Source organism: Schistocerca cancellata, chromosome 5, assembly GCF_023864275.1.
Source record: "Schistocerca cancellata isolate TAMUIC-IGC-003103 chromosome 5, iqSchCanc2.1, whole genome shotgun sequence".
Taxonomy (NCBI): Eukaryota; Metazoa; Arthropoda; class Insecta; order Orthoptera; family Acrididae; genus Schistocerca; species Schistocerca cancellata.
Genome location: NC_064630.1, coordinates 506679005 through 507250841, shown reverse-complemented (window position 1 = coordinate 507250841; position 571837 = coordinate 506679005). Strand labels below are relative to the sequence as shown.

The window sequence follows — 571837 nt, the reverse complement described above, 5'->3', positions numbered from 1 at the left end:
AAACACGGTGAGCTAGTTGGGAAACGGATGCATGAGGCGGCACCACCTCCGTTACCTAATTTTCAAATATTATTTTGAATTTCTCCCCACAAAATGACAAGCTGAAATACTTAAATTTTTTTCCCTTAAATGCTTTTGCAACATTTCTTCTAGCCCTACTGGGTTTTGCAAAAGATACCGGTACTGTTCTCTTCTATACAGGGTGACTTGGCAGTTTTGCCTGCACGGGCGCACCTGTGCAGTGAAATCAGACGTGGGATAACGAAAGTAGAGATTTGTTTACCCATTTAGGAGACCGACCGAAACAAACACATCAAGACATTCGATAAATTATTTACACAGGTTTTGCATGTGCAATAAAACCTCTGTGTGTGTGTGTGTGTGTGTGTGTGTGTGTGTGTGGACTGTTCAGGTATATCAGAATGCGTAAAATAAAAAAAAGCGATGTAGCATTACCAAGTCAAAAACAATGCATCAAAGTTGGTACTGTAATGTAGCGTCGTGAGCAAGGACGTTCGGATCCAATCTCCTTCACAGTGAGTCTTGCGTGTAGAAATCAAAGATTGTAGCGGTAGTGCGATTGAACAAATGGTGGATTTATAACAAATGGAAAACGTGAAAGAAATGTAACCTTCTGCCACCAGACAGACTGTAATTTACAAACTTAAGAATATTCAAAGTAGTTATCAAAAGGTGTAGTATTACAGCGGTACAAAATTTAAATCCGTTATTTCTTTCAATTGCGAGAGTTGCGTACATCAGATCGTACAACATCAAAGTATAAAATACCAAACGTTAAAATACAGGAAGAGTTTCCAGCATTCTGTGCGCGCCAATAGCAGTAGCGGGGCCGTTTCTACCACAGGCAAGACTAGGCGGCCGCCTAGGGCGGCAATATTTTACGGGCGGCAAAGGGCAGAAAAAAATTAACTTCAAATCAAACAGCGAAAAAACTGAGCAAAAGACGACAAACAATGAAAAAGTGGAAAAATTTCAACACCGTATTGTTTTCAAAAGCATGCGGAACAGCTACTTATAAGTCTTTTCTTTGACAGAAGAGGATGCTGAAGACAGAAGAGGATGCTGAAAAACATGAATTTATTCCTCATCCAGTAAATGTTTACTAACGAAATAACACCACGGTTATACAAATTACCTAGTTTGATGCTTCGGCATCAGTACAGCATAATTTCTAAATTCAAGGAAAATTCATTCGCCCCATAAAAAATTCCAATCCTGTTTTAGTCAATTTTCTTGCAATTATTTTGGGAACTTTCTACATTGAGGATAAAAAAAAAGAAATGGAGGGCATTTGTTGTCTTCAATTAGTTTTAAAGGAATTGAAGGCAAAGCATGAAAATGGAAGACTGTCCACAGAAAATGAGGACGTCTGATGTTTAAAAGTGTAATAGGAAATCTGCATTATTACGCCTTTCGATGTTTGTGATGGTGGACGGGGAGGATATTGGAGAGAGCGATAGTACTAAAAAAGAGCCGTCGTCATCTTTCAATTCTCGTATAGGGCGGCAAAGCGCCTAGCCGTGCTATATATCGGTTATATATATCTGCACCTCTAATTTTTGACTACACTACATTCGCAGTGGAACAGTTTACCAGTATTTTGAATGTTCCACTGGAATTATGTTACAGTCAAATGTGATAAAAGCAGATATGCCATAACCGATGTATTGCACTACTATACACACAGAATTCTGGAAAACAATTATATATTTTAACTTTGTATTTTACATTTTTATTAAGACGATCCCTCAGCTGCCAGGTAAGTCGAGGGCGCTAATGCGCTGCTTCCTGGACGCCGGTAGGCGCGCCGGCCCCGGGTCGAATCCAACCGGTGGATTAACGACGAGGGCCCGGTGTGCCGGCCAGCCTGCATGTGGTTTTTAGGTGGTTTTCCACATTCCACTAGGTGACTAACGGGCTGGTCCCCACGTTACGCCTCAGTTCCACGACTCACAGACATTTGAAAAACTTTCGCACTATTTCATGGTTTACACTAGACGCAGACAGCAGGGGTACACTAATTCCGTCCCGTGGGGTACGGGGTGGCGACAGGAAGGGCATCTGGCCACCCTCTGACACTAACATTGCCAAATCCATAGTAAGACGGTCGACCCTGCGTTGAAGTGGGACAAAGGCCGAAAGCAAATAATGATGATTAAGGCAATCCCTTCTGATATAGACAGTGGTTTGAAATTGAATGCTGGCCTTCAAAACTAGTCACCAATAGAGATTATATGCAACTGTGGCAGAAAACTAAATAAATAAAAAAATAAATTGAGTTGTTGGTCTTCTATGCCAATGTATTGTTGGAACTACACAAACCCTAAAGATGCGGTTAATTTTTCATGTGATGAGATGACTTTTCTCACAAGAATATCTTTCACCTCAATTAGTGGACAACTAGCAAAAGCAGCAACAAATCTGCATCGTCATGTATTCATAAGTACAGGGTGTTTATAAATGAATATCGGGGTTTTAACGCTTTATAATATTTATTATATTAAACTTACAGTCATAAATGATATGTCAAATGAAAGAGGAACTCAAACAGTTTTACCAAGAATCTTATAAATGTTCAACCTGAGCACCATTTGTCACATGGCACACATCAAGTCTATAGCTGAGTTCTTCCCAAACATTGATAAGTATGTCTTCAGTTATTGTAGCAACAGCTGCTTCAATTCGGTTTCTTAATTCAGGGAGGTCTGCTGGTAAACGAGGCACGTACACACAATCCTCGATGAAGCCCCAAAGGAAAAAATCGCGTGGCGTTAGGAGGAGTGAACGTGGAGGCCATGCAAAGCAAGCCCTGTCATTGGGCCCCTTGCGGCCTATCCAGCGCTTGGGTACTGTGAAGTTCAACCAATGGCGTACTTCGCTATGCCAGCGAACATTTATAAGGTTCTTGGTAAAACTGTTTGAGTTGCTCTTTTATTTGACATATCATTTGTAACTGTAAGTTTAATGTAATAAATATTATAAAGCGTTAGAGCATCGATATTCATTTATAAACACCCTGTACTTATTTTGAGAACAAACTAACATAAGAACACATTTTCTTTTTACTTCAACCGCCACCTACGTCATCACTTTTTTTGGTCGGAATTTTATTGTGGATGTCTGGCCGCAGTTGTTTCAGCTTTTCAGCCAAATGGCAAGTTGCCCCAGTGGCAGACACACAAGCTTTACTGCACTTTTATGAGAATTATACGTATGAATTACAATAAACTGTTTTATGGTGACAATACACAACTAACTAAATATTAAAAAAACTGAAATAAGTAAAACAGTAAAAAAAACGTTTTTATGGCATTAATTATATTTTAAAGAGACTGTTTCTAACACCAGACACACTGCATGAGAAACGAAATATTATAAATGTCAACACGAGACTAAAATTAAATAGAACAGTAATCTCAATGTCGTTATATGCATTCAGAATTACAATGTATTGTTCTTTGTTGAAACCTTGTGTTCTTTGAAGGCTGGTAAATTGGTCACACCAAAGGAAAATTCTGAATGCCATTTCATGAAACCCTAGAAAAAACTGCAGTTCTTTTGTTCCTGTTGAACTGCTGTGGCAATTTGAAAGGTTCCGTTAATTCACAAACTTATTTCAAAAATTCTGTTTTGTTTAGTGGCAAGAGTAGTTGTTTAAATGTGTAAAATTTGTGATTAGCTCATCTTCCTATTGATTGTATATTTCCCAGTAACACGTTCTCCTAAAGAGCTCAAAGCGACCTCGAATAATTAAACGCTTTGGGAGAAACCAACACAGATTACGAAAACTCTCTTTCCAATCAGTTATGTCTCAAACCGAGGGCCAGTGCTATAATAAACGAAGACAATTTGCTTGTAAATATATTATTTAATCGTTCAGCGTGTCCCAATGAAGATGAGACACTCAGTATCTTGACGTACCTGGAGGGTTAAGTTGTCTTCAAATGGGAGAACATAACAAGTTCACTAAGAGGTCAACAAGAAATTGTCAGCTTGGTACAAAAGAAGTGGGCGATCTGGATTACTGTTATTTGTAAAGAAGGTCCTAGATCTCCATCGTCTGAAAAACTGAGCCCATTGTTAGAGTCCGGGCGTATTTTCGCAAATATTGTTTAAAGCAACATCACCATTATTCTTCAACTTGCATAACATCTTTCATTCCCAAATTGTGAGAGCAGGACAGACTGTTATAGGTTTTCATCATTTTCAGCCAAGTATTCCAACTGGCTGAGAATGGGAATCTCAGTTGCGAATGTTTGAAAGAGGATTTCCAGCTCCGGCATTCACCTGATGTCCAAGGAAAACCTCCTGTAAACTTTGGTCGGACTAGCAGATTGGAACTATTTAATTTATTTCTGAGACAACAGTGTGATGTCCACTGTCCCAGACGCAAATAAAAAGTGTGGAACCCTTATGGGATCGCTTTGTTGTTCGTCTGTCTTTCTGTCCGACTGTTAAGAACCATTTTTCTCAGGAACAGGTAGACACAACATGTTAAAATTTGTGTCTTATATTAAGGTCTATGGGCCGTTGGAAGTGCAAAAATGTTAAGCTTCTAAGTCAATTCAGTCAAAGGATACGGCCATTTACGTCATATATTTTGATATTCGAAAACTCATTCATCAAAACCTGTAGGGCACTTCCAGGGTTGATGTGCAATAATGAAATTTGAGAAGAAGCAGATTTCACAGTAGAAGTAAAAAATCTGAAAATTGTAATTATTTCACATAAAAATACCTTTTTGCGATTAGAATATACATTGCAATCATCCGTCAAAGGAGTAATAGAAGTACATTACTGCACGCAAACATAAAATATAAGCCGTAATCATGTTTTAGTAACTAAACAAAAATATTTTATGAAACCTTCTAGCCCGCCGGAGTGGCCGTGCGGTTCTAGGCGCTACAGTCTGGAGCCGAGCGACCGCTACGGTCGCAGGTTCGAATCCTGCCTCGGGCATGGATGTGTGTGATGTCCTTAGGTTTAATTAGTTGTAAGTTCTAGGCGACTGATAACCTCCGAAGTTAAGTCGCATAGTGCTCAGAGCCATTTGAACCATTTTTTGAAACCTATATCCACATATATAAAGTGGAGTCCCCTGCTCGCTTCATTTTGTATGTCCGTGCTTGTCTGAGGAACTACTACGGAGATTTTGATACGATCTGAAAATTCTCAGGACCGGTCGCTTGCCAGTACCCATGCCGAAGGAAGCCAAAAATTGTTCAGATTCTCGGTTCCAGGATGTATGAACTTCGTATATATGTAAGAGCTATGGAGCACCACTCATCCAAAACGTTATTTTTTTTTTTTTTTTTTTTTTTTTTTAATGGACTTGTAGTCCGGGGTGATAGGTTACAATACAGCATCACCGGTCTATTGCGGTCTAACTGTGTTGGTGAGCCAGTAAATTTCCACTGTGCAGTGACTGCGTCACTGCAATTCACTTTGGAGGTGTGGCGGTGGGACTCGTGGTCCCGTACCACCCTCTGACGGTGATAGTACTACATGAGTCAGGCAGAATTTATTGCCTAACATGTGCAGGTGAAGGTGTGGCGGTGGGACTTATGCCAAAACGTTATACGTTAATCTGATACTTAACATAAACGATAAACATATGAGTCTGCGAGAGACGGTAAAGCTGATTATGCAACGTTGTGCTACTTTGAGCAGTCTCATTATAGTTTTAACCCTGTAACTATACAGCGGTTCCAGCTCTATTAAGTAAGAACAGTAGTTGTAGAGGAGGGAGGGGAGCGATAGCAGCGTATAAGCCGGGAGTGGCCTATCCGTTAAATTTTACCATCTTGGCATGAATAACATCATGCAGGCAACTACAGAACAGGTAACTTCTCTTTTCTTGCACGTAAATGAGTAAACCAAATCTCTGCGTCGCTGGGGCATGGCCTCTACTAGGGCAAGCTCTTATGTAAGCTTATTGTGAACACCTCACAATATTTTCGAACTAATAAAACAAATTTGCTCCATAGAAGTGGCGGTAATGGTAAGCGATATGACAGATAAATTTTTATTGTAGTCCAAGAGCGTATCTGGCATCTGATCTAGGGGACAAGGGTCACCCATAAAAGTTTCATGGAGAGGGAAGGGGTAGAATGCAGTAAAATCTTCTTGAGTTTCCAGCCGCATCAATCCGCAGCGTGTAGTGTGTGCACAAAATAACTTGGCCTGTACCTGCGGCTAGTGAGTATGCAAACAATCATGTTAACGGGTTATGTCAATACGTTGACTAATAAAGACGTTAAGGACAATAGATCCTTACTAGAAAACTGGAAAATTGGCCAAGTGCGACTAGAACTCGCACACAGACGATTCCGTACGGGTGAGTTAGGGGGAAAAGTACGTGTTTTGACGGGAGATAGCATTAGTGATTCTGAACAAAAAAAAATTTTATGTGGATATATGCCCTATTCCGAATGGTTTCCGAGATAGAACACTTCTAATGTACATTTCTATTTATATTCAGCTCAGTTCATACATACAATACCAGGAACAAAAATGATCTGCACAAGGACTTAAAAGCACTTACTTTAGTTCAAAAAGGGTCCACTACTCAGAAACACTCATCTTCAATAATTTGCCAGCAAATATAAAAAAATTAGTTACAAATAAATATCAGTTTAAAAGGAGCCTGAAAGACTTACTAGTGGCCAACTCCTTCTACTCCATTGACGAATTTTTTAATAGAAACAAATGATGTATTGTATATATTCATACTATTACTATTGTTATTTCAGCATAAAAAAAAGGAATTGACATGTTCCACATCCACGAGGATCTCCTCAGCACGGATCTATGGAACGAAAAACTAATCTAATGTAATAGGACGTAGCTCGCTACACGGCCACGGTGGTGCATCGAGTAGGACGGAGTAATACAACGTTGCGAAAGGGGTTTCCAATTAGAAGTTATGAAATACTGGTCTACCCTACCCACGCAGCATGGAGGTGGAGTCACACGTGCCATTGGATATTCAAGAGCCATTACGTAGCATTTCGTTAATTACGATTGCGTATCGATGTCTATTCCTCCAACTACTGCGCCGTCTATGGTGAAACTAAGAAATGCTTCATACAAAACGTACGTAGATTTTGGCGTAGAATAGTAATCTGCAATAAAAAACGGGGGTCCGAAAGAACAGACACCATATCCATATAAGTACATAGTTCTGGCAACACCGACCATGACCTTCTTCTGTGCGGATGCACACATATTCCCCGAACTCTTACGGGACTTGGTAAGAATGTCTTCCACGAGTAATGAGTGTGTTGGGGTGGGACACTACCAATGTAATGTGTGGACATACAAGGTGAGAATGTGGGTCTCGCGAGAGGTATGCGGAGGTAGTCCCTTCTGTCCTCTGTTCCCCCGGTGGCTCAGATGGATAGAGCGTCTGCAATATAAGCAGGAGATCCCGTGTTCGAATCCCGGTCGGGGCACACATTTTCGCCTGTCCCCGTTGATATATATCAACGCCCCTTAGCAGATTAAGATATTAATAGAATTCTAACTGGGGATTTAGGATAAAGAGAAAATTGTGACACTAGTAATCGGCTTTGACCAGTGACATGGTGAACATGTGACTGCTATTTAATCAACGTGGAGACTTTTATGTTACATCACTGGCGATATTTTGAAAAATACACATGACACTTTTGATTACGAGAATTTAATACACCAGAAAGAATAGTTACATTGCAACTATCACGATCTAAAAGTGTGGCCAAAAGGGTTTTTGCATAAGGCGGAATTTCTCTCCTATTTTTCCTAGCAAGCACAGTTGGTAAGAGGCACTAAAACATCCAACAGATGATTATATTGATCAGTTACATAACTTATAAAGAAGAGAAACATTTCTTGGAAAGATCTTCCACAGCTGTAATGAGCGCCAAGACGCACAGTACTAACTAAAAATTTGTTTATTGTAATTAAACTTTGCTAATAGGCCTGTCGGAAAATACATAGCTCAAGTGAAGGCTGCGACAAACAAATTCGAATATATGTACTTTTCAGTAACAAATCGTATAAGAATTTAACAAGAGCAACTTCGACTATTTGTCGGAAAGAAATCAAACAAGTATCGTAAAAACAGATTAACAGCTTTACCAAGAACAGGCACGATACGCACTACGGATTAAAAATAAAGTACGTGTCGTAAATAATTCTAAGCTAGTACTGGAAAATAAACTTTATTTTCGTAACTCAAGTTTATACTGAGATCCGAGGTTACGACTCTAGGTATTTATCGGTAATAAATGGAAATGGTTGTCGCAAAGAACATAAACTATCTATCCAAAAGAACACGAACCTAGTATCGTAGAAAACAGCCCTATGGCTGTATAGACAGCACGATAAGCAGTACGAATTGACTAAATATTATAATTCCCTATGAAACAGAAGAAAGAGTATTTTGTTTCTCATACAGAGCAGAGATTAAAAGTATAATTTCATTCGAAACCATAAAGATATAAGAAGAGGAGGTGACGGTACAGTCTTTGACTGTACATTGCTTTGAAGCCGGCTCCGTCATATCAGATTCCTCAACACATTAGCAGACTACTATTTATGTTATTTTTCGTTCTTAATGTTTCTAGCAACTAACATGGCGGACGTCGGCTTCAAGTTTGTGATGTATGACAACTCCCCTTATTATACCACCACTCCCGAAGCCTAGGAAAATATAACAACAAAAAGCGCTATAAACAAACGGAATTCAAAATCGCCCAAGAAGAAGTGCCATTACCATTACGTCATTGGTCAAAGCCGACAGTCTCGCAAATTTTTTCTTGACCCCAAATTTCTTACTTCTGTGTTTCAATTAATAATAGTAATAATAATAATAATAATAATAATAATAATAATAATAATAACAATAACCAAAAGTGTAGACCCAAGAAGATGAAGAAACAATTGACTACAGCAGCAGTTTTATTCATCCTTAAATAACTTTTACAAGATATTGGAGATTTAAGAACAACAAAAATAACGTAATTCATATATATCGGCATTTAGAAGCTTACAGGTCTAGTTTGACAAGGATGGGACAGATAGTCGGTCGTTGCCTGGAAGTGGGGACCATCCTGGCATTTGCTTTAATTAATTTAATGAAACCACGGAAAACCTAAATTATGATAGCCGGATAAAGACTGGAACCTCCCCCATCCCGAATACAAGGTCATTCCGTTTAAAACAGTGCTTCCTAATGTACAATAGTTTTGCAAAGAAGTTATTTAATAATGTAAAAGTGCTGCACTTCTCACTCCCACTCAGTGGACACACTACGCACACTGTCCACACATTATTTCGTAACGTAGCACTACACATACTATCACCGAGCAATGTGGCGGAGTGGTTAGCACACTGGACTCGCATTCGGTTGGACGGCGGTTCAAACCCGCGTCCTCCCATCATGCTTTAGGTTTTCCGTGATTTCCCTAAATCACTTCAGGCAAATGCCGGATGGTTTCTTTGAAAGGGCATGGCCGAGTTCCTTACCTAATCCGATGTGACCGGTGACGTCGCTGTTTGGTCCCCTCCCCCCGAGTCAACTAACTAAAAAAAAATGGCTCTGAGCACTATGGGACTTAACAGCTGTGGTCATCAGTCCCCTAGAACTTAGAACTACTTAAACCTAACTAACCTAAGGGCATCACACACATCCATGCCCGAGGCAGGATTCGAACCTGCGACCGTAGCAGTCGCGCGGTTCCGGACTGCGCGCCTAGAACCGCGAGACCACCGCGGCCGGCTCAACCAACTAACACACTGTCAGGTGAGGTCAGGACCATAGTGACTATGTTTGGTTTACATTACGTGTACAGCAGCAGCTTCCCATTCGCTAGCCTGAAAACTGAGTCAGGATCCCTCTACACTGTTGCAAGAAGATTGCTCAGACTAATTATAAGCAGAGGCCCAATGATGCGATACGAACGATCCCCTGGAAAGTTTGTAAAGTTGCCGTATGCTGTGTCAACGAACTGACAGGACCACAAGTCAGAAGAAGTTCTCGGATACCAACATACTTCCTACTTCAGACAAATCAAATGCTGGAATACAAATGGGTTCAAATGGCTCTGAGCACTATGGGACTCAACATCTTAGGTCATAAGTCCCCTAGAACTTAGAACTAGTTAAACCTAACTAACCTAAGGACATCACACACACCCATGCCCGAGGCAGGATTCGAACCTGCGACCGTAGCAGTCCCGCGGTTCCGGACTGCAGCGCCAGAACCGCACGGCCACCGCGGCCAGCCTGCTGGAATACAATACAAGGGAAGTCACAATTGTGGAGAAAAGGGAAGTTTGGGTCACTGACATGGGCATTACAGGTGGTACCGGAATCTACGAGAAACAACTTGTAAAACTTGGCAAAGACAAATATTTAAAAATCGAACTACAGCGACTCTGACGTAAAGCAGTGAAAGTGATCCCAGTGGTTCTCGGCACACTGGGAGCAGTGTCAAAGATCTGAAGAGGCATTTGAAAACAACCAACACTGATAAAATAACCGTTTGCCAACTACAAATTATCTGTTGATATATTAGGTAGTCTAGACGCCAGAAAGTGTCACACTTGTGGTAAAATACAAGAGGTGTTCAAAAGAAAACGTGCGAAACAACGAAACTGAGGTCTTTGTTCAAAAGTATCACCAGATCCTGAGGACATCTATCTCACTGTTTCACTAGCCGAAAGATTCCCTGTTCCCAGAATTCCTATGGCTGTGACAGGAACCGGTCGTCCACCAACGTGTCGCTCAGTTCGTCGTGCGAGTAGGGATGCTTCCCTTGGAGACGCTTGTTTTAATGGACCAAACACATGGAAGTCGTAGAGTGATATGTCCGGCAAATGCTCAAGCTGTTCCCGCTTTAACTCCGCCATTAGACTTAGTGTGACTTTGGAGAGGTGTGGACGTGATTTACCGTAGAGCAGAATCACTCTCTCCGTGAGACGCCCAGGCCATTTGCTCTCGATGGATTTATGTAGGCTACGGAGATTCTCACATTCCACGTCACTGTTAATGGTTTTTCCGTGTTCGAGAAATTCGATGAGAATCGAAAAGACGGTAAGCATCGCCTTCCCCGCTGAGGGCATAGCCTTGTATTTTTTAGGGTGAGATGACGGCATACTACTTCTATTCCCTAGATGTCTCACTATATTATCTGAAAGCGGCATATGCAAGTTTTAACCGTGATGATTGCTACGACGTTTCGTATCTTTTCATTTGAACACACTATATATGAAATCCAATACAGTGAAATGATTCGCTGTGTTTACTGTTGTAATCGACAGATCTTCGTCTGCTGACGTCAAGATGCACCGATAACTTGAATCGTGAGTGTGCGTAGCACGCGTCATGTTCACCTGAGAGATACACCTGCAGAGTTGCAACTGCGGCTTTATCCAGTAGGAGTACCATTTCTTGTCAACAGGAAGGGCCGGGGGGGGGGGAGGACTGCCGTTCGCGTCGCTAGGAGGAGCCTCTTAACGCGCAGAACGACGTCCTTCGCTCAAATTAAGCCCTGTAACTACTAGCGAAGAAGCCGTGCAGCCGGGATTAATAATGGTGTTCTTATGTTCGAGGCACCGTCACGTGTCCGCAGCCTTGGAAGGTCTGCAGCAGAGCCTGCAAACGGCCTTGGCAGAGGACTCTGCGTTTGGAAGCTGCGCATTAACAGCTTCGTAAACCGAATAATACTCCTGCAAACGCGTTCGCCACTGGCTGCAACGGCGTCACTCTCTTCCAGCTGGAAGTCTGTGTTTAAAGGAGCATCCTGGACCGTAACGTATAGTTAAGTGTCGGGGCCGGTAATAGATACCGCACTGGAGGCATTGTAATGCCTGCGTGTTCACACTGTTCAAGACGGTTGTTGTTATAGTCTTCAGTCCTAAGAACGGTTTGATGCAGCTCTCCACCCCACCCTATCCTGTGCGAGCCTCTTATCTCCGAATAGCTAATGCAACCTTCATCTTTCTGAAACTGCTTACAGTGTTCATGTCTTGGTCTCCCTCTACGATTTTTACCGCCCAAACTTCCGTCCAATACTAAATTCGTGATTCCTTGATGTGTCCTATCAACCGATCAATCTTTTGGTCAAGTTGTCCCACAAATTTCTTGTCTCCCCAATTCTATTCAGTACTTCCTCAATAGCTGCGTGATCGACTCATCTGATCCTCAGCATTTTTCCGAAGCATGACATTTTGAAAGCTTCTATTCTCTTTTTGTCTGAACGGTTGATCGTCTATGTTTCAATACATGGCTATACGGAGACCAATACCTTCAGAAAAGACTTCCTAACCCTTATATCTATATTCGATGTAAACAAATTTCTCTTCTTCAGAAACACTTTTCTTGCCATTGCTAGTCTACAGTTTATATCCTCTCTACTTTGGCCATCATCAATTGTTTTGTTGCCCAAATAGCAAAACAAAAATGGTTCAAATGGCTCTGAGCACTATGGGACTTAACATCTGAGGTCATCAGTCCCCTAGAACTTAGAACTACTTAAACCTAACTAACCTAAGGACATCACACACATCCATGCCCGAGGCAGGATTCGAACCTGCGACCATAGCGAATAGCAAAACACATCTACTGCTTTAAGTGACTCGTTTCCTAATCTGATTCCTTTAGCATCATCTGATTTAATTCCACTACGCTCCATTATCCTTGTTCTACTTATGTCAATGTTCATCTTATATCCTCCTTTCAAGACACTGCCCATTCCGTTAAACTGCTCCTTCAAGACCGTTGCTGTCTCTGACATAATTACGATGTCATCAGCAAAGATCATAGTTTTTATTTCTTTTCTCTGAACTCTAATTCCTACTCCAATTGTTTCTTTGATTTCCTTTACTGCTTCTTCAATGTACACACTGAATAACATCGCGGAGAGGGTACAACCGTATCTCACCCTCTTTTCAACCACTGCCTCCCTTTCATGACCCTCGACTCTCGTAACTGCCGTCGGGTTTCTGTACAAGTTGTATACAATCTTTCGCTCCTTGTATTTTACTCCTGCTACCTTCAGAATTTCGAAGAGAGTATTCCAGTCAACATTGTCAAAAGCTTTATCTAAGCCTACAAATGCTAAAAACGTAGGTTTGCCTTGACTGAACGTATCTTCTAAGTTAAGTGGTTGGGTCAGTACCGCCTCGCGTGTTCCTGCATCTACACTCCTGGAAATTGAAATAAGAACACCGTGAATTCATTGTCCCAGGAAGGGGACACTTTATTGACACATTCCTGGGGTCAGATACATCACATGATCACACTGACAGAACCACAGGCACATAGACACAGGCAACAGAGCATGCACAATGTCGGCACTAGTACAGTGTATATCCACCTTTCGCAGCAATGCAGGCTGCTATTCTCCCATGGAGACGATCGTAGAGATGCTGGATGTAGTCCTGTGGAACGGCTTGCCATGCCATTTCCACCCGGCGCCTCAGTTGGACCAGCGTTCGTGCTGGACGTGCAGACCGCGTGAGACGACGCTTCATCCAGTCCCAAACATGCTCAATGGGGGACAGATCCTGAGATCTTGCTGGCCAGGGTAGTTGACTTACACCTTCTAGAGCACGTTGGGTGGCACGGGATACATGCGGACGTGCATTGTCCTGTTGGAACAGCAAGTTCCCTTGCCGGTCTAGGAATGGTAGAACGATGGGTTCGATGACGGTTTGGATGTACCGTGCACTATTCAGTGTCCCCTCGACGATCACCAGTGGTGTACGGCCAGTGTAGGAGATCGCTCCCCACACCATGATGCCGGGTGTTGGCCCTGTGTGCCTCGGTCGTATGCAGTCCTGATTGTGGCGCTCACCTGCACGGCGCCAAACACGCATACGACCATCATTGGCACCAAGGCAGAAGCGACTCTCATCGCTGAAGACGACACGTCTCCATTCGTCCCTCCATTCACGCCTGTCGCGACACCACTGGAGGCGGGCTGCACGATGTTGGGGCGTGAGCGGAAGACGGCCTAACGGTGTGCGGGACCGTAGCCCAGCTTCATGGAGACGGTTGCGAATGGTCCTCGCCGATACCCCAGGAGGAACAGTGTCCCTAATTTGCTGGGAAGTGGCGGTGCGGTCCCCTACGGCACTGCGTAGGATCCTACGGTCTTGGCGTGCATCCGTGCGTCGCTGTGGTCCGGTCCCAGGTCGACGGGCACGTGCACCTTCCGCCGACCACTGGCGACAACATCGATGTACTGTGGAGACCTCACGCCCCACGTGTTGAGCAATTCGGCGGTACGTCCACCCGGCCTCCCGCATGCCCACTATACGCCCTCGCTCAAAGTCCGTCAACTGCACATACGGTTCACGTCCACGCTGTCGCGGCATGCTACCAGTGTTAAAGACTGCGATGGAGCTCCGTATGCCACGGCAAACTGGCTGACACTGACGGCGGCGGTGCACAAATGCTGCGCAGCTAGCGCCATTCGACGGCCAACACCGCGGTTCCTGGTGTGTCCGCTGTGCCGTGCGTGTGATCATTGCTTGTACAGCCCTCTCGCAGTGTCCGGAGCAAGTATGGTGGGTCTGACACACCGGTGTCAATGTGTTCTTTTTTCCATTTCCAGGAGTGTATTAGGAATCCAAGCAGATCTTTCCCAATGTCAGCTTCTACCAGTTTTTAATTTATACCGTAAAGAATTTGTGTTAGTACTTTGAAACTATGACTTATTCAAGTAATACCTCGGTAATTTGACACCTGTCGCGACTGCTTTCTGTGGAACTGGAGTTACTATATTCTTCTTGGAGTGTGAGAGTATTTCGCCTGTCTTATACATCTTGCATACCAGATGGAAGAGTTCTGTCATGGATGGCTCTCCCAAGGCTACCAGTAGTTCTGACGGAATTTCATCTTCAAAAAAATGGTTGGCTCTGAGCACTATGAGACTTAACATCTGTGGTCATCAGTCCCCTAGAACTTAGAACTATTTAAACCTAACTGACCTAAGGACATCACACACATCCATGCCCGAGGCAGGATTCGAACCTGCGACCGTAGCAGTCGCGCGGCTCCGGACTGAGTGCCTAGAACCGCGAGACCACCGCGGCCGGCTTTTGAAGATATCAGCGGGTGAAAAAGTTTAGTGTCCACCGATTTTTTGTTTGACATAAGAGAAGAAAAAACGTCGTCAGGTGAATACGGGCGTTGAGGCATCAAGCCTATGGTGTTCTCCATCAGATAATTAATTGTTTCACTTGCTGTTTGATAGCAGGCATTGTCATGATACAGAATGAGGCGATGACTTCATTTTTTTTCCTGATTTCGTCTATGACTTGGACAAATAAAATGTTGTGTACCATTTAGCATTAACTGTCCTTCGATCCTCTAAAGCAATGCTCGCTACATGTCTAATGTGACCAAAGAAACTGGCGATCGTTTTCTTGAAAATGCTTCGCGTAGAAAACACGTTGTTTGGTTTTGGTTTTCTGGGTATACCCGGAGGCAGAAAATGCATCATACCATTTAGTGATTGACAAACGACATCGTCAAATCCCCATATTGGTTAATCCTTACCTTTTGGATGCTATAATACCATTAGGAGATTTTCGTGTATCTCACTGCTTTCCTATATTAAAAATATGGTTCGGATTGTTGTTATTCTGAGCATTATGACATTCAAATAGCATTTAGGTCAATGTTCTCACAAAATATTTGTTATTTGTATGTAATTAAAGCTTAAAAATCGTTAAATACTATGATTTGGTCACGTGATCGAAAACGCTCTGTTATTGGCTGAAGCTGTAGTGACGTCACAGACTAGGAGTAAGATGAAGCTATACGTGTGTAATAGGAGTGTTAGCTGAAGTTGCTAGGTTTTTACGAACTTTTTCTGCAAACAGTTTAGCTAATTATTGATGGAAAATGCAATTAAAACTTTTAAGTAATTTAAAGAATTTTGTGAACGCTGATAGTGGAAAACTTCCTAAAGTTGATGCGTTTATGCTCCATCCATTTAGGGTGGCGATATGTCCAACGACGGACATTCTTTTCCGTGATCCCTGCAACATCATTCATCTCGCTCAAAAGTAAGGAATTGTAGAACTCTCGCAAAAGGCTCCATATCTTGTAATTAGCTTGTCGACGTAGATTACAATAAAACTATTCTTGGCATACCTTAGTGCTGATTTGCTCTTTACAAGGCTCTCAGCACGGATATCGCTCTGAGCAGGCGCTCTTTGTTGCAGTGGATAGTGCAACTGATTGCAGGTAAAGAGCACACGGGTTCGAATCCTAGAAGGGTCATTATCTTTAAAAGATTTAAGCGAAATACGAAAATAGTGTCAGCAAGAATTCATTGTTCAGTGGTTTCGATGGCGAGATCTACTATATATACAGCAAGCTTCACATTAACCTTAGTCTGAGAAATGGACAACTGAGGATAAATGCGTTTATTTTGCGTACAAATAGTTCACTCTTTTGGAAAGCATTGCTAGTAGTGAAGATATCACCATATGCCCACAGTCAACGAGGTGTAGGATGATGAGGTTTTGTATACGCAGAGATGAAACTTCAGAAGTTTAAACAATAAGGATCTTAAGTGGACAGTACAAAGATAAAAAACCATTGTTTATAATAAAGTAGGTGGTCACATTAACTAGATAACATATTTTTGAACGTGACGTGTGTAAACAGTGATTACAAACATAAGTTAAAGTAAACTTATTTGTAAAATGACTCACAATTCTCTCATGTTGAAACCAAATCAAAACTACAAAACTTCACCACAACGATCAAAAACAAGGTATATTTTGCTTTCCTTGCCGTTTACATGCGCTTAAATTCTTTCAGGATGTATTCGAACCAGCGGTCTATGGATATCATCTCTCAAAATTCGAACGTCTACCTCTCAGATAACTGAGCTACCGAATAATCTAAGAGTTCGATTTCGTTGAATGACGCTATCCTTCCTGGTGAGAGTGGGAAAGCTTATCTCCGAGATAAATTAATGTTAACTTCAGAGTGAAGACTTTTTAATTACGTTAGGGAACTTGGGCATCGACGTGGTGACATTTTGCCGGTACAGTGCAACCACATTTTACGCATCTTCACATTATTTGGAACACTTAAAAACAATTTTTCAGGAGTTTTTATAGATGCATTTGTACAGTGTGGTACTACACACCATTTGTAACCCATTTTCCGAAACGTAAATTCCAAAACAAGACACCACTGTGAATTATCTTTATGGCAGAAGGAGCAGCGAGCTAGCCAATGACTCACAGGCGTCACAGGACTGGAATGGAGCGTTTTAGTGGGCTTTCCAATTATTTGAATTTTATTTCCATTTCTATAACAGAATACTAAAATTCAAGGGAAAAAGAGCTTAAAATGACATAATTAATCATTTAAAAAGATTTCGAGAAAACAGTAAATACCCTATTGCCGTCCAACTGAGAACACGGATTGAAATGTGCAAAGACTTTATGCCCCGGTATCGACGTGTCCTCTGTTTACCATCCTTGCCAGCTGTGCGTTGAGATTGGGTTGCAGTATCACACATTCACCCATCTCTCGCCAAAATTTACAGTTTTGTGTTTTCCGTCGGTACCTGTATGAATATAAATTTGTGACCAATTTGTATAACTTTCGGGGAGGGCACCCCCCACCCCCTCTCCTCCCCCTTCCCCTTAGAGTATACAACCTGCCAAAGCTCGTGCATAACCACCTATGACAAGATAACACACAGCAACAAGCGACAAACGTCGGCAAGCCCCTGCATATCAACAACGTTGACTGGAAATACCAGCTGCTACTAAAACCGACCAAAAGGCTACAGCAGGGAAACCGACGAGCTCGCCCACTGACGCACAAACAAATCGCCAACATCACCCTACACTGTGCATCTGGTGTATGACCTATCAGACACAAAACGATGATGAACCTAACTTTTGCAGGTTTGCTGACGCTAACCGAGAGATCAACACCGGCATCCAGCAGCAGCCTCCGAGTAACAGCACCGCACAACGTCAAAGGTATCGACATGCATGATACCCACTACTAACAAAGCCTAGCACTGCATGACATGTCGCAGACATCCGCTACTGCTCTTACCACCCGACCTAACTATCGCAGAGGTCTTTTCCCCTTGGCTCTTGCCTTGGCACTTTTTTTTCCTCTGCCCTTCAAACCGCTACCCTTCGTTCGACTTTCGACCCAATCTATCTTCAGATGAGCGCTTATTAATGGTTAACCTTAACCAGACGTACGCAAACATCGCAGTACCCACATCCTGCAAGACCTCACTTTAATGAAAACTAACCCTTATGCAGAGAGGGCAGTAGACGTTTTGAGTTGCCTATCATGCCGGTGTGGGCATGGAGGGGCTCCACCTCTAATAAAAAGTGCTCTTCAGAGCCTCTATACAAGAATACGTTCCTAATGATGCTCTACGCAGTACGGGGGGACTCGTCTCAAACGGCGATCTGGTGCCACTTCTGTGTCCCGTGTTGGGACTTGGGAGCCCCACTGTCGACATCCCTTTCTCTGCTGACTCGTCAAGGGGAGCAGCAACAATGGTCGCCGCGTTGAGAGCCCTCGGTGCTCCATACGTCGTCACACTTTCCGTGTGGATACTTTTCTTGCTGCAAACAAACTCAGTTCCTGAATCAAAGTATGTGACACAGCTATACAGTCTTGCACGACTGATGAACAAAGTTTGATCTCTCGGGCGTTAGTCTCGAGGGACTTCTGAGATCTTGCATGGCACTGAGCACGGCCCTCCTGAACCCGAGGACTCCATACTCGTGTGACAGTCATGGGATCTCGAACAACACAAGCAGCAGTTTGACGGAACGATAAACCACAGTCTCGATAGCCACGGTATTGATGCATTCGACTTCCAACGTGTGCTCGTAGATCTCTCCCCTTCTTACATGAGGCCTAAAACGATCGTCTCACGAATAACTATCACTCAAATGCGTTTTCTGGTTGAGAAACCCGTTGTGTAATCTCTCTCTCTCATATATATACTAGACTGGCGTCTGCTGCTTCACTCTCGTAAGACTATGGTCTGCACAGACTTTTTTTTTCGTTTTTTTTATCGAATTTTTATGTAGTTCACAAATTGCAAAACCGTCTGAACTTTTCACGCTAATTAAGGCCATAGAAGCATGGTCTTTTCCGAATGTACTTCTGACCAAAATGCGATTCTGGTAGCCGGAGTCGTAGGTTTTTATCATGGCTTTTGCGTTCTTGTGGCGATATTTTCATACAAACCTTCATCCCCTAACAAATATTTCTTTTTGCATAATCGACAAGTGAAATTCCAATTTTCATACATTTAGCTTTAATATTTTTGTAATATAATGAATTATTTGCTTAATAATTTTCATCCCCTATTTCACCAACTTAGGGGTTGAATTTTCAGAAACAGTAAAAACACCTATTTTTTAAATTTCTAACAGAGAAGCCAAAAAGAAATTTTCATCGTTTTAGCTATGAAAATGCTTTCAGAATGAAATAATTTCATAAAAATTTTCATTCACTACGCCTTAGCGGGTTGAATTTCCAAAAATAGTGAAACACTATTTTTCTGTTTCCAACCGAGAAGTCACACCCAATTTTCTTAAAAAATGGCTCAAATGGCTCTGAGCACTATGTGACTTAACATCTGAGGTCTTCAGTCCCCTGGAACTTAGAATTACTTAAACCTAACTAACCTAAGGAAATGACACACATCCATGCCCGAGGCAGGATTCGAACCTGCGACAGTAGCGGTCGCGCGGTCCCAGACTGAAGCGCCTAGAACCGCTCGGCCACATCGGCCGGCCCAATTTTCTTAGATGTAGCTTTAATTTACAAAAATGCTGAAACTATTATTTTTTTAATTTCTGATTGACAAACCAAATACCAATTTAGGTAGTTGGCTTAATAGTGACATATTTACAAAAAGCCTTTCATCCCCTGTTTCATCCCTTTAGGAGCTGAATTTCGAAAAACCCCTCTTAAACAGTGCCTGCAGCATAAGATCTACGCCCTCTGCAGATTTCAAGTTTCTATCCATATTGGTTTCAGCTGGGTGATAATGAGTCAGTGAGTGAGTGTGATAATGAGTGAGCAGGGGCATTGCCATATATATATATATATATATATATATATATATACATATACACAGTCCGGTCACATTAATGTGACCACCACCTATGTTCGACGTCAACGAACAACAACCACTCACAAACGGTAGATGGCTGCATTATGTAAGTCCATCAGAGGGTTACGAAAAACAGTGCAATCGTTGTAATGTGAAAACGGAATGAATTATGTGACACACAAAAGGGCATGATCATTGTCTTTTGGGACAAGGGTGGAAGCATTTCAGAAATGTCTAAGTTTGTAAACTGTTTGCACGTTGTTGTGATTAAAGTATACTGTGCATGACAAAATGGCATTATCCAAAACCAGCGCCATCGAAACTGCAGTGCACAATGGGCCGTAGATGACAGGGTTGAACGATGGCTGCAGAGATGTGTACAAGTGAATAGATTTGCAATTTGTTCAAAATGTTCAAATGTTTGTGAAATCTTATGGGACTTAACTGCTAAGGTCATCAGTCCCTAAGCTTACACACTACTTAACCTAAATTATCCTAAGGACAAACACACACACCCATGCCCAAGGGAGGACTCGAACCTCCGCCAGGACCAGCCGCACAGTCCGTGACTACAACGCCATAGACCGCTCGGCTAATCCCATGCGGCTGATTTACAGTTTTTGAGCCCAGTTGAAATAAGGGACAACCAACAGTGTCTCCTCAACGACCATTCCACAAGCATTGCTGCTTATGGGCCTCTGCAGCAGGTGCCTGGTTCATGCACCAATGCTGACTACTATTCATCAGTGACAAAGGCTAGAATTTGCATGCCATACCACAACTGGACATCCACTGAGCAGTGGCAGTCGGATAATGTGGGGAGGAGGAAGTTTAGGGAGAAGCACAGAGTGAATGAGGAGAGGAGATGGTCAGAGAGAGATGGGGAAGAGGAGTATATGGACAGAGAGGGGAGGGATAGCATATATGTATACCAGATATTTTCTCCCAAACTCCTTGATCGATTTCAACAAAATTTGGCATAAAAATAGCAAACTTCACAAGCACCAGCACTGTAGGGTTTATAACCTCTTAGCTTAGCTCCAATAGAACTGCAGATAGCGGCAAATGTGTTTTACAACCCCTGCTGTGTAGGCTGCCCTGCACTACAGCTTTGTTGTGTGGGAATAGTATTGTCCTGCCTTATCAGCCCGTTTTGTGGGGCAGCCTACTCGTCAGGGGCAAAAAAGAGTTTTCCAGTCCCTGATGTGTAAGCTGCACGGCACAAGTGTGCTGTGTTTGAGGAGTGTTGTACTGATTTATTGATATGTTTTACAGGGGCTAAACGTTTGGATGGACACAGTTGGGGGAAAGTTGTGATAGAGACAGCAAAGGGGGGGGGCAGAGGAGGGGATGAACACAGAGAGGGCAGGAGGAGACAGGTGGAGAGAGAGAGAGAGAGAGAGAGAGAGAGAGAGAGAGAGAGAGAGAGAGAGAGAGAGGCAGTGATGAGGTGGAAAGTGAAAAGGGGAGAAGGAGATTGATGCAGGGAGAGGGGGAGGATGAGATGGACGGAAAGTGGGCAGATGGAAAAGGAAGAGAGTGGTTGCAGATGGAGAGACAGTAAGAATAGGGACAGATAGAGATGGGACGATGAGGTGGACAGAGAGACAGGGATGGAAGAGGTGGACACAGAGAGGGGGGGGAGGAGGATATGTGTGTTATAATATGAATATGCGAGTGAAGCCACAAGGAAAAGGCTAGAATATATAATGTAGATGATCTTACTCCTATCCTCCTTGTGCGGCTGCACTGAAATGCTGCTCATATGCATATCCAAGTATGTTGTACACTTCATGTCAATCTAACGTTCGTTGCATGCTGCCATCATGACACTGCTGTTTTAATGGACAGCAGTGTAAATTCATGTGGAAAACGGCAGCCATGGTCGACCTGTGTCACGCCGGTAGTCGGCCACATACATCAGAAAGTCGCTGCCAGATGGCGCCATAAGCGACAGAGAGGCCTTTGTAACGCTCGTACGTGAAGTGAAAATGAATGTCTGGAAGCATTGCACGGCTACTGCTGTGGCAGGTAACAAAGTTCTCAAGCGTCTATTGTGTTCTGCGGCGCGCACTGGGGTTGTTACAGAGTGCGTTTCGCAATAGCACGAGCTTGTTGAGCTTCTCACGGGCAGTTAGAACAGTGCTGTCGTTTGAGTAGGTGGACGAAAACGAAACTCGGCGACCTGTCCAGCGAATGATGTCGGCCTAAACCAAATACCATCGAAACAAAGCACCCGCGATCCAATGCCTAGGGACTCCCTAGCTGTTTTCGTGTCATTTAGAAACATTTTCTTGTCTCCATGCACTATCTACACAATAAGAGATTTGTATGACCACCATAATGCAAAATACGTTTTTTGCCTTAGCAGACCTAGTAAGAATCCGTCATTATAACAGGGATATCATCCTAAAAAGGCCTCCTACTCGAAGTGATAAGAGAAATAAAGTGTAACAACTTCATTTATGAAGTTTAACAGTAAGTGTACGATCAAATATTTGAATAATTTTCTTACACGTCGCCAAAATGGCACATGATGAATTTCAGAATGCGGCATTCCATTTACAGCATGAGCACTTATTGTAACGTCACACTGCGCTATCTACTAACGTGGTAAGAAACTTGATGCCGAATAATCAGTTTCCATTGCAAAATGAGTTCAGGTATCTTAATTTTAGAAGGCCGTTAGGAACGTATCGGTTGTAGGTGTTTTAATATGTTTACCAAGAGGAAAATAGCTTTCGCAGTAATGTAGGCTATAAACGGCCACGTGGCCTACTGATAAAAATTCGTTAAATTATTGCCGCATACGCTATCAAATGTATTTGCGACTTGCATTAGCATCGTTCACCGCAGTGAAGGACTGGACATCTTCTACGAACAATAAGAGCTTTTACTGTTTCCACTGGAGATTTACGTTCCATGTCTCTTTATTACACGAGAATTATTCGTCCTGATCATACAACAAATTTGATTGCTTACCGGTTTCATTTCCAGGTGCGAGGGTCGCATACAAATACCAATAAAATATGTTGTCTAATGAAGACGGATTATTACTCTACAATACTCGTAGATTCCAGTACGATCACGGATTTGGAGCGACATCGTGTCATATTCTAGAGAGAGGCACCTGACTTTGTCACCTCATATAACTTTTTACTCAGCGATATGTGTACTCCTTCTCGATGTTGACGAACGGCGACAAAGTTCTCAAGAAAAATGGTTCCCCTGAGCACTATGGGACTTAACATCTGCGGTCATCAGTCCCCTAGAACTTAGAACTACTTAAACCTAACTAACCTACGGACATCACACACATCCATGCCCGAGGCAGGATTCGAACCTGCGACCGTAGCGGTCCAGACTGAAGCGCCTAGACCGCACGGCCACACCGGCCGGCAAAGGTCTCAAGAAGCAAAGACCAGCGCACTTTCGGAACTTTATTAACCACCAGTGGATTTTAATCATTTCGTCCGCCAGAACTACGTGTCTGAGAGATCCAAAATTAGTGATGTAACTCTTTCGTAGGTTTGATTAGGAATTAGGGAGCAGTTATGCACTTAACATTGAGATTTTTGTCTTGTATAGGCCACCTGGACGTTTAGGCCACTGTCCACGGAAACTATCGCAACCGAGGCAAGCGACAGTGTAATGAGGTTTACACTACTTTCGAACGGAGTATACAGTGTGCAATACAGATCTGGTTCGCGCGTAGTCCAAATGACCACGACAACAGCACAAGATAGTGGCACAACCAAGTCACTACAAGTTGGTTGTGCTACCATTGCCTCAGTGGCTTGGTGTCATTATTTCTCGTAATTTTTGTCAGATGTGTGATCATAATTCCCATTACATATTCTTCAACTGATGTTTTTACATTTGAAAATGACGACGTAGTTCGTTGAAACCGGTAATGTAACCCTTTCTTTTTAAAGAAAAAATTTTATATACTGTGACTTTGGCTTCACTATTGTAGTGTCAAATAAACTTTTAAATTATATTTTAACCACACTCCTTATGACAATCATGTCAGAATATAGGAACATATTGATAAACCGAATATTGAACAACACTAATCATTGATTGCTGCATCGAATAGGTTCGTAATATTCCACTTTAAAAAGAAAAGTTTTTGTTCCCGTTTAGCACAGTTCCCGATGAATTGCATATACATCTACATCAATACTCCGCAAGCCACATGACGGTACGTGGCGGAGGGTACTTCTTGACCATTGATTCCCCCTTCCCTGTTCCATTCGCAATTGGCACGTAGGAAGAATTACTGTCCGTAACCCTCCACATTAGTTTTAATTTCTCCATTTTCTCGTTGTGGTCATTTTGCAAGACGTACCGGTACGTGGGAGCAAGTAATATCTTCACGACTCTTCCCGCTACGCACTGCATCGGAATTTCAATATTTGCTACATGGCGAAAACAAAACTGCAAATATCTGAAGAAAATGGGCTTGCAGATTCTTAGAGACACTCTCTATAAATCCCTATAAATCTCTATAAATCCCTTAAACTGACAGAATTATCATTTTAGAGCAAGTAGGTAGAAATTTATTCATAATCTGTACCCGGGCTGTGCGGTTGGTAAGCCGAAGCAAATCTTATAACAGTCGTGCTTACACGACGAAGGGACTTCAAAAAGTAAGTTAATGCAGCATTATGGCAAGCCAAGTAACTTTTAATGAATGCTGCACTACAGCTAAAAGTCACACAGATACATGACACTTTTCAACATAGTCACGACGTCTCAATAAGCAACGCTCAGAACGTTCTGCCCAACGTTCAATTCCTCGACTATAGACACATGTTCCTTGTACACAAAACCATTCGAAAACAGCTGTGCGAACGTCCTCATCGTTGGAAAATCTTTTTCTTCCCGATGTTCGTATTGTTTGCCAAAAATACTACCTGGACGTTATCCGCTGCGGTCGATGTCGATGTCCTTCCTTCCCGATCACCATCATTCAAGTCTGTGCGGGCTTGGTCAAATTGTTGGAGCCATTTCGTTACGGTTGGACGCAATATTGCATTCGATCTATAAAACACCTGAATTTTCTGGTGAATCTGTGTGCAATTTTGACGTTTTGCCCACAAAAGTTGCATTGTGCCTGGTACGTTTCCAACTGCCGCACCGCTTCACTCATACACTGCCGCGCCGTTTCACTCATACATCGCGACGCACCTGTTACGCGTACCGCACCAGAACTGAAACCTGGAGCATCTACTCTCTCCTGACAACCCGCCACTTTTTTTGCGCAGTAGTGTTAGCGTGGGACGACATGTGTAACTTACTTTCTGTGGTCCCTGCGTATTTTATCTAGCAACACGTCACTTGTTTTGTAATACAAAAACAAAGGACCAGCACTCTCTGTTTCCAAAGGGAGAAGATACTTCGGCGTAGCGAAGGCTGTGTTACAGGCTGACACATGAGTCTCTTTCGGTGCAAAATGCGGAAAGAGGAAAAACAAACACTCAGATGACAGCCTTATTCGCTGCAGGACGACGTGGGCGGGACACGCTGGTAAGCAGAAGAGAACACAGGCAGGGACTGAAGGGTATGCGAGTTAACGTACGAGTATTTGTACAACTACGGAGCGAAGCACAATGCAAGATAACGTCTGGGCTGTCTACGAACGCCACAGACGCCTTCCGTTTTTTCGCTACATCCACATTATTCACGACTTATCTTTAGAGCTGAGAAGAGAATGAAGTCAAATACAGACACCAAATGGAGGGAGGGTTACATTTATGTTACGAGCAATGTAGAAGTGTTGGCGCAACTTTCAACAGCGACATGTGTGGCAAGCGCGCGCGCGCGCGCACACGCACACACACCCACACCCACACCCACACACCCACACACCCACACACACACACACACACACACATACACATACACACATTATATATATATATATATATGGAACACACTGCTACGGTACTTATCGTAACGATCGTAACGCATTATTAATAGCAGCAAAGAGGGGAACGTTTGGGTCATTGTTATGATCATATCTATCTGCCGCATTTATTAAGGCTATATGCATGCATGGGCCCTGTTCTGCTTAATGGAATTGAAAGTCGCTGGTACAGCAACGACTGAACTTATTTAAATTGCTCCTTGTGATACTACTATAGAGACGTATTTTTCGCTATGCAGAAAAAGCAAAAGACGTACTGGAAGCTCCTGACATTACTGCCTAAGTACAGTTACGTAACTCTTTACTTCATTCGATACGGATCCAAAATACGCAAAAGAAATAATACTGCCAAGGTTTGAATATAACCTTGCCAACAGTCTGCTATCGTGGAGATGGTACGTGCATCTGGTTTATTCACGAGACAGTTACACAATTGAAAAGCAAATTGAGTAAATATGAAAGAAAAACCAATTATAATATATAACCAATTATATTGGCTATGGATTTTTGTTTCATCTGTGTATGAAATTTTTTGATACGAGTAAATGTATGGAATTCTAATGTTTAATAAAGACCTTTTTCATAATTTTTCAGCTCATACAGGGTGAACCTGAACTGCGACAAAATTTCGAAGGTTGTTCAGGAACATTTTATGAGTATTTTCGTCGATGCGGCCCGTGGCCTTCTGTGGCTTGTTGCAGAATGATGATGTAGTTACTCCTACGCTTGTCCGTCCTCTGCTAGGGTACCGCTGTGCGGTATTGGATTCTTGTCAAATGCGACTGACGCAGGACATCGAAAAAGTCCAAAGAAGGGCAGCTCCTTTTGTATTATCACGAAATAGGGGGGAGAGTGCCACGGATACGAGAAGCTAGTTCGGGTGGCAATCATTAACACAAAGGCATTTCTCGCTGAGGCGAGATCTTTCCACGGATTTCCAATCTCCAATGTTGTCCTACGAATGCGAAAATATTTTGTTGACACCCACTTATATAGGGAAAAATCATCGTTCTAATAAAATAAGAGAAATCAGAGCTTGTACGGAAAGATTTAAGTGTTGGTTTTTCCCGCGGTCTGTCCGAGAATGAATGGTTTGGAAATTAGAATGAAAGTGGTTCGATGAACCCTCTGCAAAGCACTTAAGTGTGATTCGCAGAGTAGTCATGTAAATGTATATGATTTATTAGGTCTGCTAATCCATTGTCATTCAGTAAAAATACCTTCAGTACAGTGAAAAATCCTGTAAAATGCAATCACCAAAACGTACAGCGCAAAACACAGAGTAATTCAAATGAAACACGTACAGTGCGAAGTGATTGCCGTCGTTGGGGGACAGTTCCCTATAGCACCGTTGTGCCACTCTTCCACTGCAATCAGTGAGCCCATATGCAAGGTGTATACAGGTCCACTCTTCATTAGCAAACCTACCCATAGTACTGCCGTGTATCACTGTGAACATACAGCTAACGCTACTGGAAAAAAGGGCCGAGAAAGAAGCCAGCAATGCTGAATGAAAGCTTGAGGACAAAGGGTAAAGTGTGCATTGTTGTTGCAAACAGCAAGTATCGTGAGAGAATTGAACAAGTCTGTTTACAAACAAGACAATGGTCCATAGCGCCACCATTTGCTCTTTTGTACAGATGTAATCAGCGCCATACAGATACAAAAAATATTCAAATTAAATACAGTTGCTTTGTAACAAGGCGTCGGAGGTCACGGATTCCTTACGCCAAAAATACGCTGAGAATGTCCCGGAGCAATCTCCGAAATTTTGTCTGTAGAGTTCTTGTTCACCATTTATAGTGAAATTAAAAGATTAGTGGTTACATAAAATTGTATCGTGTGTTTTTTCAACGCAGCGGCAACCATTATGTGACTACTAGGATACCATTTCATAAATATAATGATGATGTTTCATTGCTAGACTGGTGTCTACGCGACCAGTTTAGCTTTCCCGGCGTTCAAATTCTATAGTACTGCGAAGCTGATAGAATGACGCTACAAAGAAGTCTGGACAACGAAGAAACGACATTCCGTCAAAGAAGTTCAGTGTTTGACATTATAAAGTTTTGTTTCACAACATATGAACATTTGTTCACTAAATACTGCCCTTAATTATGACGCACATGTTTCTTAATTTCACATTACTTAACTCGTAAGTTGACCTCGTAAAATATTTTTACTTGCTTTAAGGTCCTAATGTAAGATTTTTATTTTTCCTACTGTAGCATATGAAGACCATTCTGGGTCGCAAAAGATTATGATTGTGTCATAAATGTGGTTGTGTATGATACACAAAACGTTGTAAGCCTGGACAAGTCTACTTGGAAAATATCAATGAATGGGGTACCTACAGTATTCCTGTGCAGCAAACTTCGGAATCTAACTTGGCTCCCAAGCACAGGTTGGCCCCTGTGACAGACCATGCGATCCAAACTGACGTCCAGACCTGTCTTGTCTGGGAGTGAGGGTGAGTGCTTTCGGATCTGCCGTTCGCCTGCATGCAAATATTCCCGAACTGTCTCATAGGGTCATCTTTCGCGCTGTTTGCTACTATGTGACCCGTCAGACCCGAAAGATATTTATAAGAGAGGCCGACAGAGAAAGGGAAGAAATATAAAGTACGCATAATTTAGGAGAAGAGAGGAAAAATAAATAATTTCAAAAACGATAGTGCAAAAATCTTCTACTATCTCAGGTTGTTTTAAGAGCAATAATTATTTAGTGGAAAGCACCAGAAGTTAATTAAAAATTCGAGAAGCTATTTTTAATGCTGTTAATTTGAGGGGTAGACCAGTTCAAATCCGCTTTTATCTTTCTTAGTAGAAACGAGAATTAGTAAGGCAAGTGGACGAAATATACATTGATTTATGCTGCCTTTATAGACTAACAGAGCGGAAAGCTTCTCTTTAAAATAATACCCGCAAACATTTCAGCAAACATCACAACACCTGAAAAAAACAGCATATTATTTTAGATAGTGGGGAGTATCTTAAAACAGAACTATAGTACTGTAACTCACCCATTCAAAACGCGCAGTTTTTTGATAAAGTGATTCTCATAAAATTCCAGTAACTTCAAACCACGTGTAACAGAAACATATTTTCTACGCAATTCTCTGTAGCAGGGTCGGTATATTAACCAACAAAGTGACAGGATGTGTCACGTGGTCGTCCACGCTTTAAAAGACACCCTACAACACGATTCCATTTCATATCTTGCAGAAGCCCAAGTACGTTATTCAAGACAGTATCAACTGCGCTCTCTAGCTGATTCCCTAGCCTTGTCACACCAATCTTTAACTTTGCCCGTTTTATGTGACCATTGGAATGGGTACAAAGTTCGTGCAACTGACTTTAATGAGTAGCTGGCCGGTTCGGAACCTAGTACTGCCTCGGTTTCTCGTGAATCATTACAGGCGAATGTTATAACGCTTCCCTAGTAAGTATCATTTCATACTCTGGCCGGAACCACCTTCCCCTGTTCCAAGAAGAGGACTATAAAAGACAAAACAAAGTTTTATCGATTTCATAGTCACTTTAATATTGCAGTAATAAATTGTACTAGATACGGGATGGTTTCATCAGCCAAGACAAAGCTTCTCATTTTTAAAAGGCTCTGTGTATGGAAAGCAAAGGTGTACGCGGTGATCGTTACGAAAACCACCTCATAAATACTACCTTCGTTGTCAGAAACACTTGCTTATCCCGCTGGATATTTCTAATTTACAATCTCTTATGTAGGACGTCCTTTACTTCAAAAACAGTTTTTCCCCCCACAGTCTACGTGCATCTAAAGTGATTTGTTGCTCCAGTGATGTTCAAATGGTTCAAATGGCTCTGAGCACTATGGGACTCAACATCTTAGGTCATAAGTCCCCTAGAACTTAGAACTACTTAAACCTAACTAACCCAAGGACTTCACACACACCCATGCCCGAGGCAGGATTCGAACCTGCGACCGTAGCAGTCCCGCAGTTCCGGACTGCAGCGCCAGAACCGCACGGCCACCGCGGCCGGCGATGTTCTATTTACGGTGATAACATCTTATCAGTCAAATGAGAAGCAATTATGTCCTTGCGTGTGCTATTGGGAGATAAGGATGGTTATGAAGAGAAGAGCTTACCTTCCTTCATTGACTTAGAAAAAGCTTTTGAATATGAGAACTGGGAGCTAGTCTTTAGAACAATGAAAAAAAAAAAAGACTTGACTAGGACAGAAGAATGATTAATCAACTGTTTCAGAACCAAAGCACAAAAATAAGTATCAGAAACACAGAAGATGAGGCCAAGTTTAGAAAAGAAGTTAGACAAACATGACTCCTAACCTAATATTTATTTAATGTGTTGGTTTAGGAACAGTTCAGATCAAGAGTAAGCAGACAAGAGGAATAAAAGCCAATAGTGAAAGGCAGCTACATTGTATTAGATTTGCTGATGACGTCGTGATAGTTGCAGACTCCGAAAAAGGAATGAAAAGAGTGTTGCAAGACGTATCACACACACGTAAACAACATAAATTAAAAGTGAACAAATGGAAAACAAAAGAGATGGTAGTATGGCAAAAATGTGGGAAAAGTTAAAAGCAATAAAAAGCTTCATGACATCAGAACCGAAGAGGTGAAACAATTTTGTTCTCTCAGTAGTATAATCTCAGATAACAAACAGATGCTTAATGGAAGTCAAGAGAAGGAGAGCATTGGCGAAGCAGGCATTTACGACGAAGGAAAACATTTAACTGACGAACACACGAATAAGGCCAGAAAATCCTTTGCAAAATCATTCGTATGGAGTACATTGTTCTATGTAAGTGAAAGTTGTACTCTGGATAAAATGGAGAAGAACTGACTTGAAGCTGCTGGAATGTAGATTTCGCGGAAAATGAGAAAAACTGAAAGAAAAACCAACCTGGAAGCCATGAGGGAAGTCAACGGAGAGAGAAGATTATTAAAGGAAATGGAAAGGAAGAAGAAAAAATTTATTGGGCAAGTCATCAGACGCAACATCTCCATTATTAAAATTCTTGAAGGAAAAGAAAGGAAGAAGACGGGCTAGGATGAAGTATTTGGAAGGCATCTGGAAGTGAACAGGATGTTGTCACTACATGGAACTGAAACGAACAGTCTATGACGGAAGCTAGTGGTTACATCGACCAGGCATTAGCCTTTAGAATATGTATGTAGACAAAATTACGATTCTCGTTGTTAATGTGACTTATTTCCCGCCGCAGGGACATGTGGCTGGATAGATTTCTCTTAATGCGTGAAACTTAGTGTGATTTCAAATTATAGATGATGTTCGTTATTTTATTAAATACTGCGTAGAATTGAAGTTCTTTCCTGTGCACGCTTCTAGTCGTAGATTACTTTCAGTTACTTGCGTTCCTCTCTCTGTCCATACAGAATTTAACGCTGTTCATTAACGAGTTTGAAGTGCTTCTGACAGCAAAACATAACAAGTGGCAACTGTTTACAGGATTATGTCTTTTAGGTATCCAAATGTCGGGAAGGCGTATCATTCGATCGACCCACCTAATTTTTCACATTCTTCTATAGCATCACACTTCAAAAGCTACCTTTCTCTTCTTGTCTAAACGGCTTATCGCCCACGTTTCACTTTCGTGCACTCCATACAAATGCCTTCAGAAAATCCTAACACTTAAGTTGATTTTGGATATTAACAATTTCTCTCTGTCAGAAATGGTTTTCTTGATACTGCCGGTCTGAATTTTATACAGGGTGATTCAAAAAGAAAGAACAGGTTTCGGTTGTTTATTACAGTTGATCTATGAGAGAAACAAATTGCGCATGTCACTCAATAGAGGAAGGATCAAAGTTTTATTTTCCCAGAGACACTATACCATACACGCAACATGAGCACCATGCATCGCTCGAGGAACATCGAAACAGTAGTCCGTTTCATTCCATACACGAATCAACATGTCCCTGTTTACTGAAGCGATAGCTTCAACAATTCGGTTTTGCAGCCCTCGAAGAGTAACTGCCACAATGAGATGAAGACTCTGTCTTTTATGTACCCCACTGGGAAAAAGACGCAAAGTGTGAGATCTGGCGACCTGGGAGACAAAACACAATAAACAAGATCTTCTCGTACAACTCTTCCAAACCAGCGTTGTGATATGGTGTTGTCGAGACAACGCCGAAACTCAAGGTGAAAGTGGGGCGGGGCGCCGGTATGCACAAAAATGAAATCATTGGAATCTTCGTGAAGTTGAGGAAACAACCAGTTTAGCAGCAGGTCCAGGTACGACATTCCTGTCATAGCTTCCTCCGCAAAAAAGAAAGGTCCATAAACTTTGTGAACAGAAACGGCACAAAACACGTTCATTGTCGATGAGTCTCTTTCATGTTCGACAAGGACGTCAGGATTTTGTGACCCCCAAAATCTTACATTGCTGCGGTTTACTTTACCCGATAGATGAAAAGTCTATTCGTCCGAAAAGATAAGCCGTTCGGAAAAAGTGTCCTCTGCCATATCTTGGAGAACAGTGGAAATCTCTTCTGAACAGCACGTTGCAAGGCATCCCAGACATGATCAATAATGTACGTGTCTGGGGAGTTTGGTGGCCAGCGGAAGTGTTTCAACTCAGAAGAGTATTCCTGGAGCCAGTCTGCAGCAATCCTGGGCGTGTGGGATATCGCATTGTCCTGTAGGAATTGCCCAAGTCCGTAGGAAAGCACAATGGACATGAATGGATGCAAGTGATCAGACAGGATGCTTACGTACGTATCACCTGCCTGCGACGTAACTAGACGAATCAGGGGTCCCATATCACTCCAACTGCAGACGCCCCACATCATTACAGAGCCTCCACCAGCTTGAACAGTCCGCTGCCGACATGAAAGTTCCACGGATTCAAGAGGTTGGCTCCATACCTGTACACGTCCATCCGCTCGATACAATTTGCAACGAGACTCGTCCGACCAGGCAATACGTTTCCAATCATCAACAGTCCAATGTCGGTGTTGACAGGTCGACGCGAGGCGTAAAGCTTTGTGTCGTGCAGTCATCAAGAGTACACGAGTGGGTCTTCGCCTCCCGATGATGTTTCGTTGAATGGTTCGCACGCTGACTCTTGTTTATGGCCCAGCATTGAAATCTGCAGCAATCTGCGGAAGGATTGCAGTTCTGTCACGTTGAACGATTGTCTTCAATCGTCGTTGGCCCTTTTCTTACAGGATCTTTTTCCGGCCACAACGATTTCGGAGATATGATGTTTCACCGCATTCCTGATATTCACGGTACACTCGTGAAATGGTCGTACAGAAAAGTCCCCACTTCATCGCTACCTCGGAGGTGCTGTATCCCATCACTCGTGCGCCGATTGTAACACCACGTGCAACGTCACTTAAATATTGACAACCTGCCATTGTAGCAGCAGTAACCGATCTAACAACTGCGCCAGACACTTGTTGTCTTATATAGGCGTTCCGATCGCAGCGCCGTATTCTGCCTGTTTACATATCTCCATATCTGCATACGCATGCCAATATCAGTTTCTTCAGTGTATATATCGTGAGTGCAATGCGTGCAGCGACTCGTGCTGAAATGCGAGTAGACGGTGTAACATTAGCATTGGAAGTAATTAATTATATACGTCTCCATGTTTACTGAGTTAATTTTATTTTGCTGTGGAATTAAGCTGTTATGCCTAATACCACTGTAAACTGATCTGTGGATATGTAAACAGCTAACTAACTAACTAACAAAGTTATTATGAGGATCGTTTCCGTACGTTTTAAACTGCAAAGAAATGCAGTATCGGAAGGGAGCATTAGAGAGAGCTATATCGTCCTGTGAACGACTAGGTCATTAGCCCCGGAGCACGAACTCCGTTTGGGGAAGGAAATCGGCTGTGTAGATTTCAAAGGAACCGTCCTGAAAACGACCTAAAGAGATTTTTAAAAAATCTAAATTTGGATATCAGGCCGGCCGAGGAGGCCGAGCAGTTCTAGGCGCTACAGTCTGGAACCAGGTGACCGCTACGTTTTTTTTTTTTTTTCTTTTTTGACATTAGGACAGGGATTTGAACCGAATATATCCATTGCGTCATCCCCAGCGCTATCGGCGTTGCAAACACATGGAATCTCAGGGATCTGTCCATTAGAAGACTTGGCGAAATTCGCAGACCGGAAATAAGATCCCTGGTCTTTCTGGATTTCGTGTAAACGATATGCTCATTTGTCTTTTAATCAAACATCGCTGCTCCGCACTTCCGCAGCAGTCTCCCGGGAACTGCTTTCAGGAAACGCTGCAGGAACTGAAACCAAGTGTTTCTAGTTACTGCTCTGATAAAATATTTACAGAGATCCGTCTGCTGCGAGACGTTTCCGACAGCTCCGCCCTATCAAACTTTATGCTGAATAAATTAACAGCAGTTTCCACAACGCGGTAGCTGGGCAGGCGCTGCGGCTCACCATTTCCGCTCTCTCTGGCACAGAACTAAGTTGCACCTCCATAATCGTATACAAACTGAACATGGATACTGCAATATACCCGTCAAAGCCGCAGCACGTCTGACAAATATAATATTTGTCACCTTCGGTAGCATCTTCGTTTGCTAAACCAGGTAATAGCGTTAGCCGAAAATACACCATAGCGCGCCTCTTTCATCTAGGGTTAATATAAGCCAGCTCGAAATGAGTCCAATCGAACTTTGTGATTTTGTTAACAATGAGAGAGAACGCTACCAGTTTGAAAGTAATGCTTCTGAAACCAGCTGTAGAGTCTGCGTTAAACAACGACCGTCATAAACACATTACATTCAGGAATAATTCTCCTGACATTTCAAAGTAGCGTATGCTGTTCGATGTTTATTGTAGTTGTTGTCTTCAAGCCTATTTTAACAAATCTACTTTGATCAATTTCTCCCTGGTGATTTTCAAAACATGAGAATTTTTACAAAAAGGAATGCTTTCTTACTGTTTACCAACACACACACACACACACACACACACACACATATATATATATATATATATATATATATATATATATATATATATATATACTAGCCGATTACTGGCTTCTTAGACCAACATGAGCGACAACTGGTTCTCACAACGGCATGTGAAGTAACTTGGAACGAACAAAGATATTAGGTAATGCAGAAGTTACGACATTTGACTATTTGAATTTGATTTTAAACAAATATTTCGTACAAAACAAACTAATACACTTAATAAATAGAGTTGATTTTACAATTATAATCATCTAGTTTCCTCATTAGATGCAATCAAGTCCGTTTGTAACAAACTGGTATATAAATGATGATCTGTTCGCACAGTGGACAATTACTTGCAGATCAGTCAGTTAGAACTGTGGCATAAGTGAAACTTAATTTAACAGAACGTAAAAAATTGTACTTTTAAAGCTAAACCACCGTCGCCCTGCTTCATTGATCAACGTATAATGTTTCACCGTGCTCACACGAAACATATACGTACTGTACCAGTTTGTTCCGAAGGATTGATTATATCTGTCTGTAGAAGACTATCATAGCTATGATATTGCTGTTATAAAATACACAGCTGTATTTTCGGGATTTTAACTGTTTTCGCAACAGTATCTGAAATTTTTGCCGTCGTCATTTGGGACAGCGGAATATTCTTTGTCGTTACTGACTGGTCACTATTATTACGGATAGGAACACATATCCTATCAGATACAGGAATAAACTTTGGGAAACAGCTATTTCACCCTCCGGTAATCTATAATTATTATGGTAATTATGATCAAAGCAGTATGGCAAACGAAGCGCACAATATGTGTAGTGTACACTTGGTGTGTCTTCTTCTACTGATAGAATCGCATGCTGTTTAATTATCACAACAGCTTTTAACAGTAGTCATTGTTATCACATTAGTTACTTTGTTACAAATTAATAAAGACATAGCAAATTACTATCGCTCTTTCATCCAGCAAACGCTAGAAAGAGGAATACATTACACGTATTTGTTTATGTACTACGGAAACTGTATGTACTCACAGTACGTCCTTAGGAAGAACCATATCAAATACTCACGCTCAAAGAAAGAATTTAATGTCTTTTGTAAGGGCGAAAACTAAATTTACGGCATTTAACGCCCTAACATTGTTAAAATACAATCGTAAATAAGCTGTAAGCTATAAATTAAACTTCGAGAGATTCAACTAGTAAGCCGTAAGCTGCATATATTTTAAGAACTTGGGAAACATTGGCTGGTTCTATAACTTAGTCCTAAATGACGGGAGACACACAAAATAGGAAAATTTTAAAAAAATTCTTTATACATTTGTAGAACATTATCAAAAATAAGACTTAATGATCCGTTTAGCCGCTAAACCTTGAAAAAAATGGGAATTTTCTTATAGTGACATCGTATAAATGGGTAACATCTTGAAATAGTGACAAATTTCAAAACGGCAACAGGCGTAGCTCTACACAGACATACTAGCTGTGCTCATGCGAAATTTCATCCCAGTCCGTTGTAGTTTATGCTTGAGTACAACGTGGACACACACACACACACACACACATTTTTATACGTAAATATAGGCTGGAGATTGGAAAAAAATGTACAAAGAGCCAAATATGTTCTGTTAAAAAGTTTTTGTTAGTGTGTCACTATACGTCACTGGCTGATCTACGTGGTTTCAGGTACTGTCGATATCTTATTTGTTGGTTCGAGTAATTTCTCGTGCTGTTTCTTCTTGTCTCTCCAATAGTGACACAGTTACATAATAGTACTGAGTGACTCTGCACGCGTGTTACCCACATCCAAAAGATGCCGGAACCACCACCCAAATGATTTAATCATTGATTTCTGAATGTCGATATACATTACGCAGATATGAACGGCAATTCAGAAAGACTGAAGCAGCAGAGAAACTGTGAAGACGTATAAAGAATGAAGAATAACGACTGAAGAAAGAAGGAATCTGGAAATAATGGGACGTATCTCTTCGGTAAGACAGCAACACCTTTTGTTTTTCATTAGTTTTCTTTTTGAAGCTTGGAACATAATATTTGCTTCCCCAACCTAAAATTCACCGACTCAAAATCTGAGGTCCTAAATCAATAACATAAAGTCGCAATACGAACGAAATTCTGACGGCAGTTCAGAACCTTTTATAATTAAAATTTAGGAGACAAGAATTGTCACATCCCGTACGGCGAATTTTTATACTTTTTATCCTACTGGATGAGCCGTGGGAAAAACAGGATAAGTGTGCCGTGCTTGAAAACAATGCCACCCTAACAATATACTCCCTCACTTCACAGTGGAATGCAGGATAGCGTTCCTATTTCAGTGGTCCGATATAACAGTGCGTTCCTCAATAACGTGTCCGCTAATGGCAGCAACATCGACTCGCTCTAACCGGACAACAATACAGTAACATGTCTGGTGACGTGACTATGTCCGCAGGAATGCGAAAGGAAGTTGCTGGCCACGCCACGTTTGTATAGCGATTTGTGCACTCGCCACGACGCGTTTTGTCTGCGAAGAAAATCGTAACACGAGTATTTTGATCGGTCACTGGAGATTGTATTGACTTCTTCGAGGTAATCCTACTCTGTGCTCGCTGGAATTTGACTCTGAAGTGTGCCGAAACTCAAAGAGTTTTAAAAAAAGAAAAAGAAAAAGCCTGGTCATTAAAGATAAAGAACCGTCTCTGTCGGAAAAGATTGAGAGCCCAAATCTTAATGATGGAATTGGCTTTGTATTCACCGAATGTGGTTTGGAAAACCTCTGTCGTCTTTTAGGCTATAATACACTACTGGCCATTAAAATTGCTACACCACTAAGATGGCGTGCTACAGAAGCGAAATTTAACGGACGGGAAGAAGATGCTGTGATATGCAAATGATTAGCTTTTCAGAGCATTCACACAAGGTTGGCGCCGGTGGCGACACCTACAACGTGCTGACATGAGGAAAGTTTCCAACCGATTTCTCATACACAAACAGCAATTGACCGGCATTGCCTGGTGAAACGTTGTGATGCCTCGTGTAAGGAGGAGAAATGCGTACCACACGCTTCCGACTTTGATATAGGTCGGATTGTAGCCTATCGCGATTGCGGTTTATTGTATCGCGACATTACTGCTCGCGTTGGTCGAGATCCAATGACTGTTAGCAGAATATGGAATCGTATCACTAGCAGTTGAGATGACGGGCATCTTATCCGCATAGCTGTAACGGATCGTGCAGCCACGTCTCGATCCCTGAGTCAACAGATAGGGACGTTTGCAAGACAACAACCGTCTGCACGAACAGTTCGACGACGTTTGCAGCAACATGGACTATCAGCTCGGAGACCATGGCTGCGGTTACGCTTGACGCTGCATCACAGACAGGAGCGCCTGCAATGATGTACTCGACGAACCTGGGTGCACGAATGGCAAGACGTCATTTTTTCGGATAAATCCAGGTTCTTTTTACAGCATCATGACGGTAGCATCCGTCTTTGGCGATATCGCGGTGAACGCACATTGGAAGCGTGTATTCGTCATTGCCATGCCGGCGTATCACCCGACGTGATGGTATGGGGTGCCATTGGTTACACGTCTCGGCCACCTCTTGTTTGCATTGGCGGCACTTTGAACAGTGGACGTTACATTTCAGATGTGTTACGACCCGTGGCTCTACCCTTCATTCGATCCCTACGAAACCCTACATTTCAGCAGGATAATGCACGACCGCATGTTGCAGGTCCTGTACGGGCCTTTCTGGATACAGAAAATGTTAGACTGCTGCCCTGGCCAGCACATTCTCCGTATCTCTCACCAACTGAAAACGTCTGGTCAATGGTGGCCGAGCAACAGGCTCGTCACAATACGCCAGTCACTACTCTTGATGAACTGTGGTATCGTGTTTAAGCTGCATGGGCAGCTGTGCCTGTACACGCCATCCAAGCTCTGTTTGACTCAATGCCCAGACGTATCAAGGCCGTTATTACGGCCAGAGGTGGTTGTTCTGGGTACTGATTTTTCAGGATCTATGCACCCAAATTGCGTGAAAATGTAATCACATGTCTGTGTAGTATAATATATTTGTCCAATGAATACCTGTTTATCATCTGCATTTCTTCTTGGTGTAGCAATTTTAATGGTCAGTAATGTAGAATAACATCGTATGACGTTGTTGGTAGGGAGACCTGGAAATGCAGATTCGTCCACCTAACTGGAGTGGTTTTCCTGTTCTTTGTGAACAATGGCGCCTTTATTTCGCGAAGTGTGAGAGTTGTGTAAGTGTAGGCGACTGTAGTGAGTGTGTGTAGTGTAGTTTCATGTTCTGTGTTCGATGATGATGAGAGAAGGGAGAGAGTGAAACCCGGTACTGATTCAAAGCATACTCTTTCTCGAAAAGTACCAAGGAGTTGTTGGGCTTAAGTTGCCCACCCGGTGGACGGATCGTCATCAACAGAGTTACATGCCCTCTCTTCATGAGAAACTGCGGACCGGTTTGAAATTTTATCTATGAAACTTGCGCAAATATTGGTGATCAGGAACGTTTCGCAATCACGCCTCCTCCCATTTGTCGTAAGTCATAACGAAAGTAGCCGACAGCAGCGGTTACCCCTTCAGTGTACTGGCCACACCCGACGTTGCGTAACTTCGGTGATGTGACGAGAACCGATGTATTCAACGAGGTAAGGTAATTGGCGATACTGAGGCCATGCATTGGTGATATTTACATTTTCTTTCGCAACTATTCTTGCAGTTTTGGCTGATAGTCTTCCAGGAAGAAACCAGCTTTCATTATTTTCTTTGATGCAGACACAAATGACATTTATTTTATTCTACTTTCGCGTATTTCCACATACATGCATTAGTGTGTAGAAAATTAATATGTGCAGTGCAAGGTAAAGCTGGTCACCTTTGGTTCGTCACCACTTACAGGTTCTAATGGCAGTACCTTGTACATCGGTAGTATTTATGAGCTCGCAGCAAGAGAGAAAGGAAGGCAAAAATTCTATCAGGAATAACTCCAAAGTATTTCGGCGCTTCGTTGTGGCAAAAAGAAGAATTCTAAAGCCACACTCTTATACGTATCAGAAATTAAAAACTTTCATATCCATAATAATGAACAATCGTGATATTATGTTAAATGAGCTGTGTTTGTGAATAACTATTATTACACGTATGAAAGTTTTCTAGTTTCTGATAGTCAGCCAAATTCTGTAAATGAGAGTACTCATTTGGCTGCAAACTGACTGTGAAATTGAAAGCACATTTGACAGCTACTTTGAGACTGCAAAAATGTGTGTGTGTGTGTGTGTGTGTGTGTGTGTGTATTGCTCCAGAAGGTATCACACAGCGCGTGGTCGAAGGTATTTCGTACAAAGAGTAGCGATTTTCTGTCTCGTGACCGAGACAGAAACATGGCAAATTGCGAGCAGGACCCGCGCTCTGAGGATTCCATGCAAACTTAAATATGTACATACATAGTTGATCCATCCCGGTAATCGACAATCTCGACCATTTTTGCCTGTTATCGATATCGTACTGGCAACATATCGATCCCAGGAATTCCACGATTTTCGAGAATGTTTTAATTTTAAGTTAAATTTTTTGTGTAATTTCGCATTTGCTATTGTAATTTTTCATTTAATTTATTAATTCTGGAGTTACACTAACATGCTATACTGATAATCAAGACCAACTGTTTAAAGTTTTTAAAATTGTGTATCGAATAATGTTAAAGTTAGCTGAATCAACTTTAATGATCAGTGAGCATAATTTTTTGCGATCCTGTGCGCTAAGGCATCATTTACGTTTTTAAACTATAATAATGAAATTAATGTAATTATGCTAGAAATATAATAATAGGTATAGAAGTAGATGTAGAGGGATTCTAAACTCTGATACTTCACTTCAAACCACAGGGAACTTCGAAATTTAATCCAGGGACTAAAATTCCATCGGGTCTAGAAGTAGTAATTTTAGTAACACAGGTTCCCCCTCCCCCCTAAAATAGTCTCCGAAACGTAAAACATTGGTACCTTTAAGGTGAAAGTTATTACTTATTTACAAGACTAGAGCGTCTTCATTGTTGTCTTCATTCATAATCAGGTGACATTGTGGTCAAGCGCGGTCTTTGTAGTTAGTATGAAAATCGAATTAAATTAAAATGATTGCTTAAGTACTAAATCTGAATCAAATTTGTAGGTGATGACTGGAAAATGAATAATAGTACCGCATTCCATATCGAAGTTGGAAGAAAGGTTGTCAGTAAGCGTGTTAGCCTTTGTAGTGCCTTGGTTTATTAAGGGTAGCACGCCTCTGGAGGAGAAATACAGTAAAACTACATTTGGGGTTTGATTTGAACATCTATGTCGATATCGCCTACATCAGTCAGACGAGAAATGTAATCGTTGCCATTATTCTCGTACTTCGGCGGTGCCTATGCATTCTATAGCAGCACTGCCTAGACGTTGTGGCGACCTGTAAACCGCAATCAACCGGACCTCGAACATTTCAAAATGCACACACGAATACCATTTGCAGCGAACGGGTTATTTAAGCAATACCTTTTACAATTCATACGATCCATATGTCTCAGCATCTGTTAGACTGTGACGTACATACGCAATATATACCGATCCTGAATTTGTATTAACTACTGCCGGACCGGCTACTCTGCTTACCTCACCAAAACAATCAAGTTTAAAAGTGTTGCTACACCACCCGCAGGTTTCAACTGACAGTCCGGCATTGGAGGAAAGAATGGTAGGATATGTGATGATGCTTGGCGAAGGGGCATAGACTTAGTATGTGACATAAATTTCAGATTGATACGTCTACCCATTCCTGGGAAAAAGCTGTCTTAACAATTGGACAGACAGAAAGACGGCGCAACAAGACAAAAAAGTGATACTATAAGGGTTCCGTTTTTACGGATTTAGATAGATAACCCTAAAAACGACTGTCTATATACTCCTACACGCGGCTAGTCTCACTCCACTCATCGACAGCAGAGCTAGCCCATAGTACTTCTCGAATACCGGTTCTCTAAATTTACACCATAATGCTTTCACGAGAACAACGGTACCTTTCTTCCGACGATTCTCATTTAGGGCATATAGTTTGTCCAATGGGGTATTTTTTTTTTTTTTTTTACAGACGCTTACAGCAAATTAACGTATTAGCAATTACATTACAACACACTGATCGCAGATCTGCATGTATTATTTCGTATGAACATGAAATATCGTAAATCGGAGCGAATTTACGGATCTTCTGATACTCCGAAAAATGACTGTGGCGATGTGATATCATTTCGTACTTTTGTGTTCAGCAGGGACGGGTACGCATCAAAGAGAGTTAGGTCACAGTCATCTGACATTTTCAGTATAAATAACAACACAAAGAACTCTCGGTGTGTACAGTACATCTGAATTAACCAAATTTTACCAGATGCAGATACATGCTGATCACTGAATGTCAAAACTTTGTACACAGGAACGTATTTAAATGTTAACGCTTCGGAGAGTTTCCAGAGATGCATAGAGGGGTAATAATTTATTCTAACCAGCTGAAGCTGATTTTTCCGTACCGCCCAGAGTAAAAGCAGAAGCCTACTTGCCGAAGATTTATATCACAGATGGGGTGTTTCTTCGATCCTCCGGTTCTTACTCCAAGCTCTGAAAATAACTTGCAATTTTATTCAGCAGGCTTGTTTTGTGTGCTCTGACGTTTATGATTTGACGTTTCTCTGCTCACAGTCAATCAATTTATCAATTGGTCACAGGAGTTTAACTATGCTTTACATACCTATTCTGCAACGCCCGTATTTTAGCAGGTCTCTAACCGCAGATGCAATCGCCTTGCGATAGTATCTGCGTATAAGTTATTTTAGGTATTATGCACTGGTAATCAAGGAGAAATAAGATGCATTGCGATCAAATGTCATTTTTGATTGATTCTCTTAGTTCAAAGAGTTAATTAAATGTAAAAGAAACACAAAAGACTCAGCAGTAAACAAGCAACGGGGAAAGAAAAGAACAATGTTTTCTGGTTAGTACAGTTATTCAATTTACGGTGTATACAATAAAAGCATCACTGGAATTTAATACCCAATCTCCGTCACCAAACTTTACCCACACGTCTCCAATGAATACATTATTGATCAAAAGTATCCGGACAGCTCTATCTAATGCGGAAGTGACCACTGGATGACGCGAGAGGCGGGTTCGCCAGTAAAGGAGGAGGCTGAGAGTATTGACAGCGGAGAAGCAGGAACAGAAGAATGGGTCGGTCAGGAGATTTCAAACGTGGACTGATCACTAGATATCACCTGAGTAGCAGATCCATCAGTGACATCTCAACCGTACTAAAGCTGCACGAGTCGACTGATGACGATGTGGCTGTGAAGCGGAAACGCGAAGGAATAACCACAGTCAAACCAAGACCACACAGGCCTCACGTAGTGACGGACTGGAATCGTCGAGCACTGCGAAGGGCGGTTGTAAAAAATCGCATCGGAAGTCAACGGAATCACTCTTGACTTCCAGAGTGCTGCCAGCGGTGCAGCCAGTACAATGACTGTTGGCAGGAAGTTAAAAAAAGAATGGGGTATAATGGTCGAGCGACTCTCCCCGGATGTGAGTCCAGCGTGCTGACCACTGCGCCACCTCTCTTGGTGGGTACTGCAGAGGAACAGTTCTGAGACGAAGATTTGTTCTTTCAGCATGAATGTGCATCCCATAATGAACCAGCATCTGTGCGGCAATGGTTTGTGGATCATAACATTCGCGAAACGGACTGGCCTGCCCAGAGTCCCGGCCTGCGTCCTGTGGAAAACCTTCGGGATGGATTAGAACGCCGACTTGCCTCCAGACCCCGATGACCAACATCACTACCTAACATGGTTTCTGCTCTTGAGGAAAAATGGGTTGTCACTCGTGCACAGACATTCAGACACTTCGCTGATAGTGTCCCCAGCAGAATTGAAGCCGTCGTAAGGGTGATTGGTGGACGCACCACATTTTAATGTCCTGTAACATGTGTCTGGATAATTTTGACAAATAGGGTATATGAAGGAAGGTAGGTTAAACGTCCCATCGACAACGGGCCTTAGAAATGGAGCACAAGCTCTGAGTGTCCTGAAATATGAGGGAGGAAAACGAGTACTGTGACATAATGCTCTTTAATATTAGCGTTGAAATTTCTGGCAAATATATGCGACTAGTGTGCTACAGCTGAAAGCGAAGGTGGCCGGAGTCGGCTATTGTGGATTTAGCACAGGCAAGTGGGACTCTCACGCTAGCCTCCATCACTGTCACAGTTTCCGACTGTCTACTTATTTCCACAAAAGTTGTTGACTTAAAGATGAGTACATATACATGTATAAAATAGTTTTCCTTTGCCCCTTAAAAATGGCTAGAAGTTAACATGTAACTCTATTGACAACAATCACAACTGACCATGCATTTGTGTCGTCCGAAGAATTGGTAGTGTCTTGCTTGACACAGTCCGTTGTTTAAATATCTAGACGTAACGGTGAAAAACGATATGAAATAGGACGACTTCGGTTTATTGGGAGAGTTTTGGGAAAGTATGGGTCATCTGTAAAGGAGACCGCATATAGGACGCTAGTGTGACCTTTCTTGAGTACTTCTCGCGTGTTTGGGATCCGTATCAGGTCGGATTAAAGGAAGCTATTCAAAGTCAGGCAGCTAGAATTGGTCCCCGTGGGTTCGAACAACACTCAAGTATCACAGAGATGCTTCGGGAATCACGGAGACACTTAGGGAATTCAAATGGGAATTCCTGGAGAGAAGGCAACGTTCTTTTTGACGGACACTATTGAGAAAATTTAGAGAACCAGCATCTGAAGCTGACTGCACTGTGGTCCTACTTCCGCCAACACACATTTCGCTCAATGACACGTAGATAAGATACGAGGAATTAAGGCTCACACGGAGACACACAGACCGTTTTTCCTTCACTCCATCTGCGAGTGGAACAAGAAAGGAAATAATCAGTAGTGGTACAGGGTACCATCCGTCATGCACCATACGGTGGCTTGCGGAGTGTGCATGTAGACGTAGATGTAGAATCGTGTTGACTCACCACAGCAGACAAAGACTATCGTAGAGCAAAGCAATGCTCGAAGTTTTTTCGGACTGCCATGTCGTGGTGCCAACAGATCATGCCCGTAAGAGGCAAACCATCACACGAGCATACTACTGAATTCTCCTGACGACTTTACCGGAAGCTCTCAAGAAGCATCGTCGCAGGGAACTATCCAAGGGAGAGTTTCTGCTCCACGATAATGCCTCAGCTCATTCTACACTGGACGCAGCGAAACATGCTGCTTCTTTGAGCAGTCACATTTTGCCTCCTGCCTTTATTCGTCTGACGTGGCATCCAGTGACTTCGTCGTCTTTCCTCGGATTAAAAAAACAGCTGCGAGGATGTTTTTATAACATGAATACGAAGTGACTTTCGAGGTGGGAACGTTTCTTGAACAGCAAAAAAAACAGTATTTTACAATCAAGGTCTCTGTTATGTTATCCACGGTTGGGAAAAATGTGTTGCATTAAAGTGTAGAGAAGGTCTAACACCAGGAGCAAGTTTCGTGTTCGCAAATTGATTTTTTGAAGTTATGAAACTTCATGCCCAGCCGTCGAATATAAATAAAAACGATATCATAATAGTGGCCTATCAGGAGTGATCATTGAAACTCCCTTTATGATAAACGCACGTGACAAAGTGATACTTTTATGCGTTTGAACACATGTCTAAGCTATTCGAGTCGTTACGTGTGTATGAGTGAATGGCTAATTTTCATTCTAACTTTCATGCCGTAGAGAGAGCTTCACTGCTCCGAACCAGCGTTATATTGTGCGTGGAGTTTAATTGATCGTATTTTATTGTTGCAGCTAAACTTTTCTGTCCGTAATTAAATCCGGAGGCTATTTACCTTCGATTTGCATATTGAGACCGCAGCAAGTGCAGTGGACGATTGCATACCTATTAACTCCAGGCGCTTCATTAACAGATCAGGTCTACCATTACGATGGCATTACGATAAATACCCTGCTTGACAATTCCTAACGAACATAGACATTGTCGGACAGGCATAGTCACAGATAATGAAGGACGATGTGAAATACAGATCCTACATAATAGAGGTTCAAATGATTCTGAGCACTATGGTCCTTAACATCTGAGGTTATCAGTCTCCTAGAACTTGGAACTACTTAGACCTAACTAACCTAACAACATAACACACATCCATGCCCGAGGCAGGATTCGAACCTGCGACCGTTGCGGTCGCGCGGTTCCAGACTGAAGCGCCTAGAACCGCACGGCCACAGCGTCCGGTCATAATAGAGGTGGAAGGTATATTTATAACGAAAAATGATAGATATTTCACCACATGCGAAAGCAAGATGACAGTCATAAATAGCGTTCATGTTCGACACAGGTCTGATACCCAACCTAAATGTCAATATCTAACTCTTAGTAAGGAATATACCCTACTCGGGCACTAATGCACAGTTTGTACCTGTTATTCATGCTGGTTACCAGACTGTTACGGAGTCCGTCGGGGGTATTGCCCCACTTCTCTATCAAGGTGGTTTTCAGTTCTTGCACGGTTCGATGAGGGGGGACACGTGCCGAAAGTATCCTAAGTATGCGGTATAGGGAGTACACAAGCCATTCCGCACATACGATATCTTCACTTTCCAGTGCGTCCGACACCTCAGTGGTGCTGTGTGGGTGGGCATTTTGTCCTTCAAAAAAATCCTGAATTTACCGTAACCCTAAACAGCAGATCATGGCTCAGAATAATCGCTGTGCAGTACCAGTGTGCTGTAACGGTACTTGCGCCAATATATGCAGCGCTGTTCGGCCATTGCACATAATGCCTGCTCCTGCTCGCACCATAACGCCTAAGACATACCAATGTCGTTGATGTTTGTAACGTGTGCCCCTCTCTCCCTATACTAACTGGTGGCCAGAATAACTTGCCACAGTTAAGCGGAACTCGTCGAAGAACATCAGTCTGGACCACTTTTCCTGGCCCCAAACAACATTCTCCCCACACAAAATAATTCTTTCTCGACGAAGGTGTGGTTGAAGCGGGATGCATTTCACAGGTTTCGCGAGCATACAAAAATGGTTCAAATGGCTCTGAGCACTATGGGGCTTAACTTCTAAGGTCATCAGTCCCCTAAAACTTAGAACTACTTAAACCTAACTAACCTAAGGACATCACACACATCCATGCCCGAGGCAGGATTCGAACCTGCGACCGTTGCGGTCGCGCGGTTCCAGACTGTAGCGCCTAGAACCGCTCGGCCACCTCGGCCGGCGCGAGCATACATACCAGCTTGATTTAATCGCCTCGAAAGGGTTCTGGCAGATACTCGTGTACCGGTAACTGTTGAAAGATTTGCAGCGACCTGCCTACAAGTAAGATGTCTGTTCCTTTTCGCCTCTACGGTTCCGTATTTATCCATCAGACACCATTGGAACAGCGGAAAGTCCCATGGGACTGGAAGACCGCCCAGGTCATAGCAATCTATAAAAAGGGTAGAAAATCGGATGCACATAATTACTGGCCAATTTCACTGGCATCGATTTGTTGTAGAATCATGGAACATATTTTGTATTCAGACATAATGACCTTTCTAGACTCTGAGAAGCTCATCTGCAGAAACCAGCACGGTTTTAGGAAACAGCGGTCATGCGAGACACAGCTGGCCCTCTTTGTGCATTATATACAACAGGCTATAGATACCGGCTCCCAGGTTGATACCCTATTTCTCGACTTTCGAAAGCCGTTCGACTCAGTTCCACACTGTCGCTTGCTCCAAAAAATGCGCGCTTACGTCCTATCCGATGGCATATGCGGTTGGATAGATAGTTTTCTAACAGACAGAGAGCAGTATGTCGTCCTGAACGGGTGACTTCAACAGAAACAAGCGTTAACTTCAGGTGTGCCCCAGGGCAGTGTAATAGGACCGCTGATTTTTACGATTTACATAAACGATCTGGTTGATGGTATTGACAGCGGCATTCGACTGTTTGCCGATGCTGTAGTCGATAGGAAAGTAGTATCACACGAAAGTTGTGAACAAATAATGAGGATTTGCAGAAAATAAATGTGTGATGTAATGACTGGCAGTTATCCCACAGTATTAGTTAAGTGTAACCTACTGTGTATAACAAGGCGAAAGTCCCCATTAATGTACGAGTACAAAATAAATGCCCAGTCTTTGGAAGCGGTAACATCGGACAAGTATCTGGGTGTGACTGTTCGAAATGATCTCAAATGGAATGATCAGATTACACAAGTAACGGGCAAGGCGAACTGTAGATTGCGGTTTATTAGTAGAATCCTGAAGCGATGCAGTCCTTCAACAAAGTAAATAGCTTACAATACGTTAGTTCGTCCAGTCTTAGAGTACTGTTCGTCTGTATCGGACCCTTACCAGTTTGGTCTGATTCAAGAGATTGATAAGGTCCAAAGAAGAGTGGCCAGATTCGTGACTGGTACATTTAGCCATCGCGAGAGCGTTACAAATCTCATAGAAAGTTTGAAGTGGGACACACTTGCAGAAAGACGGCGCGCTAAGCGGAAGGGGCTGCTCACTAAATTGCGAAATCCGATCTTCGCCGAGGATATAGAGCATATATTATTACCACCAACTTCCAAATCGCGCAATGATCACCGTTCAAAGATAAGAGAAATTAGAGCTCGTACTGAGGCGTTCAGACAGTCGTTTTTCCCTCGCGCGATCCGTGAGTGGAACAGACGGAGGGAAATATGACTTTGGCGCGAATTGTGCCCTCTGCCACACACCACTTGGTGGCTAGCGGCGTAAATAAGTAGATATGTAGATGTATTTATCCTCTTCCGGTAGGGTGTCTACGACCAGCGGCATGCTTTTCCATGGCGTTTCCACATTCGCGGCATTTTTTAATGGGAAAATGACACTTTTGGACACACCCTTTGCTGTGGCCACGGTAGTGAAACTTTGGCTTTGAGCCGTGCAACTGCTCGTCCATGATCGTAAGCACTCAAATGATAATCAAAATATCCACGGGTATGCTGCCGGTCTATAGTGTCCAACGGGCACAATATTTCGGCGATCAAACATGTCGCCATCATCAGGTGAACTGACGGACTGAGCGCCCAACCACTGCAGCACAACCTGTTGAGATGGATGAAGTCACGAGGGAGGAGGTAGGCACTGCATTTATTCCATACACAGGCGCACTCTCGGGGAAAATCGCCCGCATTCTGAAGAAACACCGGGTCGGAACTGTGTTTTGTCCTCCAAATAAAACTCGTGCACTAGTGGGGAGCGCCAAAGATGACCTCGGTTTGAGGAAGGCCGGCGTGTACCAGATTCCGTGTCAATGTGGCAAGTCGTATATTGGTCAGACGATGCGTACCGTCGAGGATCGATGCCGTGAACACCAGAGGCACACTCGACTGATGTATCCGAGCAAGTCGGCGGTCGCTGAACATTGTTTGTCGGAAAATCACGCCATGGAGTATGACCGCACGAGGATTCTGGTACAGACGTCGAGATACTGGGACAGCGTTGTTAGAGAGGCCATCGAAATTCGCACCAATGACGACCTCATAAACCGGGACTGTGGCTATAATCTTAGCAAGGCTTGGGAACCAGCGATCGGGTTAATCAAGAGTAAATCGAGCAGACGTATAGTTGTGACGACCACGGCGGACAGAGCCATCACACCGACGTCATCTCAGACGCCGTCGCAATCTGTTCCACCGCGCGACCGTGGCGCTGGGCGCGGACGGCGGAGGGAGCGCGCCGCGGGCGGAGGGTATTTAAATCGGCCGCCGCCGCGACCGAACCCAGTTCCCTCTGAGCAGCCATAGCGTACGGATCTCCGTGCCGGCACGTTCACAGGAGCTCAGTCCGTCAGTTCACCTGATGATGGCGACATGTTTGATCGCCGAAATATTGTGCCCGTTGGACACTATAGACCGGCAGCATACCCGTGGATATTTTGATTATCAAATACGCCGGGAGAAACTCAAGAATCACATCACTCAAATGATGTCTTGAAGAAACGCTGCTGAACCACATGGACTGTGGACTACTCGATTCCGCAACAACCTTAGTCAAGTAATGTGTGCTGTCGAATGCGTACAGAGCGTTCGTGCACAGGCTTGCTGCAGTTAACACGTCCCACCCTCTACATTTCTGTTTACTGCCATTGGTCAGATGTTCCATAGCAGTTGTCAGTTGTTCCGTAACAATTGGCAGTTGTCCTTAGTAATTTTCAAGCAGCGTAGAACTTTGTCCACTGCAGTTTATGACAGTATAGGCACGTGAAGTGGCTAAGAAGGTTCACTGCGGGCCTAGACATATTATTATGTAAGTGTGTAAATAAAATATCCCTTCGTAGTAGTATGCAAACTAGTGAAAGGGTTAGTTCTTTTCTACCTTCACGGATCTGAACGGTCCAGAGAAAACCTACAGTCCTATGTTAAAAGAAGAGAATTCCACAATTTATGGTAACGCATTTTCTGCCTTTTTTGCGGAATTCAGCGCACAGAAGTACACTACTAATAAAGTTAAACGACGGGAACTATAATTTTCGCTTCGTTTTTCATTGAGATAATTACTGTTATATCGAGAAACATTTTTTTATTACATAGCTGATCAGTTGTGACCACGCGTGGCACAACACTGCTTTGATTACAAAGGAATGTTGACGCATTTAATAATAAAATTATTTTCCATACGTCAGTGAGTAATAAAGCAATTACGAACAGGCCAGAATCGTTTCATGTTCCGTGTATTCCATTTCAATTCTGCGGACATTCGAACGCAACAAGTCAATTTGGAAATAAGTCGTCTAAAACTTTAGCAATTAAATTCCAGCGAAACTTAGTTACAGCTGGAAATAAATTTCACTCATTATATGCAAATAAACCGCCTGTGGTGCGATATCCAATTAATTACGAGGAACCTTGGAGCCACTTCGTTATTAGACAGTAAGCAATTTAATTTCCATGCTGTGACGCAACGAACAGCGTTAAGACTGGAGCAGAAAGGGTATTTCAGAATATCCAGGAATAATGTCACGTCAGCAATCGTTAATACCTTACACAAAGCGTTTTTCGTCTGCATAATCCTCTAAAGAGTTTCTTATCTTTTTTTCAGATATGCTAATAAATATGAAGTACTGTTACGCGCAAAGATTACTCATTTTTACCGTTATTCTGTACTGTAAGTGCGTGCGGCTACATAATACAGTTCATTAAAAATATTGTAATTTATATAACAGTAATAATTATGGAATTCTCCGGTAAATAGTATATACATCAACGTCTAGCATCAGCTTCCTAATTTCAGCCTTGTACGCTGCATTTGATCTTGAAGAAAAAATCTAAGGTGAAAGAAAGGAAAGAAACGAGTAACTAACGTCATCCATGATAAACGATGCTTCCAAGTAGGACAAAGGTTTTTGTTACTCCTCCACGCCCCCGGGTTGAGATGAATACGACGTGGACCACGATAATCGGAGAGAAATGCTAGATATTACTGGGTTAACAACATTGCTTTATTACGGCAGTCACAATTAACGTTCACAACCATAGGTCCGGGAGGCTGACCCATTTGCGGTATACAAGTGGTTGTCATCAATTTAGCGTCACGGAAGACGAGATGCTGGTTAGGCAGACTTATCAAGAGGAGGGTGAAACTGACATATGGACTTCTGGTAACACGATATTGGTTTGCTGCCTGCTACTGTATCCGTTTTCCGTACTTTCTCGCATTTAATGGAGAACTCTACGTTAGCAGGTTTTCACAGTATTGGTATTCAACTTCCTTACATCCTGCCACGGAATGAGTACGTAATTCTACTTTCAGTGGTGTTGCTTCTTGACACTGAGTGCAAAGCATTTCACAGTGTCTTGCAGAGTATGGCTGTAGACGTACATGTAGATAAGCAGGTCCTATGCTTTGCAGTCTTGGTGACAAGAACACTCTTCCTTGCAAATGCTAAAAATGCAGCGGTAGTTACGCACATGTCTTCACGTGGTATTAACAGGTACTGCAAATAGTACATTTTAGCAGAAGACAAAGAAAATTTCGGTGGCCTCCATTAAATGCGGTAGTACTAAAAACGATAGTAAAAATAACGTAGAATACAAGCAATATATTTACAGTGCATTTAAATCTGGCAGTTCACACACGGATTCGTAAGCAGTAACAAGTAGACATGAGCCCACAGAATACCATATGACGCAATCAGTTTCTATTTCGTCTGAAACAAAAACAAACATGGAATCATTTAGTCCACCCAATATCATGGATGAGAGCAGAAATCAAGTAGAATACGAGCAACATATTTACGTCGCAACTCAAAGAGTTGCAATACACACAAGATGGTCGTACTCAAACATAATATCCACTTGATAACAGCTACGCGGTCGAAATTGCAATACTGGGTTTTACTGCCAGACTAACAGACCCATCTAATGAAAAATGTTATCATGTAGTACTCGTATTTCGAAAAGCAATAATACGGATTTCCGCACGATATTTCTCGTAATCCAAGTTCACTGCCACCCCACTTGGAGCGGTACTGTCGTTTCTGTTTCCGTGTTTTAATACGAGCCCGGCACTTTTGATATTTTGGTGTTCTATGTAGTCATCACCCGTGTCCACTCACTAAGAATTTCATCGTAACTTCCGTGAGATCACGATGGCGGTTTTTTTTCTCTGTAAGTTGGTCAACGTCGCTGCTGACCTTTATGTTCGATTTGCATATCACAAGGTGGGCAGCTCAGGAGGGTATGTGCGTCAAATTTGCGGTGGTAACAACTGAAACGTTCGTTTAATCCGTCTACGGGATGTTTCCGTGACTCGCGCGAAGTCCCTATCGCGGGTGCAGCGTTCTTAGTGACGTGCAGCGCCCGTGGTAAATTACGCGACGTGTTGCTCCGTTGATTTACTCTACATCTGTGACACATGGTAGATAAAGCAGAACAGATAGGTAAGAAAGTATCAACAGAATAGCAGAGTACACAACAAAAGAGGAACTTCAATGTACTCGTGAGAAAAGAACTGCAGGACACACACACACACACACACACACACACACACACACACACACACACAAGCACGCACGCACGCCACTTCACAGAAATTGCTTTAGCGGTGGAGGGACACATGGCCGTCTAGCTTCACTTCCAAACCATCTACAGCGCTCCATAACGACCAGTGCGCTCTTTCAAGGGGGCGATTAATGTTCTGACCAGTGATTTTATCTTGCACTAGATTAGCCATGTGTTACCTTAGGCTGGGAAACTTCATACTGCTTTTACGTGGTCAGCGGTGATATGCTCAGAGGGGAGAACTACAGGGCTGGACAAAAATGTGGCAACACCGTAAGAAATGCATGCCTGGACATAAATGCAGATGTCAGTCAAGCCTGCAGGCTGTGCTCTTCTACTTGACCACGAACGGCAGCTGTGAAATGTCCTCAGTGCGTTATAAGTGTCAGTCCGGACATTGTTCCGCGTACCTGTGACTGCGTTACGTCGGAGCTAAGTGAATTCGAACGTGCGCGAATGTTTGATGCTCGTATGGTGGGTGCTTCCGTAGCTAATGCAGCCGAGTGTCTGGTGTTTCAAGAGGCACCGTATCAAAAATTTATACCGCTTACAGTGAAAGCGGCTAAAGTCACAACGCGGACGAAAATGGGTGTCGAATGAACGTGACGCACGCTGAAGTGGATGGTGACGAAAAAATAAGGAGACGACAGCTGCAAAAGTCTCTACAGAACTGAATGTTGCACTCGCGGACCCTGTCAGCACCAAAACAACACGGAGGGAGCTCCGGAAGCAGGGTATAGCTGAAAGAGCTGGCGCTACAAAACAACTCATCAGTCACGCAAACGCCCGTAACAAGGTAACTTGGTGGCGAAGAAATAAAAACTAGACTATGTAGCAATGGATGAAACTCGTTTGTGCGGGTGAGTTTCACACTGTTTTTGACCCCTAGTCTAGTTTACGTCCAAAGAGTGAACCACGGCGGCGGTTCGGTGGAGATTTGGGTAGGCATATCGTGGTATTCCATGGCCACCAGGGGTGTTCCGCAAAGTCGCTTTGGCTAGTCGGGTCCATCCCATGGAACAATGTTGGTTCCTCATTGGTGATGCTGTGTTCCAAGGCAGCAACGTCCCTGTTCACACAGGCCACATCGTCAAAGACTGTTTTGTGAGCACGAGGATGAAATGTAATATCTCCCCTGGCCACCACATTCACCAGATCTACATACTGTCGAGTCTTTGTAGTCTACTTTTGAGAGGACGCGTGATCGCTATCCCTTTCCACCATCGTTACCCGAACTTGCCACTATTTTACATCTGCATCTACATTTACACTCCGCAAGCCACTTCGAGGTATGTGGCGGAGGGCACTTTGTGTCCACTGTCACTACCTCGTTTTCCTGTTCCGCTAGCGAATGGTTCGCGGGAAGGACGATTGCTGGTAAGCTTCTGTGTGTGCGCTCGAATCTCTCTAATTTTACCTCCATAGTCTTTTCGCGACGTATGCGTATCAGAAACCAATACACTGGCTGACTCTTTTAGGAACTTTAATATCAAACCACAACGTGATGCAGAACGCCTCCTTTTCAGTTTCCGCCAATAGAGTTGATGTGTCATCTCCGCGACGCTTTCGTACTTACTAAATGAACCTGTAACGAAGCGCTCTGTTCTTCTTTGGATCTTTTCTACACTATGTGATCAAAAGTATCCAGACACCTGGCTGGAAATGACTTAAAAGTTCGTAGCACCCTCCGTCGGTAATGCCGGAAATCAAGACGGTGTTCGCCCACCCTTAGCCATGATGAGAGCTTCCACTCTCGCAGGCATACGTTCAGTCAGGTGCTGGAAGGGTTTTTGGGGAATGGCATGCCATTCTTCACCGACTGCTGCACTGACGAGAGGTATCGATGTCGGCCGGTGAGGCCTGGCACGAAGTCTGCGTTCCAAAACACCCTGAAAGTGTTATATAGGATTCAGGTCAGGACTATGTGCAGGCCAGTCCATTACAGGGATTCTACTGTCATGTAACCACTCCGCCACAGGCCATGCATTATGAACAGGTGCTCGATCGTGTTGAAAGATGCAATCGCCATCCCCGAATTTCTTTTCTATAGTGGGAAGCAAGAATGTGCTTAAAACATCAATGTAGGGCTGTGTTGCGATAGTTCCACACAAAACAATAAGGGGTGCAAGCCCCCTCCATGAAAAACACGACCACACGATAACACCACCGCCTCCGAATTTTACTGTTGGCACAACACACGATGGCAGATGACGTTCACAGGGCATTCACCATATCCACACACTGCCATCGGATCGCCACATTGTGAACCGTGATTCGTCACCCCACACAACGTTTTTCCATTGTTCAATCGTCCAATGCTTACGCTCCTTACACCAAGCGAGGCGTCGTTTAGCACTTACCGGGCTGATTTGTGGCTTAGGAGCAGCCGCTCAACCACGAAATCCAATTTTTCTCACCTCCCGCCTAACTATCATAGTACTTGCAGTGGATCCTGATGCAGTTTGGAATTCCTGTGTGATGGTCTGGATAGATGTCTGCCTATTACACATTACGATCCTCTTCAAGTGTTGGCGGTCTCTGTCAGTCAACAGACGAGGTCGGCCTGTAAGCTTTTGTGTTGTACGTGTCCCTTCACGTTTCCACTTCACTATCATATCGGAAACAGAGGATCTAGGGATGTTTAGGAGTGTGAAAATCTCGCGTACAGACGTATGACGCAAGTGAAACTCAATCACCTGACCACGTTCGAAGTCCTTGAGTTCCGCGGAGCGCCCCATTCTGCTCTCTCACGATGTCTAATGACTATTGAGGTCACTGATATGGAGTACCTGGCAGTATGTGGCAGTACAATGCACCTAACATGAAAAACGTATGTTTTTGGGAGTGTCCGGATACTTTTGATCACATAAATACACTATCATTCTTGTCTGCCACAGATCCCATACTAACGCGAAATATTCAAGTACTAGTCGAACGGCCATCTGGATTTCCTGCGATTACTTGTATGCGGCTGTTCCACTTTAAGTCGCTGTGCACGCCTACAACTAGGTATTTATGGAAGTAACTGCTTCTAATGATAGTTCTGCAATCATGTAATCATAAAATAATGGGTCTTTCTTTGTATGTACACCCTGTACGTTGGATTTGTTTATGTTGAGGGTCATTTGCCACTCTCTGCACCAGGCGTTGTTCCCCTGCAGGAAGAATGGTTTAAGATTTTCTTGTAAACCATAAACGACCTGAATTTATCCGTTCCGAGACGGAAGAAAGCTGTCTTAAATGCCAACGGTTTTCTAAACCGTATTGGGAATGGTAATGTGTTCTGTTTTTGGTGTTTCTACTGAAATGAAGAGAGTAATTTCGCAGATTCCCACTGCAGTTGAGTAGTAATCATATCGTGCTGCATATTGGACCTCTTTTTTGTGCCATTATCCACCAGGAAAAGTAATGTAATACTTTTTTCACAATATGCATTTAATACAAACATTTCCTAGAGCTTAAACCACTGAGTCTGAAATTATGTTGGATTTCACAATTATTACGAGAGCTATACGCACATTTAATAATAACCAAAGAATCATGACAATGACGCTTCCTCTGTTTTTGTATGATGAGTCGCAGTTCGGGGGTCTCAGCTGTGGCAATTTTGTGCTCGAAATGTCAGCTCAAACTGACCGTGTCTGTTCCAGCCATATGCGAATTACGTGCTGTGACTGGCTAAGGAAACAACTTAATGGACTACTTTCTAACGGACGTTGAAACTCTGTCGGTTCACAACACAACAGGTAAAAAGCGATATTGATTGGATTACAGCACATGTACTTACAACCGAAGAGGAAATTTAATACCAGCTTCACGTCCTTTTAATTATGGTAGCCCTTCTTCAGAAGAGAGAGGCGTACTTCACCACAGTTTATTTTTTTCTTCGAGATAAACAAGTGACATATTACTGCCCCCCACATATTTCTCGTGAAATGATCGTCGCAGTAAAACCAGAGAGTTTCCAACTCTTACGCAAGCTTACTGTGATTGTTCTTTCCGTGCATAGTTTCCGATTGAAGCATAGATGTAGAGGTAGTGCGGACGCCTCCTTGTGAGATGTTACAAAACTGTGTCGGAATATCAAAAAACGAACGGTGTTATTTTCTTTGCCAAAGGAAACTTGCTTTTTTATGACAATGCTTCTCCTCACACGGTGTTGTGCAGCTCTACGGGAAGAAAGTGGCTTTGAGTTGATCCGAAGAGATACGTAGATGGAAATATTTTTTCAGGCAACGAAATTAAAATTGATGGCATTTAAGTGATACGAAAATTGTTCGGAACGCTCGTGCAGCGCTGGAATAATAACTTTGGCAAAATTTAAGAACTTTGGTAATCGTTTTCGTGAAGCGTACACTGTATGTTTTACACTGTAAATTTTTCAGACAAATGTCTTAGTTCGGGATATCCATGCTGTTGCATGCAGTGCGAGATCTGCGAATTCTAATCTAAATTCTGATCTGTTGTAGTTATTTAGTTGAATCGACAAAAAATTTCTCCCGATGTCACAACGTGTCTCAATGTGGCACAAACGCTTATTAAGGAATTTTGGAGTATCAAGCAAAGTTTTGTGACTGGATGGAGAATTTCTTGGTAATGACGACAAAGTATGTTATCTTGGTTGGAGAGTCTTCGACAAATGTAGAAATAACTTCAGGCGTGGCCAGGAAAATTTGTCGGGACCCCAGCTACTCATATAGTATACAGGATGTTCCAAAATGACCTCTACAACGTTGATCACATGTATTTCAGCAATGGGGGTTAGGTTTACAACGGAGAGCAGCGCGCTTCGTTACAGGATCATTTAGTAATCGCGAAAGCGTTACGGAGATGACAGATAAACTCCAGTGGAAGACTCTGCAGGAGAGACGCTCAGTAGCTCGGTACGGGCTTTTGTTAAAGTTTCGAGAACATACCTTCACCGAAGAGTCAAGAAGTATATTGCTCCCTCCTACGTATATCTCGCGAAGAGACCATGAGGATAAAATCAGAGAGATTAGAGCCCACACAGAAGCATACCGACAATCCTTCTTTCCACGAACAATACGAGACTGGAATAGAAGGGAGAACCGATAGAGGCACTCAGGGTATCCTCCGCCACACACCGTCAGGTGGCTTGCGGAGTATGGACGTAGATGTAGATGTGTGGAATTGTTTGTAGCGCAAAAACCTGACGACCGGAACTTCTGGACACGTTACAGAAGCACACCACCATGACGTCCGACCGTGATCTACAAGGTTCAAGGAATCCGAAAGTGTCATGGAGAGGAAGAGATCTGGGTGCCTGCACACGAGTAATGCAACGTGGAACGGCTGCAACAGGTGTTTCTTCTGAGCCGAACCAACTCCGTCTGTCAGACGTCTCGACAGCTGCAGCTATCACCAACCACGCTGTACAGGGTGCTACATAAGAAACTGAAGTTTCATGCCTACGAGGTGCAGCTGCTGCAAGATGACAGGCGAAAGTGTAAAGCATTTACAATTGAGATTCTGAGTCGCATTGACGCCGACCCAGACCATCTGAGAAAGGTGTTGTTCACAAAAGAATCTTGATTTTATGTGTCTGGGAAGATAAACCGACACAATCTGAGGATCTGGGGCTCTGAGAACCCCCATTTTAGCATGGAAATTGTTCAAAGGTAAACGTGTGGTGCTGTGTGCTTCTTCGCCGTTTGGTAGAACCGTTTTTATTTCCAGAGGTGTCAATAAGCTCGACTGTTCATCTGAACATGTTGAAGCAGTTAGCTTTTCCACAGGTCGAAGAACTGCGACCTGACCTCATACTTCAGCAAGATGGTGCCCCTCCTTAATGGGCCTCGATCGTTAGAAAGGCTTTAGAAGACACAGTATCAGGTCACTCGATTGGCAGAGAAGGACCCATTTCGTAGCCTCCGATGTCTGCAAATATAACCCGATTAGATTTTTTTCTTTGGGGCTCTGTGAAGGATTCTATCTATCGGACCGCGATGCGCAACCTACAGGATCTGCGAGCTCGCATCAGAGCAGTAGTTGCACACTTTCATGCTAGACCATACATGGGAGGAAATGGAATATTGCAGAGATATTCTGCGTGCTATAGGTGGTGCACACGTTGAATTCTTTTAAACGGCTGCAAAAACATTAGGCGAGTGTAAACCTTATACCGCAAACCGCGTCTTTCTACCTACCTCCGTTTCTGAAGTACACGTGATCAAAGATGTAAAGATAATTTTTGAACTCCCTGTACTAATGACATGGCGGACAATAACAACAGTAACCTCAGACTTTTCGCAGACGATGAGGTTATCTATAACGTAGTCCTCTCTGAAAAAAACTGTACAAATATTCAGTCAGACCTTGTTAAGATTTGGAAGTGGTGAAAGGATTGGCAATTGGCTTGAAATGTTCAGAAATGTAAAATTGTACACTTCACAAAACGAGAAAAATGTTGTATCCTATTACCAAAATGTCAATGTGTCACAAATGGAATCAGGGAATCAGTGTGGGAGAAGTTGTTGGGGTATGACCAAACAGGCTCTGTAATAAGTAAAAAAAAGTGGTAGACTTCCGTTCATTGGTAGGATACTGGAAAAATTCAGCTAGGCAACAAAAGAGACTGCTTACAGAATACTTGCGCGACCCATCCTAGAATGTTGCTGAAGTGTGTGAGATTCGTACAAGATGGGACTATCAGGGGAGATACTGAATGTCTTCCAAAAAGAGCAGCACGCATGGTCACAGGTATGTTTGATCCTCGATAGAGAGTCGTGGTGATGGTGAAAGACCTGAATTAACAGGCGCTTGAAGATGGATGTCAACTATCACGCGAAAGCCCAATTTCAAGAACTGGCTGTCAGTGAGGAATCTAGGAATGTGCTACAGTCTCCTACGTAGCGCTACCGCAGTGATCGCAAATACAGGATCGGACTGATCAAAATTTGCAAAAAGGCTTGTAAGCAATCTTTCATGATGCGCTCCATTCGCTAATGAAACGGGAAGAAGCCTCAACAAGTGATACAATGAGAAGTACCTTCTGTTGCTATGCGCTTCACAATAGTTTGAAGAGTACAGATGTAGACGCACATCTAGATGTACACGAATGTTCTTTCTGTATGACGCTGCCATTGCTGAGTTATACATTAACGACATTTTTTTAAAAAATGTCTTTGATTCTCTACCCTAGAGAGCAGATCGGTCTGTTCGATATCCGGCCAATTGCAGAGTCCAGTTTTTTTTACAGCCAAATACCAGGTGAGATAGCAGGGAGGCAACGGCGATGCCAATTGTGAATATTTGGGAGGGGTTTTCCAGTTTCGGCATCTACGTCACAAACACGGGAGACCTGAGAATCTTGGTTTTATCTAAGGGATCGGAGTTATTTTTCATTTAATCCTGGAACTACACGTCCCATACAAAAGCACAGTTTTAGTCTGTGGGAGCAAGACAGCAAAGTCGATCATTTGGATCTACCTACATATATGCAACTCTACAGGTCCATTTTGACTGAGGTGTTTAAACTTTATGAACAACTAATAAAAACTTCAATAATATTTGTTATTACGGCCTTGTTGTAGTGGTAACATCGCTTCCCGTCAGATCACCGAAGTTAAGAGCTGTCGGGCTGGGCTAGCACTTGGATGGGTGACCATCCGGGCTGGCGAGCACTCTAGGGAAGCGGCGTGCATTCAGCCCTTGCGAGGCAAACTGAGGACCTCCTTGATTCCGAAGTAGCGGCTCCGGTCTCGTAAACTGACAAACGGCTGGGAGAGCGGTGTGCTGACCACATTCCCCTCCGTATGCGCATCCAGTGACGCCTATGGGCTGAGGATGACACGGCGGCCGATCGGTACCGTTGGGCTTTCTTAACCTGTTCGGGCAGGGTTTACTACACGAGTACGATGTGCTGAAATATCTCGCTGCATTAGTATTTTCATCTTCATACTGAGCAGAAACATTACAGCTTCACCTTGAAAATATGTACATACGTAGCTTTCAAACCGTCTATTTGCTACAACCGTCAACATCCTGGCAAGACTCTCTCCACAACCACTCACCTACAGCTGAAGGTGCCGCTTTAAATCTAATGGCCTGTGACGTCATGCCTATAAGGTCTAACAAGCCCTACGTCAGAATAACGACGTGTCTTATGGAGTGAATTAATTCTCATGAAATATTAGGCTATTTTGATGATGAGTTATATACGCTGAATAGGCAAACAAACTGGTATACCTGCCTAATATCGTGTAGGGCCCCCGTGAGCACGCAGCAGTGCCGCAACACGACGTGGCATGGACTCGACCAATGTCGGAAGTAGTGCTGGAGGGAACTGACACCATGACTCGTGCAGAGCTTGTGGTGTCACCGCCAGACACCACGCTTGCTAGTTGGTAGCCTTTAAATCGGCCGCGGTCCGTTAGTTACGCCGGACCCGCGTGTCGCCACTATCAGTGATTGCAGACCGAGCGCCGCCACACGGCAGGTCTAGAGACACTTCCTAGCACTCGCCACAGTTGTTCAACCGACTTTGCTAGCGATGGTTCACTGACAAAATACGCTCTCATTTGCCGAGACGATAGTTAGCATAGCCTTCAGCTACGTCATTTGCTACGACCCAGCAAGGCGCCATTACCAGTTACTATTGATGCTGTAAAACATGTACCCTCAAGAGCGATGTTCACCATTTATGGATTAAAGTTAAGTATTCCACAGCTACGTCCTTTTTTGCTAGTCTAATTTCCTTGACCTGTTCCAGACCTCACGTCAGCCTGCGTGAGCTAAAACGCGTGCCTTTCGGCTTCCTCTCAAAACCGGGTTGGCTCTCTTGCCAATCCACAACAGGGCTGTCCACAAATCTGTAAAGAGTCCGACGGAGTGCACATTTCTTCTGAACAACACGTTGCAAGGCATCCCAGATATGCTCAATAATCTTCATGTCTGGGGAGTTCGGTGGCCAGCGGAAGTGTGTTTCTGGAGCCACTCTGTAGCAATTTTGGACGTGTTGCGTGTCGCATTGTCCTGCTGGAATTGTCGAAGTCAGTCGGAATGCAAAATGGACATGAATGGTTGCAGGTGATCAGACAGGATGCTTATGTACGTATCACCCGTCTGAGTCATATCTAGACGTATCACGGGTCCCATATTACTCCAAATGCACACGCCCCACACCATTACAGAGCGTCCACCAGCTTGAACAGTCCCCTGCTGAATGCAGGGTCCATGGATTCATAAGATTGTCTACATACCCGTACACGCTCATCCACTCGACACAATTTGAAACGGGACTCGTCCGACCAAGCAACATGTTTCCAGTCATCAACAGGCGAGGCGTACAGCTTTGCGTCGTGCAGTCGTCGTGCGTTGACGAGTGAACCTTTGGCTCCGGAAGCTCATATCGATGACGTTTCTTTGAACGGTTCGCACGTTGACACTTGCTGATGGCCCAGCATTGAAACATTTAGCAATTTGAGGAAAGGTTCCACTTCTGTCATGTTGAACGATTCTCATCAGTCGTCGTTGGTTCCGTTCTTCCAGGATCTATTTCCGGCCCGCAGCAATGTCAGAGATTTGAAATTTTACCGGATTCCTGATATTCACAGTACACACGTGAACTGATCTAACGGGAAAATCCCCACATCATCGCTATCTCGGAGATGCAGTATCCCATTGCTCGAGCGCCGACTATAACACCATGCTCAGACTCACTTCAGTCTTCATAACCTGCAATTGTAGCAGTAGTAATCGATCTAAAACCTGCGCGACACTTGTCGTTTTATATAGACGTTGCTAACCGCAGCGTTGTATTCTGCCTGTTTACATATCTCTGTATTTGAATACGCATGCCTATACTCGTTTCTTTGGCGCTTTAGTGTAGATTGTGCGATGCATCAAATTAACATTGGGAGTACAATCGTGATAACCATATATCGATTGAACCGGGATGAAAGGAGAGTGGAAGGGTTAAAAACATTCAAGGAAAAAATAATCACTAGAAGAATGCAAATCAGAAATCAAAGACAATGTTATTGTGATTTAAGTTATAACAAACGAATACCAATTACAACATCGTCTTTTTCACTAAAAATAGTAATCGGAATCCAAGTGTTTTGAGCTCGTGCCTCGAATGAAATACCTGAACTGCTTTAGAGGGCTTTTCTATAAAAGGTGGCAAAATTAAGGTGAAAATTTCTCTCGTATCTGGCTCTGATGAAACAGTCTCTTACAAACCACTTATGTCATTGTAAAAAAGGGGTGGTTCTGACTTCGAATACATGTGAGTAGAGCTGAGAATAATTTCTAAAAGACAAACCGAATTCCAAAACTTGGGGCCACACGATGACAGCTTACAGAAAATATATGTAACAAGTACGATGTACAAAGGGTCGCATAATTTTAAGCAGTTTTATGTAATGAGCAAAAGTCTCTGTATTGTTAAATCAGAACTATCTTTCATATGTTATTACGTAGAATTTTGGTTTATAGTTTAGGAAGCAGATTTCACCTGATGCTGTCGATTTGAAACAGATCGACTGGTCCCAGTCGATTATGAACTTCTGAAAGACCGGCGAGTTTAGCAGAATTATATCGCAGTGTTCGGCATAATACATCCTACTAAATTTGTGTAGAAAAACCACTGTAATAATTTGTTTCAAATATAATTGTTTTATTTATCCAGAAAATTAAGCCTTCAAGTATCAAAAACTGTACCATTACATATAAAATAGTCCCCCTCAGCGACAGTTTGTATACCGAAATGATTATTTATTCCAGTCGCTGTTCCAGATACTGCCGTATTAGTTGCAGTCCGACGATTTGTTGATTATCGGCGAGCGATAATGACGGCCAGTGCATCTCATTACGGCGGTACGGCAGTCGATGGGCAGATCGAGATTCGGCTGCAGTGGGCTGGCAAACATATGTCATCTGGCTCTGAAACTCAATTATACACTCGTCCTGCGCGATGATTGCATATTAATGCCCCAGCCCTGCCCGTTTAATGGGGCCAGACGCGGACCAAAACAAAGGGGAGGCCTGACGGATTACGCCACCACAAATTGTTTTGCGAGACTCGATTCGTCTTTCTGTTTCCAAACTAACTTGATATCGAAAGTGTAGATGAGGAAAGGAAACAATTATTTGTCCTGTCGGTAGCGAAACACCCGCTGGGTGAATAATTGTCGAGTTTGCATAAATAGGACATTTGACTGCTGTTCTATGTTAGAGGTAAAGGCCTTTCGATGAAGCAAGAGTTCTCGTGTAGGTAGAACTCAGAAGTGATCTTCCCACAAGTAAAGTCGGCTTTATTCCCCGCCAAAAGTTTGTTTTGTGAGTGAAATATCCTCCAGTTAGAAACGACATTCTTTTATGACCAGAATGCGTTTTATTAAAAGTAAGAACTCTCCATGAATAAGCTTTTTGAGCCGAAATAAAGTGTGAGCGTGTCTCTGTATTTAATACAAAGTTGAAATATTTACAAGTTATTAAAACAAATTAAGGGTGAAAGTAATGGATGTATTTACGTACACAGGAATCATGGCTTTCTTCATGTTTAATTTAAAACAGTAATAATGAAATGGTAGAACGCAAAACAATAAGCGTATATTTTAAACATGATGTCACTAAAATTGGAAGGACCTACTCTACCGATTTTTGAAGAGGAAAAGGTTGGTCATTGAGGAGAATAGGAGGGCAGTGGCGTAAGAATGAAGGACTGGGCGTAGTGTCGACGGGGTAATAGTGGCTGTTATAAGACAAGAAGGGAAGAGTCGAAAGTGGAATCTGTAAGGCTGTAATCCGAAGTGGCGAAAGAAGATAGGGAACGAAGAAGGGAAGGGGAAAGGCGAAGGTAAATATAGGGAGGAGAGAAAAAGGGAGCACTGATGAGATGAAATGGGTGTGGTGGATTTAACGTTGGCAGGACGGGTGAATATCAGGGCGGGGATCATGGCCTGGGATGCGGAGACGGTTGAAATTTCTGTGGGAGATGACATGGAGGGTGTGCAGCTGTAGGGTTGGTGGCGTGTGTCGGTAGAATCGCGGCAGCGTACTAGGATTGGAAATTAGAGGAGGAACAATAGGATTATTGGAGTCAAGTTGGCGGATAGTGTGGATTGTTCAGAGGCGTTCTGTGTGAATGAGGAGAGGTGGGAACTTGATGAGATGGTAAAGGATCGATGAAGGGGAAGAAAAATGCATGCGGTTTCCGTGTTAGCTGCCAGTCGATGGTTAGCTGAATATATTTTAGTCTGTAAAGTTACCTGGATAGATTGGATAGGTTGGTCGTAAATGGTAAGGTAGAAGTCATGGAGGCGGAAGGTGCAGGTGGTTCGTCCTATAATAACTGTCTAGGTATTGGAACGACTGATCTTTAGGTGTCATTGGTTACACCAGGAGGTAAACTGATCGAAGTGGATTTGGAGGAGTCAGTGGGATTTCTGCAGTGTGGGATAGAGGGTGAGGAAAGTGGTGTCATCAGCATACTGAAGGAGATGAACTCGTTGAGCTGGTTTTGGGCATATCGGTAGTGTAGAGGAGATAAAGGAGAGGAGAAAGAGAACAGAGACTTGGGATATTCCTGCAGTGAGATGGAAGGTATGGGAATTGATATTGTTAATAGCGACAAAGGATGAGCGATTAGATACGAAGGATGCAGTAAGATGGACATAGTTAATTGGAAATGCCTGTGTCTCGCGTTTGAAAAGGAGACTGGAACGCCTTATACCGTCTCTCTAGGTCGAGAGAGACAAATTAGCGGGTTTACGGGTGTTGAGCTGGTGGGACAGGAAATGGGTAAGGTGAAGGAATCGGTCATCAGAGGAGGAGATGGGACAGATGCCACACTGGAGAATAGGAAGGATGTGGCGTTGGTTCAGGTGATGATGGATGCGTGGGGAAAGGATGGATTCGAAGACCTTGTTAAACACTCATGTAAGGCAGATGGGACATTAGGAGGAGGTATCAGAAGAGGAACTACGCAGTTTGAGGAAAAGTAGGATTCCAGAGATGCTCCACAGTTCAGTATAGTAGCCTGTGGATAGGATAGTGGCATAAAGGGTTGCAAGGGCGATCCGAAAGGAGAGGGGGCTTCTTTGAGGTGTCTATAGTTACCGTGGTTGCGACCTGTGAAAGTACTGAGTTTTCAGTGAAGTATTTGTTGTATGTCACGTGCTGTGTTTGGTGTATTTAATTCTGTTTGGTATATATTTTCCAAGTAACAAAAGCTGGGAACCAGGGGTGTGACAGTGGTGTTTGCGCGTACATGGATTGTAGAGAATAAGGAGTAATGGAAGTGAGGATCGTTAGGGTTAGAGGATGTGTCGGAGAGACAGGATACAAAGTTGTCAGCTTTGCTCGGTTTGTCAGGTATTATATGCTTAAAAACCAAATGAAAACAATCTCGATCGCGTAGTTTTTTTGTTAGCAACAGTTTTCGGCCCTTTCCTCAGACCATGTTCAGGCCATAATGGCGGTGATAAGCCTGAAGATGACCCGAGGAAAGGGCTGAAACCGGTTGCTCACACGTAAAAAAACTGAAAAGGCGATCGAGACTGCTTTTATTTGATTTTTAGCATTTTATACCGATTGCTATGCTCAGATTACGGAATGATTTCTTAAAAAAATTTTATTGTATGCTTGTTGCGGAGGAGCACGTAGTGAGGGAATTAATAACTGCAAGTAAGTCAGTGGAATGCTTTCCAGTACTTCAAAGACTTAATGTTGACTGTAGCGCTGAGTCTGGTGCCAGTTCTGAAGTTTCTTAGCATTTAGTACATTCTTGATGTGTGTCTGTATTTACCTTTGATGTGTAAATGCATGCGTCACGAGCCCATAGGAAGGAACGGTACATGCGATAGGATTCCCAGAGAAAGAGTAGGGTCTGTGGGGGAACAATAGGGTGATGAAAACATATGACTTTGGCAGGGATGTGGGGAGATATTGCATCGCCGGCCAATGTGGCCGAGCGGTTCTAGGCGCTTCAGTGTGGAACCACGCGACCGCTACGGTCGCAGGTTCGAATCCTGCCTGGGGCATGGATGTGTGTGATGTCCTTAGGTTAGTTAGGTTTAAGTAGTTCTAAGTTCTAGGGGACTGATGACCTCAGCAGTTAAGTCCCATAGTGCTCAGAGCCATTTGAACCATTTTATTCAGATATGGCATCTGACAAGGTCTGCTGCAGGAAGGCCGTGGCATTGGGATATCGTCAGGTTACTGGAAGGTTATGAGGTGGCTTCCACTCTGGGTATCTGTGGATTACTAGAAGGGATTCCAGTTGCTGCGGAAGTAGTCTCGGTTAAGTTTCGGATGGAGATTGGGATGGGGTGCACAGGGATGACGTAATGTATCGGAGATGGTAAGGAGACTATGAAAGTTGTCACTTCCAATTGGATTCAGGACTTCTGCAAAGAGGCACCAAAGGAGGTTGGGAGATGTTAGGATGACATCTGGACTGGTGTTGCTTTCAGTACAGACGTGCTGTGGGATGAGGACGTCACCTTGCAGAGAGTCCATAAACTGACACCACCACTGGAAATATGCAGGGGACCTACTATGGCTGATGTTAGTGGCAACAATGTAGGTGGAAAAGATATAGTCAAAGTGGGTGAGAAACTTAAATGGGATGGTATGATTAGGTTGGATGTAGATGGTGATACACGTTACAATTAAGGTGTTGAAAAAGAGGGAGAGGATAATATGTTTCATGGAAGTATTATGCAAGGGTTGCGGTTGAAATGGGACGTTCTTGTGGTAGCTGATCACAATACAACCTCTAGCGAGAGGGAGGGGATTATGTGTACAGTGAAGGATATAGAGAGACATTCGAATGATGTGACGAAGTTGGGGTTATGTTTCATTAAAGAATGGACAGGGAATGGATGCTGCAGCAGAGGATGCTGTATTGCTATTACGCCATGATGATAGGATATGGAATGGGTTCTGTGTGTGAGAGGTGGAGAGCGTTTAAACGAGGGTGTTGACAGGGATGGATATGTAGATGACTTGGTCACAGGAATAGGTTCAGAAATGGCTCTGAGCACTATGGGACTTAACTTCTGAGGTCTTCAGTCCCCTAGAACTTAGAACTACTTAAACCTAACTAACCTAAGGACATCACACACATCCATGCCCGAGGCACGATTCGAACCTGCGACCGTAGCGGTCGGGCGGTTCCAGACTGTAGCGCCTAGAACCGCTCGGCCAGGAATAGGTGGCTTGGGACTGAGGTGGAATACAGAGCGGGTAGCAAGGGAAATTTGTTACAGGGTATGTGGCCTTTGTATAGCAGTGGTTCCCAACCTGGTGGTTCAAGTGGCTCTGAGCACTATGGGGCTTAACGTCTATGGTCATCAGTCCCCTAGAACTTAGAACTACTTAAACCTAACGAACCTAAGGACATCACACAACTCCCAGTCATCACGAGGCAGAGAAAATCCCTGACCCCGCTGGGAATCGAACCCGGGAACCCGGGCGCGGGCCAACCTGGTGGTATATTGCCATCTGTCAGCAGATGGTATCACTTTGGCATCAAGGGAACAAGCTGCAGGGAATTAAATCTCTCCCTGCAGCTTGGCCGATCTCCTCTCAGCCCTCTCGCCGAGAGGGTTGCGTATTGGGAACTGTCTTTTCAGCCATCGCCATTTGTTAAGTGGTGATCTCCCATCACTGTGTGCCCACTGTCATCATCAACCTTTGACGGTTCGCTTACGTTCTAATTTATGTTTGCCGATCGAGTTATCGGCCATTTTAGCGAAAGACGTGCGGGCTGTCGACAGCGTTTTACTTTTAATCCGTCGCAGCAATATGGCGAAAGACATTTAATCTTTAGTTCAGGACCTCCGTTGGCTCTCTGGCGTATTTTATGGCATTTTCTCCATGAGAGTCACAGTTTTAATAGCTGCCTTTCCTTCTGTCGATTAGGCTTCAGGTGTAGTCGCATTTAACTCTTTCCGTCTTCGTGTTCATTGGTTCTGACATGGATGCGTATGGCCTAAATTATTCTTGTGTCCCAAAAGGAAACAAAACAAAACAAATCTGGAAGTAATTACAAAAAGTTTTCGATTGCGTTTCCGTCACGAAACCAAGTTATTTTTAAAATATCAGTGCTATTATCATTATTTCACAAGACTTTATCAGTGATTCCTTAAATTACCAGTAATTACATTGTTTTTAAATACTAGCATTAATGCCTGACAACGTTGTAGCAGTTACAACTTGTGAAATGAATGCATAAACATTATCTTCCTCACATATGCGTAATACAGTGAACCATGTATTTATGACAGTAACACTGAGACATACACTTCTCCTATACTGAGTTGACAGAAGTCGTAGGATACCTCCTAATATCGTGTCGGACATGGTTTTGCCTGCCGCAGTGCAGCAGCTCTGCGTGGCATGAACTCAACAAGTCGTTGCAAGCCCCCCAGCAATACTGAGCCATGCTCCCTCTACCGCCGCCCATAACTGCGAAGTGTTGCCAATGCAGGAGTTTGTAGACGAAATAAACTCTCCATTATGTCCCATAAATGTTCGATGGGTTTCATATTGGGCAATATGGCTGCCCAAACCACTTTCTCGAATTGTCCATAATGTTCTCAAACCAATCGTGAATAACTGTGGCCCAGTAACAAGGCGTATTGTCATCATTAAGAATTCCATCGCTGTTTGGAAATATATTGTACATAAATGGCTGCAAATTGTCTCTAAGTAGGCGTACATAACCATTTCCAGTCAATGACCGGTTCAGTTGGAACAGACTACTCAGTCTTCTCCATGTAAACACAGCCCACACCATTACGGAGTCATCAACAGCTTGCACAGTGCCTTGTTGACAACCTGGGTCCATGGCTAAGTGGAGTCTGTGTAGCACTCGAATCCTACCTTCAGCTCTTACCAACTGAATTCGGGACTCAACTGACCAGGCCACGGTTTTCGAGTCGGTTAGGGTCCAACCAATATGGTCACGAGCCCAGGAGAGGCGCTGCAGGCGATGTCGTGCTGTTACCGAAGGCACTCGCGTCGGTCCTCAACTGCCTTAGCCTATTAACGCCAAATTTCTCCGCACTGCCCTAGCGGATACGTTCTTCGTACGTTCCACAATGATTAGTGTGGTTATTTCATCCAGTGTTGCTTGTCTGTTACCACTGACAACTGTAAGCAAACGCCTCTGCTCTCGGTCGTTACGTGAAGGCCGTTGCTACTGCGTTGTCAATGGTGTGAGGTAATGCCTGAAATTTGGTATTCTCGGCCCACTTTTGATACTGTGTATCGCGGAATATTGAATTCCTTAACGATTTCGGAAGTGGAATGTCCCATGCGTCTAGCTCCAACAACCATTCCGCGTTCGAAGTCTGTTAATGCCCGTAGTGTAGCCATAATGACGGAGAAAACCTTTTCACATGACTCACCTGACGACAAATGACAGCCCCGCCAGTGCAGAGTCCTGGCGTACGCGACACTGCCGCCATCTGTATATGTGATATCGCCACCCCATGACTCTTAACACCTCAAATATATCATGAAACTGCTTCTCTGACCTGTAGGTAGGTCCAGCAATGGATGACAAATTGCTTCCTCATTCACTGCATAACAGCCAGAGGAACTAATTAGCAGCACAACACAACGATAACTATACCATGGCTTTTACATTACTGTATGACCCACACATTAGCTTCATTTTTTTCATCAAAGTAGCTATCAACGAGCAGCTGCACAAAAATTTTTATTTCACTTCGCCGATTTCAACATATTAATCTATTATTTTATTTCATACAGGCTAAAGCCATACGTCTATCCCCATGAACTATGGACCTTGCCGTTGGTGGGGAGGCTTGCGTGCCTCAGCGATACAGATGGCCGTACCGTAGGTGCAACCACAACGGAAGGGTATCTGTGGAGAGGCCAGACAAACGTGTGGTTCCCGAAGAGGTGCAGCAGCCTTTTCAGTAGTTGCAGGGGCAACAGTCTGGATGATTCACTGATCTGGCCTTGCATCACTAACCAAAACGGCCTTGCTGTGCTGGTACTGCGAACGGCTGAAAGCAAGGGGAAACTACAGCCGTAATTTTTCCCGAGGGCATGCCGCTTTACTGTATGGTTCAATGATGATGGCGTCCTCTTGGGTAAAATATTCCGGAGGTAAAATAGTCCCCCATTCGGATCTCCGGGCTGGGACTACTCAAGAGGATGTCGTTATCACGAGAAAGAAAACTGGCGTTCTACGGATCGGAGCGTGGAATGTCAGATCCCTTAATCGGGCAGGTAGGTTAGAAAATTTAAAAAGAGAAATAGATAGGTTGAAGTTAGATATAGTGGGAATTAGTGAAGTTCGGTGGCAGGAGGAACAAGACTTTTGGTCAGGTGAATACAGGGTTATAAATACAAAATCAAATAGGGGTAATGCAGGAGTAGGTTTAATAATGAATAAAAAAATTGGAGTGCGGGTAAGCTACTACCAACAGCATAGTGAACGCATTATTGTAGCCAAGATAGACACGAAGCCCATGCCTACTACAGTAGTACAAGTTTATATGCCAAGTAGCTCTGCAGATGATGATGAAATGTATGATGAGATAAAAGAAATTATTCAGGCAGTCAAGGGAGACGAAAATTTAATAGTCATGGATGACTAGAATTCGAGAGTAGGAAAAGGGAGAGAAGGAAACAGTAGGTGAATATGGATTGGGGGAGAGAAATGAAAGAGGAAGCTGTCTGGTAGAATTTTGCACAGAGCATAACTTAATTATAGCTAAAACTTGGTTCAAGAATCATAAAAGAAGGTTGTATACGCGGAAGAATCCTGGAGATACTAGAAGGTATCAGATAGATTATATAATGGTAAGACAGAGATTTAGGAACTAGGTTTTAAATTGTAAGACATTTCCAGGGGCAGATGTGGACTCTGACCACAATCTATTGGTTATGTACTGTAGATTAAAACTGAAGAAACTGCAAAAAGGTGGGAATTTAAGGAGATGGGACCTGGATAAACTGAAAGAACCAGAGGTTGTACACAGTTTCAGGGAGAGCATAAGGGAACAATTGACAGGAGTGGGGGAAAGAAATACAGTAGAAGAAGAATGGGTAGCTCTGAGGGATGAAGTAGTGAAGGCAGCAGAGGATCAAGTAGGTAAAAAGACGAGGGCCAGTAGAAATCCTTGAGTAACAGAAGAAATATTGAATTTAATTGATGAGAGGAGAAAATATAAAAACGCAGTAAATGAAGCAGGCAAAAGGGAATACAAACGTCTCAAAAATGAGATCGACAGGAAGTGCAAAATGGCTAAGCAGGGATGGCTAGAGGACAAATGTAAGGATGTAGAGGCTTATCTCACGAGGGGTAAGATAGATACTGCCTACAGGAAAATTAAAGAGACTTTTGGAGAAAAGAGAACCACCTGTATGAATATCAAGAGCTCAGATGGAAACCCAATTCTAAGCAAAGAAGGGAAAGCAGAAAGGTGGAAGGAGTATATAAAGGGTCTATATAAGGGCGATGTACTTGAGGACAATATTATGGAAATGGAAGAGGATGTAGAAGAAGATGAAATGGGAGATACGATACTGCGTGAACAGTTTGACAGAGCACTGAAAGACCTGACTCGAAACAAGGCCCCGGGAATAGACAAGATTCCATTGGAACTACTGACGGCCTTGGGAGAGCCAGTCCTGACAAAACTCTACCATCTGGTAAGCAAGATGTATGAGACAGGCGAAATACCCTCAGACATCAAGAAGAATATAATAATTCCAATCCCCAAGATTGGAGAGGTGTCAAAATTACGGAACTATCAGTTTAAGTAGTCACAGCTGCAAAATACTAACGCGTATTCTTTACAGACGAATGGAAAAACTGGTAGAAGCCGACCTCGACGAAGATCAGTTTGGATTCCGCAGAAATGTTGGAACACGTGAGGCAATACTGACCCCACGACTTATCTTAGAAAATAGATTAAGAAGAGACAAACCTACATTTCTAGCATTTGTAGACTTAGAGAAAGCTTTTGACAATGTTGACTGGAATACTCTCTTTCAAATTCTGAAGGTGGCAGAGGTAAAATACAGGGAACGAAAGGCTACTTACAATTTGTACAGAAACCAAATGGCAGTTATAAGAGTCGAGGGGCATGAAAGGGAAGCAGCGGTTGGGAAGGGAGTGAGACAGCCTCTCCTCGATGTGATTCAATCTGTATATTGAGCAAGCAGTGAAGGAAACAAAAGAAAAATTCGGAGTGGGTATTAAAGTCCATGGAGAAGAAATAAAAACTTGAGGTTCGCCGATGACATTGTAATTCTGTCAGAGACAGCAAAGGACTTGGAAGAGCAGTTGAACGGAATGGACAGTGTCTTGAAATGAGGATATAAGATGAACATCAACAAGAGCAAAACGAGGATAATGGAATGTAGTCAAATTAAGTCGGGTGATGTTGAGGGAATTAGATTAGGAAATGAGACACTTAAAGTAGTAAAGGAGTTTTGCTATTTGGGGAGCAAAATAACTGATGATGGTCGAAGTAGAGAGGATATAAAATGTAGACTGGCAATGGCAAGGAAAGCGTTTCTGAAGAAGAGAAATTTGTTAACATCGAGTATAGATTTAAGTGTCAGGAGGTCGTTTCTGAAAGAATTTGTATGGAGTGTAGCCATGTATGGAAGTGAAACATGGACGATAAATAGTTTAGACAAGAAGAGAAAGAAGCTTTCGAAATGTGGTGCTGCAGGAGAATGCTGAAGATTAGATGGTTAGATCACATAACTAAAGAGGAGGTATTGAATACAATTGGGAGAAGAGGAGTTTGTGGCACAACTTGACAAGAAGAAGGGACCGGTTGGTAGGACATGTTCTGAGGCATCAAGGGATCACACATTTAGCATTGGAGGGCAGCGTGGAGGGTAAAAATCGTAAACGGAGACCAAGAGATGAATACACTAAGCAGATGCAGAAGGATGTAGGTTGCAGTAAGTACTGGGAGATGAAGAAGCTTGCACAGGATAGAGTAGCGTGGAGAGCTGCATCAAACCAGTCTCAGGACTGAAGACAACAACAACAAAGCCACACGTAAACTTACATCAAATACGGATTGAACGATAAAGACATCCTGGAAAGACTTAATAACAAAGTATGTACCTTTTGCACATGTCACAAGTTATTATGCTTTAACGAAGATATGTGTGATTCTACTGTTGGTCAACTATCGTATATTAGTTGTTACAAATTTTTTAAATATTTTTCTGATGATCAACTGTTGTGTATATGTTTTTAAAAAGCTTCTGCTGTTTTTTACTTGTTCTCTGTAGGACATCTTTATCTTTCGATTCTTATTTGACTTTGGTTTAGATGTATCAAACTTCTGAAGATGACAGATTAATCTGTTGAATCTGTTAAAATTTTTGTGCCACTGACGACTCCTTTTTATTTTGGTGAAAAGGATTACTGTCACAGCTGCTGAACACAGCTAGTACAAAACATAAAATTATTTAGTCGCAGTGGTTAGACAGAAAACATTGACAGCCTGAATTATTTCAATTTCCGTCGGTTCAGAAGCAAGAAGTCCAGCATACAGCTATTTAAAAAGATAGACGGCACACATTTTATTTTGGTCGATTTGAAATGAGGATGCAGGGTATGCTTGAAACAATTGCCGCTAAGGAGTGGAGGGGTGCAGAGGAAGCTCACTGGCCTAACCTCAGTGTGAATAGTTAGCTTTCGTTTCTAGAAGGATCTGTGGGTAGCACTCGCGATGTGCTGAGAATCGCTTCATCATACTACACATAAAAAACGTTGTTGGAAATAAGCATTTCCAGTTGTCTCAATGACTCATTTGTCAGTGGTTCAATGAAACACCGACAAAAATAAATGTCATTTATCTTTTGTCATTTTAAAAATAGAAGTGTTGAAATAAAAATTGTTTTCATTTTAGAGTTTGGACAGGTGGTACTTTTAATGATGGTGAGGGGAGCGGGAGATTGGGGGGCGGGGGATTTTAGCTCATATATGGTTAGATTAATGGCAATGGTCTCAGTAAGGTTGGAAACCACTGTTGTCAGGGGCAGATATTTTGGAAGGCGATGGTGAGAAATCTAATGATATGTTGATATATTCGGCAATGGGAGGTGGCCAGAGGGATTTACAGATACGGCTAGGATTACCAATAGGTCGGACTGACCAATAGGATAGACTGGGATGAATGGAACGGTACATTACGGGACAATTTACTTATGATTCTCTTCCGACCTACAGATTACGCAGCCTGTCATTTTCTTTTAAGAAAAAAAAATGGCTAGGAAAGAAGCAGAAGACCTGACCTTTTGCAGAAGTGGTATATCTACTGAACGACGTGAAGTCTTCCTCACTTCACTTACAGAACGATTCTACTGCCTCTAACATACATTTTGCTTAAGGACCACGAACATAACATACGAAAAATAAAGGTTCATATGGAGGCATATAGGCTGTCGTTCTCCCCTCGCTCTATTTGTGAGTGGAACAGGAAAGGAAATTGTTAGTAGTGGTATGGGACACCTTTCGCCATGCGCCGTACGGTAGATAGCGTATTATCTACGTAGATGTGCAGTCAAATCAGTGAATGTGGAACGTAGGAAACTTGAATAGAATGCAATACCTACATTATATAACGTACAAAATAAGCTACCACAACTGTAGCTGAAGGGACACCGCACAGGGGTGATGATAAAACGTCAAAAACAATAAAACTGTTTCCCAACACAGAAGAAACAAATTCTGCATTTTTTGCTGCCTCTGGGTCACAAACAGAAAGAATGTTCAACACATTCGCTTTTGAAGCAGAAGTAATTACCTTCACAAATACAGGGTGTTTCAAAAATGACCGGTATATTTGAAACGGCAATAAAAATTAAACGAGCAGCGATAGAAATACACCGTTTGTTGCAATATGCTTGGGACAACAGTACATTTTCAGGCGGACAAACTTTCGAAATTACAGTAGTTACAATTTTCAACAACAGATGGCGCTGCAAGTGATGTGAAAGTTATAGAAGACAACGCAGTCTGTGGGTGCGCCATTCTGTACGTCGTCTTTCTGCTGTAAGCGTGTGCTGTTCACAACGTGCAAGTGTGCTGTGGACAACATGGTTTATTCCTTAGAACAGAGGATTTTTCTGGTGTTGGAATTCCACCGCCTAGAACACAGTGTTGTTGCAACAAGACGAAGAGTTCAACGGAGGTTTAATGTAACCAAAGGACCGAAAAGCGATACAATAAAGGATCTGTTTGAAAAATTTCAACGGACTGGGAACGTGACGGATGAACGTGCTGGAAAGGTAGGGCGACCGCGTACGGCAACCACAGAGGGCAACGCGCAGCTAGTGCAGCAGGTGATCCAACAGCGGCCTCGGGTTTCCGTTCGCCGTGTTGCAGCTGCGGTCCAAATGACGCCAACGTCCACGTATCGTCTCATGCGCCAGAGTTTACACCTCTATCCATACAAAATTCAAACGCGGCAACCCCTCAGCGCCGCTACCATTGCTGAACGAGAGACATTCGCTAACGATATAGTGCACAGGATTGATGACGGCGATATGCATGTGGGCAGCATTTGGTTTACTGACGAAGCTTATTTTTACCTGGACGGCTTCGTCAATAAACAGAACTGGCGCATATGGGGAACCAAAAAGCCCCATGTTGCAGTCCCATCGTCCCTGCATCCTCAAAAAGTACTGGTCTGGACCGCCATTTCTTCCAAAGGAATCATTGGCCCCTTTTTCAGTTCCGAAACGATTACTGCATCACGCTATCTGGACATTCTTCGTGAATTTGTGGCGGTACAAACTGCCTTAGACGACACTGCGAACACCTCGTGGTTTATGCAAGATGGTGCCCGGCCACATCGCACGGCCGACGTCTTTAATTTCCTGAATGAATATTTCGATGATCGTGTGATTGCTTTGGGCTATCCGAAACATACAGGAGGCGGCGTGGATTGGCCTCCCTATTCGCCAGACATGAACCCCTGTGACTTCTTTCTGTGGGGACACTTGAAAGACCAAGTGTACCGCCAGAATCCAGAAACAATTGAACAGCTGAAGCAGTGCATCTCATCTGCATGTGAAGCCATTCCGCCAGACACGTTGTCAAAGGTTTCGGGTAATTTCATTCAGAGACTACGCCATATTATTGCTACGCATGGTGGATATGTGGAAAATATCGTACTATAGAGTTTCCCAGACCGCAGCGCCATCTGTTGTTGAAAATTGTAACTACTGTAATTTCGAAAGTTTGTCTGCCTGAAAATGTACTGTTGTCCCAAGCATATTGCAACAAACGGTGTATTTCTATCGCCGCTCGTTCAGTTTTTATTACCGTTTCAAATATACCGGTCATTTTTGAAACACCCTGTATATTCGTGTATTAGAAAGACGGGTGAAAGGTAAATATGTGCGAATCATTAGACCGCATAAAAATTGCTGTGTGGAATATAGCTCTTATCATTACAAGAACAGACAACAACAGAAATAAATGCTTCTCATGCATGAAATGTATGCTTATATCGTGTTGCTTCCAGTAGAGTAAGCCGCAGTTATAAATATGTTCGAAAGTATTTCTTCCTGAGTAAGTTATAGCTTATACCACTGAACCAGTGAGATTCGGCTGTTATATTTCTTTCGCGATATTTCATGTCTCTTGATGATTTACTAAATCTTGGAAAACAGGAGTATAACTATTTCGTTAATTAAACAGAAAAAATAATTAAAATCAAACGATGTTACTTCTGCCTTTCCCGCCGTTAGGTGCGTTAATGTTACAACTGTCAGACGATAACAACTTTCACAGAAATGAGTGTCGCAATTGTATAAGTTAGACTGTAGTAATACTATGACGTTAATAATAAAATATAGTTCGAGTGTTTCTTTCACGTGGGGATTTTGGAAAAGTAAGTTACACATATCGTCCCACACTGACACCATTGTGCAACAAGAATGGCGTATTTTCAGGTGAGAGAGTGCATGTTCCGGGCTACCTGCAGACAGTTTTGCTGCGCTATAGATAACTGGTGCATCACAGTGTGCGAGTAAAATGACGCGGCAACTGGAAATGCACTTCGAATTTGAAGCACGCGGAATAGTATGATTCTTGTGGGCAAAACGTATGAACGGTTCCCGGATGCACCGTGGAATTCTGGCAGTATATGGACCACATGCAATGTCGCATACAACCGCAGTGAAATGATGCCAATAGTGTGACAAATGTACCACAGACTTGGGTGATACTGATCGGAAAGTTCCAATCCTGCACAATTCGATTTGCTCTTTCCGACAAACTGAATGAGCATATGGGAGCAGGGGAGCGAGGAGATTTTCCAACGATAAAGACGTTCACACAGCAGCCCTCAAATGGCTACGTGACCAAGGTGTGAATTTCTATCGTGGAGGAACTGAACTGTTACCTGTACGTGCCGACTATTGTCTACAAAGACTTTGTGACAATGCTTAAAAACCGTGTCATGTGTATCTCTGTCACAATGAAGTGTAATCTACATCTACCTGATTACTCTGCTATTCACAATAAAGTGCCTGGCAGAGGGTTCAATGAACAACTTTCAAACTGTCTAGCTACCGTTCGACTCTCGAACGGCTCGCGGGAAAACGATCACTAAAATTTTTCTGTGCTATTCCTGACTTATTTTATCGTGATGATCATTTCTGCCTATGTATGTTTTCGAAATCGGAGGAGAAAACTTGTGATTGAAATTTCATGAGAAGATCCCGTCGCAACGAAAAACGCCTTTGTTTTAATGATTGCCACTCCAATTCACGTATCATGTCTGTGCACTACCTCCCCTATTTCACGGTAATAGAAAACGAGCTGCCCTTCTTTGAACAGCCCGCATCTCGTGGTCGTGCGGTAGCGTTCTCGCTTCCCACGCCCGGGTTCCCGGGTTCGATTCCCGGCGGGGTCAGGGATTTTCTCTGCCTCGTGATGGCTGGGTGTTGTGTGCTGTCCTTAGGTTAGTTAGGTTTAAGTAGTTCTAGGGGACTGATGACCATAGATGTTAAGTCCCATAGTGCTCAGAGCCAGCCTTCTTTGAACTTTTTCGATGTCATCCGTCAGTCCCACCTGATGCGGATACCACACCGCACAGCAGTACTCCAGGATAGGGCGGACAAGTGTGGTGTAAGCAGTCTCTTTAGTAGACCTATTGCACCTTCTAAGTCTTCTGCCAATGAACAGAGTCTTTGATTTCCACTACCCACAACATAATCTATGTGATCCTTCGAATTTAGGTTATTTGTAATTGTAATCCATAAGTATTTAGTTGAATTTACAGCCTTAAGATCTGTGCGACTTATCGCGTAATCGAAATTTAGCGGATTTCTTTTAGCACTCAAGTGGATAACTTCACACTTTTCTTTATTCAGGGTCAATTGCCACTTTTCGCACCATACATATATCTTATATAAATCATTTTGCAATTCGTTTTGGTCATCTGATGACTTAACAGGACGGTAAATAACAGCATCATCTGCAAACAATCTAAGAGGGCTACTCACATTGTCTTCTATGTTGTTAATATAGATCAGGAACAATATAGGGCCTATAACACTTCCTTGGGGAACGCCGGATATTACTTCTGTTTTACTCGATGACTTTCCGTCTGTTACTATGGACTGCGACCTTTCAGACAGGAAATCACGAATCCAGTCGCACAACTGTGGCAATATTCCATAGGCATGCAGTTCAGTTACAAGACGCTTGTGTGGAACGGTGTCGAAAGCCTTCTGGAAATCTAAAAACATGGAATTAATTTGACATACACAAGTATAAAGAGCTAGTTGTGTTTCACAAGAATGATATTTTCTGAATCCGTGATGATTATGTGTCAATAAATCGTTTTCTGCGAGGTTATTCATAATGTTCGAACACAGTATATGTTGAAAAACCCTACTGTAAATCGACGTTAGTGATATGGGCCTGTAATTCAGCGTATTACTCCTATCTCCATTTTTGGGTATTGGTGTGACCTGAGCAATTTTCCAGTCTTTAGGTATAGATTTTTCTATGAGCGAATGGTAGTATATAATTGCTAAATATGGAGCTACTGTATCAGCATACTCTGAAAGGAAAATGACTGGTATACAATCTGGACCGGAGCCCTTGCCTTTATTAAGTGATTTAAGCTGCTTTGCTACACCGAGGATATCTGCTTCTATGTTTCTCATCTTCGCAGTTGTTCTTGATTGGAATTCAGGAATAGTTACTTCGTCTTCTGTGGTGAAAGAGTTTCGGAAAACCGTATTTAATAACTCTGCTTTAGTGGCACTGTCATCAGTGACTTATTTACTATAATTTACTTGCCTTGACATTATAATGTGTAACTTACTTTTTGAAGTCCTATCGTATAATCGTATCCGCTGACAGAAAATCATATAGCATCATAGCCGCAAATCTCACAATTGGTCAAAATATAATGCCCATAATTGTGGCCGAAATTTCTTGACTTTGCAGCCATGATTTGCATTTCCTTGCCTGCGCTGCGCTTGGGTAATGCCAGGTGGGAATAAAATTTACAGAATTATGTGATTGCGCTGCCATCTTCTGCAGAATATGAACGGAATTAACCTCCAGTCGTTTATCTTGTTTCCTTTTGCGATGTGAACTTCTATTTACGTTTGTATACGATGTTTTGCCTGTAAAATGGTTAGAGAAAAAAGTGTAACAACTGGCACAGGTGTAAAATAAGGACACCCCTCCTCGAGAGAGTATGGAAGATGCTGAAGACTAGCGGCCAGTAGTGTAAACAGTACCGCTGTTGATAGAAGACAGCAGTGAACAAGTGGAAACTTTCTTTTAAGTAGTGTGAATGCAGCGTCGATTATTGGTGTTTGTTCTGGACAGCAAACTTTTGGCAGGTATGTGGAGTCATTTTCTTTTCATGTCGTTATGGTCAGTTTAAAGAAACAGGTCTTTAATCACCAATTTCTTTATTTTACGTATGATAATGCCCATGTTACTGTGGGGTAGGAGTAAGTAAGTAAGTATAGGCCCTTCTAGATACCGCAGTTATCCCTCGGGACTTCAAATGCAGTTTTCTATTCTAAACATTAAAAATAGAACATTCAATCGTGGGTGCAAAACGACAAGTCGACAAGTGCCAGCCACACCACTGGAACGTCAGTCAAGGATCAACTGACTAATTCGCTTGACATAAAGTGCTGTCAAGAAGGAGTCTTCGAGTTTTTCCACGGTTGGAGGCCGGTTACAGCACAGAGCTGGGAACACGTAAGGCCTTCAGAGAAAGCACATTCAACCCACGAACCGACCCGATTCTTTACCAAATTCCCGTGGCCCTCCGCTTGCGATCTGATATCAACGATGGGGATACACCATACTCGAATGATGCAATTTACTTCTTTTTGGTGAAAAATTCTCTCAAGACACTCGCCTAGAAGTGTGTTTTAAGTGCATCATGTGCCAAATGTGGGCACACGTAGATTGTATCGAGACTGAAAGACCCATTCACGTTCGCGATAATTTTTTTTATTTTACGTTCATTTAAAATGTTTAAATACACTACTTACTCTTTGCAGGTTAGCCGTTTTGTATTATTTTATCCAGTTTTTGTGTTTTTTTTGTGAGTGTGCCCATATTTCCCAATTTTATTGCTATTTTACTAGCTTTTCGTGAATCTTCATATTCGATTACAAATAATTGACATTAATCATCATTTTGCACCGTGTCATTTATTAAACTTGACATAGTAGTTAACGTAGCTCCAACGTTAGGCGGGTGATGGAGCCCCTTAGGGAAATAGCGAGAAGGTCGGGGAAGAAGGCCAGTGTTCACTCTGTCTGCTTGCCAGGGGGCCTCATCCGAGATGTGGAGGAGGCCCTACCGGCGGCGATAGAGAGCACTGGGTGCACCCGACTGCAAATTGTTGCTCATGTCGGCACCAATGACTCCTGCCGTCTGGGTTCAGAGGTCATCCTCAGTTCGTACAGGCGGTTGGCGGAATTGGTGAAGGCGGAAAGCCTCGCTCGCGGGGTGCAATCAGAGCTAACTATTTGTAGTATCGTTCCCAGAACCGATCGCGGTCCTCTGGTTTGGAGCCGAGTGGAAGGCTTAAACCAGAGGCTCAGACGATTCTGCGGAGATCTGGGGTGCAAATTTCTCGACCTCCGCTATCGGGTGGAGAAATGTAGGGTCGCCCTGAATAGGTCAGGCGTGCACTACACGCCGGAAGCGGCTACAAGGGTAGCGGAGTACGTGTGGAGTGCACATGGGGGTTTTTTAGGTTAGAGAATCCCCTCCCTAGGCCCGACAAGACGCCTCCTGAGACGCGGCAAGATAGGAGTAGGCAAAATGCAACAGGGAATAACAATATTAATGTGCTAATAGTAAACTGCAGGAGCGTCTATAGAAAGGTCCCAGAACTGCTCTCAGTAATAAACGATCACAACGCCCATATAGTACTAGGGACAGAAAGTTGGCTGAAACCAGACGTAAACAGTAACGAAATCCTAAACTCAGATTGGAATGTATACCGCAGAGACAGGCTGAACAGTGAAGGGGGAGGCGTGTTTATAGCGGTAAGAAATGCAATAGTATGGAAGGAAATTGACGGAGATCCGAAATGTGAAATGATTTGGGTGAAGGTCGCGGTTAAAGCAGGCTCAGACATGGTAATTGGATGTCTCTATAGGCCCCCTGGCTCAGCAGCTGTTGTGGCTGAGCACCTGAAGGATAATTTGGAAAATATTTCGAGTAGATTTCCCCACCATGTTATAGTTCTGGGTGGAGATTTTAATTTGCCGGATATAGACTGGGAGACTCAGACGTTCATAACGGGTGGCAGGGACAAAGAATCCAGTGAAATTTTTTTAAGTGCTTTATCTGAAAACTACCTTGAGCAGTTAAACAGAGAACCGACTCGTGGCGATAACATATTAGACCTTCTGGTGACAAACAGACCCGAACTATTTGAAAAAGTTAACGCAGAACAGGGAATCAGCGATCATAAAGCGGTTACGGCATCGATGATTTCAGCCGTAAATAGGAATATTAAAAAGGGTAGGAAGATTTTTCTGTTTAGAAAAAGTGACAAAAAGCAGATTTCAGAGTACCTGTTGGCTCAACACAAAAGTTTTGTCTCAAGTACTGATAGTGTTGAGGATCAGTGGACAAAGTTCAAAACCATCGTACAATATGCGTTAGATGAGTATGTGCCAAGCAAGATCGTAAGAGATGGAAAAGAGCCACCGTGGTTCAACAACCGAGTTAGAAAACTGCTGCGGAAGCAAAGGGAACTTCACAGCAAACATAAACATAGCCAAAGCCTTGCAGACAAACAAAAATTACGCGAAGCGAAATGTAGTGTGAAGAGAGCTATGCGAGAGGCGTTCAATGAATTCGAAAGTAAAGTTCTATGTACTGACTTGGCAGAAAATCCTAAGAAATTTTGGTCTTATGTCAAAGCGGTAGGTGGATCAAAACAAAATGTCCAGACACTCTGTGACCAAAATGGTACTGAAACAGAGGATGACAGACTAAAGGCCGAAATACTAAATGTCTTTTTCCAAAGTTGTTTCACAGAGGAAGATTGCACTGTAGTTCCTTCTCTAGATTGTCGCACAGATGACAAAATGGTAGATATCGAAATAGACGACAGAGGGATAGAGAAACAATTAAAATCGCTCAAAAGAGGAAAGGCCTCTGGACCTGATGGGATACCAGTTCAATTTTACACAGAGTACGCGAAGGAACTTGCCCCCCTTCTTGCAGCGGTGTACCGTAGGTCTCTAGAAGAGCGTAGCGTTCCAAAGGATTGGAAAAGGGCACAGGTCATCCCCGTTTTCAAGAAGGGACGTCGAACAGATGTGCAGAACTATAGACCTATATCTCTAACGTCGATCAGTTGTAGAATTTTGGAACACGTATTGTGTTCGAGTATAATGACTTTTCTGGAGACTAGAAATCTACTCTGTAGGAATCAGCATGGGTTTCGAAAAGTACGGTCATGTGAAACCCAGCTCGCGCTATTCGTCCACGAGACTCAGAGGGCCATAGACACGGGTTCACAGGTAGATGCCGTGTTTCTTGACTTCCGCAAGGCGTTCGATACAGTTCCCCACAGTCGTTTATTGAACAAAGTGAGAGCATATGGACTATCGGACCGATTGTGTGATTGGATTGAGGAGTTCCTAGATAACAGGACGCAGCATGTTGTTCTCAATGGAGAGAAGTCTTCCGAAGTAAGAGTAATTTCAGGTGTGCCGCAGGGGAGTGTCATAGGACCGTTGCTATTCACAATATACATAAATGACCTGGTGGATGACATCGGAAGTTCACTGAGGCTTTTTGTAGATGATGCTGTGGTGTATCGAGAGGTTGTAACAATGGAAAATTGTACTGAAATGCAGGAGGATCTGCAGCGAATTGACGCATGGTGCAGGGAATGGCAACTGAATCTCAATGTAGACAAGTGTAATGTGCTGCGAATACATAGAAAGATAGATCCTTTATCATTTAGCTACAAAATAGCAGGTCAGCAACTGGAAGCAGTTAATACCATAAATTATCTGGGAGTACGCATTAGGAGTGATTTAAAATGGAATGATCATATAATGTTGATTGTCGGTAAAGCAGATGCCAGACTGAGATTCATTGGAAGAATCCTAAGGAAATGCAATCCGAAAACAAAGGAAGTAGGTTACAGTACGCTTGTTTGCCCACTGCTTGAATACTGCTCAGCAGTGTGGGATCCGTACCAGATAGGGTTGATACAAGACATAGAGAAGATCCAACGGAGAGCAGCGCGCTTCGTTACAGGATCATTTAGTAATCGCGAAAGCGTTACGGAAATGATAGATAAACTCCAGTGGAAGACTCTGCAGGAGAGACGCTCAGTAGCTCGGTACGGGCTTTTGTCAAAGTTTCGAGAACATACCTTCACCGAAGAGTCAAGCAGTATATTGCTCCCTCCTACGTATATCTCGCGAAGAGACCATGAGGATAAAATCAGAGAGATTAGAGCCCACACAGAGGCATACCGACAATCCTTCTTTCCACGAACAATACGAGACTGGAATAGAAGGGAGAACCGATAGAGGTACTGAAGGTACCCTCCGCCACACACCGTCAGGTGGCTTGCGGAGTATGGATGTAGATGTAGATGTAGGTCAAAAATCCAGAATTTTCAAAAAAAAAAAAGATCCTTAAGTAAAAAACCAAAAGAGGGGCCCATATTTACCCCTGGTCCTGTAATTATGTGCTATTTCAGTGTGTGAGTCTACTTCTCTTTAAACACAACGTATATCCACGGATGTACTTTTGAGCAGGTCAGAACATTGTTGTACGTTACGTTTCTCAGAAAACAATTTGCAACTTTCGCCATTAATAACTTCGCAGCTGATGGGTTGTAAAACGTGATAAGAAGAGAAACTGTGTTGGTAGCTGGTGTTCTCATTCTTGTACATAGTCATATATCTTGAACTCGAGTGTCTGTATTCTGAATGATGTTATCACCGAACTTGGAGTATTTTTATCGACATAACGTTCCGCCGGCCGAATGTACGAGCGGACGCCATAATAAAAATAAAGTGGTACTTTTAAAAATCTCTCGGCCTAGGATAAACGACTCTATACAGATTCTGCATCACGCACAGAGTGCTGAAGCCATTACCACGGTTGCGCTCTCGCGGATATCCGAGTGCTTTCCCGCGTAACAAATTTCGCACCTTAATAGCTCGTAAAGTATAAGCTGCTCGCTAGAAGAATAGAATTATACGGGCAGCACTCTTTTACGAGCTGCGCGCTTGTTAACACACTCACCGGGGCGCGAAAACTGTCGCCATAAAGTGGCAGGAGTCTGAACAGAGTTGTGACGTCAGCAACGCGGTGCGGAGACTCGAGTGCGCCCCCACGGAGGACAAACGCCCTGGCGCTCCATCGCCGATGGCAGCTCTCCGCTCAGATTTTAATCCTAAAGCTGGGGTGTGGGATGAGGCCCTGCGCTTATAACTATTGTCATCATTATTTCACCTCATTAATGCACCGATGGGCCGAGAATTGAGGGGTAAAGCACGTAAAGTGCTTTACCTGAAACAGACGATTCAAAGGTATATTAATGCACAGCAATTTGTTTAAATTCACAGAAGACGAAAACACGCTTCGACTACCGCCGTAGTCTAGGGGCAGCGTCGCTGCCTCATACGGTCGAGGGTTCGAGTCCTGCCTCGGTTTGTATATACAGGGTGTTACAAAAAGGTACGGCCAAACTTTCAGGAAACATTCCTCACACACAAATAAAGCAAAGATGTTATGTGGACATGTGTCCGGAAACGCTTAATTTCCATGTTAGAGCTCATTTTATTACGTCTCATCAAATCACATTAATCATGGAATGGAAACACACAGCAACAGAACGTACCAGCGTGACTTCAAACACTTGGTTCAAATGGCTTTGAGTACTTTTGGACTTAACTTTTGTGGTCATCAGTCCCCTAGACTTAGAACTACCTAAACCTAACTAACCTAAGGACATCACACACATCCATGCCCGAGGCAGGATTCGAACCTGCGACCGTAGCAGTCGCGCGGTTCCAGGCTGGCAAAATGTACGAGGGTCTTCAATAAGTAAAGCAAGAATTTTTTTCTCGAGCAATTTCGGTTGAAAAAATTTAGAACATTTTGTGGGGCATCGTGGAATATTCCCGATGAAAATGAAATGAAATGTTGTGTGGCTAGGGCCTCCCGTCGGGTAGACCGTTCGCCTGGTGCAGGTCTTTCGAGTTGACGCCACTTCGGCGACCTGCGCGTCGATGGGGATGAAATAATGATGATTAGGACAACACAACACCCAGTCCCTGAGCGGAGAAAATCTCCGATCCAGCCTGGAATCGAACCCGGGCCCTTAGGATTGACAGTCTGTCACGCTGGTAGCGGAGGTGCGTTCCAAGCACAGAGCTGTCATTTAGTTTCTTTTGGCGAAAAAGCAGAGCATAGCAGATATTCACAGGTGGTAGCAAGTCTACAGAAATCTGAACAAGAGCACAGTGAGTCGTCGGATGAGGCATCTGTCATCAACACCCAAACCTGTCCGGCCTCCCGTGTGGCAGTCGGTCGCTTACAGCTGTGACCCCTGCAATGTTGGCACGTTTGGACACACTCATTCGAGGTGGTCGACGGATCACAACGGAACACCTCGCTGCCGGCCGGAGTGGCCGAGCGGTTCTAGGCGCTACAGTCTGGAGTCGCGCGACCGCTACGGTCGCAGGTTCGAATCCTGCCTCGGGCATGGATGTGTGTGATGTCCTTAGGTTAGTTAGGTTTAAGTAATTCTAAGTTCTAGGGGACTGATGACCTCAGATGTTTAAGTCCCATAGTGCTCAGAGCCATTTGAACCATTTGAACCTTTTAAGATTACTTTTACAACAAATGTTGTTATGTACATTTCCCAAATGTGGAATATGACCTCCCTGAATGCACGACAAACATTAAGACGATACCCAAACTCTTCCCATACTTTTTGCGAGCATGTCTGGTGTTGCCGCATCCAGTACTGTTGCTGTGCTGCGTCGCGCAACACCCCAGGTTGTTGGGAGGGGAGGCACATAGTGGGAGTCTTTCACAAACCCTCACAAAAAAATCTCATATCTCGAGACCAAGTGACCGATCTTGCGGTGGACCCATCGCTGAAGCATTTCAGTGTTAACAAATGCTCTAACGTGTAGATGCTAGTAAATTTCTACCTACCGTGGGTGATAGTGTGGTGGTGCTTCTCCCGTTGAAAAATGAAAGTTTCAGCTCGTTTTTGCAGTCTTGGGAAAAGTCACAACACCAACATCTCCAGGTACGGGATTCCAGAAGCTTTACCGCAAAGGAGCCGTAAATCTGTTCTCCGGAAACGGCACAAAACACACAGCTTTGGAGAACCTGTCTCTTGCTTTACTATCATATATATGGTCTGTGTTACCACATTCTTGTGTATCGATTCACTTTTCTACATAAATGTAACGTAGCCTCATTACCGACCACCAAATATGAACGGAAATTGTTATTTTACGTTTCCGCTTCCAGCAAAACTCCTTAACAGTCTGTACTTTACTAGAAGTTCCTCGCAGATTAAAATTGTGAACTTGAACCCGGGGCCTTCATCTTTTTCAGGAAAGCGTTGTACCGACTGAGCTGTCCAAACAGGACTCACGATCCGCCCCATTACCTTTACTTTTACCAGTACCTCATACCCTGCCTTCCAAACTTCACGTAACATCTCCTGCATGCGGGAATAGGAGGAGACGAGGTATTGACAGAAGTAAAGCTTTGAGGGCAGACCGTGAGTCGTGCTTGGGTAGCTCAGTCGGTAGAGAAAATTCCCACAAAAGGTAGAGGTCCTAGGTTCCAATACAGGCAGGGCACACAGTTTTAAACTGCCAGGAGCTTTCAAATCAGTTCACATTTCGCAGCAGAGTGAAAATTCATTCTATACGTCAATCTTTCAACAAAGATAAAAAGCATCCGTATCTTTGTTAAAAGAATAAGAACTGCAGCTGCTGAACTACGGCTATGAACAAAATCTATAAGTTATTGTTTGTCACTGCCATGAAGATAGTATTGAATCCAGTACGGTTTGAGAAACAAACGCTGTCACAAAACACGTCAGACAGATAAATCAGAAATAGCTAACTCTCGGCTGACAGGACGAGTTCCAAAAAGTGATAAGGTGCACTCACCGAAAAATAGCCACTCATTCGTAGACCATCTGGTAAGTGTTTATGCTGCTTACAAAACTCGAATGAAATCCCCACCAACCTTTGTGCTGTTATATCCATAAATGGTGCATTGTGAGTAATAAACCGGTACCTGGCAACAAAGATTAACAATGTGATTCCTCAAGATGATGATGTAGAACTTACAGGCCTTCTGGTACTAGTGTTAAGATATAATTACTTTACCTTCAACGGACAAATTTACAGGTATACCTGTGACCTTGTCTTCGATGCCAGTAGATCAGGAACCATAGCAAAAATATTTCTAAATTACTTGGATCTCAAATTATTCAATCACAATCCTCCTTGCCTACAGGAAGCTATTTTCTATATGATATATATAAAGGACACATTTCTATTCATTAATAGGGAAAACAAAGATCATGACCAATGTAGTCTTCAAACTATCAATAACCTCCAGGAGAATATTTGCTTCACTTGTAAGTACGAACTAGAAAAAAAAAAAAACAGTAACATGATTAATAGGTCCTTAAAATTTACGGGCATCCCACAATCATTGATATAAATGGACGTTCTACCTCCTGCCATGCAAACACAAAATAGCAGCGAACAGCTCCAATGATCAATAAGTTATTTAAAATACCACTGACTGAAGAGAATCATCATGAGAAAGTGGATATAATTAAACACGCAGCTGCAGCTAATGGTTATGCAACCACACTAACAGACAGTTTGTCTGAGGAAATATGCTGAGGTGTCAAAAGTTCTGGAACAGCTACGTGAACATACACATGTGGCGGTAGTCTCGCGTACACACGATACTATGAGCGTTGCATTGGCGGAACTGTCATTTGTTCTCACGTGGTTCACGTGTCAAGGTTTCCGACGGGAATTGACACACTTTGAACGCGGAATGGTAGTTGTAGCTAGATGCATGGGACATTCCACATCGGAAATCGTTAGGGAATTCAACATTCCGCGATCAAAAGTGTCAAGAATGTGCCAAGAATACCAAATTTCAGTCATTACTTCTCACCGCAGACAACGCCGTGTCGGACGCCTTTCACTTAAAGACCGAGAACAACGGTGACATCGTAGAGTTGGCAGTAACAGACAAGCACCACTACGTGAAATAACCGCAGAAAACAATGTGGGACGTACGACGAACGCATTATTTGCGTCGAAATTTGTCGTTGACGGGCTAAGGCAGCAGACGACCGATGCGAGTGCCTTTGGTATCAGCACCTCTCCTGGACTCTTGGCCATATCGGTTGGCCTCTAGACGACTGGAAAACCGTGACCTGGTCAAATGCGCCCCGATTTCAATCGGTAAGAAGTGGTGGTAAGGTTCTAGTGTGGCACGGACCCTACGAAGCCATGGACCAAAGTTGTTAACGTGGCACTGTGCAAGCTGCTGGTCGCTCCATAATTTTTTGGACTGTGTTTACGTGGAATGGACGGGTCCTCTGGTCCAACTGAACCGATCATTGACTGGAACTGGTTATGTTCGGCTACCTGGAGATCATCTGCAGCCATTTATGGACTTTGTTTTCCCAAATATGTAACCGGGCCACGATTGTTTGCGACTGGTCTGAAGAACATTCTGGATAATTACAGCGGACGATTTGGCCACCCAGATCGCCCGACGTTAATTCCATCGAAAATGTATGGGGCACAATCGAGAGATCAGTTTGTGCTGAAAATCTTGCATTGGTAACACTTTCGCAATAATGGACGGCTATAATACTTCTGCAGGGGACTTCCAGCGACGTGCTGAGTCCATGCCACGTCGAGTTGGTGCACTACACAGAGCAAAAGGAGGTTCGACACCATAGTAGGAGGTATCCCATGACTTTTGTCACCTGCATGTAAAAAAGAAAACAAATTAGGCATATAGTAAAAAGAACGAAAATATGCGCACTGGATATATCCCATATTTAGGTATTACTTCACAAGAAATTGCCAATGTAAAAAAAAAAAAAAAAACCGAAAAACAAAAAAAGCTCTGACTCTCAACCAACAACTACTGTGTTACAGACTTCTCGATAAACTAAAAGCTAATGATTACAAATTCCAAAGCTCCACAAATGCCGCATATACAGAATTACCTGGTGTGAATGTTCTGCATAATATGTAGGTGAAACTGACCGCAACTTTCCCTCTCGGATTAAGGAACATATTCATATTCATGCATTCGTAAATGACACACCAGGCAAATCTGCAATAGCCACACATCTCAGATACAGGTCACAACTGTGAGAACGTAAGTTAAGTCCTCAAAATGCTGCACACTTTTAATAAATGCCACAGAATGAACCCTTATGAAGAACTTGTGATCGTCAGACAGTGAAACTACTGACTCCTCTAGTGCGCCTCGCGCGGACGAGGGCGAAAGATGTCGACTCAAACAGCTAGTGTGTTTTATAACAAGAGTGGACATCGATCCACAATATAGTGATCATCTCTCACACCTCACGCATAATTTGGCGTCTTAATTGCTTGGTGGTGCCTGCAAGTGTTCAGGAGTTCATGGTTTCTTTACAATATTTTATGAGTATAGCTTGCATCATGATTCTCCTGCCAATAGCTTTGAACTTTCATGATATTAAATACAGGTTGTTTGACAAGGATTCCTTTCACAACACTCTATCTTCTGCGTGAGTGAAGATAGATACTTAGATTAGATATAATTTGCATCGAACCTAAGAAAGTTTACCTTACCACTAACTGCCGCTTCAAGAGGTTGCCGATAAGAGCCCCCTGGTACAACTAACTAGGTAGCTCGCGCACGTTACTCCGTTTACGGCCGAGATGGCGATAGCACAGCAACAACGAGCGTTTTGTGTTCTCCGTTTCCACAAGTTATTCTATTCTATTACAGCCGTGGGACACTAGCAGTCTGAGGTCATCGGCCGTTTATACAAGGGGAAATCCACAGACCGCCTCCATGTGCTCGTTTAAGACGAAGACCGCATTCAAAAGAGTTTTGCACATAACCCAGCGCAGAGTTGAACGATCCTGATGTGTAGGTCTGGTGTGTTTTGGAGTGACGTTTGTATTTAAATCCATATGGGACACAACCGCTAAATTCATGATAGTGATAAAAAATAATGTATAGAATTCTGAGAATTCATTCTGGGCGTGGAGACGGAAAACAATAATTTCCTTTCGCATCTAGTATTCGACGATAAGGCTGCGTTCCGTTTATGTGTCAAAGTGAAATTTCACACAGTAATATGCGGAACACAGCAGCTGCGTACCATAGCCGAATATGATACGGACTCTCCAAAGCTTCGTGTGTTTCGTGCCGTGTCCGAAGAAAAGATTTACGGTCCTTTCTTACAACTGAAAGGCGTAGTGCATAAAATGAAACTTAGTGGCTAAGGAAGTTTTTTTTTCATTTTATTGAAGGCTGCTGTGATCAGAATGAAGTATCCAGTAACGCGCCATCATACGAGGTGTGACTGGAAAGTTTTATGAATGGATCCGCTACTGCTTACTGGTTTGGCGGGCAGTTACTCGGAGGGTGGGGAGTAAGCCATTGTCTTGTCCTTGAACGCCCTCTGACGGGAAACTGCGTTTCCTTTATTCAGTTCGTTTTGGCAGCTTGTTGCCGGATTCTGTCTGCGTGAAAATAGACGAAAAACGGAGCAACGAGTTTGTGTGAAATTTTGTTTTAAAACCGGGAAATCAGCTTCTGAGACTTACGAACTATTAAAAACAGCTTATGGGGATAACTGTATGAGCCAGTGAAATGTTTTTGTCTGCTTCAACAGATTTAAAAATGGCCGCGAATCATTTGAAGAAGAACGACGGTCCGGTGTCCTTCCACCTCAGAAACGAACGACAATGTGACAGTTCGCGAGTTCGTGCGCTCTGATCGTAGACTTACAATTAGGGAGATGGCTGATGAATTTAATTTCAGTTTCTATGCAGTTCAGTCAATTTTAACTGAAGATCTGAACATGAGTGGAGTATCCGCAAAATTCATTCCAAAAGTGTTTTCAAGTGACCAGAGACAATACCGACTTGAAGTGTGCCAAGACCTGATTAATCGGACTAAAAATTACCCAGATATGCTAAATACGGTAATTACAGGTAACGAATCGTGGGTATAAGGATATGATCGTGAAACCAAAGTGCAGTCTTCGCAGTCGGAGACCCAAGGTTCACCACGACCGAAAAAAGCACGGCAAAGTCAGTCGAATGTGAAGACAATGTTGGTGATTTTTTTCGATTCTATCGGTATTGTGCATCATAAATTTACTCCTGGAGGCAACACGACTAACCATGAATACTACAAATGTGTCCTTGAGCGTTTGCGCGAAAATATGTGCAAGAAAAGGCCTGCATTGTGGAAAGACAGGAGTTGGGTGCTACACCATGACAATGCTCCGGTTCATCGTGCCTTCTCCATCGTTGAATTTTTGACCAATTTCAAAATTCCTGTGCTTCCACAACCGCCATATTCTCCTTATCTGGCTCTTGCGGACTTCTACCTGTTTCCTAAACTGAAATTTTCATTGAAAGGGAAGCGATTTGACTCGATTGAAGACGTCCAGGCAAATACGGAGACCGTCCTTAACACACTTCAGGAAAAAAAGTTTCCAGGAATGTTTCCGAAAGAGAAAACACCGTTGCAGTCGGTGTGTTCAGTCAGAAGGGGGTTATTTTGAAGGAGTTGCATCACAGTAGCATGTAAATACCACCACTGTACAGTTACAATCCCATTCTTAAAACTTTTCAATCACGCTTCGTATATACGCTGATGTATAAACTTAATGCTGAAAATAATTTTCGCATGATGTGTCACTGTCAAGTAACATAACTCGATGGAACTTGGACCGTACATTGAAATAATTGCTGCAGTATATTGCAGAAGGTAAATGAAATAAAAACGCAATGAAACGGACAGAAGACAACAATTACACTGAAGTCACCGCGATCTATGATGGTCTCCTGCTCATTACAAACGGCGGGACTTGTTCTTAATGGGGGTGTGTGACCACCACAGATGACACTGCATGATCTGTAACAAACTCCCCCGCCACAAGATTGGTTCTTGTAGCACGTTCAAAAATGGTTCAAATGGCTCTGAGCACTATGGGACTCAACTTCTGAGGTCATCAGACCCCTAGAACTTAGAACTACTTAAACCTAACTAACCTAAGGACATCACACACATCCATGCCCGAGGCAGGATTCGAACCTGCGACCGTAGCGGTCACGCGGTTCCAGACTGAAGCGCCTAGAACCGCACGGCCACACCGGCCGGCTCTTGTAGCACGCCATTCCACTCTTAAACCAGCACGGTTGACGACCGATGGTACATGCGCATATATTGCAAAACGTCCCCTCAACGGATCCCATATGTGATCGATGGGATTTAAGTTGAGGGACAGGCAACGCCATTCGCCGAGTATCCTTTCGTTCCAAGAGCTCTTCCACCTGCGCCGTTCCACGCGGTCGCCATTGTCATCGATAAAAATGAAGTCACGGCCCAATGCACCCCTGAAATGATGCACATGGGGAAGTAGTACTGTGGCACAATAACGCTGATCGGTGAGTGTACCGTGTTAAAAAATCTGAGGGTCAGTAAGCCTTTGCCTGTTCTACATTGTTCCTTGATGCGTTGTGCATTGTGTGTTTCCACCATCGCCATACGACGGTGGTGTGGGGAAGCATAATGTTACGTGGACGTAATGACTTCCAAATCTTCGAACGCGATACAGTCACCGCCAAACTTTATTGTGACTGTACTCTTTCCCTATGTGCGTTCAGTCAGCGGTGCATTCGCCCCTAACTTCATTTCTACAGATGACAATGTGCGACTGCATCGAACAGTGCAGGTGGAGGGAGGAACTCTGGTACGAGAGTATATTCGGCGAATGGACTGACTTTCCCTTCCCCCGACTCAAATATCACGTTTGGGATGCGTTGGGAAGACGTATTACATACAGCACGTCCACATGCACCAACGACCTTCCAACAGCTGCAACCGCACTGGTAGAGGAATAAAATGCCCCTCCACAGTAACTCCTTACCGATCCAGTGGCCAGCATGGCATCATTTTGCAGAGCATACATTGCCGTCTGTAATCATCACACGCCCTATAAAGAACCAGGTCCGGCCTTTTTTAATGTCCTGTGGACTATTACAAACCGCCATGACTTCAGTATAATTATTGTTTTTGAATGAAAGTACCATTTCAGTTAGTCTTATTGACTATTTCTTTCAGTTACCTTATGTACTAGACTGTAGCAGTTCTTTTCGTATATTGTCCAAGTTTCAACGACGTGATTAATTACATAACTTTATTTATTCACGGTGATAATTAAAACTTTATGACTATCCCTGCACCTTGCCGATGTTTCGCTAGAGCTGAAGGTAATTTCTTTGTAGTGGAGGCAATATCAGCTGGCACGTAACGATAGCAGCTCTCCACATAAGCAAGTCATAGCGATAAGGTACGCTGTCAAGAGTCACTTGCTATTGCTCGGGGCGTCTGCCGAGAGCCAGGAACTGTTCGCTCCTGTCGTGACGTTTGCTGCGAATACGTGAGCGAGAACTCCAGTAGCTCAAGTGTTCCACTTCGAACAATTTGCTACCGTCTTTCGTCTACAATTAGGACTCCCCTTTGTCTGCGGCGAGAGAATACGCAGCTTATCTTAGCGCACACGGTGTCTCAGTGCCTCCTCTGTAATTACACCGGGGTGCGCTCCTCGACGTTCCACACATTTAACTAGCTCACCCAAAATTCCCTCCCCCCCCCCCCCTCTCTTTCTGTCTCTCTCTCTCTCTCTCTCTCTCTCTCTCTCTCTCTGTCTCTATGCTAATTGGAAATGCAGGTTATTTCCTCTTCCGCAATGACTGACTGTGTGGGACAGTTTAAAATAAAGCTAAGAAGTTAAGAGAACTGTATCAACAGTACCCTGTCAAGTGTGATAAAACTTAGTCTTCTTGTAAGAAGTAGAGGTAGGAATGCTAATGTCACATTTCGGGATAAAGGCTACGAGCACTCACACATTCTGTGCAGACATAGGGGAAGGTGGGGTAGTATCGGCCACGTAAGCTTTACGTAGTTATAATCTTTTCCGAAGATTGTATCAGAGCATTCTCCTCTCTCAACCACACCATAATAGAAGACACAAGGGAGCTCAAGACATTAGCTGCCAGTGGTCATTGATTGATATCAATGGGGCAAGTTAAAAATTTGTACCGGATCTGTATTCGAACCCGCGTATCCTGCTTACTAGGCAAATGCGCTGACCACTACGCAATTCGGACACAATGGTCACAACAACAGCACGAGCTGCCCTCGCATGTCTCCCGTCAGACCCAAATTCTCAGCTGATACCACACACACTACTGATGTAGTGCCCCTGGTCATTAGCCTCATTCCTCGCGACACCTCACCGATCCCCGTAAGAGTTCGATCTAGGTGTGCATCTGTACTGAAGGGATCATTGCCCTAATCGACGTAATTATTTGTGTGGTATCTGTTCTTTCAGATATATCAGAAAGAACAGACACAACATATAATACCAAGACACGTTAATTAATATATTTATTAATTTCATTGACATAACAATAAAAGTTCGTTCATTTTTCAATATTTTTTTTATGCTTTAGATGCTGTTCCGGTGTGCTGTATTGGACATGGAACTGTGATGTCTAAAAAAGCCCATTTTATTCCGGAAATGGTTTAATTGGTTCGTACATTGTTATAAACTTGAACTTGGACACCAGCTCACCTGGTTTCTCGAAGAACCTGTAAACCTGTTCTTTGTTGAAACCTGCTGATCGCTGAAAACTCGTGGGTTCAGGTGTCCTCGGCTTAAGCCTTCATGTCTTTGTTTCCAGTTGATCTGAATATTTGTGCACTGGATTTAAGAGCTCATATTTACTCACAGCCATCAGCTTGCTAGCTAAATTTTAATTTTGATCATACAGTATCATTTCCTGTTCATCACTGAATTTTCTCGGAAAAATGTATTATTTCCTGAAACAGATTTCATGGTGACCTCATTTCTTTCCCGCAAAGCTTTAAATCCGTCACCTAATGTACTACACTCGAGTGATTATTTCTGATTCACTTCTCCAATTGCCATTCCAAGAACTCTGGCGTTTTCTACGGCTCCCTTCACGTGATTTTCATCCAATTTATGTCGCGACTTCTGCACATTTGTTTTTGAAAGAAAAAATAACCGTACAAATTAAAATGTTTATTGTACAATCCGTAATTGCTTTATCGGATACGACACAAACATACCACTGTGGTAGTTCAACATTCTCATTATTATTACTTAGGCTAAACATTGTCACAGACTACAGTATACAGAATAGTATCGATTGTACAGGGTGGCGCACGAAATGTGTTACTATTTTGTTTTTGAATATAAACTTTATTGTCAATACAATCTGAAAGGAACATATACTACAATGAAGAGCCGTCCATAGAGATTTGTTCTAACTCATCACATGCTCAATATGTCCACCATTTCGTTTCCTAACTTCCTTCAAACGAACACTGAAGTTAGTGATTACCCTACGGCACATGTCTTCCGTAATTTCACTGCAAGCTTGAAGAATAAGTCTTCTGAGCTCCATTAAATCACGTGGACGTTTCGGGAAAAATTTTTCCTTTAGGTGTCCCCAAAGAAAAAAGTCACATGGGGGGCCAATTTTGTCCGTAATTGAAGCGACCTGGAAACCTGAGTGAAATGATCCGCATGTCGAAATGCTCGTGTAAAAACTCCAACACAGTGTCTGCAGTATGCGGCCTTGCTCCATCTTGCATGAACCACTGCGTGTTGAAGGGCAAGGCAGTAACAAGAAGCTGTGGAATGAAGCTATTGTTAAGCATGCTCAAATAACGCTTGCTGTTCACAGTTTCTTCAAAGAAAAAGGGTCCAATAAGTCCTTGACTGGAAATTGCTGCCCACGCTGTAATCCTCGGAGCATAATGTTGTCGTTCATGAAGCACTTGTGGGTTTTCAGTGGCCCAAAAGCGTACATTTTGTTTGTTAACCACACCGTCTAAATGAAAAGGCGCCTCGTCTGCAAACCAAACGTTGTTGAGAGTTTCTTCCCTATCCTCCGCCCACTCTCTGCTGCTTGTGTTCTTCAGTGAGCTTCTGTGCACAGGTCATCTTGTATGGGTACATATGGAGGTCACTTTTAAGAATGCGTCTGGATATTCTCAGTTGCACTGCTGCCTTTCTACACGATTTCCCGGGAATTCTCTCTACAGCAACTCGTACCGCTTCAATATTCTCCGGCGAACAAACAGGCTTAGGGCGAGGTCGCTTTGCTTCCAATACTGTTCCTTCCTGTACAAATTTATCGTACAACCTGTGGATAGTCTTTTTGCAAAGGACCCATCGTGTGTTAAACTGCTGTCGAAAACGCCTCTGATTCACAACAAGGCTTTTGTTTCATGAAAAAGTAACACAATTGCCGATCGTTGCTGTGTCGTCAGTCTTCCAGCGACAGTATCGTGAATTACACGTCATTTCGTAACTCATTTGTTTTTCCAAGCTCTGCTGGTACTGCTGTAGAGATCCCAGCGGGATATCTAATGTGCGTCGTAAATTGTGAAAGAAACAATTGGTAACACATTTCGTGCGCCACCCTGTATCTAAAGGTAAAATAAAAGTGTAATCTTACTTGCTTGCAAACAAAACACAATACTCGAAATTTAAAATCGTGCACCAAGAAGCTCACTAGAACTTGCTGCCACTCCGAAATGCCTTATTGTTTTGATTCGAAATCGCGTGAGTGGTGTTGCTGACACTGCATTGGCACGACAGGTGGTGTCACTACAGGTCTTGTCCGATACAGTCCGTAGTCCGATACTATCCAGGCTTGCCCTAAGTATCCAGCAACTGCAGGCGTGAGACAGCTCTCAAGAAATATACGAATCATTACCCAACTAATCTTGTACGAAGTAGTGTCTATACTTATCGGAAAGAAAGTGATTACGATTCCAAGTGAACCATGACGATCCTGCGCTACGAGAAACAGCACATCTCGAAAGCTATGGTAGAAAATATTACTAGTGTTTTGACAGAAAAGCGGTTTGAGATCTAATGCAGTATTCTCTCTAAATTTTATAACTCGAAATTATGAGACTGATACTCCATGTCACGCATCAGCTACCTACCCATCTGTAACAGCAAACGGCAAAAACGATCATCCGATACCACTTGCTTATCTAACAGCTTTAAGGGGCAACAAAAATTTGATTTTCAGTATTTCGTATAGTTAGTGGCCTAATTTAAAAACTTCAAATGCTGTCGTAAACCACTTACTATGACGTATACTTGAGTTAAAGTTTTCACACACGAAGTCAAGTATTACCGTTAGAAACGGAGTATATGTAACGGCGTGCAAATTACTCAGACTATATTCATCTAATATTTGAGAATGAGCACTTAGCATTTGCGACAAACATCGCACACAATTTCAAACCTTTTCAAACGTTTTGTCGCTGACAGCCCCCACAAAGTAATGTATTTTTACTGCAGCTGAACTCCAGAACAGCCATGAAGTTTTATTTTATTACTTATTTACTACTAAGTCTATACGCAACTCGTTTTGCAGACAGTATCCGTATATACCACTGAATGTGCCTGCAAAATTATATCATTATTCGACATACAGTTTTAGATTTGACTTTTTCTTTGGTCTATGGATGAATAATCCGAAACTAATAAAACCAACAAAATTAGGGTTTTGGTTCTTCAACTATAAAGGTTGTACATGCTTAACGTCAACTACACTACTGGCCATTAAAATTGCTACAACAGGAAGAAATGCAGATGATAAACGGGTATTCACTGGACAAATATATTAAACTAGAACTGACATGTGATTACATTTTCACGCAATTCGGGTACATAGATCCTGAGAAATCCACCTCTGGCCGTAATAACGGCCTTGATACGCCTGGGCATTGAGTCAAACAGAGCTTGGATGGCGTGTACAGGTACAGCTGCCCATGCAGCTTCAACACGATACCACAGTTCATCAAGAGTAGTGACTGGCATATTGTGACGAGCCAGTTGCTCTGCCACCATTGACCAGACGTTTTCAATTGGTGAGAAATCTGGAGAATGTGCTGGTCAGGGCAGCAGTCGAACATTTTCTGTATCCAGAAAGGCCCATACAGAACCTGCAACATGCGGTCGTGCATTATCCTGCTGAAATGTAGGGTTTCGCGGGGATCGAATGAAGGGTAGAGCCACGGGTCGTAACACATCTGAAATGTAGCGTCCACTGTTCAAAGTGCCGTCAATGCGAAAAAGAGGTGACCGAGACGTGTAACCAGTGGCACCCCATACCATCACGCCGGGTGATACGCCAGTATGGCAATGACGAATACACGCTTCCAACGTGCGTTCACCGCGACGTCGCCAAACACGGATGCGACCATCATGATGCTGTAAACAGAACCTGAATTCATCCGAAAAAATGACGTTTTGCCATTCGTGCTCCCAGGTTCATCTTTGATTACACCATCGCAGGCGCTCCTGTCTGTGATGCAATGTCAAGGGTAACCGCAGCCATGGTCTCCGAGCTGATAGTCCATGCTGCTGCAAACATCGTCGAACTGTTCGTGCAGATGGTTGTTGTCTTCGAAACGTCCCCATCTGTAGCCTCAGGGATCGAGACGTGGCTGCACGGTCCGTTACAGCCATGCGAATAACATGCCTTTCATCTCGACTGCTAATGATACGAGGCCGTTGGGATCCAGCACGGCGTTCCGTATTACCCTGCTGAACCCACCGATTCCATATTCTGCTAACAGTCATTGGATCTCTACCAACGCGAGCAGCAATGTCGCGATACGATAAATCGCAATCGCGATAGGCTAGAATCCGACCTTTATCAAAGTTGGAAACGTGATGGTACGCATTTCTTCTCCTTACACGAGGCATCACAACAACGTTTCACCAGGCAACGCCGGTCAACTGCTGTTTGTGTATGGGAAATCGGTTGGAAACTTTCCTCATGTCAGTACGTTGTAAGTGTCGCCACGGGCGCCAACCTTGTGTGAACGCTCTGAAAAGCTAATCATTTGCATATCACAGCATCTTCTTCCTGGCGGTTAAATTTCGCGTCTGTAGCACGTTATCTTCGTGGTGTAGCAATTTTAATGGCCAGTAGTGCATTTAACATATTAACTCATTTGTAAAGCAATCAGACGTTTGAAGCTATTTTATGAACGAAGGTAAGATTCTTTAAACAATCGCTGGTTCGGAGATTACTGATAGTACATGAAGTATGAAGTGCCCTCCGTCTCGTACTGTACAGTAGTTTGAGGAGTATGTATATAGATGCAGATAAAATGCGTTTGTTATAGAGCTCTGGCAATGCCTGGCAATATTTTCAGAGGATGAAAGCAGTCCGTGAGCACTCTTAGCATGGGCGGAAATGTGGTCTCAGGAAAAGTGGCGCTCGCTTGGAGGAGAAATAATGGACCGGCAGAAAAGAGTAGGGGGGTGAGGGGGTTGGGGGGGGGGCGTTAGGAGGCTCCATTAACGGGTGACAGCCACCAGGAGGGGGGGGGGGGGGACGTCATCCAATCAGCTGCACTTGAGGAACGCGCTGCCGCTGGCGAGTTCCCTCCGGCGGCCAGCCGCCTCTTTCGCCGCCCTCCCCATTGACGCCAAGGAAACTGCCCTATATTTGTATAAGGCGCTATACACGTAAAAATTTGCGGTACTAGGCACAGACAAGAACACTGCATCAACATTGGACCAAAAAACAAATCTCTTCTATTCTTTGTACGGCAAATATCTAATGAAGTATGCGTGCAGGGCCTCATAATATGTTATGTGAAAACTCTTACGAATTTTCATATAAAATAAACATTATTATCCTACATCTTTATTCTTAATGGCTGCGTGTTTATTTCTCAACACAGTCGCCTTGACGAAAAACACAGCCGAGGGGTTAGCCGAGCGGTCTAGGGCGCTGCAGTCATGCACTGTGCGGCTGGTCCCGGCGGAGGTTCGAGTCCTCCCTTGGGCGTGGGTGTTTGTGTTTGTCCTGAGGATAATTTAGGTTAAGCAGTGTGTAAGCTTAGGGACTGATGACCTTAGTAAGAACCTCACCTCTGCTTCCAGTGCATCACAATCGAAGTGAAGTTCTCTAAGCTATTTTTCAAGTTTTGGAAGCAGATGAAAATGGTATGGGACCAAGTCGGGCTGTATGTGGACCAATCGATGACAGTAAACCGGAAGCGTGGGATTGTTGCAGGTGTCACAGCGGTCATGTGTGATCTGGATTTCTCACCCCGAAGGAGAAGGAGCTCCACGTGGGGACGAACTCTCCGAATTCGAAACTCAATTGCAGCTTGTTGTTATAAATATGTAATGTGTTAATAAAGAGTTTTTTTGAAAAAGCTTTCAGAATTTTTACATAAAAAATTCGAGGCATTACATTTCAGTACGCCCTCGTATTAACATACTTTTCCTTTCAGTTATTATTGTTTTAAAAGTTCAGATGCATACTTCAACGTAAGAGAGAAAGGGAAACATGTGTATTAGAGATGGGTCGTTCGCGAACCAATGGGTCCATAGGAACGGTTCACCAAGATGAACGGAACGAGCGAGGATCGAATTCTAAGGAACGGTCTCTCATAGTTCACTTCGGTCGCGTATTTCTACTTATAGTTCCCGGGAACGGAAAACGGTCGCTCTCGTCCCCGCAACGGCACGACGGCCGGCCTCGTTCCAGCCTCGGTCCCGTTCCCGTCTGTTTCGTTCTCGGTCTCGCTCGGCCGGACTCGTCCTTCTTCGCGTGGCCACGCGTCGCAGTTCCACTGCACACTGCTCATAGTTAGTTCAGTATCGAGATGTTCGTTTCGCTCGCTGCGCATGCCCATTCTAGATCAGTTTCAAACCTTTTTTGAACTCGGAACTTCTGGTTCTTTTCGTATTCTATTCAGCGTCCTTGACCGGTAATTAAAACGTATTTTATAATTACGTAAATTACATAAAAATTACGTGCTATGTTTTTTACATATATTTTTTCAGGTAACAAAATGGCATATCAGCTTACTTCACTATTTCGATAAATAGCAGAAGAAATGCTTGTAAAAAGGAAAGATTTTTTTTTTTTTGTTATTACACATGCGAAAGAAGTCGACACGGCACACACGAGTGGCCATTTTCCGTCTTTTTTTGTTCCAAGGTAAAAGGGCATGTTTTCATTGTTATGGAAGGCAGACCGACTTACAACCGAATGAAGTCCGCGCTCCATAGTCGAGCGTCTGGTGTCATATTTTGTAAAGAGAATATGATAACTGCTGCAATATTATTTCAGTGGTACAGGGAGGCGCACGAAAAATCGGCCCCGAGTACTAGACTGCTCATTGTTGCCACCAATCATCATCTACTGTTTCTAAGTTGTTGTTCGCATTAGCTTTTTTGTTATTTCTTTAATGCCTAATTAATACCTTTTTAATCTATTCTGCTCGTAGCGGTCAACAAATCGTGCATAACTGGCGAGCAGTCTGTACACGGGGCCGGTTTTTCGAGCGCCACCTTATAATATTTCACTGAGATCAGTCACATATCGCTACAGTTGGCTAAACGAGAGGTTTTGCAGAATCACGAAAATTTCAAGTTTGTAAGAATTCTGTTATGAATAAAAACTCTGTACTCCAGGGGGAAGGCAAGTTCCCCCTCCTGGCGCCTTCCATCTTCAGTCACCTACGCTACTAATTTTTCGTAATAACCACATACCAAGCACAAATGAACGGTGAACGAGTAAAATTGAACGGTTCCCAAACAAGAGCGATCACCAGAGAACTAGTTCCCAAGGATGAACGAGTTTGCCGATCTCTAATGTGTATGCCATGTCTCTGTAAGCAGGGAACAAAACCCCTCTTGTCACTTTCACACGAGCCCTGCACGAGATATACGTCCAGAAACTATTCTCTAAATTTATACCACAGGCTTTTGCGCGATAAATGCATATTTCTTGCAACCATTCGCATTAAATTCTCTATAGACAGAACCATTAAAAAATAAAGGCAAAAATTGTAAGTGCTATGTTTGTATTATTTAAAGATCATAATAAGCTTAAGTTGGCAAGAAATACACATTAGTCATGTTTATATAATATACTTTGTACTGTTACATATTTATTAAAGAATGCATTTAAAGTTGGAGATGAATTAAATGGTGGCTTCTGAATAATTGCTGATAATTTTTTCTATATAAGACAATACACGAAAGTTCGTTACCTTTGGCTGTCTAGCCTTTATTATTTGCCCTAGAGCCAAGCAAGCTCCTCTCTTGTTTCAATTAGATCAGGTTTGATGGACAATATCCCGCCACTTGGAAGGAGGCAATATTAACTTATGGAAACCACGCAAGGATCGTACCAACCCAACACTAACCGGAATGTAGCCCTTAACAGTCAGGTGCTGATAACGCTGCATCACATCAGTATGCAGCGTCTCTATGTCCGTCACAGCATCACTCAACATGTGACGCTGTCATCAATCCTTATATACCGTATCAGGCCTGGTAACAATATTAAACACGTTCGCACTCTGGTGGCCGTTCTACCTGTCACAGAGAATTGTAACTGTATGCACTTACATAGTTGCCGATGGTGTGCGCGTGTATGAAGTTACATTGACAATCGCCCATGGCTTCTGCATGCTTCAAACTTTTTGTCAAGCAGCGCATATGCACTGATAAACAGCACATATGCGTCACGAAACTGGAGAACAACAGACAGATATAGTAGAAGTTGTGTTGTGGAACGAAGTCAAACTAAGATAACTTTTTGGAGGTAGTTGGAAGAAGAATAACAGAGAATTTCAAAAGAAGTGTGGGAAACAACCAGGAGCTATTGGGAAACTGTAAGAAATGAGTGATTACGGAGCACTCTCGTTGCTATAAGGTAGCAGTTTTGTGCGCTTATACTAATGTGATCGAATTTAAAACTGGCGCCAGTTTATGTTATATGTTACGGAAGAATCAAATAAGAATTATCTGCATAGGTGTGCGATCATTTCCTACTCAGAATTCACTGATTCACAAAAAAGTATTGAACACATTTATTTTTTTAAAAATCCGTAGAAATGTCGCGTTTCAATACTCATCTTCAGATTCCGTTTTATAAACAAATGACACGGAACTGTCACGGTTGATATTAAATACGTAGCTATCTCGTTCCTTTGTTTGTATCAAAGAATATGGAACGTGTCACGTCTAAAAAATTACCTGCCTGGATAGCCAAGTGTGTTAGAACGCCGCTTTCGGGATTCGGGTAGGCGCGCCGGCCGCGGGCGGCTTAACGACGAGGGCTGGTATGCTGACCAGCGCAGATGTGGTTTTTCGGTGGTTTCCCCTCATCTCACTAGGTGAATACTGTACTGGCAGTCACGATTCGCTTCAGTTACACAATTCGCAAATTATTTATAAAAACATCTTGTTAAGGCAGTTATCAGCTTGTAAATTCATTATAAAATACATGACACACAAATTAGGACCTTATTTATATTTTATTCCGACCGGTTGCGGTCGTAAACCATGTTCAGAGTCGTTGAAAAACTAATCTGCAACCAACATTAGATATCAAAACTAAAATTCTCGTTCATTTCGAAATTAGAAGTATGATATCTGTATGAAGAGCAATTAACTGAAGATAATCTTTAGTTAGTTTAATTTTTCAACGACCGATTTTTCAATGACCGAAACCGGCCGGAATAAAATCTAAATAAAGTCCTCGTTTGTGTGTCCTGCATTTTATACAGAATGTAGAAAAAGTTGGCACACTTTCACATGGATAACACTAGACGCAGACAGTCGGGGCCAATGTATTCCCTCGTGGATGGGGTAGCAACAGGAAGGGCATCCAGCCACCGCTTACCATTAGCTATGCCTAAATTGCTCCAAAGCATGCTGACCCGGCATAGATGCCAGACAAAGGCAAAAGTGAAAGATATCTAAAAACAAGAGAAAGGTGTGAGCAAGAGTTCTGGGAGAGTCACTAAGCGCTGAAATACAAAATATTCTCGTCTTACCGTGACAGAAACGGTGACTGTGTCTGACAATTCAGTGCTGAATAAAATCCGCCTTCAGTTGCAGATTCTAATTAATGCGCAATTCAGTCCAGATCTTATGGATGATCTTTGGCTGCTGCTTACAGTCTTAACACATCCTTACATCACTTTTTGTTAACGAAAATATTACTAAGCTACATTTTTCACGTGGTCCTAGAACGAACCACAAACATATTTTACTGTACATCGAAAAATCGTAAACTGATTTATTTCGCTTCCATATATGCGAGAAATTCTATAAAAAGATCTAGATCTAATATTATTCTGAGGCACAGTTGTTTCTTTTGCTCAGCAAAAAAGCCCCGTTTTAGATTGGATACTATAATACAATGTCTTACTAAATCCGTTCGGTTAAGTATAAGGTTTTGCTTTGTGTTCATTTTCCCTCCGCAGAGAACGCTCTTTGAATATATACACGAGGATGGCGGGGCTTGCTTAGAGTAAAGAAAGATTTCTATATACAGCGGGCGCCGTCTCGGAAACTCGAGCAATATCAGATTTGCGACAGCTGCATTGAGATCGCAGCCACGGGCCTCTTGTATTCCGGTCAGCTGCCACGTAGAAAAAAAGTAGTGGAGAGACTACGACGACACAAAGAAAAGCTTTGCAAACTGAAAGAGTTTGTTGGAAATTTTTCGCTATCACGCGTCTCAGATCATGTTCTTTTTACGCTAATAGCAGCAACTACCGGTAAAAGTAAAGACGTGTCAGTATAGGGAGATACCACGGCTGGCGTGGAAGCTCAGTGCGTTCGGTCAGGCATCTGGGCTTCCTCTGCAATAAAAAATAAACCAGTAAAGTTTAAACAATAAAACTTCGAAAAAACGTCGTCCACTCAGAGCCGACATGAGGAAGAAAGAGACAAACTAAAAATATATGAAAGAGTACTCAGTGCCACCGACTCTCATGCGGAGGACTCGGTTACTATTCCCGGTATTTCCAGTGATTTTTCCTCGGTGGGAGGACAGGAACGTGGGTATTGCCAGTGATGTTTCACTGGTGTGTGGAATGGAATGTGGGTACTGCCAGTGATTTTTTTATTGGTGGGAGGACTAGAATGCGGATTACTGGCAGTTATTTTTTCTTGGTGGGAGGACTGGAACGTGGGTACTGCCAGTAATTTTTCCTTGATGGGAGGACTGGAACGTGGATACCGCTAGTGCTATTTCCTTGATGGCAGGGATGGTGGGAAACTGGAATGTGGGTACTGCCAGTGACTTTTTCTTGATGGGAGGACTGGAACGTGGCACCGCCAAAATATTTCGTTGATGGGAGGATTGAAACGTCAGAATTGCCAGTGATGTTTCGTTGGTGGGAAACTGGAATGTGGGTACTGCCAGTGACTTTTTCTTGATGGGAGGACTGGAACGTGGCACCGCCAAAATATTTCGTTGATGGGAGGATTGAAACGTCAGAATTGCCAGTGATGTTTCGTTGGTGGGAAACTGGAATGTGGGTACTGCCAGTGACTTTATCTTGATGGGAGGACTGGAATGTGGTACCGCCAGTGATATTTCATTGATGGGAGGATTGGAATGTGGGTACCACCAGTGATTTTTCGTTGGTGGGAGACTGGAATGAGGGTACTGCCAGCGATTTTTCCTTGATGAGAGGACTAGAACGTGGGTGCTACCGGTGATATTTCCTTGATGAGAGGGCTGAAACATGGGTACTGGCTCTGAGTATCTATGGGACTTAACATCTGTGGTCATCAGTCCCCTAGAACTTAGAACTACTTAAACCTAACTAACCTAAGGACATCAAACACATCCATGCCCGAGGCAGGATTCGAACCCGCGACTGTATCGGTCACGCGGTTCCAGACTGAAGCGCCTAGAACCGCACGGCCACACCGGCTGGCAAACGTGGGTACTGCCAGTGAATTTTCATTGGTGGGAAACTGGAATGTGGGTACTGCCAGTGATTTTTTTTCTTGATGGGAGGACTGGAACGTGGATATTGCCAGTGATTTTTCATTGGTGAGAGGATAGGAATGTCGGTACTGCCAATGATTTTTCGTTGGCGGGAGACTGGAATAATGGTACTGCCAGTGATTTTTCCTCAATGAGAGGACTAGAACGTGGGTACTGCCGGTGATATTTCCATGATGGGAAGACTGGAACGTGGGTACCGCCAGAGATTTCTCATTGGTGGGAGACTGGAATGTGGGTAATGGCAGTGATTTTTTCTTGATGGGAGGACTGGAATGTTGGTAATCCAGTGACATTTCCTTGATGGCAGGGTTGGAATATGGGTACTGCCAGTGATTTTTCATTGGTGGGAAACTGGAATGTGGGTATTGCGAGTGATTTTTTTCTTTATGGGTGGACTGGAACGTGATACTGCCAGTGATATTTCCTTGATGGGAGGATTGGAATCTGCATACTGCCAGTGATTTTTTGTGGGTGGGAGATTGGAATAATGGTACTGCCAATGATTTTTCTTTGATGAGAGGACTAGAACGTGGGTACTGCCGGTGAAATTTCCTTGATGGGAGGACTGGGACATGGGTACTGTCAGTGATTTATCATTGGGGGGAGACTGGAATGTGGGTACTGCCAGTGATTTTTCATTGGTGGGGGGACTGGAACGTGGGTACTGCTGATGATATTTCCTTGATGGGAGGACTGGAACGTGGGTACTGCCAGTGAATTTTTATTGGTGGGAGACTGGAAAGTGGGTAATGCCAGTGATTTTTTCTTGATGGGAGGACTGCAACGTGGTACTGCCAGTGATGTTTCCTTGATGGCAGGGTTGGAATGTCGGTATTGCCAGTGATTTTTCATTGGTGGGAAACTGGAATGTGGGTAGTGCCAGCGATTCTTTTCTTGATGGAAGGACTGGAATGTGGTACTGCCAGTGATATTTCATTGATGTGAGGATTGGAATGTGGGTACTGCCAGTGATTTTTCGATGGTGGGAGACTGGAATGATGGTACTGCCAGTGATTTTTCCTTGATGAGAGGACTAGAACGTGGGTAATGCCGGTGATGTTTCCTTGATGGGAGGACTCGAATGTGGGTATAGCCAGTGATTTTTCATTGGTGGGAGACTGGAATGTGGGTACTGCCAGTGAATTTTCCTTGATGGGCGGACTATAACGTGGTTACTGCCGATGATATTTCCTTAATGGGACGACTGCAACGTGGAAGCTGCCAGTGATGTTTCCTTGGTGGGAGTACTGGAGATGGGTGAGCAGCGGCTCCAAGGTCTGAGTGTCGACAACAGTCAGGAGAGAGGTCTGCTGACCTCACGTCTTTCCATATCGCATGACTGGTGATGAAACATGGATCCATCGTTACGAGCCGGAGAGTATGGAATGGAAACATCCAAATTCACCGTGCAAGAAAATGATGCTTACGGTTTTTTGGGACGCACAAGGTCCAGTACTGGAACATTATGGGGAAAGGGGCACAACAATGAACAGTTTACTTTACAGTGAAATGATTACAGCCAGGCTAAAGCCTGCAATTCGAAGCGAACGCCGAGGATTACTGTCAAAAGGTGTTGTGTGGTTGCACGACAATGCCCGTCCGCATACTGCTGCCCACACTACTGAAACGCTCCAGAAACTCAGATTTGAATTACTGGATCATCCTCCATATAGTCCCGAACTTGTCCCTTCTGGCTATCACTTGGTTGGTCCACTCAAACAGGCATTAAGGGGCCGTCGATTTGCCTCGAACGAAGCAGTGAAAGAAGCGGTGCATTCCTGGCTCACAGCTCAACCGAGAACCTTCATTTATGAGGGCATCAGGAAGCTTGTACAACGATGGACCAAGTGCGTTGAAACGCAAGGAGACTGTCGAAAAATGATGTTCTTGTAAGTTTCCTGTTTGATTACCATAAAATTTTATAACTACTTTGCGGATAATAATTGCCTTAACCTCGTAGTTGTCTTAAGCGGTTGTGTCATGAGCATGTTCTCCGAAGGACGAATGAGTGAAATTTGTTGACGACTTTTGCGTCTGACAAGCCAAAAGACGAGAATTATGTTTAAAAAATTCTAAACCATCGAATGGATGACGCGGTGGTGCACCACAACACAACGTACATACAGAAGGCATCCTTGTAAGACTCCACTGCATAAACAAGACAGTCCAACAATCTGGGGTACGAGAACTGAGTGTAATTACTCCACGGTGTCGTACTCTAGCACTGTACCGCATCTAGCACTGAAACGCATCTGAACGGGGTCCAGTCGCAGGCACAGGAGAAAGCAGACGGTCGACGCGTTAGTGCGGGAACATTAGGAAAGCTAGCAGTCTGCGTGCTGATTCGCTTTGCTGTACAGTGCAGCTGCACGCGTCTACAGATGCACACAAGAGAGTGCTGGCTAGCCCGCCAGTCTGCGCAGCAGTACTACAGCACCATCAACGTGTCGCACGCATTTTACAGAACGTACTAGGTAAAAAATGATTCTTTCGGTACTTACAGCATTGTATGTCTGATCCACGGTGAACTTATAGTTTTTCGTCATAGTTATTGTGACACTTCCAGAGAATATAATTCGAAAAATTTAAAATAAATAATAGGGGTCGTTATGATTTGCGTTTGATACATGTTAGCTAGTACATCGATGGATATGAAACGTAGCTAACAAGCTGAATTTTTCTTTAGACTTTTGGTGTACACTCCTGGAAATTGAAATAAGAACACCGTGAATTCATTGTCCCAGGAAGAGGAAACTTTATTGACACATTCCTGGGGTCAGATACATCACATGATCACACTGACAGAACCACAGGCACATAGACACAGGCAACAGAGCATGCACAATGTCGGCACTAGTACAGTGTATATCCACCTTTCGCAGCAATGCAGGCTGCTATTCTCCCATGGAGACGATCGTAGAGATGCTGGATGTAGTCCTGTGGAACGGCTTGCCATGCCATTTCCACCTGGCGCCTCAGTTGGACCAGCGTTCGTGCTGGACGTGCAGACCGCGTGAGACGACGCTTCATCCAGTCCCAAACATGCTCAATGGGGGACAGATCCGGAGATCTTGCTGGCCAGGGTAGTTGACTTACACCAGAGCACGTTGGGTGGCACGGGATACATGCGGACGTGCATTGTCCTGTTGGAACAGCAAGTTCCCTTGCCGGTCTAGGAATGGTAGAACGATGGGTTCGATGACGGTTTGGATGTACCGTGCACTATTCAGTGTCCCCTCGACGATCACCAGTGGTGTACGGCCAGTGTAGGAGATCGCTCCCCACACCATGATGCCGGGTGTTGGCCCTGTGTGCCTCGGTCGTATGCAGTCCTGATTGTGGCGCTCACCTGCACGGCGCCAAACACGCATACGACCATCATTGGCACCAAGGCAGAAGCGACTCTCATCGCTGAAGACGACACGTCTCCATTCGTCCCTCCATTCACGCCTGTCGCGACACCACTGGAGGCGGGCTGCACGATGTTGGGGCGTGAGCGGAAGACGGCCTAACGGTGTGCGGGACCGTAGCCCAGCTTCATGGAGACGGTTGCGAATGGTCCTCGCCGATACCCCAGGAGCAACAGTGTCCCTAATTTGCTGGGAAGTGGCGGTGCGGTCCCCTACGGCACTGCGTAGGATCCTACGGTCTTGGCGTGCATCCGTGCGTCGCTGCGGTCCGGTCTCAGGTCGACGGGCACGTGCACCTTCCGCCGACCACTGGCGACAACATCGATGTACTGTGGAGACCTCACGCCCCACGCGTTGAGCAATTCGGCGGTACGTCCACCCGGCCTCCTGCATGCCCACTATACGCCCTCACTCAAAGTCCGTCAACTGCACATACGGTTCACGTCCACGCTGTCGCGGCATGCTACCAGTGTTAAAGACTGCGATGGAGCTCCGTATGCCACGGCAAACTGGCTGACACTGACGGCGGCGGTGCACAAATGCTGCGCAGCTAGCGCCATTCGACGGCCAACACCGCGGTTCCTGGTGTGTCCGCTGTGCCGTGCGTGTGATCATTGCTTGTACAGCCCTCTCGCAGTGTCCGGAGCAAGTATGGTGGGTCTGACACACCGGTGTCAATGTGTTCTTTTTTCCATTTCCAGGAGTGTATATTTGTCTCAAACAAGAGAAAACGGAATTTTATGTATCGCATTCACTTCCGTTCGTGAGTGAAACGATACGATTTTAGTGAATTATTCGAAACATCCATCGTATTTCATAAACTATTGAAGATATGGAAACGAATTTTTGCCAAATGGTTGGTTCAAATGGCTCTGAGCACTATGGGCCTTAACCTCTGAGGTCATCAGTACCCTACAACTTAGAACTACTTAAACCTAACTAACCGAAGGACATCACACACATCCATGCCCGAGGTAGGATTCGAACCTGCGACCGTAGCGGTCGCGTGGTTCCAGACTATAGCGCCTAGAACCGCTCGGCCACCCCGGCCGGCGCTTTTGCAAAATGGTAGCACACGAAGAGAAGAGTACTTTGGCACATGGTTAATATGCGAAACTTTCACATATGTCGCAAGAGTGGCCGGCCGTTGTGGCTGAGCGGTTCTGGGCGCTTCAGTCCGGAACCGCGCGACCGCTACGGTCGCAGGTTCGAATCCTGCCTCGGGCATGGATGTGTGTGATGTCCTTCGGTTAGTTAGGTTTAAGTAGTTCTAAGTTGTAGTGGACTGATGACCTCAGATGTTAAGTCCCATAGTGCTCAGAGCCATTTTTTTGTCGCAAGAGAAGTAACTACAGATATTTTCAATGAAATATTTTTTAACGGCTATCGAGAGCTGATGAAGTAAGAAACTGTCTGGGTGAGCAATAACATATGTGAAGACATGACACATTTATTTTTACACCAGCAAATAGCTATTTCCTACGCTAGTGACTTGTCCTGCCATCAGTTGCTTGTTTACTAATAGACTTTGATCAAGATTTTGTCGCAATTACAATTGCAATAGTTATGTAAACTCTATTATGTTTCGGTGAAACAAGCGAAATTACATGGCAATAAAAGAAATCCACCTCAGAACCCAACACTGATGACATTTCTCTGAAAGAAGAACGCTTAAAACGGCGAACGAAGATAAATCACGTATTATGTTGGTATTTGTGTGGAATCCTGTAACCTAGGTGTTTAAGAGCAGCTGGAACAAAAACCTAGCAAATGATTTCCACCCTACACTTCAACGATCTGATTTGTCCTTCAAATCCAGGGAACTATTTACCTCATGATACTCCAACCGAAACTGCACCAGAACGGAACGGATACTGTCTTGAAAGGTAGATATAAGCTGAACATTAACAAAAGCAAAGGAAGGGTAATAGAATGTAGTCCAATTAAATCAGGCAGTGCTGAGGGAACTATACTAGGAAATTGGTCGCTGAACTACCAGATGGGTTTCGCTATTTCGACTGTAAAGTAACTTATGATGGCCTAAATATAGGGGATATAAAATGTAGAATGGCAATGGCAATAAAAACGTTTCTGATGAAAAAAATGTTAATTTTAGTTTTATGAAGTCTTTACTGAAGAAGTGTGGAGTGTAGCCTTATACGGAAGTGAAACTGGGCCGATAGTCAGTTAAGACAAGAAGAGAATAGAAGCTTTTGTAATGTGATACTACAGAAAAACAGATAGATCGCACAACTAATGAGGAGTTACTGAATAGAAGTAAGAAAAGTAATTTGTGGCGTAACCTGACTAACCTAAGGGATCGATTGTAGCATACATTCTGAGAAACCAGCGAATCGTCAATTTAGTAGTGGAAGGAAGTGGGACGAGGAGAAGTAAAAATTGCAGAGCAAGACAAAGAGAGGAGTGCACTAAGCAAGTTCAGTGGATGTGGACTACATTAGTTATTCGAATATGAAGAGGCTTGTACATGATAGGCTAGCATGGAGAGGTACCGCAAACAAGTCTCTCGACTGAACACCACAGGAACAACAACAACACATTGTCTGCGGCCTTCTCCAGTTTGTTTTGGCTCATCGAGCGGGTGCTACTTCAGTCTGTGCCTGGAGTGCAGACATGTACCTCCAGACAAACAAAAAGTGACTTTATTTCGTCGAGGTTGTGATGGTTCTCTATTTACGTGACCATTAAGGCACTCCAACCCCAGTTCTCGATACCAGTAATATCGTACTACTTTTCTGCGAAGTAACAGGCATATTTTTGTGACAATATTCACAATTGGTTTTATTAATGTATAGGTACTCCGATGTATCAATATATTACAGTGATATGGTTCTTGTGTGTATTCATTTCTGTGAGACTGTCATAATCTTTGACTTACTTGTAACCGTTTTGGGCGCGAATGCGCACAGAGCAGTCTTTGTTTCACTTTGCAAAAGTTAAGTTGTTATTTCGCTTTGTAAAAGAACAGTCAAGTCTTGTGTTTGGTTAAAGTGGAAATTAAATATATGAAGATTGATACAAAACTGTTTTCTTGATTATGTGACAATTAAGAAGAAGTATATGTGAATTTACAAGAAGTTGAATAAAAATGTGAATCGTTAACAGCAAGTCAAAAATTATTTCTACCGTACCATTGTTCTGATCTGGGATTGTTTTATCATTAAGAATTTCCTGAAAAACGCATTTGTTAGGTCTTCAAATATTGCTAAAATACAGATCTGGACCTTCTAGCAGTCAAAAGTGGAATCACCCTAGAATCAACAAGATGAGCCGTAACAACTTCGACGAAATCTACGTGGGAATCCATTCAAGATAAGTGCCAAAATTAATCACTTTTTTACAGTGACTTCATTATTTCCATTCTGTCGATACCATCCACAGTTAATAACTTTGTTGTTGCCCGATAAAGCGAACATATACTGCGTGAGCAACATTATTAATCTGATTTCTAACCTACTTTGCAAGTGGTGGTATTGTTAGAAGGTGATAATGAAAACTTTATGGCTACCCCTAGCCGATGCAGAAGGTGGTTGACTGGCGAGAAAATCAGACCGAAAACGCAGTTTAGATGTAGATTCAGCGGTGAGATTAGGGAGGAACATGTCGGCATTGCGATCCACAGCCTGGGTGCCGACATTCTCCTCGGAAAAGTGAATGTGGCGAGGGGCTGGAGGTAGTGTTAAGGAAAGGGTTGGGGGGGGGGGGGGGGGGAGGGCGTTGTGAGCCGGGGCAAGCCGGCAAGGAGCTGGGAGCTGGGCGCTGGGCCCTGGAGAGGCCGGGCGCGGCCGGTATGTGAATTACGGGCCCGGCTCTGAAATACGAGCCGCATTCCCTGCCCCGCGCGGATCCCATCGGCTTCCGGATCATTACTGCCCCTCCGTCCTCCTGACGTCACGATCCTTCGCCGGACGTTCTTAGCCGGAGCCGATTCCGCTGGTAGCACCCGCCGTCTCGCGTAACGAGGTACAACGCACGACTGCAAAATCGTCACTCCAGTGACTAAAAAAAGCCGCCACGGCAACAGTGTGCCAGATTCTTCTAGCAGATTTGTGACGAAGGGAACACGGATGGAGGAAACAAAGACCAGTGGTCGATACGTCACTAAATACTGTATGTCAAGACGTTTCCAACCACACAATCTTCTTTCCTCATTTTCACCATGAAATCCAAGTTAGTTCAAAATGGTTCAAATGGCTCTGAGCACTATGGGACTTAACATCTGAGGCCATCAGTCCCTTAGAACTTACAACTACTTAAACCTAACTAACCTAAGGACATCACACACATCCATGCCCGAGGCAGGATTCGAACCTGCGACCGTAGCGGTCGCGCGGTTTCAGACTGAAGCGCCTAGAACCGCTCGGCCACTGCGGCCGGCTCTAAGTTAGTAAACGAGTAAAACTGTGCATGCTCGCAAGTTGCAGGTTGTCTGTCTAACGGCTTCCGACGGAAACAAAACTGTGAGTTTCAATGTTTCATATTATCTTTGCTGGAGTTTAAAACTTTTAAATGCCGTTGTAATCGACTCATTAAGAGGTAAATTCGTATGTCAAAGGTCTGACACAATAAATCATGTATTCAAGCTACGAACTGTGTGTAGGTATTTTGGCCAGTGTTAGCTCACACCTTGCAAATTACCCATACAAAATTCACAGAGTATTTGAGAATTACAGCACTCCGTAACTTCCAACGAACTTTATATATAATATGAACCAAGTTGAAACTCTTTCTCGCTGACACCCTCTCCGCCTTCTCCTCTCACAAAATAATGAAAGGAAGAAAAAGTTTATCGCTTGTTGCATTTTCGCTGTTCATGCAGTAAAACTTCAGCTTCCGAAACGACGTTTTTAACTTACTACTTCTTTACTGCCAACTCCATTCGCAACACATTATTCAAACAGTATGCACATAAACCACTGAATGTTCCTGCAGCAATGTATCATTGTACGGTACATAGTTCAGGAGGTATGACGCCATAAACACTGAGATTCTTGAAAAACGAGGTTCTTTTAAAACGGCGCACAGATGTTCGATTGTTTAAAGATTTCGGGGTGGGGGATGTTATTGGTTATTAGAATTCCTTCTCGAAGTTTGGCGAAGAAAGCTACCGTAAAATTATTTTTTGATGTTAGGTAACAATACAATCTAAACTGCAAAAGATCATTAGAAAAGTACAGAAGATGAATGACTATAAGGATGTTTACAGTAAGATTCCACAACCATGACTTTTTCGCCAACAATACTCAGTAAAATAAGCACAATATTATGGCCTCCAAGATGACTTTATCTCTTCCCCTGAGAGTCAAGCTCAAGAGATAGATCTAGACAAATAATCCCTCCACACGGAAAGAGTTACATGTGAAGACTGCTGCCATCCCTCAGACAGAGTTACAGTGCGAGTCTCACAGCTTCATACATTCCTCACACCACTGCATCAACATCAACGGTGGCCATTTCCAAAACCTTCTCCCAAGTTCAGTTCTTCTGTTGATTAACTATCATAACTATTCTTCGTCAGATGTCTAACACTGCGTCATCTGCAAACCACCTGACGTAGGACGAACTTTCACAGGACAACCAACATCCGTTCCCCAAGTAACCAAGAATAAACTTGAACCCCAGTAGCAATTCCGACCGGTATTGCATAATGGAATCGCTCTCGGGACGACTGACCACCCCCGGGTTTTTCATTTTCGTTTAAACAAAGTCCGAGCACGTGATCAGGAACTGACGAATTCGTCGTCCGTCGGACGTTGAACAAGAGCACTTCCTTCATTTCCCGGTGGTAGCGCTTCGAGGTCTTATTAAAGATTTTATCATAGAGTTCTGGTAAAAAATAACTACATTAGTGGGCATTAAACTTGCAACAACATGAAGGCTGTGTGCAACAAACGTCAAATCGGGATAAAGTTGTACTATATACTTGTATATGCAAATGATTAGCACTTCATAATAACCGCGTAAATTACGAACGACTAATGTCTTCTATGCACAGGAAGTAAATGATAAAGCTAAAATCGTCCTTGAACGTTAAATCCTTGTTCTTGCATTTACAAAATGCAATATAGACATTTGTGTGAACTTTACCTCAAAATACTATGAATTTTAACGCCACGAAATTAATAATAAATCGTTTTGTTGATATGATAGTGGTCTACCTACCAAACTACTGTGCTTGTAAGGGTTAAACTTAGATGTAATTGTAAACGGACTTGGTTTTGCCTAACTTTTCAAAAGTCTCTTTTCTTTTGTCACCCTCAAGAGAAAGTTTAAATGAATAACGTTAGCGCGATAACCGACTAAGCGGGTTGCGTAAGAGAGCGAGAGGATACTGAAAACCTCCGTCGCGTCCATGCGCTGTAGGTTAGGAGGCTTTGTAGGCCAATCTGAGGTCCTTTGTCGGCTTGATAGTGTCCCGTATCCGTGTAAAACAGTTCGTTTCCACTTCGCCTACATCACTGTGATACGTTCTAAACAGCTATCGTTTACACCTTGTATAAGAAAATACTTCACAGTGGTTCCTGTTTCAGGAATTGCATTTGAATGTGGTTTGCTTCTGAGAAGTTAGTGTTATACTCCGTGTGAGGAGGAGAAGCATCTACTATCACGTGTAGGAACTCGACAGCTGCAGCATCTTAGGTTGTAGAGGCTGTAGTTCATTTATCCTTAATATTGCTCCTCACATTATTCGGGAACCAACGACTGTTGTGCGAATATGGAAGTGATGGGTTCAGGACGATTATACTCCACGCCATTCAGGATCTCAGCGGTCCCACGTAACTAGCGCCCGAGAGGACAGACTGTTCGCTCACGAGTGCAGAATTGTGCAGCCGTGATGTCACGTGCCTTGGGTCTAGAAATGGGCTTGTTTGCAGCAACATAGGTCTACTAAAGGACAGAGCGACGATGTCTGGAGGATCATAGACTGCCAGCACAGCGTGCATTATTACGGAAACCTGGTTGTGGTAGCAAAGGTTGTCATGTCGACATGGGTGCGCCCAGTGATAACACTCGGCCCAGCACTGGCATCAAACCTGTGTATAGCATCACGATGGATGTATCTCTGTGTAGGGCTTCCGAGAAGGGCGAACGTTGGCAGGTTGTACTGGTCATGATGGTGTGGGATGCGGTTGGGTACAAAAGAGGATTATGTTTGGTTCGCATAGCTGATAAAGTGGAAAGCAGGATTACACTACTTAAGTGTTAAAGCCGGTGGTTATGGCCTATATTCTAAGTTTCTGTAACTATTTTTGAACAATAAAATGCAATACTGCATGTTATCTGTGCTGTTCTGACCTACCTCGGTACAGTTTGCCATGGCCTGCAAGTTCTCCTGATCCTCCACGCAACTAGCGCCCAAGCGGGCAGAGACTGTTCGCTCACACATGCAGGGTTGTGCAGCCATGGTGTCACGCGCGGACTGCTGTAGAGTAGCACACTGCCACTCGCCAAATACTACGACCGGTGAACTCTGGTTTAGAGTTGAAGCAGCAGGGTATGACGTATCCAAAACTATTCCAAGCTTCCTTCGACTCGGTATTCAGTTAGAGCAATTGTTGCGCTCAGAGATGTTAGCTCTCTATAATAAATTTCGCACACTGTAAACCCGAAAACAAGTTACAGATTCTATCATGTATTGTTCCTAACAAACTATATACATACCAGACGTAAAATTCGTCTATTTGCTATCGTTTCTGGTAGTTTTTATCGTAGTCTTCAACTGGAAGACTGGATTGATGCAGCTCTCCATGCTAGTCCATCCAGAGGTAGCTACAAAAAGCAAATCCATTTTAACCTGGCTACTGTATACAAGCTTTGATCTTCCACATTTCAAAAGCTTCTTTCTCTTCTTGTCTGAACTGCTTTTGTTTCTGTACAAGGCCGCATTTCAAAAAAATATCTTCAGAAAAACTTGCCAGCACTTAAATTTGTATTCGATGGTAGCTAATTCCTCTTTTTCACAAGTGTTTTCGTTGCAATTGCCAGTCTACACGCAGAACTACTTAGCAACCTTGTGGACAGCAGAGCATGCATTGCCGTTCGTGGTGATCACACATCCCACTAAGAACCACGTCGCGCCTTTTGTAACGTCCAGGGGATCATCATAAATCACGATGACTTAAATGTAATTATTGACTTTGAATAAAAGCGCACTGTCTATTCGTCTCATTGCATATTTCTTTCAGTTACCTTTTGTACTATACTGCAGCAGTTCTTTCGAGGTTCATTACTTGGCAGTGACATATCATCACAGCTCGATGGAACTTGGACTATAGATTGAAAGAAATGCTGCAGTATAGTACAAAAGGTAACTGAAAGAAATATGGAATGGGACGAATAGACATTGCACTTTTATTCAAAGTCAATAATTACATTTAAGTCACCGTGATTTATGATGATCCCCTGGACGTTAAAAAAGGCGGGACATGGTTCTTAATGGGTTGTGTGATCACTACGGACGGCAATGCATGCTCTGCTGTCCACAAGGTTGCTAAGTAGTTTTTGCGGTAAGGACTTCCATTCCTCTACCAGCACTGCTGACACCTAAGGTATCGTCGTTGGTGCATGTGGACGTGCTGTAGTACGTATCTCCAAAGTATCCCACAAGTCCTCCATGCGATTTACGCCGGAAAACGGGCAGGGCAGTCTATTCGCCGAATATCCTGTCGTTTCTAGAATTGCTCCACCAGTACTGTTTGATGCGGCCGCGCATTGTCATCCATAAAAACGAATTCAGGTCCAAATGAAAACCTGTAAGTGTACCGTGTTCGAAGATTTGCACATCAGTGCGCCCGTGAAACATTAATTTATACCTCCCAACACCATAACACTTGGCCCACCGAAACGATCGTTTTCGACGATGCCGAAAGTACCTGAAATTGCGAGAGGTGCAAATACGTAATGCACGCAAGAACATTATCAAACATGATCTTTTTGATGATCCAGGTATCAAGATTTGGGGAAGCATAATGTGACAATGGGCGTTCTGATCTCCAAATTTCCGAACACAGCACAAAAAAATTGTTCAAATGGCTCTGAGCACTATGGGACTTAACTTCTCAGGTCATCAGTCCCCTAGAACTTAGAACTAATTAAACCTAACTAACCTGAGGACACCACACACATCCATGCCCGAGGCAGGATTCGAACCTGCGACCGTAGCGGTCGCTCGGTTCCAGACCGTAGCGCCTAGAACCGCACGGCCACTCCGGCCGGCAACACAGCACGCTTACCTGTCTACGTCATTGTGTTATTCTGACACTGTACTCCTTCCCCACTTGCGTCTTTTCAGGGGTGCATACGACCCTGACTTCTTCAATGCAACCACATCGAACAGTGGAGGTGGAGCTGCTCTTGGGACGAGATTATATTCGGTGAATGGAAACGCCTGTCCGTTCTCCCGACTTAAATCCCATCGAGCAAGTGCGGAAAAAGTGAGAAGACGTATTGCAGCCCGTCCACGTGTACCAACGACTATTCGCCAGTTGTCAACCGCGCTTCTGGAAGAATGGACGGCCCTACCACAAGAACGCAATACCAACATTGTGGCCAGCATGGGAGCACATTGGAGAGCATGCACTACCGTCTCTGGTCATCGGGTAGCGTATTAAGAATCACGTCCCACCTTTTCTAATGTCCACGGGACCATCGTGAATAGCGATGACTTAGATGTCATTACTGTCTTTGAATGAAAGTGTCGTTTCTGTTCGTCTCATTGGATATTTCTTTCTGTTACGTTCTGTACTGTACTTTTACTATTCTGTGCTTTTGCTGTTCTTTCTAAGTATGGTCCAAGTTTTATCGACCTATGTTAGTTGGCAGTGACGTATCATGCACCTTTGCACACCGGTGTATTATATTCTCTTTACTTTGAGAGTGGCCAGTTATTTTGCTGCCCAAATATCAAAACTCATCCACTGCTTTTAGTGTCTCATTTCCCAATCCAATGTCATCAGCAACACTTGATTTATTTCGACTACATTCCACAACCGTTATTTGACGTTCATCTTACAGCCTCAACAATGTTGTTTTTGTTGTGGTCTTCAGTCCTGAGACTGGTTTGATGCAGATCTATGTGCTTCTTCATCTCCCAGTACCTACTGCAATCTTCATCCTTCTGAATCTGCCTAGTGTATTCATCTCTCGGTCTCCCTCTACCATTTTTACCCTCCACGCTGCCCTCCAGTACTAAATTGGTGATCCCTTGGTGCCTCAGAAAATGTCCTACCAACCGATCCCTTCTTCTGGTCAAGTTGTGCCACAAACTCCTCTTCTCCCAATCCTATTCAATACCTCCTCATTAGTTATGTGATCTACCCATATAATCTTCAGCATTCTTCTGTAGCACCACATTACGAAAGCTTCTATTCTCTTCTTGTCCAACCTATTTATTGTCCATGTTTCACTTCCATACATGGCTACACTCAGTGGTTAGACACTGGACTCGCTTTCGGGAGGACGACGGTTCAATCCCGCGTCCGGCCATCCTGATTTAGGTTTTCCGTGATTTCCCTAAATCGCTCCAGGCAAATGACGGGATGGTTCCTTTCAAAGGGCACGGCCGACATCCTTCCCTAATCCGATGAGACCGATGACCTCGCTGTCTGGTCTCCTTCCCCAAAACAATCAACCAACCATGGCTACACTCCATACAAATACTTTCAGAAACGACTTATTGCCACTTAAGTCTACACTCGATGTTAACAAATTTCTCTTCTTCAGAAACGCTTTCCTTGCCATAGCCAGTCTACATTTTATATCCTCTCTACTTCGACCATCATCAGTTATTTTTCTCCCCAAATAGGAAAACTCCTTTACTACTTTAAGTGTCTCATTTCATAATCTAATTCCCTCTGCATCACCGTACTTAATGTCCGTCCCCGGTAGCTTAGTGGTCAGCGCGACGGACTGTGAGTCCTAAGGGATGCCTGCACGGTAGCTCAGCGTGTTCGGTCAGAGTGTTAGCTGCCCTCTGTAATAAAAAAACTGAGTTAATGGATCAACAACGAACTTAAACGGATGTCTTGTGACGTCCGCCCCGAGCTGATGCAATGAACAAAAGTGAAAAAAATGAGATTTAACACAAAAAAAGGCCCGGGTTCGATTCCCGGCAGGGTCGGAGATTTTCTCCGCTCAGGGACTGGGTGTTGTGTTGTTCTAAGCATCATCATTTCATCCCCATCGACGAGCAAGTCGCCGAAGTGGCGTCAAACCGAAAGACTTGCACCAGGCGGGCGGTCTACCCGACGGGAGGCCCTCGTCACACGCCATTATTATTATTACCCTACTTAATTAGACTCCATTCCATTATCCTCGTTTTGCGTTTGTTGATGTTCATCTTATATCCTCTTTTCAAGACACTGTCCATTCCGTTCAACTGCTCTTGCAAGTCTTTTGCTGTCTCTGACAGAATTACAATGTCATCGGCGAACCTCAAAATTTTATTTCTTCTCCGTGGATTTTAACAGCTGCTCAAAAATTTTTTTTTCCTTTGCTGCTTGCTCAGTATACAGATTGAATAACATCGAGGAGAGGCTACAACCCTCTCTCGCTCCCTTCCCAACCACTGCTTCCCTTTGATGCCCCTCGATTCTTATAACTGCCATCTGGTTTCTGTACAAATCGTAAATATCGTTTCGCTCACTGCCTCAACAATAACATAAAAAAAACCGCGCGGTCTGGGGGCCTTGCCATGGTTCGCGCGACTTCCCCCGTAGGAGGTTCGAGTCCTCCCTCGACCATGTGTGTGTGCGTTGTCTTTAGCGGAGTCAGTTTAAGTTGGTTAAGTAGTGTGTAAGCTTAGCGACCGATGATCTTAGCAGTTTGGTCCCATAGAAACTTACCACCTTTTTTGAAGAGGACATCCGTTCTGTTCAGCTACTCTTCCAAGTTCTTCGCCATTTCTGACAGGTGCATAAAATGCAGAGTATTCATCCCTCGACAGTATTCCGCTTTGACGTTCACAGTTGTTTTACGGATATACGGTGCTTACGGCCAGTCTACTTACAAAGAAATAAAAAAACGGGGATAGGGAGAATGGCGTGACGGAGGATGAGAAGTTTGTGTGCACAGAAGAAGCGCGCGGCCGGCGGCAGCAGCTGGCCCCGTCCCGGCGTCCTCGGCTCTTGTTTGCCTTTGCGGCGGCCAGCGGCCGGCGACGAACAAACAGACGGCGCCCCGGGCTGCGTCACGCCTCCGCAAAAACAAGGCGGCGCCGCGCCGCACCGCCTGCGCGCGAAAGCCTTTCCTTCTCGCTGGCTGCCAGCTCTCGCACCTGCAGCCTCAGCTACCGCCTGTCCGCACCCAACTACACTACGCTGTTCGCTACGGTTCATAGAAAGCAACACTGCCGGAACAGGTCGGTGGGAACTTCACATCTGCCTGTCGTTTGTTTTGAGATGGCTTTGGTACGAGCCGCCACTAATAACATAGACCGCTGATAAAAAATCAGTACTCCTGGAAAAAAGGCTTCGGTTTTGATCAGACGACGTGAAGTGCCACCTGCCGGATAGTACATGCAATGATAATGGTTTCAACGTCGTCCGCCAACAGATAGCGTAGTGGTACAGCTACCAGAACCCGACCTGTGTCTACTCTTTAATAGGGAATGCCCACAGCTAGAATGCTCACTGTAGTTCAAACGTGTGTAGCAAGCACGCCACAGGAACGCACTCTTATTTCCTACAGCCAACCGATCGATTTTGAAGGGGATCACGTTGTGGCCTTCCGAGTTGCAGGATAGCCCTTTCGGAGAATTCTCAAACAAGTTGGACGTGATGTGTCAGTTGTGTAACGATGGCGGTATCAGTAGTCACGTAAACATTCTCACACACGCAGAGTAGGTTCTGGACGTCACCGCAACATAGACGCCCGCCAGGTCATCGTATTGTAAGGGCAGCAGTGGCAGATCGAACAGCTCCCCGTGAGCTCAGACATATCGTTGCGAACCGGTTATTATCAGTCGGGCGACGGGCAAGCACACCACTAGACCATCTTCCACTCACGCCAAAGCATCGACGTGCACGGCTCGACTGGTGATGTCAGAGGATCTCTTGGAAGATGGAATAGCGCGCCCTGGTCTTCAGCGACGAAAGCAGATTCTGCCTGCACGCAAGTAATAGTCGTTTGCGCGTAGGTCTGATGAGCGCTGTCCGTAGAATGCATTCGTCCAAGATTCACTGGCCCCAACCCTGACCTTATGGTCTGGGATGCGATATACTAGAATTCTTGTCCACTTTTGGTGTTTCTGGAGGGAATGCTAACCAGCGCTCGGTAAGTGCAAAATGTTGTTAGACACGTTCTTTTGCTGTCCAAGCATCAGGAAGGTGATGTGTTGTTCCAACAGGATAAATAATAAAGGTTCGCAGGAGAGCTTCTGTAAAGTTTGGAAAGTAGGAGACGAGGTACTGGCAGAAGTAAAGCTGTGAGGACGGGGCGTGAGTTTTGCTTGGGTAGCTCAGACGGTAGAGCACTTGCCCGCGAAAGGCAAAGGTCCCAAGTTCGAGTCTCCGTCCGGCACACAGTTTTAATCTGCCAGGAAGTTTCAGGATAATGCTCGTCTACACATTGCCAATGAAACTTAACATGCTCTGCAAGACATGTAGCAATTTTCCCTGCCAGCATGATCTGCGGACTTGCCTCCAGTCGAGGGCATATGAGTTGTGATGTGTGGTGTGATGGGACGAGATGTGACGCGCGAGACTCGTCGACCAACAACTCTTACAGAACTACGTGAACAGGTCGAGCAGGTGTGGCATAACGTATCCCAGGAGAGTATTCGCTGTCTGTACGATCGACTGCATGCCAGAGTCAGCTCCCGCACTGCCGTCCGTGGAGGGTACACCCTGTACTAATATGGCGGATGTGAAGCCGTCATCCAACTGTTATTCAGGCAATACTGAGGAAATTCATCCCAGCTGTCAATAGCCTGATTATTACCATAACACGTTTCGGGACAACATTATGCCATTTGCAAGTGCTGGAAACAAGGAAACCGGATAAAACGATCCTCCATATGACGACAGGCATTTCTCAAAAATTTTATGACAGACTGGAGTATCGTTGGTGCTGAGCATTAGGCTTTAAGCTAATATCATCGTTGGTATGTGGTGGCAGCGGCTTTCAGTTTGCAATTGTACCTCTGGAATGGTGGATGCACCGGCCTGTGATGTTTTGTGTTTTAAGTAAATTTTGCACGTGTGAAGCTTGTTTTTAAGTTGTGACAAGGCCTAGCTGCACAAAAAAATTTTTAAGGCGGGTTATAACTCAGGGTGTCTGTAATCCTTGTATGTATATCGGTATTAGGAAAATTGTTTTGTTCGGTTTCATTGTTTTTAGCACTTGAAAATGGGATAATATTGTCCCGAAACATGTTGTGCCAATAGTCACACTATTGACAATTCAATATTCAGTAATTAAAATTTCCGGGCTAAGAGGCCGTGGTCCAAAAGTAGAAATACTTCTCCCTGACGTTTCGTCGCCAGCTGCTGCCCGCAGGCTGCTAGGCCGTAGAGGTCCCGTTTATATAGAGCGCGTAGAGGGCGCCACCACTCGTCACGTGTTGTCAACAGTAAAACTATCTCTGGCTGGCGTCATTACTCTCGATCGAAGGTAATCGATTGTCACATCTTTGGTACAAAGTCGATCGCCATATCTTATCTAACTTCAAGCCTTCTTCTTTCCTGTTAAAATTATTGTGGTGGTTGAAAATCTCTACAGCCTTTCTATACATACGTGCATAATAATGCGATGTCTTAGCTAGCACGCTCGTCTCATTAAATTTTATTTCATGGTCACCCGTTTCAAAAACATGTTCCGCTACAGCCGATTTGTCCGTGTGTCCCAGTCGACAGTTCCTTTTGTGTTCAGTTAGGCGTGTATTGATACTTCTTTTTGTGGCTCCAATGTAAACCTTCCCATAACTACACGGAATTTTATACACACCAGGAGTAGCTAAAGGATGTCGTGCATCTTTCGCCGATCTTAAGCATTCACTAATCTTCTTGGTGGGTCTGAAGATTGTTTCAACTCTGAACTTGGCCAGCACTTTCCCGATACGGTTCGTAATATTGTGGATGAATGGAAGCTTTCCCCACCGATGGTTGTTGTTGTTGCACGTTTTCGGACATTTTTCTTCTGGGATGGAGTGCTCGATCTATCTCCTTGCCAGCGTACCCATTTTTCTGGAAAGCGGTTCGCAAGTGGTTTAGTTCCTCTTGCAAATAAGCTGGCTCACAGATTTTATTAGCTCTGTCCACCAATGTCTTCATAATACCTCTCTTCTGCCTGGGATGATGGTTCGAATCCTTATGAAGATAACGATCGGTATGCGTATCTTTTCTGTAGACTTTGTGACCCAGAGTCCCATCTGCTCGTTTAATTACTGAGACGTCCAAAAAATTAATCTGTCCATTACTCTCTGTCTCCATAGTGAATTGTATTTTTGAATTGATGCTATTCAAATGCTTCAAAAAACGGTTCAGTTCTTCTTCACCGTGATTCCATATGACAAAAGTGTCGTCCACATACCGATACCACTTCAAAGGCCTTTTTCTGGCTGACTGCAGTGCTTGCTGTTCAAAAAATTCCACAAAAATACTAGCAACGGCTGGACTTAGAGGGCTACCCATTGCCACTCCATTAATTTGTTCATAGAACTCATTATTGTACTGAAAATAAGTCGTGGAAAGGCAATGTCTAAACAAAGCTACTATATCAGTAGGAAATATGTCAGATATGCAAGCAAGAGCCTCGTTGACAGGAATCATGGTGAACAGAGACACCACATCAAAGCTGACAAGAATATCACTGGGGCTGACGGTAATCTCCTTCAATTTTTCGATGAAGTGCATAGAGTTTTTAATATGATGATCAGTTTTTCCAATAAACGGTTGTAACAAGGTGGCAAGATGTCTAGCCAGCTCTTGAGTAGGGGATCCAATAGCACTTACTATCGGTCTCAGTGGGACATTAGGTAGCCCATATAATCTAGGAGGATAAGCTTCCGTTTTGCAAAGATCTTTTTTATCCTCTGAAGGAATAGAAGACTTTTTTATTAATTGATTGGTAACTGTCAACACTTTCGTCGTAGGATCCTTTTTCAACTTTTTATAAGTGGTAAGATCCAAAAGGTCACTGATCTTCTTGTGGTAGTCTTCACTCTTCATCACCACGGTAGCATTTCCCTTGTCAGCAGAAAGGACAATAATACTCTTGTCCGCATTAATCTCCCATAATGCTTTCTTTTCTCCTTGAGACAGATTACTGCTAGGTGGCTTAGCTTTACGCAGTATCCTGGCTGTTTCCATCCTAACTTCATCATCGGTCCTTGAAAGCCTACACGCTGTGATTATCCTCAATATTACTGATGTCGCTGCTTCTGCTTGGATCGATACCTGGTACCTCAGAAGAGATTGTGTTATTGATCTGTAAATGTAATCATTTCACGTACTCCGTCTGCACTGTTGCAACAATAAATCCTGAGTAAACTGGAAACCTCTAAAAGGGGTAGTAATGTTTTTCGATCACTATAAAATCCAAACTCGACGATTTCCATGGACATATTTATCTTGTGGTCGTAGGTTGTCCAGGCTTGCACGTCCTCGGTTCATAATTGAAGTGAACTCAGCTTTACAAAAAAAAAAAAAAAAAAAAAAAAAAACTTCGACTGATGTTTGTTTGTTACTGTGCAATACGCAAACAATAACACGAGTACGAAAGACTGAAGTATCTCGCTGCATTAGTGATTCCACCTCCACCCCAGGAATGAAAAAAAAACGAGTGCCATGTTGAAAACTAATGGATATCCGCAGCAGTCAAAGTTTCTACCTGCTATATCTCTCGTCATCCTGTTAACATTTTCCTCAAAACTGATTACCTACAGATGAAGTTGCTGCTTTTATTCTAGTGTCTGGTGACGTACCCAATGCGTCAAATAAGCTCTACGTCAGAATTACGACGTGCCTTTTGAGTCAAGTTTCGTGTAATTTTAACCTCTGCTGATGGCCAGTTATACAAATATTTCAGTTCATCAAAATGACAAGGGGATTCTGTCAACTTGCCCGAGCTGTTCGCACAGAAATAGTATTTATAATATATTCACTGAACTGGTTTGAAGGAAGCGCATGTAATGGGGGAGAATAAGAATTGTAGAGGGAGAGTAAGGGTTGAATACAGCAAGCAGATTCAATCTGCTGTAGGCTGCAGTAGTTTTACAGATGAAGTGACTTGCACGGCTTAAGCTAGGTTGATAAGTTGCACGAAACCTGTCTTTGGACTGCAGACTACTACAACGACACCAGCAACAACTACTGTACTTTAACCTTGGTGAATACACAAAAGGAGTTAATAATATACTGTATAAAGGAGCACAAAAACATAATTCGGCGCAGTACAGAGATTGTGACGAATTCCACTACATTTTCTTTTTCTTACGTTCCCCAATAACGGAAGCCAAGCGATAATTACCATCTGCTGAACAATTTAGTCTTTTTAACTTATTAAAGTCGTGTGTTTCGCTCAAATGCATAATGTGGTATACCGTTCCGTCATAATTTTTTTGTTGTTGCACACTTTAGCACAATGGACTCTCTGTTTTTTTGCGCGATTTCTCGCTAACTAAACTTCTAAACTTGTTGCAAGGTTGCTGACGCTTTTATAGGGAATCTGGTATTTATTTTTCGTCCGTTGAGGAAGGAATGTATGAATACAAACGTGTCGACTTTTCCCTTGAGGTTGCTTGTGGGTCGTAGGTCCCAAAACTGCATCCAAAGATGAAAACACCAAGGCTGCGTGGACTGTGATATAGGATGGGTCAGCAATTTAAGCTATACAGTGTGATTCCGTGACGATGTCACAAATTTTGAGCGATGATGGGGAAGTGTAGACGTAGCAGTTTTAAGTAAGGGACCCTGGTCCGGAAGCGACTGAGCCGAAAGTTATAAGCGAAGTAGCTGGTAATACCCCTACTAGTAGAATGCACACATGCCCTTAGCAGTTAAGTTATGCATTTTAGAGTCTACGTTTACTAGACTTTTTTTGTTTTGGTCCGTACTACATAGTCTGAAAGCTACCTGCCTTACAATCTTAGCAACAACGGTAGTGGTACATGTGTTACACTGTCAGGGTTATCAGAACGACATTCGCTTATAGCTTTCGACTCAGTCGTTTCCGGACCAGGTTTCCTTCGCTCAAACTAATACTCGTACATTTACCATTCTCAATCATCTCTGAAAGTTTGTAATATCATCATGGAATCACCCAGTATAACGCGTTTCACACCTCATTAATACCGACAGAATTAGTAACGTACATTTTATGTGATAAAAAAAAGTCAGAAGGGTTTGTGCAAGACGACTGTCGCCTTTATTGAACCGACTACAAGCAAATAACGAAACGCATTTCTTATCACTGTATATATTGCTTGAAGAAGAAGCAAACATATTTAGAACACTTTTTTTCTTACTGACATAACTTTTCCTTACTGACATAACAAGCAGCACTTTTTCCTAACCTTGTTTGTAACTAAACACAAGCTCTCGATTAGACATATTCAGTGGTACATCGATTTCGTAGTCTAGCAAGAAAATAAAACATGTCTCGACCATATTGGTTTTCGATTGTTCTTGAATTGAATTAAGCTTCACACACACACACACACACACACACACACACACACACACACACACACGGTAATTTATGCCACTCTCAACGGTAAAATTCTTCAAAGAGACAGGTTTTTTTTGCCAGTATTATTACCCTTCGGTCGATCTGAATGAAGAACAGTGGAAGAAATACTGCTCCTATAGATAATACGTAATGGAAGTGGGCTACTACATAATATGTAACATGTAATACAATGTCAAAGGATGCATTTGCTAATACTAATCCTTTTAATCCATCAATTGTGAATAGGAAAATGAATCCTAGAGCTCATAATAACGGTGGGTTAAACTTGAATTTAGTTCCATATAACGTGGCCAATACGGATATCAGCGTAGTTGGGGAAAGCACTCTCTTGAATGGATTGCGGTCTTGCAGGACGCGTATCTGAATATTTCTGACGTCTGCATCATTTGCAATACTGCAATTAGGCAAAAAGTGTCATCGGTCTGTACGTAACTAGGGACTTCTTACCTTTTTTCTAAGGCTTGCGTCTCTAACTATAACTGTATTTGAATCAGAGAACTATCAGATAAGCACATGATAGCGGTGCTTCATTGGATGATCTCCTCATAACCGGCTTGATTATTACCTTCCCATATCCTAATATTTTGAGAGTTTCTCTTGTAGTTTTGTCCCTTCAGACAGTAACAGAAGATTACCACCAACTCACTGAAGTAAAATTTCGAAGACCTTTTTACTCTAAATATCCTGCAGAAAGCTGACAACCATTTGCAATTCAGTTCCCGAAGCTCATAATCTGTCATCTAGTACAGTGTCTACGACGTCAAAATAGACAACTTTTAGTACCCAAAAGTGCTCAGTATCTTCCTGAAAATTCGAGCAACTTTCAATGTCCTGCTAAGAAAAATACCTGTCACGTTTGCAGTATTTGTCTCTGTGGCAAAGAGTGGCATATTAATACAGATAAGCAGTGCGTCACTTCTCATAGTAAATATGCATGTTCTGTCGAACACTGATCTCTACAGAGAAATAGACAAAAGGTGTGACTGACTGACTGACTCATCATCGCCCCACAAACCGATAAGGATAAAAACTTCAAATTTGCAGGTGTGGATCTTAAACTGTAGGTATTGATTGAGACGGGATTTTTCTAAATTCCAACCCTAAGGGGGCGAAATAGGGGATGAAAGTTTTTTAAAATCGCCAATTAGGTAATTTTGACTGTACCTACCAAAGTTGGTATTTGTTTTCTTCGTCAGAAATAAAGAAACGTGTTTCAGCGTTTTTGGAACTTCAACAATAAAGGGGTAAAAATAGAGACTGAAAGTTTTTTTGAAAACAAATAAATACTAATGAACTACCAAAGGATTTTTAAGGCTATGACAGTTGGTATTTAATTTCTCGGTTGGAAGTAAAAAAAAAAAAAAACACCTTGTTTAAGTGTTTCTCTAAATTCATTCCCTAAGGGGCTATATCAAACAATTTTAATGCTAAATTTACGAAAATCGGTATTTCACTTCTCGTTTAGATATAATGAATATTTGTTAGAGGATGAAAGTTGCTAGAGAACAAAAAAGGCATGATTAACAAAAACTATGGACTTCAGCTGCCAGAGTCGCTTTTTGGTCAGAAGTACTCTCGGAAAAGACCATGCATGTATGGACTTAATTAGCGTGAGAACCTTAGAAGATGTTGCAATTTGTGAACAACATAAAAATACGATTAAATAAAAACAAAGCAAAATCTCTGCAGGCCATACAGTCTAGGCGGGCGCTAAGCAAGTTTTTTTATAATCAGTAGAGATACGTCTGACTAAACCAAATCAATTTTGTTCAAGAGGTGACTGCGGTGTTTGGGACACACAATTTTTACAAATTACACGAACATAAAGGAGTAGTTAATAATGTACCTATTTATAATGGTGGTGTCTTACACGACAATGGAATGAACAGTGAAGTTTGAGTGGAACTACGGCACAATTAATCTTATGATCAGCCTACCAGCCTACCAATGCTCGGATCGCACTCGAAGTTTGAAACGATACAGCAGAACTGACACAGTTTTTGCACTAGTTTTGAAACTCGATTTAGTTTTTCTCCACAACTTTAGAACATCCGTGGTCCGCCATGATCATGTGGGGCCTAGAAACGAAAGTATTTATTTATGTGTTTTGGTGACACTTTCTGATGACGACGTTTAGTTGGGTGTAAAATGTTACATTCGTCCAATCGTTATTAATTTCCAATTCATTTTATAACATATTCGGTAGGTAACGAGAAGCAGCTGTTACGTATTTATAGAAGGTAACCGTGAACACGAACCTTTATGACTTGTCTTTTATTAAAACAAAAAATGGTTCAAATGGCTCTGAGCACTATGGGACTCAACATCTTAGGTCATAAGTCCCCTAGAACTTAGAACTACTTAAACCTAACTAACCTAAGGACATCACACACACCCATGCCCGAGGCAGGATTCGAACCTGCGACCGCAGCAGTCCCGCGATTCCGGACTGCAGCGCCAGAACCGCTAGACCACCGCGGCCGGCTTTATTAAAACAGTGTTGATCTACATCTAACATCTTCACCGTGTTTAAAGGAGGAAATTTCTGAGTGAGTCGTATACTTCAATACACAAGTTAAATTCCTTGCATTGACATCCGCTGTAAGACAAAGGAATGGTTGCCGGAGAAAACCCCTGAGAAGGAAAGGACAAATACTGAGAATAGCAGGTGGAGCGAGTACAATAACACAAACAAACGCCGCTTCCATTGGAAATCGATATCAAGGAAAGAGACTCAGAATATTATACCTTCCACACACCGGTCACGTTTGCAGGAAACCTGGATGAATATTCCTAGAAAATATTGTTTCCAGTGTGTGTAGACCTCTCTAGTGAAACTAAAAGCTCTACTACCTTGTCTGAAACATAATCTGTGACTCATAAACACGGGTTTATAGCGCATACCGTGGGAACGTGGTACGTCGTATGTTGTACAGAAGAACTTTTGTATGAATGTGTAATAAACTCAAGCTTTACGCTCGATTCAAGCAGCCACGTAAATCAACTTTCACCGAATATTGCATCATCTGTAATCTTGAAATGAATACGAAACTATCAGCATCGTGATGGTGGCGCTGAGCTTCTGGAACAAGGTAATAAAGAGCGTAAGCGAGATTAGATTGTCAGAAAATTAAATTAACAGGGACAAAGGTTTTAGCTTAAGTAAAGCGCGGCATCTTGCGCCAATTTGCTTATATTACTTCAGGATCAGAAAACATCTCAAAGCCCTCTCTCTAACACGAAAAGTGTATCTTGAGACGCTTTTTTTAATAGGTGTATTGTCTTACGACATTTCCTTACTTACTGACTTTTACTGTTTAGAATAACCTGTGAGACTTATTCTTTTAGGGCGCTTAGGCGATGTGCGTTCACAGTTTGGTTGCAGTCCAAAACCGAACGTACGAAAACGGTGCTCTACAACTCAAGAAGACAACTAGGGAAGGTATCGAAATACCATGGAAGGAAAGTGACTACATTAAATCGGTTATAAGAGCAGAAACATGGAAATCATTAATATCACTGAGAAAGCCCGAAAGATCGAAGTATAACCCATGTGAGCACATCCAGTATATTACTTTCAACGGTAGTCAGATGTCTGTGTTATATTATTTGCATATCGTTACAAGATTTATATTAATTCGAATTAACCCTTTCGCCTCTAGCCGTCACATCTGATATTAGTTTCGGATGATCCGAATTCCATCTAGCGATTTATGTTGCAAATCCACAAGATCTCCAGTCACTCTGATTACACCCTCAAGCCCATTTCTTGAGATACAGGTGGACTATACTGTACTGTAGCTTGACTCATCCTGGAACGTGTTTTCTTGGAAGTTTAACAACAATCTTTTTCGTAACGCACAACCCCTCTTTTGTAACTCCTCCACTAGAGTTGGAGGGGTTTCTCTTTCAGGCTCGTATTTACTTAATGAAACCACGACGAAACGTATTGCTCTTCTTGAATTTTCTTTATGCCCTCTGATCATCATGTTTCGTAAATGTTCCAGACAGCCGAGAAGTACACAACAATCGAACGAAAGATTTGGACGCGACCTTTTTTGTGCGTGATTTTTATGTTTGTAGGAGTCTTGAAACGGATTTCAATCTGGCGTCAAATTTACCTATAACTAATACTATGTGGTCGTTTCACTTCAAGTTGCTCCGGATTGATACTGGGTTTTTCCTGCGATTTATCATGAGTAGTGTAATCGAAGAATAATATGCCTACTTATTAGCAATACCTTACGTGTGTCTGTGGCGAAGCCGTCGAACTTCTACAAGTCTTGCTGCAGTTCGTTACAATTGTCGGGCGTTGTCACTTCACACTACGCAATAGCACCATTCGCAAACAGCGTGATGGAAGCGCCAACAAGACGTTGAATCTAACCTTTCTTTTTCCCTTCCCCATAATTTCAAACCACTGTCCGTAGGTGTTTAACAGACTGGCGTTTTACCTGACATGTACTCTTGTGTCTAGTTACGCTGAACTCTTAGAAAGAAAATTCCACTGATGAAACGTGGTAGTACCGCAGTACGACTGGCAAACGCATAAGGTTGTTGTTTTGTCTGGAAATATGTTTCATTTGTATTCAAATGTGATGCATATACGAATGATATATATACGAGGGCTGTTCAGAAAGTAAGCTCCGATTGATCGCGAAATGGAAACGACTATGATAATCCGATAAAGCTTTGCACAGATGTGTTGGACAGTGTCTCTAGTATGACCCTAGATAGCATCACGTCACTCCTCTCATTTCTGAGCTCACAGTGATCGCGGAAAGTTGTCTAGAGAATAGTGTCTCCCGCCAAGTACGAGGACCTGGTGAGAAATTTCGCCTGAAGCTATACAGCCAACATTACATAACTGTCGTGCAGCTTCTTCTACAAGGCAATATTCTCAGCCGCATTCTGAAGGGGCAATGAAGATGCTCCTGCATCGTTTTCAATTGGAAATGTTTGACTACCCACAATACAGCCCGTAATTGACTCCCCCTGCGTTTCATTTCTGCTCACATGAACCGCTGGCTGTGAAGACAACATTTTGGCACAGAAAACGAGCTGTAGGCCAGCGTAGAGAATTGGCGGAAAGCACTGGCGGCTGTCTTTTATGATGAGGGTATTGGAAAGTTGCTACAACGCTACGACAAATGTCTTAGAACGGCAACTACGTAGAGAAGTAGCTGGATGGTGTAGCTAACTGTTAAAAATAAAACATTTCTAATTTTCACTGTGGTTCCCATTTCGCGATCAATCGGAGCTTACTTTCTGAACAGCCCTCGTATATTTTTAATGAAGACAATCGAAACAGCTGCCGCAATTGAGATTCGGCAGCGAACCGTTGTTTTGAATGTTCGAAAATGTAAACATGAAACATTTAGTGTCACATCGGCTTGAAATGTTATCGCCAAAGTCTTCGCATCTGTACAAGGCGATTATTATATGAAAGTGCGCACTAGAACGTTGAAATACCACTTGTGTTAATTCTATTAGAATGTGTGTTGTTTGTTTTGTTCTTCATTTTTTAAAGTTTCATTTATCTCCAGAAATTATCCACAGTTACTTTCCGGAAAATCTTCGCTTATTTATTCCGGAGACCTTTACAAAGTGCAGTGCACTTCGTGTTACTGTATCTTTCTCCACAATCTGGAGTGAGGTAAATATGACAGTGCCTATCCCTGTCAATCTAATTTCTCCTATTTTCGCCATGCGGTACTTAAGCCAAATGTATACAGAAGCAGTAGTTTTCTAATTATAATATTTGAAATACTAATTAAGAAAATGTATCGGACAGCGTATCGTTGTTATAGTGTTTGCCATATCGTATAGTTCAGAGGAGAAATGGGTGCCGAGTTTGTTCTGCTCACATCGCCGCGACTCGGCAAACATCGAAAAGTTTTACACGACGACACTGTTCGAGAACCATTGCGCAAATTTTCAATTTTGATGCACTAAGTGGCGGAGAATGTTACCAACTCTCCTCTATGCTGTATCCCTTGCCGAAACAGCCACCAACCATACAGCTACGTACCGCAGGTTGCCTCCGCTCCGGCCCGCTGAAGACACTTTCTCTGGAGGTGAGACGAAAACAATCCGCAGCAAAACACAAATACACCGGGTGTTTACAGCCGAACCTCCAGCACCCGCCATGATACCATGCAGCACTGAGGCAACCCACAAGCCGACGATTGGCAGAAGGATACACATTAGACTATGGCAAAAAATATGTTTCATAACTTTAATATCAAATTGCTGTAAGAATGGCAACTTTGTTGGTAACATACTGACTGAAGATACGTTTCTTCATAAAGCCTTCTGATAGTTCTGATAACCGTGGTGTAGATGTACAACGTCCCCCCGCAAACCGTTATGAAATCGTTTCAGCCGCTCTATACTCATTTCCTCATTTCGTTCGTATTCTCCATAAACTGGCATTAACTTTTTAATTAGTAACAATTACTGCAGACGTATAAATGATTTATAACTTCGTAGAAAGTTGTTTTGAGGACGCATCTGTTTAAACTACCTTTCGTTTCAACTACATTCGGTAAACATTGCACTCCATGGTACTCCATCGTACTTAAATATACCACATTAACTGTGTATAATACAACCTCGTAGTTCCAAATACTTTGTAGGTAAGAATTAAGGCGTTCCTTTGTTAAACAGTCAGTTTTTGTAGTGCTTTGTGGATATGCTGAGTGAGTGGTATATTTTAACATGTGCGAGTAGATTAAAATGCTTAACACTGGCCGGTTGGAGTGGTCGAGCGGTTCTAGGCGCTACAGTCTGGAACAGCGCGACCGCTATGGTCGTAGGTTCGAATCCTGCCTCGGGCATGGATGTGTGTAATGTCCTTAGGTTAGTTAGGTTTAAGTAGTTCTAAGTTCTAGGGGACTGATGACCTCAGAAATTAAGTCCCACAGTGCTCAGAGCCAGAGCTTAACACTGAACGAAGTCATTTTAGGAGCTCACAACATAAGTGGTTCAATGTTAAGGATTTTAATTTATACCTTGAAGTATACCACTCACTAAGAACTTCCAAGCTGAAATTTCATCGTTTAACTCCCATGAACATGTTAGATGTAGGGCACAATTATTGTTCTGGGCACGGAACTACTCTGTGGGTATTGAAGACGGCTCGTGGCATGCTGAAAGGTGTTGGTGTGAATGAACTTCCCGAACACGCTGTGTTCGTCAGCAATGAATTTTTATAGTTAACGTATTCTTTTCGTTGGTATTAGATTTCTGTGAGATTCTTTTTAGGGCCTCTCAGATGTTTCCATCGTCTAAGACCGAGCACATTTCTATGAAAAGTGATCTTCAGCGAGTACATATAAATTTGCATAGAGTTACTTAGTTTTTCTTTCTATATGTGTACCAATCTTCCAAACGCTAGTAAAGCCGTACTCAGCCCCATCGTTCGTAACAACACCACAGTGGTTTACTTAGCCTGTTGCTATTGGAGAAGCTATTCCCTTGCCTTCCTCTGGCCATACAATAACTTGTTGCGGACTCACATTCACAAGTTGTGTTTTTTTGATACTAGAAAATTATTGCTAGAGGTGAAAAAAACGAGAAGTGGCAAAAAGTCAAAGGTACTGCTGGAATTACAACCTAGGGCTTTTGCATTTGTAATCTGTCACCTGACCACTTTTTCTCGCTGAACCACCGAGCCAGAGAGCGTCGGTTGAGGAGTGAAAACTGTGTCGGATTCGTGATTGCCCATCTGAGAACGGTAACTAGTCAACTCGCCGAAATCCTCACCGTCTGGACGAAGCCACTCGGATGAATATCCGAGAAGAGTTCAAAACGCGTCAGAATCGCAGTGGTCCAAACTGGAAATTTACATGGAGGTTGCACCGTAACGGTTGAACAAGTCCGTCGAACACTAAATGAGAGTCACGCCGTACTCCCCATCCTGCCTCCGGAATCACCCCAAATTTGAGCACGAGTGCTCCGTCGCGGCGGAAACGCTTGCGGCAAACAAAAGAGACGCCGCGTCCGCCGTAATGAGGGGAACTGCAAACACAGCAGCGCGCCGCCCTTTCGCGACGGTCGGCTTGCCGACAAGGCCGACCATTAATTATCGCGGCGCCCGCGGGGAGAACTTGTGTGCTCTCCGGCAATGCTGAGGGAACAGCCCCCGCCTGTTTAGATCAGCTTCTCGCTTGTTTTGCGGCAGATAAATGGCGACGACGCCTACTTTTAGTGTCCCTAGCCACTCTGTGAAAAATGTCCAGATACTGCTGAAATTCGCGTTAAGAGACGGTGAATATACACACATAATACAGACGTCGTTACTTGCCACTGTAACACATTTCCTGGCCGCGCGTGTGCGCTCGTCAATTCACTATTGTGTACCCCCAAACTCAGGATCCAGGGGAAAAAAGAATTCTCCCGCCTGGAGGTGACGGGCTGCTCTTTTCCTGCTGTTGTTATGGTCTTCAGTCCACAGACTGGTTTGATGCAGCTCTCCATGCAACTCTATCCTATGCAAGCTTCTTCATCTCCCAGTACCGAGTGCAACCTACATCCTTCTGAATCTGTTTAGTGTATTCATCTCTTGGTCTCCGATTTTTACCATCCGCGCTGCCCTCCAATACTAAATTGGCGATGCCTCAGAACATGTCCTACCAACCGATCGCTTCTTCTAGTCAAGTTGTGCCACAAATTTCTCTTCTCCCCAATTCTATTCAATACCTCCTCATTAGTTATGTGATCTACCCATCTAATCTTCAGCATTCTTCTGTAGCACAACATTTCGAAAGCTGCTGTTCTCTTTTCGTCTAAACTATTTATCGTCCACGTTTCACTTCCATACATAGCTGCACTTCATACAAATACTTTCAGAAACGACTTCCTGACACTTAAATCTATACTCGATGTTAACAAATTTCTCTTCTTCAGAAACGCCTTCCTTGCCATTGCCAGTCTACATTTTATATCCTCTCTATTTCGACCATCATCAGTTATTTTTCTCCCCAAATAGCAAAACTCCTTTACTACTTTACGTGTCTCATTTCCTAATCTAATTCCCTCAGCATCACCCGACTTAATTCGACTACATTCCATTATACTCGTTTCGCTTTTGTTGATGTTCATCTTATATTCTCCAAAATGGTTCAAATGGCTCTGAGCACTATGGGACTCAACTGCTGTGGTCATAAGTCCCCTAGAACTTAGAACTACTTAAACCTAACTAACGTAAGGACAGCACACAACACCCAGCCATCACGAGGCAGAGAAAATCCCTGACCCCGCCGGGAATCGAACCCGGGAACCCGGGCGTGGGAAGCGAGAACGCTACCGCACGACCACGTTATATCCTCCTTTCAAGACACTGTCCATTCCGTTCCACTGCTCTTCTAAGTCCTTTGCTGTCTCGGACAGAATTAGAATGTCATCGGCGAACCTCAAAGTCTTTATTTCTTCTCCATGGATTTTAATTCCTACTCCGAATTTTTCTTTTGTTTCCTTTACTGCTTGCTCAATATACAGATTGAATAACATCGGGGATAGGCTACAGCCCTGTCTCACTCCCTTCCCAACCACTGCTTCCCTTTCATGCCACTCGACTTTTATAACTGCCATTTGGTTTCTGTACAAATTGTAAATAGTCTTCCGCTTCCTGTATTTTACCCCTGCCACCTTTAGAATTTGAAAGAGATTATTCCAGTCCACATTGTCAAAAGCTTTCTCTAAGTCTACAAATGCTAGAAATGTAGGTTTACCTTTCCTTAATCTATTCTCTAAGATAAGTCATAGGGTCACTATTGCCTCACATGTTCCAACATTTCTACGGAATCCAAACTGATCTTCCCAGAGGTCGGCTTCTACCAGTTTTACCATTCGTCTGTAAATAATTCGTGTTAGTATTTTGCAGCCGTCGCTTATTAAACTGATAGTTCGGTAATTTTCACATCTGTCAACACCTGCTTTCCTTGGGATTGGAATTATTATATTCTTTTTGATGTCTGAGGGTATTTCGCCTGTCTCATACATCTTGCTCACCAGATGGTAGAGTTTGTCAGGACTGGCTCTCCCAAGTCTATCAGTAGTTTTAATGGAATGCTGTCTACACCCGGGGCCTTGTTTCGACTTAGGTCTTTCAGTGCTCTGTTAAACTCTTCACGCAGTATCATATCTCCCATTTCATCTTCATCTACCTCCTCTTCCATTAATACTCCTTCCACTTTTCTGCTTTCCCTTCTTTGCTTAGAACTGGGTTTCCATCTGAGCTCTTGAAATTCATGCAAGTGGTTCTCTTTTCTCCAAAAGTCTCTTTAATTTTCCTGTAGGCAGTATTTATCTTACCACTAGTGATATACGCCTCTACATCCTTAACATTTGTCCTCTAGCCATCCCTGCTTAGCTATTTTGCACTTCCTGTCGATCTCATTTTTGAGACGTTTGCATTCCTTTTTGCCTGCTTCATTTACTGCATTTTTGTATTTTCTCCTGTCATCAATTAATTTCATTATCTCTTCTGTTATCGAAGGATTTCTATTAGCCCTCGTCTTTTTACGTACTTGATCATCTGCTGCCTTCACTTTTTCCTCTCTCAAAGCTACCCACTCTTCTGCTACTGTATTTCTTTTCCCCATTCTTGTCAATCGTTCCCTAATGCTCTCCCTGAAACTCTCTACAACCTCTGGTTCTTTCAGTTTATCCAGGTCCCATCTCCTCAAATTCCCAACTTTTTGTAGTTTCTTTAGTTTTTATTTATAGCTCTTTCCCTAATCCTCCTAAATGGGTTGTGGTCGGAGTTTACATAACTGGCTAGATGTTTTCCGATTTCCCCGTTTTGCGGTACCCGTTGCAGAAAAATTTCTGAAGTCCTGTCATGATTTTGATGATGTTTGGTTTGTGGGGCGCTCAACTGCGCGGACATCAGCGCCCATACAATGTCCCAATTTTTACACAGTCCAATTTTTCTTTTCACAGTCCACAGTCACGGATGATGATTACGATGATGATGATGATGATGAAGGCAACTTGAACACCCAGTCTCCGTCAGAGAAAATCCCGAACCCGACCGGGAATCGAACCCGGGACCCCGTGATTCAGAGGCAGCAATGCTAATCACTAGACCACGAGCTGCAGACGTCCTGACACGAAGCAGCGAAGTAGAGGGAGCAGGAAACGGATATTCTAAAAAAAATACGACCTTCGCTTAACACAGGATACTTTTCAGTTCCCGTTCCTGAAAGCTAGCTCGTGTGTGTGTGTGTGTGTGTGTGTGTGTGTGTGTGTGTGTGTGTGTGTGTCTGCTTTTTGTTTTTGTGGTCTGACTGGCTGTAGAACTCATTCCAAACCCCGAAAAAGGTGCCCCCTGACAGGCCGAACATACCTGCCGCCTACAACAAATCTGACATTATTCGTTAGTCCGCAGGGAGAACTGACAAAGCACAGAAAGTTGACAAAAGGCAAGACAGAAGGGAAAGATGCCCCATTAAAAACAGTAACAGGAAGACTGACTTTCCCGAATGCATGTGCAAACGACAGAACGATACACCATTTTCCCAATTATACGACCGCATTTCCATAACCTAAGATCTAAGTGAAATAACGATACTGGTGAGTGCGCACTTTAATTTTATACATACAAATTAGTAATCTGTCACAATTATGAAAGATTATAACTACTGTAGTTTCTTTAAACATTTTGTTGACACAGGTACTTCTAAAAATTTGGGAGAAATGCTTTTCAGATGATGTATTTATTTGAACTGCAGTTTCTTGGAGGTTATGCTGAACGTCGCACTAACCAATGATGTAAACAAATGATGAGTAGAGATGTCAAACGTTCTAAATGCCAAATCTCACATTTGTCTGTAGAATCAAAATACAATGTCTCTCTTTTTGTATATAACTTGTTTGTCTCCAAAAAACTGAGACGTTATTCTGATACAATAGAATTATCTTGCTTACGTCCTAATCGCAAATAAATAATGAGGGAAATTATAAAATAAATAATTTATTAACAGCGTTCTAGATGCCGTAACAGGTAACTGCTTTGTTCTAAGTGCCAATAAAACTGTTTTTGAATCACGTGCCGGCCGAAATGGCTGTCCGGTTCTAGGCGCTACAGTCTGGAGCCGCGTGACCGCTACGGTCGTAGGTTCGAATCCTGCCTCGGGCATGGATGTGTGTTATGTCCTTAGGTTAGTTAGGTTTAAGTAGTTCTAAGTTCTATGGGACTGATGACCACAGCAGTTAAGTCCCATAGTGCTCAGAGCCATTTGAACCATTTTTGAATCACGTGCCTTTAGTACTGAGAAACCACGCTTTGTTTGTCATAATGCAGGTAGAAAATTACATTGCAAATGTTTCAACTAGTAGAACTGTAACCAACAAGAACCATTTGTCATACATTTTAAATTTTGCAGGAGAGGATAACAGAATTAAATTCAAGAGAAAAACTCTCAGTATTGACTTCTGCTTCTTACTTAACTCATTCTTGGGATCTGATCTTACAAGGTTTTCTGTAGAATTTCCTGTGCTGTTCAGGAACAAATGGCAAGATCGTCAACAGGTCTTTCTGTTTTGCAACTTTTAAACATGGCTGGTCTTTCAGATGAGGTACGGCTAGTCCTACATCTAGCAGAGTCTTTATTGTTTTGGATACATTGACATTTTTCCCTTCTTCTATTCCAGATTAGGGAATTTTAACAGTCATTTTGGATGGATAAGTATGAGACATATCGATGATATTGCATTTGGAGATCTTAAAGCGTCCGCGTCCGCGTCCGCGTCCGCAGCTCGTGGTCGTGCGGTAGCGTTCTCGCTTCCCGCGCCCGGGTTCCCGTGTTCGATTCCCGGCGGGGTCGGGGATTTTCTCTGCCTCGTGATGACTGGGTGTTGTGTGATGTCCTTAGGTTAGTTAGTTTTAAGTAGTTCTAAGTTCCAGGGGACTTATGACCATAGATGTTAAGTTCCATAGTGCTCAGAGCCATTTGAACCATTTTGAAAGCGTCTGCGTTAGTAACAATGTTTCAGCAGCGCCTTAAAAATCAAAGAAGAAAGTTTCATATACTGGAATTACAATGAGTGGCTTCGTAGCTTTAGCCGACGCAACTCCTTTGTGCTCGGCACAAAGACCATACACCTACTAGTACTGAATTTTTGAAATATTTACTCTTTTATTTCACATTTGTATGAAGTCTAGGGACATGCAGCAGAGTACCGAGAAAGCAACAGCCCTGAAAACTAGTTCTTGAAGAAAAAAAAAAATTATATAAAATCTTTTATTACAATGATGATTATCTTCGTCTTTTTCGTGTGCCTTTGTACCGCACCAGCGCATAATCGGCACTGTTATTTACGAATATGGCTTGGTTAGTTTACAGGGTGGCCGGTTGCCCTTCTTGTGACCGCAGCGTTATTCCCTGGACGGAGTGTGTGTACTCCAACTGTCTGCACGTAGTGGTATTCATGTAAGCGAGAGAAAGTTTTGGAAATGTTTGCGAATCGTGTAACTGAGGCGAGTCTCGGGCTCCAACCCGGTATTCACCTGGTCGGATGTGGAAAACCGCCCAAAAACCACATCCAAGCTGGCCAGCAGAACGACCTTTGTCTTTAATTCTCTGGACTGAATCGATCCGAGGCCAGTGTATCACGCCGTAACGGAAGCGGCGCCTGAACACGCACGGCTATCCGATCGGGTCAATACAACGATGATGATAATAATAATAATGTTATTATTTCTAAAATATTAGACATTTCATCTCGTTAAAAGTGAGGGTGCCGGCAAGTTTTAACCTGTGGGAGGGCAGTAAGAAACGATGATCGCCGCACCCCTCACCCCCCCCCTCCCCCCTTCGGCCCCGGGCAGAATCGAACCAACTCTACAACTGCACCCGTTTGAAACGTATCACAAACCCGCATCCGTTATTCTGACGATAGTTATTGCAATACATGAAGGGCTTATTTCAATAGTGGTACAAGTCCATTACCTCCACTTTTCTGTCTATAATGCTTCTGAAACTAATGAGCCAAACAAACAGAAAGATAGGTTCATCTCTAGCAACAAGCCATATGCTTGAATATTTCTGGTATCTCAACTGCAGATTTTTCAGCGCTCATTTAACTTTAGGACTCCGTATCTCAATATGAACAAAAATGAACTTGTACCACTATTGCAATAAGCCCTTTACATGTAACTCTATTTAGTACAGAAGTCTCGGCAATGACGAATTTTCTGGTTTCTTGCTTCATTATTATTTGCATGGAGCGCCTACCGATATCAGGGGCCGCCGTAACGGACTCACGTCTCGTTTGTAGCTAGGTGATGTGTTATAGTGTGGTGGGTTTGTTCTGCAGTTGCTCTTCTCCTTTGTGCCCTGGAACGCGACGTGTCCCACACAGCGTGCAGTACGCGGCTACCGATGAGGGGCGCCCGCCGCTGTAGTTGTCTCAACTGCTGACACTTGGCCGATCGATGGCGGGTGGATGCCTTGTTTGGCGAAGGCTCGCGCCTCCCTGGCGCTGGAAACAGCGGCTGACGTGCAACGGATCACCCGCTCCGTTGTGTCGCCCGTCGGCCCATTGCCCACCGCACAAACAGAGGTTGATACGGTAGTGTCACTCACAACAACAGGCGAGTGACGCGACTGATGCTCCAAAAGTATCACCGGATTCTTCCTGTCTGTTACAGCATTTCAGTCATGCTCAGTATCACTGATGATCGGCATCCACTGACGTAAAACTCCTTCAGCTTCGATGAACGTGTTGCCGAGCGAGGTAGCGCACTGGATGCGCGTTCCTGAGGACAAAGGTTCAAATCCGCCTCGGACCAACCCGATTTACATTCTCCGCGATTTTCCTAAATCGGTCCAGGCGAATTCCGGAAACATTCCACTGAAATGGCGCGGCCGCTTTCCTTCTCCTTCCTTGAAACATTCCGAGCTTGTGCTCCGTCTCTAGTGACCTCGTTGCCGACGGGACGTTAAACCTGCAATTAGGCTGTTTAGGTTTTTATGTTGGTAACGCCACGTAGCGCTCTGTATGAAAATCACTGACTGTGCTGTGTGCAATCTGCGGCTGGTTGACATTGTGACCGTCAGAAAAAGGAAATTTGTAAAACTGGATGTCATGAACTAGTGTATATATATATATATTATGCCTTATGAACACTATTAAGGTAAATACATTGTTTGTTCTCTATCACAATCTTTCATTTGCAAAGTATGCCTATCAGTAGTTAGTGCCATCAGTAGTTAGAATCTTTTATTTAGCTGGCAGTATTGGCGCTGGCTGTATTGCAGTAGTTCGAGTAACGAAGATTTTTGTGAGGTAAGTGAGTCAGGGAATATTTTGAAGGGTTGCTCAATGTAGGTGAAAATGCGATCAGTAATGTTTCAGATTTCGAGGTAGAATGGGATAGGAATGATGATGGAAATAGGATCACATTTGAGGAAGTGGTAAAAATGGTCAATAGATTGCAGTGCAATAAAGCGGCTGGGGTGGATGAAATTAAGTCGGAACTCATCAAATACAGTGGAATGTCAGGTCTTAAATGGCTACACAGGATAATTGAAATGGCCTGGGAGTCGGGACAGGTTCCATCAGACTGGACAAAAGCAGTAATCACACCAATCTTTAAACATGGAAACAGAAAAGATTGTAACAACTACAGAGGTATCTCTTTAATCAGCGTTGTGGGCAAAATCTTCTCAGGTATTGTTGAAAGGAAAGTGCAAGTATTAGTTGAGGACCAATTAGATGAAAATCAGTGTGGGTTTAGGCCTCTTAGAGGTTGTCAGGACCAGATCTTTAGCTTACGGCAAATAATGGAGAAGTGTTATGAGTGGAACAGGGAATTGTATCTATGCTTTATAGATTTAGAAAAGGCATATAACCGGGTTCCTAGGAGGAAGTTATTGTCTGTTCTACAAGATTATGGAATAGGAGGCAAACTTTTGCAAGCAATTAAAGGTCTTTACATGGATAGTCAGGCAGCAGTTAGAGTTGACGGTAAATTGAGTTCATGGTTCAGAGTAGTTTCAGGGGTAAGACAAGGCTGCAACCTGTCTCCACTGTTGTTCATATTATTTATGGATCATATGTTGAAAACAATAGACTGGCTGGGTGAGATTAAGATATGTGAACACAAAATAAGCAGTCTTGCATATGCGGATGACTTAGTTGTGATGGCAGATTCGATTGAAAGTTTGCAAAGTAATATTTCAGAGCTAGATCAGAGATTTAAGGACTATGGTATGAAGATTAGCATCTCCAAAACGAAAGTAATGTCAGTGGGAAAGAAATATAAACGGATTGAGTGCCAAATAGGAGGAACAAAGTTAGAACAGGTGGACGGTTTCAAGTACTTAGGATGCATATTCTCACAGGATGGCAACATAGTGAAAGAACTGGAAGCGAGGTGTAGCAAAGCTAATGCAGTGAGCGCTCAGCTACGATCTACTCTCTTCTGCAAGAAGGAAGTCAGTACCAAGACTAAGTTATCTGTGCACCGTTCAATCTTTCGACCAACTTTGTTGTATGGGAGCGAAAGCTGGGTGGATTCAGGTTACCTTATCAACAAGATTGAGGTTACGGATATGAAAGTAGCTAGGATGATTGCAGGTACTAGTAGATGGGAACAATGGCAGGAGGGTGTCCACAATGAGGAAATCAAAGAAAAACTGGGAATGAACTCTATAGATGTAGCAGTCAGGGCGAACAGGCTTAGATGGTGGGGTCATGTTACACGCATGGGAGAAGCAAGGTTACCCAAGAGACTCATGGATTCAGCAGTAGAGGGTAGGAGGAGTCGGGGCAGACCGAGGAGAAGGTACCTGGATTCGGTTAAGAATGATTTTGAAGTAATAGGTTTAACATCAGAAGAGGCACCAATGTTAGCACTGAATAGGGGATCATGGAGGAACTGTATAAGGGGGGCTATGCTCCAGACTGAACGCTGAAAGGCATAATCAGTCTTAAATGATGATGATGATGATGATGATGAGTGAGTCATGAAAGGTATAAATTATTGTTAGTCAGGGTCATTATTTTGTAGGGATTATTGAAAGTCAGACTGCGTTGCGCTGAAAATATTGTGTGTCAGTTTAGTGATGATCAGAATAAGTAAAGAGAGAAATGTCTGAGTACGTTCAGTTTTGCTCAGCTGTTTCAAAATCAAATAACGTAAGATGTTTATCAGCACAGTCATTTATAATTTTCCAAAGAGGATGTTTCAAACTCTAATTTCTTACTTCCTTCGATAATCATGTCGTTGTGCCCTGTGAAAACTGTACTGAATAGTGTTAGAAACTGCCTGTCTTGTTATTTGGAGAGTGAATAAAATATTTAGATAACTCAGACTGCATGCTGCCTATGAACGGAATTTTTTTACAGAGGTTCTTCGAGCTGTAAAGTGAGAAGGAAAAGAAGGAGACGGGCAAGAATAAGCAGTGACTGCGCTACTACGAAGCAGCTAGAAGGTCCAGAGCGAAGTCTTCGGGTCGAGAAGTATCAGAATAGAACCACAAATACCAGCAATACTGTGTTCGTGTCTCAAATGTGTGTCCGTGTTCCAAAGCCCCAAATAAATGACCGTTTTTGGATTGATTTCTATCAAAACTAAAGGATCACTGTTTAGAAACCACGTAATTATCCCTCGTTGCAACGAGTAAGTTTGAACTTTGGCTCGGAAGTGTCTACAATCTGTAATGGTGCAAAATAGTGGCACTCTGCGATGTCACCCTGTGGCTCGGCGACTCTTCACACAGCGAGCTGTCGACACTTGAGAAAAAGAGGCCACATCTCAGAAGTTCATGCGAGCTGTAAGGTGGCTTAAAGATGTTACATCGGCACCAAGTTTCACCACAATCCTGTCACGTGTCACAGGATGGGAAGAGCGCCACACGCCCTCTTACCCACATTTCACTCATTCCTTCGAGGCCTCTAAAACGGAGGTTATCTACAGTTGAAATCACGCGGTTTTCGTATGGGTGGTCGAGGAAAATGTTTCACACACCTGCGCTCAGAATCGACACGAAAAGGTCTTTGGGGGTGGTGTGAAAAGGCGTCAATGAAGCCACCCCTTCCCTTGGTGCATGGTTTTCCCACTCATTTCGCTGTCGAAAATGACAGTTCGCAGTGCGATGGGTAACAGACCGATGTCCTTGACAAATATGGCCACTGCTGCTACCCTCTGGGCGTTTCAGCCGCGGAGCGTTGCGCGCGCGAGGTTGTTTACGTCTTGTGTTTCTAGCAAGTAACTATGCTGTAGACACAACTTGGGTCACTGATAAAGGAAGTCAATCATCAAAATCAGCTTCGATACTGGATTCGCGTGACCCAAGGCTTTCGAAATCGAACGCCTCGTACGTGGAGAGATCAGAATAGATCCGCAGGGCCTGATAGCTTTCTACATCTCTATTACGAGTAATGTGGTTTACCTTAATGTGATAGAATTGTACGTGACCGTAAGAAATGGTTCAAATGGCTCTAAGCACTATGGAACTAAACATCTGAGGTCATCAGTCCCCTAGAACTTAGAACCACGCTACAATATCAAACAAATGATTGTCGATTTCATCACAAAAATGACATGATCCTTTTTTTTTCGATGTAGCATTTAAAAAGAAAATCGCATTGTAGACTGGGACTACGATCGGCGACGACTTATATTTTCACTTTCTAGTGGCACTATTTTCAGGTATTTGAGTTTTCGAAAAAAATGGTTCAAGTGGCTCTAAGCATTATGGGACTTAACATCTGAGGTCATCAGTCCCCTACAACTTAGAACTACTTAAACCTAACTAGCCTAAGTACATCACACACATCCACGTCCGAGGCAGGATTCGAACCTGCGACCGTAGCAGCAGCACGGTTCCGGACTGAAGCGCCTAGAACCGCTCGACCACAGCGGCCGGCAGTTTTCGAGTATTGCAGAAAATTCAGTTATTTTCTAAGATAAACATTTGTAGTATTCAATTCGAGCTCGTTCCAAAATGTTGGCGGATCACACCAGTTTTTGAAATTCAGTATTTTAATTTCATTTTGTCCCCGAATAATGAACTAACCACCACTACACACTTTTCATTGATAAAATTTAAGCTCAGGACTGATGTAGGGAAGCAGCATACTCACGCCTTATAAAATTCACATCAGTCTTTCCATTGTGTGCCAGCCTAGTCCGCTGTAAGTAGCTCTGACGTTATAAATATTGCGCAATACTTTAAAATGAAGTAAATAACCTGAAACGTTTCTAGCATATCAGGAGTAATACAAAATCAATATGTGTTGGGTATCAGTTCAATAACTTTTACCATTTTCGAAATTCGGATGTTTTTCTGTAAAAATCATTGGCGCAACAGAAAAGAGCTCGAAACTTAAAAATTTATATTTAGATTCCTTTTGCATAATAATGTAGTAGAAAAACAGTATTCTGGATCTCACAAATTAAAATTTTAGTTGAAATTCATGATTTTCTGGTTTTTGACTTAGAAATTAAGTAAGTAAGATAGATTAAGGAAGCGAATAAATAAAGCTAGGATGTTTAAATTTCAGTCGAAGGGAGATCCGCTATAATCATAAAAATGTGAGAAGTTTCAACAGAATAACTATAAAACTATAGCTATAGCGTATCTCCAAAGAGCAAGTTCAGAGCTCGTCTACTGCGTGTAGTGTAATTAAATTAATTATCTCGCCCAAAATATTTGACTTAGCCACATCAAACTTTTATTATGATTACTTACTTGTGTGCTGATTGCACAATTAAATTGAGAGCTTCATCGGCCATCAGCAAAAGATGCAATGATTTATTCGATAACTTAAAGTGGTGCACTACTAGCCCAGCGGCTAGTCGGGAGAGCAGATTTGATCAGGCGTTCCCTTAGCCGTCCGCACCGCGGCTTTATATGTAAGAACGCTGCACGAGAAAAATAAAGGCCCCAGTTCTCTCCAGACTCTGATTAGCGCACCACCTGTGCCGGGAGTCGCGTCACGTCGGTATCGTTGATATAAACAGATGCAGTAATAAGTTACTCGGGATACGCGTAACCATGAAATCGTTTTCGAGTGAAGTGTTAATTTTGGGATGACGTTAATGATCTGTCTTTAGTTTGCGTATGTCGTATTTTCACGTGCCGCCGCAGGACAGACATTCTACCATTATTAGCGTGGCGTTTGATGAACATTATCATTAAATTATGGCGAGCATTCACTTAAACATTGAATTTGAACAGTTATAGTTGCATCAGCGCATTAGACTCTGAACTGCTCTGGTAGTTGGATTGTGTGGATTCTTTTTGGTCTGTGACTTTCAGAATATAGTGAACATTTTAGAGAGAATGGTTTTTGATTATGAATCCCAGACAATCTCCTAATTCCTCAGAGCTATAAGCTGTAGCTATAAATGTATTTCTCAGATGAAGTGGGCTCTAGGAATTCTAATTACAGGCTTCACGTTTTGCTAATCACTTTCTGGTTGCCAATATTGTAGTTAGAGAGCCAGTGTTGAGAACGGAAAACAACAGCATAAATACAAAACATATAAATTCTATTATTCCACCCGCCACGCCACACTGAGGAGGCTAAGATATCAAAATTTGTTGTAAAATAGGCTTTATTTCATTACCTCGAGAAGAAACATCTGGAGAAACAAACATGCTTTATTTTCAAAATGAACCTCATCCTATGCCGAGTTTGTCGAAATCCTTAATGCCGGTATGCGAATTGGAGAAGGGCAGCGCCTTTGATGGTGAAATGGAAGCGAACAAAGGACGGGCGCCTCAGTGAAGAGGCGTCGTGACGCCGAGGCCCCGCTCCTGGCCGCCGCCGGCGGTCGGCAGTTCTCGTGAACGCTCGGCCGCGTCTCTGGGAGGGACGCGACGCCACGCCGACGCCAGTCGACGCTCGACGGGGGGTCGTGCGCTGCCTCTCTGCGTGCCGCGGTGCGACGCCGGTGAGTAGCGCGCTAGCGCAGCTGCCTGCCCGCCGATCCGGTGGGCGGCTCCACCCACAATCACTCGCTACAGTTCCGCCTCCCGGACGAAACGAGCCAACCGCACCCACGTCCGCGTTTCACGGTGTGGTCCTCACAGTAGATACGACAGCAGATTGCTCACTTGTGATTCTACAATTTTACCCCTATTTTGTCTACTTTTAGTGTTCAGTGACGCGTCACTACCGAAGGAGCACTAGCTTGTACTGGATAAGGATGGAGCGTGTTTTAAGGTGTAGCTTAAATGGATCGCTCCGGTGCCCGGCTCAGACGAATTACGACAAGCACGAAAAACTTGCCCTTTCGCTGAAACGGCATATGAACAGCACCTTCTGCGTCGAAGCTCCCATAAGTATTGAAAAAGACGATGGATATCTGAACCACTTCGTACTTGAATGTTACAAATATGCGTCACATCGAAATAAACGGTGGGAAAACCTCGCAAAATTTTCCTGCCCTTATGAGTAAGAAAAGTCCCGAAATTGTCGGTGTAATACGAAGTTAGTGTAAGAAAAGGGTGAGATAGCATGCTTCAAAAACTGATGTTCGGAAATTCGTACATGTATAAATAACTATATACTTTCCATAAAACTTTCTCAATTAATCTTACGAAAACCATTCATAAATGGCTGTACTGTTTCCACCAAAAGGCTAGTGAAAACAAAAAAAGGAAGCACTGACGTCACAGAAAAATAAAATCACAGTATTAGACAACTGAAACACCGCTACGACAAATGACAATCATAAACGCCATGTTGTTTATATTCTGGGGCTTCCTACTGTAAATAAACGCTTGTTGTCGTTACAGTTGTTCGAGACCCTAAGTATAGCTGAAAAAGTTTTCATATACTACGATTACGTTTTTTCCCGATGTCAGCTCATTTTTTTTAAAAATTTCATTGGCTTTTTGCTGAAACAGTACTTTTTTATGAGAGTGCTTGTTTTAAAATGTTAGTTAACAGGGTTCAAAAGTACTGTTATTTTCTACATTTACAACCATCATATACTTGATGGGCAAAGCACCGTCGATGAAATCTCAAGAGCGGGCTGGTGTGACCGAGCGGTTCTAGGCGCTTCAGCCTGGAACCGCGCGACCGCTGCGGGCGCAGCTTCGAAACCTTCCTCGGGCATGGATGTGTGTGATGTCCATAGGTTAGTTAGGTTTAAGTAGTTCTAAGTTCTAGGCGACTGAAGACCTCAGATGTTAAGTCCCATGGTGCTCAGAGCCATTTGAAATCTCAAGGCAGGTAGAACCTGGCTACAGTGCTACCGGAAATGGATGGTAACCTGCGCAAAAGAGAGGATGGACTCTGAGCAACTTGTGGATCTCCTCGTCTGTTAAAATAGAACTGAAGTACTACTTCCTCGCTCGCGGTATGTATTCAGAGTCATCAATCTTCTCACTAACTACACACAGAAACTTTGCAGTCACGCTTAAAGAAGTAAGGCACCTTGAAAATTAGCTCACGCTGTACCCCGTGATTCTGGAGACATACCATGGCTTTTAATTTCAATTTTATTTAGGGTCAGAAATAGAAATATGCGCATTATCAACAAATAAATATTAAGTCCCGAACATGATCACCACGGTGACTAAAGTATCTGTCGTGGTGGTATATTAGTTGTTTAATACTGCGTTTTCGTTTACAACCAGTGACAGTTTTTTTTAGTGTAATGGGCTTTTAGCTGGAAATAATAGACACATTTACGAGCGGTTCTCCTAATAGTAAGGAAGAGAATTAAATCTGAAGTACATCGTTATTTCATACACGCATAAATTAACAAACAAGAGTATTTGACGCGTCAGTGGTTTCTTTCAGATTCCTACATGGAACACGTTGTTATACTTTTAATTTCTATATGTGTTGACTTATTAGCGCTTTAATGTATGTTGGCATCCACATTTTCACGAGGTGTTCTCACAGATTATTTTCGTGTGGAGCGTATTTAGTGCATCCCAAAGTGTCGCGGTTCAAATCTCCGCCGTCTTCTGAATGTTCGCTGTGTACTCCGATCCTAAGACGTGCACAGTGAAATACGTGTCCCCAACCTTATTAGGGTAACTGACGTCACATTAGATTCTTCTAATTGTACCCCTGTTTTTCATGTGTGGAACGCTGGAATTTAGCGTACGTAAATTTCTTTTCCAGCTGCGGTGTTTGCCATTGCTGGTATACCAATTTTGTTCAAATGTGTGTGAAATTTTACGGGACTTACCTGCTAAGGTCATCAGTTCCTAAGCTTTCACACTTCTTAACCTAAATTATCCTAAGGACAAACACACACACCCATGCCCGAGGAAGGATTCGAACCTCCGCCGGGACCAGCCGCACAGTCCATGACTGCAGCGCCTCAGACCGCTCGGCTAATCCCTCGCGGTATACCAATTTTCTTGAAACGTTGAGAACGCTGAAATACTGAGGTTGTATAAGAAGTGGTTTCCGTTCCTTAATGCTGTATTCTGCAAGGCCATCTTCTTCTACATGCTGTCTGATACCTGAGTGTGCCTGTAGCCACATTAAATGAACATTTTTATTTTCTTTCTTGGTTAGTACTAATAATTCCATCATGCCATCTCACACTGGCACATTATTTTTAACTGATGTTGGTCCCTACGGCTAAATAATACTTTCAGATATTTTGCTTCTTTATATTTTCAAGGTATTGTCAGTGCTTACATGAGAAGCGATCGCGATTAATTACCGCTGAGAAAGATTCAAGAATACAAAGAAGGGAAACGGTCAAAAAGGAAATGTTTAGAAGATGCAGAGACGAACGTCACCGAAAAAAATTAAGTAGCTTTTAGCGACTAAATTCCAAGCAGTAGACGAAGATAACGGTATTTCCAGTACCACCTGCCAAGAATGTTGTCGCTTATTTGTTGAGTCACGCAATGACACTGCGTCTCTGTTCTCGTATGAAGGCCGCCTCCTCTTAACCAGTGCCTCCTCTTTCCAAAAAGGCAGGTATCAATCATTGCCAAGTTCGAAATGTAAAGTATGTGCATAAACGGATCCCCCCTCCGATCTTTCACGAAGTTACTTTGTTACAGCAATATGCAATCTCTGATTACCTCGCAGTGGGTCGACACCAGAAGACTGCATGCCTGACGGCTTGTTTTGAATGGCACTTTGCTATTTTCGAAATTTTCTAGAACAATTCATTCGATTAACTTACCTTTGCTCCATTAAATCCTGAATATCTATGGAGGAATGGCAGCCTCTTCTTTCTCAAAAGCCAAAACCTAAGAAGGTAGTGATACTGGAGCGTGGGGTCGATGTTCTTATTCATTCCAAATATGTTCCTTTGTGCTTAGACTGGGACTGTAGGCAGGTCAGTCTGTTTCAGAAATGTTATTTCCCACAGTCCAGTGCTTCACAAATGTTGCTTTGTGACACTGTGTATTATCATTCTGATAGAAACAACCATCGACTCCGAACGTTCCTCTACTGCACGCAGTACATAATGCTGTAAGATTTGTTCATACCCTTCCATATTTAGTTTTTTTTAAAGTGTAATAACTGCAACAAGATCTAAGATTGAAACTTTCTGGCAGATTAAAACTGTGTGCCCGACCGAGACTCGAACTCGGGGCCTTTGTCTTTCGCGGGCAAGTGCTCTACCATCTGAGCTACCGAAGCACGACTCACGTCCGGTACTCACAGCTTTACTTCTGCCAGTATCTCGTCTCCTACCTTCAAAAATTTACAGAAGCTCTCCTGCGAACCTTGCAGAAATAGCACTCCTTAAAGAAAGGATACTGCGGAGACATGGCTTAGCCACAGCCTGGGGGATGTTTCCAGAATGAGATTTTCACTCTGCAGCGGAGTGTGCGCTGATATGAAACTTCCTGGCAGATTAAAACTGTCGAGTCTCGGTCGGGAACACAGTTTTAATCTGCCAGGAAGTTTCATATCAGCGCACACTCCGCTGCAGAGTGAAAATCTCATTCTGGGAAGATCTAAGATTGTTGCACATTGCCACAGGGTTCTGATGGAGCTAGGGGGAAGCAATAGGGTGTGCCTAGTGTGGATCCCTGGCCACTCAGGGATCTGTGGCAATGAACAAGCTGATAGATTGGCTAGGATGAGGGCAACAACTCCATTTATTGGACCGGAACCTGTCTTGACAATCACCAAGACTATGATCAAATTAGAACTACGGAACTGGCTTAGGAAACAGCACGTAGGATATTGAACCAAGGTCCATAAACAAAAACATGGTAAGGTAATGATGCCCAAGCCATGTTTTAAAAGAAGCTCTGTAATCCTGGGATTGAACAGGAAAGAGATGAAACTCATGACTGGACTGATGACCGGCCATGGGAACTTCAAAAAACACCTGCACACAATGGGTATAATGGAAGAGGACCCTAAACGTAGGATCTGTGATGACGGTGAAGAAACTGCATCGCACCTAATCTTTGAATGCATGACGTTGGAGAGTAAAAGATACAGAATCTTCGGGACAACTAGACCTGAAGAAATTGTGCCTAACAAAAAACTGGTAGAGGGACTCCTTGCACTATTTAAGGGCACTGGTTGGCTTTACTAGATATAGAGGGAGCGATATCGCACAACAAACCAAGTTTCGGTGCGGGCAGCGGCGGGTTAGACCTAAGCTGTTTTAGCTCTCCTGTTAAAATCAAATCAAATCAAGTGTAATAAAGGGATCACGCTATAATCACGAAAAACACTTCCATGCTGTAACACCACCTCCTCCTTACTTCACTGTTGGCACTACACATGGCATATAATGCTCACCGGGCATTCGCCAAACCCAAACCCTTACATCGGACTGCCACAGGGTATAGTGTGATCCTTTACAGCACCTCAAGCGTCGCTTACCACTGAGTATAGAAATGTATGGCTTATTAGGATTCGCTCAACCACTGGTTCCCATCCTTGACCACAGTCATTGTGGTAGCTGGACTGCTGGTACGAGTTGAGAAAAGTGATTCCTTTCGCTGGTTTCATTCGATTTTTACAACCGCCCTCCGCAATGCTCGATGGGCCGTGGTCGTCAGTACACGGGGCCTGGATGGTCTTGGGTTAGCTGTGACTGTTCCTTCGCGTTAACGCTTCGCATTCACGTCACCAACAGCCGACCTCGGCAGCTTCAGTGCCCCTGATGGATCTGTTGCTCAGGTGGCAGCCAATGACTGGTCCGTTCGAAGTCAGAGCTCTCCTGTCCGAGCCATTCCCCTGTTAGTACTTCTCTATTGACAACACCACGCGAGCGAATTAAAGGTGACATATTCGACATATACGGTGGGTAATAGGTAATAGGGGTAACCATAAAGGCGGAGACATCGCAAACATTCCACCAACAATTACAAACTGCATTACGTCGGATTGGATGTTTATCGACAGTATACAGGCGTACGGTATGCTTGTGAATTATTTGGAGAAAAACTAAAATTAATTTACGTGAAACCATATTTTTTTTGACTGACGTGAGCGCCAGAAACCGTTTCGCCACCTAACTGAGCGTAACTTTTCATATAAAAGTTGGGACTGACCCTTATATTTTTATGACCTCGGGTTTAATTCAATCCGCCACCTCCATGATAACATATTTTTCCTTTTTTTTCTTTTCTAAAATGTTATGGGACTTAACTGCCATGGTCATCAGTCCCTAAGCCTACACACTATGTAACCTAAATTATCCTAAGGACAAACACACACACCCATGCCCGAGGGAGGACTCGAAACTCCGCCGGGACCAGCCGCACAGTCTAAGACTCGAGCGCCTCAGACAGCTCGGCTAAATGATAACATCAGTTGAACGTGAAACAAAGAGTTGATTCGTAGATAAAACTGCGAGAATAATAGTCAGATCTAGACACAGTTGTTGCAATGTAAGTGGACCTATTAAAGGAGCCGGCCGATGTGGCCGAGCGGCTCTAGGCGCTTCGGTCTGGAACCGCGCGACCCCTACGGTCGCAGGTTCGAATGCTGCCTCGGGCATGGATGTGTGTGATGTCCTTAGGTTAGTTAGGTTTAAGTAGTTCTACGTTCTAGGGGACTGATGACCTTAGATGTTACATCCCATAGTGCTCAGAGCCATTTGAACCTATTAAAGGAACTGAATTTTGGGCGGTCTGTCCTACACAGGAGACATGTCGAATTAAAAGGACTTTCCTACAAAAATAAATCGAGATGTTTCACTTTATGATGGTACCTCAGTCGTTTCTATAAACTATATGATAAATATGGTAACGTTTATCAACAAAAGTTTCGTCTTTGTGTGGCAGCCACTGATTTTTACTTACTTCTAGTTAAAAGTATTACGGCAGCTAAATTCTGTCTGCAGTAACTATAATTTGACTTTTCTACACTGAAGTTCGGTTCGATTCGGCGTTATATATCCATCATCAGCGAATGCTGTTCATTATATGCGTGTTCACCTACTCCCGATTTTCACCTTCGTTTTCCATGAAAAGTGTATTTGCGAGGAAAACCGTATTTCACTAAAATGCTGATAAAGTTTGCTGATGTTTCTAATCACTAGCCTCGTGAATAGCGAAAATGAAAAACAGAAGCGGCAGAGACCCGTCTCTCTTAATAATGGAGCTCTAAATCCAAAATGTCACAGACGAATAAAATTATGTCTGGAGAGAGAGAGAGAGAGAGAGAGTGTTATTGAAATATTTCAGTATTCATTATTTCTTTTAACTCTATAATTTTTTATACATCTGTTCGCTAGATAGAGGTAAAATTGTAGTTATTTATAATAATGGCACTCTTCCCATAGAAAAGATGCATGAAAAGTGATGAAACAAGATAAAGAACAGGTTAACCAAATTGTTTCTAAACTTGCTAAACGATCCCCTAGAACTTAGAACTACTTAAACCTAACTAACCTAAGGACATCACAGACATCCATGGCCGAGGCAGGATTCGAACCTGCGACCGTAGCGGTCACGCGGTTCCAGACTGAAGCGTCTAGAACCGCTCGGCCACTCCAGCCGGCGCTGTAAGAAGGTTCTGAGCGCAGTAGCTGATCACAGCAGCTGCACCTGTAGAAGCCGAAGGACTCGGCCGGCAGCGACAGCATTCTCTGCGCAGCCTACTGCAGGCAGCATACGGCGAAGTGTTCATCGCATGTACGTAACCATAAACGAAAGCATACGTATCCTACTGAAGCGAAGTTTACAAAATGGCTCTGAGCACTATGGGACTCAACTGCTGAGGTCATTAGTCCCCTAGAACTTAGAACTAGTTAAACCTAACTAACCTAAGGACATCACAAACATCCATGCCCGAGGCAGGATTCGAACCTGCGACCGTAGCGGTCTTGCGGTTCCAGACGGCAGCGCCTTTAACCGCACGGCCACTTCGGCCGGCAGCGAAGTTTACACAAAAACATTACATGTAACTGAGTTTTAAATGGTTTTCATTTATTGACGTTTTCAATGAAGACAGACTCTACACATATTATTGAAAAATAAAGCTGGTAGCGATCGGAAATGTCAGGTCTGGGGACGTACACCGCCTTCCGATTTCTATCGAAGCGGCTGCTACCGGCAGCAGCGGCGCCAGAAGTCTTTTTAGAGTGAACAGCTGATTATAATTGCGGCAGTGGGCGTGCCACGAACCCGAACAACCACTAGGTAGGTACTTGGGTGCACACGGAGCGGCGAGTCGGAACCGGTGCAGAAGTCCCGCGCAGAAGCAGGGCCGCGCGGCGAGCAGACTCGCTGCTAATAAATATCCCGCTCTCTCTCACCGTTTTCAATTTATATTCATAGCGAAGATAAATGCGTCACTTTCGAAATGGGACTACTCCAGCGGTATATGAAGTTAGGCGACGAGTGGCGCGGAGGTGGAGCGACAATTTCTACGGCGTCGGCGTCGGCGTCAGCTGTGCGGCGGTAACTTGTTGCGGCGACGTCCTTGGGCGTCCGCCGGCGCCCCGTCACTCCAGACTCTGCCTCTGCCTCTGCCTGTGCCTCCAATATGCGCGGCAATATGTGCCAGCTTTCCCTCCCGGGTCGAAGCAGTCCTATCGAGCACCTCCCCTCGAAAGGAAGGGACATCGGAAACTGGGAGCAGCTGGTAGATATGCATGCACGGCAGATGAACATTGCTTGCGTATTTAAATATCGACAAGCACGTAGTAGGCCAACGGGGCTTTATTGTTCCAGTGCTATTTATGACGAATGCAAGGCAAGACTGACCCTATAACTTACCTTAGACAATACACTGAAGAAAGAAAAATCCACATTTATAGCACTTGTAAATATAGAGGATGAAATGCACGGAGTCAAAAGTTATCTCCAGTAGAAACCAGACTGAACTTACTAGAGGCAGGATGGCAGTAGTCAAAAAATCTTATGGGACTTAACTGCTAAGGTGATCAGAGCTTACACACTACTTAACCTAAATTATCCTAAGGACGAACACACACACATCCACGCCCGAGGGAGGACTCGAACCTCCGCCGGGACCAGCCGCACAGTCCATGACTGCAGTGCCTAAGACCGCTCGGCTAACTCCGCGCGGCTGGCAGTAGTCGACAAGGGAGTAAGATATGAGTTGTAACCCATCCCCATGCTGTTCGATCTGTAATGCAGCAAACAGTAAACAGTAAAGGAAACGAAGGAAAATCTTCGAAAGTAAATTACAGACAAGGCAGGAGAACCGAAAACTTAAAGGTTTGCTGGTGATGGTGATTTGGAAAATCAATTGAGCGCAAGAATGGATAGTATCTTCAAAGGAGGTTGCAAGGTGACTGCCAATAAACGTGGAACTAAGGTAATGGAATGTAGTCTAACAAATCAGACGATGCTGTGGAAATGAGATTAGTAAATGAGCTAGCAACAGTAGTAGACGAATTTTGCTATTTGGGTGCTAAAATAACTTACGATGGTAGAAATAAGGAGATGTAAAATGCAGGCTTGCGATACGAAGAAAATCTTTCTCGAAAAATGGAAGTACGTTGTCATTAGTACATATTATAAAGTGAAGTTCGATGTCCCTTTTTTCTGTCTGTATCTGAAGCCTAATTTCAGCAACTACTGTAGGGATTTTGATGCGGTTTCCGCCAATAGACAGACAGATTCACGAAGAAGATTTCTTTATGTAATTTATAAATATTTCGCGCAAATTGGCTGAATTATGACGATGAATGTCGATTAAATCATGCACTCTGAGAATTTTCCTGGCGTGAGCTACTTGAATCTTTTAATGTCAAGAACTGCATTATGCAATATAAAGCTGCAACGGAGACTATCGGTTCAGTCTGGGATCAAACTATCGTTGGCCCCAAAGACCATGTCAGCTATGCATTACTGTAATTGTAAGAATTTATCGGAAGTACATTGTTCCATCATTGATATGTACGTGTGGTATACATTGAAATGTACATTTGACAGCAGTTATTACAGTTACGATAATGCGTAGCTGACGTGGTTTTTGGACCCGATGATGGTCTGATCCTAGACCGAAATCGATAGTCATTAATGAAATACACCGTTATTGCTGCATATTTCATAATGCAATTCTTAACGATCATTAAAACTGTACAACACCCATCCTCACAAAATATTTCCGAATCGTTTAAGTTAACTAGGATCTTGAGTTAATATTCAGTTACTTCACGGTGGTCTCCGAATTTCAAACATAACTATACGCAGTTGTCCGTAAGCAAAATTACTGCTACGCCAGACAGGCCGTACATACTTCGTGCTACCCGTGCAAAACCGGGGCTCGTCACTAGACAAACGCAGTTAAGTTTTACGAAGTCTTTTTCTGAAAATATTCTTTTCAAGTGTAGTCTTATATGCAAGTGACACATGGACAATTAACACCTCAGACAAGAGGTAAAATGTTTTGAATCGCAGTTCTAAGGAAGAATGCCAAAAATCATAAAGACATAACGATTAAATAATGAAGTGGTGCTGGACTGAACTGGAGAGAGAAAAGGTTAACTCTACGACTTGAGTAAAAGAAGGGATAGCATAATAGGATACGTATTGAGACATCAAAGAACTGTCAGTCTGGTAATGGAGGGCATTGTCGAGGGGGAAAATTGTACACAATGCCTTGATTACAGCAAGCAGGTTCACAAAGAAGAAGTGTGAGTTGTTACGCAGAGAAACTGCCTTCCATGATACAGACTAGCTTGGACAGATGCATCACACCAGTTTCTCGACTGATGAATGTGACAACGACACAGAAGGTCAAAGGTTTGTGTTCCTCTGCCATAGCATTACCATGGTTCATGACAATAAGAGTTGCTTCTAAATCTGTATGAAGAATGTGACTACTTGTAGAGAATACTGTTTTCTTTGTAGGCCATGTGTGATATTACTGCAGGAAGTCAACTGTTTTCCCGCCCAGAGTAATGGGGGAGGTAAAAAAACAGCACAGAATTATGATGCTGCTGCTGCTGCCACTTTAATTGGCGTCAAAAACACTTTTTAAATAATTAAATGTAGCAATTTCAAACAATGGAAATTCCAGACTGGACTTATCAAAAATATTATAAAAAGGACAGGTTGCTATTAAAGTAAAGATATCACACTGAATCGCAGACAGGCACAACGAAAAAACTGTTCTACAGCGAGCTTTTGGCTAAAGTCTTTTTCAGAATGGAAACAAACGCACACATTTTGAGGCCGGAGATAATGATCATCTGCGCGTGATGTGTGTGTGTGTGTGTGTGTGTGTGTGTGTGTGTGTGGGTACGTATGTTTTCCTTTGGCAGAATGCTCGATGTGTAACAGTCTTTTCGCTGCGCCTGTCTGCCATCTTTACGGCGGGCAACAATCTATTCTTGTCATAAATGTAGCAGTTTATCACTGTCCAATTTCGACAACGTGGTCATTGTCAATTATACTGACAATGATGATGTGATAGAATCTGACTAATGGCTACGAATAAAATATTTTATTCGAGTAACAGACACCCTCAGCAGAACCGTGTCATTCGTCAATCAATATTTGATGGCTTTGGACGCAAACATATGGAAAACCATATTAGAAACACGTTTAATTATTAATGGAAAGTCGGAAGATAAAACTGAAAATGAGGTAATGTCAGAAAGACGCACCTAAGTAAACATTATCATACCCGACCGAGTTGTAGGGATAGTTCCATGCTCACTAAAAGTGAAGGTGGATATAGGAAATAATTGCGCGGAACCTTTCAGCGAACCGTCATGTGACGCAAAAGAAACAAACGCAAGCTATGTCCGTAATCTTTTTAGCAACGTAGCAGTCACTGTAGGATCATCAACTCATGAAGCACGTGGCAAGTATTGTAGCAAAGTGTTTTCCTCGGATGTGAACGCGACACTGCTGCCTCTCTTGCCAAGGTCTCCTCTGGCATGAAGATAACACGCGGTGCTGATTGTGCATGTTTTGTGCATTTAAGAACGCACAGAAAAACAGAGGACGTTCTCACTAGGTATACGTAAAAATGCAGCGCGCGAGAAACTAAGTTATCTCAGCGAGCCTCGTGAGTAATTAATTCCATTTTCGTTCGTGTTTGAATGGAGCTTCCCGTTAATTAATTATTGCGGTCTTCGTGGAATCGTTTACATTCAATTTTGATCAATTAAGGCGATATTCGAGGAAAGTAATTAACGGTAATTAGGCTCTGTTCCGCTGAAGGTTCATCTCTGCTGATGTGACCCCCCTCAGAGATAGCGACCCCATTCTTCCACGTAGTAAAAAGAAATGCAAGGGTTAAAAAAATTGGCAGACAACAATAATCATACGAAACAATAACAGATAGATTAATTCTTTAGTGGATAAGTAAGTTTTTGTTAATTTGCGACCGTTCAGTAATAAAAATCACAAAAGATGCGCAAAATGCCTTTCATCTTGAGGAAAACATCCAGTTACCCTAATTCCTGCGCGCATGCACTTGCTTGAGACAGACGCCTTCAATAAATTTAGCGCGGATACTTCGGTCGGACAACACACTTCTCAAGAATATCGCCAACGAAAGATAAGGTTCAGGGATCGTATTCCGGCCCGGCACATAATTTTAATCTGCCAGGAAGCTTTGACAACACACGTTTCGCTGCAGAGAGAATTGAAAAGACCCCACGGTTGTACCGCAGCCACTCCTCCGGAACATTATTTCCTAAAAGAATGTTTTCCAGTGGGGAGCCCAAAACAATTTTTGTGAATGTTGATGTCCACGATGGCAGCATTGGACAGTTGCCGCGTGGCGTTGAAAATTCATAATGGAGGATATAATTTCGAAGGCGTGAATTGTAGAATACCATGTAATTTTAATCAGACACACGAGTTCGTAATGCTTTGATTTTGATGCTCCAACAACAGCCTTGTTTTCAGACTGAGCTATACGAACGGAGCGAGGTGGCGTATTGGTCAGCATACTGAATTCACATTCGGGAGGCCTACGGTTCAAAGCCGTGTTCGGCCATCCGTATTCCCTAAGTCATTCCAAGCAAATGCCGGTATGGTTCCTTTGAAAGGGCTCGGCCGATTTCCTTCCCCATCCTCGATACAGTCCGAGCTTGTGCTCTGTCTCTAATGATTTCGGTATCGACGGGACATTAAACCATTACTTTCCTTCCTTTATAAATTATAAGAATTTTGCTCCGCCCGATAATCGAATGATAAAATCACCTTATAGCTCAAATATTTTCGTACTCAGTGGATCATGTGCCATTAAGGTCTGAAAATATAGCTTGTTTTACGGAATAATTCCTGAAAAAAATTGGGCCTAAATATAATTTTACGTATCTTGTAGTAACAACCTTAGAGTCTAGAAGGCATTAAACATGATGTTTTTCTGAAGAAGGGTGGCCGAGTTAACGAAATTACGGCTAAAGAAAATGTGTTTAACATCTACATCCGCATATATATTCTGGAAGCCACCGTACGCTGCGTACCACTGCTATCCATTTTCTTTCCTGTCCCATTCGCAAATACAGTGAGGGGAAGACTTTACATGCCTCCGTATGAGCCCTAATTTCTCGTATCTTATCTACGTGCTTTTCACGCGAAGTGTATTTGGCGGCAGTAGAACAGTTGTGCAGTCAGCTTCAAATACCTGTTCTCTACATTTTCTCCATAGCGTTCCTCGAAAAGACCTTCACATTCCCTTCAGGGATACCTATTTGAGTTGCCGTAGTGTCTCTGACTTGCGTGTTGTTCGAACCTGCTGGTAACAAATCTAGCAGACCGCCTGACTTCCTTTAATCCGACTTCGTACGAATCCGAAGCGCTCAAGCAGTACTTCAGAATAAGTCGCACCATCGTCCTACATGGGGTCTCCTTTAAAGATGAACCACACTTTGCTAAAATTTTCGGAATAAACCGAAGTCGACCATTCGCTTCCCCTACCACAGGCGTCAAATGGTAGTTCCATTTCATACCGGTTTGCGACGTTACGCACAGATATGTAAACGACGCGACTGTGTGAAGGAGGACGCTCCTAATGCTGTATCCGAACATTACGGATTTGTTTTTCGTAGTCATCCGCATTATCTAACATTTTCCTAAATTTGGAGCCAGCTATCATTCATCACACCAACTAGAAATTTTGGCTAAGTCATTTTGTATCGTGATACAGTTACTCAACTTCGACACCTTCCCGTATACCACAGCATCATCAGCAAATAACCGCAGGTTGCTGCCCACCACGTCCGCCAGATCATTTATGTATACAGAAAATAATAGCGGTCCTATCACACTTCGTTGGGGCACTCCTGACGAAACCCTTGTCTCTGATGAACACTCACCGTCGAGGACAACAAACTGGGTTCTGTTACTTAAGAAGTCTTCGAGTCATTGATGTATGTGTGAACATATTACATGTGCTCGTGCCTTAACAGTCTGCAATGGGGCGCCGCGAGAAATGCATTCCGAGAATCTAGAACTATGGGATCTGCCTGTTACCCTTGATCCTTATTTCGTAATGTATCATGTGGTAAAAGTCGAAGCGAACTCACCAACATACATCACAAAAACACCTTTTTTTTTTGCAGATGACAAAATATATGAGCACTTGATGAGGGTCCTGCAAAGCCTAAACTCGTACGCACGACGGTAGTGACTGCAATAGATACAAAAACTTGTTTGGACCTAATTTTTATTCAGGAATCATTTCTAAGACTGTTATATCATCAGACCTTAATAAAATACAATCCACTGATGATGGCACAAATACGCCGAAACATGTTTGAGCAGAAAGGACATTTTGTTAGAGGCAATCAAAACCCCATAATTCAGAAAGCTGACCTAGCGTTCCATCTCTAATGATGAAATGAATGTGACGCTGTCTGAAACTTGCCTTCATTCCTTTATCTGTAATGCATACTGAATGGCAAACGAATGACACAGTTCGAAGCGGCCTCGTTGCCATGCTTAAGTGGAGTGTACGTCATACAAGCACGGGGGCTGCAACAGACCAAATGGGAGCGGTGGGCGCTTAGGAGGGAGGTGGAGGTTGTTTTATGCACGCGACCGCCGTACAAGCTCGCGGAACAAGGGAAGCGGCCATAAAGCAGCGGAGAATGCAACAGGTAGCGCCGGAGCGCTTATCTGGCGTTCACGGGCCGGCGCGCTGCGCGACTGAACACCCGCCATCAGCAGTCGTTCAGCAGCCATACCTCCTCACACACGCACAACACGCCCCGCACGCTGTGCAGCTACAGTAGTAACGTTTAATTGGCAAAAGAGATATCACTACGTCAACGTATGACATCTTTTGTATGCAGTTCGTGCATCACTTCTTTTACCCATCGTTTCGTCGCTGTTCTATGGCCAACCAATGAATGATGGAGTGCAGTGCGGTGTGTGTCCATGATACAATGTCTGACAAAAAAAAAAAGAAGGTTCCAGAAAGGGAGGAGAAAACGAATCTTACCGTGTTGAGAGGCTATGTGAAGTTATTTCAATGATTACAATACCGAGTCAAATTTACGAACAACTTGGCAGCATAAGCCCACTTATCAGTATGACTCGTATCCCCTCTGGCCTGCTCGCATGCGCTGATTCGGTTGAGGAGGGTGTTATAAAGCCCGAAGCCAGCTGGGCTACGGGGTCATTGATATCTGAAATGCCGGCACTAGGACGGAGTTGATGTCCGACCCAGTTCCATACATGTCGTATCGGAAGCAGATCTGGGGATCTTGCTACCCAACGGACTACACAACCACACAGACAGTTCATAGAGACACGCGCCACGTGGGGACGACAATTATCCGGTTGGCAAATGGCACCTCGATGCTGTCAGATGAGAGGTACCACATGAGGACGCAGGATGTGAGTGTCGTAGCGTTGTGTCGTCAGAGCTCCCTCAGCCACTACCAGTCGTGACCTTAGGTCATAACCGATGGTTCCCCACACCACGACGCAGGGAATAACACCTCTGTGCCTCTACAAAAGATTGAAAGGATTGGATATCTCTGCAAGTCGCCGCCATAGTCGCCGACGGTGGTGGTCTGGGGTAACGCAGAGCTGCGATTCACAGTTGAACACAGTGCGGCGTCTTTCATCAGCAGTCCGTGCTTCCCTGTCACGGCACCACTCCAAACGCAGCAGTTTCTTTAGTGGTGGTTGCGACAGTCTCGGCATAGGCGGGTAAATCCCAAGTCCGGCTACTGATAGTCTCCAACCAATGCTGCAGGACGCCACAAAATGTTGCAGGGAGTGTATTACATGTTCTCGGAAGGCAGGAGCAGGTGCGAAGGGATTACGATGTGCTTGGCGAACAATACGGCGATCCTCCCTTGTGGTGGTCGACCGGAAACTTGCCGACGATTACGTCTGCCGTCATGTTCACACGGTGTCCAACAATGGTCCACTGTTACATCCGTATGCCCCACAAATCTGGATGTTGCACGATTCGACCAGGCGACACAGCCGAGTGAGGTGGCGCAGTGGTTAGCACACTGGACTCGCATTCGGGAGGACGACGGTTCAATCCCCTCGTCCGGCCATCCTGATTTAGGTTTTCCGTGATTTCCCTAAATCCCTCAAGGTAAAAACCGGGATGGTCCCTTTGAAAGGGCACGGCCGACTTCCTTCCCCGTCCTTCTTTAACCCGATGAGACCGATGACGTCGCTGTCTGGTCTCCTCCCGCAGAACAACCCAACCCAAACCAGACTTTGCTCTCTCCGTGCTCCTCGCCCCTCCGACAGCAGACACCTGCTGGTTCGGCCACTGTATTGCCTCCTGGATCTGTGCCACTGTTCTGGCCCTCGCTGGAAGGAGCCTCCGTATGAGGCACGGGACGCGGCATCCTCGGCGGACAGAGACTGGGACGCTACGAAATGTGCAAGGCCCCGCGACTCGACTGCCTAGCGTGCAGCGCCGGCTGGCGCGGCGGAGTCGGGTGTACGCGGTGGGCACGCTGCCAGCGGACCCACGTTCCGTGCCGTTAGCTCTTGCGCAAGGCGACGCTTCCGTCACACAGTGAGCGTAAAAGGACGGCCGGCGCTGAGTGGGCGGCAGCAGCAACGCGCTCCTGGCCAACCTTGGCTTGCCCCGGTGTACCCGCCCACCTCCGATATTTCCCCGGTTGCACCGAGACAAGCCGCTAGTCTGCAATCCTACGTACTAATGAGTCTCCGCGCCGTTGCTATTGGGAGTACTTGAATCGAAAGGTATCGAATGATGTCGAGCACTACTGACTCCTTTCTGGTCACCGCGAACACCGCTCCCTCCCCCAATTTACATCTGCATCTAGATACATACTCCACAAATCACCATATGGTGCGTCCACGTGAGTACCTTGTATCACTGCTGGTCATATCCTTTACAGTTCCACTTACAAATAAAGCGGGGGAACAACGACTCTCTTCCTGTCTCCTTAGGAGCTCTAATGTTTCTAATCTTATCTTCGTGGTCCTTACGCGAAATGTACGCTGCCGGCAGCAGAATCGATCTGCAGTCAGCTTCAAATGACCGTTTCCTACGTTTTCTGAACAGTGTTCCTCGAAAAGAACGTCGCCTTCCCTAGAGGGATTTCCGTTCGAGTTCCCGAAGCATCCCCATCATACTTTCGTGTTGTTCGAACCTACTGGCAAAAAGTTTAGCAGCCTGCCTCCGAATTGCTTCGATATCTTCCTTTAATCCGACCTAGTGCTGATCTCGAACGTTCGAACGATACTGAACACTACGGTCGCAGGTTCGAATCCTGCCTCGGGCATGGATGTGTGTGATGTCCTTAGGTTAGTTAGGTTTAATTAGTTCTAAGTTCTAGGCGACTGATGACCTCAGAAGTTAAGTCGCATAGTGCTCAGAGCCATTTGAACCAACACTGAACAATGGGTCGTACAAGTGTCCCATACGCGGTCTCCTTTAGAGATGAACCACACTTTGCTAAAATTCTCCGAATAAACGGAAGTCAACCATTCGCCTTTCCTGCTACGCTCCTTACATGCTCATTCCATTTCATATTGCTTTGCAACGTTCACCTGGATATTTAATCGACGTGATCATGTCAAGCAGTACACTAGTAATTCTGTATTTGAAAATTATGGGTTTGTTTTTCCTACTCATCTTCATTAACTTACATTTTGCTACATTTAGTGATAGCTGCCACTCATCACACCAAAATTGTGTCTAAGTCGTCCTGTATACTCCTACAGTAACTCAGCGACTACATCATATCATACACATAGCATCATCAGCAAAACAACCGCAGACGGGCGCTTACCCTGCCCGGCAGATCATTTATGTACGAGGGTTGTCCAGAAAGTAATTTCCGATCGGTCGCGAAATGGAAACCACTGGGAAAATCCGTTAAAGCTTTGCACAGATGTGTTGGGCAGTGTCTCTCGTATGCCCGTCGATCGTGTCGCGTCGTTCTTTTCAGTTTTGAGTGAACAGTGAGCACGTAAAGATGCGTAGGGAATAGCGTCTCCCGCCAAGTTAGAGGGCCTGGTTAGAGATTTCGCCTGTGTCGTGCAGCCCATATAACACAGCTGTCGAACAGTTCCTTCTTCATGCCAGTTCTCGGCCGCACACTGCAGAGGCAATGAAGACGCTCCTGCAGCGTTTCCGATGATCACCCACAATACAGTCCGTAATTGGCTCCCCTTGACTCTCATCTTTGCTCACAAGAACCGCTGGCAATAAAGACAAAATTTCTCCACAGACAACGAGCTGCAGACCAGTGCAGATAACTGGCCGAAAGCACAGGCGGTTGCTTTCTATGATGAGGATATTGGAAAGTTGATAAAACACTACGACAGCACGCGAAGCTGGAGCGGCGACTATGTAGAGAAGTAGGTGGAAGGTGTACCTAACTGTTGCAAATAAAACGTTTCTGGTTTTCTCTGTGGTTTCCATTTCGCGACCGATCGGAACTTACTTTCTGGACAACCATCGTATATATAAAAAAAAAAAAAAATAACAGAGGTCTTGTCACACTTCCCTGAATACTCTTGTCTCGGATGAACACTCATTCTCGAGGACAACATACTGGGTTTTGTTATAAAAGACATGTCCATTTCACAGTTTTTCGCAAACTATAGGCGTAGTTAAAACTTTAATACATAGTGCCCTGTATTGTCCGATTCTGACAAACTACAAGACGAACTGCTACAAGAGAAAAAGGTGCCTAGTAAAATGGGTGTACAAAATGTAAAATTAAAATAACTGTACAAGTGGCAACACCAGATCAACCATAGGAAGAGGAACAAACGTGCGAAATGTTTCTTCAAAAATTGTCAGAATAATGAAGTAGCATAAAGTGGATGTCATCTTCCATCCACACAGCTCTTCTGTGGTCAGTGAAAGATGATCTGCTATTATGAAAGGCTGGTATTTATGAAATTCATTGTCAGTGTGGTGAATGCTACATCCCACAAGCAACACACACTGTACAAAAACGGTGTATCGAACACCAGCGACATACCTGCCTTCTACAGTCCAACAAATCTGCAGTATTTCCGCTGAACATTCTATGGATTATAGAGAAGTCAAGACACTGGTCACAACCTAATCCTATAGCGATTCAGTGGTCAAAACAGCTGTAGAAATACCATTGGCAACAACCTGCTCAATCCAGATGAGGGCTTCCAGCTGGGCAAATCATGGAAATCATTCACTTCGAATCTGTGCTTTCAGACGAATTATTCGTCTGATGAAGAAACATCACTAATTTGACGCCATATATTAAGGAGAAAAAAGGTCACTTACAATTTATCAGTCCCAGCAATCTAACCCGCTCGATAATTTGGGCCATAATTCTGATAGTACGCTGTTATGACCTCAATGTACAGTTTTCAAATCTGCAAGCGCACCGGCTATCACTCGATCCACCCCAATGCCCGAGCGCAAGTATACAGTTGAGTGAATAAGACGTTTGTGAAATACTGTTCTGACATTGGTGACATTCTTTATTCGTTGCGTGAATGTGCGGGGTTTACTAACTTGTAAATGGTGCGAGCGATCTCTTTTCTTAGAACATTTTTATGTTCCAATTCACAAATGCACAGTAAATGAATGAAATGAATTACTGTGTGTCATTAAACAGTAGCATATTGCTACTTAAATATTAACATCGCTGTTGTGCATTATTTTCGTTGAATTTTAAAGCTGGCATTGTTGGAGTGAACTACATTTCCAGGAGATGATCTGTTCTTCGACGCGGCTGGCATGATTAAATTATACATCGAAAATCATTAACTTCGTTTCATACCAGTTGTACAGTTGCTTAGGTTTATTTATTTTGGTTTTCAGGCGTACTTGTACCTATATATTCTATATTCTGAACCTATAAGCGCACGAGGCTGACATATTACTCGTATTACTTACCTATTTTTGGCGCACAATAGCAATATTTCAAAACACATGTGCATATGTGTCGGACTCCCCCCTCCTCTCCCTTCGCCTTCAGTATACTGCGAACAGGAGTTCCTCATTATCACTCTACCGCACAGTGCTCGTAATTTGCACTCGAGCATTTAGGCGTCTGTAATGGGGCGAGGAGAATGGCAAACAACTGATGCGCGCCAGGTTTAAAAGCTGTGCTCTCAAGTCACAAATGTATACTACCAGAATTATGGGTTATATCTTGCAACTGTATTTTTTCTTCTTAAAATATGAAGTCAAGCTGGTGACGTTCTCTTGTGGCTCTGTCCTACCTGGTAATCCAACACATGCCACCCGTTTTAATAGTTAACCTCATAATTCGTAAACACTGTGGATTAGGCGAACCGGCGCTTGCTATGTGTTATTCTTAGACGCATAATATTCTTATCTACAATCCGCGCTTTTTTGCTGACTTTCTTATCTCTGACGTAAGCGCATTTACTCCACAGTACATCATATGTGAAGTGGTTTAAATTTATTTACCGACTCGTCTTGAAGATGTCTGTGCGGTTAGCAGCCGAAATATTGGAAAATGAAATATTGTTGTCCCGTATGCATGCTCGAAACACGATGGAATATTCTGTCCGCCGCCCGGGAAATCTTCGATAACTATATATTAATTCACTGATGATGTTCAAACTCTCAGGGATGATGCAGAACCGGAAACGAACGAGTTGAAAGTCATACGCGAAAATCGTTCTGATACCTCTGACAGTAGAATATACAGTATGTACCGGTACTGTTGTTGCTGGAAGATACATCAGAGAATTGAACAGTAACAAGAAGAGAGGAGAGCAGAATCCAACCCATAGGAATTACATTACTGAGATGTATGTTAGACAAAACGAGGAGGCAGGGAGGGAAGAGGGGGAAATTAGGTAGGAAGGTAGGTAGGTAGGTGTAGAGAGAGAGAGAGAGAGAGAGAGAGAGAGAGAGAGAGAGAGAGAGAGAGAGAGAAATGAAAACTTAAGGAACAGAACTGGAGTAGAAATGCTGAATGACACAATTGAGAAAAACAGGTTAAAATCATTTGGACATGTAAAGAGAATGGAAGATGGAAGAACACCAAACCGAGTTGAGGGTAAGAGAAACACCTAGACCAAAATGGATTGAATCGAAAGGACCATATTAAGAAGAAGGAACCTGAAATGGAACAAAACAGTTATAGAACAAAAATAATGGAAATACAGGGGAAAGTGGAGAAGTACCATAAATGTCCCAACTCGGCCTGAGGCTGGATAGAGCGAAAACGAAAAAGAAGAAAATGATGATGATAATGATGACTGTTGTTCCGAAGACTGTAGGGTAGACAACTTTCAGAGGTGGTAGCTTGGACAGAAAATAAGAAAAAATGTCTAGTAAACATGGGGTCTAAAATGTATATCTTAAGAGCTATGAGCATTTGTTCATCTTCTCTTCCGCGAAATAAGTATCTTCTGCTTAACAAGTAACGTTTTGAGCCATACTACCTCTTGCCAAAATACGGAAACCAAAGAGCTTGCAGTAGAAGAAATGTTTCATAGTAGCGAACATAGCTCTTAAGGCATGCATTTTAGAGCCCACGTTTACTAGTCATTTGCTTCTTATTTTGGTCCTTACTACCACCTCTGAAAGTTTCCTACCCTACAATCGTGGCAAAAACAGTACCCATATATGTATTCCACCGTCAGAGGTTTCAGAACAATTACCGTCAATAACTTTGGACTCGGTCCTTTCCGGACCATGATCCCTCAGATTGATACATTTGCTCTCCTTCAACATTTCTGAAATTTTGTAACTTCGTTACGAAGTCGTCCTGTATAGAATTATGTTCTTGAAGAAAGGCTGAATCTGTTAGTCGTCTTTGAAACGTTTTATGGGAGTACTTGGGATTTTTCTAGGCGTTGAATGTATTTGCCGCGACTGTACTCAGTAGCGAACACGGGCGCGCGGATGAGCAGCGAGCTGCCGGCGCAGCGGCGGGACTGAGCCGCGCTATCGGCAGCGGAGGCGGAGGCACCTGCCCGCCTGTTACACGCCTCGCCGCGCGCCCGGAAACTCGCCGCGGGCACAATGGAGCCGCCGCAGAGTCGCCCCCGTATCGCCGCTGGCCGTGTCTCAAAACACGCGCCAGCTCCCGAGAGGCTGCCCTACACAAATGGAATAGAACGGTGAACAGTGGTAGATGAACGTCCCTCTTCTGAAAGTACTTTACGAAAAAATATTCGCTATTGTTTAAATGCTAACATTTTACGTTACCCTTTACCCTGATAGTTACTGAAACAACAAACATACTGGTACCAGTGACAGTTTACTTTACTTCCACTCACGTTTCAGAGGTTTGAACCTCCATCAGCAGGTGGTTTGTACACTGAGGTGACAAAAAATCTAGCGATAGCTACATGCACATATACAGATGGCGGTAGTATCGCGTACACAAAGTATAAAGGGGAAGAGAATTGGCGGAGCTGCCATTTGTACTAGGGTGATCCATGTGACAAGGTTTCCGACGTTATTATTGACCCACGACGGGAATTAACAAACTTTAAACGCAGAGTGGTAGGTGGAGTTAGATGCACGGGGCATTCGCTTTGGGAATCGTTCGGGAATTCAGTATTCTGAGGTCTACAGTGTCAGGAGTGTATCGAGGATACCAAATTTCAGGCATTACCTCTCAACACAACGCCGTGGCCGACGGGCTTCACTTAACGAGCGGCGTAGAGTTATTAGTGCTAACAGACAAGCAACACTGTGCGAAATAACTGCAGAAATCAATATAGGACGTACGACGAACGTATTCGTTAGGACAGTGTGGCGAAATTTAGCGTTAATGGGCTATGGTAACAAATGACTGACGCGAGTGCTTTTGCTAACAGCACGACATCGCCTGCAGCTCCTCTCCAGGGGTCGGGACCACATCGGTTGTATGCTGGACTATTGGAAAACCGTGACCTGATCGGAGGAGCCCCGATTTCAGCTGGTAAGAGCTAATGGTAAGGTTCGAGTGTGCCGCAAACTCCCCGAACCCATGGGCCCAGGTTGTTAACAGGGCACTGTGCAAGCTGGTAATGGCTCTACAGTGGTGTGCGCTGTGTTTACATAGAATGGGCTGGATCTTCTGGTCAAATTAATCCGATCATTGACTATAGCCGGTCGGTGTGGCCGAGCGGTTCTAGGCGCTTCAGTCTGGAACCGCGTGACCGCTACGGTCGCAGGTTCGAATCCTGCCTTGGGCATGGATGTGTGTGATGTCCTTAGGTTAGTTAGGTTTAAATAGTTCTAAGTTCTAGGGGACTGATGACCTCAGATGTTAAGTCCCATAGTGCTCAGAGCCATTTGAACCATTGACCAAAAGTGGTTATATTCGGCTACTTGGAGATCTTTTGCAGGCATTCATGGATTTCATGTTCCCAAAAAACGATGGAATTTTTACGGATGACAATGCGCCTTGTCGTTGTTCGCGACTGGTTTCAAGAGCATCACGGACAGTTCGAGCGAATCAATTGGCCACCCAGATCGCTTGACACGAGTTCCATCGAACAATTGTGGGACATAATCGAGTGGTCAGTTCGTGCACAAAATCTTGCAACGATAACACTTTCGCAATTATGGACGGCCATACAAGCAGCTTGACTCAGTATTTTTGCAGGGGACTTAGAACGACTTGTTGAGTCAATGTCACGTCGAGATGCTGCACTACGAAGGGCAAAAGGAGGTCCGACACGATATTAAGAGATTAGTCATGACTTTTGTCACCCCACTGTATGAATTAAAAAGATATGTACGAGAAAACTAACGGTCATGTACTAAAACAGTTTATTATTTTTGTCTTCCACTAGACACTTTCACCCAGAGTCGTAAACACAAGAGTTAATTCATAACTCCATTTGATGGATGTTTCAACCTTTGAAACGCGTACTGGAAGTAAAATAAATTGTGACTGGTACCAGTAAGTTATGTTTATTCAGTCTGTTTCAATTCACTATAGTCCATATCAATCTTCAAATTGCCGCAAATATGTAACATACAGAGATACGTTACTGCTATCGTCTTCAGTCCGAAGACCGACTTGGTGCAGCTTTCCACAGCAATCTGTCAAGTCACTCCATCTTTGCTTTACTGCTGTATCCTACCTCAATTTCAACCAGCTTAAAGGCCGGCCGCAGTGGCCGAGCGGTTCTAGGCACTTCAGTCTGGAACCGCGCGACCGCTATGGTCGCAGGTTCGAATCCTGCCTCGGGCATGGATGTGTGTGATGTCCTTAGGTTATTTAGGTTTAAGTAGTTCTAAGTTCTAGGCGACTGATGACCTCAGATGTTAAGACCCATAGTGATCAGAGCCATATGAACAATTTTTTTTTCAATTTGCTTAATGTTTGCAAACATTGATCTGCCTCTACAATTTTTGCCCACAAAGCTTCTGTCTATTATTCAACTAACTAATCCTTGACGCCTCGGGATGTGTCCTATCACCCCGTCTTTTAGTCAAAAGATAAAGATCTTTTCAGTTCGGTTCAGTATCTGCTGTGCTGAGAAGAATGCTGAAGATTAGATAGGCAGATCGAGTCACAAACGAGGATGTACTAAATCAAATTGGAGAAAAAATAAATGTGGCAACTTGATTAAAAGAAAGGATTGGTTGATACGGCATATCGTGAAACATCGAGGAATCGTCAATTTCGTTATGGAGGGGAGTGTGGGAAGTAAAAATTCTATAGGGAAATCATGGGATAAATACAGTAACCAGGTTCAAACATGAAGGTTCTAGCAGCTACTTGGATATGAAGAGGCTTGCACAGGATAGAGAAGTAGGGGGAGCTGCATCAAAACTGTCTCCAGACCTTCAGGCAATAACAGTTGTTGCAGTTTCCCACTCTAGTCTACCCTGTGCAAGCTTCTTCATCCCTACGTTAAGTATAGCAGCCGACATCCATCTGAACCTGCTTATTGTATTCATGTCTACGTCTCTTCCTACAGTTTTTGGCTCCTTTCCCCCCACACTTCCCATCATTAGCAAACTGGCTATTCCTTGATTTCTCAGGATCTATCCTATCAACCGACCCATTCTTTCAGTGAAATTGTGCCATAAATTGGTTTTTTCCCCTAATTCGATTTAGTAACACTTAGATAGTAATTCGATCTATCCATCTAATATTCAGCATTCCTCTACCGGGACACACTTCAAAAGCTTCTCTTCTCTTCGTGTCTGAATAGCTAATCTTCCACGTTTTACTTCCGTACAAGACTAAATTTCAGACACATGCCTTCAGAAAAGAATTTCTGACGTTTAATTTCATATTAAATGTTAATAAAACGCATTACTTATTGTAGCCAGTCTGAATTTCATATCCTCTCTGCGTCGGTCATCATCAGTTATTTTGCTGTCCGAATAGCAAAACTCTTCTACTATTTTAGTGCCTCATTTCCTAATCTAATTCCATCAGCGTCACTTGATTTACTCAGACTACATTCCATTAGCCTTATTTTACTTTTGTTGTTGTTCATCTTATAATCTTTTTTCAATACACTATCAACTTCTGTTGAACTGCGTTTCCAAGTCCATCGCCGTCTCTGAAAGAATTACAGTGTCATCGGCAAACGTCAGAGTTTTTATTTCTGACTCGCTAAGCTATAACTGGCTTTCCTATTTTCTCCTTTTTTTCCCTTAGAGCTTCCTCAATGTACATAACATGAGAGGGAAGGCTACATCCCTGTCTCACTCCCTTCTCAATTACTGTTTTCCTTTCATGTCCGTCTACTCTTACAAGTGCAGTCTGACTTCTTTAAGTGTTATAAATGACTTTTCGCTCCCTGTATTTTGTCCCTCATACCTTTAAAATTTCAGACAGTGTAGCCCAATCAGTATTACCTAAAGCTTTCACTAAAACTTCAAATTTTATAAATGTAGGTTTGCCTTTCTTCAACATTTCTTCTAAGGTAAGTCATTGTGTGAGTATTACCCCTGGTAGCTAAGTGGTCAGCGCGACGGAATGTCATACCTAACGGCCCGGGTTTGATTCCCGGCTGGGTCGGAGATGCTATCCGCTCAGGGACTGGCTGTTGTGTTGTGTTGTTCTTATCATCATCATTTCATTCCCATCGACACACAAGTCGTCAAAGTGGCGTCAACTCGAAAGATTTGCACCAGGCGAACGGTCTACCCGACGGGAGGCCCTAGTCACACGTAATTTCCATTTACCTAGTGTGTTCGTATATTTCTACGGAACCCAAATCGCTCTTCACCGAGGTCGACTTCTAAGAGTGTTTCTTCCATTTTTCTGTCTAATTCGTATCCATATTTAGCAGCCATGACTTATGGAAGTGATGGTTCGGTAGTAGTCACAACAGTCTTGGAAAGTGGAATTATTACATTCTTCTTGAAGTCCTACGGTATTTAACCTGTGACACATCTTGAATACCAGATGGAATGGTTTTATCACGGCTTTCTCTCCCAAGGACCTCAATAACTTTGAGAGAAGTTGTTTACTACAGCAGTCTTGTTTCCAGTTATGTCTTTCAGTACTGTGTCAAATTCTTCTTGCAGTATCATATGTCCTAACTCATCATTAACTACGGTCTCTTCTGTTTCTATAATAATATTGTACTCAACTTTGCTCCCTTTATATAGAACCTCCATCTATTCCTTCCACCTTACAGCTTTCGCTTCTTTGCTTAGTCCTGGTTTGCCATCTGAGCTGTTAATATTCATACACCCGCTTCTCTTTTCTCTAACTAAATGACTCTAATTTTCCTATAGGCAGCATCTAGTCTTGCATGCTTTGCAGACTTGCATTTCTCCTCTAGCCATTCGGGGTTAGTAATTTTTCATTTCCTGTCAATCTCATTTTTAGGGGTCTTTATTCGCTTTTGCCTCCTTCATTTGCTACATACTTCGTAAATTAAATTCAATATCTCATGTGTTATCCGAGGATTTCCACTATGCCTTATCTTCTTACCGATTTGATCCTCTGCTGTTTTCACTATAGCATCTCTCGTAGATTCCCATTCGTATACTCCTGTATTTTCTTTCCGCCGTTTCAGTCCAACGTTGCCTAGTACTCCCTCTGGGACACTAAACGACTTATTCATGTTCTTTAACATGCATTCAACGACAGTGTCTCTCGCAGCATGACGTAATGTTGACGTAGCCGTCTATAGGTGATAAATGGTCACAACAGGCGCCACGACAGTCAGTTTTTACTAACGATTACGAAGGAGAATATGTCATAAGATCGAGATTTTATGCAGATTTGACGCGACGAGCAAACAGAGAATGTAATATACAAGGATGTCGTCGCGAGAAACTTCTACATCTACATCTACATGGATACTCTGCAAATCACATTTAAGTGCCTGGCAGAGGGTTCATCGAACCACCTTCACAATTCTCTATTATTCCAATCTCGTATAGCGCGCGGAAAGAACGAACACCTACATCTTTCCGTACGAGCTCTTATTGCCCTTATTTTATCGTGGTGATCGTTTTTCCCTATGTAGGTCGGTGTCAACAAAATATTTTCGCATTCGGAGGAGAAAGTTGGTGATTGGAATTTCGTGGGAAGATTCTGTCGCAACGAAAAACGCCTTTCTTTTAATGATTCCAGCCCAAATCCTGCATCATTTCTGTGACACGCTCTCCCATATTTCGCGATAATACAAAAAGTGCTGCCTTTGTTTAAATTTTTTCGATTTACTCCGTCAGTCCTATCTCGTAAGGATCCTACACCGCGCAGCAGTATTCTAAAACATTACGGACAGGCGTAGTGTAGGCAGTCTCCTTAGTAGGTCCGTTACATTTTCTAAGTGTACTGCCAATAAAACGCAGTCTTTGGTTAGCCTTCCCACAACATTTTCTATGTGTTCCTTCCAATTTAAGTTGTTCGTAATTGTAACTCCTACGTATGTAGTTGAATTTACGGCTTTTAGATTAGACTGATTCATCGTGTAACCGCAGTTTAACGAGTTCCTTTTAGCACTCATGTGGATGACCTCATACTTTTCGTTATTTAGGGTCAACTGCCACTTTTCGCACGATTCAGATATTGTTTCTAAATCGTTTTGCAATTTTTTTTGATCTTCTGATGGCTTATTAGTCGATAAACGGCAGCGTCATCTGGAAAAAAACGAAGACGGCTGATCAGATTGTCTCCCAAATCGTTTATATAGATAAGGAACAGCAAAGGGCCTATAACACTACCTTGGGGAATGCCTGAAATCACTTCTGTTTTACTCGATGACTTTCCGTCAGTTACTACGAACTGTGACCCCTCCGACAGGAAATCACAAATCCAGTCACATAAGTGAGACTATATTCCATAAGCACGCAATTTCACTACGAGCCGCTTGTGTGGTACAGTGTCAAAAGCCTTCCGGAAATCCATGAATACGGAATCGATCTGAAATCCCTTGTCAATAGCACTAAGCACTTCACGTGAATAAAGAGCTAGTTGTGTTTCACAGGAACGATGTTTTCTAAACCCATGTTGACTGTGTGTCAATGGACCGTTTCCTTCGAGGTAATTCATAATGTTCGAACACAATATATGTCCTAAAATCCTGCTGCATATCGACGTTAACGATATGGGCCTGTAATTTAGTGGATTACTCCTACTACCTTTTTTGAATATTGGTATGACCTGTGCAACTTTCCAGTCTTTGGGTACGGATCTTTCGTAGAGCAAACGGTTGTATATAATTGTTAAGTATGGAGCTAATGCATCAGCATATTCGGAAAGGAACCTAATTGGTATACAGTCTGCACCACAAGACTTGAAAGTGATTTGAATTGCTTCATTATCCCGAGGATATTTACTTCTACATTACTCATGTTGGTAGCTGTTCTCGATTCGAATTCTGAAATATTTACTTCGTCTTCTTTTGTGAAGGCACTTCGATCCAGCAATATAGTTGTTTGAAACTTCATTACTCTCTGTCTGTCTTTGTCCGTGTCTCAGTTCATTACGAAAAGTCACTATGTTAGCCACAGTAAAGAAAAGAACCGTCAGAAGTAGTTGCATGTGTTCGGTTCAGCCTAGCAGCTCATCCGCCAAGTTTTGCACTCCCGGCATTCAGTACACACTCCACATGTCAACCCGGCGAGCCCTCCGTAGTGAACGTCTACTTGTATGAGCATGTCACGGTTAAGTGCGTGACAGCAAGTGTTCCCTCAATAAACAGCATCTCATATATCCCCAGCGACAAGACATCTCTTGTGACGATGGACGCGTTCGTTCCGAAGGCGGAACTACTTGCAGGAAAAAATTCACATAACATAATAAAATGCAGGGTATAATTTTAGAAACAGATACTGCGTTTACCGTTTTTAAAGCAGCTTTTGATGAAATGAACGGAAATAACTATGGAGCATAACGAACGCCTTAGGACTTTCACAATGTCTGAATCGAGTTTTAAGCAGAATCTCTTGATCTTCTACCATGATTCTTAACACAGGAAAGAAATTAAAAACGACACATTGAGAAGAGCAAGGGTGCAATATATCTCCTACTTCTGTAAACATATAGACTATACTGTGAAAAAAGTAATTAAGAGGTAAACACTGCAATATCCACACATCAAAAAAAGTTTTGCATCACATAGCTTCCGAGAGTTCCGAAAAGTCTACAGAAAATTGTAAGAGAGATCAAAATAAATTTCCGCCATTTTTATTGCTCATGAAACCAAACATTGCATGTTGTACCACCATACAGCGAGACCTTCAGAGGCGGTGGTCCAGATTGCTGTACACACGGCCCCTCTAACACCCAGTAGAATGTCCTCTTACAATGTCCACAGTCATCGTCTATCTTCAGGAGTTCTGGGAACCGGGGTGATGCATGCTTGTATTCGTCATGGCATACTGTCCACTAGTTCATCAAGGGACTGTTGTTTCATATTGTCCCTTTCCTCAACGGCGATTGGGCGTACATCCCTCAAAGCGCCACTCCAGTCGAGCGATGTCGTTATCCTGAAGGAAGTCATTCACATGAGTTCGAGAATTGTCATCCATTAAGAATAATGCCTCGCCAATATGCTGCCGATATGGTTGCACTATCGGTCGGAGGATGGCATTCACGAATCGTACAGCCTTTACGGCTCCTTCCATGACCACCAGCGGCGTACGTCAGACCCACATAATGCCACCGCAAAACAGCAGGAAACCTCCACCTTGCCGCACTCGCTGGAAAATGCGTCTAAGGCGTTCAGCGTGACCGGGTTGCCTCCAAACACGTCTCCGACGATTGTCTGGTTGAAGGCATATGCGACACTCATCGGTGAAGAGAACGTGATGCCAATCCTGAACGGTCCATTCTGCATGTTGTTGGGCCCATTTGTGCCGCGCTGCATGGTGTCGTGGTTGCAAAGATGGACCTCGTCATGGACGCCAGGAGTGAATTTGCGCACCATGAAGCTTATTGCCACAGTTTTAGTCGTAACAAGTTGTCCTGTGGCTGCACGAAAAGCATTATTCAACATGGTTGCGTTGCTGTCTGGGTTACTCTGAGCCGTAATCCGTAGGTAGCGGTCAAATGGTTCAAATGGCTCTGAGCACTATGGGACTTAACATCTCTGGTCATCAGTCCCCTATAACTTAGAACTACTTAAACCTAACTAAACTAAGGACAGCACACAACACCCAGCCATCACGAGGCAGAGAAAATCCCTGACCCCGCCGGGAATCGAACCCGGGAACCCGGGCGTGGGAAGCGAGAATGCTACAGCACGGTAGCGGTCATCCACAACAGTAGTAGCCCTTGGGTGGCCTCAGCGAGGCATGTCATCGACAGTTCCTCTCTCTCTGTATCTCCTCCATGTCTGAACAAAATCACTTTGGTTCACCCCGAGACGCCTGGACACTTCCCTTGTTGATAGCACTTCCTGGCACAAAGCAACAACGCGGACGCGATCGAACCACGGTATAGACCGTCTAAGCATGGATGAACTACAGAAGACACGAGCCTTGTACCTCCTTGCTGGTGGAATGACTGGAACTGATGGGCTGTCGGATCCCGTCCGTCTAATGGGCCCTCCTCATGCATGGTTGTTTACATCTTTGGGCGGGATTAGTAACATCTCTGAACAGTCAAAGGGACTGTCTCTGCCATACAATGTCCACAGTCATCGTCTATCTTCAGGAGTTCTGGGAACCGGGGTGATGCAAAACATTTTTTGATGTGTGTAAATACATTGACTAAGAAACGAAGCATTCAAAGAGGAGGGGGAAACAAAACCAATCTTTGCCGGTTGAGAGGGTATGTGATGTTATTTCAGTAATTATAAAATTGTTTCAAATTTACAATGAACTTTGCAGCAAGAGCTCACTTTTTGCTATCAAATGGTTCGAATGTCTCTGAGGACTATGGGACTTAACATCTGAGGTCATCAGTCCCCTACAACTTAGAACTACACTACTGGCCATTAAAATTGCTACACCTAGAAGAAATGCAGATGTTAAACGGGTATTCATTGGACAAATATACTAGAACTGACATGTGATTACATTTTCACGCAATTTGGGTGCATAGATCCTGAGAAATCAGTAACCAGAACAACCACATCTGGCCGTAATAACGGCTTTGATACGCCTGGGCATTGAGTCAAACAAAGCTTGGATGGCGTGTACAGGTACAGCTGCCCATGCAGCTTCAACACGATACCACAGTTCATCAAGAGTAGTGAATGGCGTATTGTGACGCACCAGTTGCTCGGCCACCATTGACCAGACGTTTTCAATTGGTGAGAGATATGGAGAATGTGCTGGCTAGGGCAACAGTCGAACATTTTCTGTATCCAGAAAGGCCCGTACAGGACCTGCAACATGCGGTCGTGCATTATCCTGCTGAAATGCAGGGTTTCGCGGGGATCGAATGAAGGGTAGACCCACGGGTGCTAATACACCTGAAATGCAACGTCCACTGTTCGAAGTGCCATCAATGCGAACAAGAGGTGACCGAGACGTGTAACCAATGGCACCCCATACCATCACGCCGTGTGATACGCCAGTATGGCGATGACGAATATACGCTTCCAATGTGCGTTCACCGCGATGTCGCCAAAGACGGATGCGACCGTCATGATGCTGTAAACAGAACCTGGATTCATCCGAAAAAAATGACGTTTTGCCATTCGTGCACCCAGGTTTGTCGTTGAGTAGACCATCGCAGGCGCTCCTGTCTGTGATGCAGCGTCAAGGGTAAACGCAGCCATGGTCTCCGAGCTGATAGTCCATGCTGCTGCAAAAGTCGTCGAACTGTTCGTGCAGATGGTTGTTGTCTTGCAAACGTCCCCATCTGTTGACTCAAGGATCGAGAGGTGGCTGCATGATCCGTTACATCCATGCGGATAAGATGCCTGTCATCTCGACTGCTAGTGATACGAGGCCGTTGGGATCCAGCACGGCGTTCCGTATTACGCTCCTGAACCCTCCGATCCCATATTCTGCTAACAGTCATTGGATCTCGACCAACGCGAGCAGCAATGTTGCGATACGATAAACCGCAATCGCTATAGGCTACAATCCGACCTTTATCAAAGTCGGAAATGTGATGGTACGCGTTTCTCCTCCTTACACGAGGCATCACAACAACGTTTCACCAAGCAACGCCGGTCAACTGCTGTTTGTGTATGAGAAATCGGTTGGAAACTTCCCTCATGTCAGCACGTTGTAGGTGTCGCCACCGGCCCCAACCTTGTGTGAATGCTCTGAAAAGCTAATCATTTGCATATCACAGCATCTTCTTCCTGTCGGTTAAATTTCGCGTCTGTAGCGCGTCATCTTCGGGGTGTAGTAATTTTAATGGCCAGTAGTGTACTTAAACCTAACTAACCTAAGGAAATCACACATATCCACGCCCGAGGCAGGATTCGAACTTGCGACCGTAGCGGTCGTTTTGATATCAACTTGTACCCTATCTGACCTTGATGCGTGCACTGATTCGGTTGGGAAGGGTGTCATAAAGTCGTTTTATCCTCCCCTGAGGTAAGCTGGCCTACAACTGGTTAACTGGTCCTTGATATCCTTGATACTGGTACGGGGATAGAGCTGACGTCGACGCTGGTCCCACCCATGTTCAATTGGAAATATATCACCACAGGTGTACATGCACGTGACGCAGACAGCTCTTACAGACGGGCACCGTGTGTGGACGAGTGTTATCCTGTTGAAGAATGACACCACGATACTGTGGCATGAGAGGTAACACATGACGACGCAGGATGTCCGTGACGTACCGTTGTGTCGTCAGACTTCCCTTAACCACTGTCAGCCGTGACCTGGAACTATACCTGGTAGCTCCTCAACCCATGACGCCACGAATAACACCGCCGTGCTGCTACAAAACATTTCAAGAATGTTATCTCTCGCCACGTCAACGCCATACTCGCCAACGATGGTGATCCGGGGCAGTGGGGAACCGCGATTCATCGCTGCACGCAGTGCGAAGCTATTTATCAGAAGTCTATGCTTCCCGGTCACGTCACCACTCCAAAAGCAGCTCTTTGTGTTGTGGTGTTAAAGTCAGTCTGCGGATGGAACGTTAATGCGAGCCCCAGAGCTATGGTGTGAGATGACATACAGAACTGCAGGGAGTCCATTACTTGTTCTCGGATGTCAGGCGTAGATGTGAAGTCTGGTGCACAACACAGCGATCCTTCCCTGTGGTAGTCAGACGTGGGTGACCGGAAACTTGACGATGAATGTGTCTGCTCTCACGTTGCTATGCAGTACAACATCGGGCCAGTATCACATCTGAATGCCGCACAAAATCTGGATATTGTTCGATTCGACCATCCAGCCAAATGGAGACCCACAATGAAGACACTTTCAAACTCTGTCAGGTGCTGATAACGCTGTCTCACAGGGATATGCGGCATCTCCGCGGCCTTCACAGTGATAACATCTGACACTGTTCACGCCTCTTACGCACTCTAACTGGCCAGGTAACAACACTAAACATGAGCAACACAAATGCACTCTGGTGACTGTCTTACCTGTTACAGAAAATTACAACTCTAACCATTTACACGCCCGTCGATGATGTGTAAGTAAAGGAAGTTACATTAAACCCAGCTATGAGTTCTGGCTGCTTCAATTTCTTTTGTCAGGCAGTGTGAATGGGTATATAATAGTAAGTATTATTTTCTGTGCTGAAGATATCATTATCAGACAAAAGAAGAGCACGACCTCCAACGGTTCATGTACAAATTAAAATGAACTACAAAAGAATTCGTCCTACAAATAATAGTTCCGAACTCCACAGTAGCGGCTTTGCAAGGTAAATATTGTATCTGATAACAGAGAGTTGTCTGTAACATTCCTCTTGAAAATACGTCACACTTCCGTTACTTGACGTGAGAAACGACGACAGAGGTGTAGAAATGAAGATACAACGCTCTGAACGTTTATGTAGGACAACAAGATGAACGAGAAATAACGAAAGGAGTAAAGATTCAAGAAAAAAATTGCGTTGTCGGTTCTGACATACGGAAATAAGTCGCGGGTCCGGTTACCAAGGGAGTTGAACAATGTGGAAACGATGTAAATGCGACAAGAAAAGTCAAAGAATGCTTTATACTATATACGCTAAATAATCAAGAGATACAAACAGAATTAAATGTTACTGCAATCAGAAATAAAACAAAATAAATCTGCAAGAAATGGAAAATAATATCAACAGAATTGACAAGAGGAGATTACGTAAGCTAATGTAAGGGTGATGTAAGACGCCTTCCGAAAAGAAATGGGCAGCTCCATGGATGAAGCCAGAAAATGCGCATTGCTTTTACCGCGAAGTGACGAAGAGGAAGAAGAAAATCAGTTCACCCACAGAAGCATTAGTGTTACAAACAACGTCTTTAAATTTTAAAGTGAGCTAAACGTACGGAAATCGTCTCTATGGCATTCATAGTTGTTAATGGTGTTTTCCCTCGAAACACTGAAGCAAAATTACAATCGAATGTTTGAAACTTCCTGGCAGATTAAAACTGTGTGCCCGACCGAGACTCGAACTCGGGACCTTTGCCTTTCGCGGGCAAGTGCTCTACCATCTGAGCTACCGAAGCACGACTCACGCCCGGCCCTCACAGCTTTACTTCTGCCAGTATCTCGTCACCTACCTTCCAAACTTTACAGAAGCTCTCTTGCGAACGTTGCAGAAATAGCACTCCTGAAAGAAAGGATACTGCGGAGACATGGCTTAGCCACAGCCTGGGAGATGTTTCCAAAATGAGATTTTCACTCTGCAGCGGAGTGTGCGCCGATATGAAACTTCCTGGCTGTGGCTAAGCCATGTCTCCGCAGTATCCTTTCTTTCAGGAGTGCTAGTTCTGCAAGGTTCGCAGGAGAGCTTCTGTAAAGTTTGGAAGGTAGGAGACGAGATACTGGCAGAAGTAAAGCTGTGAGGAGGGGGCGTGAGTCGTGCTTCTGTAGCTCAGATGGTAGAGCACTTGCCCGCGAAAGGCAAAGGTCCCGAGTTCGAGTCTCGGTAGGGCACACAGTTGTAATCTGCCAGGAAGTTTCACATCAGCGTACACTCCGCTGCAGAGTGAAAATCTCATTCTAGAATCGAATGTTTAATTATTCATTTGGTGCAAGTAGTACGATACCTTGGCTGAGAAAAGGAGCGCTCATTTATAAAGGAACTATTACTAGCCATGTAAGAACGTTGTTGTATATTTAATGACAAAACAGCAAATAAACTAAGTTGTGATGCAGACGTTTGTACAAAAAACGTTCTAGATGACCCTTTTTGCTACCAAAACCCAAAGGTGTTCGGTGTAAGGAGACATAAATAATGTCCGTTGCACAACAGGCGAAAACCAATAAACTCAGCAAATTATGAAATAGTCAACGGACGTCAAAACTAGCGAAAACGTAATGTTTAAGAAAAGATATCGCGCTTAAGTTTCGTAGAGTTTATACAATGAAACATTATTCACGACTAGTGGGACTGAAATCTCATTATGGCATTCGTATCTTTCTTATGTTGTTCGTGTTTTTCCCTAATCACTTCAAGCGAATGCTATGATTATTCCTTAAACAGTTAACGGCTGCTTTAACGTGCATTCATTTCCAAAAAAGCTAATGACCATGAAGTCAGCGTTAGGTAAAATTTCATCCTCCTTGCCATCCTCTACCTTTGTATGTAATAAATCATATCATGTGTCGATACGGGACCGACAACGAAAGAGCCCAGCTTACGAACTGATGTTTATCTACGAAAGGTACCTTATTTGTCCTTGACAGTGCACCGCTCTGATTACAAAAATGGCTCTAAGCACTGTGGGACTTAATAGCTGAGGTTATCAGTTCCCTAAACTTAGAACTACTTAAACTTAACGACATCACACACATCTATGTCCGAGGCAGGATTCGAACCTGCGACCTTAGCAGCAGCACGGTTCCGGACTGAAGCGCCTAGAACCGCTCGGCTACCGCATCGGGCGCTCTGATTACAGTAAAATTGTCAGCGATAAAGCAGTTTTCTTGTTTTCACAAACATGCACTAGTAATATATCTCTTTTATGACCTAAAACATTCATGTTTAAAAATGTGTCCTGCATTCTTACAATGTTTGGTATTGGTAAAGACTGAAAAAAAAGATATATGCTCAGAAACAAACACTTGCTGAGATTTCATCGTCTTCTGTCCGAAGAGGTGTTCGATGCAGCTCTCCACCGTAGTATATCCCGTGCAAATCTCTTCATTTCACCCTAACTACTGCAGCCTTCATTTATTATTTTGAACCTGCCTACTGTAGTCTAGGTCTTGTCTGTCTCTACAACTTTTGCCCAATACTTATTTCCATTGCCAAATTGACGATTCTATGAAGCATCAGGATTTGTCCTTTCGATCGATCTCTTATTTTAGTCAGATGGTGTCACAAATTTCTTTTTTCACTATGTCGGTTCAGTATTTCGCCATTTGTTATTCGATCTATCCCACTAATCATTAGCATTCTTCTATAGCAATTCATTTCAAAAGCTTCTATTCCCTTCTTGTTTGAACATTTTATGTCCACGGACAAGGCTATACTCCATACAAATCCCTGCAAAAAAAGATTTCCTAACACTTTAATTTATATTAGATGTTAACAAATCTTTCTTTTTCAGACACGCCAGTTCTGATACTGCCAATCTGCATTTTATATCGTCTCTGCTTCGGCCATCGTCTGCTATTTTCCAGCCCAAACAGCAAACCTCATTTACCGATTTTAGTGTCGCGTTACTTATCTAATTCTTTCAGTAGCGCCTGATTTAATTCGACTACATTCCATAACGCTGTTTTACTCTATTTGTATTTAATATAATTTCTTTACAACACACGATCCATTCCGTTCAACTACTGTTCCAAGTATTTTGTGGTCTCTGAAAGGATTAGAATGTCATCGACAATTCCCTTTCCAAATTCCTTCTCGGTGTCCTTCACTCCTTGCTCACTGTACAAATTGAATAACATCGGGGGTAGGGTACAACACTGTCTCACTCCTTTCTCAACCTGACACTTCCATTTCATGTCAGTATTCTTTTATAACTGCAGTCTGGTTCGTGTACAAGTTGTGGATAAATTTATCTCCCTGTATTTTCTCCCGCTTGCTTACAGAACTTCAAAGAGTGTATTCCAGTCAACATTGTCAAAAGCTTTCTCTAAATGCACAAATGCTATAAAAGTAGTAAATGTAAATTTTGCTTTTCTGCAGGTCTGCCAAAACAAGTCACACGATCATTATTGTTTCGCATGTTCCCATATTTTTCCGAAACCAAACTGATCTTCCCTATTGTCGTCCTGTATCAGTTTTTTCCATTCTCATGTAATTATCCCTTCTCATTATTTTGCAACAACTATTCATTAAACTGATAATGAGATAACGGTCCCACTAATCAGCACCTGCCTTATTTGGAATAGAAATTATTAGATTGTTCTTGAACTCTGAGGGTATTTCGTCTGTCTCATATCTCGCATACTAGGTGAAAGGTTTTGTCATGATTGGCTCTCCCAAGGATTTCAATAATTTTGAGCGAATACTGTCTACTCCAAGGGCTTTGTTTTCATTCAGGTTTGCAGTGCTCTGCCAAATTCTTCTCGCTGTATCATGCCTCCTATCTCAGTTTCACGTAATACCTCTTCTCTTTTTATAATATAGCATTCAAGTTCATTTCCCTTATAGAGTTCCTCTGTATATTGCTTCCACCTTTGAGTCTCCCCTACTTTGCTTATTATGAGCATACCACGTGAGTTTTTAATATTCATTCAGGGGCTTCTCTGCTTCTGTTTTGTCCAAAGGGCCTCTCTAATTTACCTGTAGGTGGCATCAATATTTCCTATAGCCATAATCGAACCTATATCTTTGCAGTTCTCGTCAAGTCATTGTTGCTTTTCCATTTTGCGCCTCATGTGTAATTACTATTTTAGACGTCTGTATTGACATTTGTCTGCTTCATTTGCTGTAATTTTTCTTTCGTCACATTCAGTATCTCGTGTGTTATCCAAGAGTTCTTACTGGACTTATCTCAAATTTGTCAGAAAAATCAAAATACAGCTTATGGCTTTTTGTAAATAACTTATTTATATACAAAAAAACTGAGAAGTTATTACGAATAAATAATTTATTAAGGGCGTTCTCGGTACCACACCAGGGAATTGACTGGTTCTAAGAGACAATTAGATAGTTTTTGTATCACGTGCCATTAATACTGAGGCACTACGTTTTATTTGTGATAATGCAGGTACAGAATTACAATAGTGATGTTTTAACAAGTACAGCTGTACTCATCAAAAACCATTTCTGACATATGTTAAATTTTGTAGAAGAGATTAACAGAATTAAACTCAAGAGAAAATTTCTCTACATTGATTCCTGTTTCCCATTCTTGGGATCAGATGTTGCAAAGTTTTCTGTGGAATTCCCTGTGCTGTTCAGAAACAAATGCCAGCATCGTCAACAGGTCTGTTTGGCAACAGATAAACACGGCTGGTCTTTCAGATGAAGTACGGCATGGTATACATCAGCCATGGTCTTTCTTCTTTTGAATGCTTCGGCATTTTTTCTTTCTCCTATTTCAGAGTAAGAAATTTTAATAGCTACGGATGACGGATGAGTATGAGACACTTTGACCATACTGCATTTGCAGATCTTATACGTTTGCATTGACAAAAATGTTCCAATAGCATCTTTAAAATCGAAGAGGTCAGTCGGATACATTGAAATTACATGGAATGAGCTCACTCAACAATTTTAAGACCATGGACCATCAAGTAATGAATATTTGAAACATTTTCTCCATGCTTTGGCACTTGCAGCAAGTTTAGCGACATACATCAGAGTATTGGGAACACAGTAGCACAAAAAACGCGTTTAGCGATAAAACGGCACTTAGAATGCTTGTCATTTCCGCTCTTCATTTCATCTCTCAACTCTCATTTGTCTTCTGTCGTATTCCTTTGACCCATTTCAGTCAGTCTTTTCCTAAGGCGACCTTTGAAGTTCTTAACAACTCCTAGTTCTTTCAATTAATCCGCGCTGTATTTGTTGACATACAGGTTATTTACCTTATGTTCAGAACGGCCATTCTGAGTGGTATATGATGGCTTCGTGTTAATATCCATTGCTCATTTCATATTGATTGTGTTTGTCCTTGTATTTAGTCCAACTATCTCTTACGTCAGCTATTCGGTACGTATTGTTTTGAGATTGTGCTGAGGTCAGAATAACGTTAGTGATTCCATAGACAGTGATAAACGTGAATAGTGAAATGGAGTCTTACTACTCGAAGAAACATGGTCTTCTGGTACGGTTAATGCAAGATGGCGTACCACCCTATTTTCTACGTCTCGAGCATCAGTACCTAATGCAAATGTTTAACGAGTATGAACTGGTCGAAGAGGGCCAGTAAGGCATCTCCTTTACCTGACTATAGTCCTTTATACGAGGTGCGACAATAAAGTAATGAGACTGATGTGAAAAAAAAAATGTTGCTTACCGTTTTAGCCAAGTTGAGTGTTGTCTCCTTCAAAGCAGTTCCCTTCTGATTGCACACACTTTTTCCAGCGCTTCTGTCATTGATGGTAACATTTCTGGAACTCATCTTCTGTAATATCCTCCAAGACCCTCGTCACAGCTTTTTGGACACCATGTGTTGTTTGAAAATGGTGTTCCTTGACAGCCGTTTTGACTCTTGGAAATAGAAAAAAGTCGCACAGAGCGATGTCTGGTGAATAAGGTGGCTCGGGTAGTACTGAAATTTGTTTTGAGGTTAAAAATTGCTGTACTGACAGAGCAGTATGGGATGGTGCATTATCGTGATGCAGAATCCAGTTATCAGCAATGTTGGCACGGACACGAAGAACTCTTTTACGAAGTCTTTCTAAAATTTCTTTGTAGTAATATTGGTTAGCTGTTTGTCCAGGAGGCACACACTCTTTATGAAGAATTCCCTTGGAATCAAAGAAGCACACAAGCATATATTTCACTTTTGGCTATGAAATGCGAGTTTTTTTTTTCTGGGTGATCCCTTTGAGCACCATTGCGAACATTGGCGTTTTGTCTCTGGATTGTACTGAAAAAACCAACTTTCATCACCAGTGATAACACGGCTCAACAATTCTGGATTGATTTCCGTTTGCTCCAACAGATCGGCTGCCACATATTTCCGTGTTTCTCGCTGTTGTGGTGTGAGATTTTTGGGGACCATTTTTGCACAAATCTTTCTCATACCAAGATCTTCAGTTATTATTAGACGAACCGTTTCTCGATTGATGTTCAGTTCTTCTGCAATCATTTTCACGGATAGTCTTCGAACAGATCATACGAGTTCATGCACCCTGGCCAAGTTGAGATCCGTCCGTGAGGTTGATGGTCGTCCACTGCGGTCTTCATCTTCAACATTCGCTCTGCCTTCACTAAACATTTTATGCCAACGAAAAACTTGAGCTCTTGACATTACCTCCTCTCCAATAGCCTTCTGAAGCCTACTGTGGCCGCGCGGGATTAGCCGAGCGGTCTGAGGGCGCTGCAGTCATGGACTATGCGGCTGGTCCCGGCGGAGGTTCGAATCCTCCCTCGGGCATGGGTGTATGTGTTTGTCCTTAGGATAACTTAGGTTAAGTAGTGTGTAAGCTTAGGGACTGATGACCTTAGAGTTAAGTCCCATAAGATTTCACACACATTTGAATATTTTTTGAAGCCTACTGTAAGCTGTCGTCCCTTTTTCACCCAATTTAACGCAAAAAGAAATGGCATACCTGGCGCAATATTATGCGGTTCCATTTCCGTGACGAGAGACACAAACACGTGTTAACGTATTACAGCACAACTCACGACTGAGCACTTGCATCAATGTGCCGCTTGGACTAGAAGCAGCTTATAGACCAAGTTCAAAGATAATGTGCCTACGCAAGCCTGCAGGGTTGCCGCATCTTGCAAAGAAAATCAGTCTCATTACTTTATTGTCGCACCTTGTATTTCTTGCTTTGGTGGTATAAAAGGCACTGGTACATTCACATCCATCAACAATGTGCACACATTAAGTAGAGTCGTGTTCTATGTGACTGAATCAACGATCAGCCAAGTGCATTCGCACGAGTTTGTGTTTCTTTGAGTAGGACTGAAGGATGAGTAACAAATTGTGGAAACCACATCGAGCAACTCCTGCAGTGTCAACGGACAGATGGCTATCACAACAATTAGATTTTTCTAGACATGTTTGACATGACTTTTTCTTCTAGTTTTGCCGGCCGCGGTGGCCGAGCGGTTCTAGGCGCTACAGTCCGGAACCGTGCGACTGCTACGGTGGCAGGTTCGAATCCTGCCTCGGGCATGGATGTGTGTGATGTCCTTAGGTTGGTTAGGTTTAAGTAGTTCTAAGTTCTAGGGGACTGATGACCTCAGATGTTAAGTTCCATAGTGCTCAGAGCCATTTGAACCATCTTCTAGTTTTGACCAGTACTATCACCTAAAAGAATAAGCGAGACTTTTTTTAAAAAACGCATTGTGTAAGCCCATAAGGGGTGACCAAACAGCATTCATTCGAAGGCCAAACAGACCAGACTCGGTATGCCAATCGGGCAAAATTGTCGTGAATATTGATGCAATCATCCCACCAACGAATCCGGTTGAAAATACCCGTTTAGTAAAACACTGTGTCCTGCTGTGTGAAGAAATCCGTAACTGCCTGCTGCATTTCCTAGTCCGACATGAGTCGTAGACTATTCAAGGCCTTTTTTTAAGTGGCGGAAGGCAAAGTAATCACATGGGGAGAGATCAGAACTATAGGGCGGATGCTCGAGTGTCTACCACTTGACGTAACCTCTGCGTTACGACATCTGCGATTTGGGGACATTCATTATCATGAAGCAGCAGCACCCCTCCTCGCAGTTTTCATACCACAACGATGGTTTTCGACAGACATGTTGTCCCACACACATTCCTCATTCTCTACATATTCCTCATCCTCCGATGGATGTCTGCCGGTGTTTGTCCTTTGGCAGCCAGGAAAGAATAAACAGCACGTTGGTCCTAAAAAGTGGCTCAAATGGCTCTGAGCACTATGGGACATAACATCTGAGGTTCAAGATGGTTCAAATGGCTCTCAGCACTATCGGACTTAACATCTGAGGCCATCAGTCCGCTAGAACTTAGAACTACTTAAACCTAACTAACTTAAGGACATCACACACATACATGCCCGAGGCAGGATTCGAACCTGCGACCGTAGCGGTCGCGCGGTTCCAGACTAAAGCTCCTAGAACCGCTCGGCTACAGCGGCCGGCACGTTGATCCTGTATGAACTCATTTCGTAATAATGTCGCCATCGTTCAAGTTTCCAGATTTACAGCACATAGGGCGGGAACACACGAATGCTACACTGATCCCTTGCCTACATATCGGTGCTTATATACCTACATCGGAGTCGCGCCAAGCTCCACGTACGCTGCAAGAACGCTCTCAAACGGAAACTTTTTGATCGCCCCCTTATAATGTGGATGGTTACATCGGCTCTCTTACACCGATTCTTGGTGACTGACTGATTTAGCACCTGGTAATCATGATTAACGGAGCAATACTTGTCAGGATGTCGTTTTGCCACGCTTGTAATTGTTCACCGACATCATTTACGAATACTCGTCTACTGTCTCAGTCATATCGTCTTCATATTACATTAGATAAAAGGGAAGAAAGCTAAGGTGACAGATGAATCAGCAACTACGAAGATAGCACACTAACTAATATAAGAGCACTATGGCGTTTCGGGACGAATGTCAGTCGTCTTCAGCGAAATAACAACAACGAAGAAAATGCGTTTCATTTTGGTTCACCGGTTATTCTTTCTTCCAGGCTCGTATTTCGTGTTTCGTTCTGCTTTCAAGTGCTCTCTGGAATGCGGTACATTATTAACCACTATACATTTTTAAACCTGGTGCGCCGGAGTGCACTGGCGCACTTCGCCTGAGGCCAAGTTAGATCATCTCGGTTCGGGTGTCGTAGAAAACTGAAAGAAGCAAGGGAAAGAAAGTGAAGGAAAAGGAAAGGATAGGAACTGTGTTGTTGAGTGCCACAGCAATGTTGGCTATTCTGTAATTTTTAACACGGTTACTAAAGATCGATGAAACGTTGCCTCGCGGCGGTTTCCAAATCTCTGTAAAGGCATGTGTCGCTCCAAGAGAGTGATAGAAAATCAGGCACGCTATCACAGCCCATTCATTAGCGGAGCCTTTTGACGAAGTCATCAAGCTTTAGGCAGAACTCGGGACGGTACAGGGGAGCTGGTTTTTCACAGAGCAGACTGCAGACGGTTGGCGCTGCAATTTCTTAAAAGCAAGCTCCGCCGCGTGCCGCATCTCCATCAGGCTATGCCGCCGACGGCGCCTTCTGCCAAATTAAACGGGCCACTCTGGCCACACTGCGGGCTGAAGGGCCGCGACGTGCGCAGTCAGAAGCGGAACGCCTCGCAGCCCTACAAGTTTGAGTTCAAGTTAAATTTTGCGGCAATCGACACTTTACCTTCAGCTTAAAACGAAGCTACATTTTATTTCTGAAACATGTGCTCCTCCCTGCATCAAGGTTGGAGTAACTTACAGGAACACAAGTTAACTAAATAAATATTTTCTCCACCCAGTTAAGCTATAGCGTACATTTATTTTTTGCATCCAATAAAGCTGTACCGTACATTTATTTCTTTTATACTTAAAGTATTTTGAACAACATCTTCAGTCACTAATATTTTTGTTTTGTCACGCAATACTAATGCATTTCAGGACCTATGGCAACATTTTCAGACTATATCGGGCGATGTACGTTAATTTTCGTGCTTTCGAGCGAGATGTTTCAGAATTCCTGTTGTTAGAAGGTTATATACTAAATTTTGGAAATATCCAGAAAGAAATCCAATAAGACTGAAAATAACTGCGAAAACATTCGAAACTTACCAACTACACTTAAGAGAACATTCCTGGGTGTTATGACGTTATTTGATACTGACGATTCTTGTTTGCGATTTACAGATTTAACACATAACCTACTAATAATAGGTCGCAGTGTTCTGAAGCATTATCTCGCTCAAGAACAAGAAAATTAACGCAAAACTTCCGAGCTACGTCTGGAGATGGACTCACGGGGCGTGAAACGATAGTGTAGTGTAACAAAACAAATGCTGGTGACTGACGGCGTTGTTCAATAAACTTTAAGTGTGTTCCGTAGCTGCTATATATGATTAATTTCTTTCTATTTATTTATTTCTCTTTTGCTAAGTTACGCTAGTTTCAGCTGCCGAATTAGTAGTTTTTTTTTAGACAGTGTAAGCATTTCAGTTTCAGGGAAAATTCTACGTTGTATATGGAAGTAGGCAAGATGGCATGCAGTGCTTGTACCGGCAGCTGAGTTCAGAACGGAACTCCAGAACGAATGATCTGATAATCTGGACTAAATTCCACCACGCGATGACGACCATTAAATGCCACTGAGCGAGGTGGTGTGCTCAGTGGTGAAGACACTGAACTATTGTTCGAGGTAGCCCTTGTTGAGATCACCCACCTCGTCAACCTGAAGCACATCATCAGTATCCTAGCACCTTAAGAATTCTGTATATCAGCTGCGGATTTAGAATGCGATACTAAACATATTAATGATATTTTCAACTTTTATCGCGACTTACGTCGCAAGTTCAGAATTAGGTGTAGGCTATTTCTGGCATTAACAGATATTTCACAAATAGAGATTCAAATCTGGAAGGAAATACATATCAGAAGAAAGACATGTAATTACACTATTTTTTATTAACATGGTGTTACTATTAAACAGATTTATTTCGTTTATTCCTTTATTGTATTTACTGAAAACGACGAATACTTGTAATAGCATCACGCTATAGTTATTCTACACTCTGCAGCAATCTTAAAGGGCTACTTTTTTAAAACACCGTCATTTTCTCCCGTTGAGGCATAGAAGTTTGAAATTTGGGTCGAATATGCCTACACCCTTCGTCTGTAATGGTGCAAAAGCAATGCGCCCTACAACGTCACCCTCGGGCTAGAAAAAAATTTTTTTTGAATAGTCCCTAGTGGTTCCTCCATGTATACCAGAGGAAAAGAAGGTGGTCACTCTACACCCCAAAGTGGTGAGATCACTTTCAATGGGGTTGCCGCCCCACGATGTCCTTACAGATGGGGTGAATCGTCTGGGTGTACCAGCAGCGTCAAAGGCTGTCAAAAACGTCGTTGTGTTACACATTGCATTGGGAACTGTCATTTTCGTCCGCGAAATGTGTGAATATGAACGTCCAAAGGGAAGCGGCGGTTTCATTCACGACCTTTACGACACCTCCTGAGGCTTTTTCGAGTCGATTCCGGGCAGCGGTATGTCCAAAATGCTTTCCTAGGTCACCCATAAGAAAACAGCGTGACTTCACCTATGGGCGTCGCGTTTCTGTCCCCGTCGCAGAGGCGCCAAGAGAAAAGCTGACGTGTGGGTAAGGGGAGGTCGACAACCTTGCCACAATGAGACACGTCCTCATTGGCGTCGGGCAAAGCCGTAGTGATATCTGGTGCCAACGTGACACCATTAATTCAGCTTACACCTGACATTAACTTCTGAGCTCTGGCGTTTCTTTTTATGCACGTGTCGATACTTTGCTGTCTGAAGCATCAACAAGACCGAGATGACGTCGCAGAGCACCACGCTTTTGCACTGTTTCAGGGGAAGACTGTAGACACTTTCGAACCAAATTTCCAACTTCTGCATAGCAATGTCAGAAAATGACAGCGTTCCAAAAAGTGGTCGTTTAATTTTGTTGCGCAGTGTATAAAGAGGTTTGCCACTGTACAATTGATTTCACTCTGCAAATAACATTAACATACACTGAGATAATAGAACATGGGAAATGATCTTTATTATTCTCAAATGAATCTAACTTCGCCTGAGATACGAGCGTATTTTAGCTGCAAAACTCATTGAAAGTCTGCACAAGGAAAAAAAGAAAAACGTTCCATAGATAGTGGAAGAATTTCCAGAAGCACGTGAAATTGTTCGTCTTTGATGACTTTCTTATCACATAAAAGCTCTCGAAAAATAGAAAAGTCACATATGTAGATGTAAATCACCGGCATGTAGCCATAAATAATTATATGCGATGTGTGCTGCTGCAGTACAAAGTCACGATTACATCGTAGCTTTCGTCATAGACGTGATGCTGCAACAAGAAAGTAATTACGTTAGCTGCGGAGTTGGGAAACATTGCCACTGGTTCCGCAGCTCTTTCATCAGCAGTGACCAAGCAGTGAGGCAGATCCTGGAGAGCCTGCGAAGCCGCCAAAGAGAAGCCCTAGCCGCGCTAATGGGATTTCTCAGACAAGCTGCCCAGAGCGGACTTTTAAGCCCGCTCGTGCAGTGGTCGCAACATAAAAGTGCGGCAGCCGAATGACGCAGGCTGGCCCAGAATCCGTCAACCGCTCTCGAGGACAGAATACAGGAGTATTTATCGTCGCCAAGAAAACAATTCGTGTTTCGGAACGTCTCTCCTTATTGAAGCGTTTCTTCTAGGTTGTTGAGCCGTACCATGTTCCTCTTTCAGCTTCTTCTCATATAATCGTTGTTTATACCTTACTTCTGGGGATTTCTTCAGGATCTCCTGGTGTCCCCGATTATCTGAATACCGTCAAAGATCAGTGTCGCGTTCACTTATAAAGCCACACCGTCAGGTGGCTTGCGGAGTATGGATGTAGATGTAGATGTAGATAAAAGGGCGTTTATCTACGCTTTTTCTTAAGAAGTGAGGTTATTGGGTGAAATTTTTCGGGCTGCTGTTGGTGGGCTGTCGTCATTGGATAGGTAGCAAAACAAACAGAGGAAGAGAGTGGGAATGTTTACGTAAATATTATTGTTGTGCCGGACAAGTGTCTGAGATTTCTGAGAACGAGAATAATTTCAATAGAGATGAGGACTATAGGTTTCCAATTTTGTGGCTTCCCGCCATCCATGAATTAAATACCCAGTCAGCTACGACGCGCGAGGAGTACAGACAAATACAAGGAAGCTAGCTCTGCGGCTCGACAATAACATTTTGTCTTGCTCTGCTATTTCTATGCCTATACGGCGACAATGGTCCACTAGTACTAGTTGGAAAAATTTCACCCAATAACCCCACTTCTTCAGAAAAAGTATAGGAAAACGCCATTTTATAAGTGAACGCGACACTGATCTTTGACACTGTTCAGCTAATGCTCACACCAGAAGATCCTGATGATGATTCCAACAGAGGGTTTGGAACGTCCACTCTGTGAGGAGTAACTGAAGAAGAAGAGAATATCGCCAAGAAACCTAGAAGATTTTAACTCCCATGACAACGGCTATGAAAACCTGCAGACTTACATGACGTTCCTCATACTGCAATGACAAGGGTATTGGAATCAAAATGTAGTATCGAAAATTTTACTTAGCGAGGTGGCGCTAAGCTTAACACACTGAAATTGTGTCCAGAGGAAGCGTGATTTAAATCGTATCACCGGGCATCCAGGAGAACTCGCCATCCGTCTCTGTCTTTGGCCATTTGCCTCAATTCTGCCCAGGTCTTGCCAACTCTTTTTGCTTCCCCTTCCACTGTCCTCTTCCATGTGTCCCTTGGTCTTCCTCTCTTCCTTGTTCCCTGGTGATTCCATTCCAATGCTTTTTTCTCGATGGCTCCATCTGGTTTTCTCAAGGTGTGCCCCAACCAGCCCCACTTTCTCTCTCGTATCTGGTCTTCTATAGGTATCTGGTTTGTTATTCGCCAGAGCTCCTCATTACATATTTTTTCTGGCCACCAGATATTCATGATGCGTCGAAGACATCTATTTATGAAGCTTTGTAACTGGGTTGTTATCTTTTTATCCATTTTCCAGCTTTCACTGGCGTACAGAAGGACGGCCTTCACATTTGTATTAAAAATACGGATTTTTGTTTTGTATGTGATATTTCTATTTTTCCATATTGGATACAATTGTATGAAGGCAGCATTTGCCTTTTTAATGCGGTTTTTCACGTCATCTCCAGCTCCGCCATCTTCCGCCACTATACTACCCAGATACAGGAATGAGTTGACAGTCTCCACTCGCTGCTCACCTATTAACAGGGTCATCTCCATGTTACCTGAATTTACTCTCATTTCCTTTGTTTTGCCTGTATTTATCTTGAGGCCAGCAGTCTCTGCTTCTTCTTTCAGCAAGCTTAATTTAGCTTGCATATCAGTCAGCCTTGGAGCTAATAAAACTATGTCGTCTGCAAAATCCAAATCCTCCAGACGTTCGTGGATCCCCCACTGGATTCCTCGTCTCCTGCCTGCTGTGACTCTTCTCATAACAGAGTCTAGAATGAGTAGAAAAAGTGTTGGTGACAAAATGCAACCCTGCCGGACTCCAGTTGTTATTTTTATGGGCTCTGTCATATTTCCCTTGTGGAGTATGCAGCATTCATAGCCATCATATAGATCTTTTATGATGTTTAAGATCTTCTGTGGTATGCCATACTTCCGCAACACCTGCCAGTGCACTTTATGTTTCACGGAATCGAAGGCCTTTTGAAAATCAATGAATGCCAGGTACATGGTTGCTTGGAATTCTTTGCTTTGCTATAAGATGATCCTAAGAGTGTTAATAAGATCAACACAGCTGCGTTGTGCCCTAAAACCGGCCTGTTATTTACGCAGTCGCTTTTCAATTCTTTAATTCTGTTTAAAATAATTCTGGTGAGGACCTTACTGGGCACTGACAACAATGTAATACCACGCCAGTTGTTACAGTCTGACAAATTTCCCTTTTTTGGGAGCTTTACCACCAAGCCATTTTTCCACTCCTTTGGAGATTTCTCTTCAAGCCATATATGCTTCAGCAAAGGATGGAGCATTTTAACAGTACTTTCAGTATCGGCTTTTAAGAGCTCCGGTGCTATGTTGTCTAGGCCTGGAGCCTTTGTATTTTTTAGTGTTTTCAAGGCAATCCTAATTTCGTCCATTGTGGGGCACTGCAAATTTAACTAACTGGGCCCCCTCTAAAGTTTTCCACCCTCCGGCACGCAAACCTCGATTCGGAAGTACGGTGGTCCAAATTCTGTCCAACCATCTACATAGACGATGGTCCCAAATCACTTAAGGCAAGCCGGCCGCGGTGGTCTAGTGGTTCTAGGCGCGCAGTCCGGAACCGCGGGACTGCTACGGTCGCAGGTTCGAATCCTGCCTCGGGCATGGATGTGTGTGATGTCCTTAGGTTAGTTAGGTTTAATTAGTTCTAAGTTCTAGGGGACTGATGACCACAGAAGTTAAGTCCCATAGTGCTCAGAGCCATTTGAACCATTTGAACTTAAGGCAAATGCTGCGACGGTTCCTCTGAAAAGGCTACAGCTGATTTCCTGCCGTATCCTCGTCTAACACGATCTTGATCTGCACGTGTAATGACCTCGGCATGGACGCGACGTTAAACTGAAACCTCTGTTTCAAATCCTCGGCCGATGAAAGTAAGGATGATTAGGGGAAAAGCATAACCGATGTTATTGGAAACGAAACAGAAGCTCTGACTGGGCAAAGACAAGTATCGGCTGGTGCCGGATTAACTACCAAAGGATGCCACACCCAGCCTGTATGTGGCTTTTAGACGGTGCCTCAATCTTCGGTCGGGCGAAGGCCAGACGGATTCCCCACTTACGTTTTGGAAACACAGCACACTGACCACTAATGTAGGAAATATGACGATACCGAGTTTACACGGTTCTGTAATAGCATGAAATAACATTCCTCCCCTTTATATTGAGAAATTATGACGCCAGGAATATTGCGCGCCCGCAGGAAAAAGCAGTACATAATATGAATAAAGAGACAGCATCAAGTACACCTCTACAATAGTGGAATAATACAACAGGATAAAATAAATATAAAATCACCATTAACAGCCAAGGAAGAAGATCGTAGCAACAGCGGCGCGAAGCCTCATTCGACTAGCTATTATACACTTCATTGGCAAGAGCACTATCGGAGGTGACGAGAAAAGTAAATATTATCTGCGGTCTTGCTTATAGCTATCAGTGAATGTACTTTCTGCTAGATGTGATGCCTTACTGTAAAGCGCTAAGCCGTCTTTTAAACTTACTTCTCGCTCTCTTTTATCCCCCCATCCCTATTATTCAGAGAAGTGAGTCAAATCTCGCGCACCGCTCCAGTCACTGTTTATCTCGAAACGACACGGTTTATCTTCCTACATGCGATGTCATCACGTAAAAGAGACTGTGATCGTGGCCGTCGTTTTCCACGGAGGAGAGTGCACGTTACATTAATATACTGAATTCAGATTGAAATTCCAAGTGAAGGCATTACGATCCTAAACTTGTCCCTGCTTTGCATGCAGGACTCGAAATGAAGAGTGAATCACATTAACATCTTCCTCAACGCTTGAAGTTCGCAGAATCAAATTAACATGTAGGCGAAAAACAGAAGGTGGGATTATTAGATTATAGAAACTGATTACATCGCCGAGATCTGTCAAAGAAAGCTTAGAGACTGCTTGCTTTTGCTAAGGAAGTATTTGTCATAGCGAATTAGTGCGCGACTGTTTTTCATCCTTGACCTGTGGAAAGTTTCCGCTTGTTCCATCAGCTCGGTAGCAGTGATGTGCGGACTCAACTAAGTCCACTTTAAACACGACCATGACATACCTCGTAAATAGGGGAAATCGGAGCAAGTTTATCACTTTAATTAAATTATTTTTGGGGATAGTTCGATTTTATTCGACGTACCAGTCTTAATGATCGCTTCTTATTGTATTGTACCTAGTTGCACAACTTTTTTTATTCCATCACTTATTTTGCCAATTTTTTAAAGCTAATGCGAAAGTGTCATCTTGCCCTAGTACGGGGGCAATATGACAGACTACGGGGCAAGAGGACAATACTCATAAAAGTTGAATACAGTTTTATTCTAAACAGAATACTGATTGATTAATGAAACTATTATTGCGTTGAAAATTAATATAACTACAGATTAGCATTCACTGTAAAAAAAAATTAGAGACAAATTTTCCTCCTTCGAAGTTTGAGCTACTCTCAACCCACCACGCGTAGCGACTGCAATACTCCGTCCAATCATCTTGTGGAAGGTCAACGAAGGTCTCATCATTCGCAGGACTTTATTTGCAAATTTTTCTTTGTTGTTTTAAATATTGTTGCTCCACCCAGTGTTCTTACTTATCAATTAATAATGTGTAACAGGTGAGACGATGGCGGATCGTCGTTCTAAAATCTGGGGAGGCCAGGAAAGATACTAGAAAATCCCTTTTCCTTCCCTTTTAATGTACGCACATGTAGCGTTCCTGACCACTACTAGCACCGAGATGATGACGACTACTACTATTACTACTACTACTATTGCTGGGAGGGGGGGGCGGGGGGGCGGGCGAACCGCACAGTAACCCTGGGTTCGGTGTGGGGCGGCGGTGAGGTGGGTGGACTGCTGTGGCCTGTTGTGGGGTTGTGAACCACTGAGGGGCTACGGCGGGACGAAGCCTCTCCGTCATTTCTAGGTCTCCGGTTCAATACACACACCCTCACACACACACACCAACCACATCACACGACATTTCAAGCCCGTTTTGGGCGTTTGTGTGATCATGGGTCCTTTGAGACAGACGAACGCACAGGGAGGCGGCAGAGTGAGGCGCACACCAGTTTTGGAGGATCGGGTTCTACAGGATACTGAGACGAATCCTAGTACAAGCTCCAGGCAAATGGCCTGCCAACATGGAATAGGCCAAAGGACGATTAATTGTACCGTGCATGACAACCGCTACTATCCCTATCACCTGCAACGAGTGGAAGGATTATCAGCAGCTAATTTCCCTCTATGGGAACGTTTTGTCGATGGTTTTTGCACCAGACTTTCACAATTATGGGGTTACGGTCAACTGTCCTTTTCATCAAGGAAGTAACTTTTACCAAAAGTGGCGTCATTAATCTGCGTAGTTGTCAACTGTGGGCAACAGACAATCCTCGGGAAGTGGTTGAGGCGTCTCATCAGCATTGGTTCAGCACCAATGTGAGGGCAGGAATTCTTGCTTACCACATATTTGGACCGGTTATTATTCCACAACGCCTCGATGGATGAACGTACCTGCACTTCCTGCGGAGTATTCTACCTGGCTGCTTGAGAAGTGCCTTTGGCAATACGACAGGTCAAGTAGTCTATGCATGACGGAGCACCGCCCCACTTCTGCATTACAGTTCGCCGACACCTCGATATCATCTTCCCCAGGCTTTGGATAGGATTCGGAGGCCCTATAGCATGTCCTGCCTGATCACCGGACTTAAATCCCCTGGATCTTTCCCTCGGGGGGCATCTGAAAAGCGTTGTGTATGCTGAACTGGTTCCTGATGTGCTGACCCTTTAACAGCGTGTTCAAAACACCTGTGATGCTATTCGGAGCTCGCCAGAACGTGTGAAGGAGTGCGGAATCCATGATGCGACTTTTGAACGCGCGCAATACATCCCATGGAGGACACTTTGAACATTGTTCTGACGTCGATGGGATGCAGCTCTGTACTGTGTTCCGGGACGATTTGTTGTCGTCGCACGCACACCGTCCATCTCCAGACACATGTTCATGTTCATATGACCGTTTTTCCACCATTTCTCATGAATCCGTACCTACAGTTTGTCGGTTTGATTAATGTTCACCCTGTATATTCACAAATCTCCTCATTTATACTTCAATCAGTTCGTTCGGTATCGTTTTTGAAAGTCCCCGCAAATAGCCCGTTTTCTTCCAGTGCACTTTCAAATCTTAGTTTCTGTTCAGCACAAAATTAGAAATAGCTCTGAAATTTCAGGGCTTCAGGGAAACTTCTGTGTAGTCATTATTTTTGAAAGCTAGCTCTTGCTTACACAAAATATTTGTAAAAAAAATTCTGACATCAGTTAGAAATTGCATGATGTCTCTGTTAGCCTTCATTCATTGATGTGTCCGATTTCCATTTGTTTATGATGTTTATTAAGTAGTTCTGAAGCACTAAACACTTCGGTTGGATAGTTATCTACACGAATAAAACTACTAAGATGATCTTTCGAAGAACCATGCCGTACTAAACGTCTGAAAAGATTCTTCAGACCAGCAGACCATACATTCTTGTGCTTAAGAGCAAACATGGCCAGCAAGATGGTTCAAATGGCTCTGAGCACTATGGGACTTAACATCTGAGGTCATCAGTCCCATAGAACTTAGAACTACTTAAACCTAACTAACCTAAGGACATCACACACACCCATGCCCGAGGCAGGATTCGAACCTACGACTGTAGCAGCCGCGTGGTTCCGGATTGAAGCGCCTAGAACCGCTCGGCCACCGCGGCCGGCTGGCCAGAAGGATATTTATCTTTTTTTGTAGGACTAGCACATAACCACTTGTGCTGCTCATAACATGAACTTTGGAATGCACGTGTTTTGAATTTGTATTTCTCAATTAGGAGTAGCGTCGGTGTTGGACATCCTTTCTTCAAAATTCAATGTCGTTTAGTTTCACATCTCCTTGCAAAGGAAACTCCTGAAAAAAAGAGATGACGTCCTTATTTTGAAGTGTTACATCAGCGCTGGTACATGTCTTGGTTTCATCCGTAATCACTCCACACGGGACAACTAACGTAGCAGAAACCTGGAGCGGCTACACTACACCTACAGGCCTTTGAATCATGTAGCGCACAATTGTTTCGGTGATCGATCTGTCGTGGTTTTCTTTTCGGGACAATCTAACACTGTATGGTTCACACCTTCTCCGTCCCCGCATATACAATGTAGGATATTAATCTATTCCAGTCGATGTTGATACTTTTAACGAACCTGATTCTATTATATAGGTGCTATGTTTGCATAAAATTCTCTTTATCACCCTTTTCTTGGTCTACCAATGAGTTATCGCAATCGCAGGGTGTATTCCTCTACAATTCTACCTTGGATCATTAGTAACACCCTTGACTCGTACTGAGGTAAACGCCGGGATCGTCAGTTTGTACTGGCGTGGTCGATTTCCTTCCCCATCCTAATCTAATCCGAGCTTGAGCTCCGTCTCTGTCGACCTCGTTCTCGACGCAATGTTAAACTCTTATTTTTCTTTTTCTACCTTTGTTGTTAATTCTTCTGCTCCATTCTTCGTCCCACTCCACTTGTATCGTTATTCTAAGTCAATGTTGGAAATCACTGTGCGGTAGGGTGCACGCATTCGCAGACGGCATGGTAGTTCATTGCATGCACCGCGCGACAGAGGAGCTGCACTTTAACAGCTCAAGCCTGCTCACAAGCAGAACTTCTAAGCTACAGACAGCGGAGCTGCAAGCGGTCGTATTAACTGGTTGTGCCAGTGCGACCAGTAACTCTACAGGTCGACAGCAAACGGCGAAGAGCCCAGCTCAGCAGGCAACAGCACACTAAGTCAGCTGCCCCTTCGGAAGAAAGGGATAGCGCAGGGCTGAGAACGGGAGTGTATTTCTTTCGAGGTACTAAGTTATTCTGCGTGAGCTTTACCTTTGGATAGCAGGGTTTGCTGAATTTACACCATGTTTAGCTATACTGCAGGAAAAAAAATACAGCACCCTCAAGGATAACATAATTTCATTGACAAGTATGGTTACAGGTATTTTGTGACTGTAGAAGCATGCAACAACAAATTCAGGCCAGATGAAACACACATGTCACAGTAAAGTGTGGTCAAACAGTCGTGTCAATACGCAGTGTAGCTACCTCTGGCTGCAACGCAGGCTTGTATTCTCGCATGCAACGACGGACTGTCCCAGGCAACTTGCACCTTTTGTTGCAATTCGGCAATGGTTCTTGCAGCCCCTGGAGAACGTGGAAGTTCCCACTTGATCATGTCCCATACGTGTTCAGTTGCTGGGAGATCTGGTGATTTTGCTGGTCAGGGCAGTTTTTCTAGACCAAGAACATCAAGTTGCGTCGCAATAGTGATATGTCGACGTGCATTGTCCTGCTGAAAATGCACTTCACCTTCCTGTCGAAGAAATAGATATAGTACGGGGATAACAGCCAGTAATGTCGCGGGCACTCGTTACTCTACCCTGCAGAAAATGTCCCCCCCCCCCCCCCACTAACACAAACCAGGTCTACTCGATGCACACGTACGTTCATCACTCGCCTACAGACAGAACCTACTCTCATCACTGAATACAACAGGGCGCCATTGTATTCTCACACTCTAGTCAATTCTTTTGCGACACCAGAGTAGCCACGCGTCGCGGTGTCATGGTGTCAATGGTAGCTTGGCCAAAGGCACAACTGGCTTTAAACCCGCTCCAAAGATACAGTTTCCAACGGCCCTTCATGGCGCAGCAGGTGCAACATGTGCCCAGATACTGACCCTGACCGCATCTATCGCACATTGCGTCGATCTTGACGGGCGTCTCTACTACGCGGAGGTCCAGAACCGGGTCTACGGGCGTGGGAATGTTCCACAGATCTCTGCTGAAATCAGCGACAGACCGCCGATCGTTGTACCCAACATGAACAGTAGTCTGTCGATATGGCCATCCAACTTCCATAGGCACACGATGTGACTCCATTCAAATGGCTGAAGTTGTTCAAAAGGAGCACGTACCCGTCGGCGGAGAATGACTGTATCCTAGAATGAATGCTGCAAACACTGTTCACTTCTAAGATCAGCACAGTTACTGCTCGCGCAGTCAAAATACAAGGGACACAGATAGGCCTCTTGAGCACCATCTGATGGCCGACGACTGTGGCAAATGAATCACTAACACCAAAAACCCACAGTTTGCACTGAACACAGTCCTTGAGTGTGCTGCATTGTTTTACCATCAGTGCAGTTGGTTAGCCGGTTCGTTGCCACAGATGCCACTGTGGTCTCTGACCAGATTTACGTGACTTCTTTGTGCTGATTATACTGATTTGTTGCATAATTTCATAGACGATAGGCTTGTTATTCGCTGTGGTAAATGGTTTTTAGTACGCATTATTGCTCCAAGGAAGTCTGTTAAGCCGGCCGGTGTGGCCGAGCAGGTCTAGGCGCTTCAGTCTGGAATCACGCGACCGCTACCGTCGCAGGTTCAAATCCTGCCTCGGGCATGGTTGTGTGTGATATCCTTAGGTTAGTTAGGTTTAAGTAGTTCTAAGTTCTAGGGGACTGATGACCTCAGATGTTAAGTCCCATAGTGCTCCGAGCCATTTGAACCATTTGAAAGTCTGTTAAAATAATGACTATCCAAAAATTTCTTATCATTCTGTACCTCGCCGCCTCACAAAGTTGTCCGAGACAAAAAGAATGAAGAGAGCCCAAGGTAGGTGTGTGTGTGTGTGTGTGTGTGTGTGTGTGTGTGTGTGTGTACGGTTTTTCACTCACGAGATAGCTACCGATCTTTGAGGCTTCTTTACGCTCGGAAACTTTGAGGCAATCTTGCGTGGCCAGGCGTCACTGCGAAAGAGAAAAAGGGGAGCTAAAGTGGCGGACATTCTTGGCGAGACTGGGCCGTTCCTTCATATTGGAGAAGAAACCGCGCGCCGCTAAGCCGCCACTGAGTCGCCTGAAATCACTCGCCGAGACGGTGACGGCAGCTGTTCTAATGGCGCCCTCGCAAGGTGCTCCACGTTTCCGACTGATAGCGCACATTAAACCCATGATTTCCAGAAAAATACGTTGAAATCGGCGTGACAGGAATAGCGCGAACACATTTACTCCTTTGAAATTTCCCCATTACGGTGAAAATGACTGTGTCAGCTCTTATTCAAACAAATGTACGTATAAATGCCCCCTTCAGTCACAAAACAGGTTCCTACGCGAGCGAGGTGCCGCACTGGTTAACAACTAGCCTCTCATTGAGAAGGGCGGGGCTCAAATTCACGCCCGATTCAAAAAATGGTTCAGATGGCTCTAAGCACTGGGACTTAACATCTGAGGTCATCAGTCCCCTAGACTTAGAACTACTTAAACCTAACTAACCTAAGGACATCACACACATCCATGCCCAAGCAGGATTAGAACCTGCGACCGTAGCAGCCGCGTGGTTCCGGACTGAATTCGTGTCCGGCTGTCCCGCGATTTCCCAGAATACGATGACTGCTCAAAAGTATCAGGATACTATTAGTAAACATTGCAATCGGTGTGTACTTCGACTGTGTAATGATTTCAACTCTTCTAGCAACACTTTGTATGAGGTGTCGGTCGGCCGCGGTGGCCGAGCGGTTCTAGGCGCTTCATTCCGGAACCACGCGGCTGCTGCGGTCGCAGGTTCGAATCCTGCCTCGGGCATGGATGTGTGTGATGTTCGTAGGTTAGATAGGTTTAAGTAGTTGTAAGTTCTAGAGGACTGATGACCTCAGAAGTTGAGTCCCATAGTGCTCAGAGCCAGCCCATAGTGCTTAGAGCCATTTGAACCATTTCATGAGGTGTCCAAATATCTGTGGAGGAATGGCAGAACAGTCTTCCTCAAAACGAGGAACCACAGACGGTAGTAATGTTGGACGTTGTGGTCTGGAGCGTAGTCGACGTTCTGACTCATTCCAAGGGCGATCCATTCGGTTCAGGTCGGGGCTCTGGCAGGTCAGTCCGTTTCAGGAATGTTATCGTGCACTAGCCTTTGCCTTACAGATTCTGATTTATGACAGGGTGCACTGACGTGCTGATATAGTCATCGTCTACGAACTGTTCCTCTACCTTACTCGGTACACAGTGCCGAAAAAATCTGTTCACATCTATCCGCATTTAGCGTTGTCATAAGCGTAATAATGGAACCACACCCTAACCACGATAAACACCCCCATATCGTAACACCACTTCCTCCGTGCTTCACTGTTGGTTGTACATATGATAATACCCCCAGGCCTTTGCCACGGAGTATAGCGTGATTCATCACTCCGAATCACTAGTTTCCAGTCATCCACAACCCAGTGACGTTGGTCTTCACACAATCTCAACCGTCGCCCAGCGTGAACTGCAGAAGTGTGTGGCCGTGCACAGTACCCCAGTCTCTTTAACTCCCTCCGTCGTCCTTGGTAGCACTTTGGAACTCTTCAGTGATTCCTTCATGCGATTTTTTACAACTACCCACCGCTATACTCGACTGTCACTGTTCGTCAGTACATGAGGTCTGGCTGGTCTTGGGTTTATCTGTGGTTGTTCCTTCGCATCTGCACTTCGCAGTCACATCACAGATGAGCAGCTTTTGAAAGTTTGAAAGGCTCCTGATGGATACGTTACCCAGGCGGCATCCAGTGACCAGTACACATCCACAGTCACTGAGCTCGCCTGGGCGACCCATTCTGCTGTTTCTGCCTCTCTACTGACAACACAGGACTCCCCGTCTCCTTTTATACTGCCAGTACCATCTACCAGTCAGTTCCGCATTGCACAGATGTGGCCATATACAGGGTTATTACAAATGATTGAAGCGATTTCACAGCTCTACAATAACTTCATTATTTGACATATTTTCACAATACTTTGCACACACAAACAAAAACTCAAAAAGTTTTTTTAGGCATTCACAAATGTTCGATATGTGCCCCTTTCATGATTCGGCAGACATCAAGCCGATAATCAAGTTCCTCCCACACTCGGCGCAGCATGTCCCCATCAATGAGTTCGAAAGCATCGTTGATGCGAGCTCGCAGTTCTGGGACGTTTCTTGGTAGAGGAGGTTTAAACACTGAATCTTTCACATAACCCCACAGAAAGAAATCGCATAGGGTTAAGTCGGGAGAGCGTGGAGGCCATGACATGAATTGCTGATCATGATCTCCACCACGACCGATCCATCGGTTTTCCAATCTCCTGTTTAAGAAATGCCGAACATCATGATCGAAGTGCGGTGGAGCACCATCCTGTTGAAAGATGAAATCGGCGCTGTCGGTCTCCAGTTGTGGCATGAGCCAATTTTCCAGCATGTCCAGATACACGTGTCCTGTAACGTTTTTTTCGCAGAAGAAAAAGGGGTCAACCGTTTCTTCGCTCACTGCAGGCCAACCCGTTGATTTCCCCTTACAGAGGCATCCAGAAGCTTTAAACTGCGCATACCATCGCCGAATGGAGTTAGCAGTTGATGGATCTTTGTTGAACTTCGTCCTGAAGTGTCGTTGCACTGCTATGACTGACTGATGTGAGTGCATTTCAAGCACGACATACGCTTTCTCGACTCCTGTCACCATTTTGTCTTACTGCGCTCTCGAGCGTTCTGGCGGCAGAAACCTGAAGTGCGGCTTCAGCCGAACAAAACTTTATGAGTTTTTCTACGTATCTGTAGTGTGTCGTGACCATATGGCAATGAATAGAGCTACAGTGAATTTATGAAATCGCTTGAATCATTTGTAATAGCCCTGTACTTTTGACGAGTCAGTGTAGCCTGAGGCAAATGACAGGAGAGTTCATTCGAAAACGATGAGGGTGATTTCCCTTCACCCATCTGATCTTGTGCTCCATTTCTAATGATATCGTCGCCGACGGGAGATTTAATCTGAATCTTTCTTCCTTAGTTGTCATGTATTTGAAATTTCATTCTCCAAAATATCTGAGAATAATAGTTGCTCATTTGTCTTACTTTACATTCTCGTGACAAACAATGGTGTTGTAGTCCGTACCTACAGCTACATACACGGTGTTTCAGATAAGCTATTTTTCCCTGTAACTGACAAAAAAAATCGAAAGGAATATTTGTTTAGATAGGAAAACGTAAAATACTTCGCTCTTGCGGTAGAATTGTGGATATAGTTGATTCAGTTATTTTGCAGAGAGTTACAGATACGTTTTCTGTTTCTTTTCTTTTTTTTTTTTACAAGTACTTTACAGTTTTCTGTCATGCAGCTGATGTATTTAAATCAACTGTATACAAATCAATTCAAATCAAATTTCTATCACTTTTTCTTACGGAGCTAGAAACATTCAAAGTTTTAGGGGTGATTGCAACATGCTTTACGTAACTGTCTATGTTCAGATGGAATTTATAGCAGCGAAGCGAAGTTGCCGAGAATTCTTCCGGGTTGTATGGCCGTGGTCCATGGAACTCTTCTATCCCTGACATTTCGTCCAAAGCTATGTTGGACATCTCAAGACTCAGCACAACCAGGAGCTCCTCCGAAGATGTCCAACGTAGCTTTGGACGAAACGTCAGGGATAGAAGAGTTCCATGGACCACGGCCATACAACCCGGAAGAATTCTCGACAGCTGAAACAACCGGTCGTGAAAGCCTTCATTGTATGAGCGAAGCGAAGTGTACAAATTAGTTCCCCTTTTCTCCGAAGGCGCAGCTCAACGCACACTTCGTTATTTTCCTATTTCTTTTTTGATACCGGTATATATTTTAAGTAAATTTTTCCCTCAAACACCATAATGCTGAGTTATACTAACACATATGAAACACTATGTTAAAATCTTACGTGTTTCATCCATGTATACCAAATCATGCCCACCATTTGATCTTTTCTTGTATTTAGACATCTGACTAAAAGAAAATAGCAAATAGATAAACAAATAAATAAAAATATAAAACTCCATAAGGACACGAGTTTCCCTGATTTCCTCGTTTCTATCATTTCACAGGACTTATGTGGGAGGAAGTAATATGTTGCCCGTCTCTTTTTGGACAGTACGTTCTGAGAATTTCAATAGCTAAATTCTCCGTAACTGACACGAATCTCATGTAGCGCCTGTCACTGAAGAACGGTAGGCACCTCCCTAACGCTCTTACGTTACGAAACGAACCGGTGACGAAAGGTGCCGCCCTTATTTGGATCTTTTCCCTCTGTTCGATTAATCCTACCCATTAAGCGTCGCACACTGACACGGAACACTCAGGCATCGATCGAACAAGCGTTTTGTAAGCCACTTCTTTCGGTGATGAATCCGTTTATATCTACATCTTTATGCAAATGACCCTAAGTGCCTGCCAGAGGGTTCTCGAACTACCTCCATACTAATTCACTATTATTCCAGTCCTGAACAGCGCGCAGGAAAATCGAACACCTATATCATTCCGTGAGAGCTCTGATTTCCCTTATTTTACTACGACGATCGTTTCTGCATATGTAGGTCTGTGTCAAGAAAATATTTGCACATTAGGAGGACAAAGCTGGTGACTGAAATTTCGTAAAAAGATCCCGCCACAACGAAAAACGCCTTTGCTTTAATCATGTCCACCCCAAACCCTGCATCACGTCTGCCACACTCTCTCTCCTATTTTTCAATAGCACAAAACATGCTGCGCTTCTTTAAACTTTCTCCATGTACTTCGTTAATCTTATCTGGTAAGGATCCCACAGGGTGCAGCAGTAATCTAAAAGAGGACGGACAAGCGTTTCTTAATGTGGTTCCCATGTACGTCAATCTAGCCTCTGCTTTTCTTAAAACTATAGTACAATTTTTATGTGGTTATTACTCTCTAGACTACTTCAGTTACTTCTAAGTGTTTTACGGTTGCTACCGTTGCTAACTAACAAGTAGGCGTCTTGTAACGATGTCCCCCGTCCACCCTCTCCAAAATTCCTGTGAGTCAAGAGTTCGCAGTGTGAGGATCTTTGGATTGTGTGTCGAGTTAGTTAACTGTTGCAAACACAATTATGGAGTGACCAGTTACATCGAAAGTCGAGGCATAACGCGTGGATAGTCGGTAGTTACAAATGTTTTATCTCAATCGTTTGACACAGAAACAAGAGTTAGTGTGATTTTTTGTTTTCGTACATGCGGGGTCGCGTAACTTATGTGAAACGGTAAAGTTTAGTGCACACGAGAAGCAATAAGTATCCAACGACCAGTAATCATTGAAAGTATTAAAATATGGAATGTAATAATACTGGAACAGACGAAGTTTATTGGAAAGTGACTTTAACATTGTCCAGTTCTTGTTATTTCGCTTAGTACAGATGTAGTGCTCCAGAAAATATTCCCAAATTACACAAAATGGCGACAATGCAGCATAGGGTATTGCACTGACTGGCTTTTAATAACGTGTAATAACAGTAACCATTTATTAAAATGTGAACAGTCATTCACATTAACTGTGTTTACTGAAACAGTATACTAATTTGCCTTTAAATTGTGGCTCATAACTTCCCAGCACATGTACGCGCAGATCTAGTGCGCATTTGCCAGTTTATTGCAGTGAGCGACCACAGTGACTGGAAAAAACAACATGAACGATTTTTGTGCGCAAATACCGCAGGCAGGTGTAATGAGGCACCAATCTGTACGTCTTCATCACGATAATCACCCGTGAGGCGAACTGCCACTCTTTTGTGAACTAATGAACTGACATCACGCTAAAACATTGATAAACTGTGTGTGAAACGCGCCGAGTGACAGCCGGTCCGCTTACAAACAATAATTAACATATGACTGCATGCTTTCACGGTGATATACTGTAAATTGTGACAAAAGTTTTTCTAGATTCCAACCACGTCAAGCAGTCAAATGTCCACGAGCTTCCAGCGAGTGCTCCTTGTGACTGTCCTGTGGTTGCTGCTACCGCCCTTACACAGTCTCGCTCCAGTCTGTGACGTCACTGGTGCTCACTGTAGCGCCATAAATGGTAACGTTTTGATAGAGCACCCATTCAACCTTCCAAAGGCCCTGTACTAAGCCGTTTTGTTTTGTTAGGAAAGCGGCTAGAACAGTCGATAAATTTTGCAAGCTGTTTCACCGAAGACATGTCAGTAAAACGCCCCCGTGGAGAATACGAAGAAGATTGCGTTTTTGCTGTCCTGTGGCCCGGTAGCAAGCAATTCAGCCGACTTCTACATAAACATAAAATCTAATCAGTCTTCAGGTCTCCAGCAAAAATTTGGCAACTCTCAGGAGGTCTGTGAAAGATATTGTACACCTCAGAAAGCCAAGAATATACAAAATACTGTAGCGTATGAACGGTTTTATCTGTGACAGACTGTGCATACGACTGAACAACGCGGTAAAGGACACGAGAGATGTTTGGGCCTACGGTATCCTAGAAGTGAACGGTAGCAGAACATGCCCCAGAAGATGGACACCGAGTTACACTCTATGGGACATCTACTACTGAACGAATAAATGTTTTCTGGGACATGGTTATAAAAGTAACAATGGAGATACAAATTTCTGACGACACCCTCCATAAAGGCTGCAGCTAAGAACAACTTGGCATCCGACCATCTGACGTGGGTCCGGCGTGTGCGGAACGGAAACTTCACCAATAATGTAATGAGCACCAGTGACGTCAGGTAAGACAGCACGACTGTACAGGGCAGAATGGTAAATATTCAACGATAAAGAGAGATGATAATTTGAAGCGAACAACTTCATATGGACATATGCCTTACTCCGAATGGTTCTCGAGACGGAACTGATTTAATGTACATCGTTATTTATTTTCTGAAATTACTCAATGCATACTCTTCATTAGTTTAGATACGTGGCGTTTTAGCCGGCGCATGTACAAACACAGTTAACCGATGCCTGTCTCTGATGCACTCTTCACCTCTCGCACTACTTCTCTCACAACGCACCGTGGACAACTGCGCGTTGAACGGGCCAGTTTAGTGGCTGAAAGACATTCCGAGCAAAGAGGTTGCAAGCAACGAGGAAGGTTAGGCTAGAATGAAAATGCCAAAGAGGTCGTGTGGGTAAGACACGTATTTGCGCGCCGCTAGCCCAAAAACAAATGTACGTTTAAAATGTTCTACCCCGAAAACCACACGGAGTAAGGCACATGTCCAACCTTTCAATGAGCGTTCTTACTACGTCCCTCACTACTGACCATTCTTCATGAGACACCTTGCAAAAGGAAAGCAACAGCAAACACACGACAGTCACCACTCAATAGCGCCCGAAGAGCACTTTGCCGAAATCTTGTGGACATTTAAGCACTTAACACAGCTGGATGCTCGAGAAAATCTTAACAGTAATGGATCCCTCCGCCGGTTTCCGTCCAAAACGTTACAAGGATCTACGTTGTCACTCCCTGCACTAACTGTCGATACTGTGATGGTCTTGCGGCATTTTGCCACAGCCTTCCGGCGTTCCAGTTTTCCTACAAACATCTGCATTGCCAACCGGAGCGCATTTTTTCTAACTTTCCCGCGTTCAAAGTGTGCGATATTCGGTTCAGCAACGGTTGCGACTGGTTTTCTCAGGAAGCGAGCTAGGTTTGATGTCGGGATGGAATCGGAAAGAACTTTGAGGGCAGCGTCCACGGCGCTCCGGTGGAGTGCAAAGGTATCGGCGCGGCAAAGCCGGGGAGGCTTCCGCAAAGAGCGGGACTCGGCCATTCGCGTCACGTCCGGCACGGGATAAAGATGGCCGGCCACGTAGGGGTCCCGCCCCACACAGGGTCGAGGCCGGCCGAGGGCCGTAAGAGCCGCGGGCCGGCGCGCGCCCCGCTGCTCAAAGCCCATCCCAGGCCGCCACCGCCGCGGAACCGACGCCCCGTTCCTCACAAACAACACTTTACACCGACAGTCTTCGTGAACATTTCTTCTTACCCTCACTGTAAAGGCGATTTCGGGAATGTCATAGGACCACTACGATTTTCAGTTTGTATTAATGATCTAGTAGTGCAAGGGTTTCCAGACTTTTTGTTACTACGTACCACCTGACATTTTTAAAAAATTTGGGCGTACCATTATAGCTTGTTCTCATCGTAACGAAACCTGAGGTGGAGGATGGGGTTCGGAAGGTCGAATGACGACTGCTACAGAGGTGAGGAACCGTGCGAGGGGATGAATGTGCCGCGCAGGATTAACCGAGCGGTGATGCCGGCATGGTAGCTCAGCGTGTTCGGTCAGAGAGCTGACTGGCCTCTGTAATAAAAAAAAACTGAGTGAAAAGATCAACAACGAGCTTCAACGGAAGTCATGTGACGTCCGCTACGACGAAATACAACGAACTATAACGAACAAAATGAAAAAAAAAGGCGGTCTAAGGCGCTGCAGCCATGGACTGTGCGGCTGATCCCGGCGGAGGTTCGAGTCCTCCCCCGGACATGGTTGTGTGTGTTTGTCCTTAGGATGATTTAGGTTAAATAGTGTGTAAGCTTAGGGACTGATGACCTTAGCAGTTAAGTCCCATAAGATTTCACACACATTTGAACAACATATTTGGGATTAATTTTCGCCTTCTTGCTCAGTACTAACAACGCACATACGGTTTTTGCGTGGTGCCAATCAGCTATTATGTATGGCAGAAATGTGACACACATATAGTAGGGTTCCGTGGAAGTACTTCTACACGGAGCTGTTCATCTTCATACTTATTTGCAGAAAATAATATGAAATCAAATTAAGCTCGTTCTGACAAAAATATTCAATGATTAATGGAGGAATTACATTTAAAGATTTAAAATATTTACTGTACTTTAACAGTAGCTTCCATCATACTCGCGATTAGGTCTTGTGTTAGACTTTTTAATTCCATACTTGAAGATAGGAACTTGCTGGTTTAAAAATAGTTTCTTGGTTAATTTAAAACACAATCACGTATAAGTCACACTATCAAGTTACACTTCACATCAAAATTTACAGTAATGAATAATCAGCTTGTTGTAATACGCACAGTTCAGTTCCAGACCTAAATTTCTTCACATCACGACAGCATTTAAGTAACACCCAACAAAGCAACAATAACAACAATAAACCCTTCACTGCGTGATGACTACTGCAGTGCCACACATCGGTACATCAGATAAGTTGACGGCAAATGAAAAGCGGCACGAAAACTTTCGAATTACCACCGACAAGACCAAACTTCAAAACAAGATGAATTATTCCTCGCAAAGGCGCCAACGATTAATGAAAGAAGGGGTAGGGACCGTAAAGTCCGACTTTTTTGCCTCCTGCGTACACTCAGATCCAAAAATTCTGCGGTAAATCCATTTCATTTAACATTATACACATGCTACTTTTATCAATCAGTATCGTTTTACTTTTAAAATAAAATAACATTAGAGAATAGCCGGCCGGGGTGGCCTAGCGGTTCTAGGCGCTACAGTCTGGAACCACGCGACCGCTGCGGTCGCAAGTTCCAATCCTGTCTCGGGCATGGATGTGTGTGATGTCCTTAGGTTAGTTAGGTTTAAGTAGTTCTAAGGTCTAGGGCACTGATGACCTCAGATGTTAAGTCCCATAGTGCTCAGAGCCATTTGAGCCATAAGAGAATAATTTTACTTATATCAGTACGTGTTTTGTATCCTTGCATGTGTACCGCCTGAAATGTCCTTGCGTACTACTAATGGCAGGCGTACCACCGTTTAGGAACCCCTGACCTAGTGCATAGCCTTGGACGATCCGGGAACCTGACTGTGGAGGCTGCCGCTATCTATAGGAAGGTTGCAACTCAAGAAGACTGTAGTAGAATGCCGGATGACCTGCAGGGGACCTGCCATTGCTGCAGGAACTGGCAATTGACTCTGAACGTAAATAAGTGTAAGTTGCGGCGCGTAAATAGGCGAAGAAATCTGCTACTGTACAGTTATATTATTGGCGACAAATCGTTGGCAACAATACAGTAGTGGCCATTCGCACTACATACAACGGAAAGAGCACATAAAACATACTGTAGGAAGAGTAAATGCCAGAGTGCGATTCCTCGGCGGAGCCTTAAGAAATTTTAATTCGCGAACGAAAAAAGTGGCTTAAAAAACACTCGTTCGACCGATTCGTGTCTCACGCGTCATTTACGTGGCGCGAAAGCATTACTGATGCTTCACCAACTCCAATGGCAGACGCTACAATAGTGTCGTCGTGCGTCAGGGAGAGGTTTACCGTTGAAATTTCAAGAGCGCCCTTACCGAATGAGTCGGGAACTACCACAAACGATTCATTCGTTTTCAAAGCTCTATATTTTCCAAACTATCACGTGTACAAATATGATTAATGGATGAGTACAACCGTAAACTGACCGAGTTCGCACTTTGTTCACCAGTTGTATTTAACGAGAGCAGTGTCTTGACAAAATGGCGGCAAACGAAGAAAAGAGATTTTATGTGTCAGAATATGCGATATGTTTATCTACTACAACATTGCAGCGTGCTTTCAGAGCGAAGTATGGTAAAGAACCGCCGTGTAAACAGAGCATTGTGCATTGGTATCGACAATTTAGGGACACTGATTGTCTCTGTAAACTGAAAAGCTCTGGTCAACCAAGTGTGCCATAATCAACCGTGGAGAGGCTGAGAGAAAATTCCGTATGCATTCCAAAAAAATCAAAGTTCCACTACAGCCACGAACTTTGAATACCGTCGAAAACTGTGTGCAAGATGTTTCGACGGTGGTTACATTTCAAACAGTACCGACTGTAGCTCATGCAACAATTAAAACCGAATGGTTATGACTGTCGCCTTCTACTTTGCATCACAAAGCAAGGAGCAAATTCCGCATCCAAGCTGATATTCTGCCACGAATCACTCTTCCATTCGACTGCAAAGGTTAGTCTCCGCAGTGTGTGTGTCTGTGGGGGGGGGGGGGGGGGGGGGGGGGGGAGGGGGGGGGGCACTGAATATCCTCCAGAAATTGTGGCAAAGCTTTAGGAGGCGTTTCTCTTCTGTGAGAAAGCAGATGGCTATCTCTTACATTTATATGTTGCAGTTGTGGTTGGTTCCACAACTAACTGCTGATTCCAAGAATTTCATCTTCCAAGGAGACGGGGCATCCCCTCATTGAAGCATTGACGTCCGTCACAACCTAAACTACGAACTTTCACATCGCTGGTGAAGATAATGTGGTTCTGTTCCCTTCGCCCCCAGGTTATGCGAAATCGCCCCCATGTCGCCTGACCCAATGCATTGTAACTTTTTCCTGTGGACGTACATTAAGGACCGTGCCTGCGTATCCCCGCTGCCAGGAACACTGGAACAGCTCAGAGAACGCAATCAAAAAAATGGTTCAAATGGCTCTGAGCATTATGGGACTTAACTTCTATGGTCATCAGTCCCCTAGAACTTAGAACTATTTAAACCTAACTAACCTAAGGACATCACACACATCCATGCCCGAGGCAGGATTCGAACCTGCGACCGTAGCAGTCCCGCGGTTCCGGACTGCGCGCCTAGAACCACTAGACCACCGCGGCCGGCAGAAAGCAATCAATGCTGCCGTGACGACCAGTGGCAGGATGTTGCTACATAAGGTACGGAACGAATCTGACTGCCGCTTGGGCACCTGTCGTGTGGCCAGAGGGGCACTCAGTGAACATTTGTAGAGTGCAAAATGCAAACTTTGTGAGTGTACGGTTCTATTCATGCATTAATAATATTTCTTACACGCAGTAATTTGGAAAATATAAAGCTTTGAAAACGAAGGAATCATTCATGATAGCCCCGTATTACTTCCTCCCACACACGTCGGGCGAAATCATTACGATCTCATAGAGAGTTTGACTGACAATCATTCTTCCCACGCGCTATTCGTGAATCGAACAGGAGGGATGGATGGGACAACGTGGTACCAGACGTACCCTTCGTCAGTCACCGTAAGTTAACTTGCAGGGTACAGCTGTAGATATAGATGAATGTTGGTCAATGTCTACAGAAGACAATGTGGGAATTGCGGGTTCACCTTGATGCGAAACACCTCGTGGCATAAATACGGCTACATGTAGGGTGAGGCAACTAAGACAGGCCACTACAGAGATATCTAGAATGAATAAAAACATCGAGGTGCGGTTTTCACCAAGTTATAGCGGACAATTTATGAATTTCCTGGCTCGCAAGAAATTTTTATCGTTTATAGGCGCCGAATTACGACACCAAAGTTTTTTTTTTTGTGGAGCTATATATTTTTCTGTGGCAGTTGAAAGAAGCTTCTAAGAGAACTTCAGCGACATGACATGTATGGGACTTGAACAAACAGTATCAAGATAGCAGCACCGCATATCACTGTCCTGTCGTCAAGATAAAAGATTCCACAAACGTCTGCCCTGTTATACCAAATGTAAGCAAACACGTAACTCAGGTATGGTTCTTGTGTTTACCCGTGCGCTTTTTGAAGTCCATTAGTCTGTGTTCCGCTGTTGTAGCAGTCAGGTAATTTACTCGTAAGGCTACTGAGGTATTCATAATAGAGGGGACAGTCGAAAAAGTGACTATTGTATATGGTGAATAACGCCATACTATTAGAGCAGCAGTGAGGTTTACGCGGAGGAGTATCCAGATCGTGCCAACCGCTCACGAACTGTCTTTGTAAACATTACACAAAAGAAGTTCTAGCAACTGGTAGTGTAGAAAATAAAATACGCCAAGGAAAAAGAAGAGCAAATGTTGAAAGAAATAAAATTAACATCTTAGCAGCAGTAACACACAATGCAAATGTCACTGAACAGGCACCTCAGACGTACGAGACCGATCAACCACCAAACGAACGTTCCGCGAACACTACATTTCATCGCATTTCATCCTCTTCACATTTCGCTGCATCTACAGCTTCATGGCAATGGCTTCCAAAATTGATTACGTGTCCCCAAATGCTGTCAACGAAAAGTGCAATGTGATGCGGCATATCTATGCAAAATTTTGTTTATGGAAGAGCATCGTTTACGAATCATGGGCAAGTCAGCATTCGAAATATGCACTAATTGTCAATTGAAAATCCGCGCGGATTCGAAGAAGTGGATAAAATCAACGGTCTTGGTCTATCAACGTTTGGTGCGCGTTTTTCGAGACCTGCATCGTTGGTCCTGTTGTACTGCTGGGAATGTAAATGCAATTAAGTATCTGGAGTCCATAAAATACGCTGCTGCCGCAATTACTGGAAGACAGCCCACGGGACATCAAGCAATCAGTGTGATACCAACATGACGGATGTCCCTCCCATTCTGCACAGTTAATGACAGATCCTCTTAAGAGGACATTCGGAGAGCATTGGAACTGTCGTTCAGGAAACGCAAAATGGTCTGCGCTCTCCCCAGACTTCACGCTTCTATGTTTTTATTTGTGGAGAAAATTAGAACAAGAGGTCTATTAGGAAACAACGACGATTCCCGAAGGCTTGGAATCCCATACAAAACGGGCCTGTGCTGCCGTCAACTCCAAATTAAATTCAACATGCAGTATTGTTCCTCCATAATCTCTCTATATTGTGTAGCAATGCTCAAGATCAACATTTGGAACACTTCATATGGCAGTCATAATAATAAACACACGAATCACATCTGAGTGACGTGTCTGCTTACATCTGGTATAACAGGTCAGACGGTTGTGGAACCACTCCTCCTGACGGCGGGACAGCGGTTTGTGGCGCTGTTACCTTGATGCTCTTTGAAGCTTCTTTCATTTGCCACAGAAGAAAGCATATAGTTCCACCAGAATAAAAAGCATAGTCCGTGTTGCAAATCGGCAACTTATAAACGATAAAAATTACTTGCGAACGTCAGTAAATTCACCGTACTGTCCGCTTTAACTTCGCGAAGACTATATCTCGATATACTGGGTGCCTCGGCTGCCCCTACCTACGGCCTTTATGCAACCCTCAATGCCTTCAAATACCACATGCGAGATTTTCATATTCTCTCGCTCACTCTACGCAAACCGTTAGTCTTACAGTAAAAACGAACAGGACCTTTTTGCAGGAAATTTAATAAATTTTCGCTACAGGCCATGGTTTTCGAATTATTCAAGAAAAACATATAAATGTGATCTTCAAGCGCGTTTTTCTTGATTAATTCTAAAACTGTGGCCTCCAGCGAAAATGTATCGCAGCATAAAATTTAACTACATTAAATTTTGCTATGAAGTGCCCTCTTCGTTTTTTCTGTAGGACTAATAGTTTGCACGTAATGAATGAGAGAATATGAAAATCTCACATGTGGTTTTTGAAGATGTTGCACGCTGCATAACACCTATCGGAAAGGGCAGCTGAATGACTCGGTGTTTATTCATTCTGGATATATTTTGGGTGGCGTGTTTTATCTGCCTCATCCAGTTTATATTGTGGTAATAATGCCATATACCGCATCAGTAATTTAATTTGTGTTCAAATCATGTACAGTCGACTTCAAAACTATATCTAGTCTTCCAATTCAAGAATTTATGTCAACCTTTTTTTTCATAGTAATGACCTACAAAGCATGCAGCCTCAATTGGCACAGAAATGAATGATACATTCCAGCCATAAAAATCTTTGATGTAAAAAAGAAAAAAATAAGAGGGGGCGAAAGGGAGATTGAAAACAGTTACATAAAAATCATTGTATGTGTGGAAAATAAACTGTAGTTCAGAAATATTTTTCGCTGAGAAAAAGTACTGTAATTCTAAAAGGAGCTCGCAATTATGATTCACGTAACTAACTAGCAGCAGTCAGAAGAAGCAGTTACGTGGGAGACATCGTGGTTCTTGTTGACAGTGCACAGTTAGGTAAAGTATGTCACCTTAGCATGACGACAATCGTTGGAGCTACTTGATGACAATCGTCAACTGCAGCAGTCAATCTTGAAGGTAGTAAGGTGTTTCTACAGAGTGCCTGATTGTTGTAGGTTCAAACGACAGCGGCGAGTACAGGGAAATGAAACAAGCAAATACTATTAGTAAAGATGATATTCCTTCTTGTGAAAGCATGCGTGTGTGGTATATGCATGATGAAGACCATCACACTTTCATGTGACTATTGGGGAATACATAGCACTTATCGTCAACAACTGTATCGGTCGTGGCTCGCCATTACCATGGTCTTCCATATTCCCCAACTTGAACCCGTTGGTTTTATTGTGTTGGGATAGTTAAAAGCCATGGTGTATTCCAGCCCTGTTGATAGTGTCGATGAACTCTGGGAACGCATTTTGGACGGCTGTCAACCTGCCTGGGATTTTTGAACAAGTAGGGGCATCGGTGAGGAAACACGCTGAAGCCGTTTGGAAAACATGTTGTAATATGTTTGTCCTCATCTACATAGCTGCAGTTTGGATCCTCGGGGACGCTGTTATAAGATGTCCATGTACTAAGTCTTAATACGTCGTATCGGGTGAACCATTCGTTTCCGGACCTATATTTATCAGGATCAATTGCTTGTTTCTTTGTCTTTTAAGGCCCCTTTCTTTTATATGTATAATACTAAAACGCCCTTTAGCATTACGATCCTCTGTTGCTCGGTTCAAACTAAAACTTTTCGCTCATTTTGCGACGAGTGTGCTTCGTTTAGGCGAAGCAGCTCCACGAAATCTTTATACTGCTATTATTTTACGCATGAATTAGTTCGTTTTATGTTCGTCCTACTTTTTTATTTTGTTTTTCAATACAGAAAAGTAGCGACAGCTATGTAAATATTGGTTTGCGTGAAAAATGGTACTTAACTTTTCTCTTCCTTTCAGTATCATCTGTAAGTCATTTGAATTTGCCGTTCGCACTGAAACCCACCTTGTATAGGTTTATTGCCAGACACAAAACGTGCCTTAAAAACAGGATACCACTAGCGTCTTTCCAGAACAAGTGCATCGCACACGGAAATTACCCACAGCATTGGGTCTGTCTTACAATACTCTCCACAGGGAAATATCTATCCACTGCAGCAGGAAGTCAAATCATCAATGTCTGTAACATCATCGTTATGAACAGACGCTCGTGCTACTTCAGACACTCGAGTGAGGCAAGTTTGGTGCTTGACGACGAGGCTACATAGTCTTTAAATCGACTGTGCATAAAAATGAATTGTATGATACAACTTTACGGAGCTATTGCCATTATTATTTACACTCTCTTGACAAAAGAAATGTTACGCATCTAGAAGGAGAAAGAAGACGAACGAAATATCACGTGTTGAGAGGTGACGGGATTTCACGTCAATAAGAGTATGCAAGTGTAAGGATGATGGCATGTGCTGATGGCAGTGCAGCATCGCACGAAGGTGAAACAAAATGGTGACTGGTGCCAAATTTGTGAAAAGTGTAGGAAGTCCGAAAATGTTCCATTTTGAAGAGGGAAGGCGAAAATTAATGAGTTCACATAGGAGTTGTCTGAATGTTACAAATTGGTGGAAGATTTTCGAACCGAGATTCCGTCTCTTATTTTGCTACTTCTGTACTGATAATGCCTCTGAAAAACATTTCTGTCTGGAGGGGCATAATGTTTCTAAGCTAAACGGCTGAACACATATTTTAGTTACAACAAGAAATGTGTCTGGAAAGCTCTGAAGTGTTTTTGTCACTTGACAGGCAGTGCCGCCATGTCGAGAATCAGAATGCTTACCGCTCGGTTCCTACCCTCTGATTTATCTTCTCATGGCAGACGTTCTGTGCACGTCCTGGAAAAAATGAAATGTAATTCTGTTAAGAATAGTGACACCTGAATAATCTACAATGGTACGGACAAACCTCGTGCTCATTACACGGGCGTCCGTTTAAGGCTGGCCATGTTGTCGTATTCGCTCCCGCATTAACATTTCAGAGCATATGTAAATTTGCTAAAACTCGCACTGAAGCTATCCACATCGCATAAATGCAAATCAGTCGTTCATTTGCTGGCTTGTTGAAATTCATTGCCTTTGGTGCTATTGTTGACGAGCTCTCGCGCAAAATAAAAAGTGCACCTCACGGCAGAAAAACAAGAACAACAAAATATCGCAGTTAAAAATGGCGTCCGTGGAATAGCCTGCTTATTTCATTCTCCAAGCGTTCATCTCTGGAGACGTGAGTTTTTGCTACAAAGTATTTGACAGCGAATCGGTCTAAATCCCTCCATTTTCAAATTCTTTTTTATTTTATTGATGCACTGTTGACCGCGGTTCTCGAAGTGCAGCTGCTTTTGTTGCGAATTTTGTAAGGTGTACCGCTAACGAAAATGGTACGACGTAATCAGCCGTACCCCTTACGCACCGCTGGTTCTCTGGAACATTCGCAGCTGGGCGCGCCTTTTTCGGCAGTGCCCAAGCGCTGCCGGTCACGTGACTTTATGCATGCCACAGACAGTCATGCTCAGGTTTCGAGTGGAATGGTCGTATGCAGTCGAGTCGCATCGAAGATATATTAACAGTTTACAGATGTTGATAAAATATGATACATATGATTTATGCGTGAAGGGTGCGCATAATTACACATGTATTCGGTAGAAAAGCTAGTATCGTAAGTGGGTGACCTCGAACACTCAAAGCCGCACGAAAACGGTCTTAGAATATACATATCTCATTCCAAAGACAGTGGTACGAGTCATTCGTACGCAAAACTGCGCATCTTACTACGAGAGATATTTGAACGATCGCAAGATCCAAGAGAGGAACTTTGTACTAGGACCAAAAAGACACAAATTTCAATAAGGTGACTTATCGTCACACTTCCCTCTGCTTAATTACTCTATCTGAACAACAAACGCTTTATACTGACCTGACTGAGTTGCACAGCAATTCATTGTTCGAATTGCAGGTGAGGGATTATAGTGAGAGGATAAGGAAAAGTGGGACAGAACAACATGCACATCTGACTAAAGCCACTTTTTCACATTCAACAACACTTCTGCATTCAAGCTGTCCGACATCAAAGACGTATTAATTACATTTTCAAACGATGTGAAAGATACATGAATATCATAATACACCTTTTGCCAAGCGTAATGTACCATCGGTATGTATTTCGATGCAGAAAGTTGACTGTACAACATAGAGTGCAGTCTGACGGAGAAATGACGATAGTATGACTTCATTTGAGGCATGCAGCATGTCGCAACTTCCCTCTAATATTCTGGCAAAATTAATGGGATTAATTCAAAAAATCGTTCAAATGGCTCTAAGCACTATGGGACTTAACATCTGAAGTCATCAGTCCCCTACACTTAGAACTACTTAAACCTAACTAACCTAAGAACATCACACACATCCATGTCCGAGGCAGGATTCGAACCTGCGACCGTAGCAGCAGCGCGGTTCCGGACTGAAGCGCCTAGAACCGCTCGGCCGGAATTAATTCGCCTTACGGTACCGCTGTACACTCCTTACACTCTAATTCAGAAACCAACACTTCAAAAGACCGTCTCCTACTGCATCTATACTAGTCACATAATTAGAGCAAGTACTTGTCAGTGCAGGTACAATACACTGTGGAATCGCGCTAGCAGACAACAACCGTATTTCACATGCGATTGGCTCGTACCACCGTCTTTGGATGAGCGATTTACATTCTACGCACATTTTCGTGCGGTTCTGAACGTTCGAGGTCACGTACTTCACTTGTTACTAGCATCCGTTGCCGGGCTACATTATTACTTGAACAGCTATTAAGCGCCGCCATTGTGGGCACAGACGGGTCATTCGGGACCGATCCACCGCCATGTCATCGTCTGCCAACTGCGTCATTTGGGTGCGAATGGAGGGGTGGTCTCCCAGTCGTTGTTGAGTTAGCAGACATAGTGCCATTACAGTTCGGTCAAGAAGCTCCTCTGTTGGCATTACGAGCCTGCGTGCATCCCGGCCCAGTCCAGGAAAACCCCTGGTTGTACCGGGGATTGAAACCTCTGCGTGGCAGTTAGACACATTGGCCACTTAGCTACGGAGAAAGATAACAGTTATTAAGGCTACTTTGAATTTGTGTAGTGTGATACTTCAATCTGGAAAAGCAATAAAGTAATGGCAAACTTCCGTGTGAAATGGGAACTAAATTTGAGTGCAAATATGATCACAGTTGGGTGTAACCATCGCTGCTGGGTTGGGTTAGGTTGTTTTGGGGAAAGAAACGGCGAGGTGATCGGTGTCATCGGATTAGGGAAGGACGGAGAAGGAAGTCGGCCGTGCCCTTTCAAAGGAACCATCGTGGAATTTGCCTGGAGGGATTTAGGGAAATCACGGGAAACCTAATTCAGGATGGCCGGACGCGGGACTGAACCGTCGTCCTCCAAAATGCGAATCCAGTGAGCTGATCACTGCGCCACCTCGCTCCCTACCATCGCTGTGAAGTGTGTTACAAATTGAGTAAACAAACTAAATGATCCAAAATGATTCCTTGACGATGTTAAAAACTTTCAGGCTTGATGGGGAAGGGTAAATTTATTAATTTGAGATAAGGGACCCCAGACCAGAAACGATTGGGTCGAAAGTTACTAATGAAAATCGTTCTGATACCTCTGATAGTGGCCTTTCTACTGCAAGCTTCGTTGCTTTCCGTATTTTGCAAGGAGGTAGTATGGATCAAAATTAGAAAAACTTGTCTAGTAAATGTGGGCTCTCAATAGCATACGTTAAGAGCTATGAGCACTTTTTATCTTCAGTACTGTGAAACATCTACTGAACAAATAGTCATAGCTCTTGAGATATGCACTTTAGAGCCCATGTTTACTGGAACATTTCTTCTTGTTTCTTCCATACTACCTCCTCCCAAAATATGGCAAGCAAAGAGCTTGCAGTGGAAGGGGTCTACTCTCAGAGGTCTCCGAACTACTTTCACTTATAACTTTCGACTCGGTCGTTTCTGCACCAGGGTCCCTTACCTCAAACAGATACATTTACCATTCTCCGTCATAGCTGAAAGTTTGCAGCATTATCACAGAATCGTCTTGCGTAAGAACCATTATTCTTCTTACGTAAATTGAAGAACTGGTTACTTTAATGTTCATAAACAAAAGGAAAACGTTTTAGTTTTAGGCAACACAGTCAGGCTTCGTACGAAGTGTGTTCTCACTGTTAGCCATGCGTGTCCCATGTATGATTTCCGCAAAGAAAGTTGTTTCAGTTAGGAATGAGCAAAATGTAGTGGGAGTTTCCGAAGTTGTACGAAGTTAAAAGGAGTGAAGAGACTTCTCAGATGCTCTGTATATTCCGGACTTCCGTATCGAGGATGGTATTTCATACCCTCACTTTCATCGCTCGATACTGGGTGTAACGCCGCCTCGAAGCAGCGCGAGGGGATGCTGAAAGCTAGCGGGCTCAGGGCTCAGAGCGCGCGCCCACAGATTCGGCTAGGCGGCCGGTACGCGTGAGTCCAGGTACAAAAGGCCAGCAGCGTCGCGGATGTTGATCGGGAGTGCTATTAAAAAACTACTGTGTACACCAACTTGATGAGTAATGAGTAATGAAACAAAGCAGTAGGCTTTTGCCAGAAATATTGACCCTTAGACAATGTGTCTAATAGTGTATTTTAAATACGACAGTATGCCATCTCAGGCACTGTATAACATTAAAACACTTGATAATGGCACTTTAAAGCCGAAATCATGATCGTGTAAATGCAACACTGCAAATAAAAAAAACAGTCTAATGGCGGTACTGACTTAAAAGAAATATATTAAGACTGTGGCCCCACAGTATGAAAAAAATTATTAAATGGCGTCAAATACGTAGTCTTCCCTTCAACATCGCAGCGCGCCAGCAATCGTTGGTTAATATATTAAAAAACTAAAAGCACGCCTCGATTGCGAAAAAAGCACCTAGTGTTAACCCAGGTTTCGGCGTAGATAACTACACCTTCTTCAGAACAATAATAAAACCCACAAGTGCCTGAGAAGACCTTTGTCAATGATTAAAAGAACACCATAGCTACACATTTATAAACGAAAAAGATACAGAGTTGGACTTTTTCCCCTTGAATTGCGCCGAAACCTGGGTTAACACTAGGTGCTTTTTTCGCAATCGAGGCGGGTTGTTAGTTTTTTAACATAGTTTTGCACCAGGTAGCCCAGACGGTCTCTCGGTCAACAGTGCCTTGCGATCATTTCGTTTTTCACAGCACCACTTGACGGTGACGCCGCCTTCTGTTCCGTCCCGTCGACGTGCAGTGTGAACCTGCTTTGACACGAGAGACACAGTTCCAGCTTGTTCAAAAAGGCAATCGTCAGAAGGGAGCGGAAGAGCTGGGGGTAGTTTGCGAGGCCCTGCGCGGCGCGGCGCAGAGGTGCGTGCGTGCGCCCCAGCCGCCGCGCCGCCACCCCGCCAGCGGGCAGGCGAGGCCGGGCGGCCAGCAGCGAGCGATCGATCGATATCGGCGGCGGCGCGGCGCTGCGATCTGGACGCGCTCTCGGCCTCGCCGGCCAAACGACGCCGCCTGTTGCGCTGGCCAACCTGTGGCCGCGGAAAGCGACCTGCGGGCCTCCGCCCTCGTATCCGTGTCCACCACTGGCGGAGCCGAGGGAGGCGGCAGGGGAGGCTCGTCCTAACGTGTGATCCGGGCAAAGCGAAATTGCCGACAAGCGAAGTGCAGGGCTGAACTTCAGCTCTATCCCAATGAAGTCGTGTCCAAATTACTGTGTGGAATTGGTCGGCGCAGTATGCCGCTGTGGTTAAGCCGAATCTTCTTGTTATGGTCTACAGTCCAAGGCCTGATATACCGGGTGATCAAAAAGTCAGTATAAATTTGAAAACTGAATAAATCACGGAATAATGTAGATAGAGAGGTACAAACTGACAAATATGCTTGGAATGTCCGACAGATGGCGCTTCATCTGATCAGAATAGCAATAGTTAGCATAACAAAGTAAGACAAAGCAAAGATGATTTTCTTTACAGGAAATGCTCAATATGTCCACCATCATTCCTCTACAATAGCTGTAGTCGAGGAATAATGTTGTGAACAGCACTGTAAAGCATGTTCGGAGTTATGGTGAGGCATTGGCGTCGGATGTTGTCTTTCGGCATCCCTAGAGATGTCGGTCGATTACGATACACTTGCGACTTCAGGTAACCCCAAAGCCAATAATCGCACGGACTGAGGTCTGGGGACCTGGGAGGCCCAGCATGACGAAAGTGGTAGCTGAGCACACGATAGGATCGTAACGCTGAACTAGCACATTCCCCATTCTGATAATACAGCTTCACTAAAAGCGCCTTTTCAGGTAACGTCAACAAGCTGCGACTGCTGGCGCATCTGATTCTCTCTCTCATTACAGCTCCTTTTCTACGCGATTGTCATGCGCAGTCACTGACGTTTTGCTGTCCAGCGAAATCTGCCGGACAATTTGTGAACTTTTTTTTGGCTTTTTTTTTGTTCTAATAAAACCCCATGTCATTCCAAGCAGGTGTGTCAATTTTTACCTCTCTGGCCGGCCGGTGTGGCCAAGCGGTTCTAGACGCTACAGTTTGGAACCGCGCGACCGCTACGGTCGCAGGTTCGAATCCTGCCTCGGGCATGGATGTGTGTGTTGTCCTTAGGTTAGTTAGGTTTAAGTAGTTCTAAGATCTAGGGGAGTTAAGTCCCATAGAGCTCAGAGCCATTTTTTACCTCTCTATCTACACTATTCCGTGGTTTATTAAGTTTTCAAATTTATACTGACTTTTTGATCACCCGGTATTTGTCGATGACAGTATTACTGCACTTGGGTGTGAAGGAGCTTCGGTCGACTTATTGCGAGCTTTTATCGTGATATTTCACGAGGACATGCTGAACCAGTTGATATGCACAACTGTCCTGAAGTCATTTACAGTCCAATGCATTTTTTCTTAATCACCTCTGTACTGGCCGGCCGCGGTGGTCTAGCGGTTCTAGGCGCTCAGTCCGGAACCGCGCGACTGTTACGGTCGCAGGTTCGAATCCTGCCTTGGGCATGGATGTGTGTGATGTCCTTAGGTTAGTTAGGTTTAAGTAGTTCTAAGTTCTAGGGGACTGATGACCACAGATGTTAAGTCCCATAGTGCTCAGAGCCATTTGAACCATTTGAACCTCTGTACTTGTTTACTTTAACGTCACCATGTGTTTCCGATAACAAAAAAAAAGGCTCTAAGCACTATGGGACTCAACATTTGTTGTCATCAGTCCCCTAGAACTTAGAACTACTTAAACCTAACTAACCTAAGAACATCACACACATCCATGCCCGAGGCAGGATTCGAACCTGCGACCGTAGCGGTCACGCGTTTCCAGACTGACGCGCCTAGAACCGCACAGCCACACCGGCCGGCGTTTCCGATAACAGCCACGGGGAAGGGAAGTCCAGTAATATCGTGGTCGGAAGTATAGCTCTCAACGCTGGTCCCTCCTGTGAGTTCTCTGAATAAGCATCCTACATCAATTTGAACCTGCTTACCGAATTAATGTCTAGGACTTCCTCTGTAATTTTTATGCCCTCAATTAGCAAACTGACGACACTGGTTTCTCAAGATATGTGCTATTAATCGATCCCTTCCTTTAGTCAAGTTCTGCCATAAATTCCCTTTTCCTTAATTCGACGCAGTACCTCCCCATTAGCCATTCGATCTAACCATATAATATTTAGGATTATTGAGCAATGCACACTTAAGCGTTTGGCAGAAGGTTCACATAACCACTTTAAGATTATTTCTCAACCGTTCCACTCTAGAATAGCACGTGAGAAAAAGAAACACCTGAACCTTTCTATGCGAGATTATCTTACTTCGTCACAATGGTCATTTCTCCCTATGGGTGGGACTCAAAAGTAATGTATTTCGGCATTCGGAGGAGAGAGAAAAACGAGCTGCTCTTCTTCTTTTTTTACTTTTTCGATCTCTGTAAATCTTATCTGTCGAGGATCTGTTACCTCGCAGCAATACTCCAGAACAAACAAGCGCAGATGGGCAGCGTCTTCAGGATAATTCCATGAAAAGTGAAAGCTTTGTTGTGTCTGTAACGCGTCTTGTTCCTTCCTTTAGTGGCACACCAACCAAGCTCGCATCAAAGCTTCGCTGTACATTGTTCATATTCAGGTCTCCCTCTTTTTATTTTGATGTTTATACTTTAATGTCAGCTGAACAAAACATGCGCCCGTTACCATGAAATGACACTTCAGAAGATCTGTTGCAGTTTACAAGCGTTCTGCCAATAAGACGCTGTCTTGGTTCGGTTTCTCCATACCATTTGTAAAGGATGGTTCAAATTTAAGTTCTTGATAATTATTTAGATGAATGAACAACCTTAAATTTGTTACATTTGTATGATATAACGTCTAATCGCAATGCAACGGGGTTTTCATTATTACTTATGTGGAACACTTAACACTGTAACTAGCTTAGGGTCAATTGCCGCTTTTCGCACCATGCTGATATCTTGTCAGAATCATTTTGTAATTCATTATAGTATTATGACGACTTGAGTATACAGTAAACGATGGCGTCACCTGCGAACAGTCGCCGGCCGGGGTGGCCGAGCGGTTCTAGGTGCTACAGTCTGGAACCGCGCAACCGCTACCTTCGCAGGTTCGAATCCTGCCTCGGGAATGGATGTGTGTGATGTCCTTAGGTTAGTTAGGTTTAAGTAGTTCTAAGTTCTAGGGGACTGATGACCAAAGCAGTTAAGTCCCATAGTGCTCAGAGCCATTTGAACCATTTTGCAAACAGTCTAAGAGAACTGCTAAGATTTCCACACCTGCATTGTCTTCTAAATAAACATCAAAAACAGCAGAGGGCTTACAACGCTGCCCCTGGGAGGAAGGTGGACAGAAGTACGGTTTCATTGGACGTTTGCCTGTGGCTTAACTGTAGGCAGAGTGCAGCCTTCCTTTGTCGCGGCACCAGGTGGGGGCGGATGGCGTGCCCATCGGCCCCGCCGCCTTTTACTCCCGGGGAAATCCCCGATACTCATTTCAGCGCAGGCTGGGTGCAGCTGGAGTCCTGGCGGAAGGACTGTAACGAGGAAAAATTCCCGGGACTATCCGGGGTTGAAGCTGAACTTTCATCTCATTCACTATATGAGTTTCCATTAATTACTACAAACTGTGACATTCCTGACGGAAAATCAACACAAGAATTCCGAAGAACGACGGTTCAAATCCCCGTAGAGTCATTCATATCCGATGTTGTTCGAGTACATAACCGGCAATCAGTCACTGGAGTCACAAGGGAAACACAGAGCCAACGGGTCACCAGTTCTGTCACCTTTCGCACGGTCGTAGTACTTGCTTCGACGTAAAGAGAGTTGCTCGAGTACGATGTGCTTCTCAAGCATTTTGGAGAACTCTAGGTCCGAAGTTATAATTGCCTGTTGAATGCCATACACGAGCTCGGTCATCGCACAGCGGTGTCGACGCCAGACTTCATGTCTGCACGATGCTGCGTTCCAGTCCCCTCTTTTGTTTTTTCTCTTATCTTCCACCGACCACTCGTTTGATTTTTCAGTTGATGTCGAAGATCCTGGTAACTGCTCCATTTCAATATGCAGTAAACTTATCTTTGCAGATTTCAGTTAAAAACGAGCGGCCTCAGGGTTATGAACTGTTGACTAACAACTCTATTACTTCGGGTATGCAAAAAAAAGTGATCTGCAAACACAGTGAATAGGAAAGCAGACCATTCCATGAGAAAAGGATACAACCGCTTTCTACTGATGCTGCAGAGGATAAACAAATAAATGAACAAATCGATAAATAAGTCTTCATTTCAACACAATTCCTTGTTATATCTCGAGTATACCTCACCTCGAATGTACTACTATCATCACCATTGTTATTTTTCCTTTCCGTAGAAACACGATTCGTCGTAGCAATACAAATATTTGATGAAGCATAAAAAAAGTAAATGACGACAGTAGGTCGTTTGCAGACTTCTTAGCCTGGCGCCTTGCCGGTTGTGCTAAAACAGATGCTCGACGGCTGGCGTTCTAGTGTGGTATTCAACAGGCTCGTACAATTCTGAATCTCGTTTTCTCGAAAACGCTGAGAAACGTATAATACAAGAGCAACAAATCGGAGATCCGTTGAGTGTATGTTCCTATTGTTAAGTCACAACTTTTAAGCACCAAGGAGTTTATGAACGCAGCTATTCACATACGTCTAACTATGGGGAAGGCATAAGCCAAAAACACCACAAACATATTGACACACACACACACACATAAAATTTTAATTTTTGTTTGGGACAATGGTAAACATTGTCAGAAATAAGTTAGAATACTTCCAATCCCCTGGTTCCGACCAAGGTTTTCAGGAGGTTTTTCTTGATTATCAGGTGAATGCTGGAACTGAAAGTCGTTCTGACCCCGCCGGGAATCGAACCCGGGAACCCGGGCGCGGGAAGCGAGAACGCTACCGCACGACCACGAGCTGCGGACTCATCAGCCTATTACAGCACTATGCTTCTATATGCATTCTTAAGAGTGGACACCTGGCTGAACGTCCTGCGCGGTTTGTAACTCCCAAGTAGTTCGCCTTCAATCTCGATGGTGCGAACCTTTCTGATCACTGTGGCGGGCCATTTTTCATTCGGTGCGCATGATGAAAGTTAATCGTTTGTTTTGAACATTTTCTGAATGTCGACAATGTCCATTTTGTGAAGAGATCACATAGAAGGTTGATTTCTGCACCTGCCGGACAGTCACTTTCTGTCGCCCTCCAGAGGCACACCATGTATGATTAGCAGCTGACATTCTTCCTGCCATAAGAGTTAACAAAAAAGTTTGAAATGTGTTTTACTCAAGACTGAATTTGCGACCTCGCAGTCAACGAGTTCCCAATTTGTTTACATGCTACATTATTCTCCGAAGTTCGTCTTTGAAATTTGGAAAATGATATGAAAAAATACAAACGCTTGTACTAAAATATGGGGGGGGGGGTGAGGGCAAGGGAGGACGTGATAAGTTCCATGAACCTATGCCACCCCCATCCCCTATGGATACGCTCTTTGAGAAAAGTGGCCCTGTATTACGCGTATAGTGGTGCAGCAACTTCCGATCACAAATCAAAATCGGCGTCGGAAATAGGCGTGCCGCTCGGTAGATTGCAGCTGGTTTATTGAGGGAGCCTACACGGAGAATAGGCGGGTCGGTGGCGACCGTGCGGTGGACAGGCGCTGAGCAATGGCAGCGGAGTGTGCATATTCATGAGCCGGCCTCAGCAGGAAGCTGGCGCCGGAAAACTGCGGCCCAGAGCCGCTACCCGCGGGCCGCCCCCAAAACGCCCTCGCTGCGTTCCGGGCCCGGTTTTATTGATGTAGCAATCTGCACCGCAAGTGGCAGCAGCCCGCTCGCGCTGCAGTCGGCCGCATAACTGACACACCACACCGCGCTACTACTCCACTGCCGCCGCTGTGAAATCTGGCCTCCGAGCGCTCTCCCATTAGCCGCGTGCTGCATATCAGTCCTCGTCCGTTCGCTGCTTCTGCGACCGAACTCTCGAAAATGAATTGTTCCGTCATATTCCTCCATTCCCTATTTCTTCAAAACATTTAGAATTCTCATACATCTACACACTGCAAACCACCTAACAGTGTGTGGCGGAGGGTACTCCGTCTACCAATATAACTTTTCCCTTTCTCTGTTTCACTCGCGAATGGTTCGCGAGAAGAATGATTGCTCGTAAACTTCTGTGTGGTCTCGCATCTCTCTAATTTTACCTTCGCGGTATTTTAACGAGATACACACTATTGGCCATTAAAATTGCTACACCAAGAAGAAATGCAGATGATAAACGGGTATTCATTACTAGAACCGACATGTGATTACATTTTCAGGCAGTTTGGGTGCATAGATCCTGAGAAATCAGTACCCAGAACAACCACTTCTGGCCGTAATAACGGCCTTGATACGCCTGGGTATTGCGTCAAACAGAGCTTGGATGGCGTGTACAGGTGCAGCTGCCCATGCAGCTTCAACACGATACCACAGTTCATCAGGAGTAGTGACTGGCGTATAGTGACGAGCCAGTTGCTCGGCCACCATTGACCAGACCTTTTCACTTGGTGAGAGATCTGGAGAATGTGTTGGCCAGGGCAGCAGTCGAACATTTTCTGTATCCAGAAAGGACTTGCAACATGCGGTCGTGCATTATCCTGCTGAAATGCAGGGTTTCGCGGGGATCGAATGAAGGGTAGAGCCACGGGTGCTAATACACCTGAAATGCAACGTCCACTGTTCAAAGTGCCATCAATGCGAACAAGAGGTGACCGAGACGTGTAACCAATGGCACCCCATACCATCACGCCGGGTGATACGCCAGTATGGCTATGACGAATATACGCTTCCAATGTGCGTTCACCGCGATGTCGCCAAACACGGATGCGACCATCATGATGCTGTAAACAGAAGCTTGATTCATCCGAAAAAATGACGTTTTGCCATTGGTGCACCCAGGTTCGTCGTTGAGTACACCATCGCAGGCGCTCCTGTCTGTGATGCAGCATCAAGGGTAACCGCAGCCGTGGTCTCCGAGCTGATAGTCCATGCTTTTGCAAATGTCGTCGAACTGTTCGTGCAGATGGTTGTCTTGCAAACGTCCCTATCTGTTGACTCAGGGATCGCGACGTGGCTGCATGATTCGTTACAGCCATGCGGATAAGATGCCTGTCATCTCGACTGCTAGTGATACGAGGCCGTTGGAATCCAGCACGGCGTTCCGTATTACCCTCCCGAACCCACCAATTCCATATTCTGCTAAGTCATTGGATCTCGACCAACGCGAGCAGCAATGTCGCTATACGATAAACCGCAATCGCCATAGGCTACAAACCGACCTTTATCAAAGTCGGAAACGTGATGGTACGCATTTCTCCTCCTTACACGAGGCATCACAACAACGTTTCACCAGGCAACGCCGGTCAACTGCTGTTTGTGTATGTCAGGAGGTTGTAGGTGTCGCCACCGGCGCCAACCTTGAGTGAATGCTCTGAAAAGCTAATCATTTGCATATCACAGCATCTTCTCCCTGTCTGTTAAATTTCACGTCTGTAGCACATCATGTTCGTGGTGTAGCAATTTTAATGGCCAGTAGTGTACGTAGGAGGAAGCTATATTTCGGTTGACTCTTCGAGAAATCTCTCTCGGAAATTTAATAGTAAACCAACCCGTAATGCAGAGTGCCACTTTCGTAGCACCTGTCATTGTATATGAATGAGCATCACCGTGACGCCTTCACGCTTATTAGATGAACCCTTAACGAAATGCGGTGCTCTTCTCTGCATCTTCTCGAATGCCTCCATCAATTCTATTTGGTGCAGATCCCAGCATGAGGGGCAAGATTCAATAATTGGTCGAACGAGAGCTTTGTAAGGTACCTCCTTTGTGGATGCGTTACACTTCCTGAGGATTCTTCCAAACAAACTGATTCTGCCATCTGCTTTCGAATAACATCCTTCGTGTGAAATACAAGTAGCTCTTTATTCACATGAAGTGCTGAGTGCTATTGACAAGGGATTTCAAATGGTTTCCGTATTTCTGAATTTCCGGAAGGTTTTTGACACTGTACCACACAAGCGGCTTGTAGTGAAATTGCGTTCCTATGGAGTATCGTCCCAGTTACGTGACTGGATTTGTGATTTCCTGTCAGAGAGGTCACAGATCGTAGTAATTGACAGAAACTCATCGAGTAAAACAGAAGTGATTTCTGGCGTTCCCCAAGATAGTGTTATAGGCCCTTTGCTTTTCCTTGTCTATATAAACGAGTTGGGAGACAATCTGAGCAGCCGTCTTCGGTTGTTTGCAGATGACGCTGTCATTTGTCGTCTAATAAAGTCATCAGAAGATCAAAACAAACTGCAAAACGATTTAGAAGAAATATCTGAATGGTGTGGAAAGTGGCAATTGACCCTAAATAACGAAAAGTGTGAGGTCATCCACATGAGTGCTAAAAGGAATTCGTTTAACTTCGGTTACACGATAAATCAGTCTAATCTAAAAGCCATAAATTCAACTAAATACCTAGGAATTACAATGACGAACAACACATAGAAAATGTTGTGGGGAAGGCTAACCAAAGACTGCGTTTTATTGGAAGGACACTTGGAAAATGTAACAGATCTACTAAGGAGAGTGCCTACACTACGCTTGTCCGTCCTCTTTTAGAATACTGCTGCGCAGTGTGGGATCCTTACCAGATAGGACTGACGGAGTACAACGAAAAACTTCAAAGAAGGGCAGCACGTTTTGTATGATGGCGAAATATGGGAGATAGTGCCACAAACATGATACTTTAACTGGAGTGCCAATCATTAAAACAAAGGAGTTTTTCGTTGCGACGGGATCTTCTCATGAAATTTTAATCACCAGTTTTCTCCTCCGATTGCGAAAACATTCTGTTGGCACCCACCTACATAGGGAGAAATGATCATCACGACAAAATAAGAGAAATCAGGACTTGCACGGAAAAATTTAAGTGCTCGTTTTTCCCGCGTGCCGTTCGACAGTGGAACGGTAGAGAGACAGCTTGAGGGTGGTTCATTGAATCCTCTGTCAGGCACTTTATTGTTAGTAGCAAAGTAAACACATAGATGTATATGTAGAACGACCTCCAACTATCTGAACACTGTAAACTCACCGGCCAACGTTATTGTGACACTGTACTCCTTCCCCATGCACGTCTTTTCAGGGACGAATTCGGCACTGACTTCATTTTTATGGATGACATTGTGCAACCACATCAAACTCCACAAGTGGAGGAGCTCTTGGAATGAGAGAATATTCGGCCAATGGACCGGGTTGGCCGTTCGCCACGTGAGAAATGCGTTGGGGAGGACTGTTGTAGGACGTCCACATTCACCCACGACCATCCACCATCCACCATTTGTCAACTGCGTTGGTGGAAGAGCGTAACGCGCTATCACAACTCCCCCTAATCATTATGGCCAGCATTGGAGTGCGCTGCAGATCATGTCTTACTCTCGGTAGTGATCACACACCCTTGCAAGAAGTATGTCCCACCTTCTGTGTTGCCCGGAGGACCATCATAAATCGCGATGACTTCAGTTAAATTATTGTCTTTGTATAAAAGTGTCATTTCTGTTCGTCTCGTTGCATATTTCTTTTAGTTGCCTTCTCTACTGAACTCTACTGTATTGTAGCAGTTCTTAATACGTAGAGACCAAGCTTCATCGACCTACTATGTTACTTGGCAGTGGCACATGAAGAGAAAATATCTTTCGCTCTTTAAGTTTTGCACTCTAGCAGATTTTTCCTCAGAAAAAGCGGCGGTGAAGCTGCCGTGCGGTGACGTCACGCAGCCCCTGCGAACGATTCCCTTATGGAGCCTTCAAGCACAGCTAACGTCGTTATTGTGTTGCCTGCCTGCAGTTCCCGTGGGGCCTCTAACCTGACTTCAGCGGGCATCGCAACACAGGAGAGCAGAGACCAAGCTGACAGTGGAGAGGGCTCCCATTATGCGTTTCGGTAAGCAACTCGGGCGCAATGCCTTACTTGCTCTCGCTGTAGAGACAGCACTTACCGGCCTAGAATAACTGGTAAGTAAATTGTACATTCTTGATTGCCACAACAGAAGATACCATCCCGCGTGATACTTGTGTTATATATACATTACTCTTTTATGAATGCGGAAACGAAAAAAATATTCAAATGTCTGTGAAATCTTATGAAACTTAACTGCTAAGATCATCAGTCCCTAAGCTTACACACTACTTAACCTAAATTATCCTAAGGACAAACACGCACACCCATGCCCGAAGGAGGACTCGAACCTCCACCGGGACCTGCCCCACAGTCCGTGACTGCAGCGCCCTGGACCGCTCGGCAATGCGGAAATGAAACGGAGGCCAATGTCAACCACCTTCTCTTTCGCTGTCTCTTGTTGAGACTTCAAAAAGAAGAGCTAATATGATTTTAGTGTTTATGATATGCCAAACAGAGATTTATTACTTTCTTACTAGTGTAAAAATTGTACTGAAATACTCTGTTCTAGTAGTTTATCAGTCCAGCATCGTAAGATGTTGAAATTTCAGAAGGATATTCAATAGCAAAGGACACTTAAATTTTAATTAAAATCAACTTTATTAATGTGATTACAATAGCATAAACAGAGATAAGTTGTGGGAGAAAAATGAGAAGTTTGGTTTACCCGAGAAGATTACAAATCTCGTAAAAGTTAAGGTGAATCGTAATTTTTTGAAAATTGTGGTAAGGTCTTATGGGACCAAACTGCTGAGGTCATCGGTCCCTAAGCTTAGGCACTACTTAAACTAAGTTGCGCTAAGGACAACACACACACACACACACACACACACACACACACACACACACACACACACACACACACACACACAGCGGTGGCCGTGTGGTTCTAGGCGCGTCAATCCGGAACCGCGTGACTGTTACGGTCGCAGGTTCGAATCCTGCCTCGGGCATGGATGTGTGTGATGTCCTTAGGTTAGTTAGGTTTAAGTAGTTCTAACTTCTAGGGGACTGATGACCTCAGATGTTAAGTCCCATAGTGCCCAGAGCCATTTTTGAACACACACACACACACACACACACACACACATGCCCGAGGGAGAACTCGAACCTCCAACGGGGAGAGCCGCACGGACCGTGACAAAACGCTCTAAATCGCGCGGCTACCCCGCACGGCACACGGAATGGTTCGAAAGAGATAGTGAAAATAGAATAACGTTCCACAGTTTTCTACTTAAAAACAGGAGTCAGGCAAGGAGATGGAATATCACAGCTCTGCTTCAATATTATGAAAGGCGTTCAATAAGCAATGCAACACATTTTTTTTCTGAAGTAGGTATGTTCTATTAAGGTTTCGAATACGCTATATTATTCCCCACTATTTTGGCTACAAAATCCTGTTTTTTCTTTCATAATCCCGGTAAAATGCGACGGCCTTGTGCCGCCATAGTGGGAGGGCCTGTAAGCCCATATGGTACCACTCACTGGTTGACATCGAAACCAAATCTTGCTGCGCCAGTAACCTCCCCATCACCAACGTACTGCTTCCCGCGGAGTGCATCCTTCATTGGACCATGGATCAGGGACTCCAGGATTCGATCTTCGGCGGGATCGGGTCTTTTCTCCGGCCGGTGACTGGGTGTTTGTGTTGTCCTCCTCATTTCACCACCATTCGGGGATGTGGCGAGACTGGATAGTGAAAAGATTGGGAATTTGTTCGGGCGCTGATAACCACGCCATTGAGCGCCACCCTCCGGAACCATACATAATAATCATCATTTTCGTCATTGGGCCAAACGAACAGAAGTCGAAAGCTGCGAGATCCGGGCTGTAGGATGGATCAGGAAGAACAGTCCAATAAAGTTTTGTGAGCTCCTCTCGGATGCACAGACTTGTGTGAGGCCTGGCGTTGTCATAGAGAAGGAGAATTTCGTTTGCATTTTTGTGGCGAAGATCACGCTGAAGTCGTTTCTTCAATTTGCTGAGGGTAGCATAATACACTTCTGAGTTAATCGTTGCACCAGGAGGGAGGACATGAAACAGAATAGCCCCTTCACACTGCCAGAAGACTGTCGCCATGCCCTTGCCGGCTGAGGGAGCGTCTTTTAACTTTTTCTTCGGAGGAGAGATGATGTGGTGGTACTCCATGGATTGACGTCTTGTCTCCGGTTCGAAGTGGCGAACCCATATTTCATTGTCGGTGACAATGTTCGAAAAGAAAAGTCGTTACGATCAACCTCGAAACACGCAAGCAGTTCCCCACAGGTGATACTTCGTTGCTCTTAGGGTCTTATGTCGGGCGACAAGGAACCCAATACGCACACATCTGTGTACCCCGACCGCTGGACGAGTGTGCCAGCACTAATAGCAGAGACGTCCAGTTGTGCACCGAGGTGTTTGATTGTAATCCGTCAATCAAATCGAATAACTGTGTCCGCGCGTTCCAACATGGCAGGAGTCGCAGCTGTGTGCGGAGGCTCAGCACGCCGGAGATCGCCCAGGTCTGTGCGATGGCGACTCACCGTGCTTTTGTTCACTGCCAGGTCTCTGTAGACATTCTGCAAGGGCCTATTAATATCTGCGATGTTATAGTTTTCCACCAGAAGGAACTCAGTGACAGCTCTCTGCTTGGAACGCACCTCCGTTAAAAGTGTCGTTTTGAAGGTTATGTATAGCGACGCCACGTACCGGAATTTCGTGAAACTATAGGGATTGAAGCGGGAATATTCCACAAAGTTCCACAACAAAATTCCGCATTTTTTCAACCGAAACTGGCCGCGAAAAAAAAATGTGTTGCATTACTTATTGGACCCCATCATATAATTGCAGGTAGCATTGGATTTAGCAAACGAAGCAGAAGAGGAATTAGCACAGGTATAGAAACGAATGTAGTTGCCCTTGCAGATGATTTAACATTAATCGCTAAAAACCTAGATGACCCTAAAAAACTGGCAAGAAAGCTACTTAAAATGTCGAGAAAACAAAATTCACGAGGGTAAAAAGAAATTACGAGAAAAAAACGCAGGAAACACTACAGATGGACAACCACGTGATTAAGAAGTGGATGAGTTTAAAAATCTGGGGGTTGTGGTAAACAACAGAAATGATGAAGAAATGATTACGAGCGAGGATCAAAGCGACATCCAGGTCGTCAATCACTCAAAAAATTGTCATCAAAAATTTTTTCAAAGGGAACAAAAATAAAGGAATGTAAAACAGTAATCAGAGCAATGGTAGTATAAGGAGAAAAGCAAAGTATACACAGACGAAGATAAAGGTTTTCGAAAGTAAAATCCTACGTAATATGTTTGGACCAATCTGTCAGGGAGGAGAAAGCCGAAGAAAAAGTTTATAGAAGAATATAATAAACCAAATGTTGTAAGGGAAGCAGGACAAGCAGGCTGAGATGGGCAGACTACGTCTGTAGAAGAGAGGAGGGATCAAGATTGAGAGAAGTGTTAGAGAAGAAACTTGAAGGACGAAGACCTACAAACAGACCTAAAGTTATCTGGAGAGACCCAATGGCCAAGGATTTTCAGATACTTGGAGCAAGGGCAGAAGACGCCAAGGATAAAACGCTAGTTGAGGAGTCCAAAAACCGACTGCTGTTTGCGAGGACAGGTGAGTAATTAAGTAATGCAACTGCAGTAACCTGTAATGTTTATTATGCACTCTTTACTACCATCTAAACACGAGGTGGCTGTACGGTTCTTTAATTTTGACTGTCCTTTTGTCAACTCTTTACTAACTTGTTAAGTAGAATAACTTGTTACTGTAGGTGTGCAGCTTACGTAAATATATGCACAGAAAATGGTTGCAAGGTCAAGGGATGTAAACACAGTGAAGAAACAATAAAACTAAATCAGCTGAAATGTTGAAGCACGCGAATGAGCTGCGAGAGTTGACTGCTGTCGAAGTGCAGTTGAAATGCGCGATAAAGCCAAACTAATGTCGGAAATCCCGTCGCGTATGCGCTGCCTTTGTTCTGAAAATGGAAGCATACGCTCAGTAGGGCACCGATTTTGTTCGTCATTCGCAAGGTTATAATACATAATTAGATGTAGCTAATGTTAGTCTAATATGGTTCGCTGTTGAAGCGTTTTCGAGAAATAGGGGTTCAAAGTTTTATGAATCTGTTGAATACTAGACGAGAGCGGACATCGAGCAGTGGCTTTAGCGCAACCAGCTAAGGCGCTGAACTACAGATCAGTCCATATTTCGTTCGAGTCACGCCATTTTCTTCTTCCTAATTTTCCATTAAACCCTTGTGTAGCTACAATATTTCAGATTTCTCCGGAAAGGGAATAATAATCATAATCCACTGGAACTTATGACAAAATTACTACCTTCCGTTGGTAAGGAACTGACGGCACCACAAGGCAGGAGAAAGTTGTCGGAACCGAACACAAGAAACTACTGAGCCACTTCTGATTTCAGACAGATTGTATTTTGGAACACGATACACCAGAAATAACAATTGTGGAGAAAAACAAAAGATGAATGATGGACATTGTCACTTCAGTTTGTAGCAGAACCAGCAAGAGAGAAATTGGAAAATCTTGCCAGTCGAACTACAGCAACTCTGGTGTAAACAGGTACAAATGTTATATTGGTTCCCGGAGGAATGTCAAAAGATCCTAGTGGAAATTTGATAACCACTGGCACTGATAAAACATCCACCTGCCAAAAACAAAATATCACATCACTGGGATCTGCACGTCTCATTCGCCAGTACATTACGCTCTCATAGAAGCTTGTGAAGTGTCCGACTAGTGATAAAGTGCGGAATCCAGCATAATGATCTCGTTCTCTGTGTTTGCTGCTGTAATTCTAATAATGATTATCATTGTGGTACATTCGTGAAATAATTATCATTTATTTATCGATGCATTCAAGTGCATATCGCACTGGACTCGTACTTGGTTATAGACACACATGCTTTGAATAATGTATATTGTCTCTGAGGTATTCACGTAAATGTATCGATCATTTCATCATGTATCAATCATTTCATCATGATTCACTATTATATCTCTGTCAATCCACAGGTACTCTACAGGCATCGCCCAACGTGACATGGGGCTATGCACTTCCCCAGTGCCACTTTCACGTCCTTTCCCTTCTACTACTCTGTTGATACGAATGTTACTGGCCCTTACACTCCATACTTGGCAGCAACAGCGTTGAGCGAAAGCTCTAATTCAGTGCCCTTCCTAATGCAGATAGCAACAACAACGTTTTATATAGCTAGCAAGAACAGTGTTTTATCTCACTTTAACGCACGCTAAGGGTGAAGACTTTTCTCTTGGGAGTGAGGAGCAGTGTTCCAGCAATTTTTCTCATATCCCATCTCAACGTAGCCTGTATGAATCCAATGACGTTGCTATTCTCAGGAGCTAGTATCATGCTTGCTGTATAAGCCAAGATGCGCCTCCTTGCGACTAATGTCCACTGCGGCACTTTATAACAGCCTCTAGACGGTGTATAAAGCCACCTCTTCATCCTGTGAACTAAAACTCCTACCCTGAGAGTGCTGCCCTGCAGTTTTCAGTTGACGAGTATCTGTTTACCCCGTGTAACATAACTGCTACTTTCTACGGCAGTGACCTGTGTCGTGTCTCTGGTTTCCTGTCTTCGAGTGTCCTCACTGGCTTCCTACAGCATCAAGCTTAACAATACATTAGTCAATAAGTCCGTAATATATGACTTCAAGAAGAATATAATAATTCCAACCCCAAAGAAAGCAGGTATTTACAGATGTGAAAATTACCGAACTATCAAATGTTCAAATGGCTCTGAGCACTATGGGACTTAACAACTGTGGTCATCAGTCCCCTAGAACATAGAACTACTTAAACCTAACCAACCTAAGGACATCACACACATCTATGCCCGAGGCAAGATTCGAACCTGCGACCGTAGCGGTCACGCGGTTCCAGACTGAAGCGCCTAGAACCACTCGGCCACTCCGGCCGGCCCGAACTATCAGTCTAATAAGCCACGGCTGCAAAATACTAATACGAATTCTTTACAGTCGAATGGAAAAACTGGTAGAGGCTGACCTCGGGGATAATGAGTTTGGATTCCGTAGAAATGTTGGAACACGTGAGGTAGTACTGACCCTACGACTTATCTTATAAAATACATTAAGGAAAGGCAAACCTATGTATCTAGCATTTGCAGACTCAGAGAAAACTGGTAGAGGCTGACCTCGGGGATGATGAGTTTGGATTCCGTAGAAATGTTGGAACACGTGAGGTAGTACTGACCCTACGACTTATCTTATAAAATACATTAAGGGAAGGCAAACCTATGTATCTAGCATTTGTAGACTCAGAGAAAGCTTTTGACAATGTTGACAGGAATACTCTCTTTCAAATTCTGAAGGTGGCAGGGGTAAAATACAGGGAGCGAAACGCTATTTAAAAATTGTACACAAACCAGATGGCAGTTATAAGAGTCGAGAGGCACGAAAGGGAAGCAGTGGTTGGGAACCGAGTGAGACAGGATTGTAGCCTCTCCCCGATGTTATTCAGTCTGCATATCGAGCAAGCAGGAAAGGAAACAAAAGAAAAATTTGGAGTAGATATTAAAATCCGTGGAGAAGAAATAAAAACTTTAAGGTTCGCCGATGACATTGTAATTCTGTCAGCAAAGGACTTGGAAGAGCAGTTGTACGGAGGGTATAAGATGAACATCAACAAAAGCAAAACGAGGATATTGGAATATAGGCGAATTAAGTCGGGTGATACTAAGGGAATTAGATTAGGAAATGAGACACTTAAAGTAGTAAAGCAGTTTTGCTATTTGGGGAGCAAAATATCTGATGATGGTCGAAGTAAAGAGGATATAAAATGTAGACTGGCAATGGCAAGGAAAGCGTTTCTGATGAAGAGAAATTTGTTAAAATCGAGTATAGATTTAAGTGTCAGGGAGTCGTTTCTGAAACTGTATGTATGGAGTGTAGCCATGTATGGAAGTGAAACATGGACGGTAAATAGTTTGGACAAGAAGAGAATAGAAGCTTTCGAAATGTGGTGCTACAGAAGAATGCTGAAGATTAGATGGGTAGATCACATAACTAATGAGGAAGTATTGAATAGGATTGGGGAGAAGAGAAGTTTGTGGCACAACTTGACCAGAAGAAGGGATCGGCTGGTAGGACATGTTCTGGGGCATCAAGCGATCACCAATTTAGTATTGGAGGGCAGCGTGGAGGGTAAAAATCGTAGGGGGAGACCAAGAGATGAATACACTAAGCAGATTCAGAAGGATGTAGGTTGCAGTAGGTACTGGGAGATGAAGAAGCTTGCACAGGGTAGAGTAGCATGGAGAGCTGCATCAAAGCAGTCTCAGGACTGAAGACCACAACAACAACAACAACAACATATGACGCCTTCCCCTATAGAAAAAAAATTGTTGACAATCACTTAGCATGACTTTTACATACACATATAAAAATGAACATAAAACATTTGTTACATATTCCACAATGAATATCACTATTACTACCGTTCCTCTCCAGAGAAACATGACATGTTGCTGCGATACAAAAGCTTGACGAAAGATTTTTTAAAAAAAGAATAAAAGGAAAAGTTGCGGGACTTGAGTACAGTATGCGTAGCTTAGTAGTCTGCCGGCTTACCGGCTGTTGCTCGTGGCTATTGTCTCGTATGGTACTCAAAAGGCTCACTACTTAACTTGCGAAATATAGAAAAAAACGGTGACCCATTGGATGTGCGGTTCGCTTGTCTGCAGACAAAGTCGCACGCTTAGCTCTCCTGCAAGCTGCGGGACCGTGACGAGTGTAGCTGTCGCCACCCACGCCTCCCGCTGGCCTGACAAGCGCCGCCTAGTGGGCCCCGTGCGGCAGGGGCGGCTGGGACGCCGTGGCGTGTACAGACCGCCGGCGGCAGATCACAGCCCGCGGCACGGCAGCCGCAGCCGCAGCCGCCACTCGACAGCTAATCAATGTCGCCGCCTTACCACGGGACGACAGCACTGTCGTCTGCCCCGCCGTGACGTCACCTTTTGTGGCACGCCGACGCCAGTTGCCAGCCTACACCCGCACCAGGGTGGCCATCCCGCAAACGATAAGAATGAGACCACCGAAACGGCACAAAAAAAAAAAATTCAACAGCTGAACGGAACGTAGGTGCGTCATCACTCGCGGAAACAGAAAATGCTGACGACAGAGAGATAGATGATTTCAATGAAGCACGATGAATCAGAAAGATACGAAACGATCTACCGTGCCCGAGCAAAACTGGCGTCTCTGAATTCCTTACAGCTAGAGACGTTTCAGTAACACATTTGCTACGATATTTGGCAGGCTTATCAATACCAGTGCCTAAAACTGTACTGATACCACAATAACATCGGAACAGAAAACTCGGCACCTATAATACTGCAACAGATTTATGTTTATTTCTAAGCTTTGCTTGAACACAGAATGACTTATTTACAATACAAGCTGGGCAGAAGTTACACTATGTTTTCATCAAACAACCTAAGTATGAAAACAAATACAGACGAAAGTAATAAATGAGAAATGATACCACCGAAAACAAAATACAGGCTTCGGCATAATTTCATGCCACACATACGCGTCATTACTACAGTGAATCATGACAACTTTTTTTGACACAGCAGAACTCACTTACAATATCCTTTTTTAAACATACAAAAGCGCCCTTTTTGAATACTAGACAAAATATGGAAATTTAGCTACGTTTGCATCAACCACCTCCAGTTGCTGTTGTGGTCTTCAGTCCAGAGACTGGTTTGTTGCAACTCTCTATGCTACTCTATCCTGTGCAAGCTTCATCATCTCCCAGTACCTACTGCAACCTACATCCTTCTGAATATGTTTAGTGTATTCATCTCTTGGTCTCCCTCTACTATTTTTACCTTCCGCGCTGCCCTCCAATACTAAACTGGAGATCCCTTGATGCCTCAGAATATGTCCTACCAACCGATCCCTTCTTCAAGTTGTGCCACAAATTTCTCTTCTCCAATTTTGTTCAATACCTCCTCATTTGTATGTGATCTACCCATATAATCTTCAGCATTCTTCTGTAGCACCACATTTCGAAAGCTTCTATTCTCTTTTTGTCTAAACTATTTATCGTCCACGTTTCACTTCCATACGTGGCTACACTCCATACAAATACTTTCAGAAACGACTTCCTGACACTTAAATCAGTACTCTATGTTCACAAATTTCTCTGCTTCAGAAACGCTGTCCTTTCCATTGCCAGTCTACATTTTATATCCTCTCTACTTCGACCATCATCAGTTATTTTGCTCCCCAAATAGCACAACTCCTTTACTACTCGGCGAACCTCAAAGTTTTTATTTCTTCTCCATGGATTTTTATTCCTACTCCAAATTTTTCTTTTGTTTCCTTTACTGCTTGCTCAATATACAGATTGGATAACATCGGGGATAGGCTACAACCCTATCTCACTCCTTTCCCCAAACACTGCTTCATTTTCATGCCACCTCCAGTATAAAATCAGTATTCGAATCACTTTCCCGTGGTAGAAGGTTCATACTTAATATAACTGCAAAATTTTGCTGAAATCTAACGCGTTTATGATACAGTATGATAGAAAAGTCGCGACTACGAAAATAAACGTGCCTATAAACAGGAGTAGCGCTGCATTCGTCCGACAGCCACCGTAATATAGCGCTTCAAGTGCTATTGACAACAAACGAAGACCTCAGTATACCAGTTACACGTCACACCACGTCTCTATTATTGCCCACTTCTTTGCTTGGAAAATATGTCGTTTTCCCAAGAGCAACGACTTTTCACTGCTCGACAGTGTTTTGCCAGTTGTTCGTATGTACACCGTGTAGACGCATTTCGTGGGGAATTTCCAGACGCCGCAGAACCGAGCAATCCAACAAGAACGGATTAAACTCCTTTCCGGGAATGCGGGTTAGCTGCTGACAAGGAAGAAAACCACGCGACCTGCTGTTTTGATGGACGCTAAACAGGTTGAGGTGCGGTATGTGATGCAGCGTTCGCCTTCAGAAAGTTTGAGGAGTCAGTCTGACCAACCACAGCTTTCGTATAACATTGCTCAGAAAGCAATGCATGTCATGTTCGCAGAGTGCAAGAATTGAAGGCAACGGGAAAGCAAAGCGTCAACTGTACTGTACTTAGTTGTTGATGTCCAAGGAAACGCACGAATGGACGGTGTTTTCTTCACTGATACATCAAGGTTTCACCTTTTGGTTACGTGAACATTCAAATCACATAAACTGAAAATCCAGATGTCTTTCATGAAAACACCTTGCACTGTCAGAAAATTGGAGCTTGGTGTGCCGTATCGCGTCGTCAGTTAATCAGCTCTGCTGTGTACCAAGACATCATTACACTGGTTATTTCGCTTCTTGAGGCTGAAGTGCGCAACATTTGGATTCGAGGGGCACGAAAGGGAAGCAGTGGTTGGGAACCGAGTGAGACAGGATTGTAGCCTCTCCCCGATGTTATTCAATTTGTATATTGAGCAAGCAGGAAAGGAAACAAAAGAAAAATTTGGAGTAGGTATTAAAATCCGTGGAGAAGAAATAAAAACTTTAAGGTTCGCCGATGACATTGTAATTCTGTCAGCAAAGGACTTGGAAGAGCAGTTGTACGGAGGGTATAAGATGAACATCAACAAAAGCAAAACGAGGATATTGGAATATAGGCGAATTAAGTCGGGTGATACTAAGGGAATTAGGAAATGAGACACTTAAAGTAGTAAAGGAGTTTTGCTATTTGGGGAGCAAAATAAATGATGATGGTCGAAGTAGAGAGGATATAAAATGTAGACTGGCAATGGCAAGGAAAGCGTTTCTGAAAAAGAGAAATTTGTTAACATCGAGTATAGATTTAAGTGTCAGGAAGTCGTTTCTGAAACTGTATGTATGGAGTGGAGCCATGTATGGAAATGAAATGTGGACAATAAATAGTTTGGACAAGAAGAGAATAGAAGCTTTCGAAATGTGGTGCTACAGAAGAATGCTGAGGATTAGATGGGTAGATCACATAACTAATGAGGAGGTACTGAACAGAATTGGGGAGGAGTTTGTGGCACAACTTGACTAGAAGAAGGTATCGGTTGGTAGGACATGTTCTGAGGCATCAAGGGATCACCAATTTAGGATTGGAGGGCAGCGTAGTATGTAATTTTTATTACGGCATTTTTATTTCCTTTTTACTACACACATACTGCTTACATTTTAATTCTCATTGAAATAGCAGCGAAAGACTACAATCTTCCTCAATATCATGCGACACTTACGGCAGCGGTAGCCTGTTTCAAGTATCGATACTTACTCATGTCACTAACGTCGGCATGCCCTAGTAACAGTAAATGGCACATCATGTACGGTCAGAATTTTGATGGCAAACGCAGTTATAATCTCTCGAACTTTTTTTTTAATTATTTTGTACAATCTCCATTCAAACAAAAACTGCCTTTTCAGTACTGCTCTTTATTTTCCTTTACATTATTTCATAAAAGTAATTTTATTGGAAGTTCCGTCCCTCGTGAACAGCTGCCGGTGTGTGTCAGTGATTTTTCGGCTGTAAGTATTGCTGTGAAACACGACATTCTGGCGCAAACGCCGCGCGGAGTAGCCGTGCGGTTTGAGGCACCATGTCATGGATTGCGCGGCCCCTCCCGCCGGAGGTTCGAGTCCTTCCTCGGGCATGGGTGTGTGTGTTGTTCTTAGCATAAGTTAGTTTGAGTAATGTGTGAGTATAGGGACCGATGACCTCGGCAGTTTGGTCCCTTAGGAATTCACACACATTTGAACATTTGGTGCAAACAGTTGTCTTGGGTTGTGGAAATGTTTCCAGGAGAGGAAAAAAAATCCATACCACATGTTACAGAGAAGATACGACAATTCTAAAACAGTGGCAGAGGAATGCGTAAAATAACAATGAAATTTCAACCGATGGTGGAAATAAATGTAATAAATCAAAAAGCGTGTGCCACAAACATTCACCTGTAAACAGTTTTTCTCAACTTCAACATCATAGGAATACGCGAGGAAAGATGGCCACACGAATAAACAGAAGAAGGTATAAGTGAATTCTGCCGTCGAGTTAAGACTAAACAGAGGAATCAACAGGGGATAGGGGAAAAGACATAACGACAAAGTCTGCAGTGATATACCTACCGCACCAGTCAGTTTTTGAGTTTCAAAGTGGTTGCGAAGCGACTCATAAAATATTGTAAAATTCACAAAGTGGCACGCGCGATCTTATTCGCATATTCGGCATTGAAATCAGCACTGACTCATTTTCACCACAGAATAAGTACAGTTAGATAATACATCATCATTCGTTGAAAAACATCCATTTCAAAACAGAGCACAGATTAGAATGAACGAACTCCTCCTTAATGGTATTGTTCACAATTTTTTAAAGAGATCGTATAACATTCGATTCTTCATATAAACTCCGCAAGTCCCTGCACAGTGGATGGCATAGTGTGTTACGTATCCCAGTTTTGACGACTTTCTGTCATGCCCGTTCGCGTTTCGAGTTAGGAAAATATGCCTCTGCAAACACCCTAACATCTCTTATATTAAATGTTAATAAAAAGAAGTGTAGCTGTATTTCAGGCACTTTTATTACGACGCAACTGGTTTCATTGTAAATAGCATCTTCATGTGACCACAAGTTCACCAACAGTTTTCCTAACTAGTTCCCACAAAGACTGTTGGTGCACTTTCGATTATATAAAAACGCTTACTTAGAACGAAACCAGTTGTGCCATAATAAATCTATTTGGAATACAGACGTTGTGATTTTTTTTATAAACATTCCATTATTCAGCTGCGGAGCACAAAATGGTCAAGAGTATCTCTTATCTTGTTTCCATTTTCTATACCCGTTCTCTAAATTTACTTAAGAAGATTTCGCAGAAATAATGTTGCATTTCAAGCAAACACGAAAACTTAAATTTCATTCTTATCTTTGTCAGTCGTTCACTGAGTTACACCGCCTATTACTATTGCAGAGGCGCGTATCTGAACTACTTGTATGTCTACTGTCGTGCCTATTTGATAAGGACCCCAAAAAGTGCAGCAGTACTCTAGAACTGGTGGCATAAGCGGCTTATCTGTGGTTTCTTTTAAAAATGTACCGTACTGTCTCTGAACCCCTTCAACAAATCTCGGTCTTCTTTTCGCCTTCCACAACACTGACTTTACGTGATCGTCACATTTCATGTCACTTCTCAACATTATCTCTATTTATTTATATGTTAAAACGTACCAAGCTTGTAATCAAAATACTAATCGCCAATTAATTTAATTCTTCCATTCGTTCCATATTCGTCCTATGTAATGTAGTTTCGTTGAATTATCCCTTAATATTTAAAAGATGTGACAAACACTAGAAGTTTAACACTAAACTTGTTATGTAGAGCTACCGGTTCTTACTCTTCGTTATGTACACTATCAAGAGTTTGTCCACAATTCAAGAGAGCTGCCATTCATTACATCAAGGAAAAAGCTGTATTTCCCTGGAAAAGAGTAAAGGATGAAAAACTCAGTTTAACAGTAGAAATGAAGAGCAAAGAGAAGTCTGAGAGAAACAGATTACTATAATTATTCTTTATGGAAAAATTATCGAAGATAAATAGAGAGTGACGGTCTTCAGATTATATTTATACATACAGGTTTTGATGTAACGCCTACAAACTAGTTTATGGAAGTTGTTCTGGAGTTCCAAAAAACTGAAATTAAGTAATAGGGGTGGATTTTTAAAATTAAATTAGACGATTCTGGTATTGGTGACCAGCGTGGATGCTATCATTGAGTATTAAGAACATAATTCAACTGGTTTTAAATGATAATATCTATATTAAGGTTCTGTTCAAGTGTTGATTTAGAACGATCCATTTGAGATTTAAAGTGATGAGATATATTTGGAGGCAGATAAGTATAGCACATTTTTTGAATAAAATAGAGTTTTACGCCCTGTCGAATCGATAGGCATATCTTGCCCAGGGCACTTTTCCTCGCCGTTTAGTTAAAATAACAAGCTCCAGACCCTAATGATTCACCCTAAACAGAAAGAAGCACAACAAGCGAATCCCACGTGTCTCAATCTCTTTAGATTTGCAGAATGGCGCCGTTAACGGTACTGAAGTTGCCACGCTTCAGCGATAAAGTTCTTGAACCGTTCGCAGTTTAACAGGCAGACAAAATGGAATAGGACAGACATTTTACTTCCTCGGAAACGACAGACAGCCGACGCTCTGGTAAACTGAGACAAAGGCATTTCTTCATCTCCTAGGGCGGATGCCTGCAATAACGCCGAGATCGAACAGGAAAGAGGAGGACCGTTTGAATTACAGCCTTTACAGAGCGATAACGGAGATAAAACCAAAAACCCTGACGGTAGTTGTAGACGGAATGAGGCACACCCCTGCGGGCGCCTGATCGAATGAAATAAAACGTAGTAGGAGCCGTAAAAGTTGGCTGATGAAGATCGCGCCCTCCGTAGAAACCATATAAAGTCACCACCGTAAAAATATACTCGACTCACTGGCGACTGAGAAAGGATTTGCCAGCACGGATAGCAGGATTTTTAGAGCAGGGTATTCTGTAGCTACTGTGTCGCCAACAAGGGCGTCGGATGTCATACGTCTGCAACTATACAATTTCGCTTTCATGAAAAGTGCTGCTGTTTCAGATTTGTTCGCTCTACAGATTAGACATAGTTGTGTCAAATAACGTTCTCAACAACCAAAGACAGCAGAATACTGAGTGCCGTATTTTGTTTTAGGTGGTGCGGCGGCGCGGTTCCTTCCGTCGCTTTACGACGAACCTGCACCTACCTGTAAACATTGTCTCAGCATATCGTCAGTAGGGAAGCCGAGCGAAACCTACTGTACTTCGACGAGAACCAGGCTACAATTACAGTTACTAATCTACGTTTCGGGAGTAAGTTTTCTCACGAAATGAACGGTTGGAAATTTTGTCCTTAATTGATATATTCTGAAACTTAGGTGAACAAGTATCACTGCCAAGCCCGTGCTAGTCTTAACACAGTCATTCACAATCCCTTTCACTCACGTTAGCAAGTTTATGGTGTTGCATTTCCCGAAAACGTAATAGCTACAAAAATACGGATTGTTTTTGATTGAGAATGCTCGACAAATATTAAGTCTGTCGGTACCTAACGCAGTCACAGTTTTTAGCCACCGACCTGCTCAGTACGCCACGCGGAATTTATGTCTTTTCTCGTCACAAAATTCACTTAAAAATTACGAAATTTCTACACACCCATCGGATTAATTATGCCGTCACTTTACAACACTTTTGATGTATGAAACACTGCTAGATCCGGCAACTTATCATTTCCATCGAAACTACTACTACACACGTCCGAAATGTTTCATGGCGAGGCTCCGCCTTCTCTCTAGAATACTCTTTAAGTCTTCGCTACCAGCAGAGAAAGGCGCGCGAAGAATATTGCTTTGCCATTGGTCAGTTTACGCAACAGCCAATAGCAAAACAACCTTCTCCCGCGTCAGTCCGCACTTTTCATCAATAACCAATCGCAAAATAGTAAACGTAACGGCTGCACTTTTTTACCGACGTAATTATCTAATATGCTGAAGTTTTGTTTATACATAAAGTTATTTATTATTGTTATTTATACCTGAATTAACTTTCCCTTTACTATAAATTTACTTTACAAATCTATTCTACAAAAATCCCCTTTGTCCATATCCATACTACTTCGAAATGTTCCCACACTAAATACCACTACATAACTCGTTAAACAATTATCTTCATATTAACCTTAAACCACACTCAAGCATCATCCATACCGCTAAAACACATTTATAACATTTTACATACACAAAAAGATATAATAACACTTTATGAAAATACTAGAACAGTTTATGAAAAACATTCTATTACTTGTGTGCACTCTAGTGGGCACAATCTAAACTAAATCACAGTCCCCTATCCCATACTGTCCTCTATCGGCTGATACATAAACTACGTGCGCGTCCAGTCTCGCGTCACCAACTGTCACTCACTATCCAGCTCTAAGAAACATCTCCCACTTAACTGCCTCCAAGGCAGGATCGGTATACGGCGCTACGCCTCAGTGGTGCAACCTCGAACATACACTACTGATTGGAAAAAAGTGAAACATCAAGACCGAGAAATGAGTTCACAACGAAATTTATTCTGCTGTATAGGGACATGACACTCTACAAATGTTATCATGGCCTGTACATGTACTGTAACTGGAAATTCAGTAAGGAGTAGCACCACTACGTGCTGTAGAGCCTCTAGAGGTCTTGGCATGGAAGAGCGCCTGAATATGCTGCTGGGAATGCTCTGTCACGCGGTTTGTTGGTGCGTCCACTAAGCATCGACTGTGGCTGCTGGCCTGCCGACCATATCCCGGACATGTTTGAATGGGTGACATTTCAGGCGAAGGGGCAAGTCGTTGTTCTACGAAGAAGTCTTGCACATTTCTCGCCACATGCGACCGGGCGCTACCTTGCTGAAATATGGCTTGTGGAACGGCCTGCAGAAGGGGCAATGCCTCGGGGCATCGGACCTCTCCGATGTAGCAGTAGCTTTTCGAGTTTCCGTCAAGGCGTAGGAAGCGAGATCGCGTGTTATAGGCAATGGCGCCCTAATCAATCACATTTAGCGTTTGTCCGCCATGACGCTCACATTGCAGTTTGCCCGACTTCGTTCACCACGGCGGCGTCGAACGCGTAAGCGGTTATCATCGTAGTACATGTTGAAGCGGGACTCGTCCGAAAACACTGTAGTTTGCCGCTCAGCATGCCAGTGTCGGCGTTCACCTGCCCACTGCAGTCTGCAGCGTTGGTGGTTTCTGGTTAATGGAAGCCGACGCAGTAGCATGTGTGTCACTAGTGCAGCCCGTAGAAGTTTAACCGACTCGTTTAAAAATATTTACTTCACTTGCTCCCCCAGAGGTCCAACCGTCGACGCAGACACGTCCACACCTGTTGCAGTGCTCCAACGTCGCGCCAACACTGTAGACAGACGAAGCTTTTCTGTCCCTTAGGGCCAAGTGGTCACGATGGCGGTTAATCGCGGTGTGGTCGTTCAGTACCCTGTGGGCGCTGTGTACGACCTCCTTCCCTCCACTGGTTCCACATACGCCTCACTGTGGAAGCAGCGTGCCCTGTTCGAGTCGTAGTGTCACGGAACGACAGACTCGTGTCCCGGAGGTTAATCATTCTGCCCCGTTCGAATGCACTTACAGGCCGATATTCCGCCCTGTGATGTCGACGAGGCGTAGTGGCACTTGGTTACACGTTTCTACTTCGTATGAGGGCTCCGCACCGACTGAGCGTTGAGTAACACTGACCTGTCCGGTCACAAAAAGAGGTCGCTGTTGGGCCTACATGCACCCTACCGTTCTACCATTTAAATCACTTGTTATGGTTCCACTGCTCTACACGTCCTCTTATCGTGATGTGTTGTAGAGCACTGTTTGCAAACAGCAGTGTACGATCAAAGGAAGAGCGTGTCATTCTTTGCTGGTGAGATTAGGGGTTGGAAAAGAGGGGAGAGGAGGAGACGAAGATTACTACTAAGAGAGGTGAAATAGCAGAAGGGATTATGGAAAATGTGTGTTACTACCGGTTCAAAATGGTTCAAATCGCTCTGAGCACTATGGGACTTAACTTATGAGGTCATCAGTCCCCTAGAACGTAGAACTACTTAAACCTAACTAACCTAACGACATCACACACATCCATGCCCGAGGCAGGATTCGAACCTGCGACCGTAGCAGTCACGCGGTTCCGGACTGAAGCGCCTAGAACCGCTCGGCCACACCGGCCGGCTTACTACCGGTATTTGGTTACGGAATTAAGTTATAAAGTAAAATCAAAAACCTTGACTCTCGATTTTCTGCGTTTCCCGAGACGAGAGTGAGACGGAAATTACACATCATCTTTTCCTCTCTGCAGGAGTAATTCTGAACCTGTTCAATTTTAATCTCACCACATGTCTCGCCCAATGACGAAGACAAGAAAGTCAGAGAAATTAGAGCTCATATCGCAGTATGTCGATAACTGTTCTCCCACAGGCATGAATACATCGTCAACTTGGTAATGGACGGAACAGTAAGGGGCGAAAACTGCAGAGAGACTTAGGCTCAAATACAATAAACAGGTTGAAATCGACGTAGGTTGCAGTAGTTATGCAGAGGCCTGCACAGAACATAGCAGCGTGGAAAGCTGCTTCAAACCAGACTTCGATAGAAGATGACGACAACAAGAACAACATTATACCAATTTTTTTCTCTTCCTTATTTTCGTTGGCACTGATAAAAGAATATGTTGTCGTTCAACTTCCGTGAATGTAACAGGAACGAAGCAAAATGGAAGTAGTAGCAAAAGTACCCTCAGCCACACGCTGTAAAATGGTTCAAATGGCTCTGAGCACAATGGGACTTAACATCGGAGGTTATCAGTCCCCTAGAACTTAGAACTACTTAAACCTAGAAATTCTTCCAGTCCATGTGTGGCATAACAGCAAACCAGTGCTTAACAGTATTGGTTAAAAACAGTCTTGATTGCAATTTCAGTTTTTTTTTATTTTTCAACGACGCGTTTCGCCTTATTTAGGCATCTTCAGGTTATCTTTTCTAGGTGGACGCGAGAGGCACCAAGATCTGCATAACATTTTTCAACTACGCGTTTCGCCTTATTTAGACATCTTCAGGTTATCTTTTCTAGATGGACGCGAGAGGCACCAAGATCTGCATAACGCGTTATGCAGATCTTGGTGCCTCTCGCGTCCACCTAGAAAAGATAACCTGAAGATGCCTAAATAAGGCGAAACGCGTCGTTGAAAAATAAAAAAAACTGAAATTGCAACCAAGACTATTTTTAACCAATACTATACTTAACCCTAACTAACCTAAGGACATCACAAGCATCCATGCCCGAGGCAGGATTCGAACCTGCAACCGTAGCAGTCGCGCGGTTCCGGACTGAAGCGCCTAGAACTGCTCGGCCACCGCGGCCGGCCACACACGCTGTAAAATACCTTGCGGAGTGTAGATGTAGATGTTATTCGAATTTATCATTCAGCTACTCCAACAAACCACCTTGCTGAGCATCTTCTAAGCATACGCGTACATCAACGGAACTGAAGGCAGATGACATTACAGCACTAGTTACTGCCCACCAATTGACTGATTCGGTTACGTACAGCAACGCAGTGCCTGAAATTCCCCGGCACGGGCGCAGCTGAGCGGCTGAAACGCGACACAAATACACAGGGACTGGTCAGCCCATCAGAGGCCTGTGTGCTTAATTGTGTGAGGGCGGCCGCAAATGGAAGGGCGCGTGCTCGCCCGTACACGCGCCTATCTGCAACGCGCCAGCGGCGGTCTGCTTCAAAGTCAGCCAGCTGCTACGGCAATCAGCGAATACGTCACGTACCAGCGAATACCACTCCTCTCTTATTTCCCTTTTCCCATCGCGCGACTAACATAACAGAATCCGCGGCACATTGGAGCAGGACTGAATAATGAAGTTACGGACACAGAAAGGGAAAATCTGTATTGAAAAACCCCGTGATGGCCGTCATTCTACACGGAAACAGAAAATTTCTTCTTCGATAAAATGTTCCTTTATCAGTACCAACGAAAAATGGGGAGAGGAAATACAAAACCGGGATATTGTTGTTGTTGTTGTCATCATCATCATCTATTGAAGACTGGTTTGATGCAGTTTCCCATGCTGCTCTGTCCTGTACAGGCCTCTACATACCTGCATAACTACTGCAACCTACCGTTTTACTGTTTACGAGCCTTGATCTCTCTACAATTTTCGCCCATACTGTTCCATCCGTTACCAAGATGACGATGTCTTTATGACTGTGGACAAGTCCTATCAGTCAATCCCTTCTTTTAATCAAGTTGTGCCATAAATGTCTTTTTTCCTCAACTCTATTCAGTATCTTTTCTTTAGCTATTCGATCTACCCATCTAATCTTCACCAGAGCACCTATTCAAAATTATACCTACTGTCTCTTCTATAGAAGCCCACAAAGTTTATAAAAGAGAGGGAGAGAGAGAGAGAGAGAGAGAGAGAGAGAGATAAATGCATGTTTTCAATAATACAGTGCAAGATATATGAAAATAAAATTGTTGGCATTCGTATCTACACACAACAGAATACAACACAAAGCGGTAGAAAAGTGTTTAATTTATTCAAGTACTCATTTTACAATGCAATACATCGCACATTAACGGTAAATGTACATCACTGTTCAAATGTTCAAATGTGTGTGAAATCTTATGGGACTGAACTGCTAAGGTCATCAGTCCCTAAGCTTACACACTACTTAACCTAAATTATCCTAAGGACACACACACACACACACACACACACACACACACACACACCCATGCCCGAGGGAGGACTCGAACCTCCGCCGGGACCAGCCGCAGAGTCCATGACTGCAGCGCCTCAGACCGCTCGGCTAATCCCGCGCGGCGTACATCACTGTGCAAGTATTACTCCTAGTTGTTATAGCTGGTAATTAAGAAACCATGTTGCAGATTTACAAAGAAATTACGCAGTCGTCTGTAGTCTTGTGTGAAAATTGCCATTACAAAAGAGCGACAGTAATGAGATACGAAGATAAAGTTCATTTCACGCAAACCTACTCTAAACCTGCGACGAATCCAAACTCGACAGCGATTCTTTGAGGAGCTTCGCGTATTATCGCAACTGCTGCGTTTGCATGTCCTGTCCGGCAGGTGTATCTACTATCTGTGTTTCAATGCGGCAGCGCCTTAACTTGTTGCAGGAGATTAGCGACCGCAAATCAAATAAAAATGTTGTTCTCAATTGCTTTAACTTTATATTGGGCACATATAACTTTACTGTACTATATTTAATACGAGTGTGCTTTGAAAAGTTCTCGGAATCACCACCAGAGGTCAGCGCTAGCGCAACGAGTTGTTCACGTGATATTCATTGGACTGTTGCCTGTTAACACGTGCCACGTTAGTGCTCTTGGAAGAGAGCTGTGGCGGTGACGTGGCTCTGTTGTTTCCGCGTAGCGATTTGTGAAGATGGAAACAAACGAGATTCGAGCAGAGATTCAGTACTTCGTAAAGAAAGGTATGAAAACAAAGGACATTCATGCCGATTTCCAGAATACACTGGAGGACTCGGCTCCTTCATATTCAACTGTTGCCTAGTGGACAAATGAATTTGGCTCAAATGGCTCTGAGCACTATGGGATACAACTGCTGTGGTCATCAGTCCCCTAGAACTTAGAACTAATTAAACGTAACTAACCTAAGGACATCACACACATCCATGCCCGAGGCAGGATTCGAACCTGCGACCGTAGCAGCAGCGACAAATGAATTTAAATTTGGTCGGGAGTGCTTAGATGATGACCCGCGCAGTGGTCGGCCGAGATGTGTCACTACTCCAGAAATCATTGCAAAAGTACACAAAATGGTCATGAACGATGGCCGATTGAAACTGCGTGAACTGCTCACGCTTGCCAGATGTCATCTGAAAGGGTATATCACATTTTAAAAGAAGAATTAGAAATGAAAAAATTATCTACAAGATAGGTGCCGCGATTCTTTACGCTGGAGCAAACACGCTTGAGAATAGACATGGCAAAATTACACGAAATAAGGTATGAATTATTGCCACACCCGCCTTATTCACCTGATAGGGCTCCGTCAGACTTCCAACTCATCCCAAAACTAAAAATTTTTCTTGGTGGACGAATATTCACTTCAAACGAAGAACTGATAGCCGGAGTTGACAGCTATTTTGCAGGCCCCGAGGAAACCCATTTTCGAGATGGGATCAAGGCACTGGAACATCGTTGGACCAAGTGCATTTAATCTACAAGGAGACTACATTGAAAAATAAAAACAGTTTCAGTGATGTAAATACTTTCTTTCTATTCCGTTCCGAGAACTTTTCAAAGCGCCCTCATACTACATAGACGTTATACAAAGTTCATAAAATCTAAAAGCAACGCACTGCCCATTTTCTTTGTGGATGGTGAAGTAACTTCGAGCTTTGCTCGTTTACGTATAATTTTCATAGCTAAAACTTTTTTGGCGAATGTGTAATTCAAGGAGGTGTCTTTAGACACTGATTTCATTGAGAAAGGAATTTCTTTTTGTTTCATATTGGCTTTGAAGCAAACCATTCTTGTCTATCAGACGATGCTGATTTTGACTGTGTTTGTTTCAGATCACTCGACTTCTATTTGCCTCGTCCCTGTAAAGGAAGTACAAGCCTGGAAGTGGGACTACCGTTACGGAAAGCGAGGCGGTCGTGCTCCAACTTGTACGGAAGAGACTGACCAACAAGAAGCTGCCAAAACTACCTCTTCACTTACGACTTCGTTTCGCTTTCTAGAACTGAAGTTAAGAATACCAACCAGCACTTTATAGTGTTAAAACTACGACGACTGTTGACAAGTCACAGCTCACCCTAATGTTCTCTGTCGCAGGTAAAGTTCTCGAGCGGAGCAGGACTTCTCTGACATACGAGATGCTGGTTGGCTCTCGCCACTATTCTTCGTCTCCGCCTGTGCCAGAATGTAATTGCTTCAGGTACTGCAGTGTCAGCCCACTATATTCTTTACTCAACCTACAATTTTTAAATGAAAGTTTTTTTTTATTTGCCTTCCAGAACATTATGCAAGTTCTTAGAAGTAGGTGGTAGAGAAATGTCGACAGAAGTGGATCTCGGTTCAGATACGTGTCTGAAATTTCTACTTGTTTCGTAAAAATAATTGTTTTATTTGAAATAGTCGAATTCTGGCAAGAGTATTCGAATAAAACACCGATTAATCAGTAACAGGCGCAGTTGCGCTCTACCAAAACTACGGTTTGGGAGCCGATGACTTCTCTTTGTTTTTAGTTTATTTGTTTGTTTGTTTTCCACATAATTATAACCGCGCACCGTTAGTCTACTGTGTATTTTATAATTTTAAATTGAACTGTGGAAGTAAAAAAATTGCCGATCGCGTAACTTCTGTGCTTTTATGTAACGAAAATAATTACCTTTGACCCAATTACAGCTTACATGCATAAACACAAAACGTCTATATAATTATTGTTGCTGTCTTGTAGTCAATAGCACGTTGTCATCACGATCAAAGGCTAGAACTTCCTGCTATAATTAATAAGTGCGAAAGTTGTTTAACAACAGCAGAAACATGTTTTATATAAGCTCCACGAAGTATTCAAGCGATGTTTGAGATGTTTCTGTTTTGCTCTTTTTTTAAAAAAATTTACCTTTTTTGTCTAGCGTTGTATGATAAATCTGTATTGTTTCTTGTTTTTTTATGTTTTTACTATAATATTCTCCTGCTTTACGTCTCTTATCAACCATTTTCGAATAAAACCTGAATTAAATACTGTAAGTTTCAATTTTGCTACAAATACTTTATTTTTAATAACAAGCAGGAGAATAACTACGCAGAATAAAAATTTTCCGTACGTTATGCGGCCCTTTATACATCCATACCCCGGTTCTAGATTGTTCATCGCATCGCATACGCAAACAAAGCGATCGAAATGAGGTAAGCCCGATATGTATGCAGCACACCTAACAACGAACAGGTAACGCAGTTACGATCTTAAGCGGCCAAAGCTACTAGGAATAGCACAGTATGCTTGCTTACTTACTACAGTCTACGGTAGCCTACTCTAGCAACAGGTGATAAGAATCAAAACGGTTCGGTGCTCAAACAGTGTCATTAAATATTTAGTATTTCAAACACAATTTGTGTAACTATTATGAAATAATTTTACTTGAGGACAAGTCCCTTCATCAAATAAGTCCATACTCACACAAGCATATACAAAAGTACATTGTCACGCATCTCCTCTTATTTAGAATAACCATAATGGAAGAGCCACAGCGATTGCTTACGGCTGAATTATTTTATTAAATCAGTCGCTCTGCACTTCCATTAATATACAAATGTTTCGGCAATGTGTGGGAGTTAAACTTTTCAAGCCGAACAGGGAAATAGATGAATTCCTTAAATATGTAAAAGATGTATGTCACTCAGTGACGATAGCTGGTGCTTATAAAAATCCATTCAACTTTGGTCAAGAATGTACTGGAAGTCGTAACACCCATTTAGTCACGCAAAAGAAGTACTGTCGCTTTCAACGGATCAGTAAGATGGTCGTAGAGGAACTTGCTTCAGAGCGTAGAGATAATGAAGTAACATATCTCGAGACAGGAGTTTTAGTCAAGAAAATTCATTATCATGCGCGCTTGTATAGGGAGACAAAAGAAATTAATAAGCCCCATAATAGAACGAGTTAGTAAATTAAAATATCTCTGAAAAATCATACAGCAGAACGGACTAGAAAAATTTGCAATGCATGTAACATTTAATAATATGAAAAGGGACAGCGCTTAACTAGAAATATCAATCGCAACAAACGCTTACACAGGAAAGTAAAACTAAAGCACTATGCCGCAGAGAGAGTATCAGAATGTTTACATATTTGCGAATGCTGAATGATACTTGAAAGACGGATTGTCAGAAAAACAGTGGGTGCATTACAAACTAAAGACGGTTTGAAAATGAGAAGGAAATTTACCAAAATATGCAGAAAAATCTTTGGACAGCTCTACTAAATGAATGAATGCAGACTAAAGTAACAAATATTCCCGTACTTGTTGAAAAAGATATCAACAACGACATGGATTACAGAAATAAGATAAGATTTACAAAGAAACAACATGAAAGAAACGGTAATAACACATAGAAACTTTTTTATTAATAAAATGCTAAATTTAGAAGGTTTCCAAGACACAATAAATTAGACTTTAGAACCAACATGGCCAGAAGAAAGGAAAAGACAACATGGAGAAGATAGAAAAGCATTAGGAAAGACAGGAAGCAAAAACACCATAATAATTTTAAATGAAAAGAAAATAGATTTACATTAAATATAATAAGCATGACGACTTCGCACATAAAGTATTATTCTAACGACCGATGGAAGTATTCGACATCATATGACTATAGTTGTGGTAACCTCTACGCACCTGGTAAGGTCTCTCTAAATTCGAGTCATCTTCATCTTTCTAGTTTCTTGCCAGTTTTTCATTTCTGAGTATTCCCCCCCTCCCAAATAGCGATGAAACGTAGGACAATAGTTTTATGAACCGATCAGGACTCTCAGTGCGAGATATTTGACAGAAGTGTGATGTAAAGTGTTAGGAAAAATGTATCAACAGAGAGTTTTGACGTCACAGCTAGCTGTTCAGGACGAATTTGAATGCATTCCTGAATTTATTTGTGAGTGTGACACCCAACGGCCCGAAGACACGGCTCGCAGCCTCTCTTGAGAAGAAGATCGTTAGCGCTCGATGCTCTGAGAGGAGAGAAACGCTAAGAACGACTTTGGACTGGGCGAGCGCTGATTCTTGGGATTCCTAAGTAAAACAGGTTCCTCGACGCGATTCCTCCGTAATTGAAATTCGCGTGACTGGCACGTGTCCGTTAGCACGAATTTAAGAAGGGAACCGACCGTGCAGCAGCATATCCCAGCATAGCAAATAAAACGTAGCTGCGTGGCGAACTGTCTCGAAAGGTATTGTTCCCCCTTACGCTTTACTCTGTATTTCGAAACGCGAAATGTAGGCTTCTAGTGATTGGCGAGGATACTGTACTTATCCACGTATACCTTACTTTAAATGGTAGTAGTTTACAAGGGCGCGCCTTTTTGCGAGATGCACATGAATGTTTTATTTTGTCTGTACACCCAGACACGTTTCACCTTTTTAACAAGGTTTCTTCAGTGGGTGGCCTGGAATATTACAAGATTTTTCGTTTTAACATACTGTTTTTTTTTTAAAGTAGTCCATGGAAATATTTTATAATAAACTAAAACTGTACTTGCAGTTAAATGTCTAATTCATTATTCGAAAACCATTCATGAGGGAAACTGCATGATTTTCAAATAATGAATGCCATATGATAACATACGATTAAAGGTCTTTGCACTTCTAAACTGAAGTGAATAGCCTCAAAACGAGATGTGTAATCGCTACGCTGTTTCTAGGAAATGAAAACACCACATGCAGTGTGCTACGGCACAAATCTATACATCCAGATATAGTTCTTCGTGTTCATTTCTTAAACAGATCGATTTCTATTTTTACTGCAAAACCGGTGGCGACGTATGATTTTGATCACTGTGGGGCTTTTAACAGGGCTCTAGTGCAGAAAGTTCACGAGCTTCTACGATTACACTCTGTGAGCGTTTTGTCTGCCCAGTAAGGACAACCACGATCGCAAAACTTGTGGCTTTTGTAACAGAATATGTCGTTCAGAGTGATTACTATTAGACGGGGTATGCGAGCTGGGAGTCTTCCATGCGATGACCATTGGACGTTGCGTAGCTTTTGAGACGAAAAGTGCACATAGGTTGCTCTAATTGTCGTTTTATGCCCATTCATAACCATGTGTTTTTGTAAACTATAACCATAAACTGTTAAATAAGTGCTTGACTTCACCTACAAATGAGAAAGACGTTACTTCTGGCTTCACTTCACATAACCGTAATGACTGAAGCTCGCCTTTATGTCTTCCGTCACGGACTTAATTGTAGGTTTGAAATCTTAACACAGCGGAGACAGGGGCGCCCGCCATCTACATACGGTGTTTCAAAGTCCTTAGGGGGCGATAGATGGCGTCATAGAGAACACCTTTTGTGAGAGACAAAATATTCGCCGTCGCTTCCCAGCGTCCTCAGTATTCGCCTGGCCTGGGACGACGAGATTTCACCGAAATGACAAGGTCTATCAACCAGGTGTGCTACCATACTACCTAACCCAGGAAATTGATAAAGTGAGTTTCAAGAAGAAAACCACAGAAGTGTGTGTCACCAAGCGGAGAAAGATATTTAGAAGGCAATCAGGAACTTGACAGTATTGCGCGGCCTACCATCTTTCGCGAAGTGCAGATGAACAGATGATAGGCAACACATACTGCAAAGTTCCTACGCCCTGCCGCCTCCAGACGGCATAAACAGTTGAAGTGTCTGAGAACATTTTGTCTCTAACTAAAGATCTTTCCCCTGATGGGATCTCTCCCCCTACACGTTTGTAGCAAAGACATTGAAACACCCTGTATGTAACTATGCGTCATATTTGACAAATCCAGCGGCACGGAGGAACATTTGTTCACGCAGGCAAAGAACGCTCTGTCCAATGAGCTGGGCAATCATCGTGCTCTCATAGTGTGTTCCTCCTTTTTAGGAATGAAATGTTTTGCAGGCACCGGTGTAACCTTACATAGCACACATACACTATATGATCAAAATATCCGGAAACCTACTAATAGACATGAAAATGGGGTGTGTCCACCCTTCACCGTTGTGACAGCTTTAACTCTGCTGGGGATACTTTCAGTGAGTTATATGAATGTCTGTAGAGGAATGGCAGCCTAGTCTTCCTCAAGAGCCAAAAGAAGATGCTGGACGCTGGGATCTGGATGGTAGTTGACATTCCAACTCATCCTGAAGATGTGCTGTTGGAGTCAGCTGGTGACACTAGGTGGGCCATTCCATTTCAGGAATGTTATTGTCCACAAACCATTGCCTCGCAGATGCTTCTCTATGACGGGTGAACTGTCGTGCTGATACAACCATCACCTCCGAACTGTTCCTCTGCTGTATGCACAACTCAATGCTGCAAAATGTGTTCATATGTTTCCGCACTTAGTGTTTTCTTAAGCGCATTGAGGGGTTCACAATCCAATAATGAAAAACACCTCTCTGCCATAACATTACCTCTTCTGTACTTGACCGAGTGAGGTGGCGCAGTGGTTGGCACACTGGACTCGCATTCGGGAGGACGACGATTCAATCCCGCGTCCGGCCATCCTTATTTCGGTTTTCCTTGATTTCTCTAAATCGCTCCAGGCAAATGTCGGAATGGTTCCTTTGAAAGGGCACGGCCGACTTCCTTCCCCGTCCTTCCCTAATCCGATGAGACCGATGAATCGCCGTTTGGTCTCTTTCCCCAAAACAACCTAACCCAACCAGTCTCTCCCTCTCTCTCTCTCTCTCTCTCTCTCTCTCTCTCTCTCTCTCTCTCTTTCCCTCCCTCTCTATCGGATTACCACAGAGTCTACACCACCTCATGCGTTACATAAAAAGCATTCACTACAGAAATGTATGGCTTATGAGGAGCTGCTCAACCACTGTATCCCACTGTTTTTAACTCCCTCCGCACAGTCGTCGTGCTCACTGGACTAGCAGCACTTTGATACTCGCAAGTGATTCCCATCACTAATTCACTAATTTCACGCGATTTTTTGTAACACCCTCCACAACGTTCGACGCTCCCTGTCCGTCACAGTTTAACTGTGGTTGGTCCTTCGCATTTCCACTTTACATTCATTTGTACAGCTTTAAAAGGGTTGAAATGTCCCTAATGAATTTTTTACTCAGGTGAGATCGAACGACTAGTCCACGTTTGAAGTCACTGAGTTCTTTCGTTTCTGGACGACGGGACTTCAGATCCTGGTCCGACCACGCGAAGTTAGGTTTCCCGTTAATCGCTTAACGTGAATGCCGAGATGGTTTCTTTGGAATGGGCACGGGCATTTCCTTCCCTATTTGTGGTTCATCTCTAAATGCCCCAGTCAACTCCACTCTCAGATTCTTAACAGAAATAGGGAACGTTTTACTTAAGGAATGAACACGTTTTGCTATTAAAGATGTTTGCCATCATTGTTGAAATCACTGTAAAGGTTACATTTGTGACGTAAGGGAGAGAAGTACAACCCGTGAAAATAGCACAGCAGTTGCATCCCTCGTGGGGGATATATTTTCGGTTTTCCTTCTATGCGATTTAGTCGCTATAAGGGTGAACTTGAACGACTCGTACAAACTTCAGGAGGTGATTACTTCCAGGAATTGGAACAAAGTAGTTCTTATGAGTATAAGTCCAGAAATCCATATTTTCCTCCACAGCTGGCACTGTGCCATTAACATTCCCCCGGAATACGTACTGTATTCTGTCTTGTTGTAGACTGATATGCTGTGTGTGGCTCTATGGGTACTACAACTCAAAGTATGGGGCCCGCCCCCAGTTGGTCCTTATATTTCTACTGATGCTTCCTTCACCTCTAATGATTGATTTGTTAATACGAAAAATGAAAAGTTTGGAGTCCATGTTAAATTGTTAAGAATGGTGTTACAGAATAAGTAAACCAATTTTAAGATCGGAGGAAAGCTACGGCTTTTGATATGCTACCTGTTAGCAACGTCACTAATAAAGCACTGCAGCTTTGAAATCAATCTTCGGATTATGGATAGCTTTACTTCATAACTGGAATGATTGATGTTTAGAGCTATTAATTTTTAAAAAGAAATACTAAATGGTATTCGGCTGCAGTCGAGCAAATAGAATGGCCGAAAGACTGTCCAGATGCATTGAGAAAAGTACCTTAGAGACAGAATAACAGCCGAATTACCAAACATTTGTAAGTGCTTGTCAGGTTTAGTGAAAGGGTGTGCGCAGAAATACCGGTTGTGAAGCAGCGCCAAGAGTCTGCCCGTGTTACATAACGGAGCAGCACACAGTGGCAGTCCGCGTACACCGGACAGGCGCCGCCAGCCTAGCAAACGTGTGCTGGGCGCAGCAGGTGGCCGACGCACTAGGACTAGACGGTAGGAAGTGCAGCGCGTGCACGCTCGATGCTCTCCATGTTTTCTTAAACGATTTTAAAGAAACTATTCAGTTAAGAAAAATGATTCTTTCACATCTCGTAGCTTTCATTCGTCAGCTTCTTGGTGAACTGCCCATTATTTCGTTAACAGGCCTAGTTTTCGTAACATTTCGGGGTTAAATAACCAGCTACACGAAAATCGAATAGACTGCACTGAAAAATAGGTATTGCTATGAGTTTGGACTTGGTGTATTTTAACCTATAAATTACTGCATATGAAAAGTGGCTAACATATTGAAATTTTCTTTAAACTTCGGAAGATATCTATAACAAGCATTCTCTCTAATCTCGTGGGAATTTATTGTATGTAGGGTGCTCACTTCCACTCGTACATGCCCAACAATATATCAAAAATGAAATGCTCATAAAACCCCCGGTGTCTCATAAATGGTTCGTGACGTCGAAATGAGTTATTAATATATGAGTGCGCACTAGAGGAGAATATTTTACCATATGGTTAACATGTGGTACATCCTTATCTACAGAAATATGTGAGTAACCACAGACTTCATCAATGCAATAATGTATTTTTTAAAGACAGTTGATGAAACTGGAATTAGTCTTGGGTTGCAACATGTAAGTGAAGAAATCAGTTTTACAAAGAGAATGAGCTGTGTAACAACCTACTGACCTGACTCGTCCTGAGTTTCTCGTTTAATAATACACTGTTTCAGCATTCTGTCGCAATTGCAACTGCATTAGCGCCTTAGTGAGGATAAATTGTGCAACCTCTGTTGTGTTTTGTAAAAAGAAGCAAATTTTAATATGGCAACAAAAAACATGTATTATTTAAAAATTGACTTTCATGATGCTCCTCTATAGAAAGAAAGGATAAGAATTCTTAGGAAAATAAATCATTCCATGAGTTGTAACACTGTAGCCCTGTGTATTTTTAATAATGAGCAGCTGGGGTTGAGAAGTGTCAAATGATTTTATTTCTATACGACAGTGATCTGAGAAATATGAAAACAGTTCCCGTCACAAGGAGCATCTTTTTGTTCCTATCCCCATCCATAGTGAATCCCCAACCTTTTTTACCTGAAATATCTTCTGATATATTAATGGAGAAATCTATATACATATTGATGAGTAATGGCAAGCAGCTCACAGACTGAATCAACCGTTTTTTAACGAAAAGAACTACTGGCTTCAAGATAGTAATTCTTGTGGAGACAAAATTACTGTTTCGTAGCTTTGAAGCTGCGATCACTGACGACTTGCAGAATCTTGTCAACTATTCATCAAGTTCAAAACAGATTATCACTACTTTCAGAAAACACAAAAAGATGTTTGTGCTGAATAAGTTTAGTCAGTTATTCTTTACATGAATGGGAACGAAAAGACAATATGCTAATTGGTATGAATTTTTCTTTCTTATTTCTGAGACCATTGAGGTGTTGAAAAAAAGTACATTTGTCAAGTTTTAATCCCAGCTATTCATTATTAAAGATACAATGGGTTACAGAATTCCGCTGCTATTGTTATAGAAGGAGAAATTTATTGTTGCCTCATTTGTTAACCTTTTTTTTCTTTCAGGGAAGGGTTATCAGTGACACATATCGTGTAACACCTACATTTATCTCGGCGCCAATTTCAATTTTGCTTCTTTTGGCAAACTGGGGTTTACACAGCTTCACCTCGTTAATGCAGCTGCAGTTGTGACAGAATTCATAACAGTGTATTGTTAAACAAATGTTTATGAGACAGGCCAATAATTTACTAGAAAGCTCATTATTGGTATAAAAATAAAACTGTAATTTCCTCAGTTATGCTATTTACATTTCACCAACTATCAATGGCCCTTAAAAAAGTACATTATTCCACTGATAAAATGTGTGGTTACCTGCATATCGTGGTAGACTAAGCTCCACGTGTAAACCATATTGTAAAATACTGTTCTCTTTGTGTACTATCATTTGACAGAAATTCATTTCGATATTTCGAACCGTTTATGTGATTCAGTGAATCTTATTAATAGGTCACTGTCGCTGTATTGTTTGTGGCACAGGAGAAGTTTTCTTGACTCTGGAAAAACTATACATCTCTTCGCAAGTTTAAGAAAAATTTAAAAAATAAATCTCTTCCCAGTTCAAATAAAAATTCAATAGGCTGCCTATATTTCACAGGCAGAAATGTATGAACCTAATATGACGGAACGTAAACTCATACCGATCCCAATTTTTCATTGCAAATTATTCAAATTTCGTGTGATGGGCCGCTTAATTACCAAATATAAAATCATGTGAAAAAGCTTGCAGAGCAGCTGGAGGCGGGTGAGTATTAGTCATACAGGCACTGCTGGACCTTCACTAGCGAGCTCATCATCGTTCTCTCCGTGCACCTCCAGGCGCACGAGGGGGAAGGGAATCAGCACGCAGACTACTGGCTTTCGTTGTATTCTCACTCTTACACGAGAAGCTATGGCGGTTGCAGCACAAGGAATAACAGCTGTTTGGACATACGCTAGACCCGGAGAGATTGGTTCTACACAAACTCTGAAACTGAGCTGCATACATTTGGTGATTCGGTTGGTGTTATCTGGAATACCTTCCGTAGTGCAGGCATGCAGCCTCTCAACTGTTCCTACTGTGTCAGTCGAGAAAAATATCAACTCGGCTAGTTCTTGGTATGAATACCGCACCAACGCACCTGCGTTTTACTGCTATCGCTCCAACATCAGTGTACTTAATGGGAAAGCACGAAGTGTATTATGAGGGAATGGCATTGTGTATTCCATTCTGATGATAAAGTGATGCAGCCTTATGTAAGAATGTTTCATTTTTGTTGCAGGTGTGATCCTTGAAGGAGAAAGAGGTTACACATCACAGAAGAGGGTACACCTTCATAAAAAAAAGGATGGTAAGCATTCACCAATCAAGTTCACCATCAAGCGGCTATAGGAAAAGTTCTAGAACACAGGAAATATGGCAGATGCAGGAAAAGTGCTCAGTCAAATGTGCTAAACACCAGAAAAATTGATCTCACGCATGCTGCACATTCTCTGAGTCCTATGATGATGTGTGACATCTTTCAAATCAGTCTGGTCTTTATGGTGTTAATCTACAAACGACGTTGGCAGAAATGTTGAATGCGTCCGTACATAATTCGAGCTGTTTAATAAGTTGTTTCGTGTTATAACTTGCATGTTATGAAAGTATTCCATTTGCTTCATTGAAAAGTGATCAAAAACGCGTTGTTATTGGTACGATTTCTCATAATTAAATGTTAGTTAATGACATATAGGTGGTTAAAGTCTCCAGGACATCGTAACGTCTCCTAAAATATTCCAGAACGTTTTTATTAATTTAATAGCAGTATGTGCCGTAATACCCAATGTTATCTGTGTATATAAGAGTGCTTTCTCTCTCTCTCTCTCTCTCTCTCTCTCTCTCTCTCTCTCTCACACACACACACACACACACACACACACACACAAACACAAACACAAACACACGAGTGACTGTGGCTCTGAGCACTATGGGACTTAACATGTATGGTCATCAGTCCCCTAGAACTTAGAACTACTTAAACTTAACTAATCTAAGGACATCACACAACACCCAGCCATCACGCGGCAGAGAAAATCCGTGACCACGCCGGGAATCGAACCCGGGAACCCGGGCGTGGGAAGCGAGAACGCTACCGCACGACCACGAGCTGCGGGCGAGTGAGTGTGTTCGATTTTGTTAACTTGCCAGGTAACATGGGCCAATGAACTACTAGATTGCATTCTACGCCACAGCCCAATTGGATTTCAACTGAGCATTTTTTATAAATTCATCCGTAAAAATTTCAAATTTTTGGGAGACATAAATTCTTGATTAATATTGTGTGTAATTGTCGGCGGACATCCAAACACACACACACACACACACACACATTTACAAGAAGTCTAGAAAATTAAAAAAAATACTGCAGTAAACAAATGAAATAAAAGATTTTTTTGCTTTATCTAGAGAGGAAGTGCATTACAGTCCTGTACTTTCTTGTTTCAAGTCTTGTATTCCACATATTCTAAAAAGTCCTGCTACTGAATAGAAACGGTAGTCTAATAAGAGTGGTGTTACAGTTTTGCCAAAAACTGAGAATGATTAAATAATTTTTATTTATGTTGAAGATTATTCTAAATTTGTATCGCACTATTTGTAATATTAAAAAAAAAGTCCTTACTGACTGGAATGAAACTTTTCAGTTTGCCTTGAATCATCATGCTCATGGGTACTTTAGTTTTTATTTATGTGTACTGCAGACAGAACAACGTGGCTAGCATTGAACAAGGGAAAAAGTGTGCGTTTTAATAGATCTAACGTAGTAGTATTACGCGTCCATTTTCCTAAACAAACTGTATGATTTGCGCGCCAGATACGACCGAGAACCATCCCCAGAGAGCTCTGCGGGCGCAAATCACGATGAGGCCCACGTTCCGTGTAGTAACGAACTCGTTTCTATGCGTGCAACAACCGCGATGGAAACCATGTTCGGCAGCTTCAAGATGAGAAACACGTCACGTGCGAGGACGGCTTTAGCATGCAGTTTCAGTGGAGCGGGCAAAGCAGCATGACAGTCGGATCAGAGCAGGGCAGAGCTTGCGAAACCGAACCGTAGTACTGCATGGGTATGATAATAGCGGCACTGGAAGCAGAGCGGTACAATACTGACGGATCAAGTTTTTTTCCCCCGCAGAGCTGCGACCAGTGTTCGAGTAACTCCAGCTGCGTTCGGGCAGCTCCGGCAGAATTCGCCTGTTGCTACAGATACTTTAGCATTGTGTGGAGACTTTGATATGGCCGTTTAAAGTACGGAGGGGGGTTCGTCGTTTTTAACTATGATTGCGTAGGGTATCGGTAGTGACCGGACCTATGCTACCTCGTTTTCTGTGCTGTTAACCTCAATAAGCAATTGGGGCAGCCATTACTGAATGAATATGTTCTCCTCTTTGCTTTGCGATGTACGTTATTTTGGAACGAATTACCCTTCTCCATGCAATTTAAGTGATACGAGTACCGAGTACGACTTCCACAGCCAGGCGCCTATGCAGGGCTCGGTTCTGGGTTGGGGTTGGGTGTTCACAATTTGTTTATTGTCTCTCTGTCAACTTGTACTACTCCTCTCCCCTCCCACAAATATAACTAGCCGCCACCGCCACTTTTAACGTGCCAGCGGTATATGCCAATAATACTAACAAATAAGGTATGGGAAATGTTTTAATATATTAATAATAGTTTAAGTGCTATAAAATATTTAAAAGTAATAATAATAATCTGTTTACATCAGTGAATAATTCATTGCTTTAACATAAAGTCCAAGAAACTGCAGTTCAGCGAAATAACAATTTTTTGAAATTTGGAAATTTGTGGTTAGTTTCTATGGGACCAAACTGCTGAGGTCATCGGTCCCTAGGCTTACACACTACTTAATCTAACTTAAACTAACTTACGCTAAGGATAACACACACACACACACACACACACACACACACACACACACACGCATGTCCGAGGGAGGACTCGAACCTCCGACGGGAGGGGACCAGCGCGAACCGTGGAAAGGCGCCCTAGACCACGCGGCTACTTCTCGTGGCCACAGGTTTTGAAAAGCATACTTCTGAAAATTTGAGAAGTTTACGTGTCAGTTTTAATTTAAGATCTATAATACCATCAAACTATTACAACTTTGACAGCGTCATATTTTACGCGATATCAAATCGAAGTGTGCAGCCACAATTATTGGTATTTCACTAAGCACTACGGTTGTGAACACTTGTGTGCAGACTATAGTTATACGTGTTAAATGCAATGGACAAATAATTAGTCACCTCCAGGAGACATGACGCTAATACCGTGTGAAATCACCACTAGCCTTGATAATGGCCTCAATTCGGCGAGAAAAAGAGGCCACACGTGTATGCAGGTTTGCCATATCCAGCTGAAGATACTCATCGAGGATTAGATACGGCAGACATAATAAATCTTGGGGATGCTGACTGCTACTTTTCCCCCTTTCCCACTTAGTCGAAGGCAATTTCTATGGGACTGACAGACGATTTAGCGCGGCCTGTCTAACTGCTATAGAAAGCGTGAATGTTCGTCAAACCAAGAGCGTACGCATGCTGCTCTGTGAACACGGCAGTTGTCATCTTGCAAAGTGGGAGTGTCCACTGCTTACACATTATCATAATGTACAAGAAGTGCAGGATACGAAGAACATCTATAAACTATTGCAGAACTGCTGGCCGCCTGAAGTACACTGTCCAGACAATGCACGTTAAGGTAGATTTACATCTGGAATTTGTACGGGCACAAGTATGCGCGACATATATACGCATCTCCGGGACATATATCGCGACTTGTAGGAGCGCGCTACTTGCAAGTCATACACGTATGACTGTGCATTCACATCTTGGATCAGAGCGTCCGGCGGCACAAAGCTGTTTGGAATTCGCGATAGATTTCCAAGACTTTACATTTTTATGTGTTGGGGCGCTTGCCCTTTCGGCTGAAGAAAGGAAAACTCACAAAACGCAGCGAATACAGCAACGGACTCCACATAACACTCAGGATCAAATAGGCATTCTGAAACAAACATGGCGGCATTGTGCCAAGGATAGTACTGTGCATGCACAAGCTCCGCTTCTTGTCGAGCATATCGCGATAAACCTATACTCAAAATGATGCAACTTGTGTACGCGGGAAGCTTCGGATACAAGTTGCGTGAACTTTTGTGTCAGATGATGTATCGCGACATGTCAGACTGACACGACGCTCATACAAGTTGCGATACATGTATTCTAGTGTAAACGTACCTTTAGACCTACATTAGGCTGTCGGTGCGTCTGGTGTGTCGCGTCATTAGAAAAGACGCCAAATAGCGATTCGCAGGACCACACTACACGCCTCAACTCAGCTACTGTACAGTTTCTCGACCGCTACGGTCGCAGGTTCGAATCCTGCCTCGGGCATGGATGTGTGTGATGTCCTTAGGTTAGTTAGGTTTACGTAGTTCTAAGTTCTAGGGGACTGATGACCTTAGATGTTAAGTCCCATAGCGCTCAGAGCCATTTTTTGTACAGTTTCTGTGTTGTTTGACAGTTACTTGTGCCGTAATGAACAATGAATGGCCTTTTGCTTTGTACCCGACTCCAGATATACAGGGTTATTACAAATGATTGAAGCGATTTCACAGCTCTACAATAACTTTATTATTTGAGATATTTTCACAATGCTTTGCACACACATACAAAAACTCAAAAAGTTTTCTTAGGCATTCACAAATGTTCGATATGTGCCCCTTTAGTGATTCGGCAGACATCAAGCCGATAATCAAGTTCCTCCCACACTCGGCGCAGAATGTCCCCATCAATGAGTTCGAAAGCATCGTTGATGCGAGCTCGCAGTTCTGGCACGTTTCTTGGTAGAGGAGGTTTAAACACTGAATCTTTCACATAACCCCACAGAAAGAAATCGCATGGGGTTAAGTCGGGAGAGCGTGGAGGCCATGACATGAATTGCTGATCATGATATCCACCACGACCGATCCATCGGTTTTTCAATCTCCTGTTTAAGAAATGCCAAACATCATGATGGAAGTGCGGTGGAGCACCATCCTGTTGAAAGATGAAGTCGGCGCTGTCGGTCTCCAGTTGTGGCAGGAGCCAATTTTCCAACATGTCCAGATACACGTGTCCTGTAACGTTTTTTTCGCAGAAGAAAAAGAGGCCGTAAACTTTAAACCGTGAGATTGCACAAAACACGTTAACTTTTGGTGAATTGCGAATTTGCTGCACGAATGCGTGAGGATTCTCTACCGCCCAGATTCGCACATTGTGTCCGTTCACTTCACCATTAAGAAAAAATGTTGCTTTATCACTGAAAACAAGTTTCGCACTGAACGCATCCTCTTCCATTGCAACCGCGCCGAAAATTCAAAGCGTTTGACTTCGTCATCGGGTGTCAGGGCTTGTAGCAATTGTAAACGGTAGGGCTTCTGCTTTAGCCTTTTCCGTAAGATTTTCCAAACCGTCGGCTGTGGTACGTTTATCTCCCTGCTTGCTTTATTCGTCGACTTCCGCGGGCTACGCTTGAAACTTGCCCGCACGCGTTCAACCGTTTCTTCGCTCACTGCAGGCCGATCCGTTGATTTCCCCTTACAGAGTCATCCAGAAGCTTTAAACTGCGCATACCATCGCCGAATGGAGTTAGCAGCTGGTGGATCTTTGTTGAACTTCGTCCTGAAGTGTCGTTGCACTGTTATGACTGACTGATGTGAGTGCATTTCAAGCACGACATACGCTTTCTCGGCTCCTGTCGACATTTTGCCTCACTGCGCTCTCGAGCGTTCTGGCGGCAGAAACCTGAAGTGCGGCTTCAGCCGAACAAAACTTTATGAGTTTTTCTATGTATCTGTAGTGTGTCGTGACCATATGTCAATGAATGGAGCTACAGTGAATTTATGAAATCGCTTCAATCATTTGTAATAGCCCTGTACTTTGCACACAGCTCCCTTCGCAATGTTCGCTCGGAAACTGATTGATATTTATGGTCGTGCATTTAAGTACGGCAGCAATTGCCGTCCGGTTCCAATCCAATAGCCACTGATAAGCCGTATCGCTCCTATCTGGTTCCTACCACTTCTTACCACCACTGTTATTACACCACGTTATATGTCTACGAGTGGTACACCTTTCCTTGAGGATACGTTGGACAGTCAGCGATGAAGCGCCACCAAATTGTACAACTTCATTCATCCTGTGGTCCAAATACGACAGCCCCTTTCTGCCAAGTGTCCACATCTACTCTTCTCACTGTCCACAAGCACGCTACTTTATTGCCATGACTTGTGGCACCGATGGATGGTCACATGACCACATCGTAGCGGCTCTACACTATGTACAACGTTACAAAGTGAAAAAGTTAAGTATGATTTGCTTGGCGAGTTTACACAATTGTACGCGAAGCGACGTTGCAGTGGTACGCACGCTCCATTACAATCTGGGCCCGACAATGCCTGGCCTTCCAAAGTGAAATTCAGCAGGGCAGCGCCAGCCTCAGAGGACGCTGTCCGTCCGCCCCCTGGGCGTTCTCTCGACTGGACGCAATTGGAGAGGCGGAGGCGGAGGCGACGCCCCCGACGCTTCGCGCCGCCGCGAGCTAATGGCTCTCGGCCAGCGATTCGCCTCCCCCTCGCCGCTGCCGAACGGCAGCCCGCAGCGCTTCATTAGCGAACCGAGACCGCGGCCCGACTGCCCGGAAAGCGCTACCGCTACGGGAATTAATTAGCTTCAATTAGATGAACCACCCTCCGTCCCCACCCTGTGCACTCTGTCAGACAAAAGAACCGCTCTCTCGTTCACTGCCGCCTACCCTGTTTCCATTTTTCTTCAAAGTTGGACACTCGACTCCGCTCATATCGGAAGTTAAATGGACGTAAAGAGGAGGAGCGAGTGGGGAACCTGGGTGCGCTCGGCAGCAGCAGTAGAAAAGTTGCTGTGCAAACTTCAGATATTGTGAACGTGCGCTGCCTCTGTACAACTTTTCAAACGCTTATAACGGAGGAAAAGCGTACCTTTGAAGCACAGTTCAATAACACCATGCTTGAACGAATTTCAGAAGTGTCTGTGTGTACGTTTACTTGGTTTTGGGAGTCCTTTCCACCAAGTCTATCTCTATAATATTTGATCCTTCGTAAAATTTCGTAAAACATTTGAAGAGTGTGGATAGCATCTCAGCGACAGAAATCAACTATAGCTTTCATGCTCATCGGAATAATTTTGCTGCAAATTACTTCACACAGCAGTTAATGTGAGAACAGCAGTCAAGCGATTACAGATTGCACACAATAACTTGTCGGTTGACTTTGTGGCGCTCCAGAATATTTACGCTCGTTGCCAACCTCAGCTACATAAAGTATTGTGTGCCAAAGCAATAAGCATCGTCTATGAATGGTTGTCTTGTTCTACTTAATGACGATGGTATTTACAAAAGTGAGCGAAGAGGCGTTACCTAGTATCCTACCGTCTCCCCGTCATCTTTCCTGTCACTTCTATGTCGCATTAACCCATTACATGTTCGTTTATTTTATAAGTTATAATATGACTGCCTTGGGAGAAGCAGGCGGAGCTTGTCCAACAGCCCATGCACTACGAGCCGATCTAAAGTGTCCTTTCCCAGCGTCCTCCGCTCGGGGGCCATGTTCGAGCGTGCAATCTGGACAGAACTCTCCACTGGCTAAGTCAGCCGCTCGCAGTCTTTGCATTGTACTCACAGAGAACAAGATACTTGGTTAATGTTCTTTCCTAAGGGCACAGACAAAGATTCAGCTCGAAATGAAACCATTTCAGGTTACACGGTATTAGAGTAAATATTATCACGCAGCTATTTGGACTGAGAAATTGGACGTGAATCTAATCAAGACTTTGAATATTACCGCCTTGAGTTTATGGTAAAATACTTTATTTATACAACCAATTTCAGCCATCTGACGATCATCAAGTCCCTATATCCAAATAAAATAATACATAACTAACATTACAGACTTAAACTGTCGCGAACCTAACTGATGTAAGTATTTACACCAACACACATGTAACAGAATGGCACATACTGACATAAAAGTATTCACAGTATCATGCTAGGCGAAATATAAAATCACTGTCGTCAAATGATAAAACTGTGAACAATATATTGAAAATAAATGTATTCCATAACACAGTGAGATGATCCATTGGGAAAACCACGTAACATAAAGACGTAAATAGTCCACACTTGTACAGAGTTACCTGTCATCATATCATACTATAAATTATGTCCTCAATCTATAAAAACTGTACTATTAAGTGTACACACTGACGTTAAAACTGTAGTCAGCGTTAACGCTGTGAACAGATTCATACCATGCACAGATGGCTCAACAGGTGATCGCTGTTCACTGGTAGAGCCAAAGATGGTCATAAAATTCTACATGCATCGATAGCGACTATCATCTTACTATTATTTCGCTGTGTGTCGTCTGCTACGATAAGTACATGTGACAGTCCTAAGAGGTGTTCTATATGTTGCAACCAACAGCAATTTGCACGTGTTACAATTTCAGTGGCGGTGGCAGAAAAATTTACCTCAGTTAACAGATTCGTGGCATCAAATGAAAAAAAAACGTTTACTGTTACAGGTCACTATTTGTTTGTATTTAAAACGCGTTTCGAAGGTTTAAACCTCCATCATCAGGTGTATTTACATGTGTTAGTATGATACACGTGCGTGTTGTGTTACGATTTTGGGGTACCTTGTGGTCATAGGCTAATTTCTCTGTCGTAACACATCACATGTGAACTGTCATATTCTATAAGCAAAGATGGTGCCTGGAAACTATAGGTATTACCTAGTGGCTGTTAGCAGTTTACAAAATATGACAGTTTCCATGTGATGTGTTAAGACAGAGAGAGGTGACTGTGACCACTGGAGACAGCTCCACAAGGTACCCCAAAATTGCAATACAATATGCTCATATTTCATACTAACACATGTAAACCTACCTGATGATGGAGATTTAAACCTTCCAAAACATGTTGTGGATATGTGTAAACAGTGACTGGTAACAGTAAACTTGTTTCATTCGATATCAATAACAGTCATCGCAAAACCTAACCTAAATTTTCGTATTTACATATTCTTGACACTTTAAGTATCTGATGTTACTAATGAATTTTATTTGAGACATACGAACCTGTTGAAGGTCAGACGACTAAAATTAGTTGTATAAATAAAGTATTTTACCAATAGCTCAAGGTGGTAATATGACACTTTTCAAATACGTAAGAGGTGTGGGGCACAACCTCCTGAACACTAATCAAGACACTGAAACAAAACTATCCCGATATGAACATATTTGTGGTACTATCGGTTCAAGTTCAAGAAGAAAAACATGCAAGGTACGAAATTAAAGTGCGACGTAACTAAGAGCCTTCCACTCTTTTTTAATGGTGACGAAAGCAAATTGAAGAACAGAAAGCCGGCCGAAGTGGCCAAGCGGTTCTAGGCGCTTCAGTCTGGAACCGCGCGACCGCTACGGTCGCAGGTTCGAATCCTGCCTCGGGCATGGATGTGTGTGATGTCCTTAGGTTAGTTAGGTTTAAGTGGTTCTAAGTTCTAGGGGACTGATGACCTCAGATGTTAAGTCCCATAGTGCTCAGAGCCATTTGAACCATATTTGAAGAAAAGTAACGTAAGTCGAATACAGGTCGTCGAAGTGAAATTTCTAAGTAGAACAAGAGGTTGCTCTAGTCGATTACAGATTATCGAAATCAATTTTTTGCGATAAAAATGTTGCTATAGAACAGAATGTCAAGAACTATGAGTCGAGGCAGTCCAGCAAAAAATACACAAGTAACGGACGGTCGTGTAGTATCTGATACCTAAGCGCTTCGAAATTATAATATTTTCTGAAGGCTGCATTGGAATAATCTCGAAGTCATAAGAATATAAGTTCGTTGATTTTTTAATATTTTTCCACCGTTTGTATTTCGGTCGTTTAAATTTTTATAGGGTTGTATCGGACATGAAATTGTAATGTGTAAAATATTTTTATCACCAAAAAATTTTAATTGTTTCGTGAATGGCTATAAACTTGAACTTGTCCACAAGCTCACCTGGTTTCTCAAAGCTGTCAACTCGTTCTTTGCTGCTCGCTCCAGCTCGTGGATTCACATGACCGCGGCCTTAAATCTTCACGTCCTCGCACAAAATCGAACTACAAATCTTCACCGACTTTCATTTTTCTCCTATTGAATCGTCGCATTATTTTCAATTGCTCTGTATATTTGTATACTGGATTTAAGAAGTCCTCTTCATTAAAAAGACATACGCTGGCTGTTTTATTTTTTAACATGACCATACAGTGCTATTCTTGTTCGTTACTGAATATTCTCGCAGAGACTGTTATTTTTTAAAACAGGTTTCATGACCACCTCTTTGCTTTCCCGTCAAGCTTTAAGTATATCACCTAAAGATGTTCTTGGAAATGAACATTTCTGACTCACCTCCCTGATTGTCATTTAAAGAAGTCTGACTTTTCCTACGACTTCCTTTATATTATTTTCATCCCATTTACGTCTTGACTTCTCATCTCTGCCTGTGAAACGAAATAAGCGTAATTCTTTTTTGTCCAATAGAACCCGAATCTAGTGCGATGATAGTTTAACATTACCGTCGTTATTACTTGGTCTGTTGTCACGGACTGATGGACGGTGCCTGGAGTGCGAAGCCGCAACTGTGAGATTTCTGTACGATTAGTAGGATCTGTGTGCACTGCACATCACAGTTAGTAGCGAAAACTAACATGGATGGATGTGTACGAAGGAAAGGAGACGGAGGGAGTGTTGGCAAGGGGAGAGGGGGGGAGCGGACGCTTGCGTGTGAAAATGTTCTCGAACCGGCCCTGCATGGGATCCTGTATAGAGACAGTCCCAGCCGTATCTAGAGATACAATAAAAATGTAATACTGCTTACAAACAGTACAGGACACTCTTCGAGTTAAGTAAGCGCACCGAGAAACTCTGTAGGAACAGATAACTTGTTGCTACTCCGGAAAGCACTGCTATTTTAATTCAAACTGGCTTCAGTAGTCTTGTTCCTCCATAGTTCGCACTGCAATCGTGCGTCGAGTACTCACACTAGCACTAGCATTTAGAAACAACTCTTGTCGGACACAATCCGCTGTCCGATATTACCTGCTCTTTGCCCGCCTCAACAACTAGTTGTTCTTGTTGTGGTCTTCAGTACAGAGACTGGTTTGATGCAGCTCTCCATGCTACTCTATCCTGTGGAAGCTTCTTCATCTCTCAGTACCTACTGCAACCTACATCTTTCTGGATCTGCTTAGTATATTCATCTGTTGGTCTCCCTCTACGATTTTTACCCTCCACGGTGCCCTCCAGTACTAAATTGGTGATCCCTTGATGCCTCAGAACATGTCCTACCAATCGATCCCTTCTTCTAGTCAAGTTGTGCCACAAATTTCTCTTCTCCCCAATTCCATACAGTACCTCCTCATTAGTTATGTGATCTAGCCATCTAATATGAACCCAAGGAAAGGCTTCTGTAATCAGTTTTCTCGTACAATACACGGGAAGAATCTAAAGACGTAAGAGCAGATGGAAGGAAATTCTGTAGATGATATAGTTTTAAAAGCCTAATGCGAGAAGTGAATAAATAAGAAGAAGAAGAAGGGAAATGCAACGCTCACGAAACAATTGTGTAAGTCACCACACCGAACGAAACGCAATTTTATCTGTTTCTTTCAGACTGAAGTGTTTCAGTATGATTGCTCTATCACCTGTGTGTCCTGTGTTCAGTATGAGGTATATTATTACAGAATTAGTACAGAGATAAATACAAAGATATGTAAGTTAACAAGCTAAAACAGCCATATTTGGTTTACAACGCCATCGACGATCACTCACTGCAGTAAGTAACAAACGACCGTTATCAAGGAGTCGAATATATCTGTCCGGAAACGTTTTACGTTGAAACACCTCATAAATCTAGTCGTGGCAAAGGCAGATGCTATTTTGCGATTCGTGAAAAAAAATGCTAAGAATGTGTGATTCCCCCACGAAGGACGTCGCTAACAAACCAATATTCGAGCAAACCTTTAGTATTCCTAGATACTTTGTGGCCTTTACCAATTTGAGTTAATGGAGTACATGCAGCACAGTAGATGGAGAGCTGCAGCCCTCGTCAAGAGTTCGCATAGCCATCGTGAGAGTGTCGCAGAGATGCACAAAAGACTGCAGGCGCAGACTTTACAACAAACACTATGTGGGCCACGGAGAGTCTTACAAAATTTCTAGAGCGCACGTCAACATACGTATTACGTCCTACAACAGGCATTCCATGTAACGACCGAAATTCGGATTTACACAGAGGATTACCGACAAGCTTACTTGCAGTATACGATCAGCAAATTCGTTTGGAAGGTGGAGCGGTGGGGGGGAGGGGGGGGGGGAGCGGCGTGTGGTCGATTGCCTAGTACAGCTGTAGCTCGACGTATATTCCGAAGATGGTACTAACTCACGGCTAGGTATGAGATTGAACTAAACTATTTGTTTAATAAATTGAGATTGGCTTCACTTCACAGATACAAGTAGTGGAAGCTATAAATTTCTTCAGAGTGAAATTCTGTATTCTGGGTTGACGATGACCTGTCTTTCAAAGCCAAAGTTCCACTTTCTGGGTTCACACATTCAATGCGGCTCTCTACCATGGCCTGGAGAAGCAGCTGCTGTTTAGAAAGGTCAGACTGAAATATAAATGGAAAAAGACATGTGGATCTCAATGTAAGACAAACTATAGAGCTATTAAATATCTGTGTTACACTGTTTGTCAAAGTTGTATTTACTGGTAGATGTGAAACAATGTGGAGAAGCCAAAATTAAATCTGTGAATGCTGAGAATGGAGATTTCACTCCCAAATTCATGTAGCTCAGCAATGAACAAAAATACAAACAATTGAAGGACTTTTATTAATAGAAAATACACGAACTTTTTTTAATCCTCCGTCTATGTTTCTTTTTCTCTCAGTATTAAACAATACACAAGTTCTTGCTTTCTGTTCTAGTATAGCGGCTATGGCTTTTGTACTTAATATCTGTCAGCTTCCTTACATGTTAATTTTAAATTGCAGTTAGTTTCGGAGTAGCGCGTCATACAAACTGACAATACCACAAAAATCGCTACATGTATTTCTACTATGATACTTCTTATCAGACCTAAATAGAGATATATCACCGAATTCGTCTCATATAGATCTATTGCAGCCGAAGAAATACGATAATATCAGTTTTTAAAAAAGTTTGTACCTCTGTTTCGATGATTAATGGAACTGCGGAAAATTGTTTACAGATAGCACGGTTACTAATCGTCTAGGGGAAATAAGATTACTTATATCTTTAATGAGTCAAAGTTATTTAAGATGAAAAAGGTTATGCACCACGTACCACATGCAAAAGGATGCAGTGGCTGAATGACAGATAACAACATTCAGCCTAGAAATATATAGTTGGAACATCTCTTACAAGACACAGGTACCGAGTAAGAAAGCGTTTATCAAAATGAAACCAGTAAGGTGATGAAACGGATAAACATATGTGGTTTCAGGCAGTGGTGTGGAGCAACGTCTGTCCACTGGAGTTCCATCATGGCCGATGCACTGTACGACAACTACATGAGCTTCACAAAGTCTCCAGAAGATGTCTATGAGAAATGAATGTATACTATCGGACTTTTGAAGCAAAAAAAATATAGTTTTCAACTTACAACTTCATAACAATTTTGAGAATATTGTTTGCAAATAACACAAAACTTCCTCTCTTACAAACTTCATAACGAAAATGAAAACACTACCTTACAAAACGCACTCTATGTCTCTTGCACTGTCAAATTTTCATGCGTAATGTATAGAAGGCAATGTTACGCACCCAATATGTAACAATATCTACATACAAAACACACACACACACACACACACACAAATACCGCTACGTACATAACATTTCAATTTTTATTTGGGACAATGGCAACATTGTTACAGAAATAATTTAAAATAATTTCAGTTCCTCGATTCTGACGCAGGTTTTAGGGAGGCTTCCCTCGGTCGTCAGCCAACTGCCGGAACTGGAAGTCCTCTCTTAAACATTATCCGTTAGGATTCCGTCTGCCTCTCTTCCCAGCCTCCTGTTATATTTGGCTGAAAAGGACATGTCCTAAAACAATCCGCCCTGTTAGTGTATATACATACTGCCTGAACAAAATGCAACTCTCTCAAGGATTGTTTCAGCGGCACCAGGGTATAATACGCGCATACTAAAGGTTTGTGCTGTTACTGATTCATTTGTCATATTCATCGGCGATTAGATGACGCACAGGAGGTTAATCTGATGTGTCCTGTTTTAGCTCTGCAGGCAGTAACTGTGCTGAGTTGGGAAGTGAAGTGTTTGAAACATTCATTCAAGAATATACCCATGCTCCACCGAAGAGTACGTCATACTGAACAGTTTAAGCCATTTGAACGGAGTCGCATTGTAGCGTGCGGGAAGCTCGATAGGTGTATCAACGGATTGCTGCACATTCTGGGCACAATGAATCGGTGGTGTGTCGCTGCTTTCGACATTCTTCTGTGGAACGTTACCACACCTTAGACCAGGTTCTGGACGTCCAAGTGATACAGACGCACATCAAGATCGACGCATTGTGCGATCAAGGGTTTCCGACCGAACGTCATCCAGGGACAAAATCTGGGCACACGCCGCACTTGCTGTGTCGTCAGAGACGACACGAAACTGTCTACTTGCCGCAGGATTAAGATCACGTGTGCCTCTGGCCACGCTATCACTGCTACTACGACAGCGCGACGCATGGCTACTCTTGTGCCGTGAAAGAGTTGACTGGAGAGTGGAATGGCGCTCTGTCGTCTTCAGTGACGAGAGTGCATCATGTCTTTATGCGACTGATGGACGTTCTCTTGTACAGAGTAAATCTGGTGTGCGACCTATTCCAGAGTACATTTGTTCACGACACATGGGTCATATCTTAGGCACCATGCTGTGGGGGGGATCATCAGTTACAAATCGCTGTCACATTTCGTGTTTTTGCAGCGTAAGGTAACCAGTATATGCTACATTGCATGGGGTGTTATCCCCGTGCTACCGCCATTTGTTTGACAATAGGTGACGTGCTGTTTCAGCAGGACAGTGCACGTCTACATTCGGCTGCTGTGACGCAACGTCCTCCTCGTGGCGTACATCTACTGCACTGGCCTGCAAGAGCATACACACCCATTTTGTCACCAGAAGAGGGGCACCCTGTACTGTGACGTGTGTTTCATTTGATTTGAATGTACTATCATATACTCCTGCAACATGAGCGACCTGTCACCTCACTTGTCAATAAAATAACCTCGTCCTTGAAGATGTTGCATTTTCTCCCAGAAATGTATGTATGATAGGGCTACACTTGTTGAGCAAGTCATCGGTTTTACTTCGTCAAGTATGTGAACAAAACACTTTCTTTAGTATTTCATACTTTTGTATGAGATATATTGTCGCAGAATTAAATTAAAAGTGCACTTGGAGAGGAAATAAGAACAACTGCAACATTAACAATATGACTGGAAATACACTGCAAAACACAAGTAAAGGTTCACTTTTTCGAAACGCCGCAACTGTCCCCCACTGTGACGTAAAAGTTTGAATTTTTGGTCAAGGGTGCCTACAACTTCCCTCTTGAATGATAAATACGCATGGTGGCGTGTGACGTCACCCTCGGGCTCGGCGACCCTTCAGACAGCAAGGTGTTAACACATCCGAAAAAAAAGGAGAGAACTCAGAGGTTCTCGTGTGGTATAAGGTGGGTTAACGATGTCACATGGACACCAAATTTCACAACTCTGCCCAACGCCGCTGTGGACGTGCCACACAATGGTAAGGTCGTCACACACCCTATTCTTTTGACGCTTCTGCGATGCAGGTCGGAGCCACAACTCTCAGCGTTGAAATTACGCTGTTTTCTTGTGGGTGGCCGAGGACAACACTGCAGACCCCCCGCCACTCAGAATGAGGAGGTGGTATAAAGGGCCTCTATGGAACCATCCCCTTTGATTGGGCATTGATTTCAACACATTTTGCGGTCGAAAACGACAGTTCGCAAGGTGATGAGCAACAGAACGACGTTCTTGACAACTTTCGACGCTGCTGATACACCCATGGGCAACTCAAGGATTCTCTAAGGACGTCGTGAGCCAGCAACCACATGAATTTGATAGCACGATGTTGGAGTGCAGGGCGACTACAGTTTTTGCTCTGGTGTACAAGACAGTACCACTAGGGACCGTTCGACGAAATATGAACGCGATCTGAAGAAGGAAAGGATGCTGATGCTTTTTCGGCCCTCCTGTTGTGAAATTATCACGGAGGGGTGCGACATTGGCAAACGCGTGAATAAAATGGCAAATGGTCCCTGTAAGACCTCCAGTTCGGCAACATCCTCCGTGCTACCTGGCCACCTTTGATGATCACTTTAAAAATGAACCTGTATAGAGAAAAACTGCGACGGGATGCTACGGACTTTCAGACAGGCAACCCATTGACACCCCTCTCCAGATGCATACTAGCAGGCGCTAGAATATCAACGTAGCCTGTCTGCAAACGCCTTCGACTCCGGCACAGTTTGTCTGTGTGAAGGTACATTTTTAAAGTGCTCAACAAAGGTGGACGGATAGGACCTATGGTGTTGCCGAACTCGGAAGTCTTAGAGGGATCCTTTGCCGTTTTATTCATGCATGTGTCAATGTCGTACGCCTACGTGATCACGTTATAGAAGGGGGCGAAACAGGAGGGCTGATAAGCATAAGTTCCCTTTGCTGCTTCGAATCGTGTTCATATTTCTTCGAATGGTTTTGAACAGTCCCTAGTGGTTGCACGCCGTAATAAAACTAATCTAAACTACTCCTGCACATGCCATGAAGAACCAAAGGTATCTACTGGCCGCCGTGTCGTCCTCAGCCCACAGGCGTCACTGGATGCGGATATGGAGCGGCATGTGGGCAGCACACCGCTCAGATTCCGAGACTGGAGCCGCTACTTCTCAATCAAGTAGCTCCTCAGTTTACCTCACAAGGGCTGAGTGCACCCCACTTGCCAACAGCGCTCGGCAGACCGAATGGTCATCCATCCAAGTGCTAGCTCAGCCCTACAGCGCTTAACTTCGGTGATCTGACGGAAACCGGTGTTACCACTGCGGGAAGGCCGTTGGCTGCCCCCGGTACACCCAGAGTAAAAACTGCGGTCGCACTGCACTTCAAACGTCTGCAGCCACGTTCAGTGGTGTTGCTGGCCCACGATCTCCTTAGAGAGGTGTTTAGTCGTCCACGAGGGTATCAGCAGTGTCAAAAGTTGTCAAGAATGTCGTCATGTTGCTCGTCAGACTGTGAACTACCGTTTTCGACCGCGAAATGTGTGTGAATCAACGCCCCAAGAAAAGGGGACCTCTATGCCACCTTCTAAGGCCTATTCGTGTCTGGAATGTTTTCATTGGCCACCTACAAGAAAACCGCGTGACATGCTGGGCGTCGCGGTTCTGATCTCCATCGCAGGGGCGTTAAAAGAAGGGACGAAATGTGGATAAAAGGGGGATATCACGACCTTCCCATAGAGTAATACGTCCACGGTGGCGCTGGGTAGAATTATGGCGATATTTGGTGCCGATTCGACATTATTAATCCACTTTAAACCTCACATGAACAACAGCCTTTTTTCGCATGTGTCAGCACCTTGCTATTTGAAGCGTCGCCAAGTCCGAGGGTGACATTGATTAGGTCACGCCTTTGTCCGATTACAGAGGAAGGTTGTAGGCACCTTTAAGCCACGTTTCAAACTTCTACGTCGCAAAGGGGGACAATTACAGCGTGTCGCAAAAGTGATGTTTTAGTTGTGTTTTTCACTGTAGTTTCGATGCCCCAGTTCTGATCAAGGTTTCAGTAGGTTTCCCTTGGTTGTCAGACAAATACCGAAAACCCCCCCATACTGTGAAAATATATATATAAAAAAATCACCATATGAGGGGCTTTCCAGTATTTGTCTGGCAACCAAGGGAAACCTATTGAGACCTTGATAAGAACTTGGGCACTGGAACTCTATATATATCCTTCCAACCACAGCCTACCACGTTCCCGGCCGGAGTGACCGAGCGGTTCTAGGCGCTACAGTCCGGAACCGCGCCACCGCTACGGTCGCAGGTTCGAATCCTGCCTCGGGCATGGATGTGTGTGATGTCCTTAGGTTAGTAAGGTTTAAGTAGTTCTAAGTTCTAGGGGACTGATGACCTGAGAAGTTAAGTCCCATAGTGCTCAGAGCCATTTGAACCTACCACGTTCCCTCTCAACCACATCCTAACGTACCCTATAGTTTTACCCCCGTTCCACCAGCTACCCCTCCCCTCCTACGCAATAAATATTAGATGCCTTCTGCATCTTCTTATCAGGATCGCGCACATCAATGTTTATAATACATAACCAGCACCACCGTTACATCGCAACAGCACTGGTTCCACCTTCTCTATCTATTCTTACTCGTAATTTATGTAGAGCATCCATTTATATCGCTAATCCAAAAAATTGTCACTTATGTATAGCTTTTAAAATCAAAATCATCATATTATTTATTTCATAGTATACGGCAATGTAAAGCCTGTAGCGTTTAAGCCGGATAGCGGTTTCATCCGCTTGCAGCCTGCCCTTGGGAAACTGAAATAACAACAAAGAAAAAATTCCAGTAATTACAGGATTCCGGATACACCCAATGAGACTATTTTTTTGTCTTTCTGTTACTAAAACACAGCTGGTAAGATTGAAACCATGTAAGTCAAGAGGTAAACAGTGCGGTAACTTTTATGCCCAACACCGGTTGGTACAGCGGAAACATCTCATTGAAGCGACGGTATGCACAGGCGTTTTTTAATTCCACACTGCAGCACAGGTATAGAGCTAGTAGTATGTAGGTGAATATCCTCTACACTAGCCGACTGCGTCCTTGCAAGAATATATAAAGGTAGTGTTACCACTAACTCACTACTCGAGCAATGAAGAGAAAAAAAATCTGAACTATGTTGCTGTTATCACTTTTGTTTGAACTTTAACTCTTTAGTATCTATCATTACGTACCTAACTTTCCTCCCGATTGGTTAAATATCTGCAGAAAAAACAAAATGGGATTTGTGGGTCCGTCTTGATGAACACTGTTTGCTCTCCCCAAACTAGTTTCGGAAAATTTTTGCTAACGTCAGTGGATTTTATTTTAATATGTATGAAATACAGAATGATTACATAGCGAAACAGGTGAATTTTTAACTGTTGTTTTGAGTTCTCAGCCGGTGATACCATACTTTCTACTTTTTACATTTCCCACAATCGCTACGTGAGAAGTCAGTTTTGAGTTTCTCATTCAGAAAGCCAACTGCAACATGAGCCTCTGCCAATAATCAAATTTAAATTATGACTTAACATAACATCTGTCTTTTAAAATTGTGGAAATAGAGCTGTAATGGAAAGATTCGACGAATGTCAAGAGAGAGTACCATGCGTGATAATATATTATCCTCTGTTATCCTAAGTTAACGTATTCCACTAGGTAACCATTCCACAGATAGAGGCCCAACTACACCGACAAAATTTAAGAAGTTCTTCAGGAATAATTATTTTTTAATTATTTCAGTATAGTGAAATTCTGGTCTTCGGTGCCTCGTTACCGAGTAATTGCATTTCATTAGATTTCTTACCCCCATTTATCTTTCTGTCTGGATTACACTAAAAATATCTGGACAGCACTGCAAATGTCGGTATGCGATGTGTGCCTCATTTGAAAACAAACTTGTTCCATTCAGTCGCGGTATTTGCTGTTGACAACAGTAATACCCACTTTACTCTTCGCATGCAGGCTTGCATTCAGTACTTCTCTGTTCTGACTCGGGCTTGTGTGTCCGGCAATGTTAGTTTCGCGTTAAAAGTGATACACAGTAATATGGGCAGGTTTACTGATGAAGAGATGGTCGATACTCGTCTTGCGTATGGATTCGTTGAATGAAATGGAAGAGTGGCACAACGCCGCCATCCTGGACTGTTGCCGCAGTGAAGACAATCACGTCATAGTTCGTGCGCGTCTGAGGGTTTTTCAATTACTCTGTATTTTGTGTTGTATGTAGCGTTGCGCTCTACCGAAACCACGCTTGGAGGTGACGACTTTTTTTTTACTTAATTAAAACCGCACGCCATTCAGTTTGTCCAATGTGTGTTCTATATCCTTAGGACACATAAATTACATTTCAGCAGTAATAAAAATTTGTTGATCACGTAACTTCTACGCTTTAACCAAAGCAATTACTTTTGGTGCAAGTAGCGTTTACACGAACAAACGTGAAGAACTCATTATTATTGTTACTATTAACTACTATTATTATTATTATTATTATTATTATTATTATTACTATTGTACCCAATAGAACGTTCTTCAGCAGGATCAAAGGCAAGAGTTTATTTTGTTATTGATACGTGCGAAAGCTGTTCATGAATGATAGAAGTATGTTTCATATAAGCTCGACGAAGTACTTAGGCAATGTTTTATACGTTTTTGTTTCACGTTACAAATCAACAATTTTCGAATAAAACCTGGATTAAATAATGACAATTTCAATTTTGTTATAATTATTGTTTATTTTTAAATAACTGACAGGGGGATAAATATGTAGGATAAAAATGTTTCGCAGGTTACGCGTCCTTTATACTACAAAGACACTGGTCGCATACACAAAGTGAACGGAATGAGGTAATGCCCGACAGGTATGCAACACACCTAACGTGCAGGTAAAGCGGTTACGATATAAACTACCAAAACTGCTACGATAACTACCGTAGACTATGCTTGCTTGTGATAGTCTACAGTAGCCTACAGCTGATTAGGAACTCTAGTTGTACATTTTGGTGAGTGCTATTGCAGAATTTTTCACTGTTATGCAGTTGTTTTCACAACAACAAAGGTAACTGGGAGTAATAAATCAAATAAAAGATAATTGTTCTGTTTAAGGAGCCACTGGAGACCACGGATCACTAGTGGCAAAATAGAAGACATCCGCTAACAACTTCCTGTGTGTGTTAATCCAGTATGCTTATAGGATAAAAGAAAGACTACTGATGTTGCCGACCATATGCCGAAACTAATCTGAGAAGATAAAAATGTCTTCATATCAAGACGTGCAGAACCTATACTGTCTGTAGTTTCTTTTACGAGTCTACGTTGTGTGATTACTAGTTTATAGTCGACTAGAGTCTAATTTTTCACTGTTGGCAGTGTTTCAGAAAGCTTGCGTTTGTAATATTGCGCATTAGCGTTGCACGCAGAAACATATTATAGCACGGTTTGTTTTTCACTTGCAAGGTACACTTTTGGTCGGTGCTGGCGATCCGGCACACGGCGGACGCCGAACACTTGGACGACGACGACGACGTCTTCTGCCCGCTGCGACGGCTTCGGCGAGGAACAAGACCTGCTAGTGGGTGACTAGAAGCGATCACGTACCGACTCGCCGGCCGCCGCTACCCCGGTCGTCGGCGCCGGCGCCGCTGCCGGAGCCTCCTCCTCGTGCTCGAGGTCGGAGGCGGCGGGCGACAGCGACCCGGAGCTGCTGAACATGGAGTTGTCGTCGAGCGTGGGCGTCGCCTGGCTCAGACCCTCCAGCTCCTGCAACACACGGCCGGCGCGCGTCAGGCGGCTGCTGGCGCGGCAGGGGGCGGAGCTGCGCCTTGCGGGATTCCAGAGAGTTTTCCCGTGTGAAAAGCACATGGCGTTGGCCATTTTCTGTTGCGCTACATTCATATTAGTATGTTCCCGAATCATATCGGTAGTGTTATGCACTTTTCAGACGGGTAATCATGGGAAAATAGCTACATAATCTGGAAGTAGCTGTGTGACTAAGTAGACTGAATGTACACTACTGGCCATTAAAATTGCTACACCACGAAGATGACGTGCTACGGACGCGACAGGAAGAAGATGCTGTGATATGCAAAGGATTAGCTTTTCAGAGCATTCACACAAGGTTGGCGCCGGTGGCGACACCTACAACGTGCTGACATGAGGGAAGTTTCCAACCGATTTCTCATACACAAACAGCAGTTGACCGGCGTTGCCTGGTGAAACGTTGTTGTGATGCCTCGTGTAAGGAGGAGAAATGCGTACCATCACGTTTCCGACTTTGAAAAAGGTCGGATTGTAGCCTATCGCGATTGCGGTTGCGGTTTATCGTATCGCGACATTGCTGCTCGCGTTGGTCGAGATCCAATAACTGTTAGCAGAATATGGAATCTCTGGGTTCAGGAGGGTAATACGGAACGCCGTGCTGGATCCCAACGGTCTCGTATCACTAGCAGTCGAGATGACAGGCATCTTATTCGCATGGCTGTAACGGATCGTGCAGCCACGTCTCGATCCCTGAGTCAACAGATGGGGACGTTTGCAAGATAACAACCATCTGCACGAACAGTTCGACGACGTTTGCAGCAGTATGGACTATCAGCTCGGAGACCATCGCTGCCGTTACCCTTGACGCTGCATCACAGACAGGGGCGCCTGCGATGGTGTACTCGACGACGAACCTGGGTGCACGAATGGCAAAACGTCATTTTTTCGGATGAGTCCAGGTTCTGTTTACAGCATCATGAAGGTCTCATCCGTGTTTGGCGATATCGTGGTGAACGCACATTGGAAGCGTGTATTCGTCATCGCCATACTGGCGTATCACCCGGCGTGATGGTACGGGGTGCCATTGGTCACACGCCTCGGTCACCTCTTGTTCGCATTGACGGCACTTTGAACAGTAGACGTTACATTCCAGATGTGTTACGACCCGTCGCTCTACCCTTCATTCGATCCCTGCGAAACCCTACATTTCAGCAGGATAATGCACGACCGCATGTTGCAGGTACTGTCCGGGCCTTTCTCGATACAGAAAATGTTCGACTACTGCCCTGGCCAGAACATTCTCCAGATCTCTCACCAACTGAACACGTCTGGTCAATGGTGGCCGAGCAACTGGCTCGTCACAATATGCCAGTCACTACTCTTGATGAACTGTGGTATCGTGTTGAAGCTGCATGGGCAGCTGTACCTGTACACGCCATCTAAGCTGTTTGACTCAATGCCCAGGCGTATCAAGGCCGTTATTAAGGCCAGAGGTGGTTGTTGTGGGTACTGATTTCTCAGGATCTATGCACCCAAAGTGCGTGAAAATGTAATCGCATGTCAGTTCTAGTATAATATATTTGTCCAATGAATACCCGTTTATCATCTGCATTTCTTCTTGGTGTAGCAATTTTAATGGCCAGTAGTGTAAAACATTGTCTTCTTTCAAGTGAATCACTGGCAACCTTAGCGGCCCAAAGTACAGACACAAAGTTTTCAGAAAAATAGATGTTTGTGGAAATTGAAATTGTAGGCAAACCACATGTCTCATAGGTCAGACTTATTTTTTAACCACATCTCAAAGATCCTATTTTCCGTATAAAAATAATGAACCCATTTTATGTTACGAAATTTCAATTAAAACTTTGGATTGTTATTATTAATGTTAATTCGCAAAATTTTTTATATATGTAGTGTGTGTGTGTGTGTGTGTGTGTGTGTGTGTGTGTGTGTGTGTGTGTGTATATGTGTGTGTGTTAGCGGTAAAAGTATTTCTTTGGCTACTGTGTGGTTTGTAATTAATGTAAAACTACAATCGGAATATAAAGAACAGACACTAAAGACGCCACACACACAACTATGACCTATCCCAACACTTCAAGGTCTTCGTTATCATCATTTTCAGTAAGGACACTATCTGGCTTTGGATTCAGATAATATTATGTCAGGCAAGAAATCTAGAAGTTTTGCTAACTCCGTGTGTTCAAGTTTTTTCTACTAGTTTTGTTCAGTCTTTGTATTTCCTTCCACATACAGTTTTGGGCACTTGATTTTGCAGGGCATCTAAACAAAGTGGGGAAACTCCACTGCAGAATATGTTACTGTAAACAACAGTTCATGGCAAGTTTTGAAAATTCCATGTAAAATTTCTGTAACGCGCATTGTTATCACATATATCAACATTCGGATGTTAGTAAGGTCGGCAACACTCTTAAAGCTTCTCAAACCTTCAGCGTGCATTTTACAGACTGGAGTGCTGAAATCATGGGACGTGAGGTTGTCGTGGAGCCTTCCTTGAAGAGTTTCCAGCTTTTATGAAGAAACGGGAGTCAGTATAGCCATGGAGCGTTCCTACAGCAGTCCAAATTTGTGCTTTTCGTCCATATGGAAGTGAATATCGGAGAAATCGCTGAGACGGCTTTTCGCAAAAGTCCATACATACAGTGTAGGGGTTCAGCACTGATAAAGCCTAACATGGAAAGGTGTCAGACGCTTGCACACACACTACAGTCTCAATACCGATGGCAGTGTACTTTAGGCACTTATGGTTCTCAGCGCATCAATTAGTTCGTACCCCCGGCAAGGTTTAGCGTCTAACTGAATTTTGCCTGAAGAAAGTAACAAAATTGTATTCCGTATGTATAATGCCGTATGATAATTAATACTCAATCAAGGATCAAACAAATAAAACACAAGTTTTTGTAGATTCTCTATTACACTAAAAAATAATCAGTCACTGACACGCTTGGTGCTATTTATTTCTAACAATCTTTTTTTATATCCAGATTGGTGCAGGCCAAGGTACATTCTAAGTTGTACTCAGATTCTGCCTTTCATTTCATAGATACCATCTTCGAAGATCTACTTTCACACATGCAAACTGTGTGCTAATGGATATGTATTTTTGTTATAATAACGATCACTTTCCATCAACATTACACTAAAAATTTGTCACTTCTATTTTAGAACATTCTACTTCACTGTATTATCTCTGTGGAGTCCAAGAAATTTTAAATTGGATCTAATTTCACGACTTATAATTATTACTTCATTTACTGAAAATGGTAACGGAACCCATATATTTACTCGTCGGTTTTAGAAATCAGGAATATACTGGGTAACTGTACTGTTACGGAATATCTTCGTGCTCGGAAACGACTCCAAACATACCAGATTATGCCAAACTTGCTACAGAATCGGAGATTTTTCGTTGACTTACAAGGTCAACAAAGTAAATGGCGAATACAGAAAACTGGATTGCCCAAGGAAGCGTGCCGGTTTAATTACTGTTCAATATTCACGCTAACGACCCACCGCCCCACAACACAAGAAGACAATTTTGCACCTAGCTTGTCAGTGTGCAGGCTTCGAAGAGGGAGAGCTCACCCATCAAAACCTCAACTTTTTACTTTCCAGCTCGAGTATATAGAGGCTTCCAGAAAATTACAAGGCTCCTGGAATGGAACCCTCTTGGAACATTCTCTCATCCTAAAGTACTTCGGGGTAACGCCAGATCGCTCCCTCACTTTTACAATACATTGCTCTAAAAGTCAGTCCCAGAAACAACATCCTCAGGAAGCTCATATGTACGAACTGAGGTGCCAAACCACAAGTTTTTAGAACAAAAGCTTTGTTTCTGTGCTACTCTGCTGGAGAATATACATCCCCTGCACGGTATACGTCAACCCACGTCAAGCCTGCAGACCTTGCCTTGAACGAAGCTTGCAAGCTTATCACCGGATGCCTAAAACACATCGCTGCTAATAAAATACTGTCCTGCTAGTATTACACCTGTAAGTATTCGTGAAGACGTCGCTGCTGATGAAGAACGACTGGAGGTTGAGAACTTTGCCCATTGTTTGCCCCATGCTGAAATTAAGGAAGTTTCCTCTAGACATGAATGCGTTCCGAAGCACCTCCAGATAATGCAAGACTTTCATTGTGGAAATCTAGGCACCAAAATTGCTTGGACTCGCGTGAAGATCTTCCAGCTGGTTACAATGACGAACGGGGTGTCTGGAGGTCCCTTAATCGAATAAGAACTGTTGTCGACAGGGCAAAGTCATTGCTTAAGTCATGAGGCTTCACATCAGAGGACAGAAAGTACGACAGTCTGACATATGTGACGAAGCCCTCTGTGTCCATTTTCATGATTAGAAAAAGATGTATTGCTTGCCGATGGCAATGTTGTAGGTTCTGTTCCGTTTTGGATAAATGTTAACGCAATGTAAATTTGTTTAATTCATTTGTCTTGTGAATTATGACTGTTGTATAATCATGTATTTTCTTAATTTATATATTTAGCATGTTTAGTAAGAGACTTATACTGCTGATGACTACGGCTGAATGGACGGCGAAAGAGATAAACAGAAGAATAAAATTGGAGAGTACTTTTGGTAAACCCAATAGAATTATTACAAGGAAGCTCCCGAGGTGCCACACGCAGAAAGTATACAATAGTTGCGTACCACCAAATATTGATTCGCGGCAGTAACACACATTTTATATGTGGAAAGCGTTCGCAAACTGCTGAAGGTTACTCAGGGAAATCAGACGCGTGTTGGAAATAATCAGGGGACACGGAGGGAGGGAGCGAGGGGGAGGGGGAGGGGGATAGAGAGAGAGAGAGAGAGAGAGAGAGAGAGAGAGAGAGAGAGAATACATAACAGGGAAAGGGCTGGGAAGGAAGGCGTCACTATGATCATAATAGAAATTAAATGGAGATGGGCAGCACATGTAGACAGACAACCGGATTATTGATGCAACTAGAAAACCTCATTACTGGGTTCCAACAGACGAGAAAAGACCGAGGCGACAACCTGGGTTGGTCAGACGACATTAGCAAAATTGCAGGAGCAGCATGGATGCATATCGGTAAAATCTTAAAGCATGGAAAAATCTAAACGTTACCTCTGTCGCGCAGTCAATGTAAAATGACTCATAATGAAGACAATGGTAATTAACAAATATTATAACCTAATAAATTAATAAAAAGAGATATTCTTTAAACTTAAGTGACTCTCTTGGCTGAACCATAAACCTATCGATTTTGTTTTAACCTGCAGGGGGGTAATATCCCCAGGTTGGGAAATCATTTCCCTAACTCATCACGCCACCTCCAACATTCATGTACGTATCCCAGCAGATGTGGAGCAGCAGATTTCTGAGGCAGACAAACTGGACAACTATAGTTCTCCAGCACAAAAGAAAAAGAGATCCAGTTGCCTAGTACTGGGCAACCCGCGAACCGAGAAATTCTCAATTTCAGCGTGTTTCCGCTGTTTTCGAGAGCTGACGTTGAGTGTTCCGATACCACATCCTAGAACAAGTCCTTGAAGCACTTCGTTTACAAAATGGGTGCGAGAGCTGCAACTGCCTCCTCTCTATAAAAATATAATTGGTTAACTGAACATAATAATTATAAACTGGTTCAAATGGCTCTGAGCACTATGGGACTTACCATCTGAGGTCATCAGCCCCTACACTTAGAACTACTTAAACCTATCTAACCTAAGGACATCACACACATCCATGCCCGAGGCAGGATTCGAACCTGCGACCGTTGCAGCAGCGCGGTTCCAGACTGAAGCGCCTACAACCGCTCGGCCACAGTGGCCGGCAATTATAAACTGCCCGAACAACCAGTCACCTCAGTAAAATGTCCCCCGTTTGTACTTTCTTCATACTAAGGGGATAGCGACAGAACATTGATTTCAGTCAAAAGTAATGTTGCAAGTAAGTGTGGAAAAGCTCCTACAGACCTCTTGGTGCGGGAAAAAGGACGCCAATTCTGGACGTTAGCGTAGAGATACCAAGACTTTCGGACCCGCCTCGAGCTCACTGACGCATTCCTGTACGGTGGCGCTTGACTCAGAGGTACGCTAGTTCTAATCCTGATGTGACAGTATCTGGTAGACCTCGCACCAATGTCTCATAAATTGAGGGCATGGAACACTGCTGACGGTGATCCGTCCGTCGGATGGGAATGCTTAGCTCGGCGACTCCCTTGGTGCTATTCGAGAAGAGTATGGAATGAAGACAAATGCAGGAAAGACAAAAGCGATGAGAAGAAGTACGATGGAAATGCCAGTTAACACAATAACAACAAAAGTTTTGCATTACCCCGGTTCCCAGAACTCCTGAAGATAGACGTTGACTGTGGATACTGTGTCACAGACACAGTCCCTTTGACTGTGTAGAGATGTCACTAAACCCGCCCAAAGATGTAAATAACCATGCATGAGCAGTACCTATTAGACGGAGGGGTTCCGACAGCCGATCAGTCCCAGTCGTTCCACCAGGAAGGAGGTACACGGCTCGTGTTGTCTGTAGTTCAACCATGCCTAGACGTTCAATACCGCGGTTCTATCGCGTCCGCATTGTTACTTTGTGCCAGGAAGGGCTCTCAACAAGGGAAGTGTCCAGGCGACTCGGACATAGATGTTGTTCGGACATGGAGAAGATACAAAGTGACAGGAACTGTCGACGACATCCTTCGCTCAGGCCGCCCAAAGGCTACTACTGCAGTGGATGACCGCTACCTAATGATTATGGCTCGGGTGTACTCTTAACAACGCCACCATGTTGAATAATACTTTTCGTACAGCCACAGGAAGTTGTGTTAAGAATCAAGCCGTGCGCAATAGGCTGCATGATGCGCAACCTCACTTCCGACGTCGATGGCGAGGTCCATCTTTGCAACCACGGCACCGTGCAGTGCGTACAGATAGGCCCAACAACATGCCAAATGGACCGCTCAGGATTTGCATCACGTTCTCTTTACCGATGAGTGTCGCATATGCCTTCAACCATATAATCGTCCGAAACGTGTCTGGAGGCAACCGGGCAGGTTGAACGCCTTAGACACACTGTCCAGCGAGTGCGGCAAGGTGGAGTTTCCCTGATGTTTCGGGATGGCATTATGAGGAGCCGAAGTACGCCACTGGTGATCATGGAAGACGCCGTAACGACTTTACGATACGTGAATGCCATTCTCCGACCGATAGTGCAACCACATCGGCAGCATATTGGCGAGGCATTCGTCTTCATGGTCGACAATTCGCGCCCCCATCGTTGACATCTTGTGAATGACTTCCTTCAGGATAACGACATCGCTCGACTAGAGCGGCCAGCATGTTCTCCAGACATGAACCCTATTGAACACGCCTGGGATGGATTGAAAAGGGCTGTTTATGGACGACGTGTCCCACTAACCACTCTGAGGGATCTACGCCGAATCGCCGTTGAGCAGTATGACAATCTGGATCTACAGTGCCTTTATGAACTTGTGGATAGTATGCCACGACGAATACAGGCATGCAAGAGGACGTGCTACTGGGTATTAGAGGTACCGACGTGTACAGCAGTCTGGACCACTACCTCTGAAGGCCTCGCTGTATGGTGGTACAACATGCAATGTGAGGTTCTCATCAGCAGTAAAAAGGGCGGAAATGATTTTTATTTTAATCTCTATTCCAATTTTCTGTACAGGTTCCGAAACTCTCGGAACCGAGGTGATGCAAAACTTTTTTTAATGTGTGTATATTCTTAGACGGAAAGAAGGTAGAACAACTAAAATCTTTTGTGTACATGGGAAGTTCAAAGGCGTGGAAGGGAAGCTGTACATAAGAAATAAGGAGGACGATATCTATTAGAAAGAGAATAGCTAGAAGAATTCTAGTGGAGACGAGGAAAAGATTTCCTAAACGTAATGTATGGAAGCAGCGCGTGGTCTGCAGGACCTGTGATCGCTGGATATCTATCTATCTATCTATCTATCTATCTATCTATCTATCTATCTATGGGTTGTAGTGTTATACAGCACACAATCATAGACAGTTAAACAGAAAGAAGAAAGATATTTAGAAAGTATTGAAATATGGCTACGGAGTAACTTACTTAAGATAAAGTGGACTGAAAGACCTAAGAATGTGAAAGGAAATAAGGGAAGAAAAAAGATTGTTAGAAGTGACGATAAAGAGGAAAAAATCTTAGCAGGAACATAAACTGCGTAAGAATTGTTTGCAACAAGAAATTACAGAGGGAAAAGTGAGAGGAATGGGAAGATGAGCTAGGAAGATAGAAGACATTAGTAATGGACGAACATACAAAGAAATGAAGGAAGATGCTCAGAACAGGAAAAGATGGAGAGCCTACCGTTGAAAACAGTCGCAAGAAAGATATACTGAAGAAGAAGAAGAAGAAGGCCTTGTGGCTCAAATGGTTCAAATGGCTCTGAGCACTATGGGACTCAACATCTTAGGTCATAAGTCCCCTAGAACTTAGAACTAAAAAAATGGCTCTGAGCACTATGGGACTCAACTGCTGTGGTCATCAGTCCCCTAGAACTTAGAACTACTTAAACCTAACTAACCTAAGGACATCACACACACCCATGCCCGAGGCAGGATTTGAACCTGCGACCGTAGCAGCAGCGCGGCTCCGGACTGGAGCGCCTTTAACCGCACGGCCACCGCGGCCGGCGAACTTAGAACTACTTAAACCTAAAGAACCTAAGGACATCACACACACCCATGCCCGAGGCACGATTCGAACCTGCGACCGCAGCAGTCCCGCGGTTCCGGACTGCAGCGCCAGAACCGCACGGCCACCGCGGCCGGCGAAGGCCTTGTGCTCACACCGGGTTTCACAGTCTTTTTTCTTTCATCATCATACAACATGAACATAACACTACATTATATATGCATTCATCATCATGGGCCACACTCCATAAATACACCATAAACACAAGTCTCACATATCCGCCAGGAAAGGAGACAATGTGCGCTGTGCTTTAAGACAGGCTGCTGAACCCACCTCGTAAGATTTCCCAGCCAACAATGCCATATGACATTTTCATTTCTACCCGTTTTTCCAACAGCTGTAAACGTTTCAGACCCACTGGCTACAATGGTGTACATTAATATTTACTGTCTCTTAGCTGCAAAAGAAACATTTTTCCACAATGAAAACGTCATTACACATTTGTGACTTCCGTCTCTACTTCATGCAGAAGGGACGCCACCTGTCCAGTATCACTACAAGTGAATGTAGCAGTGTGTTGCTGCTTGTGACTTTCAGAATATACGGAAGTTGTTGGTTAATTATATTCCATTGTATAACTGAAGGATATTATTGTTCTTTTGAATGTTAATTATTGAATGATCAGGTGATTTATTACAATAGAGAATATTTCAAAATCAATCGTTTTTGCCCCTAAGATGAAGGTGAGTGTACAACGTATATTTTGAAAATGATGCATATATTTCTATAAATCTTGCTTCTAAAACCGTTAAAAAATCACTTAAGAGCATTACAACATCAATAAAATTTTTCCTGCGTCCAGAAAAAATTCAGGTGTGAAGGAGGCAATAAACGCAAAAATTGTGTTTTTACGGAATAGTTTCCTTAAAACTTCTCGAGAGAGACTGCAAAGTAAGGAAAACACGCTAATCCAAAAACATTCTCTTTCATTTTATGCACAAATAAAGTGTTATCCGAAAAACTAACTTTAGAGTTGGATGTAGCATTACTTCAGTAAAGAAATATTTGCCTTTAGTAGCGTAGCGATGACACGAAAGCTCACTCTATGGTCGCAGGCACGCTAGATATATACACATCCGAGAACTGAGAACATTGCGAGTATATTCGGCTGGTGACTGTAGCATGCAATGCCCAAGGAACCTAAGTGCTACTCGTTACAGTTATCGAATCGCAGATCACTCTTCCTCGCTCTCTAAAACAAAATTCTCATTCCGCGAAGTTCTCGATTCTATCCATAACTACTGCGACCTAAAAAAAAAATGAAAGTTTTTACACGCGTCACACATTTTGTTGAAGCAGTTCCCGCGGACAGTAGAGGCCCTCCTCTTCTTGGTGAGGACAATAACTCGCTGGAACCAACTATGTGAACCTAGTGGCCAAAATAAATGTATAATGTTATACGCATAACTTCTTGCGTTTCACTACATCTAACTCTGCATCTGGGAAAAGTAAATAATGACGAGGTCATAATATGATAGCATTCAAACCTACCTCTGTTTGTCTTAGTGATTCGTCTGGAGCCAAACACGAATTTTGGACAAGGGACATTACGACGACACAGCTACAAAATTTAATTTGAAAAGGTAGCCTGCCTACTATAATCACAAATAACACACACGGCTCAGATAAATGGCTGTCCGCATTTCATCCCTGTCACAGTCTCACGACACCATACCGGGTTAAGTTTCAAAGTTAAGGAAATCAGAATTTCAGTTGGCCGTTTCCGACATCGTCCAGGAGTGTAACCAGCAACCTGTACGGCGTCCTTCTGCAGAGGCTCTTCACCGAATGACAATCTTCAGTAAATGTACATTCTGTTGAATAAAGGGCTTCAGTAAACAGTAATTCAGTCACCTCACATTCCGTTCCGTTTCTGGCGTTGATAACTGTAACAGCTGTCATGAGTACATCACTTTCGTCTTGCACTTGTTTTACTCTCCCTGTCTCGAAAATCAAAAATTCTCTTCTGTTTCTGCGATACTTTTTCATTACCAGTCTTCGCTTCTTTTTTTTTTTCTACGCAGATCTCTACTATGACACTGTCGCTACCCTGTGGTTCAAGACGGACAGGACAGCGTGCTTGGGGGGTACATAAAACTACGCGGTAATATCTGGTTATTGCCTTAGCAAATAAACTGCACGGTGAACGAATTGGAACGTACCACATTAACCAGAGCTAATGTCTTTAGATACCCCAGGCATCACAAGACACGCATTCTTGAGGAGTACTACAGATTAGCCGCACTACGTATGACAAGCAAGCAACCTAATTACTATTTAAAAGACATCCAATTACAGCACTCCCATCAAATGCAATGGAAGGCTGTGCGACCTCCGTGACAGTTGTGTCGTAACATGGTAGGAGACGCAATGCTATAGTCTATATTCAGGCGCTGTAGAATCAATAGCACATAACACAATCCTTTGTTATTATTCATTACGCGTTTCAAGAGCGCTGGCCTTTACCTTCATACATTTTTTATGAACGAAAGTCCGTTGAATTTCTGTATTTCGGATTTTTAAAAAATGGTTCAAATGGCTTAGGTCATAAGTCCCCTAGAACTTAGAACTACTTAAACCTAACTAACCTAAGGACATCACACACACACATGCCCGAGGCAGGATTCGAACCTGCGATCGTAGCAGTCCCGCGGTTCCGGACTGCAGCGCCAGAACCGCTAGACCACCGCGGCCAGCTCGGATTTTTATTTTCGGTACGTACTCCGGAGCGAAAGCTCTATTTTTAGGGATTCAAAGATTCACTTGGGACTTGTCATCGTGATCTGATGCATCAGTAAGCGGAAAAACGTAAGCCTGTTACTAAAAATACAACAGCGCTATAAAATATCCGCATAATTCAAGAACTTGCTTCACTTGCATTGAAAATTAAAACCCGATAACCTGAAATAAAGACAGTCGAGAAACTTTTATTTACAAATAATCCATCTCTCACTATCTGTGTGTGTCACGCGAAACCATTATGGATTCCTTAAAACCTCATCTCCATGTTGTTATTTTGCAGCCGGCCGTTGCGGCCGAGAGGTTCTAGGCACTTCAGTCTGGAACAGCGCGACCGCTACGGTCGCAGGTTTGAATCCTGCCTCGGGCATGGATGTGTGTGATGTCCTTAGGTTAGTTAGGTTTAAGTAGTTCTAAGTTCTAGGGGACTGATGACCTTAGCAGTTAAGTTCCATAGTGCTCAGAGCCATTTGAACCGTTTTGAAAAGTGCGTCAGTGAACTGGAGACTAGTGGCTGTCATTTAATATGAGCAGTCGCGGGTTTCGAAGACCAAATACACATTGGGTGTCATTTATCTTTCTAAAAACAGTAAGAAAACGAAAAGTCAAGTGGGTCCATTGTCTTAGTATCAGACATTTCAAAGAACGCAGTTTGGAGTGTAGCCTTGTAATAACCAGTACCGGCAAGAAGAGAGAAGAAGATTTTCAAATGTGGTGCTACAGAAGATAGCTAGATGGACAGATCGAGTAATTAATGACTTCCTACGGAATTGAATTAGAAATAAAAAATCATCATGGCTCAATTTCGCTAAAAGAAGAGGTAAGTTGATAGTATACATCCAGAGGCGTCAAAGAATAGGAATTTGGTGATGGTGCGAAGCGTGGAGCGTAAAAGTTTTAAAGGGAGACCAAGACCCAAATAAAGTAAGAAGGTGCAAATAGATAAAGGTTGCAGTTGCAATGCAGATACGGATAGATATGCACAGGATAGACTAGCGTGGAGAGCTGCGTCAGACGAGTCTTTGGACAATTAACAACGAACAAAAATCCTTTCTGGAAGTGCCTCCATCATGATTGAGACAATACTCGACCAACAGCCGTCTTGAACAGGGCTAGTCAAACACCTTCAGAAACCTAATCGCCGCGTGTGCAATCTTCGTTGTATGATCAAATGAGTGCTTCTTGTAGTCATTTAGCTTCGACGCGAATTGTTGTATGGGAACACGTGGGCCAACGTAACATGCAAGTTCCACGGGCTGCCGAAGCAACGGCCTGCAGCCGATGCGCGTTCCGGAGTCAAATTACCAACAGCCTTCGACAACGATACCAGGTTGTTTTCATGGGCCACTCCGATAGCCTACAGGCGACACCGCGATCACCGCTAGGGGGTGGGGGGCGGGTGTGTCCATCGGTAGCTGCGAGGTCAGCGCGGCGGATTGCCTAGCGATGGGCCCTGGTTCGATTCCCGGCCGAGTCGGAGATTTTCTCCTCTTGGGGGCTTGATGTTTTGTTATCTTTACGTTCGAATCGTGATAACAGACTTTCAGCTGTTGAGCTGGCAGAATGGGCACCTTCCGAAAGCCAATAAAAGGCGCGGCGTACATTGCACTACTTGATTCCGTTGTTCCCGTGCCAGCAAGTATGATGTGCCATATCCGTCTGCCCGCGCAGCACTTTGGCTGCCGCACGGCATCGGCAAGCCAGGTCCAACCGGCGCCTCAACCACTACTACTTCCATCAGTCAGCAAACAGCCCCTTCCCCCCCCCCCCTCCCTCCCCCCCCCCCCCACACACTATTACTTGGCCTCAGTGGACCCAGGCGCAATGACTTTGTATCCGACGGTATAGAGAGCTTAGCGCATGGGACTAAGGGAGAGCCGTTCCCTTGTTGCCCTTCTGCACTTTCAGTATGTTCCGATTTCACTCAACAGTGTTATAGGTCCGTACTGGACGCATAACTTGCCATAAATTCAGGAGACAATTAATATAATTTCTAGAAAATATTAACGTTCTGTCATCAGAAAACTAGCAACATCAGCCGTTTTCAAGTAAAGCAAGACTTTTATGTTCGTTACAATACAGTTGTTCTTGTTTGTCATGTATCTGATAACGTTGTTTTGCTTGTGTAGCCCACGTAAGGCCACAACATAAACAGATAGGCGACACGATTTTCACACGCTCTGTTTACTTCCTCGGTCACTGATATCCTCAGCATCACTCTTCACATAACAAACACGTATCATTCCGTACCGCAATACCAGATTGGATACGTCCAGCATCTTGTCTGTACCTTTGCGTAGCATTAAATCTTTCTCCATTACCTTCTCCATTTCAGCCATACGACTGTGGAACAAGTTACTGTGTAACCTGTGCCTTATTCGAAAGCAATCTGCACTCAAGAGGAATTCAAAGCCTTATCTGTTATCATCGACGTAGCTAATGTCTAGGCATATTCCACCTGTTTTCTTTCTGTCCAACAGGGAACAATGATCTCTGTCACAATGTAATCTAATTGTACTTTTTTCATCTTCTTCTGTTTCAGTTCTCTTCGTTCTCTCACATCTACTAATTCTACAGTATTATTTCTCGCTTTCTCTGACCTTTCAATTCCTTGACCCTTTTTGATTCATTTTATACTGTAGCGACACTTTCTTTTAGACCTGGTTATTCATATTTAAAAAAAAAATTGTTCAAATGGCTCTGAGCACTATGGGACTTAACTTTTGAGGTAATCAGTCCCCTAGAACTTAGAACTACTTAAACCTAACTAACCTAAGGACATCACACACATCCACGCCCGAGGCAGGATTCGAACCTGCGACCGTAGCGGTCGCGCGGTTCCAGACTGTAGCTCCTAGAACCGTTCGGCCACCCCGGCCGGCATTCATATTCGACAAGAATAAAATGTGGAAGTTACTTAAATCGATGTTACTTAAAACGATAAGACTGCTATTTCTTAAATTCCGTATCTTCATAAGTATATACATTGACATTATTATTATTATTATTATTATTAATGTATATTGCTCATGTGCTGCACAAACTGTAATGCTGATTTACTAAGGGTATGTGGTTAGACGTAGGAGAGGGCCTAAAGACCTTAATCTTACCAGGTGCATTAAGAACATAAATACAATGGACTGTGGCCATATTCAGATACAAGCAAGGGCAGACACTGCCAACTGAGTCCCTTCACTACGGCAGTCAGCCAAACTCCATTCCCCAGGAATTCGTCGTGTACAGCTGTCCCGGTCCGCGACGCTGTCTCTTGCGTTAGAGCTACTGGCAACGGGCGGACGCATATGGGTTGTGCGCCATTCGTCGGTCATCTAGTAACGAGATAAGGGCCGGCGCTAACGCCGTTACTGGGATTAGCCCCGTTCGCGGCGGGTCGATACCCAGCCGTCGGCTTTGCTTCTGGCGGACCAGGTACCCAGCTAAGTACTGCGTGTTGCGCGCCGACACGTGCTTCGATTGCTGCGCTAGCTCAGGCCTGAGTGTTCCCTGAATACTCTCTAGCTACCTCTGGCTTAATTTAATCCCATTCATTTCCCTCGTGTCGGCTACAGGAAAACAAGGAGATACGCCCAAATACACTGATGATCCGAAATATTACGACCACTGCTCCACCACTGTTAATGTGAATTTTTGTTTATCCTAATGTCATGGCATATTTTGTTCTGAGTGCACGCAACATATTTTTTGTTTTTCTCGTCACGAATGTCTTAGAACATTACAAATAATATACTATAATGGGAATTAAATAAAGTTAGCTTAAATAAGAGTAAGGTACTGGATGGGAGGTCAATTAAAATTGTCCTTTTCTGTCTATTTGTATGTAAATGCGTTAGCCGTGGAGAGTGGAGAGAAGCTTTTGCGAGTCGATAGAAGCTTACTCTCTGAATAATGTCGCGAAACAAACGAAGGCAAAATGATTATGGACAGACAGCGCCAACAGGGAGCAGCGCTTGACACAGGGTAAATTATAATTTGTAAGGGGACATTTCGAACTGTTCACAAAACAACCAACTGCTCACGGAAGACATACGGAAAGGGCTGTTTATGAAAAAACTGAATGTATGGTAATCGTAATTAGTTCTTTAGTCTGGCTTTGTCATCGGCTTCCAACGGACATTTAGAAATATGTATATGGACAAGAAAATATGAACCATTAATGCTGAAACATTAAGAAATTCTTTGTCGGTATGACTGAAGTGTAATCAGAAAAAGGAACTTTATGGATCGTAGTTGAAAACAATGTAGTCTTCTGTTTTTAGAATTATTAATGAATGTGTAAAGACGAATAATACTGAAATTATATGACTGGTCTTTCTTAAGAAAAAGACTGAAAATCAGTGGTTTTAGGTATCAAGGCAAGTGATGTCCAATGCAGTTCCGTAAGTATTAATTACCAACATTACAAAGAATCTGACATACATTTCCTTCAGGTCAATCTGACGTAGAACTGTTTTGGCTGTGAGAAATTTTTAACGAGTTCGATCATATTACACCTTCGTGGTTGGTGGATTCGCAGTCTTTTCCTGTAATATTCAGCTTACGTATTACAGTGTTGACAACTGAGTCACAACCAACAGTCATTTTATGAAATGTCTCTTAGGTGAACTTTATTGGCATCTTGATAACTAGTGCACCCGCTAATATGTACAACATACGCGCTGTTGATTTTGTTTATCTGTGTATTGACGAGTATCGCCAAACTTTGTTACTATCTTCCTTGGCGGTTATGGTCGGGATTACGAGATAACAGCAAGGACTGTTACGAGCTTATTACGTTTCAGTTGAGACGCGATGTTGGGGCATCATCTCCCCTGTAATCCAACGTGCCAGAGTAAACCAAAATCATTGGTGCTGTACGCAATAAGCATTCTTCTTCACATAAGAACTATAGTTCTCCGACAGTGTCATTATTTGACGAGATAGTGCTAAAATTATGTTTCTTCACCACAATATGCATTTCGTTCGTCTAGCAGAAACCTCATCAGTGGTTGCGGTTTCTTCGTTTATCGCTTACGTCTAAGTGATTTTGTTTATACGAAAAACATTGAATGTTCATGGCGACGAAGTAATGTATTTCATTAGCTTCATGGACAGAATGCAAATCAGTGAAGCACTCACACGGTTCATCTTTCATTCCAGATTATAAGGAATAATTTGATGAGAAAAAAGTTTTGAATAACATATGCATTAGACATCTTTACCTTCCGTTACAAAGTTCAGATCATTGTGTCTGGGTCGCCCTGCTATTAAACGATGTCCAGAGTCACACGAAAAGGGAAAAAAAATCCTCGAAACGTCTGACGATACTCACGAGCGAATAATGTGCTATTATTGGCACTCTTACAGTTAAAGACTCCTATCTGAACGAACTACGGATAACTGCCAAAAAATCTATCGCATAAATAGTATGGATTTTTGCACACCTATTTAAAGCACTGTGCTTATCTTGCACGCATGCTATGATAGCATATTACCGCTACTGCAGAATTCAAATTCCTGATGACCAAGCTGTTCCACCTCGACAGATACTGATTTGCTTAAACGTTCCTCGTGCTCTTTCAAAGGTACACCTATCCTAAATAATTTCTTGTGATGCAAACAAACAAGTTAGCAATTAACTTCTATTACAAACAGCTTGTGAAAACTTACAGTTGGCATGTCTTTAGATATTGGGATTCTCAAAAGATGTAGTGCAAATATCAACATAATTAATGCACTGTACATTTTCTGCGAAAGTCGCGGCTTGCCGAACTATTAACCGTCCACTTCGTTCTGTCGCATAAAATGAACTGTCTTAGGAATAATCAAAACGACTCCCACAAATCCGTTGTCACTGTGTAGGCACGGATGTTTGGGAGGCAGTTAACGAGAGAATCTCAGCGAGATGTTCAGTACAGCAGGCGCATGTCGTACGAATTCGTTCTCGTCTGAAACGAGTAGTTTACTCGCGTGCCTTGTTCCCCGCACGCAGTTCTTGCTAGTTTTCGAATTCCTCCAGTTTCTTATTCTAATCTAGCCTAGTGGGTAGCGTCAAGAAATATCAAACACATTTTGTCCCTCGCCATGTTTCCTTCCACGCACGCAGTTCGTGTACGACTCGGACCGAGTCGGCATTATTCGGAAGCCTCCCGTCCCTTACTATCAAATGTGTTTCATTAGTCCTGTGAATTGCCCGCCCCCGGTAGCTGGCTGGTCTCACATCCCACTAGGTGCATACCGGACGTCAGTGTCGCCTTGCGCGTCGAGCGACCAGGTCGTAGTTAACGTCCGGCTGTGCCGCAGCGCCACTTATGTCGAATATACTGAGTCTTGTTGATTTATCGGCCAGAGTCACATCGTAGTTGGGGGTTAGTTGTCGTTTTCTCTTGGCGGCGGTGTTTTCTGCCAGCGCCATGGTGTCTGTCGAGTCTCCTAAGACTGTTCCTCGTCGAGCTACTGTTCGCCTGCACGGTAGCTCAGCGTGTTCGGTCAGAGAGTTAGTTGCCCTCTGTAATAAAAAAAAACTGAGTCAATCGCTCAATGATGAACCTGAACAAGCGTCATGGGAAGACCACCCAGAACAAATACAACGACCAATTACGAACAAAATTATATGAGTAGCACCGTGGTGTAGTGGTTATGATAATTAACTGTTGCCGGCAGCCGGCCGGGGTGGCCGAGCGGTTCTAGGCGCTACAGTCTGGAACTGCGCACTACGGTCGCAGGTTCGAATCCTGCCTCGGGCATGGATGTGTGCGATGTCCTTAGGTTAGTTAGGTTTAAGTAGTTCTAAGTTCTAGGGGACTGATGACCTTAGATGTTGAGTCCCATAGTGCTCAGAGCCATTTTATTTTATTTTATTTATTTATTTATTTATTTATTTATTTGCCGACACGGTAGCCCAGCGGGTTCGGTCAGAGGGTTAGTTGCCCTCGGTAATTAAAAAACTGAGTTAATGCATCAACAACGAACTTAAACGGGTGTCTTACGACACCCTCCCCGAGCAGATGCAACGAACTTACGACATCCACCGCGAGCAGATGCAACGAACGAAAACGAACTAAATGAAATTTTTTAAAAAAGTGATCAGCACGACAGACTGTCAATTCTAAGGGCCCGAGTTCGATTCCCGGCTGGGTCGCAGATTTTCTCCTCTCAGGGACTGGGTGTTGTATTGTCCTAGTCATCATCATTTCATCCCCATCGACGCGCAAGTCGGCGAAGTGGCTTCAAATCGAAAGACTTGCACCCGGCGAACGTTCTACCCGACGGGAGGCCCTAGTCACACGACATTTACATTTTAGTCCTGCGGACTCAAACGCCAAGCGCCCTGCAGACGGCGCTAGTGTCTTGTGCGGGAACTCTATGTCTCCAAACCACCAACGTTTCTTACTAAGTGTTCGAACCGTAAAATTAAATTATGATCCGAGCTCAATGAAGAGATTAGTTCTGTCTTATACCGATTCATCATCCCTGTTACTGGTATATGAGTTCGCATGAACGTTAATTTACAAGGTTTTCTTAATATGTTATGTAACCATCTTAACACAGCGGAAAAAAGTCAGCGGTGTAACTTTTTTCAAATCGGAGCCAGGAGATAAACCAAATTATAATTTTCTGTTGTTAATCACATTTAGTCAGACAGTATGCGCAACAAATTAGAAACCTCACATTTTTGCATTATGTCATTCTGTAAGGAACCTAACGAGTAATGAAAACTTCGGAATGGATGTGTCAGTCCACAATGCCGAATACATAATGGCACAAAGTTTAGTCGTTTTTTCTACAGCCCTAGTGTTCATGAGTCGAAATGCAAGCTGGGCTGTCGACGTCGTCTCCAGGTCGGCAGGTGCCCACGAGAGCTCGACGCTGCAATCGATCGATCGCTCTCTTGAGAGGGACCCGCCTGCGCAGCCAGCATTTTTCTCTGTATTGGAAGGCGTCGTAGGAAGGCGGCGACGTCCAAAGACCAGACCGCAGAGTTCCCATGAATTACGAGTTGCTGTCCCCCTTTGTTCCTCGATTTTCCGTATTGGAAAGCCCATACGATTCAGCAAAAAGTTAAAGCACACGGAACGCTTTCTGTATTTGAATGCTGGGACATATTTGTCTTAAAGAGGTTTTGAATGAAGTTCATGCTTCACCCGTCAAAGGTCTGACAACATCTTTGGGCATAATTACCTCCTAACTATATTTCTCCTGAAAGTGCAATTGGAAATGCAGGCTATTTTACAGCTCTGTAAAAGCATAAACATAGAGAACAAGTTTCACTACACTTACCAAGATGCTATGAAAATTTCGAATATTACGCAATATCTGCCAACAGGGCAATCATAAATGCGATAAATGTCGACACTTCTTTGCGGTCGATTCCAACAAAGACTGCCGGCCGGGGTGGCCGCGCGGTTCTAGGCGCTACAGTCTGGAACCGCGCGACCGCTACGGTCGCAGGTTCGAATCCTGCCTCGGGCATGGATGTGTGTGATGTCCTAAGGTTAGTTAGGCTTAAGTAGTTCTAAGCTCTAGGGGACTGATGACATTAGAAGTTAAGTCCCATAGTGCTCAGAGCCATTTTTTTCCAACAAAGACTCTTAAGGATCAAATTAATACACTCATATAAATACGTAATAAATTCTTTTCTTGAATTACTTGTGTGTCGTCCTGTTTAGTCCACAAATAAGCTCATAATTTAATCTGAAAATGTTCAGTGAGACAATGTACGGAAAAGACTGATAAATATACACAGTGCTTCAGATAAGCAGTTTTTCCTCTGTAAACTACAATACAGAAAGTGAAAGGAATATTTATTGAGCTATATAAACGTAAGTTATGCCACTCTTTCTGCAGACCTCAGACACGGCCGACCGATTCGGCTCTTATTTGGTAGCTCGCTTGCAGAAAACAACCTCTGAAGTTCATGACGCGCAACCGACTTAAAATTGACGGGATCGATAGACAATTGTACACTGAGCATTTTTCCATCAGCTTACACTGAGGTGACAAAAGTCATGGGATCCCTCCTAATAACGTGCCGGACCTCCTTTTGCGGGATACAGCGTAGCAACTCGGCGTGGTATGGACTCAACAAGTCGTTGGAAGTCACCCGCAGAAACATTAAAGTCATGTTGCCTCTATAGCCGCCCACAATTGCGAAAGTATTGCCGATGCAGGATTTTGAGCACAAACTGACCTCTCGAATATGTCGAAGGATTCATGTCGGGCGATCTGGGCGGCCAAATGATTCGCTCTGTGCATAATATTCTTCAAACCAACAATGAACAATTGAGGCCCGGTGACATGTTTGGAAACATGAAGTCCATGAATGGCTAAAGATGGTTTCCATGTAGCTGAACATCACCATTTCCAGCAGTGATCGGTTCTGTTCGACATCTACATCCATACTTCGCAAGCCACCTCCCGGTGTGTGGCGGAGGGTACCTTGAGTACCTCTATCGGCTCTCCCTTCTATTCCAGTCTCGTATTGTTCGTGGAAAGAAGGATTGTCGGTATGCTTCCGTGTGGGCTCTAATCTCTCTGATTTTATCCTCATGGTCTCTTCGCGAGATATACGTAGGAGGGAGCAATATACTGCTTGACTCTTCGGTGAAGGAATGTTCTCGAAACTTTAACAAAAGCCCGTACCGAGCTACTGAGCGCCTCTCCTGCAGAGTCTTCCACTGGAGTTTATCTATCATCTCCGTAACGCTTTCGCAATTACTAAATGATCCTGTAACGAAACGCGCTGCTCTCCGTTGGATCTGCTCTATCTCTTGTATCAACCCTGTCTGGTACGGATCCCACACTGCTGAGCAGTATTCAAGCAGTGGGCGAACAAGCGTACTGTAACCTACTTCCTTTGTTTTCGGATTGCATTTCCTTAGGAAATGAATCTCAGTCTGGCATCTGCTTTACCGACGATCAACTTTATATGATCATTCCATTTTAAATCACTCCTAATGCGTACTCCCAGATAATTTATGGAATTAACTGCTTCCAGTTGCTGACCTGCTATTTTGTAGCTAAATGATAATGGATCTATCTTTCTATGTATTAACAGCACATTACACTTGTCTACATTGAGATTCAATTGCCATTCCCTGCACCATGCGTCAATTCGGTGCAGATCCTCCTGCATTTCAGTACAATTTTCCATTGTTACAACCTCTCGATACACCACAGCATCATCAGCAAAAAGCCTCAGTGAACTTCCGATGTCATCCACAAGGTCATTTATGTATATTGTGAATAGCAACGGTCCAATGGCACTCCCCTGCGGCACACCTGAAATCACTCTTACTTCGGAAGACTTCTCTCCATTGAGAATGACATGCTGCGTTCTGTTATCTAGGAACTCTTAATCACACAATTGGTCTGATAGTCCACATGCTCTTAGTTTGTTCATTAAACGACTGTGGGGAACTGTATCGAACGCCTTGCGGAAGTCAAGAAACACGGCATCTACCTGTGAACCCGTGTCTATGGCCCTCCGAGTCCAGTTCAGTCCACGTAAACACAGTCCACACCATTATGGAGCCGCTCCCAGCTTGCACAGTGGCTTGTTGACAACTTGGGCCCTTGGCTTCGTGGCGTCTGCGCCACACTCGGACCCAACCAGCAGGTCTTAACAACTGAAATCGGGACTCATCTCACGAGGTCGTCTAGGGTCGAACCGATATGGTCACGAGCCCAGGAGAGGTGCTGCAGGCGATGTCGGCCTGTTAGCAAAGGCATTCCCGTCCGTCTGCTGCCATAACCCACCAAAGCGATACCTTGCGAAACCGGTAAATGCGTCAGAATCGGATCGAATCCGCACAACTGTGACATCAGTCGGTCTGGTAAATCGGTCAGACCGGAAGTGGTGAGTAGGTGGTTTCCTACGATCTTTTAGGCACATACTTTTCTGGTACCCAATTTCCGCCTCATAAATGCGGCGCGCAGTTAAAACATAATAACAAACGGAATAAATATCAGCAATATAACAAACACAGACCATCAAAGCCCGCATTGCAAAATAAAACTTAAACAAGAAACTTCCTGGCAGATTAAAACTGTGTGACGGACCGAGACTCGAACTCGGGGCCTTTGCCTTTCGTGGGCAAGTGCTCGACCAACTGAGCAACCCAAGCACGACTCACGCCCCGTCCTCACAGCTTTACTTCTGCCAGTAACTCGTCTCTTACCTTCCAAACCTCCTGCAGGAGAGCTTCTGTAAAGTTTGGAAGGTAAGAGACGAGGTACTGGCAGAAGTAAAGCTGTGAGGACGGGGCGTGAGTCGTGGTTGGGTAGCTCAGTTGGTCGAGCACTTGCCCGCGAAAGGCAAAGTCCCGAGTTCGAGTCTCGGTCCGGCACACAGTTTTAATCTGCCAGGAAGTTTCATATCAGCGCACACCCCGCTGTAGAGTGAAAATTGCATTCTTAAAACTTAAACAATTCACAGATGGGTGGTACACACGAACCCCTTCCGTTTAGACTGACTACCAAGGAACCGAAAGACGGAATTATAGTTGTAACATCAAATAAAGAAAATGCAAGAGGATAGAGTCCATCACACTCTTGACGTCAAAGTAATAACGCGAGTGGTCAAACTGAGGATGGACTCTCTTTTGGGTAAAATGCCTTGGTATGTATCAGTACTCTGTCATATTTGGGTGAAACGTTATAACTGCAGCATCTACGCTCAAAAATGTCATTTGCACAGCTGCAGAAAGTAAAATAAAAAATAGCTTACTCTACGTTGACTTTCAAGAAGTTTTAGATCGCATAAACCAGGAATACTTACTACATACGCTCCGAAAAATGGGTAACGGAAATCGTTTGACGAACTTCGTAAGCAAACTTATCAGGGACGCTAGCTACCAGGTATTACTCAATGAACACTTTAACCGGCCGAAGTGGCCGTGCGGTTCTAGGCGCTGCAGTCTGGAACCGCGAGACCGCTACGGTCGCAGGTTCGAATCCTGCCTCGGGCATGGATGTGTGTGATGTCCTTAGGTTAGTTAGGTTTAACTAGTTGTAAGTTCCAGGGGACTAATGACCTCAGAAGTTGAGTCCCGTAGCGCTCAGAGCCATCTGAACACTAGCAAAAATATTTCTATTGGTCAATCTGTGACAGGGTGCCCGCTGTCAATGGCGATACACGCTATCGTCGTCGTTCTATTATTGTGTAACGTAACATCACAGATACAAGATCTAACGCTCCGTAACATCAAAATTACTCGCATAACGTACGCAGTTGAGATCTGTACAACTGCTTCATCGCGCGAAAATCTCACGAAGTTGGCACATATTCTCAGAGACTTCGTAACAACGACAGGTGCCAAACACAATACAATGAAAACGGAATCAGCATTACTGGCAGCATGCAGTGGTGCAAAACTGGCACATCGCATAACTGGCTTGGCCTTTACCTCAATGCAATTCCAGCTTAGATGATAACCTACAGCTGGAGAGAAATACCGTTATGAAAATTCACTATGACAGTAACATGGACGTACTTCAAAATGTGAAGACGATAGACATATCAACAGCAAGTAAATTATGGTATATTTCGCAGATATTGCCTATCCCAGACCCACTGTGAAACAATGTCCAGCGAGCCTGTGTTTAAAACACAATTCGACACACTCACTGAACGATTTGCAGAAGGAGGTCTTAGCGGTGCGAGTGTGAGACATAAGCGTCGAGCACTGTTAATTAATCCCGTAGAGAAGAAATTGATAACGCAAACTGCAAGTCTAATCCAAAAGGTAGTACTCAAACATAGGCCGGGAAGTACTACGCTACCGATAAATCTACCAGAAATTAACATTTTATATCAGCAGTTCAGGCAATATTACTATGAGTCCAGTTATATAAACAGCAAAACGGACAAACCGAAATTACTTACCAACAGAGATATTTGTTGCATCCTGACATGAAGAGCATGCTGTAACCGAATAGAAATAAAATAGCCTCTGGAGAAATGTACGAAATGTTTACCTCACGTCGGCCATGAAATCTAGATGCTACATCACTGTCAATGACCAACTGCCGACGAATGGAAAACTCTGGGAAATACACTTTAGTCAAATCGACATTTTATGTGGAAATGTTGATACATTTTGCCGGCCGTATTGGCCGAGCGGTTCTAGTCGCTTCAGTCTTGAACCGTGCGACCGCTAAGGTCGCAGGTTCGAATCCTGCCTCGGGCATGGATGTGTGTGATGTCCTTAGGTTAGTTAGGTTTAAGTAGTTCTAAGTTCTAGGGGACTGATGACCTCAGATGTTAAATTCTATAGTGCTCAGAGCCATCTGAACCTTTTTTTTTTTTGTTGATACATTAATCCATAGATTTACTTGTGGACTGCGACTATTTATCATACGTTGAAAACAAATACTGAAAAATCACGAGCTAACGTAAAATATACGGAAAGGCTTGGAAACTTGTTAAAAATAATAACCACGGCATAACTACAAGACGAAGTTGAAAATGACTATCAGACTGTTGGTGGTGGTGACGCTTTAGGTCTAGCCTTCAAAACAAAGAAATCCTAATTACTATGACAAAAAATCCTTAAACTTGATAATAGGCCAAATAATAAAATTATCTTTTGGGTACTATTTGATGTGCATTTATCTGTATTATGTTGAAAAACTGCTCAAATGGATGTTGGGTCCAACACACGAACAGATAAACAGGCTTGCACAGAATAGACTAGCGTGGAGAACTGCATCAAACCAGTCTTCGGACCGATGAGCAACACAACAGTGAAACGACAACAGCAACAACAACAACGGCTTAGGACACCTTGTTGCTTACTGTCCACAAAATACGTCCGATACAATAACTAAATAAATAACCTGACACACATACTAAAAGCACCCGCCACTTCCTTTGCCATCGAAGTAGGCCTGAATCCAATGTGAATCAGACATAATCGCAATAGCCACTACAAACTGCCACATTTCCGTATTATGGCTAGAGTAGCGTTACGTGCTGCAAATATCCGTAACCTTCTGTTTGTTTGTGACGTTACAATTCAATATTACCGGTCGACTTGTTTTGTAAATATTTTTTTTCATGAATGGACTTGTAGTCCGGGGTGATAGGTTACAATACAGCATCACCGGTCTGTTGCGGTCTAACTGTGTTGATGAGCCAGTAAATTTCCACTGTGCAGTGACTGCGTCACTGCAATTCACTTTGGGGTTTTTTTTTTTTTTTTTTTTTTTTTTAAATGGACTTGTAGTCCGGGGTGATAGGTTACAATACAGCATCACCGGTCTAAGTACTACATGAGTCAGGCAGAATTTATTGCCTAACATATGCAGGTGAAGGTGTGGCGGTGGGACTTATAGTCCAGTACCGTGGGTGATTGGGAGGACTTGTAGTCCGAGGTGATAGGTTACAATACAGCATCACCGGTCAGTTGCGGTCTAACTGTGTTGGTGGGCCAGTAAATTTCCACTGTGCAGTGACTTGTCACTGCAATTCACTTTGGAGGTGTGGCGGTGGGACTTGTAGTCCCGTACCACCCTCTTACGGTGGTAGTACTGCATGAGTCAGGCAGAATTTATTGCCTAACCTGGGGTGCGGGTGATTGGGTGTGGCGGCGGACTATTAATATGACATTGAATGTAAAATACCTGCGCGAGAAATAAATATTCTGTTGAATTTAAGCATCTCCGTGCGAACTCGATAACAAAGATATACAGACTGTATTCCGCTACGGCAAAGAGATAATTATTCCATGTTGGACATTGGAAGGAAGATGTCGGATTGAGAGGAGATTGTTGAAAGCCGCCATTACGGCAGTAATCTATGTTTTACCGTATTGAAGAAAATAAATGTTTATAAAAGCACAAAAGGTATATCAGGTGTGTAGAGTTCATAACCCTTAATCATTTCAAAAGAAATATTCAGTGATTGTAAAAACGAAAGTCGTTCGGAAGTGTTGTGTGGTTTGATGGTGCGAACCTGCAGTTTTACACTGTTTTGGGATTCGTCGGGAATATTTCTCCGAAGACCTATACAATTTCACAAAATGAAGTTGGACGCCACATTCCATACACATGACACAGAATAGCACTTGGCTGTGCCGATCGATTTCCGTAGAGCGAAAAATTATCTTTAGCGATTTCAGGTGGAGATGTTCCAGCAACGAGACTCAACGAGATCTGCTGCTGCGAAAGGCATATGGTATTACCGTATACGGAAAACAGTACGCAATATAGACTTCATAACCACCGCAAACATAATTAAAAAGACTCAAATAAAAGGAGCAAACAGTAAAAAGAAATCGCTAAACCAAACCATAAATAAAATCACATCAATAAAACGCTCATTAAATAATAATAGAGAGAATAAAAATAAGAACTTTAAACTAGCCGAAGGTAAATGAACATGCAGGCAAGTTATTCTCCGGTGGTTATTCCGTCTACAGAATAAGGTTCAGGTAATTACTCTCCGACGAAAAGGTGGAGCGCGGATTGTAACTTGAGTGGAGAGGAACGGATAATGGGTCACGCTGAATGGTCCGAATGTATAGCGTAGCATATGTGCGACCGTGTTCTGGCATCGTTCCGAGAGTATTTTGACAGCTTTATTGCGATCGATTTGTGGCTCTGTCCACCGCGCCGACAGCTGTCCATCGCCGTCATTCATTGCGTTAGTGCTTTATTCGGCCGTTTCTTTCGCTGGAGCGACACTTGATCGAACCGTGGCGAGTTGGGAGCCCAGCAAATAAATTCATAGTACAAGAGTATCTCAATTGAAGTTGGAATGAGGACACGCTGTAACAATGGCTGAGCAAATTAAAAACGGCGTGCATGTCAAAACAAAAATGTCCTCTGGTTATCTTATCTCTTTGTCTGATCTTTAATTTAGAGTTATATGTTGCATCTCGTTGAAGCCATTCCAGAAAGTCTGAAAGCCCTGATTAAATGAAGGGATAGAACACCGGGATTGGTTAGAAATTTTTGAATGTTTGTACAAGTGAGCTATGGAGAATCTGCCCACCCCTGAATATAATCTGACAAACAAAGCGACTTCTCTGACTAAGCAAATACTTATCCCGTCTGTTTTTGTCTCTGAACTGTTTCCATACGCAGGGACAGGGTCCCTCAAAATGGATCAACTCAGAGGTAGTCGACCAGCAGATTAATATAGACGTGTTTGACAGTCCTCAAATGAGAAAAACTGTTTTAAAATATAACCACGTAATCACATTCAAATTAGCTGCGGTGTGAAAAAAAGTTACAATCTGACGGCTTTAATTTTTTAATTTTTTGATTAATTACTTCAGTATCGCGGGCTTTTGCAATTTGTTCTTCAGTTTCTCTCACTCAGTCCCAAGAAGTGTTTTGCGGTACTCTAAGCTTTGCTGAACTCCTGTTTTGGAACCGTTGCTCCGCACGAGCAATGATGGGAAATACCGAGTTCTGCACACTATAATTTTCCTGACCATCTTATTTGCGTGTAAATTACAAGTCGCACAGTTTACACGTATGCTCTCATACTTTATCAGTGGTCAATTTAGCATACATAGAAATCTCAAGGATTCACTGTTTACTAACAAACGGAACAAACTCCACGCTGATTTGATTTTGTTCACGAGAGACCAAGGACACTGTCATCTGCGTTACATACATTTTTGTGTGTGGGTGAAATCTTATGGGACTTAACTGCTAAGGTCATCAGTCCCTAAGCTTACACACTACTTAACCTAAATTATCCTAAGGACAAACACACACACCCATGCCCGAGGGAGGACTCGAACCTCAGCTGGAACCTACATTTTTCAACAAAAGAGCATACAAAGGAGTGCCTGTAATTTAGAGTCACAGCCATTTATTCTTTATTACAGGTCAGCAATTAAATTTAGCAAACGTCAATACTAGCAATGGTCTACGAGTTATGTTCTGAAATTATGAACGACACAAACTCGTTTAAAATTAAATATCGAAAAGTCCTACATCGATCCAGCGCTAGCTGTAATACATTACTTGTTCTCATCGGGACTGTGTTTCGTTTCTCGGAAGCGGCTTGAAAACACAATTGTTCATCGAGTACAACTTTACGTACTTAGATAACATAACAACGAAACGTTTTCGCTTTTTTGTCACGCTGACATCGCGCGATTGTGAAACTACATATTAAGCATAAAAACACGAAATTTCAGTGTCTAAATTACAATAAGATTATACGCGAGTTTATAATTAACACTCTCTCAACTAAAATAAATCATTAAAAAACTTAGGAATCATGCAACTGTTTTACTTACAATGTAATTTGTTACGAAGTTCATTGTCCATACGGACCCACAACTCCTATCAGAATCCTCGTGTAAAGATTTTCAGAAACAAATACGACAAGTTGACTTCGATTAAATTTTTAAAGGCGAGTGGTTGATATTATTTCTGAAAATCTTAATTCATCGCAGTCGCAGTGTTCTAAATCCATAATGGATAAAAGTTTTACTCTTGTATAACTTTCTCTGAGCTATCAAATCTCTTCCTACCTAAGTAATTACCCTCATTTTCAGCAGGGATTACTGGCTCTAAAACTGCCGCGTAATGAACAGCCTATCACAGCAGACGTGGTCGGACGTCAATGTAACTTCGTACATGTACACACCATCGGTAAGTATGTAAGTGATTAGATGAGCAATTCCGCGTATGTAAGGTGCGTTAACAGAGTCAGATGTTGAGTGATCACTTAAAGGACACGGAGATGCTGTGCACTCGTATAAGACAATGTTATCAGCACTTGACAGACTCTGAAAGCGCCGTCACGGATGGTCGAATCGTACAATATCCAGATTTGTGGTGCAATGGGATGTGCCAGTATAGTCCTATGCTGGACTGCATAGGAACGTGAGTGCAGGCATACTCGCCGTCGTCATGGTTTCGGTAGACTAGGCTTGGAAAGCACTAGGGACGGTCGCCTTATTGTTCACCATAGGGGTTTTGCCGAGACTAATATTCCTCATTCTTTTCTTGGAAACTACAACTGGTACGGAATACATAATAACACAGGTAAATAGAGAAAGATTTCACCTACATACTGGCATATTTTGCAAAAGTTTTTGCCTAAATGAACAAGAGTCTATGTGCCACGCTTGTAAAAACCTGAACCAGCTGAGGCAAGCCACTGTCTTATCTATTTGACGAAAACATATGAGAGTGGGAAATGTTGGCCACGTAATCCATCTAACATGGGACCAAACAGATGGAAGTCTGACGGTCTTAAATGAGGATTATACGATTGATGTGGTAGAACAGTCCAGCTAATTTTAGCAACAGGTTCCATGGTCACAGAGCTGTTGTGGGGCCTTACATTATCGTGTTTTACACACAAGTTCGTCTTTTTCTCTGAGAGTTTTCTGGAAATTCAGACTTACAGCGTAGTCAGCGTCGTCTTGCAGTGTTATGGTTCAAATGGCTCTGAGCACTATGGGACTTAGAATTACTTAAACCTAAGTAACCTAAGGACATCACACACATCCATGCCCGAGGCAGGATTCGAACCTGCGACCGTAGCGGTCACGCGGTTCCAGACTGAAGCGCCTAGAACCGCACGGCCACACCGGCCGGCGGTGCAGTGTTATGATTTAACAGTTGCTTTAGCCTCCAAGACGTCCAAAAGAACCAAACCCTGCCTATGTTAGAATACTCTACACATTACTTTGTTTGCAGATGGCTGCGTCTGGAACTTTCAAAATGTTGGGGAATTCGCATGTCACCGCTCTATCGACTGTCTTTTGGATTTTGGCTCGTAGCGGTGTTATAACGTCTAATCTCCTGTAATGATGCTGTTCAGAAAATGTTCATCTTACGCCATGTATATGTCACGACAAACTTTCACGCAACGTTCAGTCTCTCTCTTTCTTTCATTTTCTTTTAGGGGCCCGTCTCGCGCACGTTTTATGATAACCAAGGCTGTGTATTAACCTTGTCTAGGGCATTACAGACGACATTCAACTGTGCACATAATTCATTGATCGTAATTTCCCCATCACCACGAATGAACTGATTGAGACTTTGTTCATCACGAAGGATGGCAGCTCAGCAGCGTCGACTGAGACGTGGCTACTCGTGGACACCTTTGCACTACTGAAACGGAGTCGCCACCGCCTCACATTAATCATGTCTATTTTATCGTCTCCGTGCACCTTTAGCAAGCGTAGAAGGATTTGAACCGACCCAATTTCTCCAAGCAGATGACTATTTCAGTGACACATCTCCCTGGTATACGCTCCTCGATGTCACATGCAATATAGGAACGCTCGCCTACTGCCACTATCTGTCTCAGTGAAACGAAACCAACGGGACATTGGAAGGAAGGCTCAAAAATGTCTACTGCACCTGCATAATCTGGCCCTTACATTCGAAGTCAACACAAAAAACGGAAGCATTAGTTTCGGAATGACCCACACACCATAGCCTGACGTCCAGGCTTCCCATCAATGGTTATCTAAGCCACATGAAGCACCTCTCTAGCCTTGTGGTTCTAAATTGGGCGCCGCGAAAATATTCCAGTATTAGTCATGTCATGCAATAGTAATGGATACATAATGGACGAATAAAACTAACTTGTCTTACCTAAGGTTCACCCTCCGCCACAAGCAATAGACGGTAAACCTTTCACAATGCCAGCCACTCGTGCTGGCGAAAAGTGAGGGAAACCCTTACACGAACGTAGGCGATCCGGCGCTAAGGTACGTCTCACGCAATTCTTATCGGCGTAACAACGAATACGTGTATAATGGAAGCGCCAGTCGCATTCCTTCGTTTAGCTTCCCTGCAGTGTGGTATATCGGCTGAGGGAACTGACAAAGAATGTGCAGGATGTGATCTCCAAAGTAAGGCAAAGACTCAACGGATTATTTCGTAAGTTCAAATTACGGCAAGAAATGTACACACTTCCTTAAGAGTTAACAACACTGGAGCTTTCGCTGCAGAGACGCAACATCCATAACTTGAAATTAATTGAGAAGTTTGCAGCTACTACAAAAAAATTACGACTACGGAAAGGGTAAATTAATGAAGGAGGTATATCGATATTTGTTTTCTCGTCGCACTAACTTTTAATCTTGATGAAGTTGATTTGTATTGCAGTATTAAACCTTTTTTTAAGTCATCAATCACAGCTTATCAATTTGTTCGAAACAATATTTTCAATAATATAAAATCAACAAACTAGAACAAAGTCCATTTGGAGTCAAACCTCCACCTGCACTCTCGACTGAAAAAGGAGAGGAAAATCTTAATTGAGATTCTTTCTGCAGTACATTAAAGGAAAAATTTAGCAACATGGAAGTAGCTTTTTGGATATCAGTAAAAGACGAAATCCGATTACAGTGAAGCCCAACGAATTTTAATTCGATTTAGAACAACCTATCTGTGTCAAGCTGGCTTTTCGGTGAGCGAAAAGTAACGTGAAACATGGAACGGTGATAGCAGTATTCCCATTTTGATTCCCAGATTTGACAAAAATGTGTAGTCAACGAAGAGTACATTAACTATATCAACGAAAAAATCTGTTTAATATTTTGTTCAAGAACTGAAATTACGTCTTTTATTTCTTTATTACATCTTCAGTCTAAACTAATCGCATCAGTTGTGTTAAATACTTCAATGTTGTGAGATAGGACCCACGGAAATATTCTGAGATGTTAATGGCATTGGGAACCAGAAAAGAGAACTACTGGCAGTTCACTCCGACGCAAACGGATGATACAGCTGAAATCCGTTTTATTACATACATGACCCGACGGGAGCAAGGAAGGCGAGGGTGGAAGTCCGTGTTGTGGGTCTATTCAGCAGAGGGCAATATCAGTCTCCGCTCGCAACAGAATCACCGGGTCACGAGCGGCTCAATCCGAAACGTGAGATGAATTGAGCTTTGTCTGCACGCTCCTCACGGCCCGCGCTCCGCCGTCGCCTCCAGATTATTAACTGCGCGAAACACTCTCTGCGACCGGTTCGCCGTTGCTCACAGACAATGGAAGCTGGATACAGAGAAGCAGGTTAGACGCTAAGGCGTCCAGGTTAATGCCGTGTCGCTTGATTTCCGGAGGGTGTTCGGTACAGTTCTGCACTGTCGCCTAACGATCAGCGCGTGGAATATTAGACCAGCTGTGTGACTGGTTTGAAGAGTTTCTGACATACAGAACACAGCAGGTCATTCTCAACGGACGGAAATCTTCAGACGTAAAAGTAATTTCGGGCATGCCCCGAGGGAGTGTTATAGGACCCATTACTCTTCGCCATACACGGTGATCAGAAACAGTCTGAAACCTTTGTCGGGGTGCTGCAGAGTAAAATGTGCCGAGAAATAGTTATCAAGAAAAAAATTTGTACGATGCCGTGTCAGAGTTAATTAGCATTGAATTTAGCCAGTCAGGCCATCACGCGCGCAAATTCAAGCGGCCCGCCTGAGACGGTGTCGCAAACGTTTTCTTCGGTTGGTTTCCTGAAACCGAACAATACAGCTGTACAAAAATTGGACATAGGGCAGTATTAAGGATCGAATCCGATCCAAAGGCTGAACAGTCTCGTGCGCTATCAATTACGCTACGAGAACAATTAATTGTATCTGGCGGGCCGCTTGAATTGAAGTTTAGCCATGCAGGGAAATTAAGCGTTGACAAACAGTACGGACGAGAAGAGAATAGAAGATACGAAAAGTGGTGCTACAGAAGAACGCTGAAGACCGGCTGGGTAGACTGAATAAGAGACGACGACGTGCTGAATTTAACTGACGAGAGAAGAGCTACAGGGCATAACTTGACTAAAAGGAGGAACAGGTTGACAGGGTACATCTTGAGGTACAAGGAATCAGTAACTTGGTAACGGATGGAGTTGCGAGGATGCAGACATGAGAAGGACTCGACGGCTTGAATACATAGCCGATTCAAATGGCTGTAGGTTGCTGTAGTTATGAAGAGAGAAAAGGAGCTCGCAAAAGGTCGACTACATCGCAGAGAGCTGCATCAAACCGCATTATCAGACTGAAGGCATATACTACCATCGGATCCAGTTTCCCGTTTAGTTTAATGGTTTTTGGAGGATATATCTTGGCTAAATGGCTTAGTGCGTTATTCCTAGTTTTCTTAGAAAAACAGTCGAATGGCCGTAAGTAGTCCTCTTCATTGTGGATTTCCTGAAAGATAAATTTGAAAATCGGACTCAATTTGTGCTACAGCACCTATTAAAATTTTAAAACTTACAATACTAGAGGCCGTTTCAGATTAATTAAAAGTAGCCGCTGTTAATAAGAAAAATCTTTATGTCACGTACAACAGAGGGAGTAGTATAATTTTTGTTTCTGTCCTGTTTCTCGTATTTCTCTTTTAAATGTTTCAGTTTACATAAAATACGCTTCGTCGATACGATAAAAAAAAACCTCTGAAATGGATACACTGCAAATGGAGCGACAACGGACCAGATTATAACGCAAAAAAGTGTGATGTGCGCTTCAAATGATACCAGAAAATAATAATAATAGTAACAGTAATAATAACAATAATAATAATAATAATATAACAAGAGAGGATATTATCAAAACAAACATTTTAATTGAAAACGCGATGTACCTCGCCAACTGAGCTGGTTGTCTGATGCCCCGTGAAAGCTGATATGTATATTTTCTCAGATCTTGTTGCTGCAACAAATTGTATTTCTATGTACCTTACGCAAAGAGTGAATAATTTTACAGTTCACTGAGAATCGTCTGAGGTAGTTAGCCCTCACAGGCAAGAAGACGAGTAATACTGCACTAGGTTCGTTTCAAACCACACCAGCTTGTGGCGATTCGGCGTCAGCCAGGAACCGTAACACGCTCACGTACGACTGTACTGGAGGTGGGTTGACGTTATTAAGCAACAGCAGCAATTTTCTTCGACCTCCAGACAATGAAAACTGTATTCTTTCCGGTCATCGGAGAGGCTATTTCTGAACGGCTATTTTACAATTTTTTTAATAAAAGAAATCTCATCTGTCTGGACAATAATTTTGCGAACCTAGAAGAAACCTTGACGAAATACGGTATTCCGCAGATCCAGAATCCATGGAAATATTTATACTTTTTGAGTAGATCATAACATGCACTTTCAGTTCTGTAAGTTTTCTTCCACGTTTGTAAAAATTCACCTATGAAATCAAGCTGCCTTGGAATACTCATATTAAGACTTCAGCCAAATTTCAGAAATTTCTATTATACTGTTCACTTCTGTAAGTAGAAGACCCAATGCCTTAAAATATATACATTGTGCGACGGAAGCGGTTAAAAAAAGTGAGGGAGTGAAGCACGGTGTGTGGAATTCTATGGACACTGATTATGAAAAGACTTGGTTTACGAGCCGGGTTGGTGTTGTAAATGCTTGCAAGTATATTCCTTCAGACGTTCACACGGTGTAAAAGCGCTGGTAAGCAAAAATATGAAAGCCTAGATAGCAGCAGCAGCAGCAGAAAGTAAGAAGTCACAGTGTCACCAAGGGTTACAAAAAATGGTTCAAATGGCTCTGAGCACTATGGGACTCAATTTCTGAAGTCATTAGTCCCCTAGAGCTTAGAACTAGTAAAACCTAACTAACCTAAGGACATCACACACATCCATGCCCGAGGCAGGATTCGAACCTGCGACCGTAGCGGTCTCGTGGGTCCAGACTGCAGCGCCTAGAACCGCACGGCCACTTCGGCCAACTCAAAGATTACAGCTATGTGTAATTAATATTGGTACTAATACGCTCCAGCATGAAACAAAGTGGAAATAGCTCTGAGCACTATGGGACTTAACATCTGTGGTCATCAGTCCCCTAGAACTTAGAACTAATTAAACCTAACTAACCTAAGCACATCACACACATCCATGCCCGAGGCAGGATTCGAACCTGCGACCGTAGCAGTCGCGCGGTTCCGGGCGAGCGCCTAGAACCGCTAGACCACCGCGGCCGGCACAAAGTGGAAATAAGGAGTTGTTGTAGAGACTGATGTTGAGGGACGTAGTCAGAGAATTGTTGTAGAGGACTTGTGACATAAACCGCTAATAACCGTAAGTGGTGCGTGCCGTTTCCGGTCAGTGAATAGTACTTTGAGATCTATAACTGTTTCACTGTATTAGTTTTCAGACAGTCATCTACCCATCTTTATTCGATAAATGTTAGTTTAAGGCCAAGTTTGTTAATGGTTCAAATGGCTCTGAGCACTATGGGGCTTAACACCTGAGGTCATCAGTCCCCTAGAACATAGAACTACTTAAATCTAACTAACCTAAGGACATCACACACATCCATGCTCGAGGCAGGATTCGAACCTGCGACCGTAGCGATCGCGCGGTTCCAGACTGAAGCGCCTAGAACCGCTCGGCCACACCGGCCGACAAGTTTGTTAATGAATTACTTCATTATTTACGAAAACCTTTACTTAGAACACTCATTGCTCTTACAGAAATTCAAAATTTTGCTGTTCTGAAACGGAGAAACGCGATGTCATATGACTACAATAGCAATGAGTCACAGCTTAAATCAATCAATTCATTTAGATACCTGGTTGTAACCATTTCCAGGCATGGAAAATACAATGATGACATAGGCTCAGTCGCAGGTAAAGCAGGTGGCGCTTTTCAGTTCATTGGTTGTCTACAAAGGGCATTACACACAAAACACTCTCGTCACCATACTAGAATATTGCTTAGGTGTGTGTGACATTTACGGAACAGGACCAGCAGGGGATTTTGAACGTTTGATCAAAGATTTGTTTCACCGAAGGGAAAAACGTCTCGGAGATAGTACAAATCCTCAACTTGCATAAAAAGACATACAGCAGGTGAAGAGTGACTTTATTGATCACAAAGTATGCATGACGCGTTTCGGAATTATTTCCATCCTTAGAAATCCTGATGCAAAGGTAACTCAATGACAAGAGCGCTATGAAATGACAGACTACTTACGTAATACAGATAGTCTGTCACCTCGTGTTACGTGCAAAACTGGTAACGCTATTGTCTTTGAACTACCTTTGCAGCTGGCTTTCTGAACGTGGAAATAATTTCGAAATGCGTAATACTTACTATGTGATCAATAAAGTCATTCTTCATCTGCTGCATCATTTTTTATGCGAGCTATTCAGATGAACTACAGATCTACGCATATTTACTAGAGTGGTCGCTAGCCTCATAGGTGACTTAATGTCACACCTATATTATCATTTAACTTTCGCGCACGAAGACATTTCAGCGGTCATTCTTCCCGCGCTCCATACGTGATTTGAAGAGGGAGAAGCCCTAACACGTAATACAGAGGTAAGAACCCACTGCCACAGCAAGGAACACTCTGATTTAGAGTGCAAGGCAGCACCCTGAGTCGTCAGCAGTCCCGCACGGGTGTCACGATAATCTCGCGATTGGTGGAAACCGCTGCCAGTCGAGAACGTGAAACAGGACGACGTGGCGTTTGACGCGAAATTACCTTAAAGAAAGCACGCTGGCTCAGTGACGCGAAGGCTGAATAAAGTTCAGCTTTAGCAGCGACAAGCGGGAAGACGAAAGGCGGCGCAGCGACCCCTGCGCGTTGCAGGGAGTAAAGCCCTGAATAAGTCATCCAATTCCATCAGTGAGAAATAAAGGGGCCGCGCCGAAGCATCAGACAAAGGGACGCCGCTGGCTGGGGCACTTTTTTTCTTTTTTTTCTGCCGCAGGCGCGGTGGTCGCGGCGAGGGAACTGTCGGCTCTTTAATTATGGATGCAAGCACATCGATCCGAACCGTGCCGGACGCTGGAAAGCCTCTTAAAGACGAGGAAGCTCGTTAAACACTAATGGCGATCTTTCATAAAGTAAAGGAACCGAAGGCTGCTGCGTCCGCAGTGCACAGTCGCTTGCCCCTCCCTCGGGTGGCGCCGCTCGTGCGTTAATAACCCATCCAACGGGCCGTGTAGCACGCTCCCCTTGCTAATCACGTATTCCTGAGGCACGTGCGTAGGAACACGCGAGCTATGCTGGCGCCAGTAAAACTGCAGTCACAGGGGTCTGTTTACTGGCTATTACGATGAATCTTTTATTTTCTTTGAGTAATCGGACGTCCCGTGGGAAACGTCTGTCCACGTGCGGATCCAAGGGGGTGGGAAATGTCATGATCCTTCAAAAAAAAAAAGTTACCAAAAGCTTTGGAGCCGGCCGGTGTGGCCGTGCGCTTCTAGGCGCTTCAGTTTGGAACCGCGTGACCGCTACGGTCGCAGGTTCGAATCCTGCCTCGGGCATGGATGTGTGTGATGTCCTTAGGTTAGTTATGTTTAAGTAGTTCTACGCTCTAGGGGACTGATGACCTCAGAAGTTAAGTCCCATAGTGCTCAGAGCCATTTGAACCATTTAAAGGCTTTGGAAAATCAAGGATAGAATGTAGCAATATTAAGAAACAGAAGTTGCTATTCACCGTAAAGCACAGACAGGCACAAGGACAGACTGTCAGAAAGTGAGCTTTCGGCCAACAAGGCCTCCGTCGGAAATAGACAACATAAGCGTGTGTGTGTATGTGTGTGTGTGTGTGTGTGTGTGTGTGTGTGTGTGTGTTATTTCCGACGAAGAGGTTGTTGGCCGAAGGCTCACTTTCTGACACTCGTTTTGTTGTGCCTATCTGCGACTCAGCATCTCCGCTATATGGTGAGTGCAACTACCCTTTTATAATATTGTTACTAAAAGCTTTAATTTTTGACATGTATCGATTTTCATATTTCACAGATAACTTTCAGAGTAACATGAAAACATATTCTCAAATCTGGCAAGATAACTTTAACACAGGATACTTTTCAGTTGCTTGCGATATGCCATATTGACACGAGGGGTTGGGTTGGGTTGGGTTGTTTTGGGGAGGAGACCAGACAGCGAGGTCATCGGTCTCATCGGGTTAGGGAAGGTCGGGGAAGGAAGTCGGCCGTGCCCTTTCAAAGGAACCATCCCGGCATTTGCCTAAAGCGATGTAGTGAAATCACGGAAAATCTACATCGGGATTGCCAGACGCGGGATTGAACAGTCGGTCCTCCCGAATGCGAGTCCAGTGTCGAGTCACTGCACCACCTCGCTCGGTTATTCACACCAATCGGCCTGAGTTTGGCCGGTAACATTTCAGCCAACTGACAGCAAATTATACAATTCGTGACTCAATTGGCACAACTGGAAAATCACGTTAAGTAAAAGAGGACAGAAAGGGAAGGCCGGCCGAAAAAGACAGACATCCCAAAAGTAGGCGCAAACGACGGAGAGAAACATTTCCTTCACTTACGTATTCGTGTAGCCACAGTTTGCAGACCAGTGTTTACAACAGTAGTGCTTACTGAAATACTAATGACTTTGAGTGCACACTTACATTTCACTAGCGACGCGCCCCGGCTGCCGGCTTCGCACGGGCAGCGCTAATTATCTATGGCTGCGCAACTTGTGTGACATAATGGTCACGTCATTTACAGGACATAGCACAGAGTTATCGTCAAAATTCAGATAACAACGTTAGGTAACTTTTATGCTTTTCATATGTTTTCCGCCATCGTAAATATTTCACTTTTTACTGTACTGGGACAAAGATGCATGAGTAGTGGATAAGATCCTTGACTCCGTGTTTCATGTAATCGGCTGTGTGCTTAGTCGCTAGTTAGTAGTACGGCGCTGGGAAATTCTTATGAGAGGCATAGTAGCGAGCAGTTGAGTTTTAGACAAGGAGAGCTGATATTTGTCAATCAGGGAGAAATTATCTGGAATACTTTATTATGGATGCGAAAAATTTTTATACAGTTATTTTCTTGAGTGTATGGACGGAGAAGATTTTTGTAGAAATATTTCAAGGTAACCAACGCACGCGCAACAATGAAATATTAGTTTGTCAGAACCATGGAAATCATTAATTCATTATTAGTCTTAATTTGATCTTTTTGTTTTCATTATGTCACAAACAACGCAATTGGTTTAAATGTCTGTAATTTTTCTAATTAGTGTATTTCGTAACTGTTAGAGCCTATTTAGGTTGTACAGTCTTTTCTAACCATATTCAGAGTTTAATTTTTCAGGAACGACTTTCTTTGAAGTGTAACTTTCCGCCATCATTCGTATGAAAGTTTTAAATATTTTGTTGTGTATGCACTGCACCTTACGGCACACGCAGCTACAGATTGATAGCCGCTGCATTTGCTGATTTCAACCTCTTGCTGAGCAAGAGGTAAGTTACTTTTCTCTGAAGGACGATATCACTTTACTTTCTTGTGAGTAAACAGTACGCCACCAGAATTTTCAGGTGTTGTGCTAAGTAAGATTTATTTACAGTATACAATGTAGGTTGTGTTAAACAGTTATTTTCTTCCGAGCTCAGCAGTATTTTATTTTGTGAATAATTTCAAGTCAGACATAGCACTTCATCTTAAATAACTTTCATAACGTACTTCAGAACTAAGTTTCCGTTAAATGGTTTTCACTGAGTACACAGTTTCTTTTGCGATTTAATTAGGTTCATTTTCATTACTTCAGATTTACCATTTCACTAAGATTCAAGTTTTATTGCACGAAACCGTTCACAAGCGCAATAGAGGGCCAACCAACACTCAAAATTGCTCAACATTTGAATACGGTATCTTAAGGACACATTACACGAATAGCAAGCTTTTTTTAAAAAAAAATATTCAGTATTTCATACATAGATAAATTACGTAGAAAGTTTACAAACTGAATATCATAACTTTCATATAACGCTTTAAGGGGTGCACGCCAGGAAAGTTGTCACGATACACGAATGTTATCTGTTCCACATTTAAGTGGCGTTTGGAGTGACATCTCGTGGCGATGATGAGAGCTGTGGGCTACTGCGTCACCCAGTCCACCTGACCGCAGTGTCAGTATGGCGAGGTCAGCCCAGCCGCAACTCAATAGCAAAAAAACTCTAGCTTAATATCTGATATATCATGCATCGGGAGTCGTTTAGGAAATCGGCGGTAGCTCCGGCCAGCCTGGTGCTGAAACCAGGACGCTTTACACTTATTTCCTGTCCGCACAAACCTCCATCGCGAATGAAAACTGTTTCAAAATATCTACAGTAGTTCCTCTGATTAGCCTTCAGACACAAAACTCGATGTGGGATTTGAATTTGCAGCTTGTATGAATGATTCAAATATATCGTTTTCACAACAGTGGGGGGCTTTAATTCATCATAGTTTAGCCATTTTGACGACATATTTATAATTTATATACACAAACCCTCCTTGAGAATCGGTCTATCTAATAGTGAAAAGTATCAAAATTGCTACAGTTTTTCCTGAGCCCTAACACACAAACTGTGGCAGGGGGTCCTAATTTATATCAGTGTACAGACATATAAGTACATATTGTGTAAATTATGACGTTACCAAAGTTTTGAAAGTTATTGTTGTTAAGTTAACTGTGTGCGCATGTACTCGTGAAATATTTGGACATTGGCTTTTCAAAGGCTATGTATTTCCTTATTAACGTTTTCTTGGATTTCATGCTAAAGCAATGTATTATTGACCAATGTAAACCAATTATTATTATCATTACATTAAAAATTTTATATACTTTATGGCCATTAAATATTTTATTATTATTATATTAAACCTTTTTCAATAGGTTCGACTGTTATTATGTTAGCCTCTCAATCTATCACAGCTGTGGCATGTGAAAGTGGGAGTGACGGCAATTCATATTTGGTGTGGGGAGGCGGGGTAATGGCAGACAGAAAGTAACTAACTGTGATTCCGCCCCGTCCAAGTTCAGAACTCAAAACCCTCAGTGTGTCATTTTAACAACGCTTTATGCAATGTTCGTGGTGACTTGTGCAATGTTCCCGCTTCGGCTCTCAGGCACTGCACAGCACCCGGGGGTCCGCCTCGGCAGCCGCGGGGTCAGCATGGCTCAATGCTAACTGAAGATGCCTGGGTTCGATTCCGAGCCGTACTGGCGATTTTCTCTGCTCGGGGGTTAGGTGGTGGTGTCCTCATCCTCATTTTAACAACACCGTCGCGCAAGTCACCTAAATGGCCTCCCATAACACGACTTGCAGCTGGCGGCGAGCCGCCACACGACAGAGAGAGAGAGAGAGAGAGAGAGAGAGAGAGAGAGAGAGAGTACCAGAGTACTCCGGAAGTTTGTAGGCAGGGCCAGGCCATGCACATGACACGGCTGCGCGCTCCCTGCCGGGAGGACGAATCTTGGACACTAAATAGTCACTGTAGTCCTAAAAACAAGAATGAAGTCTTAATAGTGAAGCTGTCAACAAGCAGAAGGCTGGTTTGAACACAGTGCTTCACTAGTCTTTGCCATATTGGATATGGTGTGCCGTTGCCTTCCTCCAGCCTCGGAACTGACTTACCCAGCCAGCTATAGGGAACATATACAGCTTAACGTCGACTCCGAACCACGATACAACTAAGCATTTTCCATCTTAACATTGTCGGAGATGAACTAAATGGTTACGGACACTCAAAAATCCTGGAACTGATCAGGAATCTTAACTGTGACGTATGGATTTGTAGTCTAGCACTTTCCCACTTTATTTCCGAGCCCCCCTTGAAATCCTACCAGATTAGGATCGTGTAACGGTTTTTTTCATTTCTTTCTGTTTGTTAAAAAAATCATTTTCTACTTGGTACCACATGGGCAGTCGAATATCAAAATACTAGCTGGTAGAGAGTCAGATTTAAAAGTAACTTCAGCTGCGTCCCAGAGAAACGTGTTTGGGACCTTTTCTGATAAAGTTGTCTATTAATGTTTCGCCATAAATATTAATAGTAACATCAGACTTTTCGCAAATGATGGAGTTACGTGTAACGGAGTACTGTTTGAACAAGAGCTGCACAAGTATTGAATCGAATCTTGATAAGAGTTCGGAAATGTAAAATTGCCCACTTCACAAAACGAAAAAAATGTAGTATCCAACGACTAGAACATAAATGAGTCACAACTGGAATCGGTCAATTCATACAAATACCTGGATCTGACACTTTGTAGGGATATGAAACGCAACGATCATACAGGCTCATTCGCAGCTAAAGCAAGTGGGAGACGTCTGTTCAGGGTTTAAAAAAATGAGGAAATACAATCAGCGTACCAAGGAGATTGACTCGTGCGACACATCCTAGAATATTGCTCAGGTGTGTGGGATCCGTACCAATTAAGACTAACGGATATTGTCACGGAGACGCTGAATAAACTGAGATGGCGGACGCTTGAAGACAGATGCAAACTATAACAAGAAAGCTTACCTACAAAGTTTCAAGAACCAGCCTTAAACGATGACTGTAGGAATACACTGCAACCCACTACGTATCGTTCCCGTAGAGACCGTAAGGCCAAGATTAGACTGATTACAACGCGCTCAGAGATGTTTAACACGCACTGTTTCCGCTCTCCATACAAGAATAGAACGGGAAGAAGCCGTTATAACTGGTGTACTGGGAAGCCCCTCTGCCACGCATTTCACAGCGGTCTGCAGAGTATGGATGTAGATGTAGGTCATCCATCGTTTCGTGAGATACATATGTCTCACTGGAAATTTCTAATCTATATCGTTTCCTCATTGTTTAGTACTTTATCTACGTATGTGTACAAGAAGATTAATATCTCAGAACATAACGGAATGGAAAAGTAATATCTTCCGTTTTGAATCCTTGTACAGGAATCTAAAGGCATCTGCTCACTTCTAAAAATTTTCAGGACGGTCTACAGAATTCTGTTCGACTAAATTTTGAGAAAAATGTCATAGGCGTGTGGCCGAGGGAGCCAGAAAACTGTGCAATTCACACTAACTTCCTTCCAGATAGAGCTCACCACGCCACTCTTAGCTGAACAGAATCGACAGATGTGAAGGTAACTTCAGGAGTACACCAAGGAAGTGATAGGACCGCTAGTGTTTACAATACGCATTAATGATGTAGTGGAAAACGTCGGTATTTCCATGAGACTGTCCACAGATAATGTGGGTGTCTACAAGAAGACAGCAAAGTCAGAAGATTGCAGTCAACAGTGAGAATGCTTGCAGAGAATTGATGATTGGTGCACGGAATTCCAATTGACACTGTGTAATGAACTGCGTGTAGTTGAAGATATCTACTACTGTACGACTAACACTATTGGTAACAGATCACTGTAAACAGAAACTACGGTAAAATACCTTGGAGTATCTGTGCGGGCCGACCTTAAATGGAATGACCACGTAAACTGCAGTGGAAGTAGATGGCAGGAATCTTAAGGGGCCGGCCGGGGTGGCCGAGCGGTTCTAGGAGCTACAGTCTGGAACCGCGCGACCGCTACGGTCGCAGGCTCGAATCCTGCCTCGGGCATGAATGTGTGTGATGTCCTTGGGTTAGTTAGGTTTAAGTTCTTCTAAGTCTAGGGGACTGGTGACCTTAGATGTTAAGACTCACAGTGCTCAGAGCCATTTGAACCATATGAACAGCCAAAACGCAGACATCTATAACCACGGTCTCAATCAAGTCGTACATCGTCAGTAAATACGTGTCGCATTAAAAGGTGAATATGTAGACAAAAACTTACACCATTACCAGATTTCATGATCATGATAATTAAAATCTCATGGCAAACCCTCGTATAAGAAATATATACCACAATGTATTTACTGTAATTTAATACGTGTTAGCATCACTCGATAGTACGTTGCCGATAACAGGTGTTGGTGAACATTTGTTGTCTTCAATGACTTGGAGAAAGGACAGCACCGCAACACGCCATACTGTGGACAGGTTGGGCACCTTCTCATATTACTCTTAAAATTATTTTGTTAGGGAATTAAGTTATAAATTAACATAAAACACCTTGCCTCCCATTATGTCCCAGAGACGAGAGTGAGAGGGGAATTACTTATCATTCCCTTTGTACAGGTCTTCTTTTGGGCCAGGTTAGTTTTAGTGTAACGCCTTTCAAACTGTAATTTTTGGTGGCCAGTAATATGACGGTAACCTTTAGAAAGGATCTATGGTAATGAAGAAGGGCGCAAAGACTGGAGGGTTGCCTTTTCTGGAACGTAGTTTACAACCTAACAGACTTGCAGAGTCCTCCAGAAATCGCTTGTGAGACGGACATGGCTTTTTATAGGAACGGCGTTCTAGGGTTGCAATAGAAAATAATGCACACACTGCAGTTTATTTTCTTGCTGGAACTGATTTTTTAAACAGTACCCAACAGGCTCACTTAGGCTCTCTTTTGTCGGTGTGCTGAAGCAGTCAGCACCTAGTGTTCGCATCGCCAGTGCCCATCGCAGAAGAACTTGTGGTAGACAACATGTTCGCGAAAGTATGGCTCTGAAACCCCACACACTTGTAGGAGCAGTGAGACTTTTCTAAGTCGAATACGATGTTGCTATTCGCGAGACGTAAATCATCTACATGATTCAGGTTAGCGGAAGACGCCAAACCCTACACGCCGAAGAATACGCCATAATGCTCACTGCATGAAATGTATTGGCAATTGCGAATATGGACAACCATCATCTGGATAATGGAATGACGACAGTCAAAATTTTTGCCGGACCTGGACTCGAACCCGGACTTCCCGCTTATCGCAAGCGGTCGCCTTTATCATTAGGCTATCCATCCGCGACTTACGGCCAGATCTGAATTTCCGTATGTCATCAGACAAGTGTCGACGACCTGCACTCCTACATTATGTATATTCCTTTACAGGGGAAACATTTTAATTGAAAGGCGCTTACCCGGTCTAAATACGATATTTCAGTTCCTGTTTCGTTCAAAAGTACGATGTAGTATTCCTTCGGACATGCATGCATGCACATTTACAGCATTTACAGCTTATCGCAAGCGTTAGACACTTGACTGACGACGTGGAAGTTTGGATGTGGCCGTGTGTCGTGGTGTAGACGCGGTGTGCCGTGTGTAGACCACTGGTAAAGGAGGCCGCTCGTGATAAGCGGGAAATCAGCGTTCGAATACCGCTCCGGCACAAGTTTTGATTGTAGTCATTCCATTATGCAGCCAATAGTTGTCCATTACTCGCAACTGCGAATACATGTATGCATGCATGTCCGAAGGAATATTGCATCGTACTTCTCAACAATATAAGTGCTGCAATATCCAATCATGTTCACTGTTGCTCTTTATTGTTTATATTTCTCTCTCTCTATCGCCTGAACATTATAGTAGTTTCCTTGATATAATGTACACTACTGGCCATTAAAATTGCTACACCAAGAAGAAATGCAGATGATAAACGGGTATTCATTGGACAAATATATTATACTAGAACTGACATGTGATTACGTTATCACGCAATTTGGGTGCGTAGAAATCAGTACCCAGAACAACCACCTCTAGCCGTAATAACGGCCTTGATACGCCTGAGCATTGAGTCAAACAGAGCTTGGATGGCGTTTACAGGTACAGCTGGCCATGCAGCTTCAACACGATACCACAGTTCATCAAGAGTAGTGACTGGCGTATTGTGACGAGTCAGTTGCTCGGCCACCATTGACCAGACGTTTTCAATTGGTGAGAGATCTGGAGAATGTGCTGGCCAGGGCAGCAGTCGAACATTTTCTGTATCCAGAAATGCCCGTACAGGACCTGCAACATGCGGTCGTGCATTACCCTGCTGAAACCTAGGGTATCGCAGGGATCGAATGAAGGGTAGAGCCACGGGTCGCAACACATCTGAAATAAAATGTAACGCCCACTGTTCAAAGTGCCGTCAATGCGAACAAGAGGTGGCCGAGACGCGTAACCACTGGCACCCCATACCATCACGCCGGGTGATACGCCAGTATGGCGATGACGAATACACGCTTCCAATGTGCGTTCACCGCGATGTCGTCAAACACGGATGCAACCGTTGTGATACTGTAAACAGAACATGGATTCATCCGAAAAAATGACGTTTTGCCATTGTGCACCCAGGTTCCTCGTTGAATACACCATCGCAGGCGCTCCTTTCTGTGTTGCAGCGTCAAGGGTAACCGCAGCCATGGTCTCCGAGCTAATACTCCATGCTGCTGCAAACGTCGTCGAACTGTTCGTGCAGATGGTTGTTGTCTTGCAAACGTCCCCATCTGTTGACTCAGGGATCGAGACGTGGCTGCACGATCCATTACAGCCATGCGGATAAGATGTCTGTCATCTCGACTGCGGCGAGGCCGTTGGGATCCAGCACGGCGTTCCGTATTACCCTCCTGAACCCACCGATTCCATATTCTGCTAACGGTCGTTGGAGCTCGACCAACGCGAGAAGCAATGTCGCGATACGATAAACCGCAATCGCGATAGGCTACAATCCGAACTTTATCAAAGTCGGAAACGTGATGGTACGCATTTCTCCTCCTTACACGAGGCATCACAACAACGTTTCACCAGGCCACGCCGGTCAACTGCTGTTTGTGTATGAGAAATCGGTTGGAGACTTTCCTCATGTCAGCACGTTGTAGGTGTCGCCACCGGCGCCAAGCTTGTGTAGATGCTCTGAAAAGCTAATCATTTGCATATCACAGCATCTTCTTCCTGTCGGTTAAAACGTGTGTGAAATCTTATGGGACTTAACTGCTAAGGTCATCAGTCCCTAAGATTACACACTATTTAAATTATCCTATGGCCAAACACACACACCCATGCCCGAGGGAGGACTCGAACCTCCGCCGCGAGCAGCCGCACAGTGCATGACTGCAGCGCATAGAGCGCTCGGCTTATCCCGCGCGGCCCTGTCGGTTAAATTTCGCTTCTATAGCACGTCATCTTCGTGGTGTAGCACTTTTAATGGTCAGTAGTGTAACTTTTAATTCACGCCTGATCACATGTGAAACCTGATATTGTGCATTAGTGCACTATGTCCTAACGTTTTAAGAGTTTTATATGTGTTTTTTTTTTTCTTTTCGTAAATCTTAAATGCAGGATACATTTCAATTTGTGCTCCACCCATCGTTATGACTGTGATACGGCGTTTCCTACCTACCTAGTTCCCGACGGAAATCTTTTATAAATCGATGTTCGAACAGGCTGCTTAATTTTCACCTGTAAGCAGGACTGAGGCAGGTGCTTTAAGCCGACACGGTACGGCATCATCGTATTGCGGTTCCACTTCGGTCAGGTAGTTATCATTTGCGTTCTTGTGAAGAGGCTGCCACTTTCGTCGGATGTTAGATTTCGCCTTTCTTACCGACAGACTGAAAGACGTAAGTCGAATCAAGGCCCCGGGAGTATACAACATTCCATTAGAACTATTGACAGCCTTGGGAGAGCCAGTCCTGACAAAACTCTGCCATCTGGTGAGCAAGATGTATGAGACAGGCGAAATACCCTCAGACTTCAAGAAGAATATAATAATTCCAATCCCAAAGAAAGCAGGTGTTGACAGATGTGAAAATTACAGAACTATCAGTTTATTCAGTTAGAGGTGCAAAATAATAACGCGAATTCTTTACAGAGGAATGGAAAAACTAGTAGAAGCCGACCTCGGGGAAGATCAGTTTGGATTCCGTAGAAATGTAGGAACACGTGAGGAATTCTGACTCTACGACTTATCTTAGAAGAAAGATTAAGGAAAGGCAAACCTACGTTTCTAGCATTTGTAGACTTAGAGAAAGCTTTTGACAATGTTGACTGGAATACTATCTTTCAAATTGTGAAGGTGGCAGGAGTAGAACACAGGGAGCGAAAGGCTGTTTACAATTTGTACAGAAACCAGATGGCAGTTATAAGAGTCGAGGGAAATGAAAGGGAAGCAGTGGTTGGGAAGGGAGTGAGACAGGGTTGTAACCTCTCCCCGATGTTATTCAATCTGTATATTGAACAAGCAGTAAAGGAAACAAAACAAAAGTTTGGAGTAGGTATTAAAATCCATGGAGAAGAAATAAAAGCTTTGAGGTTCGCCGATGACATTGTAATTCTGTCAGAGACAGCAAACGACTTGGAAGAGCAGTTGAACGGAATGGACAGTGTCTTGAAAGGAGGGTATAATATGACCATCAACAAAAGCAAAACGAGGATAATGGAATGTAGTCAAATTAAGTCGGGTGATACTAAGGGAATTAGATTAGGAAATGAGACACTTAAAGCAGTAAAAGAGTTTTGCTATTTGGGGAGCAAAATAACTGATGATGGTCGAAGTAGAGAGGATATAAAATGTAGACTGGCAATGGCAAGGAAAGCATTTCTGAAGAAGAGAAATTTCTTAACATCGAGTATAGATCAGGAAGTCGTTTCTGAAAGTATTTGTATGGAGTGTATCCATGTATGGAAGTGAAACGTGGACGATAAATAGTTTAGACAAGAAGAGCTTACGAAATGTGGTGTTACAGAAGAATGCTGAAGATTAGATGGGTAGATCACATAACTAATTAGGAGGTATTGAGTAGAATTGGGGAGAAGAGGAGTCTGTGGCACAACTTGACTAGAAGAAGGGATCGGTTGGTATGACATGTTCTGAGGCATCAAGGGATCACCAATTTAGTACTGGAGGGCAGCGTGGAGGGTAAAAATCGTAAAGGGAGACCAAGAGATGAATACACTAAGCAGATTCAGAAGGATGTAGGTTGCAGTAGGTACTGGGAGATGAATAAGCTTGCACAGGATAGAGTAGCATGGAGAGCTGCATCAAACCAGTCTCTGGACTGAAGACCACAACAACAACAAGCGACAGCGACGATTGGAGGGTTTAATTATTCCGTACCCCGGAGACTGGACGGATGTTGAGAAGACGCGGCGCAACAGTGCGGCTTAGGGCGATGTGAAAATAGAAGCAGGCGCGGGGTAACGAGGTGGGAGTGGCGGCAAGCGTGCGCTGGCGATGCGAGCGCGGGCGGCAGATGCGGCGCGCTAATGCCGCGCGCGCAGTGACAGGGGGCAGCCGGGCGGAAAGCGCGCTCAGCCGGCGGCGCGCGCCTAAAAATTGCGGAGGCCGGTCAGTGCGGAATTCTCATCTCGGACAGCGTCCGGCGAACAATAACTCGGCGCCGTGATTAATGGCCTTCCCGGAAAACCTATTCAGCCCAAGTTAAATATACATTTCACGATTCCCTCTCACACCGCCGGCGTAATTGCATCCAGAGCCCTAGTCCTCAAACCCTCACCAGGTCGTACGCGAAAAATATTTAGCTGTTTCTCTTTCAGTGTTCGTCGACGAAAACGGCACTAATTTGACTCAGATAAATAACATCTCTTTGAAGAGTAGCGGACTTAAAACGCGAGAGAAAATTAAGTTCTTATTTGCTTTTTACAGCTATACGACAGAGTCCTAAAGAAGCTGGAGCGGCGGAATTCCCTTTCTTTCGTAAGCAGTGCTTAATTTTCAATTTTATAGAGTAACAAGCGAACTCGTTAATACTTCGCAATTGCTAAATATGATGGGAATTGTATACACGTCCTAAACTCCTTCCCACCATTCTCTCTGTACACCTCCGCTTCTCCCCCCCCCCTGCTTTCCCATCTCCTCTTCCTGCCCCCCCTCTGTTGTTATTTCAAACGAAACTTTGATTGTCAATTGAAGTCGCCTTTGAGACTACAGTTGTAATGTAGAAAAATTTGAAGCAAACTGCTCAAGAACTTTTCAAGATTTTTCCTAACAAAATGGTTCAAATGCCTCTGACCACTATGGGACTTAACATCTGAGGTCATCAGTCCCCTAGAACTTAGAACTACTTAAACCTAAGTAACCTAAGGATTCGAACCTGCGACCGTAGCGGTAGCGCAGCTCCAGACTGAAGCGCCTAGAACCGCTCGGCCACAACGGCCGGCTTTTCCTAACAACTAAAAACCTTTCCTCATTATATACTATGGATATATTTATATATTATAAATACGTAGCCTATCTCCGTCGATATGTTTAATAATTAGAGCATGGTGTTGGATCTGAAGTAGACCTGTCACGCACTTTTCCAGAGTTTGGTAACAACGTTAAACAACAACTTGTCTCTACAAGGATCAACCCAGTTCCTAGAACTCCTAAAGATAGATGTTGACTGAGGATATTGCATCACAGAGACAGTCCCTTGGACTGTTCAGAGATGGCTGGCCGCTGTGGCCGAGCGATTCTAGGTGCTTCGGTCCGGAACTGCGATGCTGCTACGGTCGCAGGTTCGAATCCTGCCTCGAGCATGGCTGTGTGTGATGTCCTTAGGTTAGTTCGGTTTAAGTAGTTCTAAGTTCTAGGGGACTGATGACCTCCGATGTTAAGTCCCATAGTGCTCAGAGCCATTTGAACTACACTCTTGAAAATTGAAATAAGAACACCGTGAATTCATTGTCCCAGGAAGGGGAAACTTTATTGACACATTCCTGGGGTTAGATACATCACATGATCACACTGACAGAACCACAGGCACATAGACACAGGCAACAGAGCATGCACAATGTCGGCACTAGTACAGTGTATATCCACCTTTCGCAGCAATGCAGGCTGCTATTCTCCCATGGAGACGATCGTAGAGATGCTGGATGTAGTCCTGTGTTCCATGCCATTTCCACCTGGCGCCTCAGTTGGACCAGCGTTCGTGCTGGACGTGCAGACCGCGTGAGACGACGCTTCATCCAGTCCCAAACATGCTCAATGGGGGACAGATCCGGAGATCTTGCTGGCCAGGGTAGTTGACTTACACCTTCTAGAGCACGTTGGGTGGCACGGGATACATGCGGACGTGCATTGTCCTGTTGGAACAGCAAGTTCCCTTGCCGGTCTAGGAATGGTAGAACGATGGGTTCGATGACGGTTTGGATGTACCGTGCACTATTCAGTGTCCCCTCGACGATCACCAGTGGTGTACGGCCAGTGTAGGACATCGCTCCCCACACCATGATGCCGGGTGTTGGCCCTGTGTGCCTCGGTCGTATGCAGTCCTGATTGTGGCGCTCACCTGCACGGCGCCAAACACGCATACGACCATCATTGGCACCAAGGCAGAAGCGACTCTCATCGCTGAAGACGACACGTCTCCATTCGTCCCTCCATTCACGCCTGTCGCGACACCACTGGAGGCGGGCTGCACGATGTTGGGGCGTGAGCGGAAGACGGCCTAACGGTGTGCGGGACCGTAGCCCAGCTTCATGGAGGCGGTTGCGAATGGTCATCGCCGATACCCCAGGAGCAACAGTGTCCCTAATTTGCTGGGAAGTGGCGGTGCGGTCCCCTACGGCACTGCGTAGGATCCTACGGTCTTGGCGTGCATCCGTGCGTCGCTGCGGTCCGGTCCCAGGTCGACGGGCACGTGCACCTTCCGCCGACCACTGGCGACAACATCGATGTACTGTGGAGACCTCACGCCCCACGTGTTGAGCAATTCGGCGGTACGTCCACCCGGCCTCCCGCATGCCCACTATACGCCCTCGCTCAAAGTCCGTCAACTGCACATACGGTTCACGTCCACGCTGTCGCGGCATGCTACCAGTGTTAAAGACTGCGATGGAGCTCCGTATGCCACGGCAAACTGGCTGACACTGACGGCGGCGGTGCACAAATGCTGCGCAGCTAGCGCCATTCGACGGCCAACACCGCGGTTCCTGGTGTGTCCGCTGTGCCGTGCGTGTGATCATTGCTTGTACAACCCTCTCGCAGTGTCCGGAGCAAGTATGGTGGGTCTGACACACCGGTGTCAATGTTTTCTTTTTTCCATTTCCAGGAGTGTATTTGTTCAGAGATGTCACTAAACCCGCCCAAAGGCGTAAACAAACATGCATGAGCAGCGCCTAGAAGACGGAGGGGGTCCCACAGAGCATCAGTTCCAGTCATTCCACCAGGAAGGAGGTACACGCCTCGTGTTGTCTGTAGTTCAATCATGCTTGGACAGTCAATACCGTAGTTCGATCCCGTCGGCATTGTTACTTTGTGTCAGGAAGGGCTCTCAACAAGGGAAGTGTCCAGGCGTGTCCGGATGAACAAAAGCGATGTTGTTCGGAGATGGAGGAGACACAGACAGACAGGAACTGTCAATGACATGCCTCGCTCAGGCCGCCCAAGGACTACTACTGCAGTGGACGACCGCTATCTAGGGATTATGGCTCGGAGGAGCCCTGACAGCAACGCCACCGTGATGAATAATGCTTGTCGTGCAGCCATACGACGTCGTGTTACGACTTAAACTGTGCGCAATAGGCTGCATGATGTGCAACTTCATTCCCGACGTCCATGGCGAGGTCCATCTTTGCAACCACGTCACCATGCAGCGCGGTACAGATGGGCCCAAGAACATGCCGAATGGACTGCTCTTCACCGATGAGTGTGGCATATGCCTTCAACCAGGCAATCGTCGCAGACGTGTTTGGAGGCAATCCGGTCAGGCTGAACGCCTTAGACACACTGTCCAGCGAGTGCAGCATGGTGGAGGTTCCCTGAAGTTTTGTGGTGGCATTATATGAGGCCGATGTAAGCCGCTGGTGGTCATGGAAGGCGCCTTAACGGCTGTACGATAAGTGATGCCATCTTCCGACCGATAGTGCAACCATATCGGCAGTATATTGGCGATGCATTCGTCTTCATGGACGACAAATCGCGCCCCCATCGTGCATGTCGTGTGAATGACTTCCTTCAGGATAACGACATCGCTCGACTAGAGTGGCCAGCATGTTATCCAGACATGAACCCTATCGAACATGCCTGGGATAGATTAAAAAGGACTGTATATGGGCGACGTGACCCACCAACCACTCTAAGGGATCTACGACGAATCGCCGTTGAGGAGTGGGACAATCTGGACAAACAGTGCCTTGATGAACTTGTGGATTATATGCCACGACAAATACAGGCATTCATCAATGCAGGAGGACGGGCTACTGGGTATTAGAGGTACCGGTGCGTACAGCAATCTGGACCACCACCTCTGAAGGTCTCGCTGTATGGTGGTACAACATGCAATGGGTGGTTTTCATGAGCAATAAAAAGGGCGGAAATGATGTTTATGTTGATTTCTATTACAATTTTCTGTACAGTTCCAGAACTCTCGGAACCGAGGGGATGCAAAATGTTTTTTGATGTGTGTTGTAGCACAGAAACACTCTGATTTTCAAAACAAATAAGTTTAATGTATGATGGCAACGTACAATGGCAATAAAGCATTTAAGCAGCAACTTTAGTATCACGTAATAATATGGCATAACTTTATAGTTTTGACGAGTTCCACTGAAGAATGGACTGTCAACTGTCTTCTGTACGAAGAGGTAATATTAGAGGGACGAGTCATCAGTTACTCTGTGACGTACTGACTTGGGACCCACCAGCGTCCTTTACATTTGCCTAGCTTTTTCTGAAACGCTGAAGGCATATTTTACGTCGGATAATTAAATAAGACCAAAGATGACTCCGTTTGAAATCTGAATCACTGCTCTAACTCGAATACAAGTTCTTGCACGACTTATCATATGGGGGTCAGCACATTGTTCACTGTCGTCGTTGTATGATCTCAAGGAAACGCAGAACCACCTGGACGTAACTTACCTTTGGTATAGTAAGTACCAAGTCTATTTAAATGGGGATAGTCATAACATACTTCAACGTGGTTCTTTTGTGATCAGTGAAAGTCGGCTGACTTTGGGCTGCTACGGAATGTTTACGCTCGTTTCATCTCACCTACTCAACAACAAAGAGCGCCTTAGCAATACGAATCAAGGCTTTTTTTTATGAACTATAAGATTTAGCAGCAGCCATTAGGTTGCAGGTCGATCGCAAGCCTTCTCTCCCAGCACCCTCTGTTGAAGGGACATTTGAAACTGCGTTCAGTACGTGCGACACTGTTCCCAGTATCAAAGAGAAACATTCGGACTGAAATGTTAGTAGTAGACTTGTGGAACGTGTTACATGGTCTTTTAGACGTACTACACAGAAGCGATATGAAAAACGACGATCAAATGAACTAAACGGAAGCGAAGGCAAATGAAAACTTAGTTCGATAGTTGAGTTCTGGGAAAGCGTAGAGCATCTACAAAAGAAACAGCACGCAAAGTGTAACTGCGGCCAGAGAGCGCATGAAAGCAGACATCAAACGAATTCACAGACATGCTGCTAGGATACTCTTAGGTCAGGTCGACCACACAAGAGTCTTAACAAATATGGGAATATTTGAAAAAGGCGACGTTGTTCCCACAAAAAGCGGTTGGGTGCATTTTGAGAACCGGCATTCACGGAAAACTGTGACAATACTGCTGCCTCCGTCGTGTATATCGCAAAGGGATCATGGGGACTAGGTAAGAGGGTTTAGAGTCCATACCGAGGAGCGTCGTGAGTCATTTGTCCCTCGTTCCATACGGGAAAGGAATAAGACAGAAAATCAATAATATAGGTACAAATACATTCTCCCATGTACTTTACAGTAATTGGCGAAGTATACACGTATAACATTAAGCGACTAATCCAGGACACATAGCAGTTACAGGTTGCCTATTGAAGGGCTTCCAGGGGGAACAAAAGTGTGGCTTTCAATATCCCATGCAGCTACTGACCGAATATAAAATTTAAAATGCTGACATAACTTACTCGTTAAGACATGTAATCTCGTCTTAATAGTTTAAAACGTTAAGGTAAGTATGAGAGTTAGGAACTGCGTTTATAGCTTGAAGCAGCGTAACTCAATGCGTGCAAATTACCCATATGGTGTTCATACAGTATTTGAGAATCAGAGCATTTAGCGACTTCCAACAAACTTTACACATAATTTCAAACGTTTACGAAACTTTTTCTCACTTATAAGCTTCACATCGAATACTTAACATTTTAACTCATTTTAATCAGATTTCTGGAGCTGTTTTAGACATGGGGGTTCGATTCTTAAAATGTTCGCTAAGAAGAGTTTACTGGTGTATATCTAGATGAGTTTTCCCGAGGAATTTCACAGTGGAATAAGGGCCTTATGTGAATGTAAGTGCAACTGACCTGCACTCTTCTTTATTTTGATTAAGTGTAGTTTCTATGCTGCATAATATTTACCGGTCTGTCCACTGGAGGCAACAGCAAGCCGCTGGACTCAGAAGAAGTCCGATTAATGATGGGGCAGGTGTGTGTGATAATGTGCAAAACTGAGAAAGGGAAGGAGTAGATGGGAAAGCCTGCTACTCCGTCTGGAAACGGAGGCGCAATATCGCAAGACGCAACAACTCACACAGAGAACCCGTTTCCTACAACGTGCTTCTTGATACTATGAAGCAACACTTGTTGGAGTGGACAATGATTCTGCTGTTTACACGCAGACCCGGATGTACTACTCGCAAGTTCCTTTCCAAATCCAAGGTATTCGATCCACGTAATATCTAATTTTATGACTTAAAAAAAGACTATGTGTATTTTCTTAGAAAACGGAAGGACGAAGAGAGTTACGATCTAGGCTCAGTTAATCAGGAAAATCTAAAAAGCATGGTGCAGATGAACCCGAAAGTGACGCGCCACAGCACTCAAAACCTCTTTTTCCCCGATTGTGACTTGGTGATCGCTACAGAAAGAATTCAAATTCAAAGACAGGAAGATAGGGTTGGACGCAGAGAACGGTAGTAATTTCAGTTTGCAATTAGTTACTGCAGTTTGTAAATGAAGGAAATCGAAGTGTGACATCGTTTCCATGGATGTGTGACGCAAGTATGTTCAAAGTATCGACACGAAGTTAAAGTAAATGCATAGTTTTTCTTTCTTTCAAGGATCCTAGTCCAGCAAGACATACATGAGTTACTGCGAAATTTGGAAATTTGGAGAAAGATATTTTTACGTACACGTTAGCTTTCACGTTCCGTGTGACACTTTTGATTCTTTGATATACTGGCGCAACAGAAGGTTAATTCATTCTAGAAAATGATAACACTCGATCATATACGACTTGCCTCGTGGACGAAAATATCGAGCTAGTGGAGTGTTCGGCCTGATTCACAAGCTCAATCCCGTAAGTATGTTTAGATGCATGTTACTGTTCGCAGTATTTATCCCATACTATTGTCGCTCTCGAAAAGGAAAAGCAGACTGTTCTTCCATTGGAACCAAATTCGTGTGACCAATTTGTCAGCCAATGACGATCGCGTCTGGCCGACTAACCCCAAGAAAAGTAAATGCGTATGCTGCAAACAACTAACAGATTGAGCCCACAGAAATGATATTGTTGGACGTAGTCGGTCCAATAAGGCTTCTGTTCTTGATTTGTGTGTGTTTGAAATCCTATGGGACTTAACTGCTAAGGTCATCAGTCCCAAAACTTACACACTACTTAACCTAAATTATCCTAAGGACAAACACACAAACCCATTCCCGAGGGAGGACTCGAACCTCCGCCGGAACCAGCCGCACAGTCTATGACTGCAGCGCCTTAGACCGCTCGGCTAATCCCGCGCGGCCTGTTCTTGATTTGTTCCATGTCTAATAACCTATTATGTATCTCGAGAAGCTCATAAGAGAAGCAATAATACCACAAAGACGTGCAAAGAAAACTTGATCTAAAGTTCCATAAGAGATGAGTGTGATAGGCAAATGATGACGATAACCTCAACTTCGCATATAACATAAAAATTTATTTTCGAATGCTAGACGCAGTTTAATAAGTGACTAGTTCACTCAAATTGACTTATTCCGTGTTTCCAGCTTTGACCATGTGGTATGATTATTTTCAGTTATGACAATTCCGCAATCGTGTATAGAACAGCTGTAAGGATGTATTGAAGTATTTATGTTTCCCATGTTGCCTTGTTCATTCTGCATTTTGATAAAGTTTCTTTCGATTCAATATGAATTCTTCAGCTATGATCTGCATCTCCATGATCTCTCTGAATTTAAGTGTTTGATGAAGGGTAGTCAGAACCACTGCCTGACTATTTCTCTAACATTCCACACACGAACAGCACTTGGAAAAATGAAGCTCTGATTTCTCTTACAAGGCAACATTAACAACTCGACCCCGTATTTTACGGAGAAGAAAGCACACTTGCAAGATATCTACCCCAGCAACGAAGCACGCGAGAAAATTTGACCCGTTTTCTCATCGTACGCAGTCATGCCCTTCTGAAAGTACAACTTTTAAACACGCGAGCGCATCGCTTGTTTGTCACTCGCTCCACCCCAATATTCCCGCTTCATGCCCGGGCGCTAAGTACTGAAGTACTGTACAGTGGAGTGGGCAAAAGGTCTCTATTTATAATGTCGGTGAACCCGCAAGCGATAGTGCGGAACCTCCGGGAGCGCTACGGAATATCGGCCAAATTGCAACGTTCAAACGTCAAAGATCGATTGTTCCTGAAAGTCATAAAGTGTAAGCATCATTATACGGCCCGCCCGGCTAGCATCGCGGTCTTACGCACTGCTTCCCAAGCGGGAAGGCGTGCCGGTCCCCGGCATGAATCCGCCCGGCGGATTAGTGTCGAGGTCCGGTGTGCCGGGCAGCCTGTGGATGGTCTTTAAGGCGATTTTCCATCTGCCTCGGCGAATGCGGGCTGGTTCCCCTTATTCCGCCTCAGTTACACTACGTCGGCGATTGCTGCGCAAACATTGTCTCCACGTACGCGTACACCACAATTACTCTACCAGCGTTACACTCGGTCAGATATGAGACGTTCCTGGGGAGGGGGGGGGGTCCACTGGGGGGGGCCCAACCGCACAATAACCCTGGGTTCGGTGTGGGGTAGTTGGACTGCTGTGGCCTGTTGTGGGGTTGTGAACCACTGAGGGCTACGGCGGGACGAAGCCTCTCTGGCGTTTCTAGGTCCCCGGTACGATACAAAATCATTATGTGACTACTCGAGTAACTTTTACACGAGGCAAACGAAAGCTTATCGATCTTGTTTTGTGTTATTATTTATACTTTTCTATTTAATTTGCAGAAACAGACAACTTCATGAAGGAATACATGTTAGATACAGAAAAAAATAATGGACTGACGTCCGCTGCTTATTTACATATAGTCACATTCGTCGAACATCGTCACTGGTACAACGCGACAGGGATGTGAATACGAGGAAGTAAGTGATGAGGAACCCTGTCTATAACAAAGGTGTATATGAAACGAGCTAAGAGATTTTGGAAAAATGGAAACAAGGGGGATCTTTCAGGGCTGTCAGAAGGAACTTTATATTATTGAAACAAAAAATAGATCTGTACATCTGCAATAGATACCTTGGAAATAACGGTACCCATTAACAATAGCTTTCCCAGGTCAACACAATCTGTGTATATAAAATTAATAATGCATTCAGGAAAAAGATGACGATTAACGCTGTTAATATACAGCAGTGGAGCGTTCAAGCTGCAATGGAAGTCCGACTAAATACGTTTAATTCATCTGCGGGTGGGTATGCGCTTTCAAGAAGTAACATGCTACTGCGTCGCGAAAATTAACCCATGTTACTACAAGTATGAATTTGGGTTATAGGACAGCCATACTTACTGCCTATGAAGAATTTGTGGCTGACGCCAAAGCTGTTATCGAAACGATGGGTAGAACAGAATGTGTACAACATTGAACAGAGCGGTTTTGATTTAGAAATCACGTCCCGTCGATCTCCTGCCAAAAACGGGACGAAAGACGTCAACACAGTCGTGCAATCTGTCAGTAACACGACGCACAGCCAAACAATAATGCCAAAGGTGCCTGTAGATGGACACTTGCTGTCACGTCTGTTTGTAGTTTTGAGAAAGCCCACCGGGACGTTTGGTCCGCGAGTCAAAGTTTCATGCGGACAGTACTATACCAGTCGCCTAATCTTCTGGAAAAGTCAACTAGGAACATTTACGGCTGTGGCGACAGAAGTTGTTATCTATAATCGTTGAAGATGACAGCAGAACACTTGGATTCATTTTCCGGTCATAAAACCTTGTCAATATATGAAGAGAACGGAGAAGAAGACACTGCAGTTTCTATATTGACGATCCGGGTGGAACAAGATACTTCCGGCCGCTGTGGCCGAGCGGTTCTAGGCGCTTCAGTCCGGAACCGCGCTGCTGCTATGGTAGCAGGTTCGAATCCTGCCTCGGACATGGATGTATGTGATGTCCTTAGGTTAGTTAGGTTTAAGTAGTTCTAAGTCTACGGGACTAATGACCTCAGATGTTAAGTCCCTTAGTGCTCAGAGCTATTTGAAACAGTTTTTGAACAAGATACTGTCAATCGCTTGATGTATTTGGATTTCCCACATTGAAGTGTTGTATCCGCAGGTTTACCAAGTCGACACCACTTCCGGGCGTCGGTGTGAATTTCGGCCAGCGTAATAACGTCCTTCAAACGCAGTCTCTTTTTACAGGCAGTTATGTCTATCAGTATTTCGGCCAGTCTTCCAGCAAGCTTGGTATCGCAACGGCTACACCTGTGACCGGTCAGATAACTTTGAACATCCAGTGAAATACTGTTTTGACGTTGGCAACGTGCTTTGTTCATTTTGTCAAAGGGCGCGGTTTGTAACATGCGGATGGTGCCAGAGATCTCTTTGTTTTAAACAGTTTTATTTTGCGATTCACAAATGCAGTGTAAACGAATAAAACAAATGAATGAGTAATTAAAGTAGTCGCGTAGCGCTTTTAATTGTTAACATCGCTGTTGTGCCTTGTTTTCTCTGGACTGTCAAGATGACACTGTTAAAGTGAAATACAGTTGTAGAAGTTGCGCTATTCTCCAATAGAAGCGCGTCGGTTGTCACTCTACTGTATAATACTGCTCGCACAAGCATTAAGCGAGTGCATTGGGATGGACCGAGCGACCAAACAACCGAAGCGCGTGTTTAAAAGCTGTATTTTCAGGAAGATCCCCCTTGTCCTAACTACGTACTTAAAGAAAATTGGCCCAAATTTTCACGCTGGATCGAATGCTGGGGTTAATATCTTGCACTTGTACTTTTTTTCTTCTTAAAATACGAGGTCGACTTGACGATGTTCCCTTGTTAGACTACTTGATCACGATGGTCACTTCCCCTTACGAAGGTGTCAGCCAACAAAATATATTCGCATTCTTAGGGGAAAATTGCTGACTGAAATTCCGTGTAAAGATCTTGCCGCAACGAAAACGCGTTTGGTTTAGTAATTGCCACCCCAACCCGCGTATCATATTCGTAACACACTATATAGTGATAATACAAAACGTTACAGCCTACTTTGTACTCACTGTCTTTCATCAACCCTACTGCAGTGTAGCAGTACTCCACAAGAGGACCGAAAAGTGTAGTGTAGGCAGTCTCCTTAGTAGATGTTGCACCTTCTAAGTCATTTGTAAATAAATGCAGTTTTTGGCTAGCCTTCTTCATAACATTTTCTATGTGACTGTACCAATTTAAACTGTTTGTAGTTCTAAACCCTAGCTAACCAGTTGAATTAACATAATTAATTGTGATCTGCGGATGAGTTTACTAGAGAATAAATGACGGCATCATGTGCAAAACAATCTAAGTTTGTCTCCTAACTCGTTTATATATATAAAGTACAACACAGAAACCTGTAACTCTTCCTTGGGGAACCACTGATATAACATCGGTTTCACTGGATTACTTCCGTCAGCTAATTGCGATTTTTCTGATGGGAAATGACGAATCCAATCGCACAGCTGCGACAATATTCCATAGACTCGCAATTTGATTAGATACCGCTTGTGAGAAACGGTGTAAAAAGCCTTCTGGAAATCTACAAATATGGAATCAAATTTAGGTCCCCTGTCGACGATAATTAATTATGTTCTTTGACCCATGGACTGCAGTGTAAAGAGAACGCTAAAATTCTTATATTGGTTAGTTTCTCAGCCACTGTGTTTTTTCCTGTGAGAATAGAAGCTTTTGAAATGTGGTGTTACAGAAGAATGCTGAAGATTAAATGGGTAGATCACGTAACTAATGAGGAGGTGTTGAATAGGATTGGAGAGAAGAGAAGTTTGTGGCACAACTTAACTAGAAGAAGGGATCGGTTGGTAGGACATGTTCTGAGGCATCAAGGGATCACCAATTTAGTATTGGAGGGCAGCGTGGAGGGTAAAAATCGTAGAGGGAGACCAAGAGACGAATACACTAAACAGATTCAGAAGGATGTAGGTTGCAGTAGGTACTGGGAGATGAAGAGGCTTGCACAGGATAGAGTAGCATGGAGAGCTGCATCAAACCAGTCTCAGGACTGAAGACCACAACAACAACATCATGGAAGTGGCGAAATTGGGCTGAGCAAAGACTGGGAATTTGTACGGGCGCTGATAAGCGCGAAGTTGAGCGCCCCTCAAACCAAACATCATAATCATCATAGTAGGGCACGTTTAAATGGTTTTACATCAGAGCTGCTGCTGGCGTCTTAAATGTCTTCGGGGCTGAGCTGGCGATAATACGGCGAGCACTACTACTACCTGGATTGACACGGTGTGACACTGCAGACTGTTAAAGTAGGTCTGAGCACACGGAATAGGCTCTGTGATACGTGGACGGCTCCAAGACTTTTTAAATAACAGTACCCAGTATGCTGCCCTGGACGGCACGTGTTCATCGCAGACGAAAGTCTCGTCAGGAGTGCCCCTGGGAAGTGTAATAGGACCGTTTTTGTTCTCTACATACATAACTCATACGACGGATAGGACGAGCAGCAATCCGTGACTGCTGAAGACGTTGCTATGAAAGAAATCGCATACGTGACACTAGTTGGCTCCATTCCTGAGTACTGCTCCAATGGTTGACATTCCCAACAGGTCGAATTAAAGGAAGACACTGAGGCAATTCAGAGGCATGCTGTCAGATTTGTTACTGACACATTCGATCAACTCACTAGTATGACAGAATGACTCTGTGACTCATAAGAATCTCTGGATGGAAAGTGACGTTCTTTTCGCGAAACAGTATTGATAAAGTTTAAGAGGATCAGCTTTTGAAACCAACTGCAGAACGAGCAAGTCCCACCACCACACATTTCGCGTAAGAATCGCGAAGATAAGATAAAACGAATCAGAGCGTGCACGGAAGCATACAGACATTTGTTTTACCCTCACTATATGTTCGAGTGGAATAGGAAAGGGAATGACTAGCAATGGTATGTTGTACCTTGCACAGCAGGGTAACTTTGGAGTATGTATGGAGATGACGTTTTGAACTTGTAGGAAAACAACGGTACTCTCGCAACAGCTTTTAGAGCCAGTTTGTGGCAATCGAAGAAGAGGAATAGGGCTCACCTGTCCTCAGGAAAGATCCACGAGCATTTTTTACTCTGATGACGAGTGCCCTGTTTTATTACTGAGAAATCTAGTTACCATCTTATACGAAAGCACCACTTTTCATTCATACTTCTAATATCTACAGCCGAGCAGTTAGCCAGGCAACTGTTTCCTCAGTCTCTTCCTTGACTAATACCAACGTAGAATTTGTCAATGCTCTAACATTTTACTTCACTTATTTGACATTATCACGAACATCAATCGATTGCTGAAGAGGCAGAATTATGACGAAGGAGTGCAGTCTTCTGCAAAGCCTTCGCCCCCCTCTCCCCCCTTCCCCATTCTTGCAAAAGGTTCCACAGAAAATTCAAAGTCAATTTTTCTTGACCATTTTTTTCAATGGAAAAACTAAAAGACAATTCACCTACGCTTTTCTGCTAATTCGAAACAAACCCGTTATATGCCTGTAATGATACGACAGTCGCAATTTGTAAGTGCAACAACCACCCAGGGAGAGAGACAAAAAGTATTCCCTTAAACAGTGCATCAAACAAGATGACAACAAATGTTAAGGCATAAAAGCCTTCTCTGAGCTTTCCCAGAACAGTAGAATACTTGTAATGAATCGCAGGGACAGTTACGTTTTACAATTAATGCTTGCTGTGAAAATGTCGGAACTTTCAAGCAGTATTAAGAAGTAAGGGAGCAATGAAACAATATGTGCATTTTAATATTATAAGCGAATAGTCATTTCAACATAATTATATAGACCTGCAAAGAAACCGTAACTTCTATCAATGCCTCCCCTGCCTCCTTGCTACATGCATTTTTCATCATAGGGACCGTTCTGAGATGCGTACAAGTGCTTACTCAGAAAGCTCCCAGACGAGTCAACTCTTGTTGTGAATCTAGGAGGCATAACCGAAAGTGACGTCATGATTAAACTTGCTGACATTTGTACATGCACATTGAGGTTATCTCCAAGCATGGCCTTTTACATCGAGTTTACATATATGCATGCGCACTTTCCCAAACAAGTCAAGACTTGTTGACATCTGCACATGCACATTCATGAAGTTACAGTTCAATAGGGACTATATTTCGATAAATAATACAGATAATTTTTGGTTTCTTTAAATCAGATTATGACACATAAACAATCAGCTTCTGGTTTTATAATAAAGTTTTAAGATCCATAGATGACATACATTGTCAGGTTATGGTACGTAGACTGTCAGCTTCTGAAGTTACAATACTATTTGAGATCCAGTAGCTCACACCCACTGGTGCAAATACTATCGCCACACATTTATGATAATGCTAACCACCATGATCAGGGTAATGGGAGTCACAATGTCAAATGATCACCATTGCCTCAATAGTATCCACACTGCAATTATAATGTTACTGTTACTATTTAGTGTAACAATTTGTGATGTATGGGATAATCTGTTACAATTCTGCTGTAACAAGGCAATGTATGGAGTATTTTGTTGTAATTTTGTTGTAACTTGATGAGATATGGGGGAATTTGTTACAATGTTGCTGTAACACAGTTATATATGAAACACTTCCTTACAATTGTTATAACGTAGTGATTATGGGGCATTTTGTTACAATATGGCTGTAATATAGCAATTTATGGAGCATTGTGTTGCAGTTTCACTGAAATAAACTGATGTATAGGGCAACTTGTTACAATTTTGCTGTATGGTGCTGCATGCGGAGCAAAGTGTCATTTAGTCTCCACTGTGTAATAGCATAAAATGACGAACACGTTGTACCGCAAGATGAAGTTAATACCATAGCATGAAATTGCTATAATGTTTGGCTGACTTTGGAAAGTAGTTGAAAGCTTAGCGGCCCTAATTTACTATCTAAACAAATGTGTATTACTACTGTTTAGTATGTTATTTCATCGAAGTATGATGTACTTTCCACTGTGTGAAACCAAGAGACGACAAACACTTTGTACGCAAGATGAAGTTAATACCTTATCAAATGGGACACTATAATTTTTGGCTGAAAATGATATTGGCTGTAACGAAATCAAGATGCCTTTTTGATAAAAAAATACAATTTAGAAGTGTTGCAATGATCCAACTATTCTCGTTGACAAGTGTACTTTAACCTATAAGTTAGACCAGTAGTAGTGTCAATGTATGTTTTTCACTGTTACAGAACAAATCTTTATGTATTTTGATAAATAATACACACAACTTTGATTCCTTTACAGTTTGGTACAGGGATCAACTAAGGCAGCCGACTAAGATGTAAGCTACGTGAGTAGTGCCAATAAGCGACTTGTGTGTATTTTAATAAGTAATACAGACAATTTAGATTTGAAAATATTTAATTTGATGGTCCATTGTGCATTGTAAAGTGTGGTACAGATACATAACTTAAGTTGTTGACAAACGTAGCGTAAGCTGTAAGTTTTATCAGTAGGCCTATTATGCGAGTCATATGTATTATTTTTAAGTCGACAGTCATGTTTTAGGCGTCAAGAGGAGGTCACACATTAATTGCACTCTTCCAGTAGCTGACACATTATTCTAACTGAACACGGGGTTTTACAGACCAATTTAGATTAAAAAAATGGTTCAAATGGCTCTGAGCACTATGGGACTTAACTTCTGAGGTCATCAGTCCCCTAGAATTTAGAACTACTTAAATCTAACTAACCTAAGGACATCACACACATCCATGCCCGAGGCAGGATTCGAACCCGCCACCGTAGCGGTCGCGCGGTTCCAGACTGTAGCGCCTAGAACCGCTCGGCCACCCCGGCCGGCAACAATTTAGACAGAGCCATCACATTGACATAACCATTTTGTTTGTGCTTGTGTACTTCTGATACGTAATACACCTTTTTGTACTATTAAAGACATAGTCTTATTTAGGCCAAGGCAGTACTATTAACTGCTTGCTAAACATGTTATATTAGCCACTTGTATTTTGTACTGTTACATGTAAACAATACACGTAAGTCAGACATGGAAATAGCACTGTGGCAATTTGATGGTCCACAGTCATGGTTTAAGCATCATATTAATTGCTCTCTTCCAGTAGCTGACAATTGTAGAACAGCAATTCATACTACCTATTCGTTGGTTCTTGCCATTTTAGCATAGATGTTTTGTACAGTTCTGTGCTTGGTTAGGTTCGTTTCGGTACATAGCCTCATCTGGGACTAAAATAAATTGTTAAGTGCCTGCTTAGCACATTATTTTTTGCCAGATGTGTTTTATAACAATTTAGGCATGATAATAGCATCGTGCCAATCACTTTGAGAACCCACAGTCATGCTCTAAGCGTTGTATAATAACTGCACCATTTCAGTAGTTAAAAGTTATAGAACAGTACTTCAGACTGCCTTTTTGTTTATTTGTTTGGCTGTTGATCTGGGGGAAGGGACCAAACAGTGAGGTCATCAGTCATATCTGATTTGGGGAGGACAGGGAAGGAAGTCGGCCGTGCCCTTTGGAAGGAACCATCCGCGCATTTTCCTTAAGCGATTTAGGGAAATCAGCGAAAATCTAAATCAGGATGGCCTGATATGAGTTTGAACTGTCGTCCTACCGAATAAGAGTCCAGTGTGCTAACCACTGCGCCACCTCGCTCGGTGCCTTTATGTTTACGTGTTTGTCTGCTTAGCACAGTATTTCAGCCAATATGTGTTTTGCACAGTTACAAGCTTGGTTAGTTCGTTTTTGGGCATAGCCTCATTTAGGCCTAAAACGGAATGTCAAATATTACTGCATTGCCCGCTTCATATATTTTGTAAAGTTATAGTACAATTTATACATGGAAACAGCATTAGGGTTCTTAATTCGAGGGTTCAGTTTCTTAGACGTCAATTTTGAGGGAAAGTTATTTTGTGATACGGAGCTATTTAATTGTGCCTTGCACCAAGAGTGCAGCCTTTTTCTTATGAACATAGCAGCCATTTACACAAAATTCACCGTTGAACAGAAGTGAACTAGTGCCACCACCTTGGATTTCTGAATTTCTCACCACCGCTACCTTGGATTTTTGAGTTTCCAACAGTGCCATCTAGGTTTGTATGAGCGCAGTGCCGGAACTGCAGTACCACTTGAACTTTTTGTCAGAAGCCTTGTAGCCACTGCAATTCAGAGGAAAGTAAGAGTAAACCACCTCCAATAATGGTACTGTGGTGCTCACACCAACTTTCTGATTGAGGGCAGCTTTATTTTTCAGTTACTAGGACCCTTACCAAGCTTGACAGCGCAGTGGTTAGTAGAATGGAATCGCGGTCGGGAGGACATCAGTTCAAATTCCCATTCGGTCATCGAGATTTAGGCTTTCCGTTATTTCCGTAAATCCATTAAAGAAAAAAGTCTGGAAGATTCCTTTCACGAGGACACAGCCTGAAATAATCTGGGCTTGTGCACCGTCTCTCTCGAACTCGATGTCAACAGGACGTTAAACCCTCCTCATCTTACTTCCTTCCTTCCTTCCTTCCTTCCTTCCTAGAACCCTTATTAGTTGGTTTCGTTATTACCAAAGTAAAATAAAGCATTAACTTCAGGTGCTTCCGCCATTTGCAGTAGCCTTGGCATTCTACGAGATATCAAGAAAAGCTACATCCAAAGGTTGCTTCAGCACAATCCAGACTAAAATCTCCTTGCCATATACCAGCTGAAACTTTCGGCTGACAGGGTATTTCACTCAGTACTGCATACAACAGTACAGCTTATAACAACATGGTACAAAAAAAAAAAAAAAACTTACGCTTTTCTCATAGCCCCTTTCACTTCCTAGAGCCGAACGATGTGTGTGTTTCATTGTAGCGTACAAACATAATTTACTTTGTACATCTAATGTAAAATTTTAAAACACGCGGTTTTTTATAGTGTCTCTTTTTGTCGGTGATGTCTTATATGTGACTATGAGCTAAAAAAAACCTTTTATATCACAGAAAAATATTTACAATTACAAAATGGTGGTTCTACAAACTCGGGATGCATATATTACAATAAAAACTAAATGCTGATGTCTTAAGTTTCTTGTTGACACTCTCCCGCCAAGCCATAGCGCGGCAAACTTTCGAATTATTTTGTCCCTCGAGGGACGATGAGAAATGCGCGTAGTGTCCGCCAAGCAAATTAATTACCAACTGCGTGCGAACACAAAATTTCATAACGTCCAGGGAAAGGGGTTATGAAAGGACGCGTTCTGTTATGAAACTTGGAGCTACCTGTGGCGTCCATCCAGCGGTTAATTAAATTTACTTTACGGGGAAGCTACGCGGCATCTGTACCTAAGAGCCGAGTACAACGTGCGATAGCCGTATCATCATTTTTTATATTTTTTAGTTATTTAAGCAGCTAGCCTGTTCAGCGCTACGTTCCCATAAAGAGAATAACGACGAGAGTGCTGTACATTAATCTAAATCCTTAGTGCTCGGCAAAAGATCCAGTCTGCCGTTGACTGGAATTACCGACGCAGTTAGAAACATTTTGAGAAAAACTGACCAAACAGACTTCATATAGGAGAAAACAATTCAGCTTTAGGCTATGTGATGCGGGCCGCCGTAATGCGTCCCACAAAACAGGACGGATTACATCATACAGCTGTCATAGCAAAAAAGTTGCACAAGGCGTTCCCGTAACTGTACAGCATAAGGTTCCTAAATTACAATCCTTCCACTGTAATACCAAAAATATACGGTGCTTCAATAGAAATACTGAATATTTTGGTAGGTGATAGTATACACTAATTCGAATAAAACATTTGTGCCTGTGTTTTCTTTGTAGACTTTCCTTTTCAACTATGTATACAAGTACGAAACGCAGCCGAAATCGAAGTTAATTAGGTTGAAGCTGAAATTAAAATAAAAAGGAACAATCCTTTTAAAGTACTTGCTGTGTGGAATGTTTTACTCGAATTAGTCTATATTATCAACCCCTGAAATATTTACTACTACTCCGGAAACACATTGTGTACCCATAAGTGTTATTTTGGAAGTAAAAACGCAATTAAGATGTTTTGTGACAGTTGAAGGCAGTGTGATTTTTTTTTTTTTTGTGTGCAACATGCCACGATTCTCCTAATTTCTGCTGTGGCACTGTAGTGTCTACCCATAGTGTCTATCCCTTTCTGTCTTAGTGATCATCACTATACGCCTACAGGAAAGTTTCTGACGTGTTGCCGATTCTGTAGTTTCTTTTAGGAATAAATTAACCCATTTCATCAGAGCTAACAACAACATAGACAATAGACAGTACTCGGAATACATTTTATGTTTTATTTCTTGTCTACTGAAAACATGTTTTTTATAGGCCTAAAGTATGTCATAATAAACATAATTATGATGGTGCCCTACATAACCGCTTATTCAATTTCTCAAGTATAACAACGTTATACTGAAGTCACCAATTTTCTACCCTACATCCCTAACAACTAGTACGAAACATAGCAGAAATCGAAATTTATTAAGTTCAAATTCTAATGAAAATAAAAGAAAACTACGTTACTGAGGCAAGAAAATGAAAAGAAAATCCTTCTTCGACTAACGTTAACTTCTATGAACACCTACTGTTGCCTTCCGTATGCATGTCTACAGTATTGCCGTGTGGGAATATTGTGTACAGATCTACAGGTACAAGTGCAGCTCCTACAGCTATCATCCTGCACAAAGATAGATATATTATTACAAGACCAATGGCTTTCAGTTAGCATGAGTCTCGCCAAATCTCGAGCCACTGTGCGTTACATGCTTAATCGTATACACTTATACCATACAATTGTTACATATTTGCTATCGGGCTGTACTGCGACACATCAGCCTCGGTATCTTCGTAAAACCACAGTGTAAATTTTGTAACTAACATTTCTGGGTTCGTCAACTCGAATCCTTGAATCTTCCATCGACACCGTGACGTCACAGATAAAAGCTTCAGACCAACGATCAAAACAGGAAGATTACGTTATCAATCCATTTCATAACTCCACTACACGTTTGCGTGTCATGACTGGTATGAGCTGAAATTCACTAACGTGCAGTCACATTCTACATCGGACAGCATTACATATCATTAATATCATAACATTTTCCATTACTTACCACGGACTTCAATCAGATGATAACAAGCGTTATTATCAGAATAGAAAGTTTTTTAGCTAGTGTTGCTGTAATTCATCAACCACTTGGTCTCCACTACTTGTAAATTTCGAGACTTCTCCATGCTTTGCAGTCTTAATCTGTTAGTATCTACGGCTACAAAGTCTTTCGAGACAGAGTCTTTGGATAAGAAGTTTATCGTTTTCTTATCTTCTGCAGTCTAAGGGGCTATCTGGCTGTATTTCCCACCCATCTCCATATCGTTTTCATTACAGTCTTAACTACTGTATTTTCCCGTATAGTTTTATCTGTGTTCTTGTTCTTTATAGGAATTCCCATCATTCGTCTCGCGTCAGTTTTTGGATGGTTTTCGAATTAAAACCCATGCTTCACTGGTATTACACGCTGAATGTACACTTTTTGTTTGAGAGGCAATGAAAGCTTAGTTTTGAAAATCTTATTTCGTTTACCAAAAGCGTACCAGGCCCGTTTTGCCGGCCGCGGTGGTCTAGCGGTTCTGGCGCTGCAGTCCGGAACCGCGGGACTGCTACGGTCGCAGGTTCGAATCCTACCTCGGGCATGGGTGTGTGTGATGTCCTTAGGTTAGTTAGGTTTAAGTAGTTCTAAGTTCTAGGGGACTTATGACCTAAGATGTTGAGTCCCATAGTGCTCAGAGCCATTTGAACCATTTTGAACCAGGCCCGTTTTAATCTTCCGTTTATTTAAAAAAAATTCTAGGTAGTAGTGTTGCTGGGATCAGAAGGAATGAAAGAGGGTTAGGGTTCACCGTTCTGTCGACGTTGAAGTCATTAAGAGACACAGCACAACTTTGGATTTGAGAAGAATGAGGATAGAAATCTGCAGCGCTCTTTCCAAATGAACGACCCCAGATTTTATGAAACAATATCACATGACGTTTGCTGGAGACTGGTGATCTTAATATGTAAATAAATTGAAGAATTCAGTCTAAATCACATTATGATTTTCTGAAACAGACCGCCAGTTCAGACTTTCCAGCCAGCATCAAACGACGACTACTCTGAAAGTAAGTTCCTATACGGTGCGAAATGGAAACCACAGTGAAAATTCTATGAATCATTGCACAAATGTTTTGGGAGGCGTCTCTAGTATGCTTCTTCATGACAATTCTCGGCGGCACTCTTTAGGGGAAATGAAGACGTTCCTACAGCGTTTTCGATGGGATTGATCACCCACAATACAGCCTGTAATTGAGTACTCTTGAGTTTTATTTTTGCTCACACGAACCGTGGGCTACGAATGCAACATTTTGGCAAATCCAACGGGCTGCAGACCAGCGTAGAGAATCGGCCGAAACCACAGCCGGATGGCTGACTTCTATGACGAGGGTATTGGATAGTTGGTACAACAATACGACAGATGTCTAAGTCGGAGGGCCAGCTATGTAGAGAAGTAGCTGAAAAGTGTAGCTAACTATTGCAAATAAAAAAATTTTGATTTTCACAGTGGTTTCCATTCCGCGACCGATTGGACCTTACTTTCTGAATAGCCTTCGCGTATTGAAAACATCAACAACGCACATGTAGTGTTGTACTAGATTACGACTACGTGTCTTGTGCATGGATGATATTTTAAAGGTAAAATCCTGGCTGCAGTGCCGAAAGTGGTGATCTGTTTACACAAATCAAAATATGAACAGGACTGTGAATTCTTTAATTCGTCGGGCCATTAGCCATAAGCGATTCAGGGAAACCACAGAAAGCATAAATCTGCATTGCTTACCACATATAGGTAAACTGATGTCTTATATAGACAAATTACCGTATGTTAATGTGTGCCACTCAGGACATGGATGCATTTGAATTTCTTTTCATGAAGTCGCTTAACTCAGTAAGTATTGGGCAGGTGCCAGCATCTGATGAGTAGCAGGTTGTTGGGTCAGAGATAAAATGCAAGGGGCAGTGCAGAGAAGTAACTGTCATTAGCCTCAGGTCACAGATAATTACTTACAAAACTACAAAACGGAGAAAAAAGGAATTTTCAGCACCTTAGCAAGTCATTAGAATGTTCATGTCACACTTCAAGGAGGAAAGTCCTACGACATCCGAGGGGTACAAAAGGGCCTACCACGAATTAAAAGGGAAAGAGTGGTCTCAGTAAGCTGCGCAGATAGCTGAGTGCGTTAGCAGGCAGCTTCCAGGATTCAAGAAGGCATGCCGGCCCCGGATCGAACCCGCCCGGCGGATTAACAACGAGAGCCGGTGTGCCGGCCAGTGTGAACGCTGTTTTAGGCGGTTTACCACGCCCCAGTAGGCGAATACTGGGTTAGCACCCATGCCAGGCCTCAGTTCCACGATTCGCAAATATTTCGAAAACGTTTCACGCTTTCAGATGGATACCACTAGACGCAAACAAAACAAAGGGGGTACATAATTTCCGTTGGGGGGGGGGGGGGGGCGATAGGAAAGGCATCCGTCTACTGTCTACCACTAACACTGCCAACATTAGATTAACACGCCGATCACGTGAAGGTTCGGGACAAGGCCAGGAAAAAAGAAAAAAAGAATGGTGTCAGTACTGAATACAATTACTGTGATTATTAATCGTCCGTAGTATGACCTCAGACAGTCGAGCTCAATTGCAGACGAAGAAAACAGTAGTCTATGGACTTAGGCGCATTATGGAGCGTGCACAGACGTCGGTCTACCCACCACACAGCCGCGACAGCCACGGGTGACTGACGGGCATCAGTAGAGGTCACGAGACATTAAGGTACGCTGGCTGGGTACTGGACGAGCTTCTATAGTAGGTGCTGGAGGGTTTTATGCTCCAAATAGTGACTCCTGTATTATTTCGTATGGTAACCAAAACAAAGTGCAATGCAGCGTATTTGTTTCTGATGATTAGAACATATGGTAAAAGCTGAGCGCCTCTCCAGCTCTTTGTGATTTTCGTTTCAGTAAATATTGTGTGCTGCATACAGGTGCATAATTAATATCTGCCAAATTCCCATAATTCCAAACTAGCGCTCTTGTCTTTACCGTCATACTTTGTAAAAATACTGCTGTCGTAATCAGAAGTAATTACTCCCTGTCATCTTCGTCTGATATCCTACAGCGTGATATAAACCCCCTCCTTCCAAGCCATTGATGTCAACTGTGAGGCCTATCAACGTCTGTCCTCTACACGGAGGACCAGGGCAGGTAAAAAAAATACCTTCTCCATATTCAGGTAAGTACAACCATAACATCTTTGCGACACAACGAGCCGGACGGAGATTCGAAACGCCGTCCTCCACAACGCAAGTCCAGTGTTCCACTTCGCCCGGAATTCGAGGCCGCTGAGAGCATCTATACAAAAAAGATATCTGCTTTACAGTGGCGCCCCTCTGAAAAGCTCTGCGCGCTAAAAACTGCTTCCAGTGAGTCCGACGCAAATTGCACCACACGCAGTGCAGAGGCTAGCAGCGTTGCGCCGCCACCCACGCCGGTAGCTGGACGTGGGTGTGTAATTAGCGGGCAATTAGCCATCAGCAGCGGCACTCCGGGCTTGCTCGTCCACCGCTGGCTTCAAAGCGCCCTGTCGCCGCTTCCCGTATCTGTTACGTCTGTCTGACACAACTACTGTCACGTGCGCTGTCCCGCGACGCAGTAGCACTTCTGCGGAGTGGACTTGAGGAGAATAACACGAATGCAGTGGTGTCCCAGTGGTGGCTGAACGACATAAGGTATCCGAAAGAGGCATCAATTTATACGGTTCAATACTTAGGACACTGGGAGAGGGATAACACGTAGTATCGTGATGCAAGACGGTCGTATCGGAACAGTAACGTATACATACAGACTGAAGCGATGAATGAAAATTTGAACCAAGGCTGGGATCCGAACTCGGGTCTTCGGCTCACTAGGCAGATGCAGTAATCACTACGTCACCCTGGCACATTAGCTTTTCATAACTGCATGGACTATGCTAGCACGTATCCATCCTCAGTTCAATCCAAATTCCATTCATCCCTCAGGCATTGTTGAGGCTTTCCAGCTGTGTTGGAATATTACCTCAGTATCGAATGAAACAGTGGTATCCTGCCTGAAACACAGCCATAAGTGCTTTAATCGCATCAATTAGGGGGAATACGAAGTGGGTCGAAGAGTGAGTGGGAAATTGGATTGAGGAGGTAGGCATGCGAGGGTAGCCCGTGCAGTCATTGTGCCAAGACGGCGTAGTGGTTAGTGCATCTGTCTAGTGAGCAGGAAACCCAGGTTCGAATCCCGCCCTTGGCACAAATTTTTATTCATCACTTCAGTCTGCATATATACAGCACAGATGTTTGAGACTTATAGAGGTCTCTGGAATCATATAGTTACATTTGGTACAATAACGGAGTCAATATGAGATCGTTGTTTCTCGTAACGACATCCTTGTATAAAAAAATTAAACCTAATTATCAGCAGGCTGGGATGGCCGAGCGGTTCTAGGCGCTACAGTCTGGAAGCGCGCGACCGCTACGGTCGCAGGTTCGAATCCTGCCTCGGGCATGGATGTGTGTGATGTCCTTAGGTTAGTTAGGTTTAAGTTGTTCTAAGTTCTAGGGGACTGATGACCTCCGATGTTAAGTCCCATAGTGCTCAGAGCCATTTGAACCAACCTAATTATCACGTCAAAGTTGTGTAAAATCTCGAACTTCGGACGAAATTTTCCATAGTCTTAGTCAGGAAGAGTTGGCTGTTGTTGCGGAGGTCGTATGTAGTCCATAAACGTCTTTTCTTTGGTCGGCATACGTTATCATAATGTCATGCCACCGAGGCTCTGGAGCAGTTAGTCGATAATCAGATGAATAGCATGCATCCGACCATCCGGTTCATCCCCGAGACAGAGAGAGAAGGAAAGGTGCCAATTTTGTGTGTTTAGATTGAACGAAAATGAGATGGGAGGGTGGGCTGCTCTCTATATCGCAAGCCGATGCACACTGATTTATATGTCAGCGCACAGAGTTTTCACCACCCCTTAAACAAGAGACCTATTTTAAATTCATTTTTGAGTCAGACGGAACAGTTTATGGCAAGGAACATCTGGATTCCGAGATTAATCATTTAAAGTACGTGTTTCGAAAGAATGGTTATGGGGTTCAGGGAATAAGTATTATTTCTCGATATCTTGAGCCCGGTTACAGTCAGTCTTGGTCTAAGGGAACTTAGAATTTATGATTCCTCACAGGTTGGGAAGCAGATACATTGGTCAGTCTATCCTGTCGTCATTAGCCACTGTTCATAACACCAAAGAGCATGAAAAACCGAGAACTTGTGAAATCAGTAGTTGCTGAAAACGGTCTCACAAATAAACACAGAACAATGTTTGACAAAACAAAAATCTTGGTCACGGGTGTTCATACTGGGATTCTGTTATTAAAGAAGCAGTAGAAGTAAGAACGTGCGAGAACAGTTTCTATGGGGACAGCAGCTATAATCTTAGTAGTGTGTGGATGTGAAGTAAACACAAATAGATGCTCTGAATTGTTTAAGTTCATACGAGAGCGCTGGCACCAACAGTGCAGGCTTGGACACTGTGGCTACAGACTTCACCACAGCAACAGCCACAACAGTCAGTTGTTCGTGAAGAACACGACTGAGTATTTATAGAAATCACGAGATTTTACCAAAATTTTACGCGACAAGTAAACAGAATGTTATATAGCACAACGGACTCGCTCTCTTCAGCAAAGTTACAATTATGTGCTTCACTTTTACGCAGTGATATCTCCGAGGGAAGATCATAAAGCTTTAATGGTCACCTCTAAATAATACAGTAACATGATTAATTTTTTGTTTGTTTCCACGTGTATCTCCACAGTCCACGTACATACTGAAACTGCCGCACTACAGTCTCCTAGTAGGCCGCTAGAGTAACCAAAACAAAACGGAGCAGCTCACTAATAACGTCGAGTACCATGCGGTAATTCGTTTTTCGCGTTTAAATGGGAATAACACTTGCACAATCCACATCGAATTGATGGAAATGTGCAGCACCAATTCATCATCAAATGGTACAGTGCTCAGGTGGCATAGACACTTCCAGTGTCGCCAAACATGCCGTAATGACGAAAAACAAAGTGGCAGACTATCCCTCTATGAAGAACGAAGTGACAGACTATCTCCCTGTGAAGAACGAGAAATCGCAAGAAAAGTTGAGACCCTGGTGCTCGGAGATCGTTGTATCAAAATCAAGGTAATAGTCGGAAAATTGAATATCAGTCATGGATAAGTTTTCAACACCTTGTAAGGCACTACGAAAGGTCGTGTCCCACTGAACCTGCGACAGATAGCTCACATTCAAGAAGCCCATGGAACCGAGGCAGTAGTTGAGATGTTCCAGTTGTGATAGGCAGATCCACATGACTTCTTTAGCCGCCTAATCACCATAGACGAGAGCTAGGTGTATCAATATGACCCTGAGACAAATATGTGAAGTAATCACTGGAAACATGTGGAGCCACCACCGCCAAAGAAAGGTGAAGAATCAACCATCATCGGCCGAGGTGATGATGGGCCTGCCGTGGTGTCGAGTTACGCTCTCAAGGAGGGAACTGTCACAGGTACGTGCTACTGAAGTCTCCCGACGAGGGTACGGGAGAATGTCAAGAAGATCCGTCGTAGGTAGATGCCAACACGAAGTGTTTTTGTCACACAACAACGCACCAGCTCCTTCTGTATGTCCAGTTCGCACTTGAATGTGATAGTCGCTCCATGTTGGACTGCATGGGAACGTGGGGGCAGGCATACTCGTCGTCAAGGATCCAATACAAAGGAGGAACGCAGTACTGTGTAGGAAGCATATCGTAGCCCCTTCACACCTGCACGTGCCACACAAGAACTACAGGACTCCCTGAAACACACTGTTCATTCCGCACTATTGGTCGGATCCCAGTAACAGCCTGAATACGGAACTACCGTCCCATGTGTACCCTGCCGTTAACACCCTAACACAAACTTCTGCGTTTGGAGTGGTACCAGAATCTGTAAGAATCGCTGTTGAATGACGTCACACTGAGTTCAGCTATGAATCGCTGTTCTACCCTACCCCTGATTACGATCGTCAGCGGGTCTGGCGGCAACCTGGGGTGAGGTCCCAGTCTTCCAATGTTCTGGAGAGGCACATCTGCGTCACTCCGGGATTCATGATGAGAGGAGCCATCATTTACAGTTCAGGCCGCAACTGGCAGTGACTGAGGGAACTCAAAGACACAACGGCACATCGGAGACATCCTGCGTCCTCATGTGTTACCTATCATGCGACAGTCTCACGGTGCCATGTTTCAACAGGACAATGATTGTCTACAAGTGTCATCTATCTGTATGGACTGTTTGCGTGATATTGAGATACTTTGTAGCCAGTGAGATCCCAAGATCTGCCCCGACAGAATACGTTTGGGGCTGGATCGGATGTCCACTCCATTCCTGTTCCAGTACACATGATATCAAGGACCACTTACAACAATTGTTGGCCAGTTTGGCTCAGAATAGAATACCTTCCCAAATGAATTAGTGCACGCACTCAGGTCCGAGGGGATGCAACGTCATGTTGATAAGTGGCCTCAAACTAGTGATTTCTTTGTAAATTTGACATGATTTTGTAACCGCTGAAGTAACACCACGTACTCTCTCAACTCTCAGTTTCACTTCGTTTCTTCTTTCCCTCCTGCGTCCTTAACTGTTTTGCCAGGCGGTGTTTTTGGTGTTCTTTCTACTTTTACTGTGTGTATCCTGCAGGAAATTGCAATAAATGTCTTGTTGGCAGAAATACCAAGTACCCTGTCTCATTTTCAGTGCGTCTTTCTTTGACACTGAGTGGCAGCGTAAATGGTGGTAAGCAATGCATCACTTCAGATACCAAATATTTCGCTTTAGATTGAGAAGTGGTCTCGCACATTTAAATTAGTTTATACTCCATAATAAGTATCTGTTAGTTTCATTCGTGATTTTTATCATCTCTAGAGGTATGTCTGAGAAAACTAAGTCAAATTTATTCAGAAGGCATCTGCATGTTTACAACATATCATTCTATGAATGACAGGTACTTAAAGATTTGGATAACATTTCTGCTGAATTGAAAGACGTTGTTTTGCAGAACAGAGCATGTATTTGTCAAGCATAAATGGCCACGCGGGATTAGCCGAGCGGTCTTAGGCGCTACAGTCATGGACTGTGCGGCTGGTCCCGGCGGAGGTTCGAGTCCTCCCTCGGGCATCGGTGCGTGTGTGTTTGTCCTTAGGATAATTTAGGATATGTAGTGTGCAAGCACAGGGACTGATGACCTTAGCAGTTAAGTCCCATAAGATTTCACACACATTTGAACATTTTTTGAAGCATAAATGAAATAAAGCAGAATCAACATTGTGATCAGCCTGTCAGTCTCCGGATCCCACTAGATTTTTGAAATAATCTGCAGGGCTGTGGGTGTTTAGCTGTATTAGTTTCGAAACAGTTCAATTTTCCTGTTCCAGGAATCTGCAACATCTTATTTATAGACTCAGGTGGCCACAGACCTGAAAATAATTTTCTTTTGTGTCCCCTGATAGCCGCCATTTTGTAGTTAGGCAAGAGACAAAATACGAGGACATTTAACCAACACGCTATGACAGCAGCATTCGACATCCGATTTAGGTAGCGAACAATGGTCTATGATTCGGCACACTAGGGACTCAGAAGTCAACTCACGGATATTGCTTCCTGTAAGTCAGCTGACTCCATCAGAATTTCGCGCCCTCAATGTACAGTGAATGAAAGTGTAATGTTATGCCACTTTCGCTCTTCAGTCGTCGTAAAAACGCTAAAATGACAAACATAGATAAGGGTAGAAGGAGACTTTCACTCTGCAGCGGAGTGTGTGCTGATTAGAAGTTCCTGGCAGATTAAAACTGTGTGCCGGACCGAGACTCGAACTCGGGACCTTTGCCTTTCGCGGGCAAGTGCTCTACCAACTGAGCTACCGAAGCACGACTCACGCCCGGTCTCACAGCTTTACTTCTGCCAGTATCTCGTCTCCTACCTTCCAAACTTGACAGAAGCTCTCCTGCGAACCTTGCAGAACTAACACTCCTGAAAGAAAGGATATTGCAGAGACTTGGCTTAGCCACAACCTGGGGGATGTTTCCAGAATGAGATTTTCACTCTGCAGCGGAGTGTGTGCTGATGTGAAACAAACGTGGCAGATTAAAACTGCGCGCCGGACCGAGACTCGAACTCGGGACCTTTGCCTTTCGCTTGGGTAGCTCAGTTTGTAGAGCACTTGCCCGCGAAAGGCAAAGGTCCCGAGTTCGAGTCTCGGTCCGGCACACAGTTTTAATCTGCCAGGAAGTTTCATAGATAAGTGTAGCCAAGCTGAAAACCAACTAAAATCGATCAACAGCGGGATGGGAAATGTGCTTAATGGGACACATGATGGATTTTATACGGACTGTGCTACACAGTTTCTTATCCATCTGGCAGAACTGTGTCGTAGATCGCCGGAGGGACTGGATTAAGGCGAAGGTCATTCCCTTTTCCGGTATGAGTCGTGTAACAATAATGCATGACAACAGGTGTATATCGCTGAACTCAATCTGTGACGGAATGATGGTACACAATTAACACTCGCGTGTTATAATATTTTGGAGCTCAAAGATCATAACTGTCAGAATAATCATGGATTCCGGAAGCAGCCATTGCGTGACAAACAGCTTGTTTCGTTCGTACACGAGACCCAGAAGGTAATGCACAATGACACCTTTAATGATACCGTGTTGCTTGATTTCTGGGAGGTATTCGAAACAATTAGACACCGTCTGCTATTGGACAAAGCAAGAGCTTACGTGTTAAGGGGCAAGCTTTATGAATGCATTGGTAGTTTCCCAGAAAATGCGACACAGTGTGCCGCTTTTAATAGGAACAACGGTCGGACGTGAAAGTAGATTCAGGCGTATCCTAAGGGATTGATGTTCACGATATATACGGTATAAATGGTTGCTGGTCAGTGTAGGATCCTTACCAGAATGTCCAAACGTGTGTGAATTGCTGATGTCATCAGTCCCTGGACTTCCACACTACTTAAACTAACTTATGCTAAGAACAACGCACATACCCATGCCCAAGGGAGGACACGAACCTCCGGCGGGAGAGATCGCGCTATCGTCGACATTGCGCCCTAGACCGCGCGGCAGTATCCTTTTCAAATAGGACTAACAGAGGAAATAAAACAAAATATTCAAAGAGGAACAGCACGTTTCATAACAGAGTCGCTTAGTAATTGTGATATCGTCGCGGAAAATGCTCTGGCAACTCCAGAGGCAGACGGTGTAGGAGAGACAGTAAGATCAGAAATATTGTACTACATACAGAATATTACCGGCAGTCGTTCTTTCCGTGAACTGTTCGCAAATGATTACTATACGCACACTTTAAGGGTACTCCCGGCGAAGTGGCTGATGACGGAAGTCGAAATATGTTGACCAGTAGTGAATGATCTAACGGTCACTACCAACTTCAGCTAGCAGATAAACGTTGGCGGCGACAAGAAACCAAACATTATCGATCGATGTCACTCGATTTGTATTGACTCAGCTACTCCCAGCAACCACCTCACCGTGTCGTCTTCTAGTGCACGTAAAGCATTAACGCCCTACTGGCGGGAGAATCAATTGGTAAATATGTCAGTCTTTGCCATGCAGTGCAAGGTGGCTAGCAGAGTACAAATATAAATATAGAATTATCTGCAAGAGAGCAAATGGCAGTGACAACGCTCTCCATTCTGTCTAGGAAGTTTTCATGAAGTTAAGGGACAAATTATTTATCCGGCAATTCAGGTACCGAGAACGCGGTACAAAAGTTTACAAAAGGAACAAATAATATTAATAATAATAATAGTAATTATTATTATTAAGATTATGACGAACTAGCAGGCTATTAGTTCCAACTCGTGGAACAATAACCACGTGTAAGCGCGCAGCAGCAGAATTCTGCCTGGAGGGCTTATTGTTTGGGCGCGGGATGGGGCCCGCAAGTTGCGACGGGAGCAGTGGCGTTATTACAAGCGGGCGGGAAGCGGCGATAACTGCCGGGTGCGGCCGGTACGTGCTCAAGCCGCTCTGCCGGGAATGAAAACGGCCGTTCACCGCCGAGCTCTCTAACGAGTTATAAAGGCACGGGGGCTCTCTAAAACACTTGCCTGCAACCGCAGCGGTCGAGGAAAAGTTGCTCAACACAAAAAACTCTTTCTGCGGGTGTGAAAGAAATAGAGTGCCAAATGCGTCAGAGTGTCAAATGAACACACGCACTTTCAAATGACAAAATGTGTTAAACATTAATACATGTCCCTAAGTATGGAAAACGTGTCGTGAAGATGAGCGATAATATTATATCAAACTAGAAGCCACTGGATGGAGCACAATATCCCTTTATTTTATTTTCATTGCTCTGGTCATGTTAATGTTTTTATAGTGTAACCCATCAAAATGGATATAGCTGCGTTAAGAGTCAAAGCACTCAACAAATCATGCTAAGGTAAAGTGCGCACAAAGTAACTTCGCCTTACTTGTGCAGACGGTGTGGTAGTATAGGTGACAGCAGTAGTGGTGGGGGCCCCGTTGTGAACGGACACCTTAAGATACAAGAGGTGCAGTTCGATAGCTGAAGTCTATGCATAACGGCATGTCTCACATAACTTGTAAACTACAGCTAGCGAGTCTGCAAACGATCACTTTCACAGGTTACGTTAGTGTGACCAATAGACAAATATAGACGTTCAAAGTCAACACTTTATCACTTTCTCCCAGAACTCTGAAGACTCACTGTGAGACTACTACGAACACGGCTTGACATTAATATTCAACGACCATAGTGAGAACCACAGTGTTCCAAAGTTATTTATACATTTTATTATTCAGTATTCGTAACTGCCGTCTGCTTCACGTCTGCTGTGCGGCGAGCTACGTTAATTTAAGTATTAACTGTATTTTTCTTACTTGTCACCTTCTTCTTCCGTGTGTTTTTGCTTTTAGGAAGCTTTAATTGTCGAGTGCTAGTAATAATGTTCCATAGATTTCGTGTTTGTTTTGAATACAGTCAGAGAGAGTCCCTTTGTCAACCATAGTGCCAGTAGTGCTAGTGTTTGTTTTCAATACAGTCCAGAGACAGGTAGTGCTATTTTAATTGTTTTCTACAAGAAGTGTCTAGCAACCACAGTTTAGTCAACAATCAGCCGCCTTTAATGAATTAGCAGTCTAGTTAAAAGTTGATTAACTCTCTACAGTAAATTGATTTCTTAGGATGGATAGGATGTGTGACTGCTGTGTACGGACGCAGGAGGAGCTGTTCGCGAACAGCTGAACGTGTTGATGGCCGCGGTCAGCCGTCTTCAGGCTGCTGCCTCGGAGTGTAGCGGCAGTGAGGAGTCTGGTGCGTCGCATGGTACACCCCAGGTGTTACATGCTTCACCCACTGTCCCTGCTGTCGGGACATCTTCGCGGGTACCGGGCGCGGTTGGGCCACCCTCTCCCCAAGGGGAGTGGCGGGTTCAGCGGCGTTCGCGGCGCACAAGGCGGAGGGTCAATGTGGAGGCTGGCCGTGTGGCATCGCCCGCTCTGCCTGTGACTGGACATGTGGCCGCTCCTTCATCAAGGTCCGAGCAGGCACACGGGGGCGAGGGGTTTATTAGTTATTGGGAGCTCCAACGTTAGGCGGGTGATGGAGCCCCTTAGGGAAATAGCGGAAAGGTCGGGGAAGAAGGCCAGTGTTCACTCTGTCTGCTTGCCGGCGGGTCTCATCCGAGATGTGAAGGAGGCCCTGTCGGCGGCGATAGAGAGCACTGGGTGCACCCGACTGCAAATTGTTGCTCATGGCGGCACCAATGACTCCTGCCGTCTGGGTTCAGAGGTCATCCTCAGTTCGCACAGGCGGTTGGCGGAATTGGTGAAGGCGGAAAGCCTCGCTCGCGGGTGGAATCGGAGCTAACTATTTGTAGTATCGTTCCCAGAACCGATCGCGGTCCTCTGGTTTGGAGCCGAGTAGAAGGCTTAAACTAGAGGCTCAGACGATTCTGTGGAGATCTGGGGTGCAAATTTCTCGACCTCCGCTATCGGGTGGAGAAATGTAGGGTCCCCCTGAATAGGTCAGGCGTGCACTACACGCCGGAAGCGGCTACAAGGGTAGCGGAGTACGTGTGGAGTGCACATGTGGGTTTTTTAGGTTAGAGAATTCCCTTCCTAGGCCCGACAAGACGCCTCCCGAGACGCGGCAAGGTAGGACTAGGCAAAATGCAACAGGGAATAACAATATTAATGTGCTAATAGTAAACTGCAGGAGCGTCTATAGAAAAGTCCCACAACTGCTCTCATTAATAAACGGTCACAATGCCCATATAGTACTAGGGACAGAAAGTTGGCTGAAACCAGACGTAAACAATAATGAAATCCTAAACTCAGATTGGAATGTATACCGCAGAGACAGGCTGGACAGTGAAGGGGGAGGCGTGTTTATAGCGATAAGAAGTGCAATAGTATCGAAGGAAATTGACGGACATCCAAAACGTGAAATAATTTGGGTGAAGGTCACGGTTAAAGCAGGCTCGGACATGGTAACTGGATGTCTCTATAGGCCCCCTGGCTCAGCAGCTGCTGTGGCTGAGCACCTCAAGGATAATTTGGAAAATATTTCGAGTAGATTTCCCCACCATGTTATAGTTCAGGGTGGAGATTTTAATTTGCCGGATATAGACTGGGAGACTCAAACGTTCATAACGGGTGGCAGGGACAACGAATCCAGTGAAATTTTGTTAAGTGCTTTATCTGAAAACTACCTTGAGCAGTTAAACAGAGAACCGACTCGTGGCGATAGCATATTAGACCTTCTGCTGACAAACAGACCCGAACTATTTGAAACAGTTAACGCAGAACAGGGAATCAGCGATCATAAAGCGGTTACTGCATCGATGGTTTCAGCCGTAAATAGAAATATTAAAAAAGGTAGGAAGATTTTTCTGTTTAGCAAAAGTGACAAAAAGTAGATTACAGAGTACCTGACGGCTCAACACAAAAGTTTTGTCTCAAGTACAGATAGTGTTGAGGATCAGTGGACAAAGTTCAAAACCATCGTACAATATGCGTCAGATGAGTATGTGCCAAGCAAGATCGTAAGAGATGGAAAAGAGCCACCGTGGTACAACATCCGAGTTACAAAACTGCTGCGGAAGCAAAGGGAACTTCACAGCAAACATAAACATAGCCAAAGCCTTACAGACAAACAAAAATTACGCGAAGCGAAATGTAGTGTGAGGAGGGCTATGCGAGAGGCGTTCAATGAATTCGAAAGTAAAGTTCTATGTACTGACTAGGCATAAAATCCTAAGAAATTTTGGTCTTATGTCAAAGCGGTACGTGGATCAAAACAAAACGTCCAGACACTCTGTGACCAAAATGGTACTGCAACAGAGGATGACAAACTAAAGGCCGAAATACTAAATGTTTTTTTTCAAAGCTGTTTCACAGAGGAAGACTGCACTGTAGTTCCTTCTCTAGATTGTCGTACAGATGACAAAATGGTAGATATCGAAATAGAAGACAGAGGGATAGAGAAACAATTAAAATCGCTCAAAAGAGGAAAGCCTGCTGGACCTGATGGGATACCAGTTCGATTTTACACAGAGTACGCGAAGGAACTTGCCCCCCTTCTTGCAGCGGTGTACCGTAGGTCTCTAGAAGAGCGTAGCGTTCCGAAGGATTGGAAAAGGGCACAGGTCATCCCCGTTTTCAAGAAGGGACGTCGAACAGATGAGCAGAACAATAGACCTATATCTCTAACGTCGATCAGTTGTAGAATTTTGGAACACGTATTATGTTCGAGGATAATGACTTTTCTGGAGACTAGAAATCTACTCTGTAGGAATCAGCATGGGTTTCGAAAAAGACGGTCGTGTGAAACCGAGCTCGCGCTATTCGTCCACGAGACTTAGACGGCCATAGACACGGGTTCTCAGGTAGATGCCGTGTTTCTTGACTTCCGCAAGGCGTTCGATACAGTTCCCCACAGTCGTTTAATGAACAAACTAAGAGCATATGGACTATCAGCCCATTTGTGTGGTTGGATTGGAGAGTTCCTAGATAACAGAACGCAGCATGTCATTCTCAATAGAGAGAAGTCTTCCGAAGTAAGAGTGATTTCAGGTGTGCCGCAGGGCAGTGTCATAGGACCGTTGCTATTCACAATATACATATGTGACCTTGTGGATGACATCGAAAGTTCACTGAGGCTTTTTGCAGATGATGCTGTGGTGTATCGAGAGGTTGTAACAATGGAAAATTGTACTGAAATGCAGGAGGATATGCACCGAATTGACGCATGGTGCAGGGAATGGCAATTGAATCTCAATGTAGACAAGTGTAATGTGCTGCGAATACATAGAAAGATGGATCCCTTATCATTTAGCTACAAAATAGCAGGTCAGCAACTGGAAGCAGTTAATTCCATAAATTATCTGGGAGTACGCATTAGGAGTGATTTAAAATGGAATGATCATATAAAGTTGATTGTTGGTAAAGCAGATGCCAGACTGAGATTCATTGGGAGAATCCTAAGGAAATGCAATCCTAAAACAAAGGAAGTAGGTTACAGTACGCTTGTTCGCTCACTGCTTGAATACTGCTCAGCAGTGTGGGATCCGTACCAGATAGGGTTGATAGAAGAGATAGAGAAGATCCAACGGAGAGCAGCGCGCTTCGTTACAGGATCATTTAGTAATCGCGAAAGCATTACGGAGATGATAGATAAACACCAGTGGAAGACTGCAGGAGAGACGCTCAGTAGCTCGGTACGGGCTTTTGTTAAAGTTTCGAGAACATACCTTCACCGAAGAGTCAAGCAGTATATTGCTCCCTCCTACGTATATCTCGCGAAGAGACCATGAGGATAAAATCAGAGAGATTAGAGCCCACACAGAAGCATACCGACAATCCTCCTTTCCACGAACAATACGACACTGGAATAGAAGGGAGAACCGATAGAGGTACTCAAGGTACCCTCCGCCACACGCCGTCAGGTGGCTCGCGGAGTATGGATGTAGATGTAGATTGTGAATAAAAGTATTGATGTTTTATTCATTTATTAAAACTCTGAAGTGTTACAGTTTGCCCAGCTACCTCGTACTAACCACAGATACAACGCTACCAACTGGATCGAGAGCAGGGTAGGACCAACTCCGATCCATGTGTGTGACAATCAATATTACATTCAATAGACTGCAAATTGAGCTTTCGCAAACAGTTTCCAGAAGCTTCATAAAATCAGTAAGAACTGTACTGCAGCTAACGACTATTACTTTGAAGGCGAATAGAAATATTTTGTTTGTATGTTCTTGGAGCAGGGTTCAAATCCTTGCACAGCCAGCCATATTAAAGTTTTTCGTGGTTTCCGTAAATCGCGTTAAAAGAATAGAACGATGATGCTTATAAAATGGAAACGTTCGATTTTATTTCTCTTTCCAACCCCAATCTGGACCTTTGCGCCATCTCTTACTCTGATCTCTGCTCCGTAAATGGTTTATGATCTTTGTTATAGATTATAGTTCACCGAAATTTTTAAACAGACAGATATCAACTCAGTATTTAGCGACAATACACGTGTAATGGAAGTCTTAGAAACCCAGTCCGAAAATATTATATTCAGCAATCCCACCAAACAGTGAATGTACCTACAGAGATATAATTGCACCGTCGAAGTTCTCCAGATGCAGTGTGCTGGCGACGTCTTTGTTACTTATCTTTTGCGGATTGTAGCAAGGCTACTACTAACGAATCCATTTTTTATCAACTGCCCTGTGTGGTCCATGTGTTCCAACAGCAAAGGGCAAAAAGCCAGACTGTTATCCCTACTGCCAAGTAGCCAATTCACCTGGACGGCGTAACACGTCCACGCCAAAATGCAGTTTCATAAAACCTCGGTAATTACGCGATCACGGGAGTTTTTACAATTCGCGTATCTGCAGTTTAGCGAGTTCTTTGTCTGACAAATTTGCTCTCTATGATTAACTATTTTTTGTCATCGAAATAAACGTGAAATGCAAGTTACCGCGTCGCGCGTTATTTAACCACTCTCTACCGACGGTAAGAGTCGATTATCACACTAATAACTACGGAACTTTCAATATCGACTTTCGCCACGGAATTGGCCACTTTCTGCAACTAGGAGTTTAAATTAAACGCGATTCCGCTTTCCAATTTCAGTTTACATCCCCCAATTAATTCAGTAATTCCTGCTCGCATTTAACGCAACGCATCCCACGCCCGCGCCGTTCTCCAGCTTACAGTGCCCTGTTCTACTCGAAGATAGATGGTTCATCTGTGCCAAAATAAAGCAAACTTCACAATAGGCACTCACTCGTCAACATTAATGAAGAATAAATACACAATTCCATGAATAGGTAAAGTTACGTACGGGAAGTGAAGAGGAAAAATTATGGAAAGATGAGCAAAAATGTAAACTTAAAACTTCAAGGGTAGTCAGAAATCGATGAAATGTGAATACAAATGGATATAGATCCTTGCTGCTTACATTATTTGATTTCACAGCTGAAAATAAGACCTGTGAGAGCAAAAATATTGATGCTAGCCCTTGTTATCCACATACCGTGTCCGAGAAACGTTAATTATTCGCGTCTAGATTTTCTCTCTTTGTGTGTCTATGATAAGAGAACCACTAACATTAAAGTGATATATGGGTAAGGAGGCAGGACATTGATGTAGTCCGCGCAGAGTGAGATACAGAACACCTGGAGGTGTCAAATGGTTCAAATGACTGAGCACTATGGGACTTAACATCTGAGGTCATCAGTCCCCTAGAACCTAGAACTACTGAAACCTAACTAACGTAAGGACATCACACACATCCATGCCCGACGCAGGATTCGAACCTGCGACCGTAGCGGTCGCGCGGTTCCCGACTGAAGCGCCTAGAACCGCTCGGACACACTGGCCGGCCCTGGACGTGTCGCCAGTGTGCTGCCCGTCTCTGTCACATCCGCTGCCTGCCCCAGTAACTGGCAACGCTAAAATAAGCGTCAAATTCTGCTCCTAGCCCTCTCTCTAAAAATATAAACGCTCGGAAAACGATTCCTGTCTGTTTCTAAGAAAATACTTGTCTTGTTTCGTTTTCACCATCCGCAATGGACAGCCACATCGACGAAACTTCCTTATTGCACTTAAACCTACATGAATGTCAAAGCAAAACGTGAACAGCGCATGGCGTGGTACATCCATGGTTAATGCTGCACCTCGTCCCCATTACTCACCGTTTTACCTGTGCATCACTCCACCTTATATCGGTGATGATTTTGCGACGGACTCAGTCATGATGGAGTATTCATTCCGAAATTCGCCCCGTTAGCCAACTTTAGTGTGTCTCTATAATATTATCACTGCCTCATTTAACTGCAGATATTGTGCGGAAACTCTTTCAGCTTCATACATACAAAGAAGTAACTTTCACGATTCAAATTTTACACGACTGTATTACTCGTGGTCTTGCGGTAGCGTTCTCGCTTCCCGCGCACGGGGTCCCGGGTTCGATTCCCGGCAGAGTCAGGGATTTTCTCTGCCTCGAGATGACTGGGAGTTGTTGTGTCGTCTTCATCATCATCATTCATCCCCAATTACGGTCGTAGGAAGGCAACGGCAAACCACCTCCACTAGGACCTTGCCTAGTATAGCGTTGCGGGTCTGCAGTATCGTCCCCTACGCTCCTCGGAGTATGGGACCTCATCATCATCATCATTACTACAACAATATTTCTCATTTCCAGCAGATAATTCTATCACCGGCAGGTGCGAAACCAAAAGTGCGAAAGCATTGTACCAAGAATCTCCATTCATCTGAGGACGACTAAGATCCGCAGGAAACTGATAGCAAACAAAAACGGATAACATAAAGTGACCGGTTGCTGTCTGAATACCATTAAACCACCCAAATAACGGTTTGCGAGGTATCACAGACATTAATGGGGGACAGCCATGTTCCCATTACAAAGTAAAGCTGCGTAATACGACTACCCAACAATGAACGATAACCTAGGCTACGTTCCTTATGTAAGGCGTCATCAACCTAGGATAGCTGTCTTCAGTATAGCACACCTGCGGGAATACGTTTGTTGTTCGCTATGAGGACCACTCTCCGCTATATTGACTGCATCTTGTTCTGTCGAGCTCTCAGCGTGTTATGACTTTTCCGTTCTACGATGGGCGTTCAATAAGTAATGGAAAACTTTTTTTCTCACAGCAGGTCGATTTTATTCAGGGTTCCAGTACACCATATTATTCCTCACTCTTTTGGCACGAAACCTCTCCGTTCAAATACCACGGCCTTAAGCCCCTTACCTGGAGTCTGTATGCCCGCATGGTACCACTATACTGGTCGACGCCGGAGCCAACGTCTTGCTACATCAATAACCTCCCCGCCATCCACGTACTTCTTCCCGTGGAATACATCTGTCACTGGGCCAAACAGATGGAACACGGGAGGTGCGAGATCCGGGCTGTAGGGTGGATGAGGAAGACCAAACCATCCGATGAAGTTTTGTGAGCTCCTCTTGGGTGCGCAGACTTCTATGAGGTCCTGCAGTGTAATGGAGAAAGAGAAGTTTTTGCATTTTCGTGACGACGAACACTCACTCAAGTGGTTTCTTCCTGACGGTAGCACAATACACTTTGGAATTGATCGTTCCACCATGAGGGAGCACATCACACAGAGTAACCCCTTCAGAGTCCCAAAGACCGTCGCCATAACTTTAGCGACTGACGTTGCGGCTTTCAACTTTTTCTTCGGAGGAGAAATGGTACGGCGCCATTCCATGGATTGCCGTTTTGCTTCCTGTTCGAAGTAATGGACCCATGTTTCTCACCAGTGAGGCGGCCAGGAATCCATCGGGCACACAGCTTTGACTACTCCAAGTGGTGGGCGAGTATGCTAGCACTACCAACAGAGAGGTACAACTGTACAGCACTGTGTTTGTTTTCAATCCGTCCATCACCTCAGGTCAGTGTGTCCTCAAGTTCCAACGTTACTGAGGTCACAGCTGTGTACGGCCGGCCGCTCGACCTCGTTCCGATGACAGATGCCTCGCTCAACATCTCACCGTGCTTTTGTTCTCTGCCAGGTCTTCGCAGACATTCCGCAAACGCCTGTGAATACCTCCGATGTTCTGGCTTTTAGAGAAAAAAAAACCTTCAGTGACGTCTCTCTGCTTGGAACACACTTCAGTTACCAGACGCCGCGCGGGATTAGCCGAGCGGTCTGGGCGCTGCAGTCATGGACTGTGTGGCTGGTCCCGGCGGAGGTTCGAGTCCTCCCTCGGGCATGGGTGTGTGTGTTTGTCCTTAGGATAATTTAGGTGAAGTAGTGTGTAAGCTTAGGGACTGATGACCTAAGCAGTTAAGTCCCATAAGATTTCACACTCATTTGAACATCTTTTTGTTACCAGACGCCATTTTGTAGGCGATGTACAGCGCCACCACCTAAAGCCATCGGCACACGGACCGTGCTGTCGAATGTCAACGTTGAGCGTGCCAAGTTCAACGTGCTGCTGAACGCTCAGAAACGATGTGACTTGTGCATACGGCCTGTGGGCCCCAACGTAGTACACGGGATCGCAACGCACTCCGGCGGCAGTTGCGGGACGTTTCTGGTTCGTAAATCACACTGTTTACTAAACGGGCGCGCGTAAAATTCCCACGTCAGCTCTATTAAAACGCACATGTCCTCCATTGTCCACGAAAAGGAAAGTACCATGTCCAATCTATAAGAATACAAGCTTATAAAAGCTCCATCACAAACAGTGTGATACAAATTTGCAATACTTCTCCACGTAAGATAAACATTATTTCATCATCCCCACAATTTAGTAAAACCCCAAGGTCAGTCTTACTTGATCACTGTTCCTGCCCAGTAGCAGAATCTTTGCAACACGTGAATTACGAAGCGTAAAAGAAAAAGGAGCAAAATAGCTTTACACAAGTAGCGCAAGGTGTCCTGTAGATCAAGCCAATCGAACACCCAAAGAAAGGTGAACTTATATTTACATAACATCAAAAATTATAGTATATACTTATATTAAACTAATAATAAAGTAACAGAACCTAATAAAAACGCAAATGTTGGGAAAAAAGAATTATGTACTGGCGAGTCGCGAACCACCGCCCAGACTTTAAAATTCCACTAGATCAGTAACGCTACTCACCACGCTACACCAACTTCATAAAGTTGGTTGCCATTCCTAGGATCTTAGTTTTAATCATAGCTAGTTACTAATTGAAATTTAATTATAACAAATTGTACCAAGAACAATGCGTTTTGGGTGCCTTCTCAGTGTGTCGCTGCCTTCAAATGGCATACTTTCATAATACGCAAGTTACAATAATTCATTTGCCACGAATATGCTGTTTCTCATTATTTTATTGCAACGGATCACACAGTTCACAACGGGTTTTCCAGTGATTCTCAATTTGCTGGTGCTCAGAAACGGCATATAGGCTTGAAATGAATGCCAATATGGCGCCTCACAATTTTGTGCTGAAGGGAGATGGCGTGTAAGTGACGTAGGTGGCGTTGTGCCATCTCATTGGTCAACACTCAGGCGCACGCTCAGAATATCTGACATGCTAGATATTGCTCTGCACATTCGAAAGACTCCCTAACGAGCTACTCCACCCTATGACGTCAGAAACTCGGCACGCTCAGCGCTCAACGTTCGGATGCACGATCTGTGTGCCGACGGCTTAACAGAACTTCATGAAACTATAGGGACTGAAGCGGGAATATTCCACGATGTCCCACAACAGATTCTGTATCTTTTTATCCGAAATATCGGAAGAAAAAATGAGGTGCAGTACTTTTTGAATGCCCCTCGCATTTTCTTCACGAAGGAAACGTTCGACTGCTTTTTGTTATTCATACGAGTAGTCGTTGGACTCAGACTACGTTAACGATGCAGAACGACAGAGCTTTGATTAGAGAACGCAATTAGTGAAAACATATTCTGGTTTAATTTCAGTTTACTCAATGGCTAACTGTTTCATGCAATGTTATTGCAACTGGCTTAACGGATGCTGTGTTTGTTTATCCCCTCCGGTCACTTTGTTTGAACAGTGCGAAGTAGACGAACCGCTGCTCGTTTGAGTGTTGGGAGATGCGCTGTGATAAACTTCGTCTCTACTGACGTCAATGCGAAATTCGCTTGTTTTTACAAACACTCGTCTTTCTTGTGGTTACAAGGCCTGGAACGTTGTTGAAATCTTTGATCTGCCCGCACTGGCTTGTTATCCTACCACTGCTAGTTTTGTCTAGCAGTAGCGTAGCGGTCGCCATTCACACTTATTCTAACTACGTAGAGTACTTCCGTCCATGTATCTCACATATTAACGGTAAATGTTTTAGATACATAAATTTAAAGATAATCACAGACACATAAATTTAAAGCAATTCAACCACATCTATTGGGAATTCACGTAATATTTTCAGCCCCATTTCTCGTTATACGCCCAACATAATAAGTCCTATTCTGTAACATGGTAGGCCGGAGTGGCCGAGCGGTTCTAGGCGCTATAGTCTGGAACCGCGCGACCGCTGCGGTCGCAGGCTTGAATCCTGCTTCGGGCATGGATGTGTGTGATGTCCTTAGGTTAGTTAGGTTTAAGTAGTTTTAAGTTCTAGGGGACTGATGACCTCAGAAGTTAAGTCCCATAGTGCTCAGAGCCGTTTGTAACATGTTATATGATCTGTTTGCCTCAAAGTAGGCTACAACCCGTTATTTACCTCTCCTACACTGCTAAATCCTGTTTAAACATGTGAGGTGTATTAATCCAGTCATAATCTGAATTACTGAACACAATCCTAAGAAGGATCAAAAATTTCGTGGAAATGGAATATTTCTAGGTGTCGATAAGTCCATTAAGGAGTTATCTTCCTCTTCTTTATTATTAAAGTTTTCTTCAGGCATGCTTTTAAGTGACCACCCAATAGTTTTAACCGTATATTCAGACATGTACGACAGCTTATCTTGAGAATGATAAGCCACCAAACGCGTAGATCGACAGGGGTGTAAATCCGCATTCGTTTGATTAGGAGGGGTCATATGTGATATAGAGGATAGTAGCTTCGATAGCGCAAAAAACCTTTAGTCACAGCTAAAATGTCTCCATGCTGGGAGTTAGTACTGCTCTGCTATATGGGAAACCTGCTGGAAATTTCCCACTTCCTGACTTCTTTTTTTTTCTTTCCTTCTTCATTTTTAAACGGGTCGTCGAGACATCCGACTTGTTTGATGCGCTCCGCCACAACTTCCTCGCCTGTACCAACCTTTCCATGTCAAAGCAGCACTTGAACCTACGGTTCTCAATTATTTGTTTGATGTATTCCTACAATTTTTGCCCTCTAGGGCTCCTTCAATACAGGGATTTGATCTTCCATCATACCTCGTCTTCTAGTTAGTATTTTCCTCATATTATTTTCCTCGCCGATTCTGCGTGGAATCTCGTAATTTCTTATAATTCCGCTAAATTTTCATCATTCATCTATAACAATACAACGCAAATAGTTCGAGTCGCTTCTTTTTCGGTTTTCCCATATATTGAAACTCAATGACCGTTTAATGCATTATTGTGGACTTTTTGACAGGAAAAGCCCAATATAGTGCTTTAAACTACTGTATTACTGCAGCTTCAATCGTAGCACGATGCTTCACACCTACAGAGTACATTTTGTTTGCCAGAGGTAAGATTTTTGTTTTGTTTTGTATTAATTCCTCGTTCTTCAGAGTATTGGTTCGGTGTACAATCCGGTTATGTCTCTGTTTCCAAGAAATTCCTGGTAACGGTGTTACCCACAAGAAGGAAGGACAATTAGAGACTGATGTTCTGTCAGATTATATGTTATCAGAAACGAAATCCTATTTAAGCTAGAAAGGTTGAAGCAGGTAGGCGGGCGTGATCTTCCTGAAGCTATCAGGTCGGAACAAGCCTGAAGCTATTTATGATAGTATTATATAATTAACTGAAATGACGATCGTACACAGTATTCCAGGCACTGTAAGAAGGAAAACATTCAAGACATGTTGCATCTACGTCCACACTACACAAGATGCCTGATATGGCTCATCATGGAAATTCTGTTCCCATAATTTTACGAGTCTACGTCTTCTTCGTATCATACGCCATTGAAACATTTTGAGCATTTCCTTGACTTTCTTGTCAAGACCATACAGGGTGTTTGGTGCTGTTACGACCGTGCGAAAAACATCGGATACTATATTATGTGACGTGTTTGCGAAAAGACCACTAGGAGCAGAGAAAAACAACTAACACTGACGTGGGTACACAATAAGGTGTCTGCACTTAAATCCCTAACACCCTGTATAAGATTGTCATCAACTCTTCTTTTATTTTCTCTCTCTCTCTCTCTCTCTCTCTCTCTCTCTCTCTCTCTCTGGGGGGTTGGGTTGTTTGGGGAAGACCAGACAGCGAGGTCATCGGTCTCATTAGATTAGGGAAGGACGGGGAAGGAAGTCGGCCGTGCCCTTTCAAAGGAACCATCCCGGCATTTGCCTGGAGCGATTTAGGGAAATCACGGAAAACCTAAATCAGGATGGCCGGACGCGGGATTGAACCGTCGTCCTCCCGAATTCTCTCTCTCTCTCGCTTTCATTACTGGTTAAGTAAGGATTCCAAACTGATGACCAAATCTTTAAGGGCCCCAGAGCGAACAACGATATTCAATAAAAGGCTTCGAGGACAGTATTGTTTGCGTTTTCCTCCGTTAATGATTTGCACTTTTTTAGGATTCTTCCTTTGAAACTGAGTTCCTGGTTGGGTTTCCCCACGGTTAGTACGAGGCCATGTCAACTTCAATAGTCCTAGAACGAAGGCTCCACATTGTTAACGGTTACGATTTAATTCCAGTCATTGTGCAATGAAACATGACCAATTCGGTTCTTTTCATCTATTTACGTCCATGATATTAGGTTTCTGTTCGTTGAGAGTTCGTAATAGTTTTCAAATACAGCGACCTTTCATTACACAAATTCCGTTACCGATAGGCCTCAGAGAATTTTTTTTTTTTTTTTAATTTGTGGTAAGGTTCTATGGGACCAAACTGCTGAGGACATCGGTCCCTAGGCTTACACAGTAATGAATGTAACTTAAACTAACTTATGCTAAGGACAACACATACGCCCATGCCCGAGGGAGGACTCGAACCTCCGACGGGGAAAGCCGTGCGAACCATGACAAGACGCCCTAGATCGCGCGACTACCCCGCGCGGCAGCCTCAGAGACCTACCGATGCTCTCGACTAGGTGGTTTACAGACGAACCTGGATGAGCCAGGGTTAAAGGGACCACTACTTTTTTCTCGTTTACTGAGATTCCTGACGTCCCGATTTATCACTTACTGAGGTTCAAAACAATCTTATAAACCAATAAGGAGGAATATCAATTAAACATTCCGGTTGTTGGCAACGGGAGACAATTACAATGGTCCTAACTACTTTTTTTAGCATCGCACCCTTTATCGAGCTTGTGGCTTCTTTACTTCATTTCCACATGAAGGAAGCAAATAATGTATTTATCTTTTTCTCGTTCTCCTGTTGCAATGGCGAGTGTTCCAGAAAATTTCTTCCAAACATCTGTTTATTTCGTGCTGTGGATCTCTTGGAACTTACAAGACCTGTGATATCTACACTCTTCTATTATTGTAACATGACATTCTCTTCTGTCCACTTCACTGCTCACACAACTTACGTTTAACGATAAATTTAACTCACGCGCGAAAGCTAACGCCGTTCACATCGAGGCAAGCGCTGAAGCGGAGAGTGTCAGGAATTTGTTTGATGATCTGGTTCAAGACTGACAACCTGCGAAAAACGAGAGAGCAACTGATAAAGCGAACCGAACACGACCGAATCCCGCACGCTCGCGCTCGCCTAACGTTTACACCCGAGAGAATGAGAGCTCGCTGAAGCTTCTCCGCTTTTGTTCTCAGTTCTAAACCAGGCTTTACAGGGAGTAGGCATCTTAACCGGTAACGGCCACACAAAATGTTGCCTCCAAGCGGCCTAACATGGAATTATTGTGAAACTTTGTTGAGATCCAGTCTCCGTGAGATAAGAGCCTCGCATTCTGCACATTCACAAGAGGCGGATGAGTGTTGGCAGTGACTTTTCAACGTAATTTTCCAGTGACTTTGGTCCTCTTAATATAGTGGCGTTGTAGCTTATGCGCAGAGGGCCGAAAGATACGCTGGGCGTGAGGACAAAGGACGGCTGTTAGAGGCACAGTGAATACGGAGACGTGGCGGCGACAGAGATACCGGCAAATGTGGAGGGGACGGGAGTGCGTGGGGTGGGAGCAGACATAGTCGATGCGCCCCCAGGATGCCGGCTGCTGTCCGCCGCGCCCTCACGTGCCTCTACCGACCACCGACCAATCATCTCTCGGCAGAGTGTTCTGCTGAATAGCGACCAGGCGGCAAGAGGCACACCGCACCCAAGAGACCCATCAACAACGGGCGCAATCGTCCACCTGGCTGCCTTCTGCAGTAACTCGCCTGACTTCCGCAAGGAACTACAGTGAACCGCCGTCCAGCAGGCAGCGTACGACAATAATAAGCCAAGACATTATGATCACCTGCTCAGTAGAATGCTGGTCCACGTTTGGAATGCAATACAGCGGTGCATGGCATGGATTCGGCTAGTCCATGTTAGGTATCCGGAAATACACTCCTGGAAATTGAAATAAGAACACCGTGAATTCATTGTCCCAGCAAGGGGAAACTTTATTGACACATTCCTGGGGTCAGATACATCACATGATCACACTGACAGAACCACAGGCACATAGACACAGGCAACAGAGCATGCACAATGTCGGCACTAGTACAGTGTATATCCACCTTTCGCAGCAATGCAGGCTGCTATTCTCCCATGGAGACGATCGTAGAGATGCTGGATGTAGTCCTGTGGAACGGCTTGCCATGCCATTTCCACCTGGCGCCTCAGTTGGACCAGCGTTCGTGCTGGACGTGCAGACCGCGTGAGACGACGCTTCATCCAGTCCCAAACATGCTCAATGGGGGACAGATCCGGAGATCTTGCTGGCCAGGATAGTTGACTTACATCTTCTAGAGCACGTTGGGTGGCACGGGATACATGCGGACGTGCATTGTCCTGTTGGAACAGCAAGTTCCCTTGCCGGTCTAGAAATGGTAGAACGATGGGTTCGATGACGGTTTGGATGTACCGTGCACTATTCAGTGTCCCCTCGACGATCACCAGTGGTGTACGGCCAGTGTAGGAGATCGCTCCCCACACCATGATGCCGGGTGTTGGCCCTGTGTGCCTCGGTCGTATGCAGTCCTGATTGTGGCGCTCACCTGCACGGCGCCAAACATGCATACGACCATCATTGGCACCAAGGCAGAAGCGACTCTCATCGCTGAAGACGACACGTCTCCATTCGTCCCTCCATTCACGCCTGTCGCGACACCACTGGAGGCGGGCTGCACGATGTTGGGTCGTGAGCGGAAGACGGCCTAACGATGTGCGGGACCGTAGCCCAGCTTCATGGAGACGGTTGCGAATGGTCCTCGCCGATACCCCAGGAGCAACAGTGTCCCTAATTTGCTGGGAAGTGGCGGTGCGGTCCCCTACGGCACTGCGTAGGATCCTACGGTCTTGGCGTGCATCCGTGCGTCGCTGCGGTCCGGTCCCAGGTCGACGGGCACGTGCACCTTCCGCCGACCACTGGCGACAACATCGATGTACTGTGGAGACCTCACGCCCAACGTGTTGAGCAATTCGGCGGTACGTCCACCCGGCCTCCCGCATGCCCACTATACGCCCTCGCTCAAAGTCCGTCAACTGCACATACGGTTCACGTCCACGCTGTCGCGGCATGCTACCAGTGTTAAAGACTGCGATGGAGCTCCGTATGCCACGGCAAACTGGCTGACACTGACGGCGGCGGTGCACAAATGCTGCGCAGCTAGCGCCATTCGACGGCCAACACCGCGGTTCCTGGTGTGTCCGCTGTGCCGTGCGTGTGATCATTGCTTGTACAGCCCTCTCGCAGTGTCCGGAGCAAGTATGGTGGGTCTGACACACCGGTGTCAATGTGTTCTTTTTTCCATTTCCAGGAGTGTATATGGCACAAGATGTCTTATTGTGACCGTAGAAAATTTTAATTTTTATTCTATCTTTTGTGACCATAATAAGAGTCCAGGCTCCATAGGCAAACAGCCAGCCGACATTAAGAATTTTTTTTTCACCAGCTGCTTATTTTTTTATGACCCACCGTCTAATTTACCCACCGTCTAATTTCTTATGGTGGGTCGTATGTTGCCACTTAACCGCTGTGACTGGGTCCGGGGTCCGGAGTGACTGAAAGTAACACCACCCCGGCTCCCGTCCTTACTCACACCGTTGCCCGTGTTCCGCCACGTCGAGGCGGGCTCTATTTGTTTACATCCATTTGATATCTTTTTTTGTGCAGCATTAGAAAAGCTTATAACTAATACAAAATCAACTGAGGTATTAATAAACAAAACGGAATTAACCCGTAACTGGTACACCTGGGTCCCAGGGACCCGAGCGAAATTTCTTTTTTCCAGCTCCGTGATGTGTGTGGTAGCACTGACTTCCCTCTCCCTGTACTCTCCTAACAATCAACTGGCTACCAGCCCACAACATTGTTGCAGGCGTTTCTTTGTTAGTTTTGTTTCTATAAAGGTGATCGGGTCCCGTGGACCCAGGTGTACCGTTAGTGAAAGTTTTCTTTTCGTGGCATTATTTCCGGTATCTTGGATTTACGGTGTAGTGCTTCAGAAAAATGAGCGAGGAAGATACTACAGATAATCTGAACGAACCATTGGACAGTGATATTGAAGACATAAGTGGAAGCGACAGTGACTATGAAATTAGTGAACATGAAACTGGAAGTGATGAAAGTGATGATGGAGACAGTAACAACGAACAATCTGGAACTAATTATATCTATGGAAGAAACAGATTCAAGTGGTCAACAACACCCAGCATACGTGGAAGAACCTCTCAAACCAACATCATTGCTCCAATTCACTTTCCTGGCATACGTAATGCAGCTAGACAGGTAACAGAAAAGACCCCTCTAGCATTTTGGGAACTACTTTTCAGCAAAGAAATGATTGCAGAGGTAGTACTCAGAACCAATGAAAAGATTATGTCATTGCCACCTGAGTCAAAAAAGAATTCTTTTTCAAATCTAACAGACAGTACTGAAATAAAAGCTGTCATAGGTCTTTGTTATTTGTGGGGAGCCTTCAAGTCAAACAACGAAGATCTGAATGGTTTATATGCTACAAACGGCACTGGTAGACCAATTTTTAGGGCAACTATGCCCTTGAAACGTTTGCTGTTTTTATTACGTTGCCTTCGTTTTGATGATGCAGCAACCCGTGACGCAAGGAAACTCACAGATAAACTGTACCACATCTCTTGGCTCTTCAATTCATTGATAGAAGCTTGTCAAGAAAACTATTCAGTCGGAGAGTACGTCACTGTTGACGAAATGCTTGTAGGATTCCGTGGTAGATGTCCATTTAGGATGTACATTCCATCCAAGCCACGGAAATACGGTATAAAAATATTTATTCTAGCTGATGCCAAAATGCACTACTGTTTGAATGCAGAGATATATTCGGGAAAATCAGCTGTAGCCATCCCGCGCCGTGTCCTCTTACCAACAGCTGTTGTCATGCGGTTGGTTGAACCAATCAAGGGAAGTAACAGAAATGTGACAGGGGACAACTGGTTCTCAAGTGTGGAGTTGGTCAATGAGTTGTCGAACTGTAATTTGACTTATATTGGCACCATGAGAAAGAACAAGGCTGAGCTACCACCAAGCTTTTCAACAGCAAAGGGCAGAAATGTGTCTTCTTCAATCTACGGATACTCTGGTTCTGTAACAATACTTTCACACGTCCCCAAAAAGAACAAGGTTGTCAACCTGATATCGACAATGCACCATGGAGAATGTATGGTGGAAAATAAGCCTGAAATAATCCATGACTACAATAAAACAAAAGGTGGAGTTGACGCACTTGACGAAAAGACGCATAATTACACGACTTCTAGAAGAACAAGGCGGTGGCCTATGGCAGTCTTCTACACTATGCTAGATATAGCAGGTGTAAATGCTTTTGTTTTGTACCATGGGAAAGAAGATACTGATGATGTGACACGCAGAGAATTCCTCATTGAACTAGGTACACAACTCATAAGTGATTGTATGAAAAGAAGATTGGATTCTCCATTTTTGAGAAAAGATATCCGAAATTCCATTTGTGATATTCTAGGCATGACCCCCTCCAAGGCATCAGGAACATCCCAGGTTCACAGTGAAGCTGGTGCTACTAAATCGAAGAGGAAAAGATGCTCAGTGTGCCCATCTAAAAAAGACAGGAAAGCATCCCGGGCGTGTGCCAGATGTCGAACACCATTATGTTTGGAATGTTCCACTGCTTTATGTCCAAACTGTTTCGGTAGTCTGGATGAATGAAATAACTGAAATGGACTGGTGAAGATGCTGTATAATTGAAACCTAATATTTTGTCATAATTTCTGCTATTTTCAAAGATCACATAGTCATTTAGCTGAGAAATGTACTAAAATTTATCCAAAAGTTGTGCCTGCAGAAATTTTTATATTGATTTTGAACTTTTCTTCTGGCTTACTGTTGTGAAGCATAGTACATTTTGTGTTTAAACGTGAAGTTTCAGTTGTCTATCTTACTATTTGTAACTGATGTGCAGGACTTTCCAAAAGTATATTTTTCACATTTCGTATTTTATGCAGTTTATTGTCCTTTTTTGTAACATCTTTAAGGTATGACCATAAATGAGGAATGTGGTTTTAAAACATTAGTAACAAAACATTAATAAAAGTTTCATATTTAAATTTCATTTAAATGTGTTTTTTTTACCAAAATATACTCAAAACTTGGGTGGGTCCCGAGGACCCAGATGTACCTTATGTGTTACAATTTATAGGTGTACCAGTTACGGGTTAAATATTTAGAAAGAAGGAAGGAAGAGAATTGAATAGAGAAGAGATAGGTATAATATTGCCCGTCACCTGGTTGTGAGCGGCGGCCCGGGTCTTGGGATGACCCTCAAGACGCCGGCCATCGCTCACCATGCCTTTAACATCTACCATCCTAAAAACTAACTTAACTAGAAGAGATTAGGGTACGTTAAAGCTAGAAACTAAGACTAAGACCTCCATGTCCAGCCTGCATAAACTATTTACGATATACAATAGAGAGGTAACTGATATTGTGCTTGGCTCAAAGCTGCTAATGAAAGGGTTCTTGTGGTAATAGTAATAAAGGTAATGACGCTATCGATTTGTGTTGAGCCTACAAGGCTCCTAGTAGAGTACATCAGGCGCAAGCAACTCCCGGCCCCACCGACAACACGACCTGAACGGTGGTTTTCCCCGATCTACCATAGGTATCAGTCGGGTTGGGCTCAAAAGAGAGGAACCACAATTAAGATCCTTCCATCCAGGCCGTGCGCCGCCTCTTACCAGGAGGCGTAGGTCCCTTGAAGAGGTGCCTAACTTTAAGCTTCAGATCAGAAGTTATTAGTGTAGTGGAGGTTGAGGTATAGACTGTGTAGGTTGGTTGTACAAACAATTCATGCTGAGCCAATGAGACTTATAATGATACGTGGTGTGGCAGTTAGCACCTTCCGGCCCCGCCAGAAACACAGCCTGAACGGTGGTTTTCCCCGATCTACCATAGGTATCCGTCGGGTTGGGCTCAAAAGAGAGGGACCACAATTAAGATCCTTCCATCCAGACAGTGCGCTGCCTCTTAACGGAAGGCGTAGGTCCCTTGAAGAGGTACCTAGCTTTAAGCTCTTATTAGACATGGAGGTACTGTTAACTATTTACATATAAGGTGCAATCTGTTTTTAGGATTGTGTGTGACTTGTGCACCTCTTGTCGGTTGTTCCAGACTGTTCTTTGAAGTGGACTTGGTTGACACTATGGATCATCCGCGCTGGACGCAATATCTGTGTTGGTGCCCTGGGCTGTATCTGTTTCTTCCTCATCACTCGTGGTGCTAATCATATCTGTGTCCCCCTGGGCATCATGATGTCTGTCTGGACCAACTTGCCTTCGGTAGGGTCTGTTGCGCAAGTATTCTAGTTGTTGGATCTTCGAGATTTCATCAGTTAGTTTGTTGAGTTCAGTCCGCCTTTCCGGGTCGCGTATTATGGCATGTAGTTCGTTCTGTGTGTTCAGGCGATTTATGTGTACTGTGTGTCTTATGTTCGTGTGTTGTCCGCAGAAGAAGACAGTATGTCCAGGGGAACCTTCTTCCCCGCATGTGCATCTATTAGTCTGCTGCAGACTCACGCGGTACAGGTGCGTGGGATAAGGGCCATGTCCTGTGATGAAATGTACCATACCACGGCTGGGATCGATATGTTTTAGTTTTAGTCTTTCCCGGATGTCAGGGAAGAAGTTGTATACACGGCGGCCCTTATCGCTGTTGGCCCACTCGCTCTGCCAGGTATCCACTCGCCATGCTCTGAGCTGGCGTGTTGTCTCAATCGGTCTCAATCGGTACAATTAAGAAATAGTCCACCAGGACGTAGGGACAAGGTAAGCAGCGGAGGCTGCCAAGTATGGCTTGTTGATCAAATAACTTAGTGTTTGACTTCCTGCCAGAGGAAGCAGCATGAATCAAACTTGCGCAATGGCAGATGCAAACACCAGGGCGATAATACAGCAAGAGAGAGTGTCAGTCACGTCAGACTCGTGTGGAACCAAATTAAGTTGTGTGCAGCTAGAAACGAAAGTGTCGTGTGGAACCGAAGGCATTCTTGAGCGAGCCGACCAACTAGAAACGACAGTGTCGTGTGGAACCATAGGCATTCTTGTGCAATCCGATCACTTAGAAATGAAAGGGTCGTGTGCACCCAAGTACATGAGAAACGAAATAAAAGGCCAGGCAGCGGAACAGCTAGAAGCAGAGATTCAGATGCAGATTCAGAGACAGTGCCGGCAGTTTGGAGATTCCGCAGCGAGACGCCAGTGGGGCCGAGTAGGCCCATAGCAGCCGATACAGCTGATAACGTCTTCAATTACGAGAAGACTGTGATAGACTCTGGTGGACACTCAGGAACTGCAGGTCAAGTAGGATTTTTAGAGTTTATTGGAATAGTGTTGAACAGAGGCTGTCAGTCTTTGTCTCAATTACTTAGAGAGATTTCAGTACTAACCAAGAACAAGTGATTGTTTTGTACTTGTTTCTTACATGTACCGGCAATTAGCTTTGAAGTAGTAAGTCCGAATAAATAGACTGAATCTTACTAAGGGATTTATGGTTCAACACCTCACATAAGCATATGTGAGAATAAACTTGATAGAAACTAACCAATCTTTTCTGCCTATTGCCATTCTGTAACCTATTTTCAGGAAACTTATTTGCTTCAAACCAAGGAGATTCTCTCCCTCTCATCTCCGATATAAAGGTTGACAGCAATTTATAACTAACCCATTGTCGTTAACGTCGTGCCGATTCCGCTACGCAGTTCGCACTTACTTCATTCTGGTATAGTGAGGCTGTGCTGGGACGCGAGAGACTACGGCCAGATCACTGTTCCCGAAGATGAAGGGCCGGTGGTTTGAGGGCGTTGAGCTGACTTCCTTAAGTGTGCCACATGTATTCCATCGAGTTGGATCAGGCGAATTTGTTGGCCCAGGCATCAACATGAGTTCCCTATCATGCTTCAAAAAAACATTACAGAATGATTCTGGCCTTGTGACACAGACAGTTATCTTGATGGAAGACGCCATAACCGTCGAGGAGGCATCAAAGGAAAGACTGCAAGTAGCCTTGAAAAATGTTCACGTATTCCACAGCTGTTACAATGCCTTGAATTACTCGCACGTGTTTCATGGAAGCTCAGGTGACTGACCCCCATGGACTCAGCGAGTCGTTGGAAGCCACTCCTCCTATAGCCGTCCATAATTGCCAAAGTGTTGCCGGCCATATAATTCGCACGAACTGTCCTGAACGTTCTTCAAACCAATAACGGACAACTGTGGCCCAGTGACATGACATCGTTGGTCCATGAATGGCTGGAAAGGATCTCAAAGTAGCACAACATAACCATTTCCAGTAAATGGTTCATTTGGCCCAGAGGATCCAGTCCATACCATGTAAACACAGCCCACAGCATAACGGGGCTACCGCCAGCTTGCACAGTGCCTTGTTGGCAACTTGAGTTTATGCCTCCGTGGGGTCTGCGCCACACTCCAACCCTACCATCAGCGCTTGCCAATTGAAATCGGGGCTCATCTGACGAGGCCATGGTTTTCCAGTTGTCTATTGTCCAACCGATATGGCTACGAGCCCAGGAAACACGTTGCAGGCGATGTCGTGCTGTAAGCAAAGGCTGCCACAGCCCATTAACGCCAAATGTTGCCACACTGTCCTAACGGATACTTTCGTTGTGCGTCGCACATTGATTTTTGTTGTTATTTCACGTATTGTTGCTTATCTGTTAGCACTGACAATTCTACTCAAAAGCCGCTGCTCTCTGTCGACAAGTGAAGGCTAAAAACCACTGCGTTGTCCATGGTGAGAGGTAATGCCTGAAATTTGGTATTGACGGTACGTTCTTGGCACTTTGCATACCAGTGTATTTGATTCTTTAACTATTTCCGAAATGAAATGCCCAATACGTCTATCTCCAACTACCATTCTGCGTCCAAAGTCCATTAACTCCCGCCGTGCGGCCATAAGTCGGAAACCCTTTCACATGAATCACCTGAGTGTAAACGACAGCTCCGGCAATGCATTTCCCTTTAAACCTTGTAAACGCGATATACCGCCACCTGTATATGTGCATATTGCTAGCCCATGACTTATCATCTCAGTGTAATACTGTCCCCACAAACATTCTTCTGTGGCGAGTTATTTGTTTCGAACAGAGATGTATCCAGACAAAGCCACCGACCTGGTTTAACAAGACACGTGGTTCATCCGACCAGGTGATGTGTTTTCATTGGCTCATGTGACAATCTCGGTGATCCCACGCTCATTACAATCGCAACTGATTATGTCGTTGGGTCAACGTAGAATCATGTAGGGGTTATCTACCGAGGAGTCTCACGTTCAACAGAGAGCGCCAAACTGTGTGCTTCAAAACATTTGCGCTCCAGCATTGTACTCTGTCATCATATCTGCCATAGATTGCCCCATGTCTTTGTTTCCAGAGCGACCAAGTTTCTGACCTCTATGACCTGCAATGATCTGTGGACGTCCAGCACTTTGCTACCTACATGGGGTTTTACAGTCGTTCAGCAAGTTCCACATGCGGTAACGACAGTAGCACGCAAACAGACGATCAGCTTCTTTTCTGAGATGCTCTTTTCTAGGCGCTAGAGCATCATAATACGTCTATTGTCAAAGTCGAGGAAATTTGATAATTTCTTTAATCTGTCCATCTCAGTTCCACAAATATATAATTTTTGCTGCAGTGGTTACCAGTTTCGGGATGACATGCCCATTCGCAGACCACACACCTTGTTATTAACCGCAAACAGCCATACAGTAGGTGCCAAAGTGCACGAATAACTTATGTATAGGAAGTCTAACTGTGGGCAACAAATGTTCTCACTGATACTAGTCTATGTGCCTGTTGCACCTGACTGCACTGACGCTTATGTCAGTGGATTTCCCCATTTGCGGCCCGTATCGTCGCCAGAATGATTCTCCATTCATCTCTGCCCGTAACGCCACCAGGCGGCATTCAATCTCGCGATTGGAGGCGGTCAAAATGTTTTGGCTCTTCAGCATATCTCGTCAAATGAATACTTAACGGTTGACTGTAGCAAAATGAAACTTCACTTGACAAAATTGAGAAACTGCAAGGAAACAGGCTGACTGGTCAGTACATGTCTTCATGAGGCGAATTTACCAGTAATGCCATATTCTAAAGCAAAGAAAAAAAAACTACACCTTGCTTTCGGAGCTGTTAGTTCCTCCCACAAGGAGGAAAGTAAGATAAGTTTGGAAAGTGCAAGTCACTCAGAGCCCAACTTAGAAGCGATCCACATGTAGTGAGGACGGAAGGAGGCCAAGATGTAGTGTGAGGCGTCAGAGTTTTTAGTAGAAGGTAAAGGTGTCTTACAAATAATTTTTTAATGTTTAACCCATCTGACGTTACTTAGATGTTTAAAGAATAAAACAACTGACTCACAAGCAGTGAACCTGGAAATTTTCTGATATATATTTTTTGTATTTACCGGCAAATATGAAATAAGTCGGACAGCAATGTAAAGAATTTTACTTATGTTTTATTTTATGAAATTCCCATGTAAATGAAGTGTTTTACTTCTCTTAAGTATTATATACGTAGCTCATATAGAGGGCGCTATACAGCAAACCGATGTGTTCTCCACACAGCCTACCTTATGTATACAGTAGTATTCAAAGAACTGTGACTGACGCCCGAACAACAGGGACATACATGCTTTGAGAATAAAAAATAGCGTTATGTAATATGCAAATCATATAAGTTATGCCATTAGTTGCAACTTTTTATTATAGCATCTGACCATGTACTCCTTGTATTTTTAGCATTGAGAATGGTTAGCTTCTAGCCGAAATCTGGATTTGCGTAATAAAATCTAAAAAGGACGACTGATTGCTGCACTCCATTATTTATAATTTAAAAGTTGACTCCGTTTACACAGGAGGGGTGGTTACGAGGTAGTCACTTGCAGCACAGTCAGATGTCCCCTTTAGTAATATTAACTTTTCACCCAGGACTCTTTGTTTTGTATGATCTGTCATTTTCGAGATATTTAGTTGTTTCAAGTTAAACACTCTATATATCAGAGAGATAGGCCTCAGAAGATTGCTACACAGAGCGCACTAATCAAAGCCCGAAAATACTGTGCTACAGCACAAAATCCGCCTATCGCAGAATGTGAGGTCTCGCGAGCACTCTGCTGCTGCCGGCATTCAGTAGTACGGGCAGTGACAAAACTCAAACGATTGAATTAACGATCAGCCGACAGTGACGAATGAATTCGGTTCTATTGACCAGTGGTGTCTGTACTGAATAGCAGCTCGTACTGTTGGCTGGGGCTTTCATTGCGTGCACTAGATACGCTACAGCAATTCCAGTCCTACCTGAGACTGTACCACCCAAAATATGTCCAACAAATATCACATTGCCTTGCGCCATGTTCTTACCTGCAAATGTTTGTTTCGGGAGTTATCACTGTGTTTTTACTAAGTCTCAGGAACCCGCAGAATCATTACGGCAAACAATTCAAATACGTAACAAATGACACAAGCTAAAATCGTGCGTCGGACGGGGTCTTGAATACGAGGATCAGCTTTCCGTGATAGAGTTCTTCCAACAGATATCTCTACTATTTTCTACAGATCGGCCTACAAGAAATTGATTTGAGCAATAATACGGCACGAAATAAAGAATGTAAGCCTTACACAATTACGTGCTTAAGTTGCTCCCGTTTAACAATGATGAAATTGAAGCGCAGTTCACGTTACACTCTCTATGTTCCACTACCATTATAGATTACAACAGTGTGTAGGCAGCGAATGGAACTGACTCGTTACATTACTCAGTTTCACTTGATGTTAAGTGTAGCATTAGCTATTTTATCATCTTCTATTCATCTTCGTTACCAGAGTGCCACAGCAGCACAGATCAGCTTCCTTTTTTTCTGGTACATAGTGTCACAAAAATCACGATATGTCGAGCATAAGTGCATCCTAGAAATCACGAAGATTCACCTACGACTAGTGTCCGCCCCCCACCCCCCCTCCGGTAGCTGAGTGGTCAGCGCGACAGAATATCAATCCAAAGGGCCCGGGTTCGATTCCCGGGTGGGTCAGAGATTTTATCCGCTCAGGGACTGGGTGTTGTGTTGTTCTAATCATCATCATTTCATCTCCATCGACGTGCAAGTCGCCGAAGTGGCGTCAAATCGAAAGACTTGCACCCACCGAACGGTCTAGCCGACGGGAGGCCCTAGTCACACGACAGCAACCTACGGCTAGTGCGAGTTGAGTTAAAAATGTAGCGAATTAATACAAAATGTGTTAAAATAACACCAGATAACGAATTAGAGCGATTTCCAGAATTACCAACAACTTGTTAAAAACGTTTTTAGACTTAACAGTTTCGTGTGTATAAATAAACAATGACCTAACAGTGACCCACTTTACAGCCGACAACTTCACAGATCTCTTCCCAGTCCATGAATCCTTGCATGCCATTCTATCCTCAGCTGTAGTCGGATACATTTCTCGACTTCGTGACAAATAAGCATATTCTACATAACCAACTGTCGACGTTTCCAGGATGGGGAATTATCCACACCACAAGAAGAGGCTCTGCCGATGTGATTTGAGGAGAATGATAGTTGTTTCACCCTATTTCTCGATCCTCTTTTCTCTATAAACTCTTAGAAAATATTTGAAAAGATGTCTTCAGACATCGATCAAAATTGATAAGCTGACTCCTCGAAATCATAAAGATATATGTGAGCTGACTCCCGACTTCTGGTGTCATTTATTTCTCGTCTGCTGACGGCTTCCAAAACCCATCTGTTAGCGAAACGCAACTGTTCTGCGGACCGAACGAGTGCCAAATACACTGACGGAGAAAAAATCGCAAACCTAGAAAGGAGTTGTGCTACATGAATGGAAGTTGGTGTCGTGTTTCTCCGCCTCAAAGATGATGTATATTCAGATTTCGCGCCAATCGCTAGACTGGTGCTAGGAGCGACACTATGAGGATGGAAATCAGGTTTGCTTTAAAAACATTCTGTAATGGTCCAGAGCGTTAATTACCTTTGACAACTGACATGATCTGAAGTTAGTCAAGAATGCCTTTAAGGCAGCAGTTGTAACTCAACATCTCACTGAGTTTGAACGAGGTCGTGTAACAGGGCTACGAAAAGCTGGATGTTTCTTTTGCGCTGTTGCATAAAGAAGGCAGGAATGTAGCCACTGTACATGATTGCTGGCAGCGGTGATCACGAGTACATACGGCCGCAAGAAGATCGGGTTCCTAACGGCCACGTGGCACTATCGTACTGCATCTGCAGCAGCGACCTGTGGAGCAGTTGACACCATTGTGAGACAACAAACCGTTACAAAACGATTACACCAAGGACTGCCACGAGCCAGAGGCCTGCAGGATGCATGCCACTGACCCCAAACCACCGCCGTTTGCGTCTTCAGTGGCGTCAAGAGAGAGTTCATTAGAGGGCAGAGTGACGGACTGTTGTGTTTTCTGATGAAAGCTGAACCTGTCACGGTGCCAGTAATGGCCGTCTGTTGATTAGAAGGGGGTCAGTTGAGGGCCTCAACCAACTGTCTGCTGCTAGACACAATGGACCTACATCTGGGAGTGTGCCATTTCGTATGACAGCCAGAGAACTCTCGCGATTATCCCAAGCACGCTGACTGCACAGCTGTACGTCAGTCTGCTGATCCGGCCTGTTGTGCTGCCACTCATGAACAGTGTTCCAGGCGGTGTTTTCCAACAGGATGACGCTCGCCCACATAGCGCTGTTGTAACTCAACTGCTCTACAGGGTGTCGACATATTGCCTTTCCCTGCTCGATCACAAGATATGTCTCCAGTCGAGCATATAGGGGACATCATCGGACGAAAACTCCAGAATTATCTACAAACAGCGTTAACTGGCCCTGCACTAACCGACCAAGTGCAACAGGCATGGAACTTCGCCCCACAAACTGACATGCAGCACCTGTACAACACAATGCAAGCACGTTTGCATACTTGAATTCAACATTCTGGTGCTTACTCCAGTTATTAAAGCACCAATATTTCAAATTTGGGAACGGAGTGAGACAGGGTTGTAGATTATCCCCGATGTTATTCAATCTGTATATTGAGCAAGCAGTAAAGGAAACAAAAGAAAAGTTCGCAGTAGGTATTAAAATCCATGGAGAAGAAATAAAAACGTTGAGGTTCGCCGATGACATTGTAATTCTGTCAGAGACAGCAAAGGACTTGGAAGAGCAGTTGAACGGAATAGACAGTGTCTTGAAAGGAGGGTATAAGATGAACATCAACAAAAGCAAAACGATGATAATGGAATGTAGTCGAATTAAGTTGGGTGATGCTGAGCGAATTAGATTAGGAAATGAGACACTTAAAGTAGTAAAGGAGTTTTGCTATTTGGGGAGAAAAATAACTGATGACATTCGAAGTAGAGAGGATATAAAATGTAGACTGGCAATGGCAAGGAAAGCGTTTCTCAAGAAGAGAAATTTGTTAACATCGAGTATAGATTTCAATGTCAGGAAGTCGTTTCTGAAAGTATTTGTATGGAGTGTAGCCATGTATGGAAGTGAAACGTGGACGATAAATAGTTTAGACAAGAAGAGAATAGAAGCTTTCGAAATGTGGTGCTACAGAAGAATGCTGAAGATTAGATGGGTAGATCATATAACTAATGAGGAGGTACTGAATAGGATTGGGGAGAAGAGCAGTTTGTGGCACAACTTGACTAAAAGAAGGGATCGGTTGGTAGGACACATTCTGAGGCTTCAAGGGATCACCAATATAGTATTGGAGGGAAGTGCGGAGGGTAAAAATCATAGAGGTAGGCCAAGAGATAATACACTGAGCAAATACAGAAGGATGTAGATTGCAGTAATTACTCAGAGATGAAGAGGCTTGCACAGTATAGAGTAGCAAGGAGAGCTGCGTCAAACCAGTCTCAGGACTGAAGACCACAACAACAACGATTTCTTCGTCAGTGTATTATTAATCTTCTTCTCCATGTCTTGTTCACAGGTAAAAATAAGCTGTCGTCAGTCGAAAGATTGGTTTGAACACCGTAGCGCTTTACTAGGTGTCGTAGTGTTGCAGGTGGTGCGCCGTTGGCTTCCTCCGTCCTATGAGCTGACTAACACAGTCAGTTATGGGGGGGGGTCTACAGTTTAACGTGGATTCCGAATCACAGTGCAACTCTGCATTCTTCACGGCAAGGAAACTGCCAGTGGTGAAGGAAGTGACAAGTGACAGATAAAAATCCTAGGACTGATTGTCAAACGAATCCGTGACCTTTGGAGCCGGAGTATGGCCCTTTACCACTTTCCGGCTACCGACAGTTCATAGGTAAATAAAGTAAAGTTTGAGGCGCAAGCCTGTGAACGGACTATCGGGCCCACTGCGGTTAGAGTGCAGACTTTCCATTCGCCGCGGCCTAGGAAGTGGTGTGGCGGGCACCTCGACCCGGCCGCCTTTTAACCCCGGGAAAGATTGACGGTACCCGTTTTGACAGCAGGCTGAGTGCACCCGGGGCCCTCTTGGACGGACTGGAACGAGGAAAAATCCGCGAATGTAAGTCCTCCAGGGCCAGAGTTTAGTACTCTGATCACTACACCACCACAGTCACGAGGCTTCATAAGTACTGTGCTTAAATGATACACTAGCTACGTTTGCAAAGTAATCTGCCTAGTCTAGTGTTTTGTCTGAGGTAATGAAAACTCTGAAACAAAACGGAAAGCTCTGCCTTCAACGACGTCGACAGTAATCTGCAAGGACCGTCGACGGCGCAGTGTTCCACGGTTCTTTGGTTTTATCAACATTTATTATGAGCCTAAATCTGTCATATTCATTCTTTCACTGTTCATTGTCTCTTGCAGCTCTTATGTCGTAGCCGCCAGAGTTACACAATCACCTGCGTCTTCCACGCCTAGACGGTATTGACCACTAGATGTCTCTTGTGAGACGGACCCTCCAATATAAAAGGAGGCGGAGAATATTGTGCTGTGTGTATAGAAACATTAACAGGAGAATGGGTCGATCAGTAGAGCTCGGTGCCTTCGAACGTGAACGACTCACTGGATTTCACCCGAGTAAAAGAATCTGTCAGGGACATTTCAACCCTTCTAGAGCTGCCCAGGTGGACTGCTGATGCTGTGATTGTGAAGTGGAAACGCGAAGGAACAACCGCCGCTAAACCAAGACCAGCATACTTCGTGTACGGACGGACAGGGACCGTCCAGCATTGCAGAGGTTGTTTATAAAAAAACGGCATGAAATCGGTGTAAACAGTATCTCGTAAGTCCCAAGGTGCTTCCAGCAGTTCAGTTATCACAATGAACATGCGCTGTGAGTTAAAAAGGAATGGGGTGCAGAGGTCGAGTAGCTCTTCATAAGCAAGCATTTCTGTAGTCAGTGCTAAGTGGCACCTGAAGAGGTGTAAAAAGCGACGCCACTGGACAGTAGATGGCTGGAAACCAGTGATCAATCGCGCTAAGCTCTGGGACATTTAGATGAATGAGTATGGCTCTGGTGAATGCCTGGAGAACGATACCTGCCATCATATTTAGGACCATCAGTGTAGTACAGAGGAGGTGGTGTTATGGTATGGAAGTGTATTTCGTGGTTAGGGTGTGATCCCCTTCTGGGCTTAAGAAAACGCCAAATGGATACGGATGTCAACACATTTTAAAGCGTTGTGTTCTGCGTACAGTGAAAGAGTTTGGAGAATTGGCTGATTGTATAAGCACGAAAATGCACCCTGTCATAAGGCAGCACCTGTGGGGAAATGTTTGCGGACAATGACATTCCTGAAATGGACTGGTCTGCCCAGAGTGCCGATCTGAACCCAATGGAACACCTTTGGGATGAGTTAGGACGTTAACTTCGCACCAAACCTCAACGTTTAACGTCACTGCCTTCTCTTGATTCGTCTCCTAAGAAAGAATGGGCATTCCTCTACAGACATTCAGACGCTTCACTGAAAATGTCCCCGGCGTTGTTCAAGTCGTCATAAACGCGAAGATTAGACACACCCTGTATTAATGTCCACTAACATGTGTCCGGATAGTTTTAATCAGGCAGTTTATATCGAACAAGAATGCGTCATAGTTTAACTTCTAGTCGCTTTTGATAGATCATCATCAGACCTTCGCGTCGGCCTACCACGAAATTAAGCAAAATCGCTACAAATAACAAATGACGGTAGGAGTTTTAAGGTTTAACGTCTCGTTGGGTGCAAGATCGTTAAAGATGAAGTGTGACTTCATGGTTGGGACAGGAATTGGCCCGTGTCTTATCGATGAAAATATACCAGTATTTTACAGAAATCCAGAATATTCAAATACCAGATCTCCCCCCCTCGGATGCGAGTCCAGGCATTCCATAGAACTGATGTTCGACAGGTGGCTGTAGGCAGATTCTCGCAAGCAACATTGCTTTAAGCTTCATCCTTCATTATTAACATTCAGGTGCCACGAGTTGGAAGACAGGTATACATGTCGAACAAATCAAGGACTCCTCAACTTATGCGCACAAATACCATGGACATGCATTATAAAAGGCCAGATATTTTTACAGGGACAGTGTTGTGACAGCAACAAGTGGACAAAAGTTCCAACTTTTCGCTTTCAATCAAGGTTTTTGGATAGTTTTATTTAGTTGTAAGGTAAATGACGGAACTGTAAATTGCCTCCCAAATATTACCAATTGCGAACTAGTTGAATTCTACTCAATTAACCACCGAATATTCAATCATCATGATACAGCGCTTTATATTTTAGCTTCGTATTCGTTGGGGCACGAACAATATGATCGAGTGTACGGTATCACAGGTGCTGATATTGCAAATAAAAGACGCCTACGAGTCTGGAGATCAGACGAATGGCAGTCTGATTGTGAAACGGCAGCTACAGAGCGTACCCCGATCATTAGGAACAAGCTCACTATGTGCGACATTGAGCCTATCCGACGTATGGTGGATATACTGACAGGTTACGCCCCCACATCTCAAACATTAAATAAACTGCAATGCAGTAACACATATATCTGTGAATGTGGGGAAGAAGGCTTTCAGTTGACGCCTACCTGGCAGAGAGGGAATGAAAGCATATTGTGATCTGCAAAAAAACTGTATGTAAAATTTTAGTTGCACATCGCAGATAAAAAAGTAGTTCCTCAACTTTCAGTCTTTAAGGCCAAATGGATGTCCTGAAACTCAAACAGAAGTCATGTGATCCGAAGATCGAAGTAGAAGAATAATAAGACTTGTGGCGGTAATGTAGAAAATTGTAATACAAGAAGCCCAGATGTAGGTTAAGTGTAGTTAACTGGCAAATGTCGAGCTCTGATGAGGCAGCTATTCACAGCTATAGCCGTATAAGATGAAAGTTTTCCACATTGGACTTCAATTCCACTCCTTTTGTTTAGTATTGTTTCATTTGGTTATATTTGCAACAATAATTGCTATTAGCATACCAATCGGGAACCCAGTGCCACACCTGACTGAAACCATTACAGTGGACCACTGGACCACAAGCAGTTCACTTCGCCGTCTAGGGCAAGAAATTAGAAGTGGAAAAAAAAACGTCCAAGTGCGCCCTGTTAGAAATCTACTCAAAGATAACAGTACACAAAGTGCACTCTAGTACATAGGTACAACAGAATGTACAATGGTTCTTCCTATTTCCTTATGATATCCAATTATTTTGCGTACATTAACATTATTTTCACGAACAGCATTCACGTTTGTGTTATTCGATTTTCTCAGTAAGAGCTCGAATGGTGACGGGAAGTGAAAATGAATAGGTAGCCGCTGTGGGCCAGTGGTTGACGCGACTTGTATTCCGGTGTAGTCTGGAGCACCAGGGAGAGCCGCCGCACGACGGTGTCCGCGGGTGGGATATTTCCCGAGGGTCGCATGAATCCCCGTTAGGCCCCACTCGGGGACGAAACGTCTGCAGGCACCTCGCCGAAAGGACCAAAGAGACGGCCCGTTCCGTCTCCCATCTGCGGCTTATTTACGCCATGTTAAATGCAGAGGAGAAATGTTCAGCGCGAGCAGAAATAGGAAAGGTTAAAAAGCACACGAGTAGGAAAGGGAAATCAACTCGACATTCACCAATGGTGATGCACAACTATGCAGCTATTGTCCTCCGCTTACTATTATATATATATATATATATATATATATATATATATATATATATATATATATATATATATATATAACTCGGTCGTCACAATACATTTCTCTGATTACCGATTAGATGTTTTGGGTTTAACAGCTGATTTTTAATCTGAATACGTACACCAAATGTCATTTAACGATATTATGGCGAATTCGTTAAACGTCATTTGGTGTACGTATTCAGATTAAAAATGAGGTGTTCATTTAACGATATTATGCCGAATTCTGGAGATGATGAAGCTAGCACAGGATAGAGTAGCATGGAGAGCTGCATCAAACCAGTCTCTGGACTGAAGACAACAACTACAAATGTTAAACAACTCACTTTTCTCGTTAACTTCTTTAAGTACTTCTTCAGTCGATTAGGTTTTCTACATCTAGGACGTTTTTGCCATTTACTTTACGTCTAGATGTGTGTTACTTTCACTTCTTATTTTCTGTTTCTTACGCGGGGAGACTAAGACACGCCACATAAATATGTTAGCACTTTTAATTATTTTTAAACCGAGGCAGTGGTGTTAATAAGTAAATTATTTTGAAAGCTTTGCGTGTTCAATGAGACTGTTCTGTTTATATCCTTTCTACAGAAATCATCACTAATCATCACATTATTATGAGATCACTATGGTAACTAAGCATCCTTCACGTCACGGCAAATGAAACTCTGTTACAATCTCGTGCTCATTAAAAGAAAAGGTATAGGTGTATCCGGAGGAGACTCTAACCTGACGCGAAGAAACACACGCGAACACAGCACTGTACTCTCAGTTCATCGCTGAACTGTTTATACTTATTTCCATATCTAGTCTCGTAGCTTGCAACATTTTTCAAAGGAAGCCGCCGCGTGGCGCGATGAGGTATAATCAAAGCCTAACGAGAATTTTTGTTTATTTTGGAAATTATTCGGCTACGTCAAAATTGTGCTTTTGAAAATAATCCGCTTTAGATATTATACACTTACGCCAGCGCTTTTCCCACTCCCTGAAATACTTCTGGAACTCTATTTTCGGAATGGCTTGTAACTCTCTCAGATGTGTTTTTAATATCATCCAAGGCTCTTTAAGTTTTTGTTTATTTTTCGTAACAGAAAAAAGGCACAGGAGCCAAATGAATAACAAATACGGGGGCTGGAACGTCGTTACAGTATCGTATTTGCCCAAAAATTCACGAACAAGCAGCTACGTGTGAACAGGTGCATCAACGTGGTGCAAAACCCATGACGTGTTTCGCCAGTAATCCAGCGTTTTTAGCGATTATGGCAAGAATTCACGTTGCACTACGCTGTTAAACTCGAAGAACAAATGAGCATAATCTTCTCATTTGATGGCACCGAGCTTTTTCGGTTTCTGGCGGCCCAGAGTGGTTCCACTGGGACGAAGCCTTAGTTTCGAGATCATACCCGTAAACGCATTCTTCACCCAGTGTTCTGAAACGTATCAGTAATTATTTATCTTTGTTTCTTCATCTAGTGACTCCTGAGCAAATTGTATTTGTCGGTTTTTGGTTGAAACTGAAATAGTTTGGAACAAATTTTGCGCTCACACGTTTCATACGCAAAACACCCGAGAAATTCATGCCATCAGTGAACTAGCATGCTAACGTTATAAGAGAGATCTCTGTGATTCGGCGATCGTTCATTATCATTTCTTTCACGATCAGGACGCTCGTCACCAGCATTTACACGGCCTCCTACGAAACATTTACGACGCTCGTAAAACTTTGTTTTGCACATAGTAGCCTCATCAAAAGCAATATCTATAGTTTCTGTAACATTATTACTATTTATTCCATTCTTATAGCAAAATGTAAAGCAAATTCTCAGATCCGTTTTCAATACAAAATAACTGATCTCATATACTAGTACAACACATGTAAACTTTTCTACAGCTGATAGTCTCAAATTCCGATAGGACGAACAACGTTCAGATACTTTTCAGACATGTTTACCAGCACAACAACGAAAAACCCGCGCGAATTGGACTAATCCAACAATCGAAACTACAAAATTTCCGGTACTTTTTGATCATAACTCATTCTACCGTAGCTCCACCATCGTCATGTAATCAAACACGGCACGAGCAATAAGAACGCAAGACGGTTATAACTAACCGTGAATGCTTGTGCACGTTACAGCTGCAACATCTGTCCATTTAACATTCAGTGCTTCACACGTCCAGGTAGGTTGGTTGTGGTTGAAGGTTTTACGCAACTACCACATATTATGTTTACTTGTAGATTTATTTGAATATAATATGCAACCAGTCACTTTTTTGGTTTTATGACACGATTTATTTTCCGTACCATGAACTAGTTTTCAAGCCACGGTAGGTTCATAATCTGATAGAGGTGTTACAGGAACGTAATCTGGCTCTTGTGCAGCTAGACGCTATGGTAGTTGTGCTTGCGGAAATAACGAAAATTTAGCTACGAGTAATGAGAAGTTTATGAAAATGCTTTTATGTTTTGGGTTACTTACCTTGCATGGCCTTGTCGTATCAATGCGAATCAGTTTTAAAAATGTACGTTTTGCAAGTTATTCATAAACATACTCATTATTTAACTGCACTTGAATTCACATTCATTCACATTACGTAAACAATGAATGTAAGTACAAAGAGTGTGAATACGATAGATAACACACTTCCTCACATCGCGACTTTGACTTCAGATGCGTTGTATTACAGGATAAATATTTACAAGTATAGATGGTGGATATAAGCGAACTTTGAATACTGCGTGCATTCGCATTATACATGTAATAAGGATAAAAAGTTACACAAAAGGTAAAAAAGAGAGAGAAATGTTTACCACAAACAGCTACTGAGTTACTACCATATGTGACAATGCTTTTATTAGCGGGGCCTACTGCAATATAAATCATAAAGAGAAAACGTTTATGAGTCAACAAAACGAGTGCCTTAGTCGTCAGAACACGCAGATTAATCGCACTGAAAATATTTTGAGAGGTCACAATAATGTATGAGATGAATATATATTATTATCTTTTTTTAGTGTTCTGGTGTCAGGATGTATGGGGAACCTGCAAAATGTACATTATTAGCAAGGATTTGCCACGGATAACACGAGACATGGCAAATTTAAAAGATCACAAAATCTCCAAGTTTTGCGATCCTTTACTGACGCTCGAAACTTGGCGTGGAATTCAACGAGAGATGCTTTTAATAGCTTCCACAATGAAACTTTGTCTCGAAATTCGACAGAAAATCCAAACAGATTCTGGTCGTATGTAAAGTACACCAGCGACAAGACACAATCAATACCTTCACTGCACGATACCAATCGTAAAATAACCGATGACAGCGCCACCAAAGTCGAGTTATTAAACGTAGTTTTCCGAAATTCCTTCACCAAGGAATACGAAGTAAATGTTCCAAAATCCGAATCGAGAACACTGCCAACACTAGTAGCTTAGAATCAGAAATCCTTGTGTGGCGAAGCAGCTTAAAGCACTTAATAAAGGCGAGTCTTCCCGTCCAGATGGCATAGCAATAAGGTTCCTTTCAGAGTATGATGATACAACAGCCCCATGCTTAGCAGTCATATATAACCGCTCGCTTCACGAAACATCCGTACCAAAAGACGGCACAGGCCACACCAATACCCAAGAAAGGAAATAGGAGTATCCGCTGAATTACAGACGTATATCACTAACGTCGATGTGCAGCAGGATTCTGGAACATGTACTATGTTCGAACATTATGAATTATCTCGAAGGAAACGATTTATTGACAAACAAAGAACTAGGATTCAGAAAATATCGTTCTTGTGAAACCCAACTAGCTCTGAATTCGCACGACGTTATGAGTACTATCGACAGGAGACCTCAAATTGATTCCATATTTTTAGATTTGTAGACCTTAGGCATCATTGTTCACGCAAAGTCGATAACTGAGTGGCGCCGGCACAGTAGCTCAGCGTGTTTAGTCAGTGGGCTAGCTGAGTGAAAACAATAACGATGAACTTGAACGGGTGTCGTGGGACGTCCGCCCTTACTAAACGCAACGAGCCATAACGAACAAAATGAAAAAAAAAGTGGTTAGGGCGGCAGAATGCCATGGAAGGGACCTGGGATCTATTCCCCGCTGGGTCGGAGATTTTCTCCATGCGGGTTTTCATTATCGTAGCATACTCGTCGACGTGCAAGTCGAAGAAATGGCGCCAACTATAAAGACTTGCGCCAAGCGACCGGTCTACCCGACGCGAGGTGATAGCCTTGGAAATGTGTGGTAAGGTCTTATTGGGGCCAAACTGCAAAGGTCATCTCTCCCTAAGCCTAATGGGCGACTTGCGCGCTGGTGATGAGGATGAAATGACGAGGACAACACAACACCCAGTCCATGAGCGGAGAAAATCTCCAACCTGGCCGGGAATCGAACCCGGGTCCGCTGCATGGGATGAAAGCACGTTACCACTCTGCGTTTTTTTAAATCTCATTTTGTACGTAATATTTCGTTGCATTTGTTCGGGGCGGACGTCCCATGACACGTGTTCAGGTTCATCGTTGATCCGTTCACTCAGTTTTTTTTATTACAGTGGGCAGCTAACACACTGACCGAACACGCTGTGCTACCGTGCCGGCACTCTGCTAAGCAGGCGCACACAGTAGGTAGTAATCGATGGAAAATCATCGAGTAAAACAGGTGCGATAGCCGGCGTTCCCAGGGAAGTATTGAAGTATTATAGCCCCTCTACTGTTCCTAATCTACATAAACAAAGTGTCATAATCCCTCTACTGTTCCTATTCTACATAAAAAAGTGTTATAGCCCCTCTGCTGTTCCTATTCTAAATAAACAATTTAGGAAATAATCTGAGCAGCCCTCTTAGATTGTTTGCAGATGATGCTGTCATTTACCGTCCAGTAACTTCACAGATATCAAAACCAATTGCAAAATGACCTAGTCGCGATGTCTGAATCGTGCGAAAAGTGGCAATTGTTTCTCAATAAAGAAAAATGTGAGCTCATCCACATGAGTACAAAAAGAAAGCCGTTAAGTTTCAATTACACGATAAATCACACAAATTTAAAGGTTGTCAATTCGACTAAATTTCTAGGAATTACAATTTCAAGTAACTTAAGTTGGAACAGTCACACAGGTAATGGTGTGGGAAGGCTGCGTTTAATTGGTAGAACATTACAAGATGCAACAGGTCTAACATAGAGACTGCCTACACTACGCTTCTTCGTCCTCCGCTAGAGTACTGCTGTGCGGCATGGTTTCCTTACCAAATCGGACTGACGGAAGGCATCGAAAAAGTTCAAAGAAGGGCAGCACGTTTTGTATTGTCGCGAAATAGGGGAGAGAGTGTCACGGATATGATAAGCAATTTGGGATGGCAGTTACTAAAACAAAGATGTTTTTCGTTGCGGCGAGATCTTTTCACGAAATTTTATCATCAGCTTTCTCCTCTGACTTTGAAATTATTTTATTGTCGCCAACTACTTAGGGAGAAATGATCATCATAATAAAATGTAAGAAATAAGAGCTCTTTCAGAAAGACTTAAGTGTTTATTTTTCCCACGCGTTGTTAGAGAGTGGAACTGTAGGGAAATACTCCGAAGGCGATTCGACGAACCCTCTGCCAGGCACTTAAGTGTGAATTGCACAGTAGTCATTTAGATGTATATGTACATGTACAATGTAAGTAACCCGAACTTTAAAAACATTTTTGTTTCATAAACATCTCATCATGGGTAGCTAAATTATCGTTATTTCCGCCAGCACGACGACCACAGCGTCTCGCGGCACGTGGCCCAGACATTGTTCCTGAACACCTTCAACTGATGATGAGCCTGCGATGGCTTGAAAACTAGTTCGTGTTACAGAAAAATAAATCGTGTCAAAAATTCAAAAAAGCGACTTGTTGCGTATTATGCCCAAATAAATCCAATTTAAATCACAAGTGTAGTTCGCCATCCAAAATGGATAAAATGAATCTATGTTTCCTCATTGACTCCTTAGTGCACATAAACCTTACTACCTTGCATCAGAGATTAACTACCTGTCATCACAACATAATCGAAGCACAAGGTCCCACTTGCTTAACACCACAGCTGTGACCATCACTAAGGCAAGAACGTACGCAAACTCCTCCTCTGCCGCTGCAGCTCGCCGCTGGCACAAGCTACCCTCCATTCTGGGCACAGTTAAATGCCTTGTTACTTTTAAGAAGCTGAAACACTTTCTTCTGTCGCCCAAAAATTAACGTATATGGCCAGTTTTCACTATGTCAGCACGACGGCTCAGATGGGTGGTAACGTGCTTGCCTCCCGTGCAAGCGCGCCCGGGTTCGATTCCCGGCCGGGATGGAGAGTTTCTTCGCTCGTGGACTGGGTGTTGCGTTGTCCTAATCACCATTTCATCCTCAACACCGGCACGCAAGTCACCCAATGTTGCGTTAACTGCAATACACACATCATAAAAAGTTTTGCATCACCCCGGTTCCCAGAACTCCTGAAGATAGACGTTCACTGTGGATATTGTATCACAGATACAGTCCCTTTGACTGTTCAAGGATGTCACTAAACCCGCCCAAAGATGTAAACAACCATGCATGAGCAGCGCCGATTAGACGCAGGGGGTCCGACAGCCGATCAGTTCCAGTTCTGAAATTGAAATTTGTGGTAAGGTCTCATAGCACCAAACTGCCGAAGTCATCGGCCCACTACTTAATCTAACCGACGTTATGGATATGGTTAACACACACACACCCCCATGCCCGAGGGAGAATTCGAAACCTCCGACGGGGGGAGCCGCACGGATCGTGAGAAGTCGCCCTAGACAAAGCGGCTACCCCGCGCGGCTCAGTTCCAGTCATTTCACCTGGAAGGAGGTACACGGCTCGTGTTGTCCGCAGTTCAATCACGCCTAGACGGTCAATACCGCGGTTCGATCGCGTCCACATTTACTTCGGGCCAGAAAGGGCTCTCAACAAGGGAAGTGTCCAGGCGCCTCGGAGTGAACCAAAGCGATATTGTTCGGACATGGAGGAGAGGCAGGGAGACAGGAACTGCCGATGACATGCTTCGCTCAGGCCGCCCAAGGGCTACTACTGCATTGGATGATCGCTACCTACGGATTGTGGCTCGTAGGAACCCTGACAGCAACGCCACCATGTTGAATAATGCTTTTCGTGCAGCCACAGGACGTCGTGTTACGACTCAAACTGTGCGCAATAGGCTGCATGATGCGCAACTTCACTCCCGACGTCCACGGCGAGGTCCATCTTTGCAACCACTGCACCATGCAGCGCGGTACAGATGGGGCCAAGAACATGCCGAATGCACCACTCAGGATTGGCATCACGTTCTGTTCTCTTCACCAATGAGTGTGGCATATGCCTTCAACCAGACAATCGTCGGAGACGTCTTTGTAGGCAACCCCGACAGGATGAACGCCTTAGACACACTGTCCAGCGAGTGCAGCAAGGTGGAGGTTCCCTGCAGTTTCGGAGTGGCATTATGAGGGCCGACGTACGCCGCCGGTGGTCATGGAAGGCGTTGTAACGGCTGTACGATACGTGAATGGCATCCTCCGACCGATAGTGCAACAGTATCGGCAGAATATTGGCGAGCCATTCGTCTTCATGGACGACAATTCGCGCCCCTATTGTGCACATCTTGTGAATGACTTCCTTCAGGATAAAGACGTCGCTCGACTAGAGCGGCCAGCATGTTCTCGAGACATGAGCCCTATCGAACATGCCTGGGATAGATTGAAAAGAGCTGTTTATGGACGACGTGACCCACCAACCACTCTGAGGGGTCTACGCCGAATCGCCGTTGAGGAGTGGAACAATCTGGACAAACAATGCGTTGATGAACTTGTGGATTGTATGCCACGACGAATACAGGCATGCATCAGTGCAGAAGGACGTGCTACTGGGTATTACAGGTACCGGTGCGTACATCAATCTGGACGACCACCTCTGAAGGTCTCGATGGTGGTACAACATGCAATGTGTGGTTTTCATGAGCAATAAAAAGGGTGGAAATGATGTTTATGTTGATCTCTATTCCAATTTTCTGTATAGGTTACGGAACTCTCGGAACGGAGGTGATAAACTTTTTTTGAAGTGTGTAAGACTTGCACTTGGTGGTCGAACGTCCCTGGGTGGGGCCTCTGGCCAACGATGCCATACACTCATTACCAATTTTTTCCCCCTATGTCAAATATTAAATCATACGGGCTCACCTTCTCCCGTTTATGCTTCTTCCTCGTTTCATTTATCATTGAATAACGTCACTTTCTTTTCCTCTATTTTCATCTACTATGCTTCATCATGTTCCTCTTTCTCTCCCTCGCCCACCCCTACTGCTGCTACTAGCGCTCATAGTTTAAATCTAAGTTCCTTATCGCTGTACTCATGAACGAATGCAAAATGTATGCATTTTTTCTCTTCCTGCACTACAGTAATAGCAAATTGTTTTACATGTAATATATTTGATGTAACTTTTAACATGCTTATCGTAGTGAATAATCTTCCCAGGTTAAATGCATATATAGGTAAGTGAACTGTCTATCGGTTGCGGTCAACTTTTGCTGCCCACGGACGTAGCCTTCGAATATACTCTCATCAGCCAGAACATATAACCACCGATCTACTATTGAAATAGACCCGTACAAGCAGTAGCAGCGTCACCTGGCGAGGAATGACCGCTAGTCGGACAGAGGTTCAGTGCATGTCGCATCAGTGAGCGTGCTGTCCGTTGTGTAGACTGGGAAAGGCGCGCGGTCTATCTGAGATTGACCGAGGTCGTATTGTGACGGCCCGGAGGCTCGGCCCGAGCATATCGGAAACTGCACGAGTTGTCGGGTTTCCGAAGAGCGCTGTGGTGAGTGTCTTCACACGTGGTGAAACCACGTCCTGACGTCGTGGAGTAGGGCGGGCACCCCTCATTACAGATGCCGGATGAAGTAGGCTGGACAGGCTGATAATACAGGACTGGCGACGAATTGTGGCGGAACTAAAATTAAACTTTAATGCAACTGTATCTGAACACACAGTGCACCGAACACTTCTGACGACGGGCCTCCACAGTCGACTGCCCATATATGTACCAACGTTAACAACACGTCATCGGGAACTACGACTCAAATGGGCACGTGACTATCGGCACTGGACGTTGGCGTAGTGACAGAGCTTGTGAATCCCTACCTTCTTCATCATGCCGATGAGAGGGCGCGAATCCTTCGTCTTTCAGTGGAGCAGCTCCTTGACACATTTCCTGCGGCACGGAGGATGCTCTGGGGAAGATTCACGTGGACATCCGTGGGCCCAGGGGAGCTCGTGCAAGGCACCATGACGGCCAAGAAGTATCGTACACTGTTTGCAGACCACGTACACCCCTTCATAACGATCCTGTTTCCCGACGGCAGAAGCACTTTTTAACAAGATAAAGCGCCATGTCGCAAGATCAGGAGTGTGATGTAATGGTGTGAGGGGAGTTCCAGTTAATGTGCTCGTTCCCCAACTCGCCAGATTTGAACCCGATCGAAAATATCTGGGATGTGTGTGAGCGTGGCGTCAGGGCTCGTCGCCCCCTACCCGGAATTTCCACCGAGAGAGGTGGCGCAGTGGTTAGCACACTGGACTCGTATTCGGGAGGACGACGGTTCAATCCCGTCTTCGCCCATCCTGATTTAGGTTTTCCGTGATTTCCCTAAATCGCTTCAGGCAAATGCCGGGATGGTTCCTTTGAAAGGGCACGGCCGATTTCCTTCCCCATCCTTCCCTCACCCGAGCTTGCGCTCCGTCTCTAATGACCTCGTTGTCGACGGGACGTTAAACACTAATCTCCTCCTCCTCCTCCGGAATTTCCGGGAATTAGGTGACTTGTGTGTGCAGATGTGGTGCCATCTGCCTCTAGCGACCTACCACGGCCTCACTGCTTCCATCCATTCCACGACGCGTCGCCCCTTTTATCCGTGCCAGAGATGACCGTACCGGCTGTTAGGTAACTGGTCATAATGCTCTGGCTGATCGTTGTACTTTATTCAGAACTATTGGGGAACTGGGGAATGACAGCTGCGAAAGAAGTAATAGTGTGAGGCTCACGCAGGAAGCACGACATACACTCCTGGAAATGGAAAAAAGAACACATTGACACCGGTGTGTCAGACCCACCATACTTGCTCCGGACACTGCGAGAGGGCTGTACAAGCAATGATCACACGCACGGCACAGCGGACACACCAGGAACCGCGGTGTTGGCCGTCGAATGGCGCTAGCTGCGCAGCATTTGTGCACCGCCGCCGTCAGTGTCAGCCAGTTTGCCGTGGCATACGGAGCTTCATCGCAGTCTTTAACACTGGTAGCATGCCGCGACAGCGTGGACGTGAACCGTATGTGCAGTTGACGGACTTTGAGCGAGGGCGTATAGTGGGGATGCGGGAGGCCGGGTGGACGTACCGCCGAATTGCTCAACACGTGGGGCGTGAGGTCTCCACAGTACATCGATGTTGTCGCCAGTGGTCGGAGGAAGGTGCACGTGCCCGTCGACCTGGGACCGGACCGCAGCGACGCACGGATGCACGCCAAGACCGTAGGATCCTACGCAGTGCCGTAGGGGACCGCACCGCCACTTCCCAGCAAATTAGGGACACTGTTGCTCCTGCGGTATCGGCGAGGACCATTCGCAACCGTCTCCATGAAGCTGGGCTACGGTCCCGCACACCGTTAGGCCGTCTTCCGCTCACGCCCCAACATCTTGCAGCCCGCCTCCAGTGGTGTCGCGACAGGCGTGAATGGAGGGACGAATGGAGACGTGTCGTCTTCAGCGATGAGAGTCGCTTCTGCCTTGGTGCCAATGATGGTCGTATGCGTGTTTGGCACCGTGCAGGTGAGCGCCACAATCAGGACTGCATACGACCGAGGCACACAGGGCCAACACCCGGCATCATGGTGTGGGGAGCGATCTCCTACACTGGCCGTACACCACTGGTGATCGTCGAGGGGACACTGAATAGTGCACGGTACATCCAAACCGTCATCGAACCCATCGTTCTACCATTCCTAGACCGGCAAGGGAACTTGCTGTTCCAACAGGACAATGCACGTCCGCATGTATCCCGTGCCACCCAACGTGCTCTAGAAGGTGTAAGTCAACTACCCTGGCCAGCAAGATCTCCGGATCTGTCCCCCAATGAGCATGTTTGGGACTGGATGAAGCGTCGTCTCACGCGGTCTGCACGTCCAGCACGAACGCTGGTCCAACTGGGGCGCCAGGTGGAAATGGCATGGCAAGCCGTTCCACAGGACTACATCCAGCATCTCTACGATCGTCTCCATGGGAGAATAGCAGCCTGCATTGCTGCGAAAGGTGGATATACACTGTACTAGTGCCGACATTGTGCATGCTCTGTTGCCTGTGTCTATGTGCCTGTGGTTCTGTCAGTGTGATCATGTGATGTATCTGACCCCAGGAATGTGTCAATAAAGTTTCCCCTTCCTGGGACAATGAATTCACGGTGTTCTTATTTCAATTTCCAGGAGTGTACATTCGGCTAATCTCACTTGACCTGTGGCTGCAGCAACCACTCATAACTGCTAAGTCTTCATCCCCTACGTTACAACACTAGTACGTACTTGCGCTATGCTTCAGGTTTTGCAGTTTGTTCACGTGTGATTATATATATTCATTGCTTAAGATTGTATTAGTTACTATTTTATTTATTGTTACTGTGGTTTGTTGTGTGATACTGAACAATATTAGAAGCAAGTTTATCAGATGTTACGAGTGGACATGTTCGACGTCAATCTCTTGGTCAGGGAGATTGCTGTATAAGGTCAGTCGAGAGAAAGGCTCAGCATGTTACGTGCCTATGTCGAGGAAAAAAAAAAGTAGTGGTGGCTTACCTCCGGTAACAAAATGATCAACATAACTACTGTAGCTTTGAATATAAACGAAAACGCCCTTGCCAAGATACGCAAGGAAATGTTCGAGAAAGAAGCGAGTGCTGCAAAATCAAAATCATCAGAGCTGGAAACTTTATGGAAATACGTCGCGTCATAACTGGATTATCAGAATAGTTTCATTTATCGAGGACGCAATACGTTATCATATTACCGATTATATCGCACAAACTAACATTCGACACACAGTAAACTTATCACCGTAAAGGATGCATGCCGTTTTCAATGAACTCACACATCGTTATTTACAGTTTTGCATAACGTGTACCATAAACTACTGATGGGGAGAGGAGATATAGCTGCGTGGCTGATCATAAAACGTAATAACATGTTAATTACAAACCTAACGATCTGTTTCTCGAAATGAAATCCAATGGGTGACCGTTAAACTCCTGACGCGCAAGCGAGTTCAGCGTTATGCGCCACATTTTACTAAAATACCTCGCGTTAGATATCTCTCAAAGGGTTCCGGTTTCGAGCAAATAAAATTACTATTTATTCATATGATTTTGTTCGGACAATACATCTAATTTTAACAACAAAAAGGGTTACCGTTCACAGAAAGTTCGTTAATATTATCAGGAAATGAATTTTCGTTAACTGTCTGTAAATCACCTTAAAAACACCTATTAAAAATAAAACGAAAACACAATGCAGCACTTCCAGAACCACTGATGCTAGTTATGCCTAACACGGAACAGTTGAATGAAATGTAAGATTGCACGTGTGTTTCGTGCTAGATGTGGTAACTTCACTCCGCGTCTCCACATGCGACCAACGAAGACCCAGTCCTAAAGTACTTTTAAACAGAGCTTCTGGCGATTTCTACGCTATATCGTTCGATATCTGTATTCTCTGGTCTAACATTATCCATATAACAGAATTCATTTACTTTATTTAGATGTGCGTTTCCACTGCTAATGTCTGCTCTGACTTACCTACTCAACATACGTATGACTATTGCTTTACTTTTTCTCATGTTTATGCATTCTAAGTGGGGTCATTTCTATGTAAATGTAAGTTACATATGATTTCTCATTCGAAATCGTACATAATGCCGGTACATTATCTATCGCTTTTTTTCTACAAACGATCTTGATTTATCTAATGTGAGATCAATCTTCGCTTTCAGTACTTCTTTGTGTATGTTTGGCGGAATTTATGAAGCCTGCAACAGCGCTTTGGCGTTTGAATAGTCGTTGGAATTTATAAAACACAAAGGTGTAGGTAACGTTTGTTGAGACAGATAGTTGCATTTCCTGACAAGGCAGTCGAAATACTTTTCTACAAATCCATCGTGAACAGAAGGTACAGCTAGATAGTATTCGTGAACACAGAACAAAGCGCAAAAAAATACCAATTGTAAAATAACGCCCTTGCAGAGCCTGTTATTTATTATTTACAGTAAGGGAGGAAGAACTGTTCCTGTAAAGCAGCGCGCACTGAACTACTTTATGAGACGGATAGTGGGCCAGATCCGCATCCACTCCGCATGGCTGATGCATCGGCCAGTCTGAATGTGATTATTAGGCGGTTTCCAACGCTCGAACCGGCCGCTGGTGACCGAGCGGTTCTAGGCGCTTCAGTCTGGAATCGCGCGACCGCTACGGTCGCTGGTTCGAATCCTGCCTCGGGCATGGATGTGTATGATGTCCTTAGGTTAGTTAGGTTTAAGTAGTTATAAGTTCTAGGGGACTGATGACCTGAGATGTTAAGTCCCATAGTGCTCAGAGCCATTTGAACCATTTTCCAACGCTCGTTTACGCGAATGGTGGGGTGATTCCCCATCAGAGAATACGATACACAAACAGTTAAATACGATCATACACAGAACAAAGTTAACAAAGCCACAGACAAGACCGGTAGCTCAGGGAACTGATGACTGCTGTGATAGGACGAGCTTCGGGCTGCAAAGCTAAATAAAAACCAATTTGTGAAATGCTGAGTACAGCGGAGCCCGTTAACTAAAAGAAGAGGTAAGGGAAGAAAGGTATACGTATTAGGGTTTTAACGTCGCGTCGAAGAGGTCATTAGCGACAGACCACGACGTCGGAGAGGGGAAGGAAATCAGCTGCGTCATTTCAGAAGAATCATCTCAGCTTTCCCTTACAAAAAATCTAAATCTGGATGACTGGATGGTGATTTGAACAATAGACCTTCAGAATACGAGTCCACTGTGCACATCGATCTTACCATTAACAGTGTTGCGCACGAATTTCAGTTTAAACCAAACTTAAGTGATACGTTAACTGACTAGTGGGCTGACATTTGGATCATTTTACGATGGGAAAATGTAAAGCTAACTATCCAGTATAGGGAGTATGGCTGTATCACACGTCTACATCTGTAATCTAAGAATCACGGTAAAATATGTGGCAGAGGGTACTATTTATTGTGCCGTACATTAACGCTTTTCCCGTTCCATTCATGGATGGAAAAAGGGATGACTGCTCCGCTCGTACGCCTGCGCATTTTCTATGGAACAGATTTGTAGGTGCCTGAAGAACACTCGAAAATTTCTGCTATGAAAGACTATTTCTGAAATTTTATAAGTAGGTTCTTGTGAAGTGTATAGTTCCCTTCATCGAGTGTCTGGCATTTAGAATAATTTTCAACATTTCTGTTACGTTCTTTCGCCAATGAAACAAGCCTGTGGCTATCCACACCGCCCTTCTTTGTATATGGTCGAGTCCCCTCTTACACTTGATATGGGCTTCAGTACTGAGCGATATCTAAGTATGGGCCGTACTAGCGTTCTGTTTGAAACGTCTTTGGTATACGAACTGCAATTTCCCAGTATCCTATCAATGAACTTTAGCCTTTCCTCCATTTTGACGTAAAAACGGCTATATGGTCATTCCAGTTCCTATTTCTGCACACTGTTATTCCCAAATATTTATATGACATGACTGATTCTAGATGTCACTCACCAATGTGGTAGTAACAGGGTAGGACGCTTTTAAGACACGTATAGTGCAAGATTCTGCATTAAGAGAAATTTGTCAGTATTCGGCTCAGGCCGATATTGTGTGGAGATTTAACAGGAGTCTGACTGTCCCCGTAACCGAGTGGTGATCGCGTCTAACTGCCCTGCACAGTATCCGAGTTCAGTTCACCGTACTGCGAAGGATTTTTCCTTGCTGGGAGGACTAGAAGAGAATCCATTCAACCTGGTGATGCTAACTGAGGAGCTACTTGACTGATAAGTAGCAGCTCCCAACATGTGGAAAGCCAACAGCGACCTAAATACTGCAGCCGAAATAAGGCATATCGCTCAGGATGACACGGTGACGGTGAGCATCGCGCGGTATTCTGGGCCTGACGGTGCTTTTGAAAAGGGTATTAGTACAATTTTTATCAGATTAAGTTTCCTCATAGATAACTGCGTCATCTGTGAAAAGCTTGACATATTAGCTACTGCCACCTGCAAACTTGTGAGAGTATGAAATGAAGACCAGCAGTCACATTACACTGGCCTGAAGCCAACCAGACAGACTTCGCTAGAATGTGCATCAGTTAAGTCATTAACGTAGAACATAAATAGGCACACTAAGACATTCGTTCGTTGTCTATGTTACTCTCCATCAAGCTGTGTCCTGTCACGAAATTTTCGATCAGTCGCATGCCTGATCAGCAATACCACAGCAACGTATCTTCTTCAGAAGATATCGATGTGATACTGAACCAAAAAGTCCAGAAACACCGAATCAATCTGGTTTCGTCTCTTCATAACACTAAGGAATCTGTGTGAGCTGAGAGCTTGTTGGTTTCGACATGATGGATGTTTTTGGACCCCATGCTATTTTCCGTGGAGAAGGATACTTAGTTTCAGATAGATTATTATGTGAGAACGCAGAATAAATTGATGGCCAGAACATTGTGACCACAGCCCATCACGAGATCGAGTACCGCCTGGTGGCGTTGCGGGCATGTGCGCACACGAATGGTCAGTCTTATCAGTCTTATCGATTTTGTCAAAGGGCAGAGTGTTATGGCCTGGAAACTGGGAACGAGCAACTCGTAATCAGCGACCTGGTGTACATGCGTCAGTGTGACAAAAATAAACGTATCATATTCGTTGCTTAATATACGAAGTGCGTATTGTGACGAGTCGCACCATATTATTTTTCAAATTTATCCGGGCGAAACAAAAAATAATCTAGTAAGTAACCTGAGGTGACTCATTACGGAACACGAATATTATCAAGTTTCAACGTTGGTAATATCTATAAACGCAACCCACTTTGCGAGAAGTTTCAGAATGTATACGAAAATTGTAGTTTAACATCGAGCGTGATTCCTAAATGCGTAAGTTGACTATAAGGCAAATGCTGAGCTGCATCGTGAAACCTATGAGTTTAAAGACGAATGTTTTTAAAGGCGCTTCACGGTGAGTATTATTGATAACGGACGAAACAACAACTTTACTTTTACCAGTCACTGATAATTTAATTCCACGACGCTTTTCGGAAATTTAAAACTCTATCATCAGATGGACTTAATGTGGACTAATACGACTTGGACGTGATTTTGGAGTAACATGTGTTACTGTCTAGTGGAGAAAGAAGCCGGCCGGAGTGGCCGAGCGGTTCTAGGCGCTTCAGTCTGGAATCGCGCCACAGCTACGGTCGCAGGTTCGAATCCTGCCTCGGGCATGGATGTGTGTGATGTCCTTAGGTTAGTTAGGTTTAAGTAGTTTTAAGTTCTAGGGGACTGAAGACCTCAGCTGTTAAGTCCCATAGTGCTCAGAGCCATTTGAACCATTTGGAGAAAGAACTCAACGTTGTATTTTCTATACTAAATAAATGATCGACATAAACCCAGATGATGATTGAGGTGTAGACTTCCGAAAAACATTGTGGAAATAAATGAACAGTGGTTGGTAACAGTAAACTCAATATTTCATTCAAATGTAAAAGTGTTTGTGTCTTGCACATAAAAGCGGAAAAAGGAGCGGCAAGTTACGAACTAACACCTGACAATTAATAAAAAAGTAATGTTCAACTCAGGACACGTGGTTGCTAAACGAATTATTATTTTGGCCAGGGGAAACGCAGCGTTCAAAATGCAATGATAAGAATGTGGTATTTACGAAGACATAAGTGTATCACGCCAATTGAAGATGGTTGAAAATCAGAAACAGGTACTAGTATAAATAATGCTATATATACACTGACGCGACAAAAGTCATGGGATAGGGATATGCACATACATAGACGGCAGTAATATCGCGTACACAATTTATAAAAGCGCAATGCATTGGCGAAGCTCTCATTTGTGCTCAGATGATTCACGTGAAACGGTTTCCGACGTGATTACGGCCGCGCGACCAAAGTTAACAGACTTCGAACGCGCAGTGGCAGTTTGAGCTAGGAGCTAGACAAGTGGGTCACTCCATTCGGAAATTGTTGGTGAATTCAATATTCCGAGATCCACAGAGTCAAGACTATGCCAAGAAGATCACATTTCAGGCATTAACTCTCATCATGGACAACGCAGTGGCCGACGGTCTTCACTCATCGACCGAGAGAGCAGCGGCGTTTGAGTAGAGTTGTCAGTGCTAACAGATAAACAACAACGCGTGAAATAACCACAAAAATCAATGTCGGACCTACGACGAAAGTATCTGTTAGAACAGTGCGGCAAAATCTGGCATTAATGGGTTTTGGCAGCAGACGACCGACGCGAGTGCCTTTAATTACAGCACGACATCGCCTGCAACGCGTCTCCTGGGCTCGTAGCCACATCGGTTGGATCATAGACGACTGGAAAACCGTGGCCTCGTCAGATGAGCCCCGATTTCAGTTGGCAGGCGCTGATGGTAGGATTCGAGTGTAGCACAGACCTCACGAAGCCATGAACCCGAGTTGTCAACAGGGCACTGTGCGAGCTGATGGTGGCTCCATAATGCTCTGGGCTGTGGTTACATGGAATGGACTGTGTCCTTTGATCCAGCGGAATAGATCGTTATTGGGCTACTTGGAGGTCATTTGCAGCTTTTCATGTTCCCAAACAACGATATAATTTTTATGGATTACTATGCGCCAAGTCACCGGTTTAGAGAATATTCTGTACCATTCGAGGGAATGATTTGGTCACCCTAATGGCCCGACATGAATTCCGTCGAACACTTACGGGAGATAATCAAGAGATCAATTCGTACACAAAATCCTGCATCGGCAACACTTCCGCATTTATGGACAATTATAAAGGCAACATGGTTCAATATTTCTAAATGGAGCTTCCAACGACTTGTTGAGTCTATGCCACGTCGAGTTGCTGCATTACGCCGGGAGAAAGGATGTCCGACATGATATCAGAGGTATCCCATGACTATTTTCACCTCAGTGTAACGTGGCTAGTTGCTTTGTATCTTCAAGTAATTAAACTGAGAACCACGAATCTCAAACACCGATATATTAATGAGTCCAATTCGCTTCTGGCGACGTCTCGTGGCAGACAACAAGCTATATCATTGCACTAATGTAATCAGCATCTTAAGGGGACACGTTCGTGAAAATGACCAAAAATTTGAAAAAAAGTCTTGTTCTATAGAAAAGAGCATTTCACTCTGATTTCAGAAATGTATAGTTTATGGGCATTATCATTTTCCGTTCGTTCTGAAACTGAGATTGAACGTTGTGTTGCACAGAGGCCAAGCCCATCTGTCAGTTTGAAGTGCGTCAGAATACGTGATGTATTGTTCTGTTCTTTCGTTTTTTCCGTCGGTAGTTACGGGTCGTTAACACAGGTGTATTCTAGAAGGCACTGACTCCCAGAACCAAAGTACAGGCGTGTCTAGAAAGCTATGGTTCGAATGTATACAAAGATCTGAGAATATATGATTTCGGAATTTCGCACGCGTGTGGTTTTGTAGTTATTGTGTGTTGTTTTATTTCTGTGTGTGTTTTTCCTGTACTACAAATGCCGACAGTAAATGAATTTAGCCCCAAACGAAAGTTTCGCGGCAACCAGTTCCAAACACAACCGAATCATACACATCAGTTGCTTCAAAAGTCGCCCGCAGAAACTGAGTCTACAGGCAGTGCTTCTAGACGTAAACTTTCGCTTTCTGAATGTAATAAGAACAAGTCTAGCAGTAATGTGAGCAGCAATAACGACGTAAATGTTATTGTGAACCTAAATATGGTGTCAAGACTTTTGAAGATTGCTGTGAAATGTAAGTACTGCAATTGTGAAGTTAGTATTGACGTTTCTAAGGACATTTCAGCAAGGGAGGGTCCTTCAAGTCGGTTAGTGACTGCCTGTAACACATGTAAGATGCACAGTGATACTATGACATCGCCAGTAACTGATAGTCGACATTACAGTGTGAATGCAATGCGATGTATTGGAAGGGGAAGGAGAGCTGCCCAGACTTTTTGTGCAGTGATGGATTTTCCTCCACCACCACTGAGGTTTGACAGATACAATAAATTAATACATAATGCTTTATGTGGCGTAAGTGAACATTCAATGAAAAGAGCAGCAGAAGAAGCAGTAGCCTTGTCTGAGAATACAGACACTGTAGCAGCATTTGATGGATCTTGGCGAAGAGAGGTCGTACTTCTCTGAATGGGCCTGTAACCGCCACATTTATTGAAACAGGTAAGATACTAGATTATGAATCTCTAACAAAGCGCCGGACATTGTGGCCGAGCGGTTCTAGGCGCTTCCGTCTGGAACCGCGCGACCGCCACGATCGCAGGTTCGAATCCTGCCCCGGGCATGGATGTGTGTGTTGTCCTTAGGTTAGTTAGGTTTAAGTAGTTCTAAGTTCTAGGGGACTGATGATCTCAGAAGTTAAGTCCCATAGTGCTCAGAGCCATTTGAACATCCAGACGGGGCGGAATACGGCTTCAGCTCTAACTACTATTGACAAGCGGCAGGTAACCGAAGCAGAGACAGCTGCAGAAGCTGCTACCAATGAGTCAGGGATAAAGAAAAGAATGAAGAGAAAGAGTATGGAGGATAAGGAAACAGGAGGACAACTGGAGCATGCAGCTGGAATGTTCTAAATGAGCATAGTGGTAAATTAATAAATCTGTAAATCTTCTTTTGCGATTTACCGAAAACTTGAATTAGCCGAGTGCACCCTCCCGGCAGTAGCACAGTGCTCTATCTCGAAGAGCGCCAGCAAAGTCTCCAAGCAAGAGTGAAAATTGCGTAGGACGCGCTCGTGTCGTGTTCGATTATTGCCCGCGGGCACACGATCCCGGCGAAAGTGACTTATATTCTTCACTCGGACGTTGCGATGAGAGTGTGTTGCTAGCACGACGCATCAAGTATAGTTCCCGAATCACTTAATCGACTCAGAAGGCGAATATTTAAGTTATGATTAGCATACTAGATAGCATCTGGTATTAATGTGACAAACCTGTGCTCAGTGAACACTTATTGGATATTCGACTCTTTGGGTGGCTATAGTCGAGTAGGCGTTAAGAAGCTCCCTTAACAGTTCCATTGGGCTAGACGTGGCAGCTTCACGCGCCTATCTCAACTACTCAAGTAACGCGATTTTGTAAACGTTTCCTTGGCAACGCTAGACAGCTTCGCCCACAGCCACGCAGTGGCAACGAACGTCGACAGAAGCGAAAGAAGTGACAAGTGACAAATAAAAATCTTAGACTGACTGGGGATGAAGCCTAGGACCCTTCGACACCTAGTTTGTTACTTAATCACTTTTTTTTTCTCATACAACCGAGCCACTGACCCACATATTCCAAAACTAAAGCTTCCTTTTTGTGTGGTGACTGAGTATTGAAGCAAGGTGATGCTGATGCAGCACAAATTTTTTATACTTTCCACTAATATCCTGTTAGTTCTGTCGTCCTCAGACAGATAGCACCAGGGCCCATGCCTCGGTCAGATGCTCGGCTGCCGTTCCTCATAATGAGCAGCATCTCGATCAGATCGTCAGTCGCGATCGGCGGACCGACAAAGGAATTGTGTGCACAGGAGCCCTCGGTTGTCCTGCCTTAGACAAAATGTTATATAACCTTGGTTATTGCAAAGTGTGTGCGAAAGGAGTCCCACGGATGAATACATAAGACAAAAATAAATCACCGTATAGAAATTTATTGGGACCTGCTGGACCACTACGTGGATAAAGATTAAAATCTTTCTGAACAATACCAACGCCGTAGATGAGATGTCGTGACTCCACTATAAGCCAGAATCCAAAAGGCAGTCCTTGAAGCGGCAATACAGGCGAATGTTCCAAGAAAGAAGAAGTGATTTGCAGTATCCTGGTATAGTGAGGATGGGTTTATTTCGCTCTCTTACAACCTAAAGCAATTGTCAATTCGGATCGCTGCCCACTATGGTGGCAACTCAAATTTCCAGAATGAGGCCAGAGAAGAAGACAAACGTCCGATTGCGACACCATAATGCAAGGCGCTTCAATAGATTTGCGACCTGGATCTCATTTCTAAATCTGGCTAGACTGTCTACATCTACATAGCCACACCGCAAGCCTCCATACGGTACGTAGTGGAGCGCACCCAGTACGGCAGTTAATCATTCCCTTTCCTGTTGCACTCGCAAACGTAGCGAGGGGAAATCGATTATCCATATGCTTCCGTATGAGCCCTGATTTCGCTTAACTTGTCTTCGTGCTCGTTACAAGAGATGTATGTTGGCGTACTGCAGTCGGGCACAAATAATGGTTATTGTTCCGAAAGAACTTCGCATTCCATCCAGGGATTCTCATTTGATTTCACGGAGCTCTGCCGTAATAACCGAACCTATCGGTAACAAATCTAGCAGCACGCCTCTGAATTGCTTCGATGTGTTCTTTTAATCCGACCTGGTTGAGATACCAAACACTCGAGCACTACTCAGCAATAGCTCACACAGTGTTCTGTAGGCGGTCTCTTTTATGATGAACTACACTTTCCTAGAATTCTCCTAATAAACTAAAGCCGACCACTCGCCTTCCCTAAAACCGACCTTACATGATGGTTCCATTCCGCGTCGTTTTGCAAAGTTGCGCGTAGATATTTAACCGGTGTAACTCTGTCAAGGAGCACAGCACTAGAAATGTATTCGAACATTGTGGGATTGTTTCTCTTATTTATCTGAATTAACTCACATTTTCACACGTTTAGAGGAAGCTATCATTCGTCGCACTAAACAGAAATTCTTTACAAGTCACCTGTAACCTCCTTTAGCCACTCAAGTATGACAGTTCCCCGTACACTACAGCGTCATCAGTAAACAGTCGGAGATTACTGCTCGCCCTATTCGTCAGATCGCTTATGTATCTATACAACAGGAGGAGTCCTATTACACTTTGCGTGGCAATCCTGACCATAATTTTGTCATCTGAGAACACAGTCCGTATGCTAGGAGCTTCGTTAAGTCCGCAGTGTGGCACTGTGTCAAAAGCTTTTCGGAAATCTAGGAATGTGGAATCTGTCTGTCGAGCCCTTCATCCATAGTTCGCAGGATACAGTGCAACAAAAGTGCAGTCTGTTTTGCACGAGCGTTGCTATCTCTAAATCCGTGTTGACTTGTGGATAGAAGCTTTTCTCTCCCAATCCATTGTACAGTCCTGATTTAGCACCTTCAGAGCTACTTCAGTTGGGCCTATGAAAGATGGATTATGTGTCCAACATTTTCCAGACTTACTTGTCAGATGATGTCGACGAAACTGTAAGACAGTGACTTGTCGAGCGCGATCATCAGCCCTTGTTCACCGTTGGTAAAAGTACACGAGGAATAGTGGTTATTACACGGGAAAACAGCAGCATGTAGCTGAAATCTTACTCAATTTAAGTGCGTCATTTTGCTTTTTGTATCTGTTGTAGTTTCCACGAAAATAAATAGAAGGCAAAATAGGAGGCACTTGTTTTGGAACGACCCAGGTATCTCTTCTTGACGTATGTCCATTACTCCCTGAAATCCACTGTAGGTCGTAAAAAGTTAATCATTATTTCTGGGTACTGGCAATTTAAATTCACTTGCCTTTGTGATCTGAGCCTGAGCTGTTTGTCTGACTTATTTGATAACACGAAAAACTGGCTGCTAGAAAGCGAGTGCCCTGAACCCGTGTAAAGCGACAGAAACGGGGCCGCCCGAGGGCGCAGCTGGTAGGTACACAGTGGAACATTTATACTCGAGCAAGATGGCCAACACCCGTCGGCTTAGAGAAGTGCTAAAAATACGCGAAAGAAAATTGAAAACACAGAGGAAAAGGATGGAGAACAAGGTCCGAGATTTTTCGATAATTGCGCGGCGGGTGTTAAAGCACCGCTGGAACAAGCCTTCGCGGTCTCTCGCTCACAGTCGCACGGGACTAATTAAACACCCGCCGGGACGGGCGGGGTAGGAGCTACCGGGGGTGGGGGGGAGGAGGAGAGGAGAGTGGAGGGGAGGTAACGCACGCCCTAGGATGCGCCCGGGTCTGCTGCAGCGTTGTCACCTCGCGGAGTTAAAAACGTTCTGATCACGCAACTCGGGCAAGCGCTCTGCCGCAAAATCCGCTCTGCCGCAAAATCCGACCAATGAGCGTTTTGAGCGTATCTGAGCGCTGTAATGGACTATTCACCAAGAGTTAGTAAATTGAAGACTTATTCTTTTCATCACATTTCCAGATTGGAAGTAGCTAACCACAAATAACAGTAAATGGATTTCACAAAATAAGTCTAAATTTCTGTTTCTCCTGCTTAATCACTGAACCAACTGCCGAATTCGTAAAAACCATAGACTAAAATAGTTCACTAGACGACTTTAAACTTACAAAAGTCGTTATCAATAGAATGCCTACTCTACTCTCTTGGCGAGATCACCAGTGCACACTTGTGCACTGTACTAGGCTTGAAGATAGCCAGTTCGAATCTTGACGATGGAAGAAATTTTCATTTGCCCGGGAAGGATGGAACATGAATTACCACTCTATTCAAGACCGCCAGATTGTACAACATCGCTCTGGGAAAAAACACAAATCTCTTCGCAGTACCTCACGGAGTAATGGTGTGCGACACTATTGATGATGATCCGCACGTCGGATAAAAACATTGAACTCATATCTCACGAAGAAAGAGTGCCAATGTTCACGAAAAAAAAGTTTCCGGTTAAGTGGCTCGACTACCTCACAGGACCTCCGAGCCAACGACTGTTACAATATGCCTAGACAATGCCATTCTGTGATGATATTACTAACTGTTAGGGATGGTGGAGGACGATAAATGTACTAGTCTGAGGCAAGGGACCCTGGTCCGAAAACGATCGAGTCGAAAGCAATAAGCGAAAATCGCTCTGATGCCTCTGACAGTGGAGTACATGTACCGATGATATTGTTGCTATGATTGTAGGATAGACAAACCCGATGAGCACTTACTTGCACTTAGATGCAGAGACTGGGGTAATTACTAATCCAATACAGATGGCGTACCAGGTACTGACATGAGCAATCCTGATGTACAGTGTCTGTACTGTGGTAGACAGCAGTCTGTGATTACAAGTTGAAGCACTAACATCGATCAGTCCTAACCAAAAATAGTTGCATCCGGAGATGGAACTTGCAGACACGATTTTCGTGTATGGACAAGCAAAGGGAAGCAGCAGAGAAGAGAAAGGTTAGTACAGGAGCAAATGTCCACGTACAAGAAACCTGGCTCACGCCATTTTTTCAAGCCTGTTCCAACAATCAAGTGGAACAGGGCAATTGGTACCACAGTACAACGACTGAAGAGGACGACGAACTACAAACACTCCCGACTTGAGAAGATGAAGTGTTTATTCGATCAGTTCCACGTGAAATGAATGTTTTGCAGAGTAGGGGAGACTGGGGAACATTTATGCGGATTTGTTTTCGGAATTTTTAAAATCTTTTTTGGTTACATTTTTTGTTTCAAATTTTGTAGGCCAGGTGTGGTCAAGAATTCGGCCGCGAGCTGTGGCCAGGCTCGTGTGCCACAACGCCCATCGTCGCTGCGTACAACCCCCACTGCCACACAACACTTCCTGCACGCTTCCCCAACTGCCACATCACACTGTCTGAACAATAGGAGGGGGAAGGAGGCGACTCACACTGACTACTGTTTCGTTTCGTATTCAACAACAAAGACCGCAAAAAAAAAAAACAATTTTCAGTATTATTTATTTTTGGGGAGCAGAGGACATAATTTTTATCTGATACAAACTGTTGGCACACGGACAGACACTGGCAATTTCACAGAGTTTCGCACTCAAGTTACCACGTAATCGTGACTTATTTAGTTTCATAATCGAAAAAAGGTCTTTCTCACAAATATGTCGATCGAAATGTTGTAGCACTTTTGCAGCCTCATTATGGAGATGTGAAAACTCTACCTGAGAAAAATAATGGAGATGTCGTGGACAGTTTTAACCTAAAAGGATTTGTCTTCGAAACGGGAATTACGTTGCAGAGCAATTAGACACATCTACACATACACAGTGGCGGTTTCAACTGAAACGGCAAATAGTCACGAAAACAGCTTGAAAAATAGATGTAAGACTGGCAGAGAATTCATCAAACCTCTTTTTTTTTTTTTTTTTTTTTACACCATTAATCTTAAGGAACTGGACTGTGTGTGTCAGAATGTGTCCCTTCTACAACGTGATATTCTTTTTAAATTAATGCCCATCAAATCACAAATAAGTTGTTTCTTACCTTGCAATGTCTTTCTGTGGGCAGTGGGCAGTCAAGTCCACTTAAAATGCAAGGTCTGCAATTCATTTCGGCCGTTCTAAGTTTCGTTCTTGCACTCCTTTTCCCTTCGTAAATTCAACAACAGTGAGTTTTAAATCGAAAAACCGTTCCACGCAAGCCTCTTGACTTAGCCAACGTACTTTTCAGTATTAAGTAAAGGCTTCGTTCTCTCCGTCCAATTCCACAGAAAATTGTTGCCACTGAGAGCAGAATAATGCGTATGGATTCAGAAATTTTACTACTTGTACTACCAGTTTACTGATGTGCTGCATGTCTGCAAATTTAGCACAAAGTGCTTCTTGACGTACAACATAATGAAACCCGTCTGACGATCGTTCTAATTTTTTGCTCTTCTATCATCAAATAAATCTTTAAATTCCTTCTGCACAGAATTGTAATGCCGTTTCATAGCAAACGTGCACTACCCGTCGCTTATGTGGCTGCACAGTGTCCAGTGAAAATCCTCATCGCTCTCTTCTGTCATTCCCATTCATTTTTAAAGCTTGTGACGTTAGATTGCTGGACCGCCTCTTTTGTGCAGACAGGCACTGGACATGTGAATGTCCTTCATAACAAGAACAAATATCGAAGGGCAAACAGCGCTGATTCCACGACACTGCCGAACTGAAGAGAGTTGTGCCGACCGAAAAATGGCACACCGCAATAGCAAAAATAATGTCACGCTGCGCCGGGTACTTGCGAGAAGGATCCACCAAAGCCGAGGCGGGCTGGGCCTTGGCCCGCACACCCGTGTGCGGCCCTGGTTTAGTTTTATAACGTGGTTATGAAAGTGTAATTCCGTATATATACATCTAACTCAACATTATACATTACTGGCCATTAAAATTGCTACACCATGAAGATGACATGCTACAGACGTGAAATTTAACTGACAGGAAGAAGATGCTGTGATATGCAAATGATTAGCTTTTCAGAGCATTCACACAAGGTTGGCACCGGTGGCGACAACTACAACTAGCTGACATGAGGAAAGTTTCCAACCGATTTCTCATACACAAACAGAAGTTGACAGGCGGTGCCTGGTGAAAGGTTGTTGTGATGCCTCGTGTAAGGAGGAGAAATGCGTACCATCAGGTTTCCGACTTTGATAAAGGTCACACTGTAGCCTATCGTGATTGCAGTTTATTGTATCGCAACATTGCTGCTCGCGTTGGTCGAGATCCAATGACTGTTAGCAGAATATGGAATCGGTGGGTTCAGGAGGGTAATACGGAACGCCGTGCTGGATCCCAACGGCCTCGTATCACTAGCAGTCGAGATGACAGGCATCTTATCGGCATGGCTGTAACGGATCGTGCAGCCATGTCTCGATCCCTGAGTCAACAGATGGGGACGTTTGCAAGACAACAACCATCTGCACGAACAGTTCGACGACGTTTGCAGCAGCACAGACTATCAGCTCGGAGACCATGGCTGCGGTTACCCTTGACGCACCTGCGATGGTGTATGTGGTGTCACCGCCAGACACCACACTTGCTAGGTGGTAGCTTTAAATCGGCCGCGGTCCATTAGTACATGTCGGACCCGCGTGTCGCCACTGTCAGTAATCGCAGACCGAGCGCCACCACACGGCAGGTCTAGAGAGGCGGACTAGCACTCGCCCAGTTGTACGACGACTTTGCTAGCGACTACACTGACGAAGCCTTTCTCTCTTTTGCCGAGAGACAGTTAGAATAGCCTTCAGCTAAGTCCATGGCTACAACCTAGCAAGGCGCCATTAACCATATCTAGAGAGAGTCTCATTTGTATAGTCAAGAGCGATGTACCACAAGGATGAATAAGTTAAGTAAACAGACGATACGTACTTTTCTCTAGTGCATTCATAATGTATCCTGTTCCAGACTTCACGCCCGTCTGCGTTAGATAGCGTGCATTTCGGCCTCCTCTATCTACAAGGTGTTGGTACATTTGCCAACACATCAGTGTACTCAACGACGAACCTGGGTGCACGAATGGCAAAGCGTCATTTTTTCGGATGAATCAAGCTTCTGTTTACAGCATCATGATGGTCGCATCCGTGTTTGGCGACATCGCGGGGAACGAACAATGGAAGTGTGTATTCGTCATCGCCATACTGTCGTATCACCCGGCGTGATGGTATGGGGTGCCATTGGTTGCAAGTCTCGGTCACCTCCTGTTTGCATTGACCGTACTTTGAACAGTGGACGTTACATTTCAGATGTGTTACGACACGTGGCTCTACCCTTCATTCGATCCCTACGAAACCCTACATTTCAGCAGGATAATGCACGACCGCATGTTGCAGGTCCTGTACGGGCCTTTCTGGATACAGAAAATGTTCGACCGCTGCCCTGGCCAGCACATTCTCCAGATCTCTCACCAATTGAAAACGTCTGGTATAATGGTGACCGAGCAACTGGCTCGTCACAATACGCCAGTCACTACTCTTGATGAATTGTGGTATCGTGTTGGAGCTGCATGGGCAGCTGTACCTGTACACGCCATCCAAGCTCTGTTTGACTCAATGCCCAGGCGTATCAAATGGTTCAAATGGCTCTGAGCACTATGCGACTTAACTTCTAAGGTCATCAGTCGCCTAGAACTTAGAACTAATTAAACCTAACTAACCTAAGGACATCACACACATCCACGCCCGAGGCAGGATTCGAACCTGCGACCGTAGCGGTCGCGCGGTTCCAGACTGTAGCCCCTTTAACCGCTTGGCCACCACGGCCGGCAGGCGTATCAAAGCCGTTATTACGGCCAGAGTTGGTTGTTCTGGGTACTGATTTCTCAGGATCTATGCACCCAAATTGCGTAAAAATGTAATCACATGTCAGTTCTAGTATAATATATTTATCCAATGAATACCTGTTTATCATCTGCATTTCTTCTTGGTGTAGCAATTTTAATGGCCAGTAGTGTATTTAAGAGGGCAAAATAATTTTATATACGCTGAAGTTGAGTGCGTAAACGTGTCACGGGTGCGGGACAGATTTACGCACCTATGGGGACACGTTTACGAAGATCAGTGAACACAATAATGAGGAAACAAAACACAAACTTTCAAAATACATTTTACTGCCAGTAAACAAAATTACAGGCTTACTTACACCAATTAAGACGATAAAATACAAAAATTTTACTGGCACTGAATAATTTTGCTGGCGAACTGCCACCTGTTAGTATCATATGGAGTACATAGAAGTTTGATTGTTAATTTAAGGCCTGTTCATCATAATTGTCCGAGTTGCAATTCACGCACACAAAAAATATGTTCTCTGTGGCAAGGCATTTGACCCATACTTGACTTTTTTCACTAGTTGTATCGTTTTAAGCAGTAAACACAAAGACAGTTTTTATCAATCTCCCTCAGGCTGCTGCAGGTCATAAGAGAAAGGAACAAGAACTGAATGGGATATTCGCTGAGACGGGAGTAGTTGCTTTGGAAGGTCTAGTTTGTAAGAGGATATTGAGAGGAAGGAGGAGAAACAAGACGACAGACGATACAAAGGGAATCGAAAATTACACGGACCTGAAGAGGATGGCAGAAGATTGAGGATCATGGAGAGCTGTCATGTGGAAACCTGCCTTTCGGCAGAACACTTTTGATGACATCAGAAGTAGTCCTATCCACATTTTCCTTGTTCTTGCCTTTAGCGATTTGTTGCCCTAATCAATCCTTGCTAGATCAGCTGTTTCTGCTTGAGATTAATAAGATTCAAATAAGTTTTTTAGCAATTTCTATCTTTTATTCCCCTGTGCCTTCATTTTTGTTGGATTTAGTTTCCTATTGCTGTTGTCTTTAAAGTTCCCTTGTCTGGGCTCTCAGTTAGGAAGGCAACGCGAAATAGTGCGTAAATTTGCCCAACAGAATTGCGTTAAAGTGCCCCCTCGCCATGTTTGAATTACTTTAGAAACAGCAGTAGTAACTTTCAGGCTTTAAAATTATACAAATATATTTTGTAAAGCAGCGTAATATGCTTTAAATGAACATATATTTCTCTATTCTCAATTCTAAAAGGTATACTCCCTAGGAGCTTCGATATTCGAATAACAAAATTTACTCACCTTGCACAGAAACACAAACTACCTGAGTAGCTGTTTCCATCCACATAACAACACAATACCTTACATCAATACAAATGTTTTCTTACAATGACTTGAAATGTCTAGATCACATTGAATAACTGTACAATATTACAAGGAGTTAAAAAGAAGTATTACATATTTAAAGAGGTGGTGGTGTGGACCAAACAAGAAAAACAAAGTCCAGCAAAATGGACTCTTAAACGCATACCTTAAGAGACATAAGAACTCCAGCAGAAGAAGCGTGTTTCACGGTAGAACCCATGTTTACTGGATACTTTTCTCTTTATTTGATCCATATACTACGTCTCAAAATATGGAATGAAATACTTTTTTTAACACCTTACGACCGAGAAAGAACCTTACTCAGTAATCGGTTCGTGTTATAAATGGGCGCCTGAAGTGAGGTTCGGTCCGTTCCTTACGTGCCTTTATCGTTTGGCTGTTCGTAAACTTTGTAGCATACGTACGCCTTGTCCGCTGCCCTAACAAGGAGGGAAGTACACCAGCTGGAACGGCTAGAATCGAATAAAAATTACTGTAGAAGTCGGAGATATGTCTGTTCTACCACCCATTGAAGAATCGATCGTACACGTATTTTATAACCTACTTCTTCCGTGGGTTATAAACACGCTCCGAGTCTCGGTCTGGCATTTTCTTTTGCTACCATTGGTTTTATGGGGTCATTCCGCTTTAAATCGCTCCGGATGGGCTACTTTTACGCTACTTACCATTTCGAGTAGTTTATCGCCAATAGTGTAGTCGAACAGTTGTGTATCTCTTCGACTATATATGCGCAATACGCTACATTTATTAACTTCTGGGTCAACTGCCAGTGCCTGCGGGTCTTTCTGCTGCTCCCTAAAGTTTTTCTGGCGTTGTTACCTTGTTATAGACTAGTGCATCATTTGCGAACGGCCTCATGGGGCTTCTGCTTTTAACCACTAGATCATTTATATAAGTTATAAACAGTAATTGTCGCTGTCACGCTTCCTTGGAGTACTCTTGAAGTCGCCTTATACCTGGAGATTTTGTTCTGTTAACAACGACATATCGAGTTCTATCTGCAAGAAAGCCCGGAACCGAGTTAAAAATCTGCTCTGATATTCGGAAAGCTCGTTTCTTGTTGAGTAAACGACAGTACGGAAGTATATAAAATGACTTCCAAAAGTCAAGGAAGAAGACATCAACCTGGGCGCCGTGGTCTACGACACTCTGGACTTCACTAAGAACAGAGAGACCTGAGATTCGCAAGAGCTCTGTTTGAAGAATCCATGTCGAGTTTCACAGAGGGGATTTTCGTTCCGGGGAAATTCGTAGTACGTGAGCACGTCATGTCAGTTTTGAGCGAGACTTTAGGCGTGACGGTCGTATATGTGTCTGCTAGTTAACGTGGCTGTGTCATGAGTAATTCAGTTTTAAAATGAAAGCTGCAGTGAAGTCAGTTCGGATTACAGGTAATGACCAGCGTTTCTACATCAAAACAGAATCGCGAGAATAAACCAACGGAAATTTACACCGCTTTGAGAGGTGTGTGTGGGGATGGTGTAATTGATCGCAGCACAGTGTCACGGTGGTCTGCTCGTTCCCTTGAAGGTCGGATAAGCACTGAGGACAACCCAAGAAGTTCAAAAAGGCTCTGAGCACTATGGGACTTAACATCTGAGGTCATCAGTCCCCTAGAACTTAGAACTACTTAAACCTAACTAACCTAAGGACATCACACACATCCATGCCCGAGGCAGGATTCGAACCTGCGACCGTAGCGGTCGCGCGGTTCCGGACTGAAGCGCCTAGAACCGCTCGGTCACCGCGGCCGGCAAAAACCCAAGAAGTGTAAGGCCATCAAATGCAACAGACTACACCTCTTAGGTTATCAACAAACACTTTCAGAGATAATCGGCGAAAAACTTGTGAGAAAAATGCACATGGGACCAGAATGTGTTTTACTTCGGTATGCAGAATCATAAGTGGAATGTGAAAGATGAGAAAAATTGCTGCCATATACCTTCCGCATGATCTGAGCGAAAATAAGAAAGCAGGTCGCAAAAGAATCGCAGAAGAATTGTTTCAACGTTATCGAACAGAAGGAGAACAGTTTCTGAAAAGGATCGTTGCACTTGATGAAGCCTGGATATGGAATTTTGAACTGGAACTGAAGTCTCAGCCGCCAATGTGGGGAAGTTCCATCTCTCCACGCCCGAAAAGTTCCGCCGCTAACAATCAAAGCGAAAACTGATGATGATCTCTGCGTACGACGTGAAAGGAGTCAAAGCTACAAACAGAGTGCCGCAGGCGCGTACTAAAAACTGTTTCTGCAAAATGTTTTGCGCCCAAAAATTTGTCAAAAGCCTGAATTGCATGCAGCTGGTGTCCTCACTTTGCGTGACAATGCAGGACCGCATATTGTCCTACCAGTTAGACAAATGTTCGACAAATATGGATGGAAAATGCTTCCCCGCCCACCATACCGTTCTGATATGAGGCCACCAGACTTCGATTTGTTTCCCAAAACGAAAGAACAACTCCGTGGAAAACGTTTTGTTACAACTGATGATGCATCCATTGAGGTGACTCGAGTAATCAGACAGATCAATAATGAAGGTGTCCAATCCGGGATACAGACGTTGCCATAACGGTGGGAAGGTGTCATAAACAAGCATGGAGATTACCTGTATATTGAGGGTCTATCAAGGTATTTTGTAAAATATCTATTTTCTTCATTTCCATCTTACTGTGTGCAGAACTTTTGAAATGACCCTCGAATACTTCCGGGAATGGGTTCCTGTTCAGAATGTTGCGACTCAGTTCCCTCCACAAATTCTAGAAATCTGTAACCGGAATCTCCATTCACCTTGCATTCCTAAAGGGTACTATACTGAAAAATACACAGTTTTCAAAACATCTTCGTTGGTATCACGGGTACCTAGTGAAGCGCCCTCGTATGAGACCGCCGCTGCAGGCAACAGAGAGCCGAGAGCAGCTTCCAGAGTATAGGGCGGCGCGTGGCTGGAGCTGGAAGCGCTGGAGAGGCCGCGCCCTAAGCCGGCTGAGCCCCGTCAATTGAGAGCAGAGGGTGGCCGGCCGCCCCCGCTGCCTTCTGCCCCCCACACGGCCCCCACACCTATCGTGCACCGTTCTAGTCTGTTACCTCGCGTCTCACAAATAAGTCACGATAAAGCAAACGTCGCCTACCAAGATATAGCCACAACCACTAATGGAACAAAACATTCTACCCTAGTGAGACGTCACACCTTCAACAGATGGCAATAAAACTATGGATTGATTGGACTAAAGAACATGAAGCCATTGATACTAAAGCTCAATTCTGAAACTTCTGTAATTAATGAGTGGCTACATTTACATATCAGTTTCACGTGTCATGCGAGGACGGCCGAGAAATGACGAATAAATTGCGGTGATACAAAACTAGTGAAGTATTTTCCCCCGATTTTTACAATATTTAGTACCATGTACTGTTAAGAAGTCACTTTCAAGATGGTGAATTATGTTAAAATCAAGACTTTGTTGGAACTTGAACGCTTTTATGTGCACAGATAGCACTGTGAGGTGAATCTGGAGTCAGAATACGCCAGGACTGGTAACGTTCCAGAGTGGTCCGTGCAAAAGACACAGTTAGGTTGCCCATAGAAAGTAGTGGTACTTTTGTATGTCTAAATTATTCCTTGGGGGCCGAGTATTTAAGTGGCAGCCTAAGCGAACAGTGGCGCACATTAAAACTGTGTGCCAGACCGAGACTCGAACTCGGGACCTTTGCCCTTCGCGTGCAAGTACTGTACCGATTGAGCTACCGCAGCACAACTCATGATCCGTCCACACAGCTCTACTCCTGTCATTACCTCGTTTCCTACCGTCCAAACGTCCCCAAGGCTGTGGCTTAACCATATCTCCGCAAAATCCTTTTTTCCAGGGGTGTTCATCGTGTAAGTTTCGCAGAACTTCTGCATAGTTTGGAAGGTAGGAGGCGAAGTACTGCCGGAAGTTGAGCTGTGAGGACGGATCATGAGTTGTGCTTGGGTAACTCAGCAGGTAGAGCACTTGCCTGCGAAAGGCAAAGGTCCGGAATTCGAGTCTCGGTCTGGCACAGAGATTTGATCTGCCACGACTTTTCATATCAGCGTGCACTCCGCTGCAGAGTGAGAATTTCATTCCAGTGGCTCTCAATTTTTGGAAACACGCGTTTCTGCAATAGGTACAGTATCTGACCAAAAGGTATCCGAACACCTCCTTTGTGATGCGGAACTGACCGCTAGATGTCACGAGAGGTGGACCCTCCAGTGTAAGAAGTGGCAGGGAGTATCTTGTTGTCAGCAGAGAAGCAGTAACAGTAGAATCGATTGGTCACGATATCTCAGTGGCTTCGACCGTGGGCTAGTCACTGGCCATCACCTCAGCAACAAATCGATCAGAGACATTTCAAAGTTTATAAAGCTGACGAAATCGACTGTTAGTGATGTGATTGTGAAGTGAAACGCGAAGGAAGAACCACAGATGAACCGAGACCAGGCAGCCCTCATGTACGCACAGTCTGGGACTGTCGAGCATTGCAGATGGTGGTCGTTAAAACCTCGTGAGTTCCAAAGTGCTACCAGCAGTTCAAGTGGCACAATATCTGTGTACAGGTAGTTAAAAGCAGCGGGGTACAAAGGTCGAGTAACTTCTCAAAACCACATATTTCAGTAGTCAACGCAGACGTTTAAGGAGCTGTAAAGAGCGCGCCACAAGGCAGTGAATGGCTGGAGACGAACTGTTTGGAGTGATGAATGACGCTATACCATCTAGCAAACCCCTGAAATGGTCTGAGTTTGGCAAATGCCTGGAGAAAGTTACTTGCCTTCATGTTCAGTGTTTAAGTATGGAGGAGGTGGTGGTATTAAAGGATGGAAGCGTATCGTGGTTAGAGTGTAGTACCCTTACTGTGCTTAAGAAAAGTCAAATACGGAAGGAAATTAATACATTTTACAGCACTGTGGACAACGAACAGCAGAGGAACAGCTCGGACACGATTACTGTATAAGCATGACAATGTACGCTGTCATAAAGCAGCATCAATGAGGCAATAGTACACTACTGACCATTAAAATTGCTACACCACGAAGATGACGTGCTACAGACGCGAAATTTTACCGACAGGAAGAATATGCTGTGATATGCAAAGGATTAGCTTTTCAGAGCATTCACACAAGGTTGGCGCCGGTGGCGTCACCTGCAACGTGCTAACATGAGGAAAGTTTCCAACGGATTTCTCACACACAAACAGCAGTTGACCGGCGTTGCCTGGTGAAACGTTTTTGTGATGTCTCGTGCAAGTAGGAGAAATGCGTACCATCATGTTTCCGACTTTGATAAAGGTCGGATTGTAGCCTATCGCGATTGCGGTTTATCGTATCGCGACATCGCTGCTCGCGTTGGTCGAGATCCAATGACTGTTAGAAGAATATGGAATCGGTGGGTTCAGTAGGGTAATACGGAACGCCGTGCTGGATCCCAACGGCCTCGTATCACTAGCAGTCGAGATGACAGGCATCTTATCGGCATGGCTGTAACGGATCGTGCAGCCACGTCTTGATCCCTGAGTCAACAGATGGGGACGTTTGGAAGACAACAACCGTCTGCACGAACTGTTTGACGACGTTTGCAGCAGCATCGACTATCAGCTCGGAGACCATGGCTGCGGTTACCCTTGACGCTGCGTCACAGACAGGAGGGCCTGCGATGGTGTACTCAACGATGAACCTGGGTGCACGAAAGGCAAAACGTCATTTTTTCGGATGAATCCAGGTTCTGTTTACAGCATCATGATGGTCGCATCCGTGTTTGGCGACATCGCGGTGAACGCACATTGGAAGCATGTATTCGTCATCGCCATACTGCGTATCACCCGGCGTGATGGTATGTGGTGCCACTGGTTACACGTCTCGGTCTCCTCTTGTTCGCACTGACGACACTTTGAACAATGGACATTACTTTTCAGATGTGTTACGACCCGTGGCTCTACTCTTCATTCGATCTCTGCGAAACCCTACATTTCAGCAGGATAATGCACGCCCGCATGTTGCAGGTCCTGTACGGGCCTTTCTGGATACAGAAAATGTTCGACTGCTGCCCTGGCCAGCATATTCTCCAGATATCTCACCAATTGAAACGTCTGGTCAATGGTGGCCGAGCAACTGGCTCGTCACAATACGCCAGTCACTACTCTTGATGAATTGTGGTATCGTGTTGGAGCTGCATGGGAAGCTGTACCTGTACACGCCATCCAAGCTCTGTTTGACTCAATGCCCAGGCGTGTCAAGGCCGTTATTACGGCCAGAGTTGATTGTTCTGGGTACTGATTTCTCAGGATCTAGGCACCCAAATTGCGTGATCAGTTCTGGGGTAATATATTTGTCCAATGAACACCCGTTTATCATCTGCATTTCTTCTTGGTGTAGCAATTTTAATGGCCAGTAGTGTATGTGGACTGCAAAATTCTTGAAATGGTCTGCGCTGTCCAGAGTCCCCAATGGAACACCTTAGGAATGAGAACGTCGACCTCTTTCCAGACCCCAGCGTCCAACATCACCACCGTCTTTGGTTTCGGATCTTGTGTCTTCAGACACATCATTGATAGTGTCTCAAGCAGAATTCAGACCTGCACAAAGCGAAGCTTGGACAAACCGCATACTGATGTCTGCTCGTAGATGTCCGGATACTTTTGATCAGATAGTGTACAGTCATCATCTGGGCCGACGGATCGAAAGTTTAGGTGCCATGTTACAGCAGTGCTCCTGGGTGCAAAAGACACAGAAGTTTAGGAAAAGCTGCCGGTTTTCGACGAGCAAACCGTTTAAGCATCCGTCCTTGAGAAGTGAGGCGGGGAGGACGGAAACAGTCCTCCTCCGCTCTTTCTTCTGTCCAGCGACTGCTCATGCTTTGTGTTACTGGCCGTCCCAAAAATACTGCTTTACTACTAAGCCCATGTCGGTATCGTTGTGTTCCACTGTTCGCCGTTTATGGTCTCCAAGTTTTTTAATTTTTTTCTTTTTTATGTACAGCACCAGTGAGAGAGAGGAAAGCTGTAGTGAAACGGGCATGCAGACGTCTCATCGGCAATGTTATCAACGAATGGACGAGACAATCTCACCGTTGGCGAAGCTGTAGCTGAATAAAACGAAATGTGTATCATGACAACGCAAAGAATTTCAGTAGTAGCATACATAGTATCAGTATTAATACATTTCTGATACAGCAGCCAGTGACTTGCACACAGAAACGGAGAATTTGACCGGTATAATTTGAAAAACTACAGTGTGCTGAACAACTAAGACGTCACTCGAACCTCTTCAAGCCAGTGACAGTTACAATGTCGGCGTAACTGCATTTATGACAATGTTCTTCGAACAGCGTGCACTATTCTGTCTTGAGCACTGTGTCGTGCTCATCCGACTCGATGCCGTATTTCTGTCGCGCATCATATTCTCAACTGCAGGCTGTAATCAGGTGTCGATCCCCAGGAGGGCAGCGCGGGGGGTGTAACATGACATCCCATCCCCAAAGCACATTTTCGAAAAACCGCTTATATTTTTGCACATATTTTCAGCCAATAGAGTCTCGAACGTGGCAAGGGATCCTGGAAATTAAAATTATGTGTAACAAAGATAACTTTTTAGTCACTTTCATGAGGCCTGTATGGATGAGTTTGCGGCCGGACAGTCAGCACAGAACATTCCAGACAGGTAAGAGCAATTTCCTAGACTGACGCGAGTTGCTGTCAACAAGAAGTCCATCACAATTTCTGAGTCCTAAACTAGAATTGGTACGCCACAGAAGTTGAGTGAGGTAAAACGCAAAAGAAAGTACTCTCTACTTCGAAAAAGGTAGTGTAAAGACTCAGTTGCCGAATGCCGAACACAGTGGCCACGCGGGGTAGCCGCGCTGTCTGGGGCGCCTTGCCACGGTTCGCGCGGCTCCCCCCGTCGGAGGTTCGAGTCCTCCCTGTGGCATGGATGTGTGTGTTGTCCTTAGCGTAAGTTAGTTTAAATTAGATTAAGTAGTGTGTAAACCTAGGGACCGATGACTTCAGCAGTTTAGTCCCTTCGGAACTTATTATTATTATTATTATAGTCACATTTAGGCTCTACTGGGCCACGCGATGTGAAACATAAGGCATTTTGAGAGTTTTTTTTAGCTTTTCTTTGTAGCCACATTCCTTTCACTCTCAGAACTGCCTCTTTTAAATTGCTTTTATATTAGAACGTCTACATTTTTTGTTGTTCTTTCCTCCTTGTCCTGAATCTGGCAACTGTGGACCATACAAAACGATTACAGTCAGAGGAGTTGTTCTTTCGAATTATCTTCTTCTTCCTGTCTTCCCAGTACTTTTTCATTCTCTCGCTCTACTGTTGTTTTCGTTCCTACATGAAGATCTACGTTTCCTCTCTTTTTCTTGATGATGATGATGTTTGGTTTGTGGGGCGCTCAACTGCGCGGTTATCAGCGCCCGAACAATTTCCCAACCTTTCCTCAGTCCAATTTCGTCACTTTCCTGGATGATGATGAAATGATGAGGACAACACAAACACCCAGTCATCTCGAGGCAGGTGAAAATCCCTGACCCCGCCGGGAATCGAACCCGGGACCCCGTGCTCGGGAAGCGAGAACGCTACCGCGAGACCACGAGCGGCGGACTCTCTTTTTCTTAAAAACCACGTAAGTTTTTTTATTTTGGTTCTGAGTATTTCTATGTTTTGAACGTCGTCTTCAGTCACGTTTATCTCTTCTAAATATTTGTGGGTATCTTTCAACCACTGATTTTTGTTATTAAAATATTGGAAGACGCTTTTAATTAATCTATTGTCATCCATTCTTTTCACATGTCCAAAGAACTGAACCATCTTTTTGGATTGTGTCTGAAACTTTCGGAATTTTTCCAGTGTTTTTTGTTGCTTTTTAATCTATAATTGCGGCTTTCGTCTTTGAAGGGACCCACAATTTTTCGAAGAATGCTCCTATCTTTCTTCGCCATTTTTTTCTATTTACGCTAGTTTAAATGTGGCAATGCACTCTACTGCATAGATAGCTTGCCGTTCTGTAGCTGTTTTATAGTTATTATTATCGTTAAGATTCTAGGCATTTGCGACGTGTTAAAAGTGGGGCAGGGAACTAAGTTATACACTGCTGGCCATTAAAATTGCTACACCACGAAGATGACGTGCTACAGACGCGAAATTTAACCGACAGGAAGAAGATGCTGTGATATCCAAATGATTAGCTTTTCAGAGCATTCACACGAGGTTGGCGCAGGTAGCGACACCTACTACATGAGGAAAGTTTCCAACCGATTTCTCATACACAAACAGCAGCTGACCGGCGTTGCCTGATGATACGTTGTTGTGATGCCTCGTGTAAGGAGGAGAAATGCGTATCATCATGTTTCCGACTTTGATAAAGGTCGGATTGTAGCCTATCGCGATTGCGGTTTATCGTATCGCGACATTGCTGCTCGCGTTGGTCGGGATCCAATGGTGGTTAGCAGAATATGGAATCGGTGGATTCAGTAGGGTAATACGGAACGCCGTGCTGGATCCCAACGGCCTCGTATCACTAGCAGTCGAGATGACAGGCATCTTATCGGCATGGCTGTAATGGATCGTGCAGCCACGTCTCGATCCCTGAGTCAACAGATGGGGACGTTTGCAAGACAACAACTATCTGCACGAACAGTTCGACGACGTTTGCAGCAGCATCGACTATCAGCTCGGAGACCATGGCTGCGGTTACCCTTGACGCTGCATCACACACAGGAGCGCCTGCGATGATGTACTCAACGACGAACCTGGGTGCACGAATGGCAAAACGTCATTTTTTCGGATGAATCCAGGTTTTGCTTAAGCATCATGATGGTGCATTCGTATTTGGCGACATCGTGGTGAACGCACATTGGAAGCGTGTATTCGTCATCGCCATACTGGCGTATTATCCGGCATGATGGTATGGGGTGCCATTGGTTATATGTCTCAGTTACCTCTTGTTCGCAATGACGGCACTTTGAACAGTGGGCGTTACATTTCAGATGTGTTAAGACCCGTGGCTCTATCCTTCATCCGATCCCTGCGAAACCCTACATTTCTGCAGGATAATGCACGACCGCATGCTGTAGGTCCTGTACGGGCCTTTCTGGCTACAGAAAATGTTCGACCGCTGCCATGGCCAGCACATTCTCTAGATCTCTCACCAATTGAAAACGTCTGGTCAATGGTGGCCGAGCAACTGGCTCATCACAATACGACAGTCACTACTCTTGATGAACTGTGGTATCGTGTTGGAGCTGCATGGGCAGCTGTACCTGTACACGCCATCCAAGCTTTGTCTGACTCAATGCCCAGGCGTGTCAAGGCCGTTATTAGGCCAGAGGTGGTTGTTCTGGGTACTGATTTCTCAGGATCTATGCACCCAAATTGCGTGAAAATGTAATCACATGTCAGTTCTAGTATAATATATTTGTCCAATGAATACCCGTTTATCATCCGCATTTCTTCTTGGTTTAGCAATTTTAATGGCCAGTAGTGTATTTCGGCATGGGGGTGAGAAGGGTGAGGGGAGACAGTAACAAACCGTGATTCCCACCCCCCTTCCCTTTGTCACCAGAACCGAGTCATGGGTCCGCGTTTAATAGAACTTGTGCGAACGTTTGAAAACGGCTCCACAGCCCACGCTGTGCAGCAATAAAACAAATTAAAGAAACGTTTTAATCCATCCAGTAGTAGCCAGTATGGCGAAGAGTTATCGGACAGACCCTACGGTCCTCCGTGTCATTAATGCCAAACAAACATCTACTTCACTAGGGACGAATCAAGTTTCTTTACAGTCGCTAGTAAGTACTGGACGTCTATCGTTAGGAGTCGAGAATGGCCAGGAGTATCTGTGACCTAGAGCCACAAACACGACAGCACCGCACTGCCCGAGAGGAGAAGGACGCCCGCAGCAGCCCAGGGAACAGCGTAACGATACTGATTGGCTTGCTTCAGCCGCAGACAGCAGGCAGCTTTGAGCGGCCGGGCGACGCGGGACGAGGGGACACTCGAGTGGCCCGCGGCTGCTGGCTGCTGTGACTGGCGCGAGGTCTAATGAACTCTGCACAAAGGGGCGGCGACGGCACTGCGAGCCTCTCCCGGGATTATCAAACGCAGCTCTTTTCGAGCATTTAGGAGCAAACGCTGGTTGGTCAATAGCGGGAAAGAATGGCCATCGATTTACGGAGAAATGTAGGTTTCTGGGATCCGAATAAAGACAGTTGGTAGTAAGCTGCTGTGATTAGCTCCCAGGTATACGGCTGTCTGTAAGCTGAAGAGCGAGTAGAGCAGGTGGTGGGGGAAGCAGCTTCTCCAGGAAGGAAACCACGACCGCCGATACATTTGGAAAAATTGTTGAACGGAGGGCAAAACTGCCCAGCGACATCCATTGTATGTTGACCATGTTTAAAATAACCAGCACACTGATCTGATGTAATTAAATTTTCCTGGAGACATACAAATCTCAACTCCTTCGATCAGGATATAAGCTAAAGTAATGCATTAAAATTTGTGCCACAGCCGAATCTGAATGCCGGGTCTCTTGGTTACTAGGTAGATGTGCTAACCACTACATCACCGTCGCACTCTGGCTACCACAACTGTGCGGACTACAGTAGTTTAGTGCTCTCCATAACAAAAACTTCAGTTCACGCCTTGAGCCCATTTTCCCCTTCTTCAGACATCAGTACTGCCAAGGCTCTTCAATATTGGTATAGCACCCCGGCTTTGTACGTACTGGGGAAATCCTGCCCACACCTCAGGCGTACGTGATCTATTGATCTGATGGAATTACATTTTCCTGGAGATATATGTGTCTCAAGGGGAAAAGCAAAAGACCTGGGTTCAAGTTCTGGCTGTGGCACAAATTTTAATCCATTACTTCAGCTTCTATACATTTTTTCACGTTTCGTAAAATTGTTCAGTATCAGAATGAAATTTCTGGATATCCCTAGCTTATGCTACCTCTATTTTCTGCAAGATGGATGTCACTTTGAGTGGTGCAAGTTTTTCCTCTTGACAATACCTTCTAAACTAGTAGCTATTTCTAAAATACTGCTATCTGCCTTCTCAAGATTAAGTATTTGTCTCTGAAATACACTCATCGGACAGTGCAAAAACCATAAATATGGCACAGGCTGTGGATTCTGAAATGGAGTTGTCAGAAATATGGGTGCTTTCTTTTCTGAGAGGAATAAAGGCTTAAAAAAAAATGGCTCTGAGCACTATGGGACTTAACATCTATGGTCATCAGTCCCCTAGAACTTAGAACTACTTAAACCTAACTAACCTAAGGACAGCACACAACACCCAGCCATCACGAGGCAGAGAAAATCCCTGACCCCGCCGGGAATCGAACCCGGGAACCCGGGCGTGGGAAGCAAGAACGCTACCGCACGACCACGAGATGCGGGCAATAAAGGCTTAAGAGCATCGTATACTCGCACTTTCAGAGAAAGATAAGCACCTTGTTTTTGTATGTTACATCAGTGCCTAATACTATGTGTCAACAAACTCATAAAAATTATTTTAGATACTCCATTCGAACTGTATATATGGCAAAGTAATTGAGAAGTTTAGTTACAAATGTTTCCACGTCAACACACTATCAAGTCAGTGGCTGCCTTTGGAGCGTTACATAATATGTATGCAGGGCATTCAGCTCCTACAAGATTTTCGTTTACTTCACTTTCCAATTTCACGAAAACTTTGTTTGTAGCAGCTCACTGTACTCCTCCAAAATTGGTGTTCGCACTGACGCCGCAAAAGTCTATGCACTCTCTTTTTATCAGTTTTCTTTACCTTTAAGGTGGTGATGCAAAACGTGCTTACTAAAGAGCCAATTTCCATTGGCAGAGGAATTAGTTTAAGTAATATTATTCGAAGCCATTTTTCGGTGTAAAATACTGAACAATTAATGGAAATAACTGTGATTACCTACGCCTGCAGCTACACCAAAATAACGGGCCTTTGAAGGTTCATCTCATAATTCGTTGAGAGTGTCGGGTGATGACACTGATTTCATAGTTGCTGTTGATTTTGCTGATTTCAAAGACATATGATATTTAACAGTATGATAGCTCATTGCTAATTCCGCTGCTGTTATTAATTTGCCCTGTCTGAATGAATTTGAAACAAAATAACTGTCCATTTTTAAGTGATTGCACAGAACACGTTTCATTTATGCTTTACGCTACCTGAATGATGCTTAATATCTGCTGTTTCCCTAAGTGCGATGGAAAAAATAACACAAATCACACATTCTACTGTTTTGGTGCATACGTTCACAGGATTCTTTCTTAAGTTTAATAAACATAAGAGATACACAAAACTAAGACTTTAGTCATCAGTAACATATTCTCTTTCACTATTTACAGCCGGCCGTGGTGGCCAAGTGGTTAAAGGCGCTACAGTCTGGATCCGCGCGGCCGCTACGGTCGCAGGTTCGAATCCTGCCTCGGGCATGGATGTGTGTGATGTCCTTATGTTAGTTAGGTTTAAGTAGTTCTACGTTCTAGGGGACTGATGACCTTAGAAGCTCAGTCCCATAGTGCTCAGAGCCATTTGAACTATTTACAACTGTCTGCCAACGCTGGGGCAACTTTTCGATTCCACGACTGTAGAAATCACGTGGTTTTGGGACGAAGCATCGTCGAGCCATGTTCGGAGCGTATTTTCAACCAGAAAGGAAGTTCCCTGAAGGTTGTTCTATAGAGAGAGGAAAAGGTGAAAATCTGAGAGCGCAAGATCGGGTGAATAAGATGGGTGCAGAATGATTTCCCAACACAACTCCCGTACAATGGTTTCTGTCAGTCTATTAGAATGCGGGCGGGGTATAATCGTGGGATAGTATCACTTCTGGTCGTTCGTCCTTGGACTGCGTTTGCAAGACGTCTCAGTCGATAATAAAGGTCAGCAGTGATGGTTACACCTCGGTGAAGCAATTTGTAGTTGACCGCATCGTCGCTGATCCATCAGATGCATAACATTATCTTTTGTGGATGCGCACAGGTCTTTGTAAGGTGAGTTGCTGCTTTGTTTGTGTTCAGACATTTATTTTTTTCCTGACGTTAGCATAAAAACACCATTTCTTGTCAGAATTAACGATATAGGATAGGAACGGTCGGTGCAGAGATGCACAGATGACCACCAGCTGCTTTTTGTGATTCTGGCTTAGAGCATGCGATACCCATACACCTGATTTTTGAACCTTCCGCAAAGCCTGTGAATAACGCACGATGGTGGAATGATGACAGTCCATCACATTTACCAGTTTTCGAGTACAATGATGTGGATAATTAGGGCGTTTGAACGATCTTCATCACACACTGAAGGTCTTCCTGAGAGTGGAGAGCCACTAATGTCAAAATGATCCTCCCTAAAACGAGAAACCGATTCTCTTGCCGTACTCTGTGCAATGGCGTTACCCCCATACCTGACGCAAATGTTTCTGGCCGTCTCCGCTACTGTTAACTCCTCTACTGATCTCAAACAGAAGAATATATCGGAAATATTCTGATTTCTCCACTTGGCACTCCACTTTATAGCGTCCACTGATCCAGTCACGATCTCCAAACTACAAAATGACAATATGTAAACTCAATAACAACCGTGAACTACAAATAAAAAATGTCAATCCATAAATAAACCCATAGCAACCGGAATACCAACACGCAAAACAATAACGCTGCGAACTTATGCACCAACCTAACACTTCATAGCCACTTCTCCCTCGTTTTACGCAGAATAGTTCTTCTGCATATTTTTCTAGGAATGAACACTTCCTCTTTGGCATTCTACATTGGCTTGAGACAATCGAAAACTTTTAAAACAAATTATCCGCGAAACGAATAACCACGTTGCTGCACCGCTTTAACTGAACTAAGATATGGGACAATAACGGAAACACAACAGCGCCACCGAGAAATAATACTGCTTAAGGGTCTCAGTCAGCTGCGACAATAAAAATTTTCATTGTTTAGCTTAACAGCTGGAGTAAAATACAGATCCACGCAATAATTTGGGGAAAAACAGATATGAGAAAATTTCTCTGTAACAAACTACTGTTCGGAAGTATTTTTCGGGATTTCTGTTTCATCATCTGAAACCGGGACATCTGGCAACCCTTGTACTCCCAAGTTATCCTAGGAGCTCACGCTACCTGGTTTGAACCGGTCGTGTGCAGCGTGAGAACGGAACACGTCACCTGCAGCTTCTCTGGTCTTCTACGATAACACCGCACGTGTCATCGGACTATATGGGGTCGTGGCGTTATCGCTTTGCGGAGCGCGCGCAGGCCAGCTGTGCGTGGTTCGTCACAGAGGGATATTGACAGGCCGGGACGACAGAAATTTGGAGCCCCCGCTGTGACAGTCGGCGGGATGCGGCGTCTCGTAATCCTGTTTGAGCACCGCTCGACAGTTTTATTGGGTTATCTCCGACGCGGTGCCAGGCTCGGGGGCTGAGGTAACGGACGGCTGCGTGCCCGGAAATTAAATGCAGCGCAGCCCCCCCCCCCCCCCCCCCCCCCCGCACGCCGGCTGTGGCTGCTCGGGATCGCCTGTGCTCCGCGGAGCCTATGCGTGCCACCGGCTCGCTTTAATAGCCTCCCCGAAAGTGGGAAAGGGCGCTCCTTGGGGCCTCAGTTCTCCTGTGCCAGTATCTCCTAGTCTCCTGCCTTCAAGTCAGAGATCAGTCCTTCGTGATGGCATCTGACCACAACTCATTTTTTATTTATTAATTTTTTTCTTTAGCCTATCAACCTTCCAGCCAAACATCATCGTCTCAAAGTTACTACAGTCTACAACGTATTTTTCCTGTTTAGAATGTTATCTTCGGTAAATAACAGCGCCCAGGCTGATACCGTCAACTGAGGTGTAGTTGATCGATTTTGGACTTTTATAAACTTGAGAGCATAGGTACTGAGCTGTAGTAATAATTTTTGGTCTTTATTACCTTCCACTCTAACAAATAGTAATAAAAAAAAAACTGCGTCAGTCAACTTCACTTCACTTGGAAGTGCAGTCGACCGTTTATCTGTTATGTAATAAATGTGGATTGCTTGGAGCTCTCGGCTAACTTCAATCATTCTGAAACTTTATCAATAATTGAGGAATGTATCTGGCATAATAATTAAATTTTAATAGTAATTTCAGAGCAGCAAAGCTGCAAAGCAAGTTTGAGGACAAAAAAAAAGTGATCACAAATTTGTTTTACGAAGTCCAAAGAAACACACATTCTTCTTCTTTAGCACTAAAAACTGGCTGACGACTTTGTGTTTTACCATGACGACCAAGAAGCCTTTTTATCAGTGTTTCTTCTGGAATCTTACATACTCAGTTAGCGTTGTTAATGCTTGTTTTTCATTTCACATTTCTGAGAGACACAATGCTACAACGTCCAGACTGTATTTGTTCATTCACCCGATTAATATTTACATCGTCAACTCTTACATCTCAAGTGAATGATGCAACGAACAGAACAACGTGATATGTGACCAGTTCAAAAGTTGAACGTACAGACACTTGCAACCATGACTACCTCACTCCACCACTAGACTGCTATAGACAGTTGCTGCTGCATCCACTGTGTCACATTGTTACCTTTTCCATTAGGTCGTTCACGAATTTTTGTTAGTAAAAGAGAACTGTTCAATACAATATGGTCAGCTTCAACCAATTCCACCAAGAATATAAAAAGTTTTATTTATGTGTGCCTATCAATAGCGAAGAGTAATAAATTAACTCACGTGGTTGATCTAGAAGGGTACATGCACGACATAGAGAAGACCTGGATACTTAGTTGTTTTATGCTATCACACGAATAAGAGATTTAGGTCTTTAGAAAAATCAGTCCTGAAAACTTTTAGTACTCAAGGCAGATACTCGCAATATGAACAGTCCGCCGTTTCCACGAATTAATAACTTTCGAATAATAACTACAATAAATGAAGTAAAAGAATTTACTCATCAATGTGCAGTAACTTAACTTAAATGTTTTTTGAACTTTTCGGTCAACTTCACCCTACCGGTCAAATTTACCCCATTTGATGGTACCGTTTGGCTTGAGTTCTGGAAGGCGTTCAATACAGTTCGGCTCCTCCACATCAGGTGAGAACGGAAATCGAGCTTACGGATTTAGCGGGCCAGCTCTGCGGTTGCATTGACGAACTTCTAGCTAATAGCACTCAACTTGTTTTTCTCAGCGGGTCAGCATCATCAGAGGTCGGCAGCGTCTCAAGGCAGTGTTAAAAGGACGCCACTGTTCACGATACAAATAAAAGTTCTGGTAGGTAACGCAGGGTTTCGATGACGTTATCTTTAGGAATGCTGCCTCGCCAGAAAGCTGTAGCTAAATTTGTGACAACTCGCAGAGGATCACCGTGTTATGCAAGCACTGGCAACTGATCCACAACATAAATAAATATCTTTCATACTGAGTATATACAGGCGGAAACATTTGTTATTGTTACAATAAACTATTGGTAGTCGATAACTGAAAGCGGCAAGAACTGTAAAACATAAATAAAACTGGTTATGGGAAAAGCGATTGTCAGGCTGAGATTCATTGGAAGCATCCAGACGAAATGTCATCCAACTCGAAAAAAAGCAGCTTACAAAACACTCGTTCGACAAATTCATTCTTGAGTACTGCTCGTTAGATTGGGATGTTTAACATGTTGCATTAATATGAAAGATTGTGGAGATTCACAGAAGAGCGGCGTGTTTCGTAACGAGATTGTTAAGATAGCGTTAGAGCTTTACAGTTATACTTATCAAACACCAATGGCAGACATTACAAGAAAAGTGTAGTAGTAAAATGTTACTCAGCATGTGCGACTGTATATTATATATTGCCTCCAAACAAGCTGAGTCTACTACACTTTAAACAGTAATTTACTACAAGAACACGATTTCACATCAGGAGTAACGGAACGAGAGCGGTTCTCTACAGAAACACGGTGTCTCAATAGGAAAGGACTAAGAAACAAATCCCATTAAGTGGTGTTCCATCGACAACTGATAACACTGATTTCCGTTTCCTGGCACTTGGAGTAACAAAAAATGGTTTAAATGGCTCTGAGCACTATGGGACTTAACTTCTGAGGTCATCAGTCCCCTAGAACTTAGAACTACTGAAACCTAACTAACCTAAGGACATCACACACATCCATGCCCGAGGCAGGATTCGAACCTGCGACCGTAGCGGTCGCGCGGTTCCAGACTGTAGCGCCACAGCTGAGTAAGGTCGCTACTGCCGCATGCCCTTCAAAATGACTTTCATGGCAAATATTTATGTACTATTTGTCTGTGAAATTATGAAAACGATAGAATTAATTTTTAGAGAACATTATCATCTCCAACAGTCCGTTATTTTAAATTAGTATGGTAACCTACTTTACTTACCACTACCAGCTGCTTTCACGTCTGTGCTCATTCTCAACAGCACAACTGATACGGATACGTTATATCAGTAAGTAGTACACTAAAAAACACAATGGTTCTCTAAATTTATTGAGGCTTTGGTGCTGGCCCAGAAAAAGTCAACTAAGTTTACTGTGTTCGCCGCGCGGGATTAGCCGAGCGGTCTGAGGCGCTGCAGTCATGGACTGTGTGGCTGATCCCGGCGGAGGTTCGAGTCCTCCCTCGGGTATGGGTGTGTGTGCGTGTGTGTTTGTCCTTACGATAATTTAGGTTAAGTAGTGTGTAAGGTTAGGGACTGATGACCTTAGTAGTTTGTCCTTACGATAATTTAGGTTAAGTAGTGTGTAAGGTTAGGGACTGATGACCTTAGTAGTTAAGTACCATAAGATTTCACACACATTTGATCTTTTTTTTTTTTTTTACTGTGTTCGGCTCATTGCTGGTGCGCATAAAGTGTACCGTAGCTATGAGTGACATTTTTGTATTATATAAGCCTACAAAAGAAATCTTTGGAATGACTACGACATTTCGTCATGGAAATAGTTATGTGACGACGACATCATTCCCGAAAGTTTCATTTAGTACGAGAAAGCCTTGGTTTCGAGTTCGTTTGGATTACACTCTCCTAGAAACGCAGTCTGGAAAAGTACTTAAGTGAGAAAAGCACAGAAGCAATAGGAAGAGGCAGATTTAATTTCAGAGGAGCGCTCTGTGATGCAGCTCTGAACGGGAGGACAACGCAATTTAACCGTTGATGGAAGAGGAGTATTTTCTGTGAGAGCGCCGGGGTGAAGGCAAGAAACAAAAGACTATCATGAGCGGCAACTGAATTCTGTCGTCCGTGGTTCCACCAGTCGTTCCTTAGACGTAAACTTCCCTTCAATGCGCTGCGACCTTTATGTGGAATTCACCAATAACACTTGCCAAAAAGGGTTAAAAGTTCCATCGATGCTCAGATGAGCAGCGGCGAGGCGTTCTAACGCTGAGCGTACCCAAAAAAAATCCAAAATAATACGTCCAAACTGAATTTAATCTGCTCTGATCATGTACCCTCGAATTTCAAATATTTTACGTTCGATCTTCGTATATTCACCCGCCAGTATCATTTATTACTACTCTAGCTTTGCAGCCAATAGCAGCTCGGTATTCCGCGCTTCTTACGAGCATGCTCAGTAAGCCCGTTTGTTTCGCGTGGCGGGCTGGGGTTTCTACAGCGTGGATACGGTTTTTAAAAGCTGACGTTTGATTTGTTTCTACTTCTCGCCAGCAGGCGGACACTCGCTTAAGTGATACAAGGAACAAGAAGACATTCATAATTCATAGAAAATAAATGTGAATGCATCATTGAATGTTGTTACAAGATGATAAGACCAAACTGCTGAGGTCATCATTTCCTAGACTTACACACTACTTAACCTAACTTACACTATCTTACGCTAAGAACAACACACACACCCATGCCCGAAAACAGCCTGTGTATTTTCATTGTTTCTCAGATTAAAATTTAGTAGCTTTACTTATTTCAAATGTTGGTAGTTCCGTGGCGTGTCTGTACGTTTTCATGTCAACAGAAGTACTTGTGGTGAAACCTGGAACGTGAATTCTGTAGTTGAAAAGTAATAAATAGTGGCAGTGATTAACTGATTAGTGAACTATATATCGATTTGCCCTGTCACGTGTGAGGGTGGATTTTTTGGCAGAAGAAGAACCATGCACGAAAGATCATTTAGCATCAGATGGAGAATTTAAAGGTACTTCCTCTGACGCACAGAGTGAATATAGCTTGTAGAACGGATGCTGTTAAAGAACAAATCCCAAGTGTAGTTAAAAAGACGACGAAACAACAGATGTCTCGTCTAGAAGTCAAATGAGTGTAAATTTTCGTTTTACGAATAACGAATCAGGAGAAATACTAGAGAGATTCGTAGGGTTTAATGATGTGCCCAAAGACCGGAGTGCACAAGACATTGCCATTGTTTTGTTGCAATTGCTAAGGAGTTGGAATATAGATAAAAACCGATTAGTATTGCAAAATACGACGGCCGTTGTGCAATGGCAGAGAAAAATTATGGTGTCCATTCTAACGTGAAAGAAGCATATCCTCATCCTCTCTTCATCCACTGTTGCACACATCAGTTGAACCTGGTCCTCCTCTAAGCTTGCAAAAAAATTATGAAAGTGAAAATTTTTGTGGCAGATCTGTCAGGATTTCACGCATTTTTAGCCGTTCCAGTAAACGAAGTGAACTTCTGAGGAAAGGGGATTTAAACTATCAGGTTCTTTTAAAACAAGATGGAATTTTCATTCATGCACTGGATAAACCATTATTCTTCTTCACTACACATACCTGAGAGAAGCAGTTAATGATGTGATAAACAATGAAAGGTGGTATGATAATTCCTTACGTCAAGCAATTGGGCTACATAGTATACTGGATAATCAAACTTCTCTTTTTCTACTGCAGCTATACAATTTGATTTTCCAGCAAACACGTATCTTGTTTGACATCTTGCAAAGCAAACTGTGGATATAAGAAGTTGTAAGTTCTAAATTGAAAACTGCATTAACGCTGTTGAAAGAATAAAAGGGGTAAATTGCTCTGAAATGCGTAGTGGAAGTTAAGGGCCTTATAAATTCAGCAGGGGTAAAATTGCCAGCAACCATTAGGAACTTGGTTCAGACAAAGCACAGTTTAAACAGAGTTTGAAAGGCTTTTTGATACGCAACTCCTCTTGCTCTACAGATGATGTCTTACCAGGGATTGTTAGACAAACTTGAATAAAAATGTATGTTGGATTACAGTTCCGATAGCAGCACTTGGTCACAACAGTCAAGATTAGGTATTTTGTGTACGCTAAATTTATTAAAGGCGCATAACAATGTTTCATTCTGACAGTGTGTTACGTGTGTAAATACTAGCTGTTCCAATTTATTGTAATTCGTCTATTTTGACGATCTCCTCACAAATGATCAGGGTAGAAAGTATTATATTCAAATATTTTAGGTTTTTCATGTTATGCTTTCTGACATATTCCGCGCCCACGAGAATCATCTCATTTTTGGGTCTATGGAACGAAAATTGAATCTAATCTAATCTAAACTAAAATTAATTTTATCGAATCATAAGCAAGTATTCAGATATTGAGAAGGCTAACACTCGAAATAATTGACACAGTAGTAGTGAAGAAGGAAACTACATTCCAGTACTTTCACAAAACAGATTTTACACCATATGTAAATGAGAATATGTTCTCAGGTTACAGCAGGCCGAACAATATCCGAATACGTGAAGTTGAAAAACTACTTAAAATATATCCGTTCTTTGACAGTGAAAAACTGAAACGAGAGCTTATATACAGCAGTAAGGATAAACGTCTACACCCACAGGACTTCCTTAAATCCATAAACATTTGATTAAAAAACGTGTTCTCTGAATGTATGTAATTACTGTCGTTAAATCTAGCAAATCCAGCAACCACCATGTCTTACGAAAGAAGCACTAGTAGATTAAAACGCGCTAAAACCTACCTTCGCAACACGATGACAAATGACAGACTGTCAGACTTCGCGATTTTGGCTATGGAGAAGGGAACTGTGAAATCTTCACCCAAAAGGCAGAAGTTCATATCTCGTGTCATCGATACTTACGCCCAGAAAAAGGTCAGGAGGGTAGAACTTATTTATAAAAAGACGTAACGGTGAGTTACCGTGTGTTATATTTTAATTAATGTGTAGCTGTTTAAGCATTAATTTATAACAATTTCTGTAGTAGTTTCTGCCCTAATAGAAAGATTTAATTAATTTACTTTCGCAGTGTTTCTATTTTACAAGCCTTTGTTTTAATTTTTCTTCTTTTCTCGATATTCGTAATTCTCAGCCTACCCTATAAGAAATGCCACGCTTCGTCACTGGTGATTACATACCGTTTTACAATGAAAACAGACGAAGCGGCGAACCTTACATTAGTACAGCGCCCCTTACTTTTAATAGCCTTGGCCGCCCCTGTTCCGTTTGGAAACATATAGGATAACCTCAACTGTCACAGACGTGTCTTTCATTTGCAACACACAACTCCATATGGTTTACACCGATTGCTCGGAGCGGTTCGCATTTCACATCGCGAAGCTCAATATGTGCCTTGTTGGCAGATCAACGCAATAAAGGACGAGGGGAGCTTTGGGGTCGAAGACGACTCAAGCTCGGAATGGACAAGTGTGGGGAAGGAAATCAATCGAATCCTTGCAAAATGAATCAACTCGGTTTGCCCCGTAAACTGTTTTTTTAAAAAAAATTACAGGAAACCTAAATCAAAACGATGGGACGTGAATTTTTGTTATGAAAAGAGGCCCAGGAAAGTTAAAGGCAACGGAGTCATTTTTTCGTTTTTCCCGGTACTGCATGATTAGAAAATCTGAGGCGTAGTTTTCGACATTTTAAGAACCTAACACGATTAGCCATTTTACGTTCGGTGTTTATTTCTGTTATCAACGTTTCTAGCGGGATGTCAACAAATGGTTCTTCAACTGGAGGGAATGTGCAACAAGGAAATTCAGCTACGTGCTCGCTCATGTTCCTGTTATGCTGCCGAGACTTCTACAGTTCAGACAGTTCAAATAGATGAGCAGCCTAAGTTCTCAAACTCCCCAACTCAGTTATATAAGAGATACTAATTTTATGTTGTTCATAGTTGACTGCTCCTTACGAAAGCCCAGTGACGAAGCGTTGCTCCTTAAAAATGCCCAGTTGCGAAGCGTGGCATTTTTTGTGGGGTAGGCTGAGAATTACGAATTTGGAAAAAAGAAAACTGATCTTACATCAAATACTTGTAAAATAGAAACACTGCGAAAGTAACTTAATTACGTATTTCCACTAGGAATGGAACTACTACATAAAATGTTATGAAGAAATGCGTAAAAATATTAAACTGCTACACAGTAATAAAAATTTAACACATAGTAACTCATCATTACATGTTTCTATAAATTAATTCTATCCCCCTGTCCTTGTTCTGGGCGCAAACCTCGACAACACGAGATATGAACTCCTGCTGTTTGGTTAAATATTTCACAGTTCGCTTCTCTGTAGCCAAAATCGCCAAGTTTAACAGGCTATCTTCTGTCATTGTATAGCGAAGATAGGTTTTAATGCGTTTTAATGCTGCAGATACAACGACAGTAATTCCATACATTCAGAGAGCACGTTTTTTAATGCATGTTTATGAGAGATCTAAGGAGATCCTGGGGTTGTATATTCCGTTCATCAAAAGAATAAACCGGATGTAAACACTGCACTATGTATTCTTCCGCGTTTGCTGGAATTTCATTGGATTTCCAAAACGTGGGACTGCAGCCACGCTGTCTCGAGTACTGTCAAGTATGATAGATAATAAGGGTACGTTTTGTGCTGTGCGTTACGCGCACATCGACTTGGCGATAATACGGGACAACAGCTTTACCCGCGCATTACAGCACTGGCAGATCAGCTGGTACAGCTAGCCTGTAGTGACGTGGCCAGCTGCAGTTCACACGTGAAAAGAGACGAGCAGATGAATGTTATTTAATTTTTAAGCAGAATGAAATAATACACTTTAAATCTCCCACAGTACGCTCCTGAGACGACTTGACGAAAATTGCAACACGGTATCGTTTTTATCTTACGTACTATTGTAATTAAAAACAAGAATGATGAAAATGCTTGACATAACCACAGGGTAATTTTTCTGCATAAGCTATGTGTAGCGTAAGAGAATATTGAAGGATTTCACCGTGTAGTTAAATACTGAAGCCACTGAAGGCATTATTTACAAGTCAGTCGTCTGATAATCTCTTAGCTCATTCCTTATCCGAATCCGAGAAATACATTTCAGTTCTGGAAATGTTCCTGCTACATTGATAACGAGCCTGTCAACAACAGAATCCATGAGGCCAATTTTCTCTTATTTTATGACGAGCCGTTCTACATCCCGCCAGCGTTCGGCATGACGTGTTTTTGCTGCGTGCGTTAGTTCCAGTACGTATGGCATCTTGACAGTTTTGTTACTTCTTGGGCCAAATCCCGCAGCTTGGCTCCAAATCAGTTCTGCTGGGTTCATATTGTAATGGTACAATAGCAAATGTAAAAATGTAGCATTTGTATGACGTGCTCGATGCTGTCATGTTTCTATGACACTTATCTATCTCCGCGGTATAAAACGATGGTTTGCCTTTCCTTAATCTTTCTTCTAAGATAAGTCGTAAGGTCAGTATTGCCTCACGTGTTCCAGTATTTCTACGGAATCCAAACTGATCTTCCCCGAGATCGGCTTCTACTAGCTTTTCCATTCGTCTGTAAAGAATTCGTGTTAGTATTTTGCAGCAGTGACTTATTAAACTGATAGTTCGGTAATTTTCACATCTGTCGACACCTGCCTCCTTTGGGATTGGAATTATTATATTCTTCTTGAAGTCTGAGGGTATTTCGCCTGTCTCGTACATCTTGCTCACCAGATGGTAGAGTTTTGTCAGGACTGGCTCTCCCAAGGCTGTCAGTAGTTCTAATGGAATGTTGTCTACTCCCGGGGCCTTGTTTCGACTCAGGTCTTTCAGTGCTCTGTCAAACTCTTCACGCAGTATCGTATCTCCCATTTCATCTTCATCTACATCCTCTTCCATTTCCATAATATTGTCCTCAAGTACATCGCCCTTGTATAGATCCTCTACATACTCCTTCCACCTTTCTGCTTTCCCCTCTTTGCTTAGAGCTGGGTTTCCATCTGAGCTCTTGATATTCATAAAAGTGGCTCTCTTTTCTCCAAAGGTCTCTTTAATTTTCCTGTAGGCTGTATCTATCTTACCCCTAGTGAGATAAGCCTCTACATCCTTACATTTGTCCTCTAGTCATCCCTGCTTAGCCATTTTGCACTTCCTGTCGATCTCAGTTTTGAGACGTTTGTATTCCTTTTTGCCTGCTTCATTTACTGCATTTTTATATTTTCTCCTTTCATCAATTAAATTCAATATTTCTTCTGTTACTCAAGGATTTCTACTAGCCCTCGTCTTTTTACTTACTTGATCCTCTGCTGCCTTCACTACTTCATCCCCTCAGAGCTACCCATTCGTCTTCTACTGTATTTCTTTCCCCCATTCCTGTCAATTGTTCCCTTATGCTCTGCCTGAAACACTGTACAACCTCTGGTTTACTGATTACACTACACAGTAAATAATATAATTCCGAGAACTGCATTGTATACAAGGCTCGGAAAACTTCATAGCCGAATATCTCCCGAAATTTATGAAATACATTAAGAACAGCTTATTTCTCGGCACTTTTTAACCGTGTTCCACGCGCGTGTCTCACTACGGAACAGCCTCAGCCATTTTCATACTGCGCATTAACAGCGCGACAATGAGATTACAACCATTCAAAGGCTGTGACTGTACACAATTTTTGAAATAAAAACTACGTAGCTAAAGCGTGGTTAAGAAAAACGTTGATGGCTGTTAATACATTTGAATATCTTAAAGTTTGATTTAACGTAACTTAGTATTAAGATACCTCTTATATAAGTAGGACCTACTTCTAAGAGCGTAACACCACCAGTGTACCTGTGCTACGGCTTCTGAGCAATCATCGCGTTCGTGTTTGTTTCCATCAGGTTTATTCTTATGATGAACGGATTATAGACGTTTATCCTCACTGCTGTAAATAAACACAAGTTCTCCTTTCAGTTTTTCACTGTGAAAGAAAGGATATACTGAAGTAGTTGTTCAACTTCATGTATCTTGAAATTCTTTGGCCCACTAATACATGAGAACATTTTCTAATTTATAAGTTCTGTGAAATCTGTTTCACGAAAGTCTTGGAAACTAGTTTCTATGTTTGCTACTGCTGCGTCAATTATTTTGAATGTTGGCATTCTCAATTTCTGAATACCTGCTTCTGTTACGCTAAAATTAATTTCAGATACACGTGCTGCATTTTTAAAGATCTTTTTCAGTAGCCTTAATACAGTTTTCAATTTAGAGCTTACAGCGTCTTATGTCCACAGTTTTACTTTGCAAGATGTCAAACAAGATACCTGTATGCTGGAAAATCGAATTGTACAGCTGCAGTAGGAAAAAAAATAGTTTGATTATCCAGTATACTATTTAGCCCAATTGCTTGATGTAAGGAATTATCATCCCACCCTTCATTGCTTATCACATCATTAACTGCTTCTCTCAGGTATGTGTAGTGAAGAAGAATAATGGTTTGTCCAGTGCAGTGGACGGGGGTGGGAAAGGATGGGAGAGACAAGCGGGTGAGGGGGATCAAGTTTACGGGAGGTGTAGAGGATTCGTATCCATTCGAGGAAAAGTAGGTGGTGTGGGAATGGAATAAGGTCATACAGGATACGCGTGGGGGAGGGGAGACGGATGCGATAGGTGAGGCGGAGAGCATGGCGTTCTAGGATTTGAAGGGATTTGTAAAAGGTAGGAGGGGCGGAGTTCCAGGAAGGGTGGGCGTGGCAGAGGATAGGTCGGATAAGGGAATTTAGGTATGGAGGATGGGGGGGGGGGGTCCAGACCCCATGTGCGACCAGAAAGGAGCTTGAGGAGACGGAGTCGGGAGCGTGCCTTGGCTTGGATTGTCCGGAGATGGGGGTCCTTACAACCACTCCAAGTGGTGAACCGGTTAAGATGGGATTGGAGAAGGTGGTAGCGTTGCAGGGTGGGGGCGAGGGCAAGGAAGGCGGTGTCACCGGCGTGCCGCGGCGGCATCTCCGCCGTATACAGAAGGTAGAGAAGAGGGGAGAGGACAGAACCTTGGGCACACCGGCGGAAGGGTAGAAGGTGTAGGAATCCGTGTTATGGATGGTGACAGAGGAAGGACGTTGGGAAAGAAAGGACCCCATCACACGGACGTAGTTGATAGGAAGGGCGAAGACTTGGAGCTTGTAGAGGAGACCGGAATGCCACACACAGTCGTAGGAGCGTTCAAGGTCGCCAACATTTGAAATAAGTAAAACTACTAAATTTTAATCTGAGAATCAATGAAAACATATAGGCTGTTTCCTGTTATCTTGTAACAACATCCAATGATGCATTCACATTTATTTTCTATGAATTATGAAAGTCTTCTTGTTCTCTGTACTTTAAGTAAACATTTAAATTAAGAGTTAATGGTTTCTCATTCCGCCCAGCTTGCTGCTAGCGTGCTGGAGTATGCGAAGCAGTGCTATCTGTTAGGGAACTGCGGAAAGACTTGTCATTACACTTAGGCATGTATCTGCCTGCTGGCGAGAAGTAGAAACAAATCAAATGACAGCTTTTAAAAGCCGAATCCACGCTGTAGAAACCCCAGTCCGCCACGTGAAAGAAATGGGCTATTGGTTGCAAAGCTAGAGGAGTAATGAATGATATTGGCGGGTGCATATATAAAGTTCAAACGTAAAATATTTGAAAACATTTACGAGGGTATATGATCAGATCGGATTAAATTCAGTTTGGACGAATTGTTCTGTAATTTTTTGGGTAAGCTCAGCCTTAAAGCCTAAATGGACGCGTTGCTATTACAAAACCCTATGTGGTAATTATGAAATACGTGCTCCATAGCTTTTACAAGTCTTTGTAATAAAATGATTGAGAATATTTTACACTTAGTGCTGATGAGTAATACACTACTGCAGTATTTAAACCTTAAGCAGATCAGCATTTCTTTCCACTCTTCCGACATTTTCTCTGTGTCCAGAATCACACACAGTACCTTAAAGTGCACCACATTACCTCTCTCCCTTCCAGTCGGCAATTCTTTCACAATTTTCAGGAATCTTGTTGTTCTTTGCCTAATTCTCTGCCGGCCGCGGTGGTCTCGCGGTTCTAGGCGCGCAGTCCGGAACTGTGCGACTGCTACGGTCGCAGGTTCGAATCCTGCCTCGGGCATGGATGTGTGTAATGTCCTTAGGTTAGTTAGGTTTAAGTAGTTCTAAGTTCTAGGGGACTGATGACCACAGCTGTTAAGTCCCATAGTGCTCAGAGCCATTTGAACCATTTTTGAACCTAATTCTCTTCTTTAGCTCTTCTGTAGCGATTGCCATTTTCTTCGTCTCCTTCCAAAACCTTGCAATGTTCTCCTAGTTTTAAGAGATATTAGTTGTTTAGGAGAGTGCTTTAGTTCTATGTCCATCCTTCATCGTTTTATGTTCACTGGACACTATGCTGCCATTAATATCCACCAGTATGTAACTGGATCCTTTCGGTTTTGTTTTTCTTCCAACAGTTGTTTTTACTGTTTTCAGTACCGGTATCACATGCCTTCTTGGTGCTATTTGCCCTTCATTTCATCCAGTTCTTCTACATTCTCCAATTGGTTTCCCATTTGCTGTTCACACTAAAGCTTTATTTCATTGTGTTTAAATTTTCCACTTTTGTACCAGATATATTTTCGTAACTGCTACACCCATATCTAATCCACCCTCTGAAACCCACTGTCATGTGCATGGCACAGAGTATTTCCCATACTCTGAGTTACGTATACAATGAATTTGGATGCCTAATGTTAAGGCACCGTTTCACTAAACTGGAAATCAAGGTTCAAGCCATGGTCGTAGTAATAATTTCCTGCTGCTACCTCTGATGTATACCAACACAGTTATTGCTAGTGTAAAGGATGTTTAAAAAATACTTTTATGGACTTTGGGAAGAGATTCTTTAGACCAAAATGAAAAAAGTTCATATAAACAAATGTCCAAAAATCCTTCATTTTTGAGTTAGTAATGTAAGTTTACAATTCAGGTGATTGGAGCTCATCAACACATAGACTTATAATAAATGCTTGAAATGCTCTCCTCTTGCTTCTGAACGTGCATACACTCCTTGACTCATGGACTATGGCGCCCTTTGAAATAATCCCTGATGGTTTTGAATGGTTACGCAGGCTTCCAAGACATGTTGATAAAGAGTTTCTGCTTCCAAGTTGTCTGCTGCATAGGCAAATTGTTTAAGGTGCCCCAAGATATGACAATCCATAGGACTGAGGTCGGAGGAACATGCACATCGCGGAACTGGTCCTCCCCCACCTTTCCATCCGTCACAGTAGATACCAGCCAGTGCATCTCAAACACTGAGACTGAAATGTGCTGGAGCTCCATCATGCATAAATCAAATGTTTCTTCTTATTTGCAGGGTCACATCTTGTAGCTGATCTTGGCGGATGTCCTGAATCAAGTCCCTGTAACTGGACTTGTAAGACATGATGGGAGAAAGTACGGCCCTACCAGACAGTCACCTAAAATTCCCCCCCCCCCTCCCCCCCCCCCATTAACCTTCAACTGATGCTGATGTCTAGCCTGTACCACAGCATGACAGTTGTGATTGGCCCATATGTGTTGGTTGTGGAAATTTGTTTGTCCATCTTTTCCAAATGTTGTCTCATACGTAAACAAAACTGCAGAGACAAATAATGGATTGACAGCTGGTGCAACAAACCATTGGCAAAAATTATTCCATGGTTGGTGATCGCCAAGTGTAAGGTCCTGCAGAAGATGATACAAAAAATGGTTCAAATGGCTCCGAGCACTATGGGACTTAACATCTATGGTCATCAGTCCCCTAGAACTACTTAAACCTAACCAACCTAAGGACATCACACAACACCCAGTCATCACGAGGCAGAGAAAATCCCTGACTCCGCCGGGAATCGAACCCGGGAACCCGGGAGCGGGAAGCGAGAACGCTACCGCACCACCGAAGATGATACAGATACACGAGTTGCTTGTGAAGTATCCTCCATGCTGAACTTGGAGATGTGCAACATCTCAGGGCCACTTGTCTTGTGCCGATAGCAGGCTTTTCTTTGTCAGCCTATAGAATGCGCTCTTTCTGATTGGACATCCAAGCAATATGTGGCATTACTTGGTCAATACTCTGTGGTGCTGCACATCATCTCGGTGACACAATAATACACAGCACCAAATGTTGGATGGTTCAGCTGTCTTCAGCCTGGTAATGCTGTCTGATACAGCCGTGCAGCCTCACGTCAGTTACCATTTGCGTGGTCATACTTAACAATCACGTTTGACTACTCTCAAAATGAATATCCTGCCACGTTTGAAAAGAGCGCTTTCAGCTAACACACTATCTGTAGTACATGTATATTATGGACACACTGAAGACAGATGAATGACGAATGTAACCAAGCCTCTCTGCCAATACAATGCCTTTTAGATACAACCATAGAGTAAATATCTCTGGAGTGAGCATTGCGTTCTGCGCATGTTGTAAACATTAAACCAGGATTGTCAGGTGAGCTCGGGACTTCGCTGTGCGTGTGTGCTTTCTGCAGCGTTTGAAGTTTATAATACCAAGAGTTTTTGTTGTGTTTCACCGTTTGTTGATAGTGTAATAGCGATGGTGAATTACTGTTGTTGCTACGGATGCAAAGAAAAATATGTGAAAGGAGGGATAGTAACTTTTCATGGGAATATTCCATATAGCTCTAATTATAGTTTTCATTTTAGTAAGAGACACTGTATACGTTTAAAAATTTCGAGACGCATTATAATTAAGACTTGATTCTGTAGACCTATTTTTCTACGATTTTATGACTATATAATAGATATTACGGCTCGTACAAAAGCTTACAAACAGTCGCTTCCTCTCGTAAATTTTCTAGTGGAACAGGAAAGGGAAAGGTTAGTTCTTTCAGTACATACTATCCTCTATGCATTTATCAGTGACTTGTCAATTATGTATATAGATTACTCAGTCTACTATTTATTTAATGAACTGGGAGCAAGTACTTAAAATGCGTTAAATAAATACCTCAAAATGCCACCAGTAAGAAAAATTATGCTTTAGGTCGCGAAAACGAGAAAATAAATACGCAGAAATATAAGAAAAAAGGACGAATTAGTAGGGATATAATCGCTAATGTGTGGTAAATTCGTGCGAAAGTACTAACGTACTGTCAAGTCGTTTTGCAGGACTATCACTGCAAAAATATACTTCAGGCTCTGTAATACTATAAAGTACGGTATCATACAAAAAACTACCAAAAATCGAGTGCATCTCAACTATGACACCTATCGCAAAGAAGCTGAATGTAATATCACTTGCCCTTAAAAGTTACGTAGCTGGTTTATTCCCGGTATCAAATGGATACTGTTAAAATGTCTGCGCAACGTATATAAATAATCCACGACACGTACGAAAAGAATCCGTCTGTACTAGGGATGTAGTGACATTCTAAATATACAGGGCGCTATACGAACAAACACACGACGTCCCGAGATCACGTGACGAAGCCGGCAATCACAAAATCTGTTCTGCGCATGTAAGTGCTCACTCCAGAGATATTTACTCTATGGATACAACTAGCTACCCCGGCGAACTCTGTTCCGCCTTAAAGCCAATAAATAATCAGATTTTGGATGTTAAGTTCAATTTTTATTAGGAAATACAAATAAAAAATTAAGTATTTTAATGATTCTTTATTCTTTGTTTTTTGGTGCATAGCTTTCACTCTTCAATTAAGTACCTTGTGATACACATTTTTTGTTTTATTATCAGGCGCAAGAACAAACAACGCAGATAGTCTTCCGACCCGTGAACATGACACATATAATTGACCACGTGAAAAACATGGATATCCCAGATTTAAACCACAAACTTTCAAGGATTGTCCTTGTGATTTGTTAATGTTCATGGCGAATGCAAGACGGATCTGAAGTTGAAGTCTTTTAAACTCAAACGGCATATCGGTTGGGATCATCGGGATCCTCGGAAGGAGAACTTCCTCTCCTTCGAATTTTCCCTTGAGTATCGTCGCGTAAATAACACTGTTCATCGATTTACTTACCACCAAACGCGTACCGTTACACAGTTTTGGTTGGTTTAAGTTTCGAAGCATGATTACTACGGAGCCAACTTTTAGGCGTAAATTGTGCGGTGGTAAGCCAGGCACATCCAAGGAGTTCAAAAATTCAATTGGATAGTTGGTGGCTCAATCTTCATTTGTTACACAGTCAATAGATTTGAATGAATGCATTTTACAAATGATCTCATTCTGAATTGTGTAGTTTAGGTCATCTTCATCTTTATTCGTAGCCGCTAAAATTGCTCGCCCACTCAACCATTCATTACTTTTGTAGTTATTAATGATGTTTGGGAATACTTTGTTGATAAGTTCGTCTTTCGATGAGACAAAGTTACAGAAATTATGAAGAAATGACTAAGGCAGCACAATCCGTGCGTTTCTCCGGAAAACTTCAATGCGCCACAATACTCGCAAACAACATCCATCGCCCCAATGCAAACTCAAGGATGCAAGCAGTAATCAGTGCTGCAATCGTATCTAAACGCTGCTCGACTCAAATCATCACGTGATAAATCTCTTCTTGTGCGTCGAAAATTATCTACATGTTGAGATTTTCACTCTGCAGCGGAGTGTGCGCTGATATCAAACTTCCTGGCAGATTAAAACTGTGTGCCGGACCGAGACTCGAACTCGGGACCTTTGCCTTTCGCGGGCAAGTGCTCTACCAACTGAGCTACCCAAGCATGACTCACACCTCGTCCCCACAGCTTTACTTCTGCCAGTACCTCGTCTCCTACCTTCCAAACTTTACAGAAGCTCTACTGCAGAGCACTTGCCCGCGAAAGGCAAAGGTCTCGAGTTCGAGTCTCGGTCCGGCACACAGTTTTAATCTGCCAGAAAGTTTCATATCAGCGCACACTCCGCTGCAGAGTGAAAATCTCATTCTGGAAACATCCCCCAGGCTGTGGCTAAGCCATGTTTCTGCAATATCCTTTGGCCGGCCGGAGTCGCCGAGCAGTTAAAGGCGCTACAGTCTGGAACCGCACGACCGCTACGGTCGCAGGTTCGAATCCTGCCTCGGGCATGGATGTGTGTGATGTCCTTAGGTTAGTTAGGTTTAATTAGTTCTAAGTTCTAGGGGACTTATGACCACAGCAGTTGGAGTCCCATAGTGCTCAGAGCCATTTGAACCATTTTTTGCAATATCCTTTCAGGAGTGCGAGTTCTGCTAGGTTCGCAGGAGAGCTTCTTTAAAGTTTGGAAGGTAGGAGACGAGGTACTGGCAGAAGTAAAGCTATGGGGACGGGGAGTGAGTCGTGCTCGTGTAGCTCAGTTGGCAGAGCACTTGCCCGCGAAAGGCAAGGGGCCCGAGTTCGAGTCTCGGGCCGGCACACAGTTTTAATCTGCCAGGAAGTTTCATTATCTACATGTTGATCTGTGTAATTCGCTCGACGATTTCGCATTGCCAACCGAGCCGTTTCACGAGCTGCCTCACTTTGCTCTTGTGATTGAGAAGCACGAAGTCGAGCCATACTTCTCGGGCAATTTGTTGTTGTTCTTCAGTCCTTTCATTCGCAATGTTTTGTATCCTTCTTGCATTACGGCTTTGTCGAGAAATATTGGATCGTCTTGGTCGCGGCATTGTTAATGATGATTCAAAGAAAATACAAATTATTTCTCTAAATTTTTAATTAATGATATATACTGATACTTAACCAGAGACGTTTAGCTGTCATTTGCGTTTTGTTATTCCATGTCAGATGCGTTTTTGTTAGACCACGTTTTATAGTGACGTTTAGCTGACATTTGCGTTTTGTTATACCACGTTTTATAGCGGTCGAACGGGATAAAAAGTATCCTACGTCCATCTCCTGGTTGTAAGCTACCTCTCCACCAATTTTCAGCCAAATCGGTCCAGGCGTTCTACAGTTATAAATAGTGTAACTAACACGACTTTCTTTTATATGTATAGATAAGTCAAATGGGTGCTTGGATAGGAAAAGTTGTTGGTTTGTACCCGGAAAAATATTGAATATCCACTTTCATTCAACAACCCAAAAACGAATCATTTTCAGACATATCTCTAAATGAACTCTTTTTCTTGTTTTGGTATAAGGAATCTTCCCCCAAAGCTTGTAAAAGCATTTTTTAAACACTCTGTGTGTATTTATATCTTCCTAAGGGTTGTCATGTACAATTTCTCTGGTACTCTGGCAGATATTTGCAACTTTAACAAATATTAGTCATCACATCTTTTACATGGCACTCAGTGTTGATGGAAAGTATCAGTTTGTTTCCCTTTAAAAACATAATAATTTTAAAGCAGAATGTTACAAGCCCAAATTAGTCTAGTGTGGTATTCGTTTTAATCTATAAATATTAATAGGCCAGTAAAACAGTACTCTAGCAACAACAGCACTGTCCTGGTCCTCAGCCACACTGATTGCTTCCGCCCTACAGCACACCACTCAGTCACTGCTGGAGTATAGTTTTACTGTCTCTGTTAATAAAAATTGATTAAAACAAATATCACACTAGACTAATATGGGACAGCTGTATCAAATGTGGACATAAAATTCTGCTTTAAAAATAATTTTGTTTATAATGGGAAACAAACCAATGCTTTCTATCAACAATGAGTGTTACATGAAAGATGTGATGAACAGTATTTGTTTGGGCTGACTCCAGTTGCACATCACAAAGACTAAATTGCAGACATCTGACAAAAAACCAGATAAAATGTGCCTGAAGACTCTTAGAAGGAACATCTACACACATACAATATTTTTTGCAATTTTGCCTTGGTTTACAGAAACATTTGGAATAAAAATGAATCTCTGCGATGCTTCAAGATGCTGCTATGTGATACAGATACATCATTATCACTAAATTGTGAAAATCAGTCCAACAGCTAAGTAACCTGCAGTCGCCATTGAAAGAATGTCAAACAAGTTGCATGTGTAAGGGGAAAAACACTTCATTAGGTCAAAATTTAACAAAATCCTAAGGGGATCTTGTTTATCATTCCAGCTGAAAGCTTAGAAACTAGTATGAAACATTTTTTAAAGTCATTTTTAGCTTACTGGAATCATTAACAAGTCCCAGAATGCCTATAGAGTAGTTGAGATTTCACAATGTAAATGTGAAATGGGTACAAATGGGCTGCTGAAACAGGCAGTGGACTCCAACACTAGACATTACGAAAGACAAATTGCACATTACGAGTAAGACTACTTATAGAATTCTGTAAACCATTAAAAATATATTACATTCACCAGTACCAACGTATATACAAAGGCCTGGTGCTTCCTGTCAGAAGATTCAAGTGGCATCCTGGAGACATTTTTGCAGGTGGCTCAGAAGTCCGATGCGAGAGCCGACTTCGCGTCCGCAAGCAAGGCAAATATGAGTCACTCCAGCAGGAGGGTTAGTCATAAGCTCATGTCTGTGCAATCGTTTTGCAGCTAAGTTGTTAAGCCAAACTTGGTCATGCATCTTGCTTCGATCTGCAGTCAGTTTCCTCTACTTGCTGCGATAATCAGCAAGTTGCTCCCACTTGTCACTGTCAATACTAAATGTGCACATATCACGCTTGACACAATCCCTAAAGTGTAGTGAAGGTCTTCGACAAGGTCTCTTTGCTCCTGCTATCACACTGAGTAATATGCACTGGGGCAAACAGGAGTGCTCCATACGATGCAGATGTCCTAACAACCGCAGGTGATGTTGCTTGAATGTGGCAGTGATCCTCTGTTGTTTTGCAGTTTGCAGAACCATTACGTTGTCACATGATCCTTCCATGATAGTCCCAAGATGCTCCGTAAGCACCGCAGGTGAAAGGCATTGAGCTTTCATTCCTGTTTGGCATACGATGTCCAAGTCTCAGCTCTATACAGGAGAGTACTCAGCACTCATGATTGATACACAAGAATTTTTGGCAATAATGTAAGATGTTTGTTGTCCCAGGCTCATGTGCGGAACTTTCCGAAGTACTTGCAGCCTCTCCTGTTTGTGCATTTATCTCATCATCCAGGGAGAGATTATTGAACCAAGATAGCAGAATTTATCGACTACCTTCAACAAGGAGCCATCCAGTTTGATGAGAGGCAGATCTGTGTATCCTTGGGCCATGAAAACCATCTTCTTTATGTTTATAGACATGGAGAAGAGCTTGCATGCAGTAGAGAATTTATCCACAAGCTCTTGCAGATCGTCTTGAGTATGCACTACAAATGCAGCATCCTCAGCAAATAAAAGGCTATTTACAAGCAAATCTTCATGGAAGCGCTTGAATCTGAGTAGAGAAATGTTGTAAGAGTTTCCTATCAGCTCAGGTATACAGATGAATGCCCAGGTTAGTTTCACCAAAAGCAAATTTGAGGAATGCTGGGAAAAAAAATATTGAACAGATTGGGAGCCAATAGGCAGCCTTGACGAACCCTTCTTTTCACAGCAGATGGGTCAGATGTGACTCCGTCGAAGACCACAGCATCTTCTTCATGAAAAGCCATGATGATCTTTAAGAGCTTTGGAGGACACCCTATCTTCAAAAGTATTGCATACAGTCCTTCTCTGCTGATTGTGTCAAAAGTCTTTTTTAGGTCGATAAGGGCAATGAACAGAGCGGTTTTCTGCTTGCGGCACTTTTCCTGAATTTGCTGGAGTGTAAGATCATATCAGCTATAGATCGTTGGGGACGAAACCCAGATTGTTCCTCAGGATATATGTGCTTGGCAAGCTTCTGAAGACTGCCCAACACCATAAGGGCAAATGTTTTTCCAGGTATACTCAGAAGTGAGAGTCCACGGTGACAGTTGCAATCGCCTTTACCTTTGTATAATGTAACAATATTGGCATCATGCATGTCTTGCTGTGCAGTACCCTCAGCCCAACATTTCAGTAAGACGTTAAAAAGCGGTGGAAAGACTGGCTTAATTAAGTTTTACAATTTTTGTGGAGATGTTGTCTTTGCCAGGGCACTTCCCACAATTAAGCTGTGCAATTGCTCTTTGAAGCTCCTCCACAGTAGGTGTGACATCCAAGTCATGATAAGGTGTCATCTGAGGAATTCCATCCATTGCCTTTGGACTAATATTGATGGGATGTGAGTAGAGGCTGGAATAATGTTCTATCCAACGATGCATTTGGCGATTTCGATCTGTGATGACTTTTCCATCTATTTCCTTGAGTGGTACGCTCTTCTTTGGAATGGGTCCAATAGCCCGTTTGATGCCCGAGTACACACCACCAATGTTGCCAGCATTGAAACACTCCTGTATGGCAGCGCAAAGTTGCTCCCAATAGGAATTTATGCAGTTGCACACATTGTGTTGAACAGCTGCCTTTGCTCTGCTTAGCTCCCTGCATGTAGATTTGCATGGGATTTTATGCTATATAACAGTGGACTGAAACTTGGCATCAAGGAGAGGTTTCAGGACATCTATGTTGTTGATGAACCAATCCTGCGATTTTTCTTCTAGCTTACCGAACACATTTCCAGATGTAACAGTAAGAAGTGATATTATCTTCTGCCAGTATTCAGAAAAAGGAGCAGCTGGGTCCCAGGGATCTACCTCTTTTCATACCTCATCACTAAATACTTCTACTGCAGCAGTGTTTCTTGTTTGGCAGAGATTAATTTTTGTTTTGCAAGGTGTTTTGGCAGATGAAACTTTATAGTCAAGAAGTCAAGTACCAATGTATTGCCATAACAAAATAATGAGAGCTTGTAAATTTCTCTATCCTTCCTGAAGAAGGAAGACACAGTTCAGGAAACAAGGAGGGTTAATGCTATCTGTCAAAAGTTGGCATACTGAGAACTGTGGTTGTACTATAATCATAAGGTTTTTAATTTTTTGTGTAATCTTAGCCATTGAGTAGAAAACCATATCTGAAATTATTGTGAATAATTTTACATCTCTTTTCAACTTTTGAATTAATTTTGCCAATCTAGCAAAGAGATATTTTATTGTGCCCACACATTCTCTACAATGTAACTTATCTTTACTACTTTAACATTGTCAAAACTACCATTTCTATTACTCATGTGAAGTTGTGCCATGTTTTGTAAATGCTGAGCATTGCACAGCTATAAAAAATAGAATGGTTTGTGTTTAAGCAATTTCCAGGGAACTAAACATAACTAAAACAATGCACGAGCAAAAAATTTATTAACATTAAAATGCGCAACACAAAAAAGGACAAATTCACCACACAAAAATATACACCACGTAAGTTTTTGCCACGTTTCATGTTTTATTAAATTTAAAATACGCCATGAATATTTCTGTGAAAGTCAACAAGAAAATAAAATCTCATGTAAGTTTACTGAATTGTGAATGAAAAATTTTGTTTATTTTAGTGCACTAGACCAGTAAGCAAACAAAATGCGACCCTAGAAGAAAACAAAGGAACTACATGACTGCAGTCTGAAACCACACTGTTTCAGATGGCGGAGACTGCAGTTGTGCGTGTGAGTTACTATAATTGTGAGAGTCTTTTTGTTGTGCCTATCTGCGATTCAGCGTCTCTGCTATATGGTGAGTAGCAACTTACCATTTCACAATATTGTTACATTCCATTCTGGATGTTCCATTGTTTGAGAATGGTAAGGGTTTGATTTAAACATTTATTTAGGCCATACTGGTGGCTAGTTTCTGCTTAATTTATAAACCTTATAAGGAGTATTACTTCCTGTTTCTATCAGAAGTACTAGGAATCACAGCTCATTAAAGTAAATTGCCTGTTTGTCTTTTTGTAATTTTAATAAATTCTTCGATTGAATTTCCCATTTTATTGACCATAACATTAACTTTGCATGTTACATAATAATGCAGAGTTGTTCATTAGAAGCAAATTGCATAGTGGGCTAAAAAACTTACGCAGAAAGAGGAACTCCTCTAAAACCTTTGCCATGAATATTAGTGAAATGTCAAGTGTCTAGGGCCTCCCATTGGGCAGTCCTATCACCTGGTGCAACTTTGGCATCTTACGTGTCAATGAAGATGTTATGATGATGAAGACAATACATCATCAAATCCCAGAACAGAGAAAACCTCCGACCCACGCGAGAATTGACCCAGGCCCCACATATGGCATTCAGCTGTGCTGATCACTCAGCTATGGAGGCAGACATGAATATCAGTGTGATGTATTGTGTGTTTAGGAGAATCATAGAGTTAACCATGAAAGATGACCAAGGGTTACCTGAATGAACTTGTAATTGAAAAATCTCAACAGTATGACAACACAATATTTCTCAAACCTGGCTTGTCACAGGACTCACAGAGGTGAAACATGTTAAGATACTATCAGCTGAGTTGACTGTCTGTGCAGTGTCATCAATATATAAACCACCTGGCACATGTTTCTCTTTTCATCAACCAAAGCATTCAATTAGTCATAAGGGACTTCAGTCGTCATAATAGTGCTTGAGGTTATCATGAGGCTGATGAGAATGGTTAAGCAGTGATGAAACAGGCTAACTCTACTAATTTGTGATTAATACATGACAGCAAATCACCTCCACCATTTGACCAAAAAAAAAAAAAAAATAAAATAAAGACGCAGTGTCAAGAAGGAGTTGTGTGACGTAAACGAAACTTGATAGGTGTGTTTCTACATCTGAAAAATGATCGAAACAATGGAAAATCCAAGACAGAATAATGACAATATTATGAAAAAGATATGCTGAGTGGTGGATATGCAAATAGTGTCAAACAAAGCTTTTGACTGAATGGGCCTTCATCAGAATTAGACCCCACACACACACACACACACACACACACACACACACACACACACACGACCACAGTCTCTGGCTGCTAAGGCCAAACTGCAAGCAGCAGTGCATGATGGGAGAAGCAGACTGGGTGGCGGAGGTAAGAAGGAGGCTGCAGCAGGGAGTGGAAAGGATATCAGGACAGGAGTGGGGGTGGTAAAATGCTGCTTGTGGGAGCATACGGGGATGAGGTGGGGAAAGGTAGGGCAGCTAGATGCAGTCAGGAGGGGGTGGGGGTGGGGGAGGGGGCACAGCAGAAGAGGAGAGAAGCAAAAAGACTGTGGGTGCGTTGGTGGAATAGAGTGCTGTATATTGCTGTAATGGGAACAGGGAAAGGGATAGTTGGATAAAGGAGATAATGACTAATGAAGGCTGAGGCCAGGTGGTTTACAGGAACGTAGGATATACTGTAAAGAGAGTGTCCACCTGCACAGTTCAGAAAAGCTGGTGGTGGTGGGAAGAATCCAGATGGCACAGGCTGTGAAGCAGTCACTGAAATGAAGAACATCATCTTGTGCAGCATGCTCAGCTACTGGGTGGTCCAGCTGTTTCTTGACCACAGTTTGCACTGGCCATTCATGTGGACAGAAGGCTTGTTGGTTGTCATGCTGACGTAGAATGCAGCACAATGGTTGCAGTTTAGCTTGCAGATCACTGGTTTCACAGATAGCCTTGAACTTGATGGGATAGGTCATGCTTATGACTGGAATAGAGTAGGTGGTGGTGGTGGGAGGATGTATGGAACAGGTCTCACATCTAGGTCTATTACAGGGATAAGAGCCATGAGGCAATGGTTTGGGAACAGGGGTTGTGTAATGATGGACAAGGATGTCATGTAGGTTTGGTGGACAGTGAAATACCACTGTGGGAGTGGTGGGAAGGATAGTAGGTAGGACATTCCACATTTTAGGGCATGATGAGAGGTACCTGTCAGAGAATGTGATTCAGTTGCTCCAGTTCTGTGTGGTACTGAGTCATGAGGGGAATGCTTCTCTGTGGCTGGATGCAATGCTCAAGTGTTTGGGATAAGTACCAGGTCAGACTGAAGGAAGACATGAAAGAAATTTAGAGGTGGGTGGCTATATTTGTTATTGGTAGGTTCGAACAACACTTAAGTGTTACAAAAATGCTTTGGGAACTCAAATGGGAATCACTGGAGGGAAGATGAGTTTTTTTTCAAGAAACACTATTGAGAAAATTTAAAGAACTGGCATTTGAAGCTGACTGCTGAACGATTCCACTGCTGCCAACATACATCACTTGTAAGGACTACAAAGATAAGATACGAGAAATTAGGGCTCTTATGGAGGCATATAGACAGTCATTTTTCCCTCGTTCTATTTGCGAGTTGAACCGGAGCGGATATGACAAGTAGTGGTACAGGGTACTCTCCACCACACACCGTACAGTGGCTTGTAGAGTAGCTATGTAAATGTAGATGTAGAGTAGATGTTCTGGAATGAGGTACTGATGTAGTCATTTTTGAGGTGGAGGTCAACGTTGAGGGAGGTGGCTCGTTGGATTGATAAGGACCAGGTGATATGAAAGGGGGAGAAGGTGTTGAGGTTCTGGTGGAATGTGGATACGATGACCTCATTCTATCCAAATCAAAAAGATGTCATCAGTGAACACGAACAAGGTGAGGGGTTTGGGATTCTGAGTGGTTAAAAATGTTTCCTCTAGATGGCCCATGAATAGGTTGGCACAGGATGGTGCCGTGCAGGGGCATTTTAATGACAGCTTCACAGCCTGTGCATCTGGATTCTTCCCACAAACAACTTTTTTTAACTGTGCAAGCATGAACTCTCCATACAATATATCCTATGTTCCTGTAACCCTCCTGGTCTCAACCTCTTTTAGTCATTGCCTTTGCCCAATTAAACCCCTTTCCTGTTCCCATTCCAGTCCTCTATTCCGCCACTGCACCCACAGTCTTTTTATTCATCTCCTTTTTCACTGCCCCCCTCCCCCACCAACTACCTAACCTCCTTACTATACCTCACTGCCATACCCTCTACCCATTTCACCCCTGTATGCTCCCACAAGCAGTACTTTACCACTGCCCATCCCTACCCTGCCATCCGTCCCCCTCTCTGCCGCAGCATCCTCATTACCCCCATCACTCAGTTCACTTCTTCCATCATATGCTGCTCCTCACAGTCTGGCCTTAGCAGCCAGAGACTATGGTCATGTGTGTGTGAGTTGTGTTTGTGTGAGTGTGTATGTGTATGTTGCCTAACTCTGATGAATGCCTGTTTGGTCAAAAGCTTTGTTTGACAGTCTTTTTGTTGAGCCTACCTGTGACTCAGCATCTCCTTTTATATAACGCAACTATAAGGGTGCAAATCAAGTTTGCTTTAAATATATACTGTAACAATCATGGGTGTTAGTTACCTTTGAGGTTGGATGTGGTGAGCTGATATGAGTCAAGAAAGTGACTAAGATGCCATTATCAACATCCCACTGAATTTGAATGAGGTTGTGTAATAGGGCTATGAGAAGCTGGATGTTCCTTCTGCAATACTGCATAAAGACTTGGCAGTACATGATGGCTGGCCACCATGGTCGTGGGAATGTATAGTCGCAAGAAGACCGGGCTTAAGACAGCCACATGGCACTACTGAGTGGAAAGACCACTGTGTTCGGCATATGGCTCTATGGCATCATACTGCATCTGCAGCAGCAATTTGAACAGCAGTTGGCACCACAGTGATACAACAAACCGTTAAAAATCAGTTGCTTGAAGAACAGCTCTGAGCCAGATGCCCTATAGCATGCACTCTGTTGACCTCAAACTACCGCCATCTCTGACTTCAGTGATGTCAAGCAGGAACTCCTTGGAGGGCAGGGAGGAGATCTGTTGTGTTTTGTGATGATGGCTCGTTCTGCCTAGGTGCCAGTGATGACCATGTGTTTGCTAGGAGGAGTCTAGTTGAGGGCCTGGACCCAAACTGTCTACATGTTAGACACACTGGACTTACAACTGTAGTTATGGTCAGAATGTGATTTCTTATGTCAGCGAGAGCACTCTTGTGATGTTCCTTGCACCCTGAATGCCAATTTGTACATCAGTCTAGTGATTTGACCTGTTGTGCTGTCATTCATTAAAAGTATTCAATTGGTGTTTTCCAACAGGACAACACTCACCCACATACCACTGTTGTAACCCAACATGCTCTACAGCATAGGTGGGTAATGAGAGAGCCATGCTCCCAGAGCCCCCTGCATGAACGCTGGCAGAGCCAAGAGCAGCTGACGTCCATCTAATAGTTAGTGCTGTAAAGGCTATATGACAATATGCACAGTAAGCGTAGCCACAGTAATGTACCTGGCTCGGTATATTATGTTATGGTACAGTGCATTGTGTAATTGAAATGGCTTGTCAAAGCAATGCAGTAAAGTGGCATTCTGTTTTACAGTTCAACTCTAGTTGGGAGTGTGTTTACTTGTTCACCAAAAGCAGAGGAGGTGCATCATGTTTGATGCATGGTAAAATATTAGGCATAAAAAAGTACAGTTTAGAATGTCACTACAGAACACATCATTCAACCAGTATGGAAGTGGAGAGGGTGAAATATGACTTAATCTTCTTAATAATCTATGCGAGGAAGGAACTAAGGTACAAATATGTATTATAATGTCGTGCCTACATACAATAAAATATAATTAAGGTGCATAATAAACCAAATTTTCCTTTGAAATGACAAATCTGTTTATTTCTCACACAGGAAGGTGATGCCTCTTCCAATGCAGCTGTTTGTTCTTGTTACAGAAAAGTTTTGCTGATTGCCCATTCTTCCCAACCATTTTGTGATGGCGAATTTGTGAAGCAGGGTTTGGAAGTCATAGTAGATGAACTGTGTCGACAATTATCATGTTCTTTCACAAGTTTGAGTCTGTTGTGGTGCACTATAACTCATCATATTGAATGTTTGTCAGGTGATGCTGTGGAACAATTAATGGATGTCTTTTTGAACATCTTGGACAGTATTACTGCTTTCAAAAAAATATTGGAGCTTGGAAGCATCGGGTGTTGAATGGTGAGTTAGCCCGTTTTCCCAAATTGTCAACGTGGAAATCTAGTTTAATTCAAGATCAACTGCAGACATTTTCAGGTAATTTTTCAAATCTCATGAAGGAATTTTCTATCCAATTTAGAGATCAGGACAATTTATCGATGGAGCTGAAAATGTTTGCTGTGCCCTTTTCGATTACTATAATAAGTGATGACAGTCCATGTGAGTGCCAGTCGCTCACAGTTCAATGTGATAGTGAATTGAAGGCTAAATATGAACCACAAACAAGCCTATCACATTTTTGTGAACATTTTTTGCAAACAGATTTCCCAGATATGCACAAATTGGCTGCCAAACTGCTATCAATATTTGGCTCAACATATCTATGTGAAAAACTGTTCTCTCTGACGAAGATAAATAAGTCTCCATGAAGAGCCACTCTGACTGATGCACATCTCACTGCAGTTCTGTGAATTGCAAGTGCGAGATCGATCGGACCAAATGTAACTCGTCTTCTTCCGTGAAAAGAGATGCACACTTCCACATCATTTGATGAATGACATTTCAGATATATAAGAACACACAAGCCTATGTTTTGTTTATCGTGAATTATATTTATTTATTTCTGAGCTTAACATACAGACAGTTAGTTTGTCGTTCATTCATTATGCTGTATTCTAAATAAGCTTTTATGTTGGCCTGCTCTATTTTCATGACTACAGGCAGTAGTCAAAGGAGTATTTAGTTGTCAGATGTCAAAGTAATTGCTTTGTTTCCTATGCATAATATAATGAAAGGAATATAACTACACATATTTATTTAGCACCATAAACTAATGCAATGAATAGACCGAGATGTTAGACACTACAACAGTGTCACAAGTTTATATCTGGTTTGATACGCGTCCCTTCTGAAGTTGTTATAGCAAGCTGTGCAAGCAGATAGAAGGTTAAATTCCGCTCTTTTTCCTGCCTGAGCTGGATTACTGTCCACCGAGCCAATTTGTGCCAAACTCTGCTCTACAGAGTGTTGACACGATGCCTAGGCCTGCTTGATCATCAGGCCTGTGTCTAATCGAGCACATGTAGCACATCATTGTTGACTACTTCAGGAGACCCACACCGCCGACTAAGCAAGGTCCTAGCGGAGGTGGTTTGCCATTGTCTTCCTCTGACCATAATGGGGATTTAATCACTTATATATGACAAATAGCGATGTACTTGAGGACAATATTATGGAAATGGAAGAGGATGTAGATGAAGATGAAATGGGAGATATGATACTGCGTGAAGAGTTTGACAGAGCACTGAAAGACCTGAGTCGAAACAAGGCCCCAGGAGTAGACAACATTCCATTAGAACTACTGACGGCCTTGGGAGAACCAGTCCTGACAAAACTCTACCATCTGGTGAGCAAGATGTATGAGACAGGCGAAATACCCTCAGACTTCAAGAAGAATATAATAATTCCAATCCCAAAGAAAGCAGGTGTTGACAGATGTGAAAATTACCAAACTATCAGTTTAATAAGTCACAGTTGCAAAATACTAACGCGAATTCTTTACAGACAAATGGAAAAACTAGTAGAAGCCGACCTTGGAGAAGATCAGTTTGGATTCCGTAAGTTTAATAAGTCACAGTTGCAAAATACTAATGTGAATTCTTTACAGACAAATGGAAAAACTAGTAGAAGCCGACCTTGGAGAAGATCAGTTTGGATTCCGTAGCTAGATTAAGGAAAGGCAAACCTACGTTTCTAGCATTTGTAGACTTGAGAAAGCTTTTGACAATGTTGACTGGAATACTCTTTCAAATTCTGAAGGTGGCAGGGGTAAAATATAGGGAGCGAAAGGCTATTTATAAATTGTATAGAAACCAAATGGCAGTTATAAGAGTTGAGGGGCATGAAAGGGAAGCAGTGGTTGGGAAGGGAGTGAGACAGGGTTGTAGCCTCTCCCCGATGTTATTCAATCTGTATATTGAGCAAGCAGTGAAGGAAACAAAAGAAAAATTCGGAGTAGGTATTAAAATCCATGGAGAAGAAATAAAAACTTTGACGTTCACCGATGACATTGTAATTCTATCAGAGACAGCAAAGGACTTGGAAGAGCAGTTGAACGGAATGAACAGTGTCTTGAAGGGAGGATATAAGATGAACATCAACAAAAGCAAAACGAGGATAATGGAATGTAGTCGAATTAAGACAGGTGATGCTGAGGGAGTTAGATTAGGATATGAGACACTTAAAGTAGTAAAGGAGTTTTGCTATTTGGGGAGCAAAATAACTGATGATGGTCGAAGTAGAGAGGATATAAAATGTAGACTGGCAGTGGGAAGGAAAGCGTTTCTGAAGAAGAGAAATTTGTTAACATTGAGTATTGATTTAAGTGTCAGGAAGTCGTTTCTGAAAGTATTTGTATGGAGTGTAGCCATGTATGGAAGTGAAACACGGACAATAAAGAGTTTAGACAAGAAGAGAATAGAAACTTTCAAAATGTGGTGCTACAGAAGAATGCTGAAGATTAGATGGGTAGATCACATAACTAATGAGGAGGTGTTGAATAGGATTGGGGAGAAGAGAAGTTTGTGGCACAACTTGACCAGAAGAAGGGATCGGTTGGTAAGACATGTTCTGAGGCATCAAGGGATCACCAATTTAGTATTGGAGGGCAGCGTGGAGGGTAAAAATCGTAGAGGGAGACCAAGAGATAGATACACCAATCAGATTCAGAAGGATGTAGGTTGCAGTAGGTACTGGGAGATGAAGAAGCTTGCACAGGATAGATTAGCATGGAGGGCTGCATCAAACCAGTCTCAGGACTGAAGACCACAACAACAACAACAACAACAATATGACAAATGTATTCCTGAAATGTTACAATAATTATTTTTTGGTGGTGTGATTTTTTTCCATTGGTATATATGAAATACACTGGTGAAAATCCATTCATTTAGCAAACTTCTGTTGCTGGCTTGAAACTCACTAACACACTGGCAGAAATAAAGAAAGCATGCTGAACAGAAATGTTAGAAATTCTGGACATGACAAAAAGTAATCAGATGGTGTGCAGACTACTTGGTGAATGAGTAACGATTCTACTCAGGAGATAGCTCATGCTAATGTATCTCCAAATCAGATTGCTCATCAACTTCTATTAAATTGCAAAATTGCCAAATATTTGACCCCTGTGGTTGACATTCTATTAACACCTGAAAAGATAGGTGTCAGACCTCAAAGGAATTGCCCAGTACAAGTAGCTAACTTAGCCCAATAGATGGAGAACAGATTTGAAAGAGGTGACATCAGTGAGTTATTTTTATTGATCTATATTCAGTCCATAATATTGTTCACCATCGTATAATGCTCCAGAAGATCTACAGCATGGCACATGATTATGGCTTCATGGAAATAATTGGCACTTTATTGCATAACTGAAGGTCCTTTGTAGTTTCAAGGCAGTCAAAGTCTTGGAGAAACCAAAAGAATTATTTGTTTGTTTTGTTTTAGGGCACAAAAACAACTGGGGTCATATGTGCACAAGTCACAACTATAGAACACGAAGACAGAGAGGAGTTACAAAATGACTATGCGTAAGTCCCAATTGACAGAAGAGAAGAGAGCCAAAAACAGGGACATAGAGTAAGGGCTAGAAATGGAGGTCCAAAATTAAAAATTAAACAGCCTTTGCCATATTGCTCTGATGGACAAAAAGCCTGCATTTCATTTGCTAAAACGGCCAATAAGTCAGATGGCAAACCCAAGCAGGAACGTAAATGATCCAAAAATGTGGCATTCCATCACGAAGTGGCAGACAGTTAAAATTTGGGTGCAATATGTACAAAATGGCGGGGGAGTGCCACTTAACAAATGACGATGGCTAAAAAGGCAGTGCCCAATACACAATTTAGTTAAAATGACCTCCTCCTGGCAGGACGGCCGAGAGGAGATCAAGCCATTGGGCGAGGCTTAATAATCCGTAGCTTATTCCTACGAAGAGAGGATCAGTGGTGATGCCAAAGGGATGCCACTTCCTGACAGATGGCAACACGGAGATCATTAGAGGGAGTATACAAACCAGTGGGCTGTGGTACGAGGACTGCACCCTTGGCAACGGTGTCCAGCCTCGTTTCCTGGCAGCTGACATGACCAGGAACCCACATAAACATCACAGTGGCTCCACCAAGAGTGAGCAAGTGACAGTTTTCCTGGACCCATTGCACTAAGGGATGGACAGTGTACAGCACATAAAGACTGAAGGGCAATGAGAGAGTCTGAGCAGAGGACTCAACTGGAAAGCCCGTGTTACCGGATGTACTCCGTGGCCTGATACAGGGGGAAGAGCTTGGCTGTAAATACAGAGCAACATGCTGGAAGCTGATACTGAAAGACATGGCATCAATGATAACGGCACACCCAACACCAGAGTCAGTCCGAGAGCCATCAGTGTACACAAAGGTAATATCGCGAAGTTTCATGTGAAGGTTGTGAAACTGAAGGCGATAGATTGAGGCCGGAGTAGTGTCCTCAGAACCCAATAAAAGCCAAGGGTAACATGGGCTGCTGCATGAAGCCAAGGTGTGAAGTGTTCACACCCACTGGGAAAGTTGCAGGTAGTGTGAAGTTAAGCCACGGGACCAAGTGCCGAAAGTGGACTCCAGGAGGTAACAGAGAAGACGGACTTGCCCCATACTGGCGATCAAAGGAATCATCAAAGAAGGAGACATAGGGTGGGTGGCCATGCATGGCAGACAAACAGCATGCACAGCTACTGAGAAGAAAGCCATGGCAGTAGGACAGTGGTAATTGAGCAGCTTCAACATACAGACTCTCAACCACACTAGCGCAAAAGGTGCCAGTGGCCAGATGCCATGATGGTGGATTGTGCTGAGACAGCATAAGATGGTTGGACATGCAAAAGCATAAACAAAGCACCCATAGTCTAGTTTTGAATGGACAAGGGGCCGGTACAAATGGAGGAGTGTAGTTCAATCTGCACCCCAGGAAGTACCGTTGAGGACAAGTAGAACACTGAGGGACCATGTACAGCGGGCTGCCAGGTAAGACACATGGAAGGACCAAGGGAGTTTCTTATTGAGTATGAGCCCCAGGAATTTCGTAGATTCAATGAATGGAAGAGCAACAGGCTGAAGATGTAAAGATGGTGGGAGAAACCAAGTGCATTGCCAGAAATTCATACACACGGTTTCGTCAGTGGAAAAACAAAAACCATTTTCGATGTTCCAGTTGTAATGACGATCAAGACATTTCTGAAGATGCTGCTCAGTGAGACAGATCTGTGTCTGTGGAGAACTGCAGTAGATGGCAAAATTGTCAACAAAAAGGGAGCTGGAGGTGCCCAGCGGGAAACAGGCCATTATAGAGTTAATGGCAATAGCAAAGAGAATGATGCTCAGGACGGAGCTCTGAGGCACACCTGTTTCTTGGATGAAGGTGTCCAACAAGGCAGAACCCACATGTACCTTGAAAACTTGGTCTTTTAAAAATTCCTGAAGGAAACAGGGAAGGCAGCCACGGAAGCCTCATGTGTAAAGAGTACGGAAGATACCAATTCTCCGACAGGTGTCATAGGCCTTCTCCAAATCGAAAAACACGGCCACAGTCTGGGATTTCCACAGAAAACCATTCATGACATGGATGGACAAAGTGACAAGATGGTCAACTGCAGAATGGCGCATTCAAAATCCACACTGTGCAGCCATTAGTAAATTGCAAGACTCGAGCCACCATACCAGCCGGGCATGAATCATATGTTCCATCACCTTGCAAACACAGCTGGTGAGAGAGATGGGGCAGTAGCTGGAAAGAAAGTTTTTGTCCTTACTAGGCTTATGTATGGGTATGATGGTGGCTTCACGCCAACGTCCAGGGAATGTGCCCTCTGCCCAGATGCGGTTTTACATATTAACCAGAAAGTGCTTGCCCACTAGAGAAAGGTCCTGCAACATGTGACTGGGGATAGCGTCTGGTCCTGGGGCAGAGGATTGGGATTAACTGAGAGCATGATTGAGCTCTCTCATAGTAAAGGCGGCATTGTAGCAATCACGATTCTGAGAAGACAAGAGTATCGCTCCAGCCTCCTCTGCTTGTTTCTGATGGAAGAAGGCAGGGAGATAGTGGAAAGAGATCAAAATTTCCACAAACTGGCGGCCCAAGGTGTTGGAGATATCAATAGAGTCCACAATGACATTGTCTGCTACTGACAGGCCAGAAATTGGTGAATGTCTCTTGGTCCCAGAGAGCTGTTGGAGGTTGCCGCACATGAGGGAGAAAGGGGTGGAACTGTTAAAAGAACTGGCGAATGAAACCAAGCTAGTTTTTTGCTATCCTGAAGAATGCAATGACACTTTGCATGCACCTGTTTATAATGAATGCAGTTTGCCATTGTAGGATGACTGTTAAAATGCAGAGAGCACATCTCCATGTGCAAACGGCGTCACGGCATGCCTCAGTCCATCAAGGGACTGGAACACGGTAGTCATCAAGGGACTGGAACACGGTGTAATAAAGAGCAAGTGTGAGGAATGAAATGTTCTGCAGCAGTAAGGAAGATGTTTGTGAGAGATTCCACCTGGTCATCACAACTGGGGAAATCTTGTTCTTCAAAGGTCGCCAGGGATGAGTAAAGCTGTCAGTCAGCCTTAGTAAGCTGCGATTTGGGAGTGCATGCAGATGGGGTAGGAGTCAGCAAACAGATAGCACGTGGGAAATGGTTGTTCAAGACCACTCAAGACAATGGGCAAGGTGTGCAGTGCAGAAGGATAGGTCCAAATGGGAATAGGCTTGAGAGGAGTCAGAAAGTAAAGTGGGTGCTCCATGTTAAGGCAGAAGAGGTTGAACTGATTAAGAAGATCAACCAAGAAGGCACCTCTCTGACAGGATCTGGGAGAACACCATGCATTAAAGTCAAAGAGTAGCAGAAATGGGGGAGGTATCTGCCCAACAAGCTGAAGGAGGTTTTCCCTGGTGACAGCGAATGACAGAGGGACATAAATGGTACAGAGGGAGAATGTCAGGTGGGAAAGGAAAAGACGAACTGCAACTGCTTGAAGATGGGTAGTCAGGGAGATGGGTTGACTATGAATGTTATCCTATATGAGCAGCTTGACACCCCCTTGGGATGGAATGCCGATCTCAGGGGGAAGGTCAAAATGAATTGGGAAGAAATGTGGAAGCTCAAAAAGGTCGTAAGGATGCAATTTTGTTTCCTGAAGGCAGAGTACAAGGGGATTATGCGATGCTAAAAGCAGCCGTAAATCATCTTTGTGGGACCAAAGGCCACAAATGCTCCATTGAATGAGGAAGAAATGAAAGGGTGTCACTTTGGTGGCTGCCAAGTGACAGCCTGTGAAAATCCGCTGCTACAGGACACAGAATCAGGAGGATCCTGCTCCGTAGGTCCACAGAAGCATCAGCTTGCTTGTGCTGTCAGTCTGTAGAGCCCAACGCAGAAAAATGGTTCTTGGTGTGCACCGGCAACACAGAGGCTGGTATCATGTGACAACACCATCGAAGAGGATCTTCGAGTCAGCAAAGGAGAAGACCGTTTGCGTTTGTTGGACTTCTTCGATCTTTTCCGGTTAGGAGAGGAAGACTCAGGTGTTGTTTGAGTGGAGGGACATAGGAAGCCTACCTGGAGTACTCCTTCTGTCCTACCGATTGTGCACTGCAGCATGACTGCCATTGCAGTTGATACAGCGGGGAGGAGGAGACGGACAATCGCCCTCATGCACATCCCTACCACAGGTTACACATTTGGGTGGGTGTCGACAAGATGTTCTAGAGTGGTTGAAATGATAACACTGGTAGCAGCATATCGGGTTCGGTGTGAAGGGTCAGACTGTGATAATTTCATAGCCTGTTTTGATCTTGGATGGAAGCTCCACTCTATCAAAGGTGAGAAAAAGAATGTGGGTGTGCACTAAGGAGGAATCTACCTTTTTCATGACCCGATGGATGGCAATGACACCCTGATCAGAGAGGTAAATTAGATTTTGGCCTCAATCAGACTGTTGAGCAGCCAAGTGTAAATAACACCTTAGGAAAAATTCAGAGTTCTATGGGCCTCGACACAAACAGGATAGCCATGAAGAAGTGAGGTGGCAAGCAGTTGTGGTGCTTGAGAATCAGAAGTAGTCTCCAAAAGCAAAGTGCCATTCCTTAAATGAGAGCAGGTTTTCACAGGGCTGGCAATGGCATCAACACCTTTCTGAATAATAAACAGATTTACCATGGTGAAGGACTGCTCATCTTTAGTACAGAAAATCATGAGGAACCGTGATGCAGCTATAAGGTTCTTTGAATCGTTAACCTCATTCTCTTTACGTTTCATTGATGTTGATTGTGAAGATGATAGGCTCATTGCAAGAAAATCCCCCATGATTGTCAGTGTCTCCAATGGCATGCTCCTTGCAACTGGGGGCCCCCCTTCAAATGGGGGTGCACCTACCTTAGGTGATTGTTCACACCTCAGGTCACACCTCCCACACACCTGACAGAGGGACTAATTCGCAATTTCAGAAGGTAACAGCTCCAGCAATTGCCCCTCCCTGGGCCTGGCCTGTACCAGGGGGCACGTTCGAACCCTACCTGTCAATCCGGGACTGGGAATTATGCTTTACACAGTCACCTGTTACACATCAGGTGCATGGGCCAGCTGTCAGGAGCGTACAGGGAGGAAGAAGAAAAAGAGGAACCTCAAATGCCGGAGTGGAGGAACGAGAGGAAAGGGAAACCAAGAAAGGAAAAGGGAACAAAAAACAGTGGTGAGACTGTTCTTATGTCAGTGACAGATAATGTGACAAAATCCCAATAACACCCCAGACTTGGTCCCCAAGGGTGAGGAAAAACAACTGCAAGAGGACAGACATGCAGCACGGAAGGGAAAAGCTGCTGCAAAGGCTGGGGCCCTGTGGCAGCCAAGCATGAACCCGCCAAAGACTGGTGAGTCCTCTGGGGGTAACCAAAAGAATAACTTGCCCCAAGGAAATGTTTAGTCTGCTGTTAATGTGCACACCAATGACTAATTAAGGCCTAACACATACTAAGGCTTCATATATGCAAATGATCTTTCTTTAGCAACACAAGCAAAGAAGTCTGAGGAAGCTGAAGAAGTTCTTATTATGGCCTGAGAATTTCACTGAGTATTATAGTAAGAAATGCCTGAAATCTAATCATCAAAAAATGTAGCTTTGTGTTTTTAACCTTCAGAACAGACAGGCAAACAGAACCAGAATGAAATTTTCTCTCTGAAGCAGAGCTGTGAGCTTATATTAAACTTCCTGGCAGATTACAACTGTGTGCTGGATCAAAACTCTAACTCAGACATTTGTCATTTGTGGCCAAGCATTCTACCAACTGAGCTACCCAAGCATGACTCATGGACAGTCCTCACAGCGTTACAGGAGTTTTAGTCTTGCGAGTTTTGGGGAAGTGTTTCTGTGAAGTTTGAAAAGTAGGAGGTGAGGTAAAGTGGTGAGAACAGGTCGTGAGTCATGCTTCAGTAGGTCAGTCAGTACAGCATTGCCCACACAAGGCAAAGGTCCCAAATTTGAGTCTTGGGTCTAGTGTACAGTTTTATACCATACGGAAGTTGCAGACAAATAGAAAACTAAAAGTTAACTTGGAGGTTGCCAGGTTGGAACACTGTTTTATGCCTGACTACCTTGGCATCACCTTAGATAGGCCTTTACATTATCGCAAATACTGTCTCAACACCAAGCTAAAAGTGTCAGCCCAAAAGATCATCATTTGGAAACTCACTGGCAGTAACTGAGGACCCAACTCAAGTCACCAGAACCTGTGTCATAGCACATTATTTCTCTGCAAGGAAGTATGTGTACCCAGTATGGTACAGCAAGTGTATGCTGCACTGAATGAAACTGCATGGCTGACTACTGTATGTTTGAAACAGACACCTACAGACAAGGTTTATTGCTTGGCAGGTATTGCACCACCTAATATATGACATAAAAGTAGTTAGAGACATTAAAAGGAAAAAGGTTGAACTAAATCATTTACATGCTCTCCATAGCCAACTACAACCAAGATCTAAGTTGAAATCCAGAAATAGTAGTCACCCTGAGTTCAATATCAGCAGTGACTATGTCTCCATATGCTCTCAGAGAATGACTGTGGGCAGCTGTGTGTGATCAATCTCAAATGTGGATGAAACCTGTTGAGTGCCTACTGCCTGCAGGTACTAGAGAATGGTCCACCTGGAGATCATTGAGCAGATTATAACAGGTGTTCGCAAATCCAGGGACAACCGGGTCAAATGAGGAGACCCCAAAGTACTGGGAAAATGTGACTGTTGGGAAGAACAGACAATGGATCACCTGTGCCACTGTAGATACTACCCTGAGTCACCAATGATGAAGACTTGATGAGGCCTGAAAGCAGTGAAGCTGCTGTTGCCCAATTTTGCGCAAAAATAACTTAGTTTCCTCCTCTTTTTTCAGTTATATGAGCTATGTAATTGTAAATTATGTAAATTGTCTTAGCAGTAGCCCATAATATTGCACACTTATGTTATGTAGAGTTTCATATGGTTTTTGACTTAAGTAAAAAAAAAATGGAACATAAATTTCATTGTGGCTGCAAACATAAGACGTCAAACAGAAGATAAACATCATCTCAACTGAAGTTAAACTAAGAATGATGTTGCTTGGTTATGTGTGTCTGAAACTGGTAATTCAGAGGTAATATTAACAAATAAAGTATTGTTACATTATGACTGCAGTACGTTCCTCACTTGACCAGTGTTAACCTTTGTGAAAGAAGCTAATCCTGATTGTTTAAAGTATACACAAAACATTTAAAAATCATTAACTATTTTTAAAAGACAGTTGAAGCATATTAGTAGCATAATCATATAATATACTACATGTAGGTATTATTTCTTTTACACTCAGAGTCTCCAAAGATTCAGCAGATGGCCACTGTGGAATCTATATTACTAAGCGACTATCCCGGAACACAGTACAAGTTGCAGGTTGTCTATCCAATAGCTTCCAAGAGCAAAAAATTTCATTTTCAATATTTCACGTAGTTACTGACAGAATTGAAACACTTAAAAAACTGTCATAATCTGCTCGTGAAGAGGTATAATCTTATGTTGAAAGTTTAACACAATAGGACAAGTATTACCGTTAGTGTGTGTCTTCAGGCAGCATAACGAAAGGCACACAAATATCCGGACTTTGTTCATCAATTATTTGAGAATGAGAACACTTAGTGATTTCCAACAAACTTTACATGTTATTTCAAATGTTTACGGAACTTTCTCTCACCAACCCCTCCCCTGTCCCATTTACACGCAAAATGAGGAAGGGAAAAATGTGAATCAGTTACTTCATTTTCACTGTTCATGTAGTACAAGTGCAGACATTATGTTTTAATTTATTACTTTTTTACTACCAAGTCTATTCGCAACACAGGTTGCAGACTGTATCCACATATGCAACTGAATGTACCAGCAAAATTAAGTCACTATATGACACACAGTTCAGAAATGTGATGTCATAAACACTGAGATGTGCAAAAATTTTGCTTTTCCTTAGAATGGAACACATTTTACCCAGATTATGTTCATCCAGCGTTTCATAATGAGCTTATTGACTTATCAACAACTTAAACATAATTTGAAACCTTTTTGAAACTTTTCTCATTTACATGCTTAGTGTCAAATGTTTAACACACTAACTCAGCTGTATAGTAATCAGATATTTGAAGCTGTTTTATACATGAGAGCCCAGTTTTTTAAATAATCGGGGGTTTATTGAGAGAAAATCAATTTGAGAAACTATTTAATTTCCAAAATATGTTTGTTGAATGTTAATCACTATTATATAAATAGAAACACTTCAAATTTCGCTGTAAATTAAAGTACTAGGGTATGATTTGAGCAATATCTTCCAAAAACGTTAAGCGAAATGTAATAAATCGCAATGATAATCAATGCTTAATTTCTTTTACTGTTGTATGAAATGGAGAGACTGTAAAGTAGAAATCAATAACGTTATTTAAGAAAATATATGAGAGTGCAACAGACAACATATGTATACTAACACTTTTATCTGTCACAACAGTAAGGCATAATTTGCAATGGAAATTTTAACCAATCTAATAACAAACAAATTTTTCAACATTTGCTCCTTGCATTTTATTGAGATAAACAGAGTTTGTGCACAGAAAACAAGTAAACTGTGAATGTTTTAAGTGTTCTAATATGTAAAGTAGCTATACAATGAAGTTATTCATGTGTCAGACACTTTCAGAGACAATAGTTTTTGCACAATAGTTAACATGAAGACTGAAATGTAGAAAAGTGCACAATGGTGGTAAAGTAGAGGAAAAAAATTGAACTGTGTTGGAAGAGATGCACAAGAGCTAACGATTCCGGATGAAGAAACTATATGAAGTTTTTTCGTTGCAGATCATTGTTTTCATTCTGTTCACTGCACATATCTCTTGATTTTACTCACTGTCCAAAATTAAAGAGTGGAAAATTCAAACGGCCAATGTTTTTTTCATATAACAGTTATGCACTCAATAAATAAGCACCATTTTGTGTGTTTCAAGTAATGTATAACGATACTATGGAAAGTAATCAATTTTTGAAAATATAATGTAACTGGATAGATAAAAAATCTACTCACCAAGCAACTTTTGTATGTTTTCTCCTTTCATCACTTGGTGAGAAGATTTGTTCTCTCTCCAATACTATGGAAAGGATAGACAGCTACTCACCCTGGGGGGCACAGCACCCAGAGACAGCTGCCATGTTTCTATGAGTTGCACTTGTGTGAATATGTGTACATTCTACTACAGAAGAACAACTTTGTCTGAAAGCTTATGAGTATATATTTTTGCAGCCTTTTTCATTGTGGCTGTCTGTGACTCAATGCCTCCACTACTTAGTGATTAGCAACCTATCCTTTCTACAATTTTGTTGTTATTTCATCCTGGACTTTCCTTTGTTTAAAATAATGTATAGTTTCTTTCTGCAACAGAGAACTGACTGTCACTGACATCAAAATGAGGTAATGAAAAATGAAGAAAGGAAACTATTTTATAACTATCCAAATTTTCATTGATTTTTTTTTGGTAAACATATACTTATTTTGTGTTCTGCAGTTCAATACTTCATATGCTTTGTCATCTTTGCATAATCAGGAATAAGCAGTTCTTAGTATATGAAGTTTTAATATAAACTGTGTTAATTATTATTTACTGCTGTTATGAATTTTGTTTGCCACTAGTAAAAAATGTCCTATCTAAGTTGAACTTTACTTCAGTTGGTAAAATATTCTCAATTAGGATTACAGTTTTGAAAATACATACCTTTTCCTTTATATTTTGATGAAGTGTGGTCAGGTATAGAGATGGCGCATTGTCTTCTTTTGCTCCAGTACACAACAAATTTGTAATGAGGAATTTTTTTCTTTCCAAAACCAATTTTTAGAACATGTACAATATCAACCCATACTTTTTGTGCTGTTTTGTTGTTTTGTGCATGCCCTTTTTTTCTATATGCATTATCTGAGACATAAATGAAATCACCCATATTTGCAACGGTCTTAAAATTGGTGAGACATGGAATGTGGGCTGCCCATTGTAAGAAACTGCATGAGTATTATGCTATCAGTAGCTTCTTGTTTATCATGTTTTATTTTAGGCTATCATTATTTTTAAATCAGATTGTAGGACTGATTGCAACAGGAGTCCACTTTTAATAAGGCAGTGGCAAACAAACACTAAACTTCCTAATAATGTCAAAAGTTTGCTGCTCTTACATACTTTCTTGTGTCATTTCTCAAATAGTCATAAGCTCACACAACTGTAAAAGTATTTCAGCTGTGCATGTGGGCAAAACTGGAAATCTAAGCTTCAGCAAAATGAAATGAATTTGCTGCCTGGATATACTGTTGTACAAGAAAAAGTAACAGTATTTATTAGGTGGATGACTATCACGATGAAGTTAATTTAGAAAGTGCACTGATCAAGGCATTCTATTTAAAGAGTAGTTACTATTCATATGACCTCTATACACCTCTCTCTGTTTTACTTCTTGTCATTAGCTCTTAAAGAAACTACTAGTTTTAAATTCTAGAAACTGTGCCACATATTGTGAAATGTTGATTGTTTTACTCCAAACCACTGGTTCGCATAAAATATTCACCAGCAAGAATTAAAAAGAACAATTCTAATGAACTGTGAATGGAAAAAATTATCGAGAAATGAGTATGTAAGGAATTTCCCCATTTGAATACCCAAAAATTTTCTTTCTATAAAGAGATTGATACTGTCTTGTTATACAGGTACAGTAACGTGAAAATTAAAAAAAGAAAATACAAATACCACCAGTACATCAAATTAACAAGGGTTTCTTAAACAAAAACATAAATTTGGCACTGTTGAAAGTATATCTAGATGGTGACAGTTTGTTCTAGATAGAAGCCCGAATAGATTAGTGTGGAACACAATGACAGCACAGGAATGGAGAGGTAGGGGGGGAGGGGGAGGGGGAGGGGGAGGGGGAGGGGGAGGGAGAGGGAGAAGGGAGGGCGGGAGGGGGGAGAGGGGGGGGGGAGAGAGAGAGAGAGAGAAATTACATGTGGAAATGGCCCACATTTAACTGAAAACACAGAAAGCAAAGCATTAACTTACCATTTAACATGACTATACAAACGATATGAAAGTATCAAGGACAGTGAACCTACAGACTTATAACAGGGTGTATACAGGGACAAGGAAAAAAAATTCCCGGATTTCTCCCGGATATCCCGTTTAAAAAATATGCTTTTTCCCGGGCGACCTACTGTCACTTAGCACAGAAAAAGTTCCCTCGGAACTGTAAAACTTATCAATCCTTTGAATGGTTAACGTTTTATATAATCGCGTAGAACTTCCCGGAAAAAAAAGAAAAGCCGGAGCAGAGAAGTTTTGGAAAGACCTTTGATTTGCAGCGACATATACGCTGCATATTTTCGTATTACGAAAGTATAAATTCGAATTGCACCAAACACAGCTTGTTAGTTTCCGGAGCGTTGCAACCGAGGTTGTGATATCCTTTTGTAAGCGAGTCATATCTCAAGCCACGAGATCTCGCCAGCCGATGACAGCAGCTATTCAGAGCATAGGGCACGTGTTATAGTCAGCCACTAGCAAGATTACTGGTTTCATAGCACGAACACACAAGAGGAAAAGTTAACGGTTTACATTAATGTACACAGTACCGTATATCTACAAGAAAAGCTAAGCTTTCACGTGTAATATTGGTCTTTTTTTGGTGTGATATACTTTAAGATACATCACACAAATGTGACAGTAAATTTAAAATTGTGACATAAATGCCTCGGCTCGAAATTCTTGAAGTGGCTGGTCCTCAAACTGTTCAGTTTCGAACGCTCTGTGATTTAGATATCCATCCCACTTTCACACACGTAACATAATTCATCTTGCGTAAAAAGAAATTTACTTTGAAAGTAACGCTTTTCTAACCACCGTTCGCAATACTGTTAGTTATAGGTTCGATTTACCAGTTGCCAGAGAGCGCCAAAAACGAATTATTGTGCGTGTGCAACTGCAGTGGTGTAGGAAGCCCGCATGTTCGTGTGTATAAAGCACTAAGAGAGCTTACACTACACCATAAAAGAAACAGGGCATCAGAGGATACTCCAAAAGGCATCAAAATTTTGTGAATCATACTAAAATGCATAATTCGGCTTGAAGTGCACATTGGTTTTTTCCAGATTCACAATGAAGTAGGTCCCATCTGATATTAAGCTTTTCAGTGTGGTTTTTGGGATGTAAATTTTCTTGGAGTAACCAGTACTCTACGATCTCATGTTTGGTTCTTTATTATGGCATAATGCCATACATGGCAGAAGATGATAACGTGCACTTGAAATTCACCGAACAGTTGGAAGTACCCAAAATTGTTAAATGAAACACTTCGTTTCAAATAAAATGATTGCCTCAGCGGAATTTATTTAGCAAACTTGCAAAAATAACTTCATTCTTCTGCAAGGCGATTAATGCTTGACTGCTACTAACTTGGAAAGAAAATAAAATCAGAAACTGAAATTAATAATATATTTTTGCCCTCTGTAATTACGTGAATGCATTTTAATTCACTTGATAGCTCCCGGCCACAGAAATCCATTTTGTTTTCATTTGACGTGGGAGCTGTACACGAAGAGAAGCAGCGAAATCACTTAACGTAAACACGGGTCACGTGGAGACTAACCCCCTCCCCACTACAACTCAGACAACTCTGTGCAATGGCGAATCTGGCAGCTAGGGCGCGCGAGAAAAATTTTTCTCGTTTGCATCTGGCTGCTTGCTGCTACTACCGATGCAGCTAACAGCCAAACTTCAAGAAGCGGGAAGCGAGAGAAGGTACTGCTTATACGCGAGTCAAATGCGCATGCGCAACAGACCGCTGGCAACTGGTCAAACGAACCTAATGTGAACAGTTGTGACGTCATGCTCATAGCAAGCAGTTTATTGTTACGAAGAATTACAGTCTGCGCCCTACGGCCTTTAACATATTTTTGCTATCTGTAGACGCTTGTGCGTGCATGGTGTTTTGTTGTCGTAAAATGCACATTTCCTTTGCCACTACAGTTTTATTTTTTTCCCTCTCGTTTATATTTTATTGCTGCAGTATCATTCTCCAGTAGCAGGATACAATAACATTCTTTGCTAGAGAATCAATTCTGCAGTCAAAACTACAAAAAATGTAACTGAAAGCTAAAACAATGAAAAATTCCCGGAATTCCGAAAAATTCCCGGGTTTTTCCCGGTTTTCTTCCGGATGAAAAACTTCCCGGGTTTTTCCCGGGTCGTATACACCCTGTATAAATAAGATTATTTGATCCCAAGCCAGAGGCAAGGCTGGTAGAAAAGGAAGGTGTACCGAACTAGAATTTATGGCATATTGATAGAAGAGATGTTTCAAAGATTAGGGAGAAACTGAATGCACAATGTACATGAAGGACATGAAAGGACCTACCCAGATGTAAATTTCACAATTTTAGTAAAGAGCTGGAAAAAAATGGTCATAAATGTAACCAGCGCGACTTGAACTTGCATAAAGAAATGACCTAGATGCTGTTGGAAATGAATATAAATAATAAAATCAAGGCAACATATTAATAAAAGGATGACACAAAGGGAAAGGAAAAACAGAAATAAAACACAAGAGAGGACACTGAAAGAGGAAAGGAATCACAGGAAATGTATGTGACAGGCTTTCCCTTTCCTTGTAATGTGGATCATTCTAGATGTGTACCAGTTTGAATGAGTTCTATTTTATGATCATATTCACTTTCCTTTTATGTAAGCTTTTTTAAGACAATTTTACATAGTTATCCAACACCAATGCTTCATTCAGATACCACTTCTCTTTCAGCACAACCACAGACTTGGAGAAGATAAAGTACCTAACATTTTGTATCATGGCTATGGTCCATTTTATGCCTTGTCCATCAAGAAGTTTTATGCTGCCCAAATGATCCCTCAAATTTCACAATGGGCTTTCACCATTCAGCCAACCTCAATGATACATTTGTCAAATGCATGAGTTTCGATATTCCCTCTATTCCTAACCAGTCATACTCTTGCAGACCCCCATACCACATTATTCTGCTACTGATTCTTAAGCACGAGATACAATCCTGTGAACTTGCTCCATCATTCATGTCATTTGAGCTCCACTCCTCAACACCTTCAAAATTCCTTGATTTGTGTCTCTATTTTTCCAAACTTATCTTGATTACTGTTAAGATTAATTGTACATTTATGTGAACATACGGTTACCTTAAGCCTTATTTTTGGTTTCTTGGCACTTTCTTAGTATTTATATGGCAACCATGCATTTAAGTAGCATTACATGAACTCCTCTCTCTAACCAGACTAATGAATAATTTTGTCATTAACATTCAATTTATGAAAATTTTCTGCACTTCTTCCATGTTTCATGTTGCTGCTGTGTTTTGAAGACATAAGTTTCAGTTAGGGAATATCTATATTTTATGCTCCACATGAAGTAGTTAGGCTATAATAATTGACCTACACATGCATTAAAAACAACTCAAAAAAATTAAGAACGTTAGACACGTTAATGAACTTCGTCACGAGGATACAAAATCAGTGTGTGTTATATGCATTTTTGCAGCTCTGTTGATCGTACAACATTTATAATCCCTACAGTAAGATTAAATTAGTCTTGCCTCAACATTGTTCATTAGGGGAGAACTATTGACCATTCTGTTCCAAATTTGGGTTCTGTACGTCATCTTTGCTGAAAAGATGCTTCCTCAAGTTCTCAGCTTTCTTCATCAGCTATGAAACTATTTGGTTGATTTGGAAAAATGGGCAGAGACCCAAAGAAGCACTATAATTTTCTTTTCTTTTGTCCTTGGACTACGTACATTTGAGGAAGTGAAACCAACTATCAAACAATGACACAAAAGCAGCTGTCAGAAGTGTGTACTGTAAGATGTTTCAGTAACTGTTAATGATACTTTCACTGAAAAGTGGTACTAATGTGTAATAATGTTGCACACATCTAGGCACAAAGAAAATTCAGGTTTGCTTGCAACTTAATTTCCCCCAACGTGTGATAATGTGCATTTATAACAAGCGCAAAAATGAGAATAATGTTCACGATTTCAAACTGCTAGTCTAAGAACTGAGAATGAGTAGAGAAATATAAAAAAAGGTAACAATAGTGGTTAATGTAATGCAGGCTGAGATAGAGATAGCATTAAGCAAAGGCAAAGAACTGACTATAAGCATAAATAAGCATCACTGTCCAGTAGCAAGAAGTCTCATGCTTAATAAAATTATCAGCTTAAAACACACTTTTAACACAGATATTACACACTGGCATGCAGATTGTACATTGCAGAGACTGGTGCTTCCATTAAGCTTAATCTACAGCACAGTGCAAAAATTCAAGAACAGATTGTTTTAAAATACCACTTTTCACTGAAGTACCATAAACTAAAATTTCTGAACTGTTCTCTGGTTTGGGATCTTTAATACATTTCTGCTCAATGTTGTACACAAGCAGTAGTTAGTGGGTTTTGCAAAAAGTCATATATTAATATCAGGTAATTTCTTACTGAACTATAAGAACTCTATTTGTGGTATTGTTTAAGTACCTGTCCAATGAATGAATTGCGTGTTATTGCAACAGTGTGTTAGTCAGTCTGTGGCCGTATTTTAATGCCAATATTTGAACTCAAAAACTTGGGACTTTTTGGATATAATACCCGTCACATATTTAATGTATATTTTAGTTTTCTGAGTGTGTAATAAGCCATATGTTTTCTATGGTAATATGTACTGAGTGATCATAATGACAAGTTTAAGGGATTATTCATCACCTTGTGGGACTGACATCAGAGCACTATGAACAACACAACGACCTATATTTACTACAACAGTTTGCCCACTGTTTCTTGAATCACAATACAATCAGAATCTATGAACATTGTCTTTTCCTCCCTCATTGAAGTATGGTATTTGTGTAACTATTATACAGATTCTCCCACACACTAAATACGAAAGTCACACAAAAAGGAATTAGTGTAAAAATGTCAGTGTAAGATTAATAGCCGAAACTTTGCTAAAACAAATTAATTCTGTGCATACCAATTAACTTCAAACTGTACTTATCAAGTATTATGACTGGAAGTATTCATACAACCATGTGGAACAACACTACACAGGAGAGCAGAAACAGAGCAGTTCAGATTCTATTGTGCATTGTTATACAAAAACATTTGGATATCTCAAACGGCTATGATACAAGTTTAATTCTTCCAATGCATAAGGAGCAAATGTTGAAAAACAACACATCACATCAAGGATAACACACGAAAATACTATACAATACATTTAACAAAAATAGTGCATTATTAACACCCACCATGTACAATACAACAGACCTGTCAAATTTTGAAATTAAAAAAATGTTTTCATAAGAAAAGAACACTTGAGTTCCAAAGAACTTATCATCACAAACAGATTTAAAACTACATTTCAAAAATCTGGCAGGTCTGTTTCACTGAATTTAAATCACTTTTGAAAGCTTACTTAAAATGTCAAGTTCAATTTATAAGGGAATAAGTTTAAGATTGGCTTTATTTAAAAAAGGTATTAGATTGTGGCAGGAAAATTCAAGCAAAGAGAGGAGAATGCAAAGATAAACAGCAGGCAAACAACAGAACTACGAAGAGTAAATAAGCAACACCAGAGTTAAACACAAAATGAGATAAAAAGCTGAACAGTTACAGCAATGCAGCAGTCAGTATCTAAGTTCTTGCATTACACTAAGTTGGGGACAATTAAGCAGCAAACAGATATGCTGTGAAGTAAATGCCTAGTGTATACAACCATTCTGTTTCCCTGTGTAAATGTGCCTGTGCATGTCTTCCGTGATCAAACCAGCTAGTTTGAAGTCAATGAAAACTTTAAGGAAGTGTAGGTTTTCCAGTTCAGTGTTTCACACGCAGGAAGTAATAAACATGGATTTATATTGTATTTACTGGATATTAAATGAAAGGAAATTCATTTCAAAAAACTTCAAACTATGGTAATGGAAATTTTTATTTAGCCTCATTTTTTACAAATTGTACTTACAAGTAAACAGAATCTTTCCCATCAAAATTTTTCTTATTTGATCATAAGCACACTGTCACAGAAAAATCAGCTGAGAGTATGCTTGTGTTACAAGTATTCTATGCCTGCTCAAAAACCAGCACTAAATGAATGATAATTATACCAAAATGATGACAATCCTTTGAGACCAAAGTATAAGAATTAAAAAACTCTATAAGTCAGAAAGATCTACAAATAATACAAAACATTAGTTTTTTTTAAGTTGCAGGAGTGAGCAATGCAAGCTTAACTTAATCTTTAATGCCTACATAAAATGTAACTACTGCTGCATGCTTCCATGTGTTTCACCTCAAATACAACTACCAAGAATAAAACAGTGCCAAAAAAGAGCCTGAGGGAAGTCTTGACTAGGGATGCCACTTCACAATAATATTCAGATTAACTTGAAAATATATAGAGATACTTCTTGTACAGTGATATTACTGTTGTCATGAAAACACTTGTTATTTCATGTGTAACTGTTCTAATGAAAGGAAGGTCTGATTTCCATTCTTCCCTCTTGAACAGTACACAGGTTGCCAGTATCAAAACTGTTTGTACATTCCATGCACAGCACACTAGGAAAAATTAAATAGCACGAACATGGCATGCACAAGTAGTTTTGGAGCATGAGACAATAAAGAGACTATTTAACACTGCAGAAGGAGTAAACAGAACATAGGTTTAATAGAAAACAAACATTAGTTCAGAGTTTTAGTTAAAAAGTTGATTAGTTAATAAACCTTACAACATTTTATTGTTAATAAATGCTGAATTTGATGTGTGATTGTTTTATATCATAGGATTTAATGAACACATAATTCAAAAATCCAAATAATAATTTTAGAGCCTAGATTGCTGTTATGTAAATCTTGTACTATAAATGTCACATGAGCATGACTGAAACATGAATTCAGTTTTTTTAATATCCATTTAAGCCATGAAGCTGATACCAAATTAGATAATAGTTTCATATATTTAAGATGCTATGAAGTATATGGCTGATCAGTCATGCCTCTGCATTTTCTTGTTTTGTAGATCTTGTTCCATAACCATAATCATTTACAATAAAAAATTATTATGCCATACAGAGATATATTCCAATTTAGTTTCAGAATGGGAACACATCAAAAGAACATTAATAATCAATGTTAGCCACACTACTTTTAACAGAGATCCTGTAATTTTGGGTGACTAATGAGACCAAAACCAATATTGAAAATTCTGATCACAGACTTATTAAATGTTGTTCATCTTCCAGGCAGTTGCTACTGGTACAACAGTGCTTAATATAATATAATGCTTAAAACTTGTTTTATTTTCATTTTCTATTACTTTAAGAAATGATAAAATTCACTTAAGTTTCTGTGTATTCAAAGGTAAGAAGACCATTCAAAAATTTAAGACACAATCTTTATAAATGACTTTATCAAATTAATTTATTTGGCATCCCTAATCTTAAATGATAACTGGAGGCTCACAACAATGACAGCACTGTCAGCAGAGCTGCTTCCTGCACCATGTCACATGATCCAGTGAAAAGAAAGCTTACAGAATAGTTTTACAACATACAGACATTATATTGGTCCATTCTTAATAAATATTGATAAGACATAAAATTAAATTAATTTTTTTTACACACAACACTGTGAGTGAAAAACTGAGTCAATAAAATAACATTTGCTCCATGTAATAAATAAAATATTTCTCATATTAACTAGTTTATTATTATTTCCAATACAGGAAAGGGAGAAAACATGATCATTTGAGATCCCTTTGATTGCCTCGAGCATAAAAAGTGCACCCAAGAGTGAAGATACCAGGAGTAGCATTGTGAAGTGAGTTAATTAGCCAGAAATGTCTTGTTTCTGGTTTTCCTGACAGCAAGATAATCAGTGCCACAATTCATGCAGTTAAAATCTTTGAATAAACATTTCACTAAGATTTCAGAAGCTATCAATCAAGTTTTACTGTAAGCAAAAGCCAGGATCAGCTGAATGAAGCTTAACAGTTGCATGTGGATGTGCAGTTTTCTTTAAAATTTTGAATTTCACTGGTACACATTGAAACTGGTTTTATATAATAAGTTTTCAGATCCACTATTTCACCATCCACCATTCACACAGCTGTAGCTGGTTTTTGCTAACTACAGCATTATGCACATAAATAACTTTGAAACAAATTCATGCAGTTACAAATTATTGAGAAATTGTCATCCAAAATTCATATCTACAGAAGCAAGCGAAGTTATGTTTTTCCAACTAAAATTTGCTTTGCCAGTATTAATAAATCTTTACTACAGCACCAACAGCTCACAATGTATAGTGAAATAAACAGAAGCAAAGAAAAAAAATGTGTAAAGACTGTTCAAATTTTAAAATGGCAAGAAAAGACAGCTTACGAAGCAAATTGGAACAATTATATTAAACTGAAGCAGAAGCTCACAGCTGTCAGAAGCTCTCAGATTTGACAAGGGGCCCCGTCCCTCCTTCTGGTGACACATCCCCTCCCACAGGAGCAAGAAAATCGCGCTTTCTATATCTGTCAGAATAATATTCCACATGGTGGGTGGTGGTGCTGGTGGTGGCAGCAGCAGCCGATGCTGCATTAGCCCCACTTCTGCTCCGATCACGTTCCTCGCTTACCTGGCTGTGCGAAGCACTGTCAGGGATCGGCAGCGGTTTTGCAACACCGATGCGCACCACGCCTTTTGGTGCTCCCTTCAGTGCCTGCACTGCACGATCCAACGATGCGTTCTCCAGACCAGTATCATTCACAAAAAGCAGACGGTCACCTGGGATCAGCCTCCCATCCAGTTGTGCAACGCCACCAGGCACCAGGCTCCGAATCACAATCACTGTCTCGTTGGGGTTCATTGGATCCTGCAACCATGCCAGACTAGTCAACGCCGTCGTGCTTTGCATGTCTGGGAACTCTACTAGCTCCCAATAGCAATGTAATGACTTATATGCAAACAGTAACTGTCAAAGTGAAAGGGGAGCACACTTACCAAGGGCATCCATATTTCTCTCAATTACTGAAATAGGGAAAACTATTCATCTTTTTTTTACTTTTTTCCTAAATTCTGGATCCAATTATAAATGCTCCCTTAAACCTCCCAAGACATTATAAAACTACTGTATAGGCTAGTGCCTAATACAAGACTATACAGTCACAATGCCAGTCTGTTAGAAGATGTAATGTACAAGGATCAATTCAGTGAAACATAGTGTTAATGTAGTGCATGATGCTTAAGACAATACTGATGGAATAGGAAACATGTAACATAATAAAGAACACCACTTGCATCAATATTTGAACAGGGATGCAATTAGGCCACAAGCTCAATACACGATAGTTACATTGACAACAGGAAAGCATGTCCAAAACACAAGAATTCAGAAGGATCAGTTTTCTCAGTAAAAACTGGTAAATGTGGCTAGAGAAAGGAGGTGTGCTGAAGGAAGGAAAACTCTTCAGTGTAAAGACAAAAGAGAGAGTGTAGAAATCTATAAAGTATTGGCTAAGTAACAGGGTAAGGTAAAATAATGCTTTTTGCATATAATTATTTGAGTGTCCTGGTGCATCTTTCAGTAAATAATAAGGACTTTAAATCCATTTATTTAAGTCATGTATCCCTGAAAGATTACACTAGCTCAATTTACTCTATAATTTTCTACACTCTGAGTATACAAGAGAAATATTGCTTTGTGCTTTATTTTGAAAGCTCTGTATATTCTTCCAAGAGTATGCTATACAAATTTCATAGCAGGAATGAGACAGAACATGCAAAATGGTAAATTAATACTGGACAGTCAGTAATGAGTACATTAATTAAAGCTTTCCATAGTGCAAAAACATGAGTGACAAGTATTTGTTTGTAAATCAGGAATGATAGTTTACTGAAAATGAAATTTCAATGATGAAAATGCACATTTTCAATAAATGAATGTGATTAATGTTTATGTCACAAAGTCACTGTCTCTCTTGCACAAATTTGACAAAAAAACAAGAGTATTGATAATATTCACACAAATACATAAAACATTGATTATAACTGATATTTATACACCTTTATTGGAAAAGGCAGCAAGAGGATTGTTTTACTTTCAGTCCAAAAATTAGTTTCAATTTCAAACTCATAACATCTACTAAAGAAACTTGTATTACAGTACCTGTGCAAATAGTATCTACTTTAAAATAGGATAACAAGTAAAACTGAAAATAAGGGCTGTGCATGGTCTGGTCTTCACTAAACAGTACCTCAGTTTTCTACAGTGTTGTTATACACACAATTCATACAAAATGGGTCACATTTTGTGGCAGACCACTTATTCTGGTGTCTTGTGATTAGGAAGGTTCACATATTTTGATTCAACTATCTTTCTTTAACATCACCAAAGCCATTCAATGTAATTCTATCATCTGTAGTATCTATGTTAACTTTTGATACATTTTTTCCATCCTGAGTTTTAACTTATAGCTGTACTGAGTTAGAATATTCTGGTAAAAGCCAAAGCCTAAATTAACATATCAGTTTCCTCATACAAAATGCAATATGCTTACTTCAAGAGAAAAAAAATTTCTCTTAACAGTCAAGATGATGAACTAACTTTCTTGTTCTTGCATTTAAATACACTTTTCCTTGCACACAATTACGTTCGTTCCTTGCTGCTGATCTGTATCAGATGCTGCTAAGAAACTAAATCTCTTTAATCTGATATCAAGACTCTGAAGTTCACATCACTGCTGTTACAGAAATGAGCACATACAACAAGAACACACAATGTCTATTAGTCATACTGACAATAAAAAGCAAACATAATGTGGAAATATCTGCATTCAACATGACATCCCTATGCTTACTTGTGTTTGGAACATAGCAAAACCTACATTTTACATAGTTACTCATTACGTTCAGTAGTAATCTACATTTAACTAATGTTACAACATCTCATTTCCACACTTATTTTTCTTATTTGAAATTTTCCTGCGTTGAATTATTTTCATTCCCTATTTAATCCAAATCTTCGTACAAGGTAAGTGAAGGTGTTATCGCAATTTGTTATACATCCCTTTCAGTTCTAGTTCTGCTGCCTAATTATAAGAAAAAAAATCTGTAATGTATTGCAAAACAGCTTTACACAAAAACAAGTTTTCAAGTGGTAGTTCCTTAAATATAATTAAACATCTGGATTAGCTGTACATTTTCAAGAAAGAGAAATGTCTGCTGGATGACATGACAAAGCTGTGACAAGTTGAGACATATAAGATCAAACCACATGCAACAAGACTGTATAACAAATAGCTTGAAAGAGAGATTAATAAAGACAAAAGAAGATGCCCATAACACTCCTCTTATTGATTGCCATGTTCATTAAGAAATTTATTCATTAAAGCAATGTCTTTTTTTACATTCGCACTAACAGGAGACCACTATGTCCAAGAACTGAGGGTAGTATTTCACAGCCTACACAATCTCCACACAATTTTGACACAATTAATGTTCTCACTTCACATATCAGTTGCTACTCTCAACGAAAGACACACTTTATCTGACTCTGATCAGCCATTCGTTTAAATTTACTAGGCTATAACGGAAGACACTTATAGGGCTTACAAGAATACAGGATCCTTTAGTGAACTTCACTGATATCATCATTGGTCTTTGTGTCTGTTGAGTAATGTCAAAATCTTAGAAGACATTTTTTGATAAAGTTCCTACTTGTCATTTTTAGATGATATGAAGATCTTTACTGGAAGAGTATGAGTAGGAAACTTGTTGAAATATTTTTTCAAGAAAACACTGTTAGTCAGCTGATAAACTGAGGGCATTTGACAAGTTGTGGGGTTGGTTTGTTTTCTGATATACAACAATTATTAAGCACACTAATGCCACACCTGATTAAAATATGAAATGGTGTGGAAAAATGACTACGCACAAAACATGCTACCTATCTCAGGAAATTGTCTAATATAAAGCTGTAGGTATAGGATGGGTACTTGTGTCAGTCAGTTATTTGTGTACCCCTTTCCATGTACGAACACACACACACACACACACACACACACACACACACACACACACACACTTTACAACAAAGAATTGAGTGATCTATCCAAATTGAGTACATGTTAATCTCTCCTACTGGCTCTTGATCACATTGTTTTGTATTTCTTCTAGTCCAAACACTCTTTTCCTCTCCTTTGTTCACTCCCTCTTCCTAATCACATTTTGAGAGTAGCTGCTGTTTATTTCTTCCTTTTCCTCTATTCTGCCTTCTTTTTGGCTCTCTTTCTGGTTTTTATGGTCTCTTTTGATCCTTCTTCTGTGTTTCTCTTTCTGTTGATTTGCTCACATCTCTTTGCTTCCTAATATCTCTCTGTGAATAAATATTTGCTGACTTTTAATTGGATAACTTTTTTCTTTACTACAGTGTATTAGCACCACCATTCACAAATTAACTATATTTCTTGATGAGTATCTCATCACTTCTGCATTAGGACTCTAACTTCCATTACATTGTCTGAGTTAATAGTACAGAGTCTGAAGTAAAACATACATCTGTCATATCTAAAAATATTACTCTTTCTTTTTTTAAATAGTTTTCATGTAGCTGATCTACGTTTGTGGAAGCTTAAAATGGAATAGTTATGAACAAGTGATTTCCTCATACCAAATGATTACAATTTCTTTGTAGCTATTTTTATTTCTGTTAAACCCTTGCACTGTTAAACACTAGCATGAAACTTTTTTGTCATTTATTCATTTTACTGAAGTTCATCACAGACAGTTCCTGAATTTTTTGCTACATAAAAAGAGCCAAGTTGATCTGATGGAAGCAAGGCATAGTGCTACAATTAATTAAATTTCCTTCATAACTGTATCTTTGTTAGAAAAAAAATAAGTATATGCAAATTGCCTAATACACACTTATAAATCTTACCACAACATTGTCATGTCAGTTAAAACATAAAACACTTCTCTCAGATTACAATATTACTATTCACATACTGTTATTTATTTTTTATACATATTAGCAAAAATGAGATTGATAAATAGTATTTTGTCCATGAGAAATGAAACAAATGCTTTTGATTTTGAGTCTGCTACTTACACTACAAGGAAATTACTTTTGAGACTCACTCCAATGGCTGCCTACATATTCTTCACTTTTCTGGCCTCTCATGCTGTTTTTTCTTTCCTTACAGCACTGAGATAAAATCTATAATATTCTTTGTTCATCTTCCTTTTACAAAAAACATCAGTTACAGACACACCATGAAGACTACTAATTCAACAACATTATTAAATATATAACTTACAGCTTTTTCCAAACTAAATGAGAAAAATAAATATGAGATCATAATTTTCAATCCTCGTAGATCATAATCTTATAATATAGCATAAAAGAAGGTGTATTTTCATATTGTTTACTTTTAATACTTCATATTGATATTCATAATGATGATGATGATGATAATGAAAATGATGATTATAACTGACAGTGATTACAAACAGTAATTCAAGGGCTGCTAATCAACTACCAAACAAAAAGAAGAATTTGGTATAGTGCAATGTTTTAAAGTATTTATATTTCCCAAGAAGAACGTACTACATGCAAATAGTTTACCGAGAAGTTTTCCTAGAAGTGTGGGTCACTTAAGCTTTCAAAGTGTGTAGATGGCACTACATGATGAATACTATATACAGAGACCACATGTAAGACTTAATAATAAAGGCCATAAATCTAAACATCTAGCATTATGAACTCATATATATCTGTGCAAGGTAAAATGTTACAAAACTAAGAATTACACACCTAGGGACAAAATGGGAAGCTCAATTATCGTCCACCATATAACACAACAGACATACACCAAATCACAAAGTATAAGCTTATTTGAGGAAAAATACAGTTTTACAAGTTTGAATTTGACTGCTTGACAGTTAACACCTACCTGTGAACTCACAATATCAAGAAATACTTTACATAAAAGAAATATGTATTTTGATTCTCTACAAGAATCTTCGTATTCAGTCTAAGTATCCCTTTCCATAACTGACTGCATTACATCATAAAATGAGTCTAATAAGTAGAGTCAAAAACTAAAAATCACAACTGCATGCCAAAAACATCACTATAAAACCACAACATAAATAATAGTCACACATTTAGTTCAAAGTTATACAGCAACGTCAGTTAAAACAACAAATAATAGGCATGCATCCCCTCTACCTCCCTCCTCCTCTCTCTCTCTCTCTCTCTCTCTCTCTCTCTCTCTCTCTCTCTCACACACACACACACACACACACACACACACACAGAATCCTGTGAATCTTTCTCAGTTGCTAATTACTTCTTTTGTAATGTTGAAAGTGGCTAAATACTATGTGGATTTTCTAACACATTTTAAATTTCCCCCGTGCTAATGGCAGTATGATAGACTGGAAACAATACAAACCAAATTCATATAGAGTTATATTAAAAAATGAAATTTGTACATTCTTCATAGCAAAACTGCATGTTACAAGTACAGAGCTTTATTCATGAAGTAGAAATGATTCCTTTCTGGTACTCAAAAACTCTAATTGCATGGGAAATTAATGTTATATATAAATGTGATAGGAAAATGGCTGCTTTGTCAAGGGTGAAGACTGTATTGCTTCATCCCCACCGCTCACCTGGTAGTCAAGGATGGAGAATCCCAGACCACGATCGCCTTTCACTAGTTCTATAATCTGTGGCTCTGAACTCCACATTGCAAGGCCTGTTAATGGCTCCAGGGACCGTGATTTCATTTTGGAGAAACTTGCATCAGTAGCAGTCGCTGTAGTTGTTGTTGATGCTAGAGAACCATCTGATTTAGCCTTCACAAGCCTATCGGTAGCTGGAATAAGGTTCTGGAGGCTGCCTCCCAGAATGTTCTGTGAAATACAACAGAGAACAGTTATGATACATTTTCTATAGTTGCAAATAATCTGTACTTCTAGCCTGAGTAGATCAAATATAACCACATGGAATGCAATATCTATTAAAAAATTCTACTTGCAAAGTGGCAGGCAGGCACAAACAATTATAAATATGCTTTCCTTTGTCTAGCAAAAGATTAGTTAGTCAGTTAGCTACTTTCATGTCTCGGGGATAATTTGATGATAAATTGTAATGATACGGAATGAGTCATTTTACATTCATATTGTCAATTAATTTGGAAATATGGCTACAAGTCATTTTTTTTTAGTTTTGTTCAATCAACAGATGTGAGTTAGTAATTCATATCCACTCTCTTTTACACATTACAATAATGGAAATTCTCCTACAGAACAGAAGGAGCTGCCAAACCTTCTTCAGTTTGTTTTCAAATTTTACGATGCTATCTGTCAGATATTTTATATCACTGGGTAAGTGATCAAAAATTTTAGTTGCAGCATTGGGCTAAAGACAACCTTAATGTGGAGTAATGAATACCATTTCTTCTTCTGATAATGTGACTATGTACATCACTGTTCTTTTTGAACTGCAGTGGATTATTTACAACAAATTTCACAAGGAAATAAATATAATGTGAAGGAATAGTCAAAATGCCTGACTCCTTAAACAGATGTTTACCAGATGATCGCGGATGAGCACCACATATTATTCTTGCAGCCGGTTTTTGGGCAATGAAGTGTTTCTTTCTTAAAAATGAGTTACCTCACAACATTAATCTGTATGTCATAAATGAAAGAAAATATGCAAAATATTGCATCCTACTGACTGGTCTCTCCCCAAGACTTTCAATTATTCTAAGTGCAAATGTGGCTGAACTAAGTTGTTTTAGGAGTTAGAAAATGTGCTTTTCCAGTTTAAATTCTCATCAACATGTACACTTAAAATTTTTGAAGTTCACATCCTATTTCTTATTTCCTCACTGTGTACTACGCTTATCACTGGCTTAGTACCTCTAGATGTGCAGAACTGAATGTACTGTGTCTTTTTAAAATTGAGAAGGAGACCATTCGCAGAAAACCAGTCAATTACACTGTTAAGAAGATTTGTACCATCTGACTACTGGTGTTATCACCAAAAAGAACTAATTCTACTTCTTGTATATTAGATGGGAGATCATTTACATATATGAGGAACAATGGTAGACCTAAGATTGAGCCTTTGGTAACCCCATAAGTGATTTCTCCCCAGTCAGAAGAATCTCCCTCAATAACATTGGTTAAATTATTAAGTACAACTTACTGTGTTCTTTAGGTTAGATACAACATTATACATTTGTTGGCTATACCATCAACTTCATAAAACTTTAGTTTATCTAGGAGGATATTGCAATACAGACAGTCAAATGCATTTGATAGGTTACAGAAAATACCAAGTGGTTCTATTTTGTTATTTAAGGCTTGCACAATTTGGTGAGTGAATGTGCAAATGGCGGCTCAGCAGAGCAACTCCCCTGAAATCCAAACTGTGGTTTACTTTGGATAATATTGTTGCTCAGGTGGGATACTAACCAGAATACTTCACCTGCTCAAAAATTTATGAAAATGATGTCTGCAGAGAAACAGGTTGGTGGTTATTGGCATTTCTCCTATCATCTTTCTTATAGTGGGGTTTAATAATGGCATATTTCATTCAATCTCTCTGCAAAAATGCTTTGAGTAAGAGATGCATTACACATTTCAGGTAAGACACAGCTTAGTATATGGGAAAAAATCCTTAGTACTCTGTTGGAAATACCATCAAATCCATTTGAGCTTCTATTTTTGAGAGAATATATACTTTTCTTACTTTCAGAAAAGAGGTGTGGGTAGGGAAATCATCTAGATAACTTGCCTAACTGTTTCCTAAGCACTCTAGTAATTCCTAATTGATGTAATTTATCAACCTACTTCTCTCTTTTGTGTTTGATCTCGTCAATAATCTGATTATATTAGTTTATTTTCTCTACAGTTCATCACTCTCTCTCACCAGATCAAGAAAGTTCTTGTTTTAAAATCTACCTGCTGTGGCTTTCACTCCTGAATGTGTGTGCCTGTCTTATGCTCGTTTATTCATTGCTGTTGTGGTACACAAAAAAACTCTCTCTCTCTCTCTCTCTCTCTCTCTCTCTCTCTCTCTCTCTCTCTCTCTCTCTCCCTCCCTCTCAAGGAAACATCACTGACTTGACCACATATTTTATGGAGAAAAACGCTCGTTAGCAAGATATGATTCCCAGCAATTGACTGTGTGCAAAAATTTGAGCCGTAATTCTAATAGCACATGTTTATGGTCTTGTGAATGTACTGGCGAGGGCGAGCAGGTTGGGGGGTGGGGGCTTTTGAGTGATGACCAATGTATGTGAATGTTTAAAAGGTGTAAATTTTGGAGATTATGGCCAAACTTTTCATGTGCAGTTGACTGTTGGAGCTGACATTTTGCAAAAATATGAGGTCCCGTTCATGATGTTTCCTTGGAAGAGGCAGTACTGGTCATTGTGAACAAGACATTGCTGAGCTCATCTGATTGTAGCGGTTGGCAAACTACTATTTCTTTATTGTTTGTGTTCAAATCACAAATATCTTACAATGCCTATTTCAACACATTTAAAAAAAAATTGGCTAATGTTAATGTACTATGCCTGTTGCCTAAGAAATAGATTTACAAAGATGCGTAGACATTAAATTCTAATTAGATTGCTGCACTAATTGTGTTGATGAAGAATGAAAAAAAGTACTGACAAGATCTGTCACCTACAAGTTCACGTTCAGTTGTTATGTATCCCAGAGTTGCACAAACATGTTTATTCCAAACAATGAATGGTGAATGACAGCACCCATTTCATCTCACATTTGAAAAATTTGCATAAAAGGAATTATGACTAGTTCTTACGATTCTGACACCATGTTCAAAATTGATTGTCAAATGATTGTAGTGAAAATTTTCAGTGATTAAAGAATGGTCACCCACAATGGAATCTATAGCATTCACAGAAGTCACTTGTGGCATTCCAAAACCCAGAATCCACTTGGTGCTGTGAATGATGATGCTATGTACAATAGAATGAAACCAGTTTTCACAGTGAATTTTTTTGTAAGATATACCGCAAGTATTATTGTGATATATTTCATAACTATAAGAGTAATCCAGTACTTTAAGTAAGGTAGAGTTCCTTCTCATTACTCAAACCACTTGTGGATTCATCCTTCCAATATACTATCTGTTAATAGGCGAATTTGTGATGATGGTCACTATTTCTTAATGCATAGATCTGTTGAGCTCAACTTTGAATATGAATGTTTATAAAATTGAATTGAGAGAGAGATAGACAGAAGATGTTTTAACAAACATCACACAATATTTTTATCTTCTGCAAAATGTTTTAGAACAACTCATGCACAAAAATTGAATTTATTATAACTTGTCACTTGAATGAAAATGTATTATAAACAGTAGCTGGACTACAGATATTACCAAACAGGTTTACCTTGACAACAGTTTGTCATAGAGTAAATGTTGGTAATATATTTTAGGTCACAATGACTGAAGTAAGGTTAAGCTTTAATGTCCCATTGATGATTAGGTCATTAAAAATGAACAAAATCTCTGATATGAAAAGGACAGGAGGAAGAAATCTGCTGCGTATTGTTTCAAGAAAACCATTCAACCAGTCACCTTAACTGATTCAGAGACATTGTGGAAAATCTAAACCTGGATGGCCAAACAAGGACTTTAACTCCCCTATGGCAAAAAAAAAAAAAAAAAAAAACCAAGTGTAATAATCATGAAAAGATGAGGGTTTGGAATTGGCACTTTCACTATGTAAACCAAAAAAGCTAGATACAATCACAAGAAGCTCAAGGAGATACCAAGAGAAATTGAAAGGGGGACATGGCTAAGAAATCAAAGTTCAAATACACAAAAAATTAGAAAAATAACTTTCTTTCATCAGTGAGCAAACATACATAATATTATAATTGAGTAGTTATTCTCTCATATGCAATTCCCAGTTAAATCATAACCCCTGAAACTTGGAAAGTATGGCCTTTTATCAGTTAGTGATAATACCCCTTATTGTGTACTGTAAGCTGATTGAGACTTGTGCCAATATTTTTCTTTCTCAGGCATTACTTTCTTTTGCAGTGAAGCAGCTCAGACAGGCCATTCCAGATATATTAAGAATGAATAAATATATCAAGGTGCAGTTTTTGTGAAATTACAGCAGACAATAAGGCGAGTTCCTGATGCTCACAAGCAATTTTCGTTGTTTATAGTCGCCAAATTACGACATTGACTTTTTACCCCCTAATGGAACTATATAATTTTTTCTGTAGCATTTGAAAGAAGCTACTAAAAGAACTTCAATTACATAACTCATAATTAGTAAACTGCAAGAGCGTCTATAGAAAGGTCTCATTAATAAACAGTCACAATGCCCACATAGTACTAGGGACAGAAAGTTGGCTGAACAGAAATGAAATTCTAAACTTAGATTGGGATGTTTACTGCAGAGACAGGCCGGACAGTGAAGGGGGAGGCGTGTTTATAGCGATAAAAAGTGCAATTGTATCGAAGGAAATTGATGGAGATCCGAAATGTGAAATACTTTGGGTGAAGGTCACGGTTAAAGCAGGTTCAAACATGGTAATTGGATGTCTCTATAGGTCCCCTGGCTCAGCAGCTGTTGTGGCAGAGCACCTGAAGGAAAATTTGGAAAAGATTTTGAGTAGATTTCCCGACCATATTATAGTTCTGGGTGGAGATTTTAATTTGCAAGATATAGACTGTGAGACTCAAACATTTACAACAGGTGGCAGGGACAAAGAATCCAGTGAAATTTTTTAAGTGCATTATCTGAAAACTACCTTGAGCAGTTAAACAGAGAACCGACTCAAGGCAATAACATATTAGACCTTCTGGTGACAAACGGACCCGAACCATTTGAAACAGTTAATGCAGAACAGGGAATCAGCGATCATAAAGCGATTACTGCACCGATGATTTCAACCATAAACAGAAATATTAAAACAGGTAGGAAGATTTTTCTGTTTAGCAAAAGTGACAAAAAGCAGATTTCAGAGTACTTGACGGCTCAACACAAAAGTTTTGCCTCAAGCACTGTAGTTCCTTCTCTAGATTGTCGCACAGATGACAAAATGGTAGATATCGAAATAGATGACAGAGGGACAGAAAAACAATTAAAATCGCTCAAAAGAGGAAAGGCCGCTGGACTTGATGGGATACCAGTTCGATTTTACACAGAGTACGCGAAGGAACTTGGCCCCCCTTCTTGCAGCAGTGTAGTGTAGCATTCCAAAGGATTGGAAAAGGGCACAGGTCATCCCCATTTTCATGAAGGGACGTCAAACAGATGTGCAGAACTATATCTCTAACGTCGATCAGTTGTAGAATTTTGGAACACGTATTATGTTTGAGAATAATGACTTTTCTGGAGACTAGAAATCTACTCTGTAGGAATCGGCATGGGTTTCGAAACAGATGAGTGTGTGAAACCCAGCTCGCACTATTCGTACACGAGACTCAAGAGGGCCATAGACACAGGTTCCCAGGTAGATGCTGTGTTTCTTGACTTCCACAAGGCATTTGATACAGTTCCCCACAGTCGTTTAATGAACAAAGTAAGAGCATGTGGACTATCAGATCAACTGTGTGATAGGATTGAAGAGTTCCTAGATAACAGAATGCTGCATGTCATTCTCAATGGAGAGAAGTCTTCTAAAGTAAGAGTGATTACAGGAGTGCCGCAGGGGAGTGTTGTAGGACTGTTGCTATTCACAATATACACTACTGGCCATTAAAATTGCTACACCAAGAAGAAATGCAGATGATAAACGGGTATTCATTGGACAAATATATTATACTAGAACTGACATTGATTACATTTTCATGCAATTTGAGTGCATAGATCCTGAGAAATCAGTACCCACAACAACCACCTCTGGCCGAATAACAGCCTTGATATGCCTGGGCATTGAGTCAAACAGAGCTTGGATGGCGTGTACAGGTACAGTTGCCATGCAGCTTCAACACAATACCACAGTTCATCAAGAAAAGTGACTGGTGTATTGTGATGAGCGAGTTGCTCAGCCACCATTGACCAGACGTTTTCAACTGATAAGAGATCTGGAGAATGTGCAGGCCAGGGCAGCAGTCGAACATTTTCTGTATCCAGAAAGGACTGTACATGACCTGCAACATGTGGTTGTGTATTATCCTGCTGAAATGTAGGGTTTCGCAGGGATCGAATGAAGGGTAGAGCCACGGGTCGTAACACACCTGGAATGTAACGTCCACTGTTCAAAGTGCCGTCAATGCGAACAAGAAGTGACCAAGACGAAAACCAATGGCACCTCATACCATCACGCCAGGTGATATGACAGTATGGCGATGACGAATACATGCTTCCAATGTGCGTTCACTGCGATGTTGCCAAACACAGATGCAACCATCATGATGCTGTAAAGAGAACCTGGATCCATCCGAAAAAATGATGTTTTGCCATATGTGCACCCAGGTTTGTCATTGAGTACACCATCGCAGGTGCTCCTGTCTGTGATGCAGCGTCAAGGGAAACTGCAGCCACGGTCTCTGAGCTGATAGTCCATGCTGCTGCAAACGTCCTCAAACTGTTTGTGCAGATGGTTGTTGTCTTGCAAACGTCCCCATCTGTTGACTCAGGGATCGAGACGTGGCTGCACAATCCGTTACAGCCATGCAGATAAGATGCCTGTCATCTCGACTGCTAGTGATACGAGGCCGTTGGGATCCAGCACGGCGTTCCGTATTACCCTACTGAATCCACCGATTCCATATTCTGCTAACCACCATTGGATCTCGACCAACGCGAGCAGCAATGTTGCGATACGATAAACCGCAATCGCGATAGGCTACAATCCGACCTTTATCAAAGTCGGAAACATGATGGTACGCATTTCTCCTCCTTACACGAGACATCACAACAACGTATCATCAGGCAACGCTGGTCAACTGCTGTTTGTGTATGAGAAATCGGTTGGAAACTTTCCTCATGTCAGCTAGTTGTAGTTGTCGCCACCGGTGCCAACCTTGTGTGAATGCTCTGAAAAGCTAATCATTTGCATATGACAGCATCTTCTTCCTGTCAGTTAAATTTCACGTCTGTAGCATGTCATCTTCATGGTGTAGCAATTTTAATGGCCAGTAGTGTACATAAATGACCTTGTGGATAACATCGGAAGTTCACTGAGGCTTTTTGCGGATGATGCTGTAGTATATCGAAAGGTTGTAACAATGGAAAATTGTACTGAAATGCAGGAGGATCTGCAACGAATTGACACATGGTGCAGGGAACGGCAATTGAATCTCAATGTAGACAAGAGTAATGTGCTGCGAATACATAGAAAGAGAGATCCTTTATCATTTAGCTACAATATAGCAGGTCAGCAACTGGAAGCAGTTAATTCCATAAATTATCTGGGAGTAGACATTAGGAGTGATTTAAAATGGAATGACCATATAAAATTAATCACCAGTAAAGCAGATGGCAGACTGAGATTCGTTGGAAGAATCCTAAGGAAATGCAATCCAAAAACAAAGGAAGTAGGTTACAGTACACTTGTTCGCCCACTGCTTGAATACTGCTCACTGGTGTGGGATCCGTACCAGATAGGGTTGATAGAAGAGAGAGAGAAGATCCAACAGAGAGCAACATGTTTTGTTACAGAATCATTTAGTAATTGCGAAAGTGATACGGAGATGATAGATAAACACCAGTGGAAGACTCTGCAAGAGAGATGCTCAGTAGCTCGGTATGGGCTTTTGTTGAAGTTTTGAGAACACTGAGGAGTCAAGCAGTACATTGCTCCCTCCTATGTATATCTCATGAAGACACCATGAGGATAATCCAGAGAGATTAGAGCCCACAAAGAGGCATAACGACGATCTTTCTTTCCATAAACAATACATAACTGGAATAGAAGGGAGAATCGATAAAAGTACTGAAAGTACCCTCCGCCACACACCGTCAGGTGGCTTGCGGAGTATCGATGTAGATGTAGATAAAAAGGCTAATCATATAGTATCAGAACAACAATGTTGCAAGCCACTGTCTCCCCTATTATAAATTGTTTATGGTGAATGTTGCCAAACTACTACAGCAATGTTGTGGCTGTAAGCTGAAGAATATCCAGATCATGCCAAGCACTCACAATCTGTCTTTTAAAACATAATAAAAAAGTTCTATAAACTTGAAGTGTGAAAGACAAAATACATCAAGGAAAAAGAAGAGCACTACTGAAAGAAATTCCATTGCAAAAACCCTCTTCACGTTTCGCTGCATCTGCAGCTTCATGGCAATGTCTTCCAAACCAAATGTTATTTACAAAAAGTGTCAAGTGATGTGGCTGTCTATGCACAATTTTGTTTAAGGAAGAAGCATCATTTACAAACATGGACAAGTCAATCTTTGTAGTAAGTACTAATTGCCAGTTGAAACTGCACACTCACTCAAACAACGCTCTTGGTTCCTCAAGGTTTTGTGTGTGTTTTTCAAGACCCACATCATTGGTCTCTGGTTTATTGATGGGAATCCAAATACACTCAAGTATCATGAGTTCTTGAGATATGCTGCTACTGTATTTATTGAAAGACGTAAGGCAGTCAGTGGGGTACCAACATGATTGATGTACCTCCCATTCAGCACATGTATTGGCAGACCCTCTTAAGATAACATTTGGAGAGCACTGGTATGGTAATTCAAGAAACATAAAGTGTCTGCACATTCACCAAACTTAACACTTCTATACTGTTATCTTGAACAAAAATTTTAATAATGGGGTCTCTTAGGAAACATCGATTCCTGAAGGCCAGGCCTGAAATGCCTGATAACAACGGACCTGTGCTGCTATTGAGTCCAGATGAAATTCAACATGCAGTTTTGTTTCTCCAGAATCACTTTATAGTATGTAGCAATGTTCAGGGTCAACATTTTGAGCACTTGGTGTGAATCATGTGAGTGCTTACATTGGATATCATAGGACAGACATTTAGGGAACCTCTCATACTTATGGAAGGACAGGGATATTATTTGATCAAGTCTCATACATGTTAAGTCACTGAAGTTCTCTTAGAAATTTCTTTCAAATGCCACAGAAAAAATAGCATAGTCACATTAGAAAAATACAAAGTCACTGTCGTAATTTGCCAACATCAGGAAATTCACCATATTGTCAACTACGACATGGCAAGAACTGGTTACTGAAACTTTGAGGTAAATTTTTGTGCGCCAATTGGCTTCTATCTTTAACTATCCATTAGTTCAGAATTTGCAGTATTTCTGTGATGTTCTTCCATGAGTTAATGAAAGCAGTTGCTTTTCTTTCTGCTTATCCTTACACACATTCAATACCCCCTTTAAGTCCTAATTAGTATGGGTCACAAAAATTTAAGTACTACATCAGGATGGGGCACATTAATGTCATCTAAGCAGTCCCTTTTGTAGAGTGACTGTCTTTTCCCAGAATCCTACAACTGGGTTAGTGGCTATTCCATCAAATACCCTAGAAATGGTTACACCTGATGGCTCTCAATCTTCCACCATAATCGAGTCCACCAACATGAGGTGGCAAATATGAGGTAGCCAAGGAGGTGGAAACGTGAGTTCTATTATGCCAAGACTGCTTGGTAGCTACAACAGGAAAACACAATTAATTAGCAGGAGTACAAAATAAGAAAGAATTTATTTCTTAACTTTGCTGTAGTCCATGATCAGTTGGTTGACAATTGTAGAAGACTTGACTAAACTAAGCGTCTGTAGAATGACATAATTTACAAGCCACAAATCTTGCAGTGACGATTAATCTCTCGTAATCTTGAATGTCGAATCCGGTGAATTTGAAGACTAACTTGGAATGGAGCTACAAAGACTTGATGACAGCAATGACTGAGCTGCAGACAATGACTAACATTGGCGCTGGCTGACCACTGTGAGCGGCTACGATCTGTAGACTGAGACAACTGCACTACTCTCCTGCTGCAGATGAAGCGGCGAGCGTAAGTATTGCGACTGGCAGTGTACTCTTTGGCTAACACAGCCGTTCTTTTGTTCCGTTTATCGAGAGAATCACATCCGGCGGATCGATCTCTCAGGTGGTGGTGCGGTCACATGACTGACGAGGTCACAACATCTAGATATTTGTATGCATTTTGATTCACTGCTGTTGCAGTCATGGTATATTATTTTTCTGCATTTTGTGAAGAGCACAATTTTGCATTTGTAAACATTTGAAGCAAATTGCCAGTCTTCAAACTGATTTGATATGACTGGATGTTTATGCTGCTTTTTCTGACAGTACTTCATTACGGTTAATTGCACTGTCTCCAAGAAGAATGTTTGCGTTGTCATTAATATAGAACCTGAACACCAAGGGTCTCAACACACTTCCCAGGGGTGCGACTGAAGTTACTTTTATATCTTGTGGTGATAGTTCATAATATTTGGTGATCGGTAGAGAGAGAGAATGAGAATGTGCATGGATGAAGAAACTGATTACATATTTTTTGAATAATTTTGAATAATACAGAACAGTTGTACTCTCAAAAGTAGCTGATGTGCATTTTTCCACAATTTAAGTTTTTTGAAACTCAATGCCTTTAATCATATTCATTCTTACTAGAATACTTCTATTTCTGTACAGTACATACCCTGGCTGCAAATGCCGCTCTGTCCTGAGAAGTATCTATCAGACGGTAAGGTGTTGTTTCGCCTGGTCTTCGAGCACAAACCATACGCACGTTCATGGGAAGATCTTTCAATATGGTAACAACTTCAATATGATTCATCCCAAGCAGACGATGACCATTAACCTTCAGAAATCAAAACATAGTAAATTTTGTAGTAACACTATATAGCTTAAATATCAATGTAAACTTTAAATTTATTATCTCTTTATTTATAGATCATTACAGAAGCAAAGCTGCTGAAAAGCTATTCCAGTATTGGAGTGTAAAAATAAAATAAAATAATTAAAAAAAAAACCTGTATCACATGTGTAAAATATACATAAAAACGGAGGTGGTGCCACAATGAGTAAGTAGTGATAACAATATAACTAAAAATATGATAGTGAATTTGACAAAGGTCATGCATCAGTAGAATTTCCATGTAAAATCAAATAAAAAGTGGACTTGGGAAGGTCTAAATGGAATTAAATATTAAGTTAACTCTATTTTAAAAGAAACTGAAATTACACAAGACAAAATTGATATAAACAGTTTTAAACATATAACACGTCAGTCTCAGTTGCAAATAGAAACCAGTCTTTACCTAGATTTCAGCCTAAATAATTTGGCCTTCTTCAGAAGCTATTGACACTAAACTATTGCATGCCAAAGTTTGGTCATGTCAAGTATAAAAATATAGCACCGTAGTACCCAGTCATAAATCTACATTACTTAGCTGAAGAAAAACAGCAGGTCCCACTGCGCGGACAAGGTCGGTAGGCCGCGCAGTGGGGCTTGCTGATGTGTTATATGTTTAATTATCACAGTTGCTGACAGGGCTGCACGATGTTAAAAAATCATAAACAGTTTTGGTACAAATACTTTATTTGAAACAACATTAACATAACATTCATGAAAACACAAACAATGCTGAACCAATCGAGGAACACTGCTAATAATTAACTTAATGACACTAAAAATAAATTGCATTCAGAGATATACATTGAGCTAGCATGCCCTCCACCCTCTTTGTCATGGAATCATCTGCTGTGTGTCTGAAGTCCACTGTGTCATGTCTTGCATCCACTGTGCCTTGTCTTGTTTTTCAGTTACCAGCATCAGAGATGCAAAGATTCAGTTAAGGTCACTGATGGGGTGCCACTATCACTGACCGTAAGTGACTTGTCGATTTTGCTAATAACTGTATGCTTTCATCATATGGTGGCTGCAGAGGCTTGTGCAGAGCATCACATCTCACAAAGATTTGTTTACGTGTCCAAAGGTCAGTGAAAATAAAACGGGGCAGAGTGTGATGCTCTCTCGACAGACTGACTAAAGTTGGAAAATGTTTAGACATAATTGTTGAACAAAGCCTGACACCTCACCAAGGTCACTAGGCATATTGCTGAACAATTCACTGTGTAACCTGATTAGCTGACTATAGACCAGTTCTGTTGCAGTACTTTTAATATTTTCCTTGATGGTACTGCAGAGACCCAGCAGGACAACAGGTAGTGTTTCTGTCCAACATAGCAATTCATAGCACCTTAGATACATTTGTAACTGGTGGTGTAAACATGCAACAAAGCCATTTGTTACTGGCTGACACACTGCAGTTAGAATATAGACGTGTCTCCTACCTGCCTTGGTCAATGGCAATACTGATAGGCACTCTAAAATGGGTGACCTGGCAGCAAAGAAAGGTGATGGCAACAGTTTCCATTTTGGTGTCAACCATAGGAAGAACTTGAGCTCAGTAACTGAAGCATTAAATGGCTGTTAGACAGTACGTGTGTTCTTCAGATAGAGCTAAAAGTCCAACATTGTAGATGTGGACATGTTCAAATCATTGCCAGAGAAGGAGGGGTCAAGCATACCAAGAGTTGCAGTAAAAAGATGAGTGATCTTATGGTGACAGGCCACAATTGATGCACACAAGTTCTACAGTCTTTGTCAATTTCTAACTGCACAAAAGCTCAATTAACCAGCCTAATCACATTCCATACTCTCAGGTCAGACAAATCATGTAGCGACGGGATTGCTTTCTGCTGCTCATTGTTGATTTGCTGACTCGACTCTAGTGCTTTATAGCCGAGTTCACCTGTAATAGTGTCTTTGTGGGAAAGAGTGTCTGCCAGCACATTCAGTTATTCACTGACATGGATCTACATCTACATCTACATTTATACTCTGCAAGCCACCCAACGGTGTGTGGCGGAGGGCACTTTACGTGCCACTGTCATTACCTCCCTTTCCTGTTCCAGTCGCGTATGGTTCGCGGGAAGAACGACTGTCTGAAAGCCTCTGTGCGCGCTCTAATCTCTCTAATTTTACATTCGTGATCTCCTCGGGAGATATAAGTAGGGGGAAGCAATATATTCGATACCTCATCCAGAAACGCACCCTCTCGAAACCTGGACAGCAAGCTACACCGCAATGCAGAGCGCCTCTCTTGCAGAGTCTGCCACTTGAGTTTGTTAAAGATCTCCGTAACGCTATCACGGTTACCAAATAACCCTGTGACGAAACGCGCCACTCTTCTTTGGATCTTCTCTATCTCCTCCGTCAACCCGATCTGGTACGGATCCCACACTGATGCGCAATACTGAAGTATAGGTAGAACGAGTGTTTTGTAAGCCACCTCCTTTATTGATGGACTACATTTTCTAAGGACTCTCCCAATGAATCTCAACCTGGTACCTGCCTTACCAACAATTAATTTTATATGATCATTCCACTTCAAATCGTTCCGCATGCATACTCCCAGATATTTTACAGAAGTAACTGCTACCAGTGTTTGTTCTGCTATCATATAATCATACAATAAAGGATCCTTCTTTCTATGTATTCGCAATACATTACATTTGTCTATGTTAAGGGTCAGTTGCCACTCCCTGCACCAAGTGCCTATCCGCTGCAGATCTTCTTGCATTTCGCAACAATTTTCTAATGCTGCAACTTCTCTGTATATTACAGCATCATCCGCAAAAAGCCGCATGGAACTTCCGACACTATCTACTAGGTCATTTATACATATTGTGAAAAGCAATGGTCCCATAACACTCCCCTGTGACACGCCAGAGGTTACTTTAACGTCTGTAGATGTCTCTCCATTGATAACAACATGCTGTGTTATGTTTGCTAAAAACTCTTCAATCCAGCCACACAGCTGGTCTGATATTCCATAGGCTCTTACTTTTTTTATCAGGCGACAGTGCGGAACTGTATCGAACGCCTTCCGGAAGTCAAGGAAAATAGCATCTACCTGGGAGCCTGTATCTAATATTTTCTGGGTCTCATGAACAAATAAAGTGAGTTGGGTCTCACACGATCGCTGTTTCCAGAATCCATGTTGATTCCTACATAGTAGATTCTGGGTTTCCAAAAACGACATGATACTCAAGCAAAAAACATGTTCTAAAATTCTACAACAGATCGACGTCAGAAATATAGGTCTATAGTTTTGCGCATCTGCTCGACGACCCTTCTTGAAGACTGGGACTACCTGTGCTCTTTTCCAATCATTTGGAACCTTCCGTTCCTCTAGAGACTTGCGGTACACGGCTGCTAGAAGGGGGGCAAGTTCTTTCGCGTACTCTGTGTAGAATCGAATTGGTATCCTGTCAGGTCCAGTGGACTTTCCTCTGTTGAGTGATTCCAGTTGCTTTTCTATTCCTTGGACACTTATTTCGATGTCAGGCATTTTTTCGTTTGTGCGAAGATTTAGAGAAGGAACTGCAGTGCGGTCTTCCTCTGTGAAACAGCTTTGGAAAAAGGTGTTTAGTATTTCAGCTTTACACGTGTCATCCTCTGTTTCAATGCCTTCATCATCCCGGAGTGTCTGGATATGCTGTTTCGATCCACTTACTGATTTAACGTAAGACCAGAACTTCCTAGGATTTTCTGTCAAGTCGGTACATAGAATTTTACTTTCGAATTCACTGAATGCTTCACCCATAGCCCTCTTTACGCTAACTTTGACATTGTTTAGCTTCTGTTTGTCTGAGAGGTTTTGGCTGCGTTTAAACTTTGAGTGAAGCTCTCTTTGCTTTCGCAGTAGTTTCCTAACTTTGTTGTTGTACCACGGTGGGTTTTTCCCGTCCCTCACAGTTTTACTCGGCACGTACCTGTCTAAAACGCATTTTATGATTGCCTTGAACTTTTTCCATAAACACTCAACATTGTCAGTGTCGGAACAGAAATTTTCGTTTTGATCTGTTAGGTAGTCTGAAATCTGCCTTCTATTACTCTTGCTAAACAGATAAACCTTCCTCCCTTTTTTTATATTCCTATTTACTTCCATATTCAGGGATGCTGCAACGGCCTTATGATCACTGATTCCCTGTTCTGCGCTTACAGAGTCGAAAAGTTCGGGTCTGTTTGTTATCAGTAGGTCCAAGATGTTATCTCCACGAGTCAGTTCTCTGTTTAATTGCTCGAGGTAATTTTCGGATAGTGCACTCAGTATAATGTCACTCGATGCTCTGTCCCTACCACCCGTCCTAAACAACTGAGTGTCCCAGTCTATATTTGGTAAATTGAAATCTCCACCTAAAGACTATAACATGCTGAGAAAATTTATGTGAAATGTATTCCAAATTTTCTCTCAGTTGTTCTGCCACTAATGCTGCTGAGTTGGGAGGTCGTAAAAGGAGCCAATTATTAACCTAGCTCGGTTGTTGAGTGTAACCTCCACCCATAATAATTCACAGGAATGATATGAGTCATGAACAGTGCTATGTAATCTAAGTGTCACGGTTGATGCTGCGACATCTTTGCTGACTTTTGACATTAATCGTGGCTTCTGGTCACACGAGGTCTGTTCAAAAAGTTCCAGAACTTTGGTCACTAAATGTTTTTATGCTTACCTTTTACTTATTGTCCATGGTCTTCTTTGAAAGACTCTCCTCCACAATTGATACACAGCTCCCAATGTTGTTTCCACTTCCCAAAGCAGTATTGCAAAAAGTGCTGTCTGTGAATTTTTTTTTAATTTTTAATTTTTTTTATCTTGCCTATCGTTGCAAATCTTCATCCTTTCAATGGGGCTTTCAACTATGGAAATAAAAAATAAAAAAGTCCACAGGAGGGAGCTCCAGAGAGTACGGAGGATGAGGCAGCACAATGATTTCATTTTTTGTGTAATTGTCATGCGCCAACAGGGATGAATGTGAGGATGCATTATTGTAATGCAAGAGTCATGAATTGTCTCACCATATTCTAGGCCACTCTCTCATTTTTTTTGCAGGTGTCGCAACATATCCCAATAGTACCATTGATAAACAGTTTGTGTATCATGAATTCATGATGAACTAATACTTCAAAGTCGAAGAAAATTATCAGCATGGCTTTCACATTCGACCTTACCTGATGAGCTCTTTTTGGTCTTGGAGAACCTTTCCCAAAGCACTGTGAAAACTGAATCTTGGTCTCAACATCTTAATCGTAGACCCATGTCTCATCACCAGTTATGATTCTCTTAAGGAACATTTTGTTCTCATTTGCACAATCCAAAAGCTCTTCACAGATTGCGAGGCGAAGGTCATTCTGGTCTTGACTCATGAGCTGTGGGACAAACTTGGTGGCAACATGATGTATTCCAAGATGGTGTGTCAGGATTTTATGACATGATCCAGCTGAAATGTTACATTCTTCTGTAATGTCTCCGACAGTCAGTCTTCGATTGGCACACAGAATTTCATACAAGTTCCTGACACGAGCGTCGTCGATAGACATCAAAGGACATCCTGAATGAGGATCATCTTTAACATTCATCCAGTCATTTTTAAACTGTGTGAACCATTTATAACACTGAGTATGGTTTAAGCACTCATCATTGTATGCTTCCTGCATCCTTTAGTGCATCGTATGCTTCCTGCATCCTTTAGTGTATCTCCATAGAGGTTTTCTTGAGTTTCACACAAAATTTAATGCAGATGCCTTGCCCCTCAAACAATTTGCAAACTGTGCGACACAATGTTCTACTCAATACAGCATTGAACAATAACAGACACACAACAATGAAACATCCGGCCGTTACACATTAAACACAGGCATATGCAGGGATGCCAACAGCATTTCGCTCCACACCCACTGCGCTGAATTACAATGTTCAAGAATTTTTTGGACAGACCTCATATGTTGTGAGGAAGGCAGTTTTTAAACAAAAAATGCCAAGGGTCACCACTGTTGGTTTATCTGTTGCCGAAGTGCTGCAACTTGTGCAGTTGAATTGACCATCAAAGTGAGAGGTGCTTACAGTACAGGGTGCACTATAAGTGTGGCCTCTGCAATAGCAGCATTCCCATTGTTAAAACCAGTTTCTGTTTTGATGTTCACTAAAATTCTTCCATGTCTTAAGTGAAACTATTAAGAAGTTTGTAATGAACCTTGCGTCCTTGGGACTATTGTATGTTAACCAAAATGTTCAGTTCTGTGTAAATTTTGGCCAGACTTTGGTTAATTTTCTAATTTACATTATATATTTCTCATCTGAAGATATCTCTGAACATATCTTCCATGTCTTAAGTAAGGTGGGACTGACGAATGACATCGAAAAAGTACAAAGAAGGGCAGCTCGTTTTGTTTTATCGCGAAATAGGGGAGATAGTGTCACAGACATGATATGTGAATTGGAGTGGCAATCATTAAAACAAAGGCGTTTTTCATTGCGACGGGATCTTCTCATGAAATTTCAATCACCAGTTTTCTCCTCCGATTGCGTAAACATTCTGCTGGCACCCACCTACACAGGGAGAAATGATCTTCACGATAAAATAAGAGAAATCAGGGTTCGTGCAGAAAAATTTAAGTGCTCATTTTTCCTGCATGCCGTTCGAGAGTGGAACGGTATAGAGACAGCTTGAAGGTGGTTCATTGAACCCTCTGCCAGGCACTTTATTGTGAATAGCAGAGTAATCATGTAGATGTAGATGTAGAAATTATTAAGAAGTTCGTAACGAACCTTGCCTCCTTGGGACTACTGTATACTAACCAAAATGTTCAGTTCTGTGTACATTTTGGCCAGACTTAGGTTAATTTTCTAATTTACATTATATATTTCTCATCTGAAGATATCTCTGAACATATATGATTGCTAAAAATCTGTATTTCTGTTAACATATTTTTATTATTCATACTGATCCATTTCACAGTATCTTAGTAATCACAAATGTCAACTTAAATGATCTACAAACAAATTTACAGTAAACATAATATTATTATGCTCCAGTTTTCATGCAAACAAAATTTGTCTTCATTAATATTTTTTCTAATTTTATTATTGGTAATAAATTTGATTTTATAAAATAACAGGGAGCAACTATTTTTCATATTTGCAACCATTTTTTATTAACCACTGGGCTTATAAATCTTCATGTATATAATTGTTTTCATACAACTACATATTAATTAACTCTGAAAAACAATTTCAATTAAGACATTCATATTAATTCTAATTTTGACTACATACTGTTCTAGAGGGTAATGGAATCTGGGTCCATACCATATAATGTAATTTTGGTGCCAAGTGCATCAGGGTAGTGTCAGACAGGGTCAGTGTTGGAGCAGATAAGAATGGGTTTAGTAGCTGTTGAGTTTGGTAGATGATGCTCTCTGTTTGCTCTCTGCTCTTTGTCTAATTAAAGGAAGTTGTACAATGTATATTTGAGAAGTGTTGTCATATACATTTGTCAAGAACACGTAAATAAAAGAAGAAAAATTTAAAAAAAAAACTAACATAATGTTCCAGAGATTTCTCCTTTACGCAAATGGGGACAAAATCTTTTAACAGGTTATATAGTAACAAAGCAGCCAGCCTGGACACTGAGACTGATTTTGCCAGGTTAATTCTATTTATAAGCAAATAAAATGCTTCTGCTCTTACTAAATAATATAAATGTTGTTTATACTATGAAACAGTACATACAATTAATAATTTTGCTTTGTTATATATGGGCATTAAGTGAGGGATGACATTATAAATTATTCAGTGGAACAGCCAGAATTGTGTGGTAGTACATGATGCAGTACTGAAAACCTGAGAACTGTCAGTAACTCATAAACTGTGAGAGGCCATGGGAAGTTATTAATGGCTTCCACTCTGTACTGAAGCAGTGTTTTGAACACGCACTTCACTGGGTTCATGACTGAGCCCTGTGAAATTGGGTGTGTGAAGATTTGCAGTCCATATGTTCTGATTCAAACCTGGACATCACCAGATCATCATCAATATAGAAATAGCAGAAGTTGTGATCATGTGTGATTTCATCCATAAAGTTCTGGAAGCTCTGTGCAGCATAGTATACTGCAAAAGGCATCCTCGTGAATCAAACAAGCCGAAGGAGTACAGTTAGCAGTCTTAGGTATATTGTCTGGAGCTGTGTATCTGGTACAAAGCACATACCAAGCCCATTGTTAAGGAGATGTATTTGCCATGGATGTTGAGAGCATAATCTTCAACCTGAGGGACTGGGTATAGGTTAGGAATTATTCTTGCATTAAGTTGGCAGCAATCACCTTAGGGGCTGAATCAACTGGTCTTCTCTGGGACGATGTGGAGGATTGAGGTCCATCTGCTATTAGATTGATATTGTACAGTACCTAATTAACATTATAGGGACACCTATTCATGGACATTAATTTGGTGTGTGTCCACCCTTCACCTTTAGGACAGCTTGAATTCTGCTGGGGACACTTTCAATGGTGTATCTGAATGTCTTCCTCAAGAGCTGAAACCAGAAAAGGTAGTGATGTTGGATGCTACAGTCTCGTGTGAAGGCGACAATTTAAATCATCTTGAAGATCTTTCATTGGGTTCAGTTTTGGACTGTAGGCAGATCAGTCCATTTCACGAATGTTGTAGTCAACAAACCATTGTCTCACAGATGCTGCTTTATGACAAGACGCATTGTCACTCTGATACAAATAATAATCTTGGAACTGTTTGTCTTCTGTACACAGTATTCGTATACCTCTGCAATTAACTTTTCTTAAGTGCAATAAGAGGACCACACCCTAACCATGAAAAACACACCCATACCAATAACATCACTGCCTTCAATGATGGCACTGCACATGATGGCAGGTAACATTCTCCAGGTATCCACCAAACTCAAACTCTTCCATCGGCTTGCCAAAGGGTATAGTGAGATTCATTACTCCAAATCATGCTTCCAGTCACCCACTGTCCAGTGGCACTGCACCTTATACCACCTCAAGTGTCACTTACCAAGAACTACAGGAATATGTGGCTTATGAGGAGCTGCTCGAACACTGTATCCCATTCTTTTTAACTACCTCTCCAGAGTCATGGTGCTATCTGGTCTGCTGGTAGCACTCTGGAACTCATGAGTGATTCCTTTTGCTGATTTTTACAACCACCCTTCACATTTTTTGTTTATCTATTATTGTTCCTTCACATTTTCACTTGACAATCACATAACCAAAAGCTGACATGGGCAGATTTAGAAGGGTTAAAGTGTCCCTCATGGATTTGTTACTCAGGTGATGTCAAATGACAAGTCCATATTCAAAGTCACCAAGCTCTTCTTAGCGAGCTGTTCTGCTGTTAGTGCTTCGTTACCGACAATAAAATGTTCCCACCTTCTTTAATACTAATGAGTCTGCCTCTTGTAACATCTAGTGGCCAATTCTGCATTACCTAGGAGTGTCCCGATACTTTTGATTGGATAGTGCAGACTCTGTCTATTAAATGAACACTGGAACCCCTTTTACACTTTCAGTAGTAACATTAACCTTTTCCAATTCAATAACGGATTTCTTCAATGTAATAATTTTTTGTTTCCATTTCATTCAGATGGCATATGCCATTGGTGAGCATAAAAGAAAATCCCTGTTTCACTACCTCCTATTTCTTGAGTGCTTATTGATGAGGTTGGGCAGTAATCGGAAGCCCTGGCATTGTTAGAATATCATGCATTATTAAGTGATATAGAAGGAATAGTACACGATGCCACTAAGTGACTTTTAGGAACTGTGGAAGGAGTGCTGGATACTGAGAATCATCAATGATCATGAATATGGCAGCATTGTCTACAAGACTAGTTAGTCAAGTTAATGGTTTAATCAAGAAGATGGTGGTGCCTGTATAACGATGAATCACCAGACAACTTGTGGCAAAGGTAGAAATTTGATGAGAGCATGACATGGCTACATGTCTTAATTGTGAAATCACTGACAGCAATTAGTGCTGCGACGAGGCAGCTGACACTATGGGCACACCAATACATTGGCACCTGTGTTCTGGGCAAATTTCCCAGCTCAGATGTGGGACAGTATTGTCAAGCTTCTGAGCCAAATCATCTTTGGTATCAGCGTACCTTTCCAGATGAATGTGTATCCCAGTGCCCTCTTGGTTATTGTCAGTGTCGTGTCAGCCAACTGGAATGTCGTGTTTGAAATGCAGTGAACTGTACGGTAAGTAATTAGAATCAATAATGTGGGTTGAGATATGTGTATTCATTTAAGGTGGTGTGCAGAATGTGAGCTGTATGACTGAAATGTTTGCATCTCAATAATCAAAAGTCAGTGTCAAGTCACCTGACGTCATTGTATCACATACAGTATGTAATATGATGTGCCTGAAGCACAGGTGTCATCAAAATGTTGTGTTTTAGAAGAAATAATTTATTTTTCTTTAAAAAAGCAAGTTATTGTAGATTCTTACAACATGGTGTAAAAATAGACATTAAAATAGAAAGAAACAGACTGATTAGGTTGGAAGCCAGAAACATAGATTATGGAACTTTATTAAGTATAAGATGAAAAAGAAGTTTATACAGACACTGACTAAAGGTGCAGTCATTTAACAAATTTAATTGTGAAAGAGCAAAAGTTTCTGCAGATAAAAAGAAAAAATAAAGAGGAATGAAAGAAATGGCAAGTGAGTATGAAACTGTCTAGTGAAAGGAAGCAGCTCTTACAGGAAAAATAAATCTTTCACAGAAATAATGAAGGGAACATAGTACAATACAGTGATTAAATGTAGCTACTCATATACAGCTTCATGAACATATAGGAAGATACGATGAAAATTTGGTAAACAAAAAAACAAAAAACAGATAAAAACCATGGGAATATGAAGAAATCAAAACAGAACTTATGCTGAATAGACATCACATTTTATTAAATAGGATACCAAATGGCAAAAGAACCAATAACGGACATAAAATCGCGCAAGCATTCCAAGATTTCTTTAAATGCTTTTACAGTTCACAAGTAGAACTGAAAACACACACTGTTGATACTGGTAATGAAAATATTGACATTCCAGATGTGATTCTGGACAGTGTTTCATTAAAAATGGTTAAAGCTAAGAGAGGGGGGGAGTGATACAAAAGGAACTTGTAAGTTGGTTTGGAGTACACCTGCAGGGTAAAACAAATTACCAAAATTGGAACAAGGAAAGTCACATTTCAGACATAAAAGACTGCAGTTTTAGCAGATATTTACAGAAGTTATCATCAACCAAATAGAAAAATATTGGACTTTAAACAAACAAAGGAGTAAGTTTCTTCTTTTCTTTGCATCAACTGTTTGATTTTGCCTAAAGGAACAAACTGACATTAAAAGTAGGTTAAAACAATGGAGTTCAATGGAGATTTTGTAAGTCATGAATGAAAGTTTAAAATGAAGTAATGAGTATGAAGTATCACTTTGAATGAAATTCACAGATTTTAAAAAAGTTCTTCATCTAATGTCAACACAATCTGTACTAACAGTCTTGAGAGGCAAAGCAATGATTCAACTGGTCAGTGACTGAATGATACATATATCACTCAGCAGTTTCTATTTGTCTTCATGAGGATAGTGAAAAATTCAGAATTCACAAGGGACAAGCTAGGAAATACTGTATCAAGAATTTCATTCTCAACAGCCCAAGAAATATTTTTCAGATGCCTACAGTGAGAAAATGAAGGAGGATTATATATTATTGTCATATATATAAGCAACTTCATTTTGCAGATTAGGTTATACAGTTTGTCTCCAGCACAGATATATTTCAACAACAGATTGAAGAACTTAATAGAGCAAGCTTGAAAACAGCTTTGAAAACCAATTAACTACTGCATAATGACTACATTGCAAAGAAAACGAAAACAGTGCAAACTAACAATGTCCTCAAAGGCAATAATTACATGGTCAGCAAAAGGAATAAACAAAAGAGTAAATATGGTCTATAATGCTTTATGGTTTACTAAACAGAGCTCTCATAACTGAGCTTTCATTGTGTCCAAATTGAATACAGCAAGCATTAACAGTTTTCCTGTTTTCTAACAAGCATCATACAATCATTAATTGGACTGCATCTAATGTAACAAAAGTAACACGAGAAGTATTTCTTGGGTATGCTGTTCTGAAAGTTTAATAAACTGAATGAAAAGCATTCTGTTGTAACAATAATCCATCAGAGCTGCTTTCTTTAAATTTTTTATATTTTATTCACCGCTACCGGTTTCAAGCAATGGCTGAATCTCAAAGGGTGCCACAATACGATCAAGATCTCTCTCTCTCTCTCTCTCTCTCTCTCTCTCTCTCTCTCACACACATACACACACACACACACACACACACACACACACACACACACATGGTAAATAAAATGTAAAAAATATAGAATAAAGCAATTCTGGTGGATTATTGTGACAACAGTATGAATTTCATATGACATGAGAAGCCTTCACAAAACATTCTGACATCATCTGTTGAGTTACTGTGGAAGTATAAAATCAGCAACATGTAGATATTATTTCAATCACAAGAGAATAGCTAACTCACACAGCAAATCTCACTCTTCTACATTCTGAACTGAGAGATAAATGTCAATGAACTTGATAGAAAAATGGAGTTAGCAAGACGAGGTCTTTCTAATATAATTTATCCACATTTTTTTCTGTACAAGTGTTGTGAATGTAACTTTTCACAATGAAACCATGAAACAGCAGCTAGATTAAAACTAGAATGAAATAAATATTTATGAAATCCTAATTCAAATGTGTATTCTTCATATAGTAATAGGTTTAAGATACATAAGTTTGTTTCAATGAGCAATGGTCGCAGCATGGTACCAGTGAGTTTAATTTATCATCTGCATATGAAAAATTCAGACAATATCATTATTGATTTACTTTGGGAGTAGGAATTACATAGATAACAAATATGCATGAGATTACCATTCAACAAGAACTCTGAAAGGAAGCTATTAGTAATTTTGTAAATACCTTTTCTAATTCCTAGGGGCCTGAAAATCAGCAGCTACTTTTGGAAAAATTCACATCTATTACTTTCAAAATTCACATCTAATTTTGACAAAATTCTTTTTAGTTGTAAAAGATTAGGCACACAAATTTAAATGATTGTCATGGTAGGTGCTTGAAGATGAAGCCTTAATGCTTTGAAACTGACTGTTAAAAAAAGTGTTAGAGCGCTTTTTCACTGGGATGTTTGCTTTTGCAAAAACTTCAACAGCCTTCCACCCTCCCCCCCCCAAATGGTTCTTTGTTGCTTGACTCTATAAAAGCTTTCCAAAAAAAGAAAAAAAAATGTTTATATTGAGAAGCAGCAGTGCTGAGAAGCGAAATGTTAGACGTAGCAAGAGGATACTCCCCATCTGTTATGTCATTGGCCCTCAATAATTATAGATTCTTATTCTTCCCCCCCCCCCCCCCCCTCCCCCATGAGTTTATTGTAACTCCAACACATGTGATAGGTATTTACTTGCTTGTGTAGGTGGATAGACACTTTGACAACAGACAATTTTGTGAAATTACTTCAAAATTACTACTGAATGTGAATATCTTGGCTTCAGCTTTGTTAGGTATAGATGTAGTACCTATTGATAAAGTATAGCATATGAAAATTTGTGCTATATCTGGGCTTGAACCCAGATTTCCCACTTACACGAATGTTCACTTTGACCATTAGGCTATCCGTGCATACCTCCCAGACCAACCCAGTGTCACACTCTACAACCCTACAACATAGTCTCCTACAGTCCTCACTAAATGCTCGCAGAGCTACTCTGCATTCCCGCACCAGTGTGAATGAGACTATGAGGTTGAAGTAATTGCCTTTTGCCCATCTCAGAATGTAATATTTACTTGCATGTCTGGGTGGACAGACATTGTTGATGACATACATTCTCATGAAATAATGTTTAAATAAAGTTGTGGAATGTAAATAACTTGGCTTCAGCCAGCACAAATTTTCATGTCACCAGTAGGTAGTACTATACTAACACAGATGAATGGCATTCAGCAAATTTATTTCTATGTGATAGGTATGTGAAAATCCACTATCAATTACCAGGTAAAATTCCATTTAAATTCATTTTTCAGTTTATTCTTCTCACTGCATATTCCATTCATACCATTATTATGCTAATTAAAAATTATAGTTAAATTAAGATAATACTTAAGTTCAGTAAGTGGAAAAAATAACTTATGAGCTTACGTGCAGAATCAAATGTAATGACCTACACCATCCAAAGGCTAAGCATTCCAATTTGACCATCCACCACTTATTTTTGTTACCTTACCTTTTCTGTACAATATGATGTACAGTACAAATTAACTAACTTACAAATTAATAATTTCAAATAATTTGCTACAATTTCCAATATGGCACTTATACTTGTAAACAAGATGAATTATACCACAAAACATAATACCATCCACATCTTTTTCTAAATTTCTAACTGGTAATAACATCACGAAAAGGACAGTTGCTACTTATCATATAGCGGAGATGCTGAGTTGCAGATAGGCACATAAAAAGACTGCCAGAAAGTAAGCTTTTGGCCAACAAGGTCTTTCACACAAAGACAGCTGAAGACAGACTATGAGCAACAGCCCACGGTGGGAGAGGCAACTGGGTGATGGGGATAAGGAAGAGGCTGGGGCAGGGAAAGCGAAGGGATAGCAGGGGAGGAGTGGGAAATGGTGAACTGCTGCTTGTGGGAGCAAGCAGGGATGAAGTGGAGAGAGGGTAGGTCAGCTATGTGCAGTCGGGAGGTTAGACAGAGAGCTGGGGACAGGGGGGTTGTGGAAAATGAGAGACGTAAATAGGCTGGGTGTGTTGGTGGAACAGAGGGCCATATAGAGCCAGATGGGAACAGGGAAGGGGCTAGATGGGTAAGGACTATGACTACTGAAGGTCGAGGCCAGGAGGGTTACAGGAATGTAGGATACATTGCAGAGAGAGTTTCCAGTTTTCCACCTGTGCAATTCAGAAAATCTGGTGTTAAGGGGAATGATCCAGATGGCACAGACTGAGAAGCAGTCATTGAAATGAAGAACATTATGATGGGCAGCGTGCTCAGCAACAATGTGTGGTCCAGCTGTTTCTTGGTCACTTAACTTGTAGATCACATGACTGGTTTAATAGGTAGCCCTGCCTTTGATGGGATAGGTGATGTTTGTGACCGGACTGGAGCAGGTGGTGGTGGGAGGATGTATGGGACAGGTCTTGCATTTAGGCCTACTGCAGGGATATGAGCTAGCACCAGCAACCCTCTACTCCACTAACACACCCAGTCTTTTTACTTCTCGCCTTCTCCACTACCCCGCCTTCTCTCCCCATCCCTCTGTCTAACCTCCCGACTGCACATAGGTGCCCTATCCTCTCTCCACCTCATCCCTGCTCACTCCCACAAGCAGCACTTTACTGTCCTCCAAATCTACCCAGCTATCTCTCCCCCTCCACACCCCAGCCTCCTCCTTACCCTCCACCACCCTTTTGCCTCTACCATTATGAGCTGCTGCTCACAGTCTGGCTTCAGCTGCCAGAAATTGTGGTCATGTGTGTGTTAGTTGCATCTGTGTGAGTGTGTGTGTGTGTGTGTGTGTGTGTGTGTGTGTGTTTTTTATCTATTTTTGACAAAGGCATTGTTGGCTGAAAGCTTACTTTCCGACTGTCTTTGTACTGTGCCTATCTGCACCTCAGCATCTCCGCTACTTGCTGAGGAGCAATTGTCCTTTTCATAATACTGTTACAATTCATCCTGCATTTTCCATTGTTTTCTACCAGTAACATTTTTATAAGACAAATTTTAATAAAAGCTCAAACATCATTCAGAACAGGCAAATTCACCCTAGCTAATTTTCAAAGTCTTACATAGTTTACAAAATAACAGTTTTTTCTCATGCCAGTCTTTATAAGACCATTTGAACCCTAGAAACTGCAGTCTGCAGCCAGAAATTATAGAAGCAACAACTAGATAGGTGGGTCAGTAGGTCTGGTGGAGTTAACAGGTCATAAAACGCATCGCGCCCAATTCAGAGTTCTTGTGCTGTCAATTGTCTTTTAATAACTCACTGACGTCATGTTCTACTCTATTTCTTATTGTGAATCTGCATTTGAGGCAGATGATGGTGTTAGGCCTCAACGATGACCTATTGGAACAGTGATAATCAACTGCCACTGCAGGCAATGATAATGAGAACATATGGTAGCTCTGGAAACATGTTTAATTTTAGTGTCTCTGTTCAACCTGAAAAAGGATGTATTATTCTGCAGATCAGTGCTGGCACACACAGTGTTTAACTCTGTGATTATAATGTGAACTGTCCTTTTGCAACAATAAACAATCAATTATTATCTTGGTAGGGTTAGTTCTACTGCACTAGGGCCGAATAACAAGAACTATGAATATGTGCAGTATGTAGCTATTCATTTACCTGCATTAGCAAAACCTTGTGAGACTGGTCTTGGTCATAAATAGTAACTTTTAACTGTAGCAAAACTTGTATTAAAAGTGAGTGATATTCAGCTCTATATCCTGTGTGGGATACGTCATTGGAATTACCCTTTCATTACCCTTCACCAACAGTTTTCCACCAGCTTCGATGATTGAGAGAAGAGATGCCAGCTACCGAGGGCAATGTAACAAAGCAGGCAACGTGAATTAGTTGTAAGTGATTCTCTGATTTAATGTGTTTCTCAACATGATTTTTCTTTTGCCACCAATTCAATAATTGTAAAACAGGCTGAATATTGATTTTGACCTTTGGTGGCCAAAGGTCAATGCTACAGAACAACCAACAAGTTGCACATTGGAAGACTTTTAGTATGGTCAAAATACATTGACAGATTTTATTTTCCATTCGTTATAGTGCAAAAAGCAGACACTATAAAGGAACAATGATTGCAGGAGACCACTCATTGAAAAGCTTAAGTATGGAAGGAAAACTTGCGCACATACCTATGCCCCTACATGGTGCTGACTAGACTGACAGTGCCATTGCTATTTTGCGGCAGGTGGACTGGTTGTGGTAGGGTTAGTGTCAGGTGGGATGGGTAGGAAACAGGGAGAGGGCCTGGGGGTGGGTGGCTAACGGCTAGTAATGTGGGAGGGAAGGATGGTAGATATATGGGCTGGCAAGATTGTAGTAGCCAGTGAGAAGCAGCATTATCCTGAAGGTGATGTAGGGACGTGAATTGGGAGGGGTTGACAGGACAGAGGAAAGGGAAACTGTTGGATGGAGATTGCAGTAACAGTGGGTTACCTAAGATTGAGGCCAGGATGATTATGGTAGCAGAGGATGCGTTGTAAGGATAACATGCATCTGTATAGTTCAGAGAAGCTGGTAGTGGAGGGAAGGATCCAGATGGCTTGGGTTGTGAAGAAGCCATTGACACTGAATGTCATATGAAGGACTTCACATAAAGGCAATATCCCCAAACCTAGCCCACAAACAAATATCCCGTGTCATATCCTAATACACCTTTAACCTTCTCACTCCCCACCCGCCCAGCCCCAAGAATGAGCTACAAAGATGGACACCCCCCCCCCCCCCTTGCCAACTAATATCACCCTGGACAAGAACAACTGAGTTATAACCTTCACCAGAGCTTTGATTCTCTTTCATCCAGCCCTGAAATGAGGAACATCCTACCCATGATCCTTCTCATCCCTCCTGAGGTGGTGTTCTGTCGTCCACCCAACCTACACAATGTCCTAGCCCATTCCTATATCACTCCCATTCCAAATCCCTTGCCGTAAGGATATGATACCCAATCCATCCACCCAGCACCTTCTGCTCCAGTCCTGCCACAGGCTTATCTTACGCCATCAGAGTCCAGGCCACCTGTGAAAGCAGCCATGTCATATACCAACTCTGCTGCAAACACTGCACAGCCTTTTATGTTGTATGACTACTACCACCCAGTATGACTACTACGACCCAGATGCCCACCAGGATGAATGTCCACCACCAATCTGTTGTCAAGAACAAAGTTGACCACCCTGTGGCACAACATGCAGCTGTGCACAACATGCTCAATTTGAACGGTTGCTTCATAATCAGTGTCTCTGAAATACACAGATGGGAATGATCCTTACAACATATTCTCTGCTCTCATAATTGCATAATTGTACTGGACTCAATTTCAGGTAACACACTTGTGGTGTCACCGCCAGACACCACACTTGCTAGGTGGTAGCTTTAAATCGGCCGCGGTCCATTAGTACATGTCGGACAAGCGTGTCGCCACTGTCAGTATTTGCAGACCGAGCGCCACCACACGGCAGGTCTAGAAAGACGAACTAGCACTCACCCCAGTTGTACGACGACTTTGCTAGCGACTACACTGACGAAGTCTTTCTCTCATTTGCCGAGAGACAGTTAGAATAGCCTTCAGCTAAGTCCATGGCTACGACCTAGCAAGGCGCCATTAACCATATCTGGAGAGAGTCTCATTTGTATAGTCAAGAGCGATGTACCACAAGGATGAATTAAAGTTAAGTAAACAGACGATACGTACTTTTCTTTAGTGCATTCATAACGTATCCTGTTCCAGACTTCACGCCAGTCGGCGTGTGTGTACGCGCGCCTTTCGGTTACCCGTCACTGTGGACTGGCTGTCTTGTCAGTCCTCTACAACACTGTCCCAAATTCATGTCCTCATATTGTCTCCAGATTGTGCTGCTTCCCACAGACTGCAACAATTGTGCCTGCCCGTACATGTGGTACCCCCCCCCCCCCCCCCCCAGCATTCCTGCATTCCTACCTGGCAAACATGCTTACCTCTGACCCGCTAGCCACTCACCTCCCCCCCCCCCCCTTCCCCGGCACTTTTCCCTCTTTCCCCATCCCTCTCCCTCCACCCACCACACTTGACACTAACCCCATCACAACTAGTCCACCTGCCACAAAACAACGCTGGCACTGTCAGTCTATCTGACACCATATAGGGGCATAGGTGTGCAACATGCATACTTGTGGTTGGTGTGTGTGTGTGTGTGTGTGTGTGTGTGTGTGTGTGTGTGTGTGTGAGACTGTTGTATTCTAACTTGTCGAAGGATAATTCTTAAAACTACCAAGTTTCCCTACTTTTTGTGTGTGCCTAACAACAACTCAAGACTTCTGCTTTTCAGTGAGTGGACTCCTTTAATCCTAAAGTATGTACATCATAAAAGAACTTTCCTACAACATATGGTAACAATGAGCAATATACAACACTAAGCATTTGGTAAGGGCTACCACACTATTTCTTGCCTTGTTCAAAACACTGCCCCCCCCCCCCCCCTCCCATGTAAATCTGCAGCGTTTAAGTATCCACAATATATGAAATTTTGAGCTAGCAGACAAACATACATGTTTCTCTGTTCTAAGATGCTACGTCCCATGGCTGAGTCCTATGAAGCATTACACAGTGTAGAGACCATGCAGCCTCCCACACCTGGCATGGCACCAGGGAAATGAGCTCACCAATATATCACTGTCTTCATGCACTTTTTATTTTGGAAAGATGTTCTTACGCACATTATCTTCCCAAATTGAGTTTCACCAGATGATGTGCAGTACCAGTAACAAAAAAATGTTTATATTTTTAATATTTACAAGCAGAAAATAAAGCCATTTCAAATTTTCTCTGATAAAACAGTTCATCTGGTTAAATTCACTATGTAATAGCATTTATCACATAATTTAGCATTTTTCCATTTTGATGCAGAATTGATATCTGTAATCACATTTATCACAAATGCAAAATTTTCTGGTTCCTGCAATCACAATGTAAACAAGAAAATATTTCTTAATAATAATTTCATTGTACAAAATTAATTTTCATAATCTTAAATTACTGTAGTGTTCGTACCCAAAGAAACCGGAAACTGAAGTGGTTGCTATTTGTTAAGTTATATAATCTTTTTATTGTATTTTCTTTGTATGTAAAATATATCTAACTTTTCACTTTGTGTTCGAAGTTTTGGAAGGAGAGGCTATACAGTTGTTTACTGGGTAGCATGGTGGACAGTAGAGTGGTGGCTGAGCAAATAGAGTGAAAATATGTGTTTTGAATGTTGTATGTTCAACAAATCATGAATATCTGTAAGAATTACTAAAACTGTATATTACACACATCAAAAAAAGTTTTTTATCACCTCAGTTCTGAGAGTTCCGGAACCTGTACAGAAAATTGGAATAGACATCATCATAAACATCATTTCCACCCCTTTTATTGTTCATGAAAACCACACAATGCATGTTGTACCATCATACAGCAAGACCTCCAGTGGTGGTGGTCCAGATTACTGTACACACCAGTACCTCTGATACCCAGTAGCACGTCGTCTTGCATTGATGCAGACCTGTATTCATCATGGCACACTATCCACAAGTTCATCAAGGCACTGTTGGTCCTGATTGTTCCACTCCTCAATGGCAATTTGGCGTAGATCCCTCAGAGTGGTTGGCAAGTCATGTCGTTCATAAACAGCCCTTTTCAATCTATCCCAGGCATGTTCTTTAGGCTACATGTCTGGAGAACATACTGGCCACTCCAGTCGAGCGATGTTGTTATCCTGAAGGAAGTCATTCACAAGATGTGCATGATGAGGGCACAAATTGTCATCCATGAAGACGAATGCTTCGCCAATATGCTGCTGATATGGTTGCACTATCGGTTGGAGGATGGCATTCACATATTGTACAGCCATTATGGTGTCTTCCATGACCACCAGTGGTGTACATCAGCCCCACATAATGCCACCCCAAAACATGAGGGAACCTCCACCTTACTGCACTCGCTGGACAGAGTGTCTAAGGCTTCAGCCAGACCGGGTTGCCTCCAAACACATCTCCGATGACTCTCTGGCTGAAAGCATATGCAACACTCATCTGTGAAGAGAACGTGATGCCAATCGTGAGCAGTCCATTTGGCATGTTGTTGGGCCCATCTGTACCGTGCTGCATGGTGTCATGGTTGCAAAGATGGACCTCACCATGGACGTCGGGAGTGGAAGCTGTGCATCATGCAGCCTACTGTGCACTGTTTGAGTCATAACACAACATCCTGTTGCTCCACAAAAAGCATCATTCAACATGGTGCTATTGCTGTCAGGGTTCCTCCGAGCCATAATCCGCAGGTAGCGGTTATCCACTGCTGTAGTAGCTCTTGAGTGGCCTGAGTGAGGAATGTCATCTGCAGTTCCTGTCTCTCTGTATCTCCTCCATGTCCGAACAACATCACTTTGGTTCACTCCAAGATGCCTGGACACTTCCCTTGTTGAGAGCCAGAGCCCTTTCTGGCACAAAGTAACAATGTGGACATGATCAAACTGCGGTATTGACCATCTACGTATGGCTGAACTACAGACAACATGAGCCATATATCTCCTTCCTGGCGGAATGACTGGGACTGATTGGCTGTCAGACCCCCTCCATCTAAAATGTGCTGTTCACGTGTGGTTGTTTACATCTTTGGGTGGGTTTCGTGACATCTCTGAACAGTCAAAGGGGCTGTGTCTGTGATACAATATCCACAGTCAATGTCTGTCTTCAGGAGTTCTGTGAACTGGGGTGACGCAAAACTTTTTTTTTTTATGCATGTATATTTGATTCAAAAATCACATTTTCCACGTGTTGTGTGAAAAATAGTAAAATTTATTACATTTTGCAAATAACAGAATGACTGTGATCAACAACTGCTGACAGTTTTCAATCAATAAAGTTAAGTTCAACTAACATTTCACTTAATGGAATTTAATAATTTTAAATACAGGGTTATTACAAATGATGGAAGCGATTTCACATCTCTACAATAACTTTATTATTTGAGATATTTTCACAATGCTTTGCACACACATACAAAAACTCAAAAAGTTTTTTTAGGCATTCACAAATGTTCGATATGTGCCCCTTTAGTGATTCGGCAGACATCAAGCCGATAATCAAGTTCCTCCCACACTCGGCGCAGCATGTCCCCATCAATGAGTTCGAAAGCATCGTTGATGCGAGCTCGCAGTTCTGGCACGTTTCTTGGTAGAGGAGGTTTAAACACTGAATCTTTCACATAACCCCAGAGAAAGAAATCGCATGGGGTTAAGTCGGGAGAGCGTGGAGGCCATGACATGAATTGCTGATCATGATCTCCACCACGACCGATCGATCGGTTTTCCAATCTCCTGTTTAAGAAATGCCGAACATCATGATGGAAGTGCGGTGGAGCACCATCCTGTTGAAAGATGAAGTCGGCGCTGTCGGTCTCCAGTTGTGGCACGAGCCAATTTTCCAGCATGTCCAGATACACGTGTCCTGTAAGGTTTTTTTCGCAGAAGAAAAAGGGGCCGTAAACTTTAAACCGTGAGATTGCACAAAACACATTAACTTTTGGTGAATTGCGAATTTGCTGCACGAATGCGTGAGGATTCTCTATCGCCCAGATTCGCACATTGTGTCTGTTCACTTCACCATTAAGAAAAAATGTTGCTTCATCACTGAAAACAAGTTTCACACTGAACGCATCCTCTTCCATGAGCTGTTGCAACCGCGCCGAAAATTCAAAGCGTTTGACTTTGTCATCGGGAGTCAGGGCTTGTAGCAATTGTAAACGGTAAGGCTTCTGCTTTAGCCTTTTCCGTAAGATTTTCCAAACTGTCGGCTGTGGTACGTTTAGCTCCCTGCTTGCTTTATTCGTCGACTTCCGCGGGCTACGCGTGAAACTTGCCCGCACGCCTTCAACCGTTTCTTCGCTCACTGCAGGCCGACCTGTTGATTTCCCCTTACAGAGGCATCCAGAAGCTTTAAACTGCGCATACCATCGCCGAATGGAGTTAGCAGTTGGTGGATCTTTGTTGAACTTCGTCCTGAAGTGTCGTTGCACTGTTATGACTGACTGATGTGAGTGCATTTCAAGCACGACATACGCTTTCTCGGCTCCTGTCGCCATTTTGTCTCATTGCTCTCTCGAGCGCTCTGGTGGCAGAAACCTGAAGTGCGGCTTCAGCCGAACAAAACTTTATGAGTTTTTCTACGTATCTGTAGTGTGTCGTGACCATATGTCAATGAATGGAGCTACAGTGAATTTATGAAATCGCTTCAATCATTTGTAATAGCCCTGTACATTACAAAACACTTGTCATTTTTGAGTAAACTGCAATTACAGCTCAACTCTGTAAAATGTGAGCCTCATTATTTAATGAGTGAAGGAAAATTATAGCATGCAACAACAAATTTACTTAATACAGCAGTTAAATAACCAAACTGAAAATGTTTCTAACCTCCAAAAGCTCGTCTCCTGAACGAAGTCGACCATTTGCTCCAACAGGGCCTTCAGGCAGGATGGAACGTATGTAGTGGTGTGGCCTGACCTCCTGTCCATCTTCAACATCCACTGTACCTTCCAAGCTGATCCCAAGGCCACCACCTTCATTAAACTTGCAGAGCTGTGCGACCTGAAATCAAGCAAACATAATATATTCAGTTCTGTCTACAAAACTGATTAAAGGCAGTTCTGGTGAACACATCAATGGAAGTAATTTTTTTATCCCTTGTCTATTCAACTTGAGAAAGAATGCTTGAAACACATAACTATGAAGATTCAGATGATGAATTAAAATTTCAGGGAATGGTTGACATAAAAGCATGCATGAAGCTCTCAACTACTTGGAGTGCAGGATAAAAAAAGGAAATCATTTCAATGTTTTGAATGTAGTAACCAGGACTGGGGGAGAGGGGGGAACCAGAGAGAGAAATTGGGAGTACAGAATGTATATTACAAGAAAAGAAAATAAGTAAAATCAGTACAAAAATGAGGTGCACATAAGCAAAAAATATGCTTGAGGTGAGTTGAAGGGAATGCTGGATATAAAGCAAAAGATTTCAAACAGCTTCTGTAAACAGAAACTACATAAATGTCAACAGAGTCTGTTCCATTACAGCTTCTTTCTTTTAAAGAGTTTATTGGCACTCACATCTAAATAAGACACAAGCCAACCAAAGACTGCTTACAGCAATATCAATATTGTGTGCATTTACAAAGTAGTTACATTTCCATACACAGCGAAAACAGTGAAGTGAGTTGTGAATATTGCATAGACAGATTGCTACAAGTTGTCATGATTTTTATGAGATTCTCCTGGTGCAAGTGCAAGTCCTTCATTACTGATGTGAATGTGGAATCTTCAGCACTGTGAGCAATTCAAGCTGATGAAACATCAGGAAAAATTCAAACAATTGTATCAGCTAGAAAACTTAAGAGAGATGTCATGGGCTGCATATAAAAAAAAAAAAATCAGTAAATGCTCTACAGTTTCATATTCATAATTGCAGAACATACTCATTTCAGATTATGATCATTTTATAATTGACACATCAAAACAGTTTCTATTACCCGATACATGTGATAGTAAGCACATGTTTTGCATATGTAGCTAAACATGCTTCATTGTTTAACCTTGTATGTTTGCATCAGCAGTGGATTGCTATGGTAGACTTCTGAATGTCCTTCGTTTTAATTAATTTTACCGATATGAGCTTTTTTATGTAAATTAGCAATAATCAAACTGTTACTACATGCATCAGGTACCTTTGCAAAGAAAGGGCGGTACATCATAGGAGAGAGGTACTCCATCTAGGAAATTAGAGAGAAAGTTATTCTGATTCTAAATAGGCACACCGTCCTGAGGAACAAGCATTACCCAGGGAGAGTCTAAACCTGGTATCACAGACGTAACACCAAGCGTATGGTAGAAGTAAGTGGTGGGTTTAACTTGCCCAGTAACAACTGGATAAACTATGCATACATTATTCATAGTGAAGATAAATAGTCTTGCAAAGTAATACGGATAACTTTGTCCAGCAACTGCCTCAAACAACTAGTCTGACAGCCCACACATGAAAGAAAAGTTGTAGGCTTCCTAGCTACAAACAGACCCTATCTTTCTGAGTGTCACCAATGAGACAGGGATTAGTGAAAATGATGCTATTATGTGACCAATGGTAAACACAGGCAAAAAGTTATCAAGAGAGGTAGGAGAGTACTTGTATTTGGTCAAATGAATACAGAATCACAACCAACTTATTGAAATGACAAATTGAGATCATTTAGTTCTGAACTGCAGGTCTGAGCTGCCAGAGCTGGCAGTCAAGTGTGCATGAGGTCTGTGTGCTTATGTGTATGAATTGTATGTGTTTGTCTTTTGCTGATGATCATTGTGGCAGAACAATTTTGACTAAAGTTAAAACACACTAAAAACCATGGCCCAGATGAGAAACTTTTATCTGCATGAAACCTACAATAATTTTCACAGTCAGAACCTGGTGAAAGATTTATCAGAAAATCCTACGAAGTTTTAGTCCTATATTAAGTCAATGAACAGACTCAAATCTTTCATTAAATCTTTCATTAAATCTCTCGTTAATCCATCTGATGTAGAAACTGGAGACAGCAGACAGAAGGCATCAATTTTAAATTCTACATTTAACAATATAAAACAATGGAAACTCAAGGTAGGAATATCAACAATGTAGGAAAAGATAGATTGCTACTTACCATAAGAAAGATACATTAAGTTGCAGACAGGCACTATTAAAAGACAAGTACGTAAAGCTTAAGGCTATCAGCAAAGAAACACCACACACCATTCATACACACAAGCAAGTACATCTCATGCACGCAACTACCAATTCCCAGGTATGAGCTGCCAGAGCTGGCAGTCAAGTGTGCATGAGGTCTGTGTGCTTATGTGTATGAATGGTATGTGTTTCTCTTTTGCTGATGATGGCTGTGGCTGTAAGCTTTATGTAAGTGCCTGTCTGCAACTTAATGTATCTTCTTTACAGTAAGCAGCAATCTTTTTCCTACACTGTTGGAATTTATATATTCATGCAAGGGGGTACTACCATATCTGTTTGACACACACACACACACACACACACACACACACACACACACACACACACACACACACAAACAAACAAACAAACAAACACACACACACACACACACACACACACACACACACACACACACACACACACAGAGAGAGAGAGAGAGAGAGAGAGAGAGAGAGAGAGAGAGAGAAAAACAAGTGATACCAGGTGCCAACAAGATTCCAGTTAGATTTTGTCTTAAATACTCTAAATACGCTATGGAATTTGCTACTTTCCTAGGTCACAGTTATCACGAATTGCTTTATATTCTCATGTGACTGAAACACAGCATATGTCACTGCTGTTTACAAAAAGGGTAATAAATGGCATACACAGCATTGTAGACCTATACATCTGATGTCTACCTGTTGCAGGATACTAAAGCATATTCTCAGCTCAAAACTTATGATGTTCCTGTGAGAAAACTAGTGTCTCTCAGAGAATCATCATGAATTCAGAAAAAAAGCACACATATGTGAAACACAGCTTTCTTTGCTCAGACATGACATCTTACAAACAATAAATGTAGGTGAGTGAGCAGATAGAGTCTGCTTCCTATACTTCAATTAATGTATCTGACACTAACAAATTAGCAGTTGCTAACTAAGAAACAACCATACAGAGTATTTTTGTAAATATGTGATTGACTTGAGGAATATTTGACTTACAGAACCCAATAAGCTACACAGGACTGCAAATGTTTCTCAGAAATAAAAGTAACATTAAGAGAGCCCCAAAGAAGTGTAATAGAACTTCTAATGTTTTCAATATACATAAAGGATTTATCAGATAGGATCAGCAGCACTATAAAACTGTTCATTGATGATGCAGTTTTATACAGGACAATACTGTCATTCAACAACTGTATGGTACAGGTTACATCCCTATGTTAAAAATATGGTTTGGCTCATCATTATTCTGAACGATTATAATATGCAAACAGTATTTTCAGGCAATTTTCTCACTCAATATCTGTTAGTTTTATGTAACTGATGCTTAAAAATTACTAAATTTTAAGATTTGGTCATCTGATCAGAAACACTCTATTATCTGCTGAAGCTCTGGTGACATCACAAACTAGGAGTACTACGAAGATATATGCATGTTACATGAGTATTACCCCAAGTTAGTTCCTAGCGTTTTTCCACACTTTTTCTGTAAACAGTTTAGTTATTTAGTAATGGAAAATGCATTTGCAACTTTTAAGTAACAATGGCAAGGAATTTTGTGAAGGCTGATAGCAGAAACTGTGATGCATTTATGGCTATCTTCTATTTTCTTTGAAAACAACCCACATTTTCATATTCCAAAAATAAGAAACACAAAAACTTCATTGCATGACAACTGGGACAGAACTACTGTGACACAGTGCTAAGGGAATCTGGAGCTAGACTATTTGCTCATGCTGAAAAGGTTTTCCCGGGCAGTAAAACAGAATTCTCATTGTTAATTGCTGTGGTCATTGCCAGAACTACTACCTTTTTCCAGGTACCTCATTTCTCAATCTTCAAATTTTCAGGCAGTGTAATAACACTCATGGAGAACTGCAGAACATCACTGCATTTGCCTTCAACAGCTTTACACATTGCAGTTTTTCTGTTGCCCCAGGTCATTAATTTAAGGCACTGGAAATTATGTCTGTAAATTATGCAGTTGATGCAGCAGAACCTTGAAATATCTGTTGTTCTAATGCATGCTTAACTGCTACTGAAACACTATGATTTAAAAGTGCTTCAGCAGGATCAACTTTCATTTTATCTTAATATCCTGATCTTATTATATTTCCTCGTGGGTTCCAAGCAAAATTCAGTGTTTCTCTTTGTCAAAACCATACGACTTTGCAACAGGTTCATTGGAGACAGATGGTGGTGCCAAATTATTGTGTTAAATGATGTGTTTGCAAAAAATATTACAGTCAGAAGTTGTTAAATAGTTTTTCAGATTCTGAAGAATAAGGGTGGCACCAGGCATGAAATACAGTTCCTTAAGACCATCTGTGTGATTCATCTCAAACTGATCAGATTTTTAACAATGGAGCTAATAAATGAGAAGAGATACTAAAATGTTACATGATATAGAATCTGAAGCTCTTACATAACTGTGTTATGTATAAAGTAAACTTAAGAAGACAGTAGTATTATGTGAAGAGAACAGGAAGGATTGGAGGTGGGGAGAGGGATGGGGGGTTTGCTTCAAATGAGGATTAATCTTGCGAACATTGCATTAGTAGTACAGCATGCTAATCTATTACACTACAAGTGTCAACGTGGCCATATGGAGTGTTCACTTACATCTAAAGGATCCTCACAGAAATACACACACGTAGTGACCACTATCTCATTTGGTTGTCTACAAGCAAGTTGCAAACACGTTTTCTGCTTCTCATGGTTTGGAACATTCAGAAACAATTTTTCAGAGTTTTTGTAGATGAACTTGTACATTTTGGTACTATACACCATTTGTAATCCATTTTTCAAAATGTAAATTCCAAAACAAGATATCGGTGTGAATGAGCTGCACAACAACAATAGGAGCAGCGTGCTAGCCAGTGATATCACATGCATCATATGACTCAAACAGAGAGTTTTAGTGGGCTTCCAAATTATTTGAAATTTTTTTTTTTTCAAATACTGAAATCCATTGAGAAAGAGGCATGTTACGAGTATAAAATGACATAATTAATCATTTAAGAGGATTTCCAAAAAACAGTCATACACTCTATTTCAGAATGACTTGGAAAACTTTTCCACTTGGTATAATCTCTGTAACTGTGGATAAATGCAGGATAATGTTTTTTTTTTCTTTTTATTTTTTTGTACAAAAAAGAGGTATAGTAATTCTGATTAAGCTTGAACACATTTTATCATATAAGTAGATAGGGATAACATCAACAAGTGATATGAAATATGACAGTCACGCATTAAGGAACGCAACAGGAATACCAAGATTTGTTGGAAAAGTTCTCGTAATGTTTGGTGCATCTGTAAAAGAAATCATGTACCAGACGCTAGTGTGACCAATTCTGGAATATTGTTCCAGTGTTCGGAGCCCTTATCAACCACACCTCACAACAGACATCATACAAATTCAAAGGAATTAAGATCACAAAACTTCAATATAATCAGGATGAGAGTTTAGCAGAAATGCTTGTGAAGAACAAAAACATACATCTCATTAGATCCTGAGCAGTAAATTTAGAGAATCTATATTCATGGAAGACTTTGCGAGGATTATGCTGACACCAATGTATATCTCGCATAGGGCTCAAAGAAAAAGATAAGAAAGATTATATCACATACAGAGGCATATAGTAGTTTATCTCTTGCTCGTTGCATGAACAGAATACAAAAGAAGACTGATAATATTGGTATGATGTATCCAGCATTCACTGTACTGTGGCTTGTGGAGTATTTATGAAGATGGAGATACAGATGTTCTCCTCATGCTATCCAGTTGTGTTTCCCTCAACCAGAGCTCGTGTGTTATTTTCCTGCTTATGCCATAGAAAGTTCAAGATTCAATAGCTCTTTCCCCTATTTAGGTACAAGAAGGGTTTGTTGTTAGTGAATTTTAGTGCTTGTCATTCTTTGTTTAGTTTAATAACTTTTGGTGGTTGGTAAATAGGAGTATTTTTCTCTCTTCATTTGATTGTTCTTTTATTTTTGCGACTCTTTTCCTTAGAGATGTTTTCATTAATTAATATGGTACAATGTGAGGTATAACATATCACTTTTGGTAAAGCAATGTGTTACCCAACAGCTACCTGACTGACAAATGATCATCATCTCAGGGAAGTATCTGTTATCAGGAAATTTATTTAGAAATGTAGCGTGCTGGGAAGCTGTTCCACTTGATTAGATTAGATTAGATTAAATTAATACTAGTTCCATGGATCATGAATACGATATTTCGTAATGATGTACACATGTATTGGCCCTGAAAGACACTGGGCCTCTACAAGGCAGGGAAATGGCAGTTTTTTTATGTATTTCGATACTTGCTGACTGAGCAAATATTCTGTGTCATTATGTCCCAGCTCAGATAGGTGGGCCTCACCATAGAGAAAATGGTTGAGCTACGGCAATGGTGCTACTGACTGTGCAGAACTGTCTTTCATGAATATTACACAAGATTAATGTCAGATTGATACATGATCCGAAATTGTACATGAAGTGATACCAGGGTGGCTACTTAAAAAAAAAAAAAAAAAAAACAACCCTGAGAATTCTGGGCATGGGGAGGAAGATGATGTCAAAAGAAGCTTCTGAGAAATTAATGCTGAGTAGGCAAAGGAGGGAGGAGGACAGGGTGAGGGGGGGGGGGGGGCTGAAATATCTCACAATAACTACTTTTCTTTCCTTTCGGCTGTAGTTTAACCATAGTTTCTAAACATCAATAATTTATATGGACTAATATTCAAATAATTAACACACTTTGAAATATTAAGTATTTTAAAATTCATGATTTATAAAGCTCAATAAAATTAAATTCCAATGTTAGGTTAAAAACACAGAATTCCTTGAGATTTTACAAAACTCCTGAAATTCTCTTATATATCCTTGATTTTTCAGGTAAAATGTAATTCCCTAAGAATTACAGGTTCTCCAGGTTTTCCCGAATAATTACCAGTCTGGGTACCTTACTGATGACATTTGTAACTGCAGAGACAGTACAACTGTACTGAACATAAGTGTGTTCTCTCATTTTTGGCAGAAAGATTTGAGAATTGTTTAAAGCTTCCATATTCCAGCACAGGAGCAGTTGCAAAGGCAAAGAGGTCTATAACAAGAGTACTACACAGTTTGTCTGAACAGTATTTCCTGATGCAACAGTTCAGAGTTTAAGAGCAACAGCACTTACTATCTGAATATGCACATAATTTCAGAAATTGAGAAATTATCTCATGTGGCTACGACAATGGGCTTGGTTTCCGGAGGGGACAGGAGGAAGCAGTTAAAATTACAGACTGGACATCCATCCAGATGTAGGTTTTCCATGATTTCCCTTAACTGCTTAAGGCTAATGTCAGAATCATTTCTTTTGAAAAGATACTGTTGATTTTCTTCTCTAATCTGAGCTTGTGTCCCATCTTTAATGACCACATCTTTGACAAGACATTAAATATCCATTTTAATTTTTACAGTTTTTAAGAATTATTTTAATAATAATAAAAGTTTAAAAGAAAGGAGACTAAGCACTGATTACAGAATATATTTGCTTCAACATATGAATTCACTGGAACCAACAACAAGGTAAAATCTATTAAGAACTCTGTGAAATTCTATTTTTGGAAGCTGTGTGTCCCACGCTACTGTTGGCAGCAACTTATGTGTTTGTTGCCCTACTGTTCACGCACTGCTGCACCTTTGGAATGGCCAAATTCAATGATAGTGATGTTTTCAATGCCCTGGTAGAAGTACTCTATGATGGACCACCACAGATAACATAATCGTGATTCCGGTTTAGAGAGAGAAGTACAGGGGTGGACAAAAATATGGAAGCACCAAAAACACAACACATTAACATTCCTAATACAGCGTAGGAAAACCAGTGGCATTCAAAACACAGCTTCCATTCTTCTTGGAATGGATAACTACAGGTCCCATATGGTTTTCAAGGGAATCTTATACCATACTCCCTGCAAAACACTGGCAAGTTCAGGTAACAATGATGGAGATGGATAGTGATCACATACACTTCTCTCTGAAGCAGACCACAAATGCTCAATAATATTTTGATCTGATGACTTCCCTTCATGTTGTCTAGGGACTGACAGGGTTTGTGAGAGCAAAATTCACTTCAACATGATTTTGCAGCTGTCATCCTCTTATTTTTTGTCACAATCCTTTTCAATGACCATCTGTCACAATCACTCAACACATGCTTTCATCCATGTTGTGACTTATTGGATTTTTTCTGCTTTCCCTTTATACAGTGTACATCTTTAATATGGTACCTCTTGAAACACCAAACCCTTCAGATACCTTGTTTTCAGAAGCACTCACCATACGAGCACCAACAATTTGCTAATGTTCAAATTCACTTAGCTCTGAGATAAAGCACTCTGGACAGCACAAAACACTGTTCTGACCCCAACTAACACTTACAATATATTGAGGACATTGCACAGGTGCCATTCATGGTCAAATACATCAGTGCAACCTGCGAGCTTGACTAGCATCTGCATTTATGCTCAACCATGCATTTCTTGAGGTGTTTCCATATTTCTGTCTAATCCTTGTAGGTGATGCTTGTATTGAACCAGGTTCCTATCTTGCTGTATGCTCAAGTGAGTAATAACAAAAACAAATAAAGGAGTGTAGTGCTTTGTCAGAATGTGTTACCTGAAAGAAATGTATGAAACAGTTCTAATAGTAAAATACATCAAACACTGACTGTATTTGAAATGGTGATGCAGATTATTTAGAATCCTCAACTTCACTGCTGTTACAGCCTGAGGGACCCAAGATAAGAGATGAGACACTTGGATGGTGTTTAGCAGACTCTGCCCCTCCTGTACAGCCTTTTGGTGTTTCTCATTGTTTAATATAATGGAAACTAATCCTTAAGCTGGATCAACATTAGTCAAATAAAGACAACAAAAGGAGATTAAACATGTTGGAAATGAACAGTAAATAATCAAGGAGTAAAGGAGACCACTCACTGAATGGCAGAAATGTTGTCAGGCACACAAAAAGAAGGAGAACTTGCTAACTTTCAGACTAACCCTTTAACAAGCTAGAGAGCACCACATACATGTGCACGCACACACTTGTGCAGCTACAATGTGCTACATGAACACACAATGCCAGTACTGTAATTTAGCCATTGGACTGTGTTGAGTGGTTGTGTTGGGTAGGATGAGAAGAGGGAGAAATATGCAGGAAGCAGGAGGAGGGGTTGGAGGGAGGCAGTTGGTGGTTTGGGGGGAGGCAGGCAGTGTGGGGTAGGAATGCAGAAGCAGTAAGCAGCAGGTGTACAGGACAGGAATACAACACATGGGTACTGGAGCCAGTGGGTTTGTTTGGCATATAGGACAGTGACATGAAGGTGTGAGTTGGGAGGGATGACAAGACAGAGGAAGGGAAGACTGTCAGGTACAGATTACGGGTGTAGTGGGTTAGTCGAGATTGGCACCTGGAAGATTACTGGAGTGAAGGGTGTGCTGCAAGAAAAACTCTCATTTGTGTAGATCAGGAAGCTGGTGTTTGGGAGACGACTCCAGATGTCAAGGTTGTGGAGCAGTCACAGAACTTGAGCATGTTGTGCTGAGCAGTGTGTTCCACTACTGGGTAGTCAACTCTGTTCTTCACCACAGTTTTGCACTGGCTATTCATTCTGGTGGCCTTCGCATCATTGTCACTATGCACCGCACAATCTCTAGTTCCAGTGCCTGTGTGTCACATTCCCGTCCTGCCCACTGGCTGCCTCACTCCAAGCTCCCAATTCCTCCATCCACCTCCCCCCCCCCCCCCCCCCCACCCAACCCAATACCTCACCCCAGTCTACCTGCAAAACTGCAATTTCGGTATTTTGTCTTTAGCTGGAAACAAAATAGCTGCACAGGTGTGTGTGTGTGTGTGTGTGTGTGTGTGTGTGTGTGTGTGTGTAGACTCAAATACTGAAGTAAATGATACATAGATTAACTAAACATCTTGATACATAATATTTAATATACTACTTGATGCATTGTAACTTTTATTATGTTATAATTACATTTCTGTTAATTCATTTCACAGATATTATTCTTTATCTAATACTATTTGAAGCAACTAAATGTCCTGCAAATAACAAGTTAGTAATGCTGTTTCATTTACAATAATACAATACTTTGAAATTTCATATCCACTTTCCTGTTTTATCAAGACGATGTCTTAATCAAGAATGATGATGGTACATACCAGTAATACAGGTTTGTAATGTTAACAGACAGGAAGTTCTAGAAAAAACATTAAGTGATGTTGAGTCTAATTACTAAAACTGCAAGCATTTCTGTAGATAATGATCTTTAACATAATTCATAAAATACTTAGATGCAGGAAATAATGTGACTAAAGCACTGAAGCCTCCGTAAATGATAGTAATTAAAATAATTAAGAATCTACCAACAATTTGCATATTTGTATAGCAACTATTAAGGTGATTCATTTTATGAACTTTTGCATAGAAAGGCAAATCTTGTAAAAATTTGGTTTATGTCAAGCATAAGCAGTGAGTTGTCGATAGGCACAAATGAAAGAAAACTTGCTAGATTTCACAGTTACCCTTTGACAAGCTAGAGTAAAAGACACACACACACACACACACACACACACACACACACAGAGAGAGAGAGAGAGAGAGAGAGAGAGAGAGAGAGAGACCTCAGCCCCTACATGGTGTCTGCTGTTGGTTGTTGTGGCAGTAGTGCTGGATGGGATGGGTAGAGGAAGAGGGAGGCAGGAGGCAAGGTGAGGTATTGAGGTATTGGGGTGATTGACTAGAGGCTTACAGGGAGACAGCTGATTTTCTGGCTAGGAATGCGGGAGGGAAGGGTGGCTAGTATATGGGCTACGCATGTAATGCATGACTGTAGGAATTTCTGGGGAGTGGCGTACTCTGAAGGCGATATAAATAGGCCAGGATGATTAGCCCTCCTCACCCCAACAACACCCCACACACCCAACTTCTACATGCTCCACAAAATCTGCAAACCCAATAAACCTGGATGCCCCATTGTAGCTGGCTACTGCGTTCTTACTGGAAGAATTTCCGCTTTTGTTGACCACTTCCCACCAATTGTCCAGAACCTAGATTCCCATACCAAAATTCTAACCACTTCCTTCATTGACTTTCCACCAACCCCATACCTCTACCTGCTGGATCCATACTTATCACTGTTTATGACACCTCCCTATACACTAACACACCTCATGTCCATGGCCTTGCTGCTGTCGAACACTAACTCTTCTATGTCCTCCAGACTCCAACCTCATTTCTCATATGCCCTACCAACTATATCCTGACCCACAACTACCTTTCCTTTGAAGAGAAGCTTTACAAAGAAACATGCGGCACAGCCATGAACAACCGTAAGGCACCTTCCTATGCCAGCATATTTATGGGCCATCTAGACGGAACCTTCAGCCTCCCAAAATTCCAAATCCTAGTATGGTTAAGAGTCACTGAAGGATAAGTCTGAAAGCTAGGAAGTTTTCTTTCTTTTGCATGTGCCTATCAGCAACTCAATGTTTCAGCTTTTCGGTAAGTGGTCTCCCTTAATCCATAAGTATTTACATTCAAAAAGAACTTTCCTACGACATTTGGTTTATGTCAAAAACTTTCCTCCTTCCTGTAAAGAACAGTGTTACACCTAAATATTTGGCAACATGTAATATGTCATTGTACGGTCAATGAAGAACCTGTTCCAATAACCTTGTAATCTTGCAGTGTTATGTCTTTATGTAAACAATGGCAGCTGCACCTCCACAGAAAGCCAGTCATTGAATCATTTAGCTAATGGTTGTTGAAGTGATAGTATGGAAGCAGCTGTATGAAATTTCAAGGTGTTCATTTGTACCATCAAGATTTAAAAATGGATTAATATGAAAAAAGAAATCAAAGTATGTTAAAATTTCATGAATTCACCCATAGCACCTGAAGAAAATAAATGGGAAGTTATACACAAAAGTCCTGAGGCTATTAATTTATGCCAATGAACCAAGGACCTCTGTTCCACAACAAAATTAAGTAATTACAGTTCTACCATTATCTGATGAAATGTTAAATCGTAGCGATACGTTTTAGGCTATGTTCCATATTAAATCACCTGCAAAGTGAATACATTCTTGCAAAAGTCAAATAACAAGTTTTGTGCTCAAAAAAATTTAATAGTAATGTTGCAAGATGAAAAAATCAGTGGTCAGGTGTCAAATATGGTGTTACATCACTTCGGTAGAATGGCGTGTAACATCCTATTAGCTACCCAGCTGAAGAATGAGGGTTGCCAGAGACTGTGGTCATGCCTGTGTGTGTGTGTGTGTGTGTGTGTGTGTGTGTGTGTGTGTGGATGGATGTTGTCTCAATTACACAGAATGGTCTCGTTTTAGGCAGCAGCAACAGAAGCACAAGCTAAAAACTTCATGTGAAAACAGAGCTTAGAATGTGCTGCTGATCAAGGCAGCTAGATCGACAAAACTATACATATGAACTGTCTGGCATGGTCTGCACAACGAAGGATTAAATAAAAATATTATAATTACTGCCACTTACGCATGACCAATGAATATGGACAATAGTATACAGAAAGACAACTACTCACCACCTGGAGGAAATACGGTTCAAAGGGTAAGAACACAAGCAATAAGTTTAATATTAGATCTTAGTATTAGAACTTCTATATGCTTTTGTATGGTGGTTATTTGAATATTTGATATCTTAAGCTCATAGCATATCTATACAATAAATTTACATTCTTAATGTTGCCACTGTTAATACTCAAAATTATTAGAAGAATAGCAGATACACACTCTACAACAGAGTGTATGGCAGACATATATGTGGTGAATATATTCAAAATAAGCACAAGGAATCAGAGTTGTCCTCCCACCGCCCCCTCCCTCCTTATAATGGCATGAAGAGGGCAGAAAGAAAAATGAAAAATTGGTAGATTGTTAATTATCACTAAATAAACCTTTAAACCCCAAACATATAGTTATTCCTATCATATTGAGTACATGTTACAGCTCAATTACAGTTATACTTTTGATGATTTCACTCATGACATAAAAACATAAATTTTATACTTACTACAATTTCAACATCAGGACCCATTATCTTGGACCACTTGGCCTGAATAGCTGCCTCCACAGTTGGTTTCAATTCACCTATATAATTACTGTCAATCAGGAGCTCAACATCTTCTATATCAACAGCAGTATTTAATGCCTCTATTGGCTCCAGCACACAGGAATCTACTGTTGTATGAGACTCAGCTTCAACTTCAATTTCTGGTTCTTCTCCATCCTTCGGAAATAATATTATTTTAAGATATAACTAATACTTACGAATACAAAACAATAATAAATCAACTCCATGCCATTTAAATTCTTTGATTTCTTCATATACATTAATATCATAAATACAGGAAAAATGAAATTTATTCCTAACATAAATTTTTTCTTTCTTTTCTGAATTTGTTCACTATGAATTCCTTTAATTTTTTTGTTCGTTTCTAATTGTCACAGGTATTTAGTGGGTGTTTTACGGATTGACAATATCTCCAATCTTCTTTATTATGTTCATATATTAATCCGATATGTTTATTTGGGCAGATGGGTTAAGAAATAGTGATTACTTACATTAAATATGCAATAATTATATAGAAAATTAAAATCATGAAAGCCCAATTTAGTGCAGAAATGTTTTGACATTGTTGATACAATGGCAGAATAAAACCAACAAATAAATATAAATATTATTTCTTTGAAATAACAGTTTTTCTTATTCAGTCAGTCTCAGAATCTTCCAGAAATCATAAATGTTTAATGATAATTGCAAAAAGCAGGAATCAAATTACCGTATTTACTCGAATCTAAGCCGCATTCGAATCTAAGCCACACCTGAAAAATGAGACTCTAAATCAAGGAAAAAAATTTTTCCCAAATCTAAGCCGCACCAGAAATCTGAGACTCGAAATTCAAGGTGAGAGAAAAGTTTTAGGCCGCACCTCCAAATCGAAACAAAGTTGGTCCATTATAATATGAGACATAATTTAGGTCGAATGAATGACGATACAGCTACAATAGTTTGGTTCGAGTCGTTAGCTTAGCACCGAGCAAAGTGGGGCAGTGGTTAGACACTGGACTCGCATTCGGGAGGACGACGGTTCAATCCCGCGTCCGACCATCCTGATTTAGGTTTTCCGTGATTTCCCTACATCACTCCAGGCAAATGCCAGGATGGTTCCTCTGAAAGGGCACGGCCGACTTCCTTCCCCAACCTTCCCTAATCCGATGAGACCGATGACCACGCTGTCTGGTCTCCTTCCCCAACCCACCCACCAACCGTAAGCTTAGCAGTTAAACTTTACCAGGTAGCCATTGCTATGCGTCAGGCGCTCCATCTGTATTTATACGGGTACCCTTCCTTTTTCACGTGCTTCGTCTGGTTTGAATTGATTGCTTATTTTTCTTTGATCTGATAAGTGCCGTTCTCTTTGTTATAGGTGTTTACATCACTCTAAGCTGAAAATGCATTACTGAATTGTGCCATGCATTGTTTATCGCTTTCTGATAATGAGTGTTTACGGCCTGTCGCCGCTCGCTGTATGGCTTGCTTTTGTGCACGGTACCGCCGCTTACAATTAAAAAAAAGAGGAATCGTCTCATTAGCGAAACAATGGCAAGAGACTGCTATTTGTTGTTACTTACACTGCCGCTTTCTTTAATAATGATCAACAAGAATCAAATAATAGACTGTGTATGACAGAAGACGTTCTGAACGAGAGTTTAGTGAAAATTTTTCTCCGTTTGAAAATCTTTGCAGACGCCTCTTTTAGCACATTACATTCTGCACCGAAATTAGAGTCTTCTTAGATTTAAAAATCTAGTCAATTGCTGTGCTTCATTTCTGACTGTATCACTATTAGGCATAAGAATAATATGAATATAAACATGACATGATATGTGTATTCTTCCGCATTTGCTGTTGTCTCACTCTAGTTTCGTAGTTTATTAGGCAGACAGGATTTAAATAAGATAGCTGCAAACATGAAAGAATACATGACAAAATGTTTATATTCGTATTATTCTTATGGTGAAGAGAATACTGCATGTGATTCACAATTCATAAAAGTTCCTATTAGCAACCATCTCTTCTCACAGGTAGGAAAAAATTCAGGACATAGAGTTTCCCATATTGACAAACACCTAAACAGTCTTGCCAGTCGGATTTTCGTAGTACATTGAAATGCTGCTACATTCAAAGATGATCTATACGAAATTTGTATTTCCTTCATTGGATAATGAATGAAAATACAGTGGTTGAAACTCGGGGCGGAGAAAAAAGCTCGTCTCACACTTTTTTTTTTTATTTATTTACTGAAGCAGAGGTTTAGGTGCCAGTATTTATCTTTGTGCCTGCAAAGCATGCCTGTGTAGCGCTACATATATTCGACGGCAGAAGTTAGTTGTGGCGGCACCTACCAACATTTTTCATAACTTCCACTTACTTTGCACACAATTCTAAGCCGCAAGCGGTTTTTTGGATTACAAAAACCGGAAAAAAAGTGCGGCTTAGATTCAAGTAAATATGGTAGTGATCTGCACAATGTCAGCCAGCAACTGCGACCAGTACACCTTGGTAATGACAAACAACATGTGGCAATATGTATGTGTGTACATAATTAACCCATTTTTCTTTATTAATTACTTTGGCAATTTCAAGAGTCAGAAACGCTCACTTTAAGTCACATAACAATGAGACAATAAGTTATGCTGGCAGTACATTGTGATCATTAACCTGCAAGTTTGTAAGGTGCATACAATTCTGAAAATAACTTACCGTGCTTACTGGGTACTGTGGCAGTGATGTGGCAGAAGGAGAGGATGGCGTTGGTGGTTTCAGTTCGCTATTTGCAATTGCTTGTTGCAACTGCTCAAATTTAGGACCCCTCAGGTACCTTTCAAGACAGAGTCTTACTGTCTGCCCTGTGTTACGAAGCATTTCAACTGCTTGGTGATTGTTGTAGCCCTGGAGTGATTTCCCATCAACCTGGAAGATTTTATGTTTGATGAATACAAGAGCTTTCAAAGAATTCCTCACTGTTATCAAAGTGAACTCCTTCCCTAATCAATATTGAACACATGTAATTACAAATGCTCAGCTTGACAAGAAAAAAAACCACAAAAATCCTCTTATTTCAGTTTACAGAAAATATAGATAGCCAGTTAGTTAATTACGCTCTGTTCTCCTTTTTCTTTTTTCGCCACCTTTAGTTTTCAAAATGCTGCATGACAAATAAGACTAATATTCTCACTTCTATGGTGAGACAATAACATAGCATTGTTAATTAAAACATATATTTCAGATCAATTGTGTTAAGGTAATTTGAGCAGCTGATGAATTCAACTTGCTCTGAAATATAGCCAAGTGTAACAACTAACATACCTCAACAATTCTGTCATTTACTTGAATCTTCTTGCAGAGATCTGCTGCACTGCCTTCACTAATACTCTTCACAAATATTCCAGATAGTTCCTCTGAAATAGGAGTGAAAGTATAAAATGACATCAATACAAGGAAAATGCAAAACATTCTCACCAAAAATGAGCAGCTTATATAAATCTATAATGACTGTGATAGTAAAAATACAGCTAAATAACAGGCTGTGTATGGACACTTCACAAGGAAAACATTATTAGATATTATGGATACCTTTCAGCAATATGAGAAAAAGTCTTTTCAGATCTGTTTATCGTTGCACTGTATAAACAAGCCAGAACTGTGCACAACAGAAAAACTGAATGAGGATGCACTGTTTTAAACAGATTTGTATGGGAGGCTACTTGGATTTGGAGGCTTCAATCTCCATCCTGTCATCCTTCATTACCATTACTTTAGGCCAGATGTCTCCAAACATTTTAGCCTAAGGGCCACACGGGCTCTTCCACCAAGTTCCAAGGATCAGGACTTAGCTACAGTCTGTCTAGTTTCTCTCGAGGCCTGATATCCGAGTACTGCTCAGAACTCCTTGGTACAATTCAGAAGTTTTTGTGATGCTTACCACTGCTGCCAATATTTATGAGCTGACATTGAGTGGCCTATAGTAATCATTAACAGTGAACTGCTTATTGTTTAACCTTGAGCTATTGCCTTAATTTAATTTAATTTCATTGTAACACACTTTCATCCCGTTATCTCTGTGTGTCATTAACATCATTGCAAGTGGTCAGAACATAGCAAGAGCTGCATATCGTATTAGCACTGCAGGACATCTTCCCACTCCAACATTTCTCGCCACGTGGTAACAGTAGTGGTTAACTCCTCGTTCACGATCACTGGCTCAAGAAAAGTTGGACAGACTATAGTTCATCATGCCACCACACTGTAGAGTTGAATTATACACAAATTTTCATTTCTGAGCTAGATGACTGAGGTATCTATGGCACACGGAGCAGGGGTGGATTCCATTCTGCAATTCCTGTTGGCTCCTACAGGAAACTGCACAGGTCATTTCACTGCAACAGCGATAGCCAATGCATGTGCTGTGTTTTATGTATTTTTACTACTTCCAACAATGCTGAATGTATAGATAGTGATGCCTTCCAGAGAATAGAGAAGTTAAGAGCATGAGTAGACAATCTTGCAGATAGTGGCAACATAGGCAATCTGAAAAGCAAAATATAGTGGGACTAATGTGTTTTGTGACCACAGTTTCTTAGTGAAGATACAGTGTGTTGAATAGTGAGTGTTTAATTAATTGAAATTGTGCAGTAGATACATTCAGTGCAATTTTTTACTCAGAACTCTTGCTCTTAATACTATTAGATGGCATCACTTTGACTTGCATTTATGTCTCTTTTGTGTGGATTTGTGTAAATATGGGAAAGAAACAGAAGATTGATAGTGAATGCAGAAATTTTAAAGAGGAATGGGGAAACCAACATTTCATGATTGAGTCAAGTAATAAAGCAATTAAACAATGATGTCCACAAAGAATACAATATAAAAATTAATTATGAGACTAAACATTCTCAGAGATACTCCAAATTTACCAAAAGGCAATGGTTAGAAACATATGTGTCTTTGAAATGCAGTTTGAAATATAAAAATATACAGTTTAACAAAGTATATGCTGAACAAGAAGCAGCAACTCTTGCTAGTTTCTGCATGGACACTCAAAAGCAAAATCCATTTACTGGGGGTGAATTAATAAAGGATTGCATGGATGCAGTAGTTAAAGACAATCAAACAAGTAAGCTCTTGGCCAAAACAGCCTTCATCAGAATTAGCCCCCCCCACACACACACACACGAGTGCACAGTCTCTGGCTGCCGAGGTCAGACTAGAGCTTACTGACATTCGCAGCATTCACTGCACGAAGTTTTCAGAGCAGAAAATTCCATTCAGAAGATGAATATTCAGAAGTTGCTTCTGATAATTTCAAATATTTGTTTGTCCATGAGCTTCAAAATTTGTTGAAAAACAGACCTAACATTATTGTTAATTCAATTTGTAGTGCGTACAGCTACTGCCTTATGGACATCTTTAATAGATTTGTGTTGGTTAACAATGACAAATCAGAATTGAAATTCACAAACAGGTACAGCAAGGAAAAGGATTACCATGTGCTGGCAAAAACAAGATCATATAACATCCTTGTAGAGAATTTGCAACAACATTGCGGAAGCCTGAGCAGTGGTATGGATGACAATAATCATGGCATGAGGCACACTGTGATCAGTACAGCTGACTGAATACAGCAGTGTCAGAGCTTCTACTTTACAGAGCAGTAGTTTATAGGAGAATGCATGACTTAATGTTCCTTTACAGTGGCTGAAGAGACCAGCCAGGTAAAAAAATGGATTTTGAAATGGTTGTTAAAGACTGAAGAAATGAAACTAAAAAGACTCCTCATGTGAAACATTGTTCATTAAACGAGTCAGTTTCTTACACTTTCTTCAAGTCATTGTGTGAATCACTCGTTATGGGAGGTACTAGATAAGTCAGGTTCAACTGCAATTAAAAAAAATATGTCGGGCTGGATACCATGCATGTCTGACCTACCTTGGGCTGTATTGATTGTGTTCACTAGCTGCAGTTTGGAGAGCCCTGCTTTAGGCAAATGCTGGGGTGGTTCCAATATAAGGCAACGGCTGACCACCCCATCTCAACATTATCAAATTACACCCGTAAGAGTGTGTGTGTGTGTGTGTGTGTGTGTGTGTGTGTGTGTGTGTGTGTGTGTGTGTGTGTGTGTGTGTGTGTAAAATACTACAGCACATTCAATATACTTGTAAAAGTGACCTACTGTTGAAACTTCTACTACCACTACTGCTGCTGCTGCTGCTATCACCATCAACACCACCACCACCACTGTTATAATTTATAAAACAGTGGATGCCATAAGAAATGCCAGCCATAACTCCCACACTTGAAGATGTCAGTCTCTCTGTCTGATAAATGCAAATAGTGAAGTTGGCATATTGTTAATTTCTCTTCACTTACTGTTCAAGTTAACACTGCTCACTGGTCAAGTGGTGGTCATTACAAGTAACACTTTGTTTGAGTTTTAATGAGAAGATCATCCATGGCTCTGCAAGCCACTGTGAGAAAATTAGTGGCAACTTTTTTTTCTGTTGCTTTTCTTAACAATTCACTAGTTTCATGGTAGTGTATGTAGACCTTATACACTAATACACAAGTACATTCTCTCATTTACATCTATTCTATCCCTTTGTCATTTGCTGTGAGGCTGCAGTGTTGCTGTATACTGCAATAAATAGTGTAGGTAAATATTCTTTTAACTGTCCCAGTGCCAGTCCAAAGCCCACAACAAAAATAAAGCTGAGAAAAGACAAGCTTGTTGGCAGTACTCAGAAACCAGCAGGTGTGAGAGGCATGACAAAGAAGCACTTGATGCATGGCTGCCAAGTCTTATATGTAGCAGGCAAAGGCTTACATGTTAGGCCAATACTTCACTAGCTTCCCCAACCTCATCAACATGTTTGACAAAATCCACAAACCTATCATCCAGAACACCCTGCTGCAACTTGTTAATGATCTCACACTGAAAAAATATCAATCCTTGTTGAGCGCCGACTTCAATCCTTTGTCTATGATTTATCATTCTTTATGCCACATCCTTATGCAACAAAACTGTCCATGCTTTACTGTCATGTGAAATACGGCAAATGTTTTCCCGGACGAGACACAAGTTGAAATACGGCTAACTGATATCCCGGCTGACGCCCACAATTGAAATGCGGCAATGACACAAGTTGAAAATATGCTCACTATTTTTTATTTACTTAAATTTGCCATATTTCGTGACAGTACCTTTTCCATTAGATGTTTACACGGCGATATAGTCTTGGCTTCAGTTGTCTAAGTATGATTCCTCAATGCATCTTTGTTGGTTGCAGAATTGACGTGGTTCAACGTGTTTATCTCATTTTGGTGTTTCAAATACAGTTTCTTCAAATGTAGTTTATTCTTTTTTTTTTAGTTAATACAAAAATAATAGTAACATACTTGAAAATTATTTTTGACGGCGACCTTCACATTGTTCTTCCGACAACACCATGGTCAACACACACCAACAGTTAGCTGCCGACTAAGTACAGTCAAAGAAGACTCCAACGTCAAAGATGTTTTACACCACACACAATCTTCCAGTTGTAATCAGTCTCTTTGCTATTCTTCGATACATTTTCTAATAGTAATCAATATGCTTTTACTCTCAAAAACAGAAGTAAATTAACATATAATAAGACAAATTATAATAAATCCTGACAACAATATAAGAAAACATTTACAATTCGGTATCGACAAATACGGTAAAGAAAATAACATCTCCCAGATCCATTACACATGGAACACTATTATCCCTATGTCCTAAGAACCTCAAACTTACCAGACCCTTCTTCATAAATGTTAACAAACTATATGCCTGTGTACAATATAGAGAGATGCACCATAAATTGTAAACCCCCTGGCTTAGTTCAGGTTCACTGACCACATATTAATGATAAAGTTCAAGACCAAGAGATCTAATACTTATCTTCCTGGGCACTCACCATCTTTCCTTAATATCAAATTCCTCACCTCTGATAGTCCCTGACACATGACTGCTCATATGAAACTGCCAGCTACCAACAATACTTTTACATCAATAGCTGTTGACCCCATAAATAGTCTCATCATGATGCACCTGCAGTTATAACCAGTTCTCTTACCATTTCCCTTAAAATGAACATCCTGCTAGCCTTTCACAGTCAGACACTACTTCATTACTTTCCACATTGGGTCTAAATATTACATATCTCCCCCCCCCTCCCCCCACCAAAACCTCGCACTTAGCCACACAAAACAGCTGAAAAGGAGTAAATGCTCATCTGACATTTAATGTCCTGTCAAAAGTGAGGTCATTTAAAGATGGAACAAAAGCTCAGATGGGGTCAAGGATGGGGGAGGAAATCAGCTGTGCCCTTTCAAAGCAACCATCCTGGCATTTGATAGGAGCAATTTAAAGAAATCACAGAAAACCTTAGTCTGGATGGCCGGACATGGATTTGAACCATCATCCTCCTGAATGCAAGTCCAATTTGCTAACCACTGTGCCACCTTGGTTAGTAACTACCTTTCTGGATGAGGACCACTAACTCATACTCTCATAATCTGCCGCAGCTTTGACCAAAATGCTTGCAGCCTCTGAAAAAATAGAATTCTATTACCTGTTAACCTATGACATATTCTTGTACATTCCCACTTCAACCCTTTGCCCTATACCACGTCTTCATGAAGACCACTACGTCTACCCATCACGTACTTCTAGACTGTTGCCATCCTATGTCTTTAAGGAGTCACACATATACTGTATAAACTTTGCTGCAAACGGTGCATGGAATTTTACATTCACATTATCACAAACATAATGTCTACCAGCATGAATGTCCATAAGAAAATTGTGAGTAATGGAATCCTTGCCCAACAGGACCTCATACTTCATCACAATGTGGTCAAATTCAACAGCTCACTGTTCTTTCAAAACATATGATATCTAATTCCTTTCCAGTGCAATGGATAAAGACAGTGTATCACACTTACATACATCAAAATGTAATGCCTGTCATTCTGGTACCTAATGAGAAGGAAATCTCATAAAACAACATATACTCTTAGGTACTCTAGATGCAACTTACCTTTCTCGCATACATATCCTGCTATTGTTATGCCAAGCCCATGGTAATCTTTTTTCAGTTCAACACTGAATTTTTCCATCTCTGGCAGAGGAGTCTCAAGAGGCATCATATCCATAGTTAGGACAGGAAGAGATGTAGGACCCACCATCCTGGGAGGTATTGGAGCAGATCCAATTGGAACTGGATTTCGCACAACGTCTACAACAAGATTTGGCTCTGGCTGTAAGAAAAAGTGGAAGCAGACAATAAGTAAAATAAGATTACTGATTAGACAGTAAAAAAAGGGTGGGAGAAAAAGTAAAGAAAAGAAAGCTTTATACATTGCCCTTGCATAATGAAGTGCAGTGCAATGAAATAGACTTATATTAGTACCTTTAACAGTTAAGGAAGATTATCAACAGAATATTCTCATTCTCTCATCTTATGTAGAACACCACAAGCTGTAATTTTTATGCCTTCCATCACTGCCTGTGCTCAACACATCCTCTGTTTCTTTAACAATGTGACAGTGTCCGACATTTACTCATTTCATTCACTTATGTACTCAAAAATTATGTATCAGTGACTGTAATTTGAAACCATGCAAGTATTAAAAGTCTTTTTCTAGTACCATTCTGCCATTAATAACCACTGAGCCACAGTGAGAGACAACTGTGTTAGCACAAGTTTCATGTCAGTAGTTGCGCATGAATGGTCAACATACTATACTATTGTGATAACAATAACATTTTGAGTGAGAAGATATGGGAACAAGTTAACAATGAACGTGGTTAACACACAGCGAGCTGTTGCACTGTGTACTCTGCTATGAAGCACTCATTTAAAGAAGGAAAATTTAACAAATTCAAAGAATTAACTCAGTGCTTAGTTTCACAAGGTTACTCTTGAGACATGTCTACAATACTTTACAAAAATGTGTGTTCAAACTGATATAAACATTATAAAAATTAATTAAATAACAGAAAGTACTTCATCAATAAAATTAACAATACATCAAACTGAAGACAAACTTCTACTTATTGGTAACAGATCATCAGTAATTGCAGCATGTTTGAAGCACACACAAATTTTAAAAAATATAACTGAATTCCAAATTTATTTCATGTATTTGACAAACTTGATCCTTTTGTTCCTGATTTAGCAATTAAAGACTGATGTTCACGTTAGTTTCAACTACTGATAATATTCAGTTACAGTTTTCATTTCCAACTGACATTTTAAAAGATATAGTTAGAGAAATTAACTTGTTTGGGCCTGTTGTGTGATTTGCAATCAATATGCCATTATTTTAAATTTTTCCCTTGTTGACTGGTAATAAAATATCACCCTATGCAACCAAAATAAACTTCACTGCGTAAACTAACTCTTTCACAAATTTCAAGACAATGTTTAATGAGTTCATTTCAGTAAGTAGTCAAGTAAATTTCATGCTTTCGTCATTACAATGAAAAATTAACAAATTTTGTTTTCAAAAGAACCACAAAAGCTCTGTTAAGATGCTCCTCAATTTCCTTCTCTGTAAAATTTTTATCACTGTTCCGTAATCACAGAGGCACACTCATGAGTTTTATTTTCTATAGCATCGAGTGGTTTTGTACATCCAAACACATGTCACTTACTGAAAAAATGCTGAAAAATAAAATTCTGCCCACATGTTGTAAAAAAATATTTTACTAAAACAACTTGGATATGGTGCTTCAAATCTGGAAGGAAAAAAAACACATACAATAGTGGATTATAAAATGCAAACTTGAATTCCACAGGAATTAACAGTGTAAAACAAATGTTCCCGTGCAGTTCAATACAATTACTTACTTCTAAGTTGCCTTTTCTTCACAGAGTGTAACCTACACAAAGCTTGTTTCAAACATGTTATAACTCCAACTCTCTAAGACACTGCATGCTCTAAGACAGATCAAAATTCCCACACAAGCAAAACTAATGGCAAACAAAACAAGCATCTCAATCAACCATGCAACTCACATGAAGTTCTAATTCGGAGCCTTGCTGGTACATGAAAGGATTATCATACGAGTCCAAAATGGGAGTCTGAGTATTGAATGTTTCTGGATATCCATTCTGCACAAGATGACGATCAAGCTCCTCTGGATCACCAAGGATCTTGGTTGGAACAATTGGTGCATGACTTCCCAAAGCCTGTGAAACAGCAATTTATGTTCTAAATTAAAGATCATGTACCTGCACAGTGCACTACAATTGTTTATTTCTTCATAGTGTCACTGACTAACTGATAAAAACAGAAATAGCAAAAATATATTTATTTCATACATTAGTGTTACATACATTTTCCAAGAAAATATTCAAATGCCAGCTTTAAATAATGGCATAATAGTACTCCTATTGTAAAATTTCTTTGTGTTTCATCACATCATTACAATGTGAGAAGAATCCTCTCTTTAACTGTCCTGTTGAATTATAAATCCTTTGACAAATTTGTCTTAATTTCTTGAAAAGAATTTCTTTCCATAATCACAGTCCAGTTTCCCATAGCTTATTCCAGTTGCAAAAGAAGCAAAAAGAATGATCAGGTTTTAAAACATGATGATGAAAATGACTTTACAGATGGAGCATAAGTTCAGATTGAACAATGATGGGAAATGATATCATCCATGTCCTTCTCAAAGGAACCATCCAGGCAGTCTCCTCAAATGATTTAGGAAAGCCTAAATTTGAATAACTAGACAAGAATTTGAACTGTGCTCCCTCTGCATGGGTGTCCCATGTTCTCACAACTGCACCAACTTGGTCAGTAATTCCCACAGAAGTTTTAGAAACTGTCACAATTAGTATAGTACTGAACAGTGAAAACACCTTCTGTGAACGCCAACCCATAGTTGAAATTAGTAAAGTTATTTTCCATTACCTTTGATAGAATAAAACTGTCCATAGACTTCATTAACATGTATCTTCAAAAAATTAGTTTCTCTAAATTGTGAGTGCAGTTTTCCAAAAATTTGGTTGTTACACATTTTCTTCAGCAGGGAACTTGACATTAATGTATCATCCAACAGAAAAGTGATCTCCTACTCATTTTCTGTGCTACTGACAAAAGTTATATTATAAGGGGCATTCAAAAAGAAACAAGCCGGAGGCATAATTACAGAAACCAGTACCTGTATGTTAGAAGTATTGAATCTGGCTGCTGAGACACTTGTCCCACTGTGACACAAGACGGTGAATGGCTGCCTCATAAAATTCCCAGGGCTGCGATGTTAACCACTTCCGCATGTACAGCTGGACATCATCATCCGAGGTGAATCGTTTGCCTCTCAGAGCCTTTTTAAGGGGACCAAAAATGGTGTAATCACAGGGAGAGAGGACCGGATTGTATGGAGGGTGGCTGAGAACCTCCCATTTGAATTTATGCAGGAGTGCCATGACTATGTTGGCCGTATAAGGCTTTGCATTGTTGTGGAGCAGAATGACCCCACAGGTGAGATTGCCTGGCCGTTTTGATTTGATCGCTTGGTGAAGGGTGTCAATGTTCGTGAGCAATGCTGGGCATTCACTATTGTCCCATGCTGCAGGAAGTGAATCGGAAGGGGGCCATTTTGGTCAAAGAAGAATGTCATCATAGGGGCAAACAATCCACCTTGGATGACGACGTCCAGCTGTACATGCGGTACTGGTTAACATCGCAGTCCCGGGAATT

The 571837-nt window shown here is 42.7% G+C and overlaps 1 protein-coding gene, 1 long non-coding RNA gene and 1 pseudogene across 6 annotated transcripts in view; 1 reads left to right on the top strand and 2 right to left on the bottom strand.

The window, feature by feature from the left end:
- Positions 1-150897: 150897 nt before the first annotated feature.
- On the top strand, positions 150898-434820 carry LOC126187712 (uncharacterized). Of its 3 annotated transcripts, none has more exons than XR_007537781.1 (6): positions 150898-150949; positions 239090-239185; positions 261478-261842; positions 271793-271861; positions 292974-293735; positions 434622-434820. It is a non-coding gene; the product is annotated as an uncharacterized LOC126187712 (long non-coding RNA). The 3 variants fall into 3 exon arrangements; XR_007537780.1 differs by lacking the exon at positions 434622-434820 and adding an exon at positions 254004-254161 and having other exon boundaries at positions 292974-295160; XR_007537779.1 differs by lacking the exon at positions 434622-434820 and having other exon boundaries at positions 292974-295160.
- Positions 288685-288802, bottom strand: LOC126189215 (5S ribosomal RNA; annotated as a pseudogene).
- Positions 434821-502332: 67512 nt separating the features above from the next.
- Positions 502333-571837, bottom strand: part of LOC126189017 (patj homolog) — a 490590-nt gene continuing 421085 nt past the window's right edge. For all 3 annotated transcript variants that reach the window (XM_049930836.1, XM_049930835.1, XM_049930837.1), the window contains 9 exons: positions 570148-570321; positions 568165-568384; positions 562409-562500; positions 561803-562012; positions 559049-559264; positions 545608-545781; positions 522069-522230; positions 511088-511330; positions 502333-505283 (listed from right to left, as the gene is read on the bottom strand). In XM_049930836.1, coding sequence (XP_049786793.1) covers positions 504852-505283; positions 511088-511330; positions 522069-522230; positions 545608-545781; positions 559049-559264; positions 561803-562012; positions 562409-562500; positions 568165-568384; positions 570148-570321 — 1923 coding nt within the window. In that variant the 3' untranslated portion in view covers positions 502333-504851. The remainder of the gene's footprint in view (positions 505284-511087; positions 511331-522068; positions 522231-545607; positions 545782-559048; positions 559265-561802; positions 562013-562408; positions 562501-568164; positions 568385-570147; positions 570322-571837) is intronic.